Source organism: Neofelis nebulosa, chromosome 2, assembly GCF_028018385.1.
Source record: "Neofelis nebulosa isolate mNeoNeb1 chromosome 2, mNeoNeb1.pri, whole genome shotgun sequence".
Lineage (NCBI taxonomy): Eukaryota > Metazoa > Chordata > Mammalia > Carnivora > Felidae > Neofelis > Neofelis nebulosa.
Window position 1 is genome coordinate 49,321,091 of NC_080783.1, and position 576,716 is coordinate 49,897,806.

At 34.7% G+C, this 576,716-nt stretch overlaps 1 protein-coding gene and 2 long non-coding RNA genes across 3 annotated transcripts; all 3 read right to left on the reverse strand.

Annotated features, from left to right (window-relative positions):
- Positions 1-35,362: 35,362 nt before the first annotated feature.
- Positions 35,363-49,514, reverse strand: LOC131492932 (uncharacterized). The gene is made up of 3 exons (XR_009252354.1): positions 49,380-49,514; positions 42,243-42,324; positions 35,363-35,466 (listed from the first exon to the last, which is right to left on the reverse strand). It is a non-coding gene; the product is annotated as an uncharacterized LOC131492932 (long non-coding RNA).
- Positions 49,515-109,695: 60,181 nt separating this feature from the next.
- LOC131501642 (uncharacterized) lies at positions 109,696-145,709 on the reverse strand. Its single transcript, XR_009256844.1, has 2 exons — positions 145,061-145,709; positions 109,696-109,947 (listed from the first exon to the last, which is right to left on the reverse strand). It is a non-coding gene; the product is annotated as an uncharacterized LOC131501642 (long non-coding RNA).
- A 17,824-nt stretch (positions 145,710-163,533) lies between these two features.
- Positions 163,534-459,465, reverse strand: ZNF804A (zinc finger protein 804A). Its single transcript, XM_058711967.1, has 4 exons — positions 459,134-459,465; positions 234,350-234,493; positions 169,945-170,075; positions 163,534-167,900 (listed from the first exon to the last, which is right to left on the reverse strand). Exons 1-4 carry the CDS (start codon positions 459,242-459,244, stop codon positions 164,642-164,644), a joined length of 3,645 nt encoding a protein of 1,214 aa, XP_058567950.1. The 5' UTR covers positions 459,245-459,465; the 3' UTR covers positions 163,534-164,641.
- Positions 459,466-576,716: the final 117,251 nt, after the last annotated feature.

Sequence of the window (576,716 nt, forward strand, 5' to 3'; positions counted from 1 at the left end):
TAAAATATTAACAAATAATATAGACGTAAGCAGTACATACAATATGCCAACACATACGAATAGTTTTAAACCAGTCACTATTTTGGTTAGTGTGAAATAAAAATGCGTAACTGTCATCTCAGTGCAGGTGCAGTGCCCACTTAATGAAAGGAAAATCAACCCCATGATTTTAATTGATTTATTGTATTAAAATTGTCTTAATATTGTAGGGGAGGAAAAACTCTACCTCTCTCTGTCCTCTTAGGGTCTCTGACTGGGCCTGAGAAGTAAATTGACATAAGACTCATCAAAAGGAGAAAAACATACAGAATTTTACATGTATACGAGAACCCTCCATAAAGAAATAAAGACCCAAAGCAGTGGCTCTGCTTAACCGTTATCATAGGTTGAACAAAGACAGGCAACTGTGGGAAAGTCACTAAAATGTATGAGGAGAATAAAGGAAGATAAGAATTATTTTAAAGAGGCCTGTTTGTATAGTTCTCTTGGTCTCTACTCCCCCTCTCTTGATAAGAGAGTTTCTTCTCTCCTGAAATAGGGAATGAATCCTTCACATGGGAGTTTTATCTCCTGCTTTCAGGAAGAAAAGGAGAGGTCAGCACGTTCTTCTTGCACCTACTGTTTTTCAAATGCCTTTTGCTCAAAATAAGTGCCATGTATTGGAGTGGAGTGCCATCCTTCAATATTTGAGGCACCAGTTTCAGAGATGAGATACTGTTTATTTTTAATTTTATAACTTCGAAGGAATAACATTTCCCCCAGGGTTATTTTTTTTTTTAATGTAACCATGTTAAATCTCCCACCTTGTCTCTCATTCTGTCCAACTCTCTTAGGAGGAATCTCATTAAGAAAATGAAATTGCCCCTAATTTTATCACTATAGATAGCTCTGGATGACATAAAATTAATGCTGTCCCAGTACACATCCGAAATGCAAACCAATCAAAATCTTATGCTGGTGAGGCACGTTTAATTGATAACATTCAGCTAAAGACAGAATGAATGATCTTTGGCAACTCTAATGTAATGCCTGACATCCTTAAAGTAAAAGAAGTAACTCTGATGGTTTCTTTTTAAATGTGAACTATATTTCAATTATCAACATATGTAACTATGCATAGTGACCTCTACATCCTTCGCCAAGTATGTTTTGTAGATTATTTCATTATTCTTTTTGCTACATGCCCATAGATATAACTGCTGATAAAAATTCTTTTATACAAAAATTCTTTTAGAAAATGCTACACTTTCCTAGTTACCCTGGAATAGGGTGATGGGAAAGTGTTTTTAATAATCCATTCTACAATTCTCCAAAGACTTTGAGAAGAAATGAGAAAGATTTCTCAAGTTTCACAGGTTATATTTGGAAAACATATATTTGAAAAATATATGTAATGTATATATGTACAATATATGTATATATGTGTGTGGGGGGTGTAAAATATGTAGTTTTATTTTACATAATTATACAAAAAACTCACAAGAACATTTTCTGAATCATTTGTATAAGCAATTTAAATCAAGTTCTGCAAAGCAGTGTCTGTTTCATTTACAGTTGTATTGGTGTTATTAGTCCCACTTTAGGGTACACAGTAAGATATATATGGCCATACAAGTGGAAAAAGGGCAGGAAATTTTAATGTAAATAATATATTCTAAATTTATAAGGCTAAGGGAGCCATGCTTTCTTAATCAAACATTTTGGATTCACAATGTTTTGAGTTGGAGAAGAATAGTAAAAAAATGAAATCATCATCTAGTAGTAAGTAATATAGATATAGAAAATTGAAAAGAACTGCATTGTGGATATCAGGGTCTTATATACTGTACAAATAAATGTCATCAGAGCCAAAACACCCTCAATCATATTATATTTATGTTACTTTGATTTTTTGGTTTATTATTTCATTTGCTAATACTAAGTAAATCAATCATGGTTTTATATTTCTACATAATTAAGAAATACTACAACAAAAATAATTTAAAGCAATATTGGATGGGCAATAAGATGTTTCTACCTTTAAAGTATGTTTTGTACATTACTCAGTGAACTTGACCTTTCCATTAAGAATTTTATAGCAAAAACAAATAAAAGAGGCTAACAAATAGTAAGGGGGGATTTTTTAAGTTTATTTATTTTGAGAGAGACAGAGACAGCACGAGTTGGGGAAGGGAAGCTAGAGAGGGAGAGAGAGTATACCAAGCAGGCTTTGCCCTGCCAGCACACAGCCCAATGTGGGGCTTGAATCCATGAAGCCATGAGATCATGACCTGATCTGAAACCAAGAATTGGATGCATAACTGACTGAGCCACCCAGGCACCCCAGGGGAGGATGTCTTGTGACCTTATTCTTATATATATATAATTGGTTGTCTTGTGACCTTATATATAATTGGTTGAATTATATATCCAACTGATTGGTTGGTTGAAATCAGTCATTAATGAGCATTTCCACACCATCCACCCAAAGGTTCTCACCTTTATGGAAAGGTTTTATTCATGCTCAAGCTTTGCTAGAGAACATGTACTGGAGAAAAGTAACCGAACTGTCTCAATGAATAAAACAGCACCATAACTTTCATACTTTCACTTCATAGATATACATTTATTATGGCATTATTCTTACAGTCACATAATTTCAAACTGTAATGCTCATGTTAAGATAAAAATATGTGTTTTTCTTTTGTTTTGCTTTGTTGCAAGCTGTACCAATTTGTTCTGGAGACAGATCTGTTCCTCAGCACATCAGATTGGCAGAACTCATTCTAAATCAAATTTATTGAAATTTTATATAGAGATCATATAATGACAGACAGAAGGAAATGATATTTCAAGCAATTTCACAAGTGATTCTCATAGAGATTTTTTCCTTAAAATTCAACCAGAACCCTCATGTATACCTGACTTCCTTGTAAAAATTCTACTTGAATGGAGAAAGAAAATTAAAAACTTACACAACAGCACCAAAAAATAAAATAAGTCAGTATGTTACTGATAGAGGGAAACATTTAAGGAGCCTCTGAAAAACAGCAAACAGATGACATTTGATTGAAAAAAAAATTATCCCCAAAAAACTCTAATTAAAACCAGCTAGGATGCTTCTTGCCAGGAAAGCCCCAAAGAAACTCATTGTCAAGAATCTCAGAAACAACCTGTTTTAAGTTTATCATTAAGAGATGATAAAGAGACTCCTTGCCTATGCCTACCCTTTAAAACCAGATTTCCAATTAAAGCCAACAAAATACAGGAAAAAAGAGAAGAGTTGGTGAGAAGTAGAATTTTTAAGGCTGTGAAAAGGAACTACAACCAAGCTTGAGATAATTCCGATTTTCAAAATTGATATGGAATAAAACATAAAATGCATTCTGTCCATAAGTAAAATAATAAAGTTTGTCTCCTTATGAATGAAAGTTTTTTAGAGTACTCATTTTCTTGCTATCTGCATATGCTTTCTAAAGAAATGTGTGCTAATTAGAATTCCCTGCTCATTTTTATTCAGAATCCTACATTTGGGTTTCCATGTTGGAGGGATCAGGGTCATGGAATGAGACGTATGCAGTTGTTAAGAAATTCTTTCTGCCATCACCATATTGTGCAATTTTATTTGTTATCCACACATAATATCATACCAACAATGATTACTAGACTTTTGAAGAAAATAAGGACATTGAAAAATAATTGCACAATAATAAATAATGCATTCAAGTACATAAGAAGGTTTGAAAAGCAGTTATAATATGGAAACTTAAACTTTTTAAATTTTAGAACAGTTCTACATGCATACATTAATTGTAAAGCTAGTATAAACATTTCCCTTATGGTCCACACTCAGCTTTCCTATTATTAATATCTCACATAAATATGATATATTTGTCCCAATTAATGAGTCATTATTATTAACTAAAGTTCATACTTTATTATAGTTTCCTCTTTTTTCTAATTTATTTTTTCTGTTCTAGGATCCAGTTCAAATCACCACACAACATTCAGTTTTGTCTCCTAGACTCTTTCATACGGAGAGTTTTTCAGACTTTCCTTGTTTTTGATGACCTTGACAGTTTTGAGTTTTACTAGCCAGATGTTTTATAGAATGTCTCTCAATTGGGATTTCTATGATGTTTTTCTCATGATTAGACCAGGGTATTTTGGGAGAAAGACTATAGATGTTCAGTGTATTTTATCACATCCTATTTAAGTGTATATTCTATCAATATGACTTATCACTGTGATGTGGACCTAAATCACCTGGCTTGAGATAGTCTTTGTCAGGTTTCTTTACTATAAAGTTATACTTCTTATTTTTCCTTCTCATTCGGTACTTCTGGGAATAAAGTCTATATATGCAGCCCAGGCTTAAGAAGTAGGGGGTTATGATTTAACTTCTTAAGGGCAGAATATCAAAAAAGTATTTGGATATCTGCACAGGAGATTTATTTATTCACACTTATTTGTTTATTATGCTATAATTGATTTATATCACTACAGATTCATGGACATTTATTGTATAGATTGAGGTATCATCCAATACTACTTACAAATTTTGTTGTTCAAATCATTCCCTATTTGGTCATTGGGGAGATTTTCAGAGTTCCTATATCCCTTTGATATGATACTTCTATCATTTTATTTTATGTATGTATGTATTTATTTACTTAGTATGAACACTGTCTCATTTTCTGGCACCACAAGTTTTCCAGGCTCATTTTGCATGCTTCCAGCTCTAGGCCTAGAAGCAACCATTTTTCCAAGGAGAATACAATTGTAAACTCACCCTCTTATATAAAAACGTCTATAAATTTTTAAATGTAACCAACTATATCTATATCAAGTTAAGCATAAGTTCATACTGATGACTCCACTCTAATCCATTTCCACACGAATTGTTCTAGCATTTCCTTGCTTATTATCCATAACCTCTTATTGCAACAGTGAGAAACTTGTCTGCTAACACTTATTCCCATTTAGTTAGTAGCTCAATTCCATTGTACAGATACAGTGATTTCAGAATTGTTATCCCGTACTACTGTGGGAAGATGGGTTAAGGGAACACATTGTCAGTTAGAATGCGGTGCTTATGTTTAGTTCCTTTTGCATTGACAGCCACTTATTTTGAAAGTTGCTTAGGTTAATTCTTTATACCTTCACCATATTCCGTTAGCTTGTTTCATACACTTCCAATACATTTAAGTTATTTTGCCACAACTCACATTCCATCCTAGGATACTCTGACGTCCTAAAAAAAAAAAATATATATATATATATATATATATATATATATATACATATATATACATATATACATATATACGTATATACGTATATACATATATGTGTGTGTGTGTACACACACATATATATGTAAATACATACATATATTTATTTACAAATATTAAGTTTTACAGCTTGTACTGTAAATTTCAACATGTTTTGATAAATGCAATGGTATATATCCACAGAGTATCAAACAGAGTAGTCTTAGTCAAAAAATCTTTTTCTTCAGCTATTCAACACTGTTCCCCATCTCTGAGCCCGTGGTAACCACTGACTTGTTTATTGTCTATAAAGGTTTGCCTTTTTCAGAATGTCATATAATTGGAACCACAAGCTATGTAGCTTTTTCAAACTGGCTGCTTTCACTAGCAATATGAATTTAAGATTTCTCCATGTCTTTTCATGTCTCGATAACTTGTTTTTTCTTACTGCTGAAGAGTATTCTGATGTATGAATGTACCAGTTTGTTTACCCACTAACCTAATAAAGGACATTGTGGTTGCTTCCATTTTTTGGTGATTATCAATAAAGCTTCTATATATATTCATGTACAGATTTTTGTGTGGACATAAATTTTGAACTGGATTGAGTAAATACCAAGCATGTACAACTGCTGGACTATACAGTAACAATATGTTTAGTTTCATAAGCAATTGTTAAACTGTCTTCTAATATATTAAAAGCATTCTTCATTCCCACCAGCAATGAATGAGAATGAGAGTTCCTGTGCCTATATCCTTGCTGACAGTTGATATTTTCAATCTTTTTTTATTATTATATTAACCATTCTAATTGGTGTTTAGTGGTATCTAATTGTTGTTTTAATTTGTAATTCTTCTTTAAGTTTATTTTGAGAGAGAGAGAGAGAGAGAAAACATGTGGGAGGGGCAGAGAGAGAGAGGGAGAGACTCTCAAGCAGGCTCCACACTGTTAGCACAGAGCCCAATGAGGGCTCAAATTCATGAACTGTGAGATCATGACCTGAACCGAAATCAAGAGTTGGATACTTAACTGACTGGGACAACCTGGTGCCCCAATTTTTAATTCTTTAATGAGAAATGATATTGAGCAAATGTTTATATGCTTATTTACCACCTGTATAACTTCTCTGGTGTGGGATCTCTTCAGATCTTTTGCCCATTTTTTATTTGGATCGTTTAATTTTAAGTTTTCTATGAAATTAGTAGATATTAATATATCTGAAAGAAAACAAATCTGGAATTTGCTTGTCTTTTGTGTTCACTTGTTTAAATTTCCTTTGGATAAATTAATTTAAAACATAGATTCCCATAAAGAAACCCTAGGAGCAAAATACACAAATATTAACTTCTGTTATTTATAAGATTAAATTGAATATTTTATTCTTATTGGACAATGTAAGAAACATGATTTGTCTTGACTTCACTAGTTATTTATTACCAAAAACCAATAACTTCACAAAATAGAAGTTGCTCTTTGAATCCTCAGTTAAATACACTCGAATGCATAGACCAGACTGATATTTATATTTTTCATGTATTGCTTATTTAACATCTGAACAAGATTACTTGCTATATAAGCATTCTTAACACACTTTGTTATACTAACCATCATTATTTATTCAGAGTAGAGAAAAAATTCTTAAGATGTTTCATAAGTGTAGGCTTACGCTCAGAAAATATAAAAAAGTTACTTAATGTAACATCTGGATAATTTATCCTTTCCATTATTGATAGTAACTGTGATAACATCTGTACTCAACTAAGCTGTGTCTTTAAAGTTTATAAAACATTCAAGATAACATGCTGCTTTATGATCAGCATTCACCACTTCATAGAAAGTAGGGCACATCTGACTTGACATAATAAAGGTAGTCCAGGATGCATTTTTTTAATATCTGAGATTCAGTTTTTCTTTATGGTTGGTGCTCTATCTTCCATGTGCACCTCCAGATCCAAGCTCCATCCTATGAATCTTGGAATGTTGATTTCTTTGGGCTGCATCAAAAGCTCCTTTCCTTTTGGCTTTGGTAGGTTGCCCAATGGAAAGCACTAGCATGACATCATGGGGCACGGTGAGAATTTGATTATTATCACCCAGCATCCCTCAATGCAGACTCAGTTGCCTGGCTGTGCCCACAACTAAAAATCACAGGTCATGTCAGATAATCCTCTTTATATGTTCTTACCTCTCTTCTGCTCCCTCCCCATTTACTTATATTCTCTATCCCTTCTCTCTCTCTCTCTAATAAAGTGATCTTATTAACTACCTAGATAAAAAACTATATTGCATGTTTTTAAAAATACCAAATACTTTTTATATATTTACACAAAAAAGAGAAAATCAATAAAATTTTATTCAGAGAATAAACAGTGTACAAAATTCTTCTGTATCATGAATGTTCTATTTATTTGTGTGTGTGATTGTAAAAGATCTGTTCAATTTGCCAAAATTATCAGGAAACTGATATATTTTCAGGAAAAATGTTGTAAAATGCATATTTAATTAATCTACTTCCAATTCTAACTATCTTTCTCAGTCACCTTGAAGAAGCTTTTTCCTATCATAATGAATATAATGGCCAGTTTAAAACAAAACTACTATTATAAAATAATAATTAAAGAATCACAATGCATTCATAATATTTTCATATATTTTGTATTATACTAGAAAATAAAATTCTAATATTTTATAAAATAATATAGTATCCTATATTACATATGTTTTATTTTCTTTTTACCAGATGTATTTCTGAACTATTACATGTTGACATTCATTATGGTAGACAATGTATTCATTTAGATTCTAGGACACAGTGAACTTAATATAAATGGCATGTTCAAACAATGCACAGTTATTTGGTCGATACTTTCAAATTAATTAAAAGCATAAAAACAGATGTAAACATGAAAAACATCATGTATCATTTGGTTGAATAAACACAAAAGAATAATACCTCAACTTAAATCAAATCCCATTCAAGGTGTAAAAATTTTATATTTTCTCTTTTGGCTGAATTTCTTTTTTGTATTTCAGTAGTATTTATACTAACAATTATCTTGGAATACAGATGCTAAAAGTTATGACTCATGCTTTCTATTAACTACTGAAAATGTTATATAGAAACATTTGTAGAATGTTGAAAATGTTCATATGTAGAAAAACGTCCAGATGGAATTCTAACATCCAAATAATTTTGAGTGCTATATAAGCACAGCTTCAGAAAAAAACTACAGTTTTTAGAAATCAGAAAAAAACAAAGTGTCTATTAAGATTAACAATCTAACTTTCACTACAAACTAAATTTTTACTAACCATTGTCAAACTTGCCCCTACCATCATTATTACTTTAAATCTCTCTTAATTATGGTGCATTGGAAATCGGTTGCTGACTAGTGCCTCCTTCTAATCCTTTTCTTTTTACCATAAAAACAGTTTTAAATCAATTCTTTACATTACTTAATCCTTCAGACTTAATTAAATTCTGAAGCACTGTTATCTGACTTATATTGTGTTATAACAGGACTATCCCACGGGTTATGTTGCTGCTGGCTATTTTTCCAAAAGCTATTTTTATGGATACTTTGAGCTTACTTGCATTGTCAGAAATTGGTTATAACTTATTTTAACAAAAGTTTGACAAGTGCAATTTTTCTTCACCAATAATGCAACAAAATAAAGAGCTGGAAATACCCTTCACAGCTACAGCAACATTGTCCAGGGAGTATAGAACAGTAGCATATCAAAGACATAGAAATGCAAAGTGTGAATCAGGGAATCGTTTCATCCTCAACTAAACAACTTGCATACAGAATTAAAATTTATTGTTCTAATTATATTGTTTACACTGGAGATTTTTCATATTTTGCATGATCCATATTTAGTATCAAGGACATTTTATGCTCTTCCCTTTCTTCCAAAACTGTTTTATTTTCAATTTAAAAAGCTGTTATACATCTAATTTGGCAGAAGTAAATTGTCTAATTCTCTTCTGTTAACAGCCATACTGAAACAATTTGAATTCACAATTTATATGAAGTCTTGAAAATTTTTATTATATATATATATATATAGTTTTTTATTTAAGTAGTCTTTCCACTTACTATCTAGATTATATTCTCTGAGAGTTAGCTCTGGCTATGCTGCAATGGCTTATAAATTTGCATAAAAAATATACTGAAATAGGGGTGCCTGAGTGGCTCAGTCGGTTAAGCGTCTGATTTCGGCTCTGGTCATGATCTTGAGGTTGGTGAGCTTGAGCTCCACGTCAGGCTCTGTGCAGACAGCTCAGAACCTGGAGCCTGATTCAGATTCTGTCTCCCTCTCTCTCTGCCCCTCCCCACTCACACTCTCTCTGTCTCTTAAAAATGAATAAATAAACATTAAAAATTTTTTTTAAAGTATACTGAAATATTCTTGAGTCTTTGCCATGGAAGAAAACTAAAATGGAGAAACTGCACAAAATCTAAATAAGAAATACAATATATGTGCATTAGACAAATCATATAAACTTTAAAATGATTAAAATAGCATGCTAAAATGCTTTAAGTAAAAATATTAGAATGTGTTTACTAAATCCATGCATTCATATGCGTCCTACCCCTTAATCTTAAATTGGTCTGGTTACAAATATTTAGGTTTCTTTCTTTTTTTTTTTTTTTTTTTTTTCAACGTTTATTTATTTATTTTTGGGACAGAGAGAGACAGAGCATGAACGGGGGAGGGACAGAGAGAGAGGGAGACACAGAATCGGAAACAGGCTCCAGGCTCCGAGCCATCAGCCCAGAGCCTGACGCGGGGCTCGAACTCACAGACCGCGAGATCGTGACCTGGCTGAAGTCGGACGCTTAACCGACTGCGCCACCCAGGCGCCCCTAGGTTTCTTTCTTAAATGGATATGACAAAGTAATACTTTTATTTCAAAAGCAATCATATTTCTTATTCAAGGATGCTCTGGGAGGTTTTACATGTAACATCATACTTATTTTTAATGGATGTGCTCCAAGTTCAGTGGTATTAACACAATACCAATAAAAATTCCAAAGTAGAAATGTGAAAAATAAGAATTAGGCCTGGAAGCAGTCTTAGTGATTGTGACGTTCATCCCCCTCATTTTTTTTTTTTTTGTCTTCAAAAAGTTTTTTTAAGTTTATTTATTTTGAGAGAGAGAGAGCAACAGCAGGGTAGGAGCAGAGAGAGGGGGGAGAAAGAGAATGTCGAGCAGGCTCCACACTCTTAGTACACAGCCTAATGCAGGGCTCAAACTCACCAACTTTGAGATCACGACCTGATTGGAAATCAAGAGTTGGACGCTCAACCGACTGAGCCACCCAGGCACCCCTGCAGTGACTGTCTTTTAATGAGGTACATCTTGTACATGGTCAAGGGCAGTGCTTCATCCTCACATTCTGAAAACACAAGAAGGGAATTTATGCTATCTGGGTTCCAACCCTCATTTTACAGATGAGGAAAGTGAGGCCCAGACAAGTGAAGCTATATTCCAGTCTCTGGATCTGGTTTTACATTTGCAATGCTATCTGCCCGACTGTCCTCAGACTTGATGGTTCTTCATTTGCCTCTCCAGATCTGCTGCCCTCCTCTCTCCAGCTTGCTCTGTGCCCTGCCAGCTGACCCCTGTGTCATCTACCTTCCAGCTTCTCTTGCTCTGTGGTTTCAATCCAGGGAAGGCTGACAGGAGAGTGGAGGGAGGATGGAGAGGGGGGTGAGTCTATTCTCCTGATGCCTTGCTTTCCAGGCCTTTGTTTGGCAGGGCTAAATCTTCCCCTCCAGGCCAGACTTCCTCCAGTGGCCCCCTCCCAAAGGTCCTTGCTGGTTCTGGTTGTGGTTTCCCCTCTTTGACCTTTCAGGTGGGAGACGTACTGACATCCCACTGGGGTTAGTCCTGGGTGTATCACTGTGCCCACACCTCTGTGTAGCCCTTAACAGACTGGAGGACAGTAAGAGGACTTGATGTTGACTCGATCATGAAAACAAATTAATTGTAGAGCTAGGATTTGAACCCAGACCTCCCAGGAACCTGACTCCCAGAACAAGTACTCCTTTTCATACACTAGTCTACAACATTAGCATTTCTAGCTGTGTGCCATTAAATTCAATCTACAGATTCTTCTCCCTGTTTTGAAATTGTATTTTTATTTTTTAAATTTATTTATTTTTAATTTTTTTTAACATTTATTTATTTTTGAGACAGGGAGAGACAGAGCATGAACAGGGGAGGGTCAGAGAGAGGGAGACACAGAATCTGAAACAGGCTCCAGGCTCTGAGCTGTCAGTACAGAGCCTGACGTGGGGCTCGAACTCACGGACCGCGAGATCATGACCTGAGCCGAAGTCGGCCGCTTAACTGCCTGAGCCACCCAGGCGCCCCTTGAAATTGTATTTTTAATTAGATACATTATACACATTATTTTGTAATCTAAATTTAACTTGAAAAAGTGTGAAAGATAGGTTGTGTTTTAAGGTAAAGGCATGTTAATTTTCCAGAATTTCATAACAATTTTGAAAATACAAATTTGAGTCAACCAAACAAAATCCATGTTAAGTATACCACATGCTAAAGTTGTAAGATTCCCTAGCAAATCTCCTTAATTAGTATCTGTGAGGTGGAGAGTGGACAATTTGGAAATTGTCAGGTCAGTCTGTCATTTTCTGATGAATTAATTGAAGGATTTCTACAGACACAAGTAAATTATGAGTTAAAACTGATGTTTTATTAATTATCTATAACATTTTCATTGTGATACATTTAGGATTTAATAACATCATATTAAATTTCTTGACATAATCCTTTCCTGTATTGCACTCCAAAATATTCTAATCTAGTATCACAATTTTTTCAATTACTTTTCAATGTAGGAGTACTAATTGCTCCTTTTTACTCTTTTCAAAAAATAACAGCTTTATTAAATTTAATTTGCATACTATACAATTCACCCCATTAAAATCACTTTTAGATACTCACATAGATAAGTAACTCTCGCCACTATCTAATTTTAGAATATTTTATTCATTTCCTGAAGAAACCCCATAAGCATTACCCCTCCCTTAGTGCCTGGCACCCATTAATCTACTTTTATCTCTAAAGATTTGCCTATTCTGGAAATATCATATAATTAAATCATACAATATGTGCTAATTTGAGACTGACTTATTTTGTTTAGCATAATGTTAAAAAAAATTTAAGATTAATTTTGTTTATTTTTAGTCATCTTTATCATAAAAACATATCGTTTCAAAACTGACAGATTGATATGAGTATATTTATACTTATGAATTTTAACAACTTAGTATGAACTTATAACTGCTAAACTGTTATCACCAGCACAATAAGACTATACAGAAAAAAAATCAGAATTTATCCTTTTCCCACTGCTTACAGAAGATGTAGATATACACCATTTCTAGGCCTTTCCTAATAATTGTATACAGGTTTGCTTTTGGGTAAAGCTTTGTTGTTTGAAATGGGACTTTGATTTCTAGAAGCCAATAAGTGAAATCTTCCTTTTGCCAAAATGTTGTTTTAGGTATAGATAATAACCCAGTCCTATGCCAATCAACACATGGGATTTTCATGCCCATAGATATGGTTAAGGTTAGACCAAGTAATGTAAAGTTCAATATTCAGATATAAACAAGAAACCTTATAGCTCCAAATGCTAATGGCAGCAGAATTGTAATCATGTATGTAGCTACACAATTAAAAAGTCAAGCCACCATAATAGGGCATAGAACATTAGAGAATTGGAGTTAATTCCTTTACTGAACATGCCTGAAGACAGCCCTGCTTCTAGAGTTTCCATTTGCAATAACCTGATAAATTCACTTACTCTATAAGCCAGTTTGAGCCTGGTTTTCTGACACTTGCAATCGAAAGAATTCTTCACCCAGCTCAAATTTAATAACCCTTTCCTCAAAATTATTCTGAAACTGTTTTTAGAACTTTTATTCTTTTTTCCATATCATTTCCATGATTTTCAACAAGTTGAAGTCTTGACTTGTAAACTTGCTTTTCAAGGGCATTAACAACCTGATTCTAGTTACTTTCCACCTTCTGCTCTTTTATAGAAAAGCTTTGCTTCAGCTGAATTATTCTATCAACATATCCAGCACATGTCAGGCACACTCCCTTTTCACATTTTTCACTTCCTCTAGTACATAGTCCTGTTTCCATGTCTTCTTAAAAGACTTTTCTCCCTCAAATTCCAGCCCAAGCCCCTTTATATAAATATTCCACTAACGTCTTTTGTCCACACTGGATCTTTTCTTTTCCAAATACATGGCACTAATTATACGCATAGCATATTGGTGAAATTCCATTTTACACATACAACCCCAGCTATTAAGGACTGGTTATTTTGTTCTTATTTTCTTCTATTTCACCTAGAACAATTCTATGTATGTCAAAACTACTTTTTAAAAAAATTATTTAATTTGTGTGTGTTTTCGGGATCCATTTGAAATGGAAATTGGTGTATCGATGCTGCTAATGAAATGATTTTCTGAAATTTTATATGGTTCTCATACGTTTTGACACTATGTAAGTTTTGTTGTAAGCATTTCCCCCTAATTCTGCAAATATTTATGAAGAATTTAGGATCAGTCTATGCACACTGTCAGTTGTGGCAACATATCGACAAATTAACAGGGTCTCTGCTTTCATTGTCTAGTGGAGAAGAGATAGAAAAATTAAATAACAGAAACCAGGAAAATAAGTCAGTTGACTAAGCTGCTCATTGGGATGGGGAAAATTTTTTTTAATGTTTATTTATTTTTGAGAGAGAAAGAGAGACGGAGCAAGAATGGGGGAGGGGCAGAGAGAGAGGGCAACAGAGAACCCAAAGCAGGCTCCAGGCTCTGAGCTGACAGCACAGAGTTCAACATGGGGAATGAACTCAAGAACTGCGAGATCAAGACCTGAGCTGAGTTGGACACTTAACCGACTGAGCCACCCAAGCACCCCAAACTTAGCACAATGTTTTGAAGATTCACCTATGTTGTAGCCATGTATTAACATTCCATTCCTTTTTACTGCCGCCTAATATTCCATTGTATGTACATAACATATTTGGTTGATCTACTCACCACTTTCTTAGATGCCTTTTATCAGGTTGAAAAGTTACCTTCTATTTCTAGTATGTGGAGTATTCTCATCATGAAGGGGTGTTGTTTTTTCTGTATCTATTAAAACGATTATATTCTTTTTTTTACTTAATCTATTAATATCTTGCATTAAATTGTTTTTAGCTACTGAAAAAACTTTATATACTTGGGATAAAAGGCACTTCATCAGGGTGCATAGTCCTTTTTATATGTACCATATTCAATTTGTTATTTTGATAAAGATGTTTATGTCTACATTCATAAGGAATATTAACCTATGGTATTATCTAATTGAGGTGCCCTTAGTTTTGGCATCAGGGTAATACTGACCTCATAGAATGAGTTAGGAGGTATTTTCTGTTTTTTGGAAAAGTTTCTAAAAAATTAGGTTAATTTTTCTTTACATGTCTGGTATAATTTACTAGTATAGTTACCCAGCCTGGGCTTTTCTTTATAGGAAGTTTTATATTGTTTTAGTTGTTTATAATATTCAACTTTTAAGTCCCTTGGGACAGGGCTTTTGTGGAACTCCAAACTCTGTCTCCTCCGGTTTCTGCTAGGCCACTGTCTTCCATGGATGCCGTAGTTGTGAAGCTGCTTGTTGAAGGCTTACATGGAGCCGGGGAGAAGGAAATTGGGATAAATCAAATTACAATTTCCTGAAACTGAAAATTTCACTTAATGTAGTTTTCACTAAAATTTTCTCCTGGTATTCTATTATGATAAAAGAAAACTCCTTGAAATGGTAGGTGTTAGTAAACTTAATATATATGTGTGATACATACCATAGTAAAGATCAGGACTGGCTTTGTAAAATCAGCCTTTACAGATCATCTGATATAATTACATTTTAAATCTCTTAATGATTTTAACTAAGTTATTTTGGCACTTAGATAATGAAGATTACCTTGCCAGCTGACATTATTTTATTCTTAAACTTTTTATTTTTATTTTGAGAGAGAGCACATCCATGAACAAGGGAGGGGATCAGAGAGAGAGAGAACCTTGAGCAGGCTCCATGCTCAGCTCAGAGCCCTACAAGGGGTTCAATCCCACAACCCTGGGATCATGACCTAAGTGGAAATCAAGAGTTGGTCACTCAACTGACTGAGTCACACAGGTGCCCCTATTCTTAAGCTTATGGCTATAATAAAATAAGACTTAACTTCAGTTTAAAAAAGAAGAAAAAACTTTAAAGATCTTACATGTGCCCCCAATGTTTATGGCAGCACTATCAACAGTAGCCAAAGTATGGAGAGAGCCCAAATGTCCATCAATGGATGAATGGATAAAGATGTGGTATTTATATACAATGGAGAATTACTCGGCACTCAAAAAGTACGAAATCTTGCCATTTGCAACTGCATGGATGGAACTAGAGGGTATTATGCTAAGCGAAATTAGTTAGAAAAAGACAAATATCATATGATTTCACTCATATGAGGATATTAAGACACAGAACAGATGAACATAAGGGAATGGAAGCAAAAATAATATAAAAACAGGGAGTGGGACAAAACATAAGAAACTCTTAAATATGGAGAATAAACAGAGGGTTACTGGAGGGGTTGTGGGAAGGGGGATGGGCCTAATAGGTAAGAGGCACTAAGGAATCTACTCCTGAAATCATTGTTGCACTATATGCTAACTAATTTGGATGTAAATTTAAAATATAAAATTAAAAAAATATTCTAATATTTTGTTTTCCAATTTTTTTTATCTTTAAATTTTCTCTCTGATGTGCTCAGTCTTATGAATGAGTTACATTTTGCAACTAGAAGAAACTGATTTACTGTAGAGTTTCTGAAGCTAAATTTGTAGTTAATCTTGTCAGGAGTATTATTAAAATCCTGTAACCTATAACAGAGTCAACTGGGCTTTGGGAAAAGGTACTGCTTTTTTATCTTTTGTTTTTGTTTTTTCATGTTTCAAGTTTTTATTTAAATTCTAGTTAGTTAACACACACTTTAATATCAATTTAAGGAATAGAATTTAGTGACTCATCACTTACATATCATGCCCAGTGCCCATCACAAGTGCCACCATTAATTAATACCCATCACCCATTTAGCCCATCCCCTTGCCCACCTCTTTCCAGTAACCCTCTGTTCTCTATATGGTCAAGAGTCTCTCTTATGGTTTGCCTCCCTCTCTTTTGTTTTTCTTTCCCCTATGTTTATCTGTTTTGTTGCTTAAAATCCACATATGAGTGAAACCATATGGTATCTGTCTTTCTCTGACTGACTTATTTCACTTAGCATAATACATTTTAGCTCTGTCCTATTTTTAAGAATATCTGGATTACTGGATATTTCTATGCTGCCTTATTTCTACTTTTTACATAATAATTTTACAGTCAGTGATGCTGTGCTGGATAATGACTGTGGAGCAAACCCCACCGGTTTTAAATACTGTGCAATGTGTATTTAAGGTGACTGGCTGATGGCAGTCATTTTTCCACTGACCAGTGAAATTTCTTGCTACATGGAAGTTACTAATCCTTGCCTAAGAGATAACATTGGCCTCTCTGAGCATTCATGACCACCCACAACCTTAGTACCTAGAATTCACTACATTCAGTCTACTAAAAGTCTCTGACCCAAAAACAACCTTGGTACCTATGAGTATTTCAGGACAAGAGCAGATGCAAATTGCATGTGTTCATTACTACATGTCTTTGAAAGTTTTGTGTTTGACAAAATATTTTTTTATTAAAGCCTCAAACAATAAATGAAATCCATGGTGTGTGATGTTTAGCAAACTCAAAGTGAAAGAAGTCTATTTGAAACAATATTACTTAATGGAGTCTATATACCCAGATTTGCTACATCTGGTCATCGATGTTTATTGATTACTGATAAAAAAAGAAAAATGTGCTAATTAGAAAAAGTACAGGGAGGAAAACATAAAATTACTACCACTTATAGTCTTACCACATAAAGACTGCTAGTATATATGTTTTAATGTTTTCCTTTACAACAGTTGTTGGATGAAATGTAACATACAAATTAATAGATGAACACAGAAGTGGAAAGGTATATACTTGTGTATATAAGGCAACACTGTATGAATAATTTATACCTTGCTTTGTTTTCTCTACATATAAGAATCTTTCTGCCATTAGATTCTTCATGTTAACTATGGCTGCATGATGTTCTAGTGTATGCATCTGTTGGTTCACAACCTCCTTAGGAACTTTCCGGGTGTAATTTGAAACCAGCCCCTGTATACATGGAGGACAGGGAGAGACCAAAGAAAGAGGCAGATGAGTCCAGATTGGTTGGCAGGTTTAATATGCAAGGGAACTTACTGGAGAGGCTTGTCTTGGGCAGAGAGATGAGTAGATTTCTGCATTCACCTTTTGGAATCTTAGAAGTTTCTATTTGGGGGCTCAACTGGCATCAGTCATATATCCAGTCCAGATAGCTTTAACACCACATCTCTGTCCCAAGGCTGTGTCCTTGGAGCAGCTTCTGAGAGCAGAGAAGGCACATGAAACCAACATTCCAAGGACAGGAAAGGGTTGGGGACTACCCGAGTCTAACTCGTGAGTCAACTGGGAGTCATGACATTTTTATGAACCTCTGATATTGCACCCATTGTGATCCAATCTCATATGCTCCTCTTCTTCAATGTGACCTCAGTAGTCAGGAAAGTGTTTCACTAGTATGGAGGTAGCTCATCTGGCAGTAATCTGGCTGTATTGGAAGCAGAAGCCACGGTAACAATACAGGTGCATACAGGAGAAAACACAGGTTAAGACAATTCCCAAGATCAGTGACCACTTTTTCCATCAACAGCCGCATGATCCCAACCATTGATTTATTAAGTCCTCTAGGCTGGGGGGGTCAGATCGCTCAGGGCATTCACTTGTGCCCTCATGTAAATTACTAAAGATCATACATTAGCAGACTCTTCAGGTATGAACACAGAACATTCTGTTTGGTTAGTGGCACAAGTGCATCTTTGTGAAGCGGTAATAATGGTCCAAAGCTATCCATTTTGGAGGACAGCTTTTCTCATTAGTGTTCAGTAAGGATAGGCTCTGTTGGCTATCATTTAAGGTTTGCTAGGTAAACTTAATAAGAGCTTCTATGTATGTCATAATGTCCTCCAGGCCAACGAAGCTGAAGCTGACAAAGACTGCAGCCAAATGATTGCATCAGTAGACAATAGAAAATGCTCACCCAGCCTTGAGGGGAGGAAGTTGGCAATTGTACCAATGGAGTAGATTTTCCCCTCTGCCCAGGGAAATCCAGGGTACAGCAACCCAACTGCCCAGGTAGAAGCCACAGCAAAGGTTTATGCCACACAACACTGGGTCCCATTTGGGGCCACCCAGTGAATACCTGGTGAAGCAACCAGTCAATGCCAAACTAGTTGCTATCCACTAATATGGCAGTATGACTACACAGTGCCAGTGATATCCATACCATATCTTTGATATAATTAGATTGACTTTTTTTTAGTCATTTTTCTGTTCCCAACATAGGGGTGCTCAGGTGCTTAGTGTTCATAACCTGGAGTAAGCCACATAAACCCATCCCAAATCTGAGCATAGCCACCCATGGGTGCAATAGTGTACTGTTAGGAACAAGATGCTATGTTCCCACAAACCAAGGCATATTTAGAACTCACACTTGCAGGGACAGGGGCAGTAAAATCAATTCCTTACTGGTTGGGAAATCAGGTGGATGGCCCCAACTCCTTTGGCAGTTGCCTTGGATATTGTTTAGAACACAGAAGACATGCTGTTACTGCATTAACCAAATCACTGTACTTTGAGGATAATCCAGCATCCTTGGCAATAAGCCATCCTCCCTGGGCACTGTACTGTCCACTCTTTCTAGCATCCAGTCTGCTTTATCTACTGAAGGGTCCGTTGCTAGGACTCATACCTGATCTAAGGCATCAACTTCCTGATTGCCAGGGAGCATCAGTGCCTTATGAGCCAGGATGTGGAAAAGAGTGAGGACTGTCTCAGTCTCTTGCAGGTGGACCCAAATATCTTTCCACATATCCTGATCTCACAAGGGCCTATTCATGATCTACCCCTGGCTTCTTATTTTCTAAAACATAGAGTTAATCCCTTTAGAACAGCCTCACCATCAATGTAAAGGATTAATGGCCAGGACTGGTGAGTGATCACCAGAAAAACCACTCTGCGTTCTGCCCGCTGGCTGCTGTGGTTTGTTTCTGTTTCTATCCAGACAGTGTCAGTATTGGGCTGCTTGGCAACCACGGTCCACGTGAATGTGAATGGAATTTCCTTGACTAGATCCATCTGTATACCAGGCATCAGCAGGAATTTTTCCCATTTTCTGTTTCTAGGCCATGGAGGCCACCACAGAAATAGAGGCAAGGGCATTGGGGGATCTGCATATTCTACAGGGCCTAATAGCATTCATATTCCATCCGCAGTGGGCTGGTGGACAAGAAAGTCCTCTGCTGAAAATAGGCATGTCCCTTAGTCAAAGTGGGAGTTTGAACAATGGCAGAGGTGGGTCTATGTTCTTACATACTGTGCCTTTGTGAGAGACTGTGCCTGGGGGACCCCTGTATACACATCTAGGAGCTGTTGCTCTGTGAGAGGATTTCAGAATTCTGCCCACTTCCAGAGCTGGGACCCAAATCCTAGGGGTACTCTCTCCTCTTGTTTCTACCACAGTGTCCAACCCATGCCTTCTGGAATCACAGACCTAACTCAAATGGTAGCCCTTTTTGGGAGATGCCTAGAGATTTAATCTAGTAGTGTTTACTCTTTGTAGTGTTTTTGCTGTAGCGAAGGCAACTTGCCTCCCTGATCTGCAGTCCCACACATGCCCTTCCTTTACCAGGCAGCATAAGGGACAGAAGCATTGTGCCAGGTGGGGAATAAAAGTCCTCCAAAACCCTAGCATCACTAAGGAGACTTGCATCTCTTTCACATTTTTCAGTGTTGGGTAGTCTTGTACATTACCAATCATCATTTGGGGGACAGCATGTGTCTTATCTGAGCAAATGACTTGCAAAATTTGCAGCAGTGCCTAGTCTTTGAATTTTCAGTGGATTCACTACCCATCCTTCCCTTGCAGATGTTTCAGCAAAGGCTGCAGTGTCCTGCAGAAGAGGCAAGTATGTTAATATTACATCCTTTTTCATGTACTTCTGGATTATTGCTGGATTATTTGAGTCATTATAAGGAAGGGTTGAATATCTGACCATACACGGAGGGCAGCATTTTACATTGTTTTCTTTGGAGAAACTGCCAGAAGTAGAGGTTTGGGGTCAAAGAAATGATTAACTTAATACTATTGTAATGATGGGAAATAACTCTCTCATGCTGTTACATTTTTTGCTTTGCAAATTGATCTATATTAAGAGGTTAACATTTTTATTTAAATAGAAGATAATATTCAGGGGCAACTGGGTGGCTCAGTCAGTTGAGTGTTGGACTTCAGCTCTGGTCATGATCTCACAGTTCCTGAGTTCAAGCCCCACATCAGGCTCTGTGCTGACAGCTCAGAGCCTCAAGCCTGCTTCAGATTCTATGTCTTCCTCTCTCTCTGCCCCTTTCCTGCTCATGCTTTGTCTCTCTCAATAATAAACATTAAACATTATTTTTAATAAATAAGTAAATAAATAATATTCAATAATTAAGTTTTGTACTTTTTAGTTACAAAGCTGACAGTCTATAAGCTGTGTTTATTTACTCATATTTTTAAAAAGATACTTAATCCTCTCAAGTATAAAATTTTGTATATGTGTAAGATATTGCTTTTTCTTTCCATGCTGTTTTGATAACCCTAATTTTTATATCAATATGATTTTATAGTTTGCATAATGTCTGTGAGTTTTTACAATGGTAATTATTTTAAATTTCTGATATTGTTTTTTTTTGTGCTTTTTTTATTTTTTTGAACAATTTCTCCAGAGGTGTATCACTTCATTGATCTCTTAAATAACCTAGTGTAGAAATTTTAAATCACTGGATAAAAGTTTCAAAAATACGTTTGATAATTTGACTCTTAAAGTTTATAATTTTTTTCAACTTTCTTTAGATCAAACTTCTTGTTCTGTCTTTACATTTTTGACATAGTTGCATGTGTCACTAATGTTCAGACTTTTTTTCTTTTCTAACATATACATGTTACTATAAAATTCATTTCAAGTACTGATTTAATTACAGCTCCTAAGTTCTGATATGTTGTATTTTCATTATTTTTATATTTAAAAACTACTGAGATATAACTGACATATAACATTGTGCAAGTTTAAGGTGTACAACATGTTAAGGTGATACTTACATATATTGCAAAATAATTACCATAACAGTATTAGTTAACACTTCCATTAGTTAAAAAGTTTTTTCTAATTTTTGTTATCCTCTTTTCACCTTTCTTAGAGGCACATGCCTTAATTTTCAACATACAAGATTTTTCCAGTTATCTTTTATATAGATTTTTTACAATATACAAAGTAGTTAGAGAACTATATAATTTCAAATCTTTGAAATTTGCTCTGATTCAGCCTATGACGAACTGCTGTATATATCCCATGTGCTTTTGAAAAGGATGTGATTTTGCATGAGCGAAATGTTCTGTTGAGTATATTATTTTAAATATGCACATAAATTCAAATCAAATTCAAATTATATGCATTAGTCAAATATTCACTCTGCTCCCTCATGGTTTGTGGTCATTTATCAATTAATGAAAGATGAATTTGTTTTTGTAGTTTTGTCAGTTTTTACTTTATAATTTTGAACTTTTAATATTAGAGACAAAAATTTTGAATTTTCATATCTTCCTGGTGAAATGAAAGTAAAAGCAACATGAAAAGAGGAAGAAAAAAAAAAAGAAACATAAACAAGAGAATAAGAGAAGTTGAGACAACTTACCATAGCTGATAGCATCTTTCATTGCATATCTACAAAAGTTTACATATATTAATATGGGCACCAAATTATCTAAGAGATAAATGGATTAGAATATGAAGTCCAGAATATAGTTTTTAAATGGCACAGAAAATGAATAGGCAAAGGTGTTTGGTACCTCTGTTGTGGTCATGCCAATAAATGACAAAGTCATAAACACTGACCAGACTATAAAGTAAACAAACAATTTAAACATTCATGCAGCACATATTTTTTGAAAGTTATTTATAAGATCCAATTTTTTAATTTTGGAATATCAAAGGAATAACATAGAACTCACAACAATAACTCAAATATATTTTAAATGAATACATTTATTTTAAATGGGCACCATTTTCCTTGTGAAATAATACATGTAAAATGTATCAAACTTCAATAATGAAATACTGAACTAAACTCAATATAAAATAAAATAGAATATTACTTGAATTTCTACCATAAAAACACAATGATTTTCAATATTTGATATACATTTTTTTCAAACTTTGTCTTTGAAGAATGATATATTAACTCATTGAAGAAATACATATTAAATGTACTGAATGCCAGCGCGTGGGTGTTGGCGATATGATATTGAATAATAAAATTACTTATATATCATATTCTGGATACTGTCCAGAGTCTATCTACAGGTACTAACTTATTTAATGCTTACTCTAACTTCCAAAGGTAGGTTTTTATATCATTACTTGCAAAGTATAAATGAAGGATATAGTACCTCAGAGGTTTTTTATAACAGGCCTAAGATTATCCAGCTAGAGAAAGAATTTAGGCAGTATGGATAGATTCAGTATTCCAAATAAGCATCTATAGTAAAAGGTAGACTAGTGAAAAGACATTTATAATTTAGTGTTATATATGCTTTGATGTGATAATTACAGTGTGGGCATAGATTAACATGGAAATAACATGAAGAAATACGTATGTTTGCCTTAAAGGAATTCCAGATAAAGTGACACCTAGGCTTCAAGCATGACTCAAGGAAAAATAAATCAGGAAGTGATTATCTTGTATGAACAAATAGAGATGAGGAAGGATATAGGGCTTTTGAAGAGGTGTTGTGGTATACACTCTGAATGAGAAAGCAATGTGAAAATGAGGGTAACATGATATATAGATATAGATATAGATGATATAGAAAGATATATACAGATATAGATATATAGATATCTATATCTATCATCTATCTCTACAGCATATATATGAATGTTATTTTACACATACCCACAATAATTTACTAATTTATATAATTTAAATTACTTATAACTCACATAGTTAGATATGTTTTATCATTTAAGTTTTCTACAAGCTGATTATTATCCTATTATATATGTAAAACAAATATTCACTCCACTTCTCAATGAATATCTCTTTCCTTTTTTCTTCTTATTTTCAGCCTTTTAAAAATCTGTCTTTAGGGGCTCCTGGGTGGCTCAGTCAGTTAATCATCCATGGTTCACAAGTTTGAGCTCCACATCAGGCTCTGTGCTGACAGCTCAGAGCCTGGAGTCTGCTTCAGATTCTGTGTCTTCCTCTCTGTGCCTCCCCAGCTCAAACTGTCTCTGTCTCGCTCAAAAATAAATAAACATTAAATAAATAAATAAATAAATAAATAAATATCTGTCTTTAAAAATTTGGAGAAAAAAACTTAATGAAACCACACTATGAAAAAAAAAATCTGCCTTTTACTGTAGATATTTATTTATCATGCAACTATTTGTAAACTCCTGGGTCCAAAATTTGATGCCTTCATAATATTGAATATTCTGCTCACCATAAATATATATTTTCCTTGAACTGAATCATGAAGAGTATGCATTTTGGTAGCAGTATAATGTTATTATAAGTGAGTTCTTCATGAGCAAAACATCACTGTAGAATTTATGTCAGATTCTCATGTTATCAGAAAAATTCAAAACTGTTTTTGGTTTTTAATTTACCGCTCTTTTGAGTGTATTACAGCATATCCTCCTTTAACTTCCATAAGTCTTGCTTATTAGGAAAGGAAACAAAAAAGACCCCAAGTATTTACTGTTATTTACACTTGACTACATGAACGTTTCATTGCCTTCATCTTACATAGACAAATGATCCTATCAGTCTGATAATTCACAAGAAATCAAAAGTTCCAAACTAATGCATAGGATTAGGACCATATATTTCTGTATTGGGGTCTTAGCAGAATATTTCTTTGTTAAGTTAGATTTTCCTGAAAATTTATTGAAAAGTTCCACAGTAGCAGATATTAACTGGATCATGAACTTGAATTAATTCAAGGTCTGAGATTAATCATATTTTTATGAGTTTCCCTCGTACAAATTGGGATATTAGCTTTTTCATACCATGCACTCAAAAATTATCAAATAAAAATGTATAACTCTGTCATGTTTTTAATACTAAGAAGAGAAAATATATAAGCACAGCTACCATTTATTAAAACCCTAGTATTTATCAAATTGTGTTATAATGTATTATAGGCATTTTATCTCCTTTTCATTTAATTTCTGCAAGAACACTAAGTTATAGGAGGCATTAACTTTATTTTATAGATAATTATGTTGAGACTCAGAGGGTTCTAGTGTCAGGCACAGTGCTAATTAATGTGTGGTAGGCCATAGTTGTTGAATTTTTTTTCATTTTGCAACCCAATAATTTCACAGAGAAGGCAATGTTTATTTTCTCATGAATTATGAAAAATCCTGAGAAACAGCACTCTTTTTTTTCCCTAGTGGATTCACCAAACTTCATACATAGCATTGAAGACAGTCAACATTTTACAACTTGAGTGGCTTATGTAGAATCAGAAAAATAATACAAAATACCTCTTGAGGTATTTTTTTTTATTTATAAAATGATATATTTCCTTTTGTCATGTTATGGTCTTGTGTGTTTAAATACCATTGTCTATAACCCTGTTGTCTCCCATTTCCTCTACTGAAGAATTAATTTCCCATCTCTTCAGTTTACTGTGAGAGTCTTTTACACATCTATTTATAGCACTTAAATGACTATGTTCTAATTATTTCCATATGTCTATACTTCATTCTGCATTATAAATATTTTGAGAACAATACTATAATTCTATAAATGTTGTCCAAATTAGCACTTTGCACAAATGTTGGGATGAGACTATGGTGGGGGATCCTTACCCCTTGATTTAGTGTTCCATCACCTTTTAAGAAAACCATGCCTGACTTTACATTAGACCTTCTTCACTACTCTCCAAGGAAAGAGAATGATTTACTTGTTTGAGGAGTTTGAGAGAAAAAACTTAAAATGCTCAACTCAGTTTCTTCTCTTGTCTACTTTTACATTTCTCTTGCCTATAGATAACACACAGTAGGGACGCCTGGGTGGCTCAGTCTGTTAAGCGTCGGACTTCAGCTCAGGTCATGATCTCAGGATTTGTGAGTTTGAGCCCCACATCGGACTCTGTGCTGACAGCTCGAAGCCTGGAGCTTGCTTTAGATTCTGTGTCTCCTTCTCTTTCTGCCCTGCCCCCACTTGTGCTCTGTCTCTATCAAAAATAAATAAATGTAAAAAAATTATAGATAACACACATTAAATGTAAATGTAACTGTAAATTACATAAGTTTAGTGCAAAGTTGAGTGACTATTTTGGTACAAGAATACCAGTTTTGTGGGTTTTAGAATGTTGGATGCTGCAGTTGATACTAAATTATATAAGCACATTTCTTGCCTAAGCATACATGGATGTGAAAAAAAATGGGGCTCTGTGGAAAAACTAGTTTTTGGGGCACCTGGGTGGCTCAGTCAGTTAAGCATCTGACTTAGGCTCAGGTCATGATCTCACAGTCTGTGAGTTTGAGCCGCGCATCGGGCTCTATGCTGACAGCTCGGAGCCTGGAGCCTGCTTTGGATTCTGTCTCCTTCTCTCTCTGCCCCTCCCCGACTTGTGCTCTGTCTCTCTATGTCTCTCAAAAAATAAATAAATGTAAAAAATTAGTTTTCAATTTTCAGTGCCAGCATGTAACAGATAAAATTCAATAGCAAAGTTTTTCTGTTGGACTATATTTCTCATTCAAGTGTGCAAAATAGTCTGTGACTTACATATTTTCTAAATTGGCTGTGTTTTCAGCCAGTATTTTATTATTTTTAAAGATTTTGTTTAAGTTTTTAAATTTATTTTGAGAAACAGAAAGAGAGAGCCTGAGCAGGGGAGGGGAAGAGAGAGAGGGAGAGAAAGAATCCCAAGTGGGCTCTACACTGTCAGTATGCTGCCTAACATGGGGCTTGAACTCACCAACTGTGAGATCATGGCCTGAACCAAAATCAAGACACTTTAACTGACTGAGCCACTGAGGTGCCTCTTAGCCAATATTTTATTAATCTAACTTACATAACCCCTTTAGTCCTATCATATATAAGAGATCAACTTAAGTTTTAGGTTCTGAAGTAACCACAACAAAAGAAATGACCTTATTAACCTGTTTGAGGAACCTCACCTACCTCAGTGATTAGTCTGACTTCCCCCTGGTTGAGGCTAAGCAGAATAAGAAATTTAGGAGAAGGAATTTTGGTTATGCCATGGGCAATTAATGCATAAGATAATTACTTTTGACATTAATCCCCTTGGTCTTTATTTTGAAATTTAACTTTCAAAGGAATTTTTATTTCATTTGTATTATTTCCTTAGGAACTTCTTAATGGGAGACAGTGCTGTTAAAACTTGGTGTGTTCTAATGTCATTCAATCTCATCAAAATCTCTATGATGAATTTTATTCTACATATATGCTTGAGCCAAACTTGGGACAAGAAATGAAATAGACTCGAGTATAAAAAACTTTTGAATTAATTTATTAATATCTTTCCTGATTCACGGTAATATCATTTGAAAGCAAAATTCATATTGCCAATAGCAGTTCGACAAGTAGCTGCAGAAGAGAAGAGGAGGGCTTTAATTTTCTTATTTTTCCTACAACTGAAGGTCAAATCTATTTAATTCGGGTGGAAATATTGTTAAACAAATCCATCCACTTAATTAGGATTTTCCCTAAATATTGCTTTTCATAAATAATAAAGATGATTTCTTGTTTCTGTCAGACGTCTTTCTCTTTCTCAGAAATTAGATTGGTAAAATGGGAGTCACTGTAGTTTTGTCTTTGTTTGAGTCATGGACATTTGCCTCCTCCTAACTTTAAGGAACTCATTGAATCACAAATTAAACATTTCAACATAGACTGGAAATTTCCAGATAAAATGTATTTAATGAGAATATCATGAAAAAGACTTGAAGTGGCACTCATACTTTTGATATCTGGAGTTTGGAAATAGTTGGCTTTTCTAACCCTGCAAATCTCCAAATTATTGGACCCCTGGTCAATTTTGACTGCAGATCATATCCAGAGAATGCCCCTATTAGCACAGCTGTCTTCCATCTTACCTCTAGTCTCAAGTTGATTAATTCCTTCCTAAGATTCTTCCTTTTATACTTGTCTCTTTTGTGATAAACATATGTCTTGAGTTTTTCTTTTTTTTTTTTTTTTTTTTTTAATTTTTTTTTCAACATTTTTTTATTTTATTTTTGGGACAGAGAGAGACAGAGCATGAACGGGGGAGGGGCAGAGAGAGAGGGAGACACAGAATCGGAAACAGGCTCCAGGCTCCGAGCCATCAGCCCAGAGCCTGACGCGGGGCTCGAACTCACGGACCGCGAGATCGTGACCTGGCTGAAGTCGGACGCTTAACCGACTGCGCCACCCAGGCGCCCCCTATGTCTTGAGTTTTTCTAATCTCTTTTGTTAGATCTTTGGGTTTTTCAAGCAGATGATCTGCCTTCTAAGCTATTAAAGATAAGAAATTTTTCACATTGGCTATAGTGTAACAGGGGTCATCAGACTTCCAACTTCTATATTTATATCACAATGTGAAAAGTCCAAATTGTAAGACAGAGATTTTACCTCCAGTATTAGTACCTCCAATATTAGGTTTATTGTTACATGAAGGCAACACAGTTGTAACAAAGATATCTTAAATATGACCAAAATGAAATAGAGATTTTTCTCTTGCATAAGACCCAGAGGACAGGGGTTCCTGGGTGGCTCGGTTGGTTAAGTATCCAACTCGATTTTCACTCAGATCGTGATCTCACGGTGGCAGGGTCAAGTCTGTAGTCAGGCTCTGTGGTGGATGGAGTTTGGTTAAGATTATTTCTCTCTCTCCCTCTACCCATCCCTTGCTTGAGCACACACTCTCTCTCAAGAAAAAAAACAAAAAATTCAGAAGTCATAAATTCAGAGATGACCTGGTAACCATCTTCAGCATGTAGTACTCATCTTTGTGTTTTAAGCATAAGTTCTAGGATATTTCATAGTATGTAGCAAATGAGGGGAAAAAAGAGGTATCTAATAGCTTTCTTCTAGAGATTGTGAAGTGTGTTGGTGTAATTTCCAATCATAAGCCTTTGGCCAGAACTTGGTCACATGACCAAAACTAGCTATGGGCAATGCTTAAGCATGCTATTTACAGGTAGGCTACCATCTTCCCAGAGAAAACTTGGGAAAAGCCAGGTAAAATAGATGTTGATTGGACAACTGGCTGTCTCTTTATATGATGGAATACATTTATTTTGAGTATTTCTTTATGCTTCCTTCTTTACAAAGATGATTTTATGAGCATCTTAAAGTTATGAAAAAGAATATAAGTATGAATTACAACTATTTATTATAAACAGTAATTCAGAGAAAACCACTTGGAGTTGATAACTATCAGTATTTCTTAGGGCTTGATGAAAATGTTAGCCTTTCCATAATTAACACAAGTTCAGAGTACATATTCTAATGCTTAAAAATCTCAGCTAACAAAGGTATTTAAATTTTTTCCCCTAGATCAAGACTCTGGCCTATTGTTTTGTTTTGGTTTTTTTTTGAAAATATTTATTCATTTATCTGTTTATCTATTTATTTATTTATTTTTGAAAGAGAGAGAGGGTGGGAGGGGCAGAGAGGAAGAGAGAGAATCACAAGTGGGCTACACTCTGCATGGAGCCTGATGCAGGGCTCGATTTCACAACTGTGAGATCATGACCTGAACCAAAATCTAGAGTTGGATGCTCAACCAAATGAGTCACCCAGGCACCCCAAGATTCTGGCCTCTTTTTGGAATTTAAAATATTTTGCTTCCCTGGACAAATAGTCACACATCTTTTATTTTTCTCCATATCTTAGTTGACAAATATTGCGACAACTTTTATTATCAGTATACCTTTCCAATAGACTTTTTGAAGTTAGCTAGCTCTGACTATAAGGTATACCTTCGCACAATTTCTCATGTGACACAGCTTACCTGGGCCCTTTGCTTCAAGAGTCTCTCAGAAGGCTGTGATCAAGATGTCAGCCAAGGTGTCAGTTATCTCAAGGTCTATACCAAGAAAGATTCACTTCCCAGCTGACTCACATGGTTGTTGGTAGAATTCAATTCCTTGTGAGTTATTAAACTAAAGTTCCTGTCTGAGTGTTGGCTACAGGCTTCTTAGTTTTTTGCCATGACAACTTCTCCAATATGGCAGTCTGTTTCATCAAAGCATTCAAACCAAGAACGTAGTAAAAACAGTCTACAAACATGATGGAAGTCAATGGCTTTTGGTAGCCTAATCACAGGAGTGACATCCTATCACTTTTGTTCTTTTATACTTAAAAGTGAATCACCAGGTCCAACTCATACTCAGGTGGAAGACATCACATAAAGCGTGTGAATATTAGAAAGACGATTATTGTGGTCCATCTTAGAAATACGTCTACCATACAAACTGTGCCTACACCATGTGGGCTGAAGAAATGTGGCCCAGTACATCAAACCCTTCGCTATAGTTAACCGTAAAATCTTTAAAATGTCTTAATATAGTAGATTCATAGGAAGTTATGTCATTCCACATGAACATGTAAATGAAAAATATATGCATAATGCATATTAAAGAAGGCTTTTTATTCATTCATACTTTCTCTCCTCAAAAAACAAACAATCAAACAGGATAAAGAAAGTTATTATTACCTACATATTTTCAATAGGAGACACTGAAAATCCAAAGATTGCCTATAGTTTTAAAGTTGAGCGGTTAACAGAACAACATAGGTAAGAGCACTCAAAGAGCCAAACTAAAAATAATAAAGCAATTTTTCAATATCATTACTTGATTATAACCAAATTAATCATGACTAGCAAAAACACTAATCAAGCAATGTAAAACAAATTATATACTTGAAAGATTTACAAATGAGTCAAGCTTAACCTAACTTTTCTGAATTCAAATCCTTATTAAAAGATCTTTATCCCACTGGATTTAAGTAAAAGGCTAGCAGGACAATAACTGCTTCCTTTCTCCTAGAAAGAGTAGAAGGCTAATGGAGGATGGGAGCTATAATTTATTAATTTTAAAAATGTAGGTGAATTAAAGTGCTGATTCTTACTTTTTGGTAATATATTGTTTTTTTTACAATAATTTTAAATTATTTTAACAAGTGATATATTGTTCTTTGCACCTTTCTTAAAATTTGTACTTTTAAAGAAAAAAAGTAGGAAGCACTTACCCAAATACATTTAGGTTATTTCTTAAGAGATTATAAATCATGTTAAGAACATATATTCTATATTATAAATTGTATCTGTGTATAAGTGTGCACATATTTATATATACATATGAATATATATGTATAAACATATATCTCTACATTTATAAGGATAAATTTATAGGATGATAAATGAAAAAGTTAAACTTTAAAATATTTCTAGATTTAGTATTCTTATATTTTATTAAATATTTGAAAAGCTACAATAAGACCATTCCTCAGTCTCCTCCTACCACAGAGGATATGTATATAAGAACCACAAGTTGTTACCATTTGGGAATTGAAGATATTTGAAGAAAGAGAGGTTATCAAAAACCAAAGAGGATCACCCTTTCATAAATAACATAGCCAATCAAGAATACTCTAGGGATGAATTCAGAAGATGAAATATCTTAGTTTTACTCTGATCCCTCCCTTCAATCGCATTCTGGGGCTAAGTGTTGGCTGAAATCAACCACAAGTCAGAAGACAAGGAACCAGATGACATAATTCATACAGAACATTCACTAAGGCATAGAGGATGAATCTGGAGGAGTAAATAGGAGATATTTGACAGAACATCATATTAGACTTACAGAAATAATTGGAAGATTTTCCACCTGCCATTTTATTGGAAATGTATAGATAAGAATGTAAATTTCTGAAAATAGTGATATTGATGAGGGAGCATAAGCCAAGCTGAAGGCAAAGCACAAGCTAGCACAAACCCCACCTCCAGGTGGGATACATGTGGTATTCCTCAGGCATTTCTGACGGCCTAAGAAAAAGGAAAGGGCAGAAAACAAATGGTTAAACCGACAGGAGTCTCCTTCAGTTTACAGATAACTTAGTAAACTACAAGAAAAAGGCAATCTTATCCATAGCCTAATTTCCAGAAACCTATAGACTCCATTTCCTGGAGCCCTAATATCATACCCAGTAAGATGTAAGGGGGTTTAAGTGCTTGTTATGGTGATGTGGGAAACAAAGGCAAATTAAAAATTAAATTCCCTTACTGCTTGCAGTCCATTGACAAGTCCTTGAAACAGGCAGAGTGACCTTCCTCTAGGAGCTCAGCTGCCTCCATGATGACACTTTGCTAGGGGCAAAAGGGAATCTTGGCTTACCATTATCCTGACCCCCCAGGATCCTGTGAGTCTTCTTAAACACACAAAAAAATCCTTTGTAAATGTCCTTTATCTTTAACCCCAAGTATATATTGACAATTATACTCCAAGTGTATGCCCCCTGATATACATCTGAAGAGTCCTGACTGAGTTTTACTGAACAGTAATAAATGACGTTTTGCTTACAATAGCTAGCTCCTCAAGGTCCTGAAAACCTTGCTTCCAAAATTCCTTAGAGACTTAAGCTTTCCCTAACCACCTCCCAACCTGAAGGTGTAATAATAGGTCACTCTTCCTAACCCCAGGGCAGATATTTTTGCCCATGGGTCCTGTCCCCACGCTTTAATAAAATTACCTTTTTGCACCAAGGACATCTTCAAGAATTCTTTCTTGGCCATCAGCTCCAAACCCCACCATCACCCCCAAATCCCATCAATATCAAGGCAAAAACTGCACCAGATGAAGTTAATCCAGTAAGGAAGACTATTACAATAGATGAGAGAAATCAGAATGCAGTCTGAACTGAATTTCAATGAAACAGTGAATAGGAGATATTTTTTTAAGGGCTACAGTGGGTGGGATAACAGGTTATCTGTGCTTGTTAATTGGCTTTACCCGGAAATAAGAGTTAACTTTCTCCAATCTTCATGACAGGGTGAGGGAGACATCTGGGGGCCTAGAGGCAGGAGGGGGGTCTATCTAATGTTTAGTTGGGCTGAGAGAAAATCAATGGTCTCTATTTCTTCAATGGTTGCTTTTATTTACGTTCAGGGAATTTGCAATTCGGCCCTATTTTTTACTTTCTGTACTCAACCAGGTAGGAATAATTCACCAGAGGCATTTCTGCTTTTTTCTGAGCAGGCTCAGCCTTCTGCCTGTGCACAATCTTCCAGACCGCCAGAGATAAGTGGGATTTCAGCAAGGCCTCTGGCTGTCTTTTCTGCTGGATCTCCCCGTTAAATTTCTGGCTGGTCTGCCTTTGTGATGCTTACCCCAACTAGTACTATGACCTCAAGCTAGCTCATATTAGCCTTCTCTAATTATTTGCCACTGAGATCTCTATTGTTTTTGACAGTGCCCTGGGCATAGATTTTTCCACACTCCACTCCAAATAAAATGAGCCCATCTGGCAGTGAGGCAGGGCTGCTGGTTTTTAAGGCCTGGCCTACATGTTGGGGGAAGGGAAGCAGTCCCTAGCTGAAATGCCATAGACTCCTAATCTTACCAAGATTTAGTGGGTTCTCTTGAATAAATAATGCTTCTCCATTTGCTAAATCTTCAAGTGGTTATTCTGACAACTTTATTCAGTTCTATTGATGAGGTAGCATTAGGCAAGCTGAGGGCAAAGCACAAGCTAACAACACCCTTCCTCCTGCCCCCCCTCCCACCCCCACACCAGGTGGAATATGTGTGATATTCCTCAGGCACTCTTTGCTGTCCAAAGGCAAAGGAAAGGGAAAGAAAACCAGTGGTTAACTGATGGAGATCATAGTCATGCTGGATATGAGTCTCCATCAGTTTACAAATATTTTAATAAGTTACAAGAAAAAGTAATCTTATCAATAACCTAATCTCCAGGAACTGCCTAAGGTATTAATGATAATGCTTTGCTAGAGGGAAAAACAACCTTAGTTTGACAATGGCTAGGCCTAGGGTAATCTGTGAGTCTTCTTTAGTATATGGAAAACCCTTTAAGAAACTTTGATCTCCCCCAACTCCATAGTGTATAACCAGTCACTCTTCACAACCCTAGTGTAGCTCTTTCTGCCCACTGGTCCTGTCCCTATGCTTTAATAAAATCACCTTTTTGCACCAAAATGTCTTCAAGAATTCTTTCTTGGCCATTGAGTCTGAACCCCCAGCACTCCAAAACTTCATCAGTATCACTGCTATAGGGAAATAGGCTTATAATTAACTAAGCTCCTCATTTTGCCATTCTGAAAGTCCTACCCCCTTCACATTCTACACTTTTTTATTCAGAACTTTCTTACCCTTAGATATATAGGATGTTCCCCATCTGTGAGGTTAGAAAAGCTATTCCCCAAGGTCCTTAAGTAAAAAATATCTTATTTTTTCCCTTTTCACATCAGATATCTAATAAAAAATTGTCACCAATCTTATTGCTAAACATTCTCAAATTAGGATTACAATATTGTGGTTTATAATAAATGTAACACAGAGCTACTAAAACTCTTGGAATTTTCTAAGTGATGAGAGCTATAAAGACATCTTTTGTTAAGTTAATGGTTTTCTTTTGTGTTAATGAGCCCTCTAAGGTTGAGGGCATATTGACTAGGAATAAAGGTTTGGAATTTTCAGTACCACACTCTGATCCCAGGGAAAAGGAGAGGGGCTGCAGGTTGAGTCAATCATCAATGGCCAAAGATTTAATCAGTTTAGCCCATGTGATAAAGCCTCAATAAAGTACCAAACTCATGGGATTCAGAGAGATGTTTTCTCTCTTCATCTGGCTCGTGATTGTATCCTTTGATATCCTTTGTCATAAGCTAGTAACCTAGTGATTTCTGTGAACTGTTCTAGAAAATGAATCCAATGCAAGGAAAGGGATTGGGTTAAGGGAACCTCTGGTTTAGAGCCAGTTGATCAGAAGCACAGGCAAAAGCCTGGCTGAGCCTGGCATCTGAAGTGGAGAGCTGTCTGTGCAACTGAGGAATCTGATGCTATCTCCAGGTGATAGTTTCAGAATTTAACCGAATTATAGGATGTCCAGCTAACATCCAGAGACTTCCTTGCTTGGTGATAGTGTGGAAGAAACCTACCTCCACACATTAGAACAGGGTGCAGAACCCAAAATGAAATGAAGTGCATTTCATTCCATTCCATTCCATACTGTCTTATTTTAGGGAAAAAAAATCTCTCCTAACTGGTCTCCCTGCTTGACCAGCTTAAAACCAATGTTCCATCCACTATGCTACCACCATAGAATCTGACTGAAATATAAATCTGACCATGACACACATACTTTCTTAAATATTTGACAGAAATGCCAACACTTCTCCAAAATTATAATCTTCTGCCTTATCTAAACCCATCCTACCCACTGTTTCTCATCTTTACTACCCCCCACTTGTACTTTAACTTTTAGTAACATGGATAGTCATGTAGTTCCTTGGTACATACCATATTATGTATGTGAATATTATACCATATTTCACATCTCAGCAACCTGGAATGCTTAAATTACAATGTAGGCATTACTTTTTTCCTAATATCTGTTTAATTACCATTTACCTATCTTTCAAGAGTATACAAGTACACATTCTCAGCCTTGAGAATGTGTGAGTATACAAGAACCCTCAGCCTTGAGGCTAGGTTGGTTAGCTCTTTAGCCTCTCTAATAGTTCCTTGTGCGTACCTGTAATAGTTTGCCATAGTCTTGAAAACTTTATCTCTTTCTGATACTTCCACTTAGATGTTTGTTACTCAAAGGTACATAATCTTTCTTATTCGCAGTACTTAGCATAGTGCCTGGCAAAGGGAATGGGTTTTATAAATATTTGTGAACAAAATCCAACTGATTCTGGCTGACAAAAATGCAAATTATAGCTTATTTTTCTCTATGTAAATTTGCATATATTCTTTTACATCAATCCAATTTTTTCACATCAATTCAATGAACATAAGCCCAATGACTATGAACTTCGTTTGTAAAATGGAAAGGATGGACAGATGTACAGCTCCATGAGCCCAATTATCTTTTGCCTCTGAGGGGAAAGCAAGCTGTCAAAAAGGGGCATTCAATGCCCTCTGTTGTTTGCACTGGGTTAGAGAAAATAACTAATTTCTTCATACGTAAGATCAAAACTGCACTATGTCACTGTGTCACCATGTCACTGTACTCATGTGTGTCTCTTGGCTTTTATCATTTCCCCCAAAATTCATTGCCAGGAGGCACTAAGATAATGCACAGATGGTGCCTACTATATGCACTGCAGCCTGACCTATGTTCCTTTTGAGGATTATTGCTAGGGTCATTTTGAAGAGGATTGATGACTTTCTTATGAAGACAGAGCTGCTGTCTTTAAAGAGGTATTTACAAGGCAGAACATAGAACTGCATTGTATTTATTATCTGTGTTTTATTATATTAACAATTAATTAAAAATAATAAGTTGTGGGAAATCAATACCAAGTTTATTAGTGACATCATATTGATAACAATTTGTCAGTTTCTGAATCACTTTGTATTAATGATAAAAGAAGAAAAGAGCATCACCACAAATATACTTGAAGTCGCCTCTATATCACTTGGATTTGGTATTCGTGTTGTTGACTCCTTAAAGATTAAGAACTTGGATGAATCATAACAGAATGGATAAAATTATCAATTAATAAAAATCTTTAAGATTAAAAAATTAGATAAACTAACTCCATATAGAGAATTTCACAGACAACATGTCTCTTAAATAAATTTGTCATTAAGAATATTTAGTGCAGGGGCATGTGGGTGGCTCAGTGCATTAGGCATCTAACTCTTGATTTCAGCTCAGGTCATGATCTTGGCTCAGGTCATTATCTCAGGGTAGTGCAATCCAGACCTGCATCGGGCTCCCAGCTGAGTGTGGAACCTGATTGGGATTCTTTCTCTCCCTTTCTATGTGCCCCTTCCCCATTCATGCTCTTGTACTTTCTCTCAAAATAAATGACATTTTTTAAAAAGAATATTTAGTTCATATAATAGGGAAAAATCTGTTATAGAATGGCCAACAGGACGGGTAGGGAATTCCAGTCCCTGCCGGAAGACTCCCCTTCCAGGTTTTTCTTCCCACCCTGCTTGCTGCTGGTACCAAATTATTACTAATGCAGAATGCGGAAGTAACAGACTATAAATTGTCCCCTCTGCGTATGCTCCGGACTCAGACCTCTGGAGACTTATCTCCTCTGAGCCCACCAGTGTAAAATAAACCTCCTGCCTTCCAAGATCTCCACGTGTTGCTTGTTTCTTCTGCCAGATGAACATACTTTCCTTGATTTATTTAATCATTCAATACATGTTTGAGTACTTAAATATAGAACTAATATAGGCACTGAAAATATACTGATTTTTCAAAAATAAAAAATCTCCATAAATTTGATAGAAAAAGAAATTAAAATTAACAATGTGCAAACATACCATTAAAGTCAAAATTAAGGATATACAATAATTGTAAAAATTTTATTAGATATCCCAGATAATGTAATAAGAAAAGAAATGAATTATAAATTAGGGAAAAACAAGAGCTAGTGCTCTTATTTGTAAATGGTATGTTTGTTTACAGAGAAAGTCAACAGAACTAATCCTCAATAAAAAACACTTCTAACTAAAAAAAGGGTTCAGAAAATTTGACTTTGTATTAGCTCTACATGTGCAAAGCAATAGCTTTCTACCCACCAGGAAAATATATTTTTGTTTATAAAATAATCCAGACCATTTGGGGCACCTGGGTGGCTCAGTCAGTTAAGCATCTGACTTTGGCTCAGGTCATGATCTCAGGGCTTATGAGTTCCAGACCCACATCGGGCTCTGTGCTGACAGCTCAGAGCCTGGAACCTTTTCAGATTCTGTGTCTTTCTCTCTCTCTCTGCCCCTCCCCTGCTCACACTCTGTCTCTCTCTGTCTCTCAAAAATAAATTTAAAAAAACCATTAACAATACAATACAATACAATAAAATAAAAGAATAAAATAATCCAGACCATTTGACAACAGAAAGGTAAAGGATATGTGTGTGTGTGTGTGTGTGTCCGTGTGTGTGTGTGTGTATTAATGGCTACTACTATGTATACTAACATTAAAGTAAAATGTTTGCACATCTAAGAGATGACATATTTTGAACAGGACAAAGCAATTCTTTCATTATGCAGTAGGAGAAAAAAATAATCATTGTGTGGTCATCTAGTCTGAAAAAAAATCAAGGAGTATATCTATCCCAAACAAGCATATCTATAAAGTGGACATCAACATTTTCTTATTCTTAGTGTGTTTCAAAGTACATTTGAAAGATGGTAATCCATTACAAATAGGTTTTCAATTTGTGGCATGACAACTTAGATTGTTTTTACATTATGATAATTTTTTTTTTTTTACCAACAGGTCTTATTTGTTACACCAATCCATTCAACTTTTAAATAACTGTATGTGTGTGTGTGTGTGTGTGTGTGTGCATGTGTATGTATATATATGTGTATATATGTGTATATATGTATATATACATATGTATATATATGTATATATACACATATATATATATATACACACATATATAGGTACATATATATATACACACACACACATATATAGGTTTTTCTTTTTTATAAATCTTATAAATGTGCACATTCCTAAGAATAGTCTTGGCAGTTTTCACTAGCTCTTTGGATTTTAATCTCATGATGTTCTTTCCTCTGATGTCCATCTGTTAGAGCAGAGTTCAGTATTGTTGCTATCCTACCCACATACAGAGACAATACAATCCTTGAACAGCTTTCTTATATTGTTGTCTGTGTTTTATTACACTTCAAGGAATATGGATTAGAATGAAAATCTAAAAGTTTGTAGTGACATAAGATATTAATAAAAAGAAGTCTTGTTGGGCATATTACTCATAGGATTCTTTTTTTTTTTTAATTCTTTTTTAGATGCTCACAAAATTGTCTATTTACAGAAGTGGTGATTTAAGAAGTTGAACTGCCATTGGAAAAAATGTTCCTGTCTAGGAAAGAGTGTAAGAGCTTGACATATTCATTTATTTCAAACTTGAAAACTGTTTGTACTTGGTCAAGACTAAAAAAGATAAAAATAATTCTGAACATGGCTTTCACATTTTAGGACTACTCACACATAGTAACAATGAATAGTACAAACAAACAGGGTCTGATCTATGACATTATGTTCAATAACTTAGCAGCATATACATTCTTAAGAAGCAGAATAAATTCTTTCTTCAGTACACTAAATTTTAGTTATTGCTAATCCGTGCCTATCATTTTGTTAACAGCTGTAGAAACATTAGAGTCTCTGCCCATACAGTATTTGTTTCTTTCTTTCTTTTTTTTTTTTATTGGAAGAGGAGGAGAGGGTAAAGAAATGAACAAATAAAATGTGCAATTTAAAAAATTATTATAGTTGTGCAATACAGGAAACTGTAACAAGGTATAAAAGATGATTCTTAGATCATAGAGGGTTCTGAGAAGTGTACTCTGAGAAAGGCATGAAGGAAGGGACTGTTTTATGAAAGGAGAGCACATATGAAAAGGCAGTGCCACACTGTTAATAAAAAAGAACTCGGTGTTTTTTGATGTGCCTAAATATCGTGAATTTCATCATTACATGTTTTTCAGATGGGTGTGAAATTTGTTGTTACTCCTTGATCATATTATGCCCACTTTATTCCAAAATACATGATAGTACAATTAATTGACTTTTGAATAATAGTTTATTATGAGAATGACTAGGTTCTTTTTTCTCTTGTTATTGAAAATAAACCATAAATGCCTCAAATGACTTTCCTAAATCTATAATATCACCATTCTGCTATCATAGTTTTGTTTGTGTGTGTGTGTGTGTGTGTGTGTGTGTGTGTGTGTTTTGCATAATGCATTATATATGCTTTCACACTTTAAATGCAAGTAGCCCATAGAGGATATGCCTTGTGGGGATACAGTGCTGAAATAACTTAAACTGAAACTCTAAAGAAAAAAGATATTCCACATGGTGATATTGGGTTGAGAAGATGAAGAATTAAAGAAAATATTTCACATATAAGTGAAATCATAAGGTATTTGTCTTTATCTGACTTATTTTCTTAGGATAAAACAACAACAAAAACAACAAAAAGAGAGAAACAAACTCCTAAATATAGAGAATAAACCAGTGGCTTCAGAAGGAAATAGGCAAAATAGATGAAAAGGACTAATAGGTACAAACTTCCATTTATAAAATAAGTCATAAAGATGAAACATACAGCATAGGGAGTATAGTCAATAATATAATAACTTCGTATGGTGATAGGTGGCAACTACTTATCATGGTGTGTAATTGATAATGTATGTTATTATTGAATTGTGAATCATTACATTATATACCTGAATCATTTATATTATATATTATGTTATATTATATTAATTATATTTATTACATTTTGTCAACTATACATCAATTTAAAAATTTAAAAATACAAAAAGGTGAAGGAAAGGGTAGGCAACTTTAGAGAAAAGATTTTTCTGCTTGAGTGAATATAAGATAGTTTTTTATTTGCTTCAGTAACTTAGAATATTATTCTGGTAAAGGACAGATCTGGGAAAGTGAACAAGAAAGCATGCCAAATAGAACACATTATATTTATATATTTCAGAGACAACCAGCTTACTCAATGGAAAGCTAAGACATCTGAGACAATAAAGTGAAAATCTGAAACAGAATTGTCAGTGAATTGGAGTAAAAAAATAAGTGAGAAGAATGGGAAAATTAGAGATATATTAGTATTAGGTGTTTTCAGTTTCCATTTGTGATGGATACATTTTCAGTTGGGTGTATTTGTTTCAGAATATGTTTATTCAATTAAATAGATTTATAGTATTTTATGTTAGAATGCAAGAAATGACATGGCTATTTTCCCAGTACATGAATTCTAGCTGGCACCAGAGTTAGAAGGAGCCAGTGTAAGAGTAGAAGATTTTTCAGAATTCTTTTCCTTCTCTAGCCCTTATTAGCTGATCAGTTGAACATTCTAAACACCAAATTAAAGGCCTATTAGATTGTTGCTAGCAGGCAAAGGCATAAGTAATAATAGCAAATTGCCGTTTTCCCTTAACTCCCACATTTTGTCTCAGGGCAGGTTATTTCTTGGTCTAGGCATTCAGCATGATGATGGAGGCTCCTCTGATGGCTGGTAATATGAAATGCCTCTTAGTTCATAAACTGATGATTACTTGACAATTCTCTTCATTTACTTCTTGTTTTATTTATTTTTGAGACAGAGACAGCAAGCAGGGGAGGAGCAGAGAGACAGGGGGAGAGAGAATCCTGAGAAGGCTCTGTACTCTCAGTGCAGAGCCCAACACGGGGCTTGATCTCATGAACTGTGAGGTCATGACCTGAGCCTAAACCAGAGTCAGACACTTAACTGACTGAGCTACCCAGGCACCCTTTCATTTGCTTCTTCAAAGGGAGAATACAGTGTTGAGTCTGAATATGACATGTGATTTTAACAAGCAGGATGTTCAGACTGACAGAACATATAAGAGATAAAGAAAATCAGCTAATGGAATTAATATAGGAGCCCAGCAAGATAGCATGCTATACAATCAACATACAAAATGAATAGTTGCCATTTATCAGAAATAATGAGATAGCATGTCTCGTGGATAAATACTTGGTTCATAGACAGCAAAAAAACAATACCACACCTAGGGAAAAGGTTACCAAGATATGTGTGAAATCTTTATGAAGGAAGTGGTGACAGTTTATTTAAGAAAAAAAAAAAGCTCTAAAAACATGCTTAGAAATACTATACTAATGAATGGAAAGACAGAGTATCCTAAAGATTTCAGTTCTCTAAATCTGGTAATAGAAGCATAATAAGTAACCAGGATAATATTAATGGTAGAGTACAAAAAATAATAATATAGTATCACAAAAAAGATATATACATATAGTACATTAATACATAATGAAGTTATCTTAAATTAGTAGATACAAAGTACAGTTTAATGGCATTATGGATATTATGAAGAATTAATATCTATAAAGTATATATGTTAATCCATATCTATCTATCTATATTTTAATGAATAAATAAGAGAAGAAAAAAACATTTTTGACTTAGATTATTAAATTTTCATACACAAGATTACAACATGAGGGGTGCCTGGCTGGCTCAGTCAGTAGAACATGCAACTCTTAATCTTGGGATTGTGAGTTTGAGCTCCATGTTAGGTGTAGAAATTACTTAAAAATAAAATCTTTAAAAAAAAAAGATTATAACATGAAAAAAGAAGCAACATACCAAAAAAATTTGCCATATATATATGTATATGTATATATATGTATGTATGTATGTACATACATACATATATATACATACTTACATGATAATATAAATATGCATTGTCTATCATCTATTATCTATCTATCTATCATATCATGAGGTAAATTACATCAAAATTTAAGAAAATAAGAGTCATCATATAAGGTTGCTTGGGTTGTATTTTGTATAAGTGTGCTTACTGAGTGGCAAAGGGGACTGAATGCCAGTCTACATTGTACTCACCAAACAGCATGAGGTTGTATCTACTTGGAAGAAGACTTTATTTTCTATCTTCAACAAGGGTACTCAGTGGCTTATCATGGTCCTGATGAAGACAGGGTATGACCAGGTAGTTCACACAAAAATAATAAAGAATAGAACAACTTAAATGATTTAAAATATGTAATATTGGTATGGGTAAAAAGAAATGAGTACCCTCTTTGCAATGTCAAAGTATGAACAAGTATAGAATTTTTGGAATACATCTGTCAAAATGAAAAATATGTTTAAGTATTAAGTCAGCGATTATACTTCTAAATATCTATTATACAGATGCAAAAATATACAAAGATTCATGAGCAAAGATTTTAGTTGCAGCCTGGTTTCTAAAAATAAAGTAGTAAAACAATCAAGTTTTCATCAATGTAATATTGCATAATTATTATTATTATTTTAATTTTTATTTATTTTTGAGAGAGACAGAGACAGAGACAGAGCCAGAGTGAGAGAAGGGAAAGGCCTGAGAGAGACGGAGACACAGAATCTGAACCAGGCTCCAGGCTCCAAGCTGTCAGCACAGGGCCTGATGTGGGGCTCAAACTCACGAATGGTGAGATCATGACCTGAGCCGAAGTGGGCTGCTTAACTAACTGAGCCACACAGGCGCCCCAAATTACTTTAAATTCATTTCATACAATTGTATGCACATAAAATTGTAAATAAATGTAAACAAATTTATTATGTAGGTAAATGTCCATAAATCTTTGTTTATGGGTATAAGAAATCTCTATGCATTTTTCTATGTAAAAACAAAAACAAGTTGTACCTAGTAATAAAGTTACCAAGCTACCAAATAAATAAAATCTGTGAAGTTTATACAGGTAATTGTAGTGGTACATTTGTTTGCAATTTAAATAGGAGTCCATGGTAGACTTCATCAAGAAGTTGGAATTTGAGCAAATACTTGAAAAACAATAGGTTGACCGTAGATATATCTAGTAAAAGATTTTTCTGCTGCTGGAAAGAATAAGTCCATATGCAATGAAACAAGCATGCACATGCCTAGCTGTGCAGAAGATGGGAAAAGGATGTGGCTAGAGCAGACTGAGTAAAAGAAAGGAAGTTTAGCAAGAGATAAGATCAGAATTGAAATAAAAATAGGACTTCTACAACTTCACAAGTTGTTAAGAATAAGGTGGCAGCATAATTTATTGTCTAAAACTAGATATTTGTGAAATGAAGGTGACCAAAATAATGAAAAGTAAATAATGTGGGAAATATTTATATATTGATAAATTGGTCTGATTATAAAATGGCTTATTTAAAAAATTAAGGGAATAAGTTATATCTTTAAATAAGACACTTATAAATTGTAGTTACTTTACATTAATATGTAAATATACATTAAATAGGCAGCAATAACTGAAGAGTTTTGAGATGAAGAATGTCATGATATAATTAACTTTCACATAACTGTATGGCTAGTGTATCGAGAATACACAGTAGGACCAAGAGCAGAAAGTAGGACATCAGGTAGGAGGTCATGACAATTTTCCAGGAGAGAGAAGATGGGGGGGTTGTACCCAGATTTAGAATGATCATACCTTGGTAAATTTTTTTTGAAATGAAAATAAATTAAAATAAATCAAATGTAAGTGGGGGGTATATACAGAGGTAGGGTTGAAAATTCTTAAATTTCCAAAAGCAGACATGCAAAACTATTAACAGACTTTGCTTCTGGAGAAAGCAACAAAACATCCACTCAATAATTAGAATCTAAGAGTTTCCATTTGGATTTTATATTGAGGTGGGGTTTTTTTTTTGAAGATTCCATTTTTTAGAGCAGTTTTAGATTCACAGCAAAATTGAGATGAAGGTAAAAAGATTTCTGATATATTCCCTGTCCTCTATAAGTGCATAGTCTTGAAAATAAGTTGACACATCATAATTCCCCAAAGTCCATAGATTACCTTGAGGTTCACTCTTGGTATTGCACTTTCCTTGTTTTGAACAAATGTATAATGACATGTATCCATAATTATAATATCATACAGAGTATTTTCACTTCCTTAAAAATCTCCTATCCCCCACTATTCTTGCCCTCACCCCTAACTTCTGATAAGCTCTGACTTTTTTCTGTCTCCATATTTTTGTCTTTTCCAGAATGTTATATAGTTAGAATCATACAGTATGTAGACTTTTCAGATTGTTTCTTTCACTTAGTAATATGCATTTAAGCTTCCTGTGTGTCTTTTCATAGCTGGGTAGTTCATTTCTTTTTAGTGGAGAATAATATTTCATTGGGTGTACCGCAGTTTATCCAAACACCTACTAAAGGATACCTTGATTGTGTCCAAGTGTTAGCAATTTATAAATAAACATGTTATAAACATACATATGCAGATTCCTTTGTGGACATAAATTTTCAGCTCCTTTGAGTAAATTGCATGGAGCACAATAGCTGGATAGTATGGTAACAGTGTATTTAGTTTTCTAAGAAACTCCCAAAGTATCTTCCATAGTGTCTGTACCATTTTGCATTTGCACCAGCAATTCATGACAGTTTCTGTTGCTCCAAATCCTTGTCAGTATTTGGTGCTGTCACTGTCCTGCATTTTGGCCATTCTAATACTTATATAGTGGTATCTTATTATTGTTTTAATCTGCATTTTACTGAAGACATATGATGTGGAGTATCTTTGAATATGCTTATTTTCCATCTATATATCTTCCTTGGTAAGGTATTTCTTAAGGTATTTGGACCTTTTTTCCATTCAATTCTTTGTTTTCTTATTGCTGAGTTTTACAAAGCTCTTTTTATATTTTGGATAACAGTCCTTTATCAGATGTACGTTTCACAAATATGTTCTCCCAGTCTGTGGCTTGTCTTATCATCCTCTTGAAATTGTCTTTTGCAGATCATTAGGTTTTTTTTAATTGTAATAAAGCCCAGCTTATCAGTTATCTTAACATGGGTCATGTTTTGGGTGTTTAAAAAGTTATCTCCATACTGATGTCATCTAGGTTTTTTTCCTGTAATCTTGTAGAAGTTTTATAGTTTTATAGTTTTGTGTTTTACATTTAGTTCTACAATCCATTTTTAGTTCATTTTTATGAAGAGTGTAAGTTCTGTTGTTAGATTCCCCCCTCCCTTTTTTTTGCATGTGGATGTCCAGTTATTCCAGCACCATTTGTTGAGGAAACTATCTTTGTGTTCCTTTGCTCCTTTGTCAAAGCTCTATTGATTTAATTTATGGGACTTGATTTCTGGACATTATATTCTGTTCCATTCATCAATTTATCTATTCTGTCTCCAATACTATGTTGTCTTGATTACTATAGTTTTATAGTGAGTCTTAAGTACGGCAGTGTCAGTCTTCCAACTCTGTTCTTCTCCAACATTGTGTTGATTATTCTAGGCCTTTTGCATTTACAAATAATCTTTATATCAGTTTGTCATTATCCACAAAATAATATACTAGATAAAATTTTGGAATGGATAGACTAGATTTTGATTGGGATTACACTGAATCTATAGATCAAGATGGGTATAACTGACATTTGATAATATCAAGTCTTCCTTTCCATGAATATAAAATATATGTCCATTTCTTCAGGTTTTCTTTGACTTTGTTTATCAGATCTTTGTAGTTTTCCCCATATGGTTCTTGTACAAATTTCATTAGATTTATACCTAAGTATTTCTTTTTCTTGGGTGCTAGTGTAAATGGTATTAAATTTTTATTGGTATGTCAAATCCCATTCATTTATTATTGGTATGTAGGAAAGTAATTGATCTTGTACATTATTTTTGTATTTTATAACCTTGCTATGAATGCTTAGTAGGTCCAGGAGATGTTTTTTGTCAATTCATTTGAATTTTCTATGTGGGTAATCATGCCATCTATGAACAAAGACAGTTTTCTCTCTTTATTTCCAATTTGCATAACTTTTAATTCCTTTTCTTTTATTATTGCATTAGTAAGGACTTCCAATTCAGTGTTAAAATGGAATACTGGAGAGGAAAGCCTTTACTTATATTTGATCTCAGGGGGAAAGCTCCAAGTTTCTCTATTAAGTATAATATTAACTGTAGGTTCTCTGTAGATAGTCTTTATAAAGTTGAGAATGTTCTCCTCTATTCCTAGTTTACTAAGAGATTTTATCACGAATGGGTGCTATACTGAGTTTTATGTAGGAGAAACCAATATATGAAATCAAAATAGAAGCTTGTGGTGATTATATTTGATACCAACTATTTTTTTTGCCAACCATTTCTATGTCCTTTATAAGAGGAATATACTTTTCCACCCTATTCTGGACCTGACCAAAGGTGAGTGAGCATTATATATGACATAATCAAGCACAGGTTTTAAAATTGCATGATTTGGGTCCTACTCTTTTTCTTTATGTTTCTATCATGTCCTGTAAATGGAAGCCACACTTTCAACTTGGGTTGTGAATAAAAACACATGGTGAGGAAATATGAAGCAACATCTTACCCTATAAGAGAATCTATTGAGTTTATTGCTATTGTTCCTGAACCTCTTGACAAGAGTCAGTAGCATATCCTAGATTTCTTAAATTGAGAAAAGAAAAATGAGATATGGCAAGTAAAGATTATTGATGATTCTGATGACTATCTACATAAGGAAGTGTTAGAATCATCTCTCCTCTTATAGAGATAATCTGGTACTTAATTTGACAACATAAAACTTATTCTGGCTGCATACACAGAAAATCTAGGAAATGGAAATGTTCCTCTCAATTTTATAAAAAATAAAAATGGTTTTTACAGAACATGAAAAGACACTTAGCTTTGTTATGCCTTAGGAAATTTCCTAGATCTATTTCTCAAATATGGGAGATTAAAAAGCAAATAAAGGATATGAAAATGTTAGCTCTTAGATTACTTTAAAAATGTACATATTTTGCCAAATTCAATTCATTTTTCAAAGGTCATCTATCCTAGTACTTAAATAATTTGACTTTTTTTATTTGCTTTTGTCTATCTTAGATGATAAAAATACCTATCTATTAATTAGGGTATGTCAGCTATTATTACAGGAAAGAGACAGAGATTAATTTCCTTTACCTTAGAAAACAAATAGAAGATAGTATTTCTCTTACGAATACTGCATAAATATATAAATTATTTTATTGATTTATTGATTTTTCCAGTTATTATTTTCAGAAAACATTATTAAATGAGTCTGCTATTGGAAACATAAAAAAAAAATTGTTCCAGAACTTAAATATCAGAAAAGCAAAGATCAATAAGAGAAATGAATTCATTTTAAAAATCAGACATGAATCTGAGATATAAGCTCTAAAAAAAATTAAATTCCCTAGAGCTTCCCATCAGCCAGCTACGACAGGTTTGAAGGTCATTGTTGCTGGCTGTTTGGCTAACTTTCAACTCAATTTGAGCCCTGATCAGTGATTCAAAACTGACCCACACAGATGGGCAACCATGTGGTGCCCCAGTGCATATTAAACAGAAGATTCCCCTACTCTGAAAAGGAAGAGATCAGATGTTTAAAAATAAACTGTGTGAGGACAAAATGTAGAAGGCTTGAATGGTGTGCCAAACAATTTTGAGACACTTTGCGTATTGCCTCTTCATTCTGTGGTGACTTTTTGCCTATAGGGAATCTAGATCCTATGTAAGTCATCTTCCCATGTGTGAAAGGAAGCAATCAAGAAATACACATTTGGTTCAAATGATTTGCAGACATTTTAGCTTTAGAGAATATAAGACATCCTAACTTTCTATTTTATTGGTTCTCTATAGTAAAAAAATATATATATAGTTAATTTTTAATTACACATTTATTTCGTGCCTGATCTTAGGTCTTGGTATCTTGAGGTATGATGAACTGGAAGTATGAAGTAATCAAATTATAAATGTACATGATTTTGAGGCTTCTATTTCATTTTGAATCCAAATCTAAGTGATATCTACATTGGTTTAAATACTATTACCTTTTCTATTGTCTAATTACAGATGTCTGAAAATGGTATCTATTTTCTCAATATGCTTTGGTAAAAATAATTATACGTAGGCTAAAAAATAATGGAGATGACAAATATACAATATAGTAAAAAGTTACTTGAATATAGTCTATTCTCATACATTCTTTATTTCCTTAATAGATTCATTTTTAAGAAAAGATATAACTGGAATAATTTCATGACTAGCCCAAATTACCCAATAAAGCAAAAAAAAAAAAAAAAAAAAGATTCTCATGCCTTCACAGTATGAAAGCAAATATAATAAAAGAAATATTGAGTTTCTGATTTGAAAAACTGAACAATGGTTATCTGATTCTTAGATTCTGACAATCCTTTGCACTTAATCAAAACTTCCATTAAGTGTCTTATTTTGATAATTTAAGTGAACTCTAGAAACCAACTTCACTCTTCATTATATAACCAAATGAACTTTATCAAATCTTTGCCTCCTTTTTAATCATTGCTTTGCAACAAAGAACTACAATAGCATTCTTTTACAGCTATTTTTAATATTTCTACTACTGATATATAAGGACTGTGATTTATATTCCCCTTAAATTCACAACTTTCTCTCTAGTTTTATATTTCTCATTTCATAAAGTTTTAAAAATCATATTCTCAAATTAAATATGAATAATCAGAGCTTGTTTTATCCTTTGAGAACTTTCCCTTTGTGGATCATTTGAATTGGTATCTTGTGGTTACATCCAACTAAGAATCACTCAGACATTTTCAGACACATCCTGTCATATTTATCTCCAAAGCACAAGCAAGAACAACAACCACTGACAGTTCTGAATGGGCCTGGAATTGTAACATAAACTTTACTTATGTTATCTTTTATGTTAATACTCACAAGGATCCTGTTGTATGCTATGATGGCATCCTCTATTTCCCTTTTCTCTTTAAAAGTATACACAGTAAAACCTTGGTTTGCCAGCATAATTAGTTCTAGAAACGTGCTTGTAATCCAAAGTACTTGTACATCAAAGTGAATTTTCCCATAAGAAATAATGGAAACTCAGAAGATTCACACCACAAACCAAAAATATTCATATAAAAGTGATTACAATACTGTAATACAATACAAAATAGTAAGGGCAATACAAAATATAAAGAAAATTAAACAAATTAACTTGCACTTACCTTTGAAAAACTTGGTTAGTGTGAGGGAGACGAGAGAGGAGGGTTATTGTGTAGGATGACTTTCACTATCACTAATGGAATCAATGATGTATTTTGGCTCGAGGGAGTCCTTTTCTTTTTGTACAAATTTATCCAATGACCTAGAATGAAGCAAAGCATTCCTAAGCTTACTCTTGTATGGGAAAGCAAATGACTGTCCATAGGCGCTTGGAAGTGACAAAAAATACACTAGTGCCAGTTGTGGGCACCTTCCAATGTTCTGAAAAATCACTGATTTCTGCCAAACCCCACGGCCTGAGACTAAGCATCTGAGCATGGGAGATGATCACCCACATCCCACAGTGAGAGAGACAGAGAGAGAAGAACCATTGGCTCAGTTGTGATCATGTAATACTTGGCATCGTATACTAGTTAAAATTTGTAAGCTACATGTTAAAGACGCTCTGGACATGCATTTGCCTTTTTTAAAGGGAAAATCCATAATAATATGCCTGTCCCATAGCATTTGGTCAATAAGCATTTGCCAAACAAACAAATTAATGATTTGAAGAGGAAGATGTTATTGTTAAAAATGAAGAATCTGAGGCTAACCAAGTGTAGTAATTTGCCTGCCATCACATAGCTAACAAAAAGCAGATCTGGGAATCTATGAAGTCCATGTATATGTCTATTCTACATGAATCTCAATAACTAGCCCTTAGTCTTACCATCATAGAAGCATATGCAGATACAGACCTTTTTTAACTAATGGCTTATCTACTCAATTACCAAACTTCTTTCTTTCTTTTGTTTTTGCAATTATTTTTTCATCTTCATTTTTCCTTTTTATGTCAATTTATCCAGTAAAAACTTTGTCTCAGTAGTCAGGTAACTGATTTTTTTTTGCATTATTTTTCTGACAATAGAGCCAAACACAAGCACTGGTCTTAATTTTCTAAAATATTTTTATTTTTTTATTACAACACAATTTTCTCATAAAGTGTCATTATACAGAGGCTCCAAATTGAATTCCATGTACGCTTAATGGTTTCCCTGAGATATGGTGAGGGGTAAGGCCTGGGGAGGCACAGCTGCATCTACCAACTTAAACAGAATAGATCTGCTTCTGTCAGTTTTATATATTGGGTTTTCCTCTGTGTTTTAATTTGAAGGAAGTATTCTGATATTGTCAATAATACAATAATACAGTAGTAACAATAGCAAACATATTTCATCTTACTTAACTAAGTACTTAATAATTCAAATTTCAAGCCAAAGACTACAAATTAACATCCTTAATCTCAATTATACTCCTATTTTAAAACACTTTAATTTTGTCCTGGGTACTATCCTCTGGCCCTTTGATAAACCACATTGTTATGGAGTTCCAATACCCTCAAAAATGAATAGTTATTACGAGCATAGTCAGGAGTTTGAAATGTCATAGAAGGTCTACATTTAAATCATATACATTCTTCAAATTTTAAGATCAGTAAATCTGAGCAGAGGTCATAATCTATCACTTAGCATAGCTCAAAAGCAAGGATCCCAAGCAATTCAACTTCCCTCTACTCACCCAACTTACGTTTTTCTTGAACTGAGGGTTTGGATTGTGTTGTTTGGTGATAGATGATATTAAAATGGATTCTCCAAGTCCTTGGTGCTCTTTTATGCCAATATGTGAAACTCTGATAAACTTGAAGAGTTATTTCGATTGTCCCCCAGCCTCCGCTTCCTTCTTTGTCCTTTGAAAAACAATATCGAGAGGGGTTAATATTCAGATTTTCTATAGGTGATGATAGTTGTTTATGTTGTTTGTTAATAATTAAAAAGTCTCCTTAAGAGTCTTTGGTTTGAATTTATTTCCTTTACTGGGCATGAATTATTTAGGTTGTCATTAAAGTGTGATATTTTTCAATTCAGTAGTCGATATCCAATTTAAGTAAAGAAAGCAATTGCCAGTAAATTATAATCTTTTTTCATTAAGATAAAAGCATGTCTGGTCTTGTGTTTCCATGTTTTTATTAAATTATTTTATAATATCAGGGTGGAAGAGAAGCTTATTAACTGAAGTGTTAATCACTTAAAATAATACTGGGGAAATTGTGCCACCTTGAGTTTCCCACTATTTTGGGATAAAATGCTCACAATTAGAAGCTTTCCTCCTGTGACTAAATCAAGGTATATAAAAATCATTGTTCTTAAGTTCATTTATCAGTGTTAAGACCTTTTCCAAATATACATTAGAAATTTCTAAGAAAAATATTTATTTTATCTTTCCTCACTTCTTCAGGAATCCCCTCAAAGATAAAGTATTTGAGGACACATTCTGACAGGAGAGTGCACACAGACTATTCTTATTATTGAATTAATTTGTCTCAATCCTCTTAGTTATTGAGAATCTAATGTGAACATTTTTTTTAGTCTTCTAACAAATAAAATGAAGAAAAAAAAACACATTGATCTTGAAACTGTGACTGTTTCAGAGCAAAGAGCTGTGGTACAAATCCTGCCTCTTGGATCTAGTGAGAGGTTCTATAAATTGCTATGTATGTAATATATCAACTTAAAGCTAGTTATTAATAAATATTAAAATGCTTTCAGGAGGCCAGGTCGTGACTTGAACCCAAATGAAGGGAAATAGTACCATATTTTTCCCTACTAGACTAGGCCACATGGATAATTCCACCAGATACACTTGGCTTTTATCCAATAAATTATGGATAGGATGGCTGAAAAATATCTTTCACAATTACTTGGAGTTTAAGCTTGACCTGCAGGACTTCATACATTTTTGGTGTCATTCTTACATCATCGATCTCTCCTTTTTATTCATACCTGTTTCATTCTCTTTTGTGAGAATCCTTAATTTTGGAGTTCTCTGGATTTTAGTCCTTGGTCTCTTCATTTCTCTGTCTGTTCTCAAATCTTTGGTAGTATCATCCAGTCACAGCACTTTAAATAACATCCCTTTGTTGATGATGCCCAAATTCCTATCTGTTCTCCAGATCCTCTTCCCATATACACTAGACTTTTATAACCAAATGACTGGTTGACTTGCCCACTTAGATGATTACTAGACATGTCCTATTGAGGGAAATTTCTGTCTCATAGCCCAGTAGCACATCACATTTTATAGTTTTCCTTTACTTATATTCATGATCCTTTCCTTTATCTAGAAAGGTCTTTGCACACATTTGTGTTTATTATCTACCCAAGTATCCTTTAATTAAAATGTTAATTTCACCCTCTCTTCAGTGCTTTTTCTGCAAGAGTAAGCAGAAGAAACCTTACCTGTTCTGAACTTCTTAGTCTTGTCTTTAGCATCCCTACATAAGGAAATCTCCCTACATTTGGGGGATAAACATCTCATCTTGGCATATGAGGTTTTGTTTTGATATGAAAAATTTATATATACTATCATGTTTATTTCAATTTGAGAAGAGGTAAATAAAACGTCATGATAAAAATATTTACATCTACAATTTAAGGATGATTTTCACTAGAACATGAGCTATTAAAAAACAACACTTAAGCTGGCATATAAAGCTTGCTCACATGAACATACAGTACGGTAGATGATGCTGGCTTCAATTTGCATCTTTAAGCAAAATAAAGCAGTTTCAATAATAATTACAACCCACTTTCCTGTGTGGGTTTTTGGAACAAATAAGCTAATTGTACATATAATAAACTTTGATATAGTAAATTTGGGGAAGGAAGATCAAGGAAAATTTTCATTGCCTAGATTGGCTAGAGTAGGTTTGGAGACGAAACAAAGGAAAAACAGCAAAAGCGGAGAAAATTTTTTAAAGATTCCTTTTTGTCACAGGCTGAAAACTGCTATATTTAGACAACACTGAACATTCAAAGCGGTTTCCGCTAGAACAACAATACCATGCTTTTGATATTCAAGGCTGACTAATCACAGCAAGTGTACAAAGGGAAATTACAAAACAAGTATGTAGGAGCATATTCTCACCCTTATTAAAAGTTAAAATCTGGTAATTGCGATTTTTATTGTATTTTTTGATTTTGACTTAATTATAAATTCACAATAAATTGCAAAAAAATCTGCAGGGCGATCCCATCCACCCTCCCCACCCCCACCATATTATCATCTGATATAACTCTAACGCAATACCAAAACTGGGAAGTTGACATTGGTATAAACCATAGAGATTATTCAGATTTCACAACTTTTATGTGCACTGATTTGTATACATGCATCTTTGTGTGTGTAGCTCTATGTGAGTTTATTATTTTATCACAAGTGCAGTTTCATTTCACCACCACCACTGTCAAGATTCTTAACTGCACCATCATCACAAGACCCCCTGTGCTAGGTTTTTATATCCATATCCTACCCTCCCTTTAATCCCTAACTTCTGCAATAACTAATTTGTTCTCCTTCTTTATAATTATTTCACAAATTTTAGACAAGTGAAATCATGCCTTCAGTATAATGTCCTCAAGATTCTTTGAAGTTATGTGTATGTATATAGTTCATTCTTTTTAATAGCTTAGTAGTATTTTGTTATAGATGCACACAGTTTGTTTAACCATACCCATTGAAGGATATTTGGGCATTTACAGTTTGGGGTTATTACAAATCAAGCTTTTATGAATATTAGTGTACAACTTTTTTGTGTAAAAATAGATCTTTATTTGTCTGATGCCCAATAGTGCAATTGCTGGGTCATTTGGTAAGTCCATTTTTAGTTCTAATCCATTTTCTAGGAATCCGTACTTACATGAAACTTCTGGAAAAATAGAAAATTTTAGGAATCTAGGGCAAGGTGAATACTCAATACCAAAAGAAAGATCAAATAAAAGGAAAAAATATACATAAATTATACCTCATCACAATTAAAAATCTGGGGGAAGATATTTGATAATAACATGTCTGATCAAGAACTTGCATATAAAATATTTAAAAAATTCTTTAATCAGCATTAAAAATATTTTCTTAACTCCTTGAACTACACAAGAGCTTTAATTGTAGGAGGAACGAGAGAAGAAGCCTAGAGTTTCTCCAGACAGTACGGAATATGAAAAGCACATGATACCATATTACCATAGCATGGGCTACCCTCTACCGAGTTTATGAGTGAACTTACCCATTTCCTTATTAGGCTGTGATCTGAATGAAGACATAAAAGTCTTTGAAAACTCAGCAAATAAAGCAAAGTAGAGTGGAAACAGAATAGATGCAGAATAAATAAACATTAAATTTATTGTCCTTTATTTTGTGCAAGACATAGTGAAAAGCATCAGTGGAGAACAAGTTTATTTCTTTGAGTTTTACATTATGAAAAAGAAAGTATACATATATTGGAACTAAAAATGGGCTAATGGTAAAAGAGGTATTATCATAGGGTTATGAGACCATTTGTATGCCCTCTAGTTCTAGTCTGTAGGAAACTTATGCCTTTTTCCCTAAGGAAGCTACCTACATACCACAAACTAGGACACAGACTACTTATGACAATGAAATACCTAAACAGAAATATTAAAGGGAGAATTGAAAAAGAGAATCTGGTTTCAGAGATGCATAATGGATTAGACATAAAAACATGAGGCCAGAGTCAGCTTATAGAGAAGCTGCAAAGATCTAAAGGCAGATTAGATCAAGATAGGAGAAACATTTCAAGAAATTTAGAGATATTATAGTAAAGATCATGAGCAACAAAAGTCAATCATCAAGACTAAAGAGAATGACATAGAAAAGTTTTAGATAATTAGTATTGTCTAAATACCCATTTTAATCACATATATATGTGTGTTGGTAATTTATGGCACTATCAAGTAATTTTTGTGAAACTTTTCATGGGTCTTTTAAACATTATGTTGTAATCAAAGTTCTCTGGCAGATAGTGAGGAGGGGAGAGAGTTGGCAGAAGGGAATATATTTTCTATCACGCAAACCATTATATAGGTGGACAGCCAAATAATATTCTTTTACATAAGGACAGAACTATAAGGAAATTAATGATTTTTAAGCCATTATGTAAATCATCTTACTAAAATAAAATTACTAACACAAATCAGAACAGCATGAACTAAGACTCTTACTGAAACTTACAAATGGTATGTTTTATTCATCTGTGTATTTACTCCCACAAATTTATCTTGCCAAAGTGACTTTATGTTTTAAATATTTTATTACCCAGTTTCCACTAAATTTCATTAGAGTATGCTTACTGTGTAGGTAAGTTCTCTACTTCCCTTTGACTAATTCCTTGAGTTCTAAAAACATACCATAAAAGTCATAAAATTTCTCACCATATTAAAATAATCCTAGCAAATATTCCTCAATCATATTTCCACTCTTAGCTTTTTATGAGAATTTGTAGGAGAGTAAAAAATATCACACAGTGGTACAGATATCAGTTTTCTCCCACTCGATGACTTTTTGTGTATTCATCTATAATTTATTTAAAGAATTTCATTCTGGCATAGAAATGATTCATCTGTTCTCTTCTTAGCAGTGGCTGAAGATACTCAATAAAAGTAACAAATTGAGGTTATTTTCCAAATAATGAATTTTAAAATGTTGTAAATAAATCTATAACAGAGATAATACTATTCATTTGATGGTAGTTTATCTAATTCTTCATAAATGTGCTTATACTTCACAATTATTTCACATTTGATATTGACTCACTCAATAATAAATCACTGAATGATTAAATCTTTCCAAAACACTATTGAGGACACTTAGAAAGATAAGTCAATATTTGGTTTAGGGGGCTTGAAATAAATAAAATCCTTATGTTTAATAAAATACTATTTAATATTTAGAAAATAATAGATTACTTTTGAATGTATTTTGAAATAAAACATCACAGTTGTCCCTGAAAGGAGGATTGAATCTGTATCCACAGCTGCTACATATATAAAATGTTCAGTTCTTACCAAAATGTTCTAAGATATGAAAAGAAATAGAAAGTGTGACCCATATGCAAGTAAAAACCACTCAACAGAACCTCAGATGTTGTACTTTGTAAGCAAGAACTTTAAGATAGCTCTTATAACAATGTTCAAAGAACAAAAGAACACCATGCTCAAAAAACCCAAGGAAGGTATGTTGACACTGATCCAACAAATACAGAATATCAATAAATAGATAGAAATTATTAAAAGGACAAGATTGAAGAGCACACCTATCAAAATGAAAATTTATGATGGGGACTTAATAATAGATTTAGCTATTCTAACAGAATAGCTGTTAGAAGAAAGAATCAATGAACTCAAAGATAGTCGATAGTGATCATTCAACCTGAAAAGCATAGAAGGGAAAAATGAAAAAACATAAATAAATAACACAGCTTCTGAGAAATGTGTGACACAATTAAGTAAACCAAAATGTTAAATAATCCTTCACAAATGAAATGAAATAGATATTGGGGCACTTGGGTAGCTCAGCCGGTTAGGTGTCCAACTTTGGCTCAGGTCATGATCTCATGGTTCATGAGTTTGAGCACCTTGTCAGGCTCTCTGCTGACAGCTCAGAGCCTGGAGCCTGATTCAGATTCTGTGTCTCCCTCTCTCTCTGCCACTCCATGCTCACACTCAGTCTCTCTCTCTCAAAAATAAATAAACATTTAAAAATTAAAATGACGTAGATATAATCCCAGATCAATAAAATCTAAGACCCAACTTAAGAAGGAAAGAATATTCTTGAGGCTAAAAGCAAGCGATACCAGACAATAAGTCAATTCCATTTGAAAATACATGGAATACTTGTAGTGGGTTGTTTCCCACTTGTAAATATGACCGAGCACAAAAAGTCTTGTAAATATGACAGAGCACAAAAATAAAAAAAATAAAAAATAAAAAGAGAGAAGGCAATGGTATGATATTGGAGAGAAACTCACTTGGGATTCCTGAGAAATCAGTACCACTTTGGCATGTTAAAGGGAGACTCGGGAGATAACACAAGCAGAGTTATTGACATTGACACAATGAACACTATATATTTCAACAATACTGGGGCCCCCACTCAAATGACCTCATAAGCAACCACAAGATGGAGACTAAGGCCATGAACATGAATGAAATGGAGAAGAAAAAAGGAATATTCTCCTATGAACTCAAACATACTAAGCAAGGAAGATTTTAACAGACTCTAAGGTCATATGCAAGCTGATGAATCAAGTGGAAGAATCTAGGTTGATATTATTAATATGACACTATTTGTACACTCTGGAAAAACTTATGGAAGTTTTGGTGTTTAAGTTTACTATTTAGCTATTCTTGTGTAACAAACCATACAAATGCTTATACATTCAAACCACAATTTATATAGCTGACAATTCTGTGGTTTGTGCAGTTTTCTGTCTCAACCTATTTAAATGACCTCTGCTATGCTCTCTCATTACTTTGTAGACAGCTTGTATTTTGGCTAGTGCCGGATGACCTTACATGTACGTTTGGTGTTTGGCTGGATGACTGTTTTATGAGGCACCTCAGTTCTCTTCTAATTGGTATTTCTTCAGCTGTCATGCTAGCTCTCAGTGTTTAACCTGATGATTTCTGGTTTCTGAGAGTGGCAAGAAAAACCAAAGTTTAATGTACAAGCATTTGTCAATCACATTTGGTAATTTCTCATTAATCACACTGCTGTAAAAATTTGAGTTTGCTTACCACATATTTTGATGTTGTTTTGCCATGCAAACTATGATTGGCAGACAGTAGCAAGGATGCTGCCTCTGTGTATTTTAGAATTGCATTATCTCAGATTCCACATGGATATAATATCATAATCTGTATTTTAAAAAGATTTTGTACATTAGGGTTTGTGAAAAACTATTTAAACTTATTGAAGGGAAAAGTGCTTTTCTACTTAAAGCTCTTTGATTTGCAGTTAATATAAGTACTAATTGTTATAACTTGTATTTTATAAGAAAAGATACAAATGTGTAAGACACAAAGTGAGAAAAATTTAGTAGCATAAAATTTTACATGATCATTAAACATTTACAATTGTAAAATATAATATGTTTATTTTTAAAAGCATATTTAGTATTTAATATATATTAATATTGGGTTAATTAACTTAATGTTCAAAATATATAATCATAAACATACTCTCTAGAGCTATTTCATTTATATTATAAACTTTAAAAGCATTAACTGATTTATCAAGTTAAGCACATTCAATTGCTGAAGTATTTCTCTATTATTTTTCTTGATTACTTAGCCATGTTTCCAGAGCAATTTTTTGTTACCCCTCACATAAACTATTTTGATTATGCCTATCCAGTGTTTCCATATCTTGACTCAACTTCAATACAATAATTCTAGTGCCCTTCTCAATCCAAACAGTCTCTGAATGATGGCATGGTTTTACATTCCTCTAACTGTCTAGCCTCCAAAATTTATAACCCTTATTCAGGCAGCTTCCTTGGGCATCAACATCACATCCCACTGCATTTTTCACATTTTTAGTCAAAGTCAAATAATTCATTATCAAATCTACTCTCCCCCACCCCTGCTCATAGATCTGCTAGCAATAAATTCTTTTGGTTTTCACTTGGATACAAGTCTTTTATTCTTTCATTTGTCCAGATATTTTTGTGCAGTGTAGAATTCTGGCTTGAGAGTTATTTTTTTCTCCATATTTTGAAGAAGTCACTCCATTGTCTTCTGGTTTGCACGGTTTCAAAATGCAAGCCTGTTTACTATCTATGCTTCCTTGTATGTGATGGATCTTTTTGTCTGAACACCTTCGATATTTTCTCTATATCTTTGATTTGCAGTAGTTTAAATATGAAATCTCTAGGTGTGGAGTGTGCGTGTGTGTATGTGTTATCCATCTTGTTTGGAGTCCACTATGATTCTTAGATCTGAAATCTGAATTTTTTGGAAGATTTTTAGCCATTATGTCTTTAAATATTTATTCTTTTCCTAATTCCCTTTGTCTTTTCTTCTGAGATTGCAATCATGTACATATTTTGAATGCTGTCTTCTATTTTTTCCTTATAATTCTGTTTCTCTAGGTAGTTTAGCATAATTTCTATGACCTATTTTTAAGTTTCCTGAGTCCCCTCAACTATGGTGAATCCACTCATGAGCTTTCAAAAAAAATCATGTTTGTTACCATAGCTTCCATTTTTAGCATTTCTATTTGATTTTTATTATTTCAGTTACATTCTGAAATTCTCTATCATGCATATTTTCTATTTTTCCTACTAAAGAATGTAATGTATATGTCACACATTATGTACATTATACAATGTATTAGTTATTTAAAATTTTCTGTATTGTAATTCCAGCATCTGGATTCATCTCTGAGTCTGGTTTTACTGCTTGCTTTGTCTCTTGAAAGTGTGATGACTTTTTTTTTTTTTTTGGTCTGTTTCTTATAATTTTATTTGAGTGCTGGTCACAAAATTTTGGACGTACAATAGCAGAGACTGAGGCTTAAAGCATTCATTCCTGGAAAAGGGTATACATTTTTTTCCTGCTTGATGGATATTGTGGGAATTTAGTCAATATAATGCAGAGGTAAGATTTTGTTTTGTTTTGATTTGCTCTAGTTACTTCCAATGCATCACTGGCATAAAATTCTTTTAGAGTTATCTTGTACAGTTAGGTGTAAAAAATACATATTTTTTTAATTTAGTGTTCCTGCTTCACCTTTTTCTTAAGACTTCCATTTACACCTTTATCCCAGAGTGGATCTCTGTTTATGCTTGTGACCCTCTCTACGGGTCAGAGTGCTATTGCTTGTGACTCTTCTTGATAACTTATTGGTGAGACATAGCTGGATTTTCTGTTGTCCATTTTAATGCTCCATTTTATTCAGGCTCTGTTTCCCTGTCCAAATAATTATCCAAGGTCAAATTCAAATGCAAAATCTTTCCATGAAGAACTTTTATTCTGTCTTCAATAGAATATCTGTTTTTCCTTGGGGCGCCTGGGTGGCGCAGTCGGTTAAGCATCCGACTTCAGCCAGGTCACGATCTCGTGGTCCGTGAGTTCGAGCCCCGCGTCAGGCTCTGGGCTGATGGCTCGGAGCCTGGAGCCTGTTTCCGATTCTGTGTCTCCCTCTCTCTCTGCCCCTGCCCCGTTCATGCTTTGTCTCTCTCTGTCCCAAAAATAAATAAAAAACGTTGAAAAAAAAAAAATTAAAAAAAAAAAAAAAAGAATATCTGTTTTTCCTTTCCTGAATCCCATAGAACATGATTTATTCATTCCGTTTGATTTTCACATTTTATTCTGTGATACATATACATAAATTTTATCTATGGGTTATTAAAATTTTAAGTCTTTAAATGTTCTTTTAAAACTTTTAAATTATCAGAGCACCTGGGTGGCTCAGGGTTAAGGTTAAGCATCAGACTTCTGCTCAGGTCATGATCTCGCAGTTTGTGAGTTCAAGCCCCACCTCGGATTTTGTGCTGACAGTTCGGAGCCTGGAGGCTACCTCGGATTCTGTGTTTCCCTCTCTTTCTGTCCCCCTCACCCCAACTTCTGTCTCTCCTTCTCTCTCTCTATCAAAAATAAATAAACATTAAAAAATTAATTAAAAAAAACTTTTAAATTCCTTAAGTACACAGAGCATATTTTATAATAAAAACTCAAAGATTAAAACCACCCTTTGATATAACCCAATGTGTAATGTATATTTGAAGGTTAGGCATGTAGAGCTCAGTATCAACAGTTTAAAGCTTAAAATGATCATTCAAAAATCAACATTTTATGTCCAACAATAAAAATATTAGATGGAAGAGGTATAAAGATTGAATCATACACTTCCCTCCTAAGTATTGGCTTTATGTTGTAGGCTAATGATTTCATTAAATTAAAACTTCTGAGTCATTCAAGGTAAGAAAAGGATCTAATTTTTTAAAAGGTATAGCCCCACAAAGTTTTGCTGATTCTGCAATGCTAACATATTTTGTTTCTTTACAGTACATCCTAGCCAATGGAAAAGAAAGGTGATATAGTGGGCTATTGGATTGATATTGAAGGCACATTGGAACTCCCATAATGGTACAAGTTGAGCACTTTCATTATGGCCTACTGCCAGGATTCCACATAATATATTAGAAGTTGGGTCTACTCTCTCAGCTCCTTTCCATTAGCATTCATATGCTATTCCATTATTCATCATATAAAAAACTTCATTTTTAATCGACAGTGAAGGAATCTTTGGAATATACGAAAACTGCTTAGCCTTCTTTCACAATCAACTTTACTAAATCTGTGTTATCACACTAGGTACATCCTCTTTGCTTTTAGATGCTATGATGGTTTGAAAAATACTAATATGCTTTCTGTTTATGGAAATCGATAGAGAAGTTACCAAGTTTAGACCATTTTTACTATCAAAACATGAGATGGTTATAAAATAAGAACCAAAATGTTTAAAGTAGTCAGCTAATTTATAGAACATTTTTTCATTTATTTTTTGTGACAGTAAATGTATTCCTGGGAGAGGAAATGAATGGTTCTAAAAGAAGATTGGTATACATACTTACTGCGATAATAGATGAACTAATTCCTGTTTTCTATAAAGATACATGATATACCATCTTTTGAGTAAATTAATCAAGGAAATCATTTGAAGAATTACAAAATAAGCGGTAAATTGTACATAAATTATATTTATATATAACTTCTAATCTAAATGAAAGTAAATGAAGTGATTTATTTCTAATAAGTTATTGATATGAAAACCCAAACTCTCTAGTTTCCTGAAGAAATGCACACACATGTGCACACAATTTCTTTTCCTTTTATCACTATGAAAATATTTATTATAATTACTGAAGTTGTCTCACATGAAGAGGTATCACCACTGTATAACAATGACAAAGATCACTTTAATGTTATTACATATATATATATATACCCTTATTTTTAATGTTCCCTGTACTGTTCATCTGGGTATATGCTTCACAAATTATTCTTGCCTGTTGCTTTCAGTTCAAGATTGATATGTAAATTATTCTAACTTTTTAGATAATCTAAAATGTCTCTATCATACTTCTTTTCAGGGATCCACATCAGGAAGATTAGATGACATCAGTATCAGTGACGATGCAGTAATGAATGTGAGTTTTTCTATACATGAAGCAGCAGGTGGTGAAATATATAATCGGCTCTTTTGTAGTTATTATTCCTTGGCATTTTTGCCCTGATGAAATGGTCCAACTAATTTATGAATAGGCAGTTTGCCACTCAGACAGATGGCCCTGACTGCAGCCCAGAGACAGTGTATAGTCCAAAAATGTCGATGTTGACAGGATTTTCAGATATAAAAAATCAGTCTCTTAAGATGTGTCATCACTAATCCACTATTTATTGGATTATGTTCTAATGCAAGTTTTTTTCATTCCCGTAAGGAGTGATTATGAAAAGAAGTATTTTAGTGAAAAATTCAGAGTTGGTTTTCCCGTTCCAAACAAAAAAGCAATATTTTATCTTAAAAGTGTAATAAACTCAAACATAATATGTAATTCTATTCCATGACTTATATACCATTTGGCCAAATCTGACTATGACACCCAAATGAATAGGTTTATTGCCTTAAAAATAAAAGCTGCATCATACCCTCTATAGTTATTTGTTCTGATTTTATATTTTATGAGTGTAAAATTTAGCAAGCTAAATTAGATTACTTTTTAGTAATATTGCTTTTGATATACAATAAATCCTAAGTGTAATACACTTTAAAATAAGTATAGTTTTTCTTAGTTATTTGTGACATATATAATAGAACCAGAGGTTTACAACAGTAAACATCAACAGAACTAAATTTACTTTCTGATCAATCTTTAGTTGAGACTAAAGCATATATATCACACACTGATACTATTATCAAACAGTATTTATAGTAAGTCATATTTATTTAAATGTCTAACTATGTTACTGGTACATATAGGCACTGACCTATATCGACCATGTTGATATGAAAGGGTTCCACTTTGCTAAAAAACAAAACAAATTACTGTTTTGATGTTTGACATGGGTAATAGCATTGGGCACAAAACTGTTTTCTCAAAGGATTAAAAAAAACCTTTTTGCCATGTGACATTGTACTGAGTTTAGAGACAATCGCTGTTTTATGCTACAGAGAATAAGTTATTCTATCTAAATATTATCTCATCTAAGTTCCAGACTCACCTGCAAAGCCATTTGGGACTTAAATAATGAGAACTGAATACTGGCAAATTTTAAAGTCACATGGTAGGGCTATTAGCATTTACAGACTTGTATCTTTAGAACAATCACATCAACAGGCAGCATTTATAAATCAAGACTCCATTTAAGTAACCACAATCTGCAGTCTTCTCCAAGAAGCCAAACTGCCAATCTGAGCAAGCTTGAGGCTCTTTAGCAAAAGCTGCTAATATAAAGATAGATGGCTAGTTGGTTAATGATCCACAGATACTTCCACATCATTGCTGTGTGCTGAACCCAGTGTGAGAGGAAAACGATAAAAGAAATCTTATTCTTTACAAGTTCAATATAAGAGGGGTGCCTGGGTGGCTCAGTCGGTTAAGCATCCAGCTCTTGATTGGGGGTCAGGTCATGATCTCACAGTTTGTGAGTTGGAGCCCGCATGGGGCTCTGCACTGACAGCTTGGATTCTCTCTCTCCCCCTCTCTCTCGTCTCCTCCCCCCACATTCTATCTCTCTCACTCTCAAAATAAATAAATAAACTTAAAAAAAAAAGTTCAATATATACTTTGTGAGACAAAGCACGTATCAAATTAAAGCTATAACCAGACTCAAACAAGTAAAAGAGAAATAATATGAAGACTTTCATAAGAGATATATCAAAATAATAGGTTCATTAATACTAAGGTTTATAAAGGAAAATTCAGGGGTGCCTGGGTGGCTCAGTTAGTTGAGCGTTTGACTTCAGCTCGGGAACCATGGTGTGGGTTCCAGCCCCATGTCTGGCTTTGTGGAACCTGCTTCAGATTCTCTGTCTCCTTCTCTTTCTGCCCCTCCTCTGCACATTTTCTCTCTCTCTCAAAAATAAACATAAAAAAAATAAAAATAAAAGGGGAAATTCAAATATCTGACCAAAAAAAAGGACATTAAGAGCTAAAGTTTAGAATTAGCAGTTTCCAAGCAGTTATTTAAGATTGATAAAATTCTTAGTTGCAAAAATAAAATCTCTGAAAATGTCCTTGACATTTCCTCTTCATTTGTCATAATATCATGTTACCATTACTTTTTCTATTATAAATTGTTTCAGGGTATAATTATGTAACTTAAATGTATCTATTAATTAAGATTGCAAAAAGCCTGCAAATCCTACCAAAAAATGCAAGATCAAGAAGGAACCATGCAATAGGAGGTGGGAAAAAAGTAGCCTCAGAGAACAATCTTCTGGATGAAATTACCATGCAGTGGTGGATCTCAGAAAACAGCCAACCATCATGAAATATACTTACTAAATGAAATTTGCATTATCTGGGCTGGAAAGGTACACACCTTCTTTGCATCAGTTGCTTTTGGAAGTGAGGTGAATAAGGCTGTGCCAGTGCTTCACAGACTTGATAAGATTTGAATTATTACAGAAAACAAGGTTACACGAGAACGTAGACAAACCATATTTGCAAAAATCAGTAAAAGCTGATAATTGACGCTTTGCTTTGTAAAACCAATCATGATGTTCTGTGATACTCCTTTCCCAACCTGGGATACTGTACTAAATAACTGATTCAGAAAAGTCCAAGGAATTCAGTAAAAGGTAATGATAAAAGGAACCAGAATAGCATAATGACAAGATTCAATAAAAAAAAAGTGAGCTAAAGAACATCAAAGAGTATTAACAGCTAAAGAGTATTTACCAAGGGAAATACATTTATCCATCATATGAATATTATGATCAAATGTTTCTTATAAATTAAAAATAATCAATGGAATTATAGTTCCATATTTGTTGGTGGGTACCAGATTCACTTTATTGCATAAAGAACTTTAAAAAACAAAAACAAAAAACAAACAAACAAAAACACTTGATGAATTACTAAAACAATAACAGATAAACTATAAAACAACAACAAAAACAAGTGCAATTTGGAAGCAAACCCCCCTTCCTATTTGAAGGCACTAGGGAACAACCAAGAAAGTGAAGAGTTGGGAAGACAAATCAATTAACAAAAGAGGATCAGGTTGAAATGTGCTGGATCTTTTCATGGCTTTCCTCTCCTTCCCCCCCAGATATTGTTCCCTTTTATGAGGTATAACATAAAATATATTAGGGCTTTAATCAGTCTCCCTGCACCAGGGGAAAAAAATGGACCAGAAAGTAACAATGTATGCATCATTATCATCTCTCCTCTCCTCTCCCAGGATAAGTTGTCTGTGATTCCTTATGTTATTTGGGGCTAAGACTCTTCTTTGCTTGTTTCTTTCTTTGGTTTTTAAATCTCACGTTGATCAAAACTAATAATTCATGTCTCCTATCCCTAGGTTTTTGTTTTATTTTACTTTCATATTCACTTTGTAAGATTTTTCTCACAATTCACTTTCTAAATTGCATATTAGAATGGCATTTGATGTTTTGGCCCTAAAGAATAAAAACAAAACAAAGCAAAGCAAAACAAAACAAAACAAAACAAAACAAAACAAAACAATGAAATTATCAGAAAACCAAGAGTGGGACTTGGGCCTAGGCCCAAGATTTATTTTCCAGGAATCTTCAATACATCACTTCAATCACTCTCGACTGGTACTGTGGTCTCCACTGATATTTATCTTTATTCTCAAAGGAATGTCCCAGACAATGTAGGAGAAAATAAGACTTTTGATTATATGGACATTGGAAGAGTAGGAACAGGAATCCAGGCAGGCCTTAACAACTTTTCTATGGTGAAGGCTGCTCTATTTTCCCAAATCTGCACCACCATTGAGGCCTTCTCTAGTCTCTTACTCCACCTCTAACATCTCACATGAGGGCTTAGTATGTCTGTGGCAAATTATCTGCAAGAGGGTGATATTGCCCCAGAATATATAAATGAATTCTTCAAGTCAATTTACAAAATACAGCACAGTAGGAAAATCGGCAAATAGATGTAAAAAAGTGCTCAGAAGAAAAAGATACCTAAATATGCATCTGAACAGGTGGTCAATATCATTAGTCAGAATGAAAATACAAATTTGAGGTAACACTATATATACCTGCCAGATGGCTAAAATGAGAAGATAAGTGTATTCATCAAAAGACATGTACAAAACACTCATAGAAGATTTATTTGTCATATCCAAAAAATGGAAACTGAATGACCTTCAACATTAGAATGTCTAAATAAAATGCAGTATAATCATATAATACATTACTAAGTAGAAATTATATAATATTTAGCAAAATTAATCTATGGCATTTGAAGTTAGAATAGTGGTTACTTTTGGTTTATGAGGGAATGGAGGTACAAAGCAGACTTTTTTGGTGCTAGTAATAGATATCTAAATGATAAAGGTGCTTCTATACAACTTATGAACATTCCTCAAGCTATAAACTTCAGATTAGTTTACTTTACAGAACATATATTCTGCTTCAATAAAATTTTATAGAAAATGTTTAATAGATTATCATCTTATATATAAAAGGTCACAAACAGAAATGAAATTTCAGAAAATAATTGCTAAATAAATAGAAAAAATGAATAGAAATATATAGAAAAAGATGAATAGACATCCAGAAATAAACCTACACATATACATTTAATTGATCTTTGACAAGGGCACTAAGAAAACACAATAGAGAAAGGATAGGCTCTTCAAAAATGTTTGGAAACTGGATAATCACATGGAAAACCATGAAATTGGATTCCTTCTTATACTATACACAAAACTAACTTAAAATGTATTAAAGACTTAAGTGTAAAACTTAAAACTATAACACTCCTAATAGAAAGCATAGAAGAACATCTGTTGACATTGGTCTTGACAATGATTTCTTGGATATATCACCAAAAAGAAGAAACAAAAGCAAAAATAAACAAGTGGAAATACATAAAACTAAAAAGTCTCTGCACATCAAAAGAAACAGTCAATAGAATCAAAAGGTAGCCTATGGAATGGGAGAAAATGTTTATAAACCATAAGCTGATAAGGGGTTAATTTCCAAACTATATAGGGCAATCCTACAACTCAGTAGCCAAAAAGTAACCCAACTAAACAATGGTCAAAGGACCCAAATTGACATTTCTCTAAAGAACACATACAAATAGCCAACAGGCACGTGAAAAAAAAAATGCTCAACACCACTAATCATCAGGGAAATAAATACAAATCAAAACTGCAATGATACCTCATTGATATGGCTATTGGGCTATGGAAACAACCTAAGTGGTGTTCATCAAACAGTTAAAGAAGATGTGATATACGTATATATATGTATATATACATATATTGATTGTTCAGACTTGAGAAAGAAAAAAAAATCCTGCCATTTGCGACAACATGGATCAACATAAGTCAAACAGAGAAAAACAAATACCCTTTACATGTGGAAACTAAAAATGTCGAACTTATAAAAGCCAAAAATAGAATGGTGTGGCTAGGGGGTGAAGAACTTGGGTAGATATTGTTTAAGGGTACTGACTTATAACTAGCAGATAAGTAAGTCCTGGATATCTAATGAACACCATGCAGAGTATACGCAAAAATACTGCATAATAAAATTCAAAGTTGCTAAGAAATGAGATCTTAAGTACTCTCCACTATGAAAAGAAGAGATAATAATGTGACATTAAGAGTATTAGCTAACACTACAGTGGCATTATATATTGAAATATATAAATGTATTAATTTATATATTATACACCTTAAATTTACAGTGTTATATGGCAATTATATCTCAATAAAATAAAAGGATGACTATTACCAAACAAACAAAAAAACCCAAAAATCCAAAACATTACAAGTATAGGCAAGGATGTGGAGAAAAGGACAATTTGGACATTGTTGGTGGGAATGTAATGGTGCAGCAGCTATTTAAAAAGTATGGAGTTTCTTCAAAAAGTTAAAAATAGGACAACCATATGATCAAGCAATCCGACTTCTAGACATATATCCAAAAGAATTAAAAGCAGGGTATCAAAGACATATCTGCATTCCCATGTTCATGGTAATATGATTCATAAAATCCAAGATATGGAAGCAACACAACTGTCCATCAATGAATGAATAAAGAAAATGTAGCATTTACATATAACTGAACACCATTCAGCCTTTAAAAAGAGGAAAATTCTGCCTTTTGTCATAACATGAATAAACCTAGAAGACATTATACTAAGGGAGAGAAGTCAATCATATCTCAGTGTTTCTTTTAAGGAAAAAAACTCATGCACTTACAAAAAAAATGATCTTTAAGCTATATTTTAATCGATAAAAAGTAAATAAAAGGTGGTGTATATATCATACCACTATTTATATGTCAAAATATGAAAAATTATATATATATATATATATATATATATATATATATGGTTAAACCTTTTGAAAAAAAGACACAGAAAAAAGTTAATGGGTATTACAGACAAGTACAGAGGGAGAGAATTTTTTGCTGCATTCTGGTTTCATAATAATCTTAAATCATAAAAATATATTACCATCTGAAAAAACAAATATTTTTAAAATAACATAAACTCAAATATTAAGATTAATCATCTTTTGATGATGAGGCTTTGAAATTTTAATTTTGAGATTTTTATTGTGGTTCTGTGTTTTCATAATGTGAAATACTTCACTATACTCCACTTAAAAGAAATAAAGTCAATAATTGTTAAAGTTGACCTCTTAAAAGACTCTCAAATTTGAAATTCCAAGTTTAGACCAAGAATTTAATTTCTATATACTATGTACGCTCAAGTTGCATAATCCTAAACTGGCAACTGTATACAGTATCTCTCTATGTATGAATTCTTACTATCTTCTCTCCCCTGATGCCCATAGGTCCTCTATGCTTTCTTGCATTATTTCAAGCCAAAGCATTCTTTTTTTTTTTTTTTTTTTTTTTTTTTTTTTTTTTTTTTTTTTTTTTTTTTAACGTTTATTTATTTTTGAGACAGAGAGAGACAGAGCATGAACGGGGGAGGGGCAGAGAGAGAGGGAGACACAGAATCGGAAGCAGGCTCCAGGCTCCGAGCCATCAGCCCAGAGCCTGACGCGGGGCTCGAACTCACAGACCGTGAGATCGTGACCTGGCTGAAGTCGGACGCTTAACCGACTGCGCCACCCAGGCGCCCCCAAAGCATTCTTTTTTAACCTCCCTTCAACTAAAACTATCAAATCCTGTATCTTGGATTTGACACTTCAAAATTGTGTCAATTTTTTTTTCTATCTAAACTTTGAAACTTGGTGTAACAGTTTTCTCATAATTCTAAAATAGTAAGAATCAATGCAATTCAGAAAATCAAGGTTGGGACATGCTTCTGGATGGATATATCACTTATTTTAAATCACCCTATTTAGACTGGTATTGTTACCTGCACTGACACTTATATTAATTTCCAGAAGAATCCTCAAGCAACCATGAGGAAGAAATTTGCAACTAGATTTTAACTATTTTTCTCTTTGTTTAAAATCTTTTAAAAATTCTCCTAATCAAGAAAGGAAAACTTTCGCAGTGTGAGGTCCAGTTTTGCATTAAGGAATTGAGGCAATTTAATAGTTTAATTCAAACAGTGACATAAAAATGTTGATGGACAGCCAAGCACATAATAGTATATTAACTTAGATGTGTTGATAGACAGTGGAAGTATTTTTATACTTTTAACACTTAATTTTACTGTAATTAATGATGACTTCTTTTGTGTTGCTTTTGAATGTTTTAATTTCTTCATTTATGCCACTCAAATTCTTGTATTCAAAATTGTGTCAAAAACACAAAAAGATTGATTACCACCAGCGGATAATCATTGCCTCCTGTTTCAATGCGAATTTTGAGAACATGATTTAGAATTTATCTGAAATCTCTACCAGCAAAGTGCCACCATCAAAGTAAAGCTGTGTGCTTGCAACATGGTTCTGACTCTGAAAACTCTCCAACAAAATTGTCATTGAATGGTAAAGAAGTCAATTAACCAAAGTTCCTGTAATTCTGAATATGGTTAGATAACGTTCCACAACTTCGATAGGAAAAAGAATCCCTGGGCTATTTATATGTACTCTTAGGTGTTATTCAATTAGTTTAGTATACCACATTATGCCTTGCTCAAAATTTGTATAAGTTTCTGGTGCTTTTGTGGATATGACCTCATTCATATTTTCAGCAGTGAAGAAATACTGATTAAAATTTCTCGGGGCGCCTGGGTGGCGCAGTCGGTTAAGCGTCCGACTTCAGCCAGGTCACTATCTCGCAGTCCGTGAGTTCGAGCCCCGCGTCAGGCTCTGGGCTGATGGCTCGGAGCCTGGAGCCTGTTTCCGATTCTGTGTCTCCCTCTCTCTCTGCCCCTCCCCCGTTCATGCTCTGTCTCTCTCTGTCCCAAAAATAAAAAAAAAAATAAAAAACGTTGAAAAAAAAAATTTAAAATTTCTCGTTCACGCTGAGACATCGCTAGCAAAAGTTACACATACTTCATACATATCTCCTGCTCCTATCACATTATGTATGTGGAACGCTCCTAACATTCTAAAGTAAGTCATTTCTAATGGTACATGTATCCTGCTGCCAATGCAGTAGTATTGAGATTCTACTGCCTGTGTCATTTACCTTTTGATAAAGCCATTCTCAGAACTGATATTCCCTTACTCTTTTTCTTTCTCACAAAGATAATGTTTGGAAAAATTGTATCTTGTCTGAGTTATTAACTTTACAATCATGTACAAAAAAAGAGAGGGCTTTTGATTTTGAAACTAAGACTGTCATATTTTTTTAAGTTTTTATTAAAATTCCAGTTAGTTAACATACAGTGTAATAATAGTTACAGGTGTACAGTATAATTATTCAACAGTCCCATACAGCACTGGGTGCTCATCATAAGTGCCCTCCTGAATCCCCATCATCTATTTAACTCATTCCCCCCATTCTACCCCCCTCTGATAACCATCAGTTTTAAAACTGTTATATCCTAACTTTCAATAAAGTTATGAGGAGTTTAAAATAAACTGTATTTAAATTGTTTTTTTTTAATGTTTTTGTTAATTTTTTTTTTTTTTTTTTTGAGAGAGAGAGAGAGAGAAGAAGACAGAGTATGAGCGGGGGAGGGGCAGAGAGAGAAGAAGACACAGAATCTGAAGCAGGCTCCAGGCTCTGAGCTATCAGCACAGAGCCTGACACAGGCTGGAACTCTTGAATCACAAGATCATGACCTGAGCCGAAGTCGGTCGCTTAACCAACTGAGCCACCCAGGTGCCCCTTAAATTGTTTTCTTTTAAGCTTATTTGTTTATTTTGAGAGAGAGGGAGAGGGAGAATCCCAAACAGCCTTCACACTGTCAGCACGGAGCCCAACATGATCATAACCTGAGCTGAAATCAAGATTTGGTTGCTTCTGGAGACTGCTTTCAATTCTGTCTTCCTCTCTCTGCCCCTCCCCTGCTCGCTCTTTGTCTCTCAAAAATAAACATTTAAAAAAAATTTAAGAGTCAGAGGCTTAACCAACTGAGCCACCCAGGTACCCCTAAATTGCTTTTTTTCAATATGGGTTCACATTTTCTCTGAAAAAAAGGAAATGAAACTAACACATTTCAAATATTTGCCAGAGGTAGGCGTTTTAAAATGATCTTTTTTAAAAAAAAAGTTTATTTATTTATTTTGGGAGAGAGAGTGTGGAAGAGGCGCAGAGAGAGAGAGAGAGAGAGAGAGAATTCCAAGCAGGCTCTGAGCTGTCAGCGCAGAGCCTAACCTCATGATCTGTGAAATCATGACCTGAGCCAAAATCAAGAGTCACACACTTGACTGAGCCACCCAGATGCCCCTATCATGATTCTTTAATAAGGTCAATAGTACTATATTTGACTTAATGTAACATCATGTTAAAAATAACACTAAATGTGGGTATATATTCAGTTTAAGTCCTTGTCAACATTGGTTATGTTTTCATAATCAAGGAACTATAACTCAGGTTTTTAAGATAAATCTACAATATATATGATAATATCCTAATGCATTAGGTGAAAGCAGAACCCTTCAAATATATCTAGAGAAGTTATAAGAGCTTTAAAATATATTTAAATAGCAATTTATTACATTTCAGTAGGTATTGTAGTCAAGGATTTCAACATAACATATTTGACAAGTATTATGAGGGTTAATGTTATTTAACTATTATCCTTAAGCATATACCATTGTATTATTTTAAAATATAGCTAAATGTATGCAAACAGACACATATATGTACAGCGCATTACACTCATACACAAACCCCAAAGTATCATTAGTTTTACTGAAAAAACTGATTCATTTGTTTTCATGTATTAAGACACTGTTTAATAATATTTTCACCATAACATAATGACTAAAATATACATTTTAGAGAATTTAAATAACAACCTGAGATACAAGAAATGATGTTGAAAAAATAAACTAAAAGTTTTTGAGCCTAACTAAATGATGACATTTTTTAAAAAAGAGTAATAATTTGGAAATAAAATTCTAGCTGATCTCAAAATGAAAGAGTAGGGTTAAAGGGAAAATATATTCTAAAGTTTGATTGGCATTACACATAATGACAAAGTATAAGTATACGCACACATTCGTATTATTAAAAACCCATTAAAGTCTCGGAAAAATGACTTAGTCAACATAAAAGATCAGTCAAAATAGAGTCTACTACCTCAATTGTAAAATACAGTCAGTGATGCCCACTGAAAGAATAATCATGGTTAACACTAGAATGTTCCACTAAGCACTATACTTATCAGTGGTCGGTAGATTTTATTTGAATCACATATGAAAATTACATACATTGATTATTATATAAGCCATTATCTATGACTGAGATAAGAAAGTTTATTTCTATAAAAACTGAGTTGAATGTTTTGGAAAGACTAAAAGTTTTCTCATTCATTTTTTTAATGGTTTCAAATAAAGTTTGGTCAAGGGTATACAGTAAAATTGTAAATATACAAATTATTCTAAAATTGGGATTGCTTCAAACATATATTCAGGTTTTATTTATTTTTTTTTTAACGTTTATTTATTTATTTATTTATTTATTTTTTAATATATGAAATTTACTGTCAAATTGGTTTCCATACAACACCCAGTGCTCATCCCAAAAGGTGCCCTCCTCAATACCCATCACCCACCCTGCCCTCCCTCCCACCCCCCATCAACCCTCAGTTTCTTCTCAGTTTTTAACAGTCTCTTATGCTTTGGCTCTCTCCCACTCTAACCTCTTTTTTTTTTTTTTTCCCTTCCCCTCCCCCATGGGTTTCTGTTACGTTTCTCAGGATCCACATAAGAGTGAAACCATATGGTATCTGTCTTTCTCTGTATGGCTTATTTCACTTAGCATCACACTCTCCAGTTCCATCCACGTTGCTACAAAAGGCCATATTTCATTTTTTCTCATTGCCACGTAGTATTCCATTGTGTATATAAACCACAATTTCTTTATCCATTCATCAGTTGATGGACATTTAGGCTCTTTCCATCATTTGGCTATTGTTGAGAGTGCTGCTATAAACATTGGGGTACAAGTGCCCCTATGCATCAGTACTCCTGTATCCCTTGGATAAATTCCTAGCAGTGCTATTGCTGGGTCATAGGGTAGGTCTATTTTTAATTTTCTGAGGAACCTCCACACTGCTTTCCAGAGCGGCTGCACCAATTTGCATTCCCACCAACAGTGCAAGAGGGTTCCCGTCTCTCCACATCCTCTCCAGCATCTATACTCTCCTGATTTCTTCATTTTGGCCACTCTGACTGGCGTGAGGTGGTATCTGAGTGTGGTTTTGATTTGTATTTCCCTGATGAGGAGCGACGTTGAACATCTTTTCATGTGCCTGTTGGCCATCCGGATGTCTTCTTTAGAGAAGTGTCTATTCATGTTTTCTGCCCATTTCTTCACTGGGTTATTTGTTTTTCGGGTGTGGAGTTTGATGAGCTCTTTATAGATTTTGGATACTAGCCCTTTGTCCGATATGTCATTTGCAAATATCTTTTCCCATTCCGTTGGTTGCCTTTTAGTTTTGTTGGTTGTTTCCTTTGCTGTGCAGAAGCTTTTTATCTTCATAAGGTCCCAGTAATTCACTTTTGCTTTTAATTCCCTTGCCTTTGGGGATGTGCCGAGTAAGAGATTGCTACGGCTGAGGTCAGAGAGGTCTTTTCCTGCTTTCTCCTCTAAGGTTTTGATGGTTTCCTGTCTCACATTCAGGTCCTTTATCCATTTTGAGTTTATTTTTGTGAATGGTGTGAGAAAGTGGTCTAGTTTCAACCTTCTGCATGTTGCTGTCCAGTTCTCCCAGCACCATTTGTTAAAGAGACTGTCTTTTTTCCATTGGATGTTCTTTCCTGCTTTGTCAAAAATGAGTTGGCCATACGTTTGTGGGTCTAGTTCTGGGGTTTCTATTCGATTCCATTGGTCTATGTGTCTGTTTTTATGCCAATACCATGCTGTCTTGATGATGACAGCTTTGTAGTAGAGGCTAAAGTCTGGGATTGTGATGCCTCCTGCTTTGGTCTTCTTCTTCAAAATTACTTTGGCTATTCGGGGCCTTTTGTGGTTCCATATGAATTTTAGGATTGCTTGTTCTAGTTTCAAGAAGAATGCTGGTGCAATTTTGATTGGGATTGCATTGAATGTGTAGATAGCTTTGGGTAGTATTGACATTTTGACAATATTTATTCTTCCAATCCATGAGCAGGGAATGTCTTTCCATTTCTTTATATCTTCTTCAAATACCTGCATAAGCTTTCTATAGTTTTCAGCATATAGATCTTTTACATCTTTGGTTAGATTTATTCCTAGGTATTTTATGCTTCTTGGTGCAATTGTGAATGGGATCAGTTTCTTTATTTGTCTTTCTGTTGCTTCATTGTTAGTGTATAAGAATGCAACTGATTTCTGTACATTGATTTTGTATCCTGCAACTTTGCTGAATTCATGTATCAGTTCTAGCAGACTTTTGGTGGAGTCTATCGGATTTTCCATGTATAATATCATGTCATCTGCAAAAAGCGAAAGCTTGACTTCATCTTTGCCAATTTTGATGCCTTTGATTTCCTTTTGTTGTCTGATTGCTGATGCTAGAACTTCCAGCACTATATTAAACAACAGCGGTGAGAGTGGGCATCCCTGTCGTGTTCCTGATCTCAGGGAAAAAGCTCTCAGTTTTTCCCCATTGAGGATGATGTTAGCTGTGGGCTTTTCATAAATGGCTTTTATGATCTTTAAGTATGTTCCTTCTATCCCGACTTTCTCAAGGGTTTTTATTAAGAAAGGGTGCTGGATTTTGTCAAAGGCCTTTTCTGCATCGATTGACAGGATCATATGGTTCTTCTCTTTTTTTTTGTTAATGTGATGTATCACGTTGATCGATTTGCGAATGTTGAACCAGCCCTGCATCCCAGGAATGAATCCCACTTGATCATGGTGAATAATTCTTTTTATATGCTGTTGAATTCGATTTGCTAGTATCTTATTGAGAATTTTTGCATCCATATTCATCAGGGATATTGGCCTGTAGTTCTCTTTTTTTACTGGGTCTCTGTCTGGTTTAGGAATCAAAGTAATACTGGCTTCATAGAATGAGTCTGGAAGTTTTCCTTCCCTTTCTATTTCTTGGAATAGCTTGAGAAGGATAGGTATTATCTCTGCTTTAAACGTCTGGTAGAACTCCCCTGGGAAGCCATCTGGTCCTGGACTCTTATTTGTTGGGAGATTTTTGATAACCGATTCAATTTCTTCACTGGTTATGGGTCTGTTCAAGCTATCTATTTCCTCCTGATTGAGTTTTGGAAGAGTGTGGGTGTTTAGGAATTTGTCCATTTCTTCCAGGTTGTCCAATTTGTTGGCATATAATTTTTCATAGTATTCCCTGATAATTGTTTGTATCTCTGAGGGATTGGTTGTAATATTTCCATTTTCATTCATGATTTTATCTATTTGGGTCATCTCCCTTTTCTTTTTGAGAATCCTGGCTAGAGGTTTGTCAATTTTGTTTATTTTTTCAAAAAACCAACTCTTGGTTTCGTTGATCTGCTCTACAGTTTTTTTAGATTCTATATTGTTTATTTCTGCTCTGATCTTTATGATTTCTCTTCTTCTGCTGGGTTTAGGCTGCCTTTGCTGTTCTGCTTCTATTTCCTTTAGGTGTGCTGTTAGATTTTGTATTTGGGATTTTTCTTGTTTCTTGAGATAGGCCTGGATTGCAATGTATTTTCCTCTCAGGACTGCCTTCGCTGCATCCCAAAGAGTTTGGATTGTTGTATTTTCGTTTTCGTTTGTTTCCATATATTTTTTAATTTCTTCTCTAATTGCCTGGTTGACCCACTCATTCGTTAGTAGGGTGTTCTTTAACCTCCATGCTTTTGGAGGTTTTCCAGACTTTTTCCTGTGGTTGATTTCAAGCTTCATAGCATTGTGGTCTGAAAGTATGCATGGTATAATTTCAATTCTTGTAAACTTATGAAGGGCTGTTTTGTGACCCAGTATATGATCTATCTTGGAGAATGTTCCATGTGCACTCGAGAAGAAAGTATATTCTGTTGCTTTGGGATGCAGAGTTCTAAATATATCTGTCAAGTCCATCTGATCCAATGTATCATTCAGGGCCCTTGTTTCTTTATTGACTGTGTGTCTAGATGATCTATCCATTTCTGTAAGTGGGGTGTTAAAGTCCCCTGCAATGACCACATTCTTATCAATAAGGTTGCTTATGTTTATGAGTAACTGTTTTATATATCTGGGGGCTCTGGTATTTGGCGCATAGACATTTATAATTGTTAGCTCTTCCTGATGGATAGACCCTGTAATTATTATATAATGCCCTTCTTCATCTCTTGTTACAGCCTTTAATTTAAAGTCTAGTTTGTCTGATATAAGTATGGCTACTCCAGCTTTCTTTTGGCTTCCAGTAGCATGATAAATAGTTCTCCATCCCCTCACTCTCAATCTAAAGGTGTCCTCAGATCTCAAATGAGTCTCTTGTAGACAGCAAATAGATGGGTCTTGTTTTTTTATCCATTCTGATACCCTATGTCTTTTGGTTGGCGCATTTAATCCATTTACATTCAGTGTTATTATAGAAAGATACGGGTTTAGAGTCATTGTGATGTCTGTATGTTTTATGCTTGTAGTGATGTCTCTGGTACTTTGTCTCACAGGATCCCCCTTAGGATCTCTTGTAGGGCTGGTTTCGTGGTGACAAATTCCTTCAGTTTTTGTTTGTTTGGGAAGACCTTTATCTCTCCTTCTATTCTAAATGACAGACTTGCTGGATAAAGGATTCTCGGCTGCATATTTTTTCTGTTTAGCACACTGAAGATATCGTGCCAAGCCTTTCTGGCCTGCCAAGTTTCAAAGGAGAGATCAGTCACGAGTCTTATAGGTCTCCCTTTATATGTGAGGGCACGTTTATCCCTTGCTGCTTTCAGAATTTTCTCTTTATCCTTGTATTTTGCCAGTTTCACTATGATATGTCGTGCAGAAGATCGATTCAAGTTACGTCTGAAAGGAGTTCTCTGTGCCTCTTGGATTTCAATGCCGTTTTCCTTCCCCAGTTCAGGGAAGTTCTCAGCTATAATTTCTTCAAGTACCCCTTCAGCACCTTTCCCTCTCTCTTCCTCCTCTGGGATACCAATTATGCATATATTATTTCTTTTTAGTGTATCACTTAGTTCTCTAATTTTCCCCTCATACTCCTGGATTTTTTTATCTCTCTTTCTTTCAGCTTCCTCTTTCTCCATAACTTTATCTTCTAGTTCACCTATTCTCTCCTCTGCCTCTTCAATCCGAGCCGTCGTGGTTTCCATTTTGTTTTGCATTTCGTTTAAAGCGTTTTTCAGCTCCTCGTGACTGTTCCTTAGTCCCTTGATCTCTGTAGCAAGAGATTCTCTGCTGTCCTGTATACTGTTTTCAAGCCCAGCGATTAATTTTATGACTATTATTCTAAATTCACTTTCTGTTATATTATTTAAATCCTTTTTGATCAGTTCATTAGCTGTTGTTATTTCCTGGAGATTCTTCTGAGGGGAATTCTTCCGTTTGGTCATTTTGGATAGTCCGTGGAGCGGTGAGGACCTGCAGGGCACTTCCCCCGTGCTGTGCTGTATAACTGGAGTTGGTGGGTGGGGCCGCAGTCCGACCTGATGTCTGCCCCCAGCCCACCGCTGGGGCCACAGTCAGACTGGTGTGTGCCTTCTCTTCCCCTCTCCTAGGGGCGGGATTCACTGTGGGGTGGTGTGGCCCGTCTGGTCTACTTGCACACTGCCAAGCTTGTGGTGCTGGGGAGCTGGCGTATTAGCTGGGGTGGGTAGGCAAGGTGCACGGGGGCGGGAGGGGCAGGCTTAGCTCGCTTCTCCTTAGGTGATCCACTTCAGGAGGGGCCCTGTGGCAGCAGGAGGGAGTCAGATCCACTGCCGGAGGTTTGGCTCCGCAGAAGCACAGAGTTGGGTGTTTGCGCGGAGCGAGCAAGTTCCCTGGCAGGAACTGGTTCTCTTTGGGATTTTGGCTGGGGGATGGGCGGGGGAGATGGCGCTGGCGAGCGCCTTTGTTCCCCGCCAAGCTGAGCTCTGCCGTCCGGGGGCTCAGCAGCTCTCCCTCCCTTTGTCCTCCAGCCTTCCCGCTTTCTGAGCAGAGCTGTTAACTTATGACCTCCCAGACGCTAAGTCGCGCTTGCTGTCGGAACACAGTCCGTCCGGCCCCTCCGCTTTTGCCAGCCAGACTCGGGGGCTCAGCTTGGCCGGCGAGCCGCCCCTCCGCCCCGGCTCCCTCCCGCCAGTCCGTGGAGCGCGCACCGCCTCGCCGCCCTTCCTACCCTCTTCCGTGGGCCTCTCGTCTGCGCTTGGCTCCGGAGACTCCGTTCTGCTAATCCTCTGGCGGTTTTCTGGGTTCTTTAGGCAGGTGTAGGTGGAATCTAAGTGATCAGCAGGACGCGCGGTGAGCCCAGCGTCCTCCTACGCCGCCATCTTCCGGAACTCCCCCCTATATTCAGGTTTTAACTGAATTGGGGGAAATATAATTAAAACTTGTAGATAATATATTTTTGATATTTTTATGGAAAGCAAACAAAGCAAATTGCGATCAAGGCCAGGTCAGTACCTGAACCAAAGTTAAAATATTCATGAATAATACATGATTTTCCAATTTCTCCAAAAACAGACATTACATGTGATGTAAATATTACATTTCTATGATTTTCTAGTTTAAATCACTTTTAAATTAACTAACAAACCATATCATGTTTAATAAGAGGGCTTTTATTATAATAATGCTCATTGCAGAAAAGAATGTAAATGGTTCCTGAATATTTGTATGATTGCTAATGGCAAACACACAGGTGGAATATATATGGAAATCAATTTACTAATATATACTCAGAAGGTTTATTTGGTTGTGACCTTTGTTTTAATGTCTATCCTTCTCAGAATATATTCCTAGGAAAATATGAAATTTAGATAAAATCCCATGAGTAAAAAAATAAAATATAAAAATTAAAAACAACTCCATAATTTAGGAAATTAACTAAACTATATTTGGTAAAATATGATGAAACCAAATTAAATCTATTTATTAAAATACACATGGCATATCCCAATTAATTTAAAAAGAAAAACACAAGAAAGAATTGAATGTATACCAGGAGTTGGCAATGTATATACCGTTTTCTGTAAAGGGTGAGATAGTAAATATTTTATGCTTTGTGGGCCATAAAGTGTATTTTACAATTACATTTCTGCTGCTGTATGGTAAAAGTAGCCAAAAATGATACATAAACGAATGGTATAGGTGTGTTCCAATAAAACTTATATTAACAGAAAAAAGCAGTAACTTTTGGCCTCAGTCCATTTAGCCTCTGATAAAGACTACTATTTATACTATAAAAAATTCATAGAATAAATACCAAATATTAATTATGGTATATGTGACTGCTCTGAGCTGTGAAGTTAGTATTGATTGTTTAAACATTTTATTGATATGTAACACATATTTTAAGATGTGCACTTATCATAAGTACTCAGCTTAATAAGGTTGCAAAACGAATATTTCTTTTTAAAATTTTTTTTTTCAACGTTTTTTATTTATTTTTGGGACAGAGAGAGACAGAGCATGAACGGGGGAGGGGCAGAGAGAGAGGGAGACACAGAGTCGGAAACAGGCTCCAGGCTCCGAGCCATCAGCCCAGAGCCTGACGCGGGGCTCGAACTCACGGACCGCGAGATCGTGACCTGGCTGAAGTCGGACGCTTAACCGACTGCGCCACCCAGGCGCCCCTGCAAAACGAATATTTCTAACCATTACCCAAATTAAAAAACAGGATGGATTAATATTTGTTTCTATATATTTGTAGAACTTTCTAAAATTCATATACTATACACATATTGCATATGCATGATGCAATATAAAATATGAAAAATAAATATGCCTTAAAATATCTTTACTGAATTACATAATGTTTCTTTTTTTAATGTTTATTTACTTATTTTGAGAGAGAGAGAGAGAGAGCATGCACACAAGCGGGATAGGAGCAGAGAGAGAGAGGGAGAGAAAGAGAATCTCAGGCAGGCTCAGTGCTGTCAGCACAGACAGAGCCCAATGCGGGCTCAAACCCACAAACCATGAGATCATGATCTGAGCCAAAATCAAGATTCAGAGGCTTGACCGACTAGGCCACCCAGGTGCCCCTACATCATATTTCTATTATTCATTCCCTCAACCTTCTTTTTAAGACTGGAAAATATTAACAGCAAAATTGGTTCAGAAGATGTATTAGTAAAATAGTTTTAGTATCCTAAGATGAATTTGCATGAACACAAAATCAAATAATTTCTCTACATGTGAAACTCTCCTAATTGACTACATACTAACCTGCCCATATTAAACCCATCTTTCTATCTTCTGTAATGACAATACTTTCACGTCTATTTCCTGTGATTTTTTTTAATGGCTTCTCGGAAAACTTAAATTAACACTAACTCTTATTCCTCTTGAATATTCAAGATCTCTTGCAACTGGGTCTTTCTCATCGGCTTTTAAACATGATTATCTTCTGAATTAAAAAAATATATATTGATCTTTATCAGACTCTTAATCCCAACCTACCTTATGGATATCACAATTTACTTCTTGTCTCCTATTAAAACAAGTTGTCTCAAAAAGGTATAGCTTACTAATTCACTAATTCAGATTTGGAAAATGGGCTATTCTCTATTTTTAGAGCTGACTTCTAATTTTTGACTCTGAGTCCCTAGTCTGTCTAATGACAGATAACTGCTTTAAGTTAAATTTAGTCCAATCCAGTGATTAATGAATCAATTTGAGATGTATAAATTAGTCACTGTCTAGTAAAATTTTTCCATTTTTGCTCTCTTCTTTAGGTTCCAGGTTTTAGATTCAGAAGTGAGGGAAAAGGGTGGGAAAGAAAGTCATGAACCCGTGCAGACAGCAGCACAGCGTCTGGAAATGTTTGGCCCATGTTATATACACTGCAATCCACAATCCATGTCACTCTCTTCCAAATAAGAAAAGGCTCTGAGGCAATCTGGAGAGTGTCAGAGTCCCATGCAGACTTCTGGACTAGGTCATCTCACAGACGTGTGTACCATTCTCTCCCTACCCCCTAACCCTGCTATAAAACCTTTGACCTAGAAGATCTCCTCAGTCAATGAAGAACTAAGGATCTTCTCAATTGCTCTCCTGGCACTGGAGCCCTTTTATGCTTAAGTATATCATGCCAATATCTCTCTGTAGTCCCTACATCTCTTGATGTGCTATGTACATAACACTTACCATTTTCTAACTGTAACCTGAAAAATGGTGGTGCTCATGGAGTTCCTTATTTTTTTTTAATGTATCTTAAACACTGGAAAGCAGGTGTGTGAAAAAAAATCAAATTGACTCTCTGTTTATCTTTTCTTAAAATGGTGTTCTGCTTCCCCCTGCCAGAAAGTAGTAATAGGGGTAAAAATGAAATCCATTTTCTGGCTAAACATAAGATACCCACTCTCCCCATCTATCTCAAAATTTATTAACAACTGACGCTAAATCTCAAAAGTCAACATGCTAACATCTTTATTTTCTGTTTTTTTAGCAACTATACACCCCGCCCCATGCAAATGGTGAACACATGTCTTGTACTTTGCATGGATATTGGTTGCAGAAATAAAGGCAATTTAAGGCACATTTCTAAAGTGCCACGTCACCTCATTTATCTACTCCATATTTCTGTTTGTTTTCTTTATCACTCACATCTTATTAACTTTAATGCAGCCATTGCTCTGTTATATGACTGCAACAAAATGACATGAAATACAGTGCATACATTTCAGTGCCCTAAATATATTTCACTTGAACTTTTATCACTGTCTCTGTATTTTTCAACTTTTATTATGGAAAATTTCCAACATATACGAAGATATAGTAGTATAATAAATCTTCATGCCTTTATTACCCAGTTTCAACAATTTCCAACTCATGGCCAATCTTGATTCATATATATCTTCACATGCTATCTTTCTCCACTGTCTTATTTTAAAACAAATTACAGACATAATATTTTATCAGCAAATATATTCAAGGTATCTAAAACATAAAAAATCCTTTTATATATATAATTACAAAATTTTCTTATTATCTCATACATTCTTAAACTTTTTTGAATCAGAATCCAAAAAGGGACATAATTTTCAATTTGTTGATTTATCTCTTACGTCTTTATTAATCTATAAGTTCTCTTTTCTTATATTTTTTATTTCCCCTGAAAATTATTTATTTGAAGAAATTGGTCACCTTCCTTCACCTTTAAGCAATATTTTTCTTTAAATTCTTGTTGCATTACTCTTTTGGGTTTCCTTCTATTTTCTGGACACTCCTTCTTTTTTCAATCTTAATATACTTACACCTAGGCTTATAGGGTATTACTCTTCGCATAGTTAAAGGGGTTGCTATCATATCCAGTATCCAGCTAACAAAAAGTTAAGTGTAGATGGAGAGGAGGCAAAAAATATATAGACTACTTAGCAACCATGAGCCCCAGAACAAAAAAATAAATTGTTGAAAGGACCAAACAGCAGCATTCACTGGTAGCCAGGAATATCTATACATACCCTTCTTCTCACAAACAGATGACAAAATAGAGAAATGTATGTATGCCTTTTAACATTTACATTTCCTTCTTCACGAAAAATGTTTTTAAAAAGTAAGAATGGGGATGTCTGGGCGGCCCAGTTGGTTAAGCATCAGACTCCTGATTTCAGCTCAGGTCATTCATGATCTCCCGGTTCGTGGGCTCGAGCCCCACATTGGGCTCTGTGCTGACAGCATGTGGAGCCTTCTTAGAATTCTCTCTTTCCTCTTTCTCTGTTTCTCCCCCTGTTCACATGTGTGCTTTCTCTCTCTCCCAAAATAAATAAATAAACTTAAAACAAATTTTTAAAAAAGTAAAAATGCATAACATTTTGATAAATGCTAAGGAAAACTATTGGAATGTTAGGGAGGAGTTCTCACTGAGAAATTGGCATCTGAATAGAGGCCTAGACTCAAACAGGAGAGCAAGACAGTGTAAATATACATAAAGTGTGTTCCAGCCGTAAGGTAAGAACATGCTGGGAATGTTTAAAGAATAGCAACCTGGCCAGTCTGATAGAAAAACAATAAATGAGGAGGTGAGCCTTAGGATAAGAAAACAAAAAGGTAATGGATAGAGTAGATTTTAGGGAGTTCAAGATGTCTATTAGACATCCAGGTGAAGAAATCAAATAGGCAGCTGGACTGTTTTGGGTGGAGATGTAAATGTGGAAGCTGTCAGCATATAAATGTTATGCATTGCCAAGAAATCAGACACATTCACAAATAAAGTGGGGAGAGAAGAGAGAAGAGGTCTGACGACTTATTCTCCAAGCAGTGCAGAGCTGAAAGATGAAGAACCAGCAAAGAAGACTGAGGAAAAATTAAATAGAAAGAAAAATTAAAAACTGCTTTGTTCTGAAAGCAGAGAGAGAAATAGAGAGAGAGAGAAGAAACTGATCAACTGTGTCAAATGCTGTTATGAGGTTTACTAATGAAAATTGATTATTGGGTTTAGCAATAGGGAGACTATGACATTAAGAATAATTTCAGCAGCTTCATGAGTGTGAATGGTTATTTGGAGTGAGTTCAGGTGAAAATAGAAAATAAATTGAAAAGTATGAATACAGAAAACCTTTTGAAGAGTCTTTCTATAAATAGAATTAAGAAATAGAGTAGTAATTATAGAAGCTGGAGCCAAGTGGATTTTCATTTTAAGTATGAGAGTTTATTGCATAAAGTCATCAAAGCTCTGGAGGAGAAGGAAAGATTGACAACAGAGAGATCATAAAAATTTTGCTCAAGTCCTCGAGTAAATGATAAGTGATCTCTAGTAAGCAAGTGAAAGCTTTGGCACTCGTTTTAAGCACAGAAACTTCATCCATAATAATGGGAGAGAAAGCAAAACTTAGATGGATGTGGCTGTGGTGGGGGCGGGGGGGGGGTTGTAGACCTAGTAAAGGAAACTATGCAATGTTCTTTTCAGATTACTTTTATTTTCAGAGGGAAATAAGTCAGGATGTGAGCAGAGGTTTGAGGAAATTCAGAGTACATATGTAAGAGTTACCCAAAACAGTGGGGAAGTAAATGGACTAGAGGAATAGAGTATGGTTGTATGCCATCATGAAAAAAGTCACCTGAAATTAGCGATCACAGAATAATGTGTGAACAGTTAGCATGACTGTATGGTTTTCTTCAGCTTGGTCAGCTATGTAGTCAAGTATAGGTAAGGGCAGAGTTGGTTAATTAAAACTGGTTTCATTGAACAAGCATGTAAAGTAAAGAAGCAATGCATGGTCACAAGGAAGTTGAGGGCACACTCAATATATGAGAATAACTGACCATAATGTTTAAACTGGGAAAGAAAGAAAATGATAGCATGAGGGAAGTAGGAGATTATATAATAGCAAGATTAATGAATTGTAGGCCCCAATAAAATGGAAAGATTTTTGGATACTACAGCAAGAACTTGTTGAGAAAGTTGATCTGTATTGAGATATAGAGAGATTACAATATTAAATTTTAGACTAAAATTGTTGAAGAGGACTTTCTTTGATGATGGAAGTGCTCTACATGTATGCTCTTTAATACATTAGCTATTAGCCATATATGACTATTGAAAACTGAAATATGCAATATTGATTGCTAAAATTAAATCTATGGTGTATGTTTGGCTCCTTCTTCAATGGCTTTGCACATGATGCACCCTGTTTCTAAAATAGCTTTTCTTCTTTTCCACATACTTCCAGAGTAAGCCTCAAGCTTTAGAAGAGACACAATGTCTATTTCTCCTGTTTTCCTTTCTGTAACTGAGTTATCTGCCTTCCTGGTGTGCTAACATGGAATCTGTAAAAGGCACTATATTGGTCATGAGTCTCTTTCCTCAAGTGGACTGAAGTTTTTAGAAAGTTTCTATTTTAATCACCATATTCATAGCACCTATTATGATGCCTAGTACCTAGGAAGATTTTGGCATAAATTTGTGGAAGGAAGACAGAAGAGGATAGAATTAAGGAAGAAAGGATGAAAGGAAGGAGACAGAAATGAAGGGAGATAGAGAAGGAGGAAGAGGAGGGGACAGTGGGAGGGAGGGAGGAAGGGAGAGAAGGTGGGATGAAGGAAAGGAAGGAGGGAAAAAGAAAGATGGACGGAAGGAAGGAAGGAAGGAAGGAAAGAAGGAAGGAAGGAAGGAAGGAAAGAAGGAAGGAAGGAAGGAAAGAAAACGTTAATCCTGGGGAAGAAAAGAAAAAATAAGAGGAGAAAACTATGGAAAGCTCATTATAAAAAAAAAAAAAAAAACAAGAAACAAAAACAATCTTCCTAAAATCAAAATGTGTCAATACATGGGCCAGACTATCCTGTAAAGGAGTGAGTTTGTCATTGATTAAGGTGTTTAAAGAGAAAGTCTATGAGTGACTGTGAGTTTTATACTAGATGATAAGCTTAAGTGAATAAATTCCAAGGTCCTGGAAGACTTAATATTTCATAACATTTCTTGAAAGTTGTCCAGTTTGGATGAAAGTTATTACAAAAATTAAGAAATTCTTTAAAACTCTTACGTTGCACTTTTTTACTTTGCCATACAGTAACATAGCCACATGATGTATATTCTTGTTACCAATAACCAGTTATAAGAGTGTAGTTATAAATGCTAATTGGTTAATTGGAATATAAAATTTAAGCTTCACTGGTATGCATTTTAATCAATGACATGAAGTATTAGAAAACTAATTGCATGTAAGTTTTCTGGTTGTGAAATACTAAAAATATTTTTAAATATATCTATAAGACAAATTTCTACCATTGGAATTTTACTAATTTCTGACATTAAGCTTCTTATGACTCATAACTAAATGGTTCTACACAGCTACTGTCAGTCAAACATTGAAGTCATTGGAAATTATTGAATAGAATGCCAAGGAAAAGAAATTTTTTATAAAGGTTGATGATTACACTAATTTTAACATCAGAATGACAGGCATTGGAACATTTGCACACATAAAATAACTGAAATATCAGAAAAACATACGTGCATAGAAGCGATAGCAGGATCAAGTAGGAAAAACAACCCTAGATAAAACTAAGAATTTATAAGGAACAGAGTAACCTCTATTAAATATTTCCTAACTTCATATTTTTAGCAAAAATATTCTCTTTTGTGCATTGAGAAGGTGGAAAACTCACTTCCTGAAAACAATTTTAATATGATAGTTTTCCATTCATCATTTAATTTGATGCTATTAACGTATTCTTGATGGAGACCATAATTCCTTCTTGAATGGAGGGAATGGAGGGAATGAAGTTGTCCAAAACACTCTACATTCCTTAATCATTCTTCCTGTAATTACTGGAATAAGTTTGTGATAGATTTGGGAAGGGTAAAACTGACACACAGTGGAAAACAGAAAGAGAATGTCAATTAAACCCATGACAATGGCATCACCAATGACATGTTCTCACCAGTGTGTGTGTGTGTGTGTGTGCGCGCTGTTTTTTGGGGTGAGTAAGGAGTGGGGAAGAGAGCCTCCTATAGTCTTGTGATTAAACAATACTTTAAAAATGGATTGTGTTTCTTAGCAATGACCTTCACAGACACTTCACAGTGTTTGTTTTGTTTTGGCTATGTTTTTTGTTTTTTTCCCCCTCCCCTTAAATGAGACAATATGTTGGAGGGGGCTGGAGTAGAAATATGTTCTTCTTTCAGGTGAGATAATGCCTGGGTAAATGTTTTTTTCAGTTTTTCTTTTTAGCTTCTTTATGGAGAATATTCTGGGTCTATTTCAATTACATTTCTTCATCATGCGTCACAACTATGAGGGGATCTTTTGACTCTTTACAGTGAGAATCTGGGGTGGTTCCTGAATATAAAACCCATTGAGGTGTGCCACATTACCTATTTCCTTCCTACCCTCTCCTGCCATAAGATTGCAGCCTCAGGAGTTTCTCACTCTGTTTACCAGTCCACACTCAGCCTCCAGCAATTTGTCATAACATGCAATTTTTTTTTAAGATTTTATTTTTTTAGGTAATCTTTTTTTCTTTTTTAATTTTATTTTTTGAATTTACATCCAAATTAGTTAGCATATAGTGCAACAATGATTTCAGGAGTAGATTCCTTAATGCCCTTACCCATTTAGCCCATGTCTCCTCCCACAACCCCTCCAGTAACCCTCTGTTCTCCATATTTAAAAGGCTCTTATGTTTTGTCCCACTCCCTGTTTTTATATTATTTTTGCTTCCCTTCCCTTGTGTTCATATGTTCTGTGTCTTAAAGTCCTCATATGAGTGAAGTCATATGATTTTTGTCTTTCTCTAATTTCGCTTAGCATAATACCCTTTAGTTCCATCCACGTAGTTGCAAATGGCAAGATTTCATTCTTTTTGATTGCCGAGTGATACTCCATTGTATAGATATACCACTTCTTCTTTATCCATTCATACATCAATGGACATTTGGGCTCTTTCCATACTTTGGCTATTGTTGATAGTGCTGCTATAAACATTGGGGTGCATGTGTCCCTTCAACACAGCATACTTGTATCCCTTGGATATATACCTAGTAGTGCAATTGCTGGGTCAGAGTAGTTCTATTTTTAGTTTTTTGAGGAACCTCCATACTTTTTTCCAGAGTGGCTGCACCAGTTTGCATTTCCACCAGCAGTGCAAAAGAGATCCTCTTTCTACACATCCTCGCCAACATCTGTTGTCGCCTGACTTGTTAATGTTAGCCATTCTGATAGGTGTGAAGTGACATCTCATTGTGGTTTTGATTTGTATTTCCCTGATGATGAGTGGTGTTGAGCATTTTTTTCATGTGTCAGTTGGCCATCTGGATATCTTCTTTGGAGAAGTAATCTAACATGGGGCTCAAACTTACAACCCTGAGATCAAGAGTCACATGCTCCACCATCTGAGCCAGCCAGGAACCCTTAGCATGCAATGTTTTTATCAGATTATGGCTTTAGCAGCTTCAGCTACAGGTAAACATGTATCAGCTATGACTCTAGATTTACGTGTATCTCCTGACTTCAGAGTGGGGCTCTGCTCTGTGTCCATGTTTCTCTGAGGTATCCAGGGAAAGTTGTCCATTTTCAATTTGCTCAGGCTTTGCTCTTATTCTGAGATTGGGAGTGATGACTTGCAAGATCGTTATATGCCAGGGCTGAATCCAGAAGTCTGAAGACTCTTTCATCCAGCATTTCCAAATCCAGGAATTTATCTTTGGAACATCAATGCAGAAGTATACAAAGAAGCAGATAAATTTTTACTATAGCATTATTTAAAATAGAGATAAATGGAAAATAACCTAAAAACCAAGAAAGGATTGTGAAGCAATTGAAGTGCAGCCAAATACAGATAACTATACATCTGTTACCATAAAAAAAGTGTTTGGTTTTATTCTATATTGTTATTGTTTTAAAAGGGTGCTTAAAAAACAGTATGTTTAATATCATATCATTTGCCTTAAAAATACATGAGTGGTAGGGGTGCCTGGGTGGCTCAGTCAGTTAGGTGTCTGACTTTGGCTCAGGCCATGATCTCACTATTCATGAGTTCGAGCCCTGCATTGGGCTCTGTGCTCACAGCTCAGAGCCTGGAGTCTGCTTCTGATTCTGGGTCTCCCTCTCTCTCTGCCTCACCCCCGCGTGTGCTCTCAAAAATGGTCTCTCAAAGTGGTCTCTCAAAAATGAATAAACATTAAAAAACAACTTAAAAAAATGTATGAGTGGTCGAAAAAAAACAGAAAGACATTTAAAAATAATTGCCATTGAAAAGAAGATATTTTTGCCTTTTGTATTCCACTAACTTGTTTAGTGTCAAACCTGATTTTTTTTTTTTAATTCAGAAACTAGTATGATTCAATTGCATTAGTGTGAAACTCTGGAAAAACTGTATTACATTTAATTTAGTCTCCATATTTATCACTTCCTTTCCAAAATCATGCTCCTATAATAACAGAGTTCCCAATGTAGCTCTCCTTTTATCTTCTTGGCTAAAAGTCATAAAACAAATGGCTGGGACAAGAATAAGCAGAATGTGTAATAACTACTTATTATTTCTAAAGATACAGTGAGTTGAAGTTTTTCAAATGAATGATTAAAAATTTTTCAGTTAAACCATTTTTGAAACCTAAAATCACTAAACTTTCTAATAAATCTTTCTTCATTGATAGGGCTTAGAATATTTAATTCAAGGATTTACAGATATTTTCACTCTATATATCACTGTAAGTTTCATAGCTGTGAAACAGGACATGAATACTTCAATGTTTTAAGGAAGTCATTCATGATCTTACTTGTTATTCCTCAAATTATCATCATGACCATCATAAATTTTTGTATTTAATTCTTAAAAATAAAGTCATTTGGGGCGCCTGGGTGGCACAGTCGGTTAAGCGTCCGACTTCAGCCAGGTCACGATCTCGCGGTCCGTGAGTTCGAGCCCCGCGTCAGGCTCTGGGCTGATGGCTCAGAGCCTGGAGCCTGTTTCCGATTCTGTGTCTCCCTCTCTCTCTGCCCCTCCCCCGTTCATGCTCTGTCTCTCTCTGTCCCAAAAATAAATAAAAAACATTGAAAAAAAAAATTTAAAAATAAAGTCATTTAATGAAATAGAATGAAGTAGGATTTAATGAAATTTCCCCAAATAGTATATATATAATTATATCAACATAATATCTGTAAATGGATCGCTCACCATGGTAACCACTTAATGGATTATAAAAGATGTTATTTTTAAAACTGTCACAATAATTACCAGAGTTAGATTTCTTTTTTAATTGATAAATATTGAATACATCAGCTTTTTAAAATTTGTTTCTTGTCTTTTGCATTTATACATAATAGATAAAATACGGTAGGTACTGAAATACTTTAAAACTCAAATATTATATACAGTTTACCTAAATGTTTTCCATTCAGAAGGCAAAAATCCTCTAGGTAAAAGTCAGTATATTTATATATTCCAAGGACATATATATGCAAACATTTGCAAAGCACAAACATTAGTTAATAATTTACTGTTGGTATACTTCTGGTGAGGCATATTACAAATCACTGTTTTAATTTTTAGAGCATTACAAGAGTGATTAACTAAGGAAATTTTTTCTAGTGGCCTGAAAGAGTAGGAGGTTAATGGCATAATGAAGTCCTACAAAATAAAGAGTAAGATTTTTACTCTCTTTCAGAAAATTAACAGGTAATAACGTTTGCATATAATATGTATTCAAGTATCAATAAGCTATATGAAAAATTATTTTCTGACAGCATGCATTAATTAAACTATATGTTTTCTCTGCAACCATCCAAACAAAAGAATATTAAACATGCAAGAATCGATGTAGCTATAAAATGACTCTCTACATAGCTATTTCATGGCATAGACATGTATTTCTATGAGGTGTATTCATATGTATTCATGTGACATGTATTCATATGAGGTGACATGTATTCATATGAGGTGAAGTTGAGAATATGTGACAAAGTCATGGAAAGAAAGGGCACCCGAGATTCAGGAGAAGGGGAGATCCAGAGATCAATGGGGTGTTAATCCAAGGCTGGTGATGATGAGACTGCAGGCTCAAACATCAGTATGCTTGAATTTGAACTTAATATCATAGGATAGAGCAGAGGTGCCTGGGTGGCTAAGCCAGTTAAGCGTCTGACTCCAACTCAGGTCATGATCTCATGATCTCATTGTTCGTGAGTTCAAGCCCCACGTTGGGTTCTGTGCTGACAGCTCAGAGCCTGGAGCCTACTTTGGATTCTGTGTCTCCCTGTCTCTCTGCCCCTCCCCCACTCATGCTCTCCTTCTCTGTCAAAAAATAAATAAACATTTAAAAATTTTAAAAAATATCATAGGATACAGCAAAGACTAGGATTTAAGGTATCAAGGTTTAGCCAGGGAAGTGTGATGCTGAGATATATATAGAAATTTGTAGTCCTTAAAGATACAGTGGCTGAATTAAGCCTCTTGGAAAGTTTGGGGAGAGACATATTAGTAAAAGCTCTTATGTAGGTATTTTTTTAGGGCAGCTCCACCAAGAGTACATATTTCTATAATTGTATTAAAGCAAATTTTGAATCTGAAGGATCCTGAATGACCAAGAATCAGTGACCTATAAGGCCACTACTAAACTCTGTGTTAGATGAGGGAGCATATAGGTAAGATTTGGATAAACTGGAGAAGATAATGGAATTTGGATAGGATGGGGTAGGATGCCTAGGTTAAATCCATGACCATTAGTAAAGATCAATACCATATTTGTGTCTGATAAAATAATGGCTATAGGTTCTCATTGTATGTGGACTTTGGGTCACCTGGATCTAGCCCAAGGGTAAATCTTGGTTTTGATATACGTAGTAAAATTCATCAATTTAACAGATGGTATAGTAGTTTCTATAGGAGAAATTTTTGTTTTGTTTATACTGCTAGCCCACTCTTTTTGGCTGTTTTTGTATTAAATCTTTATAAATAGAATATTACTACTTAATATTTAATGGGAAGAGAAGAAGTGTAAATCATGAGGATTTTGAAAATATTTAGAAACCTGGAATGCAGCATTTTCAAAGATGTGAGAAATTTGTATAAAAAAGAAGCAATTTCCCTCTTTAAATATATTAGATCATGTTTTATGCAAGAAGAAAACCATAGAAATAAACAAAAAAATAATCTTCTTAATCATTCTTCTCTTTCTAATGAGAAATCTTGACTATAAATAAAATGATTATGAAAGAATGAAGAACCTATGTGGAACAGGTCTCAATTTCTAATGATATAAGGGAGAGCAAACATTATATACAGACGGATCCATGGTTGCATGATCTGATGACCATCCTGCTCTCTCAGATGGTGCTTTCAGTCCCAGCTTGACTCTATGGTTCCATCTATGTTCCAAATCCACAGAGAAGCACTATTGTGTGTATACATCACTGACTACATCTATCTAGAGACAGGATATGCAGGTAGGAGCATATTCAAGGTTAAGATCATGAGATACAGACAGGTGGAGTGCACATTTGCTGCCTTTACTTTTGCCTGTGTGCTATGCACTCTTGGTATATTAAACTCTGTTTTATAGCCTATATTTTCAATGTCCTTTATTTAATGGCCCCATATGGATGGCCAAGAAAGAGTGACATAAACTTTATTTCCCAAACTTTATATCTAGCCTACTCAGTGGCTGAGTGACATAAACTTTATTTCCCAAACTTTATATCTAGCCTACTCAGTGGCCATCCATGTATTAATCATATTTAATTGACTCAACAGTTCTGTAATTAGGTACAAGAACTCATGCTGTTTAGCTAAGGACACTGAGGATTAGAGAACATTAAGAATGTGTCTACAGGGGCGCCTGGGTGGCTCAGTCGGTTAAGCAGCCGACTTCGGCTCAGGTCATGATCTCACGGTCCGTGAGTTCGAGCCCCACGTCAGGCTCTTTGCTGACAGCTCAGAGCCTGGAGCCTGCTTCAGATTCTGTGTCTCCCTCTCTCTGACCCTCCCCCGTTCATGCTCTATCTCTCTCTGTCTCAAAAATAAACGTTAAAAAAAATTAAAAAAAAAAAAAAAAAAGAATGTGTCTACATTCCAGCTAGCTAATGGTAGATCTGGGCCTTGAAATCAGCCCTGTGTCTCTATGCTCCTAATATCTAGTTTATTTCTCATTTATTAATTCATCCCTCACTTGTGAAAATAATATGAAAGCCTGACAAATAAAAGTATGACACAAGGCATTATTCACAAAAGTGAACTGGAAACAAACACATTCTAGGGTCATTGAGGATAATGTGGACTGTCAAATGATATGAGAAGGCAAAAAAGGAAAAAAAAAAACATTGCCCTTTTTCTTCCCTGTTGTTACAAACTGATTTAAAATTGGTTAATAAAAATTAACATTTAAATACTAATTAGTTTAAGCAACAGGTTGTCAATTACTCAAAAGACATCAAAATTATTTTCTTGAAAAACAAGGTGGTAATCAGTGAAGTTTTGGGGTGATAGGGGTTTTTTGGGGTCCAGAGCCAAGAGCCGAGAAAGAATTCTTGAAGACACCTTTGGTGCAAAATAGTGATTTTATTAAAGCATGGGGACAGGACCCATGGGCAGAAAAATCTGCACTGGGGTTGTGATAGGTAAGTTATTATATACCCTCAGGTTGAGAGGGGGTCAGAGATAGCCAATGTCTCTAAGGAATTTTGGAAGCAAGGTTTCCAAGACCTTGAGGGGCTAGCTGTTGCTAGGGAAACACCATTTATCACCATTTAATAAAACCTCAGTCATGAGACCCTTTAGATGCATACCAGGGTGCCATAAGCTTGGAGTATGATTGCCAGCATATATCTTGTGGCAACTGAGATAAAGGGAGTAGACTGACAGGATCCTGGACGTTGGGACAATGTTAAGCCAAGGTTCTCTTTTGCCTCTAGCAAAGTGTCATCTTCGAAGCAACTGAGCTCCTAAAGTGAGGTCACACTGCTGGTTTCAAGGACTTGTCAGCAGGCTGTAGGCAGTAAGGGAATTTAATTTTTCTTTTGCCTTAGTTTCCCACATTACCAAGGCAAACACTTAAACCCCTTTCCTTTGTTCTTGGGTAGCCAGGCGTGTCCGAGGAATAGCACACTTATTTCACCTGGGGCAGGATGTGCCAGCCTGTTTTGCCCTCAGCTTGCCCCAAGCTCCCCCAGCAGTAATTATATACATTGTCTTCTAGATCTACCAAATTGAAAAAATTAAGTAGTCTCCAGAAATACAAAAAGATGGTGTATTTTTCTAAAATTAACTCTAATTAGTACAAAAAGCCCCTAGTATTATTTTCTTACATTGCTGGAAACAAACAATTGTATTGGTGTCTAATATTTGTGTTAGCAAAATAGACGATATACTTAGAGGGACCTTGGAAATCCTTGTGCCCAGTCTCTGACACAAGGAAGGAGTAACTTGCACACCATCCCAGAAGCAGGTCTTTGTGAATGTGTGGGATTAGGGGGAGGGGGAGGGGCAGTCATTCCATCTGTTCATAATAGAGCCTTGAATGCTTCGAATGAAGACCAGTTACAATCTCAGTCATTTCTCATAATGAACAAAGTAGTATTTGTATAAAACTTATAACCATTGCCCCTAATTCTGCCATTTGGAGTTAAGGAAACAATCTATTACCTCTTCCATCGGGTTCTAATAAAGCTATTTATAAAAAGGTGAGAAATTTTTATTTTCTTGTACTGTGAGGGAATAGAGAGAAAAGCCCAAGAGAATTCCCTTCTGTTGTTTGCCTGCATGCCAACACAACTGCTTTAAAAAAAAACCTGTTCTGTAACATGGTCAGGGATCAATGTAATGAATACAGCTGCTATAAAAATGACTGGTACACAGGAAACACAAAGTGCAGAGGAAATTATCTGGGGAATTCAAACTAAAAGGAATTCTCGCTCGTGAAGAAAATGTAGAATTTCTTCAGGGGATTCACACAAAATTTCTCTTACCTTTTTCAGATACAGAAAATCAGGGAAAATTCATGAGTAAAGTTTGTCAGGGCACATATAAAAAAAAATCACTGAACCAAATAACACTGAAAATGTTGAAACATTTGAGTGCAGATATATTTTACCTGATTATAAGTAATATTTTTACTATTTTAAGTATTATAAACTTATAAAAAAGTATATAAAACCAAAAAATAAGACAATAATATATAATTATAAAGTATCAAGATGGAGTCAATATTAACATTTTCACTTTTGCTTCATATTAGTTTATATTAAAGAGTACAATACTATGAATACAGTTTACTTCCATGATATTGTCTTCTTCACTTTCTTCTACTTCACATTCTGTCTACTTAGCTTTCTTCCCCCAAAGTGATGAAAAGGAAAGTATTTTAAAATTTGTTATGTATTATTCTGAAGCATAATATTATATCTGTTATTTATGTATTCATACATATATAAAATACATAGTACTTTTGCTATTTGTAACAATAGTGTAACAATAGTGTAGTGTAATAGTATAGTGTAACAATCACTAGCTTTCTTTATTCAATATTTTCTGCTGATTTGTAAACATGGATATATTTTTCTCTAGTTTATTTGTGTTCACTATTACAGGTAATTATAATAAATATATTTCTTTATCCATTTTCTTATTGGTGGACAGTTGTCACTACAGATAAGGTTGCAATAAAAGTTTTGTAGATTATCCAGTTTTATTAATCAATAAATTCTTCTCTATGCAATCTCTTTACAGAAATTTTTTTATTGTTTTTAAAATGATTTATGTAATGTGTGTGATAAAAGTTATGGTTGGGGTCCCTGGGTGGCTCACTCAGTTAAGCATCTGACACTTGGTTTCTGCTCAGGTCATGATCTCACGGTATATGAGTTCGAGCCCTGCATCAGTCTCTGGGCTGACAGTGTTCTCTCTCTCTCTTCTCCTCCCCTGCTCGTGTGCACTCTCTCTCAAAATAAATATATAAACATTAACAAAGTTATTTATACATTTACTTGGACAAAAATAGTTATGACTTAATACTTCTCTGAAATATTCTAAACAGTTATGGAAATTTCTATTAGGAAAGATAAACCTTTAACAACCCTGATTATCTTGGTTTTGTGGTTATGAAATTATAACAGGTTATTATACTCTCTTATACTCACATGCTTTTTGCATAGAGTTTTCTACATTTTATGTAGATTATCAACTTCATTCTATACTACATGTTAATCTAGACTTGAGCAGAGAACTGAATGGATTTAATGTAATTGAAAACAAAAGCAGCATGATACGAGAAATGTTCATCTCCATTTCTGTGTGCCTTCTGGCCTTGAACTTCTGCATCTGGCACAATCTGAGACACGAAACAGGCAAACATGCTTAGAATAATTTGTGAGCTAGGGCTCAATGGTTTCCCTGGATTAAAATAAATAGCTGGAGGTGAACTAGAGGGAGGACTAATCCTGTACTTTGCAGAGCAGATGGTATAGCATAATCTTCGAAGATGGTTATTTCTCTGTTCAAATTATGGCCCCAGCAATTACTAGTTGTGTGACCTTGGGTAAATTATTTACCTTCAATCCTTTAGTTTCCTTACCTATGAAATGGAGATAATAATTTCAAGTTTAGCCCATTGGCAAATTATAATAAAGGATATTATTAGTGAATGTAGTTTTGTTCTAGGCACTGCAGTATATGCTCCAATGCATATATTTATTTAATGCTCCCATAAAGCAATTGTTTCTAAAGTCCCCATTGAACAAATAAAGAAATGAAAGTATATACAAACAAAATAAATTGCAGAAAATTACAGAGCTGCTGTGTGGCAGTGGTGCGAAATGGCCCAAATCATTGTGGCTCCATGATCATCACTCTTAATCCATTGAGAAATTGTGCCTCTTAACTTATACCTTGTATTTAATTCCCTATATTGACACGGGTTTTTTCCAGCTGCTATCTGCAGAAACCTTGTAAGAAGGGGTCAACAAAGTATCTTTTAGTTATTCAAGTAATAATGGGAAAAATATTACCTACGGAATCCTAAACCAAGTATTAGCTTCAAGATTTCTCTAATTCACAGAAAGTTTTGAAAAATTTGCTTCGCATTTGTGTGCTTCAGATTTTCTCATTTATAAAAAGCAGAAGTTGAAAAGTTCCATTTTCAAGCTAGCTTAAAATTGGTCAATAAAGTCATATGTATTTTCATAAAAACATATACTCAATACATGCTCTTTCTGCTGGGTTTAAAAAAAACCCACAATTCACAAATACACAGGCAACAAAATCAACATTTTCAAAATTTTTTTTAAAAATTATCTTACAAGCTTTATATGACATATATGAAATGTTATTCAATTTCTTTTTCAACACATTCATTTATGTGAACAAATTCCATTTATAGCAAGATGTTTTTTAAAAAAGGTTTTTAAAAAAAATATGTAGGTGAAGAATATGAGATCACTTGCAGATTTTCCATATTATGCTGCTTATTATGAAGGATTTCGTCACTTCTTTCCTGCTCCTGATTACACAGTCATTGACACTGAGGTGCAGATATTCAAAAAAGATAACAGCCTCATCATTCTTGGCCTGAAGTTTTACTCTCAGACATACCAACTTGATACTCATGTATGGTCTTTTGGATGCCCACACATGAATACCATCTGTTAAGTTGACTCATTATTAAATAAAATGAATTTATATTTTGGCAATTTGCACAGCACCAGGAGTAACATTTTGAAACTGGCTTTAAATGTTCTGTGATACCGAAGCCATATTTTAAAAAATTTGCTGACATCTCCAGATTCTAAAGAAAATGATGCCTTACAATTGAGGAAAAAGGAAGATGTAATCTGGGAGATGATTTAGATGCCAGAAAACAGATTATGAATATGCATAAAAATACTAAAGTTGCATAGGGTGTCAAATGACAAGAGCATGATAAATCAGATTTAAAAACAAAACAAAACACAAAAAACTAGAACCTGTGTGGATCCCTAAAATTGGGACTTTTAACTAAATAATATAAACAAAATAAATCAAATGCAAAATAAATGAAGTAAAATAATGAAGTCTTTTAACAAGAGCCACATATTTTGATGAGAGATATTTTGGCATTATAAAAATATGGTCACTTTGAGAGATATCACCAACATGGCAGGATAGTAGGTTCCTGACTTTCCCTCTTCCCATGTATGTACCAGGTATGTACAGCTAAACATGAGTCAATCCTGAAAGTAATCCAGAAACTATACAGTTACTTCTACATTTCGGGTAACATATCAAAACAGGTAAGACTGAGACACAGTGTTGGCCATAAACCACACCTCCCAGCACAGTGTCTTACTATCAGAGGGAATCCCAAACTCAAGGGTTTGTAGCACACATCTAGTACCACAACTTTAAGGCTGATATCTGAAGGGCATTTCCCCAACTCACCCAGCTCTGAGAGGCAAAAGGGCTAGCAATAGGACCATTGTAAACAAAGAAGCTGTTTCTGAACAGATGTTTGAGCATTTCTCCTAGGTCTCCCCTCCAGGCTCATATTTACCAATAATTACTATTAAAATAAATGGACTAAATTTTCTAAACAAAAGACATAGAGTGGCTGCACAGATTAAAGTTTTTCTAAAAGCACAGGGGCACCTGGGTGGCTCAGTTGGTTGGGCTTCCAACTTTGGCTCAGGTCATGATCTCACAATTCATGGGTTTGAGCCCCACGTCAGGCTCTGTGCTGATGGCTCAGAGCCTGGAGCCTGCTTCCAGGAACAGAACCTGTTCCCCTCTCCGTCTGCCCCTTCCTTGTTCACACTCTGTTTCTCTCTCTCTCAAAAATCAACATTAAAATTTTTTTTTTAATTTTCTAAAAGAACAAAAGACCCAACTCTTGTATTGCCCACAAGAGCTAGCTTTAGAACATGGATAGCCTGAATGTGAAGGGTTGTAAAAGATATTTCATGATTTCCAAATAGAAAATCTGAATAGACCAATATTTAAGGAGTTTGAAGCAGGACAAAAACCTTTCAATAAAGAAAAGCCCAGGAACAGATAACTCTACTGGTAAATTCTATCAAACATATAAAAAAATTAATACCAATACTTCTCAAATTCTTCCATGAAACTCAAAGTAGGGGGGGGGGGAACATTTCTAAACTCATTTTATGAAGCCTACATCACCCTGATACCAAAATCAGACAAGAACACTAAAAAAAAAAAAAGAAAAAGAAAGAAAACTACAGGGCAAGATCCTTGACTAACAAAGGTGCAAAAATTCTCAACAAAATATTACAACAACAAAGAATCACTAGCACATCAAAAAGATCATATACCATAATCAAGTGGGATTTAATCTGGGATGCAAGGATAGTCCAATCTACACAAATAAATAAATGTGATATATCACATTAACAGAATGATAAAAATCATATAATCACCTCAGTTCATATAAAAAAAGCATTTGAAAATATTCAACATGTTATCATGATAAGAACTGTTAACAATTTGGTGCAGGTGGAATGTAAGTCAGCCACAATAAAGACTGTATATGACAAACCCATAGTAACATCACACTAAATGGTAAAATGTTTTCTAAGATGAAGAAAATCAGGAACAAGTCAAGGATGCCCACTCTTGCCCTTTCAATTCAATGTAGTACTGAAAGGCCTAGACAGAGCAACTAGTTAGGAAAAAAAAAAAAGACATCTGAATCAGAAAAGAAGTAATATGTCTCTGTTAGAAGATGGCCTGATCTTACACATAGAAAATCCATCAAAAAACTGTTATAATACATGAATTCATTCAATAAATTTTATGATATGAAATCAATATACAAAAATTAGTTGTGTTTCTATATAGTAACAATGATATACGGAAAGAGAAATTAAGAAAACAACACGGCTTACAATAGCATCAGAGAGAAAAATATACTTATAATAAGCATAAATAAAAATAAATTTAACCAAGGAGATGAAAGATCTATACAGTTGGTCCTTGAACAACATGAGAATTAGGGGTGCTAACCCCTCACCACATAGTTGAAAATCTGCATATAATTCTTGACCCCCTATCAAAATTCACTATTGATATCACCTACTTCTGTTAGGATATCTATTATCAAAAAGACAAGAGAAAATGTTACTGAGAGAGAATGTGGAGAAAAGGAACTTTTGGGCATTGCTGGCAGGAATGTAAATGGGTACAACCCATATGAAAAATAGTTTGGAGGGTCCTGAAGAGATTAGAAGTAGAAGCAATCCCACTTCTGTTTATATACCCCAAGGAAACAAAATCACTATCTCAAAGAGATATCTGTAGTCCCATGTTTGTTGCATCATTATTCACAATAAATAGCAAGATATGGAAACAACCCAAGTGTCTATTGACAGTAGATAAAGAAAATGTGGTGTATATAGTGGAATATTATTCAGCCTTAAAAAAGAAGGAAATCCTGCCATTTGTGATAACATGGATGAATACGGAGGGCCAAACAGAGAAAGACAGATCCTGCATGGTATTTCATATATGTGGAATAACAAAAAAAAAAAAAAAAAAGAAAAGAAAAGAAAAGTCAAACTCATACAGAGAGTAAAATCATGGCTGTCAGGGGCATGGTATGGGGGACATGGAAAGTGTAAAAAGATACAAAGTTTCAGTTATAAGATTAATAAATTCTGAAGATCTAATACATAGCATGGTGACTATAGTAGGTAATACTATATTGCATAATTGAAATTTGCTAATATCATATATATTAATATTCTCACACACAAAAAAGTTAACTATGTGAAGTGATGGATTAATTAACTTGATTGTGGGAATCCTTTCACAATGTATACATGTATGAAATCATCACATTCCACCTTTTAAATATATTACAATTTTATCAGTTGTGCTTCAATAAAATTGGGAAAAATACAAAAAATATTGTCACTTTGATTACTTATTTAAATTCACCACTTCTGGCTTATTTTTCTGATTAGTCTAGTTATCAATGGGTAAATCACCACCATATTAGGCTATACTGAAGTGTCATTTTTTTTTTTGAGGTAAGTAGGACATCCTATTGTTGTAGGAGAAAAGGAATATCCAATACATTCCATCAGCATGTTGAGAACATACTTTTTATCATATTTGGTGACTAATCAGAATTCACATTTAATGATTCCAGAATTTTAACAGGAAAGTGTGACAATCAGCTTATAATATTACCCTATGCTTATGTCATCATAACTATTATTTTTTGTTTTTTAGTTTTATTTACAAATATTCAGCTAAGTAAAGATATAGTGAATTGTGGTTAATTACTAACAGGTTGTAGAAAATTCAGTACTTCTTGTGATTCAAATATTTGGAGGACACATCTAAATTACCTTTTTTTTGTTTTATATATTCAATATTAATTAAACATACTAATAAGTTTTCTTCCTAGATAATCACTTTAAAATATATAATTAGCTCATTGTTTTCATTAAAGAGGTATCAGTATAATCTTTGTTGTGGTGAAGCCATCATCAAGTAGACACAAGCATCTTTCCTTTGCAGATGGCCTTATTTTTAGAGTCTCTTCAAATAACATCACTTCACAATTTTATTTATTTATTTATTTATTTATTTATTTATTATTTAATTGATTGATTTTTTAAAGCATATTTATTTATTTTGAGAGAGAGAGAGTGCAAGTAGGGGAAGGTCCAAGAGAGAGGGAGAGTGAGAATCCTAAGCAGGCTCCACACTGTCAGCACAGAGCCCAACGCAGAGCTCGAACTCATAAACTGTGAAACCAAGACCTGAGGCAAAATCAAGAGTCAGATGTTTAACAGAATGATCCATCCAGGCGCCCCTCACTTCACAAATTTAATTTCAACGTCAGCTTGATCGGTATGAAGCCATTCAGTGATCTTTTTATAACCAGTGCTAAACCTTTAGTATATGTGCACGTGTGTGAGAGAGAAATGATTACAAAAAGCTAATTATATTCATATTTCTCCAAATGCTTCAGGACATATTAAGAATGGCCACAAGTTTCTGGGATGTAACATTTCAAACTGGGTTTAAAAAATTTATATAGACATAGATACATGTAGTCTTGTCTCATTTCTTACTGCTTTTTATCAATCTAAGTTAACTTCCACTGTGGGCGTGTTGATAGGAAAAGAATCATCTGTAAAAGTTTTTCCACCCTATTCCATAGTTCTCAAATTGTTGTTGCCATGCTAGCAACCTCAACATCACTTGGGAACTGGTTGGTAATGTTAATTCTTAGGCCTTCACCCCAGTCCTGCTGAATCAGAATGTCTAGGAGTGGATTCAGGAATCTATATTTTAATAAGCATTACATTTGTCTTGTATGCATATTTAAATGTGAGAACCATGGCCCTATGCTATTCCCAACCCGAGGTAACAACTTTTCAAAAGATGTTGATATACTGTTCTATGAAATGGAAATGTCCTCAGATATCTTAATTGTTCCACTCATTTTCATAGAAAGATAATATTTTTTTATTTTATATTTATTAAAACATGTAAGGATATATTAAAAAAGATTTGAACTTTCTGCATACAAATCCTTTGAGATGATACTATAACCATGAACACTAGCACTTAAGAAAGTGAAATATGGCTATGTGTGATCATTCTTGTGATTTCTGAAAATTGTCAGTCTAAGACAATTTTAATTAGGAGTTTGAACAGACTTGTCTGAGAAAATGTTTTGTAGACGTGCTGCAAATGGAACACTAAAGACCATTCATTGCTTTGTCCTCTTTTCCCTTCACTCATATTATATCAACTGGAAGAAAAATTCCCCCCAAATAGCCTCACCAGTTAATTTCATACCTGGCTGCACAGAAAATGCTAACTAGAGAGGATCTCTTTAAGCAATAAGTACAACAACTATAACCATACTGGCAATTGGTATCATATTTTCTTTAGCCAGAGAAACGAAGCATGAATTTGCAAGGGAAATTTGGGTTAATTGTCCTTTATATAAGATGTTACCATATCCTGGGCCGTAACACCAATGATGTGGCAGTGATCACTGCAGATGAATTGCAAATATGAATTATCTAGCCATTGGTGAAAACATTATTTTTATGATAAACCTGAGTGATTAAGCCAAAGGTAGTCTATTTCTTATTTTACTTGTGTTAATGCTTAAGTATAATCAAAAATACATGTTCATTATTAAAGTAATGGAGAATAATATTTTCAATATTGAGTTTATTCATAAATATTTAATAATGTTTAGAAATCATTTGCTTAGCTCTGGTCCCTTTAGTGAATACGTCGCCCTGTGTATATTCACACAAAATACGGATGCAGATTCAAGCAATCATAAACTACTTGTAAGTCATTCACATCTGTGTCAAGATGAGAATGTGCCCTCAAGGAGACATGTGAATTGCTTTGCCTTTACCTTCCACTGTGATCCCACAGAAATCCATGGAAACACACTCTTACAAAGTACTTCATTCCACCGCAGGTGATGTGAATGAAACGCAAGTTCTTAGCAGGTGTCACAAAATGATATTAGGATGATGAGGAAGCAAGCAAAGTATAAGAAACAAATTTTTAAAATAGGATAAAGGCTCAGTTTTTAAGCATATTAAACTGGGGACTAGAAAGACAACAAGGTGAAGAGAAAAATAAAGACACAGAAACAGGAGATTACTTCATTGTCATTGTTATTGTCAGGGAGGAAACATTTTTTCCCTACTCCTTTAGGACTGGTCACTGTGGTCCGTAAATTAAATTGATAAAAGACAAATTAACAGGAGAAAGGACAAAGTTTATTCTCATAGGTTCATGGAAGTTCACAAGGGAAGTGGCTTATAAAAGTGGCTAAAATTTAGAGTTTATATACCATCCTAATAGGTGGAGGACAGGGGAAGAAAGGTCACTCAAAAAAAAATCATGACTTTTAGGTAAAGACAAATGGAACTTTAGGAGCTTCTATGGGAAGTGTGATAGCTTTGTGACCATGTTTGTTTTTACGATTTCTCATCTAGGTACTGGCTTCTCGTTTCCAGTGATAGCGGTCAATTTCCTTGAAGGGAGATTTATGGCAGTTGAATTTTATTTTTGGAAGGCTCTACTTTTAAGCAGACAATTGGGGCAGTGTTCAGACAAAGCCTTTCTGCTGAGAATCTGTTGATTCTCAGGTGTCTTCAGATCAAAATAATCTTTATGGCATAGTAGTAAATTCTGCATCATTTTGTCTTCTCATTAAAAGTCCCAGGTGAAGAAAGAATAGAGGGACAAAAGTGCTAATTGTACTTCTTGCTGTCATCAATGTGCAATACTTGGCATTCACATTTATTTTATTCCTGAAGGGATTCCTATCATACCTGCTAATTAATCATCTTTAATTTATTACAATCTTTTTACATTGAATTCTTTTTCTTTCCAGACATTTAGTCAACAACAAATCTAGCAATAGCAAAAACAAGATTCTGTTTGAATTTAGCACTTCTTAGGTTTCTTCTGATAGTGTATGAACCTCTATTTTCAGTTATGTGAAGAAAGAGTTCTCACAATGGAAGAAAGTAATGACAATGATATAAGATGACAAAATGTGCATATGCTTGAAAAAATGGAATATGTTTGAATTTATCAAGAATTTTATAATGCCTGGGGTGCCTGGGTGGCTCAGTCGGTTGAGCGTCCGACTTCAGCTCAGGTCACGATCTCACGGTTTGTGAGTTCGAGCCCCGCGTCAGGCTCTGGGCTGACGGCTCAGAGCCTGGAGCCTGCTTCCGATTCTGTGTCTCCCTCTCTCTCTGCCCCTCCCCCATTCATGCTCTGTCTCTCTCTGTCTCAAAAATAAATAAACATTAAAAAAAAATTAAAAAAAAAAGAATTTTATAATGCCTAAATTGTTCGTCTTATTATTTGAAAAGTCAACTACCTTAAAAGGTATGCATGATTTTTAGCCCCTGAAAATTGGTGTAATCATACAGACAAAACAAAATCACTGGCAATGTACTTAAAAAAAAAAAGGCATAGCATAGTGGAATGACTTTTATATTCTGCCATTGGTATAAGAGTCTGCTTATGGAATCAGAATTAATATATCAGTATGTTATTTATTTATTCAAAAAAATTCTTGACATATGGAATCAAAGCCTGGGTGGAAATCCATTTCAGTCACCTGGAGAGAAATATATGAGCTAATAAAATAATCTGTTAATTAAAAATTCTAAAATGTCAAGCAAAGCTATTTAGTTCTAAATTACATAGTTTCTTGATTTGAACAGCATTCTAAATGCAATGTGATTAGAAACTCTCTTCCTTTTGTGTCTCAGTTGTTTCTGAACACAATCAATTTGACAAGTATCCCAAGAGTTACCCTCCAGCAGATGCTCTCTGTACTGTCTCAATCAGCTGTCCAGAGCTCCAGAAAATGAAGATAAAACAATTTCACACTTGTCCTTAAGAGTCTCAGACACAGTGTCTATTGAATTATTTTCAAGCGTGGGTATTATTTTCACAAAGCAGATGTTGTTCTAATGAAAATATAAGTATATAAACATGCGAATCATGGCATGGGGTTCCACAGCCTATAGAGTTGCTTTTAAAAAGTCTTAAAATTATCTACAATACTGGATTTTGGCATCTTTAACTATAGTAGATGCTTTTTTCTAAATATGATATGACGAAGAATACTAATCGATTGAACAAATTAAATTGCTCCAAGAAATAAGTTTCATTTCTTACTGTGAAATAATCCATTAAATAACCCATAATTCACTAAGGTAAATGCAGGGAAATTGCTACATTTTGCCAGAAATACTTTAATAATCTTGAACATGCACTTTTTAATATTCTAACCTGTAGTCATACTGGTTTAGTTTTACTTTAGCACACACAATAATGAGAACAAACTAAAAAGATGTCTTGAATTTTTCTATAAACCTCATTTAATACATGGCAATAACTTATATTTTACCACAGGCAATAGATTGGGGCAGGGGGACAGAATAATTTTCAGAGAAAGTAGACTGGATTTCAAGTTTAAGGAAACAAAAGTGTTTTTATAATGCAATGAGATCTTTAGCAATTTAAGGATGTTTTAGTAAAGGTACACTTGACATTAAATCCACATTACAAATTAAAATTATAGACTGGAAGATCAGGAAAATTATCAGTTATTCGTAAGTTTTTAGAGAAATATCTTACTTATTAATAGAAAATTAACCAATTTTTACTAGCCAGCCAAATCAAAGTACCCATTCCTATGCAATCCTTCTCACTCTACTTTCATGCCTAATTCAGTATTTCAGAGAGCAAAAATATGCAAATACATATGACAGAACTTTGTAAATTGGCTTGGCTATGTAAATATGTAAATATGGCATTTGTAGTAAAAAGTCCTGCTTAGCCATCAACATTCTTTCTCTGATAAATATATTCCTCTCAAATATATTCCTCAGAGCATGGAAGCTCAGAAAATCAGCATGTGTACACCCACACCATTAATTTAATCACGGAAGGACAAAGAACAAGGCATATTGTTGCATTAACATATATATTGTCCTGAGATAGATATTTTCAAAAATTTCCAATTGATATCTCTGAATCTATGAACTATTCCTTTTTTCATAAAGGTAGCAATAATTAAATATAATGACGTAAGAAAATTTAAAATAAACAATATTTTCTTGACTGCTTTAACAGTAATGTGATGTATTACTGTCTTTGTTTGCCTTCCCTCAGAGTAAACCTGGAGGGAAGGTTTCCAGGGAAAGTAGTTTATTTGGAAGATGATCATATGAGAAACCAGTAGGGGAGTAGGAAGTGTCACTAAAGAGTAGATTATCAAACCAGTATACCTGTAGGCAAATGGAACTAAATCCCACTCAGAAACTCTGAGAGCCAGAGCAGGATACAGAGCCTAGAGTAAGTCTGCCCTAGGGGCTGGAGAGCTGTGCTACATCCCACCAACACTCATTCATCTGTGGCTGAGGGCTCTTTGGAAGGTGCCAGTGAAACCTCTGGCTCTGCCAGCCTGGCCCGCCAGTGGGGAGAGTGTCCTCTTTCTGCTAGGGAAAGGCCTCTGTTAAGGCTTCTATGATATGTCAACTTGACTAGACTCTAGTCCCCAGTTATTCAGTCAAACGTAATTCTAGGTGCTGCTGTTAAGGGATTTTGCAGATGTAATTAAAGTTCCTCTCCACTGACTTTAAGTAAAGATTATCCTGGATAATCTGGCTGGTCCTGACGGGACCTGTTGAAAGACTTTACATGTGGGCCTGAGACTTCCTGCAAGAGAGAAGAAATTCTCTCTGTGAGCAAGAGCTTTGACCCTTGTTCATGTGTTCCAGCCTGCTGAGTTTTCCCCTTCCTGATTCTGCCTGCCCTATGGATTTCAGACGTTCTTAGCCCACTCTTGCAATCATGTAAGCCAAGCCAATGGCCAATGCTTGGAGAGAGAGGAGAGAGAGAGATTCTACTTCTGCTTCTCTGGTTGAAACTTGACTCATATGCTCTCTGCCAAAGATACAGAGATACAGTTGCAGGCATTTGAACCTTGAGCTGATGTGCATGGAAATGATGTGTCAAGTTGATATAGGCAGGGCACTGATACATTCATAGCCCATGTTAAATTCATTCCATCTTATCACTGATTTCCCAAGGTGACTGCTAGTGACATTCTTTAAAAAACAGATCTCCATTAAAAGGTTTAGTTTATATAAGCTATAGTAACCTTGCTGTTTTGGTCTTGGGGATGCAACTGGTATTTATCATCTTCCCTCTTCCACCATCTATTCCAGATATCCCTCATTGTTAAGTTAGGTGCCGGCTTTAGTTGCCTGCCTCATAGGGTGACCCAGATCTTTATCCCTGAGGGGTCTGAGACCCTGGTTATGGTGCCCCTGTCATGTTCTGGTTGACTTGGCCCTCATGATTGCTCTAGAAATAATAGCAGTGGGAATTGAGGTCAGAAGTTCAGAAGGACAAGTCCTATGCCTCAGTTGTTTTTTCATGGTTTCCAATCAAAGGTAATTTGATATCCTCTAGCAAGAGCAAGAAAGCCACTTACAGCAGCCTAGGGGGTTCACGGAAATCTGGGGGGTTCAAGATTCTCAAATGCATCCACTGAGGTGTTCCTATTTCAGGTATTACTCCTTCCCTATCAGTGTCATTACTTTTAAATAAATGAAGTTTTTCCTGCTAATTTTGTTGGAAGAGGTCAGCAAGAAAATGTGACTGCTGGTTGGTCTGCAACCTGAGTGTGAGTGATAGGAGGCTCCTCACATCCTCTCCTGTCCTTAGAATGCATTCTGCCCACCATCCCCACACTGGGAGCTGTTTTATAGACACAGCCTTGAAAGAGCAATGTATTGTTGACACCATCTGGACTGAATACATGACTGAACTCAATTTAAAGCTTCTACAAAAACTTTTTCAGAGTCTGGCAGGTAGGTGCAGAGCTCTATTCATCTTGTGGCCACCCAAGACAAACCTCATATATAAGTTCCCTTGCTGATTAAAATGGTTACTTACCAACCTAGATCTCCTTGTCTTCCACATATGGGGAGGTGTCAGAGTGGCAGAGAGTTGTAGTTTCAGATTTCACTCAGGAATCTCCCAATGTGGGGACCAACAAATACTCAACCAAATTATACATCAGTTTTCTGCACAGTCTGCCTTCTGACTGCAGGAGATCAGAGTTTCACTGCTACAGAAGGCTTATGACTTTCACAGTGTGCTCTGAATTCATAGATGGCTGACCAGTTCCTATTTGTTTGTTTGTTGTTTCTTTCAGGGAATCAATAGCAGTTAGCCAAAAAAAAATAAAAAAGTAAAACAAAAAACTTATTTCTTATAATTTAATTTCCCCTTGTAGCTCTCAAATGTTAGAAGTTCTAGATAAGAAAGTATTTCTTCTTTTACCCGCATTCTGTTTCAAATCACCATGCCAGAGAATATCATTATCTCCTTACTACTGATAACAGTGTCTTTCTTTCTTTCTTTTTTTTTTAATCTGGTTGAAAAGTGATCACATTTCAGAACTCAATCCTAAGGCTTTGCTTAGGACCACAAATGATATCATCTTATATATGGTTTCCCCCCAAACAGAGCCTGAGACAAAAAGGTAAGTGCTGGTAGTTATGCAATAAAATATCATAGAAATATTGAGAGACTAATATATAGATTTGAATTTGGATAGAATTGATATAGAAAGGGAAAAAATCAGCAGAGTAAATTGTCAATCACGTTATAATATTTAGGAGGTAGTAAGGAACAAACACCTCAGAATAAGTCTACCAAATGAATAATGGAGCTGCCAGATTATGCACCAGCTTCTGCCACTCATTGGTTGGGCTGATGGGGAAGCATTTCTATGTCCCCAGTATCTGGCTTCTAATTCACATAGGTAGTGCATTCTTCTTTGACAAGACAAAGGTCTTATGAGAAGAGGCACAGGTGCTGACAACTGGTAGACAAGCAGGCCTGCAATATTCAAAATAAAATAAAACACAGTAAATAATTAGTAGATACGGATAGAGCACCAATATCTGTCCCATTTACCTTAAATACTAATGTTGTATATTCAACATAATCTGCCAACCGTTGATTACTTGGAAAGGCAAAATGTACATTTACAGTGATCATTAAGAAAGCACAGTAACAATTTTGAGAGAGTCATTGGGAACCATTACTTATAGTAGATGAGGCAGCACCATAAGTAATGATGTATGCAGCGTCAGCATTGAATAAATTCTAAAAGGAACTAGAGGGGCAGGAACAGCTACATTATCATTTCAAAACAAATATCCATATGAATATGGGTGAGGAAAGACTTTTTTAAAAATTTAAAAAATTAATATAAACAATTGAATTAGCATCTGGGTGATTCTCATTCAACTGGTCCATCACCACATTAGTATTATTTTCTAAATCTTTTTTGTCTCAGGTTCATAAAGGCATGTTTTTGTCTACAAAAATGTAAAGTATGTAATTGATGCAAAATAGATCTTTATACAGGATGTAAAGTAGAAATTATTTTTATTTTTAATATAACTATATTTCCTAGCACCATATAGGATCAATTCTAGGGTGTCCCGTGGAAAATATTTTTGCATGGCTCCTGTTTGTCTGAACAATTCTTACAAGAATGTATTACAAGATTTATGCATCCATGTGAAGTAGAATGTTTTTTTGATGAAGATTTAGAATAATGGATAAAGATATTTAAGTATTTGCTTATTGTCCTGTCTTGCCTGTGAAGATTCTTTGTAACATGTAGGAACTATCTTTTACTGTTTCGATCCAGGAAACAACTCTTCATATTCTTTATTGTTAAATGTGTGTGCGTGCCATCATGAACAAAGGGTACCAATGCAGTTATTATTTATAACATCATGGTAATTGAGAACTTTTGAAAATGTAATATAGATCTTGACTTTTCAGTTTCTTTCAGCATTTTTTCATTATGATGCTGATTATATCCTTACCCAAGGTGCTGCATCCCCCATCATGAATACTAGTTTCCAATTATTCTCTTCAAAGTTGTTACAGTTTTCTTAGCGATGACCACAAATGGACATCTTACCAAAAGCATGCAGGGAAATGTTAATGAAAATTTCTTTTCTGGCCATGTCAAATTTACCATTCAGAATTGTATAGTATTGCTGCAGAACAACACATCTCCTAACCCTGTTTTCTCTTGAATTCTTTGGGCCATAATTACTCTATTCCAGAATGTGATCTCTTTCAGTGATGATCAATCACACTGCAGCCTTCCATACACCATCAAGGAGCATAGGTAAGTCCTGTGAGCAGAGTACAAAAAGTGATCTCCTTCAGGAAGGAGTGTCCATCCTCCTCTGACCAGGCTTAACATTGATTAGAGAGAAAACAATGTTATCATACCTATCAAAGTTAAGAGTCACTGTATGTGGGAAGGCTGGGAACAGGTGTGAACTTGGTGAAAGTATCTTTCTGTTGGCTGAGGCCATTTCTGAAAGGAGGCGACAGCAGGGCTATCTGCAGGCAGAACTCCCATCAGCTGGTTATTCAGAGAGTGTTTCATTCGTGCAGAGGAAACATGGTCAATATATCACAACATCCTTCACAGGCATTTTTTCTAAATCAATTTCCAACTATTGGTTATAGATATATGGTAAAGAAATTGGATTTTTAACTTTGATTATATATTCAGCACATCCACTAAACTTTCTTGTTACATCAAATAAATGTGGAAACTTTGATCCAATAACTATGAATTACTTATTTTATGTTGAACCAACTTTAAATTCTTTAAAAATATTCAACATATTCATAATATATTTATTTTTGTGCATATAAAACTTTATTTTGTTGGTTCTATGTCCATGGTTATCTAAAAATTTTTCCAATATTATGGTTACATTCATTTCTTAAATTATTTAGAATATTTCCTATTTTATGTTCTCTGAAAATATACTATGAAATACTATGATTATCTATCTTTGAATATTTGTAGGAACCAACAAAACAGAAAATGCTATTTTATTTGGTTTCTTTGTGGCAACATTTGTACTGGCTTAATTTTTTTAGTGATTCTACAGAAGTTCAAGTTTTCTATCATTGTCTAAGAAATTTTCTACTTTATCTAAGCTAAAACATGTAATGCCACACAGTCCTGGTGGTTTGGGCTTGTTTTTTGGTTTTTTAACTTTGAAATCTCTTCTGCATGCTTAATAATGTCTTTTTTCATGGTGAAATGGGCACCAAGCAATCAGAAGGGATAATGGTTATCAAACACTAGTACAGATATACTAGTGAATATTTGATAAAGTGATTCTCACTGTAATATGACTACACTGTAATATGACTCACTGTAATATGACTAATATGACTACATTACTTCCATTTCCGTCTATTTTTTGTTCTATTACTGACTAACCGCTTAGGTTTTGGCTCATGTACTTTTAACCTCTCTTGTTTGTAGTAATAGCTTTTTGTTTTTTCTTAGTTGACAGTTGTGCCTGAAAAGTTACCTTGAATAATTCCTTATTAGTCAGATTATTTTACAGCTTAAGCATTACATTGCAAAGTGATGCTACCAAATTAAAATTATCCTTAAAAAAAAAAGGCGGAAGTTATGACTAACACTGTATTGTTTGTTTTCCAGCCCCAGAAATTCTATTTCTAATGTGCAACACCAATCATAATTAAATGATGGTCTTTCTTAGTTTTCACATTTTTTAAATTGGTGAAAATTTTTGGTGCCAAATAAAGATCTAACAGGTGCTTAGATATATGAAACACATATTATATATTCAGTGGATTGAAAACCAAAAATTAAAACTTCTATGAAGTACAAAGTACTGGTCTAAAGTCTTTATGGTAATATCTACTTGTGTGTATGGTTGTCTGGGATTCTAATACCTAAAGATGGGATTATATATCTGCTATACAAACTAATTATGCTTTCATTACACCCAGCATATGAAACCAGAATATGTATATAATCCTTGTATGTGATGGTATGAACATCAACAATAATTTACATCATAGTAATAATTGTGAAGCAGCATAAGATAGTCTATAATAAAAATACTATTGTGTGAAGTCTTTGTGTTTTAATGTGTTTCATTATAATCTAGTTTTTAGAAAATTGCTGATCTGTGGTTCATGTTTGTAGTAACTTCATAAAAATAAAAAGATTCTTTACAAACCATTCCTGATCCGCTAGGGAAGATCATTTTTACCATAATTTTTCAAAAACTTGTAACTGTAGCTGAAGCTCTTTTAAGTTAAAGAGAGATAAGACCAAGTAGCAGATACAGTTTGTCTGAGTACCTGGTTGAGTATGGGGTGGTTTAAGTTTGGACATAAAAACAAATAAGTAAACAAAGATATATATTAAACTTCCACAAATCAAGTTATTAGATATTTACTAAGAAATTGGATATGGTTTCATTTCACTGTACTCTATAAATGTTTTATTTCTTTGAAAAAAGTTTTTGTTGTTGTTGCACTTGTGGGATTTTTTTCTTTTAAGTTTTCTCTCACACATCATCTTTTATTTGATCTAATTTGTGAAACAGTTTAAATAAGTCAGCACACTTCTTAATCCTCTCAAGATGACAAATAACTGAGATGCTTAGTGAATGATGAGTTTCTTGAAAAGCGTTAAGTTAAAATGATTTAGATTATCTAATTCTAAGCTATGACTTAATACAGCTATATGAAATGATTGTCAAAAGGCTGAATCTTCTGAAGCACCAATACTTGGAAACAACTATATAAATCCATTAGAGTTACAACTCTAAAATGTAGAAAAATAGTGTAGAAAATTTACTGAAATAATTTTTATTCAAACAGCAAATATAAACAACTGTGGATTAAAAATTAGTGCCCAACAAACATATAACGCAAAATTATTATTCCACATTATTTTAAAGTAAATATCATCAATAATAACTCAAATGAAATACACAGATTAGTTTAAATATATATTAAAAATGAATTTCATACGCCATATTGAATATAAAAGCACTTTTTGATTATTTATACATGACTGATTTTTAAAAGTTCTAACACTATGGGGGAAATACAAAGGCATTTTTAAAAAGCACCTAGCGTCAGGGGTGACTGGGTGGCTCAGTATGTTGGGCATCTGACTCTTGATTTCAGTTCAAGTCATGATCCCAGGGTTGTGCGATTGAGCCCCACATCGGGCTTCATGTTGAACGTGGAGCCTACCTAAGATTCTCAATCTTTCTCTTTCTCTCTCTCTCTTTCTCTCTCTCTCTCTCTCTCTCTCTCTCTCTCTCCTCTTCTCCCTCCCTCCTTCTGTCCCTCTACCCTGCTCATAATCTGTCTCTTAAAAATGAAAAAAATTTAAAAAAAGTTTAATAAATAAAAATCACCTAGAATAAAAAAAGAAAGTTCTATGCAACATACTATAAGAAAAACTATATTTAAAACATTCTAAAAATAAGCCTAGGTAATTATAAAATAAGAAATTGGTAGAGCTGATATTAAATATGGACTTTGAGGAGAATAAGTTCCAAGTTCTTTTTTTTTTTTCAAGCTCCAAGCTCTTACATAGCTGGTTGTAGTGATATCCCTCACTTATGACTAAAAATAATGTTAGTAGTAATTAAAATGACATTGAAACTCAAATTATTGGACCAAGATTTGGAATTGTCTTACCACTGTAGTTGTACAATACAATTAATTACTTGTAAGCATGAAAGAAATCTGAAATGTTGTGACTCATGCTATCTAGAAACAAATATAAATTAACATTGAGATTCGCAATAAAAGCAATAGTTGCTTTCATATCTACAACAAAAATGCTGTGTTGTGAAAATAAAAATAGTTTATTTTTCTCAAATTTAAAAAGAAAATTTAAAGACAGAGGTATTATTAAAATATTAGCTATCCAAATATTATAATACTTATGAATTAAAATTGGGTAATATTTTCACATATGATAAAAAATGCAATAACAAAAGTTTAGAATTAGGCTTTTCTTTTTTTTTTTTTTTTTTTTTTTTAACATTTTTAATTTATTTTGGGACAGAGAGAGACAGAGCATGAACGGGGGAGGGGCAGAGAGAGAGGGAGACACAGAATCGGAAACAGGCTCCAGGCTCCGAGCCATCAGCCCAGAGCCCGACGCGGGGCTCGAACTCACGGACCGTGAGATCGTGACCTGGCTGAAGTCGGACGCTTAACCGACTGCGCCACCCAGGCGCCCCAGAATTAGGCTTTTCTACCAATTTGAGGACTATTTCTTTCTAAAAACCAAGTCTAGTTTATCCTGAAGTACAAATAACAGGTTCTAATGACATCTAGTCAGCATGTGATCAAGTAAATACATGATTGGCTTTTAAACAGCATTCAATTCTTCTCTTTCATCTTTCTCTACTCCTCATAATTGCCTCTGCTCTAATTCATTGCCAGTGAAGATCAAAGGCAAAGCCTCTCCATTTTAAAATAATAAGTGAAGCCATAACCTTGATCAATTTGACTCAAGCCCATGGGTTGAACCAATTTTTTAAACAGTAGAAATCTTGAATTTGTCACAAAGTCAGCATATATGAATAAGTTGACTTTCTTAGGTCTCTTCCTTCTATGTACCCAGGATAAAAAGAATTTGGGTCAGGCTAGTCAACTCCCCTCTTTAAATTCTGTGTCATTCAGGAGGCCACTGGTGTGTGCCTGCTGCCTGTACGTGAAGATTCAGGCTGACATCTAAGCTATCCATTTGGAGGCATTAAAACGACCTTGCTCACTCATTCTTCCTTTAGCTTTCTCCGATTCCATTGCTTCTTTACTAATGGATGTGCTTTCATTTCACTGAATGAAAAGTTTCCAGGCTCACATTTGGACTCACAAACCTATAAAATGAAATTTATAATACTTTTATTTTTAGGAGATTTATACTGATTCAGTTAGCTAATTTAAGTAAGTTTTGTTTGTTCTGTTTTGTTTTTCGTTTTGTTTTGTTTTGTTTTTCAAATGGCCCAGAGTATTTAATAGAGTTCTGGAATTGAATTATAAGACCAAGAACACGAGTAATAAAGTATTCTGTGGTTTGTTTTTCCATTGTACCCTATACTTATATTTTAAGACAGAAAAAAGGAGGAGTGGATGACTGAAATCATATTAGGAATGTATCCTGAATTTCTGTTAATATTTGCGAATAACTGCATAAACATTTTACTAGAACATAATATCGTAATATTCATAGAGAAAAGTGATATAGTGATTTGGTGAAACAGGTATTACTACTTTGCCACTCTTTAATTTTCAGATACTTATTGAGCATTTACTACATTTCAGGTACTATTGTAAGACAAGTAATATAAGACCAGTACTGTTCTTACAGATCACAGTCATAAAGGTGAGATAATAATAAGGGGTGCTCAGGTGGCTCAGTTGGTTAAGCATCTGACTCTTGGTCTCTGATCAAGTCATGATCTTGTGGTTTCATGAGTTTGAGCCCCATGTCAGGCTCTGCGCTGACAGCACAGAACCTGATTGGGATCCTTTCCCCCTCTGTCTCTCCTCCTTCCCCACTCACACTGTCTCAGTCTCTCTCAAAATAAATAAACTTTCAAAAAAGGTAATAATAAGTAAAATACACTATGGTAAATGTTTACACTTATCTCTATTATCAGTACTTCATGTTCATAGTGAAGACTCAGGACCCTGACAAATCACAAAGAAAATTCTCCAGTTTAGAAAGATCATATAATCTTTAACATAATTTTAATATTCAGATTATTTTATATAAAGTGATGATTTAAATGTCTATTCCATACAAAGAAGTTAAAATAACTCTCTATTACTGAGAGTGTCACCATTAATTGAGTTTGGAGGTTAATGAGATTCAACTAAAGAAAAGAAGAGACAGGGAAAAAATATTGAAGGAGAGGCTGTGACCAAGGACTGAACATAAGGGGAAAAGAGAATGCTTTTTCATGCAGTAACTAAAACTTTAGCTGAACTTTTCAGTAAATGTTTTTATTGAGCAAGACATTATTTTAAATGATTTGTTTTCTTTTTTCATTTACTGATATATAATCTTCTAAATTTGAAATTAAGATTGTTTCATTACAACTATTAATATATTACTTAAAATAAAACACCGTGTTTAACACAATGAAACACTTTTTAGGATGTTTAACTTGAAACAAAGACTTTTCATTTTTTTCTTTCTCTCTTTCTCAGCATTCATAATGGGGACAAAAGATCCTACCTCTTATACTTTAAAAAATTCTTTCAAGGTATGACATATAGTGCTTATAACCACATGCTTGATATAAACAGTCCAGAGATCCTCCATAGTCTGTGAATCCCAAGCAGTAGAAAAGTGATTTAAAAAGTCAGATTAGGCCAAGGGATACTGAATAGTGAGTGGAACTGAAACAGACTTCCTTGGTCTTATTCTCCCTGTATCTAAGATGAAGAACTTAAATAGCATGTTTTCTAAAGAATACATTGGTAGATTTCTCCTCACTGTAAGGTAGGAAGGCTATGATTTCTATTTTACCCTTTTTCCTATCACATCTGTTTGATATAGATTAGTGAATCTCAATTGTTGATAATTGCATCATATAATTCAGACTGCAAATTTGCCCATCTTCTTAGCACAATTTTTTGATTCCTATTTCTACATACAGTGTGAATCCAAGAACAGGACAGAAAAACACATAGTCATCTAAGCAGGAAAACTTTAGTGAAAATAATTATTCATATGAGATTGTATTAATGGAATATTGGCTAAAATATAAACTGAAGAATGACTTAGGGATTGTGGGAGAAATTGAGAAGAGAAGAATCCTCCAAGGATTCCCATCCAAGAATTGGATTCACATTAGAGAAAATAGGGTTTCAGCCCCTGGATATCACATGAGTTCACTGGATTGTCCTTGGCCAGTGATGCTTTATCCACAAAGGGTCAAGACTGATAGTTCAGGAATCAACTGTTGTGAGATCAAGGAAATGTGATTGGAAACCAGTGGAGGAGAGACAAGGCTGTTTGCTGTCAAACTTGATGGAAAATCACAGGAGGTGTGATGTGTTCATGAATTCAGTGGAGACCTGTCATTGGATGCAAGTTGGAGCATTCACAAAATGTGCCAGCTGCTCGTGGGGTACACATGAACTCACATCTGGTAATGTGCACAAGGGGAGATGCTTAACAGGAATTGCCACCAACACCACCAACTGGCTGAGGGAGAGAGACATGCTGAGACACACCAGTCTTCACACTCCACTGTGGATTGCAAAGTAAAACAAAGGAGGGGGCTACGATGTCCCTAATTTCCACATATTAATGTTATCAATGGCAAACATTACTTTAATCAGTTTTCCATTATTTCATTAAATTGACTTCCTTAGGAGGAAATTTAGGATTCTATCAGAACATTAAAGGCTGTTGTACTGAACAATATATATAATTTATCCAGATCATTATGTCTTCAGCACATTATCAAATCTCTAGTGTTAGCTGAGGTTGGACAAGAATTTTAAAGTGTTCCTGTTGACCTATTGATCAGTTAACCATATAGGTGTATGTGTATGCTTTCATTAAAGTATTATAGATGCTAGCTTTATATATACACTTCATAAATACCCTCTTTTACAAGCCAATTCAACTTTACTGCAAAATGTATTTGTCTAATTTTCCTTCAACCGAGTGTTAGAAGAAAAATTGTTGCAGAGGTGTAACAGTGTAATTTGGGAGCGTATATTTCCAATTGATAAGTTGCAGATTTATAATTATTATAGGCAGGTTTATAGGTGAAAATATAAGCTAAACCAAATAACAAGCAAATAAAATAGCATTTTCATGTAAAACCCAAACAACTATATCTGAACACAAAAACTGATAGGCTCCCGGACAGCTGAAAACAAATGGACATACATCCCTATTTTAGTTTTTGTGTTTACTGCACCAGATGTGCTAGATTACTTAAAGATATTCAAGATGAATAATAATAACAAAGACAAGAAAGAAATTCCATTTTCTCTACCTCAGGTAATGTTAGTTTAAAAAGACTTTGTAAGAGGGCACCTGGGAGGCTCAGTTGTTTAAGCATCCAGCTTTGGCTCAGGTCATGACAGCACAGTTCGTGAGTTTGAGACCCACATCAGGCTCTCTGCTATCAGCATAGGGCCTAACTCAGATCCTCTGTCCCTCTCTCTTTCTGCCCCTCCCCTACTCTCTCTCTCTCAAAAATAAACAAACATTTAAAAAAGATTTTTTTAAAGTCTTTGTAAAGAAATTCACAAAAATAAATGATATACTATCATTAAATCTTCCTCTATACTTTGATAATTACCAATATAAGATATTCTGTAGTATATTAAGAAAGGATTTTATACATATATATAAATTTCCCTCCCCAAAACTACTCATAACAAAGATGTTTTTAAAGCCTATAATTATTATTATTTCATTTTGGAAATTAAAAACAGTAGAGCATTACTATTTTTAAATTCTAAGAAGTAAAACTATTATCTTATTCTGCCCTATATTTAAATCTATCTCTATGTATATCTGATATGTGTATATTTATCAGTGTGTTTTCAAAGCAAGATAAATTATTTCATCTAGGAACATAAATAACTTTTTTGCTTCCGTGGTTGGGCTCAGAGTTTATTCTAAATTAGAATTTTTTTTTATCCTAGGATTTAGTATGCTGTATGTTTCCCTTCGCAGCAAAAACTTTAAGAGGAATAACAGATACAATTAATAGTATTAAAAACTTAAATTGGCAGTATATGAGAGTAAAATAAAGATGGCACGACAATTGCAATTTTATGAAGTTCTTTAGAAAAGCCTAAAGGGGGTCAAAAGATGTGATTACTGTCTACAAGAACGAGGCATTATGGAAGATATTCTTTTGTGTAGAAACAAGAAAAATAATGTGAACAATTGATTTTCCTGACTGATTTGTTTAGTGATGTATATATCATCTTTTGAATGCTGAAGTACTGAAGAAAGAGAGAAAGGTAGGTGAAATGTGGGATCTTTTAAAATAAGGAAAACAGGGGCGCCTGGGTGGCCCAGTCGGTTAAGCGGCCGACTTCGGCTCAGGTCATGATCTTGCGGTCCATGAGTTCGAGCCCCGGTTGGGCTCTGTGCTGACAGCTCAGAGCCTGGAGCCTGTTTCAGATTCTGTGTCTCCCTCTCTCTGACCCTCCCCCGTTCATGCTCTGTCTCTCTCTGTCTCAAAAATAAATAAACGTTAAAAAAAAAATTAAAAAAATAAATAAAATAAGGAAAACATTGGGCTAATCAATGAGAATTCATCTCTAAATCCTTGTTGCAAAAATTTTAGTTCACCAGGAATCATTAATAAATGCTATTACTTATAATTGATATAAAATAGAAATGGGTTTATAAAATTAAAATACAAAATATTCAATCAAAGAAAATGTATTTGTTAATACTCTTGATGCAATATTTATGCATGTTAAAAGATTTAGAGATGTCTGACTTTTGCTTCCTCAGTGTGCATATCTGAGACATTAAAATGAGGTGGTTTATGTTGACTAATGAATAATTTCTTATTGCCACAGGGTACCAAGATCGATTTTCCCCACATAATTTCATTCTCCCTTTGCTCACCATCCCCATCATCCCCAACCACCCATTTTTGTACTGGGAATCAGTTTGTAATATGTAAATGAGATTTAATGTTACTCTGAGTATCTGCTAAAAACAGCCAATATTGGAGTTTATAGTTATAAGCAAGGGCATTAGAGTCTGAAATTTAAGGATGTAGTTATATGTTCGAACAAGAACAGGAAAGAATTCTCAGGGACTAATAGAATGATTTACTTAAAGGCAGACATCTTTGACCTTGAGGAAAACTATAACTTGCTCAGACAATAAATATTGAAGTGGCTTTGGAAAGGAAAAACACCCGGTAAAATCTCTCATAATGCATTAACAAATCAAGTCACCCTTAGCCAATGTAATGTATTGGGTCTAAGAGCAGACAAGTTACCCAATGTATCTAATTATACAGAGCTTATATCCTCTGACCTCTTGTCAGTCCACCCTCACTTTGCCTGTAATGGACATAGTGATGAATATTCTAAATCACAAATTGTGTCATTACCAATCCATTTCAACTTCTTTATAAGTAAAAAAATAACTTAAAAAAATACTGCTTACTCTTGCAACTACTGACTCATTTGGTAAGAGATACATTAGGAATTGTTTCTATTTGCAAATTTCCCAACATACATGTGTAGAAAGAGTTTCACACTATGTCTTCTCTATCAGGGCACAGAAATTCACACTATGTCTTCTCTATCAGGGCACAGGGAATTGATTCTATTTGCAAATTTCCCAACGTACATGTGTAGAAAGAGTTTCATACTATGTCTTCTCTATAGGGCACACAAAAATACTTTCTGTGTATACACACACACACACACACACACACACACACACACAATTTCTCTAGAAAGTCTATCCCTGACTGGACTTGTAAAGAATTAGTACCATCACAGACATGTTCAAACTCCTCTCTTTGGAAAGAGTTATCATTCTAGAAAAGAGAGAACTTAGAGCAATCTCATTCTTTCTCCTTTCCACACTGATAATTAAAATGAGTGTAATTAGATTATCCAAACATTTAAATAACTTGGAGATAAGTGTCACATAAATAGATCTTTGATTAAAATCATCAAAATGAGCAATCTGCCTACATTATATTCTACATATATATTGAAATGACAACATGTGTGACCATGATTGCTGTATCAAGCCCCAAAGTAATTAATGTAGTTGCAAGGAAAACCATTAATCTTACTGTGTCATTTTCCCTCATATTAGAAACTTTAAACTTGTACACTATATTAATCTGATATCCAGCTGTCAGAAAGTACATATTTGTCCCTCAGGGTTTTAAGTGCATTCCATATATTTATTCAAGTAGAGTATTTAACAATATTTGACCTGTTCCTGAGTTTATTGCAAATTTATTTACTTAATATTCTAGTTTGTCATAAAAATACAGGAGACCAGAACTTGCTAGGCCACATGGGAGACATTAAAATACTATGAGGAGTTACTTTTCCTTCCCTTCCTCCCACGAAGCCAAGACCCAGAGAAAAAAAAAACAAAGAAACAGAAAAATATATTTCTATAATTATGTGCTAAGTTGTATGGTTCAGAATGTTAGTGTTATAAAAGCGCTGAGAGGCACCAATATTGGATGAGAACTAAGTAGTTGGTAAAGAAACCCTGGAGGCTGTAAGTCTCTGGAAGGGGAAAAAATGGGGAAGAACATTCTGATTGTGGAAGCATAAGGAAGAAAACTAATTGGGTGGTAGTTGAAAATAAGGCAAATAAATGTAGGTTAGATGTTGGTAGGAATTAATTGTGACTTTCTAAGCCATTCATTACATGATGAAAGTCCACTTTTAAGAATTTTAACACAGCCATGGTACATAGGATCAGTTGTAGGCAGGACAGACTCAAAATTTCTTTTCTAAACGTGTTGCTCTTGAGGGTAACTCTGTAGTTGATCAGTTAATTTTGAGCCTACAGTTGGGTTTGTTGGAATGTATTTATCGAATATTTTAATGAATTAATTGAGTGAATGTGTCTGAAGAAAATAAGAGGATAATTCCACTTCTGCTTGTTTGTAGCTAGCTGAAAAAGTATCATTTCTACTCTAATAACTAGAAGTAAGCCAGAAAAAAAATTGTAAATTTTCTTGAACCCATAAGGAAGCTGAGCTTTCAGGGAGCCACATACGTAGTTTGAAATAGGACAGCTCCTTCCCCTAAGAAGAAATTGCATGCCTAAACCTTCTCAACAAGAAAGAAAGGCAGGGCCAACATATAAACAAGGAGGATCAAATGAGCTAAAATATTAATAAAAATCTAAAGGCCAACTGGGAGCTGATTTGACAGTGTGGAGCCCACGAGAATGAGATGCAAAGGGAGTTTGTCTCCATCCACGGTCTCTTTCTTTCGGAACCTTATGGTACAGTCATAAGAAAACAGAGGACAAGGCTGGAAAACACCTAGAGTTACCCCTCTGTGTGGCAAGCATAAGGAAAAGGATCAGGCCTCTGTAAAGAAAATGGACTGTCTCTGAAAAGCGTTTCACATCAAAGGGAGGGATAGCAAACCCCAAGAGCAAAGGGAAGGATATAGAAGAAAGATCTCTACCCATGAGGAAGCTGATGAAAAATTCCCAAGGCAGGGATGTTATATCAAAAATGGTCTCCCCAACAAGAACCAGAGAAACACAAGGCAGAATTCTGGCTGTCTGCCATAGGGAAAATGACAGAAATGCTGAGAAAATCCCACACTGGAGGCCCACTATTGAGGCTGGAACAGTCTTCCTCCTGCCCCAGGCCCTAGCAGAATCCTAGCAAGACACAAATTTGCAAACATCAGAAATCTACATGTTTCTGGGGAAAGGTTACATGTTTTAAGAGAGAGAATGAACTCTTCTGTTGTGCAGCATACATGGATAGTTCAAAAGTGAGGTTGTAGCACAAACATTAAGAAGTGCTCTCTGAGGAGTATCTGGGTGGCTCAGTTGGTTAAGCCAACTGACGCTCAGTTTTGGCTCAGGTCATGATCTTGCAGTTAGTGAGTTCGAGCTCTGCATCAGGCTCTGTGCTGACAGTGCAGAGCCTGCCTGGGGTTCTCTCTCTCTGCCCCTTCCCTACTCATGCCCTCTTCCTCTCTCTCTCTCTCAAAAATACATAAATAAACTTAAGAAAAAAAAGAAAAGAATTGCTCTCTGAATCCCAGTCCCCTACCTAAGTACAAGGCACCAGTAGACTAATTTTAAGTTTGAATTTTGACAAGATTGATTCAGTACCCCCAAGCTACTGCATGAAAGAGGAGAACATATTTCCAGTTATAAATACTATTTACCTCAATCTTTCCTCTTTTACATATGAATCCTAGTATCCAATAAAAATTTGACTCAAACACACACAGTCACACAAACAAAATAAGAGGAAATGAAACAAACTCATGGTCAAGAGACAAAGCAATTGGCAGAATCAAACTCAGAAATGATCCAGATATTGTGACTAACAGTGTGATTTTCTTCTTTTTTAAATGTTTATTCATTTATTTTGAGAGAGAGGGAGAGAGAGTGCAAGTGGGGGAGGGGCAGAGAGAAAGGAAGAGAAAGAATAACAAGCAGGCCCCACGCTCAGCTGATGCAGGGCTCAACCTCAGGACCATAAGATCATGACCTGAGCTGAGATCAAAAGTCAGATGCTTAACTGATGGAGCCCCCCAGGTACCTCCAGTGTGAATTTTAAAATAATGAATATGCTTAGAATCAATATGCTTGGAATCTAGTAGAAAACACAGACATGTGCGAATGTGGGAGAATCCCGGTAAAGAGGTAAAACTTTTAAATCAAATATAATGTTAGAAATGAAAGTGATAATGCCAGAGATGGAGAGTTATGTTGGCACAATTGAATAAATGATCAGTGACCTTAAGATAGGTTAGTGGAAATCATTCAAATGAATACACTGAGAACAAACAGTGGGGAAAAAAATCATGTAAACAAATCATGATGATATAGAAGAAAAATATTTTTACTATTAACAATTAATACAATACATACATAAGTAGATACATCATGTTTAAATTGATGAAGGCAAAACATAAGAAAAAAATCTTGAAAGCAGCCAAAGAAAAAGACACATTACCTATAGATGAGCAAAGAAACAAATATGCAAGATTTCTTGTCAGAAACAACGCAACCTCAAAGACAATACTGTAATATCTTTAAGCAGTGGAAGAAAACAAAACCTGTCATTTACACTCAGTGAGAATATGTTTATAACTAAAAGTGAAATAGATTTTTTCCCAATAAATAATAGCTGCTAGAATTTATTTCTGGCAGACCTGGCTTCAAAAAAATGTTCAAAGAAGTTTTCAAGCACAAGGAACAATACCAGAGAGAAACACACATCTACAAAAACAAATGAAGTACCTTGGAATTGGTAAAAATAAAGATAAATGTAAAAGTCAGTTTGCTTACTTTTAATTGCTGTAAGAAGTGGTTTATTATTAAAGACCAAAAAAAAAAAAAAGTATCAAGGTATGGGGTATATAACACATGTAAAATATGGGCTGCAATAAGACAAAGGCTAGGAAGGTGAATTGAAAGTATATGTTGACTAAGATTCGTAGACTATATGTGAACTGATATATTATCTAAAAGCAGACTGTAATAAGATAGTCCAAATCTAGAGAAACTTCTAAAACTTAGAAAAATAGATACAACAGAAAGTCAGTAATGGATGTAATAATAAAATATATCCAGTCCAAGTACAGAGGAATAAGAAGCAAAGAGTAAAACAACTAGAAAATAAGCACAGGGTGGGAAATTAAATTCAATCATTGCAACACTTAAATGTAAATTGTCTCAACATCTCAATTAAAAGTAGTGACAATTCAGCTGACTTTATAAAATGCCCTACTATATTCTCCTCATAAGAAATACACTTTATGTATAAAGACATATATAAGTTAAAAGTTACAAGATGAAAAATGTAATACAAAATCAAAAATTAATTTCAATTAAGTAATTCCCCAAAATTAATCAAAAGAAATGTAGAACGCCTATGTTAATATCAGAGAAAGTAGACTTCAGCACATGGAATATTGCCAGAGAAAAAAGAGGGACTTTACATGATGACAAGAATGATAAATCACCAAGAAGATATGACGATGCTGAATGTATAAGCACATAACAGAGCTTTGCAATGAAACTAATATCAAAATGAGTAAAAAGAGAAATAGACAAATGCACCCATGGTGTTGAATTGTCTTTTTTTACTTTCTATATTTCTGGTGGCTTTGACATTGGAAGTCTTGTTAACCCTGAAGAGACTGTGCCCTAAGGGCTAGTCATTTCCTACAGATGGTAAATTATTTGTCTTTGCGCACACTTTTCATATGCAAACTGATCAGTCAAGAGCCCATATCCCCCAAGTGCCTTCTTTATCAGGCTCTTACAGTCAGGACCACTGATAACCCACCTGGGCTAGGTAGCAGCAACCAGCAACAGTTCCTATGTCCTAGAGATCACTGCAATTATTCAAAATAGCTAATTCTTAAACCTGCTTATACTATGTCACCTGTTTTTTTCCCCACAGAAACCACAATTAAGGCCCTTGTCCATATTTTCCCCTTGTTCCCTCGACCTCCTGACCAACCCTGATGTTTCCTTGTGTAGTTCTGTGTGGCCTGGCATACCCTCTTGGAAGCTGTGAGGAACAAACTATCTTTTCAATGTCAGTCATCACCTGACCTATTGGTCTCACCATACCTCAATAATAGTAAAACCTACATTTAAAAATGTACTTAAAGACTTCAACACTTGTCCCTCATGAGTTGAGAGTAGGAAACAGAATACCGCTAAGGATATAGAAGAACTGAATGACAAAACATTCTACCCAAGATCAGCAGAACACACTTTCAGGTACAAATGAAACATTCACCAAAACGACCCTACACAAGACATAAAACAAACCTGAACATATTTCAAGAACGGAAATCATACAAAGTATTCTCTGACCAAAATTAAAATGCAAATCAAGAATAGAAAGATATCTGGAAAATCTCCAGATATTTGGAAACTAAACAATATTTTACTAACCAAGCCATGAATAGTCACAAAGAAAATTAGAAAATATTTTAATTAATAAAAATGAAAACATACCACCAATATTTATAGAATGCAACTAAAACAGTGCTTAGAAGGAAAATTATAGGGCGAAATGTTTATCTTACAAAAGAAGAAAGGACTCCAAAGAATTATTTAGAGAAAGAAGAGAGAAACTCAAAACAATCCAAAGAAAGAAAATAATAAAAATGAGATCATTGGTAAATGAAATCCTGAGCCAAATATATCAATAAAACCAAATGCTTGTTCTTTGAAAAGATTGATACATTTGATAAACCTCTAGCTACACTTGTAGTAGAATTCTCACACAGAGTCATGACGCAATGACCTTTCTTTCCAGGAAGCAACTTTATTCATGCCAGCGCGGGCTCAGTTGGGTTCTTACTGAAAAACTGAGCCCCAAACACCACGTGGCCTTTTATATATTTTCTACTTCTTTGTCTCCCATATATGGGTAATGTATAGACATACAGTCTGATTGGGTGGTCTCATGTTACAGGGTTGTGAGGGATGTCACCTACGCACTTAGCCAGGTTGCCTTCTCTTGAGGTTTCTTTCTCACCACATTCTTTAGGGAGGGCACTCAACCACACACTGATGAGAATTGAAGGGGTTCAGAATAGTACCCCTCACCAGAAGGTGCCACTTGGGCATGTGGATTATTTTGAGCTGAGCTGAAGGCACTTGAGACCCTCCCTTAACTACACAAAAGAATCTAAATTTGGGGGGGGGTCTTTCCAGAATAGGGTTATTTGCAGAGATAAATTTTATCTGAATGACCCAAGTATATGGTAGGGCAAACATCAAATTACCAAACATCTGCTCTTTTATCACCCTGTGAATTGCATTTTTTCCTCTGAAGTCCCAGACACCCACCCCCTTCTCCTTAGTTCAGGATGACACATATATTTCATTGTGCCTATCTTTGGAGTTTCCATGTCTATGTGGATTCCCTATATGTACCAATTTGATTTTCTCCTGTTAATCTGTCTCATGTCAGTTCGATTCTTGGTCCAGCCTGAAGGACCTTTGAGGGGACAGGAATTCTTGCTCCCAAAAAGAATGAAAGATATAAAATAAAATTACCAATATGAGTAATGAAACAAGGTTGTCACTACAGATATACAGGCATTAAATGGATAACAATGGAATATTATAAATGACTTTATTCCACTAAATTTGACAATTTATGTGAATTAAACCTTTGACAGTCACAAACTTTCAAAAGTTGCTCGTAAAAATATATAAGACTTATTTGAAAATATTCAGAGTAAAAAGTGAAAAAAGATCACATAACGTCTCTGCTCAAACCCTCAATCACTCCCATTTTATTAACAGTAAAAGTGTTTAAAATTCTGCACAAAGTCTTGTATGAACTGTTTCCTTTCCATCTTCTATGACAATATCTCCTACTTCTTCTATTTATTTCAGTCTGTTCCAAAAGTGAGCCTCTTTGTTATTATTTGAATGCACAAAGCATGCTCTTATTTCAGGGACTTTACACCATGTACCTGGCTTGGAACATTCTTCTCCCAATAGTCAGTTTTCTCCATTACCTCTTTCAGCTGGCCTCTGACCAAAGGATGCCTTCCCCAATTATTCTATTTAAACTAGCACTCTTGGGGCACCTGGGTGGCTCAGTCGATTAAGGATCCAACTTCAGTTCAGGTCATAATCTTGTCATTTGCGAGGTCAAGCCCCACATCGGGCTCTCTGCTGTCAGTGAAAAGCCCCATTTGGATCCTCTGTCCCCCCCCTTTCTGCCCCTCCTCCACTTATGTGCATGCGTGCTCTCTTTCTCTCTCTCCCAAAAATAAATAAACATTAAAAATAAATAAACTAGCGCTCTTCTCTCAAGTCAACAGTACCTATCCTGTCTTGGCTATCAGATAGTAAAAACATAACTTGAAAATATAGCATGGGATATTTTCAGTAAGTTTCAATCATCAGGACTTTGAGATACATTTGGCCGCTGAGCTGTAAACTAGTCAAATTTACCTAGATGACTCCATGTTTCTCATATGCATGAATCTGACACATAGCAGATGCTATTCTTAGAAAAAGTACTAAAAAGAAAGACTGCGTTCCTCAGGGCATGGCAAGGTTTTCCAAGAACTGAACTGTGCCTTTTATAAACTAGAAATTAAATTATACAAAGTACTGTATACCATTATTTTGTCATCTGTAATTAATCTACATTTCTTCTTCTTTTTTTTTTTTTTTTGAAGTCCCACTGAAAACCTAGAGACTTGCAAGGATGGGCAAGAAACGAGAGGTAGATTGAGAACTTTAAAATTCCCAGCAATTTATCACCATGTACTATAATGTAAAACAACTTTACAGGTCTGTTTACTTTTTCTTTCACCACTGTCCTTATGATACAAGTGTCTGGGTAGGGCAGAAATTTTAAATGTCTTTGTGATTAATAGGCAAGGAATATGGCTCAGATCTGTGTGTGCGCACACACACACACACATATATACATATATACATATATATATATATATATACACACACACACAGAGATATGTAATATTTATATGTGTATATATATGTGTCTGTATTATATACAACAACCTACATTGCCCCATTTTTTTATCTGGTACAATTCAAGGCATATTCTCTCCATGATGCTTCCAGGGGTCTTCATTGTCCCCGAGGTTGATTAGACCCTGCTGCAGTTCTTGATAGCCCATAGGTCTTTTTAAACTCTGAACATGACACACATCCAATCTCTGTGCCCCAAATTAAACCTGCAACAAAATCCTTCCTTGCTTTGCTTTTCTTTTTCTTTTTTTCTTTTTTCTTTTCCTCACAAGAGTCACATTCTACAGGTTAAATGCCAGGATAAAAGAGCTGTAGGAGAAAAGTAGAAATTAATTTTTAATTCTTTCCTCTCTTCCACTCCAAAGGATCTGTTTCTTCCCTGTTCTATCTTGGATTAACTGTGATTACTCTTTAGCTAGATATGCTACTAGGTTATATGCATTATCTCTGGTGGCACTAAGCCTCATGTCTTATTCCAAAGGATAGGCAGGGTAAAGAGGAAAGAGATTCACAGGAAGATGAGAGAAAAATTCAAGATTCAAATTTTTCCAAAAGATAATATTTACTATTTTATAAAATAAGTAAGCAGATTGCTCAAATCATCTAGAATTCTTTATTGCTACTTATTTTTAGCATCAATTTCTGTCTTACTATTTTCAGTTTCTATACTCAAGAATAGTCATCAGTAATTGCCATTCTTCACTTCTATAATTGACTTTTTTTAAACTTTGTTAGAATCTAGCAATTTTTCTTTTTTTTTAGATTTTCTTTTCTTTTTCTCAGCTTCTTTCACATAACTAAGGCCTCATATGGATTGATACTAACTTTAATCTTTGCTGCCGTTCAATAATCACACTTCTGTTAAGTCCACATAAATCCTATCTACTAGTAATAGATCAACCAACAGCTGTTTGTTTATCTCAAGATTCCCATTTTTTATATTTGATTTTTAATCATCATCTTCTCAAATTTAGTAAGTTCTGTTCAGACACTTTTTAGAGACAATCAGACTACCCCATTAATTAGGTGAATGTACAGCAAATTTAAAAGAATTTGAAATTTTAACTGTTCACATTTGATACAATATAAGAATCCCCATACGCTTTAACACTGTGTAAATTGGGAAATACAAATGCTGGTAAGCTAAATGGTGTCTGAACAAGAATGACTTAAAGATATACTCACTGTATTAGTCAGGGCTCTCCAGAGAAACAGAACCAACAGGACGTGTGTATACATAGAGAGAGATTGATTTTAAAGAATTGGCTCACACAATTGTGGAGGTACAAGTCAAAAATCTTCAGGGTACACTGGCAGTCACGAGACCAGGAGTCTGCAAACTGAATTCCCTTTTGCTTAGGGGAGGTCAGTCTTTGTTCTGCTAAGGCCTTCAACTGATTGGGTGAGGTCCACCCACACTACGGAGAATAATCTGCTTTATTCAAAGTCCATCTGCGTGTATATTAATATCATTCAAAAAACGCTTTCACAGCTATCCAAAATAGTGTTTGGCCAAATATTTGGGCAATATGTCTCAGCCATGTTGGTACATAATACTTAACACCACCTGAAACCCTTTATAACTTAAGTATGAACTATGTAGATTAATTGGTAAATATTACGATCATAGATACCTACACACATTTGTTGTTCAAACGGTGGAAAATATAAGACATACCAATTAGTTCATTTTTACAACCTTAAAATGACAAAGGCCCTCTGTTCACAGTCACACCTTGCAGACAGCATGATGTTATTTTGCAAATACCATTTACATGAGTCAGACAGCAGGTAATACTGGATGTGCACGTAACAGGTAATGTCACAGGTAAGACATTGCTGCCTTCTCTATCACTTCTCCGGAAAATGCCCCAAACATAAACATCTACTATTTGAAAGTTTCTGCACTGGAAGCCTAGGGAACATATGCCATTAGAATCTACACTGTGATGAAGGAGCCAAGATGCCGGAAGCATGGAAGGTTTTTTTTTGCGTGTCTTGCACCCATGAAATACAGCCAGACGAACACTAAACCATCCTACACACCTAGAAAACTGGAGGATTAACACAACAATCTGCACAACCTGAACCACAGAATTCGGCAGGTACACGGCGCGGAGAGGTGAATTTGGGGAGCAAGAAGCCGCGGAAGGTAGGGAACCGCTTTGCGGACAGAGAGAGGATGGAGACTGGGGAGGGGGGGGGAGAATACGAGAACAGCACCCCTCCCCAAGAGGAGCTGGAGAGAAAGTGGAAAATTGGAAACAGCTGCAGAGACTAAACTGAAAAGGGAGAAAGGAGAAAGGAGAGGGTTTAAATTCCATTAAGACTGTAAACAAGGGGAGCACAAAGGCTGCAACTCCGCAGCTCATTACCTGATGGTGCTCTGGTGGGAAGGGCGAATCCCCAGGAACAGAGTGGGGTCCGGGAGGTTCTCAGGCCACATGGGAAAAAGCGGTTCCACTGCTGGAAGGACGTTTGGTAGAGACTGTTGAAGCCACCTGGTCCCAGCAGACCCCAGGAAACGGCCACATTCGCTGGCACTGGAGCAAGGTCGTTAAGGGTGAAGCCTGGTCCCAGATGTGTGTTGTGATTTTCCATAATCTCTGAAACGCTGCTGCTACACTATCTCGTGAATTTTTTCTGGGGCAGGCTGGCACCTGGCCGCAGTCTTGGGGCACTGGCAGCAGCAGGGTCCAGCAAGTGTTCCTGGGTGCAGCCGACATTCGGCCATTGCTCATTCGGCCACTACTCGGTGAGACCCTCCCACAGAGGGGCAGAACGGGTCAAAGCCGCAGCCCTTCGGAAGTAACGGGTCGGGGAAAACAGCCGCATCTGAGACAAAACTCGGGACAGAGGTACTGCCTGGGGCTGGTCATGGAGAGTGAAAAAGCAGGGAGTGGACAGAAAGCTGAAGACAGAGGACAGGTGCACAATTGCTGATATCAGGAAAACAGATTGGGGAGCTGGCTGGCGCCATTTTCACTGTTCCTGCGCATGCGCACCTAGGAGGGCTGCAAGAATACACCCCAGTAGGCTGTCAGCGCCATCTAGTGGAGAGCGGAGCTGTTACAATGAGCCCTGCCCAACCGGGCCAACTTTGCTTTTCAAGAACACAAGTCTCACCGCCCCCCCCCTTAGTTTATGGACTAGAAAGCACTACATCGACTGACTTCTAGGGGAAAATGAAGTAACTTCAGTCCTATTTATATCTGTTAGCAGGTTCATGTATTCAATTTTCTTTCTTTTTTTCTTTTTCTCTTTTACACTTCTTTTTCTTGAATACAGAAAGAGAAAAAATTCATTTTTATTTTCAATTTTTATTGAAAATATTTTCTTTAGTTTTCATTACTATATTTTTACTTTTGTGTAATTTTTTTCAAATTCTATTTTACTTCCATCATGTTATTTTAGTCGACTTCAGTGTATTCACCTTTTCAAATTTTCAAAAAAATTCCTTTTATTTTTTTTCTCTTTTTCATTTCTTTTCTTTTTCTTGAATGCAGAAAGAGAAAAAAATATTTTTACTTTCAATTTCCATTAAAAATATTTGTATTTAATTTTTAACTATATTTTTGCTTTTATGTAAATTTTGTCAAATTCTATTTTACTCCCATTATCTTACATTAGTCTACTACAGTGTATTCACTTTTTCAAATATTCAAACGATTTCCTTTTTTTCCTTTTTTCTTTTTCTTATCTTTTTTCTCTTTCATTTCTTTTTTTCTTGAATAGAGAAAAAGAAAAATCATATTTTTAATTTTTATTTAAAAATATTTTTCTTTAATTTTTTTCTACTACAGTATTTACTTTTGTGTATATTTTTTCAAATTCAATTTTACCCCATCATCTCATTTTAGTCTACTTCAGTGTATTCATTTTTTCAAATTCTCAAACGATTTCCTTTTTTTTCTTTCCCCCTTCCCTTTTTTTTCCTCTAATCTGTCAAACCACTTTCAACACCCAGACCAAAACATACCTAGGATCTAGCATCATCTATTCCATTTGTGTGTGTGTGTTTAATTTTTAATTTAACATTTTTTATTTTAATTTTTTTAATTTCAATTTTTCTACCTCATTAATTCCTTTTCTCCCTTCAAAATGACAAAACGAAGGAATTCACCCCAAAAGAAAGAGCACAAAGAAACGACAGCCAGGGATTTAAACAACACAGATACAAGCAAGATGTCTGAACCAGAATTTAAAATCACAATAATAAGAATATTAGCTGGAGTCAAAAATAGATTAGAATCCCTTTCTGCAGAGATAAAAGAAGTAAAAAATAGCCAGAATGAAATAAAAAATGCTATAATTGAGCTGCAATCATGGAGGGATGTAGCGGTGTCAAGGATGGACGAGGCAAAACAGAGAATCAGTGATATAGAGGACAAACTTATAGAGAATAATGAAGCAGAAAAAAGGGGGGAGATTAAGGCAAAAGAGCACAATTTAAAAATTAGAGAAATCAGTGACACATTAAAAAGGAACATCAGAATTATAGGGGTCCCAGAAGAGGAAGGGAGAGAAATAGGGGTATAAGGGTTATGTGAGCAAATCATAGTGGAAAACTTTCCTAACCTGGGGAAAGACACAGACATCAAAATCCAGGAAGCACAGAGGACCCTCGTTAGATTCAACAAAAACCGACCATCAACAAGGCATATCATAGTCAAATTCACAAAATACTGAGGCAAGGGGAGAATCATGAAAGCAGCAAGGGAAAAAAAGTCCCTAACCTACAAGGGAAGACAGATCAGGTTTGCAGCAAACCTATCCAGAAAGGAGTGGCAGGATATATTCAGTGTGCTGAATCAGGAAAATATGCAACCAAGAATTCTTTATCTAGCAAGGCTGTCATTCAAAATAGAAGGAGAGATAGTTTCCCAGAGAAAAATTAAAGGATTGTGTGACCTCTAAACCAGCCCTGCAAGAAATTTTAAGGGGAACTCTCTGAGGGGAGAAAAGATGAAAAAATATATATATATATAAAATGTAAAATATATATATATATATAAATATATATATAAACAAATAAATAAATACCAAAAGCAACAAAGATTAGAAAGGACCAGAGAACACCACCAGAAACTCCAACTCACAAGCATCATAATGGCAATAAATTCATATCTTTCGTACTCACTCTTAATGTCAATGGACTCAATGGTCCAATCAAAAGACATAGGGTCACAGAATGGATAATAAAACAAATCCATCTATATGCTGTTTACAAGAGACCCACTTTAGACCTAAAGTCACCTTCAGATTGAAAATCAGGGGATGGAGAACCATCTATCATGCTAATGGTCAACAAAAGAAAGCCGGAGTAGCCGTACTTATATCAGACAATCTAGACTTTAAAATAAAGACTGTATCAAGAGATACAGAAGGTCATTATATCATAATCAAGGAGTCTATCCACTAAGAATACCTAACAATTGTAAACATTTATGCGCCAAATGTGAAGGCACCCATTATACAAATCAGTTATTTACAAACACAAAGAAACTCATCAGTTGTAATACCATAATAGTAGGAGACTTCAACACCCCACTCACAGCAATTGACAGATAATCTAATCAAAAATCAACAAGGAAACAATGGCTTTGAATAACACATTAGACCAGATGGACTTAACAGATATATTCAGAACATTTCATCCTAAAGCACCAGAATATACATTCTTCTCCAGTGCACATGGAACGTTCTCCAGAATAGACTATATACTGGGACACAAATCAGCCCTAAGTAAGTACAAAAAGATCAAGATCATATCGTGCATATTTTCAGACCACAACGCTATGAAACTCAAAATCAACCACAAGAAAAAATTTGGAAAGGTAACAAATACTTGGAGACTAAAGAACATCCCACTAAAGAATGAATGGGCTAACCAAGCAGTTAAAGAGGAAATTAAAAAGTATATGGAAGCCAATGAAAATGATAACACCACACCCAAAATCTCTGGGATGCAGCAAAGGCAGTCATAAGAGGAAAGTAAATAGCAATCCAGGCCTTCCTAAAGAAGGAAGAAAGATCTCAGATACACAACCTAACCTTACGCCTTAAGGAGCTGGAAAAAGAACGCAAATAAAACCCAAAACCAGCAGAAGACAGGAAATAATAAAGATTAGAGCAGAAATTAATGCTATCGAAACCAAAAAAACAGTAGAACAGATCAATCAAACCAGATGCTGGTTCTTTGAAAGAATTAACAAAATTGACAAACAAATTGATAAACAAAATTGATGAACAAAAGCAAAACTGAACTACTGGGACCTCAGCAAAATAAAAATCTTCTGCACAGCGAAGGAAACAATCAGCAAAACTAAAAGGCAACCAACAGAATGGGAGAAGATATTTGCAAATGACATATCAGATAAAGGGTTAGTATCCAAAATCTATAAAGAACTTATCAAACTCAACACCCAAAAGAAAAATAATCCAGTGAAGAAATGGGCAAAAGACATGAATAGACACTTATCCAAAGAAGACATCTAGATGGCGAAATGACACATGAAAAAATGCTCAACATTACTCATCATCAGGGAAATACAAATCAAAAGAACAATGAGATACCACCTGACACCTGTCAGAATGGCTAGCATTAACAACTCAGGCAACAATAGCATTTGGTGAGGATACAGAGAAAGAGGATCTCTTTTGCATTGTTGGTGGGAATGCAAGCTGGTGCAGCCACTCTGGAAAACAGTATGGAGGTTCCTCAAAAAAGTAAAAATAGAACTACCCTACAACCCAGCAAGTGCACTACTAGGCATTTATCCACGAGATACAGGTGTGCTGTTTCGAAGGGACACATGCACCCCCATGTTTATAGCAGCACTATCAACCATAGCTAAAGTATGGAAAGAGCTCAAATGTCCATCGATGGATGATTGGATAAAGAAAATGTGGCATATATATACATACAATGGGATATCACTCAGCAATCAAAAAGAATGAAATCTTGCCATTTGCAACTACGTGGATGGAAATGGAGGGTATTATGTTAAGTGAAATTAGTCAAAGACAAATATCATATAACTTCACTCATCTGAGACTTTAAGAGACAAAACAGATGAACATAAGGGAAGGGAAACAAAAATAATATGAAAACAGGGAGGGGGACAAAACAGAAGAGACTCATAAATATGGAGACCAAGCTGAGGGTTACTGGAGGGGTTGTGGGAGGGGGGGATGGGCTAAATGGGTAAGGGGCACTAAGGAATCTACTCCTGACATCATTGTTGCACTGTATGCTAACTAATTTGGATATAAATTTTAAAAAACAAAAAAAAAAAAAAAAGAATCTACACTGTGATGGCTTTTCATGAGCCTTTGTTACCTTATATTTTTTCAGTAACTACCAGGATCCAGCCTAGGTGAGGGTATAAGTAATAAAGTGATTTGAACAACCTCCGGAATAATGGATAGGATGATCTCAGGTAAAACTATGACGTAGAATTTTCAAATAAAAACAGAACACAATTTCATAATACTGCCATTTAGATATGTATTTCTTACACATTGCCACATATACCTCCCAGAAGACTTTTTTTGATCTACACATTTCATTGCTGATGTCAGTGGTTTTCAAACTTCTTTCTCTCAGCATTGTAAGTTCAGTGTGAAAACCACTCAGTCCTGAGCAAACCACAGGGCTTGTCACCCTAATACCAGTGACTGATTCGGACATTGACTCTCAGTATGGAGTGCATTTATAGGGGTGGGGAGGACATAGAACTGTAATACCCATATTTAAGTTTCAGTTTTTGAAAAGAATAAAAAAAGAATTTTAGCACATAAGATTACAAAAACAAAATCCAATACTGTAGTTACCACTATTGTTCAATGAAAGAAATCAGAGTTTAAGGTTTAAATATGGCAAAATAGAAAAATATGATCTCAGAATAAAAGACAATCCTTAAAATTGAGAACACTGTATTTTCTCATTTTATCATAGGTGGCTGAAAATTTCCCCCACTGGAGGGAAGGGGGCGTCTGGGTGGCTCTGTTGGTTGAACCTCCCACTTCATCTCAGGTCATGATCTAAAGGCTTATGAGTTGGAGCCCCACGTCAGGCTCTGTGCTGACAGCTCAGAGCCTGGTGCCTGCTTCGGATTCTGTGTCTCCCTCTCTCTCAGCCCCTCCCCTGCTTGTGCTCTCTCTCTCAAAAATAAATATTAAAAATAAAATTTAAAAAATTCCCCCCTCATGTGACTAATAAGCTTTATCTCTTCTCCTTTTTGTCACATGAGCCTGTCCCTTCCCCTTAAGGATACACATCACATCTATTTTTTTTCTTTTCTTTTTGAAAATACAAGTAATTCTTCTTTAATTTGAAAGAATAAGAACAAGGTAAGTGGTCCTTAATACTTGAGGAAGGGAGAGTACATGGCAGTAATGCTTTAGGGTTTCAAAAGAATCTACTCCTTCTGAAAAAAAAATGCACACATGCACACACACAGAAAATATCGCCTATAATTTCAGGGACTTCACAAAGCCTCTGGAACCCAGGGATCCTGGGATCAGAGCTCTTGTTCAAACACAGCTGACAAATGTTTAATTATCTTCCAGTCAAATACAATCAAATGGCTTCCTTGTGCCTCACAACAGCAGTGATGAGAAAATGATTGTACTTCTCTGAGGCCTCCACTGACACACATCCCCAAGATCAGCCACATCAAATACACCAGCTAGGTGAAACTCATAACACCACGGAATAAGAGTGAATGAGGCAACTGGCCTGGATAGATTTTTGTCACAGAGCAGCATGACAACGGAGGGACTTTATAACATTTAAATTTCAAATAAATATTAGTCTCAGGCATACAGAGCCTTTATACATGGGTTAACAGACTCGCTTTCTGGGGAAAAGATTCAGGTAGATGTTTGCTATTGAAATCTTCTCAGGTAATTAGTCCCTAAGGTGCCTTCCCTTTCAGCCTCCAGCTGTTCATGCTAATGAGATGTTACTCGGTGTCAGGAATTCCCATCCTCCAGCATTAAGTGGTTAACCAATAATGGGTGCTTGAGAAAGCCGGGCACATAAAAGGAGGTGATGAACAACTTAAACTTAGTTACCTCTGCTTTTATCCACCAAAATAATAATAATAAGGCAGATTATATCTATAAAATTAGTATTAGTAGTAAGTCCTTCTCTGATAAAGCACGTATTTTAAAAGAGAAGAAAAGATAAAAGGTTAATATTTCAGCCACAACTGGAGAATATTTCAGCCACAACTTTAGATATATCACCTGATTTCTGAAAATATTAAGCCCGCAAAAGTGATTGAATGTTTCTAAAACATCACGCCTTGTCTCTCATACTGACAATACTTACGTGGAAAATTCTAGCTGGCCCACATAAAGGGCTGTAGAAAGTGAGTTATAAGCTTCACATTGTGTGTGCTGTGCTTTCACAACACTGTTGAGCCTGCCCTGGCCTGGCACTGAGTGCATCATAGTTTGAGAAACTGATCATCTGTGCGAAAAGTCTTGAATTTGATATTTAACTTATAATTTAAAGATAATGCATTGTCACAGAGACACATTTAGTAATTTCTAAATAGTCATATTGCAGAGCACATGCTGATCAAAATGCAATAAAAAAGAAAGTGAAGCTGGACTTAAAGACATATGAAAAAACTAACATCAATGTTTAAAATACTTAGATGAATGAGTAAAACAAAATTAAAAATACAAAATGAAAGTTTGAAAAATAAAGTGAATTAAATCCAACTTCTGGGTATTGTGAAGGCTATGCTTTTATTACTAAACAGGAAAGTGTAAATAAATTCATTAAATTTTAAATAAAGGAAACAGGAACAAAATGAAAGGTTAAGAAACTATAATATAAAAGGAAAACTAACAAATTACAGTATATAGAAGAAATGTCAAAAAAGACATATAGCAATCCTCTAAGCTGGTTATAAAAAGATAATAGAAATTACACTGAAAATTACTCCTTGGACAGCATGCCCAATAGAAAGGATAGAGAGACAAAGACAGAGAGAGAGAAGGAGAGAGAGAGAAACTGAATTTACATAAGGATAGAGAATGGGATAAAACTAAATATACTGAGAAAAATAAAAGATTTACAAGTGGATAAAAGGAGAAAATTTTGTCAATAAATTTAAAAATACAATAAGTTATAAAAAGATTGCTCTACTGGGACACCTGGGTGGCTCTGTGGGTTGAGAGACTGACTTTGGTTCAGGTTATGATCTCACAGTTCATGAGTTTGAGCCCCACATGGGTTTCTGAGCTCACAGTGCAGAGCCTGCTTGGGATTCTCTCTCTCCTTCTCTTTCTGCCGTTCCCCCACTTGTGCTTTCTCTCTCTCTCAAAATAAATAAATAAACTTAAAAAAAAAAGATTGATCTACAGAGTATGAAAGGATATTTGTCATAAAATTAAAAACAAAGATTTATAGTTCAATCTACTATTAATTAAAATGTATTTTGGGGGGTGCCTGGGTGAGTCAGTCGGTTGAGTGTCCGACTTTGACTCAGGTCATGATCTCACAGTTTGTGAGTTTGAGCCCCATATCGGGCTCTCTGCTGACATCTCAGAGCCTGGAGCCTCCTTCAGATTCTGTGTATCTCTTTCTCTCTCTCTCTCTCTCTCCCTCCCTCCCTCTGCTCTCCCCTGCTTTCACTCTTTCTCTCTCAAAAAATAAAAATTAAATAATTAAAAAAAATAAAATGCATTTTTATGTAGACATTGTATATATTTATGTGTGTGTGCAGATACAGATAGAGATGTATAGGCATAATTTTATAGACAGAAGCACAATAAAAAATAATCTTAAATTCCTGACAAGGTTGTAGGTTTTGTATTGTTTTGTTTTGTTTTAAGGTAGTAGGTTTTGATATCATTGGCCATCATATTTAACTTTGTATTTTAAGTGGAAAATGTATTTTAAATTTAATCTTTACCTTTTTAATTTTTAATTCATAAAAAAGCCACATTAACAAAAAATAAATCTGAAAAGTTACAGCTATACTAGGTAAATATAAATTGAGTTACAATTTATATGCTTGGAGACATTATTCTAATTATTATTACCATCATTTTTATTGTTACATGGTTCCTATACTACACATAGAGAAGCATTAGCAAAAACCTTTAAAACAAATTAGAAATCTTTACAGTAACACAATTTAATTTAGGAAAAAGTATACAGTAAAAATATAGGCATTCTACTATTTCTTAAATAAAGGAAACCCCATTTCTGAATAATCAACTGTCATTTTTCTCATTGATAGATCTGGCTAATATCATGATGATGTTTGCTATAGAAACCTGTGGTTCATCACAGTAAATTCCACAAAATACCCCCGTTCAAAACTCTTTCAAATGTAAGAAAAATTACCTGTTGGATTTAAGGCAAAGAGAAAACGTAGATTAGACAGAAACATTCATGTCTTACAGAGAGGAAGAAAAAAAAAAAGAAAGGAAGGAAAATATTCAGGTGTTAAATGCTGGATAATTGTCTTTTAACTGTCCTTCTATTAAAGAAAAAAAAAAAAGTAATAAAATTCTGTCTTTGGGAAGCCCAGCATCACCATTCCATTCACTTCTTTGCTGGTTTTATTCTAACGTGGAGGGTTTCAGTCCTCATTGGATAATAGAATTCAATGGGTAGAGCATAAGAAATATTTAGTTGAATGATATAAGGATTTTACTATTTCAGAAAAAATGAATACTCATTGTCTGACAGATGATGTAAAAGAATCACTGTTCTCTATTTTTCTTAATGGACTAAGACTAGAAATAATATATTTAATGTAAAAAAACAAATTGGGATGGGAATTTTCAGTCCTGTCTACAGTCATTGTCTACAATAATCTAGGAATTCCCTCAGTTCTTTTTTTTTTTTTTTTTTTTTATTGGCTTTGGATAATTTTGGATAGCCAATGATCTTTCCTTAGCTAATGTACCATCTTCAGCTGGCAAATCACTACCAAGGTAATGCACTACAGCTCTGTAGTTTTAGAAACTTTCTGCCCCTGGGGCGCCTAGGTGGCGCAGTCGGTTAAGCGTCCGACTTCAGCCAGGTCACGATCTCGCGGTCCGTGAGTTCGAGCCCCGCGTCAGGCTCTGGGCCGATGGCTCGGAGCCTGGAGCCTGTTTCCGATTCTGTGTCTCCCTCTCTCTCTGCCCCTCCCCCGTTCATGCTCTGTCTCTCTCTGTCCCAAAAAAATAAATAAAAAACGTTGGAAAAAAAAATTAAAAAAAAAAAAAAGAAACTTTCTGCTCCTTCCTAGCCAATAAATTTCTCTGTATTTATGATCTTTTGGTTTGTTTCTATTTCAGAGTCCAGTTTTTTTCTGAAAAGCCATGTTTGCTTTGGTACTTAGCTTTTCAGTTTTCTAAAGCCTCTGAAAATATTTGTCCTTAAATTAAAGATTGTTCAGAACTGAAAATTCCCATCCCAATTTGTTTTTTTTTAATTAAATATATTATTTCTGGTCTTAGTCCATTAATAAAAATAGAGAACAGTGATTCTTTTACATCAGCTGTCAGGGATACCTCAAAATATATTTTGAAAATATTTTCAAGCCAATCATTAAAATTTAGGTAGCACTCTGCAGAAAATCTTAAATAAAAGGGTGGTTCATATATAGATTTAGGAGAGCATGGAAGGGGAGGCAAGCTATATAAATAGGAGGTAAGATTAAAGTAGGGTATAGGATTTGGAGCAGAGGAAAGACATTTTAGATGATTTCTAGGCTAGTTGTTTCTTTCCTTTGGCCTTTCCAGAATTTCTCTGAGGGAGGAGATGTTGGATTTTAATTTCATTTTAAAGCCTCAGCATAATAATAATAATAAATAATGATAATAATAATAATAATAAGGCCAACTATTATTGCTTAATACTTCTCCTCCATTTTTTTCCTATGGCTTCTGTTAGATGTGTTATACTTAAGATGCCAAAAGGTTCCCACAATAGCCACCAAAATTCTAAATCATCCCTATGCCATTTGCCAAGTCAATTATTGGAATTTAGATTACAGTGAAAAACATTTTGGAGTAGACATTCTATAGGAATAGGAGAGTGGCTGTAACTTAAAAACAAAAAGAATCACTTTCTCTCTCACACACCCATGCACACAAACACATCATGATAGCCAATTTCTACTAATATTTCCTGAAACAACAACTTGGATTCTTGATTATTTTTGTCAAGACCAGATGACTAATAACCAAAAAACCTATTAGTTCACAATGTATTAGGATGGAGAAGAAAGACCTTCAATGTTAAGGAGAGTAACATTTCTTTGAATGGGCAAGGCAGATAATTTTCTCATATTTTTTTATGGGATGTTTGTTTATAATTCATTATTATATGTATTTGCTAAATTCATAATTAACGATTACATATTTCATAATATTTTGGCATATGAAACCTATTTATTTGAAAAAATAACTTTTTTATTATAAAATGCTCACGAGAGAATATATAATTATTAAAGTGATAATAAAAGTAATGGGATGATCAGAAATTCCAAGAGATGTTTCTTGAACATACAATAGAAAGTTGGTATAAATGAAAGAGAAAAATGGCTAATTTAGCAATGGCATAAAAAATTGTCTGCATACTCTCCCAGGAATTAAGAAAGGTAATTTGTGGGGCTCAGTCAGTTAAGCAACTGATTTCGGCTCAGGTCATGATCCCATGGTCGGTTCGAACCTGGTGTTGGGCCCTGTGATGACAGTGAGAACCTGGAGTCTGCTTTGGAGGGAGTATCTCCCTCTCTCCGTCCCTTCCTAGCTTGTGCTCCCTCTCTCTCTCTCTCTGTGTGTCTCTCTCTCTCTCTCAAAAATAAATAAACAATTTTTTTTTAAAAAAGAAAAGGTAATTTGTAAAACCATTTAACAAAATTATTAATCAGACGAAATAAAAAATTGTGGAAATTGGTAAGAAATATATGATTCGCAAAAGAATTGTCATATGTGGGCTTGTATACCAACATGCAATCTTTCAAAAATCTAGAGTTTTTCCAATATTTCTTCTCATGCTTACCCTTCATAAATGTTTATGCCTAGCTATGAATAAATATTGATCAAATGTTGTGGTCATCTTTCTTTCTTTCTTTCTTTCTTTCTTTCTTTCTTTTTTGTGGATACAGTAGAAAGTAACAATGTTAAACATACTATCCACACAGGGCAACGGTGCTAAAAACATTTGATCCTACCACTAAGAAACCAGAATTATGGTTAAAATATGGCAATTTGTGGGAACACAATATAGGAAATAAATAATATAATATTCCTTTATATATAATCTAATAAATCTATATGATAGTGCCTTCTCAATTAGTGAAATACACAATAATCACATTATGTTTTCCCTGAACTTGTCCTTTGGGAACAACTCTGTCACCATGATATATTGTATCAATGAGGGTACAGTCAAGATATAAACCACAAAGTAATTCAAAAAGGGAGTGTAACTATAGAGCTTCTATAGGGGTCTAATGAATAGCCTGGAGATACCCTAGAGTACTTAAGGAAGAAACAAACTTGGAAAGGCATTATTCCCAAGGCTAGGAGTCAGACCTCATTGGAGAAGTGTGGCTTTAACCACAGTTTAACTGGAAGACAGAAAAGCTCTCTGAGTTTCTCCTGGTAAGAGCTGGTGTGCAGTCATCAAGCAAGCAAGAAATATTTCTCTAGGGTGCAGTTGGGCTAAGGCCAGTGGACATGAAACTAATTGGAAAATAGAAGACACATTTTCAGGGTACAGGTGGGCTGATCTAGCATACACTTCTGGGAGCAAGGGGGTGAGGAAATTATGGTGAGAGTGGCAAGGAGAAAACAGCTGTCCAGGCTGAGGTAGGCCGAGGTTGGAGGGCAGGTGTAAGAAAGAAAGAGAAGCATCGAGAGATCATGAGCTGGCTGGATAGTGCACAGTTCAGATGTGTGGCATTGGTGTAGGAATGGCTTCACTGAGGTGGTCACTGAGCCAGAGCTGTAAGTTTATTGAGAGGCTAGTTTCTCTGCATATATAGCTGGGCTGTCCCACACCAACACATAATACTGTCAACAGTAAGAGCAGAAAAAAATAAAAAATAGAAGTACATTAGAACCAGAAGGAGATGACCTTTTCTCCAAGCCTGTACTTACATCATCCTATACTGACAAAAATTAACATCTTGCTCTCTACAAAGGAGAAATCTTAGAGTCCAGATCCATTATTGCAGAACAGGAAAGAAAATAGTGGATTTGGAGTTGAGAGGTAATAAATCGATAGTTGATATACACGTGGTCCTTTTGGGATTCCAAACATCATGCTTCACCTCCTACCTCACTGGGATAAAAGCAAAAAAAACCCTGAATATGGTTTTTGAGCCCCTGACTCTAGTCAAGCTGAATGTAAACTTGGCCTTGGGACGTCCACTCATACGAGTAATATTAATCTTTGGCTCCGGCTAAACTGAGTCGTCTATTTGTCGTTTGTACCTGAAGAACTCCTAGTTGGTACAAAACCAATTTTCTAAACAGAGGGAAAGATGGTACTGAAGACAGCAAGTCAATTTTAGGTCTAAGATTTTTTTCCTAGTGTTTCACTTAGAGACTTTCATTCCTTACGGGGAATTTCTTCATGAACAATTGAATAGAGTTTCATTATTCAGAATCATACTTAACAGATGTTAAAAAAATCCTTTCACAGACTTCTCTGTTATCATATAAAGAGTTAGGAATTCATTATCCCCATCTTCACAAGAAGATAAAATTGAGAAAAACAAAAATTTTGGCCTTTTTTTAGATCCTCCAGAGAATTGAGACCATAGGACAACAGCCCCTCAGAAATCTGGAGAGACAGGCAAGTAAAGATGAGTACAGACATGAATAACTTACCTGGAGCTGAATTGGCTGGAGCCAGTAACTGGTAGAAACACTTAACTGGTAACTTTGATGAATGTCTGCAGGCTGAATGTGCACCGGCTTGACAGATAGAGACTCCTGGGGTCCAGTCCTAGTGGTGGTCCTAAATTTCTATGGGTTTTATCTTTAGTAACCTTACAAGGTACTCACTGAGAGTTGCAGAAATATCTCCCTAGTATTTAGTACAGGCAGAGGAGAAAAGTTCCCATTTTGAAATATACTTAGAATATAAGTAACCATTTTGAAATATGCCCAGAGCTGTCTCCATAATGAAAGTTTACCATCCAGGGGAGACAATATTATCAGAGCATTATGTGACCTGCGGAAGGGCAGTTAGACAACTCCTTACCCCTCTATCCATTCTGTCTTATGTAAAGAGAGAAAAAAAGGTGGCGGTGGGGGGAAGGTATGAAGTGCTTCTGAACCACAGCCCAGTGATTCAAGCTAACTAAAAACTGAGGCTTAACTCTTGGATTTTAGAATGTTTCTACTTCCCAAATTCTTAACACCATATCAACAAGGTTCTAGAAAAATAATGGTGGATTATAACTGAGCTGTAAGGCACAGACTCTGTTTAAGAACTTGTTATGGAAATCCACAGCCAAGAAAGAGAAAAAGTGACTGTGAGGACCCTGAGGCCTCTGGCACCCACAACTACAGCAAATATTAAACACAGTCCAGCACTTGGCCAAGTTGACATAAATCCTCACATGAGATGCCTAATTACTTCAGTTTCTATTACCCAACATAGCATGTCCAGTTTTCAACAATGACAACAAAATACAAGACATACTAAAAGACATGCAATAACATGGTCTTAAGAAGCAAAGTAAGCATTAGAACAAGGCTGAGAGACAAATCAGATTTTAGAATAATTAGGTAGGAAATTCAAAATCACCACAGTTAATATCTTCAAGGTGCTAATGCAAAATGTAGGCAGCGTGTATGAACAGATGCATAATGTAAGCAGAGAGATGTAAACTCAAAGCAAGTTTGAGAAGGACATGCTAAAAACCAAAGACTAACAGAAGTGAAGGATATGGATATGGACAAAGAGAGTATCAGTGAGCTTGAAACATGTCAATAGAAAATTTCCAACCTGAATGCAAACAGAAAAAAGTTTAAGAAGAAGAAAAGAAAGCAAAAATCCAAGAACTATGGGACACTCATTAAAAACCTATGGGTAATATCATACTTAAGGTAAGAACTTACATGTTTTTCCCCTGAGATCAGAAAAAAGGCAAAGATAGCCCTCTTATTCAACATTGTACTGGAAGTCCTAGTTAATACAATGTGAAAATAATATACTGAGATATGAAGAATGGAAACAAAGAAATAAAACTTTTTGTTTGTAGATGACATTATTGCCTATGTAGAAAATCCTAAACTATCAACCAAAACATTATTTTTTTAATGTTTATTTATTTTTGAGACAGAGCATGAGCAGGGGAGGGGCAGAGAGAGATAGGGAGACACAGAACCCAAAGCAGGTTCCAGCCTCTGAGTGGTCAGCACAGAGACTGATGCGGGGCTCAAACTCACAAACTGTGAGATCATGATCTGAGCTGAAGTCAGACACTTAAACGACTGAGCCACCCAGGCCCCCAAAACGTTCCTGATTGTAAGTGATTTTTTAAATTTTTATTTACTTATTTATTTTAATTTCTTTTTTGAGAGAGAGAGAGCAGGAATAAGAGGGGAAGGGGAAGAGAGACAGAGAGGGAGAATCCCAAGCAGGCTCCATGCTCATTGCAGAGCCGGATGGAGGTCTCGATCCCACGACCATGATACCATTACTTGAGCTGAAATCAAGAGTCGGCTCAACCCACTAAGCTACTCAGGTGCCCCTCTAAGTGATTATGCATACAGGGTCACAGTACGCAGGGTTAATACACAAAAGTCAATTGCTTTTCTAAATGCCAGCAATGAATAATTCAAATCTGAAATTAAAAACACCACTGTATCAGACTGCTCAGGCTACCATAACAAAATACCACAGACTAAGTAACTTAAACAACAGAATTTTATTTTCTCACAGTTTGGGGAGCTGAAAGTCCAAAATCAAAGTGCTGAGTAGGATTGGTTTCTGGTGAGAAGTCTCTCCATGGTTTGCAGACACCTGTTTTCTCATTGTGTCTTCACGAGACCTTTTCTTTGAGTGTACACAGTCCTGGTACTTCTCCATCTTTTGATAAGACATCAGTTCTATTGAATTAGGGCCACATCCTTATAACCTCATTTAGCCTTAGTTACGTTCTTAAAGGCCCTATCTCCAAATACAGTCATGCGGGGAGTTAGGACTTCAACCTATGAGTCTGGGCGGGGGTGGGGAGGGATACAGTTTAGTCTATAAAACAACTTACATTAGGACAATAAAAAATGAAGTATGTGTAAATAAAGGTAGGATTTATAGGTAGAAATTATAAAAACCCAATTGAAATAGATCAAAGATGGTCTAAATAAGTGGAGAAATATTTCACTTTCATGAGTAGAAACACACAATATTATTAAGATGTCAATTTCCCCACCCCCAAAAAGATGTTAATTTTCCCAATTTGCGCTATAGATTCAACATATTCCAGTCAAAATCTCAGCAAACTATTTTGTGAATATTGAGAAACTGATTCTATATTTCTATGGAAAGAATAGCCAGCATAATCTTAAAGAAGAAAAGAGCTGGAATACTGACAACATTCAACTGTAAGATTTACTATAAAGCTATAGTAATGAAGATAATGTTGTACTGCTGAAAGAAGAGATAAATAGGTCAGTAGAACAGAATAAAGAACCTGGAAATAAAATAGAAGAACCCAGAAACAACATAAAAACCTACACATGAATGTTTACAATTCACAATTACCAAAAATTGGAAATCACTAATATACCCTTCAATATGTGAATGAACTATGATATATCTGTGTAAAGGCATACAATGGAGTGTTTAAAAGAATGAGCTATCAAGTCATGGAAATACACTAATAAAACTTAAATGCACATTGTTATGTGAAGAAGCCAATAATGAAAAGCCACATACTGTATGATCCCAACTGTATGACATTCTGGAAAAGCAAAACTGTAGAGAAAGTAAAAAGATCAGTGATTAACAGTTCAGGGGAGGGAGGAAGGGATCAGTAGATATATACATCTTATGTATCTTATTAACTCTGTCAAGGAGGATTTCAGCCAACTGAAATTTGCCAAAAATAAAAAGTTCAATTTCATAAGATACAAACAAGGAAGATTTATTATTTTATCTATCAGGGGTTATATGAATAAAGAGTGGCCACTTGAATAAAAATATTTTATAATAATTTATATTTTATTGTGGCGTTATGTGAAATATAGCCTTTTCACTCTAATTTGTTTTAAAACTACCTCAATTATAAATATATATTTGTCTCTTCCTTGACAAATTTGTATAGTTACAATGTCTATAGTGTCCTTTATAGTAATCTCCTTATTTATTTTTGCCTCCAGAGAATGAACAGTGTTTTTGTTGACACACAGTTGTACCTGGTTTTCAGTCATGTTATTTCTGCAGTATATCTCAGTTGGGAGTGCCAGAGATTTATGGCAAAGGCATAACACGATTATTAAATCCATTCTACTTTTCTAAGAGTGTCGTGAGACTACAGCCAAAAGGAGTAAAGTCTACATTCCTCTTCATATAAACATTTCTTTTTTTGAAGGCTATGACCAATGCTATTATTCCCCTTCATTCACCATATATTTTTATGCCCAGACTCTCAGGATAAAAATTGCTTCAGGTTAATAAATTAGAATTTTGGAAAACATTTCTATATTTCAGGTGAACAAAACCACAGTTAACTTCTATTTTTAAAATTTATAAGTTATAAAGATCAACAGAAAATCACTTAAAATCTACTTGTGCAAGTAATTAGTTTATAGAGCAACTATGATACCTTATCTTTTGAATCCAGAAGGTACCAGAATGCAATATGTATTATATACTAGTTACTATTCCAGACATATGTTCTCTTTTAAAAGACTTGAGCCAATTATTTTAAATTGAGTGCTATTTTAAGAATTATTATAATTTCTTATTAAGGTTTCCTGGGCTAGAACATAGATAGATCCAGTGATAGATAAAGGTGTAATTTAGAACAAATAATGTAATTTCTTACAAAATATGGTCATCAAATCACGAAGCATCATTTAATTTGGATCCCTAATTATAATGGGGGAAAATCCCTAAATCACAGGAAGTTTCCCTTATTAAAGATTATATTCCTCACTATTATAATAGCTATAAAATAAAAATTATGTTTCTGACCCATTTTCAGGTTAATACCCTACCACCCCCCACAAGAGGAGAGTCTACCATACCACCAAAAGAATACAGAAAACATATTGGTTTATGGCCTATAAGGGAATTTTCCAAACATTTAAACCGTCTTTGTTCATTGGTTGAGAAAATTCTAACTTACAAGGCTTTAGCCATATGTTTCATCATTTTTATGTGCTATTTCCTTTTCTTTTTTTTAATTTTTTTTAATGTTTATTATTTTGAGAGAGAGAAAGACAGAGCAAAAATAGGGGGAGGGACAGAGAGAGAGACACAGAATCTGAAACAGGCTCCAGGCTCTGAGCTGCCAGCACAGAACCCGACACAGGGCTCAAACCCACAAACCTTGAGATCATGACCTGAGCCGAAGTCAGACACTTAACTGAGCCACCCAGGTGCCCCACCTATTTCCTTTTCTATCTGCCTATCTCTGTTTTAATTGTCCTTGTTGGAATTTTGCAAAGGAGGGGTCCCCAGTAAGTTTCAAAAGTGATGTTTATAGAAAGGGATCTGTACACAAGATGTTCTGATATTTCTGGTGTCCTCTCCACAGTACTGGACACTAGAGACTTATCTCTCTGAGGCAATGCCTTTGCGGTGGTCTCAACATCTTGACACCCTGGAATTATTATGCTTATCATCTATAAACATATAAAAACAATGAAAGAAAAAAGTGACATTCAACAGATAAAATTATCTTCGTAGTATCTTTTATGTTGTGAATAATGTATTCTAAGACATAGAAATAATTTTTCTTCTAATAGTTTTAGGCTAAGCATTTCCTTTATTTTAATTGTAATTTATTCATGATAAAGAGAGTCAAGTCTATCAGAGAAAATGACTAAAATAAAAAAACAAGAATAAATTTTACCAATAAATGATATAAACAATATTATGTGGAATCCTTTCAATCAAAAGCTGTGAAGGGTTTGAGATTTAACCTTCTTGAAAGATAACAAGTTAGCCTGGCACCATTTTTTGGGTTCTGGTAGAAGACAAGACACTAAGGTTAGAGATGAAGGACAACACTTATTATTTGCAGAAAGATCCTGAGTGTCAGCATTTTCATGCAAGTACTCTGAACCCCAATTTCAAACAGTCAATGTGAAAAAGAACCAGATGACATCTGCACACAGTTGGTTGCATTGAATAAGAGGAATTCTGTGTCTAGAGAACCTGATGTGTATGTTTTTAATAACAGACAGTAGGCTTGATTACTCTTTTTTCCAGAGAAACTATCATTCTTTTCCAAGTTAGTTCACTATTCAAACATTGCTGAAAATAATTCAAAACTAAAAGCAGTCAGTGCCTCCCTTATAAAGCATGTAAAAATGTGTGGGCCAAGAGGAGAATTATCTTTTATCTAATAAATTTTTTTTAGGCTCTCTAAGGTAAAATAATTTTTGGAAACTTTTAGAGATGGATAGTAGAAAAGTCAAATAAGCCCTATTTGAAAACAAAGGAGTGTTATATGATCCTAATGAGGGGAAGTATAAAAGAAAAATAGAAAATAAAGCTCGTCTAGCAGACACTGGAATTTCTTTTACTCTTTACGTGTGCCACTTGTCTGGTTTCTCTGTAATTGTATGTCTAAGGGTCTGTACCAGCAACTCTTTTCAGAAAAACTTCCTTTGGAATACTTGCGCCACTCTGCCTACGCTTGCAGAGAGTTGAAAGAGGCTGAGTTTGTGTTTCCTGAGGGCTACTCTTGGCCAATGATTGGTGATTGAATTGAAAACTCACTGCACTTCTAATCAAGACAAACACTGAAGTGGAGCTTACACTTCCAAGTTCTCCCGAGGCATCAGGCTGCATTTACTCTTGATGGAACTTTCTGGAAATAACGTACTTCTTGATTTATATTTCTTTTCTGTTTTTCCTATTACCTTCTTGCTTTCTCCTGGAAGCACTTTTTAAATAAGTCTTTTTCACAAAAATTCTTATCTCAGATTCTGCTTCTCAGTAACTATCCAAGAAAGGCACGAAAGATAAAAAGAAAAAAAACGATAGCTGCCACTATTGAGTGCTTACTATATGCCAGCTTTTTATCCTTATGACAAACACTATGAGATAGGTATTATCATTCTGTCTTAGGAGAAACAGAGGTGCAGAGAGCTTAACTAAGCTGTCCAAATTCCATAGATAGTAAGTGGCACAGCCCCATGCTGGAGCCATCTCCATCCAGACTGTGTTTCTAAATATTATACTGTAAGTTGTGAGGAAGGTAATCTCTACCCCCCTCTCTCTTTCTCTTCCCCACTTCCCTCCCTCACCAGAGTTTAGGAAATTTTGTTCTACTTTTAGTCTTCTGAACTTTACTCTTGAACTAAAAGAGCAGCTCTGAAGATATTTTCATGAATCTTCTGGTTAAAATGTTAACAGTTGAAGAAAATAACCCATGAAGATATTTTAGCAGTGACATATTTATGTGGATAATGCTTCCCAGATGCTACTGATGTCACTCTATTCCATAGTCACATAGTCCATCTAAGAGTAACTTTGTAATCAGTGTTCCTCAAATAATAGGGTGAATAAAAATAGAAGAGTTGTTTCATCCACAGAGGTAGAAGTTACTGAGTCTAGTTACAGAAAATCCAGATCCATTTGGTGTCAACCCTAGAGATTTTGACTCAACAAGTCTGTAATATAGCTCAGGTAAGTTTAGTTGCATTATGGAATTGAATTATGGAAAGTCAAAAGAGGTGAATGAGAAAATCAATTAATACTTAAAACATAGACATTAATTAATCCTAAGAGTGATATACTAGAAAATATCTCTAAATTCATTTTTAATATTCCAATATTATTATTTTCTTTTTTGTTGTTGTATATTCTCATTGTCTTTTTTCCTTTTTACCTTATTTTCAATATATATAAACTTCAATTGAGGGTACAAGAGCGGATTTTTAGAAAATGATAGATTATGTAACCTATTATATTCGAAAACTCATAATGAGGTTCCCAGTTTTTCCGCATACAGAGGGAGTAGAGGCAACTGAGATGAGCCACTCTAAATTGTCCAAGAATACAAGCTTTGTAAGGGAATATATATTTCCAGAAGTGTCTAGTTGGATATTTTGCTAAATTCTAACTCACCAGGCTGATTGACACACAGATTTCTTGATGTCATATCTTTGTATCATAAGCAACTAATTGAAATGAATTAATCCTGAATGAATCAGTCTTGTAGCCTTCCCCTACTCTCAATATAAGATTGCCTTTATTTGATTATGGTACCTGTGTGGATCAGAAAAGGAATAGAAAGCCTATGATCCAGTCCTGATGCTCCCATTCTACAGACCGGTAGAAAGTTCGAAATGCTGGATTGAATGCCACTTATAACCCAACTTATTTAAAATTAATATCCTTTTTAATAAACAAAACCATTAAAAATGGCCTTATAAGTTATAAACATGTCTTAAGTTATAGTTTACTAATTAAAGAAAAAAAGCAAAGTAGCAACAAGGACACAGGAAAGAATTAAAGTCTTACTCTTTTCTAAGAAATAATATATGAAATTATTCCACAGAAGTTTATCCTATCATTTTGATTGGTCAAAAAAGAATAAAAGGGAACATAAAATTATATTATTAAATATTTGAGGTTATGTAATTTAAAGTTGAAAATTTTAAAAAATTGACTTTATGAAAATGATAAATTTTGAATAATTTTAATTTAATATGTCATCTTAGTAGAAGCATGTTAAGTGATAAAGAATATGAAATATTTGATCCTCATAGTATGATACTAAGTAAAATATATTCAGTACATTGAAATTTATATTCATTGTGAATTGTAAAAGAACAGATATCTCATATAAAGTGAGACCTTTAAAAAAAAGCTCTGATTTCCTTATGCCTATTTCCTGTATTGTTCAATGAGTGCTTTTGGGCTTATGAGTACCCACAATCATTTTTCATACGGTATAATATGTTAGTCTTATTCAGATTTTCTTATATAGTGATGTTTTGTCACACTGCTCAAATTCAACTGTGCCATGAATGATGATATTAAAAGATTCAATAAATCATATTTGTTTTACCAGAAAACCACCACCTCATCACTTTAATTGGATAATGTCAATTCACAACATGAAACTGTTTTATAGAATTTGATCCCAGCAGATGCCCTACAAATACATTCAAATTTCTAAACTGGTATATGAGAAATAGAAGTAACCCATAATAAATTGACTAACACTTGGTTTCATACCTAGTCAAATTTTCATGTATTTACAGTAGAGTTGGGCATCATTATAAAATTTAAAACTATTTTTCATAGTCTTTACAACCATGGTTCCATCTTTTTTTATTGTCCTTTCATAGAAATTCTAAAAAGTTTTGCTTATATATTCTTGCTAAATTTCTGTCTTACACTCAATGCAATATGGCCTCTAGACCCACCATTCTATTGAAATTACTGTATCAAAATTGACAAACAAAAATGACTTATGTCATTGAATGAAAAATGCAGTTCCTATTTACTTAACCGCTTAACGCTATTGACAACTCTTTCATTCTTTCACTTAAAACTCTCTTGGCATTATTTCCAGGGTACTATAATTCTCTAGTTTATATTCTAGCACTATGGACACTTTGTTTTTCTTAGTTTCTTTCTCCTCTTCTCAAGCTTTAAATGTTGTTTGTTATTTCCAGAATCCATTTCTCCCTTTATACATTCTCCCAGGGGCTAATCTTAAACCTTCTAGCACTTTAATTAAAATGATCAGGGTGATGATTTCTAAGTAAATGTCTTTAGTGTATGTCTCTTTTTACCTTTAAACCTGTGTAGTAGTTTTTCCCCCCAAATGTTTCTATCTCAGAGTGATTAAATTCTTCATTTCATATTTTCTTTTTTCCTTTTAATTTTTAATGTTTATTTATTTTTTAGGAAGAGAGAGAGAGAGAGAATATGAGCGGGGAAAGGCAGAGAGAGGGAGAGAGAGAGAATCCCAAGCAGGCTCCGGGCTCTGAGCTGTCAGCACAGAGCCCGACACAAGGCTAGATTTCACAAACCATGCACAATCATGACCTGATCCGAAGTCAGACGCTTAACTCAGCCACCCAGGCACCCCTTCATTTCATATTTTCTATAAAACTGAATCCCAACACATAATGTGAAGCTAATAGGCTATTCTGTGGGATGCCATTATACTTACTTTCTTTGCTGTTGATAATTTACTTGCCAAGATTCAGATTTTGTTCTCAAGTCTCTTTGTGCATGTTGCATTTATTATTATCACCACATAATTTAATTCAAGTTTATGTAAGATAAAGAAATATGAGTACAAGGAGAGTTTATTCCTGCAACAATGAAGTTTAATGCTTTAGAAATTCTAAATTAAGGTGAGTTGCTAAATAATTGTGTCAACTATGGTATTGGTATGGCAACAGAGTAAGACTGAAGAAAATAAGGAGTTAAAAGATATTTTGATTTGTTTATAGTGCACATTAAATAAACAAGTCTGGAAGTCGTGGATAATTTATTTTAAGTATAGACTTCATAAGAAAAGATAACCAATAACTTCAGTGGGTAAACAAATAGGCCTGGACCTGTAGTACAATATTGGTGAATTTCACATACAGTGAGACAATGTGACTTAATATATGATGTTTAGACTGTCTCAGTGTTTATGTATACCTTAATGTGTACTTTCCCACTTTAATCAAATAACTGACAACAAACCAGTTCTGAAGTTTCAGATAAGAGAATTTCAACTACATATTAAAGTATTTGTAAAACAACTCTACCTGGATATACTCTGGGTGCTTCAAATATAATGTGTCTGAAAATTGAACATAGCATCTTCCATTCCCCTAAGAATGCTTCCAACTTTTGTGAATTTTCTTCCATTCCTGTCTTCTGTCTTTCCATACTTTGTGAATGACCACATCAACCTAATTGCCCAGGACAGAAGTTTAAATTTCATTTTAAAACTTCTCTCACTTTCTTCCAAAACTCCCCCTCTAAAGTCAACTCCTAAATAGCGCTAGATTATCTAACCTCTACTTTAACATTGTTTCTATTTGCTTGCTGCATGTTTAAACTCCCTTTATTCTTCTAGTATCCTAAACACTCCCTAACAAATGCATATATACCAATTCATTCTTCCTTGTGTAATCCTGGTGATATTTCTAATCTGCTACTCTGATAAAAAGAGTTTAAAAACTGTTAAGGAGTATCATCCCAACTATAAAGTCCTAATCATGTCTCTGCTTTATTTTTCACCCTTACCTATACAAATTTCCCTTTCACTCCATGTTTCTTTATTGTAATGTCTCTCATAACATATTATTTATTATATTTATTGTATTCCACAACTCATCTTATTAAAATTGCTTATTTAGTTATCTATTTCCTTCTTTTGACTTTAAGCTCATTATTGATAGGCTTACTTCTTTTTCTATCTCTCCAGAGCCTAAAGGTCCCGGGAACATATTAGATATAAATGATTATAAGAGATAAGTTTGCCTAAATAAGGTACTAAATTAAAAGAGTATCTCAAAGAAGAGAATAGTATAGTCATAGCCGGAAATTCTATTAGGCATAAATACTTTATTCCATATTCTCATCACTGATCAAAACTGAGGACAAACAACCTTGACTAAACATCTATTCAATAATTTACTGGAAGAGTTTCACGATATTTTTCATGGAAGAACTAAGGAGAGATGAGAATTATTGATGACATGAAAAAGGAAGGCATCATACAGTTCTCCAAGCAGTTAGGAACTATGTTTTTCCATCTTAGACTATATGTATCTAAGAATATATTCCATGCCTCCTGATTGTGACTGTGGAGAGACAGAGAGTAGCATCCTATTAAGAAGACAACATCTAGGTATTCCAGACAGTGGCCATCAGACAGGCAGGCCTTGGGAGGATGTGTGTGTGCGTGTGTGTGCGTGTATGTGTGTGTTGCACAAAGTATGCCTGGAGAATCCAAAACTTTTTTGTGGATTTGGAATACCAATGCCATGAGCTCTACACTCTTGTGGAATTAGGAGTGGCTACCATCTGAGAACAGTTCTCTCCGTAGATGCTAACGTTAACCGAATGATTTGGATTTTGGAAAATGTATTATTTGCTGAAGCAGGAATGGCAGTTAATATCTCTTAGAATAAAGATGTGAAGGTGAGAGAAAAACAGCACACTTGAGGGCAAGTGAGACTGGTTGGTTACTAGAACAATAACCTCCCTATGGGTAGCTGAGTTTATTACCAGGGATAGTTGTATTCAGTGCCTGCTTTTAACTTTATAATCCCTCCACCCCCTCAGAATGTCCCAAACCTTTAATTCAGAAAGTTCTATATGTAGTCTAGGAAGTCCTTAGGGACAGTGTGACACAGGCATAGTGTGGCCTGCTCCACTCTACCTCTTGACTGTAGTTGTAAGGAGAGAGAGAAGCATCGTCAAAGAATCATGTCCAGGAGTCCCAGGCAGTCACTAGCATGCAGTACAATGTGCACTCATTCCCGGGGGAGGGGGGGGGCGGGGGGGGGGGAGGGAGAAAGCATCTGGTCCCATAAAACATGTTGCTCCTAAGCTTCCAAATAACTACTCAGGAGATTTAAAACCACAACAAAAACACTTCCCTCACTAAGCTCTGAGCTCACAGTGTACAGGTGAATTTAAGTTTATATAGAAAAATATTATAATTTGTTATTTTTCATGTAGACCAATTCACTTTCTGATTCCACCTAAAAGTCTATACTTGAAGCCGTTTTTAAAAACATCTTTACTATTAGTAAACCCATTTCCCAATAAAAATGCATAAGCTATTCTTGACATAGATGTGGACTCCCGACAACTTGACAGTTTTACTATAATGAGCCTTAATAGCTACCTGCAACTGTAGCTACATTTACCAATATGCAAATGAATTTCTGTAGAGTCCTTTCTATGCTGTTACATTTAGGCAAAAATTATCCACGTAAGAAAATAATATTATATGAATACTGGAGAAACATTTTGATTCTCAATTTCACAAATAAATCTTTGTTTAGCAATTAAAAAAGACAATGTCAAAGTAGTATTATATATTAGCACAGGGGAAAGGCAAGTACATTGGCAATCCTTGGGTATACAAAATGCAGTTAAAACCGCTAATATCTAAAATGTATATAAAATACTACATTGTGTTTGACTCTACCTAAGAAATAATATGGCTTCATAAAGGTCATGGTCAGGACAGTTGCATTTCAGGACAGAAAATAGATTTCTCATATCAGTAGAACATATTTCTATCATTTTTGTTTTAGTACAACTGTTCTGGGGATGCAAGCCATTTAATAAAACCTATAATCAGTTTTGCTTTTACCATTTTAATGTGAAGATTAATGTCTTACCAACTTACATAAGTTAAAGTAGTAGCCTCTTGTAAAATAATTTCGATTAAAAATACGCTGAGGGGCGCCTGGGTGGCTCGGTCGGTTAAGTGTCTGACTTCGGCTCAGGTCATGATCTCGCGGTCTGTGAGTTCGAGCCCTGCGTCGGACTCTGTGCTGACAGCTCAGAGCCTGGAGCCTGTTTCGGATTCTCTGTCTCCCTCTCTCTCTGCCCCTCCCCTGTTCACGCGCTGTCTCTCTCTGTCTCAAAAATAAATAAACGTTAAAAAAATACGCTGAAAATGTAAGCAGATTAGTTGAAACCGAAAGCATTAATTTGAAACTTAGTTTTCAAAAGATTGTTATAAATTTAATATAGGTTGCAAAACTGAGGCAGCTAAAATGTTGGGTTTTTTAAAACTCACTCTCTGTGAGTTCAAGAGATATGATGGGAATTTGTTAAAAAGGGGGTAATGGGCAATATAAGTCAATAAGCATTTAAGGCTGACATAATCAACTTAGGTACAGAGGTTAGCTTCAACAAGTACAATTAGGTGGATAAGACACAGTGTCTAGGTAGCAAGTTCAGGCAATGAAAAGAGGTTGGATCAATTGGGAGCAATACAAAAGGAAACCAGACAAAAGCAAAACAATTGGGAGCACTATAAACACCAGGCAGCAGGAAGTGCGGACAGGAGCTTGGAAGGAGCCAAAGAGCTAGTCTTTTTTAAAGTGAATCATGGACTAAGTAGGGTATCCAATGAGCTTGCTTATTCATTGAGAGGGTTTGCCAGTTAGAAGTCCAGTTGTTGAACCAAGGCAGTGAGGCAGGGGGATGTGCTGTTTCATGCATGAACATTAGAATCTTTCTTCTAGGTCACTGAATCTGACTTCCTAGATGACTGTTCAGTTCTGAGAGTAGTTGCTGGTTATAGAAATTGAATATGGAAGAGAATAGGAGAACCTATTTGGAGAAGACTGAAGGCTAAATGTAAGTCCTGTCTTTAAAACTCCTTCATGCAATATATATACCTCTCAAAGAACCTATACTTTCTCCCTATATTACCAATAAACATATTGAAGAATAAAATACAATTTGTACTCAATGAGGGAATTAAAATAGTCTTAGAGATAATCAGTACAAAAAAGATGGAAACAATATTAAACACAAATTATGATTAGTTCAATGGCATGTGATGAGATCTATATTTTAAAATCTAAAATATATTTTAAATGCTGTGAAGATACTAAAGATATAGAAAATATACTCCATAAAAATGTTAGAAAGAAATTTATAAAAAATAAAATGCAGCCATTAAAACCAGAATCCAAAAAAGGAAAATATTAGTAAAATATGTAAACAACATATTCAAAATATTACCACAAAATGATATAATTGATAAAAATAATTAGGTCAATTAAAAGTAAGATTTTAGGAGATTAAAAAAGGAGAAGAGTCTGTTACATTACTAGTTTTTGTTTGTTTGTTTGTTTTGCCCAGGGCTCCCAGGCTCAAGTAGATTCCAAGCTCATGTTCTCAAGTATTGAAGGCTCAGGGCAGGTGCTAGTATACAAGACACATCTATGAATAAATAAAAGGATCTTGCTCTAGGCATTTGGCTTAGTGAGCAATGTTGCCTTTGTGTGAAAAAACAAAAAAAAAAAAAAACAAACACCTTTTCCTCTGTACCAATGCAGAGGATGCTGGGTGGGAGAGGGGGACACAATCCATAGAGCCGGCAGATGGTGGGGTAGATTTCAGTCATATTTGACACCTCAGAACAAATTGCACAGCTTTTTACTGCTAACTCTAAAGCAAACCCTGGGCCTCAACTGATGATATAAGTGAGCCTTAAGCCTTTATCTAATTTTATTTGTGAGAGAAAATAAACAGCTTATTGGAAAGCTTCCCTGATAACAAATTTCACTCCCAAGGACAGTGGCTTAGGTAGGCAAATAAGCAGCGGGTGTGTGTGTGTGTGTGTGTGTGTTGTGTGTGTGTTGGGGGGGACGAGAATGAGAAATGGAGACTGACACATAGTGGGGAAAAAAGGGCATCAGTGAATATAAATTCAATCCATTTTGATAGACTAATAATAACATAGCAAACTGGATGGCTAAATATAAGATTTTGTATGTCTGTTCTTTTTTTTTTCCAGACTTGAACATCTGAGTAACATGAGGGGTCCTTTTTGTTTCTTTATCCCCCAAATTTAGTGTCTGACACATCATGTGTTAATGCTTGATGACAAGTACTAAAAGAAATATAAGAAATAGATGATAGATGATGATAGATAGATAGATAGATAGATGATAGATAGATATAGTGAAGCTTGCGCCTTGTTCCCGGGGTGGGGGAAAAGGTTCAAGTCATACTTTGATTATTGATTATAGAATTCTATTTGAAATGATTCTTAATTCCTTTAAAAAGAAGTTAATTCATACTAAATGGTGTCTTGAAGTTCTAGTTTGTGGAAAAAAATTACATTTTCATTTAAACTGTTGTAGGACCAGTTTGGAGTAAAAATGGATAACAGTTCTGGAACTCTGTAATGCAATCTGTATAGGCCTTAATTACATTTTTTCCAACTCATTTTATTCCCTCATTCAACAAACTTTTACTGAGGTTTTATTGAGTCACATGCTACATTGACTCAAGGAACTCAATCTCATGAGTGTGAAAAACACAATAATATATTCAACACAGTGTTTATAACAAAATTTGTGCACAGCATGCTATGTGAGCCTAGAGAATAAGAAGCTAACTTATCTGGGGGGCAAAGGGAATCTGGGAAAGAAGGACCAAAGAAACTGACACTCAAGTGGAGTGTGACATGGTACTAGTTATTCAAGTAAAGAAAAATACGAGGAAGAAAGCATTCAGGATAACAAAACATGATCACACAAACTCAGAGATGATTGTAACTAAGTCAATTAGAATGGATGGTCCAGAGGAGTGCTGGACTGGATGGTCCTGAGTAGAGAGGCTGACATCTAATTCACCATAGATTTCCCACGACATTCTCAGGGCTTTCATGCTTATTCTGAGAATAATTGAGATTCCATAACAGGTTTTAAAATAAGGGAGCATCTTAAAAGGTCTGCATTTTAAAAATGTATTCCTGGGGCGCCTGGGTGGCGCAGTCGGTTAAGCGTCCGACTTCAGCCAGGTCACGATCTCGCGGTCCGTGAGTTCGAGCCCCGCGTCAGGCTCTGGGCTGATGGCTCGGAGCCTGGAGCCTGTTTCCGATTCTGTGTCTCCCTCTCTCTCTGCCCCTCCCCCGTTCATGCTCTGTCTCTCTCTGTCCCAAAAATAAATAAAAAACGTTGAAAAAAAAATTAAAAAAAATAAATAAATAAATAAAAATAAAAATGTATTCCTGGCAGCAGTGGAAACAATGCATAGGAGGAACAGGAAATTGGGCAAAGAGACATTAATTTATAACAGCAAGTCAGCAATTCAGCTTATGGAATACTAGGGCTAGAACTATATAGAGTGTACAGACAGACCAAAAAAAAAAAAAACTTAGAAAGAAAATAATTAAGGAAATAGAGCCAAAATGGTTCATTGATTGATTTGATGTGGGCATGACACTCTGGCTTCTGATTCAGATAACAAGATTGTGTTTTGCTGCTGCTGTTGCTGCTTCTTCTTCTTTTTTTCTTCTTTTTCTTCTTCTCTTTTTCTTCTTCTTTTAATGGCATTCACAGAGCTTAGGAATACAAGACAAAGACCAGGTTTCAGTGGGACCAATAATGAAAGATCTTGACTTTGAGTTTTGAGTTCAAAACACTTGGCAGATATTCAGGTTGAGATGTCCTATGGGCAGTTTGATATGCTGTTCAACTCATAAAAGAATTTGGAGATACATCTATATCTGTATCTATATAATTAGACTTAATGAAAGAGAGAGCGATGGTTGTCGAAGTGGTGAATGAGTTCCCTTTCTGTCATCCAATGTGAATCCTTTTGTTACCTGGCCGCAGTTACTTTCCATGTTCAGATTTATTCTATATTCCAAATCATTCATCTTTAAAATAACAAATATAGCAATGCTTGTAACTAGCAGACTAGAGATGGTGGGTAAGAGATAGTGTTGGAATTGTTTAAACCTCCCAATTGTATAGAATGTACAATAATTTGCACCTGTATAGGACTCGGATTTCAGCTCCAGAACCCATGAACAAGCCATCAGCCAGTGACCAAACCTACTTCCAGAGTATGGCTGTTACATTGGCCTGATTCCTGCTGCCAACAATATGAGCATGACTGGTGGTCCTCTGACAGCCCCACTGACTATTGAGTCCACCCTAACTTAACCTGTCTGATTGCTTTGCTCATTGTTGATCTTCAGTCCATCAGCCTGATTCCCTTGATTCTGGGATTGGTGTTATCAGAACAGGTAACAAGTGTCTCATCATACATTCATTATGAGTCCTGGATGTATAACAGATGCTCCAACTATGTAAGCAATATCGTATCAAATATACTGAATATTAAATTAATTATTTATAATCAGAATGGCTTTGGTGTGCTTAACTAACATCCACTTCTTCTCCAGCCTTTGATGTACATGAGAACCAATGAATTTATGTCAAGTTGAATTTCAGTAGTTTTAACTGAGAACTTCCTTCCTCAAACTTTCTAGAAATCTCTATCACATAGCTAATAACTTGATTGCAAGTCATCAAGTATATTCTGTTACAACTAAATAGTTAAGAAGGCTTAACCAAGTCATTTAACAAAAAGAAATGTAGGAGAGCACCAGAATTGAAGAAAAAAAGTAAAAGGAATAATTAACATGGAGAAAGAAAAATGGGAGACACACATACACACAAATGGTGTCCACAATGAAATTGAGAGGGGAAAGATCAAAGGAAAAAGGAATTAAAGAATAAGAACAAGAGGTAAGAGAAGTACAAGGGGCATATAGGAGATGACAAAAAGAAGAGAGAAAATCTGCATATTTAAAGCTGAACACTCGGTTTGATTTTAAACAGCAGAAACAACAATCCTGATCTGACAGATTAAAAATGAACTGGGTCAGCATTCCCCAGTAGATATTCCCATCTATTTTATCTTCAAAGATAGTTTCAAACATTTTGCTTGGGGAAAAATCATCCGTTCCAATTTTAGTTCCCATTTTTGGAACATGTTATCTCAGAACATTTGAAATGGAATTGCTTCCCTTACTATTTTTATTTTCTTATTTGTCAATCATGAAATGGCATATGCAATCTCTCACAACCATTTTTCAGGAAAACATTTACATCAATGATTATTATGGCAAATACTCAAGAAAGTAAACGACCTAGATCTTCTCCTTTCTCCCACTCTGTTTAAAATAAAATTCAAAACAGATGATTCTGTTATGGGAAGATACCTTTATGCTCAATGTCACTTAGGATAACACATTCCTACAGTAGACATAGGAATTAGCATTTTCTCAGTACAGCATGGCATAAATGTTGCTCTCCCTTTGGAAGAACTCAGTTGTCCTCTCTGATGCTGGGATTCATTCCTGGACTGCCATAACCCTTTATCATTTGCACATGGTCACGTGAAACTTCTCTACGAATCACATAGACTTTCTCACCAAGTGGCACGGACCGGGGCACGTACATAGTGGAAGAGTGTGATGTTCCCTGGTTTTCTATTGAATAATTATATTCTTTAGTACATGTAGAAGCACTTGAGTGAATAATCATGCAGAGCTCTTTAAAAATAAAGCAGAATCTGGAAGGGTGATGTGAAATTTTTCTAATTGCTCTTTGGTGATTTGGAAATATGATACAAACATGACTACTAGAAAGATGTGCAGAAGGAAGAGCCATTTATTTACTCTCCTTCCCACTTCCAGATTCTCAATTAAGAGTATATCCAGATACAGATTGTGTTTACGCCATTCTGCCCAAGATGTTATATATGGATAGTGATTTATTAATTAAACCCATTCCTTAATCCATGCCAATATTATTATATACATATATTTCCTGCAACGATTAAAAGTAAACATAATACATTTGAGAACTTTAACATACAAAGATGTTATAAGAATTTATATTGGTTATTTGCTATTTCTTGTCCACTAGTGCTATTTTACAGTTCCTGAAAGAATACTATGTACTTTGCATTTTTTTTGAGTTATCCCTCTCCCCAATACTGACATTACTTTTACAAAAATGGTTTATTGACTAGAGGGCCAATTGTTCAGGAAATATAGTAAACTCTGAGTATAAGCAGCATTAGAACAAACAGAAAAAACAAATGGAGCTGTTATTATAATTATTCTGAAAGATGATATCACAGTTTAAGTATTGGTGGACTCCGAAGATATTCTCTTGAGCCTCTGAGGTTCAGAGATGCCAATGGACAGAAGAAACAATGTAAATCCAAAACCTACTGTTACTGTACATTCCCAAAACAGCGAAAACGAACTAAAACAAAGTTTGAGTTACTTAAATACTTAACAAAAATTTATTGCAAGAGATATATTTCACTGAATTTACAGTTTCAAGGAACATGGTACAAAACGTAGTGCCATCAGCTTTGTCTAAACATTAAATAGGTGCAAATACACAAAGATTTAAAAAAAACCAAGGAGCATACTTTACAACATAAATTACAGTACTATAAATATATCTTATGTACATTATACATACTCTTAAGACACCATTTTAATGTACAGCGTATATTGTATTGGTTTTCAAACTATTCAGTGCCTTAATAATATTATATATCAGAAACTTAATAATTTATTTGCATCATTACACTTACAGTAAATGATTTCCTATCAACAAGGCCATAGTTTGGCTAGTTTATTTCCACCATTTCAATAGGCAATTATCCACTTAGATGAGCGTTGACGCAGATTGCAATAGGTTTCACGTGAACATTTTCTCTCCCTTTCATGGCGAGGACTAGAACAGGGGTTGCAGTGGGATGACAGTAGGGTGTGGGGCAAGCAGTGAAGGGAAGAGGGCATGGGGTAAAGGTGGGAAAGCCAGGTGGCTAGGATGAAGAACGGAAGCTGGAATGATTGGCATCTGGGGAGGAGCCACAAAAGTTGGCTGGTTCCCAGGACAAAGCCTTGGTCCGACCGGTCCCACTGAGATCTGAGGTAACGCTGTTCTGGTGAGAGCTGGGGCGTGGGAAAGAAACTGTTGGTGGGGCTGAAGCACTTTGAAGGTTCCTGCGGCCGCGGCGGCGGCGGCGGCGGCCGCGGCGGCGGCCGCGTGCTGCTGCAGAACCGCATGGTGCAGAGTGGTTACAGAGGTAGAACAGAAGGGCTGCTGCAGAGGCAGAGGCTGTAGAGGCTGCAGAGGCGGGCTGGGCGGGGGGAGGGCGGCCGGAGCAAAAGTAAACTTGACCTTGTTGGCCAGCATGTTGGGCGGGAGGATGTGCTGGTAGACCTCACAAGGCAGATTTCTGAATTTATCGTGGTTTTCTATGGGGATCAGCAGCGCCTGATCCGGCAGAGCTAATGGAGCCAGGATTTGCTCCGTCGTTACGAAGGTGTGACCGCTGACATGTGCTTCCTTGAACGGTAATGGTGGCTGTGTGTTAAGGATTCCCGAATTGAAACGCAGCCACTCGGTCGAGGCCTCGTTCACCTTTCCTTGTGGAAGGGCCTCTGCCAGTTCGTAATGGCAGAGGTACGATTTCGGTTGCGACTGTCTGAAGTTCCTGTCGGTATTAGGCACCTTGAAAGGAATTTGCTTTTCATGAATATTTATACCCTCACCTCTTTCTTTCTGTTGCAGCAAGGTATTGCCAACTTCTTCTTTTGTTGCGGCACTGGCTACGTGGTAGGCAGAGGTGGCGCGTGGGTGGGAGATGTCCCTCGAGTCCCCAGAAGGTGTCTCCAGCACTGATTGCGCAGCCTCACCACCGGCTTCAGGAGGAAGGGGACCACCCAGGGGCAAAGTCGCCTGGTTTTCTTCTCCCTCTGCTTCTTCTGAGTTCTTCTCAGCATTCGCAACTTCTTGTGGTTTTACGTCCCCTGTTTTGTCTTCACTTACTAACTCCTCCTGGTGACATAAGGAAGAATTGCCCTTCTTGGGATGATCTGTGTTCTCTTTGAGTTCCAAAGCTTCAAACCCGATGTGGAATCTGCTTCTTTTTCTCCTCCGTTTCCTTTTAGGCTTGCAGGGAGCGGAAGCACGTGGGGGCCTCAAGAATTCTTCTGGTAAATAATTCTGTCGATTTAAACTTTCATCCGAAGAATAAGAATATGAATGTTGTCTACGTTTTCGATGGAATCTTTCTGATTCATTAATGAGAGAATTATAACCTCTTTTAACAGCCTGGTTCTGGCTCAGGCAGCTCATGTCGTTTTGAAGAACTAGGCATCTGTGATCCTGACTACAGCCGGATATTTTGGCTTTCCAACTACAGTAAGTTCTGGAGTAAGTTAAATTATGTTTTCCAGACTGTATCACTGTTGGATTGGATTGTTCACTGAAAACAACTGAGCTCTTTGTACAGTGGTTTTTAGAACTGTTAGCGTCATTGCTATCATTTTCAGTGTTTTGAGCTTTACACATTTCTTCATTTTCACTTAAGTATATGGATGATGGTTTGGGCCTTTTATCAGGTAATTGTTGTGAGTCTAATAATTGCCCTGCAGCTAAATACTGCTTTTCTGAAATTGTTTCCAGTAGATTCTTCCTAGTTATATCAGTGTAACTGTTTTCCGTTTCCATTTGGAAGTGAATTTCCGACTCTTTGGTTTTCTCCCCATGATGGTGCTGACATAACTTTTTTCTTCTTTTCTTCCTTCTACTTTTATGGAACCAGTGTTCATGAGTATCTTTCAATCTTATTTTGTGATATTTCTCATCTAGAGTGCCCTGTTTCATTTGACATTTAGTAAAATTGTATTTTTTTGTGTTTCTGATCCTACAGGAAATATTTTTATACCTCTGACCCATATTCCCATTTTTTCCAGAATTACAGGTATTGGAAAGAGTACCACCAACCAAAAGAGGAATGACCTGGGTGCATTGATTTCTGCTGCCTCCAGTGTCATAATCAGTGAGTCCTACAATAGGTGTGTCCTTGCATTCTGAAACTGGTCTCTTGCAAATGTCTTCTCCCTTCTGCTGAGAAGAAAGACCATTTAAGGGCAGCTTATTCTTATCTAGATTGTTGTTTAATTTAGTGGACTTGAAGTCAAAACAGAGAGGGTTACAGCTATAGGAAATTGATGGTTGAGTCGATGTATAAATCAGCATTTCTGATGGCCACTGAAGAATTGTGGTTCCATCTTTGTTAAGTACGGGTACAAATGGCTCACATGGTCTTTTATATAAATCTTTTTTTTTATGGAAGGTTATATTTTCCTCTTCAGAATTTGAAGGGGCCAACATCTCAGGACCATAATTTTTATTGTCAGCTTCAACTATAGATGTATCATGGTCCTTAACATTTTCCTCTGTGATAGCTTGCAAAGATATGCATTCATTAGCTATATCGAGAACTGTGGATTTATTTCCTAACAATTTGGAACTGTTATCACTCATAGGTATGCCTTCATTAATAATAACATCGCCCAGTGGCATTTGATCTGCTAATGGGATTGAATTTTGGCAATTATCTGCATCAGAAGATAAAGGGAGTTGAAACTGGCAAAATGAAGGTAATAAAAATGTATCTTTTTCACTAGAAACTTCTTTCATCTCTTGAGTTTGAGCAGTTTCTTTCTCAGTGCACATTCCTTCTGGTGGATGAAAAGAGTTAGCTTTCTCCTCAGAACTCAAAAGCACATCTGTTGGTGAAGATAGTTGAAGATGACAAGTACCAGGGACAAATCTACTTTTTCTGCTAAATCCTTTTTCCACAGAGGCATCATCATTGTATTCAGAGAAGGCTGCAGCTGAGGACTCCAGCTTCACTGCTGCTTTCTTTGGAAATGCAAAAGAAAAGCCAATTTTGTGTCTGTGAATTCCTTGGGCTTGATCCCCAAGTTGGCTATTTTTTGCTGTATAATTATTTGCACTTTCTGGATCTTCAGCAACAGTGGTAACATCTTTAGTATTCTCTTCACTATGAATCAAAGTATATTTGAAATCTTCCTGGTTATTAACTGAATCCACAGCAACTCTTTGGGAAATTTCATTACAATTTTCTTTCACAGTAACAGTTGTTGACTTGAACATGGGGCCACTTCCAGGAGCACTAGAAACAGAAAAGTACATATTAGATAGGACACTTCTGAGGAAAAATATTCAAACACCGCATTTCAGACACATCATTATAAGATTTCTTTTTCAAATTTTAAGAACCGTATAGGAGAATTACTTTCATTTGGTAAGGTTCTCTTTCATAGTGCTACAGTTGCATTTAGTTACTGGTTATTGTTTGGGATAACTTGGAGAAGCTGTCTCGAAGTTATTTCTATAACTATTAACAGCAATGTCAAGGACATTCCTATATTCTCAACCAGTGCTTCCTGACCAAGGTTCTTTATCCCCATGGCCTCTTCAGTGATATTTTGGAATATTGTAGAATCTCTAAAGTTATCTAAATTTACAAATACTTAACATCGTTAATACTACATGGCGAATATGAAGACAGCTTTAAAAAATTATAACTTCAGAAGGGCTGGGAATTCGGTTCAACAATTCAATTCAATCAATGTTCACTAAGAGTCTACACCAGGCCAAGTAGAGTCCTGCCATGCAAAATTAACTGAGATAATACTGGCTTTAGAATTTTATTTAGAATTGCTATTCTTAATATTTAAAAAAAATTACCCTGAAGTTGTAAATAATATAATATAATAGTAAGTGTAGTACAAAAGACTATTTACTTAAGATGCAATTTCTATCTATTTGGCATTGCAGGACACCATAAATAGTGAGTTTTTCATAAAAGAACTGTACTGTGTGGCATATAAACAAGGAGTTACCTAAATATCATCTTTACCCAAAGAGAGTCATGCTGTGCAGAATTTTCCATTCTATTAAATTTAGTTTCTTAGAAGTTATAAGTGTCCCCCAATATTTTTAGTTGAATGTTTTCTTTATTGAATCTCTAACACAATGGATTGTTTCACTGCACATCTTTAGAGGCCTCAAATTAACAGGAAAAGTGTGTGTGTGTGTGTGTGTGTGTGTGTGTGTGTGCGTGCGTGTGTGTGTAATGCGAAATAAGTACTATTACTGAGGAAAGTAATTTAGATAAGAAGTTTTGCTCTTTTTTTTATACATATTATTAACTCTAGTTCTCTAAATGTTTCAGAATTTACATTTGCAAATGCTACTTCTAGGACATTTAATTGCATGGGCCCTACGGTTCTCTATAACATTAACTTGAAGTTCTATAATTTTTCACTTACTGCCACACAGAGCAAAAATATCTGTTGGTATGACTGAATAGCAGTTATATTGGTCTTTGACAGTTCCCTAGAGGATTAAAAATACATTAAATTTTATTTTGAGTTTTTCAAATTTGACATTCCAAAGAATGTTATGATATACCAATATATTCCCCAACACTATATTCAGCATAAAATAGATTTGCTATGAAATAGTTTTGTTTTAAACAAAAAAAGAGGGGCCTATTTGTTTTGGGGTGGAGGGAGAGATCACTCTAAAAAGTTGTCTTCTTTTTATGACAGTTCCCTGTCCTGTATTGTAAATTCTGAATTATAACATTATAACTACACACTGGAGAAGCAGGTCAAAGTGTAAGAGCTTTGAACTTCTAACAGTTATTACTGTTTATTCACAATGAAACTAATTTTGACCTGCCTCTGCAGTTCACAGGGCCTTCATGATCTTTATTTTTTTTAAATAAAAGATATTTTCAAATAAAAGTCCTCCAAATTTTCAATTATAAATAATTTTCTCTTAAAACTCATTTTATAATAAAGGTCATGAGATGGTGCTTTGTTCTCTTCTTCAGTCAAATATTTTGAATTTCCACCAAGAAACAGAAGAGGTTTCAACTAAGTGTAAATAGCAGAGCAATGTGAAATTAATTTTCTTGAAAACTAAATTTATAGGAATGTTGCCTTTTTATTGAAATGTATATTAAACAGGTGTTTGCATAAAATTCAAATTCAAGTTACTGTTTACAGCCCACAGAAAGCCATGAAAATGTGAGTGCCTTATTCTGAGTACAGAAATAAATAGTTTTGTGCCCTTTATTTCTATGTCTTTTTTTTTCCTTTGGTCATCATGTTTTAAGAAAATTTAAGCTTTTATTGCACACTCACCACACAGTTTCCTTTCTTAGCTCGGCCAGCTTGTGCAGGCGTTGGAGTGCCTTTTCCTGTTTTCTTTCATCTTTCCTGGATTTAGATGCTACATTTCGAGCAAATTCCCTTTGTTTCAGTTCTTTGAGCCTCTATTAAGAAATATGGAAATGATTAATAGTATTTGGCTCTATGGCAATGTTAAAGTTACTATTGTTACTGTTGGAATTTTCCAGTACATTATCTTTTACCTCATCTAAGGAAAAGACATTTGTGACAACTCATTTCTAGCAAAAATATTTTTTGTATCTTTGGCTTGTGAAAATACCAAAGCATATTATTACATTATATCAAAGATATATCCAAGCCTTATATAAATTGGAATTGAAAATTTTCATTTTTGCTTACTATTTTCTGCTAAGGTGCCTAATTCTGTGCCTAATTCACATCAAATACTAGAGTCTTGTAAACTCCTAATTTTCAAACAAATTTAACTAGATTGTATATTTCAGTTATATATAATAAGTATCATCATTTTGATGTGCTATATATTAGAAAAGTATGTGGTCCTTTCCATATTTTCTAAGAATAAATGTTTTATGTTAATCCATAAGGCAAATAATCTCTACTAATATGCTTTAAAACAATCCCTCCCCTCAAATATCAGGCCTATTTCCCAAATAATTCAAGATTTGGGAAGAAAATAAATAGTGCTCTTTTCGAAATTCTTTTTACATCGGGCATATTTTCATCTGTATTAAAGGGGGTCAGTTTTTGGATTGAAAAGTTTTGGCCAGGAAAAGCATGTCAACTTGAATAGAATCAATAAATAGCCATGTATGTGGCATGATTTAAGAGACACCAAAGTGGTCCTTTGCCCCAAATATTTTCACTATAGTCTTCCACAGAGACAGTGTATGGTTATTAAAAATAATTAAAGTACTGGGGCGCCTGGGTGGCTCAATTGGGTAAGCATCCAGCTCTTGATTTCAGCTCAGGTTATGACCTCATGTTTTGTGAGTTAGAGCTCCATGTCAGGCACTGCGCTGACAGCACAGAACCTGCCTGGGATTCTCTATCTCCCTCTCTCTCTCTGCCCCTCCCCTGCTCTCTCTCTCTCAAAAATAAATAAATAAACATTTAAAAAAAATAATTAAATTACTGTTTTTTCTGGGGCACCTGGGTGGCTCAGTTGGTTAAGTGTCTGACTTCGGCTCAGGTCATGATCTCATGGTTCCTGCATTCAAGCCCTGCATCGGGCTCCATGCTGTGGGGAGGCTGCTTGCGATTCTCTCTCTCTCTCTCTCTCTCTCTCAATAAATACACTTAAATTTTTATAAAGTACTATTTTTTCTTATGAATGCTCATGGTGTTATGCATTGTGATATGTCAGAGTCTCCCAGTAGGACACTAAGGGAATAAAATATACACGAATCACATTTTTATTAAGTGATTGAATAAAATCTTAATAAATGCCTTATACATGTACATTGACATATTCCAGGGGCTTGGAACAATGCTTGGTATATACAATACCTGCTCAATAAATATTTGTTAATTTATATGTGAATCAGATTCTCCAAAGTAAGAATTTTCCCACCTCAAAAAAAGTTAGTCATACTGATGAAATAATGTTGGATCCCAAATGATCTTGCATTATGCCTACTTAATTTCACCTACATGGTATGATAGCTTAAGCTTCAGATAGTCTCTACTATTTTAACTGATGAGATTTATATGAGGTGTGTATATATACATATATATAAGATTATTCCAGAATAATTCTTTTGAAATAATGTAGATGGTATTTTTGAGAATGCTTCTTTGACTGACATATCTGTGAAGAAAACTAGTTAGAGTTAAATTTAGATAAAAGGTAGATCATGTCATAAACATCTAAATTATACAAGTATTTTAAAGAAAATAAAACTTAGATATCATTGTTTTGGTGTGACTATTAAAAGTAGCTACATTTTTATAATATGCATTACATTATTATTGATCATAAAAAAAGATCTAAAATTAGAGTATAATAGGCCAAGGAAGTTTTAGCTCTAAGTTTTAGGTATTTATATTCTTGGACATCTCTATTTCCTAAAACTTTGAAGTCATATCAAGACTTAATCAATAGACAATTATTGAGCAGTAAAAACAGCCATTCTGTTTAAAGGCTGGGTTTTTTTTAAAAAGATTAAAGAAAATGTTTTTACCTTTCTCTGGTTTATGTCTGTATGTCTGTAACTGTGTGGGTAAGTGTATTTGAGTGTATGTGTATTTGGATTTTGCAGAAAAAAGAACACAGATAGGAAAAGATAACAGCAGTTATTGGTTGAGTTATTTTATTGTGCAATATAAAGACGGAACAGGGGTGCCCAAAAAATCCCAAGAAGGTTACCTGAGAAAAGTGACATCTGATTTGGCTCTTCAAGGATATTAAAAAGCATGAAGAAGAAGGGATAGATGTTGGAGGTAAGAGAATATTTCAGGAAAGTTTTGTGTAAATGTAGAAATAGGAGCATGCATAATCTAAAAATGAAATGCAGGTAGAGACAAGTACGGTTAGAGCAGATTGTATGTGTGGAAATGATGAAAATTGATGAATTACAAGGTCTAACCAAACCAAACCTGCCTATCATATTGTGAAATGTGATTGGAGGAAACACTGAAGGATTTTAAACAATGCAGCGTTACAATGGAATTTTCATTTTTTCAGGAATCATTTGGCATCAGTATGCATGAGATTTTGCCATGGAACAAGATTAAAGAGAAAGACATGCGTAAGTAGGTTATTACAATGGTCTAGGTAAGAAACATTAAGAGTCTTTCCTAAGGCAGTTGCAGTAGGGAGGAAAAAGTCAAATTGGTGACTTATTCGATGTGCAGAATTGAGTGGCCTAAAAGGATATGCATTACCTTTACTGAAAATACTACCTGCCATTGTAAGAAAGAGGCATTCAGTCAAGAGGGTTTGGGTGCTAGGAGGTGGATGCTAACAGAGAATTTGAAAGAAAATAAAAGTCAAGTTCTCTAAAATAAACATTTAAAAGAATCAAAGTGCCAAAGAAAGCAAAAAAATGTTGAAATACCAATGTAAGAACTAATGTTCAAATAATTTTTTAATTCTTATTTATAAATAATGGTATTTAGGGGCGCCTGGGTGGCTCAGTCGGTTAAGCGGCCGACTTCAGCTCAGGTCACGATCTCGCGGTCCGTGAGTTCGAGCCCCGCGTCGGGCTCTGGGCTGATGGCTCGGAGCCTGGAGCCTGCTTCCGATTCTGTGTCTCCCTCTCTCTCTGCCCCTCCCCCGTTCATGCTCTGTCTCTCTCTGTCTCAAAAATAAATAAAAAAAAAAAAAAACGTTATAAATAATGGTATTTTAACAAATAGAGCTAATTTTATGTCCTACCAGATCCCTTGGGAAACTAGAGACAATAAACAAGAAAGTTAGACTTGACCATTTTTAACAAAATCTTTAGGATATAAATTAATTTCTATTATACACATTATATATATGTGTATATATATATATATATATACATATATATATATATAGTAAACTAAAAGTACAGTGCTTCTAACAAAAAACAAAGCTCTTCTAAAGCAAGTATATGAAATGTCAAGAATTTCATTATACTGTTTCAAATTAGCCATTATGATTTGAATTAACTTGTTTCCACTGACATAGTTAAATATCAAGGAGTCCATCAATTATCAAATGCCAGTACTGTTATATTTTCTGTGAATAACTGAGTGATTGACATGGCTGGAATCAGACTTCAGATGTGCATTTAGAGAACTGTGTATATTTACAATATAAATGTTGCTTTAATCTTGTAGAGGTTGTTAAGAAGCACCACGCTACATTCAAGTGTTCCTACTGATGTCAGTCTCCCTCTATGTACACATAATTCTCGCAGTGACACACTTCCTGATATCAAGGTATCAGGAGCTTGATAAGGTAAACGAGCTTGACTAATATTGGTGGTCTGTTTAGCTGCAGAGCTTATAGGCCTGACCAAATACTTTGGTTAGTTAAACTGGAATTTATCAGCCGTTATATCCTTTCTTGTATTTTTCTGCAGCAAAAATGAAGTCCTACATCATATTTTATATCTAGTAGAATAATTTTGAAAGGTAAATAATAGAAACCAAGTAAAATTCTTTTGAGAATGCCAAATGAAAAGAAAACTTAAGTTCAAGTTCCACACAAAGAAATGTACAAGATAATACCTGGGAGACTTATGGAAATACCAATGCTATTTCAAAAGCTTTCTGAACAATTTATTGGCAGTCATTCAAAACAAATTCTTAGTGTTAAATGTCAAGATAGGGATGACAGTCAGCAAGAATTAGAAAATTAGAAGAATGTTAAAAAGAATTTGTGGGAAGATATGGTCTAGCTACAGTATTACAAAACAAATTACAGTATATAATGGCATATTATTCAATTTATATTTTGGAAATATACAAGTAGACAATGGAAAAACAAAAAGAATCAACATCATTTGGTTATATTGTCTCAGAGGGTCTACTCTACCTTTCACTGTTTTACTTCTATTAGTCTATTAAGAACCAAAATGTCACAATGCATAGGTCATTGATCCTCAGATATGGTCACAGGAAACTCATGTAGTTGGATGGTTGGGAAAGTTATGATGATCCTGGTCTCAACTTAGTGATGATGTTTTCAGAGACTGGCAAAGCCTTAAACAATGTGAGAAAGCTTGATAGAGAAAGAGAGAGAGGGAGAGAGATAACCATTTAGATAACTCATCAGTTTGTGCTTAGCATTTAGGTAAATTAAACTGTTTTATAATTGCAAACCAAACTTTCATGAATATTCTCATATTTTGTACATTTGTCTAATTATATCCAAAAGATACGTTCCCACACAAACAAAACTGCTGGAATAAAAGATATGTATTTGCCCTTTTTGAGGTTTTCCAAACTGCTATTCTTAACTTTAAACCATATTTGTATTCCTCCCAACAGTATATGAGAGTATATATCATATCTAATACTGGGTAGCATCATTCTTAATTTGTTTAATTAATAGGCAATATGTGATATATCATTAATGTTTTGCCTGTAATTCTTTTATTAAGAATGCTAGAATATTTTTGTGTACATATTAGCCACCTATATTTCATTTAGAATTAATATTGTTCCTTAAAATTTATTAAGCAATACTGTATATGTTACTTTGTTTAGTTCTGAAAATAAACATATATGCAAACAAGGCTACCATTATGATCCATGTTTAGAGAAGACAAAACTGAAGCTAAGCAGATTTTAGAAACTGGTCCAGAATCACATGAAAGTGGTAGAACCAGGACTGGAATCAGGATTTCTGTGGGGAATAAGTTCTGTGGGGAAATTCCTTGAGCTTGCACCAATGGGTTAACAAGGTTTAGTACCAAAGCTTCCGAGATTAAGTAAACAGGGCGAAACACCCCCAGCATAGAATAAAAGCACAGGAATAGGAAGCCACAGGATGAAAGCATCTAAGATTATGTAAACAGGGCAAAAGCACCCCAACATATTACAAAAGCATAAAGCTGCTTTCATATGGTGGAAGCTTCCAGAATAGGTTAACAGGCAAACAGGGCAATAGACCTCTGCAGCAGGGTGAAATTGCCCAGAGCTAATCAGCAAAAGAAAGGTGCTGTTTTGTTGACCCTGAGGTAGCATCATGCTCTATCTGTCTTATCCCCTAGGCAAGTTAAGATAAACAGCCTGGTGCCTGCTGTAAACAGCCATCTGTTTTTGGCATCAGGATTTTGTTTTGTATTGACCCAAACCCCTAACACCACATAGCTTCAAAACCCCTTTTTTCTCACATACATGAATTAATAATCACTATTTCATTGTCTCTTTCTGCATTCCATCATGTTTGTAACCCTTCTGATCCTAATAAACATGGAGCAAGGACCCTTACTCAGGGCTCTTGTCTCCTCCCAGATGTTAGCCTCTCTTGTATTCAATTCTGCATCTGCTCTCTTGCAGACAAGAGAGACATCCAGACTCAAAGTCTGCGACAGATTTTTTGGAACATTACCTATGATTTATCTCCTATATTTACTTGGCTATATGTTTTTCAAGCTGTCTAACTCTTTGGGTTGGGTTGAGGTGCATATATCCATTTATCTCTCAGAAATTATTAATTGAGTGTACATTATGTGTCAGCTGTTATTCTAAGCATGGTCTATACATATGGGACACAGAAGAATGAAATCCTGTTTGTTTCTCGATGTTTTCACAATACTTGAGAAAGAGAGACATTACAACAATCAAATAAGTTCGCCTTATGCTTTAGTAGAGCATGAAGATCATGGTGGAGGAAAGTTGAACCAAGAGTGTATGTGGCGAGGGCGGGGATACCGATATCAAATACAGTGATGAAAGCAGGTTTTCTATTAGGTTAGTTTGCTCTTTCTTTCTTTCTTCCTTCCTTTCTTCCTTTCTTTTTAAACTTTTAATGTTTTTATTTAATTTTGAGACAGAGACAGAGCATGAGTAGGGGAGGGGCAGAGAGGAAGACACAGAATCTGAAGCAGGCTCCAGGATCTGAGCTGTCAGCACACAGCCCGACGCGGGGCTTGAACTCACAGACCGTGGAATCATGACCTGAGCTGAAGTCAGATGCCTAACCGACTGAGCCACCAAGGTGTCCCAGTTTGCCATTTCCATTTAACAATGACTATAAATGTAACAGCTTAAAATGGCACACATTTATCATAGGCCTATGCTTCACTCAACCAGTGTTGGCCAGGCCGTATTCTCAGCTGCAAGCTTGTCTTGGGAAAAATCATCTCCCAAGCTTCCAGAACCTGTTGGTAGAATTCACTTCCTTGTGGAGGTAGGACTACTCGCAGATAGCCAGGGCCACTCTCCGCAACTGGAGCTGCCAGCAGTTTCTTGCCTGTAACACATGCACAAGCCATTGCAACATTGCAGCAATGCAACATTGCAGTTTCTTCACCATCAGCAGTCTCTCCATTCTGCTAAGACTGAATCTTATATCATACAATCTATATAAAGCAGCTTAATTAATGGAGTGAAATCACATCACTTTTTTTTTTTTCACATTTTATCAGTTAGAAACAAATCACAGTTTTCATCCATATGCAAGGGAAGACTCACTGGGGTCAACTCAGGGTGTGTTCTCCCCTAGAAGATGCGTCTCCTCATTGAGAAGGTGATATTTGAGTAAAGATTTTTGTTCTTTTCACATAGACAGAATAGTCAGAGTAAAAGTACCAGTGAATTGCAGATTATTTTGTTTCAATTACTGCTCTTAGCTGCATGTTAGTGCTGACATTCCTTAGCTGCAAGTTTATAAAGGGCGGGATAAAGAATAATCGGATCCACAACTCTAGGCAAGTGACAGATGATAGAGGAGGAGAAAACTCAGACCCAGTTTCCAGACAGTTCCACTCTGTATGCAGGCACCATCCAAAACTGGACAGAGCAACACTACAGCTTTCCTCTGGGACATCTCTGAAGTGCAGTGATGAAATCCTCCCAAAAGAGAGAGTTTTGAGTAGTGAATCTGGTTGTTCATTTTGGTTGGGAGGAGAAATGGCCAGAAGAGATATACTGATTCATGTGTTGTGGCCCATGGGTTAGCTGGATGGTTAGAAACTTGGAAAGCACATAATTAGAAAATTAGTGACAAGGAGGTCTGGGGAAGAGATATGTGGCTAAATTCCTCTGAATGGACTAAAAAAGATGTTTGTGTCCCACAAGAATGTTCTACAAAGCGTCATCTCAACAGAAGAGGATTTTTATAATTATTTAGATAGGATAACCTGTTCTGTGGATACAAGATAGTCTCTTTCCTCAGCCACCCCTGTCACTGTCCCATGAGCTCAGGAACAGAATGGCCATGGTGGCAGGGATGGTTGTTATGCATGGGCTCAGCAACATGGAACCTTTTCCTCAAGGATGACTCTCTGTAGCTATTGCTGAGTGCCCAATCTGCCAGCAACAAATCAGTACTGAGCCCAAACAAATGGACAAAGAAAACAAAACAGAAACACACTCATTAATACAGAGTACAGACTGGTTGTTACCAGAGGGGAGGTGGGTGAGATAATGGGAAAAAATAAAGGAGATTAAGAGGTACAAACTTTCAGTTATAAAATAAATAAGTCATGAGGATATAAAGTACTACATAGGGAATATTATCAATAATATTGTAATAACTTTGTGGTGACAGATGGTAACTAGACTTATGATGATCATTTTATAATGTCAAATCATTGTTTTCATACCTGAAACTAATATAATATTGTATGTCAACTTTATTTCCATTAAAAAATTTTTAAATACATAAAAAGTTGAAACAAAACAAATAAACAAAAAGCACAGAGCCCCCAATATGGCACCATTCCCAGGAGTGATCAGCCAGTTCAATTTAATCAATTTAAGCCAATTGATTAAATTGGGACAGCTTCCTTCATGAAAATGGCAGTATTTTGTTCTCCCTGGAATACATGCTTACTCTGGATATGGACCTCTCACTCTTCCATGCGATGCTTCTGCCAAGACTATAGGCCATAGACTTATAAGATGCCTTATTCACTATCATGGTATTCTACCCAGCATTGTTTTTGATCAAGGAACTCACCTCACAGCAAATAAAGTGTGACAATGGGCCTATGTTCATGTAATTCTGATTTTATTGTGTTCCCCATCATCCTGAAGTAGCTGGTTTGATAGAGTGGCAGAACGGCCTATTGAATACTCAGTCACAGCTCTAGCTGGATGGCAATACCTTGTGGCACTGGGGCAATATTATCTAGGTGGCTATATATGCTGTGAATCAAGTTCCTATATATGGTGCTGTTCCCCGCATAACCATATTAAAAGGTTAAAAATCAAGTGGTAGAAATAGGGATGGCACTACTCAATATTACCTCTAGTGACCCACTAGCAAATATATCCTTATGATCCAGGGGAAAACAGACTGCCACCCCACAAAGAGGGTAAGGAAAATTATGTCTGGAATATAGGAGATCCCTTTTGATGTCACTTAAAATTGCCATGTCCTGTGATGAGAGTCAGTGGAAATCTACAACAGCCCCATTCACTCAGGATTACTAATAGCCCTCACCCTTCAGGAATGAAAGTTTGGGTCACTTCACTAGAGAAAGAACCACAACCAGCAGAGACGATTGCTGAGGGAAAAGGGAATAGGTAGTGGAAGAAGGCAGTTTTAAGTACTAACAATATCCATGTGCCTAGTCACAGAAATGAAGGCTATAATTGTGATGGATAGTTCCTCTACACATTATTATGAATATGAATATATGTTATGAGTATGAATATTTATGAATACATATAACCCTTCTTTGCTCCTTTATTCATTTTATTATATAACATAAGATATATCAAATTTACACCATACATCATAGTATTAAAATCAAGGAGAAGAGTGAACATCAACCAGCACTCTGCATCCTCTTCTGGGGAGTTAGTGTGTTTTTGGTTGCATGCAGGATAATTGTATCATGTTAGGCAGCATATGACCCGTTATTATCTTTATTTGAAGATTAACTATAGTTTAAGGTGATGTCTATGAGTGACAAGTCAACTAGGAGTGGACTTGTGATGGTTAACTCTATGTGTCAACCTGGCTAAACCATAATATTTGGTCAAATATTTGGTTAATATTTAGTCAAAGTGAAGTACTTGGTCAAATATCTCTGAAATTACTAGGAAAGAACTTTTTGGGTAAGATTAATGTTTCAGATGAGTAATCAGATTTACTCATTAAATCATAGTAAAGCAGATTGCCCTCCATAACCCATTCAATCAGTTGAAGGCCTTAAGGGCTAAGACTGAAGTCTCTCTAGATGAAAGAATTATACCTCCAGACAGACTGTAACATGAACTCTTTCCTGGTTTTCCAGGCCAGTAGTTTGCCCTGTCAATTTTGGACTTGTCAGCTCCCATAATTGTGTGAGAAAATTCTTAATATCTCTCTTTGTCTATCTGTCAACCTATCATCTATCTATCTATCTATCTATCATCTATCTATCATCTTTTTCTTCTATATATCTCTCCCTCTACATATATAAATGCATACATGGTTCTGTTTCTCTGATTAATACAGTTTTTCACCAGAGTATGGGTAGTCTAGCTGTGATGTCTGTGGTAAACCTTGCAAATTGCCTTCACTTTATCTATTATATATCTTTCTACTTCATTAACAGAATTCCAGTTTGGAGGCTAAGAAAGGTACTCATTAAAATAGTAAAATCCCAGCCTCCCTTGTAAATAAGAATGGTGATGTGACACAGTCTTCACTAACTGAATTGTCAGCAAATTTATCTGAGGAGGATATCCCTGAAAAAACTTTTTTTTAAAAGGAAAGTCTTGGGGCACCTAGGTGCCTCTGTCTGTTAAGCATCCAACTTCAGCTCAGGTCATGATCTTGGAGTTCATGAGCCTGGAGCCTGCTTCGGATTCTGTGTCTCCCTCTCTCTCTGCCCCTTCCCTACTCACGCTCTGTCTCTCCTTCAAAAAATAAATAAACATTAAAAAAATAATTTAAAAAAGGGAAGTCTTATTAAAAGAAAAATCCCCTTTCTGTTTTTTCAACCATGTTGTCTGCTTCCTGCCCCTGTATACTTGTGAGTCTTAGATGGGCAGCGGCCATCTTTCAATTTTGAGGCTATCAGCTTGGCAGAGAAGATCTAGATGCTAAAGACAGCAGAGCAAATAAATAAATATTCCTGTTTCCTAATAGCATCATTGAATTACTGTATCATCCTTGGACAGATTACCTATGTAGTTTTGGAGAACAAAAAAGAAAAAAAAAAGCCAGCTTATTTGAGTTTTCTGTTACTTGCAGCTGAATATAACCTTAACTTACATACCCACTTAGTAGATGTGTGACTGGATAATTCACTTCATATTCTCAGACCTTTGTCTCTACAGATGAAGATGCTGATGATATCTAAAATTCTTTCCAATTTTTACATTCTAAGATCAATGCTTTCAGTGTCATCATTTAAGCTGGATTTAGGTGGTACTAAGTAACATATATTTAGAACAATAAGAAGAATTGCCTTGTTAGGTGGTTTCCCTTCTATAAGTAAATCCATTACTGTTTTGAATTACTCTAATACTTCTTTTTCTAGTTTCATATTTCTTAGTAAGTTAATATATCACCCACTATTACTGTTTCCAGTTTTAAATTTCTTTTGAATTGCCAAGAGTAGTTTCTACCAAGAACTATTTTCAATGGCTTTTGAAAAATCTAAGTATGATTTCAATCTTACAGAGAAGTGATACCCTCAAAGAATTACAACTCAATCACCATCTCTATTTCCTGAATCAATTTGCTCTCTTGGAAGACACAATGCAGTAGGTACTATTAGAATATTAGCAAATATATTTCTTCAGAGGAAGTTAAGATATTCAAGCGAATGGTATCACACTTCATTGTGTAATTTCCTTCCAGTCATTATTTAATCAATGGCATTATGCTGAGTGAACCTGTGGAAGACTCTTTTTAAAATTTCTTTTCCCATTACTATCATGAATGTGTATCATTTGGACATTTCTCATGGAAGCTTTAAAAGCATCTAATCTTTTAATGGCATATCAGATCTGAACAATATCTTTCCCCAAGGCCTCTCATTCTTCAGATTCCATTAACTCAAGTTTCTCTTTGTGGACAAAAAAGTCATTCTAGTTCTAATATAAAAGTCTTTGCAATCTGTATGTGTTATGTCTACAACTGATTTTCCAACTATTCAGTTCATTTTCTTAAGTGCTGAATCAGAAGTGTCTCGTGCATTGTAAGTACTCATGAATGCTTGTCAAATTGAATTGGCCCAGGATGGCAATGATTAATTTCCTCATACAATAGGAGGCTTTGGAAATTTACTAACAAAAATCTCAATCAGATCTTTGGTAGTGCAAGAAAAGCCATGTAAACTCGTATAAGAAATATTGACACTTATATTTAAAACTACGCAAACAACTTCAACAACCGAAGTTGAAGAATAGTTAAAAATTATGGTTTGATTTTAAAAGGAAATATCATGCAGCTATCACCAATAAGAACTGCAAAATAGTAGGAATATTGATGTATTTTGCTATTTTTAAAAATAACATGCTAATCACTTACAATATAATCAACTATATCTGCATCTAGAGTAAAAATGCCAGAAAATAGGCAACATGTTAATGATGTTTCACTTTGTAACATAAAATCAAAAGAATTGTACTTTTATTTTCCACTATATGGTGTTTTCCCATTTTTTTCTTATTGGTACACTTTACTTTTATTTTGAGGAGAGATTTTTAAAATATATTTGAAATATTAAAATTATATATATTTCAAAACTGAAACAAAAATTACCATTATGTGGAAACTTTCATCATATGCTCATATTTATGGTCTGATAAATAACTACATTGGTCTAAATATTTCTAAGCTCTCTCAACATGCACAAGTAAATCAATATAACCCAATAAAAATAGTAACATCAAACTGGTGATTTTTTACATATGTGATTTTTAACAACATGAAATATTTGTGGATTAATATTTTTATCATCTCTTTGGTATAAATATAGTGGAAAATAATATATAGGGCAATAGTCAAAACTGTGGAAAATACAATATTATTATTATATTATATAATATAATATTATATATATGTATCCTTTTACTTTTTATTTTTCTTGCACTCAAAAATATTTACATATGTAATTACAAGTGACTGATTACTTAGCATATAATGAAGAAATTATATATGAAGGATTAGCAAACATTTTCTATCCTATGGAGGAATTTACTTTGATGTAACTTTATAGCTGTGTTTTTTAGACATGTAATAAAGGTAGATATCAATTGTGTTATTAGGCAATTTCCTCTGATTGAAAATAATTTCTGTTTGGCAAATTGTGTTTGGGCTGAGAAGAATGTGAAGGAGTTATTAACCTTTGGTAAGAAGCCATCAACTGGTGACCTCCCAGACAAAACTAGGTTTGTCTCTTGCCAGAACCATGGTAGTTATACCCATGGAAACTTTTGCAAGACAGAATAATTCCTAATTTGTGAGATGCACATATATACCCATTTGATCCTCTCTCTCACCAACTAAATTGTAACTTGGAATGCCAAAGGACAGAGCTACAGAACTGCTGTGGGAATATAAAGATCCCAGCTGGGGAGAAAAAACCTGGTGTGAGATGATGGCCTGTATTTTTAAAGTGAATATGTGGTATAACTCCAGGAGGATGGACTTTTAGTATTTAGTTGAACACATTACTATCCCAAATAAAGTGGAGTTGTAGATTTATCAAGAAATTGCCCAAACTCTACATTTAATTTCTGTGGTGACATCTTGTTAATATTATTCCCCCCCTAAACCTATGTTACTAATATCAAGTATCTAGGAAGGCAGTATTTATCATGGAAAAATTATGAGTTTGGGAATATTGCAAGAGATTGAATTAGACCTCACCATTTGTTATCTGTGTGATCTTTAGTGATTTTGTCTCCATTTGTAAAAAGGAAACAAAAACACCTAGGTAAAGCACATTTACTTCCCACCACTCAATAAATATCAGTTTCTTTCTCTTCCTTGTTCTAACTGTGAAATTAAAAGTAGAATTCTACCTATTGTGTGTAGATCTCATTTGAGACTGAGTTCATTGGACCAAAGCCTACTTTATTTTATAAACTTGGACAAAAACTGTTTCTCAAAAATAGTAATTAACCAACTGACATAATATTTAAAGAAACAAATATCAGAAATATTTTGAATTAGGTTAGCTTAAATGTATAGATTTGTATGTTTTTTTATTAATAAATATGACATTTCATTTGTGTAACACAGAGATGTTAAGTAAATTTGTAGAGATAGACAACATTTTAGAATGAACTTAGATTTGTTTTAAGTTTATTTATTTATGTTAAGAGAAAGAGAGAGAACGAGCAGGGGAAGGGCAGAGAGAGAGAATCCCAAGCACTGACAGTGTGGAGCCCGATGAGGGGATCAAACTCACAAATCACAAGATCATGACCTGAGACAAAACCAAGAGTTGGATGCTTAACCGACTGAGCCACCCAGGCACCTCTAGATGAACTTAGATCTTTTTTTTTTTTATTTTTTAAAAAATCTTTATTTTTGAGAGAGAGACAGAGTGTGAACAGGGGAGGAGCTGAGGGGAGGGAGACAGAATCAGAAGCAGGCTCCAGGCCCTGAGCTGTCAGCACAGAGCCTGATGCGGGACCCGAAATCATGAACCATGAGATCATGACCTGAGCTGAAGTCAGATGCTTAACCGACTGAGTCACCCAGGCACCCCTAGATCTTATATTTTAAAAAATCAATATTATATTTCATTTTTCTGAATTTTTCAATTTGATTCATATGTTTGTTTTGCAGCAATGGTTCCTATATGTATGTTTTAAGAAATTAAAAAATAAATTTATAAAGAATGCATGTAATATTTTATTTTGCTCATTGTTGTATAAATTATTATACTCTCAGTATTAATACTCTCAGTAGATAATTATAAAAGAACTAATTTGTTTTAACATGTCAGGTAGTTTTGCGGCATTTTCTTAATGAAACTAATGGGATCAAGTTAATACTACTTCACTATTGCTTTCTTTCAGTTGACAATAGACTTGTTCCTGATACAACAGTACAACTGTCCTCACAAGGGTTCTAAAAAAAGCATAATAAAAAAATAGGCTTGTAACTTAATCACTTTAAAGTTTGAGCAGCTTCTGAAGGAACTATTGTATTAAAATCTCAAGTTAGAGTTATAAGTATGAAGAAGAGTGTTGGTGGTATTTTATCTCCAACACTGAAATTAGTTGTAAACTTGGTCAAAGTAACAGAACAAAAGCAAGTTATATTTTTTGCTTTTATTTTTACTTATCCAGTGCTATTCTGACCTCTTTTACTGGATATCTATTTAAAAATAATTCACTGAACTGATTTCTGGAGAAGATGGCAGTGTAGGAGGATTGGGCTCACCTCATCCTGCTGATCACTTAGATTCCACCCACATCTGCCTAAATAATCCAGAAAACCACCAGAAGACTAGCAGAACAGACTCTCTGGAGCCAAGCGTAGACAACAGGCCCACAGAAGAGGGTGGGAAGGGCAGAGAGGAGGTGCTCACTATATGGACTGGTGGGAGGGAGATGGGGCAGTGGAGGGGCAGCCCGCCCAGCAAGGCAGAGCTCCCGAGTCTGACTTGCAAAGGTGAAGGGGCCAGACTGCGTGAGTTCTGACAGCCAGCAGGACTGAACATCTGGAATGTTAAAAGTGAACAGATCTGCTCTTGGAGAGCAGAGAATGGGGAGAGCGAGAGGACACTGGCAGGGAGAGTTGTTGAGTCAGAAGACAGAACTCAGCTCGGTGGGGAACAAAGGCGCTGGCCAGCGCCATCTCCCTCTCCCATCCCTCAGCCGAAATCCCAAAGAGAACCAGTTCCCATCACCGAACTTGCTTGCACCACGCAAACATGCAACACTGTACTTCTGTGGATCTATCCCTCAGACGGGTCTGCCTGCCTCCCTCCCAGTGGTGGAGGGCCCCTCCTGCAGGGGACCACCAACTGCAAAGCAAGCTAAGCCTGCCCCTCCCACCCCTGCGCACCTTGCGGATCCATCCCAGCTAATATGCCAGATACCATCAAAGCAGCACCACAAGCCTGGCAGTGTGCAAGTATCCCAGACAGGGGACACACCACTTCACATTGAGTCCTGCCCCTGGGAGAGGGGAAGATAAGGTACACACCAGTCTGACTGTGGCCCCAGCAGTGGGCTGGGGACAGACATCAGGGCTGACTGCAGCCCAGCCCACCAACAAAAGTTTCTCTGGACAGTACAGGGGAAGTGCCCTGCAGTTTGGAGCCTCCCAGAACTACTCAAAATGATGAAACAGAAGAATTCTCCTCAAAAGAAACTCCAGGAAGTAATGACAGCTAACGAATTGATCAAAAACGATATAAGCAATATAACAGAATAAGAATTTAGAATAATAGTCATAAAATTAATCACTAGGCTTGAAAAAAGTATAGAGGACAGCAGAGAATCTATTGCTATGGAGATCAAGATATTAAGAAATAGTCATGAGGAGCTAAAAAATGCTATAAACAATGTGCAAAAATAAAATGAAGGCGACCACAGCTTGGATTGAAGAGGCAGAGGAGAGAATAGGTGAATTAGAAGATAAAATTATGGAAAAAGAGGAAGCTGAGAAAAAGAGAGATAAAAAAAAAATCCAGGAGTATGAGGGGAGAATTAGAGAACTAAGTGATGCAATCAAGTGGAACAATATCGGGGCGCCTGGGTGGCGCAGTCGGTTAAGCGTCCGACTTCAGCCAGGTCATGATCTCACGGTCCGTGAGTTCGAGCCCCACGTCAGGCTCTGGGCTGATGGCTCGGAGCCTGGAGCCTGTTTCCGATTCTGTGTCTCCCTCTCTCTGCCCCTCCCCCGTTCATGCTCTGTCTCTCTCTGTCCTAAAAATAAATTTAAAAATGTTGAAAAAAAAAAATTAAAAAAAAAAAAAATGGAACAATATCTGTATCATAGGAATTCCAGAAGAGGAAGACAGAGAGAAAGGGGCTGGCTGAAGGTGTACTTGAACAAATCATAGCTGAGAACTTCCCTGAATCTGGGGAAGGAAAAAGGCATGAAATCAAAGAGGCACAGAGAACCCCCTTCAGATGTAACTTGAATCGATCTTCTGCATGACATATCATAGTGAAACTGGCAAAATACAAGGATAAAGAGAAAATTCTGAAAGCAGCTAGGGATAAACAGGCTCTGACCTACAAAGGGAGACTCATAAGACTAGGGGCAGACCTATCTACAGAAACTTGGCAGGCCAGAAAGGAATGGCAGGAAATCTTCAATGTGATGAACAGAAAAAATATACAGCCAAGAATCCTTTATCCAGCAAGTCTGTCATTCAGAATAGAAGGAGAGATAAAGGTCTTCCCAAACAAACAACTGAAGGAATTCATCACCACTAAACCAGCCCTACAAGAGATCCTAAGGGGGATTCTGTGAGTGAAATGTAAGGACCACAAAGTACCAGAGACATCACTACAAGCATGAAACCTACAGATATCACAATGACTCTAAACCCATATCTTTCAATGATAACACTGAATGTAAATGGACTAAATGCTCCAACCAGAAGACATAGGGTATCAAAATGGAAAAAAAAAAAAAAGACACATCTATTTCCTGTCTACAAGAGACTCATTTTAGACCTGAGGACGCCTTCAGATTGAAAGTGAGGGGATGGGGAACTATCTATCATGCCACTGGAAGTAAAAAGAAAGCTGGAGTAGCCATACTTATATCAGACAAACTAGACTCTAAATTAAAGGCTGTAACAAGAGATGAAGAAGGGCATTATATAATAATTACAGGGTCTATCCATCAGCAAGAGCTAACAATTATAAATGTCTATTTGCCAAATACCGGAGCCCCCAAATATATAAAACAATTACTCACAAATGTAAGCAACCTTATTGATAAAATGTGGTAATTGCAGGGGACTTTAATACTCCACTTACAACAATGGATAGATCATCTAGACACAAGATCAATAAAGAAACAAGGGCCTTGAATGATACATTGGATCAGATGGACTTGACAGATATATTTAGAACTCTGCATCCCAAAGCAACAGAATATACTTTCTTCTCTAGTGCACATGGAACACTTTCCAAGATAGATCACATACTGCGTCACAAAACAACCCTTCATAAGTATAAAAGAATTGAGATCATACCATGCACACTTTCAGACCACAATGCTATGAAGCTTGGAAATCAACCACAGGAAAAAGTCTGGAAAACCTCCAAAAGCATGGAGGTTAAAGAACACCCTACTAAAGAATGAATGGGTCAACCAGGCATTTAGAGAAGAAATTAAAAAATATATGGAAACAAATGAAAATGAAAATACAATAATCCAAATGCTTTGGGATGCAGCGAAGGCAGTCCTAGAGGAAAATACATTGCAATCCAGGCCTATCTCAAAAAATAAGAAAAATCCCAAATACAAAATCTAACAGCACACCTAAAGGAAATAGAAGCAGAATAGCAAAGACACCCAAAACCCAGGAGAAGAAGAGAAATAATAAATATCAGAGCAGAAATAAACAATATAGAATCTAAAAAAAACTGTAGAGCAGATCAATGAAACCAAGAGTTGGTTTTTTGAAAAAATAAACAAAATTGAGAAACCTCTAGCCAGGCTTCTCAAAAAGAAAAGGGAGATGACCCAAATAGATAAAGTCATGAATGAAAATGGAATTATTACAACCAATCCCTCAGAAATACAAGCAATAATCAGGGAATACTATGAAAAATTATATGCCAACAAATTGGACAACCTGGAAGAAATGGACAAATTCCTAAGCACCCACCAACTTCCAAAACCCAAACAGGAAAAAATAGAATACTTGGACAGACCCATAACCAATGAAGTAATTGAATCCATTATCAAAAATCTTCCAGCAAATAAGAGTCCAGGACCAGATGGCTTCCCAGGGGAATTCTACCAGAAATTTAAAGCAGAGATAATACCTATCCTTCTCAAGCTGTTCCAAAAAAAAGAAAGGGAAGGAAAACTTCCAGACTCATTCTATGAAGCCAGCATTACTTTGACTCCTAAACCAGACAGAGACCAAGCAAAAAAAGAGAACTACAGGCCAATATCCCTGATGAATATGGATGCAAAAATTCTCAATAAGATACTAGCAAATCAAATTCAACAGCATATAAAAAGAATTATACACCATGATCAAGTGGGATTCATTCCTGGGCTGCAGGGCTGGTTCAGCATTCGCAAATCAATCAATGTGATACATCGCATTAATATAAGAAAAGATAAGAACCATATGATCCTGTCAATCGATGCAGAAAAAGCATTTGACAAAATTCACCATCCTTTCTTAATAAAAACCTTTGTGAAAATCGGGATATAAGGAACATACTTAAACATCATAAAAGTCATTTATGAAAAGCCCACAGCTAATATCATCCTCAATGGGGAAAACCTGAGAGCTTTCCCCCTGAGATTAGGAACATGACAGGGATGTCCACTCTCATGCTGTTGTTTAACACAGTGTTGGAAGTTCTAGAATCAGCAGTCAGACAACAAAAGGAAATCAAAGGCATCAAAATTGGCAAGGATGAAGTCAAGCTTTCGCTTTTTACAGATGATATATTATACATGGAAAATAGACTCCAACACAAGTCTGCTAGAACTGATACATGAATTTAGCAAAGTTGCAGGATACAAAATCAATGTACAGAAACCAGTTGCATTCTTATACACTAATAATGAAGCAACAGAAAGACAAATAAAGAAACTGATCCCATTCACAATTGCACCAAGAAGCGTAAAATACCTGGGAATAAACCTAACCAAAGATGTAAAAGATCTGTATGCTGAAAACTATAGAAAGCTTATGAAGGAAATTGAAGAAGATATAAAGAAATGGAAAAACATTCCATGCTCATGGGTTGGAGGAATAAATATTGTCAAAATGTCAATACGCCCCAAAGCTATCTACACATTCAATGCAGTCCCAATCAAAATTGCACCAGCATTCTTCTCGAGGCTAGACAAGTAATCCTAAAATTTGTATGGAACCACAAAAGACCCCAAATAGCCAAAGTAATTTGGAAGAAGAAGACCAAAGTGGGAGGCATCACAATCCCAGACTTTAGCCTCTACTATAAAGCTGTCATCATCAAGACAGCATGGTATTGGCACAAAAACAGACACATAGACCAATGGAATAGAATAGAAACCCCAGAACTAGACCCACAAACATATGGCCAACTAATCTTTGACAAAGCAGGAAAGAATATCCAACGGAAAAAAGACAGTCTCTTTAACAAATGGTGCTGGGAGAACTGGACAGCAACATGCAGAAGATTGAAACTAGACCACTTTCTTACACCATTCACAAAAATAAACTCGAAATGGATAAAGGACTTGAATGTGAGACAGGAAACCATCAAAACCTTAGAGGAGAAAGCAGGAAAAGACCTCTCTGACCTCAGCCGTAGCAATCTCTTACTCAGCACATCCCCAAAGGCAAGGGAATTAAAAGCAAAAGTGAATTACTGGGACCTTATGAAGATAAAAAGCTTCTGCACAGCAAAGGAAACAACCAACAAAACTAAAAGGCAACCAACGGAATGGGAAAAGATACTTGCAAATGACATATTGGACAAAGGGCTAGTACCCAAAATCTATAAAGAACTCACCAAACTCCATACCTGAAAAACAAAGAATCCAGTGAAGAAATGCGCAGAAAACATGAATAGGCACTTCTCTAAAGAAGACATCCGGATGGCCAACAGGCACATGAAAAGATGCTCAACATCGCTCCTCATCAGGGAAATACAAATCAAAACCACACTTAGATAGCACCTCACGCCAGTCAGAGTGGCAAAAATGAACAAATCAGGAGACTATAGATGCTGGCGAGAATGAGGAGAAACGGGAACCTTCTTGCACTGTTGGTGGGAATGCAAACTTGTGCAGCCACTCTGGAAAACAGTGTGGAGGTTCCTCAAAAAATTAAAAATAGACCTACCCTATGACCCAGCAGTAGCAGTGCTAGGAAATTACCCAAGAGATACAGGAGTACTGCTGCATAGGGGCACTTGTACCCCAATGTTTATAGCAGCACTCTCAACAATAGCCAAATTGTGGAAAGAGCCTAAATGTCCATCAACTGATGAATGGATAAAAAATTGTGGTTTATATACACAATGGAGTACTATGTGGCAATGAGAAAGAATGAAATATGGCCCTTTGTAGCAACATGGATTGAACTGGAGAGTGTTATGCTAAGTGAAATAAGCCATACAGAGAAAGACAGATACCATATGGTTTCACTCTTATGTGGATCCTGAGAAACGTAACAGAAACCCATGGGGGAGGGGAAGGGAAAAAAAAAGAGGTTAGAGTGGAAGAAAGCCAAAACATAAGAGACTCTTAAAAACTGAGAACAAACTGAGGGTTGATGGGGGGTGGGATGGAGGGGAGGGTGGGTGATGGGTATTGAGGAGGGCACCTGTTGGGATGAGCACTGGGTGTTGTATGGAAACCAATTTGACAATAAATTTCATATTAAAAACATAATAATAATTCACTGAACTTAAATAGCAGGTGCAACTTGCATTTTGTGTGAACCCAATTTTGTATCATCATGGAAAAATTATAAATAGCTGTTTACTGAAAATATGTATTATAGTAGGTAAACAAAGTATATTCAATAAAGCAAATCTTCTATACTAATTTTCTACTGAGTTTCACATTTCTTAAGTTTAATATGTGGGGATACCTGAGTGGCTCAGTCACTTAATGTCCAATTCTTGATTTGGGCTCAGGTCATGATCTCATGCTCATGAGATAGAGCTCTGCATTGGACTCTGTGCTGGGATTGGCGCCCACTTAATGATTCTCTTTCTGCGTCTCCTCTGCCCCTCCCCTTCTTAGGCTCTGTCTCTCAAAAAAACAAAAACAAAAATAAAAGTTTAATATATTAATATATGGAACTGTTTAAGTGTAGTGGTTTTAATGAGTTGTCTTTCTAAAGTCAGCTAGTCCTAATACCTATTGATGTAGCTGTCCTAGAGCTCTAATCATGGATATCTGTCTGTGGTAGACATAATAATGGTCCCCCTAAGACTTTACCACAATAACAACCAATACTTGCAAATAGGTTACCTTGAATAGCAAAAAGAATTTTTAGGTATGTTTAACATAAGGACCTTGAAAGAGGGGATATTTTCCTTGATTATCCAGGTGGCCAGATATAATCACAAACATTATTATAAATGAAAGAGGCATAAAAAGAGTCACTCAGAGAAAGTGATGTGATAACAGAAGCACAAGTGAAAGAGAGAGAGATGTGAATATGTTATGCTGCTGCTACTGACTTTGAAAATGGACAAAAGAGGTTACAACCTAAGGAATGAAGGTGGCCTCTTAAGGCTGGAAAGACAAGGAAATGGTTTCTCCTCTAACTCCTCCAGAAGGATCCCAATCCTGCTGACACCTTGCTTTTAGGACTTCTGACATCCAGAATGTAAGACGAATTTACGTTGTTTTAAACCACTACATTTGTAGTAATTTGTTGCAGCAACAATGGGAATCTAATAAAGTACCTGAGATATAGTTATTTTCTAGCACAAACTTACCAAAATATAACACAATAGCATGTTTGGGGGAAAGATTAAATTCAAGCCACAAGATTGATTAACATTTATTTGTATGACTTTATAAATAATATTATAAAGAAATTTTTGCCCTCATATATTAAATGTAAACTTCCTACTTTTTAGAATTTTTTTGGAAAATCAAAATAAAACAATATATATGATAATGCTTCTCAAACTATAAAATGTTGTGTACCTATGACATAACTTCTACCATTTTTATTGTTTACATGATAAAGCCTTTCATAATCTGAATCTTCAAGCCTAAATTTCTGTCAGCATTCCTCTTAAAGTCAGCAATGTGATTATTTTATTTTAGACTCAGTAAAGTCTATCCTCTATGTGTTTAACTTGTTTATCCCTGCAATGTCATGATTTAATTCAACAGTATGATTTATTTCCTAGGTAGAAGACACCATTGAAGGTGCTACAGAAGCAAAGAGGTGGATAAAGGAATGCTTCCTAATTTCAGCAACAAAAAATTTGGCAAAATAAAGTATATTATATGTGGGATACAGAGTCATATTTTTTTCAGAAGAGGAAGGTATCATATTTCTCAGAAAGCATTTTTAAGAAATCGTAAATGAGCTTTGGGTAATTGTCAAAAACAAAACAAAACAACAACAAAAACAGAAAGGAAAGACAGAAAAACAGGCGTCACAGGTAGTTTTAAAGTCAGAAACAATGACGGCAGGATGTACAAAAGAATGTTTAGAGTTTAGCATAACAGATGTAGAATGGTGAGATAATGTATAAGTTTTCTACTTCTGCCTAAAATAATCATTGGCTAAATGATTAAAATTTAGCCAAACTAAATGGCTTAAAATGACACACATGTATTAGCCACAGGTCCTTCAGTCAAAAGTTAGGCACAGAGTGTCTGTTTTCTGCTCAGTATACAGAGCTGAAATCAGAGTGAGTTTTCATCTGGAAACTCTAGGGAAAAATCCACTTCCAAGTTAATTCTTACTGTTGGCAGAATTCAGTTCTTTGTGACTGTAGGACTGAGACATCTGTCTCCTTGTTGGCTGTCAGCTAGAGACCTCTCCTGGCTACTAGAAGCTGCAGTATTCCTTGTCCTATAGTGTCTGCCATCTTCAAAGCCATCAACTGAGAAGTTTTCATGTGTCAAATTTCCCTCATTTTCCAAATGTCTGAATTCTTCTTAGACAAGCCAGAGAAAACTGTTTTTAAAGGGCTTATGGGATTAGGTCAAGCCCAATGAGATAATCTTAAAGTAAACTAATTTGGGATCTTAACTGCATCTGCAAATTCACTGCACAGTAGAACATAGATTAATGCATAACTGAATAACTGGGAGACGATGAGTGTATATAAGGGGCCAGGCATCTTGAGGGTCATATAGAATCCTACCTACCACAGGAATAAAGCAAAGATGATATTGAAAAAGGAAATGCATTACTCATAGGATAGAAAATCTTGAATATTATGTTAAAATGCTTGGATTCTGTTCTATAATTACACAACATTGGAGCAATAATCCCCCTATATATATTTTTTGAAGCTTTTGGAAAACCAGCTATTTCAAGTGAGTTGAAAAATGGGTGACTCAGCAAATATTTTCTTTCCCTTCCTTTGTAGCGATTGAATAAGATAAAATATAATTAAGAAAAATAAAAATAACAGTTCTTTAAACCAAGAAAATGAGATGGAAGTGGACCTAACTAAATGTTTGAAGAAATCTGGATTACAGATAGCCAATGAGATGGCATGGATAGGAAATACGGATAAGGAACATGGCATCCCAGAACACTGAGGTTGAGTGTGGTAATTCCAGAAGAGAAAACCAGGGAATCCACAAGCTGGATTGATAAATATAAAAATAATGAGTGTGGTTTGATGTTATTATCAACCTAATTTTAAAACTGGACTGTGAAACACCTAGACCAGTAGGTCTCTTCCAGCAAAATAAAGACCTTCTACTTTAGCAATGAAAGAGGGGCACATCTCTTCTAGCTATATAGTCACCATAAAATCACTCCAGATGGGAACATGCCTCTAAACACACCACCTATAAACACAAAGCCCAGAATCTGCACTACACTGGAATGACAAGGTACATTGGAATTAGATTTATAGACTCCATGTTATTAATCATGTTAGCCCTGCTGGAGAAAAAAACCCAAAAAACAAAAAACAAATCACCTATAAAAAATGAGAATGACACTGAGATAATCAGTCCACTGAATGACAGGAAAAAAATGACTAACAATTCAAATTTCTGAGGAAAAATATTTGAATCCACAATTCTATAATCCAGCAAATTTTGATAGCAGAGAAAAATTTACCAGAGCAAAAAAAAAAAAAAATGTTCCTATCTGATTCCCATAAATATGATTTTTTTTTTTTTTGGTCAGAATATACCACAGTAAAAGAAAAAAGAAGTACATAAGAAAGGACAACATGAAATACAAGAATCAATGGCAGGTGAGTATTACCAAAAGGAATGAAAGAAAGCTTGCAAGAAGTTGAAAGGAAGCTCTTTGAATCTTGAAGGTAAGGATAGACTCTTTTAAGCAAGAGAAGTTGGTAACAAAGGGTTACAGTTCTTTCTTTATGTGTTCAGTCGCCAAATTGCTTCTGTGAAAACAATGACTTATCATAATAACATGTATATTGATGTCGGGCAAAAAATGATTCAGTGTAAAACAGCACATTAAAGGATTACTTATAGTTGTAGAACAGACCAGTTTAATAGTATTCTTTTAACGTCTTTGCAGTATCTAACTTAAAGAACCATGAAGTAAGGGAAAAGTTAAAATGTAGGCATACTAAGTTTTTTATCTTTTATGTCAGTGGGTCAGTATTTAATCTTTAATGTTGATGGTTCAATAAATTAAGAAGAAAACTTTTAAAGTATAAAGGAAGCTAGCAGGTACCATATGGATAATAGTATACTTAATAAAAATCATTGGTGGATGGAGAAAATAAAGAAAAATACCATATTTTTTTTATCGTTCATAAAGGTACATCAGGTATCAGGGTAAAATTCAAAAACAAAAAATATGATAATATATAATTTTAATAAGAAAGACTTTGAAAAATGGTTAAATTTAGTTACCTTTTACATCCAAGAATGAGATGGAGAGATAAAAACAGTATTTCTACATATAATTCTGGACCATTCTATATGTTGTAATATAAGTATTTGTATATATTTTATTAATAACTTTAAACCTGTTTTACATAAAAAACTCAAATATTTAAATGGTCATGAGAAGACATTTAAAATATAATAACAATATGGGGCACCTGGTTGGCTCAGTCGGTTAAGCATCCAACTCTTGACTTCAGTTTAGGTCATGATTGCATGGTTCATGAGATCTAGCCCCACATCAGGCTCTGTGCTGACAGCATGGAGCCTACTTAGGATTTTCTCTGTCTCCCTTTCTCAGCCCTTCCCCCACTCATGCTTCCTCTCTCCTCAAAATAAATTAAATAATAAATAAATAAATAAATAAATAAATAAATAAAATATAATAACAATAAATTGGAAGATTTTATATGGACAGAATTTAATTACCCCTACATAATACTGTCTTTACTGCCTTTAACATATAATGGTTCTATTTTAAAACCTGGTAAAGATAGATGGAGTTCCATTTCTAAGTGTCACAAATACTAATGAACTAATACTATAAACAAGCTCTCCATCAGTCCTTGCTTTGAAATAGTGCTAAGACTAAGTCATGACTTAATTAAAATTATTAATGATGGATTAATAAGAAACACAGGACTTAATGTTTTACCCTTTTGGAGATGAGACTATTATACATGATTAAAATATTTTAACTCCTTCTAAGCTAATAAAACAATTCCTCATTGACTCAAAGAAATAGATTTTACACCCTTAGAAAATATAATGCTGTAGTCATGATTGTAAATTTCAACACATATTGACTTTCAAATGCCAAACCATGGTAAAAAAAACAAAAAAATTAATCAACTGGTTAGCTGGTGTCTGTACCTCTAAATTATGTAATTAGACAATGATTGACAATAAAGCACTGGATTCTAACAAAGTTTTTTTTCTAATTCCCCATTCTATCATTTTTTAACTGTTGAATTTGTTTCCTTATTTGTAAGATGGAGACAATAATTATATATACTTGATACAATTATGGTAAAAATTAAATGAACAAAACGGTTCAAAACATTTAGCACTATTTCTGGTTTAGAGTAAGAGTTCTGAAATGTTACAAACTTTTATAATATATATATACATATATGTACACATGCGTATATATATATGTATATATACATACATAAATACATACGTGTAAATATATGTATGTATATGTACATTATAGTAACCTTAATGTAATAAAGGGCGGGTTTCTACTGATTTGTATTTAATGAGCATTAAATCAGATACACACATTCCCAAGGATAGTTGAGAATAAGAGACATAGATGGGGCTGATAAAGCCAGAGTAACATGAATCTACATGAGAAAACTGACCTACTATGGCATTGAAACTTGGCCAAGCTACAGCTGGAGACAATTCATAATTCTTTTAAGAAAATAAGTTCTTATGGCAGGAATTCCTTCTTTGTTTTTCCTGAATAATATTCCATTGTAAATATATAAACGCTACATCTTTTTATCCTTTCATTCATCAGTAGACACTTAGGTTGTTTCCCTATCTTGGCTATTGTGAATAATGTTGCAATAAACATGTGGGTGCAGATATCTCTTCAAGATATTGACTTAATTTCCTTTGGATATATACCCACAGGAGGGATTTCTGTATCATATGGTAGTTCTATTCTTATTTTTTGAGTAATCTCCACACTGTTTTCCATAGTTGCTGCACCAGTTTACACTGCAGTCAACAGAGGACAGGGGTTCCTTTTACTCCACAACCGTGACAACACTTGTCATCTCTTGTCTTTAACAAGACATCTTTTACAGCCATTCTAACAGATGTAATTGTGATTTTCATCCCTTTATGGTAGTGCTATTTGCAACACCATGGATGAATCTGGGGGATATCATGCATAGTGAGGTAAGTCACATACAGAAAGACAAATACTGTATGTTCTCACTAATAGGTGGGATTTAAAAAGTGTAACTCATAAAATCAGAGAATAGAATGGCGATTTCCAGGGGCTGGGGGTTGGAGAAATGGGGAGATGTTGGTCAAAGGGTACAAAGATTCAGTTATGCAAGATGAATAAATTCCAGAGACCTAATGTACAGCATGGTGACTATAGTTAATAATATTGTAATACCGTATTGTATACTTGAAGTTTGATAAGAAAGTAGATATTAATGTTCTCACCACACACACACACACACACACACACACACACACACAAAGGTAACTATGTGAGATTATGGATATGAAAATTAACTTGATTTGGTAATCATTTCATGATATATATGTATCCACATACAATCATCGTGTTGCTCACCTTAAAAGCATCATGTTGCACAATCTAAACATGCACAATTCTTGTCAATCATACTTCAGTAAACTGGGAAAAGTGCCTCTGACGTTTTATTTCTAAGATATACTGCTCACTGCATGGGGAGCAATTAAGGCATAGTCTTTTTTTTATCTGATCTGATTTGGTACAATGGTTTTAAAAACGGCAATTGTGCATTTCTTAGCTAAGATTCCTGGTCAGAGTAAAAGGCAGAGTGTTCACACAAAAACAACAATGAATATTATGCCAAATAAATTTCATTTACCTCAGAAAATTGGATCTAAGCTTGTAGCATAACTAATGATAAAGGAAATAAGATCAGTTACAAATGCCATGGTTTCTATAATGTAAAAATAAGAAGAGACCACTCAGAAGTACAACTCAGCTGAACTGTGACCAATACACATTTCCCATTTGAACTGTCATGAAGGCTCTAAGGAAAACAAGCAATATCCTAGATACAAGAACAAGAACAAAACAATATACTTTCAGACACTAGCTGACCTAATTTGTAGAAGTTTCATTTTGATATGTTTTTAAGCACATCTCAGGGGAAAAGAGAGCCAAATGTGTATGCAATTTGGGGATTTTTAAAAAGTCAAATGAAGGGCGCCTGGGTGGCTCAGTTGGTTAAGCGTCCGACTTCGGCTCAGGTCATGATCTCGTGGTTCGTGAGTTCGAGCACCGCGTCGGGCTCTGTGCTGACGGCTCAGAACCTGGAGCCTGTTTCAGATTCTGTGTCTCCCTCTCTCTCTCTGACCCTCCCCCATTCATGCTCTGTCTCTCTCTGTCTCAAAAATAAATAAATAAACGTTAAAAAAATTAAAAAAAAAAGTCAAATGAAAAATAAGAAAATGTCCTGCAGGGGTGCCTGGGTGACTCAGTTGGTTGAGTGTCTGACTTCAGCTCAGGTCATGATCTCACAGCTCGTGAGTTTGAGCTCCGCATCAGACTCTGTGCTGACAACCTAGAGCCTGGAGCCTGCTTCGGATTCTGTGTCTTCCTCTCTCTCTCTGCCCCTAACCCACTCGCATTCTGTCTCTCTCTCAAAAATAAATAAACATTAAAAAAAAAAGAAAGTGTCATGCAATATTGCAAATACATACACATATGGGTAAATTATCTCAAATCTCACTTCTATTTTGAAAATACACCCATTAGTACATAACAAGCTCTAAGATAAAAGTTTTCAGTTAACAAAGCATAAAAAAGAAAAAAAAAATAAGACCATAAAGTCCATCATCTTGATAGGTCTGAACAGTTTTTGAGAGTTTATGATAATATTTAAAGAAAAAAATATTTATTGATAGTTTATTAAATCACAAAAGTCTTTCATACCATCACAACCTATTCATGCCCATAAGAATCAATACCCAGAGTGATAAGCATGAACATTCACCATTCAGCTCTCCAGTTGAGGACAGTGTAATTGAACTATGGACTTTACTGGTTGACTTGAAGAGGAATCACCATGTTCGTGCAGAGGCTATGCTTCCCACCAGCTTCTTTCAGTGTGACTGAGCATGGCATCAGTATGCATTCAGACCCATTCCTGTAAGACCTGGGGTTTCTGTAATGCTGAAATTGACTTAAAGATCCCACATAAGCCAGCCAAAGTTCTCATATTCTGCTCCGGTCTTAGACTCCTTCTACTTCAGTCTCCTTTTTTATCATCTCCATCCTTAATAGGTTTCACATTTTCACTGTAGTCTGAAGTTTCCTCCTACTTTTTCTGGTTCCTTCTTCTTTATCATTTATAGTCATTTGCTCCAATAAATATCTTAAATGCCCAATCTAGTCTTACGGTGAGCTTCATGGAAAACCCTAACAAACACAAGTTATGCCAGGAATAATCTGAGAAAATAGGTGGCAAGATGGAGTTTTATAACTGGCTCAAAGACTGCTTGGTGGGTAACTAGTGTGGGGGGTATGGATACTTCTTGGCATAAGGTGGGAGCTTCATTGCTAATGGTCTCCTTCCTGGTTAAGTGGACTGCTCTTGCCCCTACATTGACTGCAACATTTGAAGATACGGAGTGAAAAATCCCTATAAGAACTCATCATTGGCTATTTACAGCTAAGTTATATGTAAGTTCCACCAACGGATAAAGAAAAACTGAGATCCGTAAACAGCTAGTTAAAGGCAAAACATTAAGAGCCAGAAAACCTCACTGGTGCTGAACAAACAGGCCTTTATCTCTTGCAGTGGAAGAGCTGACAAGGCTGAACAACATAAGATCCAATGGACTCTTCTAACCCAATCTTCTTTCCTTTTGTTCCTGTTTCTTTCACATGTGCCAGACTTGTATTACAGTCTGGAAGGCTTTCTCAGCCTTCTCCGGCTCCATGCTCTTTATCATTCCTGGCATTTCCCTGTCTCCCAGTAAATATTCATTTATTTCCCTGTGTTAAACATTTATTTTCATTTGACCTCCATGTTTGAGGACCCAAATTAATACACCTACGATTTGACAAAACAGCAAGTAATTATTTAAAAAGGAGGAAAAAGTATTTGTTATTGGGTGAACATTTCTGAAGGCTTATCTAGAATCTACTTTTTTTCCTGCTAAATTGTATGGCAGGTAGGAGGCTTTGAAGGGTCTGCCAGAGCCCCTACACTGAGAGTATGCCCTGAATGGCCTCCCCACACCTCTTCATTAATGGGTTAAATAAGTCATGACTTACAGTATTCCCACAATATAATGCCCAAAGTGGGCACTGGGCCTAAATATATCCAATAATGTGAAACATGGTTTTTTTTTTCAAAGAGGAAGGAAATAATATTTCCATCAGCTATGAATAAGAAAACACCCTGCAGATATGGGAAGAACTAGCAGGACAAACTAGCTGCAATGAAAAGACAGAGATTGGGAAAGATTCGGAGCTGGTGTCCCAAGCAAAGTGAACTTCAAGTTCACCCACCCCCTTTGACGTTTTCTCTCATGTAGAAGTTTTTTCTCACATTCTATTTTTTAAAATTACGTATATTTTTCTCTCAATTGTCCCCAAAAGTTTTCTAAATGACCCAAATACATTTTTGTATTTGCTGCCTTTATTTAAGCACAGGTTAAATAGCAAATATAAATTAAAAAAAGAAAAACAGTTCTATTTATCTTATAAAAATGTGTCTAGGTTTCTTTTATTTAAAGAAAAATCCAATTTAACCACACTGCAACGCTATTACAATATCAGTGTGTAGCTATACACGTTTGTAATATCTTGAGGCAATATTTGCAGTTGACTCTCATCACAATATACTATGATTTCTTTATATTTACTTTAAATGGTAAAAGATACAGAATTTTTTTAAAAAAAGTAATAAGTATCAGAAAATATTTATGTTTTAAATATTACTCTTACCTTTGAAGTTATTATTTTTCTTAATGTATTTTTGAATGAACTAGATTGAAATTAGAAAAAGGATTCAATACGCAAATACATTTTTCCTTCTACTTTCTCATTGTAGAACATGGCTTCATCTTAAGTGCTCCAATAAATATTCCCTACTTTAAAATCTATCTATATCTATATCCATATCCATATCCATATCCATATCCATATCCATATCCATATTTATATCTTTTTAAAAAAGCCTCCAGGACCTGTCTATCTGCATTAGGACACCATGTTTTTAGAAAATAAGTGGGACTATTCCATTCACAAATTCCTTGCTTGGATTTATCAAGAAAAATAAATAAGAATTCTATCTTTATTTTCTCTACCATATAAACACAAAATTTTAGAAATAATAAATATGCTTATATGCCTTTAAAATCTGTGGGACTCATATTGACCTCAATTAACAATATCTGTGTATTATATCAGTTGAAAAGCCAACACTTGATTCTACAAATAGTCACACATACATACACACATTTAATATTTCAATGTAAATAAGAAGGGGCACCTGAGTGTCTCCATTGGTTAAGCACCTGACTGTTGATTTGGCTCAGGTAATGATCCCAGGGTTGTAGGATCAAGCCTTGCACCAGGCTTCTTGCTGAATGTGGAGCCTACTTAAAGATTCTCTCTCTCTCTCCCTCTGCCCCACTACTCTGCTCATGTGCTCTCTCTCTCTCTCTCTCTCCAAAATAAAAAAAATAATAATGTACATAAAAATATAGTTAAGTAGTTAGAGTTGCAAGTAGATTAATTAGAATATAAATTGGAACTCCATTTTTTTTGAAACGTCCTTTTTAATTTTTTTAAAGTTTATTTATTTTTGAGAGAAAGAGAGAGCAGGGGAGGGCAGAGAGAGAGAGTGACAGAGAATCTTAAGCTGGCTCCACGCCCAGTGGGGCTCGATCTCAAGAACCATCAAATCATGACCTGAACCCAAATCGAGAGCAAGACACTTCATAGACTGAGCCACTCAGGTGCCCTTCTATTTTTTTTGGAACTTCTTTTAAAATAATAAGTATTGGATGGCAACATGCAGAAGATTGAAACTAGACCACTTTCCTCACACCACTCACAAAAATAAACTCAAAATGGGTAAAGGACCTGAATGTGAGACAGGAAACCATCAAAACCCTAGAGGAGAAAGCAGGAAAAAAACCTCTCTGACCTCAGCCATAGCAATTTCTTACTTGAAACATCCCCAAAGGCAAGGGAATTAAAAGCAAAAATGAATTACTGGGACCTCATGAAGATAAAAAGCTTCTGCACAGCAAAGGAAGCAACCAACAAAACTAAAAGGCAACCAACAGAATGGGAAAAGATACTTGCAAATGACATATCGGATAAAGGGCTAGTATCCAAAATCTATAAAGAGCTCACCGAACTCCACACCCGAAAAACAAATAACCCAGTGAAGAAATGGGCAGAAAACATGAATAGACACTTCTCTAAAGAAGACATCTGGATGGCCAACAGGCACATGAAAAGATGCTCAACGTTGCTCCTCATCAGGGAAGTACAAATCAAAACCACACTCAGATATCACCTCACGCCAGTCAGAGTGGCCAAAATGAACAAATCAGGAGACTAGATGCTGGGAGAATGTGGAGAAACGGGAACCCTCTTGCACTTTTGGTGGGAATGCAAATTGGTGCAGCCGCTCTGGAAAGCAGTGTGGAGGTTCCTCAGAAAATTAAAAGTAGACCTACCCTATGACCCAGCAATAGCACTGCTAGGAATTTACCCAAGGGATACAGGAGTACTGATGCATAGGGGCACTTGGACCCCAATGTTTATAGCAGCACTCTCAACAATAGCCAAATTATGGAAAGAGCCTAAATGTCCATCAACTGATGAATGGATAAAAAAAATTGTGGTTTATATACACAATGGAATACTACGTGGCAATGAGAAAGAATGAAATATGGCCCTTTGTAGCAACAGGGATGGAACTGGAGAGTGTTATGCTAAGTGAAATAAGCCATACAGAGAAAGACAGATACCATATGGTTTCACTCTTATGTGGATCCTGAGAAACTTAACAGAAACCCATGGGGGAGGGGAAGGAAAAAAAAAAAAAAGAGGTTAGAGAGGGAGAGAGCCAAAGCATAAGAGACTGTTAAAAACTGAGAACAAACTGAGGGTTGATGGAGGGTGGGAGGGAGGGGAGGGTGGGTGATGGGTACTGAGGAGGGCACCTTTTGGGATGAGCACTGGGTGTTGTATGGAAACCAATTTGACAATAAACTTCATATATTGAAAAAAATAAATAAAATTTAAAAAATAAAATAAAATAAAATAATAAATATTAACAATATATTAAATAAACACCTTTGACATGATTTTTCTTATATAAAAATCTTGAATAATATTACTTTCACCATCATAATCAATAATTTGTTAAAAATAAAATTAAACACCAATTTATATATTTTTTAAAAAGTGTCATGTTTAACCACATTTATATACACAAGTGTAATTAATAGCATTATAATTACTGGTAATCATAGCCATTATTGTAAAATAGGTATCTGGTGAGAACTTCAATGCCTTTACATATATATAAATTGAATAATGGAGTTAACAAAAATTTTTACATTTATAAACCTGGAAATGACTCAACACTGGAGTATTTTCCATAAGTATTTCTTCCTCTGGGAGAAATCAGAGCTGGGTTATGAGAAAATAATAAAAATTAAGTGCTCTTTCTATACTTAAGAAGTTTATTTATAATCCATATAAAGGTAAACTATCAATTATTTTCAAATTCTATCTTTACAAGCCACTTAAATTCAATCTGGGACAAGGTGAAATAAAACAGGTCGAACAATTTTTTCCAGTGCTTCTTTGGTCCCTTTATGCTATCTTTTACTATCTATAAAGATTTCTTGCACTATGTGAGAAATTTCCTATTGAATATGAATCCTTTATCATCTCTCCAGGCCCAGTTTGGGTATGAACTGGAAAGACAGAGTTTCGATAAGAAAAACTGTTACTTTGTAGCTGGTATTTTATATTCCTTGAAGAGGTGATGAGCGAATTTTCAGCACAGACTTTAACAAGCTTTTGAATGGGAAAACAAAGTAAAAAAACAAAAGTTCTTCATTATTCATTGCTGTTATATCCACTATTACTGCACCTTCATATTTCTTTGCAAATTATGCAAAGTGGAAGAATAGAACTCACCTATAATCAAATATCATTGTAATGTATTTCCAAACCAAAATTGGGTGACTTTCTAATGCTCTCTTTCTTTATTATCTGTTTGTCACTAATGCTTATGAACCATAGAATAACACGGGGTTAAGTATTTTCAAATAAAAACATAAATTTTTGTATTAAATTAAAATAATAAAACATTTAAATGGCTTATGATTTGTATCTAAAATATAAAACGGATTCTTGAATGTCTACATTAAGAAAACAATTGAATTTAGAAATGGGCAAAAGATCTGAAAACATCTCACCAAGGAAGAATACAGAAGGAAATAAACATATGCAATATGCTCAACATTTGTCATTAGAATATTAGAAAATAAAACAACAGTGAGATATCAAAAAATGACAATACCAAATATTGATGAGGAAGAGGAGTAACAAAACCTCTTTCTCAGGGCGCCTGGCTGGCTCAGTCAGTTAAGCATCCTACCATTGGTTTCTGCTCACGTCATGATCTCACAGTTTGTGAGTTGGAGCCCCACATCAGAGTCTGTGCTGACAGTGCAGAGCCTGCTTGGAATTCTCTCTCTTCCTTTCTCTCTGCCCCTCCCCTGCTCACTCTCTCTGTCCCTCTCTCAAAAATAAATTAATAAACTTAAAAAATTAAAAAATAAAACCTTATCTTTAAAACAAAACAAAACCTCTTCCTCACTGTTGGTGGGATTTCAGTTTGGTGGGTGGATAGTTCAGTGGTTTCTTACAAAAGCATACATACTCTTAACATATGATCCAGCAATCATTCTCCTTGGAATTTACCCAAAGGAGCTGGAACTCTCAATCATTGTTGGTGGGAATGCTTAATGGTGCAGCCACTTTGGAACACAGTTTACAATTTCTTAAAGAGCTAAAACATAGTCTTACCATACAATCCAGTAAGCACACTCCTAAATATTTACCAATTCAGTTGAAATATATGTCCACTCAAACATTTCCACGCAGATATTTATAAGGAGCATTACTCATAATTGCCCCAAACTAGAAGCAACCAAACACCCTTCTATAGCTGAATGGATGAAGAATTTTGTTACATCTGCACAATAGAATATTATTTCACAATAAAAAGAAATGAGCCATCATGCCACTAGAAGATATAGAGAAAATGTAAACACATATTGATAAATAAAAGAAGTCAATCTGAAAGGACTACATATTCTATGATTTCAATTATATGACATTGTATAAAGGACAAAACTATAGAGGCAGTTAAAAAGGTTAGTGGTCACCAGGCATTCAAGGAGAGGAAGAAAGAAATGAATAGATGAAGCATAGGAGACTTTTAGTGCAGTGAAACTATTGTGTGATACTGTAGTGATAAATACATGAAGTTATATATTTTAAAACCCATAACTTCACAATACAAAGAATAAGCCTTATGTAAATTTAAAAAATCACTTAGGAAGTTGGGATCTTGCAGACTGCAACAAGAAAATCTAACTTTGTCATAAATGCACAAACCAATCTCATCAAAGCGGTTTGGGGAAAGGTGCTGACATAAATCTTCTCACACTAGCTAAAAGGGCTAAGAACATTGGCACCCAAGTGCAAGGAGCAGAACTAGAGTCCAGATCTCAGCCTGTAATACCATTCTCCAATTAAAGTAATCAGGGCCCCTTGGAACAACGAATGATTCTAAGTCTGGAGAAGAAAATATAAAAGAAGAGCATGGATCATCAGAAAGTAAATGCTAAAAACAAAGAAAGAAACACACAAAACGACAATAGGAGTATGGAATGTGTCAAAGGGACACAAGAGCCAACTGAAAGAGTTCCTAAAAGCTAACGCTGGAATAATTTCAACAAGAACATAGGTAGTCTTATATTACCACCCAAAGTATAAAACAAATAAACATACCAATATGAATGAATGAATGAATGTGGAAGAAAGGGCAAGTGTCCCATACAGAAAAATTCCAGAATGATGTATATAGATACTTTCTTTCAAGGAAGTGGATTGTAACACCTCATTCATTAAGTGTGGCCTGCACAATGATTCCATCCAAAAAATTACAGCATAGAAAGGGGAAAAAGAAGAGTAAATTTACACTGGAGAAACCTGATATTTATTACTTTACCGAGGTGGTGAAGTTAAAATCAATTCATAATAATTCATTGTGATAGTTCGATACCTGAAATGATGTGACAAAAATGTCAATTTCCTTTGGTGTTTTCCTTACACCCAAAACATAACCCAGTCTAATGGAAAAAGAAAAAAAAAAAACAAATCTCCATTGAGGGGACATTGTACAAAATACCTGATCAGTATTCTTCAAAACTGTAAAGGTCATCAAAAACAAGGAAAATCTAAGATAATTTCACAGCCAATAGATGCCTAAAAAGACAAAGCAATTGCATGTATTGTGGGATCTTGGATGGGATCACAGAACAGAAAAATAATATTTGGTAAAAACTAAGGAAATATGAATCAACTAGGACATACAGTGCCCAGATTTTTAGTTAACGATAATATGTCAACATTGGTTCGTTATTTGTAGCACATATACCACACGGAGGTAAGATGTTACTGAAAGGGTAAATTTTCAGAAGAGTGCACGTACAGGAGAATACTTTGTACAATCTGCTCAACTGTGTGTAAATCTAAAACTGTGCTGTAAATAAAGTCTATTAATAATAGATGAGGGAAAAGATAACCAGAAGAAAATATGTTCAGAAATTATAAAAAATATAAATGACTTGTGGGTTAAAATAGTTTTCTTAGAAAATATTTAGAAATGAAATAAAAATGCTGCACAGCAAGTAGAAAAACCTACATTATAAAACAAAACCTGGAAGGTAATTAAAAAAAATTACTGTTTATTTTCAAGAGAGAGAGAGAGAGTGGGGGAGGGGCAAAGAGAGAGGGAGACACAGAATCTGAAGCAGGCTCCAGGCTCTGAGCTGTCAGCACAGAGACTGATGCTGGGCTCAAACTCATGAACTCCAAGATCATAACCTGAGCCGAAGTCAAACGCTTAACTGACTGAGCTACCCAGGTGGCCCTGGAAGGTATTTTTTTTCTAAATATAATTTATTGTCAAGTTAGCTAACATACAGTATATACAGTGTGATCATGGTTTCCAAAGTAGATTACCACAATTCATCACTTATACACAACACCCAGTGTTCATCCCAAAAGTTCCCTCCTCACTGCCCATCACCCATTCCCTCCACCTCAAGCTCTCAGTTTGTTCTCAATATTTAAGAGTCTCTTATGGTTTGCCTCCCTGTCTGAAACCATTTTCTTTTTGGCTTCAAGAGTAGATTCCCACAATTCATCACTTACATATAACACCCAGTGCTCATCCCAACAAGTGCCCTCCTCAATGCCCATCACCCATTTCCCTCTCCCCCACCTTACCCTTCAGCCCTCAGTTTGTTCTCAGTATTTAAGAGTCTCTTATGGTTTGCCTCCCTCTTTGAAGCCATTTTTTCCCACTTCCCTTCCTCCCATGATCTTCTGTTAAGTTTCTCAAATTCCACATATGAGTGAAAACATATGATATCTGCCTTTCTCTGACTAACTTAGTTCACTTAGCATAATACCCTCCAGTTCCAGCCACGTTGCTGCAAATGGCAAGATTTCATTCTTTCTTACTGTCAAGTAGTATTCCATTATATAAATATTAACCACATCTTCTTTATCCATTCATCAGTTGATGGACACTTGGGGAAGGTAATTTTGAACTTAAATGTCTATATTAGAAACTGACAAAGGCTAAAATTAGATGTTACTAAGAAATTTCTAAGAAAGTGATTAAAAATTAGAAGAGTAAATTTAAGAAAATAGAAGTAAACAATAAGCGTGTAAGAAGAAATTAAAAATACAGAAAACAATTATACAGTTGTTTTGTAGACGGTTTGTCACTGAAGCCATAAATCATTTTTTTTGAAAAGACTAATAAATTGGCAAACAGGACAAGCTTGCCAAAGAGACTGAGAATGATAATACATAAGAAAACTTTATGAAGACCCTTATTCTAAAAAATGTAAACTTTGTGTGAAATGGACAAATTTTAGACGATTGCTACTTACTCAAACTTACTTGAGGGCAAATAGATGCTTGAACAGATCTATTATTATTAAATGTATTGAGTAGGTAATTAAAATTTCCTTCCTGCCACTCATAAAAATTAAAAAGCACAAGCAAATAAAACAAAGAAGTTAATGAACAAACAGTATATTTAAGGTCCAAATATGAAGGAACAAATAATTCCAATCTTGCACAATTATTTCAGAGTAACAAATATGAGGAAATATTCCCTATCCCCATCCTAAAACCTGTCTAGATCAGTTTGAGGAAGCAAAATTATAGGCTAATAATAAGCAGAGACATAACTGCAAACATTCTAAAAATGTTTACTAGTATATATTAAAAAATAATACAACCTGAACAATTTTAGTTATTCTAGAAATTTGTTAGAATTTACATCAAGAAATCAATTTAAAAAACTCAACATATTTAGAAGTTAAGATAAAAAATAATCACTTCGGCAAATATGAAGTTCAGATAAAATTTATTAGCCATTCCTCATAAAACTCCTAGAAAAATTAATCAGGGAATACTTCCTAAGTTTGCTAAAAGGTATCAAATGCAAATCCATAGCATGTATCTCTTGTAATGGTGAATTTAGATGTTTCTCCTGTGCTTTATGAGTGAGGATTACTTTTATTCCATATTATACTGTGTTGACTAGCTAATCTAGTAAGAAAGAAAGCAAAAATACAGATCTTCCTTGACTTACAATAAAATTATGTCTCCATAAATCCATCATTAGCTAAAAATATCCTAAGTCAAAAATGCTTTTAAGACACGTAACCTATTAAACACTATAGCTTAGCCTAGCCTACCTGAAACATGCTCAAAGCCCTAACAGTTGGGTAAAATCATCTGACACAAAGCGTATTTTATAATACACTGTTGAATAGCTCATGTAATTTACTGAATACCATACTGAAAGTGGAAATCAGAATGGCTCTATAGGTACAGACAAGTTGTAAGTGTATTGCTGTTTACCCTTGTGATCACGTGGCTGACTGGGAGTCGTGGCTTGCTGTCTCTAATCAGCATCACAAGACAGTAGCTTACTGAATATTGCTAGCCCAGGAAAAGATCAAAATTCAAAATTCGAAGTATGGTGTCTATTGAACATATATCACTTTAGTACCCTTTAAAGTCAAAAACTTGTAAGTTGAATCATCATTAAGTCTGGAACCATCTATACCTATACATTTTTTTTGTAGAGAAAAATGGATCAGTGACGTTTTGTCTATGTGATAAAAAATGGCTAAGTGGCAGGATGAAGAATAAAAGAGCACAGGGGACCCAGTCAAATCTCCTTACAAACATGCTAACGGCATAGTTCTAGTAAACAAGTGCCTAGTATTTACTAGCAATAGAGTTGTTATTTACGGAATGCTTTCAGCAGGATACACCTGATTATCTAATTCATAACAACAAACAATGAAGAGATCTATTGATCTATGTATGGGTAATGACTCTCTAGAAAATGTCAGGTAAGCTCTGCCTCTATCAGAGCATAACATGAATGGCCCTTTATATATAAATGATAAGAATCACATATATTACTTAGGACCTCGTATGTAACTTTAGGACATCCCAATAGGGAAACAGACAACCTGCATTTGAGTCCTCAGACCTCTGTCTGCTTTACTAATTATTCACGAATGCTTGTGTCCTGAAATTATTAGCAGTGTTGTATACTAGGCAAGACCTCTGTTTTGTGCCAATCTGATTTGATAATCCAATTATTTTATTATCTCATATTTACCTAATACTCAAAATCAGCAGAAAATTATGGAAATTAATAATATATTGCAAGTAGCATTGCACAATGATATAGTTTTGCAGTATTTAATCATATATGTTTATATGTCCATCTTCATTTTACCATAATGCATATTTACAATCTACTTTTACTACCTACTTAAAGAGTAGAGATTCAAAGATTCAAAAAAAAGGGGAGGGTTTAATGTCCACATACACTAAAGGGCACAACAAAAACAAATACGTTTTGGGAAGAAGATGCTTATTCAGTAGTGAACTGAAGACAGCATTTTAGATTTACTTGTTTTTTCATAATGAGATCACTGAACACTTTAAATTGGACATAGAAAAAAATTAAAGTGTAAGTTAAGTCCCATGGTGTTGCTTTGCTAGAGTTGAGAACTTCAAGCACATTTCCTTCTCCTAGTTCAGAATCATTTTAATTAAATGACCCGGGAGCCTTTCGGGAAAGATGAGGCACAGAATTAAAACTGTGTTTTAGTTAGACTAGTATTGAGTGAGAAAACAGTACAATTCCCTTTGAATGAATATATCTTGCTGTTTATTTCTGTTTCTGTTTTAATGAGCACTTAGCTGCATGATTCTTTTGGCAGAGGACGAGTGATCTCTGGTTTTGTTAATGAGTCAGTATGAACAGCTCACTGGGATATTCAAACTTCACAGACTTCTGCAAATGATTTAATAGTATTTTCAGCTCATCATTATTGCTATGTGTCAAAACAGAGTATCTAGAAAGATCACTTAACTCCAATTTTAATCATGTTTCTGTTTAGTTTCATGTTCTTTTTAAAATTCAAAAGAAATAATATTTTATCTACATTAAGAAGCTACAACAAAAGATGTTCAACGTCGCTCCTCATCAGGGAAATACAAATCAAAACCACACTCAGATACCACCTCACGCCAGTCAGAGTGGCCAAAATGAAGAAATCAGGAGACTATAGATGCTGGAGAGGATGTGGAGAGACGGGAACCCTCTTGCACTGTTGGTGGGAATGCAAATTGGTGCAGCCGCTCTGGAAAGCAGTGTGGAGGTTCCTCAAAAAATTAAAAATAGACCTACCCTATGACCCAGCAATAGCACTGCTAGGAATTTATCCAAGGGATACAGGAGTACTGATGCATAGGGGCACTTGTACCCCAATGTTTATAGCAGCACTCTCAACAATCGCCAAATTATGGAAAGAGCCTAAATGTCCATCAACTGATGAATGGATAAAGAAATTGTGGTTTATATACACAATGGAATACTACGTGGCAATGAGAAAGAATGAAATATGGCCTTTTGTAGCAACGTGGATGGAACTGGAGAGTGTGATGCTAAGTGAAATAAGCCATACAGAGAAAGACAGATACCATATGGTTTCACTCTTATGTGGATCCTGAGAAACGTAACAGAAACCCATGGGGGAGGGGAAGGGAAAAAAAAAAAAAAGAGGTTAGAGTGGGAGAGAGCCAAAGCATAAGAGACTGTTAAAAACTGAGAACAAACTGAGGGTTGTTGGGGGGTGGGAGGGAGGGCAGGGTGGGTGATGGGTATTGAGGAGGGCACCTTTTGGGATGAGCACTGGGTGTTGTATGGAAACCAATTTGACAGTAAATTTCATATATTAAAAAATAAAAAAAAATAAAAATAAAAATTAAGAAATACCTTAAAAAAAAAAAAAAAAAAAAGAAGCTACAAAAGGAAAGGGGGGAATCAGGGTGGAAGAGACTCTGTATGAATAGGATATTAGCTAAATCTAAAATATATTTACATGGCATCCTTTTATTTTAAAAGGTCAGAAGTGCTCTGATAAGGCAGAGAAGAACAAATAATTATCTGAATTCAGAATGCCATATTATTAAGATTGGAAGAAACTGGTGTGTTTTTGTTTGTTTGTTTGTTTTGTTTTTTAATAGTCACCATGCTGGACATTATATCCCCAGGACTTATTTACCTTACAACTGGAAGAAACTTTTGAGATATTTATGCTCACATAAATTAATGAAGAATAAGAACTAATTAAAAACTACATTTAAAAATTGCAAAAATAATGTTTTCACTCATATGTGGATCTTGAGAAACTTAACAGGAGACCATGGGATGAGGGAAGGGGAAAAAATAGTTACAAACAGAGAGGGAGGGAGGCAAACCATAAGAGCCTTTAAATACAGAGAACAAACTGAGGTTTGGCGGGGGATGGGGGGTGGGGGAGAGGGGAAAATGGGTGATGGGCATTGAGGAGGGCACTTGTTGGGATGAACACTGGGTGTTGTATGTAAGCGATGAACCACGGGAATCTACCCCCAAAACCAAGAGCACACATTGCACACTAAATGTTTGCCATTTTGACAATAAATTATATTAAAAAAGTAATACATTTAAAAAAATGAAAGAGTTGATTTCAAAGGTTTGCAGACATATTTTGACTAATTAATAGGTCAGAGAAAGATAAACAGTTAATCTTATCCAAAATTCTGAGTCCAGGCCATGTGATACCATTTCAATGAGAACTTCTTTAATGTAAGTCTTAGTAATTTGTATGCTTTTCAACTTCTAAGGCTCATGATAGATTGCTCAGATTAAAACCTGTCCTTATAAGCCTTAGAATGTAATTTTTCATTTTTATAATTATTTCCAATCAAATCTTAAAACTGGAGGACATAAGTCTTTACTAGTTCCTTCATAGTCAATTAAAAGTGCTCGAATAAACGAATGACTACATGAATGAAACAAACAAAAAGCCCCAAAGTTAATTACTTCTATGATAAACATTTGAACATATTTGAGTTACTACTTTAAAAATTCCAAATGTTTTTAGTATCTTTAGAAAAGATGATTTCTTTTAGAATAAGTGTTCTTAACAGGATTAATAATCATAATAAGTAACGTGCAGATGGAGCAAATAAAATTTTTTTCAGCCTTTAATATAGTTTAGAGTTCATCTTATTATGCAAGTCATGAAAGTAAGAGAATGAATGGTATCTTTTATATGATCTCTAGAATTCCTGCTCAAAGACTAATGATTATGTAGTTAAAGCAAATACACTAGGAGATATGAATTCTGATATTATTATTCTAATTTTATGTATATTTTTTTTCAACGTTTTTTATTTATTTTTGGGACAGAGAGAGACAGAGCATGAACGGGGGAGGGGCAGAGAGAGAGGGAGACACAGAATCGGAAACAGGCTCCAGGCTCCGAGCCATCAGCCCAGAGCCTGACGCGGGGCTCGAACTCACGGACCGCGAGATCGTGACCTGGCTGAAGTCGGACGCTTAACCGACTGCGCCACCCAGGCGCCCCTGTATATTTTTATTCACATGTATACATTTCATAATTTTCTTGAAGTACATTGTAAATAATGGGGATCTTGTTAATGTAAAGCCTTCATCCCATTTATTCATACATAAAGTGATGGATAAAATGAAAGAAAAATTACATACCAGGTGATAGTGTTTACAGCAAATGATGCATAATTAAAAACATTTTTTTGCTACTCACATTATCATTTGATAAAATGGCCTCATTTTAATGAGGGAGGGTATAACTAAGTCCTATAATCAGAGGTTTTGCTGTGATCTCAACTATGAATTGATGTGTATAAAAACAATCTGTCCAAACTTCAAGCTTTGGAATATTTATATTAGCTTCAGCAAAATTCTATACAGGGTAGTTTTTGAACATTAACATTTCTACTAAATAGACAAATACAAAGATAATGAGTAGCTTAATATATTATTCTCACTTAAGTAAAGAATGAAATAGTTTTGTCTAATAAGTGACTGGAAATGATAAATCTTAGATGATGGTTTTATTTGTATAAGTAAATTTGTATATTTGAAATATATTTAAGATATTCTCTCTAAAATTTTGATTAAAAGAAATTCTCTTCAATCTTTACTCCTTATTCTATTTTTTAGCTAATTGTTCAAACTGAATGAAACCATCCAATGATATTAGATTTTAGTTTATTATTACATTTTTTGTTTTTTAAAGAGAGAGAGAGTGTGTGAGCATGGGATAGAGGCAAAGTGAGAGAGAAAGAGAATCTTAAGCAGGCTCCGTGTTTAGTGCAGAACCTGACATGGGGCCTCTATCCTACTACTCTAAGATCATGACCTGAGCCAAAATTGAGTTGGATGCTCAACAGAGCCACCGAGGCACTCCAGTTTTAAGACTTTAAAATGACAAATATCGGGGAGTTCCGGAAGATGGCGGCGTAGGAGGACGCTGGGCTCACCGCGCGTCCTGCTAATCACTTAGATTCCACCTACACCTGCCTAAAGAACCCAGAAAACCGCCAGAGGATTAGCAGAACGGAGTCTCCGGAGCCAAGCGCAGACGAGAGGCCCACGGAAGAGGGTAGGAAGGGCGGCGAGGCGGTGCGCGCTCCACGGACTGGCGGGAGGGAGCCGGGGCGGAGGGGCGGCTCGCCGGCCAAGCGGAGCCCCCGAGTCTGGCTGGCAAAAGCAGAGGGGCCGGACAGACTGTGTTCCAACAGCAAGCGCGACTTAGCGTCTGGGAGGTCATAAGTTAACAGCTCTGCTCAGAAAGCGGGAAGGCTGGAGGACAAAGGGAGGGAGAGCTGCTGAGCCCCCGGACGGCAGAGCTCGGCTTGGTGGGAAACAAAGGCGCTCGCCAGCGCCATCTCCCCCGCCCATCCCCCAGCCAAAATCCCAAAGAGAACCAGTTCCTGCCAGGGAACTTGCTCCCTCCACGCAAACACCCAACTCTGTGCTTCTGCGGAGCCAAACCTCCGGCAGTGGATCTGACTCCCTCCCGCTGCCACAGGGCCCCTCCTGAAGTGGATCACCTAAGGAGAAGCGAGCTAAGCCTGCCCCTCCCGCCCCCGTGCACCTTGCCTACCCACCCCAGCTAATACGCCAGATCCCCAGCACCACAAGCCTGGCAGTGTGCAAGTAGCCCAGACGGGCCACGCCACCCCACAGTGAATCCTGCCCCTAGGAGAGGGGAAGAGAAGGCACTCACCAGTCTGACTGTGGCCCCAGCGGTGGGCTGGGGGCAGACATCAGGTCTGACTGCGGCCCCACCCACCAACTCCAGTTATACACCACAGCTCGGGGGAAGTGCCCTGCAGGTCCTCACCGCTCCAGGGACTATCCAAAATGACCAAACGGAAGAATTCCCCTCAGAAGAATCTCCAGGAAATAACAACAGCTAATGAACTGATCAAAAAGGATTTAAATAATATAACAGAAAGTGAATTTAGAATAATAGTCATAAAATTAATCGCTGGGCTTGAAAACAGTATACAGGACAGCAGAGAATCTCTTGCTACAGAGATCAAGGGACTAAGGAACAGTCACGAGGAGCTGAAAAACGCTTTAAACGAAATGCAAAACAAAATGGAAACCACCACGGCTCGGATTGAAGAGGCAGAGGAGAGAATAGGTGAACTAGAAGATAAAGTTATGGAGAAAGAGGAAGCTGAAAGAAAGAGAGATAAAAAAATCCAGGAGTATGAGGGGAAAATTAGAGAACTAAGTGATACACTAAAAAGAAATAATATACGCATAATTGGTATCCCAGAGGAGGAAGAGAGAGGGAAAGGTGCTGAAGGGGTACTTGAAGAAATTATAGCTGAGAACTTCCCTGAACTGGGGAAGGAAAAAGGCATTGAAATCCAAGAGGCACAGAGAACTCCCTTCAGACGTAACTTGAATCGATCTTCTGCACGACATATCATAGTGAAACTGGCAAAATACAAGGATAAAGAGAAAATTCTGAAAGCAGCAAGGGATAAACGTGCCCTCACATATAAAGGGAGACCTATAAGACTCGTGACTGATCTCTCCTTTGAAACTTGGCAGGACAGAAAGGCTTGGCACGATATCTTCAGTGTGCTAAACAGAAAAAATATGCAGCCGAGAATCCTTTATCCAGCAAGTCTGTCATTTAGAATAGAAGGAGAGATAAAGGTCTTCCCAAACAAACAAAAACTGAAGGAATTTGTCACCACGAAACCAGCCCTACAAGAGATCCTAAGGGGGATCCTGTGAAACAAAGTACCAGAGACATCACTACAAGCATAAAACATACAGACATCACAATGACTCTAAACCCGTATCTTTCTATAATAACACTGAATGTAAATGGATTAAATGCGCCAACCAAAAGACATAGGGTATCAGAATGGATAAAAAAACAAGACCCATCTATTTGCTGTCTACAAGAGACTCATTTGAGATCTGAGGACACCTTTAGATTGAGAGTGAGGGGATGGAGAACTATTTATCATGCTACTGGAAGCCAAAAGAAAGCTGGAGTAGCCATACTTATATCAGACAAACTAGACTTTCAATTAAAGGCTGTAACAAGAGATGAAGAAGGGCATTATATAATAATTACAGGGTCTATCCATCAGGAAGAGCTAACAATTATAAATGTCTATGCGCCAAATACCGGAGCCCCCAGATATATAAAACAGTTACTCATAAACATAAGCAACCTTATTGATAAGAATGTGGTCATTGCAGGGGACTTTAACACCCCACTTACAGAAATGGATAGATCATCTAGACACACAGTCAATAAAGAAACAAGGGCCCTGAATGATACATTGGATCAGATGGACTTGACAGATATATTTAGAACTCTGCATCCCAAAGCAACAGAATATACTTTCTTCTCGAGTGCACATGGAACATTCTCCAAGATAGATCATATACTGGGTCACAAAACAGCCCTTCATAAGTTTACAAGAATTGAAATTATACCATGCATACTTTCAGACCACAATGCTATGAAGCTTGAAATCAACCACAGGAAAAAGTCTGGAAAACCTCCAAAAGCATGGAGGTTAAAGAACACCCTACTAACGAATGAGTGGGTCAACCAGGCAATTAGAGAAGAAATTAAAAAATATATGGAAACAAACGAAAACGAAAATACAACAATCCAAACTCTTTGGGACGCAGCGAAGGCAGTCCTGAGAGGAAAATACATTGCAATCCAGGCCTATCTCAAGAAACAAGAAAAATCCCAAATACAAAATCTAACAGCACACCTAAAGGAAATAGAAGCAGAACAGCAAAGGCAGCCTAAACCCAGCAGAAGAAGAGAAATCATAAAGATCAGAGCAGAAATAAACAATATAGAATCTAAAAAAACTGTAGAGCAGATCAACGAAACCAAGAGTTGGTTTTTTGAAAAAATAAACAAAATTGACAAACCTCTAGCCAGGCTTCTCAAAAAGAAAAGGGAGATGACCCAAATAGATAAAATCATGAATGAAAATGGAATTATTACAACCAATCCCTCAGAGATACAAACAATTATCAGGGAATACTATGAAAAATTATATGCCAACAAATTGGACAACCTTGAAGAAATGGACAAATTCCTAAACACCCACACTCTTCCAAAACTCAATCAGGAGGAAATAGAAAGCTTGAACAGACCCATAACCAGTGAAGAAATTGAATCGGTTATCAAAAATCTCCCAACAAATAAGAGTCCAGGACCAGATGGCTTCCCAGGGGAGTTCTACCAGACGTTTAAAGCAGAGATAATACCTATCCTTCTCAAGCTATTCCAAGAAATAGAAAGGGAAGGAAAACTTCCAGACTCATTCTATGAAGCCAGTATTACTTTGATTCCTAAACCAGACAGAGACCCAGTAAAAAAAGAGAACTACAGGCCAATATCCCTGATGAATATGGATGCAAAAATTCTCAATAAGATACTAGCAAATCGAATTCAACAGCATATAAAAAGAATTATTCACCATGATCAAGTGGGATTCATTCCTGGGATGCAGGGCTGGTTCAACATTCGCAAATCGATCAACGTGATACATCACATTAACAAAAAAAAAGACAAGAACCATATGATCCTGTCAATAGATGCAGAAAAGGCCTTTGACAAAATCCAGCACCCTTTCTTAATAAAAACCCTTGAGAAAGTCGGGATAGAAGGAACATACTTAAAGATCATAAAAGCCATTTATGAAAAGCCCACAGCTAACATCATCCTCAATGGGGAAAAACTGAGAGCTTTTTCCCTGAGATCAGGAACACGACAGGGATGCCCACTCTCACCGCTGTTGTTTAATATAGTGCTGGAAGTTCTAGCATCAGCAATCAGACAACAAAAGGAAATCAAAGGCATCCAAATTGGCAAAGATGAAGTCAAGCTTTCGCTTTTTGCAGATGACATGATATTATACATGGAAAATCCGATAGACTCCACCAAAAGTCTGCTAGAACTGATACATGAATTCAGCAAAGTTGCAGGATACAAAATCAATGTACAGAAATCAGTTGCATTCTTATACACTAACAATGAAGCAACAGAAAGACAAATAAAGAAACTGATCCCATTCACAATTGCACCAAGAAGCATAAAATACCTAGGAATAAATCTAACCAAAGATGTAAAAGATCTGTATGCTGAAAACTATAGAAAGCTTATGCAGGTAATTGAAGAAGATATAAAGAAATGGAAAGACATTCCCTGCTCATGGATTGGAAGAATAAATATTGTCAAAATGTCAATACTACCCAAAGCTATCTACACATTCAATGCAATCCCAATCAAAATTGCACCAGCATTCTTCTCGAAACTAGAACAAGCAATCCTAAAATTCATATGGAACCACAAAAGGCCCCGAATAGCCAAAGTAATTTTGAAGAAGAAGACCAAAGCAGGAGGCATCACAATCCCAGACTTTAGCCTCTACTACAAAGCTGTCATCATCAAGACAGCATGGTATTGGCATAAAAACAGACACATAGACCAATGGAATCGAATAGAAACCCCAGAACTAGACCCACAAACGTATGGCCAACTCATTTTTGACAAAGCAGGAAAGAACATCCAATGGAAAAAAGACAGTCTCTTTAACAAATGGTGCTGGGAGAACTGGACAGCAACATGCAGAAGGTTGAAACTAGACCACTTTCTCACACCATTCACAAAAATAAACTCAAAATGGATAAAGGACCTGAATGTGAGACAGGAAACCATCAAAACCTTAGAGGAGAAAGCAGGAAAAGACCTCTCTGACCTCAGCCGTAGCAATCTCTTACTCGGCACATCCCCAAAGGCAAGGGAATTAAAAGCAAAAGTGAATTACTGGGACCTTATGAAGATAAAAAGCTTCTGCACAGCAAAGGAAACAACCAACAAAACTAAAAGGCAACCAACGGAATGGGAAAAGATATTTGCAAATGACACATCGGACAAAGGGCTAGTATCCAAAATCTATAAAGAGCTCATCAAACTCCACACCCGAAAAACAAATAACCCAGTGAAGAAATGGGCAGAAAACATGAATAGACACTTCTCTAAAGAAGACATCCGGATGGCCAACAGGCACATGAAAAGATGTTCAACGTCGCTCCTCATCAGGGAAATACAAATCAAAACCACACTCAGATATCACCTCACGCCAGTCAGAGTGGCCAAAATGAACAAATCAGGAGACTATAGATGCTGGAGAGGATGTGGAGAAATGGGAACCCTCTTGCACTGTTGGTGGGAATGCAAATTGGTGCAGCCGCTCTGGAAAGCAGTGTGGAGGTTCCTCAGAAAATTAAAAATAGACCTACCCTATGACCCAGCAATAGCACTGCTAGGAATTTATCCAAGGGATACAGGAGTACTGATGCATAGGGGCACTTGTACCCCAATGTTTATAGCAGCACTCTCTACAATAGCCAAATTATGGAAAGAGCCTAAATGTCCATCAACTGATGAATGGATAAAGAAATTGTGGTTTATATACACAATGGAATACTACGTGGCAATGAGAAAAAATGAAATATGGCCTTTTGTAGCAACGTGGATGGAATTGGAGAGTGTGATGCTAAGTGAAATAAGCCATACAGAGAAAGACAGATACCATATGGTTTCACTCTTATGTGGATCCTGAGAAACGTAACAGAAACCCATGGGGGAGGGGAAGGGAAAAAAAAAAAAAAAAGAGGTTAGAGTGGGAGAGAGCCAAAGCATAAGAGACTGTTAAAAACTGAGAACAAACTGAGGGTTGATGGGGGGTGGGAGGGAGGGCAGGGTGGGTGATGGGTATTGAGGAGGGCACCTTTTGGGATGAGCACTGGGTGTTGTATGGAAACCAATTTGACAGTAAATTTCATATATTAAAAAATAAATAAAAAAAAATAATAAAATAAAATAAAATAAAATGACAAATATCATCTTTTATAAATTAGCTTTATAAAGCAAACTCTAAAATTAGGTAACTAACCCATAATACAATGAAAGGCTTTGCAAATATCTACTCTAAATCTGTATTTCATTTATTTGTCTTCTCTAAAGCACCTTTTATGGTATGCATTGTAGATACTAAATCTTTTTCTCTCTAAATGAATAAAATAATGAATCTAGATTCTAAAATATTTTGAACTAATTTTTTTCTGAAAGAAATTAATAACTCCTTTTATTAAAAAATTTTTGTTAGATGTTTATTTTTGATAGAGTGACAGAGCATGAGTGGGGGATGGGCAGAGAGAAAAAAAGACACAGAATCCAAAGCAGGCTCCAGGCTCTGAGCTGTCAGCACAGAGCCCGACGCAGGGCTCGAACCCACGAGCTGTGAAATCATGACCTGAGCCAAAGTCAGATGCTTAACTGACTTAGCCACCTAGGCACCCCTCTATGATATACTTCTATACCAAAAGAAATGAATCTTATAAGCACATAAAGTCAGTGTTTGAAAATTTAGGATATGAATTAAGAAATGCTTTCAAATGATCTAAACATTCAAACCATAACAACTGAGTATGTACACAAGTACCAAGTAACTGAGTACCTTATTTCCAATGTTAAACCTTGTTACTCTTTGTCAAATTTTTTATATATTCTGGAACAAACACTCATTATCATCAGACATATATATCAGTTTATTTTCTGCTTAATGTTATGTTCTTAAGTCTTTAGAATGTATAGTATTACAGTGGATACTTTTAAGATATAATCATGGATAATATCCCTTACATATTAAATTGAAAATAAATAAATAAATAAATAATGAAATTTATCTTCAACTGACTATTGAAGCATTTTTAAAGAATATTTCTGAACTTTCAAATAGGTATGAAAAATTATTTTTTATTTGGCTATGGTAATAAAACAGGATGGTATTGATGAAAGAATAAACACATAGATGAACGGAACATAAGAGAGAACCTAGAAATAGACCTCCATAAACATAGACAAATGATCTTTGACAAAGGAGCAAAGGCAACACAATGGAGAAAGACAGTCTCTTCAACAAATGTTGTTGGAATACCTGAACATACACATGCAAAATAATGAATCTAGGCACAGACCTTACACTTTCACAAAAATTAACTCAAAATGGATGATAGATCTAAATATAAAACTCCTAGAAGGCAACACAGAAAGCCTAGGTGACATTGGGTATGGTGATACCTTTCTAGATACAACACCAAAGACATGATCCATGAAAGAAATAAATGACAAGCTGGGTTTTATTAAAATTAAAATACCTCTGCTCTGCAAAAGACAATGGTAAGAGAATTAGGAAACAAGCCAAAGATTGGGAAAAAATATTCACAAACAAGACATCTGATAAAGGATTGTTTTCCAAATATACAAAATATTCGTAAAACTTAACAATAAGAAAATAAACATCCCAATTAAAAAAATGGGCCAAAGACTTTAACAGACAACTCGACAAAGAAGATATGCAGTGATAAATGAACATATGAAAGGATACTTCATATTATATGTTATCAGGGAAATGTGAATTAAAACAACAATGAGGTAGCACTCATATCTGTTAGAATGTCCAAGAGCCAGAGTACTGACAACACCAAATGCTGGTGAGCAACAGAAACTCTCACACATTGCTGGTGAGAATGCAAAATGGAATGGCCACTCTGGAAAAAAATTTGGTGCTTTCTTACAAAACTTAAATCTTACATATAATCCAGCAATCACACTCTTTGGTATTTACTCAAAGGAGTTGAAAACATCTTCATCAAAACTGCATACAGATATTTATAGCCACTTTACCACAATTGTAAACATTTGAAAGTAACCAAGAAAGAAATTAGCTATCAAGCCATGAAAAGACATGAAGGAAACTTTAGTGCATATTACTAAGTAGAAGTCAATCTAAAAAGTCTACATAATGTATGATTACAACTACACGAAAAGACAAAATGGAGACATGGAGACAGTAAAAAGATCAGTGGTTTCTAAAAATGAAGTTGGGAGAGATGAACAGGCAGGGCACAGGATTTTTAGGACAGTGGACATACTCTATATGATATTGTAATCACGGATATGCCATTATACTTTTTTTCCCAAACCCATGGCATATATAACACCAAGAGTAAACCCTAAAATATATTATGGACTTAGGCGATGATAATGTATCCATGTAGGTTCATTGCTGGTAAAAAATGTACCGTTCTGGGGTGCCTGGGTTGCTCAGTTGGTTGAGCACATGACTCTTGATTTTGGCTCAGGTCACGATCTCATGGTTCATGGGATAGAATCCTGTGTTAGTCTGTGCACTGGCAGAATAGAGGCTGCTTGGGATTCTCTCTCTCTCCCTCTCTCTCTGCCCTTCCCCCGCTCACACACGTGCTCTCTCTCTCTCTCAAAATAAATAAACTTTATACATACACACACATACCATTCTGATGAGTGATATTGACAACAGGTAAAGCTATGCATGGAAGGGGGCAGAGTATATGGGAAAACTCTTCCTTTCTCTAAATTTTGTTGTAAACCTAAAACTTCTCTACAAATAAAGTCTTAAAAATTATATTTATTCAGGGGGCGCCTGGGTGGCTAAGTCAATTAAGCATCTGACTTCAGCTCAGGTCATGATCTCACAGTTGGTGAGTTTGAGCCCCAGTCAGGCTCTGTGCTGACAGCTCAGAGCCTGGAGCCTGCTACAGATTCTGTGTCTCCCTGTCTCTCTGCCCCTCTCTTGCTCATGCTCTGTCTCTCTGTCTCTCTCTTACAAAAATAAAATAAACATTAAAAAATAATATTTTAAAAAGTATATTCAGGGAAAAGGAAAAAATAAAACTATGTTCAATAAGTTTGTTTCTATCTTTCCTGCTAAATATTTTTACTTTACAAATAAACAATGAAACCACCAATATTAATTATGACAGGTAATAGTGAACAAAAATCTAATCAGAAATATAACTAGATAGAATTAAAGTGCCCTTTTGTAGGCAGATATATGAGAATAGAATTTCAGGTTTGCATATCTGTTTGTATTCAGAGAAAGACAATACAAGGAACAGAAGGTGGAGAAAAAGAAGTCAGGACATCTTTGCTCTTCCATCATTTCTCATCCTCTCTCATTCAATCCACACAGCCTTTTCATCAACAAAGAGCTGTATATTAACCTGTCTTTCTCAGACTCTTTTACTATTGGCACAACATGTGGCCTGGATTCACTAAAATTACTAAAAGTACAAAGATTTGCACTTTAGGAACACCTTTCCCACTAAACAATTAGAATGTGATAGAAAGTTGAGAGAAAATGCCCTTACGTGTCAAACATCAATTTTTCTTTGCAGTAGAATCTTATTTAAAAAAATAACAAATTTATGTGGAAATGTTGCTTTGATTTCCAGAAATAATAGTTATGAAATAAATTTTGATGAATAGAAGCAAGAAATTCCTGCAGAGGCTGACCTTCAGAAAGTTCAATCATAACCTGTCAAATAGTTTTTATTCCTCATTGTAATTTCTTTCTGTTATTTCCACACACAATGAGCAAAATTTTCAACTGTTAGCAGTTTGGGTTTTCCTAGAAGTATTGACTTCAAGTCATTTTTTGTTTTAGAAAAAAACACTGCAATGTGACTAAGATTTTGTCAAGGTCATACCAACTTACAATTTTGAATTAGTGAGCTGAAAACCAAAAGGACACTCACTATTCTACATAACAATTTTTAAAAAATTTTTTTCAATGTTTATTTATTTTTGAATGACAGAGAGAGTGTGAGAGGGGGAGGGACAGAAACAGAGGGAGGCATAGAATCTGAAGCAGGCTCCAGACTCTGAGCTGTCAGCACAGAGTCTGATGCAGGGCTCAAACCCATGAACCATGAGATCATGACCTGAGGTGAAGTTGGATGCTTAACTGACTGAGCCACCTAGGCACCCCTTCAATATGTATTGTTAATCCTGGGTAAAGTTACATTTTGCAGACTATTAGGCATATGTACAATCTAGACAGAACTAATAAATAGGAACAAATTTTCCCATCCATTTAATTTCAATACCCTAGATTTTGGTTAAAAAAACATAGGAAAATGCCTTTGAAATTAGAGAAACAAGTGGACCCTTTTCCTGAAAGTAAAATAAACCCAAGAAAAAAAGAATAACAATTGGAGTTTCCCTACAGAGGACAATGACTTAGAGACATCAGAAATAATATGTTAAATAGACATAAGAGAACTCACTCAATTTGCTGGATATCTTAAATTAATTTTTGTTTCAGTTTATGAACTAAACTGACATGGTTTTAGAATAGATTTTCCTTGAACCTCATAAGAAAAAGGTGGAGATATTTAAATTGGGCTTTAACTAAGCCATAATGAAGTATCTTTGATAGCTATAACTGAAAATATAAGCTTAAAAATAAATATTTTGAAGATTTATAATTGAACAAAAATGGCTTCTTGCACTCTAACCAAGGCTAGTTTACAAAAAAATCTAAAACCACACTAAAACTTTTAAAATATTTATGCTTTTATTCACTCTCTCTACTGTTAATGTATTCTCCAGCGCCATTAAGTTTTAAGAAGCATTTGTTTCTAAGTAGCAGAGATTGAACTCACTTCTCTTTTTACATTCCTACTTAAACCTATTATTGTCAGGCATTGGTCTCCAACCATTCCGAAAAACCTCTCATGTCAAGTTGTCCACATTTCCAAATCCAAAATCAGGTAATCCTCTCTTTGTGACTCAGTTGTTCACTACTACTCCTTGACTATCTTGTTTGTCTCTATCCTCATGGCCACGCTTGTTCAAGCCCCATAGTTAGGTCCTTTACATTTTCCCAACTTCTAGTTGTATGCTAAGGGTTTATTCCTTTTCTCATACCTCTTCTCTATCTCTCCTTACTCCCTAGATGACTATCAGCTTCATGGTTAACTCCGTGGTTACACTATATTTAACTGCATAATTACCATCTCCATTTAGATGCTTAGTAGGCACCTCAAATCTGACATGGCCACAAATGCCTCACTCTTGCCCCACAAACATTTATTTTTGTTAGTTTTCTTCAGCACACAATATCTGATTTATCTACGTACCTGTTGGCATTTCCATGCCGTTCAAACATCAGATTCTCACCAATTTTCACAGTGGGTACAATTATTCTTTAACTCAAGCAACTGTCATGAATGTAGCATTAATCTCCCACTGTCTTCTTTTTGCCATTATTACTTCCTTCCTTCCAATTCACTCTCTTCATAACAACTAGAGTGATCTTTTCAAAACAGCAAGTCACATGATCTTACTTTCCAGATGGAAATCTTTTAATCATCCCACAGCATTTAGAATAAATCCTATAATCTTTATCATGGCCTACAAAAATCTACCTAATCTGGCCCCAAATTTCTTTTCCGAATTTATCTCCTATCGATTTCCCTAGCCTATGCTTTCTGGTAGTCTCATTGGCTTTCCTTTGTTCTTTAAAGAATCTAATTACAATCTTGTCCCTGCGTATTTTAGGAAGTATTCCTCCTAAAGTATTCCTTTAGCACTTGTTGGCTCAGTTTAAAGTTTTGCTTAACTGCCACCTCATCAGAGAGGTTTTCACTTCTCTCCTTATGTAAAATGACAGCTATCTACCATTTAGCAACTCTCTTTTTATTTTTCCTCAAAGTTGTAAATATCTAGATCTAAAAATTGAGTTGTTAGTTTGCTTCTTGACTTACCAAAATTAAATTCTGTGAAAATAAAATTTTGTTTTTTTCACCATTACTCAGCTAGATTAGTTCTTCATTTGTATATTTGTAAATATACACATTTGCTGACTAAATGTGTGTATAGTATGCATCTGTGTATGTGTGCCTATATATGTGTGTGCACAAGTACACACATACACACACACACATATATAAAGAGAGAATTCTGCCTGGTTTCTTTCTCCTTTCTTCCCCGTCCTCCTCCTCCTCTTCCTCTTCCTTCTTCTTTTTTTGTTTCATTTTGTTTTGTTTTGTGGTTTTGGTTTCTTTCTTTTCTAGTTTGCTCAATGAGCTTTGGAAAGATGAAATGAGTCAAAGATGACAATAGTTAGTTGGAAAGTTTATATTTCCTATTTCCTTCATTGTAACAAAATTTAATCATCTCAGTAAATATATTCCTTGTGTTAAAACTATGTATTAGAAAGTATATACTATTTACAATAGCCAAGACATGGAAACAACCTACATGTCTATTGACAGATGAACGGATAAAGAAAATGTGATATATATACATATATACATATATATGTATATATGTATATTGAAAAATTATTTGGGCATAGAAATGAAAGAAATTCTGCCATTTGCAACAACACAGAACTTCAGGGAATTATGCTAAGTGGATTAAGTCAGACAGAGAAAGAAATACTGTTATGCTCTGACTTATAGGGTCTTAAATAAATGAACTCTGAAGCAGAGAACACATTGGTGGTTGCTATAAGCAGGGGGTGGGGTGGGGAACATGGGTGAAAGTGGTGAAAAGGTACAGATTTCCAGTTATAAGATAAATACGTTCTGGGTAATGTGCAGCATGGCAGCTATTATTAAAAATACTGTATTTTATATTTGAAAGTTGTTAAAAGAGTAGATCTTAAAAGTTTTCATCAGAAAGCTTTTTCTCATGGTAACTATATGAGGTGATGGATATTAACTAAACTTATTGTGGTAATCATTTCACAATATACACATACAATAAATAATTATGTTGTACACTTTAAAAAAAGAAAGAAAATATTAAATACATCCATGTCCATCTTTCTTGAATACATTCATAATCTGAAAATTTCTGATGAAGTCATTGCATAGTTCCCTTTTGTCCTGCCAGTTCTCTTTATGATTTCAGGAAATGCATATAATTACAATAAATGTATTAGAAACATGCATTGTATTTACCATAAAATAACATCTTTCGTAAAGATATAAAGTATCTTTTCCTCTCTCAGCCACCAATGACGGTCTTAATATTATTATTCTTCCATGAAAGAAAGAGACAATTTCCTGAAGGTTTTTCACAGTATAAAATTACAAAAGCTCAGCTTCAAGATGAAGTTCCTTGAGTTACATAGCACAATTTTCACTACACTGGTGCCTTGTGATTTAATATGATACTGATCTGACAGATATTGGACATACCATGAGGGAGGAACGTTGCTTGAACTCACAGTGAATTTTTTCTTCAGGTGCTTGAAAAGCCCACAATGTGGATGTTAATGTCAGTCACTCTTGCACTCAAAATTATAATAAGGGATTTCTAGGGCTTGGAAATAGTCAAAAAAGTGTATTTTCAGTGAAGTGGTGGTCTTTGTATACAGAACCCTCCAAGGATAATCTGAAACTACAAGGATGGTCATCTTTGTGTTTCCATTGACTAGGCAATTTTAGAATTTAGTAAGTTAAGTTGTAGAAAGTGGAGAGTAATGCATATGATTATTGACTATTGCAATACAAATATACTTTGCCCAATAGAGATACAATTGATTTTGCGCTTTACAAAAGATGACCCGAAATATTACATTTTATTGTCCTATATGGTATCAACCAGCTTTTATGCATTAAAATATTAATACCAGCATTCCTTACTGACTATATAGCATATATATGCTATAGCATATGTATTATGAAACTATATAGTTGGTTCTTTAAATGATCCTTTGAATAAGCTTAGTGTCTTATTGCTTTCCTAATTAAAGAGCTGAATAAAATGTTTGAACATGTTATTTTACATTTTATGAAGGTCATGATTTTACCTTTGGAGGGAAAAGAGGTAAGAAATATAAACCATGCATATGTATACATATATGTGCATGTGTTAATTTATGTGTGTGACACTTCCAAAATAAAACTTTCATCATTTCATTTGCTATATTTCTTTGTTTTACTGTATAAAAACATTGTGGCCAGAGATAAGCTAAATAAACACTGTGTGGTATATTCTTTGAAACATTTTGTCTTGACACTTTTTAAAACAATGCCATATATATATATATTTATTATTATTATTATTTTCCCCCTTATTTCAACCACAGTTGGATTACACCATTGATAATAACATTTCTTATGCACTCAAGGGCAAAAAAGCTGGTAGCCCATAGTAATATTTGGGGTGAAAATAGAGTTGGGGTTAACATCTAGCACATTTTCTTTTTATCAAATATGTCACTTAAGCTTTTAGCACACATCTTTGTTGATACAAAATGACATATTTTGTAAATTAAAAATTTCACTGGGGCGCCTGGGTGGCTCAATGGGTTAAGCATCCAACTTTGGCTCAGGTCAGATCTCACAGTGGGTTTGGGCCCCACTTTGGGCTCTGGGCTAACAGCTCAGAGCCTGGTGCCTGCTTCAGATTCTGTGTCTCCCTCTCTCTGCCCCTCCCCTGCTTGTGCTCCACCTATTTTTCTCCCAAAAATAAATAAACAGTAAAAAAAACCTTTTTAAATTTCACTGATCTGCTAACAAAAGCAGTTTTTAGTATTGTGGAGAGAATTTTTGTCAGATTTTGTGACATGAATCATGCTTCCTTAGTTGGAAACATCATGCTGATGATTTGAACTTTACTTTTGATGCATTGGGGAGTGTCAAAAAAGAGGTGTCAACTGTTTCCCTATTAATATCCTACAAATAATAAAAATAGTTGTCCCCAACTGAGTCACAGGCAGCATTTTCCAAATTGATACAAATAAACTGAGATAAAATTTGAGCAGGATGAGGGAGTATTGCACCATATCATATCAGAATTTCCTAAAGAGCAAAATCTGTATGAAGACAATAATTTGGGAGTTGATATATTTATTTAGACAGATTTTTTAATTGAATGTGTTTTGTATGTATTATAGTGCCTATTGGATCCAAGATATTTAGGTAAGCAAGTAATTGATAAGAAGTAACATTAAATAACAGTGACAATGGTTTCCCCAAAAAACAAAAACATAGACACAGACATATGTATTTGTGTGTGCACCTTACGTATATATTGACATATTATTTATGTCTATATTTCAATGTACAAATACACATGCACATTAACACACATCTTTAATACATGAAGCTAATATACTATGGTATGTCAACTATACTTCAATTAAAAATAAAACAAACAAATAAAGATATACCACTTTGGCTTAAAATGATTTTTGTTGTTTTACAAAATAAAATTTTTACTGGTAACAAACACAAAGGGGTGGAGGGACATTCTTTTTGTGGTTTACAATTCATAACTGACAATTATAAAATGAAATCTCTAATACTAGTTGTATTTTTCTACTGTAGTCTAGTTCTTTAACGCTTTTTCTCATAATTATATTTAGATAACATAGAGCAGAAACATTTAGTATTTTCACACCCTCAACAATGACTACTCAACAGACAGCCACCATCAGCCTAATAGATGGTGGAAGCTGGAAAGGAAAGACTTGAACTTCGCTGGGAAAGGTTTATGAAAATGGCTTCAGATCAGATACTGGAAATGATTATTTTATCCAGAGTATGCCTCAAACTCAATAATGGACAAGATTTCCAGTTTAATTCTATTCAAATCGTGTCCTTGAATAGGAAATGTCAAAGCAATACAGTTCCATGATTAGCTAGACACATACGTGTACTTCTGTTGGGGCAGGCACTTTTTGACAGTGGGCAGGCTCTGCAGGAGGAAATTCTATGTCCTTTTGTTGTTCTTAACCTCAAAATGATTAAACAAAATAATAATGGTACAATTAGACTGAAGCACACACCACAAGAAAAATCCCAGGGAAGGTGTTTGAAATGAATTGAATCATGCATTGCTTTACGCATACCTCATATTTTCTTATTAACTTTTAAATATTATTTTGCAGGTGAAAACTTGGACCCAAATATCAAGAAGTGATTCTTTTCTCAAGTATCAGATTAGTGAACAGAAGTTTAAATTACTAGGAATGTTCACATTTGAGAATAAGTCTGCTCCATTTTTATAGCAATACAAGTCCCTGCAGGACCAGCAAATTCCAACATCCTGGCCTGACCGTGACTTCCTCTGGAGCAGAGAACAAAACAGCATGCTGTAAAGCACCGAATCTTGACTTGCTGGGGAAGGTCACTTCAGTGCCTTTTGGGAGATACTTTAGCCATACTGAAGCCGCTAAAGCAAAAATCAAAATGTTTGTGGGGCAGCAGCAATAAGGCAATCATTCCCTGTCCTATCTCTTCATGGCATCAGTGTGACAAATCTCTTACAGTGAAAATAACTCTGAATTGCCCATAGGCTGCGAGGTGAGAAGACAGACACAGTGTGGCTTTAGTTTAAAGGCAGATGAATAGGTCAAGGGTTTAGAGGAAAACTTTTTCTTTTTACCAGATGCTGAATTTCCCACTTAAAAAAAAATTTTTATTTTAATCTCACTGACTAGAATTCAGAATGACATAACTTCACTGGCAACTATTCTAATCATTATTTTTAACAGTATGATTAACATACTGTTATATTTGTTTCCAGTGTGCAGAATAAAGATTCAACAATGCTATGTACTACTCAGTGCTTCTCTATCTCGAAACTGTGGCTTATTACAAAATCTTCAATGCGATTCTGACTGTAGCCCTTTTATATTCATATGGGAAGCACTAATTAGGTGTCTAAACTGTGCAAGATGTTGCACTAGATGCTGTGAGGAATGAAGACATAAAGAAATAATCCTTGCCATTAAAGGGTTATGATCCAATGGCTTTCAAGTTTCAAAGTTAAAAAGAAAATATTCTAAAAATGAACCCTGAATTGTGAACTATGGTGATCACCTCTGTACACCTGTGCCTCTTCCTCTTTTTTAATTCTCTGTTAGCAAGTCTTAGCGATGAGAGCTTGAGAGAGAGTTTGAAGTTATCCAAAGAGCATGGGGATGAGAGAAACAGATTTTCCTTTGAAGCGTAGAGTTCAAATGCAACACATAGTCTGTCATAACACAGATTTGCAAAGCTACATGAGGCAGGCACACTGCTCTTAGGTCAAGATTACCTGGATATGTTTTAGACTTTATTAGCCTTTTTGAAGCAAAAATAGATCCTTATTGGGAAGCCTAAATAAAGGCAGTCTCAAAGGCAAAGTGTTAGTGTCCCAAACATTCTAGGAGAAAAGAAATTTTAGTAAGTAGTAATAATGAAACTAGTTAAATCCTAAGCTTTTACTATTTTCCAAGTACTCTGCAAAGTGTGGTCATGGTCATTCTCTCATTTATTGTGCCTAACAATGAATATTTGAGTTAATCAAGCCTTCGCATATTTTACCCAAGGCTGGTAATGGTAGGGCTAGGACTCATTCCACCAATAACTCCTCCATTTTTCCCTGAATGTGGTGGCCCTTGGAATCACATCTGTATAGCAATGCATCGATTGTGGTCTCTTTGTCTTTTTTAATTCCATTCAGGAAGTATCCAAATCACATGTAGGTTTTCCTACCTGAAAGTTAAGTGCTGGTAATATGGACTTTGTTTCTTGTGGAGGGTTTTTTTCTGTTGGAAACCAAAGTGATTGCTTTTTTCCTCAGATAGGTTAATGTGTTTTTGTTTTGTTTTGGTTTGGTTTGGTTTGGTTGCAAGTAATAAGTATTAATCCAGGGTTTGTTATGTTTTTCCTTTAAATTCATTTATATGCAGCAAGGTGAAATATCTCTCAGAATCCCAGGAAAGGGTCTATACATAAGTTGTTGGAAGGATTACTTTTATCTGAAAGCTACTCAAAATCAGTATTGCCATTTCCATACGCTCTTTCACTTGTCACATGGCCACTTACATCTCATTCTTTGTGTATTGTTTTTGTTCTTTTTGCAAACCAGCTTTCTCAGCTTTTCAACGTACTTAGCCACAACTCCATTATATTTTCAAGTGTTAGATCTAACCATTGTCAGACAGTAGACAGATTTTTTTTTTTGTATCTCAACCTTAAGTTCTCAAGAAAAAGATCTGAATTATTTACCTACAAATTTCATTTCTCCTACTTCATTCAAAGTAGCCAAGGTGTGGAATCATGTGGTAGCACCACTGGTAGCAGTCATGAGGGTGAGGCTGTTGCTCAGAAAAGGAAGAATATATTTTTGGAAGACATGCCAGAAGATTTGTCACTATCCTACAGAGAGGGGTTATGATGATCATATAGATTTTAAATATTTTCAGCTACTACAACATTGATTCATGCTAAATTAATCAACTAAAACGGTCTATCAGAGTTCATGGCCATTCAGATAGATACCCTGTCTCTAGGCCCTGATCCCTCTGCACATTATCAAAAGTGACTCTTTGGACTTCCAAAATAACAGTGCAGACCCAGCCTGAATTTCCTTAGCTTATCTGTGTACAGTATATAGTATCCTAACTACACTAAGAATTTGGAACTAGAAAGGTCTTCATGATAATTTTTGTGAGTTTGATCTTCCAGGAAATCTATGATCAAATAAAACATTCTTTGGCAAAGGATATTAATAACTGGTAAGATATTCTTAAAATATATACACACATATTTCCCAATACACAACGAAACATATATGTAATAATATGTCTTGTGCTTTTAGATACTTAGGAAAAATCAGAAGAACAACTTTCTCAGATTTACCTCAGAGTTACATGCAGACAGGCATTCCAGAATCTTTTTATAAAATATATGCCACTAACTGTAAAATTAAGTCAATACTATTTCCTGATGGATTTTAATGTTCAAATCAAGTATCAATATGTGAATATTGATATATTATGCATACATACATATATATTATGCATTATTATGTAAGAAAAAGAATGATATTTCCATCAAAAACTTTCCCTTAACTAGTGTGCAAGTGGACCTGGAAAAAAAAAAAGGCAAGGGCAGGTCATTGAGTTTAGTATGCATTAGTTAGTGATAACATGTAAATGAAGGCTAATATACTCCATACAACAGCCTTTTCAAGCATAGTTTTGTTGGCATGAAAGAACAGAAGGAATAAAAACAAAAAAGAAACAAAAGAAACAGCAAAAGAAAACACATCTACCATTAATAAGCCCTCAACATGATCACTTCTCCCTTTTCTTTCTTATGCTAAGTAACTCTAATGTTAATGGAAAGTTAGTGCAAATTCATGGGTTAAAAATGTACCTTTTATGGGGTGCCTGGGTGGCTCAGTCGGTTAAGCATCCGACCAGCTCAGGTCATGATCTCGTGGTTGGTGAGTTCAAGCCCCACATTGGGCTCTGTGCTGATAGCTCAGAGCCTGGAGCCTACTTGGATTCTGTGTCTCCCTCTCTCTATTTGCTCCTTCCCCACTCACACTGTCTCTCTCTCTCTCTCAAAAATAAATAAACATTAAAAAAGTTAAAAAAATGTACCTTTTATTAATACCCAAATGATATGTAGATGACATTTCTGAGTGATGAGTCAAAAAGGAAAATATTTATAAATTAGTGATAAGTAAAACTGCTATATCATATCAAGTTACCTAAATATATGAAGTTGCACTGATAAATGTAAAACATATGAGAAAATTGAATCTGTACTATTCACTTCAGACATCACCATTTTAAACACATCTTTATATAGAGTGTTGAAAAAATCAATCTTGGATTTACAAATGATAGGGAAATGAAAATAATATTAAAATGAACTATATTATACACATATTAAGTACTTGTTTCACCAGTAAGCATGGATTATTTTTACCATGTTAAATTAGCTGTTTTTCATATTGTAATGGTAGTTCAAATGGGAAATGGTTTCTCTAGAGAATAATGAATAAATTTACTTACATTTAATAAATATCATTAGTTGTTTAAAACACTTAAAAATTAATAAATGTGAAGACATTTAGAGGATCACCACCTGTAGAATATAATTTTAAAATTACTATCAATTATTAAAAGGCAACTCACTGGTATTTTTTCGTGCTGGTTATTTATTTCAGACTTTACCTGTGGTGCTTGTTTTTTGTTTTTAACTGTCTTAAGTCATCAAATTATCATTCCAGAATGACATCTATAAAAATTATATAACAAAAAATAATAAAAGTATCATATTTAAATAGTTTATACCATTTAAATTATTATAAAAGTACAGAAATATCAGATTTTTTTGGACACTTCTTTCTTACCTGCTTGTGAGCATGGTCATAGGAATTAATGTGATTGTCAAACTCTTGATGCTTATAGTACTGCTTGTCACAGAGTTCACAGTAAAAGTTGGCCTTCAGATCTTCCAGAGCTTTTGCTATGGTGTTCTCCTTCTCAGCATAATCCTAAAAATTAAAATTGCAAGGAAGGCAGCAATTAGTTCTTCCCTAAATTGACTTTGTTCTGACAGTTGTCAACTTTAGCATAATAATTAGAGTTAGAAACAGAATATAACAAAGAAAAATAAAGCAAATGCCAGCAGACTAAGTCAGAAGAAATTATGAGCTGAAGAGCATAAAAGATTAACACAAGAAGCCAAGATAAATGGTGGGAAGAGTAGCAAAAATGTGCAGAAGCAAATTAGACGGAGAAATAGAAGCCCCTTGTTTGAGCAATTTCCTGTGCTGTGTTGGCAAAGAAGAAACTAAAAATCATATAGTTATGTTGATTCAACCGCTGACTTCTGGCAATGGCTTAGTTAATATAAAACTTGTAAATTCTAAACAACATCTAAAATGTGTCCTGCATGAAGAAGTCCATATTGGTGCACAAATATTCAAGTTTGGTATTTTTGTTTGCTTGTTTCTTTAAATATCGAAATAGTAACATACTCATCCCAAGTAGATTTCATTTGACTAATGTTTTCATCTTGACCCATATCATTTTAAGTCGAACTTTAAAAAATTCTCTAGTCTTTAGAAAATAGGATTCTTTTCTGCAAGTTATTTGCCTAAACTGAAAAGGATTAAACTGTATAAGCAGATTGCTTTCATCATGCTCACAGTAAATAAAGATGGTTATATAATCAAACCACTGAAAAAATGAAAAATGTAGTCAGTTATTAGCTTTCATTTATGAAGCATAAAATAGCAAAATGTTTGTGGTTTTTAGGTTTTCTCAACTCTAAATTTACTTGCTGTTTCACTGAACCTTAAATGTCAATGTTGTTAGACATAAATAAATTTTACATGTTGAAACATTGTTCAAGTCTTTTGCTGAAGTGCTGATATGAAGATCTAAACTTCAGTTCTTGCCAGAGAATATATTATGTTTCTAACTTAATGACTCTCTCATACTCAACTCCTTTACAATTCAAATTAAGGACATATTCAGGCCTTTTATGTGCTGGTATAAGAAACTAACTGTCTCAGCCAGTGGGATATGGAGATGAAATGACATAGTCCTCTCTATATCAATGGCCATTGTCCTCTCTCTAAATACACAAGCTAAAAAGGACTCACAGTTTGAATGTTTAAATTGCTTCTATAAAATACAAAAGTGGTTTACTAATTGTAATTTAATGAATGACTAATACTTCCCTTACTTTATTGTACTATGTGCGCACATCACATATCAAAATTCACCCTACTTTTGTATATTTATCTTCTGAAATACATTATAGTAACTGATAAATATATTTGCCATAGTCTATAAATACATAACTCAATTTCTCACTATAAAGACAACGATCTATTGTTCTATTAGTTTTATCAACTGCACAGAGGTGGTAAATTGCAAAATCATTCAAATTGTTTATTTATAATTTATCAATTCAATAATTAATTTACCATTTCTCATCAGGTTTGTGAAATATTTCCTATTACTCTTTTTGATTACTTAAGATATGTTTTTTTTAAAAAAACAGCTAGTTTAAAAACATGAAAATGAGTCATATATAACTAAACTCGTTACTGAAAATTTACAAAACCTTTAAAATAATACATTGTGGATTAGCCAATTTAAATGAAACAAAAATTAAGTACTATGATTTCATGGCTAAAGTGTGTGAAGCAGAGATAAAATTCCAATCAATATGAGTTATATTATAATGGCAATAGATTTTGGCTCAAAGCTGAATTAGCCTTCAAAATAATATTCTTGAACAGCAATTTCTTTGCAAACTAGTTGATTCTCCCCATTAATTATAATTACAGTTAAGCTACTTCATCTCTCAAAATATTTCATTATTTCTTATTATTGTGTAGGTTTATTTTGTTCTTCCTAAGATTGATATTCCCTCAGAGAAGCAATAATTGTTTCTTACTTATTATTTCCACAAAAATTGGAGAATTTTTGACTAAAGTAAACTGAAATTCTCAGGTAAATTGCATTCTTCCAAAATACTAGCCTTAGCCTAAGTTTGAAGAGAAAAACAAATCTGAAAACAATGAAACATTTGAAAAACAATGAAACATTTGAAAACAATGAAACAATGAAAACATTTACTCAGTGCTTGTTTAGGATCAGTCCAGATTAAGAGTGTACATGTATTAACTCCCTTAATCCTGATTAAAATTATAGAGATGTGTATTTTAGACATTTTCTCATTTTATGGTGAAGGTACCAAGAAGTGAAATAATTAGTTCAAGGATATATAGTGAATAAATGTGCAGCCCATATTTGAACCCAAATAATCTGGTTCATAGAATTTCATTACGTTTAAACTTTTCAGCGCATAAAAAAAGTAGAAATGGTACAATAGCCTGCACATACCCATCAACTGAATTCAATTATCAACTCAAGGCCAACCTTGTTTCAATGTACCTATCCTATCTCATACCCTTTCCTCTGCCTTAGATAATTTATAAGGAAATTCCCAAGTTCCTATATTACCTGAAAATTTTTCAAAATGTATTTCTAAAACAGGACTTTTTAGAAATATCATCACAAAATCAATATTAGGCCTAAATAAACAGAAACAATGAAGAAACCACAATCATTCCTTACTATCATCAAATACCCAGTCAGTGTGTTCAAACAACTACAATCATCTAATAGTTTAAACTAGTTTGATCAAAACAGATTTCAAGTAAAGCTCATACATTCCCATCATTTAATATATTTTCCAATCTCTTTTATCATAAGTCTTCCTTCTGTTTTTTAATCATTACAATTTATTTCTTAGAAAAACTTTTAAGTGATATTTCACATTTTGAAAATATCTTGAGAACTATAGAAATGTTCAAAGAATATGATAACAAACTCATATGATTTTTACTTAATTAAAATCATTGCTAATATTTTTATATACATTGTTTCTATTATCTATCTATTTATCTATCTATTTATCTATCTACCTGTCTGTCATTTCTCTATCTATTATCTATCTATCTATCTATCTATCTATCTATCTATCATCTATCATTTATCTTCCTCTAAGACATTAAAAGAAATATAGCAAAGTAGAATGGGGCACCCGGGTAGCTCAGTTGGTTAAGTGGTCGACTCTTGATTCTGGCTCAGGTCATGATCATGGTTTGTGGGTTTGAGCCCCACATTGGACTCTCTGCTGTCAGCATGGAGCCCACTTTGGATCATCTGGACCCCTTTCGCTCTGCTCCTTCCCCTCGTGCACCCTCTCTTTCTTTCTTTCTCTCCCTGTCTCAAAAATGAATAAATATTAAAAAAAAAAAAGAAATATACAAAACTGAAGGTAAGGTTGCAACAGATTGCACAGTAAGAAATATTTTTGTGCTAGAACTTTCCATTTGAAATGAGCTACACTAGAGTCAGGGTCGTGTTCTAGAAAATGTTAGACAATAGAAGAATCGGTTATTGTATGTGTGTCATAAAGGAAAGGAATCATATCTTTTATCTTTGATTATACATGTTTTCAAATGTATACAGACAAAATCAGCCCTCATTAGGTGACATGCCCAATGCCCCATAACCCTTCTCCTTCATTGTGGGTGATACTGAAAGAGGCATTGACTGAGATTATAAAGCACAGTGACAAATATTCACACAACCATTCCACTGCAGAAGTATGAAACACATTTGACTGAGGTGAAAAAGGAACACAGCTGTTCATATAACCTCAACCTCAAAATTTCCCCTTCCATCTGACAAACCCATTCTATTCAACTACATGTGCAATGTCTGTAATGTCCCAATAATGTGATGGTAGAGTGAAGAAGGGATAAGTTTCTCATAGCTAGTCAGGTCATCCAAACCCATCGCATTTTATTTATTTTTATTTTATTTTATTATTATTTTTTTAATGTTTATTTATTTTTGAGAGAGAGAGAAAGAGTATGAATGGGGGTGGAGAGAGAGAGTGGAAGACACAAAATCTTAAGCAGGGTCCAGACTCTGAGTTGTCAGCACAGAGCCTGGTGTGGGGTTCGGGCCCAGGAACCATGATATCATGACCTGAGTCAAAGTTGGAAGTTTAACTGACTGAGCCACCTAGGCGCCCCAACATTTTAGACCTATCTAAAAAGAGTAAAGGTTGAATCCCTAATTTCAGGAAAGTGGCATATAATTCTAAAGTTATAAAGTTAAGAATCTTTTATTATGCAACATTAGCAATTGCACCTCGCAATATTTTTTACAGCTCAGCAAATTGAAACATAGAAGTTAATGGTTTGTCCACAGTCCTGGGGCTACTCCATCCACCATGTATTTAAAAATGAATAGTACTTGGGGTGCATGGGTGGCTCAGTTGGTTGAGCGTCTGACTTTGGCTCAGTTCATGATCTTGCGGTCTGTGAGTTCGAGCCCCGCGTTGGGCTCTGTGCTGACAGCTCAGAGCCTGGAGCCTGTTTTGGATTCTGTGTCTCCCTCTCTCTCTGACCCTCCCCCATTCATGCTCTGTCTCTCTCTGTCTCAAAAATAAATAAACATTAAAAAAAAATTTAAAGAAATGAATAGTACTGAAGTGGGACTTTGAAGGGAGAAGTTTGTTTTCCAAGATGACACATTTTGTGGTGGCTTCAGCATAACATATGGTGTCAAATAATATTCAGCCTCCCTTAAAAAGGCATCGATAATTCAGTACACTCAAGTAGTTTTCCCTGAGGATGTGAGGTCCATGAGGGAAGGGATTTGTGTTAGTTTTGTTTACTTCTCTACCTCCAGTACTTTTAACAGAACCCGGCATTGGCAGACATTCAACATACATAAACACTTTTGCACATGTATAAAAAAGCAAACAAAACAGAAACTAGCAGCACTAGATATATAATATTATTAAAATAATTGTGCTCATGCTTGGGTTTGTGGTATCCAGTTATTTCCAGTTATTTGGGGAATGCTTTCAGAGCTAATACCAAATTATGCTGTATATAAATTATCATTGCTAATAGTAGTTGTAATCATATATTACATCCTAATATTTCTGCTAGGATACTCTTTTTAAAGATGTTAAAATTTTGAAGATACAAATAGATTCAGCACAGTTAATACATAATTATTTTCAATGCCACAAAGGAACATTTGTATGTAATTAACACTTAAAATACCTAGGAAACACACACACTGTCTCTCTCTACTATTACCTCATCAAGAATAAAAGCAGCATGTGATTTGTATCCAGGATAAATTTTATCATAAGTCCTTTTAAAAGAGGAAGCAAAAACAACTCTTTGTTAAATTTTAATTGTAATGAAAAAAATTAATCAAAGAGATAGCAAAACTATTCTTTCCTAGAAGAATATCCAGACAGAAGATGTATTATTTGGAAATCCATAGTCCATAATCTATATTTCCTATAAAATAGTGCACATCTTCCAGGCCATGTCTCTTGGTCTAGTCATTACTTAAATGACTCATTCTGAGTGGTCCAGCAGTTTCACAGAGTACTACCCTGACTGCATTTTGCCCTAGCCTATGTTGAGACATCTTCCTGTCCAGGGGCTTCTCTACACACGAGATGGAAGTTTGCAGGAAATTACTCACTACTAAAAAAATGCAAAACCCAGGAGTGCTGAGGAATTAATACAATATAGATCCACTCTTGACCATTGTGGAAGGTAAGAACTCCAGGATAAATTATATCCTTTTTTACCTATCAGGCAGTCCATTTCTGAGATTCATTTCTATGATCCCACAGAAGGTCCCAGCAAGACAGAGTGCCAGTACCTGTAATAGTACTTGTAAGGCAAACAGTACAGCTTCATATTAGTTTTCTTAGCTTACCTGTTTTATTTTTCTGAAACTTCATTTCTGCCTCCTGAAATAATTTCCCTACTAATTAACTGAATAGAAGCCTTTGTCTTAAGCTTTCCTTTCAAGAAGAAAGTGAAGCTAAGATTATAAGTTTTGTTTTAGTGTTTCCTCTGAATGCCTTGCTTACAAACTACATTACCTAGAATAATTTAAGATGATATCATTCTTCAGTTCAACACTCTCTACTAGTCTCCCATCGTTATTAGAATAAGTATTTTTACAATGACCTACATACAGTTCCTACTCTACCTGATTCCTGGCTACATCTCTGCTATCATCTTCTAGCATTCTCTCTCTCACTGTGCTTTAGCCACACTTATTTCCTTAATGTTTCTGAAACTTTCTCAACCATACACCCACTTCCATACTTAAATTTGGTATTTATTCTCCATGGAATGTTTTTACAGCAAATGTTAGTATGAAACACTCATTAACTTCCAGTGGATCTCTGCTAAAATGCTATTTCCTTGATGATGAATTACTTTGTCATCCTTCTAGAAGAAAAACATTTTTTATTCTCTGTCTTCTTTCCCTTTTTGTAATTATATATGTTGCAGGTGCACAGCTTTATGATTTAATATCTGTACACACTACAGGGAGATAAGCAAAGTCCAGTTACCATCTATCCCCGTACAGTTGACCTCCTTCACTCATTCTGCATACTCCAACCCCCTTCTCCTCTGGTTACCATTAGTCTGTTCTATATACCTGTGAATTTTGTGAATTTATTTTTGCTTTGTATTGTTTGTTAATTTGTTTTAGAATCCACATGAGTGAAATCATATAGTATTTGTCTTTCTCCATCTGACTTAATTCACTTAGCATAGTACCTTCAAGGTCCATCCATGTTGCCACTAATAGTAGGGTTGCATTCTTTTTATGGTTTTCCCTCTTTTATCTCCCCCTTTAATATGAAGAAGAGAAAGTTTATTCAGGAAGAAAACAGTTATAGAGCACCTCTGGGTATTGGAGTCTGAAAGCTGTATTAACAATAAGGAGAGATTGAGTAGAAAAGAAGGCATGCAGAAAAACTGATGTTAGTCTTTTTCTGATTTAAATCCCTTCCCTATTAGACAGGAGGGCAACCATTTCTGGGTGACAAAAGCTGTGTCACTGTCTCAAAAATATATGCCATTCTCTTCTTAAAGGCTGGGTTCTATTATTTCAAGTGCTGAAAAATGCATAACAAGATAATTTTGAAGCATATAGAATGGACAACTAAAAGTTGAGTCAGAAAGTTACAATTTTATCAAAAGTCACAGATGTATTGAATGGAAATATAATAAAATATATGCATTTAAATGTGTTTATTTTTAAACTGTTCCACAGAAATGCAAACTCATCTATACCGCCATGGAAGGTGAAGGCTGAGGTAGAATACAGAAAACAACTAAGTATTGAATACCATATTTCTATGGGCACCTCTGGTGAGCAAAATTGAGTGCAACCTAACAGAAAGGACGAAGAATACCTTATGTACACATTTATGAGAATTGGAGAAGGTAAAGTTGTTTCTCAAAATTGGTAACTCCTTTCCGAGTTAGTTTCGAAGCAAGAGTATTCACTCATAAGGTTTTACCTATTTTTTTTTCCTGTTGTTTAGCTGACAACAACCATTGGATAATCAGCATAGTTTCTAACCACAGAACCTGTTCATTTAAAAAGAGAATGGATTCCCAAGCTTTAGCTATCAGAGTACACTCTTATCCACCTCAACTGGCTTGCCTCTTTGAAGGCATCTGTTTCTGTTTTCATCCATGGGTCCTAGAGGAAGCTCTATCCTATGACTAGGGATTGTTAGACCCTCTGGTTAATTTAAGCCAGTATTTAGTCTAATTTGAGAAAGTAATAGAAAATTGAGTTACACTTTTCCCTTCATGTTGGCAAGATCTGAGGGACAGCATGTTCTAATAATTGGCTGAAATTTAACATTACTCTGCAGTCTCCCTGTGCATAAAGCAAGGCAGTAGGGGATCTCATTTTCAAGGCAAATTACAAAAAAGTATATCAGGTTTTCTGGAGCTGAATGTTAGCTGAGGTGTGTAGAATTCTAGTTCATATTTATAAAACCACATATAGAGATTAATGGTACCAACATGGAAATTGTATATAAATAGATTCTGCAAAGAGTCCAGTGTAGAATATGAATAATAATAATTTAGAGTACTTGTTTCAGCTTAGACATCTCTTAACCTTATAGGCAGCAGCCATTTTCTCTGAAAGGTATTGGAAAGGGGTGTAATGATCTGATGCATATCTGTTACTGTCTCAGTTGTAACAGTCACCTAGGGTAAGACAGAACAATTTCTCTAGTAAAATGTCTCACTGGTTATCCTAGCTTGAGGTCTCCCAAAAATAGACAGTGAGACAAGGAGCTGAGATTAAGTGGTTTACTTGAGATCTCAGGAAAAACTGGCAGAACAGTGGCAAAATGTAAGAGAGTAGGAATGAAGGAAAGATTTCTGGCTTCAGCTCTGAACATGTACAGACCTTGGAAGTCATTGCTCCTGTCCTTACGACAAGAACAATCTATGAAAAGTGAAAATCAATTCTTTCTCTCAGAACTGTGAGAGAACTGAGGTCATAGGGTGAAACACCACTTGAAAATCTGGAGAGACAAGCACATCCAGGGATGTAGTGACAAATAGCCGCTTACTTGGATGCAAAATTGCTGGAGCCACGAACTGGTAGGAACTCTCAAATGTTAACTGATGAATTCTATGGCCTGATTACAGTCTATGAGACAGAAACTCCTGGTGACTGAAATCTTGGAGGGACCCCAAACACTTCTGTAGCTTTTCATGAATTCCACCAGGTTCTCATGAGGATAATCGGAGAAAGTCTCTTGTGTCCCCGAAAGGGATTTGGGAGTTAAAACTGTTGTGAAATAAGCCAAGAGTCCTATATATAACTAAAACCCACTCCCGAGGGATAGTGCACTTCCATGTCACAATTCAAAGACCTTACTCTAACCAGGAAAAGGAATTTACTTTCTCTATAGTCTTCCTGCCTCATTAAAGTTGTGGAGTCAACATGGTCAACAAGGGTCATGGCTTCAAAAAAGTAGACTAGGGATTTTATAGCCAAAAAATGGAGTAGAGGCTTGGGAGACAGAGAGATACAGGAGTTATATCACAGGAGAAACAAATATGGCAGTCATAGCCCTGATACAGAGACACATTAGAAGCTGAATATTGAAAGGTTATAAAATTCTCCTTTTCCCCCACACCTTCCTGACACAGCTACAGGGTTCCAGTATCATAGTGAATTAGAGCTGAAGGAGTTGTACAATACACACTTTCTTTGAGGAGATGTACATAGGGGAACACAAGGCTAAAAAAGCACACGCAGTCAAGGACACTAGGGGACCTCAGTTCCTACTCCCGAATCATGTCCAGCTTTTAACGGAAAATTACAAAGCATTCTAAAAGGTAAGAAAGAGAAACAGTCTGAAGAGAAAAGATAAATACAAGAACAAAGTTCAGAATTTAGATATTATGTAGTTGTTGGTGTTATCAGAGAGGGAATTTAAAACAATTATGATAAATGTGTTAAAGTCTCTAATAAGAAAAGTAGGCAAAATGCAAGTATAGGTGGGTCATGTAAACAAAGAAATGAAAATTTTAAAAAAGAATCATATGAAAATGATATAAATTAAAAAGAAGTTTAACTAAAATGAAGAACGATGTGTCAATTGAATCTTTACCAAATTGAAATGCAGATAGGAATGAAAGAAGGAAGAAAACAGAACAGAACATCCAAGAACTATAGGATAACATCGAACAGTACAACATATGTGTATTTGGAGTAGCAGAAGAGAGACAATGGAGCAGAAGGAATATTTATGAAGAATGGCTGAATTTTTTTCCAGTGAATAACACATACCAAACTACAGATTTAGGAAGCTCAAAGAACACCAAAAGAATATAAATAAAAGTACAACAGCAACAATCACCTAGACATATTATATTTGTCTACATCCCTTAAAAGTATACAACTAGAAGTAAAAAGTATAGTACTAAAAGTAAAAGAACTAGACTTGGATAAACAAAAACTGAATTCATTGTCAACACATATGACCTGCAAGAAATGTAAAAAGAAGTTCTTCAGAGAGAAAATTATATAGGAAAAATGTTAGAGGAAAAAAAAATCAAGGTATATCAATTAAGGTATATCTCTATCATCTATCTATCTATCTATCTATCTATCTATCTACCTACCTACCTATGTATACATACATACATGTATATTTTTAACTGATCAAAAAGTTAACTATTTGAAACAATAATACTAAAAATGAATTGGTTGATTATTGCATATAGATAGGTAAAATGAATCACAACAATGTCAAAAAGGACTGGGGAAAGAATTAGGAATGCTCTGGTAAAAGATACCTGTACTGTATGTGAAATGGTACAGGGCTATATGAAGGTGGACTTAGATTAATAAATACATATGTTGTAAACTCTAGATCAACCACTAAAAAGTATTAAAAAGAAGTGTAATCTATACTCTAAGAGAGATGATACAGTTAAATTATGAATTGTTCAGTTAGAACCAGAGAAAGTAGAAACAATTAGGGGGGAAAACAAGTAACAAATTCAACAAATTGAAGTAATTACAAAAATGGTAATTATTACAACTATATCAACAATTGCTTTTAATGTGAATGGTCTAAGTACAAGTAAAAGACATAGATTTTCAGAGTAGTTAAAAAAACAAAAAGCAGACTAACTATATGTTGCCTACAAGAAACCCACTTTTAATATATAGCCTCAGGTTAAAAGCAGAGAAATGGAAGCCAGTAAAGATTATATTTTGAATGGTTACTACAGAAGCAAAGGAAGCTTGCTTATGCTAGAAACTCTGGAAACTAGTGCAGAATACAAACCTCAGAGCTTCTGTAGCCATGAATCAAGGAAGCTATACTATTTGTCCAATAAATCCCCTTAAGAATTTGTTGATAGCAGTTTCCAGAGGGCATTTACACTTGGAACTTTGGGGCTTCTCATGTCCAAGAATGGAGTGGTCTCTGGTGCCTCAGGAAAAGAATTCATGTGCTAGCAGTCAGAAGCCAGGACTATGTGCATGAAAATGATAACTGTTGACAGATTATGGATGAGACACAAAGAACATATATATGTATTTCACTACTATAAGTTCTATGCAGTCAGGATCTTTAATTGCTTTGTTCATTGCCATATCCCCAATGCCTAAAAGAGTATTAGAAAAAACAAGTGTTTAAAAATATATTTGTTCTATAAATGAATTAATAAAATGTAACTATATTTTTAGAGGTTTTACATATCATTTGTTATTTCCAATCTTGAACCATGTTTTTGTGATATGCACTATTTAGTTGGGTGAAAAACATTTGCAGTACCCCAAATGCACATTTTTTTTCTACTGAGACTTAGGCTTAATACTTATAATCCTTGCTAAGAATCTGTGCTAAATTTAAAGCATATCATACAGTAATATCCTAAAGAATTATTTTAAATATTCTAATATAAATCGACACTGGCAATTCTGCATGAAGTTATGGTTTAGTTTGCAGTGTAAGAATAAATGATTTACCCAGATGTACAAATATCTGCCCATTATGATCAGCAAAAACCATGTTCATCATAAAGTGTAAAACATAAATCTATTCACAGAATTAAAATTAAAATAATAAAAATGATAAAAACCACAAACCCATTCATTCAGCAATTATTAATGGAGCGACTGTGGGTATTATCTACACTCAGAGACACTAATATGTATAAAATAATCTCTTTTATATTAATACCATTATGTTCTAGATGCAAAAGAAAGACATCTTTTGCTCATTATGCTATATATAAAGGTTATAATAATTTAGATCCCTAAAGAAGACTATGATGGCCACGCAATGGTGAGAAAAATGCTTCCAGTTGAGGGAATCAGTGCAGTCTTTCAATATAATGCTTAATTCATTCAAAACTCTATAGGTGTCAGCAGGTAAAAGAAGGGAGAAGTGGATTTTATACTCCAGGAAAATTAATTATATATAGAACCAGGTAATATTACACTTTCGAAAAAGATCACAAGTCTTGTGGTATAGCTGGATAATTTGGTGTATGCTGTGGAAAAAGGTGAGGGACTGTTATTGGTGGCAATTGTAGAAAGGGAAGGCCAAGGCCAGATTATGAAGATATTTCTATGTATAATAAGGATTCTGAATGTTTATAAAAGCTGATGGGGGAGGGCGCCCTGGGTGGCTCAGTCGATTAATTGCCCAACTCTGGATTTTGACTCAGGTCATGATCCCACGGTTCCTGAGATAGAGCTTAATCTCAGTAAAGAGTATTAAGCAAGGACTTTACCTAATCGGGTTTGCATTTAAAAAACAAATATGACCACAAGGTAGAGAATGCAATAGAGATGGAACTAAGACTGGAAGCAAAGAGACTAGTTAGGATCATATTTTTCAGGTAAAATAAGCAAAGTCCTTAATAAAAAAGAGCAGCAACCAGTGCATAGGTAATAGGAAGGCATGGAAGATTTGAAACGGTGCCACAAGAAGTTGTGAATGACAGGCACGCCGGGGTGGCTCAGTCGGTTAAGCGTCAGACTTCGGCTCAGGCCATGTTCTCGCGGTCTGTGGGTTCCAGCCCCGCGTCGGGCTCTGTGCTGACAGCTCAGAGCCTGGAGCCTGTTTCAGATTCTGTGTCTCCCTCTCTCTGACCCTCCCCTGTTCATGCTCTCTCTGTGTCTCAAAAATAAATAAATGTTAAAAAAATTAATAAAAAAAGAAGTTGTGAATGACAAAATGAAGGATACAAAGAGCAGTTCCAGTTGAGTGACGGGGACAGAGGCCAAATTGTTCCACAATGCTGAGTGGGTGGAAAGTAAGAAGGTGCATATTCTGAGTATCTTCCTTTTAAAGTCAAAAATATTAGCTACTCATTTCTAGGGTTCCTGTTCTGTTGAATATGTGGAAATGTTCTTGAGCTTTTTAAGAAGATAAATTTTCTACAGATTAGATATAAGTTATTTAATATTTTCTGACTGTTGAATTTAATTTCATTTAATTATAATGTCCTATACAATAGTTCTTATTCTTTGTTTTTACTGTTAGATATTATAACATAGCATAATACAATGAATTAAAAGTTTATAACTATTTTATTATTACATAATAACAAAATTTAAAAGATATAATAAACATTTCAAAAGTCAAAGTACTCTGAAGCTTGTTATACCTATTCAGTAAAGTTATTTTCTCTCAAAAGAAGGAGCTAGTCATTCTCCCTCTAATAACTTGAGCTGGGATGGTCCACGACTAAATTAAATAAGGACTACTTGGAGGCCAAGATGGTATTATGGATTCTTTTGGATTAGATAAGAAATTCGTATATTTTCAATGCTGCACTGTAGGAATATCTAAGAAGTGTTGCATATTTGTTAGAAGATACAGTACTCATGGGACGCCTGGGTGGCTCAGTTGGTTGAGCACCAACTTCGGCTCAGGACATAATCTCATGGTTCACGAGTGCGAGCCCCGGCTTGGGCTCTGTGGTGACAGCTCAGAGCCTGAAGCCTGAGCTTCAGATTCTGTGTCTACCTCCCCTTTGGTCCCTCCCCAGATCTTGCTTTATCTCTCAAAAATAAATAAAAACTTTAAAAAAAAGCAGATACATTACTCAAAAAGATGACCATAAAAAGAGGTACGAGAATCTGAGAGAGAGAGAGAATGATAGAGATTTCAAAAAAAAAAGGAAAAGATGACATTGATTCTTAATATTAGACTAGTTCTACTACATCCTAAAGTCATACGTTTCTTTTGTTTTCTTTCTTTTCTTTCCTTTTTTCTTTTTTAAATTTCCTGACTACAAAAGGAAATTGTCTTGCTGAGAACAAAATAAAGTAAAATAATAGTCCTCAAAACTTTTAGCTTCATGCATTTTTAGAAAATATTTTCTGAAAAAGCAAGCATGACATTGTAGGTGTCACATCATAGGAGCTCCACAGATGCCTTGCAAACTCATAATACAACCATGGCTTCCATAATAAGAGGAACAATATATGGAGACCTGCTGTCCATCCCATTAGTGCCTGCTGGATCTGCCCCTGTGGTTAATTCTGCTTTGTCTTGAACTCCAAATGGGAGTGATAGTCTGTGCATTTGATACATGGTTAGCACAGCAGGGAAAGCCCATTTGGAAATAATCATATGTTTCAGGTATCCAAAGAAAAAGGATATTTTGCAAAGAGAAGCATTTTAACTTGAAAAACTTCAAACTAAAATTTGGGTGCAGAAGACATAATAAGAAGGGAAAGACATTAACATTTATTATTGCTGCAAATGAGCAGTTGGCTCAAATTATCTCACCCCTGGTGATATTAATCCTCATGTGAACATTATCAGCCCCATTTTACATAAGATGAAAACAAAACTAAAGGGTAGTGATAATAGCCCTGGGATCTTGTACCAAGCAATGGTGAGTCTGACTTTTAGTTGCTTTTGCTGAGTTACCTGCTAACCCTTCATCTATGCCTGACTCTGTTCTATATCAGTAGGAATCACTAGTGGCCTAAGAGAATTCATACAACAGGGGTTCCTGGGTGGCTGAGTTGGTTAAGCATCTGATTCTTGAACCACCTCAGGTATGATCTCACAGTTGGTGAGATTGAGCCCCACGTTGGGCTCTGTTCTAACGAAGTGCCCCCCCCACAACACTTGCTTTCTCTCTCTCTCTTAAAATAAATAAACTTAAAAAAAGAATTTATGCAGCAAAAAGGTAAATGTGAAACACAGATTTTAAGAGAAATAAACTGTTTCAACATAAAGTAACTTTTCTTAAAATATAATTAAAAAAAATTTGAACACATGATAATGAAAACTTTGAAACCTGTCTTTTCATTTAAATGTATGACTGCTGGTTGGTCAGCATATTTTAGGAAGATGTCATTTTATTTTTAAAATTTTTTTTTAATGTTTATCATTTTTGAGACAGAGAGAGACAGAGCATGAATGGGGGAGGGTCAGAGAGAGAAGGAGACACAGAATTCGAAGCAGGTTCCAGGCTCTGAGCTGTCGGCACAGAGCCCTATGCAGGGCTTGAACTCACGGACCGTGAGATCATGCCCTGAGCCGAAGTCGGATGCTTAACTGACAGAGCCACGCAGGCGCCCCAGGAAGATGTCATTTTAAATACTAATGTTTATATAAGCCTCAACAAACATTACAACAAAACTAAACCAAGGTTAAGGAGTAGATCGGTGATTTTTGTTAATTTTTAATTGAAGTATCAATGTTGACATATAGTATTAATGATGTACTTTTACCAAACAATTGTTAAGTTGTTAAAATCCATTAAAAATACAAATGGTCATGGTATTAATTAGGTAATGGAAACAGTATGATGAGTTAAAAACATTTGTAAAATTTAGCTGTAATTAAACACAAATCAAAGTGTAGTAAGAAAATATTTTAAAATATGGAATTAAAATTCTGTTTAGTAAAAGAACAGTGTTTACTGAGAAGATCCTTTGATAGATTCTCTCGGGTGAAAGCAGACGAGTTTTCTATCACCACTCCTTTCCATTGCGTTCCTAGAATGGGCTAGAGGGAGGAAAAGTAAGAAAATGCTTTACCTGAAGAAGCTGAGAGATTTCATATTTCTATGGCTCTTGGAAAGAAACATTCAGAGATAAATGGAAAAACAAGCAAACAACATAAAAGATAGGGTAGTAATTCCACCAAGATGATTAGGTGACAGGCTTCAAAGGGAAAACAGAGAGAGAAAAAAATCTGTACAAAAGGGAAAAACTCATATTGCATTTTCAGTTGTTCACTTGCAGCATTATGGCAAAGCTCTTCTCAATTTCCTCTAATCTTTAATACAATTCAGATAGAGACATGGTCTAGAAATGATTCTATTACAAGGGTAAAGTAAAAGAGTAGATAACTATGATGTATGTTGGAATAGAGACAGAAGGTCAGAAAAGAGAGCAGTCAGTGTTAGGCAAAAAGTTAAAAATGATAATTAAGAAGGCAGGAAGCAAAATAAGACATAACCAGGAGAAATAAATTTTCCTTGAAAACAATGGTTTATGAGATGGGGTGTGTGTGTGTGTGTGTGTTATGAAGGGGGAATTGGTTGCTAGATTTCCTGCTATGTAGGAAGGGTAAGTAAAGGTTTTTGTGTTTTGTTGTTGTTGTTGTTGTTGTTGTTATTTTTGTTTTGCTAAAAGAAATAAATCTTCTGTGACACTAGAGGACTTAGAGGACATGCAGAATTTGATACCTTAATTAGAAATGATGTTTCTAATTTTCTAACTTAGAGTATCAATTTCAATTCAATTTTAAATTTTATTTCCTGAGATTTGCAAACAAAAAGTTTGATTTTAAGCTAATTTATGCAGAGAATAAGAGGAAAATGGTTGAAACCTGAGTGTCACTTACTCTTTTCAATTTCTTATGACCTAGCTTAATTCATAGATTAGACAAATAGGTTTAAATAGATTTATGCAGAGAGTACATTGTAACATTACAAAGGCTCAAACCAGAGTGTTTTAGCAACCGCACAGGCAGACCCAGAGATGAGTCCCTGGGACTCTCAATCTGGTGAAGGGGTTGGTCGGTATTCCTCACATTTTTTTTTTCTTTCAACAAATAACTCAGGTCAGATAATTTTTCTTAAAAGATTTTTTTTGTTGTTGAAAACTGGGAAAGGATAATTATTCCAAGATGGAAAAACTTCAAAATTCTCCAACTTTCATGAGTAAACTTTTTACTTTTTATATGTTTTGCTCTAGAATTCTTTATGTGTATTGAACATCCTATGCTAGAATACATACGACTCATTGATATCATGAATTAGTTTTCCAGGACATTAGATACTACTACATGATATTTAAAGTATGTATTCAATTCTAGGTACAGTGTTCTTTCTTTTGGTATGGCAAAAAATTATCCTAGATATGGTAATTTTTAGAAACATAAATCAACCTATTTCTAGCTTCTCTGTTCTGCGAAAGAGTTATAAGTCAGCTATCAGTATTCTTTTGATAAAGAAATATAATTGTAGATACAGATTAATATTTTACTTCAGAAAATACATTTTAAATCAATAATAATATTTTAAATGTGGATATATGTAACTTAGCAGAGGGGCCCAGATTTTAAATTATACATGTGTCACTAAAAATTAATTTTAAAGTAATGACATTATACCGCAATTTAATAAATTACTATCAGCTATTAAAATGATGGTGTGTATTTATTTATTGGCACGTACAGATGTAGCATGAATTTATTTATTGAAATTACAAGCATATATGCATAGGTGCCCATAGCAATTTGTTTATAGCATTTATGCGTTTTGTTGAGGCAATTTAAGTTACATTTACAATTTTCTTTGTCTTTTAAAATACTATTTAAATTATTCAGCAAACATATATACTTTAAAAATATGAGAACACTAGTTTGGATAATAAAATGAGACTAATATGATACTTCAGTGATTGATTCTCTTAACGCTATAAGGACTGAGGAAGGAAATGATCATGAAACACTTAATCTTTTAGTCTAAGTAGATTCATCACATCACTGCATAAAATTTTGTACTCTAGCCTTTTAATATAGGAAAAAAAACTATGAAAACAATGTTTACTATATATTCAATTTCTAGGAAATATAATATGCATGCATTTTAGGAACAAATAGTAAGCTGCCTAGTCAATATTGAAACTTTTCTATAATGGAAACAATGCTTTTGTTTTACATTTTAAAAAAAATCCCAGACTGGGGCGCCTGGGTGGCGCAGTCGGTTAAGCGTCCGACTTCAGCCAGGTCACGATCTCACGGTCTGTGAGTTCGAGCCCCGCGTCAGGCTCTGGGCTGATGGCTCAGAGCCTGGAGCCTGTTTCCGATTCTGTGTCTCCCTCTCTCTCTGTCCCTCCCCCGTTCATGCTCTGTCTCTCTCTGTCCCAAAAAATAAAATAAACGTTGAAAAAAAAAAAAATTTAAAAAATAAAAAAATCCCAGACTGCTAGTGTTTATGGCTGTATTTTGATAAAGGTGTCTATAGGGTTTATATTTATGCTAGGACAAACCATTTAAATAAATTTGGCATGCACAGAAACAATATCAAATGTTACAAATTACATTTAGGGGCACCTGGGTGGCTCAGTCAGTTAAGCATCTGACTCTTGATTTTGGCTCAGGTCATGATCTCACGATTTGTGGGGTCGAGCCCTGCGTTGGGCTCCACATTGATGGAGTGGAGCCTGGTTGGTATTCTCTCTCTTTCTCTCTCTCTCTCTCTCTCTCTGCCCTTTCCCCACTGTGTTGCTCTCTCTCTCTCTCCTTCTTTCTCAAAATAAGTAAATAAACTTAAAAAAATGTTACAAATTACATTTAATGAGCATATGAACTTCTAATGTCTTACATACTCTGGAAAGTTCTATCCTGTGATATGACTTTCTTGAAGAAAAAAATCTATTTGCAGAATAGAGAAACTCCCTGGAAATTTCTGTAGAATAAATGATAACTACTAATAACAGTGAATATATAATACTGCATGCCAGATTCACTTCAGAGCACTTCACGTATGAATTATCATGTAATTCTCATAACAGCTTCATGGGGTTGGTCCTGTTATCACTGCCAACTTATAGATGAGGGCCCTGGGGCAGAGTTAAATTTTTTTTATGTTTATTTATATTTGAGAGAGAGAGACAGAGTGTGAGCAGGGAGGGACAGAGAGAGAGGAAGACACAGAATCTGAAGCAGGCTCCAGGATCTGAGCTGTCAGCACAGAGCCCATTATGGGGTTTGAATTCATGAACTGTGAGATCATGACCTGAGCTGAAGCTGGACGCTTAACTGACTGAGCCACCCAGGTGCCCCAGAGTTTAAATAACCCACCCAATGTTACACAGAAACTTGCCCAAGGTCATGCATCTGGATCTAAGCATAGGCAGTCTGGCTTCAATCGCTAGAATGATGAAAGCTGACGCCAATGAGTTAGAATAACAAAAATCATCACCACTCATGATTTCCCACACTACCGTGCTCTAGAGCTAAAAATGAAATCATAAGGACAATAATAAGTATTTTTCTGTGTTAAAGTCTTACCTGTTATTTTAGTAGCCCTGACTCCCTGCAAATGTCTACCATGGAGAATCTCATGTGTGCTCATACATGCTCTCTTTCTCAGCTCTCAGGTCCCACCTCCAGAAATGTCTACTGCCAAGGCTCTTCTGCCCACCAAATTGTATGAGCAGCTTTTTTCTGCTCTTCCTCCTGGAATATGATTCCATCGACCTTGGCTATCACCCTAAGGCTAATAACTCCAGTCATGAGTAAAGCCACTATGGAGGCCTCTGCTGATATGGATGAGAGCAAAGCCAGGTGTACCAGGCACTCCATCAATGCGTAAATGCTTTTACATCTTATAAAGTATGCTCAGTGAGCTTTCTTATGCAGCCTTTTTAAAAAATGCGGAGATGACATTCAAAGAAAATTAAGTACTTAAAAGTAAATACTGAATGAAAAGCACAGAACATAAAATTTTTCTTTAGCCATTTTGTTTTTCTAATTTACAACCTTTTAGAACATTAAATCTTTCTGTAGAAACTTGCTATCATTCTCCCCAATGCCCCCATCTTTAGGGACCCATCACTACTAGGATTATAGCTTGTATCACTGAGCGCCACAAATGATTTTAACTTCCTCTTTTTAAATGCCAAGACATAACAGACTGAAAATTCAGAGAAGTCTGAAAAATATATGAGAGATGTAGAGTAAATACTGTTTATAAGAGAAAATAAACTAGCACATCTGCTGTAGCCATAAAAAACAATACAAGAAGTCAAACTAAAACCAGAGAATATGTTATAATTGGGGGACTAAAGTGGGTAATTGTTTTACCTCAGAGGCTATATTATTCAGGACACAGAGATGACCAGCCAGTTCTGTGATTGACTTGCTGTTCACCAAGCCTTATGCTAGATTCTAGGTTAACAAAGCATAAGCAGTATTCCTAGAATTGAGCAACATAAGAGCTAGTGAGATAGTAATGTAAATAGATGTTGTCAACCTAGTAATGTAAGTGCTGTGGTAAAGATTTCCCAAGATTCTCTGAAACACTTAAGGGTCAAGGGAAGCTTCTGAAGGGACAACCGAACTGAGCTATGAAGAATCAGTGGTGCCTAGGTGGCTCAGTCAGTGGAGAGTCCGATGCTTGGTTTTGGTTCAGGTCATGATCTCATTATTTGTGGGTTTGAGACCTGAGTCTGGCTCTGTGCTCACAGTGTGGAGCCTGCTTGGGATTCTCTCTCTCCCTTCCTCTTTCTGCCCCTCCCTTCCTTCTCTCCCTCTCCCTCTCAAAATATATAAACTTAATTAAAAAAAAAAAAGAATTAGTAGTAATTATCCAAGAAAAGAAATTTCTGGCCAGGTTTCTAGCAAGGAGAGATATCATGTATATAGTCACAGAAGCTTGAAAAAATCTTAATGAGGTCAGAGAACCAAAGCTGTGTGGTATTATTAAGGTTTAAGGTATTAAGTACATTGTGTAAGAGATAAAGATGGAGAGATCACAAAGTATATGTCACACCAAAGAGTTTGCAGTTTTTAGATTAGTTATTACAACTAACAAAAAGAGAATGGAGATAGGGAGGTTTGCTAAAACCCTTTAAAGGGGTGCCTGGGTGGCTCAGTCAGTTAAATGCCTGACTTCAGCTAGCTGTTCATGAGTTCTAGTCCAGCCTGGAGCCTGCTTTGGATTCTGTGTCTCCCTCTCTCTGCCTCTCCCCGGCTCGTGCTCTGTCTCCCTCTCTCTCAAAAATAAGTAAACATTAAAAAAAAAACACTTTTAAAATTTCTCAAATAAGAGATGTTGAGAGTCTGTATCATAAGACCTACATGTAAAAAAAAAGTTCCATTTCTAATCAAAAGTCACATTGATTATAATAACACGATTCTATGATATTTTTATATTTAAATAATTTATAAAGAATGAGTTTATAAAATCTTACTTTGAGGACTCCGCTTTAAGAGTTCCATAGAATTAATGCTTATAATCACTTAATTTAATTATATAGCCTCATTATAATTCAACTCACTTATTACTTTTATCTCTACATCCTAGCTGTCAGGAGTTATCTTCAGTGTCTGTAACCCTGCAGGAGCCAAATCCCTCAGGTTTGTGAACACAGATAGATTTCAGGCCTGATTGGCTGTCCCTGCTTAGGAACCTCCTTGTTCTCAGGAACAGAAATCCATGAAGAACAGAGTCTGACATACTGTCATTCATTGTCCATCCCTGGTTTCTTTCCTCAGGAGACACCCCACTATTATCAGACAATGTAATTTTAAATGACAGCAGCAGCAGCATACGAAGTGCCAAGATAGGTGTTTCTGATAAATCCTTACAATAACCCTCAAGATAGGTATTATAAACCCTAATTTATAGGTTAGGGAAAAGAGGCATAAAGAGCCTAAGGAGTTTTTGTAAATTTCAGAAGTAATAAGAGACAGGATTTAAATTCACACCTGTTTGCTTCAGCTTTGAAGCTGTGGCCAATAATTTAGATTTCTGAAGTTACGCAGTCCCACTTAACACCAAAAACAACTGAATACAATGTGCCAGGCATAGAACTAGGTTCTAGGAATGCAAACATGAAAACCAAATTATTCCTCAACAAAGTAATAGGATAGGAGAAGACCTGGGAGATGGTTACACTGCCATGTTGTAAGTATACTAAGAACACAAATGAGAGGCAAATAACTCACTTAATTCAAACAGGAAAAGAAAATCACGGAAAGACTAAAAGCAGATGGCATCAAGTGGAACTCTAAAGAATGAAAAGACTCCAACGCAAGTGAGAACATTTATCGGAAGGAAGAGCAAGGATGAAAACACAAGTTGAAGGTTCATGGAGTCTTCTGGGAACAACTCGTCTGGTGTTGCCTAAGAGTTTGTGAAATATTCAGAAAATAAAATTGGGAAGGGACACTGGCCTGAGGCTAGGAAAGCTTATACATCATGATAATACATGAGATCTTTGTTCTGTAGAAAATGGGGCGACATCATAAACTGGAGAAAAATTGATTAGATTCATCTGGGTAGGTATTATGACTCCCTCAACACTTCTTCCTATAAAGCAGTATTTTAATGAAAATGTACCCTTAAGATAATTAATTATATATGTGAAAATCATTCATGGAAGGTGGTTCCATATTTAATTCATTTCTATAGTCAATGAACAGAAATATATCATTAGAATTGTGGTTCAGAGGGAGAGGAAGTAACAGAGAGGAATAAGCTGCTTCCTCATGTTCAAGTACATCCAATTTATTCTGCAAGCAGAATAAATGAACAGCTCATATGTTTATTTTTATATCAATGCATCATCTAAAAAATTCATTATATGTCTGCCTCAATACAACATGATTTTATAGTTTCATGTTTAATTTTTTCCCATTTTATTTATTTATTCTTTATTTTTTATAGTTTCAAGTTTTCATTTAAAATCCAGTTACTTAACATACACTGTAACATTAGTTTCAGGAGTAGAATTTAGTGACTTATCACTTACCTACAACACCAAGTGCTCATCCCAACAAGTACCCTCCTTAATCCCATTCATCCATTTGGCCCATCCCCCCACCCATCTCCTTCCAGCAATTCTCAGTTGTTCTCTATAATTAAGAGTGTCTCTTCTGGTTTGCTTCCCTCTCTGTTATTTTCCCCTTCCCCTATGTTCATCTGTTTTGTTTCTAAAATTCCACACATGAGTGAAATCACAAAGTTCCATTTTAATGAGTTGTTATGCAATCTAATCAAATCGGTCATTTGACAATCTAAACACAACAGGATGAGCTCCAAAATAATCACCTTTCCAGGGCCAAACTCAAGTCTTTCTTCTCCTATAAATATTTTTTAGAGTAAAGCTCTGCACTGAAGTTATTTTTTGTGTTCTTTTAAAAATTTTTTTACAATGTATATTTTTTTCTCTATTTTTCTAAAATTTTATGTAAATTCTAGTTAGTTAACTTACAGTGTAATATTTGTTTCAGGAGTAGAATTCAGTGATTCATCACTTATATACAACACCCAGTTGTCAAGACAAGAGCCCTCTGCTTATATTGTAAATTTTATTTACTTAGAGAGAGAGAGAGAGAGAGAGAGAGAGAGAGAGTGAGAGCACGAGAGTGAGCACAAGCAGAGGAGGGGAAGAAAGAGGGAGAGAGATAATCCCAAGCAGCCTCCCTGCTGTCAGCACAGAGCCCAACATGGGGCTGGATCTCATGAACTCTGAGATCAGGACCTGAGCCAAAATCTGTATGCTCAGCATGGAACCTGACACTGGACTCCATCCCACAACCCTGGGATTATGACCCAAATTGAAATCAATAGTCGGACACTCAAATGATAGAGCCAGCCAGGATTTCAGCTCAGGTCATGATCTCATGGTTGTGAGATTGAGCCCTGCATCAGACTCTGCACTGAGGCATGGAGCCTGCTTAAGATTCTCTCTCTCTCCTCTCTGCCTCTCCCTTGCTCATGCTCTCTCTCTCTCTCTCAAAAAAAAAAAAAAAAAAAAGGAAGAATGGATGCTGTACTTTGTCAAATGCTTTTCCTGCATCTGTTGAGAGGATCATATGGTTCTTATCCTTTCTTTTATTAATGTGATATACCACATTGATCGATATTGAACCAATCCTGTAGCCCAGGAATAAGTCCCACTTGATCATGGTGAATAATTCTTTTAGTGTATTGGAAATTTGCCTGTAATTCTCCTTTTTAGTAGGGTCTTTGGTTTTGGAATCATTTGTAGAATGTGTTTGGAAGTTTTCCTTCCATATTTTTTCTTTTTCTTTTTGGAATAGTTTGAGGAGAATAGATATTAACTCTTTAAATGTTTGGCAGCATTCCCCTGGGAAGCCATATGGCTCAGGACTTTCATTTGTTAGGAGACTTTTGATTACTGATTCAATTTCTGTGTTGGTTATGGGTCTATTTCTTCCTGTTTCAGATTTGATAGTTTGTATATTTCTTCCAGATTTCCCAGTTTGTTGGCATATAATTTTTTTAGAATATTCTCTTATAATTGTTTGTAGTTCTGTGGTATTGGTTGTGATCTCTCCTCTTTCATTCATGATTTTATTTATTTGGGTCTTTTCTCTTTCCTTTTTGATAAGATTGTCTAGGGGTTTATCAATTTTTGTTATTTTTTTCAAAGAACCAGCTCTTAGGTTCATTGATGTTTACTGATTTTTGTTTGTTTGTTTCTATGTCATTTATTTCTGCTCTAATCATTATTATTTCCCTTCTTCTGCTGGCTTTAGTCTCTACTTGCCATTCCTTTTCTATCTTCTTTAGGTATAAAGTTAGGTTGCGTATTCAAGATTTTTTCTTGCTTCTTGAAGTAGACCTGTATTCCTATTTATGTCCCTCTTATGACCCCCATTGCTGCCTTCCAAATGTTCTAGATTGTCATGGTTTCATTTTTATTTCCTTCCATGTAGTTTTTAATTTCTTCTTTAATTTACTGGTTAACCTATTCATTCTTTAGTAGGATGTTCTTTAATCTCCATGTATTTGTGGTCTTTCCAAATTTTTTTCTTGTGGTTGACTTCAATTTTGTTGTATTCTGAAAATATACATGGTATGATCTCAATCTTTTTGTATTTGTTGGGGCCTAATTTGTGACCTAGTATGTGATTTATTCTGGGGAATATTCCATGTGCACTCAAAAAGAATGTGTATGCTGATGCTTTAGGGTGAAATGTTCTGAATATATCTGTTATGTCTATCTGGCCAATGTGTTATCCAAAGCCATTGTTTCCTTGTTGACTTTCTGCTTAGATGATCTATCCATTGTTGTAAGTGGGGCGTTGAAGTTCCCTACTAATATTGTATTATTATCAATGAGTTCCTTTATGTTCATTTTTAAATGATTTATTTATTGTGTGCTCCCCATTTGGGAGTATATGTAAATATTTACTATTGTAGGATTTTCTTTTGTATAGACCCCTTTGTTATGATATACTGCCTTTTTTATCTCTTATTACAATCTTCGTTTTAAAATCTAGTTTCTCTGATATAAGTATGTCTACTCTGGCTTTCTTTTGATGTCCATTATCATGATAGATAGTTCTGTATCCCCTCATCTTCTTTCTTTCTTTCTTTCTTTCTTTCTTTCTTTCTTTCTTTCTTTCTTTCTTTCTTTCTTTCTTCTTTCCTTCTTTCTTTCTTTCAAGTTTATTTATTTTGAGACATAGAGAAAGCATGAGTGAGGGAGGGGCAGAGAGAGAAGGAGAGAAAGAGAATCTCAAGCAGGCTCCACATTATCAGCACAGAGCCCACTGTGGGGCTTGAACCTACAAACTGTGAGATCATGACCTGAGCTGAAGTCAAACACTTAACTGACTGAACCACCCAGGTGCCCTCATCTCCTCACTTTCTATCTAAAGGTGTCTTCAGGTTAAAAATGAGTCTCTTGTAGGCAACATATAGATGGATTTTGTTTTTTAACCCATTCTTATATCCTATGTCTTTTGATTGGAGTAATTAGTCTATTTGCATTCAGAGTGATGGTAAATATAAATTTAGTACCAGTGTATTACCTGTAAAGTCACTGTTTCTGGAGATTTGCTCTGTTCCTTTTTAGTTTTTGTTGCTTTTGGTCTTTCTTCCCCACTCAAAGAGTCTCCTTTCCTATTTCTTCTAGGGTTGGGTTAGTGGTCACAAACTCCTTTAGTTTTCTGTTTGTGTGGGAAAATCTTTTATCTCTCCTTCTAGTGTAAATGACAGCCTTGCTGGATAAAGTATTCTTGGCTGCATTTTTTCCCATTCAGTACATTAAATATATCATGCCACTCTCTTCTTGCCTCCCAAGTTTCTGAGGGGAGACCTGCCACTAATCTGATTTTTCTTCCTTTGTTGGTTAAGGACTTCTTTTCCCTTGCTGCTCCTGAGATTCTTTCCTTATCTCAGTATTTTGCCAATTTTACCATGGTATGTCTTAATGATGGCCAGCCTTTGTTGATTTTGATGGCAGTTATTACATATTATGCAGTCACTGAGTTCCATAAGTCTACATTCATCATTTCTTTCCCTCTTCTTTTCAGCTTCATTATTTTTCTTAATTTTATCGTCTATATCACTTATCCATTATTCTGCTTCTTCCTTCCTTATGGTCATTATGGTCAGTTTTGCATCTTGGTTATAGCAGTTTATATTTCAGCCTGATTAGTTTTTCAGTCTTTCATCTCTGTGGTAAGGATCTTTCTGGTTGTTCTATGGTTTTCTCAAGCCTAGCTAGTTTCCTTATGATTGTTGTTTTAAATTCTTATTTAGGCATATTATTTATATCTATTTTGATTAGCTCCCTGGCCATGACCTCTTCTTGTTCTTTCTTTTAGGATGAATTCCTTTGTCTTGGCATTTTGTCTGGGTCTGTTTCTTGTGTGTTAGGAAAGCCTGTGCCTAGTCCCATTTTCACTAGAGCTGAAGTTTTGCAGCACTCTATAATGAGTAGGCTTGGTGCATGTAGAGAGTTTGTGCTGGTCTGCTGGGTAAGGGGCTTGCTGCTCTGGGTCTCAATTACAACTACCCTATTAAAAAAGGCTTTTGCAGAGCACAGGGGGGCAGGGCTTGGTCTCAAGGCTCAGTTTCAAGCCTCCACTGTGTGCTCTGGACTGCTTGCTGAAGTCTGTCCATGCTGGTGTGTGTGGGAGGGGCTGGTGGCATGAAAAATGGCATTGGCCCACTCTCTTCCCCAGAAAGGGGAGTTCACACTCTACACTGTTCAGGAAGTGTTCACAGAAGAGTGAACAATCTCCCATCTTACATCCCAGGCTTCCTTCAGATCCCTGCCTTCACCCTGTCTGTGTCCATGCTGTCTACCCACTCAGAAGCAGCACAGTGCTCCTGTGGTTTTACTCAGACACACGGCTCAGTTTCAAAACTCCCAATTTTAGGGGCCCAGTGTGCTGCAAATTCATTATAATCCTCTGGGAAGGGTCTCATTGCACTGTGTCTGGTACCACTTTGTACCAGAAGGGCAGTTGCATGACTGCACAGGAGTTTATGATAAAACACAACAAAAAGTGGGTGTCCAGGTTAGCTGCCCTCAGCTATTGTCTCTGCTCCAGGGCAGTGGAATGGTACCCATTGGTTCTTTTATCCTCTGAGGGGCAGTGCTCCCTCTCATAAATGCACTCCAAAAAAAGGGAATTGTCTCTCCCAGTGCTACCCAAGGGATCCTCAGAGCACGCTATTCACTCTCAGGGTTCTGTTCTCCTTCTCCACAAGAGCACCACTATTCTTGCCAGGCTTCACCTGGCAATTGTGTGGACTTCTAAAACTTTAGTCTTTGAGTTCTGTTGCTTATAAAAACTTTCAATAATCAGCCCCTCTCATTTTCCCAGACACTGGTTTAAGAGAAGTGTTTTTCTTGTGAAATCCCCTCCATGCTGCTTGATCTCTTGCTCTCTCTCTTTACTCTCTCTGTGATCGGATCTCCCTTACCTCCAGAGCATCCGTGATTATTATCTCTCCCACATTACATCACTGCACCTCCTACCTTCCATAATGTGGCCTCTTTCCTCTCTCTAGTTGTGCAGTTTGTTTTCTCAGTTCTAAGAATGATTTCCTGGGTGTTCAGAATGATTTCATATTTATCAAGTTGTGTTAGAGGGATGAAGCAAACATAAGGTCCTCCTACTACTCCACCATCTTAATTCCTCTCTAGTTTTGTTTTTAAATTTGAAAGAAAAATAATGAAAGCAATTTTTTGACAATTAATTGCATATGTGTTATTACTATTATTTGAATCAATCTTTTTATTTTAAAGTGGAGGATACCAAATCTCAAAATTTAAAAGGAGTTTTCCAAGAGCATATGTCTCCTTAGTTACCTAGTCAGAAACAGGTCTCAATTATTTATTCAACAAATGAATATTTACTAAATGCCTACCTTATGAGATGTTCTCCATCTCAATAGCATCCCTGAAAATTGTCAAACAATTACATGTAATAATTTCTCCTTTTAATGTGAGGCAGAGAAAACCAATACACTTTGCTTTTTGTCAGTTTGCAAGAAATATAAACAATACTGCCATTTTCAAAGAAATACACTACATAACAATAGTATGTAGGAATTATAGGAATTCCTAAAGAAGAAAAAATACTTATAAAGAAGAAGGAAGATAAGAAATGTCTGAAAATTTCTCAATAAAAGTAACTTTTTGTTTTAAAGTTCTGCTAGCTTATTTGCTAGGTTTCCATTTTAGAAAAATAGAACACTTGCCCCAGAACGTTCCCAGTGAGTTAAGACATCTATGATTATGGACCCCAAAAGTCACAATTTCTAACCCGTGTAATGGAAGCATCAGAACTTCTCCCTATTTTCACAGAGTGCGAGGACTGAATTGCAAGGCATAGGTAACCTTTTCTTTTTGTAAGCTCTTGGTTACAAAGCAGCAATGAGAGCTTCAGGTCCCAAACTATTAGAGATCTGAGAGCAGTGTAGATGTTACTAAATATTGCTTAGTATTACATTTGTTGTGAAGAGAACAATGAATTTTTTGGTCCAGTCTTTTCCTCAGTATTTTGAATCTTCTCATTGAAATGATGAATAATGGAGGAAAAGTTATACATGGTCTCTGTCTTAATGAAGTTTACAATCTAGTGGGCTTGGGTGAACAATGAAGAAAATAAGCACATAATTACAAGGATATGAAATAATAACAAGTCAAGTTATGTTTCCTGAAGAAAAAAAAAAGGTTGCAAAGGAAAAAAATGATAAACCAGACAGAAAAGAGGAAATAGTAAAGAATAGAGCAGAATTTAGTGAATAGAAAATAGATACAGGTGCCTGGGTGGCTTAGTCAGAAGCACTTGATTCTTGATTTCGGTTCAGGTCATGATCTCATGGTTCATGAGATTGGATTGAATCCCGCATCTGCCTCTGTGCTGACAGCATGGAGTCTACTTGGTATTCTCTCTCTCCCTCTATCTCTGTCCCTCCCCACCCCTTGCTCTCTCTCACAACATAAATAAATAAACATAAAAAAAAGAAAATAGAAAAATAGACAAAAATCAAAACAAAAGTGCTGGTGCTTTGAAAAAAATCAACAAAATTGGCAAACTTTTCGCAAGACTTACCATCAAAATAGAGAAGAGAGTCAAATTACTAAAATCAGGAATGAAAGTGAGACATCACTACTGATCTTTCAGAAATAGTTAGGATTACAAAGTAATACTATAAACAACTATATACCAACATATTAGGTAACTGGTGAAGTGGACAAATCCTGTCAAGACACAAACCACTACAACTCATTCAAGAAAATAAATAGAAAATTTGGGTATATATAAAACATGTAAAAAGATCACTTAGTACTTTAAAAACTACCAGCAAAGGAAATCGCAGACTCAGACAGTTCCATTGTTGAATTCTACCAAATATTGAAAGAATTAACACCAATTATTCATACATTCTTCCAGAAAATTAATGAATTCCCAACTTATTCCATGAGGTCAATATTACTCTGATCTTATACCAAAGATATCCAAGAAATGTATAGACATACGTATAGGAATAAAGACTCAAAATTCCCCCAACAAACTGTAAGTAAACAGAATCAAGGGACGCCTGGGTGGCTCAGTCAGTTGCGCATCTGCCTTTGGCTCAGGTCATGATCTTATGGTTTCTGGGTTCAAGGCCCACATTGGGCTTTCTGCTGTCAGTGCAAAACCTGCTTCACATTCCCTGTCCCTTCTCTTTCTGCTCCTGTCCCACTCACTCACTCTCTATCTCTCTCTCTCTCTCAAAAAATAAATGAATATATATATATATATATATATAGACACATATATAGAGACAACACTTAAAAAAAAAAAAGAAACAGAATCAAGTAGCATTTAAAATGTATTTGACACCATGACCAAGTGGGATATATCTCAAAAATGCAAGATCAGTTTAAAATCTTAAACCAATGTTATACAACATATTAATAAAATAAATAACAAAGCCCCCACAAGATCTTCTCAATAAATGCAGAAAGAGCATTTGAAAAAAATTCAATACTTTTTCAGCATAAGTACACTGCACAAGCTTTGAATAGAAGGATAATTTCTCAACTTGACAAAATATATTTATATGGATTTCACTGTCAACATTTTACCAATTGGTGAAATGCTGAATGCCTTCCTCCAAGATAATGAACAAACAAAGATTACTATATTGCCTCTTCCATTCAATATTGTGCTGGAAGTTTTAGCCAAGGCAATAAGATAATTACCAAAAATTAAATGCATGCAGATTGGAAAAGAAGTAAGACCATCTGTATTCTCAGATGTAACATGATCTTGTATAAAGAAAATTTAAAGAAATCCACTAAAAAAATCTATTGGAACTAATGCACAAGTCAGCAAGTTTGTAATATATAAGATATAAATACAAAAATCAGCTGTCTTTCTAAATACTACTTAGAAATGCTTCAAAAATGAATTTAAAAAGCAATTACATCTATGATAGCATTAAAAAATAGAATATTTATACTTTAATTTTGCAAAAGAAATGGAAGAATATAGTTAATTATATTAATAATTATAAAAATTACTGAAATAAATTAAGGAAGATCTAAATAGCTGAAAATACTTTACATGCTTATGGATTGAAATACTTATTTGTTAAAATGGAAAAATTCCTCAAATTCATCTACATATTCAGCACAACCTCTTTTATAATTTTCCTTGTATGTATTTTGAAGAAATTGATGAGCCAGTCCTAAGATTCATATGGAAAGGCAAGCAACCATAAAGATAAAAAAAAATCTTGAAAAAGAAGAGTAAAGTTGGAGGAACGCTATGTCCCTGTTTCAAAACTTCCTACAAAGTTACAGTAATGAAGACCTGGTCCTACCATAAGAATAGACATATATATTTGTGTAATAACATGGTTAGTTCAAAAATAAACCCTTACACGACGATTATTTTCTACAAGGGTGCAAAGACAATTCAGTGGAGGGAAAAAAAAAAAAAACTCCTTTCAAGAAGATGTGGAACCAGCAGATATTCACATGCAAATGGGTAAAGTAGTACTCTTTTGTTACATCATACACAATAATGAATCAAAATGGATCACAGACAACAATGTAAGAGCTACAATTATAAAAGATAAGAAGTAAACATAGGAATAAATCTTTGTGACCTTGATTAGACACAGCTTTCTTAAACACAATGCCAAAAACTCAAATAATGATAATCATCATCATAATAATAATAAAAAAAAAACAGGCTGGACATCATCAAAACTTAAAAAAAATACTTTTATTACACAAATGACACCATAAATAAAAATGTGAGTAGAGAACCCACAGAATGGAAGAAAATATTTGCAAATTCTGTATCTGATAAGGAGTTTACATCTGAAATATATGAAGAACTTCTACAACCAAATAATTACAAAAGTAATCCAATTAAAATGGGCAAAAAATCTAAATTCACATTTCTCCAAAGAGGATATACAAATGACCGATAAACATATGAAAAGATACCCCAAATCATCATCCACTTAGATTATTCACGTCAAAACCAAAATGAGATACCACTTCATATCCAGTCTGATGGTTATAATTTTAAAAACCAACCAATCAAACAACTAATCAGCCCACCAACCAAGCAAACAAATAACACTTTTTGGAAAGGATATGAAGAAACTGGAAACCATATATTTCTGATATAAATGTGAAATGGTGTAATGACTTTGGAAAACAATTTGGCTGTGCTTTACATGTTAAATATAATTATTACATGACACAGCAGTTTCACCCAAGAGAAATGAAAACATATGTCCATATCAAAACAGAGATGTTCATAGCAGTGTTATTTATAGTAGTCCAAAGTGGTGACAACCCAAATGGTTGCTTGATGAATAGAGAAACAAAATGTGGTAAACTCAAACAATGGAATATTATTTAGCAATAAAAATGGATGAAGTAATGATTCATGCAACATGGGTAAACCTTGAAAACATTATGTGAAGCAAAATAAGCCAGGAACAAAAAAAACAATGCATTGTATAAATATATTTATATAAAAAGTCCAGGATAGGCAAATTCATACTGAAAGAAAGTGGGTTGCAGTTGCTTAGGGCTGGGTAAGTGGTAGGAGGAAATGAATGCTAATATTTTTTTGGAGGTGAATCAAAAGTTTTAAAATTTGTTTGGGGTGATAGTTGTACAACTCTGTGGATATACTAAAAACCATTCCATGTAAACTATAAATGTATGGATTATATAAAATGTATATCTCAATAAAACTTAAAGATGATGATAAAGCTTAAAATATCATTTTGGTTCTCCTCATAGAAACTTTATCATACAAAGTAAAAATTAAAGTACAGTCAAATATTTTCTTGGATTGTGTATGAATCTAGAATGTAGAATCTACATTCTGAAGTAGTTTATAATTTCATGTAAATAGAATATGTTTCTGTAAATAAAATATCTTATAAGAAAAATAAATTACTGGACAATTACAACCAGAACCCATATTTCTGTGAATAAGATGGTCACATTATTGGGGGCAATGCTCCCACTGGAAATGCATACAATGCTGGATAAAATATCAAAACCTCCTCTCAAAAGCATTGCAGAGGTAAAAAGATGGTAAGAAATCTCCAGAAAAATAAGAAGTAGAACCGAGAGGGTAAGCAAATGCACAAAAGCTACTTTTGCCCTGAGTGCATTCGCAGTATCTCAGGAACACGGTCTTAGTTCCTGACCTTTAGCAAAGTACTGAGACGAAGGCAGAGAGGACAACTTGGGGCCTGCTTACCTGGACATCTCACAGAATACCCTCTACCTACAATGACTGAATTGAAAAAAGTTTGACCACTGGGGTCAGAGCAAACCAGAAGTAATTTCAGCCTTACCATCAACTCAAGGATAATTAGAAGGAAAACATTTCCTAACCAAAGAGCATAACAAAAATTCCAAGGGAAATTTTAATGACCAACCTACTTTCAGAGGTCCTAGATTATCAGTACCACTAGGCTCTTCACAAAAGCAAACAAATTTTCTTCAGATATCACTAACTTCACCTTGAGACTCAAATAAATTCTACAGATCATTTTCAAAGGAAATGGAGAAGCTTACATAAGAAAAAAAATAAGAAAATGGGGAAAACTAAACCTTCTTTTGCTGGATATTAGACTAGAATTGAATATATTTACATGAACTCAGAATGAAATACAGATAGAGAGATAAAAACGATAGAGACAGAGACCTAGATAGAGGGAGACAGAGAGAACATTCTGTTCTCTGTTCTAGTTCTGTTCACTGAGAACAAAGGCTTTTAAGCAATGACGTTTCCAGTAGGAAACAGCATACTTAGCTCCCAGGTATTTGTTTCTATATCAAGCACCAGGGCATCTTGAATTAATGGCTGGTTCTAGGGCTAGGAGAAAAAAAAAAAAAAAGAAAAAATGAACTTGAAATATCATTTTGTGCCAGCCAGTAAGAAAATGTCTGAAGAATAATGGGATGTGCCAGAAATAAATACAAGCCAGCTTGAAGAGTCATTCTCTAGCCAAATACGGGTCATGTTTAGCATCAAATAAATAATGATATTTAACAGTATAAAGCATTGGATAAAATAGGAATCAATAAGTATATATTAATATAAATAGGTAAATGAATAAATGGTGAAGAAAAGATTTATTTATTTATTTTTTAATCTTTACTTGTTTTTGAGAAAGAGAGAGAGACAGAGTGTGAGCAGGGGAGGAACAGAAAGAGGAGACACAGAATCCGAAGCAGGTTCCCGGCTCTGAGCTGTCAGCACAGAGCCCGACGCTTTGAACTCACAAACCGTGAGATCATGACCTGAGCTGAAGTCGGACGCTCAGCCAACTGAGCCACCCAGGCGCCCGAGAGAAGATCTTTTTTATAACATGATGTAAACTACAAAAAGAAAAAACATTTTTGGAACAAAGAAAATCATCATTTCACAATCATTGAAGTAATAATTGGTTTAGCCCAGAATCATTAATAGATACTGAAATGAGTGGGTGAAACTTTAATGGAAAACAGGATATTATGTGATATCAAAGTATTTCCCCCACAAAATATTACTTTCAAAGGGAACCACACACAGTTTACAGTATAGAAGTTTGGCATACATCATACTGACTATGTAATTGAAGTTAACATAAGATGTGATAGGATAAACTGACATCATGTGCCTCCTGATACGCATTGAGAAAGATGCAGTTCATCACTTTCATGACTCTTGTGGGTCAGGAATATACCAAAATAGGAATTTCTGTTTAAAAGAAAATGATTTAAAGTTAACAGATGATAAATAGAAAAAAACATTCTCTAAAAACAAGGCATTTATATCTAGAGCAGCATGTTAAATATTGTAGGCCAATAGCCACATGTGGCTATATAAATTTTAATCTGAATTAATTAAAATATATTGAGGTGAACACTTCAAGTGTTCAAAAGCCACATGTGGTTAGCAATGAGGTTAGTAGTTGGTAGTGTAGATATATAACATTTTCCGTACTGCAAAATTTTTTGCAATTGGACAGAACTGATATACAGTCCTAGATATCACAAAGAATCCCTCAAGCAAGAAAATACTAGGGAACCTAATGGAGAACAAAACAAAACAAAACAGTGGATAAAATATAATCTGAAAAAAAAAAGGATATCTCAATGACTATCTGGAAGTCCAATAAGTGCAAAGTAAGACAAGAATAATACAACATAGAAAGAGAAAATGTAAAAAAAAAAAAAAAAGAAAAAAAATGGATTGTGCCAGCGCCGGGGAAAATGTATAGGAGGACAAAATTCTTGAACACTGCTGATGTGATTATAAACTGAGCAACTCACTAGAAAACAACATTCCAAGAGTACTTAGTAAAATTATGTATGTAAATGCTTACAACTTAGAAATTCCACTGGTATGATAATATTTCAGATCAATTCCTGCAAAAGTCCTTCCAATAAAATTTGGATTGTTTGTGGTAGCATGAATTAGGAGGATTCTAAATGTCTGCATGCCTGGTGGAATGGATAAGTAATATATGGATGGATGCTATTTATAATATGCAGCAGGAAGAAACATCAGCTAGATTTATAGAAACATTGAAAAAATATAAAACAATAAAATTTTGGACAATATAATTTATATACACTTAAAACCTTAAAAACATGTACATAGTGTACAACATTCATGAATATTTAATAACATTTCTTAAAAGAGTTAGAATAGATGTCTTTTTGGAGTGAAGATCAAGGATAAGAAATAGAACAAAATAAGAGAAAGATCTTGCATAAGTGAGTGATAACAATGTGCTATGAATTGGGAGTATGATTAACTCATCTATTACATCTATGTCTCAAAATAAAACAGGAAAATAACTGGATCCAATATTTAGGCTAGAGCAGTTTTATTTATTTTTTTATTTTATTTTATTTATTTTTTTTAACTTTTTTTTTTAATTTATTTTTGAGACAGGGAGAGACAGAGCATGAACAGGGGAGGGTCAGAGAGAGGGAGACACAGAATCTGAAACAGGCTCCAGGCTCTGAGCTGTCAGCACAGAGCCCGACGTGGGGCTCGAACTCACGGACCGCGAGATCATGACCTGAGCTAAAGTCAGACGCTTAACCGACTGAGCCACCCAGGCACCCCAGAGCAGTTTTAAAGATTAAACAACTTTTTGTGTGTGTTAACTGATTTTATTGTAATTTGTGATCATATGAAAACAAACACACAAAAAAGTATTTGTTTTCCTGAGAGAAATGTGCATTAAAAATAAGCATTTAAGTAACATGGTAACACACCTTTTGGAAATAACTTGACATTTCTCTAAACTAAGTTCTAATTATAGTTTTCCTAATGATCTTTTGTACTGTATAGACTTAAAATAGGGTTGAATCCTAAAGGAGTCATATGTCTGCATTATTTAAGCACACAGCAAAGTCCTGCTGTTTCAATAATTGCCAAACCAGGAGATCTTTGGATATCTAGGACCACCCACTGGCCAAAGTACCAAGTTGTGATAGACTCTCAATAATTTCTTTCAGACTGGGAGAATGGATGTATGATTATGATGTAGATAACAGAGAGGGACAAATTGCATAATTAATTGGCAAAGCCCAGTATACTTTGATGAATTTTTAGGTCATTGAAATTAGAGAGGCTGCATAAAAGCCCTAAGAGCATAATGAATCCTTGATTGACTTTGTATCCTTGAGACTGCTTATTTTTCTATATATGGTAAGACTGAAAAATTGAGGTTTCTTTCCAGCCAACTGTAGCTGTCAGTGTTAAAAGTTTAGAAGGAATTATTGACTTCTACAACAAGAAATTCAAGGTTTTACTTATGTTCATGGCATTATCCAGGAATCTGAAACTGATGGAATATTTTCAGTGGGAAGTGAAACTGTTACCAAAATTGTATTTTCACTATCACTTTCAACGTCTTGCTGTTGTAGTGGTTGTTTTGTTGTTTTGTGATTAGTGAAGGCAACATCACACATGAGTATGTTCCTTTTCTTCAGATGTAAGTGCTATTAAATCAACTGGGAACTATTTAAGTCAGTGTTTTTCAAATATGAATGTGCATTTGAATCACTTGTCAAGGTGCGGATTCTGATTTTAGTAAGTCTGGGCTGGAGCCTGAGATTCTGAATTTCCAAGAAGTACTCAAGCAACAGTAATGTTACTGGCACGTAATTTGAGTGGAAAATTTGAATCACTCAAATATCTAATGTTTCAAATATTTTAATTTTTTTCAAAAGGTCTTGGAAATAAAAACATCAGTTTATTCTTTGCTCGAAAACTCTGATGGCATAACCAATAATCAGCTCCATTCAGAGAAAGAACAATTAAACCAAATAGGTGATATTTATTCTAAAATTTTAAAAGTGTGGCACAGCAAAAAAATAAAATGAAAAAGCTCATTTAATATTAGTTCTCAAAATCCAAAAGAAGGGGTTACCACAACTAACACCGACCATTAAATTAAACATGTTTATTTGTCAATAATATGCATACACAAGTAGGGAGGTATATAAACAGGTAATGCTATGCATAGCTTTAAAAGAAAATCTGGATTTTCTCCCCTCAACTTTTAAAATCAAATATCCTTGGGGCACCTGGGTGGATCAGTCAGCTGAGCATACCACTTTGGCTCAGGTCATGATCTCACAGTTCATGGGTTCAAGCCCTGCTTCTGGCTCTGTACTGACAGCTCAGAGCCCTGAGCCTGCTTCAGATCTCGAGTCTCCCCCTTCCTCTGTCCCTCCCCCACTAGCACTCTGTCTCTATCAAAAATGAATAAACGTTAAAACCAAATATCCTCTGTAGTTCCTTTTCATTCTGAAAGTAGCTCTCAAAAACGTATGAAATATACCAGTTTTTTTTTTCTATCAGTATATTCTGGAGATTATAAAACATACTTTGTAGCAGAGCTTTATTCTAGCAGAGTAACTATATTTTTGCTTCTTTACCTTCTAACTTACTCTTAAAAATTGAGGCTACAGTTAAAGAGAATTTATATTTTACTGTGTCATGTAAGTTTTTCAGAAGTATCTGGTAAAAATTACAGCCATTTGTCCACCCAAATTGGTTTCTATCATCTAGTAAAATGCTTTATTCGGATGGAAATCTTTACAGTTCTTCAGAGAACCAATTTAGTTCCTTAGGAAAGGATGGAAGGTGACTCACCATGAAATTCTGATATTAAAGTTTTGGTGACTAGATACTTCAAGGTGTTCTCAATTGTGTGCTAACAGTTTTCTTGTTAAATTCAGTTCAGCACTCATGAATTGCCAAATGGATGTTTTTCAGCTATACTAAAACGCCAGTCCTGTTTAGCTTTCCGCATCCTCACTGCACACAAATTCCTTACTTTAATGACCTCACAAGGAAAGGAATCTGTCTCAAATGACAAAATGTTCAGGTAAACATCTTTGTAATTATTTCTATTTTTAATCATAGTAACAGTTAAAACTTGGAACCAACACTATGTCAAAAGAATCCTCAGGCTTTGCCCCTAGAGAAAACCTCTCTGTGAGGAAACCTGGGACTCCTGAGTGAAGCAAAAGATCAGATATTTCTATTGCTAAACAATTAGTTTATAATATTTTAAAACGTGTTTCAAGATAGACTTCTCACAGTAAATAAATCAGGTAGATTTCAAAACTTATATATTAAATAGACACAAATCATTAACTGTCACATTTTATCAATAAGTGGAATCTGAAGATATATATTTGTTCCACACTACATATAATTATACTTTACATAATTAATATTTACAAAATATAAAATTTTTGTCGTGTATTAAAAAAGAAGTGTCTTTACTTACTTTGTAAGTTTAAAAATGAGAAAAATTCGAATCGATTGGTGCTCCACAGATTAAAAGACAGTCTATGAATTACCTAATTAAATGAATAATTTCAGTAAAATAATGTATGTCCCCTATACCTTGTTTGTCTACATATTATTATTCTAGATTTTTAACTTGGAAGTTGAATGGTAGGTAACTGAAATTCTCTTGGAAGCAAACCAGAAATAAGTATTCTCTCTGAAGGTAGAGGACACATTTTGTAAGGTACTGTCCTAAATGTCTCATGAAATGTCTTCTGATAAGCAGAATAATATGTTCCTTGAAGAATCCAATATGACAGTTCTTATTCTTTCTTTTAATGACAGTGACCAGGTCAGTAGGAAATTCAAAAATATGATTTAATATCTCTATGTCTACTAACATGAGATTTTTATGGCATTTAAATCCTTAAAAATGCCTCCTTTTAAATTTTTAAAAAATATTTAAAATACTATCATTTAAAATAATTACAAAAAGGATTTTAATTTTATGGTAGCTACTTAAGTGATATCATAAGTCATGGATATACACACATATAATTTAAAACTAAATACAAAATTATGTTATATATAGAACTTATATAGATTCAATATATATTTTATATAGAATTATAGCCTATTTTGTGTATGTAATTTTATATATAATTTCTTAAAATTATGTGTTCAAGTTGTATCCTCATTAATTTTACATTCAAGTATCTCTATGAAAAAACTGCTATCACTAAATGTTGTTTTAAAGGTAGTATATAAAGTATATTGTGATGGTTAAGTATATAGGATATACATTGATAAAATTTAAGAAAGGCAATTTTATTTGAGTCTAATATTTGCATGATTCTCCTTTAAGAAACATAGCTTTAGTGACTTAAGACTGTATTTCCTACTTTGCAGCTTCATTACTTGATTCAGTAATAAAATATTTTCACAGTAATAATAATAGATGCTATTTATTGATAATCAACTTTTAGACTCAGATTGTAAGCAACAGATTTGTTTTAATGCCAAATAGAAACATGGATTGGTGTGACAGAATACAAGAATAAATAATCACAGCAGGATTTGATAATATAATTTTTTACAGGTTTTTCTGAACTTCAGTTTATAGGAAAAGCTCCAAATAAACAATCAACTGGAATCCTAAGTGCCTATTAATAAAGTTTCAAGGACCTATTACAAATAAAACTAGAATTCCCACCCTGGATGAAGTCAATTACATGAAAAACAATGTCACAATTATCCCTTTTTTCTGTGTGTTTGTGGTTTAAAAATTAGATGGTAGGGAAGTCATTAAAACACAACAATTCAATAATTTTTTAATGATATTCCACAAATATAAAGAAAAGAGTATTTTGGTTCACTACTTTCCATATACTGTAAGGAGAAAATGCACTCTTTCACAAAGAAACAACAGGCTCACAAATCAACATAGCAGGCCATCTTAAAGTCCAGCTTTAGAAAGTCTTTTCTTATAAGAAAACAGGACACATTAAATATGCATATTTAAATCTGTAATATTTAGCTATATCTATCTTCCAAAGTTATACAAGTTTTCAAAAAAGAAACTGTTGTATATGTTTAAATAAATGTATTGTTTGAAAATGTATTAAATCAGATGCACTCAGTTATTAAAGAAACAAATAAGGCAAGGATCCACACAGACACATACACATGTACATACATATGGGTCCATATACATAATATCTATCCCATTCATTAATTCACTTTGAAAATACAAATCTCAGCTTCCCCTCCTGACACTTTATTCTTCCTCTCATAACCATGGCCTTTTAATATAATATCCTCTGGGTCTTAAATGCCAGTTGAAACTCCCCTTTGCCTGACTTGGCTGGTCAAGAGTCTTTTGCTCAAAGAAAGACTTTCTATGACAACTTTGACCATTTTGAGATATGATTTTTTGTGTTTTGTTTTGTTTTAGAGATAGAGAGGGAGAGTGTGAGTAGGGGAGAGGGGAGAGAGAGAGAGAGAGAGAGAGAGAGAGAGAGAGAGAGAGAGAGAATCTTAAGCAGGCTCCAGGTACAGCAGGGAGTCTGATGTGGGCTTGATCCTATGACCCCGGATAATGATCTGAGCTGAAATCAAGTGTCGGCTGCTCAACCGACTGAGCTACCCAGGTTCCATGAGATATATACATATTTTTCTCTTAGAGCCCTGACATCAAATCTGTTCAACAAATACATTAATTTTTGTATTTGAGAAAGTCTGTATTCTTCAAAGGACTACAAGGCACAAGAAAGTAGAAAGTATGACATTTTTGTTACTATTAACCAATAGATCCTTTGTGGCTAGCAAGAAAAAAATAATGAAAAACAATCATAGTGACATTCTGATCTCTAAACTGCTCTCTGTTGTCATTATAGGCTTATCAAACTGCCTATTTCTGGTATTTTTATCAGGAATATTTTATATATCACCATTTTTTCATCACATATAAAGGTTGAATAAACTATCAAGGTACACTTTTAAATTCAGCTTAACTTGGGGCGCCTGGGTGGCTCAGTCAGGCGTCTGACTTCCGCTCGGGTCATGATCTCACGGTCTGTGGGGTCGGGCTCTGTGCTGACAGCTCGGAGCCTGGAGCCCATTTCAGATTCTGTGTCTCCCTCTCTCTCTGCCCCTCCCCTGTTCATGCTCTGTCTCTCTCTGTCTCATAAATAAATAAACATTAAAAAAAAATAAAAAAAAATAAATTCAGCTTGACTGCCTCACTTTACATTTTAGTAACCATAAAAAAATAAGCCTTTTAATTTAAAGAGTCAATATTGTGACATAAATGTGAGGTGAAGTATCTATTGTCACTGATGCATTCAAAATGCAAACACGTTGTGAATTTGTCCTCATTTGATGAGATTTTTACTCAGAATTCATTTGCACTGTGGCATTGGATATAACCAGATGTGTTTCATCTCTGCCTGTTTTTTGAGTTATAGGCTGCTACATGTTTGAAAAGAAGACAGCCACAATATGGGGGACATATTTTTTCAAACTGGGAGAACATTCCAGGTATGTCTGTCAATTTTCATCAAGAGTTCATTAAAAATGAAATCTTGAAATGGGGGGCAACTTTTCACATTTAAATTAAAGCTCTTTTATAGTTCACTTGTAAAATCATGTAAAGGAATAAAATGTGTTTTGTTTTTTTAATATTTTATGTATTTGAAAGGTAGTTTATATGAATTTTTCTCAGCAGGATGCAATGAAGACCATAAATTTCAACTTAATACACTCTTTGCATTGTTTTAAATTTTTCTTTTCTTTTTTTAAAAAAATTTTTATTGTTTATTTTTGAAAGAGAGACAGAACAGGAGTGGGGGAAGGGCAGAGAGAGAGAGGGAGACACACAATCTGAAGCAGGCTCCAGGCTCTGAGATGTCAGCACAGAGCCTGATGCAGGGTTCGAACCCACGAACTGTGAGATCATAACCTGAGCTGAAGTTGACATTTAACTGACTAAGGTACCCAGATGCCCCCAATTTTTTTTCTTTTTTTATTGTGGATAATGGTTTTTAAAACACAGGGAAAATTTTTATTACATTGGCAGTTATTAATGAAGCATTAATTATAACAGTATCATAAATGCATTTATTGAACATATGATATTCTAACAGGTAGTTCATAATTAATCTCTCTGCTTCTTTATGATAGCACTTAGAATTTGCCAATTTTTTTCATTAATAATATAATAAATAGATATATCCATATATCTTCCCCATTGTATAGGATTTGATAAAACAGTAGAAATCTCTTTAAAAGAAAAAGACAAGCAAATTTTTTTCTAGGCATGCTTTTAATAAGCACTCACTTGCATAATGAAAAAAACACAAATGCTTATTTGTTAATACCATACTCTAGCATACTCTGGGTAAGGTCCTGGGACCACTAACATCGGTATTACATGATCAGAAACTCCTAATCTTTGAGAATCCTGGCTCTCTCATCAGAGGACTTTTATGATTATTTCCATTATATTACTCTTTAAAAATACAGGTACCCTTCTGATATGTACTATAGAATACACACACACACACACACACACACACACACACACACTCCATACCACACACAATCACAAACATACTTTCTTTGGATCAAGTTGAATTATCTCAAACAATCTTTATGAATAGAGCTACAACAAGGCTTTTGGATAATCTTAAATACAATGGTTTTTTGAATTACCAATGAATTTATGATTAAATGCACAAATGTATCTAGTTGCTAGCTAAATATTTAGATTTGTGTGTTCTACAGGATTATTAAATAGAAATTCTACTAACTATAGTTTGTAGACCTTCCTTCATTCAAAATTCTATCCCCTTTTCTAAAATAGGTTTTTAAAAAGAAATCCATAAAATCTGCCACAGAGTTTAAGTAGGAATTAAAAGTTAATCTAGCTACTTCTCTTTCAATCTTCTCTTAAGTATGATTTCATGTATTCAACCGACTTAATATCTCTCCATTAAACATCCTACTCTCAGGGTACCTGGGTGGCTCAGTCGGTTAAGCGGCCGACTTCGGCTCAGGTCACGATCTCGCGGTCCGTGAGTTCGAGCCCCGCGTCAGGCTCTGTGCTGACAGCTCAGAGCCTGGAGCCTGTTTCGGATTCTGTGTCTCCCTCTCTCTGACCCTCCCCCATTCATGCTCTGTCTCTCTCTGTCTCAAAAATAAATAAAGGTTAAACATCCTATTCTCCCCCACTAGTTTTATGGTGACTTTTCCACTTCTCTCTTGGATTAATTGGCTTTTTTAACTTCTCCTTTCCCTTCCAAATACAATATTTACTGTCTTGACAGTGTCTTTTCTTAACTGCAAACTTATTCACTGTTCTGCTATAGTTTTTTAATTATCCAGAGTATTTAAAATAAATTTCAAGATCATTAGTTTATCATAAAGATCATTTCTATCTCATCTGTTTTGGTCTCAACCTCCCCTTTCTAAATACTAACAACGTAAAATCCAGACAAGAAAGTATTTGTAGTTACTCAAGTTGATTCAAGCACCCATGCTATTCCTCATTTGAGTAGAAGACTAAGGGAATGATTTTGAAAACAAAACCAAAGCAAACAACTAAAACCCAAAAACACAGTAGTACACTGATGGGAAGGCAACATTTTCAAAAGTTGAATAGTAAAGGACAAGTATGGAAACCTAAGGAGGGTTTAATTGATAATTGAGACAGATTTGTTCACATTTAAAACTGGTATAAATAAATCAATTCATAGATCAAATTCTAAAGAAGTCATGAAGAATGTAAAAAAGAGCCTGTTTGCCAATATACAACTGTGTTAAGTGACTGTTGCATTGGAAATTAGATAATTAGAAAGTAAATAGCCAGGAAAGGAGAAATTTCCAAACATAATTCATGGGATGGGACATTATATTATTATGCTTTCACAATCTTATAAGTACATAAAAAGCAATATGAAATCACTTCTCTTAAGACTGGAAATTCTCTGATGGAGGAATTGCCAAACAATAGTTGCTGCCCCTCTAAAGGAAGGACCATAGGGCCAGGCTGATAGCCCAGTTCCCTTTGTAAAGTGCAATTTGGTATTAAGAGAGATTTCAAAGAGTCACTTGGGAGAATTAGGTATCATCCCTGCTTAGTGACTTCCTGAATCCATCTGGGAATAATTTGCCCTGTTCTTAGTTTAAGCTAATAAAGTTGTGGCCTAAAGTTGCATTCCATTAAGGAATCTCCAGAGTCTTTTATTGCCTGAGGGGACCTAGCATCAGCAGTGAGGAAAATGCGATGGTGAAAGATGTTACGTTCCTGGCTCTATGTTCACAGTGCATTTGTCAAATGACGACTTATGTACTATAGTTGTGTATTTTAAAATGACATTTTAGAGATTTAAGGCACTCGGTGTTTGTATGTATCAAAACAAGAAAAATTGACAAGGCACTATAAACTAGCATGCTATAGTGACACAACAACAAAGTCTTTGCCTTTCTTTTATATGTACTCAGATCTCATTTCCTCACCTTGGTAAAGTCAGTGTGACAGCAATTCATTCATTGTAAGATGGTGCCTATCTATATTAAATGGTATGATAACTTTGAAGATGAGTAGGTTAATTCTAAATAAAAGAACCTGTTATGGTTTCTGTCCATGGAAAAAAAAAAATGTATGTGGAAATTCTGGGCACTAACAATTTAAAATACATGAGTAAATTCATAACTGCTTTAAATATATAAGTAAATTAATAATTGCTTTTAAATTAGATATTAATAAGCTACCATACACACTAAATTTAAACTTATCTCTATTTGAGAAATATTTTTTCAAAATATAAATTGTGAAAATAAAATCAAGTAGCAGTATATTATTGTTTTTATTTTGATAACATGTTACTGCCATTATATCATAATTTATTTTACTCTAACACATTTACTCTAATAATGTTTTACTCTAACACATAAGAAAATGCATACAATTGTAAATGTAGCACTATTTCTTGGTCTTTTGGTTAAGATCAAGTGTATAATTGTAAATATAGCAAGATACTCCCACAATTTACCTTTCTTATGAACTCAATATTTTAAAATATGGACTACTTAGGAATATCACACATTTTGTGTATTCCATATGAGGATTTTATTTTTAGCATATATTACTTGAGAAACTATAAGATAACAAAATCTATTTTGGATTTAATAATTATGAGTTAATTTGCTGTTCTTCAACAACATCGATACATATTTTAAAAAAGATGAAAGCAGATAACTTCTTAGTCTGTGGGTAATATTGATTTCTGAAATTCTATAACAAACTGCATTGTGTCACTTTCAAAATCTACAAATTGGTCACTACTTAGAACACTAACATTTCGCCAAAATACTTAAAATTTTTAAATATTTTGGATCAAGGAATTTCTTGCCCAAGCATAACTTTAATTTGCTAAAAAGAAGTTCCTGTACCGGCCAAAGTAGCACTCAGAGTTGAGACTAATAAATGTCTATTCTTGATAGAAACGATCTGGTGTAGACAGGACTTAGAGGACGTTAAAAATGTCAGGTCCTTAATAGAAGACATTATCCCTTATACTCAAAATTCTACCTAAACAAAGGAAATGTTCAAAGCCATACCTATTAAACCAATAGATATGCAAGAGCAACTACCCAGGTGAAGGGGATCTCATTTACATATGTCAAATTAAGTTCCTGTGTTTCAAAAAAGATGCCAGAAATGTAAGTGGGTTTTAAATAGGTCAGGAAAATCTACTCAAGTTTAGAAGGGCCTCTCTGCTGCTAGACAAGTGATTATATCCCAGGCAGCACTTGAAAGCCAGAAACTGCCACGCTGTGCTGAATAAATTCTCCTCAATGACCTTTCCATGACAACTTTCTCATTTCCTATAATGTGGATACAATTAGGTGTTAAATTACGTGTTTGTGGAGCAAAGAAGCAACCTTTGAAGCAGAGGTTTTGCTGAAGAATGTATTGGGTGAACATGTAAAAATAGCTCCTAACAAGTAATATAGTTGTACAATGTCCAGCTCCTTCATTTAACAAATGAGAAAACTGACATCCAAATAACTTCACTGACTTGATGAATGTCAAACACAGCAATTTTGAATCAGAATAGCACTGGAACTCACAATTAAATTTTCAAGCGAGTGATCTTTCTATTAAAATGTTAGTTTTGTATTTTGAAATGACTCAAGTTAGCCATTTGCTTTCCAATCATTCATTCACTTAATAGCAAATTATTGATGCTTATGGGCGAACGCCAAAGAAATTTGCAGTGCTGTGTGGCAGTTTCTTGATTTTAAGAGATTAATAAAACACTCTCCCTACCCTCAAAGAGGTCATAGGGTTCAGTCAAAACATTATATTTTGAGAAATTTCTGTGTCATGTACTGTTTTAGGTGCTGGGCATAAAGCAGTGGACAAACACCAAAAGCCTACCTTTCTTATTGAACACAACCAATAATTACAGGGCATAAAATATGCTATATTTAAAGTGTATACAAGTATTATAAGTACACAGAGGCAAAGAACCTAATGGCACATTCTGAAAGCATCTAGAAGGGTCAGAAACAAGCTTCATCTTGACAGAACCAGTAGTAGAGGGTAAAAGAGGAAAATAACCTAAACAAAGGCACAGACAGAAGGAAGATCAGAGTATGTTTTGTGACCCATAACATAATTTGGGTGATTAGCATAGGAATAAGTGCAATTATGGGAGATGGACCTGTAGAGTTAAATAGGTGTCATATAACATTAATCCTTGTTTTAAAAATTCCTGACAAGGGGTGCCTGTCTGTCTTAACAAGGGGTGCCTGTCTGTCTTAGTCAGTTAGAACATGCGACTCTTGATCTTGGGACTGTGAGTTTGAGCCCCACATTGGGTGTAAAGTTTACTGAAGAAAATTAAAAAATACAAAATTAAAAAAAATCCTGACAAATGGTTTAAATGAATAAATGACAAAGTAAAACTGCTGGAAGCCGAGCTATCCCAGCCTGAGTGGCAGGACCCGGGCTGTGGACGGATTGGTGACTGCAGGGTGGCCCACGGACAGTGAAGCTTCTTATACTCCCGCTTTTAGTAATTTGGTCTTAATAAAGTACCTGGGGTATTGTCTGTTGAGGAATTGCCCTCGACAGACCCCCTGGGAAAAGAACCATTAGGGAAGAAAATAAGGTTTCACAAGAAATCGTGCGGCCTTACGTTTAGCCCTTGCCATCCTCTATGGAGACTCTCTACTTACAGGAAGGATAGCCTCATACCTTTGCCAGCAAAGAAGGCCTGTAAAGGAGAGACATATGGATTTGAAAGCCTCACTCCGGCAACTAAGGAGTGTATCTCTGGGCACAGGTGACTTCAACCCTTAGGCCCACCTGGCCCTCCGGAGGAATTCCAGATGATGACTGAACCTAGTCGGTTAAGGTACAGAATGGTTCATTGGTTCCTAGGTGCACTGTCTCTCTGAGAATGTATGAGGCATGAGTTTCTAAGGCTTTTTTCGGCCCCTTCCTGGCACCTCAGACCGAGGCAAACACACTGTTCTTCTGGCTTCATGTGGTTAGGAGGTCAAGTCCTTGTAACCGTTCCACTTGAGGTGTTGAGAAATGGAGGGTCTTTCATGAGAACAGCAAAGCAAATGCTTTGTAGATTATAGATAAATGCAGATGCATAATGGAATAATGTAAGAAATTAATCAATAATCAAAGGGTATGCAGGAAAATTAAGGGAAAATCACCATGTTATTTCTTAAAGGTTGTTTACACATAGGAACATTTTCAAAATTAGTGTTAGAAAAACATAGATAACGTATGCTACAAGGAAATCACTAGCATGTATAATGCCACATTTACTACAATAAATCTGCCAGTTCAACACACTGCTGTTTTCTCTGTCCATTTTTATTTTTAGTTTTTTATTTTAGTTTTTTATTCTAGTTTTTTATTTTACTTTTGTTTTATTTTCGCTTTTTCGCCGACACTGTTCATCCTTAGGGAACCCCTGGACCTGCTGGAGCTGGACTCCAGCATAAAACTACATCTTTTTATTTACTTCATAAACTTATATTTCCATCAGAATTAAAAAAGATCTTTGATAATCCACTTAATTCTGCCCCTGGTAATTTTTACTACATTATTATAAGACTCAGTTTAGGTGGGGCACCTGGATGGCTCAGTTGGTTAAGCGACTGACTCTTAGTTCTGGCTCAGGTCATGATCTAAGGTTCATGAGTTTGAGCCTGTGTCAGGTTCCGGGCTGACAGAGATTGCTTGGGATTCTCTCTCTCTCCCCTCCTCTCTCTCTGCCCCTCCCCTCACTGGATCTCTCTCTCTCTCTCTGTTTCTGTCTCTCTCTCTCTCTCTCTCTCTCTCTCTCAAAATAAATAAACTTCAAAAAAAGACTCGATTTTGGCAAAATCTTCTATAAGGTTTTATTCTTTTTACTCTCCTTTTTTTTTTTCTCATAGTCTTTCAGAGTGTCCTATAATGTGTAAAATAAAGACAAAAGGAACTCTTCTCTATAAATAGTTTGTTAAAATGAACATGAAATATAGTGAAACCTAGCAACTATGTCATATCTGATATTATGCTCTGGCATTTGATTTTTATACTTCTGGGTCTTTCATCCAGATTCATGATGTTCTTCACCTCAGAATAACATAAGTCTGTGATTTATATGACCAAATATTTATACTGGGAATGCCTTATGTTATTGGCAAGATAGAGTTGCTTGATATAAATACTTGTGCCTTATTTAACCCGTTATTATTTTATTATTTATTTATTTTTATTATTCTGCCAATAATAGTAAACATAATAAATTGATGCTGCCTACATTATCAAGATAATGGAAGAAACTGTACTATATTAACAAAATAGCTCCAAATACAATCAGAGCAACAGCCTCATAATCAACAATTACCTTCCTAGTTTTTATTAATAATGTTTTGGCTCTTTTTCCTAGAAGGAAAAAAAAACCTTACAATGACAAAGACAGTAGGGAGAGCTTGCCTCTATTTTGAATGCTACTGCTAGGAATTTTATTCTCTTTGTTCCTTGTAACTGAAGTTTTGCTGGCCACTGCCTACCTACTTCCTAGAGTATCCTTTCTCCATGACTTCCATCAGTGATCTTCCAATGTTAAATCTGACACAGAGAGCTGTCAGAGAAGAGGAGGAAAATAATAATAATAAAAGCTTCACTCCATTGTGGTTTTTTTAATTATCATCTTAACTAGAAATATTAAGAGGAAAGGGAAATGAAATTGTAAATAATTATTTTCCACTTTACTTGATTTCTTCCTCATGACCCAAAGGTCCCCTCTTCATTCTCTCTGAGAATCTAACCAGAGTCTACAGAAACAACTCTGACAGTGTGCAGTTAGAGAATTAGGGTCATCAGAACTAGAATATTGCTTTGGTTTACTCACATTGCAATTTTCCCTTCTAGTTGGGTATTAGTTATTCTCAGAAATATTATGCACCTTATGGAGCCAGGTAGCTGAAAATCAAATGAAAGTGAAACAGAACAGGCTTCCTATACTCACACTTAAGGAAGCTGAATATCTTTATGGCATGCCACTAGCACTCTTAGAATTCAGGGGTCTAGATTTGTATTTTATTTAGATATCGGAATGTGCTATGGATGATTCAAACTATAATAAATAATTGGTAACCTGGCCCCAATTTGAATGAATCCAGATGATGGGCATAGTGTTCTCATCTGTTCTAAAAGAATAACAACTATTTATAACACTTTTGTAACTCTCTGTTGAATTAATCTGCAAAGGTAGGAAACAAATTTCTAAAATAATTTGTCTGCTCTGTTGCAATTTTATATTATTAAAAGATTAATTAAGGTAAAGGCTGGAATTCTATACAGATTCAGCTATACCAAATTTGGATATTTCATTTCTAATATAATTATGATATTACAATGCATTTATTGTTATGCTCTATAACTTATAGTAAAATAAAAAGGAAAGGAAAGGAAAGGAAGTTGGTTATAGATTAGGTATCTAGAAAATCACAGTACTCATATGCCCAGTAATATGTATATATATTATTGCCACTTTAGGATAATAATGAAAAGAGATGGTTACCATTTGTTTTTGATTCAATCTACTAATAAACTGGATTAAATAGCTGATTTTATTGGTCAACAACTTAGAAAGTAAATTACTATGTGAGGCTATTGACACTATAAAGGAATGAAGAGTCATGCCATTGGTATGCAGTACAGCTTATGCTAATGTCATTTCCTTATCAACAGTTTTGATGTTATATACCTGATGGGCTTGGCTGAATCCTGGCATCTAATTGTAAACATAATTTGCCACCTCCATAGAGTCCCATCCCCGAAGTGGAACATCTGACAAATGTGAAAGCAGATTTTTTACTGCAGATTTGTAACACCTCAGTGCCTATCATTGAAAAATTCATCTGTAAACCCAGTATCTTATTATTTGTCTCTAATTTGAAAGGGTCTTAGAAAAAATAAAATTGTGTGAGGAAAGAATTACATTGCAAAGAAAGTATTTGAGTATATTGAGTAATATTTGATACTCAATGAAAGTCTCCTTTACATATAAAGACACATTTTCAGAGACCTTCTGCATATTAACAATTTTTACATTTCTTATTCTGGTAGAAATTCACATAATAGAATGGTTTTCAGCATATTTGATCATTTTAATGGGAATAAGACAATTTCCAAATTTAGGGAGATATAGTGATAATGACTATTATAATAAAATTTATCTGACTTCCCAGATTGGGTGTAAAATTAATAAAAAGAAAGATGGTGTGTTGATATGACTGTGTAACTTTATACGTGAACATGTGCACCGAGTACAAGAAACAGCTGTGAACATATATAATTGACTTGTTAATAACTTAAAATCCAGATGAATCTTAAAATTGGGTATGATAATCACCTACAGCAAAGGCTGGCAAACTCTGTAAAAATAGTAAGCATTTAGACTTTATGGACCATATGGTATTTGTCGCAACTCTTCAATTCTGTTATTGTCGGGGGAAAAGCAGTCATAGGCAAGACAGAGACAAGTGTATGACTGTGTTTTAATAAGACTTTATTTACTAAAACAGTTGGCAGGTTGAATATGGCTCATGAGCCATAATTTGCCCATTCTTGATCCGTGGATAATAAAATTAATATGTGTTCAAGTTAGAGTATAACTCAGAAGTTGAATATTTATGAGACTGATGAGGTATGTTATCTTTAAAATTTTTTTTCATTCATTTATTTTTGAGAAACAGAGTGAGACAAAGCATGAGTGGGGGAGGGGCAGAGAAGGAGACACAGAATCTGAAGCAGGCTCCAGGTTCTAAGCAAGCAGTCAGCACAGAGCCTGATGAGGGGCTCAAATCCACAAACTGTGAGATCATGACCTGAGCCGAAGTTGGATGCTCAACTGACTGAGCCACCCAGGCGCCCCGGTGTGTTATCTTTCAATTGATAATTGTGCAATTTAAAGAAAATGCATTTTTCACATCTAAATATAAATGTATATAATTATAAAATATAAATTTTCAATTTTAAATGAAAATATAAAATAAAAAAACAAAATAATAATCCCAAATGTATGCTCACATTCTATATCTAATATTGAATTCAAGTCTATTTCTTGCTCCCTCTCATTAAGTAATATCAGTCTCCACGCTAATATGCAAGGCCAAAAGGAGCAGCTGGAAAACTGAATGATAGAGTAAATGTTTCTCCTAGGCTATATGGCTATACTGGACACTTAATCACAAAAAAAAACAAGTTACACCTTGCAGTGGCAATCCTCCCCATCTATCAATCATTGAAACAGATTGGAAAGAAAAAAAATTGTGAGTTTTTTTTTTCCGTTTAATTTTGAAAAGTAGAACTATAAATATCAAGTTGGCTGTCTTGCAGTTTTTATTTAGCATTGTCTGAGCTTTACGTCAAGCTGTGCAGGTAATTAGGTACTTTTTTTTCCTGATTGTGAAGACAATAAGAAAAATAAGTTCAACAAACAAGTTTTCATTTATCCAATATTCATGCTGAGAATTATTTTTTTCATTGCATTTTGATAGAAGGAGGCCTTTACAAATATCTTTCAAACATGTAGCTTTATCTATCTCCCTTCCCCCCGTCCCCTTTTCCTTTCTTTCACTCAAAAGAAAATGGTGTGCAATTAAACCAGGTTGCTATATTTGGTGCATCCAAACTTCACAAGTTGATAGCATAATGATTTTAATAACTACTTTAAGTATAACATGGTGACAAGTTGACACCTGAGGTTTGTGTCCTGCAATCTTATTTTCTTCCATTCTATTGTTACACTGCAGGAATAGTAATATGATTAGAGTGAATGTTACAATGTTTTGTTTGCTTCTGATTTGGATCTGATATATGCATGTAGTGTACATTTTTTAAAGATTTTCAAGATAAAGCATGCATTAAGTTGGACTATCTGGAAAGAACACAGGTAATATTTTTTATCAGACTACTCACATTACTGTATTCTCATCATTAAAAACATAAACATGATTTCCTTCATGACTTTTATAATTTATTAGAATTTCATTCAAACATAACAAGTCAATTTTTATTCTGTTTAAATAAAGTTGTAATATATTTGACGTTTGCTTTCCTTTTTAGTCATTAATAAACTTAAGGGCAGATTTAATTTTTTAATGAAAGAAAAATACCTTTAAGCATCTTAGAATTCAGCTTAGTACAAGTTCATTTTTCAATGCTTTTGTTGAAATGAAAATAACAGTTTGGTCTAAACATCCACAAACTAGATTACATTTTAATATACATTAAAGAATATATCTACCAATAAATATACATCACAGCAATTTGTCTTTTTTTCTAATCTTACTTGAAAAATTTTTGCTCATCTTCCTGATTGTGATGATTAACTATCAACACTTACCAAACATCAGTAAAATTATTCCTATGAGGAATATAATTTAAAAAAAATCTGTTCCTTTAAAAATGTTGATAAAATGTTTTCATCCAAATTACATATACACACATGTTTATTTGTTCCACTGATATTTTGTGTAGTCCAAGGGATAGTAACATTAGATTTCAATATAATCTCCCATTAGAGAGAAATTGGCTTAGGAAAATTGGTCTTATGAATAGATAAGAGTTGGACTACTTTGCCAGCACCAGTGGCCTCACAAAAATATTATCTCCTATACTGTATTGGAGAATTCATTGTTGTTCCACTCTGAGTTGCTCAGGCATTGCCAACTTACTTACTTAGTGCTATTTGTTAAGTGTCTTCTATAGACCGTACTTATAGATACACAAAATAATTACTAGTCTTACTATTAATATCCCAGGGAACCAAGTAGACATTTTCCAATCCCCCTGGATATGAATTTATGGTCTATGTTTGTTTGGCTCAGAGATGATTAAACATTTTCATACTCTTAGGGTGGCTTCTTTTCTATAGAATTGCATACACTAAAAATCCTAATTATTGATATGTTTTTATATGTTAATCAGAAACATAATTTCTTATAGGAAACTTATTTATTTCCTAGATGTTTCAGAAAGAACAAATTCCGTGGTTTGAAAATTCACTATCTCAGTATTTTTTTAAATCTCTCCCCCAAATGTAAATAAATGTCAAAAATTTAAGTATCTGCATACCTCCCTCTAGGTCAATTGCTTATAGCTTCTTATCTTCAGGCTTCAATTATCATTACTGAAATAAAGGCTAAAACCTTTTTGAAAAACAGAATGTCTCGATTTCAAAACAATTCAAATATTTTGACCAAAATAATGAAGTGCCTACATTTTTTTTCCATGAGATTTCTTTAACATCATATTTCAGTAACATTCATTTAACAGCCACATTCCATGGCTCGGTCTCCAGCTACAAGTATCAAATAATACCACATAAACATATACCAAGACACTATGACCATTTTTTAAATGAAAGACAGAAGAAATGTTGGGCATTGACAATTTCAGGATTGCTCAAGAAAGTTATAACTTACAGGCCCAGATCTTTCACATCTAAATTTTGCTTTCACTTCTACTACCACCAGTTTCTTACAAAGTAGGAAAAATATTAACGTGTCATAGTTTGTTTAAAAGAAATCTGAGAAGAAGGAGATCCTTGAAGAAATTTGGAACTCAAGAAAATTAGGCATTTTTTCTTTATTAGCATATCTGTCTAAATGCTCTGAATAACTCTAAGACCAAGTTTTTAAGTGTAGTACATGGCCTAGCAGCATGAACTTTACCCAGGAACATGTTAGAGCTGAACCATCTGGGGCCTGCTCCACACCTATTGAACAATTACACATCAAAATATGTATTTTATCAAGGCCACCAGGTGATTCTGATGCACTCTAGATTTGATGGGAGGTAAAGAATATGTAGCCAACTCCACTGCCTCCAGAGACATGTTGAATAAGAAGTTGCTGCAGCCAAGGTCAAAAAGGTTTTTGCCTGCTTTCTCCTCTAGGATTTTGATGGCTTCCTGCCTTATGACAATTGGGACCTCATCAAGATGCTTCTGCATGGCAAAGGACACATTAGCAAAACTAAAAGGCAATCAATGGAATGGGAGAAGATATTTGCAAATGACCTATCAGATAAAGGGTTAGTATCCAAAATTTATAAGAACTTATCAAACTCAACACCCAAAAAACAAATACTCCAGTCAAGAAATGGGCAAAAGACATGAACAGACACTTTTCCAAAGAAGATATCCAGATGGCTTACAGACAAATGAAAACTGCTCAACATCACCCATCATCAGGGAAATACAAATCAAAACTACAATGAGATTCCATCTCACACCTGTCGGAATGGCTAAAATTAACTCAGGCAACTGCAGATGTTGGCGAGGATGCAGAGAAAGAACACTTTTGCATTTGCTGGTAAGAATGCAAACTGGTGCAACCACTCTGGAAAACACTATGGAGGTGCCTCAAAAAATTAATAGAACTACCCTATGACCCAGCAACTGCACTACAAAGTATTTATCCAAAGATACAGGTGTGCTGTTTTGAAGCAGCACATGGACCCCAATGTTTATAGCAGTGCTACTGACAATAGCCAAAGTATGGAAAGAGCCCAAATATCCATTGATAGGTGAATGATAAAGAAGATGTGAGATATATATATATATATATATATATATATATATATACACACACACATACACACACACAGTGGAGTATTACTTGGCATCAAAAAGAATGAAATCTTGCCATTTGCAACAACCTGGATGGAACTAGAGTGTATTATGCTAAGCTAAATTAGAGAAAGACAAATATATTATGACTTCACTCATATATAGAATTTAAGATACAAAACAGATGAACATAAGGGAAGGGAAACAAAAATAACATAAAAAAAGGGATGGGGACAAACCATAGAGACTCTTAAATATAGAGAATAAACTGAGAGTTGCTGGAGAGGTTGTGGGTGGGAATGGGCTTATTGGGCAAGAGGCATTAAGGAGGACACTTGGGATGAGCACTGGGTGTTATATGTAGGGGATGAATCACTGGATTCTACTTCTGAAACCATTACTGCATATATGCTACCTAACTTGGATTTAAATTTAAAAAATAGGGGCGCCTGGATGGCTCAGTTGGTTGAGCATCCGACTTTGGCTCAGCTCATGATCTCACAGTCTGTGAGTTCGAGCCCCGCGTTGGGCTCTGTGCTGACAGCTTGGAGCCTGGAGCCTGCTTCGGATTCTGTGTGTGTCTCTCTCTCTCTGTCCCTCCCCCGCTCATATTCTGTCTCTCTCTGTCTCAAAAATAAATAAATATTTAAAAAATAATAAATTATATAATTAAAAAAATAAAATAAAATAATTTTAAAAAGGATAAATATTTAAAAGTTCATTTTCAACAGTCCATCACACTCTTTCCACATATGCTGCCAGAATCAAAGAAACAATGATAAAATGCCATTAAAACAAACACAATTGCATCAAATGTTCCGCATAATTAAAAAAAAAAGAATATGTAGCTAACTTCAGTAAAGCATACTACTTTATTTATAGGGTGTTTTTCTTGTTCCTGCTGCTATATAACTCAGTTGATCAAGTTATCTTTTCTCTATAGATTGCCTGACTTCCGTTCTCTGAATTCATTAAACTACTCACCTTCCTTTGATTTTAAATTTATATAAATTGCCTGCCATCTATTTTCATAAAACTTGTAACAGTTGTCTTCTTTTGTTTTTTATTTATATAACTCCCTATTTTCTGTTTATATAGGTTCTGTTCCACTGTTTCGTACATCATGACTTCTCAAACTTTAATGTGCATATGAAACAAGTAAAGATTTATCAACATGAAGATTTGATTCAATTACATACCTGAGTGTAGAACCTGATATTCTGCATTTCTAAATGTCCTTGAATAATATTCAGGCTGCTGATGCAGGGACTAGACTTTGTTAGCAAAGTAATTATTTTTGATACATATAGACACAATTCAAGCAAGTGTTTAAATAATTACATCAAATGATACTCTGTGATGGATGGAAGGATGGTTGCCCAAAACACATGTCCATCAGCAACGTGTGAATATAACCTTTTTTGAAAAAGAGTCTTTGTAGATGTAGTTAAGTTAAAGATTACAAGTCGAGATCATCTGAGATTACCCAGGTGGGCTTTAAATCCAGTAACAAATGTCCTTATAAGAGACAGAAGACATAAACACAAAGGATAAAACTATGAGAAGACAGGCAAAATTTAAAGCCACTAGAAGCTTAAAGAGGCAACAAAGCATTTTCCTCTAGAACTTTTGGAAGAATACGGTCCTGCTGATACATTGAGTTTGGACTTCTAGCCTCCACAACTGTGAGAGAATAAATTTTTACTGTTTTAAACTACCACATTTATAGTAATTTATTATGGCATCCATAGGAAACTAATATACTATCACATGCACATATTCTGCAAAGGGAAGCTTTTTCCTTAAGCAATTACTAGACAGCAGTAATCAATCTTTCAACAAGAAGTTATTGAGCAATATGATATATAACATATTGTTCTAGACAGTAGGTAAAGAATTTTAGACAATACACAGAACCTTGTACTCATGGAGTTTAAATAAAAAGAGAAGAGATGGAAAAAATATATAGAATATTAGAAGAAACAAATGCTATGGGAAAATAAAGGCAAGAGGTATCAAGAGAGTAACAGAGGTAGATGTTGGTTGCTATTTTGAATATAACAGTAAGGATGCACTTCAAACAAAATATGACATTTGAAGAAGATTAAATATGACATAAAAGAAATAAGGAAGTTATGTGCGCAGTTAGCTTTGTGACGAGTTTTTCAGATAGAATGAACAGCCAATGCAAAGGTCAAGGGCAAGTACGTGATATGTTCTAGAAACAATAAGGAGCCACTGTGGTTATAAAAAGTAAGAGTCATAATGAAGCTAACGATAATAGCAAATATTAGTAGCTCATATTTATTTAAAAATCCATTTACTATGTGCCATATAATTTATATGGATTATTTTATAAAATCCTTCCTTAACCATATGAGTCTGAGACTTATACCCACCTTGTAGACAAAGGTTAAAGCTTAAGAGGTGAAAAAAAATCATTTCTTAAGGCTAGGTATCTGGAAGGTGTGGGAATCAGGATTTCAATCTAAAGTCTGGCTACAGTGTCCATCTTCTTTATCATGACACACTAATAATTAGGTAAAGTTAAAAATGTAATTTATTTGGGAGATGAATGGCAGATATTTAAAAATAATCAATTGTAATTTTTGTACAATCAGGGGAATTTCTGTGTTAACTCTGACATAGAAAGAACTGGGAAGATATGATTCCTAAACTTACAGGAAGAAAAAAATCTGAACAAACCAAAATCATCTACTTTCTGTGGACCCAACAAGGAACTAAAGTTGCATGTCAAACAACCACCTCAAAATCTGGAGAGATGAAGCCAAGATCTGGTTACTTTATGCACCTACTGCTGGAGTTGTAGGCTGGTATGAACTCTTAAATAGTAATTTTGATGAATTGCTAGAGGCTTACTATGGACAAAAATGAAAGTGAGACTCCTGGAGGTCTCAGTCTTAGTCCCCACACTTTCGTGGGTTTTACCTCAAGGAACTCAATTCTATTTTCACTGTGAATAGGCAGGAAATATGCTTAAGTGTTTTTAACTAATATAGAACATTTTATATAACAAACGTCTACTTTCCAGGGGGAAAGACATTACAAGTTTTTCCCAACTCTGTCCTCTCTTAGCTTTCCTATACAGTAAAATCTTGGTTTGCGAGCATAATTTGTTCCAGAAACATGCTTGTAATCCAAGCACTTGTATATCAAAGAGAATTCCAAGAACAATTGGCTCAGTTGTGATCATGTGACATTCGGTGTCACCTACTACTCATATTGCAAGATGTTGTTCATTTATTAAGTTAAAATTTATTAGATGGGGTGCCTGGGTGGCTCAGTTGGTTAAGCGTCTGATATTGGTTCAGGTCATGATTTTGTGGTTATGGGTTCAAGCTCCAGATCAGACTCTTTGCTGACAGCTCAGAGGCTGAAGCCTGCTTCAGATTCTGTGTCTCCCTCTCTCACTGCCCCTCCCCAACTCGTGCTCTTTCTCTCTCAAAAAATGAATAAACATTGAAAAAATTAAATATAAATAAAAATAAAATAAATAAAATAAAATAAAATTCATTAGAAATGTTTGCTCATCTTGCAGAACAAGTTACTCGCAAATCAAGGGTTTACTGTATGTGTGTATATATATATGAAAGATATCTTGTGTATATATATCTTGTGTATATCAGATATATACATATACACACACACACACACACACACACACCATATATGACATATATACTCATATAGAGAGATTGAACATAATAGAGAAATAAGGACAAAGAAAATACAGTCATTTCATTTTGGCCAAAGAAGCAAAGGTAATTCAGTGCAGTAGGACAGTGATGGATGCGCTAAGCAATCAGATGGTAGTAATCCTTTCACAACATACATGTATAACAAATCATGATGATATGACAGGTTATTTTTTTTAGTTTTTATTTAAATTCCAGTTAGTTAACATACAGTGTAATATTAGTTTCAGATGTACTATATAGTGAATCAAGACTTCCATACAGCACCTGGTGCTCATCATGACAAGTGCACTCTTTAATCCCCATCACCAGGTCCCCACTCACACCTCCCTTCTAATAACCATCAGTTTGTTCTCTATAGTTAAGGATCTGTTTCTTGGTTTGCCTCTCTCTCTCTCTCTCTCTCTCTCTCGTTACCCTTTGCTCATTGTTTTGTTTCTTAAACCCCACATATGAGTGAAATCATATGGTAATTGTCTTTCTCTGACTTATTTTACTTAGCATAATACTCTCTAGCTTCACCTATTTCATTGCAGATGGCAAAATTTCATTCTTTTTTATGGCCAACACTCCATAGTATATACCTACCACACATTCTTTATCCATTCATCAGTTGAGGGACACTTGGGATCATAATTTGGACATTGTAGATAATGCTTCTAAAAACCTTGGGGTGCAAGTGTCCCATCCAATCAGTATTTTTGTAACCTTTGGGTAAATACCTAGTAGTGCAATTGCTGGGTCATAGGATAATTCTATTTTTAATTTTTTAAGGAACCTCCATTCCAGAGTGGCTGCACCAGTTGCATTCCCAACAGCAATGCAAGAGGGTTCCCCTTTCACCACATCCTCACCAACATCTGTTGTTTCTTGTGTTGTTCATTTCAGCCATTCTGACTGGTGTGAGGTTGCATCTGATTGTAGTTTTGATTTGAATTTCTCTTATGATGACTGATATTGAGCATATTTTCATGTGTTTGCTAGCCATTTGAATGTCTTCTCTGGAAAAGTGTCTATTCGTGTTCTGCCAATTTTTAAATGGGACTTTTCGTTTTTGGATGTTAAGTTTTAGAAGTTCTTGTATATTTTAAATACTAACCGTTTATCAGATATGTCATTTGCAAATATTTTCTCCCATTTCATATGTTGCCTTTTAGTTTTGTTGGTTGTTTCCTCCACAGAGCATGCTGAAGCTTTTTATTTTGATGAAGTCCCAGTGATTTATTTTTGCTTTTGTTTCTATTGCTCCAAGGGACATATCTAGCAAGAAGTTGCTATGGCCGATGTCAAAGAGGTCTTTCTGCTATAGGAATTTTATGATTTCAAGTCTCATACTTAGGGCTTTCATCCATTTTGAATTTATTTTTGTGAATGGTGTAAGAAAATGGTCCAGTTTCATCCTTTTGCATGTAGCTGTCCAGTTTTCCCAACACCATTTGAAAAGACTATATTTTCCCTATTGGATTTTTCCTGCTTTGTCAAAGATTAGTTGGCCATATAGTTGTGGGTCCATCTTTGGGTTTTCTATTGTGTTCCTTGATCTATATGTCTATTTTTATTCCAGTACCATACTGTTTTGGTCACTACAGCTTTGTAATATACTTTGAAGTCCAGAAATATAATGTCTCCAGTTTTGCTTTTCTTTTTCAAGATGCTTTGGCTATTTGCGGTCTCTTGTAGTTCATACAAATTTTAGGATTGTTTGTTCTAGCTCTGTGAAAAATGCTGGTGGTAGTTTGATATGGATTGAATTAAATGTATAGATTGCTTTGGGTAGTCTAGACATTTTAACAATATTTGCTCTTCTGATCCATGAACATGTAATGTTTTTCCATTTCTTTGTGCCATCTTCAAACTTTCATTACTGTTTTATAGTTTTAAAAGTTCAGGTCTTTTAAGTCTTTGGTAAGGTTTATTCCTGGGTATCTTACTGTTTATGGTATAATTATAGATAAGATTGATTCCTTGATTTCTCTTTATGCTGCTTCATTAGTAGCATATGGAAATGCAACAGATTTCTGTATACTGATTTTGTACCCTGTGACTTTATTAAATTTGTGTATCCAATCTAGCAGTTTTTTGGTGGACTCCTTCAGGATTTCTACAGAGAATCATGTCAGCAAATTGTGAAAGACTTACTTCTTCCTTGCCAATGTAGGTGCCTTTTGCTTCTTTTTGTTATATTGCTGTGGTTAGGACTTCAAGGACTATATTAAATAACAATAGTGAGAGTGGATGTCATTGTCTTGTTCCTGATCAGAGAGGAAAAGCTCTCAGTTGTTTCACATTTAGGATGAGATTAGCTGTGGGTTATTCATAGATGACCTTTATTATGTTGAGGGTATGTTCCCTCTAAAACTACTTTGTTGAGCGTTTTTATATGAATGGATATTGTATTTCGTCAAATGCTTTTCCTGCATCTACTGAAAGGATCCTATCCTTTTTTTAATTTTTTTTATTTTTTTTTATTTTTGGGACAGAGAGAGACAGAGCATGAACGGGGGAGGGGCAGAGAGAGAGGGAGACACAGAATCGGAAACAGGCTCCAGGCTCCGAGCCATCAGCCCAGAGCCTGACGCGGGGCTCGAACTCACAGACCGCGAGATCGTGACCCGGCTGAAGTCGGACGCCCAACCGACTGCGCCACCCAGGCGCCCCTCCTATCCTTTCTTTAAATAACGTAGTATATCACAGTGACTGATTTGCAAATATTGAACCACCCTTGCATGCCAGGAATAAATCCCACTTTATTGTAGTGAATTATTTTTTCATGTATTGTTGGATTTGGTTTACTAGTATTTTATTCAGAATTTTTACATCTATGTGCATTAGGGATATTGGCCTACAGTTCTCTTTTGTAGTGGAGTCTTTATCTAGTTTTGTTATCAGGGTAATTCTGGCCTGATAGTTGGAGTTTAGAAGTTTTCCTTCCTTTAAAAATTTTTTGGAATAGTTTGAGAAGAATGGGTATTAACACTTTTTTAAATATTTGGTAGAATTTTCCTGTGAAGCCATAATGATGTACACTTTAAATATATTACAATTTTATTTGTCAATTATACCTCAGTAAAGCTGAAAAAAATGGAGACGAATAGACTTTTCAAGAAATGATGCTGGAACAACTGGATGAGCATATGCAATAAATAAACCTAGACACAGACCTTATATCTTCCACAAGAATTTACTCAAAACGAATCAAACGCCAAAAAGTAAACTGCAAAACTATCAAAAGTCTAGAAGAAAACATAAGAGAATTGAGGTGACTTTGGGATTGGCAATGTGGTTTTAGACACCACCCCAAAGGCATGATACATATGGAAAAGTGGGGAGTTGGGCTTTATTAAAATTAAAACTTCTGCTCTGTGAAACAAAGTTAGAGACTCAAAGGGCAAGCCACAGATTACGAGAAATATTCACAAAATACTTATCTTTTATAAAAAGACTTGTATCCAAAATATACAAAGAACTCTTTTTTTTAAATTTTTTAATGTTTTATTTATTTTTGAGACAGAGAGAGACAGAGCATAAGCAGGGGAGGGGCAGAGAAAGAGGGAGACACAAAATCCAAATAAGGCTGTAGGCTCTGAGCTATCAGCACAGAGCCTGATGTGGGGCTTGAACTCACAAACCGTGAGATCATGACTTGAGCCAAAGTTGGACACTTAACCGACTGAGCCACCCAGGCACTCCAACAAAGAACTCTTAAACCTGAATAAAAAAAGAATTAAAAATGTACAAAAGATCTGTATGGACTGATCATTAAAGAAGATACACAGATGGCAAATAGGCATGAAGAGATGCTCAACATCAGTGTCACTTGGAAATTATTAAGTAAAACAACAGTGAGATATCACTACCCCAATTAGAATGGCTAAAATCCTAATCACAAACAATACCAATTGGTGGGAAGGATGCAGAGAAACAAGAACTCTTGCTGTTATTATTGAAAATGTAAAATGTTACTGCAGGTTTGGAAATCAGTTTGGCAGTCAATGATCTCTTGCAAAGATACATATATTCTTAGGGTGTAATATAGAAATAATGATCTTAAATATTTACCCAACTGATTTAAAAACTTATGTCCACCAAAACCCTGCAAATGAATGTATATAGAAACTTAATTCATAATAGCTCCAACCTGAAGCAACCAAGTTATCTTTCAATAGCTGAATGGATAATAAATCACGGTACATCTACACAATGAAATAGTATTCAGCAATAAAAGTAAATAAGTCATCAAGTCATAAAAAGTCATGGATAAACCTTAAGCACACATTGCTAAGTAAAAAAGTGAGTCTTATAAAAGCTTTTACCATTTGATTCCAATTGTATGACATTCTGGAAATGGTAAGACTATAGGAGCAATAGAAAGATCAGTGATTTTCAGTAGTTTTGGGTAAAGGTAAAGGTTAAATAGATAAAATATAGAGAGATTTTCAGAACCGTAAAATTATTCCATATGACAGTGCAACTGTGGATATACAGCAATATGTGTTCATCTAAACCCATATAACTATACAGCACAAAGAGTGAACCTTAATGCATGCAATTAAAAATTTTTAACTGAGAGGTTGGGATAATCACAGTGTGGAATGTCAAATGTTAAAAACAAAAACAATCTAACTATAAGATAAATTGGTGAAACAACCTCAGTGAAGGCAGTAGGGGAGGAAGATGACACATAATTTTTTAATTGAGTTTAGTCTTTAAGACTAAAAGTAAAAGAAATTGTACATATGTGCTGTACTCTACTTAATAAAATGGTTTCCTCCTGGGGTATGGTTTGATGATTCTGATTCCACTGTACATGTATATTGGAATTGAACAATTAAGTAAGTGGAAGTCAATTTTCTCACTGATGGAGTAGGAGGGGGCTTGAATGACCATGTGGTAATGGATTCGAGTTAGGAACATTAGTATTAATTCACGTTGAGTTTCACATAGATATAGATGGCTACTTATATAAGTATTTATAGATATATGTATATATTCAAGTTAATATAAACATATATTTTCTTCCTCTGTCAGTTGAGCAGACCAAGAAGTGATAACAACATAATAACAACACATAAACGTAGAACCCAGATCTTGGTTTCTAATGCCATCCTCCAATAGAAGGAACTAGGCTCCTCTAAAAAATGGCTGATTCTAGAATGATAGAAGAAATAGATAAGGTCAACTTGGACCATATTGTGGTGACAGAAAGTAAGGATGTTCTCAAAAAGCAAGTAAAAGAAATCCAACAATGATGGAGGTATGCTAGAGACAGTCAGGAGTCAACTGAAGCAGCTCCCAATGGTAAAGGTACAATGATTTGAGCAACAAAATAAAAAAAAAAAAAAAGTACTGATTATAACCAAACTTATAACACAAGTATTAATAAGTCTATGCTGATACAAATAAATAATTAAATAAATAAATGTGGGAGAAGAGACAAATCTCCTATGCAGAACAATTCCAAATGCTTTACGTAGATACTCCACCCTCCAGGAGGTAGAGCATAATTCCCCACTCTTTGTGGACTGTGTATGTACTTTGCATAGTAACTTTTTTTTCCCCCTGAACAGGACTTGTTGAATGACATGACATAAAGAACTATACAGTATAGAAACCTGACAATCATTACCTAAGGCAGTTGACCAAAAACAAAATCAACAGAGGTAAGTCATGATAACAGCATGTAGCCTTGTGTTGATGTGATAAAACGACACTTCACTTCAGTGGCATTCCTTCCCCAAACCCATTACTCCAGTCTAATCAGGAGGAAGACATCAGACAAATACTACTTGAGGGGCATTCTACAAAATATTGTACCAGTATTCCTCAAAACTGTGAAGATAAAAAAGAAAAAAAAAAAAGAGAAAGAAAGCCTGAGAAATGGCTACAGCCAAGAGGAAACTCAGGATGGCTAAATGTAATACATTATCCAGGATGTGATCATGGAATAAAAGAAGCACATTGAATAAAGACTTGGGAAATTTTTGAAGAAACTGTGGCCTTTAGTCAATAATTTTGTATTGATATTGGTCCATTAATTGTGCCCAGAGGGACCTTGTTAATGTTAGATAACAGCTAAAATTGGTTGTGAGGCATATAAGAACTTTCCGTACCATCACTGAAATTGTTCTGTAAATCAAAAACTATTCTTAAAAATAGTTAATTAAAATAAATACATTGAAAATATGACCATATATGGAAGTACAGAACCTGGGATGCAAAGATAGTTCAATATACATAAGTCAATAAAACATGTTTCTCCACATCAACAAAACAAGGGACAAAAAAATCATATGATCATTTCATTTCAATAGATGCATAAGAAGCATTTGACAAAATTCAACATCCTTTTACGATAGACTCTTAACTAATTAGGTACAGAAAGAATGTACCTCAATATAACAAAGGCCATATATGAGAAGTCCACAGTTAGCATTATCCTCAACATTGAAGAGTTGAAAGATTTCCTTCTAGTATCAGGCACAAAGATGCCCACTCTTAGCACTTTTATTCAACATTGCGCTGGAAGTCCTAGCTAGAACTGGGCTTTCTATTCTGTTCTATTAGTCTATGTGTCTGTTTTTAGGCCAGTGACATACTGTTTTGGAGAACAGTATGAAGTTTCTTCCAAAAATTAAAAATAGAACTACCAGATGATCTAGCAATCCCACTTCTGGGTATATATTCAAAGAAACTGTAATTAGCATCTACAAGAGATATCTGTATTCCCATATTCATTGCATATTGGCTACAATGGCCAAGATATGAAAACAACCTGAGCGTCTGTTGAAGGATGATGAATAAAGAAAATATTATATGTCTATAAATGAATATTTTTCAGCCATAAAATAAGGCAATCTTGCCCTTTGTGACAACATGGATGAACCTGGAAGACATTACGTTAAATGAAATAAACCATATACAGAAAGAAAAGTACTGTATGATCTCACTTATATGTGGAATCTAAAAAAGTTGAATTCAGGGGCGCCTGGGTGGCTCAGTCGGTTAAGCATCCAGCTTCAGCTCAGGTCATGATCTCACAGTGAGTTCTAGCCCTGCATCAGGCTCTGTGCTGACAGCTCCGAGCCTGGAGCCTGCTTCAGATTCTGTGTCTCCCTCTCTCTCTGCCCCTCCCCTGCTCATGCTCTGTCTCTCTTTGTCTCAAAAATAAATAAAAACATTAAAAAATGTTTAAAAATAAAAAAGCTGAATTTAGAGTCAGAGAGTAAAATGAGGATTGCCAAGGGCTGGGTGGTGAGGAAATGAGTATTAATACTAGTGTATTGTAACTTGAAATTTGATAAGAGAGTATATTTTCAGTGTTTTCACCATACACACACACACACACACACACACACACACACACACACACGTAGCTATGTGAGGTGATGAAGAGGTCAATTAATTTGACTGTGGTAATCATTTAACTGTATATATATATATATATATATATATATATAATCACATTGTACACCTTTAAAAATCATGTACAATCTAAATATATACAATTTTTGTCAGTTATATCTCAATACAGCTGGAAGAAATACTTAAGGTTAAAGTACTACCTCCTGTGAACAATTTAAGGACATTATTATATCTTTAGAGTTAGGATACTCTGTAGAATTGCAAGGTTTTTTCTTAGTTTATAAACATTTTTGTTACTATTCATACATTTTCAATCCAAGACACTCTACCTCTCACCTCAGCTAGATCTTAATGTAACAAACATAACTTCTGCTGGCTCTATCTGACATTAAATAGCCTATTTCATTCAGATGACTAAGTGATCCTAATCTGAGTAAGTCGAGTCAACCCAGTTCTTTTTCCTGATTTGTATTTTCAAAATCCCAGCCAAATATATGCATATATGTATATATGGATGTTTGTATAATCCATATATGCATACATTTATGTATGGTATATGTGTTTCATAAATATGAGTGTATACATACATTAATATGTGAGTATATGCACATTCAAGTGTCTTACATATGCATATCTATGTTTATATATGTCTTTTGAAGCCTTTTTTTTACCAAGTTAAATCAGTCTTAAATTAGGTTTTCATGTTCATAATGAATGGCTCCTATGCAGTCTGACCATCCAGAAATTAATACAGAACTTAAAGAATAGACTATCTTCATTTGAAGTTTTATTAAGACATTAATAACTTTTGCTCCTCCGCAATAATATCATGAGAACCCAGTAACGTGAATGACAAATGTGGTTTTAGCAGATGAAAAGTTAAAGTTATTATGGGCATACTACACTATCCAAATGTGATGGCTGAATTTCATTAGTACTTAATTAAATTAATTGCCCTTAAGAGCGCTTAAAATAACAGAGTATTCAGACTTGGAAAGCTCTTTTGATTTTTAAAATAAATTAGTATGAATTTATACAGATTGATGTATCAAATATTTTATGGTATATTACTTGTCCAGCTCATTCCTGATAAACTTAGATAAGTGAATGGGCAAAAGGGGGTTAAGGAGCTGGAGGGTCACTTGTAGATATTTGAGAGTGATATGGACCAAATGGTTGTGTTCTACTTTAAATTCACATGTTGAAGACCTAACTCCTAATGTGATGGCATTTGGAGGCAGGGCCTTTGGAAGGTAACTATGGTTAGATTAAATCATGAAACAGGGCCCTTAGGATGGGATTAGTGCTTTTATAAAATGAGAAGGAGACACAAGAGTTCTCTCTTCACCTTTTGCAAACACAGCAAGACAGCAGCTGTCTGAAATCCACAAGAGGTTCCTCACTAAAACCTGACCATGCTGGTATCTTGATCTTGGATTCCACTCTCCAGAACTGTGAAGAACAAATGTCTGTTGTTCAAGCACACAATCTGTGTTTTATAATGGCAACCAGAGCTGACCAAGACAGGAAGTTTTGTTTTTAGGGACAGAAACTAGAAGAAGACAAGTTTGTTGGGATACCAGCCCAATGATACATAGATTTTTATGAGCAGTAAAAATATTTATGTGAGAACAAACTTTTACATATGTAACATGTAACATAAAGGTAGCAAAAGCAGAGAGACAGGCAGTGTCAGAAAATGAATAGGTAGTGAAGCCTGTATCTCTAGTGACCTGACTTTGGAAGCACTGGGAAAGCTCCCACCTAACACCCAAGTCCAAGTTTACCCACCATTGATGGAGGTTTTGTATTCAACTTTCTTAGAACTGATGGTGTTGTTTTTGAAATGCAAATATTTCAGATATGCGAAAAATTTAAGATTTTTTAACAAGTGGTGAGTTAAGAAACTGAAACTTTCAGTCATTTCAGAGAAAAAAAAAACGACTGACAACACATGTCTCTGGAGGGCAAAATTTAGAGCTAAATACAACAGGTTTACAAGAGAGGGAAAACTTGAGTACTGAGAAACTTTTTCCTCCACAGTTTTGCCTACTTCCAAACTTAGGATCACAAGTGCATGCGACTGTGGAATCTGCTGAGACCATGGATGGTTTTACAAGCCATTGAGGCAGTTTCTGTTACTGAGAGTGAAACCAATTCCCCACAGCCATATTTATGTGACTTTTCAGAGATAACAAGAATGAAGTAAGAGAGAATGAAGTGTGTGCCAAGCAGATCTTTGCCAAAAATAATCCACATTTATGCTATAAATACAATATATGTTCACATACAAGTGTGGGATATAAAGGTAGATATTAATATATGCATATTATCTAAATATCTACCTAATATTTTATATAGCAAAAATGGCTTGCTGCTAAAAGGAAATTTTAATATTCTCCTGGAATTGCTATCTTAGGGAACTCAGGTAAAGACTGTCTTCAATGCTTAAAAGACCATGCAGCTTACCTGACCAGAACTGTATTGAGCTACATGGAAGGCAGGAAGCATAATGATTTATAATGAGCACGTTTTTGTTCATGTTTCTTTGTGAAACTGTGTAATAGTAACTTTCTGATTAACTGAACTGATCCTTGTCATGATGAGAATTTCAAAACTAAACACTATTTTGAAAGAAAACTAGAAAAAGGATTCTGGCAATGATGTGGAAAAAAAATTAATACTTTATTCCATCTAAATGAGGCAATTGTCTTAAAACTATTTCTTATGGAAATATGGTAATGATGAAATGGAAGCCAGTTATGTTAGAAACTGACAAACCACTTTCTGTCATTCCAACAGGGACAGCTTCCTGCCTCCATAAAGTCAGTGTAATAGCGATGTCATCTCCTGAGGATTTAAATGTGGAGAAATAAATGAGACATTATGACTCTTAGAATCTAGACATACTTTGGTGAAGACACTATGGGAGAGGTGGGCTCTTCCAGAGTTAAATGGATGCTAAAATTATAAGACAGGATCTTGTCAGCCTCCATGAAAAACCAAAGAAGTTGACTCATGAGAAGGTTTCCTACTCAGAGATATAGCAGAAAATCACAGGGGAGAAATTGCAGAAGACAGAAAAGAGAAAGGAGATGGAGAAGGAAAAGGATTGGTTACCAGAGTTAAGAGTAACATGAGCCTATAGCTCTGTAGACCTAATTTCTGGTCTATTGGAGAAAGTAAAAGTAACAAAATTTATAATTTATTTTATAATGATCACTGAATGAATCACAAGATTTCTATTGTTCTTCCCAAAATATTCCCTAATAATGTTATCTTTAACTCTCATGGTTATTATATCTTAAAAGATATTTAAGATTTAACACATAGAATAAAGAGATGCCTGGTCTATCTTAAAAACTTGGAAGGTTATGGTGACCTCATGGATTTTTATGTAGATTTCCTAAACTTTAGGGCATTGCATTATTCTGCCCCATCTTTTGCCCCACTCCTACACTATCACTCACTGTGGTAGTCTACCTATGCAAAATTATAGGATTTCTACCTTTAAAAACGTATTACCTTGGAGCACCTGGGTAGCTCAGTCAGTTAAGCATCTGACACTTGATTGGCTCAGGTCATGATCTCACAGTTTGCAAGACAAGCCCTATGTCAGGTTCTGTGCTGACAGAGTGAAGCCTGTTTGGGATTCTCTCTCTCCATCTCTCTCTGCCCCTACCCCACTCACTTTCTCTCTTTCTCTCTCAAAATAAATAAACTTAAAAAAAATAAAAATAATTTTTAAAAAAGATCTCCCCTTGAAAGCATTTATGATCAATAGATCAATAGTCAAGTTCTTTATTTAAAAAAAATGTATTGGGGCGCCTGGGTGGTGCAGTCGGTTAAGCGTCCGACTTCAGCCAGGTCACGATCTCGCGGTCCGTGAGTTCGAGCCCCGCGTCAGGCTCTGGGCTGACGGCTCGGAGCCTGGAGCCTGTTTCCGAGTCTGTGTCTCCCTCTCTCTCTGCCCCTCCCCTGTTCATGCTCTGTCTCTCTCTGTCCCAAAAATAAATAAATAAATTTAAAAAAAAAATAAAAAAAATAAAAAATAAAAAATAAAAAAAATGTATTACCTAAACAACAACAAACCACTCTTATTACAGAACAAAATTTTTTAAACATGGAATAAGTCACTATACACACACACACACACACACACACACAGATTTTAACACAAAATTGAAATAACACATCACACTTCAGAGAAAAACAAAGACAGTACTACTATAAAAAAATATGAACAGAAAATAGACTGAGGTAGGTGGGGAGAATGCTAGGTTGTCTACAAGGTAATCAATGCAAGTCAAATTCTTATGCTCGTTCTAAAGTACAGAGACCAAGAATAGAGAGAAGAACCCAGGAAACAAACACACAAAAAACGATCAGAAAATCAAATGTCAACAGCTTAATGTAGAAAAGTTCTGCTATGAACTAAATGGTGCTCCCTCCTCCACCAAAATGAATCATATTTTGAAGTTCCAGCCCTGCATCTCAAGAATGTAATTCTATTTGGAGACAGGGCCTTTAAACAGGTCATTAAAGTTGAATAATTCACTGGGGTGGACACTATTCCCACATGACTGGTGTCCTTACTAGAAGAGGAGATTGGAACACAGACATGCAGGAAGGGAAGCTGATGTGAAGATATAGGAAGAAGATGAGCACCTACACACCAAGAGAGAGGCCTCAGAAAAAACAACCCTGCTGACACTTTGATCATGGAGTTTTAGCCTCCAGAACTGTGGTAAACTAAATTTCTGTTGTATAAGCCATCCTGTCTGTAATAGTTTGTTATCGTAGCCCTAAAAAACAAACAAACTGAGGGTTGCTGGAGGGGAGGTAGGTGGAAGGGATGGGTTAAATGGGTGATGGATGAGGGTATTTTTGGGTGAGCACTGGGTGTCATATATGTAAGAGATGAGTCACTGGGTTCTACTCCTGAAGCCGAGACTCTACGGTATGTTAACTAACTTTAATATAAATACATACATACATACATACATACATACATACATACATACATACCTAATAAAAATTCTTTCATGTTTCTCAACTCTCTATTCTGATTATGAAAGGAACAATTTCAGAAAGATGTTTTCTCTTCTACAAAGATGATGCAAGGAAGCTGAAGTTAGGGTGAGCTAAAGATCTTAATTTATAATTATCACAATTTAGTCACTCAGGGGCTTAGTTTGACAGGGCAAGTAGGGTCAGTAACAGAAAACCTCTTAACTCCAAGCAGTCAGGGTGGAGTGTACCCATAGGAATTTAGATAATACAAACTCCAAAGAAGATTTCAAAGTGTTTCCTTAAAGCAGGATGAGTATTTAAAAAGTGTGATATTATCACGATAATATTAATAGTTAAAATTCACTGAAATGGTAGTTTATTTTGGTTCAAGAGATGATTTTATAGGAAGATATAATCAAATTAAATATGCGCTAAATATTAACAGTTATTCCCTTTTTTTCCCCCTGAGGAAAATCATAGCCAGTTCTTCACTATTGCTCAACTAAGGCATTATATGATATAGGGAGAAAAAAAATAAAGCATCCTTTATTTGAGAAATAAAGCATCCTTGAGAAAATAAAGCAGCATTTACTTGGCCCATTACAAAGTCAAAATATAGTAAAAACTGTCTGTTAAATTACTAACATAAATTAGTACACAATCATATGCATGGGTACCTTTCCTGTAATGAGGTTTGTTTTTTCGAAATCTTTGAGCTCTGGAGGGAACAAAATGCATATTTTGATTGGCAAGATCTAACTATCTGTGAACAGGGCTTCTGGTAATCTCCAAGGTTGAGTGATTGTGCATTTCCAAGATTCTCATGAAGAGAAGACCAAGGACACAAAGACACCTACCCAACCAAACTTCACGGAATTTATGCCTTTGGGCTGCTATTTCCTGAAAAAGGACACAGGCTATTGGAATTTCAGAATTTCAGAAAAGCAGCCACCCCTTTCCTAAGAAGAATTTGAGATGTGAGGAGAGCAAACTACTGATTGATAGTTCATGTTTGAGTGAAAGCCACATTGAAAGCCAGGGATTGAAGTGCAAGTCTCTAACCCTATGGTTCTCTTTTCATTGCATTACCTTTGCACTTAGTCCACTGTTCAAGAGAAGTTTTAAAGCATATCCAAGACTTCTCAGACCTAGATTCCTGGTTTCACCATGACTGAGAAGGCCGAATTGCTCCATTTACAAGACTCTTCTTAATTCCAATTAAGGCAGTGTAAGAAGCTCTTTTGGCCAAACCTTGCCAGAGGTTGCCTGGGGTCCTATCAAGGTTTAGTTTCTGAAGTTTGAGTCATTTTTCATTTGTGCTTTGATTCCAGTTACCTCTCTTTGTGATTATACTTTGTTTGCTCTAAAAGACAATGAGCCAAAATGGGAAAAAACAAACAACAACAATAAAGCAGGAACCACTTCTGTGACATCTTCCTCAAGTGAGGGAGAGGAAGAGTAAAAGAAGAAAAGTAATTTCCAACCTCATCACCATCCAAGACTATTTTAGTTAAAGAAACAATTTTAAAGTACAGCATATAAACTATTATCTACTTATTTTACTAAAAAATTAAATATTTTCAGTAATGATATAGTCTTAGCCTTGTCAGCAACTTTGCTTAATTCACTTTAGTGGAATTAACATGTTTAGCATGAAAGTTTTGCTCAGGTATCACATACTGTGACCAGTTCTTGTAAAACATGACACACTGTAGGAGAACCCTTTATTGGGTGTGTTCTTAATCAGTAGTAAACTAGATTGTATAATAAAATGGAGATGTCCTAGACTAAGCTATACTCACACTGTGCATAAATCCACATGTGGGAATGTCTAGAATGGCAAAGCATGAGCCTGTGGAGGCTTATTTGCTTGGGGGAGCCACCGTATCTATACAATGGGAAAAATTATTGCAAAGTTTGTTTTGCACTGAAAAATGCTTCCCAGAACTAAGACCCTTGACACCTTAAGGACTGCATTGGTTTCCTATTTTTGGTTGAAACCAATTCTCACATTTAGTGGCTTAAGACAACACAAACTTATTATCTTATAGCTCTATAAGTCAGAAATCCAAAATGAGTCTCAGCAAGCTAAAATCAAAGTGTCTACAGGGCTGTGCTCCTTTCTGGAGGCTCCAGCAGAGTTTGGTTTCTTGCTCTTTCCAAGGCTGCCTGCCTTCCTTGGCTGGGGCTGCATTCCTTCTAAACCAGCAAAAGCCATTGAAATATTTCTCACCACCTCACTCTGACACTGATTCTTCTTCCTCTTCTGCTTTTAAGTACCCTTGTGATTAAACTCAGCTGGATAACACAGGTTTATCTCCCTATCTTAATGTCAGCTAATTAGCAACCTAATTCCATCTGCTACCTTAATGGTGGCAGTAGAAGTGGTCTGTGGCCAGGAATCACAGGTGAAAAGCCAATCTGACTTCAGAGCCACACAGGTGGTCAAGTCCACACCTGGGTGACCTGCCTGCGCAATCTCCATTTGAAGCTTCAAAATGTGACATTTGAGTGACCTGAAAATCACCAGGATATATTTGGAAGAACAAGAGAAAGGAGAATGATGTTTCACGGTAGCCTGAAAGACTACAGATAAGAAACACTGGTGAAATTTTATTGGTAGATGCTGAAATAGAAATTTACTATTGGTCATTCATTTTTAACTCTGAGTCCATACTAAAATAGGTATATGGAGGTTGAAATGGTAGAAGGCTTAACCCCTTTCCCAAAGATGCTGATTCAGGGAGCCTGCGATGCTGACATGCACAATGCCAAGTTTGTAAAGCTCTGTCCAAATGTTCAATTCTGGAGCTTCTTAAGTTTAAAGTTTATATCATTTTCCTCTGTACCTACAGCATCACTCACAGTGCCCCCAGCACATTACAGGTACTCAAAGAATGTTTGTTTATTAACTATATTTAGAAATACCTTATTACATGAAATCTTTCCTAAATACCAGAATTAGAAAGGTGGTGCACACAGCAAGTGTTCCCTGACAGCCCCATCTACAGTAACACTCATAACCTAGTCCCTCTCCCTCCCTTATCCTGCTCTATTTTATCTTATAACCACTTGAGACATGTGTGTTAGTTTGTTGATGGACTTTCTCTCATCTCTATAATATAAGCCCAACAAGTGGTGGAATATCATTAGGCTTCTTTACTACAATTTTTCTAGTGTCTAGAACCGTGCCTCCTGGAAATGATGGGTTCAATAATATTTATCAAAGGAGAAAATTAGATAATGTGAAAATAACAAATCATTATAACAAAATGAGTTCACTACTAATCTGTGCATGTCAAAAGCTTTTTATGTGCAGGCAATGTAAGAAAACTCTCAGGAGTCACAGGAGTTTTAACATAGTTGCTTGGCAGCCTAATGCTAGAATCAGTCTGAAACAAAAAGGGCATAGTTTTTATTTGTATGTAGATTCTGCCAAACTGCAGGGGAAAAGTCACACCAGAAAAGCTAATATAATCCTTTAAAACAAACTACTTCAATTACAATTTTATAAATGAATTATAAATCACATAACCTACAATATGCTGTTCAGTCTATTAAATTTTAATACTCACTGAATGTACTCAAAGAATTTAGCTAATATTTTAATCAACTCATCAACATCATTTTTTTAAGGAAAAATGACTGGCTAAATTTTTGGAAACATTCAGTTTTCAAAAGGAAATTTTAAGTGGAAATGGGTACCAGTTTTTTTAGAACTAAATATCCTCCTCCCCCAAATCAGAGCAAACTAATTTTATTATACGTTTACATTTTTTAATTTGTGAAGTTTTAGAGAAGTTTTGCAGCTAAGGTTGAATATTCAAGTTGTGTGAGATGAAAGACAAAATTCTGTAGATGTTGAGTTAAATTAGAGCTATCAGCATGAATTTATACCATATTAAGCTTTAAGAAGAAATCAAATAAAACACGCTTGCTAATAACTGTCCATTTAAAGGTTTATAAATAATTTGTAAAAATCCACTAGCAATCAGCACCACAGAAGTCCCAGACTGTGATCTCTAAACATTATTTTTACAAGTAATAACCTGGAAATGAGTCTGCAGTATATTAAGAGCAGAAGGCAGAAAAGCTATCAAATACTGGGGTTATATTAAAGGACCCAGCTGCCATTTAAAGAGGCTCCCACTGACCAAATATTTTTTTTTTAAATGAGCATAAAATCCTCAATGGATTTAACCACATCAAAACTGTATAAATTCATAAGTTCATAATGATACACACATAGTCCCATTATCCCTTTTGTAGGAAGCAAAGGAACTAAATCAATACTTTGGAAGCTGATAAATAAAGAGGAAGAATGTTGCAAATATCCTGCTTTTTCTTTTTTTTATTATTTTTTTAAATATGAAATTTATTGTCAAATTGGTTTCCATACAACACCCAGTGCTCATCCCAACAGGTGCCCTCCTCAATATACTCTGCCTTTTCTATACAAACAGCCTCTAATTAACAAAATAGTTGATAAAGTTTTCTTTTTTAAAAAATATTCCAAAAATGACATGAAAAAGTAATCGTAAAAATGGACTATTACCATTTTGAACCCCCTAATTAATACATTTAGGCAGTTATCACAAACAGCTAAAACAACACACAAAGAGAGATAGTACACAGGTGCCTACTGATGGAAGACACATCGATGTAGTCTTGGATCACAAGCCTTCAGATCAAACACTCAGAACAGTGCACAGAGGACTACATTAAAAATCACCACAGAAATGTAAGAGTGCATCACAAAAGAAGAAAAAAAAAGACTACAGGAAATTCTACAGAACAAATAACTCAAATATAAAATGCATTTTATGAAAATATTCAACAAATAAACTATAATAAAAAGGAAAGGAGGCTGAAACTGTAGATTTAAAGGACTTAAGAAATACATCAACAAATGTCTGGCCCTTAGCTGGATTCTAATTTAATCAAACTCATTATTAATAATAATTATATGATTTTTTTTTCTTTTTTAATTTTATGTTTTGTTTTTAAATTAGGGCTTAGCCTCCTTTATGTAACAGAAGAGAAAGTGAATGCCATCCCTGTTGTAAGGGAGGGTGTTGTTCCTCTGGAATGGGGTAGAGCAGAATAGGGCAGTGTGAGAAAGCCACACTTCCTCATGTCATTTAGTATACGTGACTATATGATTTCTGAGTTGGTACATCTGTGGGTCCAGCTGGTTATTGTATGACTAGGGAACAGAAGAATGTGGAAGTAGAGATAATTATAGTGGAGGAGGTGACAGAACTCTGAGGTGTCTTTGGGTAATGAGGATGTCCCATGAAATCAGTTAGCAAGTGGAATGAAAATGAAAACAGAGACAAATATCAACATTTTCTACAAATATGCTGGAATAATCCTTTGATCAGAGAAATTCTTTGTTCTCTCTTACATGCAGATAAGCAAGAAAGAAGAGAGCTATGGATACTGTTGACTATAGCAACCAAGCTTTACATAAGTGTCTCACATATCAAACTACGATTCTTAAAAAGTTAAAATAATGACTCCAACTCCAATATAAAATAAAGAATTTTCCTACTCATTAACTAATGAGGGAAACAGATGTTAAAATTGGTCCAAACAGCATTTGCAAAGCGAGGCAATGTTAGGATAACTGAGCAATGTCCAATAGAACCACAAATTCTAATATCCGGTGTTATCAGTTCCTTTTGGAGGAATATACAAATTAGTATGCAAATTCACTAAGTCTGGGACTTTAATCAATAGCAATAATGAGTGAACTAATTACATTTCCCTAGATAATCCTCAGGAGACTTTTGCTCCTTTTATGACATTGTAAGGTGTGTCTCCCAAATTTGCCTCATTTCGAAAAGTATGAATACTTTTTCTGACAAATAAAGAGAATAATTACCCGTTCTGAGGGCCAGCTTTTACATCGAAGTTTACAAGAAAGATAATGAGGTTTATATAAAACAGCCAACAGAACCTGGACCTCAAAAGTGCCATCTATTCACTCAGAATGACAAGAACTCGCTAATACAACAAAATCAAGAACCACATTTTTAGACTGTCTCCATCTCCACTGTTCCGACTGCAAGCAGCTATTAAGTCATTCTGTATTGATTCCAATACTGACTTCAGGCCTAGTTTCTGATTCCTCTGGAAAAAGAAAACAAAACAAACAAACAAACAAAAACATTTCCTGAACTTCCATATCCCCTAAGCACTTTATATCACATAGCCCTGCTTCATTTTATTTATTGTGACTATTGTCAACTGTTTCCTCGTGTGTGTGTCTGTTTATTTATTTACTTATTATTTAACTATTTTTCTGATCCAAGAAAAAGTAAATCACGTTGCAATGTAAATATTTTCTATTTGTCCACTGTATTTTCAGTGCTGTACCTAGCACCGAGAAGATGCTTAATAAATATTTGTAGAAAATGAATGATCCTACTCTTATCAGTTTTGTAAACACCATCAATAATTATGATGAAATGTAATAACATTTCTAAGAAAAACTCTTCCGGAGGGTCATTAGATTTTTATAATTTTGCATTCGGTGACTCATCCATGAAATCCTAATATCTAGCTGAGCAAAGATTTGCTGTCATATCAGATATCTACTGCTCCACCCCATTTACCCATCTTCATTTTTGGTAATGAGGATTAGGGCAATTTTATCTTGCTCTGTGGCTAGGAGATGCTTTAGCAGTATAAATCTTTCACCATGTCATTATAGATACTAAATATTCAAGCTTCTGTGGACAATTAAACCATAGAGAATAGCCTGAGGAGAGTTGTCGGAGAAAACGAAAAGAGGAACAATTTGTTTTTTACTAATATTCCTAACTTGCAAAAAAGAAAAGTCTCTTGCATAAGCATTTATTAAAATCAACTCAGGAGTTGGCGATCAGAGGACATTCAAGATAAGGTAGTACTGTTTTCTCTAACGAAGGAGTTCAGGACCCAGGAATGTTAACCTCTACTGCAAAGCCATAGAGCAGGCAGCTATGATTAATGTGAAGGAAAATACATGCTCACCATCGAAGCTTTGACCTTACTTCAAAGTGTCTATCACTCAACTTGGCTCCATTTTTATGAAAATTAGGAGTCTTTGCTTTCTTTATGGTTATTGTGGTTTCATTTCATGGCTTTCCAAACTGGGTAAATCACCTGCCTTTTTTAAGATAGTCATCAACAACTTGATTTTCAAAAGTTCCTGAGTCCTCAGTGAGCTGTTTAAATTTGAATGACATTTTAGAAATGTCTAAATATACAAAGTTCATAAGAGCTCAAAAATGATTTTAGAGACTGCTGAGGAAATGATACATGTTAAATGTGCTCATAATTACATATTCACATGATGTTTTACAGTAGATCAGAAGAGAATGTTAGGAAACGCAGATTAAAATAATTATCTCTAAATCATTCTTTCGAAGGTATTAATGCAATTCTGTTATAAACAAATACGGATATTTTTATTTTGTTTTTATTTGATTTTCATTTAGAAAGTAAAAATACAATCTGGCATTAAGGAGAAAAGAGAGTAATCAATCTCTTTCTTCCTGGTGCATAGTCACTTTCTTTTTGATTATAAATCACATTTAAGGATCACTAATAATATTATTGACATCCAGAAGGCACAAGCCACAATGCTTTAACTTTCTCACTTTTTGATTTTCTCCACACATCTTTATATTCACTGACCCCTTTCTCTTTCATTAACACCACTTCAAATGAGGCAAAAATGTAGTGCTGAGATCAGATGCCCTTAGACAGAGCAATTATTTTGAATAAAGGGATTAAAAGTAGAACTTATCCTTGTTCATAAAACTTTCCAAAGGATGCAATATGTGCTGTTTTTCATCTTACCATGCAAACAAACTACTGTCATGAACCACAGAAATGAACTTTAAGAGAGGTATTAATATAAGAAAATACATTCTGCCACAGGTGGAGATAAAAAATAGAAGTGCTGAAGTCCAAACAATTTTAAGGATGACTCATTCTCCTTTCGCAAACTGTGACCAAACCAACAACACAAACAAAAACTCAGAAAGTTCTTTCTCCATTTCTTTCCTGGCAAGAATTTATTTTCTCTTACTCCTGAAAACCATCCACAAAGAAAAAAATAATATTTTCAAGATACATTTCTCTATTCTCCTGGACTAAAGAGCCATAGTGTAATATTATACACTCTTCTTTTAATGTCCACAGGAGCAAGACATGTGTTGTATACATGGTTTTCATTTGCCAACCTTGACACTAGTTGCCACGGCATTAGTTTACCAGTTACCATGTGGTAGATGTTACTTATGTATACTTTCATTATTTTTAAGATTCATCAGCAAAAGACAGTTAATACCAACAAACCATAGAATTAAATTTTGTGCATTCTTCATAGCATTTACTTTTTAAAAAGCTGGATTACTTTCTGAACACTTGCTAATACCCAAATTACCTCATAGAGGCAGGATTTCAGAGAAGTTGTAGGACAGCTTTGAATAAATATCTGTGGAGTACAGTAGACTATGTATTTTCTTCACTTTTATTGATATAGCTCTCTATCCAGATTCAATGTGTGTGTATAAACCAAACAATCAACATTTCCCTAAATTCTGCCACTTTTATCCTGATATTCTGTTAACATGTAATACTAAATTCCAATATATGGTGTTTTCTGCTTACTTCTTCTATTTCATGCTGCAGTTATAGTTATTAATCTTGATCAGTTATTTGGCTTCCCCTCATGATTATTACTAGGTGATAAGTAATATTATATCAGTATGCTCCTTCTCCCTCTCTTTGTCTCTGTATATCTGTGTCTCTCTGTAGAGCATCAGTTGAACAGAGACCAGGGCAATAATTCACCAAAACTTACATTTGTATTACTGAATTCATATAGCAGAGGTGGGGTAATTCTGTTGGTGGTTGGAAGGAGAATTAACAACATAGGCAAGAAAAACTGAATAACAGTTTAATGCTCACGTGGACTGGGTCTGAGGATTTGTTTACTATTTCTCTGCACATCGTGCTGTGGTGTCAGTAGCACTGTTTTTAAAATAACCTAATAAATTATACAGAAAAGTAGGTAAATCACTTTTCCACCTAGGGTACAACTCAAAGCATTTTCACCTAGTAAACCCATCCATATTAAAAAAAAAAATCAGCCATCAGGGTAATGCAGATTAAAACCACAATGAGATATGACTTCACACCCACTAGGATGGTTATAGTCAAAACGACAGATAAGAACAAATGTTGTCAAGGATATGGAGAAGTTACAACCCTCGCACATTGCTGGTGGGAATGCAAAATGATACAGCCCCTTTGGAAGCAGTCTGACAGTTCCTCAGAAGTTTAAACATAGATTTACCATATGACTCAGAAATTCCGCTTCTAGGTATACACCCAAGAGATAGGACAACATATGTCCACCAAAAATCTTGTACATAAATGTCATAGCAGCATTATTCACAGTAGCCAAAAAAGCGGAAACAACCTAAATGTCCATCAATGGATGAGCAGATAAACAAACGGTTTGTATCCATTTAAGGTAAATTATCTGGATATAAAAAAAGGAATGATGTACTGATACATATTACAGCATGATGAACCTTGAAAACATTCAGCTAACTGAAAGAAGCAAGTCACAATAGACAACATATTATATAGTTCCATTTATACTGAAAATCCAGAAAAGGCAAATCTAGGGGGAGACAGAATATAGAAAAGTGGTATTCTAGAGCTGGGAAGGGGGAGGAAAGTGACTTCTAGAGGATTACAGATTTTTTTTTGAATGGCTGATGAAAATGTTCTAAAATCGATCATAGTTATGGTTGTACAACTCTGTGGATATATGAGTTACATCTCAATAAAGCTGTTATTTTTTTAAACCATGTTATTTGTTTTGAATTGTAATACCATACACTTATATACATTAATGTAAAATAACAACAAAAATAAAAAAAAATAGTACATTTTATTGAGGCAGGGAGACCCTAAGGTGTCTCCCGATGATCTTTGACTCCTTGTGTTCACACTTTTGTGTATCCCCCTCCTCTGGAAAGTGAATAAGACAACTGGCTTGCTTATAACCAACAGAATATGACAAAAGTGATGAGATGTGACTCTCATAATTTGGTTACTTTTTTGGCTAAGTTGATGAAGTGTCACTCTTGTGATTATGTTATGTAAGTCTCTGTTTCCAGCACTGTTCTCACTCTGCTTGGCCTGAGGAAGCAAGCAGCCATCTTGGGAGCTGGTTTACATACTAAGGAGCTACAGGTGGCCTGTCAGAGATAAGGCGCCCAGTACTGAATACTGCCAATATGAGTGATCTTGGGAGTAGACTGTTTCCCCAGTTGATCCTACAAATGAGAATTCAGCTCAGCTGACACTTTGATTGCAACCTGAGGACATTCTGAAGCAGAGAACCCAACTAAACCCTTTGTTATATGGCACACATTACTAATAACACAATTATCTGAGAAGATTCCTTTTTCCCCTCCCAGGTACTATAGCTTCATTCCCAAAGGTAATTGATATTTTCATTTCTAACCTGTTGGAATAGTATTGCCTATTTTAAAATTTATATAATTGGAATCATAAAATACAAATATATTTTATAAATACTGTTTTCCAGTGCCCAACATCATGGTCATGAGAGTCATTATCTTGTGTATAACATTAGTTTGTTTGTCTTCATTACTGTATACTTTTCCACTATGTAAACATACCACGATTTATTTGTTGTGTTATGAATTTAAATGAGACTTCTTTCCAGTGTTTGAGCTAAGATGCTGTAAACATTTTTTTTATTTATGCACATGTATTCCAATGTAATATGCACAAGCACACACACATCCATATTTCTACTAGCTACACCTACAAATGGGATTTAGGGGGTCATAGAAAATAGAGTATTCATATATTTGGAATATTATACATTGCCAAAAAGTTTTCTACAGTAGTTCTATTCTAACATGAATGGTCCAAAACTTTGCCCCCTCTCTTATTTTTTTCCAGATAGTCTCAATTTCAGACAATTTGGCAAAGGTTATCTCTAGTTCCTACCAAATAACTTGAAGTCACATTATACTACTTCAATTCTCTGACATTTTTCATGTTAACTTATTTTTTATCTTTTTCTACTAAATTGGCATATGTTTCTTGAGATAGTAAATTTGCTTTTTTTTTTTTAACACCTATTGACCCAGCACCTTGCACAGTAGCTTCACACACAACATAAATACTTGTTAAATGAGTAAACTATTCACACAGTTAGTCATCCCCCTGCCCCCGCATGTACTTTAAAAAAAAACTACTTCAAAAGGGAGCTGAACAACAGTATATGGCTACTAATACTATTGAAAAAGCTTGCTGACATTATTTTTGGCCAATCTGTAGAAATCCTATAACCCATTATATCTCATGAAGTTTAAAATCTAGAGCAATAGTTTATCAGATTAAACTAAAACATGTGTTATATAGTACTCTGGGTACTTTGTGTTTGAGAAGTAGTTACATTTTAAATATGAAAGAAAAGGAAAGTATAAAAATTCCCACATACTTTGTTATAGTAGCTTCCCTAGGTCCTCAGTCATTGGGTCACACATTTCTTAGCCATAAAGTCCTCAATCATTTGGGTCATACATACCTTAGTCATAAAACTAGATAGTCCTCAAATCAGATGGTAGCAGTGTGTTTATTCCTTAAAGGAAGAAGATAAGAACCTTGCAAAGGCAAAGTGTGCAAATAGTTTAGATCATTTCCTGGTAGGCACTTACCAATCTGAAGGAACATTCAGTGGCTGTGAAGCAGAGGTAATGTGAGCAGACACAATATCCCTACCCTCCACACAAGACAGGAAGGTACTAGAAATATTTGTACAAAGGCATGATCAGAATGATAGCTGAAATCTGACACATCCCTCATTCTGTAAATCATGATTATTTGCATCTTGTGTTTACATGCATACAATTAAAAGAATGTCATTAATTAAAATGATATAGACTATGTGGTACATTTATTAGATAATGTTAACAAATCTGCATGTAGACACATTGTCATCATCATTTGGGAATCACTTAATTTGTATAAAATGTAATTATTACTAAATTCATGTGTACATAAAAATATAACAACAGCCCCAAATTAGAGCATTTTAATTACATAAAATATGCTCCAATTTCCATGACTGGAAACTTCCCTCTTAATATCCCTCCATATTTTCGACGGTGGCTCTCAAAATATGGTCCCTAGGCCAGCAGCATTGGCATCACTTGAAAACTTCTTAGATACAGTTTTTCAGATCCCACTTTAGACATACTGACCCAGAAATTAAGGGGGTTGGCCCAGGAGTCTCTGCTTTAACAAGCTCTCAAGGTGATTCCAATGCATCCTAATGTTTAAGAACCACTATTCTTTAGAATTAAATTTTACTTTCTGTTACATGTGCTCAAAATTCTCAACTACAGATCTTCAAAGGATACATTTTCAATGATTCATAGAATTCACTGGTTTTATATCAGCTATGATTAAAATGTACTGTGTAGTAACATTACATTTTGCCAGTTTTATATTTGGTTTAATATTTATATGGCTATGATTACTAGAAAATAACTTTTTTAAAAATATTTTGGTTTTGATACATGATAGCTTATAAAGCATGACAAAAGAAGTTAAAAGGATGATTTAATAGTGAACAGATTTGACACCACTGACAACTGCCTTCTTTATATGCAATAATTGGATTATTTATAACTGCTCTTCTCATTTTTCCCCTTTGATTTGCTTTCAGGTTTGAACTTTTGGACAAGGTGGCCTCCTTAATACGCCTTTCATTTCACTTAAGGTGCTTTTGACTCTTAAGATTTAAATTATCATTTTACTTTTAAATTTCAAAAGCATGGGGCATCTGGGTGGTTCAGTGTCTGACTCTTGACTTAGGCCCAGGTCATGATCTCAAGGTTCCCCCCACCCCTCCAGGGGGTTCTGTACTCACAGCGGGAAGCCTGCATGGGATTGTCTCTCTCCCTCTGTCTCTACCCCTCTCCTGCTGGCGTTTGTACTCTCTCTCAAAATAAATAAACTTAAATTTTTTTTAAATAAAAATTGAAATAAATAAATTTCAAAAGCAAAAGTGAAAAACATTTTCATTTATTTATTTTTGAGAGACAGAGACAGCACGAACAGGTGAGGGGCAGAGAGAGAGGGAGGCACAGAATCCAAAGCAGGCTCCAGTCTCTGAGCTGTCAGCACAGAACCCGATGCGGGGCTTGAACTCATTAAACGTGAGATCCCAACCTGAGCCAAAATTGGATACTTAATTGACTGAGCTACCCAGGGGCCCCAAAAGTGAAAAGCATTTTAATGACATCTTTATCTTAAAGCATAATCACTGCTATAAACTGAGTTGTCTTTTTTTCTTTTGATTTCATAATTTGTGGCAAATACACATAGCATAAAAATTACTATTTCAACCATTTTATAATTCAATAGTGTTAAGTATATTCACAGAGTTGTATAACCAATCTCTAGCACTTTTTTATCTTGTAAAACTAAAACTCTATACCCAATGAACAATTCCTAATTTTCCCTATCCCCAACTCTTAGGAAAAAAAAAAATTCTACTTTATGTTTCTATAATTTGACTGTTCCAATACTATATTGGGTGAAATCATACAGTATTTGTCCTATTGTGTCTGACTTATTTCATTTAGCATAATGTCCTCAAGATTCATTATGTTGCAGCAGGTGTCAGAATTTCCATCCTTTTTAAGTCTGAATAATAATCCATTGTATGTATATGCCACATTTTGTTTCTCCATTCATCTGTCAGCGGACATTTGAGTTGTGAATTAGTCAGTTAGGGTTGTTATAACCAAATACCAGAATGGGTAGCCTAAAGAATAGAAATCTATTTATCATGGTTTTGGAGGCTAGAAGTTCAAGATTAAGGTGCTATTAGGGTTGGTTTCTCCTGAGGCCTCTGTCCTGGACTAACAGACCACTACCTTCTTGCTGTGTCCTGACATGACCTTCTTTCTGCATGCATACACTTTTGGTGTCTCTTCCTCTTTTTATAAGGACACAGGCCCTATTGAATTAGAGTTCAATTTTTTTAAAAACAATTTTGTAATGTTTATTTATTTTTGAGAGAGAGACAGAATGTGACCAGGGGAAGGGCAATGAGAGGGGGAGACACAAAATCTGAAGTAGGCTCCAGGCTCTAAGCTGTCAGCACAGAGCCCGACATGGGGCATGAACTCACGAACCAAGAGATCATGACCTGAACCGAAGCTGGATGCCCAACCGACCGAGCCACCCAGGCGCCCCTAGAGTCCCATTTTTATAACCTCTTTTAACTCTAATTATCTCCTTAAACATCCTGTCTCTAAATATAATTGGCGGTTAGGGTCGAAGCCTATTAATTTTAGGACAACATAATTCAGTTCATTACCAGGTACTCCTACCTTTTGGCTATTGTGAATAATACTGCTATGAATGAGTATGCAAATAACTTTTAGATTTTTTTTTTTTTTTTTTTTTTATTTATTTTTTGGGACAGAGAGAGACAGAGCATGAACGGGGGAGGGGCAGAGAGAGAGGGAGACACAGAATGGGAAACAGGCTCCAGGCTCCGAGCCATCAGCCCAGAGCCTGACGCGGGGCTCAAACTCACGGACCGCGAGATCGTGACCTGGCTGAAGTCGGACGCTCAACCGACTGCGCCACCCAGGCGCCCCTAACTTTTAGATTTTTAAAAAATTATTTTTTGGTTAGTTTTTAATTCTTTTGGATATATACTCAGAAGTGAAATTGCTGGATCACATGATAATTACATTTTTAATTTTTTGAGGGACTGTCATACCATTTTCCATAGAGACTTCTCTATTTCACATTCCCACAAATAGTGCACAAGAGTTCCGATATTCCACATCCTCACCAGCTCTTGTTTTGTTTTTTTTGATATTAGCTATCCTAATTGGTATGAGGTCATATGTGTCTTATGGTTTTGATTTACATTTACCTAATAAAATATTTTAAAAATACTTTACTTAACATTACATGAAAAACAATTGTTGATGTCACTGTTTAATGCACACAAAGATAATTGTTCTGAATTAAAATTGAATATTTTATGCAATTCACTTAAGATCAGACATTGCAAGTGGTAAATTCAATACAAACGTGTCTGTGAGCAAAAGGTATTCTAAAAGAATGCCTTCAACAAACTTCTAGCCTCCTCTGAACCCATGCCATTAATATCTAATTTCTTTTAGTTAGATTACCAAGAAGTTTTACCAGCCCCTGGACTTTTTTCCTCTGGATTGAGATGAAAGCAAAACTGCTAAGTTACTTCAAAATGGACCTTATGTTAAGTATTCTGAATATCCTCTTAAATAGATATTGATTTCTGTAGAACTTCAGAATTCTGAGTTACAACTAAATAGAATGAGTATGTTAACAGACCATGTCTCACTTTGAGGCTATATTTGCAAATTGATGATTAAGGATCAATTTATAAATAATTAAAAGTCCATAGACTATGTTTTGTAGAATGTGTCAAAATAGCTCCCTTTAGTGAACTGTTTATATAGAAATTTTAACTACAAGTACAATTTTTAACATATGTATGTTTTAATTACTCTGTGTATGCTATGTAACCATGTTATAAAGTATCTGATATATGTTTAAATTATCTTTAAGTTTATCTTTAAACTTTATATATCTTTAAAATATATCTTTAAATTATCTTTAACTACATGTCACCCCAAAGTGACATGTAGTTATAGTACTATTCATTGGAGAAAAGAAATTGTGGATTGATCTACAGGAAGAATTCAGTAATATAATTTATTTATATTTAATTAGTCAAATAAGATGATTCATATTATAAAGGAAATAAAGAGAGTGGTATCATAAAATAATGATTAATTTTATATTTTTTTCACTTTAAGTTGCCATAATCGCTGATTTTTTTTTTTTAAATTTTGTGTGTGTGTGCATGTGTGTGTGCGAATGTGTGCATGTGCGTGTGTGGGCTGAGACTATAGGTACAACTATCAGTTACTTCACCTAACTAAAAACGAATAAGGATTATAAATATAGGCTATGTATAGAAATTAAGAGTCAAAACCCATCTTCAGGCTTTGTGGAGGACCCTGTGCCTAATTAAATTTTGCTGCATATGTTCCTGAGCAGGGAAACTCTTCTAGAGGCTTAGTTGCTCTTTATAAATTATTTGATTTCCAAGTAGCAGTCATGGTGTGTCTTAGTTTTTTTCTTTTTTCTTTTTCACCAGTAATTCAAAAGTGTTCTAAGTATAAATCATAGAAATATCTGCAAGGCTGGCATTAAGACAGAGTATGTTTTTACTGAATAAAATTAAATTTCCACAGCAATTAAGTCAAGGTTGCTCAGGTTTTTTGTAGTCACTATATGATGCTTTTCGTTGGATAAACTTATTAGTTTCCATGTACTCGAACACAAGGTTAAGTACTCACTTCAAAACTGAAGCCTCGATTAACCTATTCATCAATATTTATATGTTTCCTAATCAAAACCTGTATCATAAGAAAATACTCTCAAGAACCTTTTTGAGTATATTTATGGTTGTTGATCTGTGTTTAGTCCTAGAATCTAGGAATTATCACCTAAATGATGTAACGATTCTATGTAGACCTCCGGATGTTAAATAACACTAACACCTCCAAATAGCCTCTAAATAGCCACTCTTATCACCAACAGATGATTTGACATTTAACTACAAAAATAATGACTTACCAGTGAATTATTTTGGTTTGTTTACCAGCATAGGAATTCTAGTAAAGCCAACTTAACAATAAATTAATAAGCAAATTTATATGTGCAAATCCTTTTTAGGTGATATATGTTGATATGTATTTTGGAGGAAGAATAATGGCCCGCTTTTCTTTACATTAGAAATATGCTGGGCTTTCATTTCTGTAAGAATTCTGTTTTGCTGCTTTAGACAAATAACACAGAGGCAAGTGTTATATTGATTTTTCTAAGTAACGTTTCAGTAGAAAATACAATGGATATATAACTCTGCTTGAAATTGGTAAATTCACGAAGGCCTACTGGTACTATTTATTATGGGAAATATTTTGGAGTCTCGTCAGTGGTATGAAAAAATAATAGCAGTGGAAGAATTGACTTTTCTTTCAGCTTCAGTCTCTAACCATAGCCGTGTGTCTCAGCAGTATGCTCCAATTTACTCCCATATGCTTGTTCAACCAACTCAGCTATTCAGATGCTATTGAGGTAAGGGATAAAATTGGCTTATTTACAATTGTTTCATGATTCTTTACACAAATTTTCAGAAAGCAATGACATCAACAAAACTATATTGTTACCAATATGTGATAACAAAGACAATTGTAAACCCGACTCAAAACTACTTGTGCACTTGTAAGAATTTTAAACATCAAATTTATTCATAGATGTTTTCTTAAGGCACGGAAATATGTTTTGATAATTTTCTTCCTAAATAAAAATGTTACTGGTTTGATGTACAGCTTTAAAATGTCCTTTGAATGGTTATATTTTGAAATGACTTAGAAATTATAAAAAATCATAAGTTATATAAACTACAAAATTCTGAAATTTGAAACAGAATAAGTTACACACACATCATTTTCTCATAAATGAATACATTGAATTTAGGGTGCCTGGGTGGCTCAGTCGGTTAAGTCTCAACTTCAGCTCTGGTCATGATCTCACAGCTCATGAGTTCGAGCCTCACATTGGGCTCTGTGCTGACAGCTCAGAGTCTGGAGACTGCTTCAGATTCTGTGTCTCCCTCTCTCTTCCTGCCCCTCCCCTGCTTGTGCTCTCTCTCTCTCTCTCCCTAAATAAACATTTAAAACATTAAAAAAATGATTACATTGATTTTAATTTCAACTGTCACAGTTGAAGTTGACAAGTGTCAAGGGAATGATTTAGTATTATGAAAAGTTTTATTTGTGTTTTATGCTTTTATTATTGTGAATAGTCTATTTACAGATGTTACATTTCCAACTGGCGATAGAGATATACCTATATAAATTGTGGCTGTGGATCTTTTCTAAAGGGAAATAGGGAAATCATGACTGTGGATTATATCGCAAATAGCTAACGAAGCAATGAACTAGGTGCCATGGAAGGTGCAAAGCCCAGTTGCTGGTCAGTTTCTTATGTCCATCTGAACCTCAAAAGACAAGTCATGATTTTTCTTAAGAGTGTTTGATAGTTAATGGCTCAAGAAAATAAAGGTGGTATGTAAATTGCAATAAAATAAAAATTGCAATAAAATCTGATCAATGCAGGAGGCATAGATTCTTGTTGGAATTCAGAAAACAGTTGCCTAATTCAGGATAGGAAAGCAAGGAGTTTGCATACAAGGTAGATTCTGCAGAGCACAGTACTACAAGGCAACACTACTATGGCAATCTTTGAGAATGCTTCCCCTGCAGTCATGCATGGCATAACCTTACATTGCACCTGGCAGTCATGTATTGCATTAATCCAAGATGGGAACAGTAATGGCCTTGATGGCTTATTTATTAGTTTTCTAGGGCTCCTGTAACAAAATATGACAACCTGTGAAAACAATAGAAAAATCTGGTTTCACAGTTCTGGAGTCTAGGAGTCTAAAATCAAAATGTCACAGGGCTATGATTCCTCTGAGACTTTGGGGAGAATCCTTCCCAGCTTCTGGGGATGGAAAGCAATCCTTGGTGTGACTTCACTTGTAGCTGAACCAGTCCAATCTCGGCTTTTGTCATCCCTCAGTGGACTTCACATTGTCTTCCTGCTATATGTGTCTGTCTCCACTTTCTATGGGGATATCAAATATATTGAAATAGGACCCATCCTAACAGCTTCATTTTAACTTGAGTGCCTCTGTAAAAACCCTATTTCCAAATAAGGTCACAATCTGAAGTACTGGGCCGTAGAACTTCAACAGCACAATTCAATCCATAACAACTTAGATTTAGACAGTAGCCATAAGAATTGAGATAAGTGGAAAGATTTGAAAAATATTTAAGCAGAAGACATGATATCATGCACATGGGGGGAAAAGCAGTGTTTAAAATTATGTAATACAATTTTAACACACTCTAATGATTAAATGAGTAGAAACAACATTTCTGATTTAAAAGAAGCAAACAATGTCTGGACTCTCTTCATAGCAATCTAACAACTGAAAAGTTACACTTGTAATGTCCCCTCCCAAGTGTAAGCTTTTGAATCATTTGTTATATTATTATGTCATGAATACTTATTTGTAATTTTATTTCCTTCTTGGTTAGAAAAAAATTAGAGTTTGAAACTGGGTAGAATTAAAAGATCATTACTGATGGATAAGATATTAAAATAGATAAAATAATACTTATACATAATATATCATCACCCTCCTTTCGTGTTGGGTAAAATGTATAACACACACACATATTCCCAAAATTTTATATACAATTTAGGATGGACATCTTATAGACCATTCACTAATCTCATGTATATATAATGCATTTATGAGGTCATTGGTTTGCATCATTGCATGGAACAGCTTTGGTTGCCAAGGGATAGAGACAATTCAAAAGGGAAAAATGATTCTTTTAATAAAAAAATTCCATAGATTATAATTTTGAAAGACTCAAACATTATAGGATTCTTTTAAAAAGACAGATACACATTTGATCTCAACTAGGGCAGTTAAATACCACTACCTACAGGTCACTAATTGTCTCTTAAGTGAGACCTCAAAGAAATAGCAACCTTTTTCTCAGATGGCAGTGTGGCCTAGGAAACTTTAGCAGCAGCAATGTTAAGTGTCCTACAGCTGTACTGTCCAAAAGCTTCTTGAAAGCATCACCACATGCCGCCTTACAACTAGATGTTGGGGCACCTGACTTTGGCTGTTTTGTGTGGCTCATTCTTTCTTCATTTCTGCCAGCTTTCTAAACCTGTTCTCTACTCCAGTTCTATTGGCTGCCTCCTATAACCCCATTAATTTCCTTTTCCTACTTACGGTAGAGTCACATTTTATTGCTTGTAAATAAGAACTCTGATTGGTGCAGATAGAATTTCAGTATTTGAGCTTTATATTTCCTTGAGCTTTACATTTTGTTTTATACTAAGTCTCCCTTTAGTTTTCTCTTCTTGCTTAACCCTCAATCATTCAGACACCTTCATTCCTTTTACTACTTTGCAATGTGAAAATTCAGTGTTTTTTTGGCATTTTTTAAATGTTATATATGAAACTTGGAAATTGTCTTTTTTTTCCTAATAGAAATCCTACCCATGAAGCCTAGATTTAAGTACAAATTTATTTCTTCAAAGGCATTAAGAAGAAAAACACTAAAATAACTTTCCTTTGCATGTACACTCATTAAAAAAAATAGTGTTTAGGGGCGCCTGGGTGGCGCAGTCGGTTAAGCGTCCGACTTCAGCCAGGTCACGATCTCGCGGTCCGTGAGTTCGAGCCCCGCGTCGGGCTCTGGGCTGACGGCTCGGAGCCTGGAGCCTGTTTTTGATTCTGTGTCTCCCTCTCTCTCTGCCCCTCCCCCGTTCATGCTCTGTCTCTCTCTGTCCCAAAAATAAATAAAAAAAAAAAAAACATTAAAAAAAATAAAAAAAAAATAAAAAAAAAAAATAGTGTTTATTTACTTATTTTGAGAGAGGATGGGGGGAAAGAGAGAAAGAATCCCAAGAATGAATTGCGAGATCATGACCTGAGCTGAAACAAAGAGCCGGAGGCTCAATTGACTGAGCCATCCAAGTGCCCCTCATGTACACTCATTTTTAATTGATCTTTAATTTAGTTATATTGTATGAACACTTGTTTCACAAATTGCTCTCTTACAGTAGATAACAAAATTTTTTATAAAAATTGTATCTCTTCTGGGTGGCTTCTGGGTGGCTCAGTCAGTTAAGTGTATGACTTCAGCTAAAGTCACGATCTTACAGTTCGTGGGTTTGAACCTCACATTGGGCTCTGTGCTGACAGCTCAGAGCTTGGAGCCTGCTTTGTATTCTGTGTCTCCCAATCTCTCTGCCCTCCCCCACTAGCACTCTGTCTCTGTCTCTCAAAAAATGAACAAACGTTAAAAAAAATTGTATCTCACTTTTCCTGTCACCAAGCCCCAGTGTTTTACGAAGGGATAATCCCTAAAAGATCTTTAATAAACACACTGTTTAAGATGTAATCTGAAAATTATTATTCAAAGTGGGGTTTAATTGATTTTAGATCCTGTGCTACAAGGCAATGTACCAGTCAAATAAATTTTAGCTATGATTAGGGTCTTCCACATGAGTAGGTACTTTGTCTTTGATAGATCTACATCTTTTGGCATCCCTGACTTTGAGGGGATAACCCAGGACATTCAACAAAAGGACCTTTCTTCTAGTTATTTCTAAGTCTTTCTCCCTTTCATTTCCCTTGGGTGTTAATTGTGTCTTAGCTAATGCAGTTTTAAAGACATGGCTCTTTCAACAAACTATTATTATCCATGTGAAGTATTAATATTTTATTCAGTTTTTCTGGGACTCACAAAACAGTTCATAAAATAAAGCCATCTCATCCAACACAAAAGCCTAGTCTTGTCTTTAAATGGTTATGTCTTCAAGAAGTCACGGTTAGTTGAAAAGTGAATAAATACGCAGATAAATGATTGAGTAAACTAATTGCTCTTGCAAATAAGACTCTTTAGACTTGCTAGAAATATACAATATACTGTGAAATAGAATATCAGCCAGAAAAAAAAAATCAGATCTTGTTCCTTGATTTTTTTTCTCTTTGTAACATGTATCACTTTGTAAGATGTATTCATTCAGAGCCAGAAGTGTAAAGGTTTTTTGCACGTTCTGTACATTGTTGCATTTCTAGCATTGAGAACATTGCTCAGGGAATAGTAGATGCTCAGTAAAAATGTGCTGAATGAATGAATGAGAAGACCATGCCAAAAATACTATTGCAACATTTTTATCCTAGGCAGAGAGATCAGCCCTAAAATAGGCTGTGGGTTGGGTCACAGTAAGATAACAGAGAGAGAAGAGAGAAGAAAACTGTGTGGAAAAACAAAACAAAACAAAACAAAACAAAAAAAGGAAAGGAGACATGATGGAATGTGATAAAAAATACCTTCATCCTCTTTAAAAAAAAAATACCTTCATCCTCTATTTAGCATCAAAGCAGTTTGGGAGATGTAATAGCTACAAAATATGCTTTCATTGGATTGCCAGGATTAAGAATACAGCATTCCTGAGAAATATTGTCAAAAGATTAGTTTTATAATCCCAATCTCAGAATCTCACTGGAACCAGGGACAAGTAGCTGTTAGGAAACTGTCAGATCCATATAAAATTTCCCAAGTCCATCTCATGTTCTGGTTAACAGACATGACATTGACACCCTTGAGCAATCTCATATACTTTGTATACATTCTGTGCATAAACACACTTTCATGGTGGCATTTAGAAATATCACCTCAAATTTATTGGCACATCTCTCTGGTGGTAAAGAGTTGAGAACTTGCTTTCATTTTTTTAGTTACATGTTGTTGTTTCCCACTCGCTTCCCAAGTCTCTTGCACAGTGACTAGCAAGTAAAAGACTCAATAAACAATTGCTGGGCTGATTTCCCCATTATGTTTAAAAATATGTACCTGAATAGACTGCTATTAGCAGTATATTGTATTTCCAGTATTGCCTTGAAAACTTGTGATGCTATTTTCCTCACTTTCTGTACATCAAACTAACCTATGCAAATATCTATAAACTGTCCTTAAAGCTTTAAGCTCCTGGGTTGACCATTATCTGGCTGAACACAATTTGATTTACAAATGTATTCTGACATTCAAAGAAAAAGATAACAAAACTGGGGAAAAGCAATTTTTTTTCATCAAGCTTTACTACATTTTTAAAAATGCAAACTTGACAGACTGAAACTATCCCAACTGTGCTTGTCTGTATGCATAATGGTTTTATGCCACTTTTATGTTTGGCAAAATTTCTATAGAAATCACAAACCAGCTTTATCTCTTGACTTTCAAACATACCTCACATAAAATGTGCTGAAGTAGTAAACCTAATTTAACTTCTGTGAAAAGTATTTCCAGTAAGAACTCAAAAAGCAAAACATTATTTGGCTTTCTAAAACTTACTAACTGCTCTGATATTAACACACACAAAAACGGCATTTTATATATATGACAAAAAGTAAATTAAACGCAAGTTAATTTTACAATAATAGCAACACTTATCATTTTTGCCATTTGTCAGGCAGTGGGTTCAATAAACCCTTTAAAGGAGAGCACACTGAATCAGCTTGAAGAGTGGAAAATTCACATTTGATGAGGCCATGGGGTTTAAGTTGAGCAATCAATATCATACACTGGGGACAGAAACCAAAAATCAAAAAACAACTTAAAGAAACACTACTTAAAGAAGAAAACTTGGGGCGCCTGGGTGGCTCAGTCGGTTAAGCGGCCGACTTCGGCTCAGGTCATGATCTCGCAGTCTGTGAGTTCGAGCCCCGCGTCGGGCTCTGTGCTGACAGCTCAGAGCCTGGAGCCTGTTTCAGATTCTGTGTCTCCCTCTCTCTCTCTGACCCTCCCTCGTTCATGCTCTGTCTCTCTGTCTCAAAAATAAATAAACGTTAAAAAAAAAAAAAAAAAAAAAAAAAAGAAGAAGAAAACTTAACAGCAGTAAACAAACCCTTGTAGGAGTCTCATTACAGTTCAGTTAGCCCAGTCGTCTCCCAAGGACATGGTGCGGCCAGCTTGTGACAGTCTGTTTGTGGGGGCAGAAGAGGGAGGTGGGGGCTTGGGATCACCTTTATCTGACTCAGTATTAAAGGAATGTCATATTGTTTGGCCAATAGAAGATACAGTACCTTAAAATTCACACATCGTGCCCACCCAAGTTCTGCCATAAACATAAATTTTGCCTTTCTAAACTCTTCCCAGTAAAGACACAGTACAGAAATTAAATTTTTTTTCAAAGTGAAATTTTTGAGATTTAATTTAGTTAAGCTATGTTACCTCGATAGCATATATACATATATATATATATATATATATATATATATATATATATATATATATGACTTATTGTTGGCAGTATGTAAAATCATGCCCTACTGATTTTTTAATTTCTATTTTTTATTATACATAAATATTCATAGGAATGAGTAAAAAAATACTTGGTCAATATCCATATTGTACCAAGTTATTTATATCTTTTATTTTCCTCAACCATAGAAGGAGAAACTACTTAGTATTCATGTTATGTTTCCTTTAAGTTATTTTTATTTTGTTTTGTTTTGTAATAACTTTATACAAAAGAGGCAAAGGGTATGCAGAGTACTGATATACTCTTAACAAGTTTTTCTTAATATAAATAACTTCCATAATTATGGCACATCTGAGAAGACTAAGGAATTAAATTGGTGCATTACTATTAACGAAACTATGGACTTTAGCTACATTTCATCGGTTTTTCTACTAATACCCTTTCTTTGTGTGAAGCTTAAATCCATGATACACTGCATTTAGTGTGCTATGCTTTTTATTTGTTTTATAGATTTATAATATAATATTTTATAAGTTAGTTATCCATATTTTATTTTCAATACTATTCTTAATCATTATTTCCCAAAGGTTATATATATATATATAGCCTCGATAATACATATAATCTGTTATATATAAGATATAGCTTACTTGTAGCACTATCACATATATAATTATATATATATATAGTATTATATTATATTATATTATATTCAAATAATGCATGTGTATGTGTCTGAGTTTGTATCCCCTGCCAAATAAATCTGAAAAACTGCATATTATAGTACTTTCTTGTGGAGAGATGCAATGTAAGTAAGCATAAATATAAAAACTGAGAAGATGAATAGGAAATAAATATTTTTAACTTCATGAAATTCATAATTCCATTTGCCTGAATTCTACTTTTTAAATTATAAATATAAATATTTATTTAGTTTGTGGTTTATAAAATACAATGGAGACAATATTCTACTTTAATAATATATTGGGTTATATCATTGTTTATGTCATAATATAAACGCATGTGAATGAGTGCACATTCATTTTTTTAATTTTCAAAATCAGCTTAAATGAATAAAAGTATTATTTGAAGATGCTCACTTAGATTAGATTAAAAAATAATTATGTGTAACTTTGTGGTTCAGTTCATCAATACTAGGGCAGACAATCTGCTTGGAATCCCAGTATTATTACAAGTAAACTTGGGAAAATTAGTTAATCTCTTTAAGCCTCCATCTCCTTACCTATAAAATTGAGTTAAGTATAATGTCTTTTTTTTAGGATTATTGTAAGGATTAAAGCAGTAAATTCATATAAAACACTTAAAATAGTGACTTGCTTATAATAACTACTGTTATTTTTATATATAAATTTTATATGCAAGTGCTATTTGGGATCAATTGTTTTTGTACCACAGCATACTTTCACATCATCTTATTTACTAACTCAAATGATGTGTTATTTTCATTCCTTTATCACAATACTAAGAATAAATTAAATTGACCTATTTAACTGAAGCTTATTATTTATCTCCATGCAATTCTTTAATAATACCCAGAAATATGTAGCAATACGTAAAACTAGACTACAAATATCTGCAAACTGTGCTTAAAATGACTCATTTTAGTGCTTTCTTTTAAAATTCTCAATTATAGCAATTTTTCTTGTGTAATGCTAAGCAACATTATATTTCAGGCTTTGCAATGTTTGAAACAGTCAATCAATAAAATAAAACACAGCTACACAGTAGGGGGAAATCTTCAAAAAGCTACTAAGTTTGCATAACTGCCTTTGAGAAAATCATGAAAACCCCACATAGAAAGAGACTTACATATGTGTATACCCATGCTCTAGAAAGATCAGCAAATTCATCATTTATGCTAGGTTTTTTTGTTAGCTTATTTTGTTCTTTTCCCACCTTTACAAATAATCACTTTGAAACTCATGGCAAAGATGAAAAAATAAGTAGGACATCCTCTGGAGAACATTTTCTTACACAAATATAAAACAATTTGAGAACAGGATATTTTTTTTTGTTTTAAGTTTAATGCTGTGCTTTTCAAACTATGAGAAACATCTTAAAGGATGACCACACTCAAATCATTTGATTGCAGTGTGGCTATTGCTCATATATACATAAGATTTTTAGAAACATTGAAAGAAAAAAACATGATAAACCTAAAATGTAGATTATCTGGTCTTTAAATAAAAGGCCATAGTCAAAAATCACTGGTAATATGGACTACTGTTTTGAGAGGAACAGATCTCTCAAGAAACCAGAAAGACCAATGGGGGGGGGGGGGGTTGTTGCAATAATTCAGGCAGACAGTGATGAAGGAACTTTAATTTTTTTTTTTTTCAACGTTTTTTATTTATTTTTGGACAGAGAGAGACAGAGCATGAACGGGGGAGGGGCAGAGAGAGAGGGAGACACAGAATCGGAAACAGGCTCCAGGCTCCGAGCCATCCGCCCAGAGCCTGACGCGGGGCTCGAACTCACGGACCGCGAGATCGTGACCTGGCTGAAGTCGGATGCTTAACCGACTGCGCCACCCAGGCGCCCCAGTGATGAAGGAACTTTGATGTGTTTAGAAGGTGTAACTTGGTAACTAAAATTTATAGTGTTGAGAAAGGAAATATAGACTGTTGCAAAGATTCCTATCTAGTTTAAACTTTGATCCAGAGAACAAAACCTACAGTTGATACTACCATGAATTCCAATGATCTTATCTTCTGAATATCACTCACCAGGTTGTCCACTGAATTGACAGCAAAAAGCTATGTTCACAATATCTGAGGATGTGGGCATGTGTTCATATAATGAGACTGTATATTTCTTAAGACTAAAAGGATCCATAATGAAAGAAGAAAAAACATGTGGGCCCAAGATGCAGTCATAAGAATTTAGAAGGGGCCTGAGAGTTGGACATTTAGACTACACTGAAGGAAACCAGAGAGGCTGTTGGTTAAACCTACAAAAAAAAAAAAAAAAGAATGCTAAAAAAGACCAAATATGATTTCATTCATATGCGGAAATTAAGAAATAAAACAAATGAGCAAAGGGAAAAAGAGAGAGAGAGAGAGAGAGAGAGAGAGGCAAATCAAGAAACAGAGACTCTTAACTAGAGAGAACAAACTCATGGTTCCCAGAAGGAAGGTTGTTGGGGGGATGGGTTAAATAGGTGATGGGGAGCACCCGCATGGCTCAGTAGGTTAAATATACAACTTCAGTTCAGGTGATGATCTCTCAGTTCCTGAAATTGAGCCCCACATTGGCTTGCTGCTGTCAGCACAGAGCCTGCCTCATTTTCTCTCTCTCTCTCTCTCTCTCTCTCTCTCTGCCCCTCCCCTGCTCATGCTTTTTCTCTCAAAAATAAATAAAACATTTAAAAATAAATATTAGGTGATGAGGATTAAGGAGTACACTTGTGATGAGCACTGGGTGATGTATGCTAGTGTTGCATCACTATATTGCACACCTGAGACTAATATTACATTGTATGTTAACTAACTGCAATTTAAATAAAAACTTAAAAAAAAAACCTACTGAAGACCAAGATGAGGTTTAAATTCATAAATTTTATGGCACTGAGTTGTCCAATTTCCTACTTTTGTTTAGTGTGTTCAACATACCAATTATAAAAGCAGAGAAAAAATAAAGATTGTGCCCAGCAAAAAAAATGCAGCTAGAAATCAATAAAAACAGAACTTTTACAAACACACACACACACACACACACACACAATTACATGAATTAAAATAATTTAATCAATTTTCTGGAAAATTACTTCAAAATGTACACATGAAATAATCCTTAGCCATTTTAGTCTTGTTTTCTACTTTAAGCACTCTTTTAGGCTTATTACATATGAAAAATCATATTGTCTTTCCAAAAATAATTGAACATAAATAATATTGCTCTACCAACCTGGGAAATTTATACACAAAATTAGGAAAAAAAAAAAAACTCTTAAGGGGCAAGAGCATATGTTAACTATGCTGTAAGGGTAATAATCTGACTTAAAATATTATAATCACAGAAACATAATCATTATATAACGTTTAAGCAAATTTAAGCAAATCTATTAAAATATTTCATTATATAATGATAATTTCATTCATATAATGATGACACAGCTTTAACCATAAAGTAAAAGTTATAGAATGAAAACCTGTTGAATTAGAAGGCAAGAGGGCAAGAGTAAGAAATGAATAGTCATAAATGCTGAGAACTATTTCCCTGGGTCTATAGTCAAAATGCATTTATGTTTACACAGTTTGTTTTTATAAGGGTTAAACAAAATAAAACAAGCTAGTCTTTTAGTACACATTAAATAAATTAGTTTTATGCTATGAAAGGAATGTAAATATTGTTATATTTATTACGACAATTTTTTAAAAATTTTTTTTTAATGTTTTTTATTTATTTTTTAGACAGAGAGAGACAGAGCATGAACGGGGGAGGGGCAGAGAGAGAGGGAGACACAGAATCTGAAGCAGGCTCCAGGCTCTGAGCCATCAGCCCAGAGCCTGACGCGGGGCTGGAACTCACGGACCGCGAGATCGTGACCTGAGCTGAAGCCGGACGCCCAACCGACTGAGCCACCCAGGCGCCCCTTATTACGACAATTTAAATGAATGGCATGCTGTTTCAAATATGATTTCTCCTTTTCCAAGGGGATTCTAGAATTCAGAAAAAAATTTCTGGTTGTTAAAGCACATTAAGTCACTCTGGAACCAAGAAACTAATCAGAAATGCATTTGAAGAGAATAAGGTCAAAGGCAGTATACAAATCTTTTTCAAATGCATCAAGAGTCGGTTATTTTGTGTTAATGTGTCCTTTTTAAATATTCACTGCTAAGAATCAGGTGTGTGAATATTCACTTCATCCACAATTCTGTAGTTAACAATCAATAAATCTGTAACTTATAGGATTATATCACTCAGTATAGCTTTAAGAACACCTCAAAAGTAATGAACCCATTTTTATTGCCTTGTAAAATCCACCATTTAAATACATAAAGAAAAAAAGCATAATATAGGAAGCATAAGGGTTCATCCCATAGCCTCATAAATATGTGGAGAACACAGTACAAAAATAACAAATGTGATAAGAAATATAAAATATGAATACAATTGCCTTAGGGGCAGAGTTAGGTGCATTGTTGGGAGTTTGGTGAGGCTCCCGTGAGCTATCAAGAGGAATGGACACACATAAGTGCTCAGTTCATAGGAAAGACTCACATTAAAGAAAATTGGCCAAAATTGACTTTGAATTCTAAGGAGAAGTCTTGATATTTTCTAGCAGGTCAACAATATTTTCCAGTATTAGACCTCCATTGAACATGATCATACATCGTAGATCATAGTTCATATTCCCCAGACAGGAAAAGTCATATTGTGTGTGAGGAAGGCAGTCTCAAAGACTGTTTGGCTCATCTTTCAAATTTGTTCAAATGTAAATTGAAGGTCATCTTTAACAATAAGATACTTCTCTTAACTGCTGCTATTGGCATCTCTGTGAATACATTATTTCTACATTACAAATAAATAGCAGAAATAGGGAATGCCTTAAAATTTATTTATTCTAAAGGCTCATGAAAAGCTGAACAGGAATAACAGATATGTGAACAAAGACAATGGTCATGAGGAAGTCATTAACACTTGAAGGAGAAAAAGTGATGAGAGGGTTGTATAAGTGAATTCAGATATAAATAGAAAGTTCTCCATAAACACTTTTACAGACTGTTATTTTCTAGTCCCACATTGGTATTGGCCTATAAGTGAATAAAATTTATTGCTAACAATAAATATGCTAAGTTGGAACTTTACAACTCAGGCTTCCTATATTCATCAAGGCTGTTTTTCCAAAGTTTAGCAGAGAAGGAGCACCTAACTTTGCCTAGATAAGCCATGGACACATCCTGGGGATAATACAGGATACTAAATTAAATTTTATTTTCATTTAATTTTACTTAAGACCTACTTCCTTCATGAAGACTTTATATAGTATCCTCTATAAGCATCTTCCCCATTTTTGCATTTCTTTCAAAATAAGATTAAAAGAACATTCAAAGACCAGTTGCTAACACTGCTAAGTCATCACCTAACAACCCACAACAGGCTTCTTCATTGTCACAGGTAAAACTAGAATATCAGAACACCTACATGCCATGCATGTATTGGATTCCAATCCAATAGAGTAGCAGGGAATAGAGTAGGGAATAGAGTAGCAGTGGTAATTACATGCCATCCAAGAAAGGCAATCTTAGCTCTAGATTATATTTAGTTGCTTTAGCCACATTTTAAAAATAAAAATGATAGAGCTTCATTTTTATAAGTTTAAGAGGAATGGTATTGCATAGAACTAAGAAAGGTGTATAATATGTGTACTCATCACACGCCATTGAGCACTGTTTTCCAGATTATATGTACGGTTATGTTTAAATTCTGTCATTCTAAGAGGCCATGGAAAGAGGAACTCTCCAGACTACTGTCTTCAGAAGCAAACTTCACCAGCCTCATTCCCCAAATTCCTTAAATTAGCATCAACTTTTACAATACATGTCTTGAGATAAGAAAATCTGATATTAAACAAGTATGAAATGATGAAGGGTAATACCAAAACCCCAATCAAACCACTGTGCTATCAATTAATCTTTTGTCCTAGGCTTCAGAATCAAGGAGTCATCCCTTCTACAATCAGTAAGACAGGATCTTCCTTTGTGGTCCTCTCCATCCAACTTTTTTACCCCAGGTTAGATTTTAAATACATATCATCTCATACCCTAGTTTATAGTACTGCCATTGACTCCCCTTATTATGTCACTAATGGCAATTCATCACAAATAAAGCCCAATTAATTTTTCAAAATGAGGCATAATGTAGTGATTAACACAGTGCTTTTACTCTAAGACCTGAATTATTTCCATTGCTTACACAGTGACAGCTAAGGTGAGTCTGGCCACACAGCTATGCCATGCTGAATGGTAAATAAAGCCACTTTCATTTTCATTATCATGTAGCCACATTAGTTTACACAATAATTTAAAGAAACTAATAAGGCTAAGTTATCAGTCATCCTGAAATTTAAAACATACAACTCACTAATACAAATATAAAACATAAAAATTCAATAAAAAGAAACAATAACACACTCCTTATCAGTCTCTAACTCCAGTAATTCCCAAATGAACTTTTAAGAAACAGTCATATATTAGAAATAGTTTCAGAACTAAATAATTCGATGATTTCATTATCTTTAAAATATTAATAAAAATACTTTGATAACTGTGATAACTAACATCCTTTTAATATTTTTATGGGATCTTAAAATCTTTAGCAAGAGTTACTTAAAGTAATCAATGAGCGAGAATCTAGGGGAAAGCTAAATACCTGGAAAAATCAATAAGTTTTATTTGAATACAATATTACTTAACTCAGTGGAATCTGTGAGACCAATGAGATAAAGAAATGTTATAAACTCATTACGAGAATATTAGACATACTTAAAAATATTAATATTTTAATATAATATTAAAAATTAGAAAATTAATTTTTCCCTCTAAAAAGTGGCTGGTCTATTCCAAAAGTTAATAATGAATAATTAAAACTGTGAGCTATATTTATTTATTGGCCTATTAAAATATAACAGAAATAATTGTTTTTCTAGTTTGTTTATTTATTTTAAGAGAGACTAAGAGCTGGGGAGGGGCAGAGAGAGAGGAAAGGAGAGAGAGAGAGAGAGAGAGAGAGAGAGAGAGAGAGAGAGAGAACCCCAAGTGCAGAGCCGACGCAGGGCTCTATTCCATGAACTGTGAGAGATCATGACCTGAGCCGAAATCAAGAGTCGACACTTAACCGAGTCATCCAGGTGCCCCAATAGAGATCAGTTTTTCTTAAATGTGGGTATTAATAAAAACAGAATCCAGTTGTAACTAAGTTCCTAAGTAAATCAGTGGCACTCAATATCTGATATGGAAATATTCTGTGCTTAAAATAAATGAAAACTTATTATATTAAATTTAAAACTATTTAAAAATAAATTCTTCCGATTTATTTTGATAAAATAATTTTAAGTTTTTCACTAAATATGTAAAGGTATGATCAACATATTTCATATGTAAAAAGTTATCCTAAACATAAATTTTAAATACATATTATAAATGTGCTTGTTTAATATGTTTCTTTGTTTAAATTTTGTTTTAAATGTCTTATTTAGAATTTTGAGAGAGAGTGCAAGTGAGAGAGGGGAAGAGAGAGAGGGAGACACAGAATCCTAAACAGGCTCCATGCTCTGAGTTGTTAGCATAGAGCCTGATGTGGGTCCAGAACTCACTAGCCTCAAGATCATGACCGAAGTCAGAAGTCAGATGCTTAACCTACTGAGCCACCCAGGTGCCCCAATTTAAATGTGCTTCAAAAGGTAAAAGAAAACTATTCTATTTTGAAACATTTACATATTTAAAAGCTTTTCTCTATTCACACATTTCATATGTATATTTCTGTTTACTTTTCTATTATTTAATTTTTCATAGATTCAAGCACAAAAGGTTGGACAGTGCAACTTTATCACTCTTTGAAAAGTCTAACTAAATTTACTAATGGTATTACTGAACCAGCTTTAAAAAATTGCTAACTAACAAAATATCTTGCAACCTGTAAAAAAAACCAAAATGGATTCCTGTGTGATTCTGGAAGGGATGTGGGTTTATTCCGGTAAGCATTAGGTAAATATGTAAGCTTCCTGGGCTTGTCTGAAATTAAAACAAAACAAAACAAAACACGTGCTTTCTAGTTGATTCAACAAAAATACACCCCTTTTGATTCATGATCTTAACTGGGAAAAATTATTCACAAAAGCATGAGAACAAAACTTTAATAATGTCAGAGTTTCTCATATTGTTGACAAAAAATATAATAACATATGCTTTAGGTAATTCATGCATCTTTTGATATTTTATGATATAAATTAACTTTATTCCTTGTCAAAATCTATTTATCCAATAAACATATTCCGTTACCTACTCTGTCCCAGGCATTATGCTAGGATATAAAGGAAAGACATGGTTAAGACATGATCTTGCCCATAAGAAGTTATAATCAGTAATCTTTTTTGTTTCTCATATTGGCTCCACATCTGTGCAAAGTAAGTAAAATATTCTAAAGATGGGATATTTGCTAATGCCTAAAGAAGAAAAATTAAATATGCATGAGTTTATGTTCTGTTTGTACATTTGATGGAGGATAGTTTTTTTCTTCCCCATATGAATAAGACTTCAGGCTTTTGTTCTTGATATTGCAACACAAGTAAGTTAGTTTAAATGTGATCCCTGAGGAGTAGTGATAATTACTTCTTGAAAAAACATGTCGGTAGAACATTGACTTAAATGAGTACTAACACAAGTAAACAGTTGTTTTTGAAAAAAAAAATTGAATCTTTAAATTGTTCTTTATACTGAAAACATTACTTAGTGTACATGGTAAATGGTACAGCAAAACTCATATTTATGGAGTATCTATCCATATGATTGCCCTAGTCTCATCATTTGGATCAAAATTACTTTTTCTTTTAATCTAGGACATAATCTCAGATTGCACAGTTTGTGTTCTATAGTAATAGAATATCAATAGCTATTATTTTTGAGCAAATACTAGGCATTTTATATTATTTTATACTACAATAATATAAAAACAACTGTAATGTACTAATGTGCTAAACATTTTCATGCAGCAGTCATAATGAAGACGTAATATAAAATGTTATATAAAAATGCATTTAACCCTTAGAAACAACACACAAAATAGATACTTTTCAACTCCATCAAATATATTTGTAAATAACTTGCCTACATTCAAAAACCAATTAAATACAGACACAAGATTATAACAGAAACAGTTCTGACTGTATTGACTGAACTATTAGCGATTTTATCATTCTTCTTCTAGCCCTTCCTCCAGGGCTAGGGTTAAGTAAGCCAAATCTGCTTTGGAAGTAAAAATAATGGGAGTTGATTATCAAAAAATAACGGTGCATATTTATACAGGCATCTGTTTAATGGATAGGTAATGTTGGGAATAAGGTATTATTCTGTATTTGTAGTCAGTTAATTCAATTTTATGCATACTTGTAAACTAGTGTTTACTTGAATTGAGAGGAAACCATATTACTGCATTTAAAAGCATTTTATAATAATATTTTATATACTCAATTATACTGTACTTAATAAAAGTAATTTTAATGTGTTAGTTGTGGTTTTTATAATAATCTGTGAACCACAAAGAGCAGGAATGTCTAGCTCTAATTAGTGGATAAAGAAAACACAGACCTGAGAGGTTTAGGTAACAATGATATTTGTTTAGGCTCACGTGATTAGGAGGTGGTAAAGTTGAAATAGAAAAGTTATCCACTCCCTATGTTATTTTTGCCCATTAACAAGTGGATATTTCAAGTAGCATTAAATGGAGTCACTATAATATTTATTTATTATCATATATTACTATGTAATTTTGAAACTAGTGTTGGAAGTTGAGTTCCATATAGATTATTTCATCATGCCCATTTATGTTCTTGGCACATTCTAGAGCTAGTACATAGATGTCAATACAAAGATGACCACACATTATTTACAGATTCCCCAGGCAGCTAATTAATTCTTATGCTACTAAATTCCCTTCAGCTTAGACTTGTATAATTAGTGCCTATTTTTAATGTTACTACTATTGTTCTTCCAACTTTCTTACCCAATTTGCAGCATTTCCAATTTTCTTCTGTCATAAGTTAGAAGAAATCTCATTAAGAATAAACTAAGGAGGGGTGCCTGGGTGGTTCAGTTGGTTAAGCGTCTGACTTCAGCTCAGGTCATGATCTCACAGTTCATGGGTTTGAGCCCCGTGTCCAGCTGTGTGCTGACAGCCTGGAGTCTGCTTCAGATTCTGTGTCTCCTTCTCTCTCTTTCTCTGCCCCTTCCCCACTCACGCTCTGTCTCTGTCTCTCAAAAAAATGAAAAAATGTTAAAAAAATTAAAAAAAAAAGAATAAACTAAGGAGAGGGGCACAGGGATGGCTCAGTAGGTTGAGCAATTGACTCTTGATTTCAGCTCAGATCATAATCCCAGGGTTGTAGGATCGAGGCCTGTGATGGGCTCTGCACTGAGCGTGGAGCCCCCTTAAGATTCCCTCTCTATTTCTGTCTCTCTCTCCGCCCCTCCCCCACCTGGATGCATGCACACATGTTTCTCTCCCTTAAAAAAAAATAAACTAAAAAGAGATATACACATAATATGCCATCAATAAATATTAGTGTTTTATGAGGTGGAGGTCTCTTTCATTTCTCCCATTTTAAAATTTTTAATATTTTATTTAACATATATGCATTATATATCATATATTGTATGTAAGTATATTTGGTCTGTTTAAATAGTTAATAGTCTAGAATTACATACACAAATTCAAAATTATGAAAGACATCTTTTTAAACATTTGATATTTATGAGTCTATTAAATACAGTGCCATACATTGGATTCCAGTGATACAATTTCATATCGAACTTTAAAGTTTGTTTTTTTGCTTTTATCTTAACCTTTCGATCTTCCATTTATTCCAAATATTTTTGAACCTCCAGAAAAAAAAATTAAGTTAATGGTAGATATACTTGGCTAGTCTTGTCACTCGAAGCCACAAGAAGGAGTTCAGGTTGTCATTGTTTCCAGAGATCAAAATTAATGCCTAAGCCTCCATAGTCAATGAGACATTCATTGTCCATGAAAAATATAGAGAAGTGAATTAGGAACACCATTTCTGGTAGAGACAAATAGAGGCAAACAGATGCATTCTGGAAAACTTGTCTATTCTTTGGATATGTTGAGTAATGTGTAGAGAAGAATTAGAGATAATTTAGAGATTTTAGACTTGAAAAGTGGGTGGATAATGGTACTGCTTACTCAGCGAGAGAAAATTGGAAAGTATTCAAATCTGGTGATTTGAAGAGGGGAAAGAGACAGCTATAACGTTCTCTCTAGGTTATGTTAAGGCTACATGATTTTTTTTTTTTTTTTTTTTTTTTTTTTTTTTTGGGGACAGAGAGAGACAGAGCATGAACGGGGGAGGGGCAGAGAGAGAGGGAGACACAGAATCGGAAACAGGCTCCAGGCTCCGAGCCATCAGCCCAGAGCCTGATGCGGGGCTCGAACTCACGGACCGCGAGATCGTGACCTGGCTGAAGTCGGACGCTTAACCGACTGCGCCACCCAGGCGCCCCAAGGCTACATGATTTTTAATGAGTAAGATAAAAAAGCATCTACTAACCATAGCTCATAGTTCCAAACTAGATGGCAAAGGTTTGTACTAAAAATTGTTAGAGTCTGAGAAAGAAAAACTTTCAAACATAAAGACTTAATATTAGAAAGGTTGGCAAAGTAAAATCTTTAGAATCTGAAACTTGGAACTATACAATATTTTTTAGCTATATATGTCGCTCATTCTTACCAGGTTATTTGAGATCTGCTCCTATTAGACTCTAGGTACCAGACATTGAAAACTATTTCTATAATCTTTACTACTAGATATTTAGGACCTAGTAGATTCTGATCAATACATTTTTATAAATGTTTACTGACCAAGTAGTTACCAAGCATATTCAGAGGCAGTTAAATTCAATGTGAAATTAAAACAAGAAAACCCCCAAAACCTTTAAAAAAAGTTTTACTGTAGATTCATGCTATTTTTATCAAAGTACCATATAATACGCAAAAATACTTATTCTTTCTCATCACAAAATGGGTTGTCAGAATTAACTTTGTTCTAGTCTTTCTTCAGTCCTATCCCACACTTTATTCCTTTCAAATACCTACAAAACATATTCAAAGGCAGCTGTCAGGTATTTTAGACTGAATACAAAAAAAAATGAAATTGAATACAAGAAAGGGAATATATTACCTTAGAATTTTAAGCCATAAAAATTTTCAGAATTATGGTAATTGAAACACTTGCACAGGCTTAACAATGCAGAATAAGGAATAGAACAGCTTTTATCTCTTTAAGCTTATTATCATAATGATTGAAATGAATGCACAAAAATACTTGTTGTATAGTCACACACCATATCTGAGACTAAATGATTAAAAAGAAAGGTTACTTCTTTCAAAACAATATGTAAATTAGTCCTCTGCATTTATGCCAACAGTGTTACTTTTTAAAAAGCACATTTTGCATCTTATTGATAAAAATCAATAACTGAAACTCAACAGAGACAGACTGAAAAAAAATTTAAGATTAGCCAACATGTTAATTAAAATGCTAAAACATTTATTATAAATAAAAACAAAAAAGCAATTATATAGTTTATCTATAATTTGAAGAAGGTCAATTGCTATCTGCTGGGCAAATAAAATTTTAGCTAGTTGTACACCAAAACAGAAACCATTTTAATGCACAATTGACATTTTGCTTCTAAAAAAAAACAAACTGTGTTTACCTCAATGTCAAGCCTAACAATAAACAATATACCATTAACTATTTTACAGAATGGGCAGTTGTATTTTATCTATACACTTGAACCTCTGTTTGAAATACTGACATTAGCATTAAGAATTTCACTAGTGTATAGTAATGTACTATCCTTGCCCAAAGAGAGGTCTGGCCTTTGCCTTTAGCTCCTGAGAGGTAACCTCTAAATCCTTGGAATGTCTTGCCTGATAAAAGTGTCTTTGTTTAGCTAAGGGCCTAGGGCCACGCTAGATAATCTAAAAATGTGATTTATGATGGAGGCTTTGGGTCTTTCAAAATTAGTTCTACCTCCAGAGGGGCTGGAGACTAAAGTTAGCCACATGGGTAGTCAACCATGTTTACATGACAGAGACTCAGTGAAGGGTCTGAAAAGCAAAGCTCCAGAGAGCTACCCTGGTTGGCATTATTCTGTAAGGTTGCCAAACATCACTGCCAGGAGAGTTAGCATTGTCCATGACTACCAGGAGAGGACAACTGGAATCTCCATGTGCACATCATTTCCCTGGCCTCTGCCTCAGACATCTCTTCTTTTGGTTGATTTTAATCTGTATCCTTTCACTGAAATAAACTATAAATGTGAGTTTAACAACTTTCAGTGAGTTCGGTGAGTCCTTCTGACAAATTAAGGGTTGCATTTTGTGTCAAAGTGGTTGTTTTGAGGACTCTTGAATTCACAATTGGTGTCAGAAGTGATGGTGGTTATTGTAGATGGTTTCCTAACTTCATAAATATTAAAAGCGTTTTTATCTTCAAATTTATAATCTTATAACTAATATTTATTAACTATATCTATTGGCCATTTAACCCTAACAAAACATTGCTGAATTTAGTTTTATTATTAAGCCCATCTTATAGATAAAGCAATTGAAATGGTCAAATAATTTACATTCTATCTTTGTTGAAATTCCCCATACCAACTTAATGATGCTATTTAATCTTGCAACATTGGAAAACAAAACAAAACAAAATAAAAAAACCTCAAGTTTGGAACAAGTAGAATATAAGACATAGGGTATTGCTGAGTTTTTAAATTTATAAACAAAAATATGTACATTTTAATAGAGAAACTCCTCTCCTCTGCCCTAAGAAAGAAATGAACATGTAACTCAACTCTGTTTCTAAAAGATATCATCTTTATGTTTCCTGAGATTTCACTTAATTATAAAGAAATAGAATTTTAAGGAAAAAAAATAGAACTTTGGTGTTAGGCTTGGGAAACAAAAGATTTGGCTTCTGAAATATTGTGTGTATTGAGACCTGTTTTCCAAAATCATCAGAAAGTCAGAGTACAGCGTTTAGATAACATTCCATAAATATTATGTAAGCACCACAAAGATATAGACCATGAGGTTTCTTACAATCCTAACAACTCCCTCATCTCCCTTGCTTATGGGGATCTCATGAATCCATTGAGTATTTCTAGAAAACATTAACCTGGTATTAATCACATTTCCGATCTCCAACAGAATGCACATGAGCCCAATTCTGAAAGAAGGTAACCAGGAGTCTTAAGAACATATAATATATATGAAATTTCACTTTTGATTTGACTGAGGATTACTAATCATGACACTAATACAGCACATTTTGAGACTACGAGTCCCTTGAAAAATTGACATTAAAAAAAGTGTGAATGAGTGTCAAAATTGATTTCCCAAGACAGGAACACAATTATTACATTTCGTTGGCTAAAACACAGAAAAATACTAAATTGTATATCTTAGAAGAGAACAATCTTTCATCTTCTATTTCAACTCATTCAACAACTGACTTAATTTTCTAACAGAACACTATATTTTAATATGGCAATGAATACAGGAGAATGTCTTCACTGACTCTAATGGTATTCGGATTTCTATTACTTCATTATGTTTGATTTAGGATTGAGGCATACGGAAGGAGTCAAAAAGGCTAAAATATATAATGTTTGTAAAGGAGGGGAAATGAAGTATTCAGACATTGAGTTAGGGGAGTGGCTACTGTATTTCCATAGTTGGCAATACTGATGGTACAAAGAATAGTTCTGAAATAGTGTATCTTAAACATAAGGCATTTAAGAGAGAATATTCTTCCTAAGTCTTTCAAATCCACATGTAACTACAGTACAAACTGTATTCTTATTTGATGAATGAATAAGTGATTTTTTTTTCTGAGTATATTACCAATTATATAACTAGTGTAATCAAGGACCAAATTAACCTAATTAGAGTGATATAAAACTTTGGTTTTCTGTTCATACAACTATTTTCTATGTTAATCATGTCAGCTAGAATATGATCTCAAGTTCGGAATTCAGTCAGCATAATAAAGAGTTTACTGCATCAAAATTCTTATTGTTTATACTATATACTATCAAATTGCAGAATCATTGTGAAATTGCAGACATACTTATTTCTAAATTTTTACTAATGATCCTCCAACTAAAGATAATAAATGGGATGCTTTAATAACATGTGTTAATTGAAACTCAGTAATTATTTACATTGTTTTTTTCCTGTGTAAATTTGTCTCTTTATATCTGCAAAACATACATAAAATTGTTAAGACACAGCTCCTTCTGTTAGCATAGTGCTTTTTTAAAAGTGTTACCTCAATTTTTTTTTTTAAATCACACAGATCCCCACATTGTGTTTGCCAAATTTTGCATGGACAAATCATTTTACACTGGAAACTCAGATTGACTCTCTTACTAACCCCTGCTTGTTATTTTAACCATTCTTTGGAATACTTCCCAAAGGCAGGTCCTTTTAGATGCACAGGGGAAAGTGAATGCAGCAAACACAGAATAAAAGGACTATAAGGAATACCTTAAGGGGTGCCTGGGTGGCTCAGTTGGTTAAGTGTCTGACTTCAGCTCGGGTCATGATCTCACAGCTCGTGGGTTCAAGCCCCATGTTGGGCTCTGTGCTGAAAGCTCAGAGCCTGGAGCCTGCTTTGGATTCTGTGTCTCCCTCTCTGCACTTCCCCTGCTCACACTCTGTCTCTGTCTCTGTCTCTCTCTCTCAAAAATAAAGATAAAAAAAAAATACCTTAATGCTAAGTTGGTCAAGGGGTGCCAAATCAAGTGTGTTCTGATGTACTACAATGCCATTGTGCCTTTGTACAGCAACCATTTTATTATCCTTAGATAATCTCATTTACCCATTGAAAGACATCAGAGATAATTTGATATCAACACAGTCCATGAAGTTTTGGTCCCTCATAGTTCCTAAAAGCTGCTACAACCACTCTTGGATTTGGGCAACCTTGGAAGATAAATCCAAGCTTATACCTTTGGAGTCTTTGTTCCAAACAATGTTCATCCATTGATTTTTCAAAGTGTATTTAATCCTTTTTTCAACTTTCCTTGCTACTAATCTCTATTGCTTATTTTCCATTACAACTTTCACTTTACTACCTTCCATTTCTCTTTGAATCTAATTTTCTTGTTTTTGAGAAAATATATTTGCTCTCATCAGAAACAACCCTAGCCCCTTACCAAGTTGATATTTATTCAAATCCAGTTCATTCATTCATCTAAGGTAAACAAATGGACTTTTTCAGTCTGAAAGCCCAAGTCTTGAGAGTGAATACTTAATATGCCTTAGTACTTATCTGTGGCATGAACCAATAAAATTTGATTTAGATATTAGAAAGAACAATGGGCATATTTATTAGCTAAAATCAAATGTACACTTAAGTAATAAAAGCAAATATTTAATTATTTTAGTTTGGAGAATCATTAATAATAATCATATAAAATGTGGTTAAAAATCACATCATAAGGTTATGCATCAGAAATAACTATCATTATAATTCACTACATTAATAAATTAAAGGAGAAAGCACACAATGTACCAATTACTACAGAAACTTCATATGATAAAGATTTTTTGTAATTTTTTTTTTAATGTTTATTTATTTTTGAGACAGAGAGAGACAGAGCATGAATGGGGGAGGGGCAGAGAGAGAGGGAGACACAGAATCGGAAGCAGGCTCCAGGCTCTGAGCCATCAGCCCAGAGCCTGACGCGGGGCTCGAACTCACGAACCACGAGATCGTGACCTGAGCCGAAGTCGGACGCTCAACCGACTGAGCCACCCAGGCGCCCCGATAAAGTTTAATACTATTTCATGATTTAAAAAAATTGCTAATTAGTGGCAAATGGGACTTTTCCTAATTTGATATAATACCAAAACCAATAAGAAATCTTAGGCTTAATGAACAAATGTTTAATACATCCTCTTTGAAACTGAACAAAAGACAAAGATGTTCCTTAGCACTGTTAATACTGGGGGTCCCTGGTCATCTGTGTATGATAAAAAACACAAGGAAGTAAGGAATCTAAATATTAGAAGAGAAGAAAGAAGACTCATGATTTGTAACTGATAAAAGCATTTTACTAGAAAACTAATCAATACTGAGTAACAACTCAAAGAAATACTAGAATGCTAAGTGTTATTACTTATATTAAAGTAATAATAGTTTCCTAGTATACTTAGTATATTTCTAAGTATATTAAGTATACTTAATATATTACCTATACTAAGTATGTATAATACTATGTATATTCTAGGTAATATAGGTAATGGAGGTAACAGATTAATAAACTATTACAAGTGTACTCATTATTTATAGATTAAATATACTTAATCTATTCCCTCCATATTTTCATAAAAGAATGGTCATTTTGTTTGAAAGTAGCAAGTATAAAATATCAAACAAAATGTTATCAAGAAAGGTTAGTTGGCATGATTGTCTCCCCTGACACTATAATAAGGAATTCAGAAGGTCAGGATCACATTGGAATCATCTCTGTTGCTCTAGGCTGTGTTTTTTATTCTTTCAGCAATCGATGAAGGGGCATATGCATGTGTTGTAATCAATCTGAAGGGAGACTGAACAGCAGAACTGAAAGATGTGGGGACACCTGGGTGGCAGAGTCAGTCAAGCGCCCGCTCTTGATTTTTGCCCAACTCTTGATTTGGGCTCAGGTCATGAACTCACGTTTCATTTCCTGAGTTCAAGTCCACATTGGGCACTGCGCTGACAGTGTGGAGCCTGCTTGGGATTCTCTCTTTCCCTCTTTCTTTGTTCCTCCCCCACTTGTGCGCTCGCTCTCTCTCTCTCTCTCTCAAAATAAATAAACTTTAAAAATATCATAAAAAAAAAAAAAAAAAAACTGAACGATGTGAAAAGTATTGTGTAATCAGCCAGCCAAACTTCCGCTAAGGATCTGGTGCATTCCCCAGCGTCTCCGATATTTATATCTTCATATAAGATTGCAATGAACTACAATGACCTAGAAAAGAGTTAAGAGTATTCTTCCATACCACTGTCTCTGTAACTAGGTAATGGTGGAGACTAAAAGCATAAAAAGAAAAGTATTTTTCCTTCTGCATTTCCTACAAACTTCTTCCATATTCCAGGTTGTGTCTTTAGTAAAATGTATCCATATTCTCATAACTTTCCTCATTTTGATTTACATTGTTAGAAAAGGAAACGGGAATCACTACTAATCTGAAGACTGCCTTAACAGCACTTTTTCCTGCAATAACTGTCAAATACCTTTAGTTCTATTGCCTTCAGTTCAGAGAACTACAAATTATTTAATACTATGTGTATGTCATAAAATTTGTTTTTGTGGGTGATATAAATATTCCTTTTATTGAACAACTTTTAATTATATTTTTAGGCTGATTTGGGATCTATTGGAGGAAAAAAGAAAGAATGATTTTTAAAAATGCATTTAAAGAAACCAAGTCAAGGAAAATGATCTTTTCTAGTCAAAAACCAAGAAAATAGTTTAATCTTCTGAAATGATAAACTTCTTACCATTTAATAGTGAGGAAATAATTCCTGAAGTTTATTTGAATCCCAATTGGAGATTATCAGGAGTTTGATCAAATAAGGGTAACCATATTGGTAGTTACATTAACAGTACTAGTTACTAGGTATTAATCTTTTTATGAGCCAAAGCCAATGCTGGTAATTTGCATGACATATCTTAATTACATTAGTATTTAAGATGAACATGAGAAGAGAAACTCACACCATCATAATCTAATAATAATATTCAATGACTGATCACACAGGGTGATTTATTTTTGTGTTTGCTTTTGATTAACTCAGTATGCCATATGGCTTTCCATAGGCTTGGCCAGAGATTATAGTGTTTTATATTGGCATGACACATTTGTCAAGATGTCTAGACGCTATAGTAATAAATGCTATATAAGTATATAGAGTTGAGAAATAAAATGAATCAGTAACAAAAGGATTTCTACACTCTATATTCAACATTCAATTAAGCATTCGAGGAATAAATCTTTTGTTTTCAGTTTTGCACTCAATAATTTGCATAGCAACATAATTTTCATATTACTTGGGCTCTGTAAACTGGCTTACAAGGAATAGCACTGAGTCAATTAAAATACTTCAAAAATAATTTTGAAAATAAGCTGAGTGATGATCTGAACCAATGGAGTTATTTAGAATCATGGATTAATTTCAAATGGATTATTATTTTTTTTTATTGGCTTCACTGTTGATATATACTCCTATGACTTTTTATGGGAGATCATAAGACATTCCTTCTTAGGCTGAGATCTTTTAATTCCATGAATTAATATTCCACCAAAGAACAGCAAAATAGATGAACACATCGCAATTATTTTCTATTTTTCTTAAGCAAGCTAATCAAGATCTCTATATACTTCTATGAGAAGTACAAAAAAAGCATCAGCCACCTAATCTCATCCTCAATTATTTTGGAAACTATACTCATTTATTTTTCATGTTTCTGTTGAAGAATAGAAAGAAATTTTCTCTCAGTGTCACAAAGGAAATAAAAGAGTTAACAATAGTTCTCTACATGGCTCAGACTTCTGCACTGAAGGATCAGAACACCACCTATCTCTGGAAAGCAGTTTATCAGACTGGAATCAATGTCCAGGTACAAAATATTTGCACCTTCCCTCCACCCCCAGCCTTTATTGAGATATATTAACATGCAACATTGTAAAAGTCTAAGGTGTACACATAATAATAATTGATAGCACGCAGGACCTTCTGACCAGGAACCCTAACCTGAAAATCCGAGCAGCTGTGGAGCCAATTCACAGCAGAGTGAACCAGGAGTCCCTGCATTTTCTTTATTCCTCACTCTGAAATCACAGAGCTGGAAGCAGAATGGGTATTTCCTATTATTAAGAACTAGTTTTATATGTCATAGAAGCAATCATATGCATTGACTGTCTATCATTCAGTAATTCAAGTTTCCCATTCATTGTAATTAAAAACATCCAACTATGGCATAGCTTAAAATAGGAGGTCAGCTTTAAATTTTGTGTGTCCCCACATAATATTTTATTAATATTTGAGTCATAGATGCCTGTTCATATTAGGTATTCAGAAAATTTGTTGAGTTAGTTATTTATATTTCTGGTGGTTTCATGTATCAGGTGTCTGATAAGAACAGCATATTTCAATACTTTCCTAATTTTCTCTCTTTTAAAAAATAGCATTTCATTTGAGGATTTTACTCAAAAGCTTTATTCAACCAGCATACTTTTAAGTATGGGTATTCTGACTGCCACATATTGGTTATTTCCTGTCACAGCATTTATTGTCTACAGCCAATGACTACCCAAGATTGTTTTAATATATTCTCAATTCACAGATTGTGTTTGCCATTTATTAGTTGTATGTTCCTGGGCAGGTTATTCTGTTTCATTTGCAAATGCCAATAATCACAATAACAAATGTGATTCTGAATATCAAGTACCTAGTGTGAGGATGACACAATGTAGATGCTCACACTGATAATTCCCAACCATTTTGACTGTAAGTAAAAGTCTTTAGTGTAATTCTATAAATGGCATTTGGCATTCAAGTATTCACTATCAACTCATAAAGCATTGTGTGGAATAATTTTGTCCTGGAAATTATTCGTGCCCTGGTTATATAAAATTATTTCTATTCATGCTTAAAACATTTCCTGGTATATTATTAAAGTGGATCTCTAAAACAGTACTAAAGTAAATAGTGAGCTAGAAATGATCTATCAACTATAGACACAATAGAAAAATAACGTAAAATTCACAGTATCTTATGCACAAGTACTTGGAATAAATTCAATATCATAAGTTAGTAAAAAAATGATGAGATATAATAAAAGTTCAGATGAGTACTTGAAGTAGGAGTCTATTTCATTCCTGAAGGAAAAGTCCAACAATGTTTAATGACTCTAATATGTCTAGCAATATATTAACACCTTTGACTTTAATTGCTTTGATTAAATTTTAGTACTCAGACAATTCTTTCATATTGCTTCTACTATTTACTTAATGAATAATACATTCTCCTGGAAAAATATATCTTCTGTGTCATATCAAGCTCTGTTAGAAAGGTTAATGCGGTATTTTATAATGCTCAAGATGTGTGAGGTAGTGAAATTCTATTCAGACAAGCAGAAATGCCAGGGCATTTTTAATAAGACCCTAAATGAAATGCTAACATATGTTCTGAAAAAAAAAGTTCCTTTTAAGAAAATGCAAAGGAAATGTTATGGAGAGAGGAGAGAGAGAGAGAGAGAGAGAGAGAGAGAGAGAGAGAGAGAGAGTGTGTGTGTGTGTGTGTGTGTGTGTGTGTGTGTTCATGCGCCTATGCTCACATGCTATTTCAGTTAGAGATAAGATTTACTTTGGTTAAATTACCAAGGAAACTACTTTCCAGTTCAGTGCAATTTCTCAATGTTAGTGATGTTAGAGACCTAAATTCTGAGTTTTACTTTATTTCTGTTATTATGTTATATTAGCACATTTTACACTAAAACTAATTGTTATTTTAACATCTTTTGCATATAGACCTTAAAAAAAATAGGGAATATGGAGCTGGCATTCTTAGAATTTACACCTGTCACTAGGGTATAAGTTCCTAGGACCTAAGACAGTCATACCCAAGGGATACGACTCTGTATTTTTTTCAAAAGTAGTTTTTTTCAGAGTTATAGTTAGATAATGAGTTCTGGGAATAGTAAAGATGGATAACAGAAATGATTTTTATTATTTTTAATAACAATTGGATATTTAAAAAGCATAACATGCTTATTTTGATATGCATGTACAGAGTAAAATGATTACTATAGTCAAGCTAATTAACATTCATTTCTTCACACAGTCACCATTAGTGTGTGTGTGTGTGTGTGTGTGTGTGTGTGTGTGTGTGTGTTGGTGAGAGCATCTGGAATCTATTCTCTTAGAAAATTTACAGTATCTGGGGCGCCTGGGTGGCGCAGTCGGTTAAGCGTCCGACTTCAGCCAGGTCACGATCTCGCGGTCCGTGAGTTTGAGCCCCGCGTCAGGCTCTGGGCTGATGGCTCCGAGCCTGGAGCCTGTTTCCGATTCTGTGTCTCCCTCTCTCTGCACCTCCCCTGTTCATGCTCTGTCTCTCTCTGTCCCAAAAATAAATAAAAAACGTTGAAAAAAAAAATTTAAAAAAAAAAAAAAAAGAAAATTTACAGTATCTACCACAGCATTATTAACGATAACCATCATGCTGTACATTAGATTTTTAGACTAATTCATCCTAAGTATCTACAACTCTGTGTACTTCAGTCAGCATCTGCCCATTTTCCCTGCCTCCCTATTCCTGGCAACCAAACTTTTACTCCCTGCTTCTATTTGACTTTTTTAGATTCCACACATAAGTGAGATAAGTTCTTTATTTTTGTCATTGCTATTCTTGAGACATTGATAAAATTATATAATTTCTCATGGAATGTGGAATGGTTTTTAACTTTAGTCCAAAAGGCTGGTTCCAGGCTCAACTAACTTGAAATAGATCATTTTATTCCTATTTCTGTAGTTCTGTAATAATTTATAGCAAAGATATCTTTTTTCCCAAATGTCAATTAAATGCTCTATTTAAAAAAGAAAAAGTTTCTTACCTTTTTAGAAATTTGAAAAAGAATATTTCTATGAAATATTAAATGTTTCTATGAAAAAGAATATTTCATTTTGATATAAAATATATTAAGACCACAACCAGGTGTCAGTAAATATCTGTTAGAACAGCTAAAATAAAAGAGTGGTGACAATATTAAATGTTAGTGAGTATATCACAAAACTGTCATATATTGCTGGTGGGACTGTAAAATGATACAAACTGGAAAATAGTTTTGCACATTCTTAAACTCTAAAACTACACATTTCATACACCCTAGCAAAATGTTATTTCTGGGCATTTATTCAAAAGAAATGAAAACTGATCTCTACACAAAAACATGTAAATTATTATTGCAAGCAATTTCATTTGTGATAGCCCCAAAACTAGAAATAATCAAAATGTCCTATGATAAGTGAATGGTTAAGCAAACTGGTACATCCATACCATGGAATACTACTCAGCAAAGAGAGCTATCAACTATTGAAAAATACCAAAGACTTCAATAAATCTCAGAGACATTATTCTGAATGAAAGGCATTTCATTTATATAGCATTACTGAGATAAATTATAGAGATGGAAAACACATTATTGGTTGTCAGGATTAGGGATAGTGGGTGGAGAGGGGGTTGGTGTGACTATAACAGAATAGCATGAGGGAGATCTTTGGGTGATAGAATAATACTATATAGTGATTGTAGTGGTGCTTACACACATTTACCCATGTGGTAAATTTAACGATGTACTATTTTTGCAACTTCCTATGAATCTATAAGTATTTAAAAATAAAAAAATTCCAAAATTCTAATTAAAAAATGGTGGACAGTAGAAGACTATGATTGGAGGTAAGAGTATACTTAAATTGATGTCAGAGTCATATTAGATTTATATTCATTTACAACCCAATATAATAAAAATCCTAGTATACATAATGATAAGTTTATCATTATGTAAATTTAAGTTTTATTACAGAATAGAGAAGATAATATTAATACTTAAAGATATAAAATTATATTTTCAATATCTTCTTCACAACAAGATAATAGGTATATCTTAACATTTACAAATTCTTACATATTCTAATGGCACATTTTATGTATACTTGTTAGAAACCTTATCAGTAAGTACTACTATTCCCATTTTATAGAAGATGAAAGTGAATTTAGAAAAGCTAAGATATTTCTAAAGTTCATTCTATTTTTAACAGGTGAAACTCAGATTGAAATGCAAAATTTTCTGATTCCAAAGTCCTAGCAGCCAACCACTGTATGTTATTCCTATGTTTGGTGATGAAAGTTTTAATTCTTAAAAAAAATTCTAGGAGTGCTTGGGTGGCTCATTTGGTTAATCTGACTCTTGATCTCAGCTCAGTCATAATCTCACAGTTTGTGAGTTAGGCCCCATGTCAGGCTCTGCTGACAGTGTGGAGCCTGCTTGGGATTCTCTCTCTCTCTCTCTCTCTCTCTCTCTTTCTTTCAAACAAAATAAATTCAAAACTTTAAAAATTTTTTAATTAAAAAAATATTAAAAAAATTCTAAATGTCCCTGGGAATAACTATGTATCCAACAAATTTTTAAATATTCTCTGCATAAAGAGGAATGTGACTCCTTCACATTACTCTTATCTTTTAATTTAGGCTTTACTCTAGTGCTCTAAACCCACCACACTGTATATTTCTCTAACTAAAATTTTTCAAATATTGTTATTCTTGCTAAATTACTCTCCTCTCTGCTTGACAAATACCTGTGCTAGGTATGCATTTCCAATATTCCTCCAATATTATCATCTTATTCCATCTATTCAAATATTATCATCTTGCTGCAGCCAGTAACTCATTTATTTGCATGTCCTCTGTGAGTAGGTGCTGAGCTCCCTTCGGAGTAGAATTACTGCCTATTCATATTTGTAGAATCTGCACCTGGTATGTATTAGCAAATTTGGCAAATAACGCAGTGACTGTTACTCACTCAATTAACCAATAGCAGTATTAGTATCTTCTTTGACTGGAGTTGTTTCCCAAGCAATTTTACTTAATACACATCCTAAGTTTTCCCTTGCTTCAATGTAGTACTGTATTGGGAGACTCTGATTATTCACTGGATTTCCATTATTATGTAATCCCATCACATCCATAATGTCCTTCTTCTGCTTTCTAGGGGAAATACTATGATTTCAAACTCATAAATATTCTTTTAAACTGCAGCAACTGCAATTTCTTCTCCACTTAAAACTCAAATAAATGCACATAGAGCATTACATGCATACATTCTGTATACTTCATTTACTTACACAAGGTAATAAATGTAATTCTAAGTCATTTCTTGTTCCATCTTTTAAGAATTTATGTTCACCATTTTATTATTGTGTTTCTTTTACTGCAAGAAGCCTGAGGCAAGATTCTAACAGCCTTTTCCTGGTATACAGCTTAGCAAAAATTTAATTTATATATAAGTGTTGAGAGATTTTGAAAAGGAAGAAAAATAAAACTAAAACAAGAAGAATAAACAGAAATTTAGGAGGGATATAAAACTTCGTAAGTTCAACATTACACAAGGATTTTGTCAATTTCTAATTCTATATAGTGATTCATGCTCATTTTCAAGACAGTGTGCCAATTACAGTTTTTGCAGAATAAAAGACTTTGAAAATCAACCAATCTATGCATCCATCCACCTCTCATCTGTCTATTCATCCATCCATCCATCCATCCATCCACTCATCCATCCATCCATCCATCTCATCTATCATTTAGTATTTGAACAAAAGCAAAACAAATAATGTCTTGAATATAGAAGTCCTCAAATATCTAGACTATGACAACCCAACCTAGTGACCAAAATATTCTTGTAAACATTACAAGTATTAATGCCAGTCATTGTAGTTTGATATGCATTGTATAATATTGCCACTTAACTGTATGGAAAGCAATTGTTGTTTTCATAGTGATTAAAATGTGCATTTAACAGAGAATATGTGTGATGAAGGCAACAAAAAAAGATGTATTTGAAATAAACAGGTTAAAGAAATATCTTCATTAATGTATATCAGGGTTTTTATAGTTTCAAATCAAAATACTAAAGCATAATGTTGAAAGGTACTGATGTGGGAAACAAAGGCAAAAGAAAAAAAATTAAATTTCCTTACTACTTATAACCTACTAACAAGTCCTTGAAATAGGAAGAATGACCTTCCTGTGGGAGTTCAGCTGCTTCCATGTTGACACTCTGCTAAGAGCAAAGGCAATCTTAGCTTAACATTATCCCAACCTCCAGGATCCTGTAAGTCTTATTTAACATATAAAAATTCCTTTGGAAACTTTCATTATCTCTACCCCTCAAGATAGACGTTAACAATCATCTTCCAAGCATATGGCCCACTGATATATATCTGAAGGGTTTCATGACTAAGGCTTTCCTAGACAGTAATAAATGACCTTTACCTAATAATAGCTAACTCCCTCAAGGTCCTGGAAACCTTGCTTCCAAAATTCCTTAGAGACTTATGCTATCCCTAACACCCTCCCAACTCCCCAGTATATAATCAGTCACCCCTCACAACCCCAGTGTAACTGTTTCTGCCCACAATTCTGTCCTCGTGCTTTAATAAAACCACCCTTTTGCACCGAAGACATCTTAAGAATTCTTTCTTGACCATTTGCTCCAAACCCTAACATTTCCACATTGGTATGTAATATCTATAAAATAATGAAACTGATACCTGTGCAAGATATTTAGTCTCAATATTTGTAGTTTTGTAATGTCTAAAATAACTTTTATGATCTATGTAAAATAAAATGAGTTTTTAATCCATGTGTACCTGCTTTAATTTCTTCTCTATGGACAGGTTTTATCTCTAAACATTTTTGTAAATCAGTTTATGATAATACTGAACTATAAAATGACTATTCCTTCTCTAGAGGAGGAAAAATATTTTTTCCTTTACCCTTTTAGGTTCTTGGTGGAGACCCTCCTGTAATAAAAGACAGATTAACAGGAGAAAATCAAACAGAAGTTTAATAATACGTATTCTTTCAATACACATGGGAAATACACAGGAAAACTGCACAACTCATCAAAATGGCCCAAGCCATCACCATAAATACTATTTCCAGCTGAAGACAGCAGCCAACATTAGAAGGTAGGTGGAGCCAGTTATGGGAGGTTATCAGGAAAAGCACAGTAAACAAGGATATGGTTGTTATACAGATTTAAGTCTGGTTTTCTCTATTGAGTTTCTAGAAATTTAGTCCTCCTCCTCTTCTTGGTACAAAAAGGAGACACTCTTACAAATGGAGACCTCCTTTATAAATGTAAATGTGTCTCACAAAAAGGTAACTCTGCTTTCAGAGCTTCTCCTATAATCTGCTTTAAAAAAAAAAAAAGCAACAACAGTGAAATATGTGGGTATTCTGCTAAGCATGTGATATGTGTCCCTATCATGTGGACCTTTTCCTTCTTAACTTCAAACATGAGTTTAGGATGAATTGCTATAAAAAAGAAGAAATATTCTTTAATGTGTTTATATCCTCCTTTACCTCCTGGGCTGGTGATAATTTTTAATACTGTACAGAGCTATTTAACAGATTATCCATGTTATCTTATACTTTCTCTAAAAATCCACAGTAAAACCAATCCTGTACTCTAGATTCTGTATTATGCCAGATGGTATCTTCACAGTAATACGTTCCTATATTGGATGATTACTTTAATAGCCTAGCAAAGTTACACTGTTTTGAATGGTTGCACACTGTAAATGAAGCCTAAACTTTCCTGTAGGGTAAATACTATTATTGACATGAAGCAGTTTTAAAACTATTTTATAATCTCTTTCAATGCCAAAGTCTTGTACTCTGATGAAACATTTTTGGGAGATAATTATTTTTGTAGAATATCATTTCAGTGTTAAATTGATTCTCAGACTTAAGAAAGATAAGACAGAATTTCACCTTAATTACCTGTATTGAGCTATTTGTAACACTGAAGTTACAGATACACAAACCAAAAGTGATTATTTCTATTGCTGAAGTATTTCAATGACATTATTTGACTTTCAGAATATATATTTAACTGTTTCATATGTCAATAAAATAAAGCATCTTCTAAGTTCTCTGAAAGGAATTCTGAGCAATTCTGAAATAATTATAGAAATAATTGGTAAGTTAAATACAGTGTGTGTAGTTATAGATGTGAAACTTCAGAATCAAACAGTTTTCAGGAACATTCACAATAGCTTTTACTATATATTGACATTTTCTAAATAATCAATTTTAATGTAAAATTCCTAAAACAAACTTTTCAGATAGAAAGTTTCTGTGAGCACTGTTTATTTTCCAGTCATTGTAAACATAGCATACATATAGAAGAAAATGTAAACTTCGTTGGTGGCTCATTTACATTGTCCTAAGTATTAATTATAATGTAGTGTTTAAATTATTTGCTGCAGATACAGACACACAAATAGATTACTTAAACATAGGATAAGTGGGGCCACAACAGTGAGACTGGATTTATTGCATACTGCATTTTTTAAATGTTTATTTTATTTTTTAGACAGTGCATGTGTGCTTGTGCGCATGAGTGGGGGAGGGGCAGAGAGAGGGAGACACAGAATCCAAAGCAGATACCAGGCTCTGAGTTGTCAGCACAGACTCCGATGTGGGGCTTGAACTTGTCAACTGCGAGATCATGACCTGAGCCGAAGTCAGATGCTCAACTGACCGAGCCACCCAGGTGTCCCTGGCATACTGCATTTTGATCTCAAATTGATTTTTGGTCAATTGACTCTTTTCTCTGAAACATAAAGTTAAGTGTCATAGACCTAAGCAGCCACTTTTTACTACCAGAAACATCATTGTGACTTTTGCAGTCACTATTCCACCGGTTTCTCAAGTTATTAAAGAAATACGTGTAATTGTGAGTACACTAAGAAAAGGGACAAGTGTGAGTACACTAAGAAAAGGGCCATGACAAAAGGGACATTGTCAGTTTTGCAGTCACTATCCCACCAGTTTCTCAAGTTATTAAAGAAATACATGTAATTGTGAGTATACTAAGAAAAGGGAAACCTTATATGAAATGTCATAACTTCTTTTCACCAGTTCCTGGGATGAAGGACAGCAAAAGAGAATAATACTTGTGTACATTCATAACCTCTTTCCTCTCCCATATGATTCTCTAGGAAGAATTCCATCTTTGCTAGATTGGGTGCTGGACATTTACTGTGAATGATTTAAAGCTGGATGAGTTGAAACACTGAGATGCCCTGAAAGGATCTTGACTATCTTATTTTGAAAAGGCAGGACAGGGTTACTGGTGAAAACATGGACAACAAATGGATCTAGAAGGAAGATCATGTGGAGAAAAGTCAGAGCATTCAAAATTACAGAGATCTGTACACCACGGTGACTGTAGTTAACAGTACTATATTGTACACTTAAAATTTTGTTAAGAGGGTATATTATGTTAAGTATTCTTATGATAAAAATTATAATAAGATAAGGAAGGCAGGAGGAAAAAATAATTGGAGGAAATTTAGGAATTTGGAAATAAGATATCAGGGAAGCTGCAGGACAAGAAAGATTTTGAGAGAGATACACACAAAATTTCATTTTGAGAATCTTTATAGTATTATATGAGTGAGATTCTCTTTGGCTGTTTTTCTTTGTGTGTGTGTGTGTGTGTGTGTGTGTGCGCGCGCGTGCGTGCCAGTTTCAACAAATTACAATACATGGTCACACAAATTATTTCATGATGTCTAATTGGTTTGTTTTTATGTTTGACTCCATGCCAGGATGAGATACCTGCAGTGTTTCGGGTTTACATGTTATGATTTCAGAGGCTATGACAGAGTTTCCACATAGGCTCTTCCAGAGTGTCCCATACTGTGGTCAGAAGAGGACAGCTGGGGAAGTAAAATTTTTATTAACATATATAAAACACAGGACCACACCTGACATTTAACAGTCAGTTAACAATTATTTCTCTATCACCATTTATACTAGCTACACCTCTCAATAGTTTTGCATGCATGTGCACACGAATACATACACACATACACACACCAAGCACAACTTTTCCTAAATCTACTTCTACTGGGTGAATTTTGTTAGGTCTGGTAGGCAACAGAATATAGGCAACTGAAGGTGAGTGAATCCAATCTTCACACCATGTATCCAATAACGAATATGCTTTAAAACTATACATTTTTACTTTACAACTGAGCTATTTATATCAATTTTCCTTTTTATGTTATGAGCCTTTATTTACGTGGACTATAACTTTTTATGATTTTTCTGATCCATAAATCATGAGGAATTATGCAACAATTATATTGATTATTCAAATATTATAGCATTATTAACAATATGTAACATGAATACAATGCTTATTTTTAAGTATTATCTTGACAAAACATAATATAAAATAATATTTGAAAAAATTATCACAAAAGTGTAAAAGTGCTGCCTGGCAGAAATGCATGAAAGAAGTCCTCCAAATATTAATAACCATAGACTGTGCTAAGGCACATGAAGTTATAGTTATATTCCTTGGTTAAATGTTTAGTAATTCGAGAGACATAATATTTTTCTTTGTTTTCCTAAATAATTCTATCCATGTCTACTAAAATTAAGCTAAAAATACTTTCTGATATTTATCCCAAAGTAAAGTGATTTAAATTAAACACAGTCCACACTTGAAGTTACAAAGCTTTAGGAATCATGGAACTTTGATGGGCTTGTTCACAAAATTATCACTCTCATATGTATTAGTTCTGTTGGTATTAAACAACATTTGAGTATCTGCTTGACACATACATTCTTTCATTCTATCATGGGCCAGGATCTGTACAAGGCAGAGCAGATTCAGTGAAGAACTACCAGTGTAAAAATCTGATTGTGTACCAGTCCAAATCCAATGTATTCTCTTAATACAGTTAAGTATAAGAGAGTTTCTTATATACAATTTTTCTCTTATATGGTCAAGTATTTATCAGAACTAAAATATTGATAAACTTAGTAAAATATTTCAGAGAATTATATACCAATTACTTATAAGAAGCGCTGTACTGGGGTGCCTGGGTGGCTCAGTCAGTTAAGCATCTGACTCTTGATTTCAGCTCAGGTCATGATCTCTCATAGTTCCTAGAACAGAGCCCCACACTGGGCTCTGCACAGACAGCGAGGAGCCTGCTTGGGATTCATTCTCTCTCTCTCTCTCTCTCTCTCTCTCTCTCTCTCTCTCTCTCCTCCTCCTCCTCCTCCTCCCTCTCACCCCTGCTTGCTTTCTCTCTCAAAAACAAATAAACATTAAAGAAAAAAGCATTGCACTTATGTCATTTACTCTTCTTTATAGTAAGTATAAAGAACTATAGGAACGCCTGGGTGGCTCATTTGGTTGAATGTCCAAGTCTCGATTTTGGCTCAGGTCATGATCCTAGGGTTGTAGGATGGGGCCCCACATTGGACTCCATGCTGAGCAGCGTGGAACCTGCTTAAGATTCCCTCTCTCTCCTTCCGCCTCTCTCCCTTGCACAAGTTCTGTCTCTAAAATAAAAAAAAGAAATTAAAAAAAAGAACTACAAAGCTCAGTCAAAATGTGGACATATTTACACAGAGGTGAACACTTTCACTACACTTTAAATAGCTTGGCTACTCACCAACTGTTGTGTGTGTCACCTAGTCTCCATCATTCGATAAGTAATACGTCCTCTAGTTTCCAATCATAGTACAGATCACTCAGTCTCGTAGAAGCATTCAGATTTGAGGCCACAGGCTATTTTGACTCTTAAGGACTAAAAAAAAAAAAAACCTTTTTGCTCTGGAGTCTTTGGCAACTTTGCCAAAACATTTCGAAGTTTTCCTTAGCCTACTCCTATAAGGCATGCTTATTTAACAGGTTCTTTCTTACTCTGGCTACCAGTCTTCTGTGGAAGCATGCCAGAGCCAGAGAGAACCATTTAGTGACCTAACCTCTTCCAATATTCATCCTTCAATATTTCCTTGAGCTTAGTATAGTGAAGGCACAGAGGGAAACCTGCAATGCCAAGCCTCCTTTATCTGTAGTTGTTATAAGATGTACTCAGCTGTAGCTTATCTTGCTGATAAAGGAGTATTTACCTGGGTTTTCTTACTACACAGATGAAACAGGCCTTAGAATTTCTTCCAGTTCTCATCCTCAACACGGCAGCCCCAAACCCAGCCTTCACATTCACTTTTTTTCAGGGTTACAAATGTTTTATGCTGCCGTGTTATCATCTATAATATAAAAATTCTGGAAGCAATAATTATTAAGATCTATTCAAAGTTGAAACATTTTGAGACTATTCAGAACAGTAACATCTTTATTACCATATTTTAGAAGAAGCTATCCTTCTGCAAGAATGCCATGGAAAAATTCACATAAAAAAAAGATTCCAATTCAGGTAGACCAGAATATGAACCATTCAGTGTCCTCACAAAACAAAGGTTTATTGTTATGCTGGCCTCTCCTGATGAGCTTAGTAGATGCCATGAAGAACTTGTGATTTCTATTTGTGCTTGATTAAATACATGACATGATGACATGTGAGGAAATTTACTTTTCTATGAATGGCTTTGTTATTGATTTGGAGGGGTGGGACTCATTCCTAAATGCACCCTCTTATTAGTTCTTTGGAAAAGTTCACAAGTTTCAGAAGTCATCTTTGAAAATAAACAGTGCTAGTTTTTATCTATCTGATCAGATGAAAACATGTTCTAACATACAAAATGAAACAAAATATGGTAACATTTATAAAACTTGGAAATGCAGCTTCTAGATATATAAAATAATGCATAGTTAATAATTTGAAAGTATTAAATAAAATGGAGAAATTTGAATGCTGGCAGCAAGGGAAAACTTATGATTTTGTTTTTGCTGATTTGAGACTGTTAGTGTGAGCTGAACAGTAGGTGATATAGGAAGAAGACATCTGAATCTTTCTGGGTGGCTTTTGTTTTTAGTCAGACAAGGCAATCATTCAGAAACATGAGCCCATTTCCAACACGATTTAACAATAAAGCACCTTATCTATAGTATACAAGTAATTCTAATTAATCAGAGGTGCTAAAAATTAAAATAGAGTAAAATGATTTATTCTGTTAAAGGTATAATCCATTAAATCTCTAGGCAAGTATTTTCTAAACAAAATTTTACTGCTTAGCCCATTCTTTAGTAAGCATTTGCACATCACTAAAATGTCTCAAAATGACCTTATTTAATTCCTCATGTGTATTAACTTAAATATGAAATAATCCAAATAAAAATTTAATTTCCATCTCAAAAGGCACATCATTTCCTTTTTTGCATTAAGGACAATTTTTCATTGACTTGCCCTGAACATGCAGTTTTTATATATATGGGAAAGGAATAATAACAGTATAAAAGCAGTATTTAATAGTTGATTATTAGGTATGTACCTTTTATAGTGAAATATCTAAGAAATGAATGCATCATTAACTTTTCATTATCTAGGATTTTTAGTAGTACTGCTGTAATGTTACCAAACTTATGCTTTTATTTCCTTTCAAAATATTATCCTAATGTGAGTAGTAGTTATTTGTAAGGTATACAGTGGTATATGGCACATAATTACTGTTTTGAGGAGCTTATGCTATAAGGGGAAATATAAAATATAACCGTGACTACTAAGATAAATTTCATTAGGGTGTCATACACTATCACTCATAGAAGAAAGGCAGTATTTTTTTCAATACTGAAATGAGATGTTTCATCAAGAGAGATCCCTATATAATTGTGGGACTTGAAACATGAGTTGGATCCTTTTATTAGCTAAGTTTAAGTTGCAGAAAGCAAAATCCAATTTAGCTATATTAAGTAAATGGTGCTTATAATACAGGGGACTAGATGCAGATAAAGTCAGTGGAGAGTATGGAGAACAGGCTTGCTCAGGAGTGGCTCTCAGAAGAACATACAGAGCTGGCTTGCAAAGAAAATAGCAATTTTTGTCACAATCTAAAAGCTGGGAAATCAAGCAGCAGTATCCTAACTGCTGACACAGAATCACACCACCTGAGAGCCTAAAAAGACCACTTTGAAGGTAATAACATGGGGATTCTACCACTGTGTTAAGAAAAAGAAGATGGAATGACAAATATAAATTAGACACAGGTGTCCAATTTCCTCTAATAAATGCATTTAAACTTCCAGTGTAAAGTCCACAAAGCAATATAAACATTGTATATGTATATAAAATAAATTGTATATATAAAAGAAAAATAATTCCTATAATTAATGTTCTTATATATTTAATGTTATTGTTGTGTAGGCTTTTATGATGAAAATATATCTGGCTGGAATTAAAACAAATAATACTATGAAAAAAGGAAAAATTAAAGAAATAAAAGCTATATACTATATAAAGCTTATATGTAGAGCAGAGCACTTAAAAAAAGAATTCATTCCAACAGGTAAACTTTTTCTTATTTAGAAACCACCTTTAGGGATCATCTTTTACAATGTCTCATTTATTAAAATAATTCTGTTTAATTTAATAATTCTTTTTGGACTCTGACAGAAGACCATCAGTTGTCTTTAAAATCATTTGGTATACTGAAGTCTACACTCATATATAACACATACTATTTTTAATTTTATCAAATATACAAAGGTACCTCTTATATTCAACTATTCTTAGTCTTAAATCTCCACTCATTTACAGGATTTCCCTCAGAATAACAGTGGAAACAGAAAAAAAAAATTCAGAAAAGACGGACATATGTATCTATTTTCAATTGATTTAATTTTCAATATGAATAAAATATATGAATGCACTCTAACTATATTCTCAACTTGTTTGTTGGGTTTTGCAGAAAAAGAGATTCAATAGGATATAGAGGATATTTATATATGTTTTTCTCATAAGTAAAGAGATTTATTATAAGGCACTGGCTCACATGATTATGAAGGCTGAGATGTCCCATGATCAGCCATCTGCAAGCTTGAAATCCAGGAAAGTTAGCTGTGTAGTCTGAAGGATCATAAAGCCAAAGGTGTAGATTCCAGTCTTAGGGTCTGAGAACCAGGAGTGCTGAAGGCAGAAGACTGATCTAGCTCAAGCAATTAGGAAGAGAAAGAGTTCAACCTTCCTCTTTTTGTTCTATTCAGGCCCTCAAGGGATTGGTGTTGTCCTCCCACATTGTGGAGAGCCATCTGCTTTTCTCAGTAGACCAATTCAAATGCTAATGTTTCCAGAAGCATCCTCACAGAAACACCCATGAATAACCTTTAACCAGATATTTGGGCATCTCCTGGCCCAGTCATGTTTACATATAAAATTAACCATCACACCAATATATTTATATGAATCCTCGGATTCATCTGTAAAGCTAAAAGAAGATCCTAAGAGATTTGCTTCTTGAGGTAAAAGTCCTTTCAGAGAGTCAGAATAGACTTTGACAGTTTGAGGACAGACTTCAGACCAAGAGGAAGATTGGGTAATACTTCAAATGGCAGCAGAAAGCCTCTTCAACTCCTTTCACATCACAGCAGACACTAACAAGGTAATTTCATGTGGTGATACATTTCTCAAGAAATTGTTGTACTACAAAATTGTTGAAGTAACAGACAGGGTGTGCAAGGGGAAAATTGTTAAAGTAACAGACAGGGTGTGCAAGGGGATTAGATGTGGTGGTCAGGAAAGTTCTGTCTGGGAAGATGGTGTTTGAGCAGAAAACTGATTGAGAAGAAGGGACCAGACCTTGTGAAGATTCAAAGGTAGTAAGGCTGGAGTGTAGAGGATGTGAAGTGGGAGAGGGGATTGGAGTAGTAAGCAGGTCATGAAATGACTTAAAGTAAGGAGTTTGAACATCATGCTCGATGTTTCCACATGTCATCAAAGTCAGATTCCCAGTTATCTGATCCACCAAACCCTAAGTTGGACATTCCCAGCAGCAGTACATCATGAAGTGAAGGTGGTATACATGAGAGCAGACACAAGTGAGCCCGGTGGGCACAAGTTACTTGGAAAGGTAGCACAAATGCCCATCATCTGTACTCCTGCTATACTGTCTTCCCTCTCTCAGTGTGAACCTGATGAGGGTGCATAAAGTAGGCTGTGGGCAAAGCACAAGCTAACAACATCACTCCCCCAACCAGGTGGGATATGCGTGATATTCCTCAGGTACTCCTAGATGCCTAAGAACAAAGGAAAGGAAAGAAAATAAATGGTTAACTGATAGAGATCACAGTCATACAGGACACGAGTCTCCATCAGTTTACAAATATCTTAGTAAATTACAAGAAGAAAGCAATCTTATCAATAGCCTAATCTCTAGAATCCTATAGACTCATTTTTCTGGAGGAGTCCCCCAACATCACCCTCCCCTCCACAGTGATGTGGGAACAAAGGCATGAAGGAAGTGACAGGTGAAATTAAATTTCTTTATAGCCGGCAGCCCATTGACAAATCCTGAGGCAAATACAGAGTATAACATTTCTCCAGGAACCCACTACTGTCATAATGTAATGCCTTACTAGAGGGAAAACAACTTTAGCTTGATAATCGCTAGACCTCTAGTATCTTAGGAGTCTTCTTTACCATATGAAAGTCCTTCTGGAAGCCTCCCTTTTGCCTTCACCTCCCGCAATTCCATAGTATACAACCAGTCACTCTTCACAACTGAGTGCAGCTCTTCTTGCCCATGGGTTCTGTCCCCGTGCTTTAATAAAATCACCTTTTTGCACCAAAGACTTCCCAAGAATTATTTCATGGCAGACCCCACCACCACCATTCCAAAAACCCTGTCAAACCTATGGCCTCACAACAAGTTCTCTTCAATCAGTTGACAGAGGAAGACTTGGGCCGGGTTAGCAGATAGTTTGTCATGATACTTGAACAAACACTTGAAAGTAGAGAGCTTACAGAACTACAGCCCTTTTCTAGAGCATCCCTGAAAAACATGGTGAATAAAATCTTCCCAATGAAAAGAACTTTGAGCAGCTGCACCTGGTTGTTCATTTTGCTTGGATAGAGAAATGGTCAGACGTGTGATTACATACCAATTTGTGGATTATGGCCATTGGTTTGGCAGGATGGTCAGGGACTTGGAAAGGACATAACTGGAAAACTGGTGACAAGGAAATCAGGAGAAGAGGAATGTGAATAGATCTCTCTGAATGGGCAAAAAATGAGATGATGTTTGTGTTCCAACTGAATGGCCACCAAAGAATCATTTCAGTGGAGGAGGATCTTAATAATCGAGTGAATAGGATAACCTGTTTTGTAAATAACAATCTGCCTCTTTCTTCAACCACCACTGTCATTGCCCAGCAGGCTCATAAACAAAGTGGTCATGGATGCAGGGAGAGAGGTTTTCTCAGTTATCAGTTTGTTGCTCACTTAGCATTCTGCAATGATAGTCATTCTTTTCTATTTTTAAGCCCTGAACCACATTTTCTCCCACCCCAACACATGATATATTTATATGTCAAAATGCACAGTTATTTCCTGTGTGGAGGGTGGGGAGTTATTTTGTATTAAAAAAAAGCAAAGAAACTCTCTGAAATGAACTTTTCATCATGCAGCATAATCTTACACTTCTGGAAAACAGAAATAATAGATGTCATTACTCTGTTGGAGAAAAGTCATCCCCTGACCCCTTAGGTTACTGCACAAGTAACAAAGTTTGCTGTAGTTGCATTCTGAAATAGGAAGCAGAAAATATATTTACTAAACATGGAAATGAGCATATATTCTTTTTATCTGTTTAGTTGAGCTTTCTGTATGCATGGTTAGAAAATTATTACTGATGAATTCAGTGCATTTGGAATTCTATATGTCTAAAGTATATTTGACATTAATGTCTGCTTGGAAAACAAAGTCAACAACAACAAAAAACAATTCCTATGAGAATGGTATTACCATTAAAACCAGGCTTTAAAAATGTGGTGTCATATTTGTTGCCTTGTATCATCCCATGTCCAGTCACCTGCTAGACTCATATTATTTTTTCCTATATCCTCATATGGTAATTTTTTCTTCCCACTCCAAATACTACTATGCTAATAAAGGTCTTTATTATGTCCACCTAAGCTATTTAAATTTTTTCTAATTTGTTTTTCCATCTTTAATATATTTGTCTTGATTATGATGTCATGTCAATTTTTATAAAGTATCACCAAATGAGAAATCTTCTATACATTTCCTACCATCTCTATATGTACCATTTGCTTCTAGTTTAGGCTCTCTGAGCGACCTCAAGCAGGTAATATCTGACTGCCTCAATTCTTGACCAAGTTACAATCTGGAAAGCAGGGATATTAACTCACGAGGTGAATGTTTAACCAATGTAATTTGAGAAGAGGTGGCTAAATCATTCTTACTTTTTCCTTTCCCTCCATTAGGAGGGATACAGTCCTGGTACAGTTTATATGGCATCTCAGGATGCCAACTCTCAAGGATTGAGCAGGAGTCCTACTTAGAAGTTACCAGTTTAGTTCTGGCTCTTTCTCTTCCCTCCTTTTAATCCCTTGTATCTCACTTCTATTCTCTGAGATGAACTCCCTAAGAAAATAATGGCATATAAATTTATGCCTCAGGCTATGTTTTCTTAGGAACCTAGGCTAAGACATTTGATTTGGGCTTTTCATTCTCTCTTCAAAAAACTTTATTAATAAAATTCCAAACCCTTTTACTCTCTCACTCAAGGGATTTCACAAACTAAGAACCCACTGCCTTTCTGATTTACTTTTCCACTACTCTTTCACATGAACTGAACCTAAACTACTATTTTGAGCATCTTTTCAACACACTGTATATTGAACTACCTTCTCAGCATCTCTATTTCCCCTTTGATCATCTCACTGATCCTTCAAGGACTCATTTCTATTTATTTTATGAAGTCATCCTGAAACTCAATCTGGTAGTGTTCTCTACCTTCTTTATATCCCAATAATTGTTCTTGTTTCACTTATGAGCTATTATCTCACTTTGAATGTACTAAAATTTGAGAAGATACCACTCTTACATCTCTCCTTAATGTCCTTAATGTGAGGAATCATACTTCATTCTTTTCACATCTTTGAAATAAAGCTAAGTAGCCTATACTGAAAATTCTGCAATTTTGAAATACGCAAGTACTTCTGAGTTTCATCATGATGCTTATTTAATTTAGAATCAACAGATCTTTTTAAAATGTACACTTGTACAGCTTAAATATCACAACAACTTTGTCATCACTCACAGGATGAAGGCCAACATCTTTGCATTCCATACTGGGACTCTGATGATCAACAGCCTCTCTACTTTTCCAACTTTAACATCCATTTACCTCTTCCATATATCTTACCATGGCCAAGAGTCACTATTGAAACACAGTTTAGTGTTATCACTCCTGGGAGGCATTTCTTCTTCCTGCCAGTCAGAGTGAGGTATGCCTTTTCCACTGACAACTCTGATCATTTCACAGTCATGGCCACACTAGACTGTATTATCATTTTCTTTTTGTATCCTCCAATATACTATAAGTTAATTAAGGGCAGAAATACACCATGTTAATAAAAATTTTTATTAATTTTGGTAATGTTTTCTAATTGGAAAAACCATTTTATCAGACACATTATGGTCTTTTAAACTGATTTAAATGGAATTTATGGTAGCCAAAGTCATAAAACTAATTTATTGAAGCAAAACACTGACACTTTATTCTGGTTAAAATTCACCATATTATTTGGAACTTTTTTTTTTGTCTTTGGAGATACTCTTTGACTCTAATTCTGTCATCTATTATACAATTCTTCCTGAAAAGTTTGATGAAAATTGACTCTAGATCTTTACCCAAGTTAATAACTCAGATTTTAAAAAATAATTCAAAAGATAATGTTTGAGAAGCTACCAAGTACTGGAAGAGAAGTTATTTTTAAAATAATAATCTAATTTTTAGAAATTATAACATTTTCTCCAAGATATTTGTAATTCTACATTATTAACTTCAGTTTATTACAAGTTTCATTGCTGAAGGTTTAGCTAAATTGAGTTATATACTATATATATATATATATATATATATATATATATAGAGAGAGAGAGAGAGAGAGAGAGAGAGAGAGAGAGAAATAGATAGATGAGAGAGAGAAACAGAGAGAGGGAATTATATGAATTTTAGAGAGCTCTCACTCTCCTGTTATCCTCATTGGAAGCTAGTAGTATTTTTATTTCTGTAGATTTTTAGATTTGTTCTTGATTCCTTCAATTTCTTCCCTTTAAATTCATATTTCTATGGTCTGTAATAATTTTTAAACAGTTTAATTTGAGTTATGTCATTGAATCAAAACATGAGAAAGACTACTGAAGATGATCACAGATTGAGGGCCATGCAGTGCTTGACTATAATTAAAATATACTAGTAAGCATGGATTTAGGCAGATAAATTAGCAGTGAAAAACTCAACATTCTTTAAATTAAAGCAGTTTTTATTCTACAACTAGCTTATAAAGAGTGATTTTCCTTGTAGCTCTGGTTTTAAGACAGAGATGTACTTGAATTTCCCAAAAGACGTATAATTACCCTGGATTTACAAGAATCAAAACTCGGAGGAACACCTTTTGACACCAAATCACCCTATCAAATGAATAATCATCAAATACTCCCTTTATTCATTCAGTAAGTCTTAATATTAATGTAAGGAACACAAATTCTGGAATCATATATCTTCAGTGAGGTAGAATGGCCTTACGATGCCACAAAGGTAGCTCTAATTGCAGTAATTTGTTCATGGTTAGCAATTCTGCACTAATAGCATTTTCCCAGGGAGACTGTCCTATGAATTTATTACATTTCATTTGCCTTCAGATTTTTATGGTATTAAGTTGGAGGGAAAAGAAGAACCCGATATCTGAAAAAATCAAATTGTTAATGCCCACTTGATTATCTAAAAATTCAGTGGCACTAAACATTTTATTTTATCTTTGATAAGTGTTTCTAAGGCATACTAAAATGACTAAGTTTTGGCAAGCAAAACAGTTAACCATATTTGAATCAAAACTTGATGTTAATTTGCCCTCTTACTGACGATTTCAGGCAACAATATAAAGAAACTAATATGCAATCTGAGGGAAAAAAAAAAGGATACGTTCAAAAATTATTTTGCAAAAGCTTGTGATTGAAAGAAATAAACACACAGTTTAGCTGGAGGGAAAGGTCTCTTGTTTTTCTATATTGTTTTTATAATGTATCTTTCTGGTTAATCCCTAAAAATTTACCCTAGAAACACTGCATGTCTGTGGCTCTATTCTATTGTGATATCATGTTTGTGCCTTTTGGTATTTTATTTACTATAACACTATTGATTTGGGGAGGGTTTAATCACTGTTTCACATGAATTTATATGCCATTATAAAAAGGCAAACACTGCAAAAACATCCCTTCCTTTATCTCTCCTAAAGGTTAATACGGACCAAGAGTACTTTCCAAATTGTATGCACATATTCCCCTACTGTTTAGAATTTTTATTTAGGTTTTCTGTTGCTGCAGTTCTGACTTGGTTTAGATAATGCCACATGTCAAGTGAAAACTGCTCTCCTCTCTCACATGTATTTCCAATGGCAGTTTTTACCAGTTTAGACTCTTTGTTGATTTTGTTTTCACAAACTGCTGTCTTCAGCTGGTCTTTGTTATTCCTGGCTGCCCTAGAATGGATTTACGGGTTGAAACTTGTGGCTGTCCTGATGTCATTTCTTAAGTCTTCCCTTCATGACTTAAGCATTTATCAGATATATGTTCTTTATTATTCTACTGTCAATCATTTATTTTTAAATTTTATCACTTTCAAATGTACTCACATGAATCTCAGTACTCGATTTTTATTATAGGCTACCTAGAGCCTTGGAATGCTTATGGATTTATATGAACTCCAGGTTTCCTGAATACTGGTTTTTATAAAGGAAATATTTTTCAGTAAATATAATGGAATATTACATATTCCATTATACAATATATAAATATATATAATAAATATACTTATTACAATATATAAATATAATGGGATAATATATATTCCATTCCACAATATATATTGTACTGACAAGTACAATCTAAGTTAAATTTATTTACTTATTCAGTTATTCATGCATTTAACAAGAACACTTGTGCATTCATTAGGCCAACTATACAACTAATAAAAATGCTGGACATTATTTTTAGGGAAAAAAATGACCCAGATTTGAATCAAGTTTCTAAATTTGATTTTGGAATACTGATGTTACTAATATAAAATTACACTAAATTTATTTCCATATTCTCTATGAACCATGTAGTCTGGAAATGAACTAAAGCAACATAGTTTTAAAAGATTTCACTAAGCAGTATTAATAAGCACATATTTACCCTGCAAAAAGAAAAAAAGGCACTATTTAAATAATATACTAAGATATTTCACATAAATTCATTTTATATCTTCTAATATAAGAAAATAATCCAACCTCCCAGGTTTGTTCATGAGTTTGTTCATTCTTTTTTTTTTTTTTTTTTTTTTTTTAAAGAGAGAGGGAGAGAGAGGAAGCGAGTGTGAGTGCAGGACAGGCAGAGAGAGAGGGAAAGGGAGAATCCAAAGTGGGCACAGCACTGTCAACCTGGAGCCCAAAAAAAGGGGCTTACACTCATGAACTGTAAGATCTTGACCTGAGCCAAAATCAACTCCAGGCTTAACGGACTGAGCCACCGAGGCACACCTGCCCCCACCCCCAGATCCTTTCTTAAATGGCTGCATTAGACCCTTTGTCTTCTTAGAAGTGAGGCCAGTTCTTCATATTAAAGTTATTTATTTCTTCTTTCCTGCACCTCCAGTAGAGACAGGATAGCATAGTATTTAAGAGTGTGTGGATTGGGGCGCCTGGGTGGCTCAGTTGGTTAAGCTTCCGACTTCAGCTTAGGTCATGATCACATGGTGTGTGGGTTTGAGCTTCCCCTCAGGCTCTGTGCTAACAGCTCAGAGCCTGGAGTCTGCTTCAGATTCTATGTCTCCCTCTCTCTCTGCCCCTCCCCGCCTCACACTCTGTCTCTCTCTGTCTCTGAAAAATGAGTAAACCTTAAAATTTTTTTTTTTAATTAAAAAGAGTCTGTAGGTACCATGTTGTTTGGATGAGATTACCAGATCTGTTACTTACTTAACCACATGGCTTCCTCACCCCTTCCATGACTCATATTCTTGTCTATAAAATGAGGATGACAACATTAATAGAAGCACCTGCCTTTTATATTTGTTGCAGATTTTTAGTTCACTTATAGCTGGCACCAGAGAATAAGGGTTCAATAGATGTTTTTATCATTGTTTATAATTTTCTATTTTATATCTTAGTAGACCTCATCTGATCTGGTTGCTCAGGGGAATTATTTTGTAATTTGTAAAGGCAACCTTAGACTGATTTTCAGGACAGTTTTGGTTATCCTGCCATACCACTTAGTGTTCCACAGGTTCCTACTTAAGTGGTGGTGCTGTAAGAGCTGGCTCAAGGCTTCAAGTCCAAACAAACAGTGAGGACTGCAATTTGGCAATGGCTTGGGTCATTTTCAGTGCCAATTTCCTGAGGTCACTTGGTTTTTTGGATTCAGCATCTAATTTTCTCTCTAATCTATGCATCATTAAGTATCATGATGCCTAAATATTTAACTCATTGAAAACATTCAGATTAGTATTATCAATGCAAATCTGTTCTGTTATTTTTAAACTGATTCTAACAAAGGTTTAAATGGTTAGAGAAGGCTTGGGTAAATATTCCTAGAATGATATTTGAGGACTCTATTCAAATTCAGATTAGTTTACTTTGTCTGCTCTCATTACCATTGATAATTACTGATATTAAATACAGCCATATGTTGTGAGCATTGTGTAGTGGACAAGGATATTTGCCTAATCATCATCCATTTCTGCCTCTCTTTAGTCACAGATTCCCAATTTTATTCAGGTGTCCACCTCCATGCACCATGCGCATAATTATGTGTTTCATGATAAAGTGAATCTACATCTAGTCCCAAGGGCAGACATGGCTGGTTCAGTTCATCTCCTTTGCCAATGACTGGTACAAGAATATTTACATGAGTCAACTCTAATCTATGACATGATAGCAAGTCAGGCGGGTTGCTTCTACAAAAACAATCTTATCTTCTACAACAAAGTCATAAGAAAATATGTTTCCTCTACCTGTGGACACTGTTGGGTCTAGATATAGCAAATAGAACTTCTTCAGACATCTATTTCCTGCCAAGAATATCTCCAGCCCTTAGATTACCAGGCTGAGAGATGGAGAAACTTAGGTTACACATGGCAAACTTGAGCTGCTGAGTCATCAAACCTAAGAGTCTACCATATGTCTGCAATTTCTATTACATGTAGTAAAAAATTTTTTCATTGATTAAGCTGATTTAAATGAGCATTCCCTGCCATTAGCAGTATAAAGCATCCTAAATTATATAGACCGGAAAGGATCATTTATTTAATACCATTTAATCTTTCCCTCACAAAATAGGTGAAGGTACAAAGATTTAGGCAGAATAGGTTATCTGAGCCAACAGAAACATCTTATTTTTAGGCTGCTGAGTGAGTATAACAGTGGTGGTATATTTCTTTTTCAATAATAGGACTGAAACAACTTGTTTAGCTTTATAAGAGAAGTTATCAAGGTTATAATTTCCCCACCTACAAAAATAAACTTTGGTTATTAACATTTAACTTATAAACTTGAAGGATATTAACCTATAATGGCTAAACTGTTCATATTCTCCACACCACATAATAGGTTGTGTATTCCATATACATTATTATGGTGCAGTGGAAAGAATGTTATCCTAGCACTCTTAGAAGATTTGGGTCCTCAAATCCACACAAACAGTAGAGGTATACAGCTGAAAGAACTTAGCACTTTTAGAAGACTTAGTCTTGATTTTGAATTAACCAGTGTGTGAACTTGACTGGAACGATCATTAATTTGTCACACATGGCATAAAATAGGCCTAAATTAAACTTTAATTTTTATTCTTTTTTTTAAAGCAGCTAAAATTTTTCTTTTTCCAAATAAAATTCCATGCAAAATCTCAATATATATGGAATAGGAAGGAGATATGCTTTGGTTCAAATGGAAGCAGAGACCTAGAGCCACCCAATGATTATTAATATCACTTTATGGTATCTCCTTTGTGAAAACTTTGTGCTCTACTGTGGACGGTTCAAAGGCTCTGAACTAGACACATGATGTCTCAACTCTCTTGCGATTCTTAAATTATAAGGTTCTATAAATCAAATAGAAAGCTAACTTTTAAAATATTACAGAATGCAATGCATGTTGCTGACTTTCTTTGTGCATTTGTGTCATAGTGGTAACATCTTATTTTATTTAATTTTAGAAAAACAACTAAACACTCAGTTCTGATAGCTATTTGTTCTCTTACTATATCTCGATCTGTGCTTTTTCCATGAGAGCATCTATTGTGAATGATGAAATATATTCTGTGATTCTAACTCCGTACTTAGATTCATACATTAGCAGATTAAAGAAAATTATGGAATTATCAATATATTCTGATTTTCTAACATTTCTAATATAAGTGGTGTTTATTACTTAATTAACCAGAATAGCAAACTCAGGAATTCATGTGGATTTTGTAATTGTTTCGTACAGCTGTCATGGCCAGAAACAAAGGTGGGACATAGAGTACATGACTCAACTGCTTCTTTTCTTCCTCATCTCCACGTTACAGAAATTGGCTTTCTTGAGCATCATTATTCCCTTCACAAATCTCACAGACTGTCTTAACCTGTTGATACCTCTTAAATCGACATTATGTTCTATATTTTGTATGATAACTAGATTTTCAAAATAGGGGCTCATTTTGGGGCTCCTGGGTACTGCCCTTCCAGGAAGTTATCTCCCCCCAGCATCCCCCCCCCACTCCTCACAACCTGCAGTCAAGGAGTGAGTCATGTTGGTATAAAAGGCCAGCCCAATGTGGGACCACCTTCATAGTATAATTCATACGTTCCAAAAAACCAGAGCACCCCACAGAATCAGGCTGAAGCTAGAGTCCAACTGATACCACACCTGTACTTAACTTCTTCACTTGCCCTTTCTTCAGTCCCTCTCCCTTGATTAGTGTCTTCAGATAAAAAAGGACTCTGAGACAAATTTGAATTAACATTTGAACTATATTATAAATTATATATAAAAATATATACTTTTAATATAAGTATGTCCCAAATATTTCAAATAATTATTTTTTATCTGAAATTTGAATTTCACTAGGCATACCATACATTTTGTTTAACAAAACAAAATCCGCTAATCTTATTCCTGAGAGCATTTCTTCAGTAAATTATATGCACTTGAATTCTTGTCTCGGGCTCTGCTTCTATGAAATCCAACCTTTGATAATGCCAATTATATACTGTTACTAAACACATATTTCAAAGCTATATATGCATATATATTTTGATCAATTTATGTAAATATATGTGCATAATGTGTAATAATAGTAATGAATATACAGTAGACATGTATTATACAAAAAATTAGTTCTGGAATGGTAAACACCAAGAAGTTACCCATGAACCAGAGAATCAGACTCGTGAAAGAAGTCTTTGTGGTAATCTCCATTTTACACAGGAATCCTCACACTATTCGCAGTTTACAACAGAATGTTACTTTGGTAATTCCAGCACATAATAATAAGGTTAGCTCCATCATTGATTTTGTCCTTATATCAGTTGAGCACTAGTGAGATTTTCTTTTTCTTATTTGGTTTTGTAATTTTTTATGTTTATATCCATTGACTGCAAGCTGATATCATACGTAGCAAAATAAGAAGGAGCCCAGGAAGATAAAGGGTATAGAAAAATAATTCATCAATAGAGAAACACCAGCTACATGCATACTGACATAGGAAAGATATGAGAGAAAAAGCAATGTATAGGTATAGATGGGAAGTATTGTTTTTTAAGTCGATTTAAAATTAAATATATGTCAGAGCTAAAGCATAAACCCATTGGAAGTCACTATTAGGTAACTAAAGTTGAATTTCCATCCTGGGAATATAGGTAAGTAATAGGAACCCTCTGTTACATATCCTGCATGTATGAATACTTAACATGAAATTAGGCTTCAGAGAAAACAGCATGTAAAAACAAATTAATGAACAGATAAATTATGAGTTTGGGGTTATATAATAAATATAGATACAGATAACTGGACTAAGAGGCAAAAAAATGTGAGCTCTGTCATATTATTAACATTAGTTTACCTTTAACAAGGCATTATGGGTATTCATTTATTTATAAAATGAAGTGTATGCAGTATATGATTTTTAAAGGCCCTTCAATTCATAAATTGCATGGGCCTTTAAAAAAGATAGTCAAGAATGCCTTATTCTAACAAATTCTTATAATCTTAGATTTTCCCCTAACAAAAAAATGAATATATAATATGAAGAAATAAGAACCCTGCATTTTAGTAAACATGTTTGGCAGATAAGCAGAAATAATATGTGTTCTGAGCCCATGGTGAATTATTATTACACTTCATTAATTTTACATGATCGAACTTTTTCTAAGACTTGTAATATCACATCTGAGACTTCTATTCCTTTAGAAATCATATTATCATTTACTAATATTTATATGATTGTCAAAAAGGTATGTAGTTTTATAATATATCAGTAATTAAACATCATTCTTTATAAGGTGATAGCTATGTATATTTTTTTCATCATGTCTGAAAGCACACTTACTTTGAACGTTTATGTTCACTATAGGATACAGAACCACAGCAATGGGTAGTTGCTGACTAAATGCCACGAAACATTCTATTATTAGAATGATATTGGTAAATCTTTAATGTGAACTTAATTGGTTAAAAATAGATGGGATTGTTAAATGGATCCTTCACTGAATAATTAAATACACTTATGGGAAAATCAATAAAATAGACAGATCTATGGTGCCAGCATCCTTCAGCTTTCTTTGAAGCTGTAAAAATTCAAGCTCTACTGTGAGACATTGAAAGGACATATGATATTACACATAAATCCTGGGGGCTGCCACAAAACCCGAGTCAAGTGTCAGAAACTATAAACCTCCAGCATCACTGACGAGGAGTAATGCTTATTATTTTAATACACTGCAATGAATTATTTCCACTGGGTAATTTCTTGTCTTTGTGTTCACAATGAAGGCCAAATAGACAGTTATGGGTGGTTGGCAGTAAATCTACATCTGTGAATAAACTCTCCTGGGATCCTATGAAAGACTGTAATGAATTCAACACATGGTGCTAGTCCTAGAGGCAGACACATTCACACCGCGAGAGAAGACAGTTAGGGTTTTCTAATAAAAATTAAGTGCTGAATCAGTGTGTGTGAAGTGTTGCTGCTATTAACTGCTGTGCCCTGGATTTACAATTTAAACACACACACACACACACACACACACACACACACACACACACACACCAGTTAATGTGTATGAAGACATATGTGAACAACTGTTACTTATCTGCTTTTGTCTCCTAAAACACATTTTTATGCCCGGTTTTATTCTAGAAAAAGACATAGTGAATTGAATATCAAGATTTTAGAGAGTTATATAGTTCAATTGGCTTCTAGAGGACATAACATCTAATACACACCTTTAGAAACTAGCTTTCACTTATAAATCAGTTTACCTGCAGGTACCTAAGGAGGAAATCATAAAATATCTCTCATCATTTCTCTCATCAGAAAGTATAAATCATTTCTCTGTGTTCTATTTCCTCCAAATATTATTTCCAAGAGTACAGAGGTAACTGTAGTCTCACAGTTCTTGGAGAGATATACAGGAAAAAATGTACAGAAAAATAAAAATAAATATGAATCCATATAAAATAACTAATGAAATAGAAATATGCAGACTTTTCCTTCATAATGCTATATCCCCTTATCAATATGGAGACAATAAACGGTATTTTGAGACAGCATACTCAACTTAAAAGTGAAAGTTCATATCAATATTACATCCAAATCAGACAACTGAAATTTGTTTTTAGGAATATTTAGAAGTATAAGTTTGTGATACTATGTATTTAGGTATGTATTTATGAGTAGGTTCACTTTTGTACACTTGTCTAAACAGAGAAGACATTTCATAAATGAAAATGTAAAAATATAATCTAATTCTATATCTTAAAAATCAACATTTAGAATATATCCTTTTTGCATATGATTTTATATCTCATAGCAATTAGCTAAAAACAAAAGGAAAATGAATCCTGTAGTGCATCAGTTTATTCTAATGTTGGTAGTTTTTTTCCTAGCCTGCTATAAACAGTGGTACTTCAGGGAAAAAGTGAGGCAAAGCTTCTGAGGGTTTTGTGCTGAGCAAGCTGAATGTCCTAAATATCACCTTATTAAAAATACACTAAGGAAAATCAAGACCATGGTGCCGACACAAAAATGACTTGCATAAGAGTGGCATACAGAGGAGCGGCCCTCACTAAATACATCTTACTTTAACAAATTACTGTGTAGTGTTTTAGGTATATGAAATAAGTATATTTTTACCATGAATTATTTTCAAATAAAGATTTCATAGAATCACTTTTATAGGCCTCTTTACACAATGTAGTTTAACATGTATGGTTATAAAAGTAGTAAAAACAAAATCCCAGGAGTGATATTTTTCTAAACTACCCCCAGTAAAATTGGACATGTTTCCAAAGATATGTTTGTTTTCTGATGTCCTCTTTGGGTGATAACACTACCAATCAATGAATCTTACGTGAAGATTAGGTAAGAAAAGCCTCCTTCAGTTATTTCGCAAAGGTGACATTCAGTAAATATTTGTTGATTTAGTGAATGACTCACCAAGAACCGCTAAAAGCTATTTCTCTGGCATGACTTGAGTGGTCTGTGATATTATGAGAGATTTCCTTCATTGAAAGCAGTTAAAATATTTTACTAAAGGCAGTTGTAAGTCTTATAACTTAACAGGTTATTGCCAACCCACCCAAACTCATTAAAGAGTAGTATATTAAATTATTCATATATCACTGTATTTGTAATTGAATGAGTAAACACCAGGTATGTATGATTTGATGGATGAAGAGAAAGGTAATACCAATCACACCACAGAATCAAGTTTTTCTTGATGTCTTTACAAAATACACAATGCTATGACAGTCAAATTCTGGGTCCCAAAATACACCAAACGCATGATCGGCTTGTCACCATTCACCTTTTATAAATTTATGGTAGGTCTCATTTTATTTTACCACATTTTTTTTGTACCGAGATACCCTTAACACAATACTACATTATCATTGGATGGACAAATTAATATCTATTCAAGGACACCCTGCAGACTATCGCTTATGAAATTTTAAACTTTTGAATTCATGTTATTAATTAGAAAATCTCTATATTTCCTTATTTCTAGTGATTTTTAAAAAATGTTTTGTAAGTAGATTGCTATGAATCATTCTTTTAGTAAAATTGTTCTGTGAAAATCTGGCATCTTTTACTTCTCTATACATTTGTAAGAAAAAGAAAAATCATGCCATCTAATGGCTAACAGCCCAATTCTTTTATTCTTACATTGCATGTTGTTTTACATACAGCTACGGGTTTAATACCATAGAATGTATTCCAAGTACACAACACAGAATATGAGAGAAGAAACAGAAACTAGAAAAACTCTAAGGAGGCATTTGTACATATCCAGTGTTTGTTATGGAAGTCAAGTGGAAAGACAGGGCTTTAGTCTAAACATGATGTATGAGAGCAAAAGATTTTATATTTATAAACAACACATTAAATATATTTAATTATATCACATATTCAAATATAGTAAAGATTAAAACATCTATCTCTAGAACTTGGTGATATCATGTTGTCCTAAACCACAGCCCTAATGTTGGGACAAAACTTTTTCAATTACTGAATCTTCTTAAAATATGTTACTGTTACCAACAGCTTCCAAATGCATTTTCCCATAGAATTCTTTTGCAATTCTAGGTATGTTATTAGTGTACACATTTATCAGATGGCTTAACTATAGAAACCATGTATTTCCAATGACGACATCATCATTAAAAGGTATGACTAAAATCTGAACGCTGAACTGCTAAGTCAAAAATTATTTTTATTTTATTGTGAGAAATTTTAGGTAAATGTCATTTGAAAACAAATCATCTGGAAAAATTATATGAGCAATCTCAGATTTGGAGTATTCTTCAATATATGGATATTTTGAAGTGAGAGATGCTTTGACTTTCAGAAAAAAATAACATTATAAAGTAAAAATCAGTTTAAAGCTTGCAAGGATGCCACACTACCTGATGGATGTCATATTCCTTTGTCAGTGTATGAGAGTGTTTATTTAAGGTTAGCAATTAGTTACTTATACTATATATAGATTTATATCCATATCTATATGATTTTATAAATTTGTTAGTTATTCAGGGAAAAAGATCTACATCTTCTCTAAATAAAATTAGAAGTATTTCAATGGTATCTGATACACACTACAGTCTATAATCGATTTCTCTTCTTTTGAGTTTTCTTAGAATTGGAAGATATGCAGCATACATCAAATTGAGATTTTTAAAAAATAGATTTAAGAGTATTATTAAGTGTATTTTACTTTTGGCTTTTTAAAATGTTCCTTTTAGCACAAAGATGCATCATTATTTCATTTAATTGTTCATGATGTTTTTTCAATTAAAATGAGTTTTTCCAGAGAACAAAAAATAATAATTTTATACCCCTAGGCAAGTAAACATTCAAAACAGTTTTGAAGCATTTGGTATTGAGGACAACTTAAAACACAAATTATTGAAATCAGTTAAAGTACTGAAAAATAAGCGAGAATGGCAATCTTCCCTAACTTTCAGTTTGAGTTTTGCTGATGCATTAGGAGGAAGTATGCCAAGAAAGGAATTTAGTAACCTGAAAATCATTACCTAATAATTTTGAGGTTGTTATTAAGAGTGTGATGAATTATGTATACCAGATAATAAGACACAGTGTTGAATTTACTTTGGAGAGAGAAATAGAGACAGAGAGAGAGAGGTTTGCTCCATTGGTACATAGATTTTGCCTACATACCCTGCCTAGCATCCTCAGCAGAGAATAATGGAAAACATACATGATTCATTTTACCATTATATTAAAAAAAATTATTCTATCTTGAATTTATGTCATGACTTAGAAGTGCTTATTCAACATACGTTCATTAAATTGTCTTCACTTTTAGTATGCTTCTCTGAATATTTTTTCTTGAGGTAAAGTATGCATAACATAAAAAATTACCATTTTAACTATTTTTAAGTATACCATTTGGTGGCATTAATTATGTTCACAATGTTAAACAATCATCCCTCTATCCACTTGCAATATTTTCTCATCCCTCTCCAGGCAGAAACTCTCCACCATTAAGCAATAATTACCCATTTCCTAATCTTCACAGTCCCTGGTAATCTCTAATCTACTGAATTTTAAAATTTTACATTTTGGGGCTCCTGGGTGGCTCAGTTGGTTGAGCATCTGACTTAGGCTCAGATCATGTTCTCACAGTTCGTGGGTTTGAGCCCCATGTCGAGCTCTGTGCTGACAGCTCAGAGCCTGGATTGGGCTTTGGATTCTGGGTCTCCCTCTCTCTCTCTGCCCTTCCCTTGCTCATGTTCACTATCTCTCTCAAAAATAAACATTTAAAAATTAAAGAAAAATAAAGAAATGGACTGTATATTTTATATGTAATGAGTAAAAGCCATCAATAAAATCAGACACAGTGTCATTAACTCTGCAACAAGGTGAATTTACTTCTATAATTTCAATTTTCTTATAGTTGTAATAATTGGATATTTATTTTTAAAAAGTTTTAATGTTTATTTACCTTTGAAAGAGAGAGACAGAGCAGGAGTGGGGAGGGGCAAAGAGAGAGGGAGAGACACAGAATCCAAAGCAGGCTCCAGGCTCTGAACTGTCAGCACAAAGCCTGATGTGGGGCTCGAACCAGCAAACTGCGAGATCTTGACCTGAGCCGAAGTCGGACACTTAACCAACTGAGCCACCCAGGCACTCTGATAATTGGATATTTGTTAGCAATAATGTTCTATTTTTTCAAAGAAATGCAATTTTCTATCTATATATGTTATTTATATACCCTGTTGTCAGGAATGCAATATTCACATAGAAAATGCAGATTCTTTATTCTTAAATATCAGTGGTTTATATTCGTTTTTCTTTGTATCTTCATGGGACTAAAAAGCATCCGGTGCAAGCTCAAAAATCATGTATCATGCCTTGAGCCAGGACAGTGGAAGAGCCACATCTTCAGAGGAAGCTACTTCCTTATCAAAGAAGACTCACTCTAGAGCCATCTGCCTGCTTATCATTACATCTGGCCAGACTTATGTTTTAAAGGAACAGCTAACTAAATAAGGAAGAGAAGATCAAGCTAATAGACATTTCTGGCAGTCAATAAAAGGTTACCGGGGAAAAATAATCACACATGCCACAAAAGAAACTGATGAGTACAGGATGTTATCTACAGGAACAACAATGATGAGGCCCCAATTAGATATTACTGAAGACACTAAATGGTTCATATGGTAAGAGTAGTGACAATATTACAAATAAAGTCTTTGCTACATTAAAAAAGAAAATATAGCATATTTTATCTAATACAATTATTAAAATATTTATTTATATTCACATATCCTTGGATATTACTACCATGCTCTTAAATCTAGAATTGTATAATTTTGTAAGTTTTTTTCACGCCCTACCTTGCCCATATTTGTATATATTTTTCCATTTAGAAACTCTGCTTTGGGAACTGTTTTAGCCATTGAAACTGAAGAGGGAAAAATGCTGCAGTGCAATAATTTGGAAAATCAGTTTTTGAGGCAATGATTCAGGGAATTTAGTACACTAAATTGTGGGAAGGAATTACCATGGAAGTAAGTTCAAAATACGTGGTTTGGGGTGTTTATCATTCATTTGATCTCCAACATCAAGTATACACTGGATAGGTGGAAAGAGTAATCCCAGACATGAAATTTTAGTTAATAACTTTAGCTAAAAGTTGCATAGGACATAGTTTGTCTAGCATATTGAAATCCAGAAAAAAATAATTTTTAACATCCCTCGGACAACTAAATTATTTTCAAAAACAATCATGAAATGAAACAAAGAATAATGTGGATAAAATGTGTACATTTTGCAACATCCATTAGAGACATGTACTCTCTCAATAAAACCATTGTGGATTTTTCTCATGTTTTATTGTTTGTATACTCAGTGTTATTGGCCTTGTAGTTAGTTCCCAACATGTTTTCCATGTAGATTGTGTACCATCTGTATTGCTCATGATAATCTCATTTCTCCTGCCAGGGATTGGTTCATTGACCCAACTCAGGCCAAAGACATGTGAGGGTAAGGGGGTGAGTCTGCTGCCAAAAAGAAGAGATGATTCGTCTTCATCAACTAGATAATTAGCATTTAAATGTTGTGTTTGCAATCACCACAATCAACACCCCAGAATGACAGGCTACAAAATTAGAAGAAAATTATGTCATTGGTGATATCTACTGACTAACCTGGAATCCCTCTAAGCTCTAAGATTCCTGTTATATAAAATAATAAATCATGTATAATTGAATTAGATTGATCTTGTATGTCTACTGGTTGCAACCCAAATCATCAGATAAGATATATCTGGTAATAACAGAAAATTTTTTTTCTTTTTCTCTTCAGTTTTATGGCATTAATTAAACGAATGTTTAGGCAAAAGCCATCCATTTTTTGTCACCTTATATTTATGCATCTAGTAAATATACCAGTAAAAATGCAAACTTTCATTTAAATTATGAAAAGCTAACTCATCTTTAATAGTGAGTATAGATTTATCCCATCCTTAATAATACTGTCAAAACAATTGAGTAAATTTAAGTAAATAATGTTTGCTAATAAAATTAGTTATATGTATAATTGTCATTAATGTTTTTAAAAGGCTTTTTGAAAGCATTTCCCATGTTTGATCTTCAAGCTTTGAAAAAAGTGAAGTAAAATATATTCTTAATAAAGAATTCATATAATAAGTATTATAAAATATTTAATGCAACAGTAAACTTGACTCGGTATCTTTTTCTCAGCACATTTTCATTAAAACTAAATGTCTAAACGTTCTCAGGGGATTGAATTATATCAACTTTAATTTAACAAACTAAATGATTTATGAGGAATCTTTATAATGACTATAGCCAACAGGATTTTGTTACTTTCATGTTATTATGAAAGTAACTATATGAGTAGTGAGTAAAAGCCGTTAATATACATATTGTCACTCTTCCCAGTAGTGCTGAATTATTGAAAGTGTTAGTGTATAACTGTTTTTATTTAACAAATACGCCTAAGGTTTGGATGAACTAGAACCTAAAAAAATGAACAATTAGTGATACTACATATATTAAAATGTACCTACACTTGCTTATCCAATTAGAAACTTATATTTCTGTTTTTTTGTTAACCATATTTAGTGAGGAAAGACTCTCACCCAATGACAAGAGAAATAATAGGAAAAACGGAGGCAAAATACAGATGTTAGAAACTAGGTGGAAGGTTGTAGTCCTAGACTTTTTACTCACTAGGACTAGAATTTTACTTTATTCTTTCATAAAATAAAATAGTTAACTATCAAATAGGATTATTGTGAGGATTAAGTGATTTACTACAAGTAAAAAAAAAGCCCAATAGTATCTGACATATAGTAAGGTTAAATTTTTTTTAATTTTGTACATAATATAAAAAACAATGTATGCACCACAAATCATTATTTAAAAGAAGATATCTTGTTTAAGATAGGATAAAATGCACCATTTTAACATTTTATAATGTTGTTTTTTTATACATGTGATTTCTTGTTTAAATAAGCTGTATATTTATCTGTGTGTGTGTGTATATGCAAACATAAATCAAATTATTACCAAAGCCAGGGTAAAATAACTATATAGTTGGTAAAAATTATGTTTATATTTCTGTAGTACATCTTAGTAAATTATAATTTTTCCTACATTTTTGCCTAATTGATTTTCTACTAATGACTCATCATTAATTTTGAAATATAGGGTTTTCCTCATGTGCTTCAGGATTATTGTATTTCTACCACTTTTTGGTGAAGATGAAGCCAGACAATTTTAAAAGTAATCAGGAGTAATAATGGCATAAAAATCTTAAATTTTAACAATATTTTGCTACATTCTTAACTTTAAACTTCTGCTCTAAGATGCAACATACAAAGAAATTAAGGGAACAGACACAAAGCAATAATAAAAAAAAGTGTTTTAAATATTCAAATTCATAACAGAAATATTACTTGGCAATCTAGGATAGTGAAAGTTAAACTCGAAATATGTCTTCTTTGCATTTACACATAAAATATCAGATCTGACATGAAGAAATGAAGAAGGTAAGATATTTTGTGTTGGCTGTAAGTTACATAAAATGTCAAAGTAAAACTACTGATTTTAGATAGGATTCAAATCATTACCTATTTTTCTGTAAGATATTTTAATTCTTTTAAGTTATATTCTTTACAGTCCATCCTTGGAGGTGGTGGCAGAAATTCAGTTTCACCTAATAAATTCATTTATTTATTTCCAAATTGTGGTGCTATCACTAAGTTTTCCCTTTACTCATTTTTCTTTGGCGATTTTATTTTAAAGGTAGTAAAGCATAAAGCAGGAAAAAAAGCAATAATGAAGGAAGAGACACACAAACTAATATTTAATGGATTGTCAGTTTATGAAGGCAGTTCACAAGCTGTAGCAAAATGAGTTCTATGCACAAAAGAAATCAATACTTATTGTAGCACTGTTCCTGCTACACTGCAATTTATCAGTAAACAGGATACTGTCACATCTCATAGGCCTTAGAGAACTAGTTGCTCTCACACGCAATGGTATTTTCTGCATAAGTTTCATCACAGCTGAATCTGATTTAAGCAAAGCAGAGCTTTCCTGGCAATTAAAGAATCAGGATATGGTAAATGTGTAACTCAATTTTTGACAAAAGTAGCTGAATTAATGACAAAAGCTATAGGGAGCTATGGAGATTCTAAACATCGGAAAGGGGCAAATACAGGTTAATTACAAAGCATAAAAATGGGTTCTCAAATGCATCTGAAAACTAAACATAAGCAATGCCTTTCTTTTTATTTGGGAGGAATGTACAAGCCTGAGGATTAAGTTGGCTCTGATTTTTCTCCTTTTTCTTCCTTCGTCATTCCTCCCCTTTCCTCCCTTCCACACTCCCTCCCTTCCTTCCTCCCTCCCTTCCTTCATCCCTTCCTTCTTTCCTTCCTCTCTTCTCTTTCCTTTCTTTTTTCCTTCTTTCTTTTCCTTATATTCTTCTTTTTCCTATGATGAGATTTATAAACATCTGTAGATGGGGCACCTGGGTAGCTCAGTCAGTTGAGCGTCAGACTTCAGCTCAGGTCATGATCTCATTTCTGTGAGTTCAAGCCTCTGTGAACAGCACAAGCCTCTGTGCTGACAGCTCAGAACCTGGAGCCTGCTTCAAATTCTGTGTCTTCCTCTCTCTCTGCTCCTCCCCTGATCACAATCTCTCTCTCCCTCCCTCCCTCTCTCTCTCTCTCTCAAAAATAATGAATAAACATTAAAAAAATTACAAACATCTGTAGAAATTAAGTTTACCCTTTGCCCATCTGGCAAAATGCCATACTTGCTTTCTGTGTCATTAAAAGAATCATCCTTAGCCACCGACTGGGTAGCTCAGTCAGTTGAGCATCTGACTCTTGATTTCAGCTCAGGTCATGAAGTTATGGTTTGTGGGATTGAGCCCTGTGTCAGGCTCTGCACTGACAGCCTGGAACCTGCTCGAGACTCTCTCCCACTCCCTTGCTCTCTCCTTCTCTCTCTCTCAAATTAAAAAAAAAAGTGAATTTAATGAATTTTAATGCTTAAATTTCTAGCCATCACCCAAACTCCAGAGATTCTTTGAGTAACAATACATTTTATGACATTATCACAAAATAAATTATTTAAGTAAATCTTTATTGAAGGTTTTAGGGAATATATGTTTCTGGGTACAGGTTTATACACATTATCCTACATTTAAATGATCAACTATTGGGACTTTAGGGAATGGGGTAATCACAGCAAGCAAGAATATTTTTTATAGAAACAGCCTAAGAGTTGCTAATTGATGAGCAATTTCTCTGTAGGACCTCTGTAGTCTCTTTCTGTATGATTCTGGAACTAAGGTCCAATTTATTTCCACTTTCTCATACACTTAATATGGGTTTCTTTTCTTAGTCTGCACAAAATACATGCAAACAAGCAAGGACATTACAAAAGTAGCCTACATTCATCTTTATAACTACTACTCCCACACCATGTCAAGAGTTACAATACTATCATTGAGTGGCCTTTGGAGACACTCATTTAACTTTAATTCCTGTAAATAGCTTCTTGGATAATTTGAAGGTATTTTCCTCCATCTATCACAGTTGCAATATCTTAAGTTTTCTCTGCCTTGGAAACTTTAATATTGCATAAGTAGAAGAAGTCAAGACATTAGTCAATATAACATTTTAATTTCATTTTATGAACAACTGACTCACTCCACCCCCTGCTCAAAGCACAGCAATGATAGAGAAGTCACTTTAGAAAAAGAATAACACACTATAATAAATCTCATAAACTGAATTAAATATTTCATCAGACAGATATGGAAGAGAAAAGCAGAAAGATAAGTGGATCTGAATCTGCAGATGAGTGAGACCATTACTTCAGAATCAAGCAAGAGACAGTGGAATACTGTTGCAGAGACATGGCTTATTAATTAATCAGCAGGAAGGAGGCAACACACTGATATTAAGATGATTCAGGAAGGTCTAATAAAGGGACTGATTACCAAATAATGTCAAAATACAATGAAAACATTAGGTCCCTCTACCCTAGAGGAAAGATGTATTACTTTAGACCCCAAATAATGAAGTAGTTACCAGAATAAGAAAGGAAAGGGTAATGCAATGAAAAGTAGGTCAGTTCAGTTGAGATAAAGAGCCAATTTTTATAGAACATCTCTAGTCTATTCTGAAAACTGATGGAAATATTCAAAGCAATAAATACTTCAGCCACTCTCTGCTTCCCATTCATCTCTGGCTGGGGCTTCCCCTGGCTGGACCTAATCAGTAGTCAGTGGACAAGGATGACCACTGATATTCTCTACAGAGGTTAGTTTCCTTGAGTAAGATCATAATGGACACCATGAGGATAGATAGAGAGGGGCCAACATAATAACTACAATGATGGTGAAAAAAGTGTCTGGCTTTTGACTCAAAACAAACTCTGAGGTGACACACCTCCTCAGATGCCTGAAAAGCCTGGACTGATCAATTCCTGGGGCCCTGATTTATTATATGGACTTGATTATGTTAGAGAAGCAGATGAATCAGTTCTAAGTCCATAATTAAGACCTGAAAAAACTGATTATTGATTAGATATCAAATATATAATATATCTAATATTACCACAAGAAAGGATTCCCAGCTAGACAGTATAACCTGGAAACTGGTTTGAATGAGAACCACAGAGAGTCAGAAGAAGGCAACTACAAACCTACCAGGTAAGAAAGAGGGGAGCTGAGAAGGACAAGTGAAAGGAAACATACACACCTACACTCCCCCCCACACACATGCACTCTCTCTCTCTAAGATAAAATAAAAATAAATAAAATAAAATAATAAACTCAATAAAGACTATAATTTCTAACAGTCACAATGAAATAGGGAGAGAACTATGATAAAGAATATTATCCAGAATGCAATATATATAAATCTATTTAAAAAGGAATAAAACCATGAAAGAACCAGTAAAAGACATGAGAGTTAACAGGCTGTAACATATGTCTTAATACTTAATAAAGTACCAAAGAAAATAAAGGAAATGATAAGGAAGCCTATTTTTAGGAGGAAAAAATTAAGATTTTCCAGAAATATAACGACAGAAGTACTTTGATGAAAGGAATTCATGATGTGCAGAGAAGGTGCACTTTCCTTTGCATAGGAAAGTAATGAACTTAAATACAAAAATAAGATAAATTATTAACTTAAAAAGTTGAAATTAATTTAGATAATTTTTTTTAATTCTTATTTTGTGTATGTCTCTGTGTGTGTGTGCATGCCAAAGTTGAGTGCTTTCTCTGTCATTTACTAATAGGAGTCCAATTAATAATAGAATGTTAAATGAGGCAACTTATGCATTTAGAACAGTTCCTAACACCAAAATAAGCACTGGATGATAACTTTTAAAACTATCCCCTATCTTCTACTTATTTAAGAAAATTCTATTTTTACTAGAAACGTGGGACAGAATGCAATTCAAAATTACTTTATTGTGTTTGCTTTCTGCTCATTAAAAATCTTACCCAGTTCCATTCACAAATTCCCTGATACATGAAATTAAAACTTGGTAACTAATTCATCTAGAAAGATCACTGACATGTGATTTCAAGACAGTTATTACCATTTTTAAATCTTTAATTATAAAAGAGTTTGAAAAGAATTCCTTTGTTCATACGTTTATTGATTTATTCAGTTATTTTGTGGCTACTCATATGACATTTTCAATGTTTCATTGTTGATAGTAGATATTCATATAGGAGAACAGTAGAAAAGAAGAAAATTAGTAATCATTAGAATCATTTTTGGCAGTCATACCCTACATGTTTTAACTTAAAAATATGTATTATTAATTCCATTCTGCAGAAAACTAAAATTTAAAAATTAAATTCAATAATTTTTCTAAGAAATTAGAGTTAATAAGAGGCAGAGTTGATTAGAAATCATGTCTCCTTTTTTAGAACCCACAACCAAAAAAAAAAAAAAAAGACAGACCCATATCCTACAATTATACAGTGTGTAAGAACTTTATTTGTATGAAGTAATTTATATGTTATCTAATCAATAAAACCCAAAACTTCATGTGACTGCATTTCCAGAAAACAACTGTACCCAAAATACATGCACGAATATAGAAATTGTTATTTATCCTTTGGAGACGGCATTGACTGTTACTATGTAGTAACATAGTACTACTATGTAGTAACATAAAATTTTGTATGTAGTTTATTTTTGTCTCCTAATCCCCTTTCCATACAATGGAAGTGCAAGGTTGGGGTGGGGCATACTTTTTACTCTTGTTTTCTGCTACCACCAGGACAGCTACTTCACAAGGTTCAGGAGAGGAGGTATATGTAGGTATGGTGCTCAGTATCTGTTCAGAAAAATGGCACCAAATGGGGAATGGTGTGCCTTTGATGCTCCACTGACCAGGAAAGAAGCTTAAATGACAAATTCTATAGTCTAATCCTACCAATTTTAGGGCAACAGAAATTACGATATTAACGGATTAAATTAAAAAATATATTTTTATTATTTCTATTGACATAATATATCCTGAGTTTGTAGATACATTGTTCTACCTGTTTTAAATAATAGACATCTTCAATCAGGAAGGTCATTTGACCTTTGTTTGATTTTGTACAATCTTGATCATTGCAGTTAAGTGGTATAACTTTCCAAATAGCTCTTATTTTTCCTTTCCTCAAGGACCCAAAATAGCATATTTCATGATTCTTCAAATCTTCTGAGTGGCTCCTGTTGCTTGTAGCAACTAAATTTCCTGCCAAGCTTTTACTGTGAAAATCATAGATTTTCTTTTGAAAATTGGTGCATGGAACAAGTAATAATGTTATTTCAATTATATAATCAACTAAAAGTTGATGTTCTGTTTAAATGTAATTGTAAGAAAAAATAAACAAAATGTCATTGGATTTTATTTATAGTTGATCATAAACATGTAGAAAATAATAAGTCTTTGGATTATGGGATCTCATAGATGTTCTAATTAATCCTACTTAATTTCCATCTGAGATAACTGCACTTCATTTTTCCTAAAACTGATTCTTTTACTTTTTAAATATTTTTTAACTTGATAACACTAAAATTTACTTCACATTCCAAGCAATCACATTGCCTCAAAGCAATGTGGACTATTAATGTTAGGAATGCTCGCTCTTTTAACATTTTAAAGACTGTTCTGTAATGATTCTAAGGGATTTTGAATTGCACTGATTGTTTTTTGCATTGGTTGGGTGAATTATAAATGCTTTATAGAAATTTTAAAGAATTTTTATATGAAAGATATTTCAATTACTTTTCATAATAATTCTAGGATATGTTAATTAACATATTTATGCCTATACTACATATAAAACCACTGTGATTTATATAGATTTGCTAACTGGATTATGTTACAGTTAAAAGCCTGAGAAAGAAGCAATCTAACTCAAACAAATTATAGATTTTTAGTTCTTTAATGACTTTTATTCTTCTTCTAATATGTATATAAGTGTATATAAATGTTTGATGCCCTTTTTATTATGTAATCCTCCGAGGGGCCAGTATTCCTATACCATGCACTATTACCTTATTATTGCTCCTGGCATAATGCCTTGGCCACAGTAGATTTCAACCATAATTTCAGATGAAATAAATCATTACATGTCAATATGTGTGTGATAAGCTATATGTAACAAAGTCTAACACTGGATAACTGGGTCAAAGAAAGAATAGACCTTAAAAATCCATTAGTCATTGGTGCTTCACAAATGGTGAATGTGCACTGAATCAAAGAACTAACATGGGAAAGTTAAGAAAGTCAGCACTATAGATCTGAATCATAAAATCTCAAGAAAAATTAGAATATCTACCAGCCAAAGATGATATTAATTAATGAATAATACAAAATAAATCAACAAGATAAGTTTAAAATGCTACACTTATTGAAAATACAGTACATAGGGGTGCCTGGGTGGCTCAGTCCATTAAGCATCCGACTCTTGATTTTGGCTCAGGTCATGATCACGGTTTTGAGATCGAGCCCCACAACGGGTTCTGTGCTGGGAAGGGATCTTGCTTAAGATACTCGTTCTCTCTCTCTCTCTCCCTCTCTCTCTCTCTCTCTCAAAAAAAAAAATCTATTCTATAAAATATAACACATCATTAGTATAATCAAACTCAAAATGTATATGTGGTTAATGAAAACTATGTTCTATGTAATTATCTTGTGGAACTACTTTCTAGATAGCCAGTTTTCTTCAATTCAATTTTCATTGCAATGTATTTTCTAAACAAATATTTTCTTCCAGTTAAGATCCCCTAAGAAGTAAATTCTGATATTGGTGCAAAGAGAATATGTATATGCACATTATGATAGGCCTACCGTAAATGCAAAATTAATGTGTCAACTTAATTTCCCTCCCTCACCTCTGGCTAATTAGCACAAATTAGATTTTATACTAATCTGCCTGAAACGATAGCATTCAATTTGGAAATTTAGAATTTCTACTGATCATAAGAAAACATATTCATACAACTGCTGCAATACAAAATTACCACAAAATCTCTTTAACACAGTGTTTAACTGTATTACAACATAAAATTAAAATTGGGAGTATATAGATACAATTTTTCATTTTAGATATTTACTAGTTACTCATTTTTCTATTTGTACAGGCTATTTCTGTTGAACTTAATTAGTTAAAAATTTAGGGTACATGTATTTTGAATCTGGTACAATAGATTATTGTATCGTACTTGAAGATGTAACATACTTCTTAGTATTTATGTGTATGCTTTGAAATGAATATGTTTTCCTAGCTTCTGAAGAAAGAATATATGGTGATACTAATTTAAAAGACTTTGCAGATATAACTAAGTATACTAACCATTTCATCTTAAAATTGGGAATTATCCCGAGTAATTTTTTTCATGTGCCCTTAATGGTGAAAAAGGGAGGCGGAAAAGGATGCCATAGACAGAGATGTGGCAGAGAGAACACCATTAAATTCGAAGCATTAGAAGGACCCATGATGTACTTCTTCTGAACTGAAGATAGAGATTGGTCACATTAGAAAAAATACAGGCAGCCTCCAGTGCCTGACTGACAGTCAGAAAGGAAATGGGAGACTGAGTCCTATAACCTCAAGGAACTGAATTTATCCAACAACCTGTATGACCCTGAATGTAGATTTTTTTTCCCTAGATAGGAGCCCAGCCCTTCTGACACCTTAACTTTGACTTTATGAGGACCTGAGCAGAGAATCCAGCCATGCTATACCAGTCTTCTGATTTCTGACCTACAGAACTGTGAGATAATAAATGTGTGTTGTTCTTAGCTGCTAAATGTGTAGTAATTTGTTACACAGCAAGAGAAAACTAACACAGTAACTCAAGACGTTACCTCCATATTAAAATTTCCATCTTTATAAGTTCTTTCTATAGGTGAGCTGCTTAAGCACAGTGGATTTTTTTTTTTCAAAGGAACCTTCAGATGGGGCATTAGAAATAACGTATTTACTAAAAGCAGGCTTCCTGTGAATTCCAGCATCTCCATGGGCAGCTTCATGACCATAAAATATCACATAAAACCAGCAATTTAAGTCTCCATAACTGAAGGCTAGTTCTTTTTATTTTTTTATTTTCTTATTTATTTTTGAGACAGAGAGAGACAGAGCATAAGCAGGGAAGGGGAGGGGCAGAGAGAGAGAGGGGGACACAGAATCCAAAGCAGGCTTCAGGCTCTGAGCTGTCAGCACAGAGCCAAACGTGGGGCTCGAACTCACGGAATGTGAGAACATGACCTGAGCTGAAGGTCAGAGGCTTCACCCAGGCGCCCCTGAAGGCTAGTTCTTAGTTGTCATTTGTAACTGCTTAAAGTCTATTACTTACTAATTACCTTTTTAAGCTTTTGAATTGTTATCTTTAAGAACTCTGAGTATTTTAAATTGTATTCCAAAAGCAAGGGTTTGTATGTGTGTGGATATTTATATACCTATCTGAAATATATATGATGCGGATCGAATTCTGTTTCTTATTCTAAAGTTAAAATAATTGAATACTGAGCTATGTGTTAAAAAAATTAATACAAGGGCCCCTGAATGGCTCAGTGGGTTAAGTGTCTGACTTTGGTTCAGGTCATAATCTCACGGTTGGTGAGTTCAAGCCCTGTGTGGGGCTCTGTGCTGACATCTCAGAGCCTGGAGCCTGCTTCAGATTCTGACTCTTCCTCTCTCTCTGTCCCTCCCCCACTCATGCTCTGTCTCTGTCTCTCTCAAAAATAAATAAAACTAAATAAATATTTAAAAATTAATATAATAAAGGTTTAGAAATATTCCGGGTTTCTGATATACCCTACTGATTTCAAGTGCCAAAGTATTTATACTTAGAATCATTTATAGAGGAGGAGCCAAGATGGCAGAACAGCATGGAAGTTTTTGTGTGTCTCACATCCATGAAATACAGCCAGACAAACACTAAACCATCCTACACACCTAGAAAACTGATTGGAGGATTAACACAAGAATCTCACAACCTGAACCACAGAAGTCAGCAGGTACACAGCATGGAGAGGTGAATTTGGGGAGCAAGAAGCTGCTGAGGGTAGGGAACTGGTTTTGTGGGCGAAGAGATGACGGAGGCTGGGGAAGGGGGGAGAATACAGGAAAAGCACCCCTCCTCAAAGGCAGCTGGAGAAAAAGTGGAAAACTGGAAACAGCTGAAGGGACTAAACTGAAAAGGGAGAAAGGAGAAAGGAGAGGGTTTACATTCCATTAAGACTGTAAATAAGGGGAACACAAAGGCTGCAACTCCGCAGCTCATTACCTGGTGGTGCTCTGGTGGGAAGGGCGAATCCCCAGGAACAGAGTGGGGTCCGGGAGGTTCTCAGGCCACACGGGGAAAAGCGGTTCCACTGTTGGAAGGACATTTGGTAGAGATTGTTGAAGCCACCTAGTCCCAGCAGACCCCAGAAAACGGCCACATTCGCTGGTGCTGGAGCAAGGTCATTAAGGGTGAAGCCTCGTGCCAGATGTGGCTTGTGATTTTCCATATTCCCTGAAATGCTGCTGCTACACTGTTTTGCAAACTTTTTCTGGGGCGGGCTGGCACCTGGCCACAGTCTCAGGGCAGCAGCTGCAGCAGGGTCCAGCAAGCATTCTTGGGTGCAGCTGACATTCGGCAATTGCTCATTCGTCCATTGCTAGGTGAGACCCTCCTGCAGAGGGGTGGAACGGGTCAAAGCTGAGTCCTTCAGAAGCAAGGGCCGGGGAAAACAGCTGCATCTGAGACAAAACTCGGGAGAGAGGTACTGCCTGGGGGCTGGTCATGGAGAGCGAAAAAGCAGGGAGTGGAGGAAAGCTGAAGACACAGGTGCTCTATTGCTGATCCAGGAGAACAGACTGGGTAGCTGGGTGGCGCCATTTTCACTGCTCCTGTGCATGCGCACAGGCCCCTAGGAGCACTGCAAAACTCCACCCCAGTAGGCTATCAGCGCCATCTAGTGGAGAGTGGAGCTGTTACACTGAGTCCTGCCCAAGTGGGCCAACATGGCTCTTCAAGAACACAAGTCTCACCGCCCGCTTAATTTATGGACTATTAAGCACTACACAGACTGACTTCTAGGGGAAAACAAAGTAATTTCAGTCCTACTTCAATCTGTTAGCAGGTTTATCTATTCAATTTTATTTTTTTTTCCTTTTTCTCCCTTACACTTTTCTTTTTCTTGAATACAAAAAGAGAAAAAAATTCATTTTATTTTCAATTTTTATTAAAAATATTTTTCTTTAATTTTTATTACTATATTTTTTACTTTTGTGTAAGATTTTTCAAATTCTATTTTACTTCCATCATGTTATTTTAGTCTACTTCAGTGTATTCACCTTTTGAAATTTTCAAACAATTTCCTTTTTTTTTCTTTTTCTCTCTTTTTCATTGCTTTTCTTTTTATTGAATGCAGAAAGAGAATAACTTCATTTTTACTTTCAATTTCTATTAAAATATTTTTATTTAATTTTTTACTATACTTTTTGCTTTTATGTAAATTTTGCCATATTCTATTTTACTTTCATCATTTTATTTTAGTCTAGTAGTGTATTCACTTTTTCAAATTTTCAATTTCCTTTTTTTTATCTTTTTTCTCTTTTTCATTTCTTTTCTTTTTTCTTGAATACAGAAAAAGAAAACATTCATATTTATTTTTAATTTTTATTAAAAATATTTTTCTTTAACTTTTTTCTACTACATTCTTTACTTTTGGGTATATTTTTTCAAATTCTATTTTACCCCCATCATCTCATTTTAGTCTACTTCAGTGTATTCATTTTTTTCAAATTCTCAAATGATTGCCTTTTTTTTCCTCCCCCCCCCCCATTTTTTCTCTGATCTTTCAACACCCAGACCAAAACACACCTAGGATCTAGCATCATCTATTCAATTTTTGTGTGTGTGTGTGTGTTTAACTTTTAATAGTTTTTATTTATATTTTTTTAATTTCAATTTTTCTACCTCATTAATTCCTTTTCTCCCTTCAAAATGACAAAATGAAGGAATTCACCCCAAAAGAAAGAGTATGAAGGAACCACAGTCAGGGATTTAACCAACACAGATACAAGCAAGATGTCTGAACCAGAATTTAGAATCATAATAATAAGAGTACTAGGCTGGAGTCGAAAATAGATTAGAATCCCTTTCTGCAGAGATAAAAGATGTAAAAAATAGCCAGAATGAAATTAAAAATGCTATAACTGAGCTACAATCACGGATGGATACAGCGGCAGCAAGGATGGATGAGGCAGAACAGAGAATCAGCAATATAGAGGACAAACGTATGGAGAAAAATGAAGCAGAAATAAAAGAGGGAGATTAAGGCAAAAGAGCATGATTTATGAATTAGAGAAATCAGGGACTCATTAAAAAGGAACAACATCAATCAACCAATTTTATTTATATGTAATTTAAATCTGTGTTATTTTAGTATTATATAATTTTATATAATTTGTAATTTATACTATTTAGCATACATACAAATAAATATCCAAATACATGATTTATATTTGTATAGAAACTTCTTTGAAATGCTTGAATTGTTTGGCTCCCTGTTTATTGCCATTGATTTATTCAAACTTTATGAAATATGAACACTTCTAAAAATAAAAGGCTGATATTGATAGAAATACTTTCATTTAGCTCTGGTTTGTTTTACTACTATTCTTTGAAACCTAAATGGATGTATTCACAAACTAGGCAGGTAATACCAACAAACATATGGGAAACATATGCTCTGTACAAAGATGTTTAAATAATTTGTTAACACTAGGCAAAAAAGACAAAATATATCTTCATGCCAAATTCATCACTCTACAACTTTGTGACTTCCAGAACTATCTCCCATTGCCTTCCATATTCTTTTAATTCCTATAAAAAGTTTCCTTCTCACTGTGTTGTATACACTTCTTCCTCTTCATTCCATTATCATTCTCTCCTCCTTTTAAAAAATTGCTGAATTAGACTGTTTGCTCTGAAAGACACTGAGATTAATATAGGCTCCAAGAAAAAGAAAAACAAAAAAACCTTCTTTCATCTCAGACATCTATTTGTGATGTCTGCCTAGGGAAGAGAATGAGGGAGTGGCTACATGAATGCATTTGCATTCCCTGTCTTAATCCATGCATGTATCAATTTACCCATAGAGTTATTGTTTAATTATTTATCTTTATTCTAATGTATCAGATTTCCCAATTTCTAAATAAGATTTTGTTTAGCCCAAAGCATATATGATATTAAAATTAAGTTTATACTAATACTTTTTGTTCTACCAAGATCTACAAAGGATTTGTAGAAAAGTTTGGGCTTTTAAAATTTCTTTACAAAACAGAATGAAGCAGGAAAATACTTAGCAATGATCCTTTATGTAGTGACTCTGAGTTTCATTTGTAATTTATTTTCAGAAACACTATTTGGTGCTTTGCTTTCTACTAGTTTAATTATGGTACAAAATGAATAAGGATAGACATTACTGTGTGTTTTCTAACTACTGCATGACAGAAGTTTTCATAATAGATATAGAAGCACATAAAACAGACAACAAACCCAGATTTTGCTTGATATTAGAAATGAGCTGTATATATATGGTCCCCAACTTGTGGCATTGAAAAGCACATTGGTTTTGGATAGCTATTCCTTTTTCTTTCTTCCCACATCCACCAAAATATATAGTCAATGACTAGAGTATAATAAGAATAAATTCATATTGAATTGAAAAGGTGTTGCAAGTGGTATGTTAGGAATAAAATGAGAATTTCAAGATTTTTATAAGAAAATAGCTGAGAGGTTATGCTGTAGAGATTAGAAAGAAAAATATGGATGAATAATGGAAAATAAGTAGCCATTAAGTAGAGACAGGCTTATGAAGACAGGGTCTCTCCCTGAGGACTCAATGTACATGTAATTCTGTCTGGCTTAACTTGGTTTAACATTCAGTTTAAACAATCTTTATCTAACAAAGTATCTTAGTATTTAAGTCTAGTACAGTATCCTATCATCATTTTAAAAGAAGCCTCCTTCAGGTCATTTTAGGCTTTTTATGATATACATATTACCAAGTGTTGGCATTAAAAAAAAGGAAAGAAATGCATTAAATCTAAAAATATACACAATGTTATTAATAATCTGAAAATGCCTTAAAAATATATGCTACATGACAATTAAATGCAATGCACGATCTACAATTAGAATCTAGATCAAAACAGCTAAACAAAGCACAACAAAAAGATGTAAATATGCTCATTCAAAACACAATTTGGAATCACTGGAAAAACATGACTATGGAGTGTATATTAAAACTAATGCTACATTAATAGTAAATATCTTGAGTGTGTTAACTTATGGTTACCTAGATGAATGTTTGATATTTGAGATAGCTGAATAAGAATTTAGAAGTGAAATATTATAATGTCTCAAGTGTTACTCAAATTATTCTGCCTATACAGAAGTGCAGAAATATATACAAATATAAAGAGAAATAAAGCAAATGTGGTAAATTTGTTAACCATTGGAGAATCTAAGTTAAATTATGTGAGTGTTCATTGTATTATTCACATAGTTAAATTTTTTCAAAATAAAATGTTGGAAAAATTAATAAAATGGTTAATAAATAAAATATATACAAATAGCATTCTAAATAGTTCTCCTGAGTTTTTCAATACATTATAGGTTAAAAATAAATTGAAAGAAAAAAGTAATGCGTTGTTCAAAAAGACTTGGTTGATTAAATTAAGGGTTGCTCCATGGTCAGAAACAACATATCTAACATCACTTTCTACCACAAAGCTCTTATTTAATTTTTCCTGAGACTGTGCGTACTGTGATCCTGAATTATGATGTAAACTTAGAATGATTTTCTATAGTCACATTTATCATTTCTTACCTTGTATTTTCACATAACTACTAAAACTATTTTGGTATGAGTTTCAGATAGATGAAATAAGTTTCAATACAGTTAATAATGATAGAAACTTGTAATAAATACTTTATTTAATTAAAATATACTCAATGAAGCATTATTAAGTGACCTAATTGTAATGAATTTTCATCTTTATATCATGTAAATATTTAACAATACTATTTAGTCAATGCCTTCTCTCAACAAAATAATACATAAAATCAATGTTTTCTTTCAATAATTTTACCTAACCAGGCCAATTAAATTATTCAATAATGATTATATATCAAATTCTCACTTAACAAATTCACTTTTCTTTAAATATAAATTGATGTGTGTAAATATAAATATTTATAGAAACATTTAGATTTTCATTTCCATACTTTCTCAAGTTTAGGCTATAAATCAGCTTCATTTACTAATTTTATTTTTCTGTGCCTTTCTTAAGTCTTAATACAATTTTTCTTACTTACTCTTAAAGTTTTTGACTCCAAATTTGCATCAAATAACTCATTTTTGGAAAACACACATGCATATACACACACAAACAACATCTTTTCTAACTTGTCAGGCTTGATCTGAGAGAAAGAAAAGGAACTAATCTGGCACTCACAAAGCTGAGACTTTGTGTTCTCCTGTTGAACATAAACAATTTAACAAGCCATCAATATCAAACAAGGCCATTCTGTCACCTTGATAGATCAAAACAAACACAAAAGTACTCTACAATCATACCTGAACCCAGACAGGTTCATGAACATTGTGCAAAACACAAAAAGATCACCATCCTGCATGCATGCTAATATGAATCACTGCTGCTTATTTAGTAATTACAGATTTAACCTTGCTCTAATTTTTCCACCATGTTGATAAGATTAAGATAGATAATAATAAATGCACTGCTTCTTATTCAGATCAAAGACCACTTCTTCACATTTTCCCCCAAATCACCCAACAGAAGCCAAAATACTTTATAGTAATAAATGGTCCTAACACTGTACCCACACCTCCCACTGTTCCTCATGGTGGGGGCATGGCAGGGAACTATAAAGGATACTTGTTCAAGCATTGACATATTCTTGCTTTCAGTAGAAGAGACATGACAGATGAGTTGGAAGTTCAGATAGTAAACTACTATTATTTCCATGGTATTTTGATTTGGTGTAGCCAAATTCCCTGGAATTTTATGTCCTAACAGAAAGAAAAATATCTTTTCTACATAGAAAGATATAATGGAATATATTGAAATATAATACATGAAAACCGGGGTTCCTGAGTGGCTCATTCAAGTTGAGCATATGACTCTTGATCTCATCTCAGGTCATGATCTCATGATTGTGGGATCTAGCCCTACATTGGGCTCTGCAACAAGCATGGAGCCTGCTTATGATTCTCTCTCTTCCTCTGCCCCTCCCCTCTGCTCACGCTCTAAATATATTTATATTTACATTTATATTTATTTATATATTATTTGAAAACAATTGGGGAAGTAAAACAGTAAAATAATCTAAGATACAGCTTATTTTAGATTTGATTCATTATGATAATATCACTAAAATGTGGCTATTAAAGAAAAAATTCTATTTTGATCATAATAAGGTATTTCTGCTTGATAAGATAAGAACCATGCTATGAAATTTTCATAGAATTCCTTGTTTTGTTTACCCACTTGCAGATTTTAGTGTGAGAATTAATTTGAGATAAAGCACTAGTTAAAAACTATAAGAAAACATCATTTAAACTTCATATTCAAATGGCAACTAAAGAAAATCTAACAATGGCATTTAATTATTAAAACCAAACAGCAAGCTTAAGGAAGCTTCACAATTACCAATGGGAATGGTTTGAAATTTCAATATAGTATTGGCATAAAATACTGCAGGGAATCTTCTGAACTTCTTTATGTAAGTGCACAGTATTATGGACATATATCCACACATTATGAATAAAGTAAATATTCAGTTAAAAAATTAAAAATCAGAAAATAATACATTTGTCTTAATTGCATCTTCAAGATGTTAAACAACCAGAAAAAAATATATAATAAGAAAATCAGTGTCATCTGATTAAATTGGCTTTCAGTTCAACCCAAACATTAAAGTGAACTGTTCTGCATAAAGACAGAAGTATGCTTTGTTGAGGCAAGATGTCTACATTTTTGTGTGTGTGTGTGAAAATAAAGGCATCACATTAAGGAATCTGTATCATCTTTAACACTCTAAATATGACTACATTTTGTGTGCTGTGAAGTTAAACGTTATGAAATTTTAACATATTTTTTAATATAATTGTAATAACTAGGATGGGACTATCTAATTACCTTGGAAAGTATTTCTATTTTCAGCATCATCATCCAAAATTAGTTTTCTCACCAGAAAATATTTGCCCATATGATTCATTTTAAGTTGTGCAATCTAATATTTATTTGGAAGTGTATTTTATTAACTGGGGTCGAAATATCTCATTATCTTGGAAAGGTAATTGCTTTTTTACTATTGCTTCTTTTAGCATCACCTACAATGAGTTTTATTACCAAAAAACATGTATCTTCTAATTAAGTTTAGGTTTGCACTACATGTAGGAAATGTGTTCTAGCCTATAAATATTGAGATAACTTTTGTTGGTACTCCATTTTTGATACTAGAAGCTATTGAAGATAGGAGTCATTAGTGGATATTTGAACATGTTCCACATTCCAATTGTCTTTAAGTGTTCGATAGGGAAATATTTTACTACCTCCTAAAATTTCTTATGTCCTTTTAAAAACAAAAATAAACGAAAAAAAACCTTTCCATCAGATATCCCTTTTCTGGATTTGAGAATATAAGTTGTTGATAAAAAATCTTTCCTTGATGTTTAAAATATTTACCCTCTGTATTCCTCCATTATTTGTATGCATTAGTAAATAAAATGAAGTATAAGGATTTGAACAAATTAAAAAGGGAAGGTATAACATCTAAGATTTATTTTATTGAAAAACCACCAGCTAAGTCTTTTGTCATAAAGAATGGGCAAATATGAGACCCAAGAATACATGTATCAAAAGATGAAAAAAAATTTAGCTTAGAAAATAAATGTCTTGAGAAAATGTTCAATAAAGGAAGAAGCCATTTTATTTATTTTTTTAATATGAAATTTATTGTCAAATTGGTTTCCATACAACACCCAGTGCTCATCCCAACAGGTGCCCTCCTCAATGCCCATCACCCACTTTCCCGTCCCTCCCACCTCCCCATCAACCCTCAGTTTATTCTCAGTTTTTAAGAGTCTCATAAGAGACTCATAAGGTTTGGCTATTTTAGAGAACTTTTTGAATCCCTTGATAAAAAGAAAAAAAAATGGTCTCATTGAAACAGAAGACAATAGGCTCAGATGGGAGGGGGAAAAATACTAAAGAATGGGATTCAGATAATATTTAAAACTTGTAATTACCAAAGATGTAAAAGATCTGTATGCTGAAAACTATAGAAAGCTTATGAAGGTAATCGAAAAAGATATAAAGAAATGGAAAGACATTCCCTGCTCATGGATTGGAAGAATAAATATTGTCAAAATGTCAATACTACCCAAAGCTATCTACACATTCAACGCAATCCCAATCAAAATTGCACCAGCATTCTTCTCGAAACTAGAACAAGCAATCCTAAAATTCATATGGAACCACAAAAGGCCCCGAATAGCCAAAGTAATTTTGAAGAAGAAGACCAAAGCAGGAGGCATCACAATCTCAGACTTTAGCCTCTACTACAAAGCTGTCATCATCAAGACAGCATGGTATTGGCATGAAAACAGACACATGGACCAATGGAATAGAATAGAAACCCCAGAACTAGACCCACAAACGTATGGCCAACTCATCTTTGACAAAGCAGGAAAGAACATCCAATGGAAAAAAGACAGTCTCTTTAACAAATGGTGCTGGGAGAACTGGACAGCAACATGCAGAAGGTTGAAACTAGACCACTTTCTCACACCATTCACAAAAATAAACTCAAAATGGATAAAGGACCTGAATGTGAGACAGGAAACCATCAAAACCTTAGAGGAGAAAGCAGGAAAAGACCTCTCTGACCTCAGCCGTAGCAATCTCTTACTCGGCACATCCCCAAAGGCAAGGGAATTAAAAGCAAAAGTGAATTACTGGGACCTTATGAAGATAAAAAGCTTCTGCACAGCAAAGGAAACAACCAACAAAACTAAAAGGCAACCAACGGAATGGGAAAAGATATTTGCAAATGACATATCGGACAAAGGGCTAGTATCCAAAATCTATAAAGAGCTCACCAAACTCCACACCTGAAAAACAAATAACCCAGTGAAGAAATGGGCAGAAAACATGAATAGACACTTCTCTAAAGAAGACATCCGGATGGCCAACAGGCACATGAAAAGATGCTCAACGTCTCTCCTTATCAGGGAAATACAAATCAAAACCACACTCAGATATCACCTCACGCCAGTCAGAGTGGCCAAAATGAACAAATCAGGAGACTATATAGATGCTGGAGAGGATGTGGAGAAACGGGAACCCTCTTGCACTGTTGGTGGGAATGCAAATTGGTGCAGCCGCTCTGGAAAGCAGTGTGGAGGTTCCTTAGAAAATTAAAAATAGACCTACCTTATGACCCAGCAATAGCACTGCTAGGAATTTATCCAAGGGATACAGGAGTACTGATGCATAGGGGCACTTGTACCCCAATGTTTATAGCAGCACTCTCCACAATAGCCAAATTATGGAACGAGCCTAAATGTCCATCAACTGATGAATGGATAAAGAAATTGTGGTTTATATACACAATGGAATACTACGTGGCAATGAGAAAAAATGAAATATGGCCTTTTGTAGCAACGTGGATGGAACTGGAGAGTGTGATGCTAAGTGAAATAAGCCATACAGAGAAAGACAGATACCATATGGTTTCACTCTTATGTGGATCCTGAGAAACGTAACAGAAACCCATGGGGGAGGGGAAGGAAAAAAAAAAAAAAAGAGGTTAGAGAGGGAGAGAGCCAAAGCATAAGAGACTGTTAAAAACTGAGAACAAACTGAGGGTTGATGGGGGTTGGGAGGGAGGGTAGGGTGGGTGATGGGTATTGAGGAGGGCACCTTTTGGGATGAGCACTGGGTGTTGTATGGAAACCAATTTGACAATAAATTTCATATATTAAAAAAATAAAAAAATAATTAAAAAAATTTAAAAAATTAAAAAAAAACTTGTAATTAAAATAGAGTTAGTTCAACAAGAACTATAGAAATGGAAAAGAAAAAGAATTTGAAACAATGAGAAAAAATTATACAAACCACACCAATTAGCGTAGAAAGAGGGAGGCCCAAGTGGCTCAGTTAAGCTTCTGACTTTGGCTCAGGTCATGATCTCACAGTTCATGAGTTCTAGCCCCTCCTTGGGTTCTGCACTCACAGCAGGGAGCCTGCTTCAGATTCTGTGTCTCCCTCTCTCTCTCTCTGCCCCTTCCCCACTCACATTCTCTGTCTCTCAAAAATAAATATTAAGCACTTAGAAAAAGAATAGAGGGGCACCTGGGTGACTCAGTTGGTTAAGTGTCTAACTCTTCATTTCAGCTCAAGTCATGATCTCATAGTTTATGAGTTTGAGCCCCACATTGGGCTCTGCACTGATGGTGTGGAGCCTGCTTGGGATTCTCTCTCTCTCTCTCTCTCTCTCTCTCTCCCTGCTCACTCTCTCTCAAAATAAGAAAAATAAACTTTAAAAAGAATAAAAAATAAAAAAGGATAGAAATAAAATTAAAAATCATAATTCAAGAGAATTTTCTAATAAAACTGAAATGGAAGAGGATAAAGGTATACCATATACCCACCAAAACAGTTAAAAATGTTTTTTTTTCCAGTAAGCATTTGAAGAGTAAAAAAATGATAAGTATAAAGATTATGTTTTAAAATATATATATATCAAATTTAGAATGACAAAAATAGCTCTGACACCTAGATTAGATTGATTATTGGGCAGAATAGGGGGAAACTTTGGGGATGGATAAAGGTACAATTTACCACCTTACACACAAAGATAATTGAGGATATCTTTTTTGGTGACTTAAATGATTGGAAACTACAGATCTAATCATATCTTTTGTCAAGTTGCAAGGCAATTACTACCAGGAATATTTAAAGGGTTTTTACTTTCAAAAACAGTAAATAATAAAACAATAAAAAAAATAGGGGAAATGAAAGAATAATAAATAAGCATATAAAAATAAAATACTAGGGGTGCCTGGGTGGCTTAGTCAGTTGAGTGTCTGACTCCTGATTTCAGCTCAAGTCATGATCCCAGGGTCATGGGATATAGCTCCTATGCTCACCACGGAGCTGGCTTGAGATTCACTTCCTCTCTCTCTCCTCTCTCTCTCTCTCTCTCTCTCTCTCTCTCTATGCCCTTCCCCTGCTCACACATGTGCACGGACTCTCTCTCTCTCTCAAATAAAATTTTAAAAGATTTATTTAAAAAAATGAACCTTCTTTTCAAGTATCTGTGTAATAAAATTAATCAAATACTTTTTAACCCCCCCAACTACTCTAAAATATGCCAAGCCATAAATTTTAAAAAGAATAATACTAATGAACTAGGCTTCAATGATCCAAATGTAGCTATAATAATTGGCATTGCCCTTAACTGAAAATTTTATTAATACAATTAAAATAATTATCAACATCACTTAAAAAATGGGAGTGACAAACTATAACTGTGTAGGGATGTATAATATGATACATTTAAGCTATGCAAATTATATAACCATTAACAACCTACTTCTAAAAATCATTGCCTGTCACTGGAGGTATTGACAATGTTATATTATTTGAAGATGGAATTTTGTATACAATTTGATTTAAACTTTAAAAAAGGATGTATATTGTACAGCAAAGAGTAAAGGGAATATTTTACCATATTAACAGTAGTGATTTTTGGTGATATTATGAATACACTTAAAAAACAGAATTTAGATTTTTTAAAATATTCCACATTAAGCCATTACTTTTGAATGAAAAGTGTATTTTAAAATAAAACACCATAGGAGATACAAAAACTAATGTACATTTATAAGAAATAGAATATCTGAATGACATAAGCACACTCATCTGCCAACCACCAAAAGTATGTGAGTGAGCTGTAAGGCCAGATGAATTACAATAACCCAGGTAGTAATTAGACTCATTGACCTTATTCAGTCATAGCCATGATCTGCCAGGATCTGACTATAACAATCAAATTGTGACCTTTCTTCTTGTTTGGTATATCTGTTGTTTTCCATCCCTTCTTTCTCTCCATTTTTAGGTCCTAACCATTGCAACAGTTTACTGTGTATGTACCCAACTCATGCTTTCTCTCCTTGCTTAATGATGCAGTTCCCCAGTATTGCAATAAACTATTCCACGATTTAAGTTAACCTTGAAACAAAAGCTAATTAGAATTAGGATAAGCCTCTTTTTACGTACAAACTAGGTCAGAAAATGTTTAAATAATAGCCAGAAAAATGTAGGTGCCAAAACTCCAGTCCAACACTTTTAAAGTGACAGAAAAATAAAGTACCCGTGTGTAAACCACTCTTTGTCAATCTTGCCAAGTTTTAAAAAATACTGGCATTATATTTATTTTTTGAAAGAGAAAGAACTCTGACATTTGTAGTCAGTGAACTGCTTAATTTAAAATTCAAGTCACATCAGACATTTGTGTCAGATTTTTTTTAAATTAGGTTTTTAATTTTAATTCCAGTATAGTTAACAACCAGTGTTTTATTAGTTTCAGGTGGACAATATAATATTAGTTTCAGGTGGACAATAATTCTATTCAGTACTCAGTGTTCATCATAAGTGTGCTGTTTCAGATTTTTTACAACATTTTGCAAAATACTACAGTGACTTCAGGCCATTCTGGGAAACATTTGACTTGAACAACGATGTTTGTTTCAGGGACACCTTAGAAAGTGAGGAGAGCATGGTTTCTCAGACTCAATGGGCAACACATTTTTGTGGTATGTAGACACCTCCAAATGGAATTCTGATTTAAAAATTTCATTCGCTGAAATAAAATCTGCTGACCTTAAACAACAACAAACTACTTTCCCAAGTAAATCCCCCTTTTCCTTGGTTTTCAACTGCTTCCCTATATACTGTTCTCCACATCCCTATTGTTCCTTTGATCTCTCTTCTCCTATCGCTCCAGCATTCCTCCTTCCCTGGTCTATACCCCTATATTTTCCCAGTGACTTTCTTAAGACCCCAAGAATACAATTGATTCTAAATATCCATCCTTCTCATCATCCAGGTATTCAGGCAACTGTAGATTTAAACTTTGGATCCAAAGTGGTCTCAGAACTACAATTAAGAATTTCCTGAAATCCAGACAACACCAGCAAGTATTAATAGAAAAATATGGAAAAAAATAGAAGAATATGTAATTCATTTGGTTGCATACACCTCAGAGTTACCTGACCTCCGTCAAATTATACACTTAGTCAGTAATTTCAGATGGCAAATGCTATATTGCAAAAACAAAAAAAGTCCATTTGCGGACACCACAGCAGTCATTGTATGGTTATAGTACTGAGTAATATTTTATTGTCTGAATGTACCATACTTTATCCATTTACCTACTGAAGGAAATCTTGGTTGCTTCCAAGTTTTGGCCCTTATAAATCAAGTAGCTATAAACACCCTTGTGAAAGTTTTTGTGTGGATACAAGTTTTCAACTTCTTTGCATAAGTACCAATGAGAGAGATCACTGGATCACAGGAGTACATTTAATTTGTAAGATACCACGAACTGTCTTTCAAAGTGGCCATACCATTTTGCATTCCTACCAACAATGAATGAGAATTTCTGCTGTTCTACAGTCTCCCCAGCATTTAGTGTTGTTCTAGATTTGGTCCACTCTAATAGGTGTGTGATAGTATCTCACTGTTGTTGGAAGTTGCATTTCCCTGATGATGTATGATGTGCAGCATATTTTCATATGTTTATTTGCTGTCTGTATATTTTATTTCATGTGGTATCTGCTAAGGTGTCTGGCCCTCTTCCTTTCACTGCACTGTTTGTTTTCTTATTGTTGAGTCCTTTTTTCATTATCAAATGTTCTCACTTCCTTGCCTGCCTTTCATTCTCTGTCATAAAAAAGTCACAAAATCTGAACCAATAGCTACAGCAAAAGCTGAAGCAATAGGCTTTATTTCCAAAGCAGCTTTGTATTAGGGGAGTAAGTTGTATACATTTAAGTGTTGAGGAAATTTGTAGATATAAATATTTAATTTTCACTTTATTTTATATACTATTAAATAAAAACACTTAAGTGTTGTTTCAGTCTGAAATCCAAGCAAGATGATTTTAATTGCCATTGTATTGATTCACACCATAATGAGGAAACATGAAAGAACAAAGTAGAAAAATCTAGAATGAAGGTCAAAAGATAGATCTACACCAGACAAAGGCCGAAGGAAAAGTGCTTAGAAAGGTACTGGAGAAGCTGTTATTTAACAAAGAAATGCAAAAGGCCTTTTTTCACAAAAAAAAAAAAACCCTCATTTTTACTGCTTAGGAATTAACCAAGTAAGAATTTCATTAAAAGCCCATATCCTCACAATCCAATGAATGAAATAATTAAAATGTTTAAAACACTGTATTAAATATAGAGTTTGTAATGTTCCCTAGCTGTTACACCCCAATGTAATGTAATGTTTTCCCCCAAAATATCTTTCCACTAGAACTTTAAATTCTAAGCAGCAACATCAAAGAAATGAATATTTGAAAAAAATATTCTTATCAACTATAAAAAATAAAAAGTCACTTTAATAATCTTGCACTAGGTTTTTTGGGTCCTCATATCCTTAGCAATAAACCAGAGGACAACCAAATGTCTCCAACATAAATTTTCAATGTAAAATTCAATAGTGTGCCAATAAGTCTCATTGGTGTTGAAGAAAAATCTATTTGAAGGTAACATATTCCACACAGATAGCATTGCCTTCATACATGAAAGGATGGAATGCTGATAGAGGAGACAGAAAAGACTCAGATTAATATAATCATGTGAACATAATGTTTGTGGCCTTAGAGTGCCTTTTCTTTAAACTTTCAAATTATTGATAGTGTACACACAAGATGGAAATAACATTTTATTTAAAAGTTTATTTTGCTTTTAAATAAAATATATCAGACTTCATATATCAGAGAAAGATGAACTGTTTCATCAGAAAGTGCAGAAATCATGCAGAGAGTTGTAAATATGAAACTACTGACCACTTTGATGCCTTGCATCGTTAATTTAAAGATAAATATGCAAGAGGTATCTTACATTAATGTGGTTATGTCATATACAAGATTTTACATGCTGACCTGGTACCCAAAATTCTTTGATAAATCAAAAGTGTCTCTGTATTGTCTTTTCACAGTTAAACTACAAACAGATAACAGTTTTGATGCCAAATGCATGAAGAAAGGAAGCATAAGCTTCCCCTTACTCTTTAAATAAAAGCCAAACACCAGGTACTTATGATAGACTTTTATTTAAGAAAACTAATCTTGCTGACTGCTGCCCCAGTGTGGTGCAATATTAAACATCAGAGACTTGAAGAGTAGAAGAAAGATATCTGCCCAACACATCTCCCTAGCAAGATCCTTTCAACAGGTTAAGAAATGAAAAGCAAGCTGAAAAATAAAGTTTCATAGTTTTTTGAAAAATCGGCACCTTGCCTATCTTTTCATAGCATTGAAATGCTTTCACTTATTGAGAGTGTTTTACCTCTATTTGCATAACAGATTAATAAGGAACAAACCACCCTTCCTATGTCAGATGTAAATATTAAATATTAGTGTAAAACTAAATCAGTGTATTAATAGAAGACATAAAATATCTAGAGAGCATTTTTCTGGAAAACAAAACTTGGCAATGTATATAGGTTTTATTACTATAAGTCAGGATGAATATTTATATCTTTCATTTTATTTTGCAATTAGTTAATCTACACTTCAGAAAATAAAGATTGGTTAACAAAATACTTTCTAAAACAAAAAATATTAGAAAGTAAAATTTATACACACAAACATCTTTATGCATTAGTACAAGTTAGAAATGATATTTCAATAATCTGTCCAATATTCCCCTTTCAAAATACAATTAATTATATGTTTATTACAAACTTTTTAGTTATAAGGCAATCTTATTATTCTTCATTGGTTCTTGCCTTTCTGTCAATGATTATTATAATATCTCTAATGCTGACAGTTTAATTTCCATATATTTTACTTCACTATCCATTTTCTAAAAATAGAACAAGGGATTCCTAACTCTATACTCACACCACTAAAAGCAAATAGCTGAATTAACACGGTTCACCTTAAAAGTATTTTAAAGTGTTCTAAGAATTTTATGATAAAATATCTTTAGAAACATGTGAGCCCATTTTACACGGGCTATTCTTGACTCCAAGGAACCCATACTGTCAGATGGACTATACTCAGCTTACCAATATTTTTTCTTTTGTGTTGTTTCTTTTTTATTTCAACATATATATTTACTTTTTACAAGATTAGTAACATTCTTTTTTTAATGTTTATTTATTTATTTTGAGAGAGAGAGAGAGAGAGAGAGAGAGAGAGAGCAAGTAAGCATGAGGAGGGGAGGGGCAGAGAGAGACAGAATCCCAAGTAATCTCCATGCTGTCAACACAGATCCCAATGCAGGGCTTGATTTCACAAACCAGGAGATCATGACCTGAGCTGAAATCAATAGTCAGATGCTTAACTGACCAAGCCACCCAGGTGCTCCAAGATTAGTAACTTTCTTAACATGTATTATTAAAATTAGGAGAGTCAGTAATAAAATTATTCCTCTTGGTTCTATGTTCTTCACCATGGAAAGAGCCAGAAAATTTATAGAAACACTTTTATTTGAAGTTTTAGTAAAATATGTTTGTCACTACACTTGAATTATTTATCATGACTATGTTGTAAAAATAAGATGAACTCTAAAAAGTAATAGTACCGAAAATGTGTACGTGTCCTCTTAGTTATTCAAAGTAAGTTTTCAAGAGTATATTTTACGTTCTTCCTAAATTCACTGAAAGAATAAGGCTGCTAGAAAGTATTTTATTATCATTTATAAAAGCAAAATTTAAAGTTCAAAATGTTTAGATGACTTGACCAAGATCATATGATTTAATAAGTGACAAAACAGAACTAAGATCTAGGTTTTATTCTTTCTATTACACCATTCCTCTATACAACATGCTGCTAATCACAGAAAGAAAATGAATAAAAAATAAAACTAATAACTACATATTAAATGGTTAAAGAAAAATAAAAAAATTGGACCTTAAGTGACATTTTCAACCCAGGAATATCCTCTATGTTATGTCATAAAATGGGTGGATACGTTTTTCTAATGTAGAGTTCTGTGTCTACAATTTTTCATCTAGTCTTAACATTCTAGATAAATATGGTGCTCACAAAGTAAGAAGTAAGTCAATGAAATAAACCTATAATTGCTTTAATATTTTCATTAAACACATATCAGATCATGTAAATTCTCTTAACTATATCACACCACTCACCACGATCATATCAAGAACATTTGAAGGCCATCATTCTAAATCATCTTGATTTTCACATGAAAAGAATCTAGATTATAAGAATATGGGGACAAGAATTGAGAGTGTGCTCTCAGGTGTGAGCTCTTCAGACGTCTCCCATCTTTGGCACACAAGAGCTTCTATAATTGTGACGCCCAAGTTGTTTGTATAAGACTAGTGTAGTAGGAAGAATGAGTTGGGGATGTTGCCAGAGCCACTAATGAAACTTGGCTCACTGAGCAACTGGTTGCCATATGCCTACACAGATAATGCAGAGAGAAGAAAAAAGAAGACAGAAAAGAGGGGGAGGAAATTAAATATATTATCTGACTTCCACAGTTCTTTTTCCTGATATATTTGAGGTGATGCAGTTTGGAAACTATTACAGTTTATTTTTAAGATGACATTGGCATAAAGAGCCAAGCAAACTTTGAACTTTAAAAAGAGTATTTGAAAGCAAATAGGAAGCATCATCTTCTTATTATAAAGAGTATAATAAACCCTCCATGACTTCAAGAATATCCATTAAAAGGAAAGTAAAAGGAATGGAGGAAAAAGGCTTTGAGTGTAGGGCAAGAATGTTAAATGATGGCCACTTGAGGACAGATTAAGAACAAACTAGGAACAAATAAAAGGAAACATTGTTTCTCTTAGTAAGTAATGAAGTTAGAACCCATTAAAACAATTTAATACCATAAAAACATCAGTAAGAAAAACAAAACACAAGTATGGAATTATATATTTAAAATTAGTATCAAGAAAAAACAACAGTGCCAGCAAACATTGCAATTTGGAGGTTGTTGGAGGCCTTTATGCACAGAAAGAGAATCCTTAGCCATGTAAAAGGGAAGAATATCGTGTGTGTGTGTGTGTGTGTGTGTGTGTGTGTGTGTGTGTGTGTTGAAAACAAGCAGACATTAAGAGTTAAAGGAGGGGCGCCTGGGTGGCGCAGTCGGTTAAGCGTCCGACTTCAGCCAGGTCACGATCTCGCACTCCGTGAGTTCGAGCCCCGCGTCAGGCTCTGGGCTGATGGCTCGGAGCCTGGAGCCTGTTTCCGATTCTGTGTCTCCCTCTCTCTCTGCCCCTCCCCCGTTCATGCTCTGTCTCTCTCTGTCCCAAAAATAAATAAAAACGTTGAAAAAAAAAAAAAAAGAGTTAAAGGAGAGGGCATCTCAGATTATGAGATCAGACAGAGGAATTGTGACTTTGACTTATTCTGTCATTGTTCTGGCAAATTTGGGGTAAAAGATCTAATTTACATTAATGTGGAATATTTGATTTCTAATCCTAGGCAATCAACAAAGGCAGAAAACCTGCCGTAAAGAGCTTATCTCTTTGATGAAGGAAAACATTTTCAATCACTGCACTATATTGCAATTAAAATCTAAAAATGTAATGTAAAAATATTATAAAGATAAGATACATGCTGGAAGTTATCATGGCAGAATTACAAATTCTTAATATTTAAGAAATAATTGGGTATGCTCTTTCAGAAATAATCTGTTATCAAAAAAATAATCTGGGGGCACCATGGTGGCTCACTTCGTTAAGCATCAGACTCTTGGTTTCAGCTAAGGTCATGATCTCACAATTTGTGAGTTCAAGCCCCACATCAGACTCTGTGCTGACAGTGCAGAGCCTGCTTGGGATTCTCTCTCTCCCCCTCTCTCTCTGCCTCTCCTCTGCTTGAGCTCTCTCTCTCTCAAAATAAAAAAAAATAAACATAAAAAGACAAATAATCTGTTATTAAATGCACTGATAACTTTAAGTATATAGGTATTTTCTATAACATGATGAAACAATGCATTTTCTTTTTTAAAAAATAACCATTTTGAGGTATAATTTATATATGATAAGACACTCATTTTAAGCATACATTTTCCATGAGTTTTCACAAATGTATACACCTGCTAGATACCACAATCAAAACATAAAACACTTCCATAACTCCCAAAAGTTCCTCTGTTTCTCTTCCTAGTTAATTCCATATCTGGCCCCAGGCAACAACTGATCTGCTTTCTGTCACTATAGATTATACTTTGTGTCTAAATGCTTTTGTCAGCACAATGTTTTCAGATCTATGCCTCCTGTTCCATGTATCTGTTGTTTATATTTCATATTACCAAGTGGTACACTATTGAATAAAAGTAGGAAGAGTGGACATTCTCATTTTATTGTCAAACTTAGGGGAAAATAAATCAGTCTTTCATCTGTGAGTCTGATGTTAATTGTCAAGTGTTCATAGATGTCTTTTTTTCAGGATATGGAATTTCCATTCTACTTGTTTACAGCCATTATCAAAAGTTAATCTTCAACTTTGTCCAAACATTTTTCTATATCTATTATAATGATTTTATGGTTTTTCTCCCTATTCTAGTAAGCTGAATTCAATGACTTTTTATTCGTTAACCAATCTTGCATTCCTAGGATAAACCTCACTTAGTCATCACTTGATCATTACATATCCTTTTTAATTTGTTGATGTATTAAATTGCTAACAGCTGGTAATAATGTTTATATCTATGTTCATGAAAGATATTGGTCTATAGTTTTCTTGTATTGTTTTTGCCCAGTTGGGTAACCTAACTAGGAAACACTGTCTACCTAAAATAAGTTGAGAAGCATTTCTTCCCCACTCACCTTATGAAAGACATTGTGTGATGTTGGTACTATTTCTGTCTTAAATATTTATAGAATTCAGAATGAAGCCACCTGAGAAATAAATTTAAAAAATTTTAAATCCTGAGCCAAAGCCTTTTATGTAAAAGTGTAACATTTTAGTAATGAAATAAGAACCTGTTGGGATGAGTGCTGGGTGTTGTATAGAAACCAATTTGACAATAAATTACATTTAATATAAAAAATAATGAAATAAGAAATAAATATTACCATCTCTTATCATTTTCATAAAAATGTTAATGTTCATTTCCTAGAATTGTGTTCATTTAGTGTATTTAAACACATATTTGAGTTCAGGTCTATGAGATTAATGAGACCACATTTATATGCTTAAATCAATTACCCTTGTCTCTACTTTTCCATCCTCCCCCAAACAAAAATCTAACAAATCAATATTTAAAATACAGATTAATATTAAAATGTGTCAAGTCTGACAACTTGTTGTTGTTATTATTATCTCTAGTCTTGTGTTTTCATCCATTCAGTTAAAAGCCACTCCTTGATAACCGCATTAGTTGCTAAAAAACTAAAAGTAAATTGAACAAATGCACATTACTCAAGAATATCGATATTCAGTGGAGCAAGAAAATGGAAGACTCATAAAACTGTATATTATGAACAGTGGCAGAGTTTTACAAAGTGTATTTTGCTGTTACTGAGGAAGTTCATCTCATGACTCTTCAAAGTTTAAAAACAACTTCCTAGAGACAGTGATACTTGGACTGAGTTCTAAAAGATATTTAGCAAATAGGTAAAAATCAAGCTTGTGACAGTATGTTTCAATGAGAAAGAACAGCACAAGCAAGTGCATGAAGGAAGAGAACAACATGAATGAAGTATACAGAGAATTGCAAAGAGAGCTTCATTACAAAGACTTATGGTTCCAAGCTTCCCCAAAGTCTTTCAGAACAGAGTGTCAGAGAAGGATTATACTACTTCAGCATTAGGTTACACTTCAAGAATAGATGACTCAGTCTCCTCAGGCTTGGGGGTTCCTCAAGGGCCTGTCGTGGCTGAAGTCCCGTGGAGGGATACAAACTGCAATAAGCATCTGTTCCCCAAGGATGGGGTTATATATCACCTCTTGTAAACTTATACAAAATATGATTAGAACCTTGATAAGATAAAGTATGAAGCTAGAGGAAGAAGGGGAGCTTAAGAGATCAGCCCTTTCCAAATCACTGAAAACCTTGTAGGCCACATTATAGAAACTGGACTCAGTTCTCATAGTAATAGTGAAAACCAGAAGACATAGGAGTTTCAGGTGGAACACTCTTTAGGCTGAGAAAGGCAAGAATTGGGGGTGCTATTTAAACCATCTTCTCTCTAGGGAATGACAAGCAGTACACTTTTTACACGTACAACTCTATACTATGAACATACCCACATGTTTCACTGTTTGGAGAACATAGAAGATGGGTTGTAATTATGTGAATTTTATTTTCCTTAAAGCACTTCATCTTCTAATTAACTTAACCATAAAAATTTTCACATTAAAAGGCAATCTTCCAAGTTAAGTAATGCAGGTGACATTATTATTCATCATTCCTCAGGTTTTTTTAAAGCCCATTTTTTGTAACCTAAGTTTTTCAAACAGCATCATGAAATATTTCCTTTGGTCTATTAGTACTTTAGTAACATTTAAATCTTTGATTATAATGAGGAAATATCCTGTCAAGAAATAAAATTTATTAGAGAGAAACACATTTTAAGATATAAAAATTAAATAATGATTCTATTGTCATATCATTCCAGCTACTACTGAGATTCCTAGTTTAGGGTCCATATTCAAGCAGTATAAGGTATAACTTTAAGGTAGAATTAGTTGCCTATGATTAAATCTTGTTCTGAATTTACTTCACTGTAATTAAGGACTCACAAAGAAGAATAAGGGAAGGTAAATGTGAGCATGAGGCCTTTGGGAATATGAAAGATGGATAGGAAGCAGAAATGATAGGATGAAGATATAAATATGCATCATTTTTGTACCTTTGAAGTATCCATTCTTCTTTCTTCTCAAAAAATAATGAGAAAATTGGAGGCTGAACATTGTAAGTGGTGATTTTTCTGAGCCACATTTAGTGGTAACACATTAAGAAAAGTGACCTACAGTTATATATGTTGAATCTAGTAAATTCTATATTATATACATTTGGTAATAATTATTTTTGGCTCTATATCATAACCAAACTTATACACTCAACAGTGTAACTAAAATCCGATGGAAATTCTTTTGAACTTCAAATTTTGAAGTTTGTATTCACTTTAAAGAATACCCATGAAATGATCAAAAATATTCAAAGATCTAACTTATTTCATAAATCACTCATTATGATGTGTCCATGAAGCAAGGACCCAGAATAGGAGCCACTCAAATTTTGTACATGACTGCTGGCTCATAGTAGGTACACAATGAACCATAATCCAAACTTGATCCATATACAAAGTCTGCTTGCCATCAGATAGGAGTGACTTTTGAAATTCCCAGTCTGTCATTCAGTTTTCTTTCTAATCATACCTCAACTGTTCACATCCATACGTGGAATAAATGCTGGAATATGCTAAGATGGAAGAGCTATACTGTCAAAATCCCTGTGAGATCTGAGCACACTGAGCAGCTCTACATTGTTGCACAGAAACCATCAGAGAACCTGCGACTGCCAGAGGGATAATAATTAGCATGCAGCCATGGGGAGCAGTGGCAAGTTCTGCAGGAGGCAGGACATCCATACAACAAATTTTAGACGAGAGGAATCCTTGATAGGCTCTTTCCAATATTCACGAATCTAACTGGCTAGGAACGCCCATAACCATCATTAGAAGTGGTAGTGAAGGAGGACCCCATTCTTCAGTTGCCAAGGAGTCCAGAACAAAATGGTACCGAGTAGGATGAAGGAGTAGGGATGTCTTATTTTTTTTTTTTTTTGCGTGTGAGTACCAGATTAGAAAATTGGTTTGATTCCTGCTTCTATGAGTTTGTTACTCCCTGAGGCTACTGTGTCCAGAGAAACATTGGTTACAGCTTTTTCAAGGTTATATTAAAATGGTTAGTTCAAACAAAATAGCTTAATTATTGTTAAGCACAATAAAATTCTGAAATCTATTAAAAATGTTATTTTCTAAAAATAGAGAGAAGAATGTATTATGCCTGCAGAGTATTTTATAACATATTAATTCTAGGTAGAAATGAACACAACATAAATCTATTTTAAGTTACTGCACTGCTCTCATTCCTGCTTTAAACAAAATTATTAGCACATTAGAAACCTGACCATAACTCATTTCAGATGATAATACTACATTATTCCATTTTTATAGTTGGAATACAGTAATAAAATGTCAACTAGTTATTAAACAGAAACAGTCTTTTTAGCAAATATGGAAGAGTGTGAAATATAATCATTCAGGCATTATTAAAAATGTTCTCCTAAGTCTCTTTCCCCAGAGAGCATCAAGTTGTCATTGTAAACATTATGCATTTTTTAGGATAGTACTAAATTTCCTTCTGCCTAAAATATCTTCCAAGGTTGGGGAAAATATTTCATGAAATAATTTACATCTTATCTTCTCCTCATTTACTATATAATTATCATGAGTTCTAACCACCTACAGCACATTAAAATTGGTCTCTTAAGTGAAAAATGCCCCTAGTTCTAAAAGTAGATTTTAATTTTAAACTCCATTCACTGCAATTAAAAATGAAATAAGACATACTTGAAAAACTTGCAGGTTAAGAAATTGATATTATTTCAAAAACGACTAAAATCACATGGTTACATCATTATGTAGCAATTTAAAAATATTTTACACATTATTTTTAAATGCCATTAAATTCAAACAGCAATAGTGTATATTAGGAATGAAATGATTCTGATCTAAAGTATCTGATGTATAACTTCTAAAAAAAGTAGTACCATAGAAAATAAACCACATTTTTTAATGTAAGATGTTTCCTAATGTCTTTAACAGTCCAAAGTATTTAAGAACTTAATATTGATAATCATGAAAAGTATGGACTTTGATAATTAAAACACCTTCCTAAATGGAAACATTATGAATTGAATACAGAAGAGAACATTGAAAAAAAGAACAAAGAAAAAGAATAGGTTAAGTGAAAAGATTGTTTTGGAACATTTCTCATTATGATCAGGGAAATGCGCGCACACACACACACACACACACACACTCACAACCCTTGAGCCCATCTCCTGTGCAGTGTCATAGCCCATGCACTTAGTTGGGAGATAGAGAAAATTGAAATATATATCACATTCTTATCTCAGGACCTCTCTAATTTTCTGATAGTTTCATATACACAAGATAATTTCAGTGTTAAGAATTAGAACAGGAAATAACATGATATAATTTCTAGTAAAAACAGGTGAGGTTAAAAATAAATCATAGAAGATAAATGAAAAATGGAATTAACTGGAATAATCTTTTATAAAATTGACCTTTAAGTACCAAAGTAGTGCCTTTGAAATACATTATTAAAAAAAACACCATGAACACTAAAAGTTCAAGACTATTCTATTCTAGAAATAGCAGGGCAAATGAGGGAAATGAAAGAAATGAAGAAAAAAGATAAGTTATTTAACCCTTCGTATCATATTACTCTGTACATCTGATTTCTCACAATCCACTGGAGCCTTTGAAAACACAAGATGTACTTTGACAAAAACCATAGAAAAAGTCATTTTTAGAATTATGAAAATGTTCCAACTTTCCCCAAAATGTTGGTTTTTTTTTTTTTTTTTTTTTTTTTTTAAGGATGTTACATTTTTTTTTTTAATTTTTTTTTTCAACGTTTTTTATTTATTTTTGGGACAGAGAGAGACAGAGCATGAACGGGGGAGGGGCAGAGAGAGGGAGACACAGAATCGGAAACAGGCTCCAGGCTCCGAGCCATCAGCCCAGAGCCTGACGCGGGGCTCGAACTCACGGACCGCGAGATCGTGACCTGGCTGAAGTCGGACGCTTAACCGACTGCGCCACCCAGGCGCCCCCAAAATGTTGGTTTGATATTGCTCAAATAATGTAAATGTTGAGGATATCAGTTTCTTGATCTTATCAGTGCAAAAGCTAGGGAAAAAGCCAAACCTCCTCTACTTCTAAGACAAATATTTAAAAAAAGAACATACATTCTCGAAAAATATTATTATTCTTTTTCCAATTATTTCTAATTTCACGGTGAATTTTTAGAAAAAAAAATATGATGTTCCATTCACTCCTCATACCAGTAAAAACTGAATGTCCAGGGTGAGAGTCTGGCATCCTTATTTTCAAACATCCTCAGGTGATTCCAATGTGCAGCAAATTCTGGCACCCAATGACTCTTTCTAAATGGTTTTTAATTAATTATTGTCAATACTGTCTTTGTTTCGAGGTTCAATTTTGTTTCCAGGTTTAGTCAGTGTCTCTTCAAACGGGCCCATGTCTGTCATATTCCTCCACCATTTCTTTGAACGCCTTGTTCATTTCTTTCATAATAAAATATTCCAGACTCATCTCATATTTTCCCTGACCCAGCTCTGAATTAGTCATTTCTCTGAGGTGTCCCAGTTCCTTTTAGTGGGAAATGGATTAGAAACCAAGATTTCACTGGTATGTGTCTGTTATTATAGTATATAGGGTACGTATTGTTACTAGAGTGTCTTTGCTTTTAGGCTGCTTCACTAAGGATCAAATGAGCAGTGACTAACATTTGTGTGACTAACAACCTTCAGGCCACAGGGAAATCTTTCTCCTCAATTCTTGCTCTTTATCCTAAAAATGAAGATTACATATATGCCCAGTTTTAATGTTGGCAATGTCAATGGCATATCTGAACTGAAATAGTGCAGATAGGGAAAAGATAACATAAATAATGTGTTAAATTTATGATCAGAGAGCATAAATAGATTCTTCCATAGGAAATATTATTTCCTTTTAGAGCTTTGTCCATGCTTCTGTATTCAACAAAGACGAGAAACACTATACAGAATATTTTTGCATATTCTTAAAAGAATATTATTATATGTTCAATATATAGCCATGCATGATAATGCTTTTCATAGGCTGTCAACAAAATCTTTACAGAAAACACTGAACAATGTCTAAGTTTAGTAGAAATAACTTTGAAATTTTATGCTAGAAAACTGTACATGTAGATTGAATACAAAAATAATGGTCACTTTCAAAGGTGGTGAATACAAAATGAAAATTAATTTAAGAAGTAATAAAGTAAGAGAAAATGCCATATGTTAACATGGAAAAGTGAGAATATATTAAATTACATTCTATGGGTCGCCTGGGTGGCTCTGTCAATTAAATGTCCAACTTCGGCTCAGGTCATGATCTCACGGTTCGTGGGTTCAAGCCCCATATCGGTCTCTGGGCTGACAGCTCAGAACCTGCAGCCTGCTTTGGATTCTGTGTTTCCCTCTCTCTCTGCCCCTCCCCCACTCTTGCTCTCTCTCTCTCTCTCTCTCTCTCTCTCTCAAAAATAAATAAACATTTAAAAAATTTAAATTATATTGTATGATGGTCAAAAAATAACACACAGAAGAAGAAATCAAGTTTAAATTTATAGGTGTTTCACTGGCATAGTACTGGTTTTGTTTTAATGAAAGAACAGTCAAAATAAAATTCCATTTTAGGCATTGAGTTAATGAATGTTTGGATAAAGACATTTACAATTTTTAAGTCTTAACTAATGTTCACTGAAGCAAGTTGTTTTCCTTCTGTATAATTTACATAGTGGGTGTATGTGTCCATACACAAACAAAAATTAAAAGCTACTTGGAAATATTAAAAATAATTTTTACTTGCTTCAAGCTTTTTAATAATCCATTTTAGAATTATAAAACCAAATAAGTAAGATAAAATAACTTAAAATACAAATCTGAACGTTTCAACTTTTTAAACACAGTGGAAATAGAGCAACAAAGTGTTCCTTTTTCTTTCATTTCTGATCAGAGACAATAATTGAGAATTAATAATGTTTCTTATTATTTCCTTAACATATAATTATCTATCAACTATTTCAATAAGTGTATGCAAGTGTAACCCATTGAAGATTGTGGTGTGTTAAAAAACCAGCATGCAAGCAAACAAATAGATAAAACACTTTTAGAAAGGCAAGAGGATAAAGAAGCATTAGGATTCTCAATAAGAAAACTCTTGGACACTTTTGCTCTAGGGATTTTAATAAAGATAATACAATATAGAAAATAATTAATTCAGTCAGAATATTTCATCAATTAAGAATGGGATACTGAATTGTCAAATTAATCAACACCATTATGCTCAACTTATTTTTAACTAATCCAGATTTACTAAAGTATAGGGGTAATATTGTGGAGAACATGTTTTATTTGCGTTCTTTAATAATACCTTTGCTATGTAAGATTCATTCTTATTGTGTTACTTTCCATACTTAACTCTCCTTGCAAGATGATTATAGTACCTCAAACAGCAGTAACTAGTAACTTTGCTGTAATACTTAATGACTTCTAAATAAAAACAAGTAGACAGGTTTCTATTGTTACTGCCATGATAGTCCTTATCCTTGACATGGAGCTACTGGCTTGACTAAATTGCTAAACTGTCATAGGAAGTCCTTTCTAGCATTAGACGATAGATAGTTGTTTTAGATGAAGAAATGCTTATATCGTCAAAGAAAAGAAACTGTCTTGTTGAGTGTGTGTACAATTTAAACAAATAATTTACAAAAGCTTTAGGTCTTTCCCAAGTACTTTCTTCAAGAATGATATCTATTTGATCATTAGAGCACTGTATTTAATTATTTCAAAAAACAAAAAATATGGTATAAAATTTAACCACTCTTCTATGCAATGAAAGATCCAATTTATGTAGGTCTAATGTTATATGACTTTGTTTTAAATAAAAACAATATAAAATATTAACACAAAATTTGAACAATATGGATATTTTCATTGAAGAACATAATAAATGAAAATTTAGTGCTGACAAACACCACAAATTTTTCTGTTTTATAATTTTCCTATTTCTGCTTTAACAAAATACCACAAACGCAGTTGCTTAAAACAACACAAATTTATTACCTAACAATTCTGGAAGTCAGAAGCTTGAAATTGGTCTTATATAGCTTCTATCAAATTTGTTGGCAGGGCTGTGTTCCTTCCAAAGATTTAGAGGAGAATCCATTTCATTAACAGGAAAAGAGATTCTCCTGCTTCTAGAGAATACAGGCTTCCTGCATTCTTTATCCATCTTCAAAGCTAACAGTGCAACATCCTCAAATCTGTCTCCTCTCCCACATCAGTTTCTGTCATCACATCTCCTTCTCTGCCTCTAATTGTCCTGTCTGCTTTTCTTATAAGAACCCTATGACCACATGGGTCTCACCCAGATACTCCACGACAATCTCCCCATATGAAGATACTTAATCACACATAAAAAGTCGCTTTCCCATATAAGTTAATATATTCACAGGTTTTAGAGATTAGTATATGGACACAATACAATATAATACAATATAGAAATACAGGGTTATTAGTCTGCCGACCACACAGATTAAGTGTTGGTTCCCACAAGGTTAAGGTTCTTCTATTGTAACTGAACTTCGGTGTAACTGAAAATTCTTTAAAATATACAAAATTAGGGGTATCTGGGTGGCTCAGTCAGTTGAGGGTCGGACTTGATTTCAGCTCAGATCAAGATCCCAGGGTTGTAGGATTGAGCCCCACATTGGGCTCCATGCTCAGTATGGAGCCAGCTTGGGATTCTATCACTCTCTCTCTCTTCCTCCCTCTCTCTCTCTCTCTCCCTCTGTCCCTCTCCCCCCGCTCACTTTCTCTCTCTCTAAAATAAAATTTAAAAATATACAAAATTAATCAGAAATGAAGGAATAACCAAAGAGTAATTAAAATGACTCTGTAAATTATTGCTACATGGTACTGAGCTACATAATTCTATAAGCAGTTTACACTTTTGATCTATTAACTGACTTCGTGAAGAATTTGAAATTTGGGAAATACCAGTTTTATAACTTCAGTACATTTTTTCCTCAGTCCATTTCACTATCATAGTGATGATCATCCATGTTATTTTTTTTCTGTAACCATCAGAATTCATACAGCTCAATGTCAGATATACTAACATACTACTCATATTTTCAGGAAGCTGAAAAGGAATAATAGTCTTAACTAACTGCATTTAAATATCTTAATTTTGCAAATTTTACAAAAAATTATGACTGTTATGTGCATACATGGTCAGGATCCATTCAGATGGGGATAGGGTTGGAACTCCAAAGTATAGCTTCAGAGTAAAACTAACTCCAACTCTACCCCTCATATTCAACATTCATATTGTTCTTAGTTTATTTTATTTTACTTATTTTATTTTTACAAAAAAAATTGTAAAAAATGGACATTCCATTTCTAGGTGAATGTTCTACTGAAGCAAAAGACCGCTTTATCTGCCCCTGATTACAGAAGAATTAAGAGAGGTAGCAGGATAGAGGCAGGGGGTGAATTTGATGTAGGGTACAAACTCACTGTTGGGAATAGCAATGCAGGAGTTTTCCTAATGGTCAAGTAGATACCAAGAAAGGAAACGAGACTTGGGCCATTTTTCTGAAGCTTTACTCAAGAGGGGTGCCTATAGGAAAATTGATCTACCAGAAGGAAGATATTTGGGAAGGTCTCCTGGTAAGCAAAACTGAGGATGGGTAGAAAAGATTAAGCTTTGGGATGCCTGGGTGGCTCAGTTGGTTGAGGTATGACTCTTGATTTTGGCTCACTTCATGATCTCATGGTTTCATGGGTTAGAGTTCTGAGTAGTGCGGAGCCTGACTGTACAGAGTCTGTTTGGGATTGTCTCTGTCCCTCCCCTGCTTGCATTCTCTCTCTCTCAGTCTCTCTCTCAAAACAAATATATAAACTTTTTAAATAAAAGAGAAGTTTAAACTTCATTTGAATAGTCTACATCGGAGGATCATGCAGTAAAACAGCCAACCATTATCTTTCTAAAAATTTAGTCCCAATACTCAATGTATCTGCTACATGAAGGCATCCATAAGTGTGAACATGAGACTGAAAAGATTCTATATTGACTAAAAGGCTACAACTCTGGCCAAATAAAGTGGTACTTAATTGTCTTCCTTTCCTTTACCTTTTCTTATTCCAGTTAAATGGATTCACTGAGGGTAAGAAAGAGGTTTTAAGGTAGTTTGGAAATTTTATTTGAATATTAGATTGACAATTAAAACCAAATGATACTTAGTGTAATAACTAAAGCTTACCAAATGTAGTAGAATCTGCCAAAGTGGTCATTAAAGTTAAGTAAAGGATATTTTAGCAGAATATAGTTAAACTCATTTATTAGAAGTATAATTTCCAATTATATTGGAAAAACTAGGTCGTATTTATACCTTGTTGGAAATGCCTACTCAAAATATGTTAGAAATACTGAATTACTGAAGTAAAGTGTACAAACATTTAAAAATTGTTGATAGATACTTCCTTATTTACTTGCAAAAATGCCGTATCATTATTTCTACTAACCGCTTGTAAAAGTATCCAATTTCCAACATCAGTGTCGATACTAGATGTTCTGTTAAGTCTGGTATTCTGTTTTTATTTAATAATGTTTCTAAGGCAACTAGGTAGCTGCTGAATCTTTAATTTTATTTGATTTTATAGGCCTACTTCTATGTCAGCTCTTTATATACTTTGCCCCTTTTCACAGAAATCTATTTGCTTGATCCAAATAACTTCATATTCACATTCTCCAAAATGCATGTGGACTGCCTCAGTGAATCATAAAGTCAAATTCTTACTAGGTTAATACGGTATCTACCTTTATTTCAGTACAGGAAAATGGGTTTGGGTTTTTTTTGGGGGGTACATTATGTTTCATAAATCAAAATTATCTACTTTTGGAAGGAAAAAAATAAATCTGTAGATTAAAACTCAAATTATCAATTTAACAACTTGATTATTGTTTTCCAAATTCCATTTAATTCATCAGGAAAATGTGGGTAGATCTCTGCCTTCAACCCTGGTATTAACTATGTACCAAGTGGAAGTTAAGTGCTGCCTGTATATATTTTATTCGATAAGTGCCCGTGTTATTCTGATTGTTAAATATATTGAAAAAGCTTCCAGAGTTAGTGTTAAATGTCTCACTAAAAAAACGTAGAATTGGGGAGCCTGGGTGGGTGGCTCAGTCTGTTGGGCATCTGACTCTTGATTTCAGCTCAGGTCATGATCTCATGGTCCATGAGTTCGAGCCCCAAATCCCAAGTCAGGCTCTGCACTGACAGCGCAGAGCCCGCATGGAATTTTGTCTCCCTTTCTGTCTTCCTCTCTCCCTCTTGCACACTCTCTCTCTTAAAATAAATAAAAAAGTAAAAAAAAAAAAATGCGGAATCAATTATAGTTAAAGATTTTATACCAGGGGCCTAGGATAATATGTTAATGAAGCAGACAAAACATGGTACACCTTAACACATTTACAGTTTTGAAATCTAGTGCAATAATGGGTAACTCCAAAGCCCTACATTTAGTTTGCAATATATTCCTGATGCTTGTTTTCCAGTATTGTTTTGTTTTTGCTGCAGGATAAGGAGAGTGAAATGAGGTGTAGATTCCTATCTATGCTTTGCTTAGGTAAAGGTTAAAATTTGTTTTTACTGCCTAAAGACACACTAAATTCAAAGAAACCCAGAAATGTATGCAGATTACAGGTTGGTTTGGGATGCCTGAATGGTTGCTAATATTTCATAAAGTATTATAATACCATATATTATACTATCCAGCACTATTTAAAAAATTATCTGAAGTTATGCCAAATTTAAATATGCTTTAATTCAACAGTGATATAGTTGTTAGAATGTTTTCACAGACTAAAAATATGTTTCTTTTTTTTTAAGTTTATCTATTTACTTTGAGAGAGAGGGCACACAAGCAGGCGGGGGAGAGGCAGAGAGAGAGAGGGAGAGAGAATCCCAACCAGGCTCCGTGCTGTCAGAGAACAGCCTGACGTGGGGTTCGATCTCATAAACCGTGGGATCACGACCTGAACAAAAGTCAAGAGTTGGATGCTTAGCTGACTGAGCCACCCAGGCACCCCCAAAAATATATTTCTTAACTTTGAATCACATATTTATTAAATCTAATCTGTACAAACTACCAAATAATACTTCTTTTTCATGTTTTCATCCATTTTAATAATCAAACATTTTTAAAATTTATATTTTCAATGGCTTATTTTATTCATGTATTACATATTTAAGAATGTATTTATACTTCTCCCAGAGATCTTGGTAATTTTAAAGAGTTTGTTTTTCATACTTCCCAACTTTAAAGTACTTTATTTTAATACAATAGCCTCACTCCAGTGCCCTGGATCTCCAGGCATTTAGCAGCCTAATACATTGGAGGTAGATTTTCAGAATGATGAATGGATCATTAGTTGCATAGCTTCCATTATAAGTGATAGATGAGCAAACTAACCTTGGGTTTTTATATCTTTAGAATTTTCTTTTAATATTCCTTTTGTGTAGAATTGCATTTAAAAGCAATTCTTTCATAAATGAAAGAATTTTGGCTCTCTTTTTCTTTTTAATTTGGAACCACAAAACACACAAAGCACTGTATTATACCTCCTTATATTTTTATATGATATTCCCTTGAGATAGTAAAAGGTTAGAGAAAAAGGTCTGGCATCAAGAGTTTCTTGTAAATAACCAGGGCAGGTGTTTTAACTTAGATTTCTTGCCCTTATTAAAATGGAGAATGGAGGAGTCTTCACTCTATGACTTCATAGCTAATGACCTTGCACAGGTCACTGCCTGTTTCTGGACTTCAGATTTCAAATTTCTGAATAGAAGTAAATAAATTATCTTTAGGATCTTGTCTAGGTGTAGATTATAAATGTAGGAGAAGTAGAAAATCCCTTAGGAATGGAACATACTAGTCCTGATCAGTCACTTAAATTTTAGCTTGAGTTTATTGGAACCTATTGCAGTGCAGAAAACCTGATGGTTAAAAGTTAGAATGAAAAAACCAATTCCATAATATTCAATGCAATTGTTATCAATAAACAGATTAGAGATTAATGTGCTGAATTTATTATTTTTAACATTGAAGTTCGGATAATATAACATTTTATAGTCATGATTAACATAGATAGGTTTTCCATTTCAATGGTATATAAAGTTGAAATTGTAATTCAAAGTATTTGTGTATATATATATATATATATATATATATATATATTTAATTTTTTTAATGTTTATTTTTTTTTGAGAGAGAGAGACAGAGCATGAGTGGGGGAGGGGCAGAGAGAGAAGGAGACACAGAATCTGAAGCAGGCTCCAGGCCTGGAGCTGTCAGCACAGAGCATGAAGCAGAGCTATAACTCACAAATGGCGAGATCATAACCTGAGCTGAAGTCGGATGCTTAACCTACTGAGCCACCCAGGGGCCCCATATTAGTTGTATATTTTTATGCAACTGTTTTCTATTTGACCATCTAACAACTCTCAGTATATTGATTTATTCCTTTTGGTCATCAATCTAATTTATTGTGAAATTTACATATATGGATTTGAAAAATGCAGGAAAATCTCCCTAGAACTTTAATTTTGGAAATTTGATTTTATAAATTGGCCTAAAGACCCTATTCTAGAAATGATAACTGGTCCATATGTCAAATTATGCTACATCATCATTACATGAATTTGTAAGCTAACCAATTTGGAGCAGATATTTAAAGTTCTATATGTCAAATGGACATTTTTTAAAAAATAGTAAATCTTGATTAAGTTTCTCTTGAGTTAGACATAATTTATATCAAGGTTATCTTGATTATAAGAACAGAATCATAATATATGACATATTCTTTAAAAGCATACACAACCTCACAATGCCAACATAAATATTTTCTTTTTTTTTTGTTTCTTCCTATAAATTTATATGGAAATATATTTTACATTTTAAATGTTGCCTCCTCTCCGTAACACTGTATTATTAATATTATTAAATTTTTGACGTTTCTACATATTCTTTATATACATGACTTTAATAGATAAATTAATATTTTATATTTGATGTAGTAAGAGTCACCTAATGATACCCCTGACATACAGATTTTTTTTCAGGTATGGTCATATAGTTAATGCACATAAATTAATTCACCTATGTTTATGCATGTAAGTTTAATACTTTTAATTGTTCTGAAAATCTCTTACAGGTGAGATTCTCAGGTTAACAAATTATAAATTGTTAATTTGAATGAACTGATATGTATTGGAAGTCAAAGATTCAAAAATAATTCGCTTTTAATTTTTTCCCATAAACTAGACATATGGTTCAATAAGAAAAATATTTAATGAAAATTATATAATTTAGCATGTGACTAATTGTTTTGACTTTTTCATTTATTTTATTTTTATAATCTAGTTGGAAATCTATTTTTTGGACAATTTTATTCTGTTGACTACTACCTATTGTGGGTGGCTTTAGTAACATGTTTTTAAATTTTGTTAAGAACCTCGTTTCCATAGTAATCATGAAATCAAAGTTACTATAGTAAAATGAATAAAATATAGGACCAGTTTTCAAAAGTCAGTGCTTAAATTGTTTCTCCAAATTCACACATTCCTCTGGTTTTAGATGGTAGAATTTGTTATAAGATAATTTATTTTATAAAAATATATATAGAGAGAGATTAATGTTAATTACTGACTGAGGACACAAAAACTTTGGATAAAATGTTTTAAAAAAGAAATAATTTTAAATTCATTGATGAGTTACCATAAACATAAAGACATGGGAAATCTTAAAAAAAAAAAAAAACAACACACCTGAAAACCAGAGACCAGGGAAATAAGAAGTACCAATCCCAGCATTCTCACTGAGTGTTTCTACAAAATCTAAGATCTTGAGCCACAGCTTTGACACAATGTACAGATGCAGAAGACAGACACTGTAACAAGATGCACCCAAGATATGGAAACTAACAAGAAATTCCCATAAGAGCTGGAACTTATCCCCTAAAACAAACAAATAAGGGAGGGCAAGACATACAACATTCTTTACCCAATCCTTCTCAAACTGTGTCCTCTAAAGATGTTGACAACCTGGAATATTATCAGTATCTGTTTTGACACTGCATCAAAGGGAAAAGAAAAACTACATGTACCATTTGAAACTTTAATCCTCCAAAACTGCCAAAATTCACTTTACAGGGCATGTTCCAAAATTAAGTTATTTGAAAGAACACAATTGAGGTAGGCAGAAGAAACACCATCATATGATCTCTCAACCCAGGACATAAAGAAGCCTATAAACAAAGTTCAAAAGAAAATTAGTACCTCACTATGATACTGAACCCTTCAACAAAGAAAAACAACTTCACACACACGCATGCGCATGCATGCAGACATGCACATACACACAAAGGCACCGCACACAAAAACTAATATAAACAACAGCAGAAATAGACATACAAAGATTTCAGCTATGTAATCATCAGAAGGAAATTTAATAAAACAAATACAATATTTTTCCTGAAGAAATAAAAGAAAATTTTGAAAAAAACGAAATTTAATTTTGCATCTTTAAATTATAGCTAGACTTTTTTGAATTGATAAGTGAAGTAGTAGATTATATAAAACTTATGAAAGAATCAGTGAACTGGAAGAATGCCCCCCCCAAATATTTATATTCCTGCCCAGAATTGTATAGAGGGATTACATTACGTGGAGGAAATAGTGAGAATTCTTGATATGCATTTAAACAGAGCTCTGGACAGTAGTAATAGTAAGAAGGATCACAAGTCAACATTCAAAGAGATGATAGCTGAGTACCTATCATTTGAAAGATCTTAATCAAATTTGAGACTCCATTCATTGTCTATACATAAAGGTATGGCAGTAGTTCAGAACCTATGTTGAATAAATATTAAATGAACCAGTTCTCCTTTCTCTGTTTTAATTCCCTCTAAACACTTCTAGGAAGTTGAAGTTCAGTACAACTTCAGAACAAAGTTGGTTCAATGAATTAAGAATCCCAAGACTGACAATTTTCAAGACTTGGGGTTTGACCTAGCTGAGACATTAACTTGAACAGCTTCCTATAACAAATCCATTCCTAATCTTTCTTAGTCACCTGTGCAATTTAAAGCATGCTTAATAATCAGGACAAATTTTGAAATCACAATACTTTAAATTATTTAAATAGCATATCTTCCCCTTCCTTATATATGCATGATTTATATGGTATATTTGCTTATACATTCAATATTATCCAACAAATGTCAAGGTCACAGTAATAATTAAACTGGGTGGGTGTGGGTATGTTGTAGATGCAATTCATTTAAAGGCAAGATTTCCAAATAATAATACAATTTGGTTAGTAAAAGATGGGACACAGACATGAAAGTTTTCAGTAAAAATGCAAAATTTTTAAGTTGCAAAATGTTTCTCTATGATAAAACAGTTTTTCAAAAGCAAATTAATTTGAAAGATATATATAATTTAAATGAAATATGAATTATATTCATTCTAGATATCAATAAGTCAACATATTTATTCTTTCTGGAAAAGGCACAAATATGAAATTTTGATATGCTGATTAAATTAAATTGCATTACAATTCACTTTCATGTACTAATGAGAGTAGTCAAGATATATCATCTTAATGATCAGAGTTGACAATAAAATGGTAAACAGAGCATAATTAATGAATTTCCTATTTAGCCTTCTCTGCTATTGGCATTATACCACACTAGATTGCTAGTATTAAGAACCATCTTAAAACATGCATTTTGTTTAACTGTGTGTTTATAATTGTAGCTGGAGCTCAATTAGACATTTGGAGAAATTTAATGTAGAGACTCACTTGAGGTACGATAACATTATTAATAAAGACATATTAATTTTATTGTTAATGGGTTTTAATTTTCTTTTTCTGATGTTACATAATGCACATATATGAATGTCTTTGAATGTCCTGTTTTTCTGCTGATTTTCATCTTAATTTTTACGATACTAAACAGTTCATTTGTATAAATAACCATTTTGAAGGAGAGGAAATGACTACTAATAATATTATAATTTCATTCCATCAAAGTATTTTTAAAGTATACCAGTTTAATTCTACATTGTATATTTTTTTAAAACACGACCTTTTGGTAATTAGATACAGAGGAGCAGGGCTCTGTTCTCATCTTCAGTCATAAAGACATCACTTATGGATTTGTGACCATTACAAATTTGCAACCATTATAAAAACTGTCAAGAGAACAGCATGAGTATATAAACAATCACGTCCTACTATTGAGCACATATTCTGAACTTTGTAGGTATTCTATTTCTATGTAATTTTGATGCTGAAGTAATTATTTATGCTAAAGTGTATACATATCTTTATGGCTAAGGAAAATGTGTTTTCCAACCTCTTTAAATCTAGCATGAAATGTAGATGTTTACCTTCTATCAGGTAGTAAGTATCCAGTACATCTTTAAAAATTCTAGAAACACAAATTCTCTCCTTTTTTATATAGTTTTTAATAGTTTAAAACAGAAGAACAGGGTGTAGAAATTTATGAGATGAACAGTTTTTACTCCTTCCACAAGTCTGCAAATCCACCACTGAAGATAAAACTGCAAAATACAACTTAATCACAACAACCAAGGTTAGGTTATAAGGAAAAAGAATGGAAAATTATACTGCCCTCTAAGTATTACATATGAAGAAATCCTCATTGTTAGACTGTCTGTTGGTGTTTAGCTCCATGAAAATCCAATTTTAAAAACTGTCTTTAAATTTTTCTGATAAATTAATCTCTAGAAATAATATTAATGGTAAGTTTTAAGAATACTGTTCAAAATAAATTGATGAAATAGTATATTACTAGTTAATAACATGGGGATAAAATAATGTAATACAAATTCATTTATTCCACTCAACACTATACTATAAAAGCTAAAATAGCTTGAAACAAGATTTACAAAAATTGGTTCACCTTAAAATTGTAGCTTTTGTTTTTTTTAATTTTTAATTTTATTTATTATTTATAAAGATTTTATCTTATTTTATAAAATATGTATTTATTTTGAGAGAGAGAGAGAGCATGCTAAAGCAGAGCTGGGACAGAGAGAGGGAGAGAGAGAATCCAAAGCAGGCTCTGTGTTGTCAGCACAAAGCCTGATATAAAGCTGTGAGATCTGACCTGAGCCAAAATCAAGAGTAGGATGCTTAACCAACTGAGCCACCCAAGTGACCTAAATTTTAAGTAATCTCTAGACCCAATGTGGGAGTCAAATTCACAACCCCGAGATCAAGAGTTGTACACTTTACCGAATGAGCCAGCTAGGTGCCCCAAAACTGTACCTTTTAATCTAGCTATTTAACTATCTTTCCATTCATCTGCACCTTCTCTTTTTCATTATATAACAACTTATTTATGTTGTGTTAATATTTATGTAATAAAAATAATAAGTCATTTCTCCAGATTATTTTGATAATACAGATCCAGATGATGACTGTTCTTTATCTGAATATAAAATACCACATTGTACAGTAATTTTAAAGTTTCAAGTTGACTATAATTTTCCAATAAATTTTAACACATAGGATTTTTTTGTGTGGAAAATAAGAAGATAGGAAAGCAATAAGTCTTTAACAGTTTTTTATAATCTAGTAATCAACATTTTTATAAAATGTAAATTTTAAAATTATATTCCTCTCATTGATGTTCAGTAAAGAGAAAAAAACCCCACTTATTATTATGTCTGCCCTTCCACCCCTATCAGCTTGATCCTTAACACTGCCATTTGGATGCTCTTGAATTAAAAACCTAGACACCTAAAAAAATTGAATGTTCTGATAATATCATGAGTATTTTTTGATATAATCAAAGTACACTACTTGTTTTAATAATTAGAAGCAATAGAACATTCCCAACACAAATGGAACCATCACTTATTGCTATAAGCAATATAATACTGAAACCCAATACACAGACACAGATTACATGCCATCCACTCACCTCTATTCCCAAAGTCATAGATTTTTCAAACTTTGTAATATAGCATTACTTATCATTAAGTCAGCTGCTATGCTGCCTAGTTATACATGTCAATACTATACAGAAATCAATTCCAAATGATGATGACTAGCTTTTCATAAAGAATGTTACATGACTAAAGCAAATAGAAAATGGGTCTAGAAGTTCAGGAAGAAAAAAGTAGAGTGGTCCTTCATAGAAGGAAAGAAATCTACTATAGTATTCTAGGTGTTAGAACACTACATAGGGAGTTCCATAATTTAATTACAACCTGGAACCTGCATCATGAATAATTAAAAAATGTATGCAAGTGTGTATCTTCTTCAGATTGTAAGTAGTCCAAGTTGGCACATGAAGGCAGTCTTTTATATTCATTGCTGATGGTCTGAGAAAATATGATACAGACTTACTACCTTCCTCATATGCAGACATGCATATATATTTTAATGGGAATACTGGAATTTAGATAGCTAAGATTATATCTGCACCAAAGTGAGATAAGAGACTTTTACAGAAGGCTAGAAGCATTGTATTTACACCCAGAATTTAGAATTATAGTAGTTTTAGGCTTACTTTTTATTGTGGTAAAATAAAAACAATAGAAAATTCACCAATTTAATCACTCTGAAACATACATAGGCATTAAGTGCATTAACATTGCTGTGCAACAGTTCTTAGAGTATTTTTAATCAACATCACATGAAAGAACAACTGAACAAAATAGGAGCCAAAACTGCTTTAATCTACTGATAATTGCAAATGGATCAATGGACCAACATTATTTTAACTACTGTTGTCAATCAATTATGGGGAATCCTAACATGCTGTAAGACTCTTGGAACAGTCAGCTACATCTAAGAATCCTTAGCCCATTTGACTGACTGTCCAAATAAACACATTGATTTCTTTATACTGTTCCATAAATGCCTCTTGATTATTCTTTCCATTTAAACTCAGATTCTTTACTCAAATTTTGGGGCCCAGTGGAACATTATAATCTGAGTAATGATTTGTATTTCACCTATCTACCAGACAATATCTTTCATAATATTGCTATTGATTTTTGGCACATATTACATGAGGGATGTGTTGTATGTGTTTCTTCTTTTTTTCTTTTTTTCATCAAGACTGTGGACAGTGTAATGACAATGATACTTTTAAATGTAATAGACTTCCATGGGTGTTAAATGATGGGTTTAGATGTTATCTTTAAAAAATGTGTATTATTGTAATATTTAGCAGATATCATTTATGAAAACTTTGCATGGTTTTCATAACCATTAATCTGATCCTAAGACATACTCAAAATCAATATATTATTTCTTGGAACAAGTAACATAAAAAATATGAAAATTATGATGTGTCCTTGATTGAAATCTAATGCATTTAATAGAATGGCACAAAATACTTGGTAAATCTGGAATAATTTATGGATATGTTCCAAATCTTGTTAACTATTCTTCTGAATATGACAACTTTATCCAAAGCAAGAGGTACAGTATATAATTAGAGAATATTTCTCTGTTTGATTTATGTTTGACAGTTTGGTTTTTCTTTCATGTAGGTATTAAAATACACATTTGGTTTTCATTTCATGTCAGGTTTTTATTTAAAAAAATTTACTTCTAGTATCTCATAACTCACCAGTATTTCATACTCTTAATATTTTATGCAAATATTCATTTACTTTTGAATTTTGAGGGTGAACTATTACATAGTCACTATTATACAGATTTCAATTAAGAAACAGTTAACAATGTTCAAATATTTTCAGTCATCTACCATGACTAGAACAAGAATTGTACACTACAAAGTAATCATTGTTCATATACCCACTACTCACTTTTCTAACACATAATAAGAATGAGTTTTAAAGTTAATAAGAATTAACTTTAGTTTGTATAGTGCTGCTGTTGATAGAGGGAACAGATTGTTCCAATTCCTGGTTTGTCAATGCAGTATCACATATTTGTCATGTGGACAACCTTCCTTCAAATGCTATTTTCTAGTTTGTTTTACAGGCAATAATTGAATGGCATTCCATTTACTAAAGATTTTCTTTCAAATCTGTTTCCCAGTTCTACACCTTTTTCCTTTCTTTCTTTTATTCTTATTCATGTAAATTAGTCTCTAGAGAATAATTTAGAGTGATTCACTCTTAGTTGATGGTAAAATACACACACACACACACACACACACACCCTCTACAAATAAATTACCTCTTTCATATCCAGTGTTTTTTGTATTGTTCAGGTACACTTAGTAGTACAGACCTGAAAAGCATCTCCCAGACAACATTTGTTTTTGAGTATCATTGATAATCTGTCCAGATGTAGTGAAAAGGAATGTCTATGGATAGATATCAAGCCTTCTCCTTTAGAATTTAAGATAAAAAGAGGGTGCCTGGATGGCTCAGTTGATTGAGTCCCTAGCTCTTGATTTCAGCTCAGGTCCTGATCCCAGGGTTGTGAGATCGAACCCTGTGTTGGCCTCCACTCTGAGCGTGGAGCCTGCTTAAGATTCTCTTTCTCTCTCCCTCTGCCCCTCTAACTCCCACCTGGCGGTCTCTCTCTCTCCAAAATAATAATAATAATAGAAGATAAAAAGGAATGAAAAAATAATGAATTTAAAAATTAACTAAAAACAGTGTCAACGTAAAACTCCCAAGTTTTAAGAATTGTCTTTTCCACTGAGAATTTATAATGATGATGGAACTTATTTCATTAAAAACATAAAAGTCTAGCTTTTGTGTCCAGAGATTGTTTAATATAGTGCACATTGTGAGTTCTTTCTAAATCCCAGCTCTGCTCCTCAGGTAGAAATAGGAAAGCACAAGAAACTGGAATGAGGCCAGGACGACCAATGACTATTAAAATATATATCCTAACCAAGACCTTATTTGTGACTTCTAAATCCACATGTTTAACTACATGCCTGAAATATTTGTGAAAAGCACTTAATGCTCAACATGTTCAAAACACACTTAACAATATTTCCTATCGCTACCTCTTTGCCAGTGAGTGATACTCATACAGTGCTACAGGAGAGTAATTCAGGAGCATTCTTGGCACATATTTTGACTTCCTTCCCCAAATACTATTTATCATACATCCTGTTGATTCTGTTTAGTGAATGTATATTAAATCTGAACACATATCTCAAAATACATTGTTTTAGTCCAAACCATTTCTAGCTTACCTTGCTACAATTGACCCTTAGCTGGTATATCTGCATTCATTGTTATAGTCTCCCATCTCATATTTCCCAAGAGTGGGACTGATATTTTCAAGATACAATCAGGTCATTTTTTTCAGTAAACCTCCAAAGGAAACTTAAATATTGAAATTTCTGGACCTATGCACACTCCCATCACCAGCAATTTCTTACCAACTCTAAAATCTCTAGCCATCTTGGCTTTCCTTCAGTTTCTCAAAAATGCTAAGCTTCCTGTCTTCAAAAGCCACATGTCCATTCCATTTTCTCTGCTGAACCCCACCTTCTTCCACCTTTGCCTGCTTATGATTTATACAGCCATCCCTACATTCCACACTCGATCTGTTCCCCATTGTACATGCTCTCATTCTGGTTGTACCTTTCCTTCATGATACTTAACGTAATTTGCAATGAACCTATTATGGGTTGAACTGTATTCTCCAAGAAGATGTGTTGAAGCTCTAATCCTCAGTATTTCAGAATGACCTTACTTGGAAAAAGGGTCTTCGCAGATGTAATTAGTTAAGATAAATTCAATCGGAATAAGGTGGCTTTTAATCCAGTAATGGTCTGTGTCTTTACAAGATAAGAAGCAGAGACCCACACATGTGAAGATATAGAGACACTCAGGCACAGAAAGTAAAATAGGATGTAAAGATGAGGGCAGAGATTGGAGTAATGCTGTCACAAGCCAAGGAAAGCCTGAGGCTACCAGGAGCTAGAAGAGGCAAGAGAGGATTCTTCCCTATAGGTTCAGGTTGGGCATGGCCCTGCCAACACATTGATTTCTGACTTCTAGCATCAAACTGTGAGAAGATAAATTTCTGTTATTTCAAACTACCCAATTTGTGGTTCTGTGTTATGGCCGCCCTGCAAACCTAACATAATATGTTTAGTGATTAACACCTACCTCACCTGCTAAACCATAAGTTTTATGAAGGCAGGGGACTTGTGTGCTTTTTGCTCACTATTACATTTCTAGCACCTACCCCACAATATCTGCTTACACATTAGTGTCTAATAGATATTTTTTAAGTTTATTTATTTATTTTTGAGAGAGAGAGAGAGGGAGGGAGAGAAAAGGGGAGGGGCAGAGAGAGAGAGAATCCCAAGAAAACTACTTGCTGCTGTCAGTGAGACCAACGCAGAGATCATGACCTGAGTTTAACCAAGAGTCAGACACTTAACCAAATGAGCCATCCAGAATCCCCTACCCATTTTTGAATAAATGAACATACCATACAAGTTAACTCATAGGAAACACTTTTTTGTATTTGGTTTTGATACAAAATAAATAAAACTATCGGTGCTTTTTGAAAGTAATTCAATTAGAAAATTTATGCATTATTAAAATTGACATAAAAATGAAAATAAGTTTGATGCACCCCAAAGTATATATGATATGAATCAGTTTCAATTAAAAAAATGGAACTCTATTGAAAAAGGTAAGCCGGTTTTTCATTCAGCATTTTATATATAATTTAAAATATTATATTAATATTCAGTATAAAACTGAGGTTCCTATTGGTGCAGAGTATTTACCTTAATAGGCTCCATTTTTCCATGTCAAGCTGTAGTGCTCTCAATACATTGCAAGGATTGACTCAATCTTTGATGACTATTCAAACAGAAATTTAAAAGAATACAATCAGAAAACTATAAATCAATGCTGTGTGGAAAGACATACCTCACAGCAAAAGAAAGATTGACATGTCTCATGACACAATGTAAAGATGTAAATAATGAAAAATGGATTAAAGCTATTAATACTATAGTTATTTCAGATCTGCCATTATCATTGCACTCTATCAATGAACCTGACGTGTAAGAGACAGGCTAGCATAGTGGATATGAACTCTAGCTCTGAAGACAAATTACCTGAATTTGAATGACACTTGTAAGTTAGATACAATCAGGTTACTTTCCAAATAGGGTTGCTGCGAAGATAAAATGTTAATTCAAACAAAATTCTTGGAAATGTGTCTAAAACACACTATGTTCATATTGATGGCTTAACTGCAAAACTACAGGGGACTTCACATATGTAATGTTTCAAAATGTTCCAGCCAAAAAAAAATGTAAATCAATATTTAAAAATTATATTGTCTTTGGCTATAAAATTTTTCATTTCATTTGATTCTTTTCCCTTATACTAATTCAGTCACTGAATTTGTTTGATGGCACAATCCTATTAGCAAAAGACTTTCAAGCTAATAAGCAAATAAATACATGCATTTCTATATAGCATAAAATATTATAAAACATTTTAAAATGAGATAATCACATATATAAAGACAATGTTTAGTATTTCTACTTGTTCCATGTAAAGCAATTTGTACACTTGCTAGCATATTGCATATACTCCAATTCGGTGACCACTGCATAAGACAATGCATTCTAGAAACAAAGAACCAAATCCTTATTGCCTTCCATTGTGTTAATTGTGTCTTATAGAATCTGACACATAGAGGTAATCAATAAATATGTTCTAGGAATGTAGAAATAAATGAATACATGTATCCCAGAGCAGATATATACTTTTGCAAACATTATACATATTGTCCAGAAACTAAGTCTTAAGTAGACAGAATAATTAAGTAAGAACTAAATCTTCAAATTCTAAATCCAATACTCTTTCACTCAGGTCAACTCATTCATCTAGAAATACAGATAAAAGATATACAAGGGGTGCTGGATTCCTTGGTCAACTGAGGGTCCGACTCTTGATTTCAGCTCTGGTCATGATCCCAGGCTCATGGGATCAAGGCTGTATCAGGCTCTGAGCTGAGCGTGGGGCCTGCTTAAGATTCACTCTCTCTCTCCTCCCCCACCCCTCTCCCCACCTCATGCTCTCTCTTATTCTCTCTCTTAAAAGAAAATAAAATAAATCTTTGGGGCCCCTGGGTGGCTCAGTCAGTTAAGCATCTTGATTTTGGCTCAGATCATGGTCTCAGGGTTAGTGGGATCAAGCCCCACATTGGGCTACTGGCTGTCAGTATGGAGCCTGCTTGGGATTCTCTCTCTCTCTCTCTCTCTCTCTCTCTGTCTCTTTCTCTCATGCTCTCATGCTCATGCTCTCTCTTTCTAAATAAACACTCAAATTAAACATATAAAAATAAAATCCATTAAAAACCCAAATATTCAATTGTGAAACATCTTCTTATTAAACATTTGCTATAATTGAAAATAATAATTTACCTATTTTGGGATTCTGAAATCATAAAATATTAGTAGGAGGTTCATGTCTATAGCCTATGAAACTGATCAGATGGTTAATGACACCTTTTACCCTACCAATAATTAAAAAACTCCTCTGTAAAATGTCTATTATATCTCACAAGTTATTTACTATTTTTTGTCTTCCATTTTTGAAGTCTCTTTTCCTGCCTCTCCACTTATAGTGTTATTATAGTCTACTTGAGTATGACTTTCAACAGGCTCAAGCAAGGAGAATAGGTGTGATTCCACGCCCTGATGACTGAGCAACTACTAGAGGAGAAAGGGAAAATCATCAGATAATGTTACTATCATGTTTAATTCATATTTGATGAATAAACACATGAGTCCATTTTGCTAGTTTTTGAAGACAGATAACTGCTAAAACAAAAAAATCAGATTACTTAGCTTCCTATCTACTGTCAGCAATATAACCTTATTTTTTACTGGTAGTATTCCTTCTGGTAAAAGTCATGACTCACCCCCTTCTCTTTTATAAATCAATTTTGAAAATCAGCAAATTTTCAGCAGAAAATAAAGCAATGTATTTTACTTCACATTTGGAGGCATCTCTGCCACACAATTGGTTCCTTTTTAAATTTTTTTAATCTTTATTTATTTTTGAGACACAGAGAGAGAGAGACAGAGTGAAAGCAGGGGAGGAACAGAGAGAGAAGGAGGGAGACACAGAATCCAAAGCAGACTCCTGCTCTGAGCTGTCAGCATAGAGCCCGATGCAGGGCTTGAACTCGTGAACCCCAAGATCATGACCTGAGCCAAAGTAGGACACTTACCTGAACCACCCAGGTGCCCCATTCCTTTTAACTTGTACTAAAGAAAGTTAATGAACTGTAATTTTATCGTGTGCAGCATTTGGCACACAAAAAGTTATGAGGGATTGATAGGCAATAGCTCAACAAGTTGTGTTAAATGTGATTATCTCTACTTTTCAAGTTTGCATACAAACTGTCTTTAATAGTTCATATTTTTAATTTAGTGGGCTAAGTATTCATTATTGATTCTCTGACAAACCTATATATCATGTGATATGAAACTAAAACTTATAAAGGCAAAAATATGCATATCCCTGGGAATACCTGTAGACTTATTTTTGGAAATATATAGTTGATTTCTAGTTTAATATATTTTTCTGACATATAGATTTAACCATGAACTTTTTTTTAAGTTTATTTATTGCGAGAGAGAGAGAGAGAGCACGCACAAGTGGGGGAAAGGTAAAGAAGGAAGAGGAGAGAGAATTCTAAGCAGGTTCTGCCCTGTCAACACTGAACCCAGCGTGGGGCTAGAACTCACGAACTGTGAGATCATGACCTGAGCCAAAATCAAGAATCTGACGCTTAACCAAATGATCCACCTAGGTGCCCCTCATGAACTGTTTTAAGGGTAGAATGTAAAGTATGTATTTTGTAAATAATATATAAAATTTCTATTGTATAATTAACTGATCTCTTATTCTTTGTAAAATGGAAGTGCTTAAAGCATTATTATTATAAAATTAACATAATTAACTACACTTATTGAGGTTGTGACTAAAACACAACTTATGACAAAATTAGGCTGAACCATTCACAGCTTTTATAGTCTCTGGCAATAACCTTAGATTCTCTTAAGTTTTCCCTAAGTAAAATGTAGATAATAATGGTACCTGCCTGATTAAAAATCATATTCTTCTTGTATTATGAATACATAATCAAATAAAAATATGAAGTTAGAAGCAATGTGATGTAGGGCTATGCTATTATCTTGTGAGTCTCCACTCAATGGATATTTATTATCACTTATAGCTATATGCTTTTTGTTTCTAGCTTCTGTTTTGCAATGAATTATGTTGTCTTTATTCTCTACTTCAAAATGTTACTATATTTTCTTAGCATAAAATCATCCTTAATCCTTAATAATATTCCTATTCCCTTCAGATATCCAGAAGCTTGTAACTACATTTAGACCTTTTATCGTTATTGTATACACACACACACACACACACACACACACACAGTTTAGAACTGGGCCAAATTGATGAGGATAGAGATAGTAGAAAGCTCCTTACAAATAACACCAAAGGGCCGCTCAAAGGCTCCTTTCTGTTGACACATTACAAGGTGCTTTTCTCTTTGCCCTACCCATCCCCCATTCCTCTTCTTTGCAGCACAGCCAGCAATTAGGAGAAAATAAATTTAGAAGCACCCACATCTTACCAAAAAATATATTAAAAGGCTTCAGATCTTTTCATTTTCTTGTATTCTCCCTGAAAATAATCTTCTGAGAAAGACAGGAGGATAACGTACATATTATGAACCATCTAAAGCTGAAAGCCAAGCCTTGACAAATGTGTGCTGCAAAGCCCAGTGATTAGAAAATGGACAGTTTCTCTTATCTTATTCCTATAAATGAAAAACCCAATAATATATCCTAGAAAATGATGGCACTCTTTCAGCTATAAACGACTTACAAATAATTCATTATCTGCTTTGGTTTGAGAACTTCCATTACTCTTAATAGTTACTAAACAGAAGATTGCAAACACTAGGAGTGAAAAAAGCTGAAGGAAGAAAAATTGCAAAGTGAACTGAAAATACTAGAAAAATATCTTAAGCTCTGAATTTTACTAAAATCATATAGTTTATTAAATAATCTTTTTTCTACCTTGGTGCAATATATAATACATATAAAATATGCCATTTAGCTCATTAAATCTAATTAACTAGCTTCTGTCCAGTTCCCTATATGAAAAAGAAGCATGAAAATGTCTTTATTGAATGCTTTATTGATAAACAAATGGGCAATACTGTAAATTTATTTTTCTAATTTTTAAATGTATATTTATTTATTTTGAGAGAGAGAGCAAGCATGCAAGTGGGGGAGGGGTAGAGAGGGAGAGAGAGAATCCCAAGCAGGCTCTGTGCTGTCACCACAGAGCCTGATTCAGACCTCGATTTCACAAACCGTGAGATCATGACCTGAACTGAAATTGAGTTAGACGCTTAACAGATTGAACCACCCAGGTACCTCTCAAGTTTTTATTTAAATTCCAGTTAACATATAGTGCAATATTGGTTTCGGGAGTAGAATTTAGTGATTCATCACTTACACATAACAACCAGTACCTGCACCAAATTTTAAAATAAAATAATTTTAATACCAAAGGTAATTGAGATATATCATATGATTTAATAAGAATATAATTAGCATATAAGATTTTATTTATAAACCCAAGCTAGCACTGTTAAATCCTCCACATACTTTTCATGAAAATACCTACTATCACCCAACATTTCATGAAGTTATTCACCCTTATGTCTTTTATGTTGTAAATTACCTGATGTTTACTATTAGCTCAACCATTTGCTTTGTAGTTCAACACAATGAATGAAGAAAATAGCATACATTGAAAATTCTTAAATACTATGATATGGATTATTACTTCTAATTTCTTCATGCTTAATGAAAGCATGGTTGAAAAGGAAATTGGCTAAGTTAACTAAATTGTCTCATGAGGCTGAAGCTAGAACTAGATTATTTTCTGCTTACAACATGAAGTTTTACATCTTCATCTGTTCTGTAGAGGTTAGACTCTATCGAATTTTAAGATTATGTCCTTATATTCTAACTAAACCTTTTCTAAATTTCATTTTTCCTTACAATGAAACATGCATTTCTGCCAGCTTTCTAAAGGTTCTATTTGGGGGCGAAGTGGGATGAGGAGAAGTGTTGGGCAGAGAACCTAAGAAAGAAGAAGAACAGAGTCTCGTTTCTCATGTCAAATATGAGTGTGTGACCTCCAAGTGTCCTTCTGGAACAAGTCAGTTGAAATCAAGCAACGATAGATATGGACCCTAACCATAGATACTAAGTGAAGTCCAGGATGTTGCATTTTCTACATCTTCAGGTAACAAGTATGATCATCTAGTCTGAAATCTGTACACCAGAGAACTTCAGTTTTCCTGCATAGAATAAACTAGATAATCCTCTCATAGGTCATATATAGGTGCTAAATTTTATGATCAATTTCCTGGCTTATTTTTCACAGGATTCCCTATAGCACCTACAATAAGTATTATTCATTTGGCATCCCTCATGTTCTATCTGAAAAGCACAAGACCTTGTATCAGCTTCAGAAAGGAGGAAGGACGAGCCTTATTTAAGATATCAATATTGGCAAAAATAACAATAGCTTTTATTGTATATCATCAGACTCTGAAGTAGAGAATCCCCTTATGTTATTTAATCATTACAATAATCCTGTTCACGCATACCCATCTTAAAGCATTTCAACAGTAATTACATATGATTTACATAACATGTTTCAAATAACACCTGGTATATAGCAGGGACTAAATGAACTACAATTTTGTTATGTTGTATAGATAAAAAACCTAACCTAAAAGAGGAAAAATGCCTGGCCCAGGTTACATTGCCAGAATTCAAACCTAAATCTCATTCCAGAGGCTGAACACCTTTCACTATAGAAAACCATCAAGGGGACTGATGAGAAGCAAAGGAGGGAGTGAACACTGTCAAAACTCTTTAGATATAAAACCCAGCACAGTACTCATGTCCTTGAAAAAAATTGCCAATTCCACAGTCGTCCTAAATTCTAGTCAGGTCTCTCAGCTAAAAATAACCAAAATTAACTCATTACATGAAGCATAAAATACATGTATTGGAAGAGTATTAGGTAGCTGACAGATTCAAAGGTGACCTTGTTGAATGAGTCTTGTTGAGGAACCAAAATTGGCTTGGGCAAAATTCTTCCACTAAATAGTTTGGAACAATGCAGCTGGCTCATGAGCCCCAGGGATTCTCCACTGACAAGGCTTGGCTCACACACAGCCACTGGACACTCAGTGTTCTCCTCTTTACTGCATCTGCCACAGATGACCTCTTAGTGACCCTGTGCCTGTGCCCTGCCTCTGAATAACCCTTTGTCCATCATGCAGCTACCCCCAAACTGGGAAAAAGAATAACAGCATTCCTTTCATCAATGAAGCTTAGGGTTGTTGAAACAACAACAAGGCTCAGGGTTGTTGAAAAACTAGCCAAGTACTATATTAATGTCATCATCTGGAGATAGCATTCTCGCAGGAATCTACAAATCCTAAAGTAATGCAGAACTTCAGCCAGTTTAGAGAACAGGAAATCATTTCAAACTGATTCCCATCACTGTGGAGGTTTCTACATTTAAAGGATTCTCATACAGATTATCATCCAAATCAGAGAGGTAAAGGTAGTACCATTATTAAGCATTCTAAGACAACAGCCTTAGCTGCGATTATCCCAGCCAAATCTGGATGGACCATCATCCAGTTATTTAAATTGATACATCTTCTTATATCAGTTTACAGTCTTCTTAACTGCCCAAGAACTGCCTAACTTTCTTCACTCTTCTTTTCCCTCACTCCAACCCTCCTTTTCCCCTTCCTTCTTCTATTTGTTTTTAATTCCTAGGATTGTGATCATCCAGTGGAACTTTGGCCATCAGCTTACTTCAGATTTCCCAAAATATTACCACTGTTATTTTCAGACCTCTGCTATTATATTCATTGGCTGAGGTAGGGGGGAAGTGGAGTTCTTAATTACTTTTCAACTAAATAATTTTTTGGATCCCTAGGCCGGCCAAAACTGTTAGTAGAATTACATGTACTTCCTGAGAAACAAACATGCAGACAGACTAAAACTGGAGTAACAATATCTTCTCTGCTTCTCTGGACTACGGTGGGGGTGTAGCAAGACGGTGGTGAGAGAGGAGACAAAGAATGATTTTTCCATGTGTGCATGCCTATTTTGCCTGTGTCCGTGAACAGATACTACACTTATGTGGGGTGCTGAAAGAAAAGAGAAGAATATCTCACATAGTCTATAGTTTCAATAGTTGATAGGATTGTATTAGCACTTTATTAATGTGTCAAAATAGTTGGCATGTTTAGTGCCTGGAAGGATAACAATTAGTGACTATAGCATATATTAATTGAATTGATACAGTATTTTAATTAGACCAATTTAACACTATAAGTAAACAATATCCTTAGTTTCCAATTTTTTTCCTTACATTATCAAATTATGCTTAGAGCTATGCTATGCACTGTACAAAGTGGAACAAATTGTTTTATTATTATTGTCATTATTATTACTATGATTATTATTACCACTACTACTATTATTTACTTCATAACCCTTTACCGTGAAATGGGATGGTAATAGATTGTCTTAAATGTGGGTCTCCAGGACAGCAACAGTCCAGAGCCTAGAGTCTGCTTCAGATTATGTGTCCCTCTCTCTCTCTGCCCCTCCCTCACTCATGATCTGTCTCTCTCTCTCTCTCAAGAATACATTAAAAAAAAAAACATTAAAAAATTTTTTTAAAAATGTGGGTCTCCAGGACAGCAATATGGAATATGCTACATCATTTTTTAGTATCACCCTACCTGAAAATAGCCTTTTGAGTTTTTGAGTAGCAGCATGTATCATACTATCAAACTCCTCCAAGTCTTGATCCATAAAAATTGCATCTTTCATGTTACATCAATAATTTCACAGTGATTAGTAACAAATAGAACAGTTTGTGTTATTTTATGCAATCTGTACATTTTCTCTAAGAAAAGTAATCCCAATTTGTATGGAGGAAATTCCATTGAATTTTAATAAAAGTGGGAAATTTGAGTCTCAGACATTTTTCAACTATTTTCCTGCAATGTGACTTGTGGCAATAATGCAATAAATGATAGATTTCACAATTTCAAATATTATTTATTTCGTGTTTTAGCTATTCTTGTGTCAACAAATAGTGGTCATCACAGTCCACCTTTATTTTGCTTAATAATTTAATTCCATGAAAATGTGAATCAAATTTAATTATATATTAACTATGACATTAAAATAAATTGGGCATTAAGTTTCACAAAATGATTTGGTTGAAGATACTTAAAAGTACTCAGAAACATCAACTTCAATGATAAAAACTGACCCAATTTCAGCCAGGAATATAGTCTAGTAAGGTATAGTTGGACATCAACTCCATGTCAGCTCCATTTTGATACATACATCACATGTGACTAAGGTAGAAAATAACTACGTGGTGAAATACACAAATAGAGCATAGGGCAAATACATCACACCTATGTCACATGACCATACTGACTTCCTGGTCAGTGAAATTTTAAAGTGACTTTTGGCTAATAAAACTGTAATAACTGTATTTGACAAATCTATTAATCCATGATTATTTACTATATACAGGTCTATGTAAGAGCAAGAGGAAATGTTATGCCGCCCCCTAGTGTAAGTATTAATTTTGTAACACCAGAACAGCAGTGATCCAAGACCTTGCAAGGGAATCAGTTATGCTAATCATTATTGAAGAGAGTTAAAATAAATCCTAAATTTTTCTAAAGAGTCAGCTTCTTAGGAGTACGGAGTTTCATGATACAAAATTTTATGATCATTACCATCATTTAGAGTTTCTTATGTATCAAACCTGGGCAAATTACTTTTCATTTGATTTGCAACGTGTTTTCTAGGTAAGAATTATTAACAACTCCATTAAACATAATATAATTTATAATGAGAGAGGTGAAATTGACCAAGGTCATAAAGCCAGTGACTAGTTGTGGTAGACTTCTAGGGTATCATCAATTATCTCTTTTTCTTACTAACAGAACACTGCTTTTATTGGGATTAGTGATGTGTTCCCAGCTTAATTAATCACGTTTTTAAAAAATCATGTTTTCATCCTTCCCTACACTTAGTAGTGGTTCTGTGACATTGTTCCATCAAAAGAGATATAAGCAAACACTGTTGGGTGGGAATTTTTTTTAAAAAGAACTGTCAACTTTGTTCTTCCTACTTTACTCATTTCATTTTTTTCTAGATTAGAATGTAGATGTGATGGCTGGAGCAGTAACCACCTTACAACTGTGGGAAAAATATAAATAAAATCAAAGAGTCCTTGGCTTTGAAATTATTAAGCTGCTTAATATATTATATATGTATATATATATATATATATATACACACACATATATATATGTTCATGAAGTTTTCACACACACACACATACACACATATATATATATATATATATATATATATATATATATATATATATATAATTAAAACACTATTAGATACAGAGTTGATATTTGGGGTTTTGGTCACAAACAACTCCACTCACTACACACTGATACAGAGGTATTTCCAGAATTTGAGCTCAGATCCATCTGGTTATAAAGTATTTATACTTTTAACCACTGGGTAAGTATGGCAGTGAGTATTTTGATGAAGACATGCTAAACTGGATGCAAGAATATAATCCTGGAGTGAAAGCAGTGATTCTCTTCCCAGAATGAAGGTACTTGGTCTCATTTCAGCAAGAAGAGGTGATTTGCTAAATATCAAGTTTTGAAAGGTAACCTTACGATATTTCCACTGGCAGTGGAGGACTTGGAGGACACTGGACTATGTCACTTGAGATGTTTTCATTAAACAAAGATAGAATCTATATTTTATCCCCTCTTTCTATTCTTGACCAGTTATAGGAAAAATAATTCAGTACAAACCTCTCATCATTCAACCCATTCCTTCTCAGCAACTGGTCTTAGCTTCTTTCCCAGTAATTTATTGTCCCAAACTTTCCTGCTTTCCATAATCCATCTAAGGTGCCTAACAACTCCCTGAGCTCCAGATCTGTACCAAAGTCTCTCCAAATTTGCTTGCTCTACATTGAATTATGTAGTTTCCTATCTGAAAGACACAAACAAGGCTTGTGTGGGTTAACACAATTTGGATGGATTAACCTTTGAATTATTGTTAGTACTTTAAATCTCCAGCAGCTGAATATGGGAGGAAATCTACATATTAGAACTAACCACGTCCCTCTGCCATGACACTTCAGCCGGGCCAGGAGAAAGCTCTGAGGCTCAGAGTAGGCTCAGAGTGGAGCCCTGTATAATTCAGACTCACAGAAAGAATCAAACATGAGCCCAGGAACTCTGGGTGCTCCCCATAGAAACCCTACCTCTCTGCTATCCTCCACCACTCCCCTGATACTACTACCTGTACTGGGATTATCAAAACCAATTTTACCCTACCCTGTATCCTCAATAATGTCAGTTTCACAAGAAGCCCAGAATTTCCAAATGCTTCATTCTCTAAAGTTTAATCTCCATGTGATTATTTCATATCCTCTTTTATGGCACAATTCTCTGTATTTCCACATGTCCTAAAACACTTGGACTGTGCTTTCTTGAATTTTGAAATGCCTATTATCAGTGAAATCTCTTTAGCTTTAGACTTTCCATTGAAGTTTCTCTTTACTTTTTGATCCATCTGATCTGTCTCTCTTGAAAACATTCCCCTGTATCTCAAGAGATGGGTAGATGTTTTATCTTCCAAATCCACATATTAATGTGCCAGTGCAAGACACATGTCCTTCTTGTTCCACCCTGATAACTACTTTTTAATGTTTATTTATTATTTTTTAGAATATTTTTTCATGTTGATTTATTTTTGAGAGGCAGAGAGAAACAGAGCGTGAGCATGGGAGGGGCAGAGAGAGAGGGAGACATAAAATGCAAAGCAGACTCCAGGCTCCGAGCTGTCAGCACAGAGCCAAATGAGGGACTCGAACCAACAAACTGCGAAATCATGACCTGAGCTGAAGTCAGATGTTCAACTGACTCAGCCACCAGGTGCCTCAATATTTATTTATTTTTGAGAGAGTGCAAGTTGGGGAGGGTCAGAGAGACAGGGACAGAGGATCCAAACTGGCTTCACACTGACAGCAGTGAGCTCAGTGTGGGGCTTGAACTGCAAGATTATGACCTGAGCTGAAGTCGGATGCTCAACCCACGAGCAGCCCAAGTGCCCCTCCACCTTGATAATTCTTGACCATTCTCCTTTCCTCCCTCCTCCCTAAAAGTCCCCAACTTTGGAAGTCATTTCCTTGAAATTATCTTCGCTAATGGCCTTGCCTCCCACCTGTTTGCAACTATCCATTCTCATGTCGTATCTGAGAAAGAAAAAAGCAGTCATTGGGAACTGTCGGGTAGGAGTTTATCTGGATCTGAGAGTGGGTATTATCTTATCAAACAGGAAGAGTTTCCCAGCCCACTAACATCAGGCAAGGTCGTCTATGAGCATGATGGAACAGAAAACACAAGACCACTCAGCAATCATGTTTGAGGACAGACAAAACAAACATTGTTTTTGTTACCAAACATCCTCATCTGCCAGCCGACATGAGCAAAAGCTGCTTTTTTGCCAGTTACAGCTTTACCCTCACTCTGTCCTTGCCTCCTGGATAAAAAGTACTAAGAGAACCAATTATAGAATTCACCCTCCTTTCTTATGGTATCCAGAATAAAACAGTGCTTTAATCAAAGCTCTACAAAATCACTTTACCCAATCTCAAATCCTATAAAATGATTCCTTATTCCTTCTTCATGAGATGTACCAAGGTTCCCCATAGTGTGCACTTTATCTTCTTTCCCGCAAGTACCAATATGTCCAACTTGGTTCAACTACAATTGTGTTTCTAGTTGTTTCAGCTGGAGGGGCATCCACTGCATTCTATATATTTTTATGAAAACATTTTTGTTTTTTAAAACTAAGTCCTTCATTTTACATAGCCCCCTTTAAAGACTGTTTTCTTAAATTCTGCCTACCAAATAATACACTCTTGAGATTAGGATTAAAATATTTTCTCATTCAAAGATAGCCTGATTTTCTTGGGGCGCCTGGGTGGCTCAGTCAATTAAGCGTCCGACTTTAGCTCAGGTCATGATCTCACAGTCCGTAAGTTCAAGCCCCATGTTCTGTCCGCACAGAGACTGGAGCCTGCTTTGGATTCTGTGTCTCCCTCTGTCTCTGCCCCTCCCCTGCTCATGCTCTGTATCTGTCTCAAAATAAAATAAAAACATTAAAAAAATTTTTTAAAGATAGCCTGATTTTCTCCAGATACAATAAGTGCATGTGTGACTATCTGTTGGAGGTGAATAGATAAAATAACTATATTTTACATAGTTATAAAAGTGTTTTTTTTTGTGGGGGGGGAAGCAGAGGGATTGATGGCGGATAGATTGTAATCCAGGCAAAGATATAAAATAAAATTATTATAATTTTTTGTAAGAGAACAGAAACACTCCACAATGAGGTCAATCAATTTTAAACCTAAATAGTTTTAAAATGTCAATTTCACCCATTTCCTATTAAATCCAAATATGATTTGTATTTCAAATATTGAGTTGCCTTATTGTAAAAGAGTTGTAATAAACTGATCCTCTATATATCAGTCAGGGTTCTCCAGATAAACAGAACTAATAGGAGAGACAGATAGCCAGACAGACAGGCAGATAGATAGGTTAATATGCTAGGGAATAAGGAATTGACTGTGTGATTGTGGGTCTGCAGATCAGGCCAGTAGCCTGGAAACTCAAAGCAGAATTTGTTGCTGCAGTCCTGAAGCAGAATTTTTTCTCCAGGAAACCTCAGTTTCTGCTCTAATAGCCTTTCAACTGATTGCATGAGACCCATGCACATTTGTTTAGGTTAATTTCTTTGATTTAAAGTCAAAGAATTGTAGACATTAACCACATCTACAAAATATCTTCACAGCAACAAGATTAGTGTTTGATTAAATAATTGAATGCTATTCTGGTTGACACATAAAGCTAGCTATGAAATACCACAAAGGTCATTTTTCTAAAGCTATTTAAGAAAAATAATATTTTCTTATAATTTGAATATGGCATTGTCATCATAAGTATTTAATACATTTAATGTTCTTATATTTACAAAAGTATATGACTTTCTTCTAATGGTGTCAAACCATTATGAAAGAGTCCAGAGTACTACATCAGGTAATGGATTTTGTTTACTTTGACAACTAGGATTAAGTTTTAATTATTTATTACCCCATTTTATCTTATACTGTGATAGAAAGTATACTGTAATACATTTATAAAATTAATGAAACCTTGCTAGTTGAAAACACCATCATAATGTAATATCTAAGTGGTAAGTAGTTCCTCAGAACCAAAGAATAATTTCAAATGAGATAAAATAGATCAGGTGGTTTCAGGCTAAAATTTTTAGAAAGAAAAATTAATGAAATGATATTTCTTATTTTTTGTAGTTAGCAATATAAAAAAGTGATAGACATATTTCTTCATGAATATTGGCCTCAGTACACCACAGATTAAAACTGCTATCGTTTTTCTTTCTAGAAGGATTACTAAAACTCCAAATATACAGCCATTGCCTAAAATGGTAATATCTCAGGGTCACTGAAGGAAACTATTTCAACATTGAGCTATCATTACAATTATTAAAAATATTATTTCCCCTGTGCATAATGCTTTTGAAAAAACTATTTTCCAAATATGTTACATTAACTAAACATGTTTATTAAAAATATAAAGAATAAAGTTATATTCAATATTAATTTTTAAAAGAACCCAAACCAAGAAATTACCGAAAAGATACCTACAGCCTGAGCAAAATTTGCAATTCTAAAATGCATCACCCTCAAATCCACATATTTCTTTATTGTGATAACATTCCTAGATGTATGATCTGGAGAATACTTTTAAGTAGCTCAACCATACATAGCAAATAGATACTATAAAAATACGAACATGCCAAAACTTTTTGAAGAGAATTATCTACCTACTAGTTGGTACAACAAAGGGCACATGCAGAATGATGAAAACGTTTCTCTCCCCATATGTAAAATTTGGTTCTCAGACTAAACAAGGAGTGAGAAATTCAAGTGCCTTCACTTGTCAGGAAGGTAATGCAAGTAAGTGAAAAACCTACGTAGCAGCGAAGAGCAGTGTAGACAGCAAAGTGCATTTTTCTTTGAATGACATTTAAAATCAAATATTTTAAAACACAGTGCACACTAAACAAACTACGTCAGCCTGAATTTGGCCCTGACTACGGCCATAGGAGACCTTGGACTAGGTGATCCCCAAGGCTCTTGTTGATCTCTATTTTCAGTAAAAATGTTAATTGCAGTCATCAATAACCTAGAAAATATTGGTGAGGAACTGAGAAGTGATGATAAGATATTATATCACTATTTGAATTTCAGCTTTCAAAAATAACTCGATTAGTATTTAACGCACTAACAAAGCTATGCCAGTATCAGGGTATTACTTGATAATGTTGGCCTTAAAATATTGTTTGTTTATGAATAGGTCATAAGTAGGTCATAATATCAATAATTCAATTATAAGTTATTTTCCTTACTTGAAAAATGTGTTGTAAAAACGCACACTTGTAAAGATTTTGCTACAATAAAAAAATAAATATAGCAAAGAATATATGAAACCTTCAGTTCAGAAAAGTGAGACACAAGATGGTCTTTGATACTGAATATATAATAGTTTAAAAGAAATTTGGAAGAATATATCATGGACTAATTATGTGAACAAGTTTATAAAGAGGAAAGTTTGGCAATATCCTAAGATAGCACTCTAAACCACCCTCATCCCTGACCTTTCTTGAGGATATCAACCCAACAATGGTAATTTTTCATCAGCACTAATTCAACAACTAGTCTCTCTAGTCTTATGCACAATATTAAATGTGCTACATAAGTGGGTTTCAATGAGTGGAGAAACCTTTTAAATTACATTCCCTAGGAGATATAGAAATGTGTAAGGAGATGACATGAATAATAATGCTATATTAGATAATGATAATTAGAACAAAAGGCCGTAAGAATATATTTCAAAGACTTTCCTAATTTTAGTGAGTTCCTGTATACACAAAGGAAAAAACCCAGAATTTTTCATTCTTTTCAAAATGAATACATATGAAAACGTCCTGAGTGACAAGAAACCTGCAAACATGTCAAAACTATATGAGTATTTTTTCAACACATTCAAAATGAACAGGAGCGTACATGAATACATCTTAATGCATAATATTTAACACATGATGCTTCGCACAGAGCTGGTGGTGCCTAGAATAGTGCTTTACAACTGAGGTATCTCAAATCTAAATGAATTAAATAACAAACATGTTGAGAACCGATTAATAAATCAATACTTCTTCTCCTGCCAAATATGGTACTTAATATATTTGAAAAGAAGGACAGCCTACAGAAACAGAGCTTAGGCCAGACAGAAAACATTAATGTTAGCATATTGGGGGATGAGACTTAAAATATATTTGAATTCAAATTATTCTGTGAATCTATTTCTCCACAGCTGAAGGTGAGTGGAAAAGGAGGGTGCCTTCAAACAACAGATAACACCTACACCATCTCTTTATCAGTGTGGATATAAACACACCAATTCCTATGGAACCCCTTAATTTGGTATCTAGATTATAAAGGAAATATGTCTGGAATTAGGAAATCGAGATTATAATATTGATTTACTGTATGACCACCATTTTCTTCTGAATTCCACAGTCAGTAAAATAGACATAATACTCTTATGAGATAAAAAATGCTGACTAATAAAATGTAATGAACAAATTAGTAATGATTTCCAAAGTTCCAAATTTCATATTAAAAGTGAACATATATTTAAATTATGTGAAAAATATATATTTAAATATGTTACATTAAAAGTTTTAAAATATATAATTAGGGAAAATAAATTTTGTGGCACAATTGAAAAAAAACATCAGCATATCCAATAAATAATTTTATACACAATGGTTCTATCTAAGGGATAATCTAAGGAAAAAGAATGAAGATACAGGGATGGTAAACTTTATTCATTGCCACTAAATTATATAAGTTTTCAGACATATCCTGCAGCACTAATAAAATATTAGTTTATCTCTTATTCCATGGAATTAAAGCTATCTCACAGATACGATAATATTTATAACAGAAATCATGACAATTGAAATGACCTTTTCTTTGCTTGTAAGACCCTGCGAAATGAACATTTATATATTTTCAGTTAAAATTGTCAAGAGGAATGTATTAGAAAGCTCAGAAATAACGTCAAGATTAACAGCAGCCTTGATCTCTAAGTATCTTTTCAAAATTGTATGTATGAGTGAATAATATGATCTATGGGAAGACTGTACATTTTGAGAATCTCCTCAGTTTAAGTAGGAGGATTACATTCTGGATTTTAGGGCTAAAGCAATTAATCAGTGTCACTGAAGCCTGAGGTACCCTTATCACATAAGTAACTTTTAATTCATGAAATAACACTGTATTAACAGTTATTGCTTATCTTACATTGTTCAATATTTTTTTGAAGATTATAAAATCTTTTAAAAATATGAATTAAAAAAAATGTTCAGAAAAGCCATTAGGTTATTCAGTAATTGAAAATATTTGGAATGTCTTTGGTAAAGTCTAAGTACTTTTTACCTGAATGGTTTTAAGTGTGCTTTCCTGAAATAAGAAAAAGTGAAATATTAAAATTCTTTTAACTTAATACATATATCAAAATGCAAAAATGTGATGATGTTTTAAAGGCAAAATTCAAAATATGTTAAAGTCAAATAGACAAGAAAGTAAAAAATGCTCTCATAGTTTTCACACTATGAAACTGGTATTAAAAAGTAATACCACAAATTCTTAGCTGAAAATATTCAAAATGTAGTACACATACATTTTTAAGAGAATATTTGTGTTTTTTCTTAAGGTTCCTAATTCTGAGAACTTTGAGGTTCAGTTTTCTGAACTTAGCTCATAGTACCTTTTAGTTTACACTAAGTTCTCATAGTATCCTATATGTTGTAAAGAATACATTTCTAGGTAAATATTGATAGCTATTTAATTAAAAACATTCATTTATGAGTATGTTTAGATCTCTTCTGTTATACTTAAAGGCAGGCATAAATCTCATTCTCCTTAATAACAAAATCCTAGGAACACATATAGAAAACAAATGTTTGACATATATTATGTTGTAAGGTAATAGTTTCAAATATAGTTGGACCATATATGAAAATATACCTAATTTTATTCAGTGTAAATCTCTTACACATATTTGGGCAGTTTATAAACACAATCTGGAAGGATTAGCTACTAAATCCTTGTAAGTCCTTTTACTATAACTAAGAGAAATATAAGAGCAATTTCTAATCCTTCTTATTCCAGCTTATGCTCCAACATTTGCCCATATTTAGATTTATTCATCTCATTTAGATAGCTGCTTTTTAACACCCATTTTAATCCCAAATTTACACTGGCAAATCTAGACTTTAACCTATCTTTTGTCAATATGAATGATAATGAATGGCTCAGCTCCAAACCCACAACAAACAAATCAGCATAGGCAAATTGAACCACCACTAGAACCCAAAGTTGACTTAAGAAATCAAGATTATCAGAATTTTAACAAGTTCAGGGTTGGCAACTTTTTTTTTTTTTTTTAATGAATTCTACTGTGTGTGTGTGTTTACTTACACCATTATTGTAAGTATAAAGATCTTGTTCAGTAAATTTGCTTTTTCCCACAAGTAAAACTTGATTTAAAAAACAAACTGATGCACACTTCCTTTAAATTGAAGAGTCCCCCCCCCACGCCAAAATATTTATCTTCCCACACAGTGAGTTATTTAAGAAAGTAATGAGAACCAAAACAATTTCAATAATTCCCTTAGCCTTTGCCTACTGGTCTGCATAATACTCCACTAAGGAAGACCCTAGAAGAGTATTTTCACTTTCTTTTGTTCAACACCACAACAATAAAAGCAACAAAATAACCCTGCTTCTTTGCATCTTAAAAATCTGAGAGGAGGATTCCAATAGATTCACAGGAAAAAAAGAAAAAAGATTAAGTGTATAATATCAACACCAGAATTCATTTAAATGAATGAATACCAGAATTCATCTAAAACTTTAGAAGAGAACTTTTCATTTTTGGAAAATATCCCATCGCTTTAAAAAAATCACGTAGAATCATATTTTAAAATATGCAAAGAAAAGGAGATTAAGAATACTGTATTTACTTTTGGACTAAATGAGTCTGTCCTTAAACTTCTCCTATTCCACCTTCTCAGGCTCAGTAACAACTTTGTAAAAAAAAAAAAGGGACCCAGACTTTAGTGATACATACATTTGCATATTACCCCCTTACTCTAGCTCTGCTCTCCTTGCAGAACTTAGCCTTAAGGAGCCTTTCCTCTACTTCCTTTTGTATCTTTTTGAAGTGTACACTTCTCAGAAGATACAATACATGGGAGTCAGTCAGGCAAGGAGGTTTTGTAGCTAACAGGGGATCTGGAAGAAAAAGTAAGAGCTATCACCCTGCACTATCTCAATGCTCAGCACATCCTCTGCCACCAATCAGAAGTACTCTTCCTACTAGGACGCTGAAAGATGAAGCTCTGTGGTCCAGTGAGAACCTCCCAGCAACTGCATGGGTTCTGCTTGTCTGGCATGTTTCCTAGTGGCTCTTATTGTGACATAGTGCTCGCCCTTCACACTTCTCTCCAACCTCTTTTGAGTGAACAGCTTAAAGTGGACGATGTGGGGTTCTGGAGTCCCTCTGTTAAGCTTAGTACCGACAATTCCTCACTAGAGAAGTTTGCTGCCAGTCCTTCAGGAGACAGCCGGAATACGAACTCCTCTCGAGACCATCACTCAATCCCGCCACTTACTCCGCGCCACCAGTCACATGGTTCCCTGCTTCCATCGGAGACACCCACATCCCCATTCACCTTCAGCTTCCTAAGCCAAAAGATGTGAGAGGGTCACTAGGGGTTAGGGCCCTTCTCTTTTCTAAATAAATAAATAAATAAATAAATAATAAAAGAAGGTCCTGTTGACACAGTTTGCTTCAAATGAGGAGACGTTCTGGTAACCTCCAGCATTATGGAGTGAGGTGCTGGGAGTCCAGAGCATCGTGGAAGTGTCAACCAAAACCATGGATCCCAGCTTCCTCAAGATTCCAGCGTTTTTCTACCTCTAATTCTCACCCCACCCCCACAAGACAGATCCATTAATATATTATAAACCAAACTGAATCGCGACACCTCCAAAATCTCACGGTAACCTCAATCCTCCAAATGTCCAAATGCCCTCTTGGGGGGGGGGGGGGCGAGAGAGAGAGAGAGCGAGAGAGGGAAACAAGCTATTACCAGAGTTTTGTTCCCGTTCTTGCTGAGAGGGCCCCGGAAAACTCCCTTGATGTTGCGAAAGTGTCCGTTGCTGAGATGCGTGGAGCTGATGACAATGTAGTAACACTCCATGGGGCAGCCGCCGCCTCCTCCACCGCAGCCGCCGCTTCCATGCACCTCGCGCCCGCAGCCGCAGCGCGCCGGAGCCCGGGCAGGGTGGGCTGGGGAGCCGGCGCGAGGGCGCACCGCCGCCTCTCTCGCCCGCCGCGGGGAGACAGACCCACTACAGCCCTGTGCCGAGCGCGCCCAGGCGCCTCCGCCTCCGCATGCTCTCGGCGCTCCCCCTCTCCGGCTCTTTCTCTGCTAATTCGCCTCGGGGCGACGCGCCCCGCGGGAGGATCGCGGGCTGGGAGGGGCCGGCCGGGCGGCGGGACCGAGCGGGGGAGCCGGAGTCAGTGCCGGCGCGGCGGCCGAGCGGAGCCGGGCAGCGGGAGCCGCCCGAGCGGCAGCGGCGGCGGCGGCAGCGGCAGCATCCCCCGCGCGCGGCGCCCGCACTCGGAGTTGCTGCTGCTGGCAGGCATGAGTGTTATTATAGTGAGCGGCGTTGCCGGTCCATTGCACTGAGCCAATGGCAGGGAGCCACTGGGCTGATACTGAGAGCTGTCAGAGGAGTACATCTGTCACCCGCTGCCTCCCCCCCGCCCTCCCCCCGCCGCCGCCGCCGCCGGGACCCACGGCCGCGCGGGTCCGGGCGCGAGTGGGAGCGCCCAGCGAGCGGGACGCCCCCCGCGCGGCGCCGCGGCCGCCGAGGGCCAGGGACGCGACGGCCACCGCGGGCGGGCGGCAGAGCGACCCGCGACTGACAAGTGGGAGACTCCTCTAAGGTGGGGGCGGAGGGGAAAACGAAGAGACGGAGATTTCTTGCCTGCCAGTGGGGAGTGGGGGGAGGGGGGAGGGGGGATAAATAAATTAATAATTCAGTACCAAAGCCAACCGCTTCCAACTGCAGCGGATCCAGGCAGGTGCCAGCAGCTGCTTCTCTCTCTCTCTCTCTCTCTCTCTCTCTCTCTCTCGATAGTTGCGACCCATTGGGTTTGGCTTATTTGATTTTATTTGTTTTTAATGTATTTTTAGGGTAGAGGCTGGATCCTGTTCAGAACCTTAGAGAAAGAAAATGTTCCCCACCCACCCCCACCACCCCCACCACTCGTTTGTAGAGATCACAAGTGTTTGTGTTGGTAGTTTGGGAGGTGGGTGCTGGCCGCGGTGGGGGGGTGGGGGGGGCGGGGTAGTTGTGGCGATGTGAGTGGAAGTGGATAGAAGGTAAAAACAGGGACTCTTGGTTAATGTGTTCCTGGACCTGGCGTCCCCCCTCACCCATCTCCCCCGAGAAGCTCGGTTCTTCCTAAATTGCCAAAGCTGAACGGAAAGGGATGCTTTGCCGCAAAGAAGCTGCTGCCACGAGCCCTGCTTTGCATTTCTCTATAGTTCTTTTCCCACCCACCACAGAGTGCTAGCGAACAAAAAGCGTTTGCCCTAGAAGCGACCTGAATGGAAAATCTCCTGCAAAGGAACTAATGGGTTCGTTATGGAAAGTAGGGGATGGGGGTCTGCTGCGTTCCCTGAGGACGGACCATCAGGCTGGTTTTTAAGGGGCCAAGGCAGCCATCCGCCTGGATGTGCCCTCCCACCCTGCCTCTCACCCAGTTGATTCTCTCTTTGTGTAAGTTTAACTCCTCTGAGGTGGTAGGGTGAGAGCATCCCATCAGGTATATATACGACTCATTAGTCCGCACTTAAAAAAGATCGATCGCAGGCGGTGGGATGCTGGGAGATGGTGCCTTCAATGGATTTGCTGAAGGCTTTATTTTCCTCTAGCCTTGAATGGCTTAATTGGTTAAAGCAGATTCCAGACATTCTGATGCTCCTGTGTCAGCGCAAACTGCACTTTGATACAACCTGTGTTTATCTTGTTTATTTGAAGGTCAAGATTTCAAGGCATTCCATTCTGGGTATCCCACAGATAGCATTTTATACAGCAATGATTCTGCAAACTACAATATGGTCCTTAAATGAATCTGCCAGTTTGATATCACTCTTTGAAAGAGGAAGAGAAGGGAGAGAAAAAGAGTGTTTATAATAAGAGAGGCAATAATCATGTGAGTAAATTATAACTTACAGGGATAGAAGAGGGGAGTGCTAGATTTATCTAAGGGAAATTCCCCATGTGCCATGCTTCAGTTCAAACAAAGAAGGAAAAAAAAAAAGTTGATGTGGATTGATCATAGCTCATTATGAAGTGTCACAGTTATTTAGAGGTATTGGCTAAATTTCTCAGATATCCACTTGGGGGAGTCTGGAAGTCTTGGGAGAAAAAGAGAGCAAGAATTTCCAAAACTTATATACTCAATGAAACAGATCACCTAATAATTTGTTAGAATTCAGTGTGAACATAATTCTATTAGGAAAAAATAAGTGATATGCACTAAATATTGTGTGGAAATTAAACTCATTTTGCCACCTATCATTACAGCTATTTTTCATTTATATTTTGAGGATGCAGGCATTCTCTGTACATATCATTTTGGGAACAATTAATGACCTGTATGATTTTTACTACATGTTCTGAAGTTTTCAAAACTTTCAGTTATTAGACAAGAGATAAAAATCTTCTTTATTACTGAACCATAGTAAGGCATCTCCTTAGGAAATGGAAGATGCTTTCTATGTGAAAGAATCAGATAATATAGTTTTCTTGTGTGTGCAAGTCATAGTAATCTAAGCTAGGTTTTTTTGAAATATTTCCCTCGAAAAATACTTCTAAAAAAATGGTCATATCTTTATCTACATCATGAAGCTGAATTTCCAGTTCAGGAAACAGGAACATTTATAGGAATCGTCCCAGGTAACATAATATCATTTATATGGAAAGTCACATTGTATTTCTAGTAGCTGTTTATATAGCATATATATCATAAATATAATATATAAGTGAATATCTTATGATACATATATATCATTCTAATAAATAAAGTATCTTAATAATCTATGCAGGGTCACTTCACTTTCAGAAATGTCTACTTTTGCCACTTGCATGCTTGATGGTATGATGGGGTGGCTTTAGACTGTGACATGTAAAACTATTTGTAAATGGTAATAAACACACCACAGATTTGCTGCTATACATGATGTTGACAGTTATGAAAGAATATGCATTTTTTCATAAAATTTGTCCTCAATGTTTCTCTCTATATGTGGTAATCTATCTCAAAATTACCTAATAGTGTGATCAGCAAGATTCTGTACCTACACCTTGAATTTAAATAGACATTATGTCAGAAGAGAGTGCAGTTGCCTTTTGTTTGCCCTTATCTCAATTGAGTAGCCACATCTATAATGATCATTCAAATAAAACGACTAATCACACTGTATGATAATTGCTATGCCATTACCAATGGGCTCTGTTACCTGTGGACTCCTTTATCATATTAACCTTAATGTTCGAGACAGTAAGCCACCACCATGTGCAGTCTGGCTTCTAACTATAACAAACAACCATTAAACGTAGTGGAGTTTTTATATCAAACATGAAAGAACCTTTTCATTTGAATTTTGCTAAAAATGAAGAGAGAAGATAAGTAGAGAATCAGGACTTCCCCATCATCTCAGATGGTAATAAATTGAAATCAGTAGACAGCGATAAATTATGCCTTTCTATCTTGCTGTTCCCATATCTTTCCTTCTGTAATGGTGTAAAGAAAAACGTCCATAGGAAAGCATCTTTAAATTCTTTATTATGTTATAATCTCTGATACCCATGGCCTAGTCTCATTATTTAAAGTAATTCTGATTTCTGTTATTAGTAATTATTTTGACATAGATTATTTCTATGGAACAATGCTACCCAAATTTTTAATACTTAAATATTTCTTCTCAGTCACTTGGAGAATTTAGGAGACCTGAATATCAGAGACCTGGAGACCTAGGCTAAATATCTAACTGCTATTATAAATATGCAGAGTCAATATTTTGTAATCAGAAAATATTTTCATTTGAAAATATCTTATGGGATAACTATATATCACTTGAGTTTAATTGGAAACTTTTAAATTGAAAAAAATTCAATTAATAATTTAAGTATGAAAGTTTTAGATAATGATATTAGTCTAAAAAAATTGCAGTTCATTTTTGCAACCATGCTTCAATTTTTCTCTTTCTACAACTGTGATTTTAAATCAAGGTCCCCTAAGCTCCATGTTTGTACTAATTTACCTCATTCTCTGTTCCTCATCTTGCTTTCCTTAACCAAATTTGGATAGCAATTTTCTGCTCAGCAACTAGGTATTGTTCCTGACCACCTCCTGTCTCACACAAGATTTCAAGACAATGTTGCTGATTTGAAATGCAAAACCAAGGTCTTGCCTCATTTCCCAAACCAGTGTCTAGACCCCTGCATCCAGAATCCCTGCCCCAATTCGCTCTGCCTAGCTCTTCCGGAAGAAAGTAAATCTTTTTTTTTTTAAGTTTGTTTAACTGCTATTTGAGACCATATGTTACTACCTCCACATGCTTAGACTGCCTACCTCCTGTCATTACAATCTCTGGATGCTTTTACTCTGTCTGTCTGAATAACTTCCTATCACTAAAGTGAATGATCCACAAATTAGATTCACTTTTGGGTCCCCACTAGAGCCTTACCTGGGAGCTTCTATGAACAAAGTTCCTGTTCTTATGTCACCTTGAAAAAAAGAAAAGAGTATATTTCAGTGTTTTTCAAAGGTGTGTGTGATATATACTTAGTGGTTACAGGGTATATTATTGGGATTCAAAACTTTCCTTTTCATTCCTGTAATAATCTTAACATAATAAGCATATTCTTGATCATTAGTGAAATCATATAATAATAATTTGTCACGAAGTTTTGTCACTGTATATCTTTTGTTTGCATTCACTTTTGTGATCACATTGGTGTCAGGTGTTACTGCTTTTATTGTTTTGGACTAATGAGGAAAAATCTAAAATCTTAACACATAAATGTTTTGCTTATTTTTAGATAAGACCAAATGATATCATGACATCTGCATGAATGAAGGTGTGGCATAGTTAAACTGGAGAAAAGTGACGAAGCAATTATATCACCATAGAGCACCCATATTCACCATAATCATCAGGCATGCTTAGATCAGTATTGACACACAAATACTCATAAAAACATTCATGTGTTGAGACTGGATTTGGTTTCAGCAGAGCAAAATCATCTGTTGTATTAAATTAAGATTGTAAATTTGGATATTTTGTCATATTTTTATTTGATTTCTAGTTTTTTATTTTGTATTTACACAAAAGCTATAAGCATATGGGATTTTATAATTAGTCTGATGTTAACATATTTGAGTAAAATTATGCCACAAGTGAACTTAATCTGTGCTAGGAAATCTTTAAAAATGATCTATATGTTATTCACGTATGAGAAACACTGGCATATCCTAGTCATAGGATATGTACTGAATAAATATTATTGAACTTACCTGCAGCTGATACTATTATTGTATGATTGAAAGGAGATGGTGACTTTTTTAGGTAATTATTAATTAATTATTACCTAAAAGTAGGTCCATCTCCCACATTCCTGTTTCTGTATTTCAATTCTTCTGGGTTTAAATATGGGGCCTCTTAAAAACAAATACTGTATTCTCTGAAATCTAATACTTCATCAATTACAAGATGTGTATTTTTTTTATCTCCACTACAAATGCAAACACACTGTCAATTAACTGCAAGAAGCCACTGATTATACGACATCTGAATTATGGAGACGTTAAAAACAAAAAGACATCCTGGAATCAATGAACTATGAAACCTAAATCTGCATAGACACTACTACAATTAAAAACTTACTAGAAATCACTTTAAATATGTCCAGCTGCAACAACAATGGAATAGTGAATTAATAATGGCTTAACTTCAGTTACTTCACTTCCTAGATATTATCTTATTTTCAAGCTCTAATTTCTCTGATCTCTGGCAATTTCCCGAGAGTTGATATTGGTCAGGCCTGGTAGAATAGAACATCAATTTAGTTTTCTCTTTGATACTGATAGATGTGGACATGTGTCTTGAGTGGCTGAAGGAAATATAGAAATTGTGGAAATGTGGGAATTAATGAATATGCAAAATGGATCACAGAGAAATTTCACAATTTTGCTTAGTTTCAACCCTAAGAGAAAGATTAAATAATTGATATTATGCAGTGTTTTCACATGCCTTAAAAGAATGGTAGATCACATATTGAACAATGTAATATATGTATCTGATACTGATAATGTTTTTTAATCTTTTTTATCCCCTTACTTTTCAATTCTAATATTAGCATTTGGGATAGCAGCCAGAACAATGCTAATTTAAGAGCCAAAGCTACATTTCTAATATGTTGCCAAAGAAATTAATGTAATTGGATGCTATATAACTAACTTACCAAAAGGATAACATTAAAATATATTATTATTAGTCAAGATAAAGATGAACAGTTATTACATTCCTTCATTTCACAGTCTTTTTGGAAAGCGATCTGGCCACATCTATTAACATTAAAATTGCATATATTTTGACCTAGCCATTGTATTCCTGAGACTCTCTAAATAGAATAAAAAGATATTCACAAGAACTCTTAATGCAATACTCTTTAATTGTTCATAGTTAGAAAAAACTGGAAACAAAGGAAGTTATCATCAATAAATGAATAGTGACATAAGTTATTATATATGTCACAGACTTTGCATCTATTAAAATAATACATAAGTTATACATATCACAGACTTTGCATCTATTAAATAATCTATTAAAATAAAATCTATACCTTTATTTGGTAGGATTATATAGTTATTTTATTGTATAAGAAATGTAGCATACAAACAAAAGAAGAATATAAAATAGGATTTAGTTCGGTATATTGAAAAAAACTAAGAACGTGTATATATTTGCCAAAGAAAAGGCAGGCATGAATATAGATAAGGCTATGTGTAGTTTGATAATATATTTTAACGGTAGGTATGAAGGAGAAGAAAGAACTAGAAGAGAAGGAAAAAGCTAGGGAGGTGAAGAAAAAAGATAAAACTGACATGCATATACATACAGGCACATATATGGGTAAAAGTCTAGAAAAAAAAGAAAGAAGGAAGAGAAGGATGGAGGAGGATGCAAATGGCACCAAAACTAATATATGTGAAGAATAATAAAAGAGAGGTGAAAGGAAGGAAAATATCGGGAAGATACTAAAATGAAAGCAATTTGTCTATAATGGCCAGTAGAGATGGGGATGAGGTAATGAATCAGGGAAGTGGTTTCGAACTAGAATTGACAAGATTTACCGATAGATTTGGGTGTGGGTGATGAAAAGACTAACACAGCATAACAGAATTTGACCGTAGTTACTTGTGCAGTATACTGAGATGGGAAAGTCTAGAGAGATTGTGAAAAATGCTAAAATTTAGATTAATTTTTAATAAGCTTGAGATGCATTTTAGATGTATAAGCAGAGAGAGTAGACATGGCCAAGTATAAAGTCTAGAGTCAGAATCAGAATCTCATATGGGAGTCAGGGGCAAATCAGTGCCATTTACAGCATGAAGTTGTAAGAGATCACATGAGAGTACAGACAAAGGGCTCTAGGACAGATCAGGTTTGGTTCTAGGAAAAGCAGCTCTAAAAGAAGACAGAAAATGAGCTGCTAAACAGTGCTTAAAACCAAAAGAATATGATACCTTGGAAGCCCACCACCACCACCCCCTAGCAGAAAAGGGTCAAAGTTAAGGAGAGATTGATCAACTGTGAAAAATGCTATTGATAGCTCAAGTAAGATAAGATCAGAGGAATGATCTCAAGTTGTCCATCTTGAAGGTTATTGGTAATGTGGACAAAGTAGTCTCTGGGATATACCAAAAGGACAGTATAGGATTTACAAAAATTAAATTCTGCAACAGAGTTAAGAAACTAGGTATATGTGCTATTCATATAAGATAAATTTTGTGGAAATATTGCTCTACATAGAATAGATGTGTCCAAAGTCAAGAACAGAGTGGAATGTCAAAACTCAGTAGTGTCCCCCAACACAATCTGCATATGCTTGAACTCCCGCTCTTCTCTGGCACACATTTTGCTAACGAAAGGAAGGGATTGAGGAGATTTTCACCAATGTCTCAAATTTATGTATGGTCTTTTTGAATTAGCATCAAGTTAATATAATTTCAAAATATATACATTTTTGTTAACTGATCAAATTGGCTTATAAATAGACATTTTGCAGGGCTAATGAGGTAATGGTGAAATGGACACTTTATAATATCCACATGGAAATATTTAGCAGTATAATGTTTATTAAAATTAACTTGAAAATATGTATCACAAACCTCATCCCCCATTCACATCCACAAAGCTTAAACTTGTCTTCCAGATGATTCAGTTCTATACAAAATTGATTGTTCTGATGGTGGAACCCTGAGCCAAGTAACTCCAAGAGTCTCATACTAAGTATCATTAAGGGCCAATAATATTTTGTGTGCCCAGACTGTAAGAAGCTCAGGAAGTATCAATGGACCTTATTATCACAATGTACCCTTCTTCTATATAGATCAAGAGTGTAGAATGTTCCTAAAAACATATTCTTAAGATCTACTTGCTTTCTGACACATCAGAACCTTTATAATAGAATTATTCACTTAAGTTAAGTTAGTATGAACTGGATTTTTAAGCATGTTAGTGAGGATTCTGAATTCTAGTTATAAATCTCAAGGAGGAAATCAGATACTTGTTTTTCTATTACATATGATAAGCACCATAACCAACATAAAATTTGAATAATGGAAAATGGTTAAATAATGCAGGAAAACTGAAAATTATGTTATTGCAAATAATACAATAATATTTTTAAATGTTTATTTATTTATTTTGAGAGAGAGAGAGAGAGAGAGAGAGAGAGAATGAGTGGAGAAGAGGCAGAGAGAGAGAAGGAGAGAGAGAATCCTAAGCAGGCTCCATGCTGAGTGTGGATAATCCCAAGCAGGTTCCATGCTAAGTGTCCCCCCAAGCAGGTTCCATGCTAAGTGTCCCAATAATATTTTAATATCATGAAAAAAATGATCATGAAAATACTATTATAAAAACTGCAGGTATAACATTGCATCTTAAAGAACAAATATTGTTAAAATGTCTATATTACCCAAAGTAACCTAAAGATTTATAGCAGGGGCACCTGGGTGGCTCAGTCAGTTGAGCATCTGACTCTTGATTTCAGGTCTGGTCATGATCCCAGGGTTGTGGGATCCAGCCGCATATAGGGCTTCTCACTGAGCGTGGAGCCTGCTTAAGATTCTCTCTCTCTCTCCAAAAAAATAAATAAAAAATTTTAAAAAGATTTATTGCAATTCTCATCAAAATACCAACAGCATTTTTCACAGAACTAGAAAAAAATTAATTTACATGGAACCACAAAATATCCAAATAGCCAAAGGAATTTTGAAAAATAAAAGCAAAGCTGGAGTTATCACAATTGCAGATTTCAAGCTATATTACAAAGTTGTAATAATCAAAACAGTATGGTACTGGTACAAAAATAGACACATAGATCAATAGAATAAAATAGAAAACCTGAAAATAAACCCATAATTATATGCTTAATTAATCTTTGACTAAGCAGGAAAGAATATCTGATAGGAAAAAGATAGTCCTTTGACAGATAGTGTTGGGAAATTGGACAGCTGCATGCAAAAGAATGAAACTGTATCACTTCCTTTCACCATACACAAAAATAAACTCAAAATAAATTGAAAAACTAAATATGAGATTTAAAACTATAAAGATCCTAGTAGACGGTACAGGCAGTAATTTCTCTGACATCGGCCATAGCAACATTTTTTTTTTAGATATGTCTCCTAAAGCAAGGGAATTAAAAGAAAAAATAAACTACTGGGATTATGTCAAAATAAAAAGCTACTGTACAGGAAAGGAAACAATAAAAAACTAAAAGACAAAAAACTACAGGATGGGAGAGGGTATTTGCAAATGACATATCTGATAAAGGATTAATATCCAAAATATATAAAGAACCTAAACAACTCAGCACCCAAAAAGAAAAAAAAAATGGGCAGAAGAAATGAACAGACATTTCTCCAAAGAAGACACATAGATGGCCAACAGACACATGAAAAGATGCTCAACATCACTCATCATCAAATACAAATCAAAACCACAACAATGAGAGATCACCTCACACTTATCAGAATGGCTAAAATCAAAAAAACAGGAAACAGCAAGTGTTGGTGAGGATGTGGAGAAAAAGGAACACTCTTGCACTGTAGGTGGAAATGCAAACTGTTGCAACTGCTGTGGAAAACCCTATGGAGTTTCCTCAAAAAGTTAAACATAGACCTACCCTACAATCCAGTAAATCATACTACTGGATATTTGCCCAAAATTACAAAAACACTATGTTTATAGAAGCATTATTTAAAATAGCCAAATTATGGAAGCAGCTCAAGTGTCCATGGGTAGATAAATGGATAAAGAAGATATGGTATATATACACCAAGAAATACTGTCCAGCCATAAAAACTAATGAAATCTTGCCATTTGCAATAATATGGATGGAGCTAGAGAGTATAATGTTAAGGGAAATAAGTCAGAGAAACAAATACCATATAATTTCACTCATTCATGGAATTTAAGAAACAAACAAAAAACTGAGCAAAGGAAAAGAGGGAGAGAGAGAGAGAAACAGATTCTTAATTATAGAGAACAAACTGATGATTACCAGAGGGGAGGCAGGTGGGGGCATGGGTAAAATAGGCAATGGGATTTAAGGAGTGCACTTGTCATGATGAACACTGGGTGATGTATGGAATTGTTGAGTCAATATACTGTACATCTGAAACTAACATAACACTGGAATTTAAAATAAAATAAAGAAATAACACTGGTGTTATTTCATATCTCCTAAAAATAGGAATAAAATAAAATTGCATCTATATATACAAAAGAACACCTCTAGTCATACTCACAAGACATAAAAAATGACTTTATGATATTATAACAAAGATTAATATGTAAATCTCTCAATAGTAAAATATTATTGTTCTTTAGATATTTTGCATATATTCATATTTTAAGTGATTATTTTCCTTTACATGAAGAAAAAATACATTTTACTAATTATTAAAGTCTAAGAAAATAAATTATTTTTTTGATCTAGAAAAAAAGAGAAATTATTAAAATATAACTAACAGTAGAGGAGGAATAAAAGGCATCTTACAAGCACATACGTTTTAGAAAAGAATGGGAATAATTTAATTTTTCTATAAAAGGGAAAGCCTTTCAGATTATAAAATCTAATATGCCTAAATTTAGGGGCACCTGGGTAGCTCAGTCTGTTAACATCTGGCTTTGGCTCAGGTCACGATCTCATGGTTTGTGAGTTCGAACCTGGCATCGGGCTTTATGCTGACAGCTCAGAGCCTGGAGCCTGCTTCAGATCCCATGTCTCCCTCTCTCCCTGCCCCTCCCTCACTCATGCTTTGTCTCTCTCTCTCTCTCTCTCTCAAAAATAAAATAAAAAAAAATATTTAAAAAAACCTTTAATATGCCTAAATCTAAAGTCATAAAGTTGAGTGTAAAAATTTAGTAAGAAAATTGAGTAATTAAGGGCAAACAGCAAGAAGAAAATCATAGTATATTTACATTTCTACCCTGTGAAGTAGAATTTGAGGCTGAAAATATCAGAGCACAGCTGATAAAGATAATATAACATTCACAAACATTTATGCACTGAAACATAAAAACAAAATGCATAAAGCAAAAAGTCCTGGAAAAATAAAGGAACAATTCACAAAAGAAAAAAAAAAAAAACAAGATATTTTTGACAGATTTTCTATCAGATTATTCATAATAAAAATAGATTAACAGCATGGTATTAGTTTAAACTTAGTGGTAATGTAAATTAATGCAACTGTTTGAAGGGTAAATTGGTTTTATTCATAAAATTTTTAAAAATGCATACCCCATGTCTCAGCCATCCCAGTTCTTACAAACTATTATACAGAAATAATACCATGAAGAGATAAAAATATAAGCACAAGACAGTGCTCACTGCAGAACATTTGTAATACCTAAAATTGGAAAAAAACCAGTATGTCCATTAAAGGAGAATAACTAGCAAAAATTAATAAAAATGCATGCAATGGTATATTGGAGATCAGTTCTTTAAAACATAGCTATGTCTCTATTTACGGGCCCAGCATGCTTCTGCTGAGTGACTCTGCTTCTATGTCTCTATTTATTACGTAGGACTTTCATCTAATTAGACCAATAACCACAGTATGGCCTCATTCTGGTATTAGTAAATTAGCATATGTATTTTTACAGACAGATAAACAGATGGATAGCGATATGCAGAGGGGAAAGGCAGAAAGGCTGGGAATGCAATAGACACTTAACGGTGATTAATACTGTTTACATTAAGTTGGATGGTTTGGGGGCTAGGGTCAGGGAGTTTGGATGAAGAAGGAATCTTAATTCTTTAAATGATAACTTTTTTTTAAACCGATTTTAAGTGGAGATGTAATAATTCTTGCTTGGAATTTTTCCTAATTTTCAAAAAAGTTAAACTTTTGTGCCTATAAACTGATCTAATTATCATGTATTTTATTTATTTATTTATCTATTTATTTATTTATTTATGTTTGCTCTTTCAGTTCGCCAATACTATTAAGACACCTTAAGAGCAGCAACTTTGGCTGGTTTGCTTACCATCGCATCCCTGAAGTCTTGAGGAGTATCTTGAGCTTAGAGTATGCTTAATAATTACTGTTGACTGAGTTTCAGGATCAAAGGAATTAGGGCAAGTATTTGAAAAGGCAAACACACTATAACAATGCTTTTCCCCATGGCAAATCTCTTTGTTTTTATTTTATGTCAACAAATGTGTTGTCTCTCTATTTATAAACAATAGAACATGAAGTAAATTAGGTTTCCCCAGTAGATCAGTGAGAATAAACTTCAGGTTCTCTAAAAAGACCCCAAAACAATAAAAACTTAAGTAAAGTAATTTATTTCCCTCATCTGTGATAGTCAGTGTATATGCTGACCTTGACAACAGTGTCAGTGACTCAGGATCTTCCACCTCGGTGTTCTGCCGTGCTAAATATGTGGCTTCTGTCTTACAATCTAGGATTAGCACTCTTGCTGTTATCACTGCATATATATTTCAGCAAATTCAAAGGCAGTAAGGGCAAATGGAGGGCATTCCCCTTCCCTTGAAGAAAATGGCTCTGACGTTGCATATGACATTTCTTTGCTATATTTAATTGGTCGTACTTTGTCATATAGTCACACAAAGCTGCAACAGGAGGCTTGGGAATGTAGTGCTTGACTATGTAATTGAAATGAAAGAGCTGTATTATTAAAGAAAAAAATTGATATTTTATCACTTAATCAAGTTCCTAAATTGATGGGGCAATTTATTTGGGGGATATCAGATTGTGAGGAAATGATTTTTAAAAATTCTATGGAAGTATTATCATACCTACAGTTCAGAACATTTCAGTTATGCTACATAACCTAGGCAAGAGAAAACAACATTAGAATGTAACATTTTACAAAAATAAATTTAAAGGGAAATTTGGAGATAAGGGGAAATACATTCTATTTTTGTAAACTCCTACTTTCCACATAGCTCTTATAAATTTTATAAATCTGTCACATTTAACCTCGAAATGTTGTTGTTGAATGTCAGGGCAATAGGCAGAAAACCCTAACATAAACTATTTCACATTGGCATTCAACTCTATTTTTCCTTCATGGTTTAACTATTCCACATAAACTTAGCATTTTTGTCATCAGCCTGCATTTAATATATTACTAGACTGGGTTTAAACTATTGGTCTTATGGACAAAATTAATTTCTTTCCCAATAAGTTAACTTACTTCAAGGAAGTCATTGACTATTGCACATTCTTTAACATTTTCTCAGAGAAGATCCTCTGCTTTCATTAGAAAAGGAAAGAAAAGGGGTGACTGGGTGGCTCAGTCAATTAAGCGTTGGGCTCTTGATTTTGGCCCAGGTCATCTCACGATTATGAAATCTGCATAGGGCTTCATGGTTGGCCCTGCTTAAGATTCATGGAGCCTACTTAAGATTCTCTCTCTCCTTCTCCTTCTGCCGCTCCCCTGCTCACGCTCACTCTCTTTTGCTCTCTCTCGAAAAAAAAAAAAAAAGAATAAAGAAAAAGAAAAGCATAGTCAAGAAGACTCCTCATGTTAATGTGTAGGTGTAATGATTAATTAATCTGCCCCCCCATAAGAATGTCATATATCAAATGACCTTACTCCTTGAAAACTTATATCCTGATATCACTGATTTGATTTTCAGAAACTAAATTTAGGAGTACTAGTTTGTGATCTATTTTGTGACAGAGATATTTATTAGCTCCAGTTAACCATATTAGCTCCAGAGTACAAGCCCTATTGGGAAGAGTTCTCATTAATATAATCTAACCTTAATCATAAGTCATTTAAAAAATAAAAAGGAGCATGTGCATCTAAAGTATACTATGCCATGTGGAATCTTCGCCTTAATTTTAATCAGTGTTTTAGCATTAACTAACAGTTGCTCCTCTGTCCAATAATTGGTTTTTCTCTTTGACTTAGTCCATGGCTGAGACTAAAACCTGTACCTATGGCTGTAGAACAGTGGTTCTCAAATGCTAGCCTGGATCAAAATTGCCTGAAGGGCTTGTGAAAACACAGATTCTGGACTCCATCCCCAGATTTCTGACCCAATAGGTCCTGGATAAGGGCCAATAATTTGCATTGCTAGCAAGTTTCCAGGTGATGCTGAGGCTGGCGATCCCTAGTCTGGGAACCACATTTTGAGAACATTACATCAGTGTAGCCAGAGTTCTGACTGCGGCAAATTCTTTCTCTGAACAGAGCTACAGTATCTAAGAATACTATAACTGAAATGATAAACAGAATCCTCTCTTTAAGGACTGATAAAAGAGATTTTGAGTGATGCCATTACTACATCATAAACATACTGCATAGCTGTCCTCTGCTCATTTAAGTTTACCTCTATTCTTTTGGCCACAGGATGATCATTAGAATAATTTAAATAAGGTACTTTAAATTTTATCTTAAATTATATAAAATTAGTCCATAAAAATACAGTATCTTAAGTGGATAATTATAATAAGATTCCTTGTAAGGGCACCAGTGAACAGCATTATGTCAACTCAAAATACTATAATATGAATGTTGTTTAAAAATTAAATACCAAAATATCTGACACTTATGGGCAATTACACAATACCTTTATTTTATTAAAACAGTTGCAGTAATAATAATATGGAAAAATTAGGTAGATATATAAACATCAAGACCAAGTTAAAGATTTTTGGGAAAAGCATTTAAATGATCAAATTAACAAGTCAAAAAATATTTTTTTGTGATAATTGCCAGTAATGAAGAAAATAGAATGGAAAACATGAAAGAAAATAAGATATTTTAGATACTCATTTATTTTGCTGAGTGTTTTCATAGTGCCCATTATCAATGAGAAAAAGCATAGTTACAAATTTCATTAAGTCATTCTTGCAGGATTCATTTTCTCTGAGCAGCTGTGAGAAAAACAGATCTTATATGAAGAAAGCTATTAAGTTTCCAAATGATTAGTAATTGTTTTATATGCTTTAGATTTATTTTAATGCATTTTCTGTTTCATATTACATTTTATATGCAAATGTAAAACAGTGTATAAGTTGAGGGTAGCAACTTACATGATAATGATAGAACAATAGTGTGACAAACACGTTATATAAGACTTCAAATCATTATTTTATTTTAATTAACATACTTTATTTTTTAGATTAGTTTTAAGTTTACACAAAATGGAGTAAAAAGTACAGTTCTCATAATCCATCCCCCTACACAGTGTTACCCAGTTATTAATATCTTGCATTACTGTGATATATTTGTTAATGACTGATGAACCAATATCAATGCATTATTATTAACAAAAGTCTATATTTATATTAAGGTTTATTCTGTGTTGCACAGGTCTATGGGTTTTGAAAAATGTATAATGTCATATATCCACAATTATAGTAGCATACAGAATGGGTGCATTGCCCTAAACATTGCCTATACTCCACTTATTCACCCCTCCCTTCTTACCTTCAAGTCTCTGGAGGCCATTATCTTTTTCCTGCCTCTATAGTTTTGACTTTTCCAGGATGTCACATAGTGGAAATCATAGTGGAAATCATAGTGGAAAATTATTTATTTTGAGAAAGATAGCACATGCGAGTGGAGGAGGGGAAGAGAGAGAGAGAGGGAGAGTCCCAAGCAGGTTCCACACTGTCAGCACAGAGGTCCATGTGGGGCTCAAACTCACAAACCGTGAGATCATGACTTGGGCTGAAATCAAGAGTCAGAGCTTAACCAACTGAGCCACCCAGGCCACCCAGACTGTCTTCATTCAATTAACAATATGCATTTAAGTTTCCCCCATGTCCTTTTATAGCTTGAGAGCTCACTTCATTACTAAATAATATCCCACTGTACTGATATACCAGTTTGTTTATTCACTTACCAATTGAAGAACATCTTGGCTGCTTCCAAATTTTGGCAATTTTGCATAAGGCTGCTATAAACATTTGTGTGCAGGATTTTGTGAATTTCAATTATTTTGGGCAAATGTCTAGCAGCAAGATTGCTGGATCATATGGCAAGACTATGTTTAGCATTGTAAGAAACAACCAACCTCTTTCAAAGTGGTAATAACATTTTGCAGCCCCAGTTGCAATGAATGCAATTTCTTGTTGCTCCACATCCTTGCCAACATTTATTGTTGCCAGGGTTTCAGATTTAGCCATTCTGATAGGTGTGTCGCAGTAACTCATTTTTTTAAATTAGCTGTTCCCTAATTATATGATATTAAGTGTCTTCTCATATGCTCATCTACCAACTGTACATTGTCTTTGGAGAGGTGTCTAGATTCTATTATTATTTAATCATCTTGTTCAATACACAAATGGAAAGCATAAACTTCACAAAACTCAGGGTCTTGTCTTGAAGGTGCTATTTTCTTTTCATAGGCTCTCAGTGGGAACTCAAATTTAGAGTGTTCTTCCATCTATTTCATAAGAATGTTCTAAATATCAAATAAAAATAGTTGCAAAATTATGTTTAAAATCCAAAAAAAAAATAATGTTTTGCTTTTAAAGCCACTGTATAATAATCAATAACTTTGCAGTCAATTTCTGACATCCTGTTGCCAAAACTGAAATAAAATGTAAGAGATTAAGTTCCAATGGCAAATCATCCCTCATGTTCTAAAATAATTTTAAAATTTATAATATATGTATTCTATGTGGAGATAAATGTAATATATTTGTGTAAACTGCTCCAGAAATAATTGTATAGAAAAAATTAAATAATCTATCTGATCGTATGGAAAAGTCAATCATCTCCTAATAGAAATATATATTTAATGAAATTATATTGAAATTATAATTATACATAATTATATAATGAAATTAATTAATGCATCTATGTGCTACTACTGTTATTTGTTTTGCTCATACAATTAAACTTTATTCCTTCCAGAAAATTCCTGGGAGGCAAATTTAATTTTTTTTAATGTTTATTTATTCTTGGGAGAGAGAGAGAGAGACAAAGACAGAGCATGAGCGGGGGAGGGGCACAGAGGGAGAGAGAGAGAAAGAGACACAGAATTTGAAGCAGGCTTGAGGCTCTGAGCTGTCAGCACATAGCCCGATGTGGGGCTCAAACTCACGACCCAACTGGGAGGTCATGACCTGAGCTGAAGTCTGACGTTTAAACCAACTGAGCCACCAGGTGCCTTAAGGCACAATTAATTTTGTTTTTCATGGATAATTGAGAATTTTGTCCATATAGAATAATTTTTGTGTTTTACAAACCACGGAACCAGCTATTAATATTGCACTTTCCAAGTCTCTGCTAATAATAATTTTCCCTGTATAATACTTGAAGACATTAAAAAGAGTTATAATTTTATTATTTCCTTCATCAATAAAAATGATCAATTGAAAGTGAAGAAATAGAAATAGCATGCACTACTGATCCTGTCTATTTTATTGGGAAATTTAGGTGAGTATTGCCTGGGCATAAGGACATTTGGGAGGTGTTATAAAATAATATCTCACCCTCAGTGAATTTGGTGCTGCACAATGGACTTGGATAACATCCTCCATAAGTATTTGTATCTAAATATTTAAATAGTGACTGTCCAGGTGTCTTGTAAAAAGACGTTTAGAAAATTGTTGCTACTCTCCTATCCCATGTTAAAATTAAAATAAAAGAAAACATGCACCCTTTCAAATAGCCATACTGAAAATAATAACAATAAACTTGACTCTCATGAAACCCACTTTCAACAGGTCTAGGTCAGAAAATCAGACTTAATACCAACACCAAACACAATGAAGCTAGTTCCAGAACCCAATTTTGTATTCAGGAGCAATGAGTTTTCTTTATGTAAATGGGTACTTGACTATGAATGGACTATGAAGACCTTTACAACTACGCACCTAGGAAATACTGCCATGGCTCACCCTTCATAAAATGTGACATTGAGAAAAATGATTGCCAACTAGCAGAAGATAGAGTCACACCAGCAGCAGCTGAAAGAGGTGAAAGTGATGGTTAGTGAAGGAATGGGACCACAGAGAGCAGAAGTTAAGACTACTTCTTTCCTCAACCTTTAGTGTGGCACTTTATCCAAACATCTAGATCCTTCAGTTCTATCAGGAGCAGCAGGACTTTCCATGGCAATGGAAATAAACAGGCAGCAGAGTGGCAATTGAAATAAAAGGGAAGTGCTGTCCATTGGTCAACAGACGTAGTTTAGTCTGAAAAGGTGAATTGGAGTTACTTGTGCTACTCTCTGGGGTACTTCGAACTAATAAAGAATTATTTCTTAAAAGTAGATGAACAAACCTGGGAGTTACAGAAATAGGTAGAATTGTGACACCTGCAAAATATTAGAATGCTTGTTAACAAGTGGGAGATTTCTTGTCCAATAATTTGGACAGAAATGTAAATGTGACCTTCTTCTGCCAATGAGCCAGTGAAGCATAAATCATAGAGATCCAAGCATTTTTTCAAATAGCAACTCTGCTCTCTATGATTTATATATCATTCTGGAATCTCTGGCCTCTTGGGAATTCTATCAAAGAACTGAGTGTATTAACAATAAAAATGGTGCTATGTTACATTTGAATGCTTACTGTACAATGCACATGGTACCTAAAACTGTATCTACATTATCTCACTTAATCTTTACAGTAACACTAGAAGTTAAACAACATTACTATTTGCATTTTGTAGGTAGAAAAACTGACATGCAGATCATTGGTATAAAGATTGGTAGCCTAGAGCCTATACTCTCAAATACTACAATCGTATCTCACAAATGATCTTCAACATCACAAAATATTGTTAACATGCTTGATAATTTTTTGTTAGGCAACTATGAATTAATTTCATCATCCTTCATGTGAATAGCATACTTTTACCAATAGATATAATTATACTTAATCACAATAGATTATTACGAGAGAACGCACGCACACACACACATACAAATATGTTATTCCAAACTAGCACGTATATTAGTTTGGATTAGTTTAGTCCATAAAATCATACTTAAGAAAAACACACATGAGTAAACAGTGTTTGATTGCAATTTAATCAAGTGGTTAGTTAATTTCAATTGATTCTTATAGTTGCTTTTTTTGATCACATAAAAAGTGAGAAAACCCTTATGGTTTTGCAGTTACTCTATTAATTCACAATAATACGAACAATTTCTATTTTAAAAATTGAACAGTATTAAAATGAAAGGGCCATGTTAAGTCTCTATCAGCTAGAATTATCATAGCCAATTTAATGACCTTATTTTACATCCTATAGAGAAATTAACTGTACCTAGGATAGCTTATTTTACATGTTGAAAAGCTGAAATGCCACTAAAATACAGAATGACATAAACAAAAGCAACTTACATTCGTTACACAGATAAACCAATTAAATTAAAGCCCAAATACTTTACACTGTAAGCATTAATTTGGATATTACCAGTATGATAACATTTTTATATGGCTTGAAATAAAAAGGCAAGTTTATCACATTGTCTCAGTTTCCAATTTTCTAAGTTTTCAATTCTACTCAGCTATTCCTATGTAAAACATTTTAGTGATTGTATTATTGGAAATAGGGTGCTTAATTGTGCTATCAGAGTACAAAAGTAAAATTGAATACTCACAGCAAGTCATAAGTAATAATAGGATTATACTGGTCAGAAGATACAAAGAATGGGAAACTATTTAGAATGGAGGACTTCAGTTGGGTATCACAAATATAAGTAGTCGGTGTGTTTGAGATTCTAGATTCAGGAAATGCAGGAAATTTGATTAGCCATAAAATTAGAAAAGCATGGTAGTCTAGGGTTTGAATCCAAGGACTAGAAATCCATCAGTATAGAGAAATAGATAGGCTTGGAATATCCAGTTATTTGAGTGCAGACAAAGTTTTAGAATGATAATGGAATAGAGGGCGGGGATAAGAAAGAAGGAAGAGTAAAAAGCATCTCAATATTAGGATTTCTAGATAAGGAATTTGGCTCTATTGGTAGATATGAGGTTCTTTCCATGCAGTTACAATAGTGTTACTAAAAAGGCAATAAAATCCCTACAGGTTTATTGCCAAGGGTATATAAAGGTGCTAGGTCTCTGCAAACTTACATAAATTTTCAAAGCTCTCAAGTAAAATGTGATAAACTACGTGACTTCCTCATTTAGTATAGGAATAACTAATGTGTTTACTCTAATGGAATGCATATGGAGTAGAGCGTGATGGGTGTTATTTATCTTCCCATTTGTGATTGTGTTACATTGAAACATAGAGATGTCATTTACAAGTAAACTCTCTTATGACTGATGGGCTAAATGACTGATCTGTCATATTTCCAATAATACTTAGGATATTTTTCAAGTATTTGTTTTACACTATTTGCTAAATTGAGGATGATAGGGTAAACATTATTTTTAGCTGCAAACCATTGTTCAAATGAGGCCTTCTTCTATATAAGCTGATCCAGTTGAAGCTTGCAGTTGAGATCTCAAATAAAAGGATCAGCATTCTAAAAGGTCATTTTAAAGTCCACTGGTCTAAGAAGCAGAGAAGGACCATCAAGAAATTGTTCCTGAACTGAAAATGCTCATGTAATCCATTGTCTTAAGAGGCCTGTAAAGTCACCCTGAGTTCCTTTTATTGGAGGATGGTATTAGAAAGCAAGACCTGAGGGGCGCCTGGGTGGCGCGGTCGGTTAAGCGTCCGACTTCAGCCAGGTCACGATCTCGCGGTCCGTGAGTTCGAGCCCCGCGTCAGGCTCTGGGCTGATGGCTCGGAGCCTGGAGCCTGTTTCTGATTCTGTGTCTCCCTCTCTCTCTGCCCCTCCCCCGTTCATGCTCTGTCTCTCTCTGTCCCAAAAATAAATAAAAAAAACGTTGAAAAAAAAATTTAAGAAAGCAAGACCTGAACATTAGGTATTCTCATTGCTACTGGGATGACATTGCCACTAGGCTCTCTCAACTGACAGAGTAAGGAAATATAGGTGTGTAATACTAAGCCATGTATATGCAAATATCTATGAATAATTCTATAGTAACCATCTGTATCTATATTAAACTAAACATGAGCTTATACTGATGTCTCCAATTGTAATCCACTGTTACATGGAACTCCTTGCTTATTTATATCCCCCCCCCCCAACAAAAAGAAACTTAGACCTAACCATTTGCCATCCATTTACTTAGTTGTTCAATTCCAGTATACATACATAATTTTTTCAGAGTTAACATTTACTTCAATGGGAAACAAGTGTAACAAGTAGAATACAGTGTTTATGTACAGTTAATTATGCCTTTACTCTTAGACAGTAAATTTATTTCAAAATTACCTAGGTTTGCACTTATTTCCCCACATGATTTAGTGAGGATTTCTCATACATTTATAATACAAATATATACCTTTGTCACATCAGGCATTCCATCCTGGCATCTCTAACTTCCTAAATGATTTATAAATTTCATACATTAAGGTTCACTCTTTGTGTTACAAAATTCTAGATACAAATACTGTTATGATCCAACATTAGAATATCATACAAAATAATTTCACCCTACTAAAAAAAATGATCTCTGCTTAACCTAGTTAACTCTCTACCTATTCGAGCCTCTGGAGACCATTGATCTGTTTATTGTCTTTATAGTTTCACCTTTTCCAAAATGTCCAATACATTGAATGATAGAGGACTTAGTCTTTTCAGGCTGGCTTTTTTCACTTAATAATATGCATTTAAGACTCAGTCAAGTCTTTGCATGGCCTGAGATTTTATTCTCTGTTATCATTGAATAATATTTACTGTATGGATGTATCAAAGTTTGTTTATCCATATACCCACAGAAAGACATCTTAGTTGTTTCTGGTTTGGGGAAATTATGAAAAAGACTGTTATATTCTTACACAAGTTTTTATGTAGACATATATATTCAAATCAACTGGACAAACAGCTAGGATTATTCCATAAATGTCAATTACTTCAAGTTGATTGATAGTGTTGTTCTAGTCCTCTATATCCTTACTGATTTTCTATGGGCTTGATCTATGAATTACTAAAGAAGGGGTTTTGAAACCCCCCAACTATAAGTGAATTTGTTTATTCCTCCTTTCAGTTCTATCAGTTTGCCTCACATATGTTGACACTGTGATGCTAGTTGCATGTATGTTTAATGTTGTTTGTCATTTTGGATAATAGATTCCTTTGTCATTATACAATGCCCTTTTTTCACCCCTAATGATATTTCTCATTGTAAAGTTTGCCTTGTCTGGATGGAATTAACAAAGCCACACAAGCTTTCTTTTGAGTTGTGTTGTCATGTTATATCTTTCTTTACCTCTTTACTTTCAACCTATCTGATTACATAAAATGTGTGTGTATGTGTGTGTGTGTGTGTGTGTATACACACATATATATAGTGCTTATATATATATATATATATATACACACACACATGAAGTATATACACTTTAAGTATGTTCTTGTTTTTTTTTATACACTGACAATTTGTTTTTCAATTGGCTTATTTAGATCATTTGTATTTAAAATTATGTTTTATATTGGGTTAATATTTATCATTGTTGTTAGTGTTTGCCCTTTGTCACATTTATTCCTATTTATGTCTTTCCTCTACCTTTCTTCTCTGGTTTTATATAGCATTTGTAGTTTTGCATTTTATCTTTTTTCATTATACCAGATATATTTTTTTACAAAGTTTTTTTTTCCCCAGTAATTATGACTCCAGTGGTAAAACTTTTCCTTTCTTTATATAGATACATGTTTCTGATCTATGCCATATTTCTTCTTCCTGAAAGCTTATTTTACCATTGCTTGCAGAAAAGGACCGCTGGCAGTGAATTCCCATAGGTTTTGTATGTCTCAGAAAGTTTTTATTACTCTTACTTTGAACAATAATTTTACTTTGTATAGAATTCTAGATCAGTGGTCTTTCACTCTATTTTCTCCTTGCTTGCCTAATACCTTGTGAAAATTCTGTTATAATGCTTATCCTTGTATCTCTATAAATAAGCCTGCCCACTTACTTCTTTCAAAAATATCTTTTTTTTTTTTGTCATTGGTTTACTGGAGCTTGCATATGATGTGCCTAATTTCATTTATTGGCATTTATTTTACTTGGTTATGTTCTCTGCGACTCATGCACCAGGAATTTATTTTCGTGTCTGCAATTAATTTTGTAAAGTTCACAGTCATCATTAGTTAAAATAGTTTTTATGCTCTATTCTCGCCTTGCTCTCTTTCTGGTATTCTAAATTACATGTAAGTTGTATCTTTTGATATAACTATCCTACAGTTCTTGGATGTTCTATATATTTTTCATTTTTTCTGTATGTGTTTTAGTTTGGGAAATTTCTATTGACCCCTCTCCAAGTTCATGTATTATTTTGTTAACTGTGTTTAGTCTACTGATGAGGCCATCAAAGACATTCTTCATTTCTGTTAGTCTTTTTCATTTCTGGCATTTCCTTTTGAGATTTTTTATTTGTTTCCATTTCCCTATTTACATTACCCAGTTTTCTGTGATCTGTTTTTCCATAGGAACTCATAACATATTTGTCATAGTTATTTTATTTAATTTTTTCTAGCTTTTTTGAAGTATACCTGACAAAACATATGTATAATTAATACGTGCTACATGATGGTTTGATATACCTATATGTTGATTACCACAACCAAGCTAATTAACATACCTATCACCTCACACATTTACAATTTTTAGGTGTGGTGAAACGTTATTTTAAATTCCCCATATAATAATTCCAATATCTGTGTCATATCTGAGTCTGTTTCTGATGATTGCCTTGTTTCTTCAAAGTGTGGCTTTTTCCTTGCCTTTTTGACCTGCCTTATGATTTTGTTGAAATTCAGACGCGTTGTAATGTCCAGTTATGAATAATATTAGGTAGTAGCAATTGAGGTAAATAGGCCCTTAGTTGAGTATTTGTGTTAATATGGGTGAAAGTCGGGCTGTGTTTAATGTTTGCTGTAGGTATGGGTACCTATGAGGGCACTATTCCTCTAGTGCCCTTGGTTTTACCTCTCCTCCACATTTTAGGGTTCCCTAAGTACTCTTCCTCAGAGAGAGTCTATATCTTGCAGCTCATTCAGTTATAATCTCTTGTTCTTATGCCAGGGCATTTTCTGTTGTGGTAGTGGTAAGGTGTGTATGAGGAACACAATTTCTTTAATTTTCCAATTAAATCTCCATCTTTTAGTGGACCTGTGTTTCAGGGATCTCGCCTTCTCGTATATTTTTCACATGATACGGGCTTTTTCTCCTTCCCTCTACTCTCTTACTAGGCTGCAGTGTTCCTAATCAATTTCCTTGAAACCCTTCCCTTGTGGACTATTCCCTGCCCACTTATTTGATATTAAAAGTGTAAAGGGGACTGGAATGGGAGGCATGCCCATCTCCAGCTGGCACAAGCATCAAGTAAATTATTTTTCCTTAGAGGGTGGCTTTTATTATAGAGAAGGCCCTGGATGTATGTCACCATTATTATTCTTTTTCTCCTTACATAAGCTCCACAAGGAAACCTTTCTCAGATCTTCATCATGAGGAACTAATGGGGTTGCTAGAGATGAGGCCCACAAAAGTATGAGGGTCCAACTAAAACTGTGGGCCCCCAGGAGTTCCTCACTATTAAGCTAGGCTATATACTCTGTCACACTCCAACCATTTGTGACAGTTACCATTTAAGTGTTCCTGACAGTTTATGGCTCAAATGGCTTTTTCTCCAGGTAAGCAGATCTCAGCTGTGATCCTCTGAATACATCTAATTTTCAGGGTGATGATTTACCCTGCAACACTTCATTTATCTGATGACTCCAATAAAAGTCAAGTTTGTTTTGTTGTTTGTTTTAGCTTAACCTTGTAAAGACTGATGTGTTCCACATTTTTTACATACTCCAATTGAACCAAAAAAAAATGAGGAATATTTTTTAAGATCCAATACCATTTTATTGGAGTGGCTAAGGCACATGTATTGTGTGGTTGGGGATGAGTTGCAGCATGGTAGCAATGTTAAGAGAAAAAGGATCAGGTGTTATGGCACTTATTTTCATTGAGTTTTAAAGTCTTTTACTTCATTTGTAGATAATAGCTAAAATACCTCATTTCTGGAACAATGAGGATTTCTGAAGTCTATTCATCAAAAGCATATACTGTAATGGAACATATAATTTTACATAAAAACTTTTTACCTCTTTTACCTGCAAAGAAACCACACATGAAAAATTATACAAAAACTAACAAGGGTTTTTTTTCCTTCTAATAATGCTGTGAATACTTCCAGGGATATGAAAAGTAACTGGATGAAGTTAGCACATATTCCTTGGATATCAGTTTTGCTGGAAGGTTTAGTGAACTCTCTACAGTAAAATGTGATGAATAGTACATACTAAAGGAATACAATAATAAATGTAAACACTAAAAACTAGACACAAGTCTAGGTAAATCATTTGCTTTGAGATGTGTCCCCTAGATCCTCAGTGTACAGTTTACTCTCCTTTGTTATTAAGGACACTTGAATGGAAATTTTATGAAGTTATTAGTCTATGAAATTAAAATAGTAAAGTTCTTGAGACATATTTTTCAGATGAAGTTTTTTAAATGTTTACAACTATCCTCCTCTTTCCTCTCCCCAAAGCTGCATTATCATTTGTACTGTATAGGAGAGTGGGATTTATACAATTATCTTAGAATTATGATTTCACAAAGCAAAAATATGCATCAATATCACCCTTTTTGCCAGTTATTCCTGGTGAAAGCTTTTTTTTTCCCCACAAATATTTTAACGGTTCAAATCATTACAGTCTTAAACAGATACAATAATATGTATTTTTCTACCTTTCAATTTATTATTTTTGTCTCAGTGCAATTCAACAGACGCATAAAATGCTATACCCTGTGACACAGATGTTTCTTACTTGCCTTCTTATGGAAACATATTTCACCCTATTAGGGAAAAGAAGTACAGTCCCTGAACTTACAGCTTTCTAAAAAAATGTAGTAAAAACTCTCTTGAATTTTATCTACTGAGTAGCAAAAGCAAAAAATTTGATGATTGTAGCAAGAACAGGACACTGTTTTCCTCATGTTGTGGTGCTTTTCAAAAAGACAATTATTGAATGTTTTCTACTTGATAAAAGAGATATGTGATTCATCTTTATTTTCATTATTTCTTCCTCATTATTGATGAAATCTAGGGATACTGTCAGTATCCTCATATCCAAGTCTTCAAACAAATTGAGAATTATGTTAGCTTCTATAAACCCATATATGTTTAATAGTTTGTTTAATTTTCTTTCTCTTTTTTCATTTTACTTTTATGTTAACCTTTAAAAAGTGTAATGAAATCATTGTTCTAAGGAACAGTCTCTTTAAACATTCTAGAATTCTTACAGTCATGATATTAAAAATTTACACAACTATTTGTACACAAGATACATTCCTCTTGAACAATGATCAGTTTTCTTTATTATGTTAGATACATTTAGAAGAGGTTATAGGTTTTCATAAACTCATTCATGTGGGAATCCTAAGATTGGATAAAGCATTTCTGAAACCGTTCTAGAAGTATGTTTCTAGAACAAACCCTTGTTAAAAAGAGATTAAAGCTCTTTTGCATTTGTTTAGAAGCCATAAATACTGGTATTGTTTTATAATAACAAATTTAACTGCTGAATTTTACATGTGAGTATCAATGACACATATAAATAATTGTTAAATTCTGTTTCTTCTGCATTTTATAGTTACAGGGGACTTTCTCTAAGGCTATAATAGACATAATGTTAAAATAATCTTTTTTCCTTACTTTTAACTCAAATTTTAGTTAGTTAACATACAGTGAAATATTGGTTTCAGAAGTAGAATTCAGTGATTCATCACTTAATATACAACACCCAGTGCTCATCACAATCACCCTCCTTAGTACCCATCCCCCATCTAGCCCATCTCTCACCTGCTAAAATAAAATTATAACAAATTAGGCCAATATTTAGCAGAGAATAAATTAAGATAAAGGGTTATTATTTAAGGTTAAATGTTTTTGGTAGACACCTAGCAATAACATATGAAGGGAATGCAACCGAATCTAAACATATGATGGATTAGAACTGAAGAAAAATACAATTGTGGAAATCTTTCCTAAGACTAGAAAAGAATTGCATAGAAGAAATGAGGATTTTTTCCCCCTGAAGACCAGGAAATACTGATTTCAAAGGAGAGCTAAAAACTAGTCTTTTGATGTCAACTTAGCTAGTCTATAATTCTCAGTTATTCAAACACTAATCTAGGTGTTGATGTTAAGGTATTTTGTCAATGTGATTAGAGTCCATAATCAGTTGCAAAATTTTAGGTGAAGGAAATTATTTTAGGTTATTTGGTTGGCCTGATACAGTTGAAAAGTTTAGGAGCAGGTCTGAGGCTTCCTTGATGAATACATTCTACCTGTGGGCAGCAACTTTAGCCCAAGACTGGGTGTTCCAGCCTACTCTTCTTGATGGCCTGCTCTCTGGATTTTGAACTTGTGTAGCCAGCCCCACAATTGCTTAAGCCAATTTCATGCAATAAATTTCTCAATAGGCGTCTCCTTCTGATTCTTTGTTTCTTGCTGAAACCTGAATGATGTACTATCAAAACAAAAAATATAAATAGCAAATGAATAAAGTGGAGTAATCAACACTACAATCAAGATATAATATTGACACCTCCAAAATTTCCCCTTGCCCGTTTTTAGTCAACCATCACCCCACCCTTTAAAAACCCTTTAAAAAACATTGATGTGCTTTATGTTTTTATAATTTTGCCTTTTTATGAAATTTTATAAATAACATCATACAATACATCACCCTTCATATCTGGATTCTTTTACTTGCAATCATGGGTTTGTGGTTCATTCATATTGTTGTGTATATTTTTTTCTTTCTATTTCATCATAAAGTAGTTTCAATTGCATGGATGTACCACAGTTTGTTTAAACATTCTCCAGTTGAAAGACATTTGCATTGTTTAATATATTTTTTAGTGATTATAAATCAAACTTTGCAAATAGGCTTTTCCCATTGCCTCTTTATTGTATTTATTTAAAAAATATTTACCAAATTCTTTTTTGTGAGTGGGTTTACAGCATTGGGGATAAGACATGTAAGTATAAAATACCATAGTTGCAGCTCTATAAGTTTATAAACTTATGATAATGATGGATAATTAAGCAGTGTGTTTGAGAGTAATGGATGTATAGGTACATGAAGATCACACAACTGTAGCACTTAGTGTAGTTTGTGGAATCAGGGATTTTCACATAATTTCTAAATTACGTCACCTTTAAGCTAATATCTGAAGAATCCAACCATGATTCCTAAAATCAAGAAATCATAGTTTAATTCTTGGCCTTGCCAGACAATATTTTGTCAAATGTTAGAAAAAAAAAAAAGACCACTGAATAAGATTAATTCCATAGTTCCCTTAGTAGCACTAAATTTTATAATGTTTTATGAATTTATTATGTAGGTAATAAATGAATGTGAATTCAAAACACTTTTGTCAACAAGAAAAAAAGTAGTATAAAGTAATCTAAACAGTATGCTATTAAAGTTCTAGAAACATTAGAAAATCAAGTTTTAGTGCATTGTTACAGATCTTTGAACCGAGTGCAACTTGTAATATTTATTTTTAAAAATCTTTTTATTTTTTATTTTTAGAGAGAGAGGATGAGCAGGGGAGAGGGGCAGAGGGAGAGAGAGAGAGAGAGAGAGAGAGAGAGAGAATGAGAATCCCAAACAGGCTACATACTCAGCAGAGAGCCTGACACAGGGCTTGATCTTGTGACCCTGGGATTAAGACCCAAGCCGAAATTAAGAGTTAGACACTCAGCAGACTGAGCCCCCCAGGGCCCCCTAAATTCAACTTTTAAATTCTTGCCTCCTGAGATGGTTCATTGATCACTTGATTTACAGATGCACATACAACTATTTTATGTATAATTGTTTTTCTAGAATTTAAACTTTCTACCCAGAAAAATAAAAATTAGTAAAACCTTAAAATACACTCTGAACCAAAATTTGAAGTAAACAAATTAAATGTAAAGGTTCTGACTATACAGAAAGAAGGTAATATCTATTTTATCAATATGGAAAACCACACTGTCAAATATTATCTTTGCCTTAGTTAATGTATGAAAGCATTTCATCCAAAACAATTCTGGTATGGCCTTCAAATTATGTATGAGTCAAATAAAATAAAACATTTTTCAGGAGCAATTATTTCTTGTCTAGTGATTTTCATCTTGCTAGCGGAATTTTTTTCTATGTCTTTGACACAAATACTTTGTCAACAGTTTCAGACACATTCTTTTCAATCCAGGATTTAAGGGGAGAATTTTAGATAGAAACAAAAGAAACTCCTAGCCACAATTTACATTCTAATGTGTCTAAGAGGGAGTATGCAAATAACCTCATAGATTTACTGTAATATATCTCAATTCCATTAAAATATCTTTTGTGCAAAATTTAAAATCAACTATGTATACTGTAATGTCTGGATATAATCAATTAAAATTTTTTTAACATAATGCATGTCTGATCTATATTTTAAAAATAACTGAAATATGTTTAGACAACTAGAATACATTTTCGAGATTGGAAATCTGTTGTACTCATCAATTATTTACTTACTGTTTAATTAAAACCCTCAAGGTCTTAATTATTTATTTCTTCCCAATGTTTTCATTGCTTTTATTTAAATGTCCATTTTAAATTCTTTTGTTTAGTACTTGAAACTCATTCTCCCTTAGAAAACATATTATATTTGTTAAATAAATGAAGAAAGAAGGAAAGAAAGAAAGAAAGAAAGAAAGAAAGAAAGAAAGAAAGAAAGAAAATGGTGTTCGACAAAAACATTTGAGCGATAACATTTGTTCTTTCTTTTCATAAATATTATCTATTCTAAATCTTATACTATGTCAAGCACTGAAAATAAAAGAGTAAATAATATCATGTCTGTCTTAAAGAGTCCCATGCTTGAGGGAGAACAAAGTATCCTAATCTGAGAATCTCTCTACTATTTCTCTATTCAAAGATATTTAGCACTATAGTAGTTAAATTCACAGTTTATATACAATTTGATGTATTTATCAGTAAAATATAGGTTTCAGAGGATATGTACTTGCCAGAAGATAGTCCCTCCTCCCTTCTGTGAAAACAGCAAATCTTCCATTAAATGACAAGGTGATGGTTCATCCCACTCACTTAAAATGGTTATTTCAAAAGGGAAAGTCAATTTGTTGTTGCACTCCACATCCCTACATCGCACTCTTTTCAGCCTTTAACTAAGACTGGGTTTCAGATGACCTGGGGACACAATAGAAGGAAGATATTTCCCTAATTTCTGAATGTATAGTTAGGAGAGCTATCATAAGAAATTGAATCTTTACATTGACTCTTTGACATGTGGAGAAAAAGCTATTATAGTAAGAAGAGCAAAGTGGAAGAAAATTGAGTTCCTCCTCCTTTCCAAATAATATACCAATAAACAGTGCCATAACCCTCAGGGAACAACAGAGAATAGCACTACACTGAAAATTTCAAAAGGCACAGAAGTGACAATGCATGTTAAGTTTCTCTTTTATTCCTCTGTTTGTTAGTGGCAAAAGGGAATGCATCTTGGACATCAGAGTAGATTAATGTAAACTATGATATGGTATATTGTTTTTAATTAAATTAATGGAATACAATCCTGGCCTCCTGGAGTGTAGCTGTTCAATTGGTCATATCTATGCACCAGTAAAAGTTTTTTTTTTTTTCATTTAAAAAAAAAAACTTGTTTAATGTTTTTTTATTATTGAGAGACAGACAGAGCATGAGCATGACAGGGGCTGAGAGAGGGGGAGACACAGAATCTGAAGCAATCTCCAGGCTCTGAGCTGTCAGCTAAAGAGCTGGACGTGGGGCTTGAACTCACAAACTGAGAGATCATGACCTGAGCTGAAGTCAGTTGATTAACCGACTGAGCCACCCAGGTGGCTATGCACCAGTAAAATTTTATGTACCTATTAACATAGCTTCAAGATATAAAAAATAAAATAGAAGTTGAAAAACTAAGAAAAGAAATAGACATTTAACCGTAGTTGAAGTTTTTTGTTTTTTGGTTTTTTTTAACGTTTATTTTTGAGACAGAGAGAGACAGAGCATGAACGGGGGAGGGTCACAGAGAGAGGGAGACACAGAATCTGAAACAGGCTCCAGGCTCTGAGCTGTCAGCACAGAGCCCGACGCAGGGCTCGAACTCACGGACTGCGAGATCGTGACCTGAGTCGAAGTCAGATGCTTAACCGACCAAGCCACCCAGGCGCCCCTGAAGTTTTTAATACAAACTATTCATCCTTTGAAAGAGCAGAAATATAAATAAGGATATAGATTTGAAGAACATAATCAACCAACTTGAGTTAATTAAATATACATACATATGTGTTTGTGACTGTATGTATGTACATAGTTGCCATAAAAACAATTTCAGAATACATACATAGTTTTCATCTCAAAGAATTTGCATAATGCAGTCTTGATTCACTCAATGGATTTAAACTAATTACAAACAGAAAACTAGAAATCAATAACATAAAGATGATTATATAATCCTCGAATGTTGGAAATTAGACAGCCCAGTATCCGAGTATACTAGTCACTGAATTTACAATTTTATAGTTGGGTGTCTAATTTAGTTCTCACAGCATCTCTATGAGGACATTTTTATCATCCTTATTTTACACAGGAGAAGACTGAGGTTTTGAAAATGTAAGTGACTTTTCTAAAACCATACAGCCAATAAGTGGTAGAGTTTTGATTTGAGCTCTGGGTTACTGGGCTCTTAACCACACTGTATGTAGAGCCTTCCAGTTAGACTCCACTTAAAGCAAAGTATTTTAATTAAGTGTTTACATTTCCATGTGGCCTATACAGTTTGTGAACTATACCAAAGCAGCATCCATATCTTCCTCATGTTTCCATATAACTTATACATAATGTCTGCCACATAATAAGTGGTTAACAAATGTCAGCAGAATTGAGCTTAATTTGTGATCTGGAGGTATCTATACCTCTTCCAAGGCAGAGCATTCATCATACATCTACTATGTGTTTTCCTCTGACAAAATGATTTCACACTGGGAACAAACAATTTTATAAATATGCAAACTTTTTTTTTCCCTAGGTTAACAAGCCAACTTCATGATAACATTTGAAAGATGGCACAATTAAGGAATTTTCTTCAACTCAAGAATTAAGCCTTAGTAACACAAGAAATAGGAGTCAATTTAATGACTTACTTAAATAAACTAAGAGTAAAATACCGTTTCATAATAAAAACAAACAACTCCTCTCCCCCAAATAAACCCCAAAACAAAAAACCTAACAAAAACATGTTAAAAACAAGTTACCAGTATTGATGCCATTGAGTATAACATGATCTCTCAAGAATTATGAAGCATCATTATAGATGGTGGGTATTTTATTATATTTATTATATTTTATTATATTTAACTTTATTATATTTAAAGACATAGGTCTTTACCTTTTTAGTACTTTTTGACCATTTGATTTAATTACTCTAAAATAATTATTTTAATTGTTTTTCTCTCCATTGAAATTTGAGCATTCCTCATCTATATACCAAGCACCCAGCAACGATGGATCTGAGGATCTGAATGTGGATGGTGTGATAACACATCTGCTACCAGCGACCTAAAAATATCAACTAAATGTAATAGTTCATTGAGTACATTTAAAAGGCACTTTAGTGCTCAATATTTTTTTTTTTAAATTTTTTTTTTTTCAACGTTTTTTTATTTATTTTTGGGACAGAGAGAGACAGAGCGTGAACAGGGGAGGGGCAGAGAGAGAGGGAGACACAGAATCGGAAACAGGCTCCAGGCTCCGAGCCATCAGCCCAGAGCCTGACGCGGGGCTCGAACTCACGGACCGCGAGATCGTGACCTGGCTGAAGTCGGACGCTTAACCGACTGCGCCACCCAGGCGCCCCAGTGCTCAATATTTTTAATACATAAAACAATTAATGACAGAGGAATAAACTAAGGTGCTTCTAATTCTTGGAGTTGAAAAATATTAAAATTAAATAATTCCTGTTTAATCAACTTAATTTTTATAAGACAAAAAGGAACATGAAGTTCCCTAAGACAATAATTTAAAACACAAATTTCCAGAATGTCTGAAGACTATAATGAATATTTTTTAAAATTATAAATCATGGCTAGATGTTTAGAGTATAAACCTGATGAATTAAATTTTAATAAGGACACTAGAAGAACAGTGCTCATGAGTAAGTTTAAATGACTATATAACATTTTGTTTTTACTTTTACACATTTCATTTTCAGTTAATGAAATCCTTCCTGGTTTTTTTTTCTATTTCATATAGTATTGTTTTGTGCATGAAAATTATCCTAATGAGAAAAATATGGTGCATGTTTATAAGAATACTACTCCCTTGCCTTTACTTTCAAACACAATATAAAAGGAACAGTTAGTACTCAAGGGTTTTTGAATAGAAAAATTATTCTGAAAATTGCTCTGAGTGGCTCATGCATGTATAGTAAACAATTTTACCCATTTAATGGATGGCAGGGGAAAGAAATTCTCAAATTTATTTTTATCATGTTAAGTGTCAATCAGTTATGTGAAATTGAAAGCATGCTTTCTACCCCATTTGTACATTGCCAAGTCTGTTCAGATGTTAAAGTTAGCTCTCAGAGGCATCATAAATATGTTTACCCTATATCTTAGATTGCGTCCATATGCTAGAAAAGTACTGTTTAAATTGGTAGAGAAAATAACCTTTTCATCTACAACAAAAATATGCACCTAAAAAAATAACAACCAACCTCCATGCAATGCTAAAAAATGATAGCTTTTCATGGACTTTCTGTTCCCTCTTCATTCTAAAATTTTGCATTACTATATTTTACTACCTTGAGACTTCATGTCCTTTTTATCCAAATGCTCTGGTTAACACTATAAACCAAGATCCAGAAACTATTGAACAAGTTCCTGATGTTAAAATATCAAATCATTTGGTTTGAACAACTGTCATTATTATATTCTTTTTAGAAAAATATGCTTTTGGAGATCATGCTTACAGAATATACTCATGATTTCAATCCCACACAATATTTTAATTCCATAAGGTGTGTGGGTGGCTATTTCAAATTGACATAGTTTTGTGTTATTTTTTACATGCAAAAATTATTATCAGATGGAGGGGAAATTAAATATTCTGAATGTGATAAAAAAAACCCTCAGTGTTCTTGACTTATATCACCAACTGCTAACTACTGCTAAAATTTACCCATTTTTGGAAAATGAACAACCTTGACAACATCAGTAGTCTTAACAAAAAATAAAAATAGAACTTTGTCAAAATATCTGAACAAAATTCTTGTGTTAAATGGATCAATATATAAATATAAGGAAAAACTGATAAATGATCCATACTCCTATCAAATCATTTACGGATATTTACTGACTAAAATATTTTATAAACTGTACTTTGATTTTTAATATGGGTGAGTATTTTTAGGTGAATTGTATATTTTATGATATATATTTTAATAAGAGAATAAATGTAACACTTCACAGAAAATTTTGCCCTTAATGTTCAGTCATTGGATATTTCAAATGATAGGAAATTAAGCCTCTTTTGTCTAACAAGGACATAACAATATGCTTACCAATAACCTAATGTACCATAGTATAGGATAAATTCAATAGCTCTCAATAATTAATATTAGAAGGAAACTGATATATCTCACATTATGTCATATGTTTTGCCAGGTTGTCATAGATATACACATGAAATTTTAATATTAGTGAACTTATAAAATAATGGGGTTTATAAACTAATTTTTTGGGGAAGCATAATCTTTTGTTTTTTATTCAAGTATAATTAACATACAGCATTATGTTAGTTTTGAGTGTACAATATATTGATCCAAAAATTCTATTCATTATTCAGTGCTCATCATAGTAAGTGTACTCTTAATTCTTAATCCCTTTACCTATTTCACCCATACACCCAACCACCTCCCCTCTGGTAACCACCAGTTCATTCTCTATATTTAAGAGTCGTTTTGTTTTGTTTTTTTTTTTTCTTGTTGTTTGTTCTATAAACCAGCATTTTAAGCACCATTCTGGAATAATGTTTAGGTTGTCATAGGAAGAAATGATAGCTACATATTCACTGTGCTTTATTTTTTTTAATTATTTTCTAGTCTGGTATGGGGAAATATAACATATCATTAGTGCTTTATTTTTCATTTTTTCCTAAATTCTAGTGAATTTATTTTTTATTCCATGTTTTATTTTTTTCTAGTCTGGTATGGGAAAATACAGCATATTATTAGTGCTTTATTTTTCATTTTTTCCTAAATTCTAGTGAAGGAAATGGATTTCTTGATTTCTAGTGTTTGGAAATTTGTTTGCAAAAGCTTGTGTTCTCTCTTCTACAAATATGTTTTTTATATCTCTAATGTTATTTTCTGTTAAACTATTTTATCTTTATCACCATATTGGATTCTTGATACGTTACTACTTTTAATCCCTTGTGAATGAACATAATGTAGCTTTCAAAAAATTTTCTCCTAGTCTATTATAGTCATAGACAGCAAGCAGGACAAAGCAGTTCACCAACTTGTGCATGGAGAACTCTTACTAGTTATTTAAATCACACCATGTGCCCACTTCGAGATGATTCCTAGATGGCAGTGCCACCATAGACGCTAGCTCCAAGTGCCATTGGAGATATGAGATTCCTTCCTTAAATCTTAAGATATCTATTATCGTCTTATCCCCTCTCCACCAAACACACACACACACACACACACACACACCCCAAAACAAAAAACAAAAAACAAAACATCAACAAACCCAAAAACTAATACACGTATCATATCTACAAGAAGGAGGAAGGTATTATCCAAATTTCAAATCTCTGCAATCCTTTGTAAGATGACTATCTATCTATGTTCAAGTGGCTAAATTGTTTCAGCTGGAATTTGAGGGGCCTCAGTAAGATATACTTAAGTCATAATCTTCACTGGAGCCCCCTATCATCTATATTATTTTAAAAATATACCTTTAAATTGTTGCTTTTCAGAACAAAGCAAAACATTAAAACTTTTTATTCCACAATGATTTAATGAATATATCTTATATTTGCATCATTAAACATAAAATAAGCTTTCAGGGTTGAAGCATAAATTCCCTGTTGCCTGGGAGTGTTGGCTGCCCACACCTGTCAACCAAGTCCTTTCTAATTAACTTTTGTTAAAAACAGGCATTCTTCCTAAGCTCATGTCCACTTCCTAGGGGCAATTAGCTTCCAAAGATTAGTGGATATTGGCCCCACTTCCCAATTTGGGACAACAGACCAGGACCATCAAAACTTCAAAACTCCCCATGTAGTCCCCATGGCCGAGGACTTTGTTGTGACTGTTTTGTACTCAGAATTTTCTATTTGCACAATACTATTTTTAACTCTGCCTCACTTGTGTTGATATTCAGATCACTCCCCAGTGAATTCCTGAACTTAAATCTCTACTGGAGAATCTATTTCTTGGAAACTCAGTTGCATAGTTGCCCATCACCAATCTTACATACACTAAAACATGCATTTTGAACTTTGTATTATTATTCCCATTATTCTTTACCCAATGAGTCATTTTTTTAAGCAGGAAAAGTAATAAACACAAGTAATAAAAAGTAATAAACACAATTAACTGAGTTAATCAAATAGCCTCAAGACAGAAATTTTTTAAAAATGTAGAAATCCCTACTAAGAATAGAAAGAACCAATCACTGGAGGTTCCGGAAGATGGCGGCGTAGGAGGACGCTGGGCTCACCGCGCGTCCTGCTAATCACTTAGATTCCACCTACACCTGCCTAAAGAACCCAGAAAACCGCCAGAGGATTAGCAGAACGGAGTCTCCGGAGCCAAGCGCAGACGAGAGGCCCACGGAAGAGGGTAGGAAGGGCGGCGAGGCGGTGCGCGCTCCACGGACTGGCGGGAGGCAGCCGGGGCGGAGGGGCGGCTCGCCGGCCAAGCAGAGCCCCCGAGTCGGGCTGGCAAAAGCGGAGGGGCCGGACGGACTGTGTTCCGACAGCAAGCGCGACTTAGCGTCTGGGAGGTCAGAAGTTAACAGCTCTGCTCAGAAAGCGGGAAGGCTGGAGGACAAAGGGAGGGAGAGCTGCTGAGCCCCCGGACGGACGGCAGAGCTCAGCTTGGCGGGGAACAAAGGCGCTCGCCAGCGCCATCTCCCCCGCCCATCCCCCAGCCAAAATCCCAAAGAGAACCAGTTCCTGCCAGGGAACTTGCTCGCTCCGCGCAAACACCCAACTCTGTGCTTCTGCGGAGCCAAACCTCCGGCAGCGGATCTGACTCCCTCCCGCTGCCACAGGGCCCCTCCTGAAGTGGATCACCTAAGGAGAAGCGAGCTAAGCCTGCCCCTCCTGCCCCCAGTGCACCTTGCCTACCCACCCCGGCTAATACACCAGATCCCCAGCACCACAAGCCTGGCAGTGTGCAAGTAGCCCAGACGGGCCACGCCACCCCACAGTGAATCCCGCCCCTAGGAGAGGGGAAGAGAAGGCACACACCAGTCTGACTGTGGCCCCAGCGGTGGGCTGGGGGCAGACATCAGGTCGGACTGCGGCCCCGCCCACCAACTCCAGTTATACACCACAGCACGGGGGAAGTGCCCTGCAGGTCCTCACCGCTCCAGGGACTGTCCAAAATGACCAAACGGAAGAATTCCCCTCAGAAGAATCTCCAGGAAATAACAACAGCTAATGAACTGATCAAAAAGGATTTAAATAATATAACAGAAAGTGAATTTAGAATAATAGTCATAAAATTAATCGCTGGGCTTGAAAACAGTATACAGGACAGCAGAGAATCTCTTGCTACAGAGATCAAGGGACTAAGGAACAGTCACGAGGAGCTGAAAAACGCTTTAAACGAAATGCAAAACAAAATGGAAACCACCACGGCTCGGATTGAAGAGGCAGAGGAGAGAATAGGTGAACTAGAAGATAAAGTTATGGAGAAAGAGGAAGCTGAAAGAAAGAGAGATAAAAAAATCCAGGAGTATGAGGGGAAAATTAGAGAACTAAGTGATACACTAAAAAGAAATAATCTACGCATAATTGGTATCCCAGAGGAGGAAGAGAGAGGGAAAGGTGCTGAAGGGGTACTTGAAGAAATTATAGCTGAGAACTTCCCTGAACTGGGGAAGGAAAAAGGCATTGAAATCCAAGAGGCACAGAGAACTCCCTTCAGACGTAACTTGAATCGATCTTCTGCACGACATATCATAGTGAAACTGGCAAAATACAAGGATAAAGAGAAAATTCTGAAAGCAGCAAGGGATAAACGTGCCCTCACATATAAAGGGAGACCTATAAGACTCGTGACTGATCTCTCCTTTGAAACTTGGCAGGCCAGAAAGGCTTGGCACGATATCTTCAGTGTGCTAAACAGAAAAAATATGCAGCCGAGAATCCTTTATCCAGCAAGTCTGTCATTTAGAATAGAAGGAGAGATAAAGGTCTTCCCAAACAAACAAAAACTGAAGGAATTTGTCACCACGAAACCAGCCCTACAAGAGATCCTAAGGGGGATCCTGTGAGACAAAGTACCAGAGACATCACTACAAGCATAAAACATACAGACATCACAATGACTCTAAACCCGTATCTTTCTATAATAACACTGAATGTAAATGGATTAAACGCGCCAACCAAAAGACATAGGGTATCAGAATGGATAAAAAAACAAGACCCATCTATTTGCTGTCTACAAGAGACTCATTTTAGATCTGAGGACACCTTTAGATTGAGAGTGAGGGGATGGAGAACTATTTATCATGCTACTGGAAGCCAAAAGAAAGCTGGAGTAGCCATACTTATATCAGACAAACTAGACTTTAAATTAAAGGCTGTAACAAGAGATGAAGAAGGGCATTATATAATAATTACAGGGTCTATCCATCATGAAGAGCTAACAATTATAAATGTCTATGCGCCAAATACCGGAGCCCCCAGATATATAAAACAGTTACTCATAAACATAAGCAACCTTATTGATAAGAATGTGCTCATTGCAGGGGACTTTAACACCCCACTTACAGAAATGGATAGATCATCTAGACACACAGTCAATAAAGAAACAAGGGCCCTGAATGATACATTGGATCAGATGGACTTGACAGATATATTTAGAACTCTGCATCCCAAAGCAACAGAATATACTTTCTTCTCGAGTGCACATGGAACATTCTCCAAGATAGATCATATACTGGGTCACAAAACAGCCCTTCATAAGTTTACAAGAATTGAAATTATACCATGCATACTTTCAGACCACAATGCTATGAAGCTTGAAATCAACCACAGGAAAAAGTCTGGAAAACCTCCAAAAGCATGGAGGTTAAAGAACACCCTACTAACGAATGAGTGGGTCAACCAGGCAATTAGAGAAGAAATTAAAAAATATATGGAAACAAACGAAAATGAAAATACAACAATCCAAACGCTTTGGGACGCAGCGAAGGCAGTCCTGAGAGGAAAATACATTGCAATCCAGGCCTATCTCAAGAAACAAGAAAAATCCCAAATACAAAATCTAACAGCACACCTAAAGGAAATAGAAGCAGAACAGCAAAGGCAGCCTAAACCCAGCAGAAGAAGAGAAATCATAAAGATCAGAGCAGAAATAAACAATATAGAATCTAAAAAAACGGTAGAGCAGATCAACGAAACCAAGAGTTGGTTTTTTGAAAAAATAAACAAAATTGACAAACCTCTAGCCAGGCTTCTCAAAAAGAAAAGGGAGATGACCCAAATAGATAAAATCATGAATGAAAATGGAATTATTACAACCAATCCCTCAGAGATACAAACAATTATCAGGGAATACTATGAAAAATTATATGCCAACAAATTGGACAACCTTGAAGAAATGGACAAATTCCTAAACACCCACACTCTTCCAAAACTCAATCAGAAGGAAATAGAAAGCTTGAACAGACCCATAACCAGTGAAGAAATTGAATCGGTTATCAAAAATCTCCCAACAAATAAGAGTCCAGGACCAGATGGCTTCCCAGGGGAGTTCTACCAGACGTTTAAAGCAGAGATAATACCTATCCTTCTCAAGCTATTCCAAGAAATAGAAAGGGAAGGAAAACTTCCAGACTCATTCTATGAAGCCAGTATTACTTTGATTCCTAAACCAGACAGAGACCCAGTAAAAAAAGAGAACTACAGGCCAATATCCCTGATGAATATGGATGCAAAAATTCTCAATAAGATACTAGCAAATCGAATTCAACAGCATATAAAGAGAATTATTCACCATGATCAAGTGGGATTCATTCCTGGGATGCAGGGCTGGTTCAACATTCGCAAATCGATCAACGTGATACATCACATTAACAAAAAAAAAGAGAAGAACCATATGATCCTGTCAATCGATGCAGAAAAGGCCTTTGACAAAATCCAGCACCCTTTCTTAATAAAAACCCTTGAGAAAGTCGGGATAGAAGGAACATACTTAAAGATCATAAAAGCCATTTATGAAAAGCCCACAGCTAACATCATCCTCAATGGGGAAAAACTGAGAGCTTTTTCCCTGAGATCAGGAACACGACAGGGATGCCCACTCTCACCGCTGTTGTTTAATATAGTGCTGGAAGTTCTAGCATCAGCAATCAGACAACAAAAGGAAATCAAAGGCATCCAAATTGGCAAAGATGAAGTCAAGCTTTCGCTTTTTGCAGATGACATGATATTATACATGGAAAATCCGATAGACTCCACCAAAAGTCTGCTAGAACTGATACATGAATTCAGCAAAGTTGCAGGATACAAAATCAATGTACAGAAATCAGTTGCATTCTTATACACTAACAATGAAGCAACAGAAAGACAAATTAAGAAACTGATCCCATTCACAATTGCACCAAGAAGCATAAAATACCTAGGAATAAATCTAACCAAAGATGTAAAAGATCTGTATGCTGAAAACTATAGAAAGCTTATGCAGGTAATTGAAGAAGATATAAAGAAATGGAAAGACATTCCCTGCTCATGGATTGGAAGAATAAATATTGTCAAAATGTCAATACTACCCAAAGCTATCTACACATTCAATGCAATCCCAATCAAAATTGCACCAGCATTCTTCTCGAAACTAGAACAAGCAATCCTAAAATTCATATGGAACCACAAAAGGCCCCGAATAGCCAAAGTAATTTTGAAGAAGAAGACCAAAGCAGGAGGCATCACAATCCCAGACTTTAGCCTCTACTACAAAGCTGTCATCATCAAGACAGCATGGTATTGGCATAAAAACAGACACATAGACCAATGGAATCGAATAGAAACCCCAGAACTAGACCCACAAACGTATGGCCAACTCATTTTTGACAAAGCAGGAAAGAACATCCAATGGAAAAAAGACAGTCTCTTTAACAAATGGTGCTGGGAGAACTGGACAGCAACATGCAGAAGGTTGAAACTAGACCACTTTCTCACACCATTCACAAAAATAAACTCAAAATGGATAAAGGACCTGAATGTGAGACAGGAAACCATCAAAACCTTAGAGGAGAAAGCAGGAAAAGACCTCTCTGACCTCAGCGGTAGCAATCTCTTACTCGGCACATCCCCAAAGGCAAGGGAATTAAAAGCAAAAGTGAATTACTGGGACCTTATGAAGATAAAAAGCTTCTGCACAGCAAAGGAAACAACCAACAAAACTAAAAGGCAACCAACGGAATGGGAAAAGATATTTGCAAATGTCACATCGGACAAAGGGCTAGTATCCAAAATCTATAAAGAGCTCATCAAACTCCACACCCGAAAAACAAATAACCCAGTGAAGAAATGGGCAGAAAACATGAATAGACACTTCTCTAAAGAAGACATCCGGATGGCCAACAGGCACTTGAAAAGATGTTCAACGTCGCTCCTCATCAGGGAAATACAAATCAAAACCACACTCAGATACCACCTCACGCCAGTCAGAGTGGCCAAAATGAAGAAATCAGGAGACTATAGATGCTGGAGAGGATGTGGAGAGACGGGAACCCTCTTGCACTGTTGGTGGGAATGCAAATTGGTGCAGCCGCTCTGGAAAGCAGTGTGGAGGTTCCTCAGAAAATTAAAAATAGACCTACCCTATGACCCAGCAATAGCACTGCTAGGAATTTATCCAAGGGATACAGGAGTACTGATGCATAGGGGCACTTGTACCCCAATGTTTATAGCAGCACTCTCAACAATAGCCAAATTATGGAAAGAGCCTAAATGTCCATCAACTGATGAATGGATAAAGAAATTGTGGTTTATATACACAATGGAATACTACATGGCAATGAGAAAAAATGAAATATGGCCTTTTGTAGCAACGTGGATGGAACTGGAGAGTGTGATGCTAAGTGAAATAAGCCATACAGAGAAAGACAGATACCATATGGTTTCACTCTTATGTGGATCCTGAGAAACGTAACAGAAACCCATGGGGGAGGGGAAGGGAAAAAAAAAAAAAAAAAAGAGGTTAGAGTGGGAGAGAGCCAAAGCATAAGAGACTGTTAAAAACTGAGAACAAACTGAGGGTTGATGGGGGGTGGGAGGGAGGGCAGGGTGGGTGATGGGTATTGAGGAGGGCACCTTTTGGGATGAGCACTGGGTGTTGTATGGAAACCAATTTGACAGTAAATTTCATATATTAACAAATAAATAAATAAATTAAAAAAAAAAAAAAAAAAAAAAAAAAAAAAAAAAAAGAAAGAACCAATCACTGTTGGTGATCAAACATTATAACCTAGTAGGGAGCCAAATAGCTAATTTGTATTTTATGAAACCAAAGATAGAAGGAGCATTCAAGGGTACATTTAAACAATAATTTATCCAAATACTCTGAAATGGAGACCTGACCACAAAGAATAAAATCCTTATCATCTGCCAGATACTTCTCTATAAGGCTCTTCAAACTAGAATAAAATACAAATTAGGCATACATATTTTTTTTACAATGCTAACGAAACAAAATGAAAGGATCACTATGGCAGCACTGTGGGTTATATAATGCTGACCTATCTGGTATAACAGAATTCAAGATTTAAGAAGGAGACGAAGTACTGCTGTATCATAAAAGCTATGTGAAAGTCATGAATGATTTAAAAGTCTCTCTGACTTCACAAGTATAATGTGAAAAATTAAGTAAAGTTGCAGCCTAATTACAAACAACATTTTGAAAAACTTGAAATCCCTTTGAGAGAAGCAATGGGGTCCCAGACTCTGACCAAAAATCAATGGCTTGATAATCCATTTTCTATATAGCTGGCTGCTCTGAGGTGGTTATCTTTTCTTGTTCTTATAAGATTACAGAAAATCAAGGAAGGTATCAAAGTAAATATCAAAACGTGTCCTGCTTGCACAGAGAAATCAAGGGTTTTTTTCTGAGAAGGGGAAAGGGACTGTGGGGGGAGAGGCAAATACATAGAAAAAGAAGGAGAAGGAAAAAAAAGACTCAGTAGGTACTAACATGCTGAGGCACTTTTGTTTTTACACTTAGACCAATTTATTTATTGGTATTATGAAATGAAACCATTCCTAGTATGCATTAGTTAACCACTCTGTTTTTAAAAAGTCTGCACTGACAGTTTTATGGTCTGGATGCCAGTTGTCCTGTTGATTTTACAAGCAACTGCTTGTAAAACAATGGCCAATTCTGGTCCAATTCAAGAGGTCTTTATGCCCAGTTCAAGAGTTCATTAGTTAGAAAGGAAAATCAAGCTTTAAAATGGAGTCTCTCATGTCCAGAAATTTTACACAGTTCCAAAGCATAACAGGCTCTCCTCCAGGGAATAACCACTGCTCATCCATCTAAAAATGAACCTCTTTGGATTCTTAACAACAGAGAACAAGCTGAGGGTTGATGGACGAAGGTCGGTGGGAGATGGGCTAAATGGGTAATGGGTATTAAGGAGGGTACTTGTTGTGATGAGCACTGGGTGTTATATGTATGTGATGAATCACTAAATTCTACACCTTAAATCAATTTTACCATATATGTTAACTAACTAGAATTTAAATAAAAACTTGAAATAAAAAATAATAATAATAAAATAAAATGAATCTCTTTGCATGGGAAACTGGTGATATAATAAAAAGAGCACAGATTCTGACACACGTGAAAACAAATCAAAGCACCAACATTTATAGAAAAAAGGTAAATAAATAAATATCTTTATAAACCTAAGAATCTTTATAAGCCTGTTCAAAATAATCAATCATGTATGATACCAAATTAAATTGTAAATGACTTAAAATGAACTGTTTATCAAAGCTTATATTTGTAAAAATTAATTTTTAAATTTTATTTAATACACTGATGCATAGTCACTTAATATGGTATATACTAGAATGCATTAAACAGAGTTATAAATTCTTTTGTTTTAATGTTTATTTATTTTGAAAGAGAGAAAGAATACAAGTGGGGGAGGGGCAGAGAGAGAGGGAGAGAGAGAATCCCAAGAGAGAATCTCTGCACTCACAGTGCAAAGCCCCACGTGGGCTCCATCTTGAAAACAGGGAGATCATAATCTGAGCCTAAACCAAGAGTCAGGAGCCTAACTGACTCAGCCACCCAGGCATCCTTCCAAGTACATAAATTCTTATAGATTTATTTATTAAAGGACAAAAACATTTTCTTAAATCTCTGTAAATACTCTCTATATCATATTATTAGCAGCTAATTTGTATATAGTTAATTATATACTACTAGTATAATAGGATTTAAAAAAATTTTAATGTTTATTTATTTTTGAGAGAGAGAGAGAGACAGAACATGAGCAGGGAGGAGCAGAGAGAGAGGGAGACACAGAATCTGAAGCAGGCTCCAGGCTCTGAACTGTCAGCACAGAGCCTGATGAGGGAGGGGCTCAAACCCATGAACCATGAGATCATGACCTGAGCCAAAGGTGGATGCTTAACCAACTGAGCCACCCAGACGCCCCTATAATACATTCCTCACCTGAATTGGAAGCTCTCATGCATTAGTCTTATCACACACTATCATCCGTTGTCTAAGAACTGCATCTTTCCTGATATTCAATGTTCAAGACATGATAATAAGAGCTATCTGAACATTTCCCATTTAGCTGTTGCTAAAATTCACTCTTCATCGTTATATTTGCTCTAGAAATTACAGGATTACCAATTTGCTATTAAATGACTGCTTTTCCATCAGGGACATTACAATGTATGAGTATACTGGGATCAATTTAAAAAAAAAAAAGAACACAAGCACACATTTTTTTCATATAACAATGCAGTCATGGTTGATGAGCTATAGTAAGTTCTAATTCAGATGTGCTTGCCTTTATCTACTCTTTATTACATCCTCTTCACTTCTGCCTCTCTAACAAAGATAACTATATTTTATCCTAACTCCCTATCACTGGAATTTAATAAATCATACTATCTATATTTTGTCAAAGAGGCTGTCTTTTTGGGGGAAACATAATATCATAGTTTATAGTTGAGTTGATGCTTTAATTAAAATCAAATTTTGATACTTAAGCATTGAAATGCAGTCCAAACTAAATTATTTCCATTCCAATTAACCTTGATTGCTGAAATCTAGCCTTTTAGATTAAATCTCTTCTGCTTTGCCCTGATAAGATACAGAGGTTGTCAGTCACCCTCCCCAACTAATGGGCAGTTCTGCTCATTAAAATTATTAGTGAATTTGATTTTAAAGGCAGATGCTCCAAAATCCTTTTTAAGAAAGCCAATCTCTTTTGAAAAACACAACGCAGACAATGCTATGTTTGAAGCCAGAAGGTATTAATTTGAATTCTGACTTTAATCTCTATTAGTTTGGCAAATTAATAAACATCTCTTAGCCTTAAGATATTTCCTTGGAATGGGGAATATAATAATAATACCTAACATATATTTGATGCTTACTATCTTTTAGCAAATATTCTAAACAATTTACATGTGTGTCTTTTAAACACACAATAACCATATCAGTTCTGCAGTATTAAGTCCTCATTTTCCAGATAAGTAAATGGGAGATAATGATACCTGCCTCTCTTATTCTTTCCAGTTGCAGAGAAGGTACATTTAGTTCATGCAAATAAATATGTCACTTCCGGACCAAAAAGTACCACATGATAAAAATTGCTGTTGTTTCTCCTCTTGTCCCCTTCTGTGCTCTAGGACCACTGGTCCTGTTCATGAACTTACTGATTTATATATTTATCTGCTTTAAGATGTGAAACAATCTTCAGAGAGAATCATGGGATCGAGGTATTTCAGCAGCACGATTTTTGCAAAACAATCCAGAAACTTGAGAAAAAAAGAACTGGAGGAAAGAATAGCTTGAGCTCTCTACAAGAGCAAAAATATGGAAAATTCTCCAAATCTGGAGAGCAAAGGGAACAGACATATGTCCCAGTGTCCCCCTCTTCTCAGAGATACCCCATCCTTCATACTGATGGTAAAAAGTTTTTTTAGGGTGAGGCTTTATATGTGATAATATGATTTTTATGTGGTATATATATATATATATATATATATATATATATATATATATATATATATATAAAATCATTCAGATGACCAAAATATATTTCCCATACATATCTGGTCTTCAGGGTTCCTTACCCATAGCTCCCCAAACCTTTGGAGCTTCCTAAGTGTTGAGAGTGATAAAGGTATCTTTTGTTATGTTGATGTTATCTTAAGGGAAAGCCCTTAGGTAACCTGAAGATGATGGCTGATTGCCAGGAAGGTCAATCTTATAATTAAAGGGTTGGAAATTTCAGTCCTTCCCAATGATGTCTGGAAAAAAGAGAGGGGCTAGATAGAGTTTAATCACCAACGACTGATGATTTAATTAATCATGCCTATGTAATGAAACCTCCAAAAAATTCCAAAATAATGGGGTTCAAATTTCTTTGGAGTTGGTGAGCATGTGGAGATCTGGGGACATTGGCTGCCTGGAGAAGGCATGGGAGCTGTATGCCATTTCCCCATGCCTTGGCCTGGGCATCTTTTCCATGTAGCTGCTCCTGATTTACATCCTTTTAAAATAAACAGGCGATCTAGTGAGCAAAGTGTTTTTTCTGAGTTTTGTAAGCACTGTAGCAAAATTAATTGAACCCAAGGAGGTGGTGGGAATCTCTAATTTATACCCAGTTTGTCAGAAGTACAGGAAACAACCTAGACTTGCACCTGGTGTCTGAAATGGTGGTGGTGGGGATAGTCTTGTAGGACTTGACGTATGGAATCTGATGCTAATTTCAGGTAGATAGTGTCAGAATTCAGTTAAATTATAGGATATCTATCTGGTGTTGCAGAGTGCTTGGTGGCACTGGTGACTCCTGTCCCATCACAGTGGATAGTGAAATTAGGTCCAGATCCCCTTTTAAGTTCCATTGTGAGCAAGGATAAATTATAGCAAAATGTATATGTTTGAATTCCTTCTAATTGGATATATTGACCATAACCCCAAATAATGGTGTTTTATTTGTCATCATCTTAATTGCCTATGAATACTTTTTTTATGCCACACATGTACTGCAGATAACATTTCTTCCACTTCAAGATAGTCTGCTGGACACATAGCTTTTAGTAAATTATAGAATTAATAAAATGTTTATAGATGATAAGGCATCTAGATATAATAGGGAGTATCTTCAGCAGAAATGCCTAACAATTTGGTTTCAAAGTTAAAAACAATTTGCTTTTATTCATGCTAAAGAGATTCAGTATTAGAGTCAGAATAGTTTCATCATACTACCCCAATGGTGTTCTTGAGCCAGAAGCCTGAATTTAAAAGTTTAGAAGTACAATTTTCTACTATTTTTCTCCTCATATATTTTGAAGTTTCTGACAGGTTGGTACAATAATGTGATGTGTTATAATCAAATTTATAAAGTAAAATATATCAATATGACCAATTCCTTTATGCATTCCACAACTATTTGTTGAGTCATTATCTGTGCCAAACTTTTTACTGGATGCTAGGAAAATAAGCTTGAGTAAGTCATATTCCTGGCTTCAAGAGGCTCAAAGTCTTAGTTGAGGAGCAGATATAAAAACAGAAAATATAAAGTAACAAGGGAAGGAACTAAAGTAGAAATATGTACAGTTTATGATAAAACATTTTTGTAACCATAACTGAGGGCATATGGTTGATGTCAGGAAAGATATCATGAAGGTTCTACGTGTTCTGCATCAAAGGATGTATGTGGTTTAGGCAGGTAAGGTCTGCAGGGAGGGAGTGGGCCGTGCCTGAACAGGCGAGGGAGAAAAGGAACAAGAAGCTCAGTGGATAGAGAGGCAAGAAAAGCATTCTGTGGTAGAATTATAAAAAGTGCCTCTGGATTAATGATAAAGTACAAAGCAGGGAGTGGAGGCACTCAGTGCCTTTAAGGTAATTGTATAATCCCTTAACATTGTCAAAAAGAACTTTTATGGTCTATTATGGTTACCATCCAACCTCCTTTAGCCATTAAACTCCAGTTTCCCCAGGTATATTCAGCTCCTCCCTTCCTCACCCCACTGGGTTTGTGCCATTGTGTCCTCTCCACCTAGAAACATCCTCACCACTTACTTAACATCTGTCTCCCTTCAGATTGCAGCTGAAGCATCAATTTCACAGTGAATATTCAGATATTCTCTGCCCAAAGGAAGTCAGCCTACTTTGTCATATGCTCTCATAGAAGGTTGTTCTTTAATTTATACTTCAATACTAATTTGTACGTTTATTGGATTAAAGAATGTTTCCCTCATTAGACTATAAGCTCTCTGAAAATAGGAACTGGTTGATTTTGCTCTTCAGTGCTTAGTCAAGTGCCAAAAACACAGTACGTTGTTAACAATTACTTAATGGATGAAAGTTTTTAGCACGATGCCTGGTATAGTTCACATACACACGTAATGCATACTATTGAACATAAAATACATACTGTAAAATAATTGATGTACTTAATTATTTAGTTTGTATGTATCAATCAATATGCAAAAGTAAGAGATTGCTGACCACCTGCCTGATAGACATTTTGTCATTAGAATTAATAACAAAAACAATTTTATTCAAGGTTGTGATTGAGATTTTATTGCCTTGACTCCCTCACAGTTAGTTGTGAGACATAATTACAAATGTTATCTGAGAATTCTCCGAAAGTTTCCTAAAGAGAGCTGACTAAACTGGGTACTGTCCCAATTTTTCTTACTCCACACACCTTTTCTTCAGAATTGCTTAAAACTTGAACATGATGTTTTGAGATATCTTGGATCGTAAAGTGACCTTAAGGATAGGAGCCACAGGTTAGAATTAGGCATCAGAAAGATACAAGAGAGTTACCAGTCTACTTTTTTTTTTTTTTACCTAAGAAAACCCAAATTTACACTGCTCTTGGTAAAATTATTCTAGCTGCAATGAATAGATATTTTGTAACAGTGAAAAATGGAGGAGTAACCAGAGATAGATTAAATGAATTGCCAACTAGTAAAACAATGATGTTCTAGATGTGAATGAAGAAGGATGTGCTAACTGCAAAAGCCATCATGAAGAAGTGGCCCATAACAAATTGTGATTGACTAAATTTGGATAAGGGGGATGCATTTATTGTATTGTATTCTAGGAGAATGATTACAATAATAGAAAGTTCTGAGAATGTGCACTTTTTATGAAATTTCCAGGATATATGTTAAAATTAAGCTAACAGTGGGTGACAAGTCAAGGTGCTTAATGTGTACAGTTGGAATACCAGAACTCACTGAACATGGCACATCAGTTTATGGAAGCATCTCCCAAACATTCTTGACAGGGGATTTGGAGGGAACTTAGTCTCTATAAATATCCTGCTGTAACAATGCTCACCAGCCCACTCTGGAAATTGTCTCTTCATTCAATTTTTTTTACATTTAATTTTTATGAGAAATTCATATAAAATTGATCATTTTAAAGTGAAGAATTCTGTGGCATTTAGCACATCCACAATATTGTGTAGCCATTACTTCTATCTATCTCCAAAACATTTTCATTACCCCCAGATAAAACTCCGTACTTATTAAGCAGTTATTCCCCATTTCCTCTTTTTTCCTGACCTTGACTACCACCCGTCTGCATCTGTCTCCATGGATTTATCTGTTCTGGATATTTCATGCAAGTGGAATAATATAATATGTGATATTTTGTGTCTTCTTTCACTTAGAATGTTTTTGAGGTTTTTTCTCATTGAGTAGCATGCATCTGTACTTCATTTCTTTTTCATGGCTTAATGTTTCTTTATTCTTTAAACTCATCTTTTGGTTTACATGTGGAATTATATATCAGTTTTCCTTTAAATGATTTTATTTCACTTAGATCTACCAGGTTTCCCACTGCCCTAGAAATAAAACATGCTAATCTCCAACTTTAACGTCTTTGCTAATGCAGTTCCAAATACTTGGAGCTCCATTTCCCTTCTATATTTAAATTCTTCTTATGTTGTATAGCCAGCTCCTATCCTACCCTTTCCATTGAAATTCACTTACCATCACTCAGGAAAAAGTGCCTTGGAAGTTAGTCCTGTAATAATATGTTCTTTCAATTAAATGTTATTGAGAATATGTCATATCACCAATGTGGATGGAAGGCCACTTACTGGCAGAACTCATATAATTTCTTTCTACATCATACTATAAAGTCTCCAATAGATTGAAAGTGATTGAAGGAAAAAGTACAATTTATGGACTTTAAAAAACATTAAAGTTGCATTGTCCTTGTATTATTTTTCTATTTGCAAAGTGGCTGCATGTACGTTATCTCAATTTACTTGTAGAAGACCTAGCTTTAAGGATGGTAGGGTGGGGTTAATATTCTGTTTTTTGGACTAAAAGTTTTGCCCAAGATTCATTTCTTACTAGTAATGGCAGGGCAGAGCCTGTAACGTGAATTATACTTATAAAGTGGGTCTGTATCTCGGTCCCAAAGCTCAGCTTAGTACATGTATAGTTTTCCTTGTTTTTCTACAACTCAATTTGCTTTGAAGCCTATTTGGCCTGAATGCTATAAACTTAATTAAATTAAGATCTGTGGGACTTTTCTAGTGACAAGATGTATATGATGGGAGTAGCACTTGTCCTTAATCTTATATGGCTATGCAGATAGCTGCAGAGACTTCAGTCAATATACTGATGGGCTTCAAAAATTGTTGCTCATTCTCTTTCCTATTGATAAAATTTCCTCAAATCCCATAATCCCATGATTCTATCTGTGATTTTTTTTTCATTCTTGGAAAACTGACATTTTTGGTTCCCATACCATGCTGGAGCTCAGAAAAGATTTTGCAAGTACCTCAGTTGCCTATACACCCGAAGTAGCCAATTTTCTTTTTAGCGTCTTGCAGTCTTGATTGAATTTGATATGACATGCAAAATGGTGAAAGGGTTTCTGTTCTGGGAGCTTGTAAACCTATATTTACAAAACTTTCAGCTGTATAATTGACATAAAATGGTAAGATCATTTATTTATTTATTTATTTATTTATTTATTTATTTATTTATTAAGTTTATGTTTTTGAGAGAGAGGGGGAGAGAGCACATGTGGGGAGGGGACAGACAGGGAGAGAGACAGACAGAGAGAATCCCAAGCAGGCTCTGCACTTTCAGTGTGGAGACCTACTCCAGACTCAGACCATGAACCTTGACATTGTGACCTGAGCTGGAGTCAGATGCTTAACCAACTGAGACACCCAGGAACCCAAGATATTTAAAGTATACATTGTGGTGACTTGATATATGTATACTTTTGAAAGGATTCTACCCATATAGTTAATTAACACATTTATCTCTTCACATATTTATATTTTATTTTGGTGAGAACATTTAAGTTCTACCCTCTTAGCTAATTTCAGTTTTACAATGGAGTGTTATCAACTTGGTCACAATGTTTTTATTTGATCCTCAGATCTTACTCATCTCATACCTATTTTGAATGTGTGCTACATTCTACTCACCCCAGGCACAGTATGCATAACAAGGACACTACCAGCATTTATTTAACAACTACTTCTTTTTGAATCTCCCCAACTCTCCACCCAGGGATTTTTTTCTACTGCAAGTAAGTATGATGGAAAATGATGGTAGGTGAGATAGGAAGTTGTTCTTTCCCAGTGTGTAATCTACCAGATCTTTAAGCCATTAGTTTCCCCTCAGTCCTCTAAAATAATAAGCTTTTGAGACCCAAAATCCAGGAGAGGAATACTGCTTTCTATGCTTTTGCTGAGTAATGTCTTCTTAGATGCAATGAGACTACTCAGCACGTGCCCTGACTGAGCTAAGTAAGGAGAGTCACAACTGAACTACTGATAATATAGCTCCATCACACTTAATAATCATTCAGATTTACTGAGCTTGAGCTGAAACTGTGTGTTGAATTCCCTTTAATCCTTTGCCAAAGATCAGGTAACTATTTGTATGGATCGATTTTGTATTATCTGTTCTGTTCTGTTGGTCTATGTGTCTGTCTATTCTTTTCCAATACCATGTTAACTTGATAGCTTTTTCCTTTTTTAATTTTTTTAAATTAAAATGAATTTTTTATTCATTTTAGAGAGAGAGAGAGAGCACGCAAGCAGAGGAGGGGCAGAGAGAGAGGGAGACACAAAATCCGAAGCAGGCTCCAGGCTCTGAGCTGTCAGGATGGGGCCCAATGCGGGGCTCGAACTCACAAACTGTGAGATCATGACCTGAGCCAAAGTCGGACACTCAACCAACTGAACCACCCAGGCGCCCCCATTACTGTAGCTTTATAGTAAGTCTTAAGATCAGTAGTATCAGTCTTCCAATGTCCTTCAGTATTTTTTGGCTATTTTAGGTCTTTTGACTGTCCATATAATCTTTAGAATTAGTTTTACTGTGTTTATAAAATAATTTGCTTGAAATTTTTGTTGAGATTATTTTGATTCTATGGATCAAGCTGGTAAGAATTGGCATCTTAACAATAATGAGTGTTCTAATTGATGGACATAGACTATTTCTCTATTTTCTTAGATCTTTGATTTTGCTTATTAGGGTTTGGTAGTTTTATACATATAGACCTTGCACATATTCTGTTAAATAGTTACATCAAATATTTTAATTCTTGGTACTATTATAAATTATATATGTAATATAAAATGTATATATTTTGGAATTCCAAATTCAATTTGTTCTTTGCTGGTATATAAGAGAGCAATTGACTTGTGTATATTAACTTTATATCCTAAGACCTTGCTCTAAATATGCTTATTAGTTCCAGAACATTTATTTTTAAAACAATTTTTGGGGTGATTTTCTACAACATGTCATTTTGAACAAAAATATTTTACTTATTCTTTCCCAGTAGGTATATCATTTACTTTTCTGTCTCCTACCATTGTATTATTTAGGACTTCCAGTGTGACAATGAAGAAGAGTGGTAAAAAAATAAAAATAAAAATAAGGGGTATTCTTGCATTTTTACCAATCTCAGGAAAAGCACTGAATTCCTCATTTAAATATTTCGGAAGCTATAGGTATTTTTGGAGATGTTTTTTATAAAGTTGAGGAAATTTTCTTCTTGTCCTAGTTTTCTGAGAGTTTTTACCATAAATAGTTTTTTTTTTAATTTTTAATGTTTATTTATTTTTGAAGGGTGAGGGGCAGAGAGAGAGGGAGACACAGAATCTGAAGCAGGCTCCAGGCTCTGAGCTGTCAGCACAGAGCCCAACATGGGGCTTGAACCCATGAACTGTGAGATCATGACCTGAGTTGAAGTCAGATGCTTAACCAACTGAGCCACCAATGCACCTCAAATGGCTGTTTATTTCTTAAAAATTATTTTCTGCATCATTTAATATGATATTTTTAAAATTTATTCCTGTTGATATGATATATATGGCTACTTACATGTAAATTAAAAATTCAATTCTTCACTAATACTAGCCATATTCTAAGTGCTCAATAGTCACATGTTCCTATGTGCTATGATATCATGTGCTATGATAGGGATATAGAACATTTTTGTCATCAGAAAGTCCTATTGGACAGTGCTATTTAAAGGGATGCTTCTGAGGCTATGTGTTTTATGTTGTTCTTCAGATTTAGCCTCTCTTGCCCACAATGGTAACCAGTTTGAGAATGCATGCTTTCCTGGATTTTGCTTTGTTCTCTAGCTCACTCCCTGCTTCTCCACTTCTACTTCTGGGATAACAACCAACTAAACTACTTTTGCTCAAATCCTTTTCTCAGGCTCCGCTCTATGGGAAACCCAAAGTGAGAAAGGTAGCATCTCAATATTTTGTACTGATATTAGTTAGAAAAATGCCATGATTAACGGAGATGCAGATAGAATAAGATCACTATAATAAATTATATGTATAAATTTCATCCACTTGGAGAATCCTTGTTTTATATAAGGTGGTTATTAAATCTCTCTCATAAAAAACTTAAAAGAAATGAAGGTGTAAATTATGAGTACAACTGTAGGAAAAGTTTTTTGATTAGAAAGAATAGTGAGGATAATTATTGTGGAATGGAATGCTTGGAGGAACAGCAAGGTGGCCAGTGAAACTCCAGTGAAGGGAGGAGAGGGTGGTAAAGTTGAGGTATGTTTTCAGAGCCCAGAATTTGGTTCTTACTCTATACAAGCTGAGAACCCAAGACAAGCTTTTCAGTAGAGTACTAATCGTTCTGACTTCTATTTTAACAGGAACACTCTGATTGTTTCTATAAATATAAAGTGTGGAAAATAATATTATTAATAATTAAGATATGTGCTTTCCATCTGTTAGTTCATGCAATCCTCACAATTCAACTATCAAGTAGATGGGTTATCATTATCCCATTTTACAGATGAGGAAAATAAATAGTAGAGGAGTTAAATAACTTCCTCAAAGTTGCATAGCTAATAATTGATAGGCAATTTGGCTGCAGTGCCATGGTATGACTAATTATAATATGTTGGCGAGCATATTATATTTATTGGAATAAATATATTAATTATTAGGTAGTACATGTATTTATATTCTGAGGAATACCTGCCATAGTCTATATACAAGACTTAGAAGAGAGGTCTGGCACATAGTGCTCAAGACATGTTAGCTATTATCATCTCCCTGTGTCATCCCTGATCATTCACACCTTAACTTTTATATATATGCCATATGGCACCTGCTGTACTTACTCTAGTATTTATGCCTTCCCTTATCCTTGGGTGTTTGCAAGCATTGTTTTATCTTTAACTTCCTCTCTACCTAGGCAATTTTAAAAATTTTTTTTTATGTTTATTTGTTCTTGAGAAAGAGAGAGAGACAGAGCACGAGCAGGGGAGGGGCAGAGAGAGAAAGAGATACGGAATCAGAGCCCGACGTGGGGCTTGAACTCACAAACTGTGAGATCATGACCTGAGCTGAAGGTGGGGGTTTAACTGAGTGAGCCACCCAGGCACTCCTACCCATGTAAATCTTAATCTTTCCTGGTAAATGTTCTAAGATATGAAACTCCTAAACCTGCTGAAAGACCATATGAGGCAATTTTGTATGTATTATCTTAGGCTCATACACTTTGTTTATAAAATTTATGAGTTTATTTAAGTATTTTATATAAATGCATTCTGCAATAGTGGTAAGTTTCCCTTTGAAACAAAGCAGTAACCCCCTATGCTTGTAACTATTTTTGAGTGTGTTTCACACACCTAAGATGAATGGAATTAAATGACCAATTCTCCTTCAAATAACAAATGGATTCATGGTGAAATTATGTCCCTACTAAAAAGTCAGTATTAAAAAAAGTTAGTATCAACGTTAAGTTCAGACTTACTTTTTTGTCCATTCCTTTATCTGCATATATGTTTTTCCTAAGAAATTCTATCAACGTGATAAACTATGTAGAATTTTATAGAAAGTATGAGACAATATATTTATAAACTTCAAAATTAACAACTTTCTGTCACTTCCCTTAAAAGAACAGATTAGACTAAAAGAATAGAAATAATATAATAAATATATAACTAAATTTTTAATCAATAAATCAATCAAGATTTAACTCATTACCACTTCAGCAAGATCTTAAGCCAAAGTTTTATTCAAGTAAACCTACCTCTTTCAAATACCACCTATATCAGCCACCTCAAAATATTCTGTTCAAATCAAATAGTATCATGTGATTTAATGTGCCTTATACATTTAGGTAAATATTATTCCTCATATAGACTAAAGAGCTGATGCATATTTGCATGTTTCACTATTCAATTGCTGTGATCATTATAACCAAAGAGAGAAATGTAACATACAAATTGAAAATTATGAAATACATTTATGTATAAGAAGCATTTTTATCTCCTCTAGATTGATATTTTATAACAGCAGGATTAGCACTAGTATTAATTTTTTTTTTAATTTTTTTTTCAACGTTTTTATTTATTTTTGGGACAGAGAGAGACAGAGCATGAACGGGGGAGAGGCAGAGAGAGAGGGAGACACAGAATCGGAAACAGGCTCCAGGCTCCGAGCCATCAGCCCAGAGACTGACGCGGGGCTCGAACTCACGGACCGCGAGATCGTGACCTGGCTGAAGTCGGACGCTTAACCGACTGCGCCACCCAGGCGCCCCAGCACTAGTATTAATTTAAGTTAGATCTAAGTATTTACATTTTCATTTTATATCATTTGCCCCCTTTAACACTTAATATTTTCAATATGAGCCTTCTTGGCTATATTGTAAATTCCATGTGGGAGGAAATATGTTGGTGCTATTTAATGTAGTATCCCAACACTAAACAGAATGCCTACCCATAGTAGCTCCTTAATAAATATGTTGAGTAAATGTGCAAATGAAAACATATGCCATTGTTATTAAGTGAATTGGGCCCCCCTCAAATTCATATATTGTAGCCCTAATTCCTAATATGACTCTATTTGGAGATAGGGCCTTTATGTAAGTAACTAAGGTTAATTGAGGTCATTAGGGTGCGACCCTATTCCAATAGGGCTGGTATCAGTTATAAGAAAAGGAAGAGATAGCAGAGATTTCTCTCTCTCTCTCTTTAATTCCCTCCCTCCCTCCTTCTCTCTCCATGAACAGACAGACCATAGGACAACATAATGAGAAGGTGGCTATCTACAGCCATCCACGGCAAGGAAAAGAGGCCTCACCAGAAACCAACCCAGATCTTGATCCTGGACTATTAGCCTCTGGAGCTATGAGAAAATAAATAAATGAATGTTGTTCAAGCCACCCAGTTTATGGTATTTTGTTATGATAGCCCTAGCAGACTAACACAGCCATCATCAACAAATTACATGTGTCTCTTTTTTCCCTTAGGAGTCATACTATTTTTAATGTATGAGGTTAAGGGCACCATTAAAAATATATTTTTATAAATACATATGTGTGTATATATATATATATATATATATATATATATATATATATATATATGATATAAAAGGTATATTCACATTTCTCTAGAATTTATAAACACACTGAATATATAAACTTAATGTAAATGACCATAACATATTCAAAATGCTTTGCATACTTATTAAACTCTTCTCATAATATCCCTAAGCATTACTATATAAAAGTACTTTGGTTGTTTGAATCTGATACATTAGAAAATGACCCAGGCTCTAAAGGAAAATAAAAACAAAGTTAATCTTTTTACTTTGTGTTGCTTGTAACCTCTAGTGTTTTTTTGTTTTTTTCTTTCTGAGCTGCAATGGACCATAAACTAAGAGGGAGTAATGTTTTTTAAAATGGACTGCAATATGATATAGCAAGTTTACTCTAAAATCCCAAGAGACCTACAGATAAGAATAACGATTTTCACATAATAAAATGGAATTGGCGTGAAACAACATGAAATTATGAAACAACTGCCAAAGCTCTTATATTTTAAAAACCTGTATTTCACATTTGAATAATAAAACCCTCAGTAATCATGACAGTTAAAAAACAAAATGTTGCTCTTGAACAATGAAGTAATTCTCAGAATGAGTTTAGGCCAAGGGCATCTGAGTAAAGTTTATTGATGTAGAGATACAAAAAAAATATATTATTATTTTATTTCACTTTTATAGAAAGGCTGTTTCCTATTGAAATATTTGCTATGGCTGTTAGAGCTGGAATATCTTAGTTATTTGTATTTTTTTTCCTAAAAAAATCAACAAAATCAATGGCCTCTTTTATATTTACCAAGCAGATCACCAAAAATCAACTTTAAACTTTTATGGCCGGTGAATGTGAGAATATATTTTATTTGGATGAATTTTGCTCTCGTGCCACTAAGCCTTATGCTCTTTAAAATGAAACCATTTTTAGAGTGTGCATGTGTGTGTATGTGTGTGTATGATTTATTTCTTTAATAACGAAATCTCTTCATATTTAACTATAAAATCCTCATTGGCTGTGGAATTGATATTCTTCAATTTTGAGTAAGTTACATCTAACCAAAGAAGTATCTTTCTCTTTTACATACGCTATGATTCTGCTAGGTTCTATACACCATTTAAGCACTTCACAAATATCTCAAATCTTAACCAAAAAATGTATTGGGTAAAAAGTATCTTCATTTCACACATAATTCCACTGGGGTAATATACTCAGCCTGCAAACCTATCTATCTAGCAGTGGTGATGAAATTAGACCCAAAAATATGTTATATCATATCCTAAGTGATTTTCACAAGATACTAAACACTGACATCATATTGCCTTGCCTCTCATTTCATTTGAGGATTTATCATCATGATCAGTATAGTAAGATCTACAATTTCTTTGAAATTAAATAATTTCTTTAATTTAACTTTTTTTTGAAAATTATGGTATTCAGTTTGTTTATTTATTAATTTCCCCCAAGCTTTAATTTAAATTCCATTTAGTTAACACATAGTGTAATATTTAGTTTCAGGTGTAGAATTTAGTGATTCATCACTTACATGCAACACCCAGTGCTCATAACAAATTCCCTCCTTAATACCCATCACCCATTTAACCCCTCCACCACCCACCTCCCTCCATCAACCCTCAGTTTGTTTTCTATAGTTAAGAGTCTGTTTTATGGTTTGCCTCTCTTATTTTCTCTCTATGTTCATCTGTTTTGTTTCTTAAATTCTACATATGAATGAAATTATGATATTTGTCGTTCTCTGACTGACTTATCTCTTAGAATATTTCCTAGCTTCATCCACATGGTTGCAAATGGCAAAATTTCATTCTTTTTTTATGACTGATTAATATTCCATTGTGTATATATGTCATGTTTTCTTTATCTATTCATCAGTCTATGGACATTTGGGCTCTTTTCATAATTTGGGTATTGTTGGTATTTTGCCATATACATCACGGTACATGTATCCCTTAAAATTAGTAGTTTGTAATATTTTGGTAAATACCTAGTAGTGCAATCACTGGGTCACAGGGTAGCTTCTATTTTTAACTTTTTGAGAATACTCCATACTGTTTTCCAGAGAGGCTGCACCAGTGTTCATTCCCACCAACAGCGTAAGAGGGCTCTCCTTTCTTTTCATCCTCACCAACATCTGTTGTTTTCTGTGTTGTTAATTTTAGCTATTCTGACAGGTGTGAGATGATATCTCATTGTAGTTTTGATTTGTATTTCCCTGATGATGAGTGATGTTGAGCATCTTTTCATGTGTCTGTTAGAGACCTGTATGTCTTTGGGAAACTGTCTATTCATATCTTCTGCCCATTTTTTAAAATTTTGTTTGTTTGTTTGTTTGCTTATTTTTTGAGAGAGACAGAGTGCGAGTGGGAAGGGGCACAGAGAGAGGGAGACACAGAATCTGAAGCAGGCTCCAGGCTCTGAGCTTTCAGCACAGAGTCTGACGCGGGGCTCAAACTCACGAACTTGAGATCATGACCTGAGCCCAAGTCGGATGCTTAACCACCTGAGCCACCCAGGCATCCCATTTTCGGCCCATTTTTAACTGGATTATTTGGTTTGGGGATGTAGAGTTTTATAAGTTCTCTATAGATTAGATACTAACCCTTTGGGGCGCCTGGGTGGCGCAGTCGGTTAAGCGTCCGACTTCAGCCAGGTCACGATCTCGCGGTCCGTGAGTTCGAGCCCCGCGTCAGGCTCTGGGCTGACGGCTCGGAGCCTGGAGCCTGTTTCCGATTCTGTGTCTCCCTCTCTCTCTGCCCCTCCCCCGTTCATGCTCTGTCTCTCTCTGTCCCAAAAATAAATAAAAAATGTTGAAAAAAATAAAATAAAATAAAAAAAAAAATAGATACTAACCCTTTATCAAATATCTAATTTGCAAACATCTTCTCCCATTCAGTAGGTTGCCTTTTAGTTTTGGTTGTTTCCTTCACTGTGCAGAAGCTTTTTATTTTGATGAAGTCCCAATAGTTTACTTTTGTTTTTGTTTCCCTTTTGTTGGGAGACGTATCTATTTGGAAGTTGCTACAGCCGATGTAAAAGAAGTAACTGCCTGGTATTCTCTTCTAGGATTTTGATGGTTTCCTGTCTCATTTTTAGGTCTTTCACCCAGTGTGAATTTATTTTTGTGTATGGTGTAAAAAAGTGGTCCAGTTTCATCCTTTTGCATGTCACTGTCCAATTTTTCCAGCACCATTTGTTGAAGATATTGTCTTTTTCCCATTGGATATTCTTTCTTGCTTTGTCAAAGATGAATTGACCATATATTTGTGGGTTCGTTGCAGGGTTTTCTATTCTGTTCCTTTGATCTATGTGCCTACTTTTGTGCCAGTACCATACTGTCTTGATCACTACATCTTTGTAATATAATTTCAAGTCTGGAATTGTGATGCCTCCAGCTTTGTTTTTCTTTTTCAAGACTGCTTTTGCTATTCAGGGTCTTTTATGGCTCCATAAAATTTTAGGATCGTTTGTCCTAACTCTGAGAAAAATGCTGATGGTATTTTGATAGGGATTGAATTGAATGTGTAGTTTGCTTTGGGTATTAGTGTAGACATTTTAACAATATTTTTTCTTCCAATCCATGAGCATGAAATGTCTTTCCATTTCTTTGTGTCATCTTTAATTTCTTTCATCAGTGTTTTATAGTTTTCAGAGTACAGATCTTTCACCTGTTTGGTTAGGTTTATTCCTAGGTACTCATGGTTTTTGGTGCAATTGTAAATGGGATCAATTCCTTGCTTTCTCTTTCTGCTGCTACATTATTGAGGTATAGAAATATAATAGATTTCTAAACATTGATTTTGTGTCCTATTACTTTACTGAATTTGTGTGAAAGTTCTAGCAATTTTTTGGTGGAATCTTTTGTATTTTCTATATAGAGTATCGTGTCATCTGCAAATAGTGAAAGTTTTACTTCTTCCTTGCTGATTTGGATACCTTTTATTTCTTTTTGTTGTCTGATTGCTGAGGCTGAGACTTCCAGTACTATATTAAATAACAGTGGTGGGAGTGGACATCCTGTCTTGTTCCTGACCATAGAGAAAAAGCTCTCAGTTTTTCCCCATTGAAGATGATATTAGCTGTGGGTTTTTTTAACATGGCCTTTATTATGTTGAAGTATGTTCCCTCTAACCCTACTTTGTTGGGGGTTTTTATCATGAATAGATGTATTTTGTCAAATCCCTCTTCTGCATTAACTGAAAGGATCATATGGTTCCTATTTTTTTCTTTTTCTTTTTTTTTAATTAATGTAGTGTTTCACATTGATTGGTTTGTGAATATTGAACCACTCTTGCAACCTGGGAATAAGTCCCACTTGACCATAGTGAGTTATTTTTTTAATATATTGTTGGATTCAGTTTCCTAGTATTTTATTGAGAAATTTTGCATTTGTGTTCATCAAGGATATTGGCTTATAAGTCTCTTTGCCTGTGAAGTCTTTATCTAGTTTTGGTATCAGGGTAATACTGGTCTCATAGAATGAATTTGGAAGTTTTCCTTACCTTTCTGTTTTTTTGTTTTGTTTTGTTTTGTTTTGTTTGTTTGTTTTTGAATAGTTTGAGAAGAATGGATATTTAACATTCTTTAAATGTTTGGTAGAATTTTCCTGTGAAGCCTTCTGATCTGGGACTTTTGTTTATTAGGAGTTTTTTGATACTGATAAAATTTCATTGCTGATTTTTGTTCTATTCAAGTTTTCTATTTCTCTCTGTTTAAATTTTGATAGTTTATATGTGTCTAAGAATTTATCCATTTCTTCCAGGTTGTCCAACTTGTTGGAATATAGTTTTTCATAATCTTCTAATTGTTTGTATTTCTATAGTATTGGTTGTTAATTCTCCTCTCCCATTTGTGATTTTATTTGGGTCCTCTCTCTTTTCTTTCTGATAAGTCTGGATAGGGTGTTATCAATTTTAGTAATTTTTTCAAAGAACCACCTCCTGGTTTCATTAATCTGTTCTACTGTTTTTTTTTAATTCATTTAAAAAAAAATTTTTAATGTTTATTTCTTTTTGACAGACAGAGAGAGAGAGAGACAGAGCATGAGTGGGGGAGGGGCAGAGAGAGAGGGAGACACAGAATCTGAAACAGGCTCCAGGCTCTGAGCTGTCAGCACAGAGCCTGATGCAGGGCTTGAATTCACAGACCACAAGACCATGACCTGAGCTGAAGTGGGACATTCACCAACTGAGCCGCCCAGGCACCCCTTTTTAAAAAATTTACATATCATTTACTTCTGCTCTAATATTAATTATTTCTCTTTGTGTGCTATCTCTAGACTTTGTTGTTCTTTTTCTAGTTCCTTTAGGAGGAAGTTTATGTTATTCATTTGAGATTTTTCTTGCTTTTGTGGTAGGCCTGTATTGCTATATACTTCACCCTTATGACCACTTTTGCTGAATCCCAAATTTTAGACCATCACATTTCCATTTTCAATTGTTTTCATGGATTTTTAAAAATTTCTTCTTTAATTTGCTTATTGACCCATTCATTCTTTAGTAGCATGCTGTTTAACCTCTATGTATTTTTGGCCTCTCCTGTTTTTTTCTTGTGGTTAACTTCAAATTTCACAGTGTTGTGGTCAGGAATATGTATGGTATGATCTTAGTCTTTTTGCACTTGTTGAGGCCTGAATTGTGACCTAATATGTGATCTATTCTGGAGAATGTCACATGTGCACTCGAGAAGAATGTGAATTCTGCTGCTTTAGGATATAATGTTCTGAATATATCTGTTAAGTCCATCTGGTCCAGTGTGTCATTCAAAGCCATTGTTTCCTTGTTAATTTTCTGCTTAGATGATCTGTCCATTCATGTAAGTGCATTGTTAAAGTCTCCTATTATTATTGTATTATTATCAATGAGTTCCTTCGCTATTGTTTTATATATTTGAGTGTTTCATGTTGGGGCTATAAATATATATAGTTGTTAGATCTTCTTGTTGGGTAGTCCCCTTTATTACGATATAATGTCCTTCTTTATCTCTTGTTACAGTCTTTGGCTTAAAATCTAGTTTGTCTGATATAAGTGTGGCTATTCCAGCTTTATTTTGATGACCATTTGCATGATAAATCATTATTCATCTCCTCACTTTCAATCTGCAAGTGTCTTTAGGTGTAAAATCAGTCTCTTGTAGGCAACATATAGATGGATCTTGTTTTTTTTTTTATCCTTTCAGACACCCTATTTCTTTTAAATTGAGTGTTTAGTCCATTTACATTCCAAGTAATTATTGATAGATATATTTTAAGTGCTATTTTATTACTTGTTTTGTTGTTTCTTGAGATTTTCTCTGTTCCTTTCTTGTATTAGTCATATTTGGTCTTTCCTTCCACTCAAAGAGTCCTCTTTAATATTTCTTGCAGGGCTGGTTTAGTGGTCACAAACTCCTTTAGGTTTTGTTGGTCTGGGAAACTCTTTATCTCTCTTCTGTTCTGAAGGATAGCCTTGTTGAATAGAATATCCTTGGTTGCAGATTTTTCCATTCTGCATTTTGTATATATCATGACCCTCCCTTCTGGCTTGCCAAGTTTCTGTTGAGAGATATGCAGGTAGCCTTATGTGTCTTTCCTTGTAAGTTAAGGACTTCTTTTGTCTTGCTGCTTTTAGGATTTTTATTTTTTATTGCTGTATTTTGCAAATTCAATTAACAATATGTCTTAGTGTTGGTCTGCTATTGTTGATTTTGATGTGAGTTCTCTGCACCTCCTGGATTTGGATGTCTATTTCCTTCCCAAGATGAGGGAAGTTTTCAGCTATGATTTCCTGACATAAACTTTTTCTGTCCCCCTTTCTCCCTCTTCTTCTGGGACTCTTATGTTACAAATATTATTACATTTGATGGAGTCACTGAGGTCCCTAAGTCTATTCTTGTGTTGCATAATTCCATTTTCTCTTTTGTTCAGCTTTGTAATTTTCCATTAATTTATCTTCTATATCACTTATTCATTTTTCTGCTTCTTCCTTTCTGTGTTCATTCAAATTTATTTTGAATCTCAATTATTGTATTTCTCATTTATGACTGACTGATTTTTAACTCTTTTATCTCTCTGAGATAAAGGCCCTCCCTGAAGTCACCCATTCTTTCCTCAAATCCAGTGAGTATCATTATGATTGTTGCTTTAAATTCTCCATCAGGCATATTACTTATATCTGTTTCAATTAGATTTCTGGCCATGACCTTTTCTCGTTGTTTCATTTGGATTAACTACTCGGTCTTGGTTTTTTGTCTAAGTCTCTGTCTCCTTCTGTTTTAAAAAACATGTTATGTTTCCTGCTTCTAAGAGTAATGGCTTTATGAAGAAGAGGTCATATAGTGTCCAGGGTCTGGTACTTCGGGAAGTGTCTCTGGTATGTGCTGCATGTGCTCTGCTGCTGTGTTTTGGCTGCTCTATCCTTCAGGCCAGTTGTCTTCAGAGACTCTCCTTGCCTGCAGTGGGCAGTGTTTGGTCTTTGGCCACAGTGAGGTGAATTTTAACTAGGTGGTCTCTGGTCTGCTTGTTAAATGAGACCTGGTGCTACTTCCACTAGAACTGAAACTTTGCAGTGCTCTCTGGTTGGGAGATGTGGTGTGGGTGTGGGTTTCTGCTGGTCTTCTGGGTTGGTGGCCCGCTGCCCTGGACTCAGGCACACTCGTCTGAGAGGTACAGTACCAGCAGAGTGCAAGGGGGCAGAACTTGGTGTAAGCAGGTTAGGCAGCCAGTGTCAGGGCTCTACTGCTTTCCATAGGTGGTTCTGTGCTTATGCTGAGGGGGAAGGAAATGGCACCAGCTGGCTCTTTTATTCCTAGAGAAGCATCTCTATGAATGCCACCTCTCACAGATGTGGTTCAAAAAGAGGGAACAATTTCCCCCTCTGTACCTTAGCTGTTCCTCAGATCAAGCTGTCTGCCCAGGGTTTGCTTGTCTGTCTTCTCTGCAGAAGCAGGGCAGTACCCTCAGGGCCTTATCCCAGCCAACCCAGTTGGGTGTTTTTTAAACACCAGGTTTCAAGTCCTGCTGGTTGCAAAAACTCACATTTTCACCAGCCAATGGCTGTGGGGAAGTGTTCTCCTTGTGAGCATCCCTGTGTGTTCCTCTCTCTCTCTCTCTCTCCTTCCCTCCCTCCCTCCCTCTCTCTCTCTTATCTCTATGACCAGGGCTCCCTCACATCACAGTATTTGTGATCATTTCTCTCTCAAACCATGTTTCTGCACTTCTTACCTTCCTTGATGTGGCTTCTCCCCTCCTTCTAAGTGTGGAGTCTGTTCTGTCAGTCCTTAGGTTTATTTCTTCGGTATTCAGAATGATTGATGGTTATCTAGTTGTGTTCAAAGGATGAGACAAGCTTAGGGCCCTCCTACTATACCACCGTCTTAGCTCCTACTTAAATAATTTCTTTATTTTTAAAATAAGCACATATCTCACTAACTACTCCTTTCTATATGCACATTTTGATTTTTCTTTTTTGTTTTGAATTTCCTTCCTCTGACTCTGGCTGACAAACACAAGGATAAGTGCAATAGTGCCTTTTAATTTTCATCTGTATTCCCTATTATTTTACTACATCTACCCATATATACATTTTTATAAGCATTATCAGTTATGATTGAGTATAAATTTGGTAAAAAGAAATTGCACATTTATTTACAGGACACTAGTCAAAACCATGAATTGTATGAAATGCAATAAACTGGTTGTATTACTAAGCAGAATTCGGATTCTTCTTTTATTTGAACTATTCCTCCTGGCTGCTTTGACATTATTAAATACTACCTTGAGCCTGAAATAATATGAAGCATTTAAATATGGTAAAAGATGAGAATATATTTGGAAAATTTACTTTTTATTAATGATTTCTTCCATTTTTACTTACTATTAATGTTTATTTATTTGAAAGAGACAGAATGTGAGCAAACGTGTGTGTGTGTGCACACAAGGGAGAGGCAGAGAGAGAGAGAGAGAGAGAGAGAGAGAGCCCCAAGCAGGCTTCGTGCTGTCAGCACAGAGCCAGATGTGAGCCTCTATCCCACCTTGTGCGAGATCATGATCTGAGCTGAAATCAACAGTTGTATGCTCAACTGACTGAGTCACCTAAGCACCCCTAATTACTTTCACATTTAAGTATTTAGGTTATTGTGTTCTTTGATTTCTTCTGCTTCTCAATAGGTTTCCTTTAATTTAGAAAGTCTTTGTCTGGTAATGATTCATTAAAATGAAAAGCTTCTCTGTTAGTGTAATTATACCATGTGGACATGCCTTTTGGTCATTTTTATTTCCTATATAGAGAGTAATCTCATTTGAACTTAGACATTTTGAAGAATTTATTTAAAGTGTATAGGGTAAAAAAATACTATAAAAATTCAGTTGGAAGTATCATCACATTGACTCATAATTTTCTGCTTCTAATTTATTTAAAATACCTTTGAAAATACATTAAAAATCTAACATCTCAAAACATTTCTAATAAATTTAAAACATTATTTTTGTCTAGAAGTATGAATCCTAATTATCTAAAACAGCTCCCTCCTCCTCCTTCTCCTCATTCTTTCTCTTCTTCTTCTTCTTCTTCTTCTTCTTCTTCTTCTTCTTCTTCTTCTTCTTCTTCTTCTTCTTCTGTTTCTTCTTCTTCTTCTTCTGTTTCTTCTTCTTCTTCTTCTGTTTCTTCTTCTTCTTCTTCTTCTTCTTCTTCTTCTTCTTCTTCTTCTTCTCTTCTCCTCCTCCTCTTCCTCCTCCTTCTCCTTTTTTATTTATTAGTTTAAACAGAAGACTTCAGAAGCTGAACTGGTTTCTAATGTCATAAAAGTCTTTGGTGTCTTAAATACCTGTGTCTTACATAATAACCTATGACATCCAGTGTAATTTGAAGCTTAAATATGGATCCCCCTCCCCTGATGATTAACATGTATTTCCTGGGCATTGTCCAGGAAAGATATAAAACATTAGTATTTAGCTTTTTTGTCATTTGGCATAGAATAAACTTAAGCCAGTTTTTTTTCTTTTTTTGCAAAAATGAAACTTTTCTATCCAGAACATTCAGAAGATGATACTAAGACTTCAATGATATTAAGACTTCATTCTATAATAAAAACTTTTCATTGAACAAATATTCATTGATGCTTACTCTACCAAATATCATGAGATCTAAAGATAAAACAATGAAGCTATACACTTATGAACCTTGCTGCAATTGAGTTTATGGTATACTGAGAAAAATAGATATTGATCAATTAACAACATTTGATATGTATCAAATAACCCATGTGCTCTGAAATGATTAACCTTCCAAAACATCAATATGATTGAGGAAATTGTCTTAAGAACATATAGGAAACAACAAACTATAGTTTGATTAAATGATAAAAATATTTCCTCTACAATATGTACTTTTTAATCTTCAGAGAAAGCTCATCTGATTTTATTAAGCTCATACATCTTGGCAATTCTTTATCTATGTAATATATAGCCAAGTATTTTCTTTCATGAAACAACCTCAACTAATTTTGGGGTATGTGCATGTGTGGGCATGTGTATGCATGTGCTTGCACATGTATTTATGCATGTAATTTTGTGATTGCAATATTTATTTTTATGTCAATTATTTTAATTCTATAATTTCATCTTATTATTTTTATTGTTCTAGTTTACTAGTAGTGGTATTCATAAGAAATGTGCTTTAAAGTATCACTTAATGAAAACAAAAAGAAGTCTTGAATTTTCTTACTGAATGTTCAACTGTTGAATGGTTAGCAATTTCCATAAGCACTAAAGTGCTTCATATCAATTAGCAAGAGAATTGCCAAGAAGGAAATCATCTTAAGTGACTGTCTTGGAAAAGACATAAAGCAATTCTTTTGCCTCTCTCCCATTTGGTCATTTTACCAAAGTGAATGCACTTAGAATACAACAGCGAAAGACTTCTGTTTCCACAAGCCCACAACTATGGTTGCTCAATTCATGCACTTGTCAACAGTGCTTTTATTCAGAAACATGTTTATTTTGTAACGGTACTAACAATACAAATGAATATAGATGGTATCAGTTCTCTATAACTGCTGAAGCAAACTATCTCAAATGTAGTAGCTTAAAACAATACAAATTGATTATCTTATAGTTTGGGAGGTCAGAAATCTGAAGTGGGTCTCACTGGGATAAAATCTAAGTGTTGTCAGGACTGTATTCCCTCTGGAAGTTATTAAGTGAGACTCTAATTCCTGTATACCCTCTTTCCCTGACTCATGGCCATCTTCCTCCGTCCAGCCACTTGCCTCCAGTCCGAAGTAGTGGGTTAAGTTGCTGTCACAGCACATCACTCAGACTCTGACTCTGCCGTCTCCCACCCTTTTCCACTTTTAAGGATCCTTGTGATTACATTGGTTCCACTAGGATAATTCTGGATAATATCCCTATTTTAAGCTCAGCTAATAAGCAAACAATGCCATTTGCAACCTTACTTCCTCTTTGCCATATAACCTCACATATTCCCAGGCTCTGAGAATTAGGAAGTGGATATCTTTGGTGACATTTATTGTTCCTACAAAATAGAGTAACTGTTAAATCCTAAATGAATTACTCATATTAATTCAGTGTATAGATCAATGATTTATTATTGGTGCAACTATGTGTGATGATTTACATGACAGATAATAAAGCGAAGTATTTCTTTGATAACTTATTTAGGTGTATTCCACATAGTGAAAGAAATTAAGAGAATTCTGATCTTGTAGGATTTGTGGTTCAATGAACAAAACCATTTGCAAAATGCATACATAAAATCCATAGTACATTTATAGAGCATTTAATTTTTTTCAAAATATTTTAACAGTCTTTGGTCCCATTCATTTAGTCCTTGAAGAAAAGAAAATGAACAAGCAAGAGAAAGTATTACTATCTCATATTATATATATAAAAAATGGAAATTCACAGAGTTTAGGAAACTGAAAATATTATAAAAAGGTAAGATTTAATCTTTCAGACCTTCCACAAAACTCATTCTGTTAAAAGCTGGGTCTAGTAAATACTTGGCTGGCCTTACTGTCAATTTAATCTCTTAGAAGCTAGACAGAATGATGAGGGGAATTGCTACTCTATACTTAATTCCAACCAATAAGAAGTAACTGACTGGCAGCGAAGTTGAAATGACAGAAAATCTGGAAGAGGTTCAATTCTAACTCTTAGAATTTGTTATTGTTAAGGTTGGTTACTTGAGTCTAGTAAAATACACAACCTTCAAAAAAAGTTTTTAGTTTTAAACGATAAGACGTAGTTAACAATACAAGTAATTATTATAGTTTTTGCATTTACAGGGCGATATAGGGTTCATTAATAGGAAAATGTTAATAATAATGAATTGCTTTCAGAAAGAAAGTTCTATGGATACAGCCACAAATCATCCTAAGAGAGAGAAAATAGTAAGGACAACTGAAGAGTTGAGATACTGAAATAAAAAGCATAAAACACAGAATACAGAGCATGATAATCAAAGTTTATAACAGATTGTCATAAACTTATAAAAATAGATTTTTAATGCAAAACTAGTATAAAATGATCCTTGTGAAGAAGTATTAAATTAAATACAATGATCTTTTCAATTACCTTTACTATGAAACAAAAAAAATACTAAAAACAAAGCCCAGTTTATTTACTTTATTCACCTCATTTATCACTAACAAATGAGCAAAATATTACTCAGGTTTTTAGCTTTTTCTGGCCAGGTAGATGGCCACCCAGATGATAAAAGGTAGATTCAACTTTGGTAATAGTGATATGAAGTCAAAGTAGTAGAGGTTTTAAGAAAGGATATTTTTAGAGAGCACTTAGTTGCTCTATAAAAATGCAAATTTCTGGCCTGGATGACATCCATTTAAGAATGCTGGAAAGAAATTGAAGAGGAAATCTCTGAATAGCTGTCAGTTTTCTTGGAAATATTAAGATAAAGAGAAGGGCTGGGAGATAGGATGGAATTATGTCACAACTTTCATAACAGAAATAAGGTGACTTTTCCTAAATTAAAGAACGTGATGTAGGCTAAGGTAATATACTACAGCACTATTATTTAAATTTGATTTTATCATTTAGAAAACAATGCTTCTTTACGAGACAAAGTTTCACACTAGTAAATGCAAATAAAAGTAACTATGTAATCTTTTATAAGTGTTCCACTCAAAACAGAATAACACAAAGGATAGAAAAAAGAGATGGTAAAAAATATACTATTCAACACCTAATTAAAATGGCACACTGTTGTACCAATCTGATTATTTAGAATACAAATCAGAAAGCATTCCATGGGAAAAGTGGTATAAAAAGCCAAACTCAAATACAGTAGTCTTTAATTTTTCATTCTGTGTGCTTATGTATTGTTGAATTGTGATACTGAACATGTATTCTTATTTAGAGTTATTTACAATAAAAAAATAACAGAAATTGTCTTAGATTAAAACATTTCATAAAACTACAATGATTAAATCTCTATGATACTGATGCTACAAAAAACAAACTAGTAATGACAAAATTGCAAAATAATGAAACACACCATTTTAATATAACATTTGGAATCTATAGAGATATTGTGGTTATTCGAAATGTAATGCTAGAAATACTGCTTATGAATTTGCAACAAAAGTACTTGGCTGCTTTTCAATTGCCAAGCCAGAATCAAATGCTAAATTTGTTAAAGTACTAATATAAAATGAATAAATAAATGATATTCATTGCAAAATAAAATACACATGGGTATTTTTATAAAGTTGGAATAGGGAAAGTTTTTCTAAAATGATAGTAAGGTAATAGCATCATTTATATCTATAAGGTTGATTTTCTTCCATCAATATTTAATAGAAACCTAATATGTAACAGGCAATAATTTCTGGGGATATCATAATAAACAAAAGAGATATAATCCCTGATTCATTACCTTCCATGCGATTCCTAGAGCTGAGGAATGTGGGATATGCAGGAATCAGAGATAGTCTTGGAAAAAATATTTTGAAACTTGCTGTGGCTAACATGCCCTAACCTATAATATTGGAATCTATTGTTTGTCATTAATGTAACTTTATTTTCAAACATGTTAGAAAACATTATTTACAACTGTGTAGGTCCACACTTCTCTATAACACAATCATACTGTTTCCGTAAAAGTAAAGTAAAAAATTATATAAGAATTTTTGAAAGTTGAGTCTCTAGGGGAGCCTGGGTAGCTCAGTCAGTTGAGCATCAGACTCTTGATTTCTGTTCAGGTCATGATCCGAGGGTTGTGAGATAAAGTCCTGTGTCAGGCTCCACCCTGAGCATGAAGCCTGCTTGGGAATATCTCTCTCTCTCTCTCTCTCTCTCTCCCTCTCTCCCTCTCTCCCTCTCTCCCTCTCTCCCTCTCTCCCTCTCTCTCTCTTTCCCTCCCCTACTCATGCTCTCTCTCTCTCTCTCAAAATAAATAAATAAACATCAAAAAAAAGTTGGGTGTCTAGGAACCAGCACATTCTCAGGAATTCAAACCCAAGTAGACAAAACTAACCATTTTTTAATATTCTAAGTATTATTAATTTTTCAGTATAAAAGAGCTAGCTTATTGATAACTTATAATGCAGTTGTTCAGACATGAGTAGTTAATAGTTGTAATGAATCTATTTTTACACATCTATTACATATGTCGTAGCAAAATATTTACTTTAAAACATTAGACTTTCAACATGTCTTTTAATTTAATGTTTACATGAATTTTTATTCTCTTTATTAACTTACAATAATAGTAAGATGTTGTGATTTGTGTATATAATTTTGAAATAAAAATTACACCACAAAGCTTAAAATTTAACATAACTATCTTTCACCTCTTCTAACAATACTCCAGGTTCCCTCTTTCCAGGTGCAAGCACTTTTCCTTCAACTACTATTGGAAATATTTGCTTTCACAGTTTTATGTAATTTCCTTATATATTCCTTAATTATATTTCAGTTTTATAAATTATCATTCAACTTATCTAGTACATACAGCTAAGTAATTCTTGTATCTTCCCTACACACACACGCACACACACACACTCACTCACTCACACAGAGTTTACATTTCTTCATTCTCTTTCTGATTATGACAATATAATATTTTTATACAGCAGAGTCAGACAGTGAATTCTGCCTCCATTTTCTTTATTTAAATTTTTTTAATGGCAACTTTTATTGAGAAAACTGTAGATCACATGCAGCTGTAAAAAATAATATAGAGAGGGGTGCCTGGGTGGCTCAGTCGGTTGAGTGACCCACTTCAGCTCAGGTCCTGATCTCATAGTTTGTGAGTTCGAGCCCCGCGATGGGCTCTGTGCTGACAGCTCAGAGACTGGAGCTTACTTCAGATTCTATGTCTCCCTCTCTCTCTGCCTCTCCCCTACTCATGCTCTGTCTCTCTCTGTCTCAGAAATAAACATTTAAAAAATTAAAAAAAAAAATAATACAGAGAGACCCCATGTACACTTTGCCCAATTTCTCTGATAGTGAAATTTTTCAAAAACACATTTGTGTAATTGGGTGTGTATAACTTTCTACTGATGTTTATAACATGTGTAGATTCTTAGTCCATTACCATAGTTAAGATGATTAACAGTTTCAACACCATGAGAATCCCTTGTGTTGCCATTTCATAACCACACCCATTTCTCTCCCTTCACCCCATCTCCACTGCCCCTGCTCAAGCCCCTGGCTGCTACTAATCTGTCTCACATTGCTATATCTATTTTCATTTCAAAAATGTTTTATAAATTGAATCATACAGTATTAAATTATACAATACAGTATACAGTGTACTTCTGTTGCTTAATCCTCAGAATTCCTTTCACTTCTCTGAATTAGAGATACCTTTTTTTAGAGTCATATTTTCTCTATTTGACTTTTATTTCGATTGAGAGCTCTCAATTACTGTACTAGAGCATCCCGAGAAAGGATACATTGCAAGTAAATTTGTTGGGATTTTCATACATGAAATCTCTCATTTCAGTGAGAGTTAGTTTGAGTCTTTCAAAATTTGAAGGCATTCCCCTATTATTTTCCAGTTTCCAATTCGGTTTCCTATTTCTTTATATGCATACTTCCCCCCACTGGTGTAAGATTTTAGGATCTTCTGTGATCTTTGTCAGTCTAAAATAGAATAAGATGGCTCGTTTATATCTTTGTCCATTAATGGGTTTTGTTTCCATTTTCTCTCGAGGTAAGGCTGTTCTTATAAGTATGGTGAACTATGGTTGTCTAAAAACAGAAAGATTTAATTAGATCTGATTAGAAGCTCTATGTTCATTGTAGAGGTTTGCTGACCAAGACCTTAGCGTGAATGAACTATTTTCCTTGGGAGTGGGCATTTATTCCTATGAATTTTCTCTTAAATTGCTCAGTTTCTCCAAAATTCTCTAATTTCTTAATTGGTGGATACATGTTGGTATTCTAACAGTCCAAGGAGAGAAAAAAAATGTTTCTATGAGATCTCATCATCACTATGAAGATTTTCACTTAATCCTGCCAGTTTCAGTACTCCCCTCTCCCCACAGCAGAATCTAGTTCCTTCAAAACCAAAGTCTATCTTTTAATCTCTATAAAGTGTAAACATGCCATCTTTTGTGGGAGGGAAAGAGTATCTGGCTGACTTCATGGCCTGGGAAAGGACTTTTGAGTGTCTAACTTCCCGAAAAGATTTTCAAGGAATCTGTTGACAGCTTGAGTATCTCTACCTATGAGTTCATGGTGCTTATAATTCTCGAGCCAGTTTGCTCACCCTGTTTTCTCCCTCCTCTCTGATCAGATAAATCAGTTACTACTCATCCAGGTGCTTCTGGCTGAGAAAATTTCAGTAAATATCTAATTTTTTGTGTGTGATGGATTGATGCCATTCTTGATTGCCTTACAACAATTAATGTAGGATTTTATAAAGAGAGAAGTGTGTACATTCAAGTCTATGTACCAGAAGTTATCCACTACTTTATAATACCTGCATTATACATTAAGAAATATAAGTCATTGGGGTGCCTGACTGGCTCAGTTGGTGGAAGGGCCGACTTCGGCTCAGGTCATGATCTCGCGGTCTGTGAGTTCAAGCCCCGCTTCGGGCTCTGTGCTGGCAGCTCAGAGCCTGCAGCCTGCTTTGGATTCTGTGTCTCCCTTTCTCTTTGCTCTTCCCCTGCTTGTGCTCTATCTCTCTCCATCTCTCAAAAATAAATAAATGTTAAAAAAATTTAAGAACTATAAATCATCTTTTGTTATGAAATACAGTGCCATTGACTGCTTGCTAACATTGGAGTTTCAATTTTAATATCAGATTTCCAGTGATATTTCCCGTAGTTGAATTTAAAGGCAAATTGTTTTATTTATTTCAATTTAAAATAATTTGGGGAAAAGCTTACAATGAGGAGCAACAAACATGGTATTCCACAGTTGCCAGAAGGTCCATTTAAATTGATAGATTCAAGGAAAAACATGTCTTCATAATGCTAAGATCTATTTTAAAAATGTGTGGACAAGGCAAAACTATACAGAAAGTAAAAAGATCAGTGGTTTCTAGGGGTTGGGGTGAGAAAAGAGAATAGGAAGAGTACAGAAAAATTTTAGGGCAATGAAAATACTGTGTATAGTATAAAAATGGATACATGACATTATATATTTGTCTGAACCCATAGAATGTATATCACCAAGAGTGAAATGGATCGATTATAGGTGACCATGCTATGTCAGTATAAGTTTATCAATTATAACAAATGTACCACTCTGGTGGGGGATATTGGTAATAAGGGAGCTGTGCATGTGTGGGGGCAGAGGTATATGGGAATTTTCTAGATCTTTCCTCAATTTTGCTGTGAAACTAAAAGTATTATAAAAAAAATTAAGTCTTTTTTTTTTTTAATTTAAATGTGTGGACAATGAACTAAAATGGCAAATCAACATATACCCCTAGCTATCTTCCTGCCTAAACTTCCAAAAATAACAGAAAGGATATGAAATTTAAAAAAATAAATAAATCTATAACAGTGTTAGAAATCAAGAACAGATCATATCAGAAGGCCAGGTAGTTGAGAAATTACTGAAATATTTTAAGAAGATTAAATCAGAGAGTTAGAGTATCCAGAGCCCAAGCATAGGCCAGGAAAGAATTTCCATTGAGTTAGAGGGTAGGGGGCCAATTATGGAAGTGCTGAAAGCCTAAAGTCATGATCAACAGGACATGGATAGGTCATCTCCCTCTGCTGTATTGAGCAGCCAAGTCATACAAGATCCCGGTTGGCTTACAGAACACTAGGAGCGACAGATTTCTGCAACCGCTCTATCTTAGGAGATAAGTTGCTGAGACCTCCTGCCAGACAACGTATTATGTTCCCCTTCCACAATTTCTGGACACACCTGCTATAATATGACTTGTGGTCAAATACAGGCCAACCAAACACAATGCCGAATGACCAACAACCAATGCAAAGATGTAGCATCTAGAATATTTAAGTAACTTTGATTAATCTTTTAGAAAAGTAACAGAAAGGAAGAAAACAATAAATATAGGTAAATGCTTGGAAAACGGTGTTTCCCGAAAGAGAAACCCAGACTGACCATTAAAGTATATAAGATATTTCACTTTATTCATAATCAGAGAAATATAAAGCTTTAAAAAAAGTATATCATTTGTGAGTTGAAGAGAATTTAAAACGTTGGCAGCCCTAAGTGTAGCAATGAATTTGGAGAAAGAGTAATTTCATACACAAATGGTGAGAAGCTAAATTGTTACAGTGACTCTCGAGAATTATGCAACACCTAGGGAAGAAATAGATGCACATAGTGTATAATGCAACGCCACTGCTAGGAACAGGTCCTAGAGAAACTCTTACATCTTGGGACAGGAATACAAGCATCAGGATGTAGCATTCTTTCATAGCAAAACTATTGAGAACAATCTTTAATTGTTAACTACATGTTTTAACTATCAATATACAAATGCTGAAAGCATAATGGTGGGTTGGAAAAGCAAGTTACACCTGGCTCTATAGAACAGTTACTTAAAACATACAAAAATATATATTATCCATGCATAAATACAGTAGTCCCCATTCTCTGCAGGGGATATGTTTCAAGATAGATACATTCCAGTGTATGCCTGAAACCAGATAGTAATGAACCCTATATGTACTGTGTTTCCTTTTTCTATATATGCCTATAACAAAGTTTATTTTATATAAATTATAATTTTATAAACTATATATACCTATAATAAAGTTTATTTATTTATTTATTTTAAAATTTATTTTATTTTTTTTAAATGTTTAATGTTTATATTTGAGAGAGAGAAAGAGACAGAGCACAAGTTGGGGAGACAGAGAGAGGGGGAGACAGAATCTGAAGCAGGCTTCAGGCTCTGAGCTGTCAGCACAGAGGCCTACATGGGGCTGGAACTCACCAGCCATGAGATCATGACCTGAGCGGAAGTCAGACGCTTAACTGACTGAGCCACCCAGGCTCCCCTAAAGTTTATTTACTTATAAATTATAAACAGTAAGACATAATAATCACTACTAATAAAATAGAGCAATTATAACAATTTACTGTAATAGATTTTTATGATGTGGTCTCTCTCTCAAAATATCTTATTCTACCATAATCACCCTACTTCTTGTGATGATATGAAATGGTAAAACGCCTATGTGATGAGATGAAGTGAGGTTATTACGGTAGGCATTGCAATTTAGCATGTGGCTGCTACTGACCTTCTATGATACATCAGAAAGAGCATCATCTGCTTCCAGACCTCCATTGACTGGGAACAACTGACACTGTGGAAAGTGAAACCGTGGATAAGGAGGGACTACAGTGTATGGAAAAGTATAAACTCTTCAGAATAAATGATGGTATTGATCTCTGGGAAAAGGAAGACAATGGAATTAGAAAAGGATAAACAGAGTACTTCAACAGTTTCTAGGACCTTTGTTTCTTTACATCTATTTTTCCTGAAAAAAATTTGGCACATTAAAATACACTATGTGTGGGGCCTACATGGGTGTTTAAAATTATTCTCTGTTCTCTATATTTGATATATTACATAGTATAATTACATTAAAAATTAAAAACACATCTACACAAACACATGCAGGAAGATTTATGGAAGCTCTATTCATAATGGCCAAAACTTGGAAGGAACCAACACTCCCTTCAGCAGGTGAATGGGTAAATAAACTGTGATACATCCAGACAATCAACTATTATTCAGCACTAAAAAGTAATGCACTATCAAGCCATGAAAACATGGAGGAACCTTAATTGCATATTACTAAGTGAAAGAAGCCAGTCTAAAATGTCTACATACTTACGATCCTAATTATATGACATTCTGGAAAAGGCAAAACTATGGAGACCCGTGGTTGTCAGAAGTCAAGGTGGTGTAAAAGGATGAATAAGGTTAGCACAGAGGATTTCTAGAGCTACAAAAATACACCGTGTGATATTATAATGATTGATACATATCACTATGCTTTGTCCAAACAGTAGAACATACAACACCTAAGGGAAACTATGGGTTTTAATGTAGCAATGTAGTTTCATCAATTGTGGCAAATGTATCACTCTGGTGGGGAATGTTGATAATGTGGGAGGCTATGTATGTTTGGGGGCAGAGGTCTATGGGAAATCTCTGTATCTTCTCACTTTTGCTGTGAGTCTGAAACTGATTTCTAAAAGTAAAGTATTTTTATTTATTTATTTATTTATTTATTTATTTATTTATTTATCTGTAAAACAAAAAAGCAAGAAGTGAAACCAAAAATACCACATTAAAAATACTGCAAAATCAGAAATAAAACTTTAAAAATTGCTCTTGAGTCAAAGAGGAAAGTAATAAATGAGGACACTGGGAGCACTATGCCAAATCACGTTGGATACAGTCAAAGAGATCTTCAGAAAAATGCATTGCCTTAATGCACTCTTTGTAAAATAAGAAATCATATTTTTAAGTGAAATAGCATTTAATTAAAAAGTTAGGGTTGGGTATATAATAGTGGGAATCCAAACTTCATAAAAAAAGTGATAGCCTAGCATAGTGGTTAAGATTGGATTCTGGAGTCAGGTTACTTGGATTTGAATTCAGGCCTTGCCACCCACCAACTAGAAGGCATGGGAAAGTTATTTAATTTACTTTGCCTCAATTTCCCCCATTTTTTAAGTAGAATAATATTAATGTCTTTTTCACAGACCTGATACTGGGATTAAATGTGTTAATATTGTTAAAGCAGTCAGAGCATTGATTATCTCACACAGCCAGTGCTATACAAGGACTCTATAAAGCTATGTAAACACTTGATTCATCAAAATGTTTTAAAAAGAAGGACTTAATAAAGGGAAAAAATAGAATTTAATTAAATGGGAAAGAAACCAAAATACATACAAAGAGTTGAGTGAATCAATAAAACCCAATGCTGGAATTTGATTAGATCAATAAACATTTGGCAAGTCTAGTATACTAGCTGTCTTTTAAAACTTTAGTGATAATTGGGTGAAATAAATTTAAAATTTTCAATGCATTCAAGAAGAATTAATACCAAAGGAAGACATTATAGAAGGGCTTATTTTATTCAAGATGATTTCACCAAATGAAAATTATTTAATAGAGATATCTAGGGGATAGACAGGCAATTTCATAAGTGATTGATTTTTAAGGTATCTTCCAAATATGAGTTATTATTTCACAATTTTGTTTTCTGAATTGTATTCTTTTTACTACACATCAAGTAACTCAGGTTAAGTTACTTGAGATACTCCTCCAATAATATACAGGGTATTCGTAATGTCTGACAAATTGCATAGTGGCATCAAAGACACTTGTAATCTATAAAATAATAAAATACTATTGACTATGTTGTAATGAATAATTCATTACATTATCTATCTGCATGTGGAATAGGGATAGATATAAAGAACATAAGTATTATGCATAATAGAGGGAGAAAGGACTTTTTGAAGTCAAGATAAGGGGGCACTTCACAGTTGAAATACAGGATGTCTTAGAATACCCTGAACATCTGGATAGAGGAGCCCTTTGTTTTTGTTTGTTATCTAAGAGAAATTATTTGTATGAGAGCAATAATACCTTCCTTGCACCACCTCCCCCTTTCCATGTATGGATCAACAGGATTCTTTTCTGGAACCTGAAGTATAGACATGATAAAAAATTCCAAGGATTTTATCCATACCAGACACTCACCTTGTTCAGAGTTGTGATTACAGTTCCATATGCCCCATGGAAAGTTTCTTTCTGCATAAATTATGGCCCTGAACATGCCATGGAACAAAGATAGGATCTCTCCCAAAATGCATAATTGTCTTCATCTACATCATAAATCATGCTGTTGAGTGGCACAGTTTTTGCTAGATATGTGAGTCAATTCCAATGTATGCACTGAGAAGCAAATTGGGTGGTAGAGATCATTCTGTTTCAGGAAATAACAGAATCAATTCTTGTGCTATATTCCACATGGCTCAGCAGAGAAAGCCATTTGCTGATGGTAACATATAATGAGCACAAGTAGTGCTTAGGATACTGACTTCTAAAATTCATTTATAAAAACACACTGATTTGAAAAGTTATGAGACTACTAAGGCAAGAACAGCTGGTCTATGGGTTGAGGCAGAAAAATGGAATGACAAGAGTAGATATGAAATTACACAGGGGAAACTTAAACTAAACTAAGAGGATCAAGAACAGAAACTTGAAATCTGCCAAATTTAAACAGAAGATACAGGAAATAAATATGGTGATGGAGACTGAGTGAAATTGTGGGCATTCTATAAAAGATGAAGGGAAGATTGGTATTTGGAAAGAAAAGAAGAGGTGGGGTGGAAAGATTAATATAATTGAATAACTATTATGTACCGGACACCGTGATAAGAAAGAGAGAATTCAAAAGGGAATTACCAAGAATATTAAATGCCACAAAGAAGTCTAATGTAAGGAAAAATGGAAGGGCCTTTTGTTTTGGTAGTTAAGAGGTGGTTGCTATTTGCAATGAGAACAATATCATCTATCAACGCTCACGCTAGATATTTTAGATACTACCATCTTGCTCTTGAGAGACTCGTTCCTGTTGGAAAGGTGAATCTATAATCAGAAATGACTTTCTGATAAGTAAATTTAATAACACAGACAAGAGACTGTGGAACCTCAGACATAAAATCAGACATATTTTTCTCACTGTTTAGAAAGATTTTAAGCATACGCGATTTGTTGTTGTTGTTGTTTTTGTTTTTGTTTTTTTTTTTCTATTATGCTCCTCATCCATAAGGATCCTCATTTATGTCCATTTTGGTGACATTTGGCATTTGTGCTCTCATTTCCACACTGATTCTGCCATCACTTCTTTCTTTATTTATTTAACTTTTAGTTAAGCAACAATATATTTGTTGCAGGGGTAGAATTCAGTGATTCATCACTTACATGCAACACCCAGTGCTCATCCCAAGTCATCACTTCTTATCTGCATAACTACGATGGCCTCCAAACCAGTACTTCTACTTCAGCTTTACCTCTTTGTAATTCAAATCTCTGAGAACTGCCGGAATTATCTTTCCAAAATAAACCTGAATATATAATATCCTTAATTAAAACTCTTCAGTGGTTCACTGCGGACTTCAAACCAATAATGATAACACACGAATCCCTCAGTTATCTGCTCTTGCTCCATAATCATGTAAATCTGATCAGCTCTCTATCATAACACTTCTTGCACACTTGTGTGTACATTTCTGTCTTTTCTGTCATCTTTAGACAGATGTCTTTCAGTTCTGTCCCTTTACAGTCTTAAAACAAAGCCTAGTATGTATAACAATGCATAGTTTTTAATGGATTGAAATACAGGTACATAAAATCCTGCCTGCAGAAATGTTTACTTTTGTCTATCTTGCAATACATTATTTCAAAAATTATAAAATTAGTTGAATAAACACTGAAAAATTCATATGCTTTATAAACTTCTTGTCATACATAGTTCTCATAGCCTATATTCTTTCATACAATTTTGAACTATAAATACTTGCTTACTTACTCTTTACCTAATCTTTGCAGCCAAAAAAAAAAAAGAAAGCAAGGAAGGAAGGAAGGAAGGAAGGAAGGAAGGAAGGAAGGAAGGAAGGAAGGAAGAAGGAGGGAAGGCATCATCCCTTTAAACCATACTCCTCCTGGAACATGGGCTTTAAAGGCAGACATTCTTGTCCAGATTCTAATCAGCAGATTAATTTAGCTGATGCCTCCCAAAGGACTGAGCCATGCAACTCTGTCCCTAGAAGAGTTCTGGGACTGCAACAGTGGTTCCAAGCAAGAAAAAGGCATTTCTTCAGATCTTTCCACAACACCACAACTTTCAAACAATTAAGGAATAGAACAGCTCCAAATCATTTAACCTAGAATATATAAATACAGCTTTCTCTTCATCCTCTAAAGTCACACTGTTCTTTCAGGATTCTAAACAGATAGTTCCCAAGGCAAAAGATTACATTCAGCCCCATCTACTTCCCTCTTCCCCCATTCATGTAAAGAATACTTAATCCCCTTTACTCTGTTAGCATCCAGAGTTATTTGGCCAGACATAAATAAACTATTGAAAAATGAAAGAGACAGATACTTTCCAGTGATTACATAAGTAGCTGCAAACCTAAGATAAACAACTTTATTAGTTCTCATGACTTTCCCAGGTAACTTTCCTAGACAGATGACCCACAACAGGGTTTGAGATACTACCAGGAACATTAGTGTTTTTTGGGTCGGACTACCCATAATGCTTATGGAACTTCTATAATTTTTTTAAGAGTTAAGGAATAAAATCACAAAACACATGATTGCAATGAATTAAATATAAATTTAAAATATATAATGTACATATAATGTTGCCATCACTATGGAAAAAATTATGTTCATTCCTCAAAAAATTGAAAATGGAACCATCAAATGATCCAGTAATCTCACTTCTGGATATACATACAAAAGAATTGAAAGCAGGGTCTTGAAGAGAGATTTGCACATTATGTTCATAGTAACATTATTGACCATATCCAAGAGGATATGCAAACCAAATGTCCATCATCAGATGAAGAGATAAACAAAGTGTGGTATATACATACAATGGGATATTATTCAGCCTTAAAAGTTAAGAAAACCCTGTCACATGTTACAAGATGAACCTTGAGAATATTATGCCAATCAGATAAAGACAAATACTGTATTATTCCATTTGTATGGGGTATCTAAAGTAGTCGAATTCATAGAAATAGGAAGTAGAATGGTGGTTACCAAGGGTTTGAAGGAAGAATGAAGAATTATTGCCTAAGGGGTAGAGAGTTTTTGTTTTGCATGATGTGAAAGTTCTGGTGATCTGTTAAACAACAATGTGAATGTATTTAACACTACTGAACTGCAGATTTAAAACAGGTAAGCTGGTAACATTTATGTTATGTGCTTTTTACTACAATTAAAAATTTAAAAAAACATTATGTACATATCAGTACGTGAAACATACAAAAGATTTCATAAATTACAAAATGTCAGAATTGAATAGAACCTAAGTATTATTTAATCTAACATTTGCCATTTTCACACATGACAAAACTAACAGAGGGGGTAATATGCTTTGCAGAGGAGCACCTAGCCCTTTCGTGGATAAATTCAATGCCAAAAATCATTTCTTTTGAATTAGTGTAGAGCTCTTTTCACCTCACTAAGATGACATTTCCTTCTTTTAAGTATTTTTTATATTTATACCAAATAAGCAGTGTGTCGCTTTCTATTTTAAGTAGATTTTTTCTGACATATTAAATATACTTTATTTCTTTAGGTTTCTTACGCAAAAATATTTGTAAAATAACTCTGCTCATTTTTCTACCTTTTCCATGTAATGTGAAAAGTAGTTATTTTTGCTGTAGCAATTTTTCAGAAGAATCATTGCTTTTTTGGACATATGTTTGTTCTGTGTTAATTATTTCTATTCCTTTGGCATAATTCATAAGAAAACGAGCTTCATCATGTCAGGTGTTTACCTAGTGAAGCTCATTTCCCACTCTTCTCCCTAACTACAGCAGAAATAATTCAACACCAGCAATTTTAAATTTGTACTGCAGGAAAAATAAAAGTGGGGAATCTCCTCCTTATGAAAGAAGGTATCACAATAAATCACAAAAAGTAAGAGTACTGTAGGACTTGGCTGGATTTGGATTTACAACAGCTGCTATTATTAACAAGTGATTGACCTGAAACTAATGAGTAGATTAAGTAAATAAAATCCTAGAATTTTATAATATATTTCTAAGATGTGCTAAGTGATAGATGATAGGTAGATGGATAGATAGATCAATAGACAGATGATAGATTGATAGATTTAATTTTAAGATTACATACAATTATTATTCATATTATGCAATCTCCCTTTTGAACTACTTAATTGATTCCCTCTCCTACTCAATCAACTGGCCAAATCATGAATGGGAAGCATCGGAGACACCAGAAAGCAAGGGATGTACTGAATGATTGTTAAGTATGGTACTGCTGTTTCTTCGTACCTTTTTAAATGCATTTCTCAATGGGACATTTTATATACTGCTAAGGTATTTTCGCTCAATGAGTATTTTCTCTCCCTCCCTCCCTTGCTTCCTTCTTTTCTCATTAACAGAATAAGAAAAAGCAGTGTAGAACTCTGAAGCCAAATAGGAGATACTTTTGCTCCTGAGAAACTTGTACATCTCATTAGAGATCTCTACAGATGGAATCAATGCCAGACTCAGGTGGAGCCAGTGTTGCGCATTGGGCCTACTCCTAAAGAGCCAAAAGGAATGGGAGAATTCATTAGTATTAAACATGTACTTTAACAAGTTAATACTTTTTAAAAACAGCATGGCCCCATTAGAAAACACTTCAAATTTTATTGATTGAAATTTAACTGTGAGTTTATGGTAAAGCACCTACAGAATTATGGTGCTGGTTTGTACATTTTAATTAGAAACTTGATTTGATTGTAATGAAACAGGAAATTACACAAAAGTCATTTTTTTTTCATAGATCCAGGCAGGGGCAAAAAAGGTTGGAATAAGAGAGGATGAATCCAGATAAATATAAGTGCTACACCAGGGAGGCGAGAGAAAATGTTCACAAGTCATAAAATAGTATAATTTTCAATGACAATCTCTAAATTCTTGGGTCACTTTTTTTTCAATATTCAAACACAAAATATCTCAGAAATCTGTCCATGTTGAGTGTTTTGCCCCTCAGAGCATGGGCACTGACTGTTTATTCTCCAAAGCACACTCTCAAGTGTAACATAATTTACAAACATTACATACTATGGCTCTCAATGACCATCACAAGTAACATTCATAAGAATTCCTAATTGTGTATCATTCTCCTTAGAAATCCTTCTTCAGGTCCATTGGTTTTTGTTCCCTAGCCCTTTGATTTATACTACACTTATTCCTGCTTGTAGTTCCTATTTCTGGAGTCTTCTTTCCAGTACATACTCTTACTCAATTCCTTGTTTTTCCCAGTCCCCCACACTAAATAAACGCCATCTATTTTATGGTTATATGTACTTCTACATCATGGAACTTACAACATGTATGACTGCTAGGATAGTATGTCTCCAAATCAGGTGTAACCACCTTCAGAGCAGGTACCATAACTGCTCTGTTCTCAATTATACACTTTGCATGTTACATAAGAAGTTGTCTAACATATAAGATATGTAATAAATATTTGTTGAAGGATAAATGAAACCAGTCTAGTCATTAGGGCATTTAGAGTGAAATAATAGGGACTCAAGTTTAAAAATGGTCAGAGAAACAGAAACTCAGGAATAGAGATGGAGAGATTTTCCACCATTCTGTCTCTAGATTGAGGTTCCATCTCAAGATTGCATGAGTGTGGTATATGAATTCAGTCAAATGAAGTGTTTTGTAAAACAAAAGTGACTTTAAAAAGACATTTGAGGGGCGCCTGGGCGGCTCATCGGTTAAGCGTCTGACTTCGGCTCAGGTCATGATCTCACAGTCTGTGGGTTCGAGCCCGCATCGGGCTCTGTGCTGACAGCTCAGAGCCTGGAGCCTGCTTCTGATTCTGTGTCTCCCTCTCTCTCTGGCCCTCCCCTGCTCATGTTCTGTCTCTCTCTGTCGCAAAAATAAATAAAAACATTAAAAAAATTTTTTTAAAGACATTTGAAATGTGGTTACAAAATCCAAGTCTCATTATTAATCATTCAAAGCTTTAGAGAATCTGACTGGCATGTTAAGAATACTAACTCCCCTAGATGATCCTTAGGTTTTTTAAAACTCAGGAAGGAAAGTGACAACTGACACAGTGGTGACTCCTTGAAGAAAAACCATTAAAAATAAACTCATTAAAAAAATTGGAGACAAACTTATTAAATTCTAACAGGCTTAAATAATGTGCTATCATTTTGATAAAGAAGTGACTTCTATTTCCTTTCTTCAGGTGACAGAATACATTTTACAATTTTTAATAAAGTATTTTGACACAGTGGCATTTGTGATGAATACAAGAGCTAATGAAAAGAAGGGTTATATGAACTCCATTGCTTGAATCATTGTAACTTAATTATAAACAATTTATAAGTCAAAACAAGAAAAATTTAAAAATAAAAATGACTGTGAGAAGAGAGTATGAGGGTTGTTGAAAGAGCAGAAGTAAAAAAAAAGCATCAATAGTTGCAGAAATATTCTAGTTATATGCATATTAATCTTCAAAGCTCCACCTCTGAGATTACTATTTATAAAATAAAATAATGCTACATGTGAATAATTCCAATTCTTTAACTTATGCTGCTCTTGTGGACACAATTTTGAACATAATTTTACAAAACTGAGGACAAAATTTAACTCTTTTTAAAAATTTTTTTATGTTTATTTATTTTTGAGAGAGAGGGAGAGACAGAGCATGAATAGGGGAGGGGCAGAGAAAGAGGGAGACACAGAATCCGAAGCAGGATCCAGGCTCTGAGCTGTCAGCACAGAGCCCAACGTGGGGCTCGAACTCACAAACCGTGAGATCATGACCTGAGCCAAAGTCGGATGCTCAGCCTACTGAGTCACCCATGCACCCCTAAAATTTAACTTTTTAAGCTTCATACCTATTTTGTATAACTATCCCAGTAAAATTCATATCCCATTAAAAAATATGAGCAGTTGGGGATTACAGTCTTTCTTCATTACCCTCTTCACACAGGTGTATTTCCCCAGGGTAGTGACTCACATCAATTACTATATAATATATTTTGTAAGATAAGACTCACTTGATACAGGTTTTCTCACTCATTCAGAAAGCATTGAGAGGTGTTCATCAAGTGCCAGATACTGAGAATGCAGAGATGAAAGACTATCTACAGGCACATGAGAGGATAACTATAAGAATTACGATAAAGTGGCAGTAAACTCATATAACCATAGGGTTGATATAGACCTCTGATTTATCATTCTCTGAAAAATGAGTATTATTTTGTTTTAAATTCAACTCTCCACCCTTTACTCTTTTAAGAGAGCCATTTTAATTAGATAATATACTAGAAAACAAATATAAAACAATATGGTCTCAGATTTCAGTACACAACCTAGCAAAGAAGCTGTGAAGCTTACCTGGGGCTACTGGTATCTGATTCTGAGAGCAGCATATGGGCTGTGGGAGGGACTCTTAGAATCAGAAAGATAGATTGGATAGTAGAGAAAAATTTTATGCTGGGAAAATTTTTTTCCTATGCTTATTGCTATCAGAAACACATTTAAACCATTAAGGACAAAAATATTGAATATGACATTGTGTATCAACAATACTTGGATAAAAAATATTGAATAAAAAGTTATGGAAAGAGACATAGAACCTAATATTAAAACCTAGTGTCTATATCAATATTAGATGAGAATGACTTTAGGAAAAAACTAAATATGAAAAATCAATCAAAATTTACAATAGCCAAATATGCAAACAATCTAAGTGTTCATCAAAAGACAAATAGGAAAGTGTGGTGTATATGCGCGCGCACACACACACACACACACACACACACACACAAACACACAGAGAAATATCATGCAGCCATAAAAAAGAATGAGATAGTGCCATATGAGACAACATGGACGGATCTAGAAGGTATTATGCTAAGTGAAGTAAGTCAGACTGAGAAAGACAAGTACCATACAATTCCACTTAAAAGTGGAATGTAAAAAAAAAAATGAATAAACAAACAAACAGCCAAATCATACCTATAAATACAGAAAACTAATTGGTGATGCCAGAGGGGATGGGGGTGAAGGGCTAGGCAATATGGGTGGAGAGGGAAATACAGGCTTCTAGTTATAGGATGACTAAGTCACGGGAATAAAACACACAGCATAAAGAATATAGTCAATGATATTGTAATAGTGACATAACATGACAGATGGTAGCTACAGTTGTGAATGTGAACTGCTTAAATCACTAAGTTATACACATGAAACTCATATAACATTATGTGTCAAGATTACTCAAAATTTAAAAAATCACAAACATCAATCTACATATGAAAAGATTTTAGTAATCAGAGAAATATAAGCTAAAACCACAGTGAAATCCACAATCAAAACCACCCCCATCCTGCCACACAATATTATGCTTGCGAAGTAATAAGATTTCATAATACCACTGGTGAGGATGCAGAGAATCAGAGTTGTGTTGAGAAAGTAGATTGATTACCACCACTCTAGTAAACGCTTGGGAATTTTCTAATAAAATAGAAAACGAACATTCTCCATTTCTCATCAATTCTGATATTTATTCTAGAGAAATCTTTGCCCCTGTGTAACATTAAACATGTAAAGACCATACCCTATCTTGTTCAGCTGTTAAGCACCCAAATACCCAAATGTCCACTAAAAGAAGAACAGATTAATATACTGTGACTTTTTCATACCAATACTATGGAATATCCTAGATCAGTGAAAAGAAATGAAAGTTTAGGTACAGATATCACCTTGGAGGAGTGGGAATTTAACTATTAATCTAAAAGCAAATTGTGAAAGAATACCAAATTATTCCATACATGTATGCTAAAATTTTTAAAGCAAATACTGTAATGTGAAAGGGTGACAAAATTTTGAACAAAGGAATAATAAAACAGAAAGTTTATATTGGTTGCTTCTGGAGAGGAAGGAGGAAAGGGGTAAAAATGGAGATCATTACATGGTAAATATGGTAAATTGATATATAATACTTACAATGCTCACTTTTTCATGTAGAGTGTTGAATAGAAATATGTTAGTTTTCTTATTCTTCTTTAAATCATACATACACTTATATGCTTTTTTTGTATGTTCAACATATACCATAATAAATATTTTACAAAGAATTAATAAATGCATGAATAAAAGCTGAATAATGAAAAGAATGAATGATCAGATAGAGTACTATGGAAGGATGTGTTTCAAGTTCTGTTGCCAAGAAAGTTAACACTATGTCTCCAGTATGGGTTTTGAGACTAGAATTATTACTCAGAATCCTTTCCTTATATGTTGATAATATGTTTCTCCATTACAGATATCTATTCTTAATATAGTATCAAAATACATTTTGCTCTTGTGGAATGTTGGCCGGTGCCACTTTTTCCTAAAGCCTGTCCACTGTCTCCATACTGACTATCATGTTTCCGGTCTGGAGAAGTGCTGATGAAATTTTATAAATTAAAACAACATTAACAGCAACAAAGTAATAGCAAACTTGAAAATAGTTATAACTTCTCAATATCTATGGCAGAAATAGACATCTTAAGAATACAGTTTTATAAAACTTGCTTAGAAAAATATATTACTTTTGGCAATTGAAGTAAGCAATTATCTTGCAAAATAAAATTTTATAGTGACATTTTAAAGGGGTTCTCCAAATAGAACTTTTCTTTCACAAGTGGCTAATTGCAGTTTTGGATGGACAGTTTGGCATTTAAAATTGAAGGTAAGTTAGTTCCTGAAACCAATTACACCCACAGTCCCTTTTTTAAATGTACAATTTTACTTTGTAAGTGATTTAGAGGACATAAAGTGCTTTAAGACAACAAATACAAATTCTAATAAAGCAAGATTTCTTGTGGGCCCCATGTCTGCCATACATAGCTACTGCTAAAAGATGCAGATACTCAATGAAACATTTTGCTTTTTTTCTATACTTTGACAACATAGTTAAATATAGTGATTTCCTAGTCTCTACCACACTTCTCCACTATATTGATACAAAATAAGTTACATTGATAAATTACATTTGATAAATTACATATGTAACTTTGTATTGAGTTGTCAAACATGTTTAAATTGAAAATAATGGACAATTTTGAACATTTTTAGACAGAAGAATTATTGAAGAATGCTATCATATATTTATTCATTTCCATACATATCTGGGAGCTAACATTATCACTTACTTTTTGTGGATACTCAATAAAGATTTATTAGGTTATTTTAAATTGAAAAAATAAAATCATCACATTTATGCATGACATAATTTATATATATTCACTTCAGTTGGAATAGGACACCAATACAAACATAAAAATAAAATTAACTTGTTAATTCAAATCAGTGAAGAATTGGAGGAGAGATATTCAGAAAATGGAAACCCATTATTGTACCTGCTTCTTTTAACAGTTCCTCATTAAGCATTTACTGTCTTAAGTGTCATGAAAATAACAGTATTGATAATGCATAGTCCTGGGACTTAATATGCTATCTAATTAGAGAGAAAAAATAAGTAAATGTATATATTATTGTTTCTGTATATATATTATTGTGTGTGTTGTATACACACACACACACACACACACATGATATAAAATAAGTACAATGAACTATATCTAGTTGTCACTTTAAATCACGGTTAAACTGGGGTGCTGGGTGGCTGAACTTGTTACGTGTGGGACTCTCGCTTTCAGGGGGCTCAGGTCATGATCTCATGGTTCGCGAGCCCCCTGTGGGGTTCCACACTGGTGTGAAATCTGCTTAAGATTTTCTCTTTCCCTCTCCCTCTGCCCCTGCCCTGCTTGCTTGTGCAAGCTCTCTCTCGCTCGCTCTCTATCTTTTAAGAAATAAAAATAAAAATAAATCATGGTAAAACTAATTAAATTGTTTTCCTTGGCCTTCCACTCATCCATGCTTTTGTAGAGGTGGTTCATTTTGTTTATGATGATCTCATCTTGCACAACTATCTAGTGAATACAGCTTCCCATCTAATCAAATTCCTCTGGAGAAGTCTCTCTCTATCCTAGATACTCGTATGTGTTTCGCATGTTCCCAATGCACTTTGACTCTCCTTCCCTTATAGCAATTGTTTCTATGCTTGTATGGTAATAGTTAACATATAACATTATATTAACTTTTTATGTCCTTTAGCACTTAATGAGCATTTAAAAATATTGTGGACAGCTTAATTTATTATATAAATACCTACATCTGTAATTAAATATCCTCTACTAGACTCTAGATTAGTCACATAATTAAAATGTAATACTTATATGGATAAAGGGGATTTCTGTAAGTTTCAGATTTGAGACAGATCTGACCTTCAAAAATGTAATAAAAAGCAGCCTGTGATAACAGACAAAATCCCTGAATCCAAAAGAAGAACTGGATTCAAGGTTAAGATTTTACATTATTCCCTGTCTGATCTTAGACGACCTTTTAATCTAAATGTTCATTTCCTAAATGATACAAAGGAATAGATTTCTGCCCCACTTAAAATAGTATTACTGTGATAAAAAGAGATACATGTGGTGAAGTCACCAGGTAAATGAAAAGAATTATACAAATTTAGAGTATTAATAAATTATGAAGATGGAAATTTAAGATAGTATGAATATATCAAACAAAGAAATGACCTGATGTCTCAGATTTCTTAAGAAAAGGAAATGTGGAAAATAAAAATTGAATCCATGAAGATAGGGAAGAATTAATAGATTTTAACTACAAAGTGATAAAATGGAATTCTCCTAAGCATTAAATTTGGAGATACAATGAATATTTTATAAGTCATTTTGTGAAATTCTTGCTTTGTGTAAATATTAGAAATTAATTTCTAGGTATATAAACTATTTTAAAAACTGGAAAATTCTCTACGAATATCCAACACTGACCAGGTACTAGGAAACAGATCTCTTACCTAACTATCATGCTTATTTGTTAAAAGTTACATTGATTCTTCAAAATAGCAAGCTGCCTTAATAGATAATAATCTTGCCAAGGAACAACCAAACCTCCATAAATATTTATTTTTAAGACCTAGCCATTATACATGATATGCAGACATTTAATAAACACCTTTACTGTAACAGATTAGAAAGACGTTAGGACCATCTTAATTGAATAACTATATGAAAGAATCAGCAATATATTAGAATATGCACATATTGTAAGCGAGCATGACACTAAAATTTAGTTAGCAAATAACAAAACTATATTTTTATTTACTGCTTAATCTCTAGAATCTAATATTTTAAAAATATATTTATTTAGTTTGAAGTCAGAAAACATAATAGATTATTTAAAAATATAAGCTAGTTGTTGGGGCGCCTGGGTGGCTTGATCGGTTAAGCGTCCGGCATCAGCTCAGGTCATGATCTCACAGTCCGTTAGTTCAAGCCCCGCATCGGGCTCTGTGCTGACAGCTCAGAGCCTGGAGCCTGTTTCAGATTCTGTGTCTCCCTCTCTCTCTGCCCCTCCCCTGTTCATGCTCTGTCTCTCTCTGTCTCAAAAATAAATAAACATTAAAAAAAATTAAAAAAATATATAAGCTAGTTGTAAAAATAATACATGAATCTAACACCATTGGTGATATTTGTTATGGAAGCACTTTTTAACATGACATCTGGCTGATAGATAACAGTAAGTCTAACTTGTTGTCCAAAAATTACTTTAGCATTTTTGCATTTCCCTTTTGCAGCTAAGTCAAAAGATTAGTTATGCTTACCTTTGGCAGGGTTAAGGAGATTAAGTAAAGTACAATTTAAGCATCAGATCATCATTAAAAATCCCCTATGCTAACATACCATTAACAAATTACACCAACTAAATTGTTAATGAACTATGATATCTATCTAGTACCTAATGCATGTATTTAGAAGACCTGGGCTTGAGTTTCTGCTGAACCAATATTAATTGTAACATTGAGTAAAAGCTTTAATATTTCTGAACCAGAAATTTCTCGTCTAAAAGGAAAGTAAATACACACCTTAAAGGGTTATAATAAAACAGATAACACATGCACAGTTAATTTAGAATGTGTTTTAGTAATGAAAGATAGATTTGTTACAAGAATTTTTAAAACTTTTTATCTGTTTCTGGTTGGTGCTTTCAAAACAGTGACGCCATACTTGACTCCTTTAAAGATATCCTGCACATCAGAAGAATGATCTGGTAAAATGAATGGAATTGCTTGCACAGTAATTTTCTTGACTTCTCTTCCTGGTTATGCATCATTAGCTTTTATTTCTATATCTACATTTGGCATCCCCCCCCACTAAGTTTTCTTCAATTAATCATTAATTAGGATATACTACATGTCAGGAAATATCCTGTGTCTGAAAGAATATTGTGAAATTTGAAGAAAATAAACAAAATATAATGCCCAATCTAGAACTTATAGAAAAGTGAAGGAAGCAACCACCAATGAAAGAATCCCACAAATAAATGTTAAATTGCAACTATAACCAATTTTTAGCCATTTATAGTTTATATAAATAAGATCTTATTTCTAATGGAATCTGACCTGGTTACAAAAATTAGAGCAGGATTTCAGAGGACAGACTATTTAAATAACGTATGGCAATTAACACAGGTGAAAAGGAGTGGATGGTAAAGAGAAGAGTATTTCAGACGGAAGCAACAGCATGTGCAGGCTTTCAGAGGCAGGGAAAATTGTGCTGCATTTAGTGAAACGAAAGAAGATCATAGTGGCAGGAATGTGACAAGCAAAGGGAAGAACAGTACAAAGGGAGAGTATTTTACTCTGTTACAGTCCTTTAAACTGTTCAAACTTATAATACCTCTAATTCCTAGGCCACTAATTTCTGCCAAGCATTTACTTTGCATCAGTGGCTAGGCTTCACTTCTTGGGCACCATAGTTCAACTATACATGGCCTCCTTCGGTTACAGCCCAATGTTAGACCGTCTACAACTTTTTGATCAAGAAAAGAAACAAAGGCCTATTTACAATCTCCTTCCCTCTCCCACTCAAACACACACCAGGACACATACTCCATTTAGGGTTTCCTTAGCCTTACATCATGCTCGTAAAAGTGTATTTAAACATTTTTTTTTTCTGATGTTTATTTATTTTTGAGAGAGACAGAGACAGAATGCGTGTGGGTTGGGGCAGAGAGAGAGGAAGTCACAGGATAGAAAGCAGGCTCCAGGCTCTGAGCTGTCAGCACAGTGCCTGACGCGGAGCTTGAACTCACAAGCTGTGAGATCATGACCTGAGCCAAAGTAGGACGCTCAACTGACTGAGACACCCAGGTGCCCCTCATAAAAGTGTATTTTTGCTAGAGAAAATTAATTTCTTAAAATGCAATAAAGTTTTTCTACCTGTCTCTCTAAAGAACAGATGGCAAACATGTTCCTCAAAAAAAAAAAAAAAAAAAAAAAAAAAAAAGAAAGAGAGAGAAATTTTCTTTACACTTGCAGCAGGAGATCAGAGCATACTTTGTTTTTACATATAGTCTATGCTGCCACCTCCTATATTCTACACAGTGCTATTAAGTGACAGCTCTGGTTATGACTGCATGCTTTTAAGTTTGCACCTTATTTAACTTCGAATTACGACAAGAATGGCACTCTGAGTTAGATCTAAACCTAGTACACGATTTATCTTAGATGAAATTGTGAACTACACAAAATTCTTCTTTGGAGACTCTATAATCCAAGACCTGCAGAATTTAGATTTTTGACGGTATTCTCTCCCTTTCTCTGAAGCCCTAACACTGATGCTGCTCCTTATTGAAACTCTTTTCATATGTGAGTTTTGAATTCCATTATGTTTTCTATATTTATTGATTGAATATTTTCTATACAGAAATACTTTCTCTTTTTCCTTCAAAAGGGTCTCATGGATTATTTTAGTCAATGAGTTATAATTCTTTGCTAGCATTACTTATTTTGATGCTTGAGTTGTCCCAGATTTGGCTAGTGGAATTCTTTAAGTGGCTTCTATGTTCTTTGACTTATACTTATCAATCTCAAGAGTGCTACCTTGCTTTCTGTCACTGCAAAGATATTCAGGCATATCTTTTACTTTTCCTGTCCTTGACATAAAATCACCTGTTTTTCATGATTATAAAAACTAATTCGGGCAATAGTCATCAGTGGATACTAACTAGAGGTGAACATTAGAAAAAGTAACCTGACATTGTATTTATAAAGTCTCAAAGCTGCCCCATCCTCACCTCTCAAGGATCTAACCACAGATGCTTTTAATTACAATGGAATTTTATAGTGAAGAAAACTAGCAAACACCACCATAACCGACTTTTCAAAGCTGGACCATTGCCAGTAAGGGATAAAACAAAATCATGTTTCTCCCGATAGTATGCACAGAAAAGGATGCAGCATAAGGAATATGGTACTTTTCAAAATAACATGTAAACATAATCTAATCACCATGAAAAACTAAATAAACGATGCGTAAGGGATATTATACAAAATAGCTGACCTACCCTTTGAAAAGTCCATCTTGTGACAAATAAAGACAAACGGCTGTAGATTAAGAAGACTAAAAAGACATGACAAGTAAATGCAATTCATAATCTGGAATTTTCTTTTGTTATAAACAATATTACTGGGATAGTTATTAAACTGTCAGATCTAATTAAATGTTGGAGATTATATATTATCTCATAATGCTAATTTTCTGATTATGATAATTGGACTAAAGCTATATTAGAAAGTGTCTTGATTTTAGGAAATAGACAATAAAATATTCAGTGGTAAATGGTCACCTTGTCTGTAACTTCCTTTCAAATGATTCAGAAAAAAACCCCACAAATCTATATTGAGAGTGAATATGGTAAAAATATTAACATTTGGGAAATCTAGATAAAGAGCACACTGATATTCTTTGTGCTAGTCTTGTAATTTTTTGTAAGCCTGAAATTAAATTTTATAGTACTATAATCAAAGAAAAAATACAAAGAAAAATATTTAGGGGCGCCTGGGTGGCTAGGTCAGTTAAGCATCCTACTTTGGTTCAGGTCAGGATCTCACGGTTTGTAGGTTTGAGCCCCATGTTGGCCTCTGAGCTGACAGGTCAGAGCCTGGAGCCTGCTTCAGATTCTGTGTCTCCCTCGCTCTCTACCCCTTCCTGGCTTGCACTCTGTCTCTCTTGTTCTCTAAAATAAATAAACACTTTTTTTATAAAAGAAAAATATTTAAAGTCAATATTTTGGAAAAGTGTGATTGCTATTGGGAATGACATTCACTGCAGTGCCAGGCATCTCAGAAGTGATCTTTGTTGTTTTTTTTTTTTTCTTTCCTTTAAATAAGTAACAACCCTCAAAGGTAGCTAATCATTAATTCATTTAATTCATATTTTTATAATTCTACTGATCATAGTAACTTATTTAAATTTTATGTGGTTTTAATTGGAACAATATTGGAATTCAGGAAGATTTAAAAAAGAGAGTGAAGTCTCACAAATTCAGAAAATAAAATAATTGGACCAGATGACAAATTTAAAAATGAAGGAAACAGAGAAGTAATCACTGCCTACTAACTGATTCAAGCATCTTACTGACAGACATTAGCAGAAGGAGAGAGCTCAGAAGGACTTTTGCTATTAATTATTCACAGTCCAAGGTTGCAAGGCTTTAAAAAAGAAACTTAGGATCAACTTAAATCAGGTCATATTTCTCATTAGGCTTTCTTTCTCCACTAATGATGGGTGTATTTATTTTTTCTACATACCTTCTATCTCTTCATTTGTTGGGACATAATGAGCATGAAGATCCTTTCCAGAGTAATATGGCCAAAAAAAAAAAATCATTGCTGAACTTTAACAAATGATTTAGCGCATATTCTAACATATAGAGAAAAATATCTAACTCATTTATGGTTTTTTTTTCCTTTATAGTTTTGAACATTTCTATAAGCATGCCAATCATGAAAAGACTGTGGGTCATACATCCTAATACTTTGTAGTTTGGCATATAATTGGAACACTTTTTTCACCTACCATTTGGTATAGCAAAATATATGCGAGGATGTTTTCTTGTTTGTTTTTTTAAGAAAATCTTAAGAATCTTACGGAATTTTAAAAAATCAGCCAATATTGTACCAAAAGTAATTATATAATAGTATATCTATTATTAAAATTAAGTTTAAAAAATATTATATACTGCCTATAATGGCTCAGAATAGGTTTATTTCCTCTGGTGGCTATGTGTACAATAAATATTAATATATTCTGTGTTTAATGTACATGGTTTTTATTCCCTGGCTATTTTGTTTACAAATTTAAATATTAATGAACTAATACTAACCTCTTCAGAATACAACTGATAACCATTTTTGTTCTGAAATTATACTAGCATGCCTTTTCTTAAGATTTATGTAAATCAAAACCCTTACCAGCACCTTAGCTCCATTTGTTTAGTTTTATGTATTTTTTCTAAATTTTGTTTTGTTTTGGTTTAATTTTTAAACAGATGTCAGTTATTGGTATAATTAAAAATATACTGTATCCTTATGAAATAAAGTATTGAAATCCAAATATATTTATATGCTTTTTGTATTCTACCCTACAGATTAAGTGGAATGAAATTTTTTTAGGTGTTCCTCTGAAGTCATTTCCTCATCCCCCTCTAATTCAACTAGGTCAGACCAAACTGTTTCATAAGTTAACCCCAGTGAGGAAATGCTCCATGTTTTCCCAGTATTCTTGGTCTTCACCCTACCGTTTGACACAATTTCATCTCCCTTCCATTTCACAATCATGCTTTTCTTAGGTGTTGGTTGCTAGGGAATTCTACACTAGTCTAGTCAATCTATAGGAACTGTTGTGTAGTGTCAATCAGGCCAGTGTTGGTTTATTATTCAGAATCATCAATGGTTCCTCCTCATAGTAGAGCAGGGCTTTACTGAGAGAACTGCTCTGTAAATAGCAGCATATGATGGATCATGGAACTTAAGGTAGATGAGACAGGACATAAACTAGAATGGACAAAGTAAAAAGTACAAATCAGTGGGGATCAATATATTGGCTGTTTCCAAAAGGCCTAAATATTGTTAAAGTAAAGATATTAAAGAGAGAGGTACAGGGAAAGAGATAAGAAAATGAGGTTGGATCACTGGGACTCCAGAGGTGATGTGGCGAGTTCTAGCAGCAGCAACTTTCACGGTGTGGCAGTGGGAGAGGGTAAGCAAGTTACTAGGAAGTGAGATAGCTATAAATAGCAAGTTTAAGATGTAGTGTAGGTCATGGGTATCTGATGTTCTTGGGTATCATGAGAAAAGTATCACTTAAAAAGTAACTATGAGTCAGGACTAAGATGACCAATCATTGTGCTTTTATAACTAAAAGTCTGTGTCCCTGGAGGCTTCACAGTCCTGGGCAAACTGGAGCAGGAGTGAAGAAGTTAGAGGTTCCATAAGGAACAAACATTTGTAGGAAAAATAAGGTATGACTGTCAGGAAATGGCAATGAAAGTGAAGAAAGGATCTTTTCTCCCCCCATTATGTATGACTTTGGAGGAAAAAAACAAACCAGTGTTGAGGCCAGTGAAGGAGTTTTTGCATAGGATAATGAGATTTAGTGAAAGCCAGGATTTCTAGGGATACACTGTGACAGCATTGAGGACAGTGTTGAGACTATGCTTGGAGAGCAGAAGTTGATGAGTCCACACAGCAAAGATGTTGGAGAGAGAAAAAGATGGAGGTTAAGGAGAGAACATTGATGGATTTATGAAAAATTATGGGATTTAAGTTCAGATGACATAAAGTGAGCAAAATGATAAATGATGAATTTATGGTGACTGAGATAAACAGGGAGAAACAATGGAATCAATAATTATAGACTCTTTAGAAAAACATGGCCAAAAAACTATAGTCTGGAATGGTTTATCTGGCAGTAGGTTGACTTCTGGGTTGGTCTCTATCTCTTGGGCTGCACAAGATAGTATTTCAGTGAGTTTCCTCAGCTCCCCTACATGGTATGACCAAAGTGAGGGAGGCTGCTCCCTGAGACTGCTGTCCCACAGAGGGGGAAGAGGCTGCTGCCTCAGTTGCCTCAGCTGGCTTGCTGCAGAGGGCCTCCTTTGCTCGAACCTCGGACTCCTAGTTGGGCTGAAGTTCACATAGCATGACAAACCTTCTTGCCTGGAATTTAGCATTGTGTTAATAGATTTCTATCCAGCACTGTATTCTATTTGCTTTCTTTATTTCGATTTCTATTATCTGATCCACAAAAAGTTGCTATGTACAGATACTTCTCTGTTTTTCTTTGCCTTTCCAGCTGATATTGGAAACAAAGACAAAAAGAAGCCACCCATGTCACAATATGCTCTTTCAAAACATAATTTTACACAGTAGAGATCTTATACAATTTAATTTGTGAGAGAAATTGAGAAAGTCTTGGCCTTCACATCCTTAGAATGACCTTTATAAATGTATTTCCATCATTCATCTAAATGTCATAAGGCAAACTGTTGCTGTTTTATGGTTGGTTCAGCATTTAATAGCTTTGGAATTTTGTTTTGAAAATGAATGCTAGGGAAATCATTTCTGTTAACTACTGGATATTTAACAATGTTGATTTTCGTGGTGCTGATATAATAGGTAAAAACAGTGCTTGTTGATCTATAATAATGATCATTATTATAAATTTCTTCTCACATTATCTTGAATGCATACTTGGTATCCACGCTTGAAATTGCCTGGAAATTTATATGATGCCTTCTTCTTATTAGATGTATTAGATGTGGTCAGATACCACAAAATCACTTGCTAATAAAATTAAGTACACAGATTTTTCCACCAGCTGAAGATTAAGGAGCCATTGGTCAATCACAGGAAATAAAAACTTATTTGAGTCATCACCTTTTATTTTTATTTTCCCAGAAAGAAGTCCCTGGTAGACACTAGATTGAGAAAAAGCTTAATATAATTATGTACCTGTGAAATTATTACCAGCTTTTACAGAAATGCCTCTGAGAAATGTAACAACTCAATTAATGTCAAGGGATCTTATGTGCCTCTTATAAGCAGAGAAAAAAAATCCAGAAAAGAAAATCTGTGCACATTAATATTTTTGCACTTTAAAATGACTAACATATTAATGTTTCCCCTGAAGCTATGGTACAATATACATGATGGAACATGCACATATACCAAGTACATGAATAAAGCATAGATTTTTAAGAACTATTTGTGGAAGTTTAAGGAAAATGATCAGTTAAGACAGTGAAATCAAAGAAAAATGGACTATCTTTCAAAATGGTGACACCTATTTCCTGGGTGAATTTTGTGTGGCCTGAGTTTGGACATTTGCATCAATGTTTCAGAAGCATGACTTATTTTAGCTCCAGAGTTGAGGCAGCTTTCAAAGATGGACTTGACTTAACCAACGCAAGATACTGATGTAGATTGTAAGAAGATTTAAAAAATAGTGCAAAATATGGATGGTAATACTTGTAAGAATATGGTCAAGATATGTTCTGCCTAATTTAGTGAAGTGTGGCTAACAGATTATAATCCAGATAGCAATTTACAAGGTTAAATACATAAATTTAACTGTTACCAGATTAGGTGTGTACATGTGATTAATATATTTCTTCCTATGGTAAGCAATCCTCCATGAGAAATTAATTTGTAATCTAAACATAAACTGAGGACTTAGAAATTAGAACAATGGAAGTCTGTTAGATAAACTGTGTTTAGGATAACACAGTCAGTTGATAACTTCCTCCTGAGGGGGGGTCTTACCAGATGGAGGTTAGTCTATTGACAAAGGTCCCCTCCCTTCTGGACCTTTCTGGTAGTCATTGCCAATACTGGCTTTTTAAGATCTTGAGTTTCAATCAGCCTGAGACTCACCACTCCTCCATCTCTCTTTTGAAAGGCATTCAATATGGTTAGAGTCTAATCTTGGGAATATTTAAGTTACTTTTACTCCCTATGTTGGCTTTTCATATATTAAATGCCAAGGTTTTTCAAACCCTGCATTACTGACATTTGGGGTTGAATAATTCTTTGTTATGAGAGTCTGCTCTGTGCATTGTAGGATGTTTAGCACCCTCCCTGGTCTCTACCCTATGAGATGCCAATAGTGCCCCCTTCTCATTTGTGAAAAACAAACCTGTCTCCAGACATCCAATGTCCCATGGTGGGGCAAGTGCATTCCTGGCTAAGGGCAGCTGATTTAGCCTGATTATTATCTTAAAAAGCAAAAATAAACCTAATTTCCAATTTTTTTGGACTTAATGAATATCATATAGTTGCCATATCACATATCAGCATATGTGTTGATGGATTTTTCTAAATTGTGTGGGTTTTTTTGTTTAGCACTGAAGTTGCTCTATACTTCTATGAAAGGCATTTTGTGGCCTCTTGCTGTAAAGATAACTTCTTTTAAGAAGTCATTTCCCATGTTGATTACCAGAAAAACAATTTAAAATAAGTTGTTAATTCTCCCTTCATTTTCTTTTTCTCTTATCCTCAATTTCCCCTGCAGCTTTGGGCCCATTCTTGTTCCTCCATTAAGGACAACTCCCTGAAGCAATTTTACATTCTTTGCAGTCTTCAGTTTCTTTCCTCCCAATTTCTGACCTGGCTTTTTTGCTTCCACTGGTTCACTGAAAATGCTCTAAACCATCAGTCATCTCCAACGTCAGTACTCTGTGCCCACCTTGTTTGACTGATAAGCAGTGTTTTGCACACATGATTTCTACCATTCATAAAACAGTCCCTCAGTTGCCCTGGACACTACACCTGTCTACTTCTCCTTCTTCAAAGTCTGCTCCTTTTTACTTTTTTTTGGCCTCTTCCTCCAAATCCCCAGACCATTCTTTCTACCTGAAAGGCCTCAGTCCTTGAACGTCTCTCTCTAGTACATACTCTTTTCTCAATGATCACTTTGATTACCCTGACATCAAAATAAAACGAATTTTCAAACATAAATATTCAGACAGGCCACTCTTCTCAACTTCAGAGTTGGTACAGCTTCACTTGGACATCTAAAAAGAACTTCAAATGTCATTTAGCCAAAACTAAATTCCTGAAGACCCCCCCACCCCCGCCAGCCATCCGCCTTCTCTCACTCTTCAATTTGATAAATAACAATTTTAGACATCGATTACTTGGGGGAAAAATTGATTTGGAGTCTTCTCTTTTCCTCATATCCCACTTCTAAGGTGTTCATAGATTCTGTCAGTTTTTAATCCAAAATATATTAGGATATGACCACCTATCAAAATCTGTAAGCAGTACAACTTGCCACAGTCCACCCTAATCTCTTTTGCAATATTGGAATAGTTTCCTATTTTGCCTGTTTTCCACTCTGGTTCTATGCAGTCAAGTTCAACACAGAAGCCAGTGTGATCCTATTAAGTATAGATCACTGCATATCACTTATTTTTCAAAATTTCCCTATAATTCATGGGACCCAAATGATATAACAAACTGCCCTAAGGTCCTATAACACCCATTCCCTCCCAGTTTCATTGGCAGAGACGCTTGCTATTTGTCAAACACACTGAGGATGTTTCTGCCCTGGGTTTTTGGCATTTTGCAGTTTTCTCTGCCTCAGATGAACTTTCCCTGATAAATTCATATATTTATTGGTCCTATTTCCTCATTTCCTTGAGGAAGGTCAATATTTAAACATCACCTTTCTAATTAAAAAAAAATGTTTATTTACTTTTGAAAGAGAGCACACAAGCAGGGGAGGGACAGAGTGACATCAGGACAGAGGATCCAAAGCGGGTTCTGCGATGAGAGTAGAGAGCCCAAGTCGGGGCTTGAGCTCATGAACTGTAGGCTGAAGTCAGAGGCTTAACTGATACACCCACGTGCCCCAAAATGTCACCTTTTTTAATGAGTCCTTTCAGGTCACTTTATCTGAAATTTCAGCAGCTTTCTACCGAGTCACCAATACTTCCTATCCCTTTTGTGCTTTATTTTACTTGTTTGTATTATTTACTATGCAAAATATTTTACATATCAATCATAGGTACTGACTGTTTTCCCAACTAGAATATAAAATCCACAAGGCCAAGGATTTTTGTCTATTTTATTTACTACTGCCACAGCTGTGCTTAAAATAACCTTTGGAACATAGTAGGCATAATATATGAATGAATGAATGAATGAATGAATGAATGAATGAAGAATGCATGAACAATTGAATGAGAAAATAAATCTTCAAACTTATTTTTATAAAACTGTTCCTAGTCTTATTTCTAATTCTCTTAGTACCTGTAGTTAGTCTTTTGTGTTACATATCTTTTTCTATATTTTTTTCCTGGACTAGAATTGCCAGGTACATGTTCATTTTCCTAGTCCTTTGAAACATTTCACTTTTTTGTTTGTGCACTGCACAGACCAGAAGCATGTTGGTATTTGTGTTATTTCTGGTCCTGAGAGAAGCAGATGCCTGAACTGGGTTAGCTGTGCAAGAGATCAGTAGAAACAAAGCCAAAAGAGGAAATGGGAGGAAGTGGAGAATCTGGGGGAGCCATCAGACCACAGTGTGAAAGGAAGAAGGTTGGGTGGAAGTGTCTTAGACTCACTACAATTCTAAGGAAAGTACAGTGAGGCTCTCAGAGAGTTCTTGAGCCAAAGTCACCCCTCAGTCAGTGCCACCTACCCCAGGAACAGGCCTCAGCATCCCTGGTCATACTTAGCGATTGGTCAGGAGCAGCCCCTGAAAAGTCTGGCTTCAACAGAGAAGCAGGTAGGGATTTCAATGAGCACCAACTGTGTTCCTGGCAATTACACTGTGGGCAGGGAGTCAGACTATAAGGTACATTCTCATGACCACAATGTATTGGTTTTCCACTACATCACATTCTGCTTTTTAAAAATCAATAAATACCTTCCAATTTCCTTACACTTATTTTGTTATTATTTTCCCATATATTTGAGTTAACATCTTACAATTGAAGAGGAAAACATCACATCACATTACTTTAGGTCTCTGAAAGCATCCCTGTTTGAAAAAACAAAAACGAAGCTGGATTGCCCTACCACGTACCCCCAGACAGTTCTGCACTGTTTTCCTGGCTCTCGGCCCTTTCTCCGTATTCCACTGAGTTTCCCGGTGTCTGCTGTGTGCTGGGTGGGTGTCTAGCCCTGCCGGTGTAGAGTAGCGGCATGTTCTGACCACATGGGCCCACTGCCATATGGAAGACGTGGCCCTTGTGCTGCCCCTTTTCCCAACTCACATTGGCACAGTGCTGCCAGTAGCTGCTGGAGACACCGGCCCCTCAAGTAACTCCATGGTTCATGGCTACTTTTAGTCTGGGGCACCAATTTAACCCTTGAGCCTTGAGTCAACGTCTTTCCTCAGCCCCTACAATGGAAGATAGTGTGATATCACAGAATGAGCTTTGAAGCCAAATGAGCTTTTAGTCTACCATTTCTTAGCAAATATTTTAACCTCTCTCTCAACTTCCTCACATGGAAAATGAAGCAGAAGTCTTCAGTACTTCCCTCACAGAGTTGCTGTGAGAATCTAAGGAGATAATTGAGGAGAAAGGACTTTACAAACCAAGCTAAATATTCTCTTTTTTTCTTTTTAATGTTTATTTATTTTGGAGAGAGACACAGAGTGTGAGTGAGGAGGGCAGAGAGAGAGGCAGGCTCCAGGCTCTGAGATGTTAGCACAGAGCTCAGTGCAGGGCCCGAACTTGCGACCCCAAGATCATGACCTGAACAGAAGTTGGACATTTAAACGACTGAGCCACCCAGGCACCCCAAAGCTAAATATTCTTAAGATGTGCATAACACTGTGTTAAGGGATCTGACCCATGGAAAATTATGATATTGTCTTCTCTTATGATGTTTATTATGATTTCAGTGGGGAACACAGCAACGCACATGAAATAACAAAAGATATATGGGGAAGGGGGTGTCCACTGTGTATCCAAAGCTATCTTCTTGCTTTTCTGATAATAGTGGCCCTATATTCCCTGGGACACACAGATAGCTCTTGATCTCAGAAACTCAGGCCCTAAGTGTGTCTACTCTGATTCAGGAATGGGATCCACATCACCTGGGCCACTAATGGCCCAAAGGATTACTACTTACTTATGTCAACTTGTTACTTCCTCTTTTCTGAAACTCCTATCATCTCAATATTAGATCTGTTTTTAAATGCACTAATGCGTTCCCTTGCACTCTATTTTGAGTAATTTCACTTTGTCTTCTAGTTTCGTAATTCAAGTTAACTAAAACTTCTTCCATGTCAGCTAAAAGGCTAAATACTAAATTTGTATAGATCATAAGTCATGAGTTTGAGTTCCAGAAGGTCTTCTTTGTGTATGTGTATACATTTAGGTAGGCTCCTAAATTCTCATATTATATCTGATCAAGATATCACTATCTCCTCTTGCAGCTTATATTTTATTAAGCACCTCTTCTGTGCAATACACTTGATCTTTCTCTCTGGGATGTCTGAGTACCATAGATGAATTTTACTTTCCTTAAGCAACTTAAATGAAGACCAGAGTCTGCTGGTAAGAGTGCTTTATGTCTGAGAAGTTTGGGAAACACAGTGTCCCTGTTTATGTAGGTCAGCATTGCTCCAGATGGTGAGACGTGGTCCTCCACCTACGCATCAGGAGAAAGGCCTAACTTCTCCACTGCAAATACTTCCAAGTTTCCATATCAGTTAGGATCCAATCAGTAAAGTAGAACTCATACTAGCAATTTCAAAATAAGGAATTTAATACATAGAATTTAGTCACTGGTGATAGAAGGCTGAAAGATCCAAAAGAGAGTGAAAGAGTTCAGAGTGGGGACTTTGGAGATGGGGCTGCCGTGGCTGGGAGGGTGAGGAGGGATTGTCTTATACCCAGTACATAGGGAGCTAAATGGTACTGAATCCTTAGGTATCTGCTGCTAATATGGAAAGGAACCAGAAATAGGAAAAGTGTCACTCTCTCTTTCAAACTTATCTCTGATCACTGCCTCACCCTGGCTGAACACATCTGAAAGCATGCTGTCAGAAGAGTTTATAATTTGAAAGTTCCAGCCATAGTACTTTAAGCAAGTATAAAAAAGTACACTTTGGGCTAAGAGGCAATAAATTAAAGTAATAATGATAATAGCAGGCAAAGGCTGCAAAGGCTAATGGGCAAGCACTCTTCTAGGGTCATGGGGAGAGTGGATAGCACCAAAATATTAATTTCCTATAGCTTTTTAGAGTACGGAAAGGCTTGCCCATTGCTACACTCATTTTAGGATATTTTGGAAAAACATCAGAGAATATGGAGGGGTTCACCCACTAAACCAAGGTAAGTAAATATGTATTCTCTCTGTACAGAATCTAATAGTAAGCAAATTATTTCAAAATATTTAACATTTTCAATATGTAAAGAAAACATCATTGGCATTCTGACATTTCTTAATAAACTGAAAAATTCTTTTAAACCATATCTTGAGCATTAAACTTAAAATTATTCATATAATTATTGAGCCAGATTTTCAGAGAAATGGTTCTGAAATAGTTTATGACTTCTAGTCAGTGGCTTATTAATGTGTTTGATTGGTTTGTCACTGCTTACTTGGTATACTTAGTGAAATTAATCTGATCTCTTATCTCTCCCCTCAAATAATCAAGGAAGTAAATGGATTCTTTTTAGTGCCTTGTTCTTGGACAAATATGAAGAATAGTGATAAGTGCTTTTCTAATATGCACATGTGGAACCTCTTCTAATTTGTGAAGAATTGCTGTACTGGAGTTTATGAAAAATCTCAGGAAAACTGACAACTTCTCCTGCTTTTGCTAATTTGCTGACCTACTTGCGTGTCATTTTTATTGTTTGTATAGTTCAGCAATAGTTCTAATATTATGGTTTTAAATTGTTTTATATATACATTTTCAGTTAACCCCCAAACCTGGTGTTCTTCAGGGTGACTGAATGAATGAAAGAATGAATGAATGGATGAACAGATAGAAAAATTCATGTTGAAATAAATTAAGTAAATTTTTCAGGTAGTTAAAATTGCATTCTTGGAAAATTGAAAGAGTAAAGGGCATCACAGCCTAAAAAGATTTCTTTAAGAATCTAAACATTTAAACTTGACCTCTTTGTAAACTTATTTTAGTAGAATTCAACTTAAAATATTAGTCTAAAACTTTAGCACAAGCTGTTAATTAAAAAGGACCACTTTAATCACTTGTATTATGCAAATAATACATATCACCATTACCTATTTTGTGAATATAAAAGTAATCCCCACATTTACATAAAATTAACCATTATAGTGTGTTAAAATAAAGGTTTTAAAAATTCCCTATTTCATGACACTGAGATGAACATTGTTTTCAATTTGGCAAACCTGCCTGTACAATCCTATGTACAAAAACTGTATGTATATTGCAATATTTAAACTATATGTCTATGATAAATAAACTCCTGATATACATGCTTTAAATTTCTTTTTCATTCTGTATTTGCCATGGCTTTATTTTCATACCTGTTAAGGGATACAGATTATTTTCTAATGTTTGTACAAGTGCTCTATTTTATGTATTTATCATGATTTAAATAAGTATTCCTATATTCAGATAATTAGTTTTCAGTTTTTAGCACTATTATATGCAATGCTGTGATGTACAAATATACACACAGTTTTTCAGTTCTTGTTCAATTATATGCTTAGAATAATTTCTAGAAGTATATTTAGCAAATCAAAGCATGTATACTATTAAATATTGATAGCATGTCATTAAACTGCTTTACAAAAGAGTTTTACAAGTTTAATCATCAGAAAGGAGTACATGCAGGCACCTGGGTGGCTCAGTCAGTTAAGCATCTGACTTCAGTGCAAGTCACGGTCTCACGGGTTTGAGAGTTCAAGCCCTGCATGGGGCTCTGTGCTGACAGCTTGGAGCCTGGAGCCTGCTTTAGATTCTGTGTCTCCCTCTCTCTCTGCCCCTTCCCCATCCACACTCTGTCAGCCTCTCCACCAAAAATAAATAAATATAAAAAGATTAAATTTAGAAAGGAGTACATGGAGCGCACATTTCACTCCACACTAAACAACATTCGTTATAGTTAATTCTCAACACCAGGGTTCCTCATCTTGGTACTGTTGACATTTTGGGCCAGATAATTCTTTGTTGTGACTCTTTTAAAGTTTGTTTGTTTGTTTGTTTGCTTGCTTGTTCATTTATTTATTTAGAGTGAGCCTATGCAAGGGGGGGGCGGTTAAGGGCAGAGAGAGAAAGGGATAGAGAGAGACTCAAGCAGACTCCATGTTGTCAGCACAGAGTCTTGTATGGGTTCTATCTCATGAACCATGAAATCATGACCTGAGCCAAAATCAAGAGTTGGACACTCAACACACTGAGCCACCCAGATGCCTCATCTTTGCTGTAATTTTGAGATAAAAAATTCAAATGTTTTAAACTTGTGTGTGGTAACTTTTACCAATTTTTTCATTTTTATTATCTTTTCATATGTATGTACATACATATATAAAATTAGTTCAAAATTATAAAATATATTTTCATATTTTTCATATAATTTCATTTTCAAAATAATTCAGATTTTATAATACTTATTATTATTTGTTTCATTAGCATGGACATATTTGAATTTTTCTTTTAGCTAAGGACAAGATTTAAGTACCCCAATATGGTTAACATACTAAAAATATTGTCAGTTGAACCAACATCATTTGTTGAAAAAGTATTATTCATAATCAAAATTTGAAATGGAAATATAATAATATACCATATAAGTAGAACTGCATTTTAACCACCTAATTATATTAATTAAATTGCTTATTATGGCAGAATTTCTGAAGCACTCATAAAAATTTAACATTTTATTGATACTTTAATATGTTTTATCATTGATTTAGAGATTTTCTTACTAGAAGTTGATTTATGCTAATCATATTGTACTGGTTTAACCCTCATCCTCATATAGGAAAGAGAATTTTTTCTGTTCTATATATGTGGGTGTGTTTGATTATGTTATATGTTGGTGTTAGAATGAATTTATTTATTATTAGGGAAAGACATCTGCCAAATTTTAAGAGTCTAAATAGTATGTTATTTTGTCATTTATGCAAGAAAGAGAAAAACCTTTTAATTTAACAGCCTGAAAAAGGAAAACAAAAACCAACCGAGAGACATTAATATATTGTCTTTGCACTAGTCTATTTTAATGATATGCTTGAGCTTAAAGTACTTTCCAGAATTAAGTGTATTTGAGGCTTACAATCAGCTTATGTTTGCTGAAAACATAATGGGTTCTGTAAAAGTGAGCTAATGAGGATAGTCATAAGTGATATATTCTCATTGAGAGGTCAGTATCAAGAATATCATCAACATGAGGATATCTGGATAAATCCAGAAAAGGAAGAAGTCTGGCTTTGAATGTCATTCACAGGTAGAATTTTGGGCTTTTCAGAATTTATACAATTATTGAATAGCTTGGAGAATGAGGATAGTTCTGAAATTTAATTATCACAAATTAAGAAGTTGTAAAATAATGATGATACTGGTGAAAAATAATAATTTCAGAATTTGACATGCTTAGTACTGTATTCTCAGGCATTTACAAATTTGGAGATGTCTATATTGCTAGGAATCTGATATATTTAGTGAAAATAGATGCCCTTTTCATAAGGGAAAATGCTTATAAACATAACTTTTCCATTTCCTCAGAAGTCAAGTTGCTAGATAGTAAACAGCTGAGAGTATAAACAGACATTTAAAATTTTAGAACTAGATACTCCTATCCATATACTAATTACACTGAAACATATATGTATATGTATGTAATTTCTAAATAATTATGATATATTGTTTATCAAGAAAAAACTTAATTAACATGAATAGCATATTTCACTATTCCCACATATTATACCTCTCATGCATTTATTTGTACCTTATTCAGGAAAATCTATAGACTATAAACTACAATCTCAAAATCGCCTGTTTTTAGATTTAACTCTTTATAGATTTGTGTGAACAAGCTTATTTTCCTTTTACATTCATAGGAATGTATCTATGGCTGTAGCTATGATGTCTACATATCAATTAATAAAACATTTATTTTGATAACGAGAAAAATGCCCCTCCATATTAAGCTTAAGAATTTGAATCTCTTTGGAGTGTCTGGGTGGCTCAGTCAGTTGGGCTTGTGACTTAGCTCAGGTCATGATCTCATGGTTTGTGGGTTCGAGCTCTGGGTTGGGCTCTGTGCTGACAGCTCAGAGCCTGGAGCCTGCTTTGGATTCTCTGTCTCCCTCTCTCTCTGTCCCTCCATCTCACATTTTGTCTCTCTCTCTCAAAAATAAATAAACATTAAAAAACTTAAAAAAAAGAATTTGAATCTCTTTTCAAGATATTCTTGTTATCTTAGATTTCCAGCAGTATATATATTATATGCTGAGGAGTGTGTGTGTGTGTGTGTGTGTGTGTGTGTGTGTGTGTGTTTAGTCTTTATCTGGTCTGGTATTCTCTGAGCTTCCTAAATCTGTGATTTGGTATCTGTCATTTATTATACAAGTCTTCAGTCACTATTACTTCAATTATTTCTGCCTTATTCAGTCTTTTTTTTTCCTGCTGGTATTCCAATTATATGTATGAGACATTTTTATATTGTTCCACGTTTCTTAAATATTCTGTTGTATTATTTTTCATCCTTTTTAGTCTTTCAATTTCATTTTTGGAAGCTTTTATTTACCTATCTCCAAGTACACTCATTGGTTCCTTCGCTGTGTTCAATCTACTAATGATCTCATCAAAGTCATTCTTTCTGTTACTGTGTTTTTTGTTTCTAAGATTTCCTTCTGATATTTTCTTAGTGCTTCCATCTCACTGCTTACATCACCCATCTGTTCTTGTGTGTTTTCTACTTTTTCCATTAGAGCCTTTAACATATTAATCATAGTTATTTTAACTGACCTGTCTGATAATTGTAGCATTTGTGTGATGTCTAATTCTGGTTCTGATTATTGCTTTGCCTTTTCAGAGTGTGTTTTTTTCTTGCCTTTTGACATGGCTTGTAATTTTTTTTGTTGAAAACCAGACATGTAGCGGGTAGTAGATAGTGAGTCAAACAGGACGTAGTGAGAAGATTGATATTAATCTGGCGAGGAATCAGGCTGTGTGGTGTTTGCTGTAGCTATGAGTTCCAGAGGCTTCCACTTCTTTTAGTGCCTTGCTTTGCCTTCCACTCTTGACTTTGGACTCCCCTGTGGATTCCCTTCAGAGAAATAGGGTCTTGCATCTCTGTCATCTATAATGCAATGCCACTGTTGATATGGTGGTTAAATGTATGGGAAGATGAATATTCTATAATCTGATTAAATATCAGTCTTTTAATGGGTCTGCATCACAAGGCTGTGAAATCACAAGTATTTCTCCAGCTGCATAGCTTATTTCCCCTGACCCTTATTCCTGGTTCCAGAGTCCCAAATATATTTCATTGAAGATCTGACTCCTGGTGACTGTCTCACAATTATATTATGTAAGACAGAAAGAAAATATGCGGATGAAGTGGGGACGGTTTCCTTTCCCCAAGCCGGAACGTTTCAGAATTTAGCTCTGGCAAAGTCCTTTTCCCTGAACTGTAGGCCTTCTTTATGGAGAAGGCTCTGGCATATATCATTAGAATGACTTTTCCTTTCCCTATGCCAGAGCTACAGGGAATCTTTCTCAGAATCTCTCTGTAAAAACCTGGTAGGGTGATGGGAGAAAAGCCCATGAAAGTGTTGGGGGGCTCAATAAGATTGCAGCCCCTGGGGGTTTTTCAAAAATCAGCATTTAAGTGTTCCTACCAGTTCATGGCTCCAGTAAGTGGATCTTAGCTGTAACTAGATTTTCTTGTCTCTTTGGAATTCAGGTTGTAGGCAATTTGTTCTAAAACCTCATTTCTCGGATGGGTCCAAGAAAAGTTATTGATTTTCATAGTTTTTCCTGTTGGTATAGAAATAATGTCCATGCTCTTTATGCCTCAGAGCTGAAAATGTAGACCTTTTTTGGAGGCCTTTGATTCTTGATAATTTGATGACATGAAAGACTTTATTTTCATGGAGGAAAATACACAGATGCTAAATTTTCCTGTAAACCTAAAACTGCACTAAAAATAAAGTCTATTAAGTTGAAAAAATAAAATTGCTAATATATATATATATATATATATGCACACATACACATATGTAAAATATATATATATCTTGCATGTTTTCAATAAGGATTAAAATATTACTTTTATATAGACTATTGAATAGAGTTTATTAGCAAAATAAAACATTTTTGATGTAGTGCATCTGACTTATGTAATTGTATGGCACTTTTAGATATTGTTTGGAGGTAAAAAAAAAAGAATATTAAGATTTAGAGTAGTTTCCTTTATTTAGTACTTTTGTCCTTATGCTTGACTCCGGCTATTTCACTTCCATTCAGATTTATTTCTTTGTCTTTAGTTGGCCTCCAGCCACCTACTGTTTACTCGATTTCCTAAGTTCCTATGAGAATACCAGTAAACTATTAAATAGTTAATGATGGCTACCTAAGTACCTGGTTGTTAGTATGATAATATAATTAAAGAAATTGGTATCCTGCCATAATTAACCATCAGGAAGACATCCTGGTTACACATGCATCCTAGACTCTATTATCTGAGCCATTACCCAGCCATGCATTAATGAATGCATCTTTGATAATTAAACAAGAGACTCAACATTAAGAGCCCTTATCAAATTGAATGAAGACAATCTATACCTTAGAGACTTTTATTATGAATATACAACTTAAATTACATGATCACGAAATGATATATACTGAGTATATATAGTATCCATACTTAGGTGATACTGACCAATTTAATATGGACCCCTACTTTTTTTGGGTACCAGAGTTTCTTTTCCTAATACAGAATAATCTTTAGTTGGGTAAAAGATGAGATAAAATATCAGTTTTACTTTTAAATACTAAATTGATACTACAAATAATAGCAGTCTAAAAACTGGAATAAAAAAGACTATGTGTCATTAGCTAAAAGCATATGATTAAGAGAACTAAAAAATGTACACTTTCTAAATATTAGGTAATCTCTCTTCAAACCACCATCTAATTATTTTCCTTAATATGTACTAATACTACTTTCTCACATTCAAGACCCTAGAGTTTTATCCCATATTTATTCAATGTGCATTTTAACTCACAATATTTTATGCATTCATCTTAAATTATCACAAAGCTGGATATACAAGTTTGTTGAAATGGGGGCTTTCTTCATTGACATAAGGTAAGATTCCCAAGTCGGTCCTGGTATGCTTCTGGGAAGGCCCTACTAAGCTTGGAAAAGCAATAGCTCACAATAAATTAAATAGAGAAACCAAAATGTTAACTAGGCTAATAGAGTTGCGCATGATAAAATCAATTTACTACAGAAGGAAACACAGCAACTGCCTCTTTTGAGGGGCCTGGAGGACACTTTGTTTAGCAAAGTAATAAGAAACAGTCTGGTGGGGTTATGGAATTGAGGAAGAATGGTGTGCAATCATCACTGAGAAGCTCAGTAATGACTGTCCCTTGTAGGCTGCAGTTGACCTTAGGAGATTCAGTTTGGAACTGAACTTCCCCGTAACAATGCAAATGAGAGAATCCCAGAGGAGCAAAGGACATTATGCAGAACATCGTACTGTTTCACTATACTGATACTTGTTAACAGGACCTGAGAAGCATAGGGTGACAAGTTATATGTGCTTTGAATGTCTTAGGAAGACAAATGTGCCTGAAACTGATCTGCTGGTAAAATCTGTAGTTTCCAGTGGTCTGGGACATGCTAGAAAAGTGCCACAACGTAAAGGATTATTTACTACACTTTTCACATTTTAGAAAAAACGTAAGGAGAACAAAACCTTTTGGGTTTAGATGCCTGCATACTCTGCTTGGGATTATACTATGGTCCATTTATTTGGAGACAGACTGCTTTTAGGAAGAGCACTTCAGCAGGTCCAGGTTGAGAAGCGAGAAACTGATATTTATTGCTTATGACTCAACAGATCCCAAGTTACTAAAGGTATTTGTGGTAAAAGAAGAGACTATGTAGAATCTCTGGCAAGCTACAATGAGAAAGTTGAAGTACAGACCCCTAAGTAATGTTCATTAGCAAAGCCATGATCTCTGCAGCAAAGAGCTTTACACCATTCACAAAGCAGCTCTTAGCATATAAATTATAGAAAGAGTCCTGTAAATACTGAGAATCCAACCAAGGAGCATCCTGCGCTGGGTACATCATAAGATGAAGTGGGCTCAACAGCAATCCATCATGAAATGCAGGTATCACTTTCAGCTTCGGGCCCAAGCATATCTAGAGGGAATAAGGAAGCTATACTAACTGATGACATAAAACACATGCTACCGTTACACTGATATCTTTAAATCAAGACACACAAAAGGCCTTATGGTTGGTTTTCTATAACCAGCTGATTAGGGATTGAAACACCACATGAATGTGTCAATTTGTTATACGAGTGCAAGCTGAATAGGTGCTGCTTCTGCAGTAGAGACACACTCAGTGAACTCTCAAAGAGAGTGGCAAGGTGAAGTACTCCTCTAATGGTTACAGCTATAGACAATGAACTGGTTATCTACTTCCTGTGAAGAAAGAATGACTCTAAGGATATTTGTACATTCCAAGGAAGTGCCAAAGGCTCTGCTGATGGGTCAGGAGACTGGCTGAACAAGCTTGGAAAATTCAGGAAGGAAGGTCCTGAGAGAGGAGCATGTAAATGTCCAGTAGGAATAGGTTTTTCTTCGGCATGTATTAAGCCCACCATAAAGGAAATGATAAGATGCAATAAAAAAACAAGATGCGTTGCAATTATATAAAATAAAATGCTATAATAAAACTTTTATAATATAACTTAAAAATACTCTTGTATTTTTTGATATCCTCCCTTCTAAAGTTGGTGAAGACTTTCCCTTTCCGTAAATGTGGATTAGGCTTAATGACTCACTATTTATAAACAGAACATGTAAGAAGTCATGCTATGTGACTTCTAAAGTTAAGTCATAAATAGAATATAACTTCTGCCTAGCTGAGAGTGTATGATATATTGATATAGAAAGTACACACAGGTTGTTTTATGTTTAAAGCAAAAATGAAGAATCTATAAAAATTTATAATGTAACAACAATATTATATTTGATAGATGTAGGAAGATACAGAGAAAAAATTATAGAGAAAAAAAGTACAAGTATCTTCTTATAAAGTGGGTAATCAAAAATGCCAACACGTAAAATTCTTAAGCATATTACTTTAATTATGAATAAAAATAAAGAGGATCTAAAATTATTTTTGGAGACAGGTCAATTTTTACTGGGGATGGTCCATGTAGAAAACAAAGAGATCATATATATAGCTGATAAAACAAGAAAAAGCTATATAAAATATTGTTCGTAATATGCAATTAACTATCAGAGGTAATACAAGCAGAAAAGAGTGTTTTTTCTCTAGGGAGCTGGACCAGGAAGAAGGGAAATAAAGGACAGGAGATTTTTACTTTTCATTATAAACCTTTTTATATTATTTGATTACTATACTATGCCTATGGATTTCTTTTGTTAAAAAGTATAACTATCTCTCTTAAAAAAATTAGCCAGGGTGCTAAAGAATTACAAAATAGAGGCACAGAAATGGGTACTTGTTATAATGAATTTTACATGTCAACATGGCTAGGCCAGGGTGCCCACATATTTGATCAAACATTATTTTGGATGTTTCCTTGATGGTGTAAATTGGTTGAGATTAACATTTAAATCAATGGACTTGGAGTGAAGCAGACCACGGTCCATAATGTGGATAGGCCTAATCCAATAAATTAAAGGCCTTAACAGAACAAAGATTGACCTCCATGAGCAATAAGAAATTCTGCCAGCCAACTGTTATGGACTCAGACTGCAACTCTCCTCTGAGTCCCAAGCCTGATGGTCTGCCCTGCAAATTTTGGACTGGCACCTCAAAGGGGTTTCAGGCAGAGAAAACATAGCAGGATGAAGCTGGAATTTTTGAGAATCACCCATGTAGAATTAGGATGGATGGGAAATAACATAAAAATATAGACAAAAAGATAGTTTAGGGTTCTATGACAGTTAAGCAAGAGAAAAATTAAGACCTAAATTTTAGCTACTGGTACTGACCAGGGAGAAGTACAAGGGGTACTTAGGATACAGAAATCATAGAAAATATGCTTAATTAAATATAGCTATAAAGGTGGAAATGATCATTCAGACTGACAGCCAGGTTTCTGACTTGAAAGAAAAGGTGAATTGTTAAGTCACTTACCAAACTGGGAATGTAGAAGCAAAAACGGGTAGAGCAGATGGTGAGTAGGGGTGGCGTTGGGGGTAGGGAGCGGATGACAGGATAAGAATCGGTATAAAAGACAGGTTTAAAATGTTAATCATGTTAGATTCTGAGCCAGTACTGTGATTTTCAAGTAGCTATGTCCACTAATCTATTGTACATAGGAGACCTGAAGCTAGAGATTTGAGAATCATTAACATATAGATTGTAGTTTAAGCCAACAAAATCTTTGAATGTGAAGAAGAGAGAACCTGGAAAACTCACTGGTGAATGCACCATGATGACTACACTGTAGTCTCTCAGAGAAGTAGCAGAATCAGGACGGTATGTTTTCCACAATGCTGAGAAATGAGAGAGCTTCAAAAAGTAGTCAAGAGCCTCAAAAGATCCTGCAGTCTAATGAGATGAAATCTGTCAATTAAATTTGACAAGTGAAAAAAAAAAGACTATTTTTCAATAATATTAAAAGAACAAAAACCTCAGAGGGCATATAAGGAAAAAATAAGAATGAATGTTTATAACATTTCTGGATCAGAAATGTATTCTCTGTACTTCTATTTCAGCAGCAAGGAAGCAAGGAAGGGGAAAGCAGGAGAGCAAATTATTCATCCTTTTAAAAAATATGTATTTAAATTCAGCTTAGTTAGGATACAGTGTAGTATTGGTTACAGGAGTAGAAACCAGCGATTCATCACCTACATAAAACCCCAGTGCTCATACCAACAAGTGCCCTCCTTAATGCCCTTCACCCATTTAGCCCACCCTCATCAAACCTCAGTTTGTTCTCTGTATTTAAGAGTGTCTTATGCTTGGCCTCCCTGTTTTTATCTTATTTTATTTTCACC

Coding starts and splice junctions, on each gene's coding strand:
- ZNF804A (XM_058711967.1), bottom strand. CDS start 459,244: ATGGAGTGTTACTACATTGTCATCAGCTCCACGCATCTCAGCAACGGA. Junction 234,494..459,133: donor AGAACGGGAACAAAACTCTG/GTAATAGCTTGT, acceptor TTTAATTTTTAG/GATTATGCTGAGAAGGAGAA. Junction 170,076..234,349: donor ATGACCATGCTCACAAGCAG/GTAAGAAAGAAG, acceptor ATTTCTTAATAG/AGGCTCAAAGAACTGAAACA.